We start from the raw sequence: 576,716 nt of genomic DNA, 5'->3' as shown, positions 1-576,716 counted from the left end.
ATCGGTTGGGTCTCTCTTCCAAGGTCTCTTGTTTGAAATGCTAGATATAAATCTAAATTGATACCCCCAACGGCTTGTAATCTCTCTGAGCTAAAAACTCAGGCCAACCCAGACAGTAATTTGCAAAGGCTCACCTTTTATCAAAAAAGAATCCCATTGTAAATTTTGAATATTCCAATTTCTGAAATTTAATTTACTTGCTGCTAACTTTTCTGGTAAGAGAGAGAAGACACAGCTCCTGCTCTTTTTTCTGTAACATATTTTGGCTTTAGGCCCTCTTATTTAACACACATTTCAAAACATTTTTTTTCTTATAACATTGTGGGGGGCAGATATTTGGAAAGCCACTCCAAAAAGCTAAGAAATGAGGAACACATGTAGTAGGTTTTTTTCACAAATGATTTCTATGCCTTGCCAACTGAAATTACTGCTTTCTCAAACTCCTTTAGTACTAAAGTGCTCTTCCTGAAAGGAAATGCCCAGTGCAGCACTTCAAAGAAGGCAACTACTGCATTGCCTTCAAAGGTATTAGGCTATTTTCCTTGTTGCTGTTTGTCCTATCACTTAGGCAGCTTTGGCTGCAGCTGCATATAAAAGCTGTTCACTGAGCTACCTGCAGTGACGGTTAATATTCCTCCCTCAGGTGACTTTGGAAAAGAACTTTAAAAATTGTTCATTTATTACTACATTAAAGCAGTAGTTTCCTAAGGTTCCTGACTTCATATTATTTGTTGAAGCCAAGCTTATCAAGAATGTCCAAGCAAGAAACTCGTAATTATTAATGACCAGCCCACTCCAAAATATTTTTTTTCTGTGAGGGCGTGTGCAAAGATTAACCCACCTTACTTTTCAGGAGACTTAGAAATGTGTGAGTTTTTGTAAACGTACGTGTAACAGAGCACTGCAGTCAAGGTAACAGATTAGTTTCTGCGGTACCTGAGAAGAATATGTCTCAAGCACTCAGCAAGTTATGCCAAACTCTTGGAGGGAATCTCCCAAATCTTTTGGAACTTCTTAGGTTACGCATTTTGCCAAACTGACAACTAGATCAGGTGCTGAGCAAGTCTGAAAGTTAAGCCAATTAGTATGATACTGTCAGATTTAGTAGTCTTTTTAAATTCTAATACAAAAGTTTATTTTTTGGTTCTAGGCAGGAGAAGGGTATGAGTATTCCAGGGCTAAAGAAAACAGTGGCACATTGGCTACTTTTCATCGTGGCATTCATTCTCTTGTAGCATTAATGTGAGAGTACTAAATAGATGTAGACATCATATTAAAAAGTAGGATTGCTGGAATTACGTGAATTCGGGGAGGGGAGAAAAAAAGAGGTGATAAAAACTGAAATCAGATGTACTGGAAAACCGGAAAGTACTTTCTCAGTAGTATGTGACAGTGGACACAAATAAGACATGGTAGATCAGAAGAACTTTCAAAGAGAAGCCTGTGAAATTGGTTTCTAAAACTTGAAGAGCTCTGCACAATATTATTTGGGTTTACTGCCTGCTGTAGCAGTCTTGCATTTTTGTGTAAAAAGGTTGCATAAGTGTGTTTACTCCATGAACATGTTCTGTATGTTCTTGATTGTATATGAATGAATGAAACAGGCAAGGGGATTCAAAGCAGATGATTGTCTCTACTTCTTATAGAAAGCAAATCCTTAATTTAGTTTTATATATTTGTCTGGCACAATAAAGCTTCTTAGGAATCTCCAAAAATATAGTTACCTGATAACAATTTTGTGTAAGTCTAGAAATTTCCTATGCTAAGCAGTCATCCCTTTACACATATTTTACTACAGAGAACCTCTCTCATTTTGCCTAACTGAAGGAAAATTAAAGAATAAAGTCACTGATGAATTTTAGGATGTTTAACATCAATAGGTTTAACTCTGAATAAATAGTTAATGGTAATGAATAATCATAATTTGCCTGCTAGCATTTTTTCCCTACAGCTCCTGCATATAGGAATAATATTTATTGCATTACCATTTCCAGTCCATCAGGGATGTAAACATCCACTTTTTACAAGAAACTAGAATTATTCTCCTTTGACAAGAGGAATGTCAGCACTTTTATAACTTGAGTAAAAAATCTTTGCATTGTCTTAATTTTCTCTGAATACCTGCATTCCCTTAGTATCTCAAGAGTGAACTTTTGTGGGGTCATTTTTTTGCCACTAAATTCCCCATCTTCAGGCAGATTTTTCCAGTGATCCAGTTTAGCACTAAGCACATGAGCAAACTGGGATGAGAATGTGTCATCATCCTGATACTTGAGAAATGATACAGGATCAGTGACACACAGAAAGTCATCCTGGGTTTTATCAAAAGGAGCGTGGCCAGCAGGCTGAAGGAGGTGATTCTCTCCCTCTGCTCTGCTCTGCTCTGGTGAGTATTGCGTTCAGTTCTGGGACATTCAACATTAGAAGGACATGGTCCTGCTGGAGCAAGGCCACAGGAGGGCCTTGAAGATGATCAGAGGGCTGGAGCATCTCTTCTGTCAAGACAAGCTGAAAGAGTTGGGCTTGTTCAGCCTGAAGAAGAAAAGGCTCCAGAGAGACTTTATAGCAACTTTCAAGTACCTAATGGGGACCTACAAGATAATCGAAGAGGGAATTTTTACAAGGGCATGTAGTGATAGGAAAAGGGCTAATGGCTTAAAACTGAAAGAGGGTAGATTTAGATTAGATATAAGGAAGAAATTCTTCCCCATGAGGGTGTGAGGCACTGGAACAGGCTGCCCAGAGAAGTTGTGGATGCCCCATACCTGGAAGTGTTCAAGGCCAGGTTGGAAGGGCTTTGAGCAGCCTGGTCTAGTGAAAGTGTCCCGGCCCATTAAAGAGAGGGTCGACTAGATGATCTTTAGTGTCCTTTCTAACCCAAACCATTCTACGGTTGGCAAAAGAAGAAACTGCTAGAAAATTATCCAGATTAAGAGCTCTACAGTAGCTCACAATCTTGTCTTTGAAACCGTGTTTACTTAGTTTTAGAAATTAATTTTATAAGGTGTTAGACAAATACATGTTATATATGCTGGAATACCCTCTCTCATATCAACATTTGTCTGTTTTGAATAGCTGCTCAGTAGCTTGCATATTGTAAATTCCTGGTTCCAGAATATTTCCTACTAGACAAATTTTGTAATAATGATTTACATTATTTGTCTCTCACCTAAGTACATCTTTACAATAATTGTGAAAAATTATGAAATCTATTATACTAGAACATAAAAGATACAACTCTAAAGCATTTATCCAGTGAAACTCGTCATGACTGAACACCCACGCAATTCCACAGAGCATCACTTAACCTCCATGACAGGAACTAGAGGTTCAAAAACTGTGTGCCACATCAGTGATATAAATAAATCCTATATTTTTCAACACTATGACAGTTGTTGGATATCTAGCCACTCATATAATTCAGAGCCTTTAGTTGCCAATTACCACTAGAAACTTTGCACAATACACTGGAAGAGTCATATAACTGTGAAATCAAGAAGCAAAATGTGAACCTGATCTAGCCAGGCAGCAACTGCCTGGCACTGCGTGAAATAAGATGCCACCATACAGTACACAGTAAAGGCTCCCAGATGCAAACTATTTCCTGGGGCACTGTATTTATCTCCATTCCCTGCAAAACACAGGGGTGGTAGAAAAGGGAGGAGGAGGATGCAGTGATGCCTGTGCCATGTTTCACCTGCTCAACACATGCCCAATATGCAAAACAAATAGGGTCAATATCTTCCTATGCTTGATAATCTCTGAAGTGCATCTCTTAGTTCATTTAGTCATTAAGCTAGAGGGTTTTTTTTTTAAATGACACTCTTTTAACAGAATGCACTTTAAATGTTCATTAGTACAGGGACTGGAATACAGGCTTCCAAGTCTCAAATTACTTCCTCTGCCATTAGTCTGTAGAGCTTTGCGATGGCTATTTAATTATTCTGTTCAACAGTAAGAGTAATTGAGAAAACATTACCCTATATTCTGGCAATTAGAGAATTCAACTCAGAGGGAATTAAGATAGGAGAGATATACAGGATGGTCTTTTGCATGACAGAGGACAGCCCTAGCCCCTAAGATTGTTTAGTGAGTGAATATGTGGGAATAGTTGGCAGCACTGGAGTTGGCCATGATGATGAAAAATGTAGAAGAAATACTGAAGATCAGTTTGTTCTGGCAGACATAGACACAAGCTGGAGCCTCAGCTAGTTGTTACATGAAAGACTTTAGTCCTGTCCATCCCCAAAACCAAGTGACTTAAGAATTTAACTAATAGAATGGAAATAATCTGTATAAATAAGCAGCAGATATGATCGAGGCCTTGAAGCCTTGAGTCCTCATCTTACATCTTTCAACAAGTCCCCCATAAAGAAGGGATCTAGACAGGCCATTTGAATACCTATCCCATGTTGATTTCTCAGTAAAAGAGGATATGCGAAAAACAAATACAGGACAGAGTATCAGTGAGTATTTACCTATGCATTTGGTGATTTGAGATGAACTAGATGAATTACTAACTGCAAAATATATCACCTCTTGCTGAAGACCACATCACCACCAGACAGCTAGCTCACGGACAGTGTGATGCCAGGGTTCACGGGAAGGTGACACTATAAACCCATAAGCCTGATGATGTGACTGCAAAATTGAGTAAAAACTATAATAAAAGATGGAAGTAATATACACAGGGATCAATACCATTTTGTGGAAGAATCAACTTTTTTTTTCTTCCTCTTAAGAAGGGGTCCTATCTAAAAGTCCAGTGTATTTCATGAAGAAGTAACCACAATTTTGTTAACAAAGGAGAACCATTTCATACACTTGGATTTTCAAAAGGCGGTTTAGTGGGGCCCTGAAATCAAGTTGTCATTACAGTAAATAATAATCACTCTTTTTCCACTGTATATTTTTTAAGCATTAAACTAGACTGTTACTACATCATTTGTTTACTGAGGCATAACAGCAAGCCACTTCATCAACATTTTTCAAACTCATTAATTCTAACAGTGTTTTCTTTGCATATACGCTTTAAGATTATATTTGTAAATACTAAGAGGATGCATAGCAGCCCTCATAATCTTACTGCTCTTCCACCAAGGCCCTACTGTAAATACAGTAAAAAAGTGAAAACAGCAGCTGAATATGAACAAACCTTGAATTAAAAAACAGCGTATCTTTATTTTGCACGTTGTGAGTGTGTGAATCATGTGGCAGGAATACCCCTGCTGAAATGACTAGGTGACTAATCAGCGGGCCAAGAAGAGAGACTGCTCCATTAAACCATTCAAGGAACTAAATCCTGAAAAAGCTTTTTTGCTCTGATTTTAAGAGAAGACTATTCATTCACATGACCAAGTTAGTGGGATAATCAGCGCAATTAGATTTTAAAGTGAACAATAAATAACCTTTATTCAAAAGTTATAGTTTCTTCAAGGATGATACACAGAAAGGTTTCTCCTCCTCTTTCGTACGGTGTATTTTATTCTGCCTTTCTCTGTCATCCTATGTGCATATAGTAGCAATAACTTGAGTTTTATACATTGCGGGCTGATCTAATCTCAAAAAAAGGTGGGGAATAGGGTCTTTGAGTTACTTTTTGGCTGACAGCTGGTCCATACTTTTAATGCAACATTTTTCTTCATCTTCAAAAAAGCAATCTTATGACTAAATTTTTTTTTTCATAGGGGAAAAAAAAAGAAGTTTCAGATGTTAAGGATTCTTTTCCTTTCCCATTGCACTCTATCTCCTTCAGTAAACTGGATTTGGGAAGCAGTTTTAGCTTACAATATTGATTTCAGTTATGCAAAGAGGGAAAATACCAAAGGATTATTGAAAGAGAAAGAGGAAAAGAGGAACAGTGTTGAGAAACAATGATCTTACCAAAAGAGAAACACCACTGTACTGGAGATGTTCAGTTAATGAAAGATAAGCCAAATCCACTTTGTGTATTCATTTCTCCTCTGTATACCCTCTCTTTCATCTAACAGGAATAGCATTAACAATCTACATTAAAATAATTGTGTTCATCTTGTAACCTTGTAGGAAGAATAAAGGAGAAATAAAGAAATTGAACTTCAACATTTGCAGCTGCAGTATTTATATCCAATCTATAAATATATAGGACATTGTTTTGTTCTTCCTTTGTTTTATTGTGCTCCCCCACATGGCTAAGCAAAAGACTAAAAAGGATCTATTTTAGATTTAGTTACAGCTTTTGCAGCATTCAGTATTGTGGAAAAGACAGCTTTCCGCTTCAGTACTGCTTCTCATAATACTTTGCAGATCAGTTACAAAAGCTTTGATTTTAATTTGGGGGAGAGGAACTGGAAATTACTGAGGCATCAGAGAACTGGATAATCCTTCTAGATCTCTTCTTCATAAACTGAGTAGAGAGCTGGGTCGTACACTGTGATTCTTACAGCATAATACAGATAACCATACCTCATGTTAATTTGCTTAATTCATTGGTCTGCTTCCTGAGAAGTGCTTTGCTAAAGAAACTAATCTTTCTCTATCTTTTAAACCTTTTTTTTTTTTTTTTTCAGATACAGCTTTACATTGCAGCTGATTCGAGGAGAAATATCAATCCCTATGTAAAATCCCTGTCAGAGCTGTGTTTGAGCCTACCTTTTAGTATGCTGTTTTCTGAAGTATGTAAGCCAAATTTCTCACCTCAAAATCAAATATTCAGTAGGATCAAATGCCTGCGACAGTTAAGTGAAAGATATTAAATTATACGTGCTAGGTCAAACCTCTATGTACAGTAATATCAGCTCTCAACCCTCTCTGTATCTATCACGTTTAGCACACTATGTCATGAAACCACTCTGGTGCGACAGTGCAGAGCATTACAAAAACCTAAGTTTCAGGTAGTGGAACCCAGCCTTCAGCACTGAGGCTCCCTGTGCAGGAGAAAGAGGTACTTCCAAACACAATCCACAAGAACTAATAGGTAAATACAAGTGTAAAAATTTACTTTGTTTGTGCCTGTTCCCCAGGTTAGTAAGCATCAAAGGCGAGCACCTCTCTCCACTTTGAGAGCCTGAAACCTCTCCTGAACACACATCAGTATAAAAGAAAGAAGGAAACAGGAACAGCATCTTCCCACCTACATCGTTTTGGGATTAGAAACTCATCTCCTACCTTTTGGAAAATCTCCCAGACAAATATTTTACTGTTTGTATCTCTCCCCTGCCAAAGCATTGAATAAAGTCCTTGAGGATGAAAAAGAAAATAAGTGTGACTATACAGTGTACAGGATCCAACATTCAGTGAGGCAGGGATTCCTGATGTCCAAGACTCAATATTTGCCCTATACCAGTCCAGAGCATCACCTTCATCTCCACTTCGAGATGTGTTTTGAACAAAGCAGTGTCTGCAGTTACATTTCATAAGAAGTGCAGTCCTCTATATTTTGCACAACCTGTGCTGTATGAAAGTCTAACAGACTACTACCTCAGAGAGACTGATGGAGTAATATCTAATTCCTGCATCCAAGTGAGATTATGTGTTAACTGCTCAGCAAAGATAAGACAATGCTTCCTGGTACAGGAAACATTTAGAGGCAGAACCTAAGGTGGGTATAGATTAGGTTCTATGGATTAGCTCTGAACAGACTCCCGAAGAGCTCCCAGATGAAAATTAGTCTTTGTGAATATTTGTCATGTGTACCTATGGATTGACACAACAACAAAGCACAGTTGCAGTCTTGAGCTGCCTTGTGCTGCCATTTCTTGGCATGCCTACACCTCTCCAGTGATTCAGAGTCTGCCTACGTGTCCCATGTGACTGGTCCCTAGTAAGAAAGAAAAGACAAAATAGCTGTTGTTCATTTGAGGTCTCTTTTTTTGTGATTCATCAAGAAAAGCTTTAGGATTTTGTAAAAATATGTTTCTTGAACTCAAGTGAGATGGCTACATCTCAACAACGATTCTGTCTCTGCTAGTAATCTGTAATTCTGTGTATTTTACTATATTCATTATTCTAACTGCCTTTTTTTACCCCCATGAGAACTGTAGATATGTTGATGTAATAGATACAAATTGAACGAGCAAAATTGTTGAGAGCACATTATTTTCAGCTAGGAAGCACATATTGCTTGTCCAGCCATCTTAGCTGAGTCCCACAGCCTTGGTCTCTGCACTTACAGTCTCAGGGTGAGCAGCAGAAGGAAGGAAGTCCAAGTCTGTCTGACCTCATTGATATAAAAATGCCCTAAGTCTCACTGCTCTCCACTGTCTTAATCAAGCATCATCTTGTAGTAACTTGTGATTCATGGTCTGGAGTTGCCTTTCTGAGGTAGGAACCTCTCTCCTTTTGGGGAGAAAAAAAAAAAAGCTGTAAAAAAATAAAGATAAAATATAGTTTAGAACAGGTTTGGGGAGGTTGTTTGTGGGTTTTTGTTGGTGTTTTTTGGTTTTTGTGGTTTGTTTTGTTTTATTTTGGTTTGGTTTGGTTTGGTTTGGTTTGGTTTGGTTTGGTTTGGTTTGGTTTGGTTTGGTTTTTTTTTGCAGGACTTGGATTCCGTATCTGCTCTGTGTAAGGTAATTCTCAGGGAGAGCACAGGTCATCTTGGTCTGAGTGACAGATGGCACCCTCAGGCTTTCCTCCTGAAGCTAGCCCACAACTTGTAAAGAAAACAATATTCAGACTGATTTAAAATTTCCTTGCTTGCTCTTTCATAAGCAATTAAAGCAAATGCATTTAAAGTTTTTAGTAAATGAAGAATACCAGGTCAAATATACATATTAGCAATTACTGAAGTTGACTATATGTATACCTCATGTTATCAGCTGTAGAAATCACTTTTTTCCAGTTGGTAAATAAATTGAACCTCATCATCCTTGTCAAACTAATAAGAGCATGTTTCTTGATTCTTTTTCTGTATACTTTTCATGACTTCTGCTGTGTAGTCACAGGAGTGCAGGTATGTGTAACTACAAATACATGGAAGCCAAAGAAAATGTTTACTTAGCAAAATCTTACAAACAGACAGAAGTATGTAAAAAGTTGGATCACCACCTGAGTATTTTATTTGTGTTGTTCTTTGCAAGAAACGATGGTGATGCAGCATAATACAGCTGCATAATGAAAGCTAGAAATGCAGGCATTTAGAATGCATGGAAGATGTTACTGTAATGGTTATTACAGCAGAGATTTGCACGTCAGTGAATCAATTCAGCCAAAGAAAGTTTCCTAGCCATTAAAACAGACACTGATGAGGTGAAATTTCTTTCCTGTATATGCTAAATTTCACATCTTTCTGTTTATATCTTCTGCATTTTCTGGAATGCCCTAGACAATCTCAAAGGGAAGAATCACATTTATTCAGAATAACAGATGTCATTCTTCACTTATGCTCTCCTGTGCTTCCTTATCATGTCATTTCTCAGTGCTCCTCTCTGTGCCAAGTCTCTTAGCGGAACTCTGGCCCAGCACACATCCAGAAGAGCAGAGATGTGTGCTGTGTGTGCCTCCAACATGGACCTTCACCTGGTGTTCATACAGAATTGCTCCTTTCTTCTCAACCATTTTCCTGCTTGGTTCATGAAAACTGATGTGTTTTTTACACCATGCAGTAAGAGTGTTGTAATTTCCATTTTCCCTTTAGCAACCTTACCATAGACAGGCATCTTTCTCTATCTGGACCAGTTCCTATCCTGCCTTCCAGTAACATGGTAAGTCTGTAAGCCACAAAACCAGTGCAGTTATTTTGCTCACATCTTAAGACTTGCATGAGTTGTTCTTAGTGCCAAATAGAGCCTTAGCACATCTGAAGGCAAAGCAAGGCTACAACCGTATGTGGCCCACTCCTTCTTCTTCATCTGCAGTAAAATCACTAGAGTAACAAAATTACCGAAGGTCAGGAAGCCACTTTTCAGCCTGAAAAGATCCTGTTTCCTTTTGGTTGCTATTTGTGCATGTTTAGATATATTAATGAGAATGTTCTGGTTGAAATCCTGCCTGTCATACCTATGTGATTAATCACATTATGAGCTAAACCTTGGGAAGGGCTAAACACTTGAAAGCATAATTCATTGTGTCTTGATATAATAAGTGTTTGTAGTTCTTGTTGATTTTAAGCTATTGAGTTCAGTACCTTTCATCAATAAGGCTGGATTTCACCCTAAATATTTGCCTCTAAAAATAAAATCAATTGTAAATGGATTAAACTCAGTGTCATCCAAGCTGTAGTCCCCAAGATAGATAAATATTTGATTATGTGATTTGTAATTGTGCTCTAGCATTCCCCTAAACCATTCTGAAGTGATAAAGATGACCTTTGCCTGTCAGTTAATTTTTGGCATCCTTCTAAACTGAAAAGGAAACTAAAATGTTTTGGAATTAAATTTGATAACATAATGAAAAGAACTAATATTTTCAAACAGGCAAACACAGGGCTTGGCAACTGTAATTCTTGTGCCGTTCAGTATAACCAGTCCATGCCTCTTCAGAAGCAAAAGGTCAAATCTTCTTTGTATAAAAAGCTCCCTTCAGCGAGCGGGTAGCATAATACCAAGCTTCCAGAACATCCCCGCACCACCTGGTTCATTTTTTACAATTAAGGCTTCATTTTTAAGAGACAGTGTTCTATTCTCTCAGCATTCAAGTAATCCGTGTCTCCTGTATGGTTCCCAAGCTTCCATTATTTATTACTTTACTATTATTCTCCCTGTATTTAGCCATACAAAGCATGAAGTGCAGGCACACATGAAGCTAGGGAATTCTTCATATTATCTTTTGATAAATAAGTGACAAAAGTATTAACATAGGATGGGAGTATTAAAATAATAAACAGCCTTATTGTATGACAGCATGGTAGCCGTATTAATAGGAAGATTCATATGGTTACACATGGACTGCCCTTTAATGATACTCTGAGAAATTTATCAAGAAGGTGAACACTAAAACTGTCTGGTAGAGCATGTAGGTACTATATCTGATATATTCCTTGAGTATTTTTGCATTCACAAAACTGTAAGCTGAAGAGACTACCATGATGCTTTTACTCACAAACATTTCTGCATCTTCTATGAAATTACCTCACTTAATACAAGTTGAAGAACAGAAAAGGGTTCTCACTTCACACAAGATCCCTAAAGATGATTATTCAATTTTAAGAAATCTGTAGTGGTTGCCAAATGTGTTAGAAACCAAGTAAACACCTGCAACAGGTTCTGTTCTTTGTTAAAGATGTTGTTTCATGCAGGTAATGCAATCATTCCAGAGCAGAGTCTAGCCTTCACAAAAGGGCTTCTGCTACCTAAGACTGCTGTAACTCAGTTAACAAAAGGTGTGTGACATTCTCTAATACCTTTCTAAGAGACACAATATATTAATTAAACTAAGCAAAAGGCTGGAAAACAAACTGTTCCTATACCTGAAGGATGAGATGCAGTGGAAGTGTTTCAGTGAACAGGAATTTCAATCACTTGGATTTAAGCAGTTCTTATTATATTGTGATTTGACTAAGATGGGAAAATATTCAGACCAAGGTCTAGCCCTAAGTATTTTTGTCAGTACAATATCTCATGCATTTCTCATAAGTTGCATTCCTTGTCGCCACAGGTTGGACTAGAAGCATATTAGCCCAGTTTTGGCAATAATAGCAAGAAAAGGATCACCCATTCTTGGGGTGCACTGCCCTGATGTCTTCCCAGCAGCCAGACAAGCCAACTGCGTAGATCCAGGGTAGCTGAGTGACTGCATAGGAGTGGTGAAAGCCCTCATATACTTACTGAAAAATTGACAATAAGATCATTTTATTCTTCCCATGATAAAAGAAACATTTTAATTTAAGTGCAAGAAGAACTTCACACTTTTTTGTGTTTGGGAAGAGTGGGTGAAAGAAGAAGGAAAAGGAGAAAAAGTTAGTTTATTTGCCAGTACTTGTGTTCTTAATCACAAGTATTTGAATGCTCACATCTATAGCCACAACATTTTCAGTATGTGTGTTTACACTGACAGAATAAGGAATGAGAGCTTACAAATTGTTTTACAAAACAAATCTCAGCATATTTAAATTTTCCAGAAAGAATCCAGACTTCCTTTCTCTTGACAAGACCAAAGTTGCTGAGGAATTTAGACAACAGACCGTTTGGGCAAGAAAGAAACATTAGAAACAACAAAAAAGCCAACTTCTTGAGATTATTTTAGAATGAGCTGTAAGTCAAAACAAAGTTGGTTACTCTTTTGTTATGTATTATAAAAAGAAATAACATGACAAATTCTACAATCTGTATTTACTGAAACGTAAGAATTGCCATTTCCCCCACTAAAAGAGAGATACAAATTATGTTTCTTTGTACAAGAAAAAAACTGGGTTGACATGTACACAGTAAAGAGAATACTAAGCTTTAAGAAATGGCATTTCCTAAATATCTGTTTCTGCCTCTGCCCACCTTTTGTGTAACCCAGTCTTGCTGTCTAAGATTCATGGAAATATTAAATTAACTGTCCCGTAGTTTTAATATGAACTTGTTTAACGTGTTTGTGCAATGGGGAACATAGAACTTAGGTGTTAGGCATTACTACCTGTACCAATTATTAAAAAAACTAATTAAAAAAGGGCCAAATTAAAAAAAAAAAAATGCATTGTTATTTAACTCTTACTTGACGAAAAATTGAATTTTGGAAGAAACAAACAACCAGAGTCTAAACTGTGTGTATTAAGTAGTACTAAGCTCTTTCACTGCCAGGATAGTAATCACGATAGGGCTAGATGGGTGCAAACCATGGCTGAGGCTGGAAGCAACTCTGATAGCAACAGGAAGTTATCATATGCAGGTGAAACAGAAAGAAAAAAAAAAAAAAAGGCAGCTGTTTTTCCACTCTATATTCCTTTCCCAGTATTTCTTTATTCTGCCAGCTGTGGACAGAAACAGCTATTACATCTATTTTCAATGTATCTTGAGGTATTTGTCTTTAAAACATGGCTCATGGCTCTCCCTTTCAGCCCATTGTTCATTCTGAAACAGTACATAGAATTATGTCACGCCTCAGCTCTGCAAGGAGCAAGGTGGACACAAGACCACACCTGAACCAAGGATGTGCAACTAGAAAAATAAGAACAGAGCAGAATGTAACTAAGGAAGTGCGGTGCAAACTGACAAGTTATGTACATTGGCAGAGTATGAAATGTACAGCTACTAAGAAGATATGAAAACAGAGACTCTGCTCAGATTTTACTGTGGGATCAATCCTGACTTAAGGATGAGATATATCCCTGAGTAACCTCTTTCCATTTCCCAAAGGTTTTGTTTCACTAATAAGCCAATATATCTCTTTGTTACAACTCTTTCCTGCAACACATAAAATTGAGTTTTACCTGATAGATCTCTGTAGGCTGAATTCATCAGGCTTATATAAAGCTAGCAGAGAGCCAAAGAGCAATCTAACCATCAATGGCCTTCTATCATGGAAAACGGAGATGAAATAGACTTCAAGATGTCTTCCAGCCAATTTACTTAGCCAATTAACTTCTGGCACTCCTGCTGACATCAGTTTGCCTATCCTAAAAGCCACAAGTAAGGGGAAATACATTACAGTCTCCTCAAAGGATGAAAAACAAAACAAAATAAACCAAAACAAAAACTTCGCAAGCTTTATAGATAGATGAAAGACAATAGATGCAAAATCTCTTCATTTGGGGAGGGCGTTGACTGTCACTCCTGACCTTTTTGTAGAAAAAACAGTCTGGGTGGGAGCCACCATGAAACAAGTACAGAAGTGACTAGAAAAAGAATAGTAGTTCTTAATGGCTCAGCATCAAATGGTAAAATTCTACCAAATGCATTTTCACGTTAATGATCCAAATCCTTGAGTAGACAGTGCACGTAATAAGTTTGTGTGTCTGTCAGGTGGAAAAGATTGCACTCACTTTGGCAGATAAAGAGCATTTAAAATGATCTTGGCAACTCAAGGAAATAATCCGTGTACAACATTATGTTTCTATGGGAATAATCAACTACAGAAGTTTAACTTGAAGAATATCCATGAAGCAGTTTTGCAGGAAAGGAGCTGGGGATGGGATGACTTACAGACCAAAAAGACTTTACCAACTCATACTTTTGCAATAAGGCATCATCTGAGATATTAATACAGCTATCAATAGTCAAGAGTCACTAAGAAACACACATGAGTAAAAGCCTTATGATAGGAATAGTCTGCTCTAAGTACCATGGTTTAGAAACTATTGTAGAAACTATAGAAACAACAACAGGAAACACATGGGACAGGGTGGGGTTTGGGGAGCCAGAGAAGACAGGCATATTTATTTAGTCTAGAGACTACACTGCAATGAGAAAATTAGTAAGTATTTCCCTGTGTCTCCTGGATGTAGAAGGTGGAGCAATAATCCTGAATTGCGTATAGATTAGGTGGTTTGCGTGTCTGGATTGTAAGGGCAAGAACGCTTTATGTAGGAAAGAGTACAGCATCTCCTAGAAAAATACTTTTGTTAGAAAACTTTCAGACAGAGTTCTTGCTGTTGGGAATGAACTAGATAATCTTAAAAGATTCCTTCTAGCTGTATTCTCTTTTGTTCTATCTGTAAGAGCTGAGCATCCAGCTCCTGTTCTCAACTAGTTTTAGAAAAGCTTATGACACAGTCTTGGCCCGATGTATATAATGGCTCACCAGCTTAGATCATTAATTTCCTGCTGTGGTCCTCATCTACACAATGTATGCCATTCTTACCACAGTCAATACTGCTGTCTTCACTGACCTCTCCAGCACTATTGCCAAAAGCCCATGTTATCTGTCCTACCTTGTATTTGTCTCTCTGGCATATTAGTGGAGGCCAGATTCCTTTTCCAAAGCCATAGCTGTTTGGCTTTCCTAACCATGGCTTCTTTCATCAGCAGCTCTGCATCAGTGACACAATATAAAGTTCCATCGACTGGAACACAAAGAAAAATAGTTCTCCTCACTCAGGACTCTGGTGTTGTGCCAATGCCATATGATGCAAACGTGAGCAACATTGTGTTTGCGTGCCTGTTGGAGCACAATGTGCGGTGCAGCACAATGCCATGTGTCAGCTTTTGTCTGCTGATGGCAATAACCCCTTGAGCCAAATACATCAATGTATCAGAACAATAATAGCTTTCTTTTCGTCTTTTCTTTTTTCTTTTTTTTTTTTTTTTTGCTGTTCCTAATTTAGAATAACAAATGGTTTTCCTTTATTTCAGCCATAGTTAGTTTTGGTAATAGAGCTGGACTGATATCCACAGAAGACAAAGCTGTGTGTTTACCCTTTCTTTTCTGTTATTGCTGCAGAAAAACCAGTTTTCAGATAAAAATACTTTAAATATGGTGTAGGTAATCTCTCTGATTAAAAAAAAAAAAAAATTCTCCTCTCTCCCTGCTATCTCGTTTAAATCAACAAAGAATTGTCTGCAATAATTTAATCCATTTATTTATTTTTCATGCATAGACAATGGCATAATACTACTGAGAACAAGTTCAGGTCCTAATTTACAAGAATTATCCATATTTTGGCTGAGGGAATGACAGTCGCCACTCTTGGCAAACATCTCTCAAATTTGAGGCTTGTCATCCTCCCTGATTTTCTTAGTAATTCTAGATAGAGAAATTTTGCCAGATACTTCAGAATCTTCAACATCACTTCTTCAGGAAAACATTGAAAAGGAATGAGAACTAAATTCAGACATCTGAAATCAACCTTCAGCATGGAGATGCCAGGGAAGTCTGGAGTGTTAGATATCAGAGGACAGATTACCTCAAAAAAAAAGCTGGCTAGAATACAGTTTTACATGTGCAGTCCAAATTGTCTTAATTTACCAAAGACTAGTGAAACTTAACAGATCACTAAATCAAGATAAAGAGCTCATACTAATGGCACAAATGCCCCTTTATATCTCCAGCTCACTAGAAATCTCTGCTCCACAAAGACGAGTACCTGTTTGCAGCGACCTTGCTGCATATCTTCTCCATCCAGGACTGTGGTTATCATGTGAAATGCCAAAATCTGTCTTAGTTTGCCCATGAGAGGCTCTAGTCTGTTTTCACCACAGATTTTTGAAGATGTGGTTACTCCAGAGGCACATCCCCTTCCAAAGTCCTCCAAGACCACTGCATTGTTCTGAAGCACGGCAAAGCCCAAAGGTTAAGTAAATGAGAAGGAGAGAGAAAAAAAATTCTCTTTGAGCCCATCACGGATAGAATTTCTGGAAGAGATCAATGCACCTGTACCACATGGCAGAATTTTTGCTGTTGAAATTCCCTTGACCATAATCATGGAAGGGGAAAAGAAAGAGATGTGCGCTATGCATTATCCCGACGGCAGATTTGTCTGTACAAGCACAGAAGAAAAGACTAAAGCTCCTTGCAGTCCACCAGCCATTCTTGACCTGCAAATCCAGTTTGTTAGGGTATTGCCTAGATGACAGCTCTTTTAGAATTTTCCTGATGCAGAATAACACTCTGGGCAACCATTTATTTGGTAATTCAAAACCAAATCGTGAACATAAATGCGTGTTCCCAACCTATTGTGACTCTCCTGCGAGCTGCATAGTTTATGAACTTGTTTGCACCCAAAAGTGTGTACTAATTAATAGATTCTTTATCACAACGTGATACACATAATCAATTTTTTACATTGTCTTTGATCCAAGTGTCAATATTAAAATGCATGGTAACTGTTTTATCATATCATTATCCTTCTATGCATGTTTAAGTTTTTCATAGCTGCAAAGCATTGATTTTGTTCACAGTTGTGGTTTCTGTACACTGATACCTCACTTGAGTAGTTTAAAGCAAGAATTGAAATCTTGCTGCTACAACTTTTCTTCGTTTTTTTTTTTGACACCCCTGGTTGACATTTTAGCTTCCTTGAAAATTCTTCATCTTTGTAATGAGCAGGAGGATCTCCTGCTTTTGGTTCATAATGCCTCTTTTTTTTTTTTTAAGCACATTATCATTTCAGTCAGTAGAATATTTTAGTTAATTATTTCTATGCATCAGTGAGCAATCAAAGTAGAAATTAAAATGCCAATTTATCTTCATATCTTACGAAAGCAATTCCATATAAAAACAGTTAGTAGTTGCAGCTTTGCTGCATCAGAGCCAAGTGCTTGATATTTTACTAGTGTTGTGGAAGAAACACCAACATCCACAGGCACTCTCCACCCCACAATTAGAAGGAACATCCAAGAAAATTGTGTGGTCATTTTGCCCATTACAGAGAGTATCTGCTGTGCTCATACCCTGGATCTATCCTCTCTTTTAAGAAGACGGAGACAGACAGTGCTTCCTGGAGAGAGGGAAAAGGAGAGGGTTTTGTGCTTCTACTTGGCCCTTCTCAAACTGAAGCACCATCTCAGGGGAAGATATTCCAGCAACAGCAGCACTTGGCTGGCAAGAGGGCAGTGGACAGTGAGCCTTATACAGACCATTTTTATTTCTCTTCTGCACTAATTTGTTGGTTTGTGCTTTCTTTATTTCAAAAGATTTACATTTCTATATTTTCAATGAAAAATGGGAATTTCTGATATTAAAAGTTTTTTGCTCTTCCATTAGGAGTTCATTATAAGGAGAAGATCTGAGAAGATCCATCTTAAGAGTTTGGACGTGGTCAGCCTCCCATCCAAATGTCTAAAAAGCAGTATATCTTCATTGTTGGAACCAGTCAGATGATACTTCCCCATCACTTTACAATTTAATTTAAAACTTGAACATCATACAATGTCATAGTCACCAGCTGACCTAAACATGGTTTCAGGTACCTGAAACCAGGTCAGTGCATGCTGGAAAATGAAGAGAGTAACATCAATGAATAAATGACACATGTAGAAAAAAATTGGAGAAGGCATCAAGTCAAGGGACAGGTTTTTATTTTTAGGGGCCATAGAAAGAGGTACTTACTTAGGGAATGTATTGGGGATTTTTCCCTTTTATAGTTTTTGAAACAAGAGAGTTCTCTCATTGCGTCAAAGACAAATAGCGGTATCTGAATCTTCTTAATAAAGCTCTGCTTATGTATTGTACATATTTTTTTCCAAATCTGGCCTGACAAACAACTGCATCTAATTCAAGTTTAAAGAATGGAGAAAGAAACATAAGGGAAAATATAATAGCATGACCATAAAAAAACAAAAAACAAACCCAAGCAAACAAACCAAAAAAAAAAAAAAGAAAAAAAAAAAAACAACCTCTCATTACCAACAGGACAATGGAAATGTTAATTTTAGTATCTATAGTTACATTAAAAGTTTGACATGAATGCTTCTGTTTTGCTAAAACAAGACTTGTGAAAATAACCTAGCCATACCTTCCCTAAGAAGTGGGAAATGTTATATTGCAGCATTCTGGCATTCTGAGACTTAGGCTGTATGAAAGACAAGCTAAACTTCCAGCATATCTAGCTGGAAATCACTCTTTTCATTAACATTTCCAAATCAATGTCTGTCCCAAATCAAATCACAAAATGTTGATGTTTCCCACAGAGGGGAAAGTTCCCACAAAAAAAATCAAGGGGAAAATATACAAAATATGCAAATGATGAGGGACTGCTAACACTTTCCCTGTCCAAGCAAAATAATTTGAAATTTTTTGTTTGTTCATTTGCTCTTATTGCTTGTAGAGAGAAAATTAAGCTTGTGGACCTCAAAATCATTTATCAAAGTAAGTGTCAGAATAACTGACTGGAAACAGAATCTCTCAGCCTTTGTTTATATACTTTCATCAAAACAGGATGAGAATCAGAGACAGATGCTCACTGAAGCAATTGCTGTGATGGTTCGGGATGTCATTGCCTGAAGTGAAAGTTCAATACCTAAGCCAAAGCCAGTGGGATGAATCACGATCTTCCTCCTTTTCAGAGTGAGTTCAGCAACTTGGTTGGGTTAATATGATTTTCTTTGTCCTAAAGGTAATGATGCACACTGGAAAGATCCTTTCCATTTATTTGTTTTAAGTTCTGGCAAAGAGACAGCAGCAAACAATCCTAGGAAAATAGCTTTTTAATCCACTGCTTTTCTGAAGTGAACATCTAAGCGAGGCTTGATAAATTTTTAACTGTTTTAATTCTACCATCTAAGTCATCAGAAAACAAATGCCTGGAAGAACTTTTAGCAGCATACTAATGAAACACGCTGCAGACTAATCCTTTTTATTTTCCTTCTTCTCTCAAGAACTGTCTCCTCCTTCCCACAGACTGTTATGAAGTCATGCACATGCACACAAGGTTGTGGGCTTCTTTTGTCTTATCCAAAGCTTAACTGAACATGAATGCTGAAAGAAGTTACATTGACAACAAATGTGACTTAATGGAGCAAACTTCCAGTCCACAAGCTCCTTTCTTTAGTGTTCATGAATCAGCAGATTTGAGCTAGCCAAAGGTTTGGCCTTGAAAATTAATTGAAAAAATAGCAGCAGCCCTTGCCAGCCTAAAGCTAATAAGCCATACAACCACCATTTGTGTATATTACACTTCCCCTTCTGAAGAGAAAGAGGAAATTTAATGTTTGCTGGGGACACATGGCATTGAGGTGCACAGCTTGCACCCCGTTACTTCGATTTAGTTTCAGCTGGTACCTGTAGCTCCATTCTACTGCCTTGGGGCATAGTTATAAAAAGGGAGAATGAGGGAGACAAGTGCAGCTCCCAGCTGCTGCTCACCCCTGGTGTAGCAGAGAATGGGGACAGAGAGATTTAATCCCCCTTATTTACGGTGTTTATGTGATGCAGTGGGACAGTGTTCAACCAGCCGGGTCCACCAGCATGGAGAGTACCCGGGTTGATAGAGAATACACTAGATACGAGGCAATAAAATCTTACATCTGAAATTGACACCAGTGTTAAAATTTGTTTATTTATTTTTACTTTTAGTATGTAATTGAATGGTTCATGATTAAAAATCCCAACAGGACATCACAAAAAAACAGGAAGTGATGTTACTGGCTACACACACTGCAGTGGTAGAGCAGCTGACCTGATATGAACTTGATTGCTATCACGTTGTCACATCACAACTCTATAGTGTGGCCAAATTAAACTTAAATGATGGCTACCAACTGTAGAATTTGTTTTTAAATGGTGCTATTGAAAACTGAGATATCATAGCATTTCATTGCAGAAAGGGCACAGAAAAACATAGGTTATTCTTAATGATGAGAGGAATAAATGGTATTTTGAGCAGCTAGAGGAAAAAACTGGACTTGGTTTGGGTTTTTTTGGTTGGTTGGGTTTTTTGATTGGTTGGTTGGTTGGCTGGGTGTGGGGGTGGCTTTTGTTTGGTTGATTTGGTTGGGATTTTTTTTATACAGGCTGTTTTCATTACCTAGAGCTTTATTTCCAAGGTGGTATAGATGTGTTGAAGCCCAAGGTTTGACACTGCCTGCCAGACAGCACATCAGCTACAGTGAACGCAAAGGTGCCTGATGGCATGCTGAGAAGCTTTTGAAGGTGTTGAGGTCCATCAGTGTTGGTCATTTTTTAAGTACCACCTACTAAAAGCACAGGACCGGGCCATTTCAAAATGCCAAAAATCTAGCAGGTGAGGTAAAAAGCCAGCTTGATTGAGCAGGGATCTTCTTCTTGAAATACAGCAAAAAAAGAAATTGCATTGTCAGTGGAAACAAGGTCAGGCAACATGGGAGGACTGCAGAGATGCTACTCACCATTGTAAGGAGGAAATTCATGCTGCGAAAGCTCAGTTAGAATTGAAACTAGCCAATACTGTGAAGAACAATTTTTAAAAGCTTTTTAAAATATGTTAATGGCGAAAGACAAGGTAGAAATAACATTGGCCCATTAATTGATGAGCATAACCACCTTATTTACAGGGACACAGACAAAGTTGATATGTTTAATGCTTTCTTCACCTCAGTGTTCAACACCAATAATGGACTTGGGGTCACCCATAACCCTGGGCTGGAAAACCGTGGCTGCAAGAATTATATACTCCCAGTCAGTCTGGAATTTGTATGGGATCTGCTACTCCAGCTAGATCCCTACAAGTTGATGGGGCCTGATGGGATCCATCCAAGGGTGCTTAAAGAGCTGGCTGATGTCATAGCGAGACCCCTCTCTGTGATTTTTCAATGCTCTTGGGAATCTGGAGAGGTCCTGGAAGACCTGGTGCTGATCTCTTCTCTTTGGCGACGAATGACAGAACACAAAGGAATGGCAGGGAGATGTGCCAGGAGAGGTTTAGGTTGGATATTAGGAAAAGGTTCTTCCCCCAGAGGGGGGGAAGAGCATGGAACAGGCTCCCCAGGGAGGTGTCACAGCCCCAAGCCTGACAGTGTTCAAGAAGAGACTGGACATGCCCTCAGACACATGGTGTGAACTGTGGGGTTGTCATATGCAGGGACAGGAGTTGGACTCAATGATCCTTGTGGGTTGCTTCCAACTCAGATCATTCTGTGATTCTATGAAGCCTTTTTCCAGGAGAATTGCAAGATAAGTTGCAGGATTTTAATTTGTCTTTTAAAAGCCACCATACTGAAGTAGCAAAACAGGTGAGAGGAGAAGAGTTAAAATTTGCAGGTAGATCCCTTGCACCCACAAATGTGAGCTGAAAGAAATGTGAAAAGAGCACAGGATTTTACAATTTGACAGAGGGGGGGAAAAAATGGAGTTATGATGAATGCTCATCATGCTGTGTGCATTACTTGCCATGAAGCCCTCCTATTTCTCATCATACTCATTTTTTCTCAATTCAGAAAACTGTATGTGTCCCAGAAAACTACAGGTATTTTCACATTTTCCTACGCTATCAGTCCAGTGGCACTCCTGTTTTGGGTGAGAATAGTTTAGTGCAGTAGCAACGGAAAAAAAAAATAACAATGATGTTCTTTACAGATTGTGAAGGATGCTAAGCTTAAGGATTGTCAAGGAATTAGTATTACTATGGAACTGATTTCTTAGTTAGTCACACAATGTATTTACCTCACTCTGCACTTACATGAAAACTGTTCAGTGATTTTGTTCTGGGGCTACCTGAGTTGCATGGAAAGAAGTGTTCGGTTTATTAGGAATAAACCCACTGCAGTAAGTAAAATGGGTTTTTTTTCTATGGTGACACATTAAATTAAGTCAGGCTACGGTATTTTCTGATGAAATTTGGATGCACTTGTAATTCTTACAGCCTTAAGGAGTGACAGAGTAATTAAACTTCCAAATCGTGACAGCCCCTGCAAGGCTGTAGAAACTGTAGTGCCTAGACTGGTGTCAAAATAGCTGACCCGTGTGGAAAATTCCCAATGGCTGTTATTTCCTACAGAAAGGACAGAGTTCTTCTGGACTGACTTACTGACGTCTCACAATTTCCTTTCCAGAGTAAGATAAAATTACTTCACAAATTACGTCAGATAACAACAATGAAAATTCCTGTAGATCCAGGATGAATTTTATGTCAGGACACATATGCATTCATCTGAAGAAGTTCTGTCATTTGTCTGTAACATGGGAAAAAATGGCCCAGGACTTGGTAGAGGTTGCACTTGAACCAGGGTTAAATTTAAATGTTACGAGGTCCTTTTTCTCTCATAGGACCTACTCTCATGTTATCTACCCTATTGAGGTGTGTCACAAAACTGGGGCCAAAGCAGGAGGCCATGATGAAAAGGCTTTGATTTCTTCCCAGAGCAAGTGTACGATTATGTACAAAATCAGGCTTTTTTTCCAAAGAGCTCAGAGAGTAAATTGTCACATTCTTTTAGAGAATAAAAAATTGGTTACTTGTAACACTGTTTTATTCTTCTTTTATAACTACCTACGTTAAATATTTGTGGATCTAAGGCACAATATGAGCCAGAAATGAGGCACCATTTTTTAAATTTCTCCAGTTCACTAAAAAATTGCCAATGTTCAGTATTTTTGCAGAAGCCGTCCTTTTCCTCTTCGTAAACATTTTCTCCTCCTCTCACAATTAGAATAAATAAATATATATTACATCTATGTATATAATTTATATAAAAATCAGTGTTGCAGATTCTGTGCATGAAAACCAAGAAGAACACTTGCTATGTTTACACTTCATATATGTCATAAATTTTAGGCATCCTGAAAGAAAACAATCACTCTGTAAACTACATTCACTTTTTATTGCTTAAAAATTGTTATAAAATGGAATACCTGTAACATCCTCCATCTAAACTACCTTTTTTAACTACCCTTGAAAGTCTCAATCATCTGAAGTATACTGCAATAAAAGATGCTAATAAAGGGCGGAATGTGGCCCTTGTGAGGTTTGCATGTGTAAGAAAAAAATGTATTTGTTTTAACAGTGCACTCTCTGAAGAGTGATAAATTGTTGTTACAGAAAAGAGTCTTGTGTTTCATTAGGCTACGTCAGAAGTGAGAAAATACAAGGTTCTGACAGAGCTAATGACATAATAGCAGATCATCCACAGCCTACACCTGCTAGCTACTGGGAAACTGATAAGCAGATGATGCCTTGGGATCTAACTCGACAATAAAACCTACCAAACCAATGACAAGAAAACCCACAAAAAGTTACTGAATACCCAAATATATGCTGATACAGTGCAAAAACTGGTGGGCAGAATTTAAAATGCTCTCTTGGTGATTATTAACTGCACTTTTAGTATAATTTGGCCTGGAGATTCACAGCTTGACAGAGGTTAGAGAACAAAACTTAGCTGCCAGGGCTGAGACCCCTACATTCTCTGCATTTCTGCATAGCCCTGCTTTCCTCTATTGCAATTCTGTCCATGGGATACGTAGTAGCTTTCAAGTATTTTGATTACAACAGTCTCTCCTTTTAAAAAGCCTAGAAAATAAAGAAATGAGTTTTTTCTGGGTAACTGAAGAAATGCACTAACAAGAGGACTTGAGGGGAATGATGGAGATAAAGAACAGAATCACTTAAGCTCAGTGGTACCGAAGACAGAGTGTCAGGAGGAAAACAGCAGGAAATCGTACTTTGAGTTCTGATTTCTACTGTTTGCAACTTCGAGTCATACATAACAAAAACAATCCTGTTTTGAGAATATAGGACCAGTACAAGTGCCTTGCCCTTAGTGACAATAAAAAATTGGCAGGACTGCAATTTTCTAATGTTAAAAGTGTTAAAATCCATTGGGGGGACCAGGGATGGAGGGTGGAATTGTATCTGCCACTAGGCTCACAGTTCAGAGAGAAAGGATTACATGAAATACAAACAGTATGCGGTAGACTTCGACATTTTAATGATGTTGTGGCAGATCTCAATAACCACAATGAAGGTTTTATTGAAGTATGTGACACAGAATTAGAAAGTGTTATTTTACATCCAAGTTCTGGGCCATTAGCACATTTGGAAAGGAAGAGGGTACTTCATAGTACCTATCATATTAATGTTATCATACCTCTTGCTATAAAAATAATAATAATTTTCCATTAGCAAAGGGCAGTACTCATTCTTTATCAGATCCAAATATCACTCCTTACTAGAAGCAGCAAGAGACACATTATTCTCCTGCGGGTAAATTTCCAATGGTGTGGCTGTCAGTGAACATTATTTCCATTTAACGTACAAGCACCTGCTTCAAGGTAGCAATTTTTCCATGTATTTTGAGAATTACAAGCAAAATCACAAATCACAGCAGTTTTGAATCATGCTTCTTCAGAAATGGAAGAAGTTGCTATTGGCTCATAGAAAGTTTTCCAACACAGCTGCTTTTCCTGGAGCTTTGACAGCAGAGCTGTGCCTCTGAATTGTAAACATAGCTGCTGCTTTGGCCATCAGAAATTTGGTTCAAAAATATAAACAGTCTTGAATAAAATAGGCTTGGACAGTAATACCCAGTGAGTTATTGAAAAAGATGCAGATACAATTGGAATCCATTCTTTCCCAAAAGCTCAGAAAACACAGCAACAGTAATTATTTTTCCTCAAATGATTTTAAATTCACTCCAGCCATTGTTAAGTGATTTGTAGGTTCTGCAGAAAAGCAGATGGTATGCTCTGACCATTTTGTATTTTATCAGCCAATTTTATTCCACTGTCATTTTCTATCCTTTCTCCTCCTTCTTGCATCTGCTCATTTCTCCAGGTTATACTTGCGTGATTCTTCTTGGCAAGTGCCAATTTGCGTGTTGTGTGTGAATGATGCCTAACACAGGAAGGCCCTGACCCTCGTGCAGGTCTCTGGAGGCAGAAATTAGACACTAAACAGTCTCTTGGTGCCATGTGCTATCTTGGGTGATTCAAGGTGTAACTTCAAGTTTTTTGTCACTGTAATTTTTGCCCAATTAAGAGACCCAGTAGACAGAAAAGTGCACTTCACTTGATGGATTTCAGGTGTCTAAAAAGCAGCAAAAATAGTCTGAACTATGGTCCACTCAACCTTCCTCAAGAATAAAAGAAATGTGAAAGGACATGGGCAAAACAAGGAAGAGAGTGTTGACAGTCCTGTCAGTGCTACAAGCAGTAAGAACTTATACTGAGGAAGCATATATGTGCTCTTCAGTATTTGATTTCTGTAAGTCAATAGGCAACAGAAGTCCACCAATCCTCATCTCTCTTGTTCTAGTGAAAATGCTACAACTTGCTCTGAAAGTAGGCTAAAATAAACAGAGAACCTCATCCCAGCGACTTAACCAGAGGCAGCCCAAACCTTCAGCTACACAGACTATTTTGATATGGAGTGGCCCACTGGCAGAAAACAAGGGGTGTGTACTAGGTAGTAACACTGCAGATCGGTTTCCAAAGAGTAGAATTAAGTAAATATTTTCTGTTTTAAACAATTTTTCTAAGGAAATTGTTCCTGAAAAGCCAAACCATGACTTTTTAAAATGTCTCTGTTCTATTATTCAGCTCTCTTTTATTTTTACTTTACAATACCATTTTAAAATTGGTACATTGAAGAAGAAAACCCTCCTCCTTTTCATTAGTCTTAATGCAGTGCGTGTATTTACTTACAAGCAAACAAACATCCCCAACACATAAACTTTTATCAGTATTTGCACTATATTCTCCCACTGGACACCTCAACCTTTAGGTCCTCATTTTTTGTTGTACAGTCTGTCTATGCAACTACATCACCATCATGATGAATCACTGTTGTAGGGATCTGCTGTTCTGTTTGTACAGGCTAAACAAAGAGAAGGAACATTTCTAAGTTGTTATTTAAAATGTAAAGTCTTCATAAATTGCTGGGTCAAATGAACTGAACACGTGAGTGGACTTGTCCTGTGTCTGCCTAGGTGGTTTCTGTGGCATCACTACTCCACGATTGGAGTATGAAGTACTTCCCGTTCCCTGGCACTGCAGCCTGGAGATTGTCCCATCCACACATCTCACTTGGCAGCCTGTTGTTACACTGCCCCTTTCTGAGGAACCAAGGAACTAGTTCATGTTGTGAAGCAGCAACACAACAGTCTGGTGTGTGAGTAATGACAGAAGCACCTACAGCAGCAACTGCCACTCCAGGAGGAACAAAGACAAGGATCACTGTTGTAAGCCAGAGCACATATCTGTCTCCCACCTAGTCAGAGCCAGGATTATATGGTACTTTCTGACACAAGCGCACAAGCACCTGAAGTGCATCAGCGTGGGTGGGAGTAGTGCAGGCAGATGCCAGATGGCAAATTCAGCCAAGAGAAACCACTGCAAAAGCTACCCAAGGTGTCACCAGCCAACAGAAAGATTCCTCTTGCGAGCTGTGTCTCTTTCCCCACTTTTCCAGGGATTTGGGTCTTTAGATTGCTACTTGTTCTGATTCAGCCTAACAAAGCCTCACTCTCAGTTGCTCACAGACCCATCTAACAGCAACAAGAAAAGTAGCAAAGAATTTATTGCTAAATAACTCCGCTAGGTAAAAGCTAGAGAAGATTATATAGAACAAGTCATTGATGATACTTGAGGCATGAGCAGCTGCAATGAGAATAATCTAAACAGAAGAAATACCAACTAGACTAAAAGCAGGAATATGAACAATTAGGTGAAATTTGAACACATCCTTAGGAAGGACCTCAGAGGCCTGCCCAAGGCCAATGAGTCTGTGTTTGTGCATTGTCATACACAGCACTGCAGGATGGGCATTGAAAGGAAAAGCTTCAATAGCAGTGAACAAGAACTGTTCCATCCAAGAGTGTATTGTAATTTAGGAGGTAAAGCAACATGGTAAGAGATGTGGTGTGAAATCACTTCATGGGTAAAAGAAAGGCTGCCTGTGCTGAGCTGCTTGATGACAGGAGAGAAGGCCACCACCTTCCTTTCTGGCTGTTGAAGAGACTGATGCAAGAATCACCTGAGAGGGCCTAAACAAGGAAGGGAACCACACTACTGAACATGATCCACACAGAGGTTTGATGGCTGAAGAATGCTAAAAGCCTCAGAACCTGCAGGCTAAGAGGAAACTGAGAAGAGTGCTTCTGAATATATAAATTTTGGGCTTAGACACTATAAAAAAAGCTAGCCACGTAAATCTTTTTTTAAGCATAGCCCTCCTTGTGAAATAAGTCATCACTATGCAATGTCACGAGGTTCTGTGGAGGTTTTAGGGTTTGCTTCTGGTCTGTGGTACAAAACTTAGGCCAGAGAATATGCCACAGAGAAAAGCAAAATGCACTAGTGTAAAAAGTGTTAAATGAGACCAAAATCTACTCCACAACCAGAGATGTCTGTAAAGACTGGATGTTCTTTGATGCATTAGGTAACACATTGCAGCAGAATATTCAGTTGCTTCCAGGACTCTGAACAGTAATAAAAATAAAGTTATTTTTTAAAGAGATGAATCTGCGACTTTTAAGAACCATGCTGAATAGATTTTTGTCCATCTGACTTCTTGTATATGAAAGCGTGTTATTAAAAGTAGCACTGGGTCACTTTATCTTTTGTTTCAAAATACATGTCCTTCAACTTTTTTCTGTGAAGGATGTAAGGATGGGATAGGAGGAAGAAGAAAAAATTAACATGAACTCTTTGAAATGGAAATTGCCTAATAAAAGATTATCAGTGATAACAGATTAATTGTAGAATGTGATAATGTGTCTTAGAAATGGTCTTTGAAATACTGATGCACACAAGACTCTAAAATAGACTTTATTGATATGGCATGTCCAAAAAATCTTGTCTTCCATTACTGCACTTTTCAAGTATGTCTATGTGTGTCCAGATTGGCAATTTACCTAGTATATTCAAGAAAAATTAATTATTTTGAAAGAACATAAGGTGATGCAACACGTGTGACGTCTGCAATGAACAGTAAACAACTACTGTTCTCTAGACTTTGATTTGTGAAAATTTTAATAGTAAAAAAAAGGTTTCTAAAGTATCTGTAATTTTTTGGAGGTTTGAGATTATACTTGGACTTTAAGGTTTCAGATACCTACAAAATAATCACAAACTGCAGAAAAGTGGATTAAGTAGGGGGAGGAACATGGAGAGAGCTTGTAAGAAACTTCATTTCAGATCACTGTCAGACTTTTCAGTCTTATTCCTTTTTGTATAAAATGTTACCAATGTGACCTATTTTTGTTATTAAAGTGTCTTCCAATGAGAGCAAGATAAGAAATACTAGCAACAAGAGGGCAATATAGGTTTCTACTTTATTGAACATTTTATACGTTTGGAGTTGTATTTACGTGCATTGCTCAGTCACACGCTAGCTCGATCTTCAGGATTAAACACTTTTTGAGTTTGCCTAGACTAGTTTAATTTGTTCTTCCAGAAGCACACCAGTGTGCTTCTCTAATGGTGCTGTAGCAAAATCAAACCTGGATGAGGTGGAATGGTAAGGTCTCATCCACATCATCCCTTGCAGCCTTCTTCAGAGCGCTTATATCTTGGTAATACGTACACAGCAGGAGGAGAGAATCCTTTTAATAACATAAGGAGCAAGTGAGAGTTGTCCTCCTACCACAGCTTCTTCATTTGCACCCTTTATGTGCCTGGAGAGTGGCTACCAAACTGAAGGTTTGCAATACTGAGCATCAGCAAGGATGAGCTTCACAGAGGCACTGAAGCTGACAGTAGTTTTCACACTTAACAATTGCAGAATGAGGGAAAGAAGAGCCTACACATGATATGAGGACCCCCAACTATTTAATTTTTTCAGCTCTGATACAAGTAATAGCAGAGAGAGAGAGAGTTTGATTAGAGCACACTTGTAACAGCAATAAAGTAGGAGAGGAGATCCTAGCAGAGTGAGCTGAACACCAGTCTCCCAGATCACAGTCCCTGGCCCTGACACTGCAAGGTGAAGCTTCCTCATAGCCAGATCCCAGTCATACAGGGAGATCCTATGGTATGGAGACAGAATCAGTGGGGTAATACGGGGGCTGTGGCGGGGAAAGAAAGTGAGGAGAGAGGGAAGCAACCCTTTCCCTTCATAGTAGAGCGGGTTCAGTCCACAGCAGACACATGCCTTGTAGTAACAGGGAATTGCACCAAAATAACCTTGTCATCAATGACATGCTAAGACAACCACTCTAAAACCATGTTATTTCAAAACTCTACAACTAGGAAGTTTCTTAGTGAAATCTGCCATGGTCCAGATGTACAACAGATTTAAGGGAGACAGTGAACATTTACACCAGTCTCCTCCTACAAAATCCTTAGCTCCTTATCCAAACTGCTGCATTCTGTACTTACAGTGCTGAACTCCACAGTCCAAATCTGTAGGAAGTAGATAAAACAGATTCATTTTCAACTTAAAGTGAGGGAGCTCAGGTACCCATCATGTCTGCACTTCAAGGTGTCTTTGATCAAACGGTGTTTGTAACCCACTGCTTAGCATGTTAGAAGGTCCCCTTTTGTGTCTTACCCAGAGGAAGGTGCTAGTTGTTAAGTCATGGATTAGAGAAAGCAGTTGATGGAAGCAGTCTGGGGACTCCCCAATTCCCCAGGTCACTCATATTAAACATGAAAGGAAACAAAACAAATAAACAAAACCCACCAGACTTTTAAAATACGTACCAGGTACACCTGACGCTTCAAATAACTCATATGTCTGTGCAAAGAGTGACACCATTTTAAACAAGCATTTCACTTTTCTAAACCAAATTGTGGCTAAATGTTAGTTCTGTTTTTGAAAAACAGAGTGGTGATCAGCTTGCATCGAGCTCAAACTTCAGAGTTTCACACTGTGAAAGTTTCAGCTGGTGATTGCAGTTTGGACTAATTACAGAAAGGAAGGATTCAAACTGCTTCATATCTAGACACGTTGGTTGCTTTTGTGTTTAATAAAAATAGTTTGCCCGTTTAGAAAATAGGTGCAGTGAGAAAATGGGGTGTTTTTTTAAGCACCATAGGAACAATTCTCTACAGAATCCCTCCAATAGGATTAGTGATAACAAGAAGTTTAACTGATTTCAAGAGGCAGCTGCTACCTACATTTTATGAAACTGGGACCATCTCCAACAATATAGGGCTGGCCTCTAAAATCTAGAAAACCATCTTTCCTTGGTTAAAAATATTTCACCTTCCGAAAGGCTAAATATAAAAACCTACAGAAAGCATTCATTTTAGCAGGGTTTGAAAGAGCCACCATAAGATGTTTGACTGAATGTCACTGTTTCAGCACTCTCCCTTCATATTAAGACTATCTATCTTCACTAATATTTGAGTCATCTATGCACTGTACAATGAACATTTCCTTAATTAGAAAGAAAATACTGGAATTTCTGTTATAACTATTAAATGAAGTATAGAAGCTAGTCTTTGATACATATAATGAGTGAACCTATTTTGGATAAACAAAGAGCTTTACCTGAATTTTTTACTTACTTCTTTCTACTGTAGTATGACAGATGCTTTCACAGCATTTCTGTTACAGAAAGTTTTTGCTTGTTTTTTTTTTCTGTAAGTTCACCTTGCTTTATTCCATTCACTCAAGCACGATGATTGAGTAATTGAAGGTTTTCTTCATCTCTTGCCCTACAGCTCTCCAGAGGACATCAGTTTAGGAGATTTAAACTGACTGTTGATGAGTAAATTCTTCCTGTGAAACTACAATGGGTGCCACCCAAAACATAGAAGACCATTCTAAAGGAGGAAAGAGAAAGGAAAATCTGAAATTATTCTCCTGTTAATTTCTAGCTGAATGCCTAAAAACAAGCACAGAAGCAAACAAACCAAGTAAAATCCTGGACTTGCTGATGCAAATGAGGATCTTGGCAAATTCAATGTTGTGGAAAGAATTTCATACACTGTCATTTAGAAATTCATAATTGAACATGCAGCCAAACTACTACTCAGAGGTCTGAAACATCTTAGTTCTTACCAAAATCAAATCCCACCTCGCAAAATAATTCCCAGTGCTAAATACTTTCCCCCTTTTTAATGTTGTTACATTGTTAGGGTTTTTTATTGCTCACAGCCAATATTTTTCTTTAAATCCATTTCAGAAATTTATTTTCAGATAATTATTTCTATAACTACAGAAATACTTTATCTTAAGCAGGTTCTCTTCTACCAGGGACTGTCCTTCTCCCCTTAAACTCTCATAAAATCTATTTGTTTGTATTCTGATAAGGACACCAATCAAAGGAAAGTATATGCTAAAACCGAGAAAGATCAATTAAATACAAAATCTTTCATTATTGACTTTATTGCAATTTCACTAGGCCAAGTGCACAGTTCTGCACCTGGGTCTGGGCAATTCCCAGTATCAATACAGACTGGGGGATGAATGGATTGAGAGCAAGGAACGACTTAGGGATCCTAGTGGAAGAAAAATGAGCTTGCAACACATGCTTGCAGCACAGAAAGCCACCCGTATCCTGGGCTGCATCAAAAGAAGTGTGGCCTGTACATCAAGGGAGGTGATTTTCCCACTCCGCTCTTGTGAGACTCCGTCTGCAGTACCACATCCAACTCTGGGGTCCCCAGCATACGAAGACCATGGACCTGTTAGAGCAGGTCCAGAGGAGGCCACAAAAATGGCCAGAGGGCTGAAACACTTCTGCTAGGCTGAGAGAATCGGAATTGTTTAGCCTGGAGAAGACAGGACTAGTGAGGCTTTATTGTGGGCTTTCAATACATAAAATAGAGCTTAAAAGGAAAGGTGGAGAGAAACTTTTTACCAAGGCCTGTAGAGACAGAACGAGGGAAAATAGTTTTAAACTGAAAGAGACTTAGAAGATTTAGGTTGGATATAAGGATTTGTTTTTTATTATGAGAGTAGTGAGACACTGGAACAGGTTGGCCAATGAAGCTGTGGGTGTACCATCTCTGGAAGTGTTCAAGGTCAGGCTGGATGGGGTTATGAGCAACCTGATCTAGTGAAGGATGTCCATACCCATGTCAGGAGGATTGGCCTAGATATCTTCAAATGTCCGTTCAAACCCAAAACATTCTGTGATTCTATGGTTTCCTATTGATAGATTTAATTCACAAAACAGGTTATTGTTTTCCTACACAGACTACTCTGCATGAGGAACCAGAGACATAAGAGCCAGGTTTGTGCATCTCATTTCACATTCTCTCGCTCTCCAACCCCATATCTCTTCTCTCCTGGTACTTCAACTCCTTCTGTGTTATCTCAAAAAACCTTCTATTACAAGGCTATATCAAATGTAATTTCTTCTCCGCAACTCCATTCTTTTACCCATCTTTCATTTCAGTCTTGAGTTCACTGCTTTTTTCCTGGTAACCCTGACCACTTGCAATACCTCTCCTCTGCTCCATTACATCTCTGCCCCACAAAGTTCAGTTTGGCCTGTATGAATGTATACAGTGCATATACACTCAAAGTGAAATGCCTTGCTGGGTTTGACAACCACACTCAGTCCCTTGGAGACTTATAACCATCTTTCATGGAAACTACAAACAGCTCAAAAGAGTTTTTTCATTTTTAATTAAACTCATAAGGAACTCCGAGTCGGTTTTAAAGTAATTCCATTAACCATTTTGGGCACTACAGGCTATGAGCTAAGAATAATGTTTTCAACCATTTGAGGAGGCTGGTTATTAGAGCTAATGACTGCCACCTAAAGGCTTTGAGTTGCCTAGAAATCTACAGTCCTATATGAAGCCAAGAAGAGCTTTTCCTCCTTTTTGCAAATACTTGTAGTACAACATCTTAATTAAACCTTCTCACTTGCCAGGTGGTTATTCTTCTCTGTTTTCTACGTTGGGTGTTTTTCATCCACCCAAAACAGGCTGCATGATAAACATATAAAACAAATACTGAATGGTTAAACTGCAGTAATACTAATTGCAGTATGAAAAAAGAGTTCAGGATTTACAAGCCCTTCATTTTTTTGTCTCTATGGCAAATAATAACATCTTAGTCGATTTTTAAATGACGTCAGAAAACAAATTGCATCTTCATTCAGCATTTCCACAATAAACTCATGAATTCTCAAAAGGAAATGTAGCCTTAACAGGTGGGTAAGTGATGCTTATAGAGAACCCAGTTTGTTAGGAATTTCCACCTAGAGAGATTTTCAACAGAAGTTTTTCTCTATTAGCAAATGTGGATTTTTTAATGAGATCATTGCTGCAGTCTCCGGTGCTGCTATTTCAGTTTGTCTCCAATTATAAACTCAGTAGGTCACAGCACAGCCGGAGGGGGAAAAAAAAAATCCACAGAGAATCAAACCTATCAACAGTCCCATTAAAAATATCAAGCACAAACTCTGGGCTGACGGGACAACCAGCAGACACAGTTTCACAGTTTCATGTTATGCTGAAAGAAATACTAGCATGCCCCCATACTGACTATGTTTAAACCTTTAACTCACAGAAATAGGAGCAGTCCATCTCAAGTACTCTGGGGGCATCACCTCCAGCCTGCAGCAGAGGAGTGCCAGTCTTGGGAACATTCCTGTTGATTTTTAAAACTGACTTATTAACAGAGCTTCCTTACAGAAGGAAACTTTGTCTTTGCAGCCACCCTGTTGGCAGTAGCATCGAAGGAGCGAAAGGTCATAAGAAGTTAACATTAGTGTTAGAACAACTCAGAGCAGTGTTTGGCCAAATCGCAAGGGGACAGGGAGGAAGGGTGGGATAAATTGACCATGCATACGTTTAGACTGGAGATCAGAAAAAGTCTTGTAACCCAGAGAGGCATCAGAAGTCAAAAGCATCCCAGAGGTTGCTGTTATCACTGTTTCTAGCCAGCTCGAAGATGGAGGTTGATTATATTTCTAAAGGGCTTATATGAAATACCTGGCAGTTAACACAGTCAATTAGACCCTCTGGCCCAGTAGTTCTCTTTCACCCTTATTTTCTCTTAAGCTCCCCAGACAGAGATGTACTATGGACAAGGGTAAGTGTGAATATCAGAAGGGATAAAGACTTGTTCCCACCCAGATCCTGTGTTACCGTTTCCTTAGTAGATGAGCTTCAACGCAGTTCCTTCTCATCAAACACTCCTTTGAAGCCTAGAAGAGAAGTAGAACGAGACAGAAGTAGGACAGGACACCACTGTTTCTGACTTCACTCTCTCCTTTCCCTGAGAATTACTAACACAATAGTGGATACTTATGTTAAAAGCTTCTGGAGTGTTTATGGGAGATTTGAAACCAAAATCATGGTATTTTAGTAGCATGTATCTACAGATCACATAGTTAGCAATCTTAATATAATATGATACTAACTTTTAAGAAAGAACACTTCAAGTCAATGTGGTAAGAAACAGAGCAATAACGCTGTGCGTGCAGGTTTAGATGTGTGTATCTGTTGATGGTGAAGGATCACAAAGATAAATGAAGCTTTTTGGTAATTCACAATTTCCGTCTTTATTCAAAGAGCTGAAAAACGCATTACAAAAAGGAAAGCCTTCACTATTTCCATGTTATAATTGCAGACATAAACCAGAGGAGACTACTCCTTCACCCTTATTACAGAATTGGTGGTGTCCTACCCCGTGGATAGCAGTAAATTTCCATGGGCGGGGGTAACATTGACCTGTCCAAGGTCACAGAGCAACCTGGTGAAGTCAGCAACCTCACCGTTATCCTCAAGGAGTACAGCTTTCCACATACTTTTTACTTCCCTGCAGTTGTTTCCTTTTTAGTACATCTCTTATCACTTGCCACCAAGTCTTTGTCACAGGTTTTTCTTTAGCAATGTCAGGCATTCAGCTCAGCCAGTGCTCTGTAGGAAATCGCTCCCTGTGATGTTAAGGACGACACATGGTGCAGCCGCACCATTGCTAAGCATAACAAAAAATGAAAGGCTGTAGGCCTATGATTACTGGGAAAAGAAGGTTTGACACAACAGAACAGAGGCTCCTGAACAAAATACATTTCAGATCATCTTATACCATTCTGTCATCATTGTCCTGCAAATGGCAGCCATGAAAGTGGCTTGTGTTCATCCTGAAATATCAATTTCTTTTCCTTTAATTGCCTCAAGGACATCTCTCCCTCTCTTTTTCTTTTTTTTCCTTTTTTTTTTTTTCAAGCAGGAGAGTGTTCCTCAAGTAAAAAAAAATATATATTTTAACACTACATGAATGTGACAAGAAGCCAAGTCATTTGTATAAATGCCTATCAGACTTCATAGTTATAATTCAGAACTTTGAGACAGAATGTGTTGCTTACAAACATACCTGGCCATTGCAAAAGGCAAAGGAGAAGTGGATGAGAGCAGAAAAAAAAAAAAAAAAAAAATAAATCTCTCTTCAGACTATTAAAATAAGAGAGATACTAATAAACACTAACTTCTGCTAGTGGCACCATGCATTTTATTGTAGCTGGCTTACAGACCGGCACCATATTCATCTATAACTGGAAATAAACAGGGAAAATACGCTGTGAATGAAAACTCAATGGAAATTTTATCTTATTAGTTGTCACTACAAATCCAGAAGAGTATCAAGTGGTTTTGTTTTCAGAATGGCCTCAGATTCTAGTAATCCATGCTCACACTGTCTAGAGCTACCACAGTGCAATCCTTTCTCCATTTAGAGAAATACCATGAATATCCACATTAACAAAAAGTGTGTAGGTAATCACTTTATTCCAGTTTTGACATCAGGTGTTTAAAGAACATAGTTCTAAGGCGTAGCTAAATTTTTCCAATTATATTCAAATTTATCATTATTCAAAAGACTGTAAAAAAAATTTCAGACTTACATTTTGCTTAAACTGGGAGTTCTGGTTGATAATCGGTTGACTATGAGTCAACAATGTGCCCTTGTGGCCAAGAAGGCAAATGGTATAGGGAGTGCATTAGGAAAAGTGTGACCAGCAGATTGAGGGAGGTTCTGTTCCCCTCTGCTCTGCCCTGCTGAGGCCACATCTGGAGAACTGTGTCCAGTTCTGGGCTCCCCAGTTTAAGATGGACAAGGAATTACTGGAGGGAGTCCAGCAGCGGGCTATGAAGTGGTCTGGAGCATCTTTCTTATGAGAAGAGACTGAGAGAGCTGGACCTGTTCAGCCTGGAGGAGAGAAGGCTGAAGGCTCGTCGATGCTTATAAATATCTCAAGGGTGGGTGTCAAGAGGATGGGACCAGATTCTTTTCAGCAGTACAAAATTATAGGATGAGGAGCAACAGGCACAGACTGAAGCACAGGAGGTTCCCTCTGAATGTGAGAAGAAACTTCTTTACTTTGAGGGTGCCAGAGCCCTGGAGCAGGCTGCCCAGAGAGGTTGTGGAGTCTACTTCTTTGAAGACATTGAAAACCCACCTGGACACATTCCTGTGCAATCCACTCTAGGTGAACCTCCTTTAGCACATAGGTTGGACTAAATGATCTCCAGAGGTCCCTTCCAACCCTAACCATTCTGTGATTCTATGATTCAGAAATTACTTCCTAGAGACCTGGCTCTCCAATGGCCTTCCCTCAAAGAAAACTTTACAAGCTTAAAGACAGAGTCGGAGCTGTTGTCCTTCCACATTTTGTCTTCTCTCCTTTTCTGCAACTAATACTTTTATGAAATAAGCCTGAGTATTGTGAGAAACACTGGCCATACAGAGCTGGAATTGTGGAAGCTGCTGCAGAAGACTTACTGAAACCAACAGCCTAGTGCTCCAATGATTGTCTAAAAACTGTCATTGAAAATACTTTATACATAAACAGAGAGGTCAGAAAACTCGTGGTGATATCACTTTCTGAAAAGCACTTTTCAGCCCTGACAACAATTGCTTTATGCAATGCCCACTAGTGTGACAATAAATATTTTTGAGTTCCTTTCAGAGATGGTAGTATAAAATAATATAAACATTGTATCAGAACTGAGGGTTTTTATCTGCAACTCTGGTGTCATCTTCATGCCAACACTTGAAGTCAAAAGCTCTTTTGCATTCCTCCAGATTGTTTCCCTTCCAACTGCACCTCACTTACACCTCAACATTAAGTATCATAGGTATCTTTCAACTTTTCTGCCAAGTCTGACACTTCATTCAGCCAATATGCTAGATAAAATAGCAACCTGAGCCTATGGGAGAGATTTCGGCATACCCTTGCAATTGCTGAACATAACAAAAGGTCAGAGGCTATCATGCTTACAATGGAAGCAGAATGTTTTGGCAGAAGGAGACCTGGGAAATGAATTAGCAACTGAGACAAAAAAAATAAGTACATGGAAAAAAGGTTCAAAATTCAGCAAAGAGATCTGAAAGCTAGAAAACTCAAAAAGAACATGAAGATCACTCACTGGACAAGAAGAACAGGGAATAATTCCTCCAAAAAGAGACCTGTAGTAAAGACAAGTAGCCTCCACCAGAGCATCTGGGATTTCTTGAGGTCAGTGAAAGTTTTGCCATGGAGATAAGAAGGATCTGAAGTTTCATGCCCAGAGGCTTGGCATTCCTTTCAAAAGTGCCTGTTTCTACAGTAAGGAAATTTCTCCATTAGAGCAAAGATCAGACTATTGCATTTGTCTGAGCTAGCAGCAGCAAGAATGTCTCTGGAGAAAGTGAAATGCTACATTAGTATATCACAGAAAAAAAATAATGTTGAAACTACGTTTAAGTGGCAAGTGTTTATTCTTAAAAATCAAACATAATTTTAATTTACATCAGCTGTAGCACTTCATGGTTATTTACATCTGGCAGTGAGCCAACACATCATTTTTGGTACTACTTAGCACATTTTCAAGGCTTTAAAGAGCTGCCAAGCTTTGCAATAGGAAGTCCATTAGTTTCCAGGTCACCTCTACTCCATTGGGAAAAGTCCTTATCTCCCCTCTGGGAGAAGCACACAAGTTGTGTGTGTAATAAATATAAGTTTACAAATTGTGGATAAAGTTTAGTAATGCAGAGTAAATTTATGCCATTTAAGGACTTCTATTGTCTCAACTCTTTTTAGTTTTAAGGAACTCTATAAAGAGCTAACCTATCACTGACTCAAATTTAAGCAGCAACAAAATTTCAATGTCACTAACACTTCCTAGAAGTTGTAAGATTCAAACTCAAGATATATTTTGATGAGGGGTCTGCTGCAGACACATCTTGCATGTTTAGAGAACAACCTGGCTGCATTGTACACTCAGCTGTAATATTATAAATGTTAGTGTTTCCTACACTGAACTAGTTTTGCAGTGCAGTTTGCTCCCTGTTCTACGCAGTCCTTTGTAGGAAACATGAGCTGGTCCACAGAGACCAGTGTTGCTTCCAGCCAGAACAGAGAGATGCAAGAGAGACAACAGGGTTGTTCCCCCCTGCAGACATCTTTCTGCTCTGATGAAGCCCAAAGACATTTGTCATGACCTCAAACAATTTGCTGTAAGCTGCTCAGCCATCATGCATCAGAGCAGGCCACTGTTTCTGAACACTGCTTAAATGTCATGTTACAATGCATAGCATTTTAGGTAGTTACTGAAACTGGGGAAAAGGGAACATAAATACCATTATCGTTTGCACTGGTGAAGGCAAGGTGTAGATGTAAGTACTTGTCAACAAAGTAAATTGCACAGTATATTCAGCATTGTATTTTAAACCCATCAGACCCGAACTATTTCTAACTTAAGAATAGTTTTTTTCTTTCCACAGCTTCTATCCAAAATGAGATTATTTCAGTTTTAAAGAGATGAAAGTACCTGTGAGTCTCAATTAAAAATCAAAACCAAAATAAACCAACCAAACCAAACCAATAAGCAAAAACACAACACAAAAAACAACCACCTTTCAGTTGCATTTACAACAGTCATATAATAAAACAACATTGATACAGGTCTGTCAGCTGCTTTCCAAACATTTTACAAAGGAATGGAAGCACAAATGGGTGAGGAAGAATGAAGCAAAGCAAAAGCTCATAAATTGCAGATGTCCAAGTGTTGGCAGTGGAGGTATTTAAGAAAGAGAGAGAGCCGGGGAGACGGCAAAAATAAGTGCAAAACAACAACATGAACACCAGGTTCTGAAAAGACGGGGCAGGAGGAGGTGCCTGGTGGCAGAACAACTGTTGGTGCTGTAGTCCATGGAGATGGGCCATGCTGTAGCACAGTTCATGATAGACTATATCCCATGGAAAGGACCCATACTGGAGGATGGGAATGTTGTGAGGAGGAAGGAGCTGCAGAGAGAAGCTGTTATGGATGGACCAAAACCCCCATCCCTCTGCACTGCCTGGCAGGCAAAAGAGATAGAGGAGAGAAGTTGAAACTGGAAAAGAGTTTGAGGGAAAATGCTGTTTTAATTTTTGTCTTTCTGTCTCACGCTCCTGCTCTACTTCTAAGTGGCAATGGATCAAATTAATTTTCTGCAAGTTCATTGAATCATAGAAACATAGAATCATTTTGGTTGGAAGAGACCCTTAAGATCATCAAGTCCAACCATAACTCAAATCTAGCACTAAACCACATCCCTAAGAGCCTAATCTGTATGTCTTTTAAACACCTCCAGTGATGGTGACTCCACCACTTCCCGGGCATCCTGTTCCAGTGCTTCACAACCCTTTCCATGAAGAATTTTTTCCTAATGTCCAATGTGAACCTTCCCTGGGACAACTTGAGGCCATTTCCTCTTGTCCTATCGCTTGCTACGTGGGAGAAGAGACCAACATCCGCCATCCTACAACCTTCTCTTAGGTAGTTGTAGGCAGTTATAAGGTCTCCCCTCAGCTTCCTTTTCTCTGGGCTAAACAGCCTCAGTTCCCTCAGCTGCTTCTCATGAGACTTGTTCTCCAGAACCCTCACCAGCTTCGCTGCCCTTCTCTGCACTCTCTAAAGCACCTCAATGTGTTTCTTGTGGTGAGGAGCCCAAAACTGAACACAGTGTTCAGGGTGTGGCCTCACCGCTGCTGAGTACAAGGGCACCGTCACTGCCCTAGTCCTGCTGGCCATGCTATTCTTGATATGAGCTGGATGCTGTTGGCCTTTTTGGCCACCAGGGAACACTACTGGTTCATGTTCAGCTAGCTGTTGCCCAGCACCCCCATATTCTTTTCCTCCAGGCAGCTTTCCAGCCTCTCTTCCCCAAGTCTGTAGCGCTTCCTGGGGTTGTTGTGACCCAAGTGCAGGACCTGGCACTTGGCCTTGTTGAACCTCATACAACCTTCAGCCCAGTGATCCAGCCGATCCAGATCTCTCTGTAGAACCTTTCTACCCTCAAGCAGATCAACACTCCCACCCGACTTGGCGTCATCTACAGACTTATGGTGGGTGCGCTCAATCCCCTCATCCAGATCACTGATAAAGAGATTAAACAGAACTGGCCGCAATACTGAGCCCTGCGGAGCACCACTCATGACTGGCTTGCCAACTGGATTTGACTCTGTTCATCACAACTCTTTAGGCCCAGTCATCCAGCCAGTTCATTACCCAGCAAAGAGTACTTCCATTTAAACTGTCAGCTGCCAGTTTCTCTAGGAGAATGCTGTGGGAAACAGTGTCAGAGGCTTTACTGAAGTCTAAGCACACAACATCCACAATATTTCCCTCATCCACTGAGCAGGTCACCTTGTTATAGAAGAAGATCAGGCTCGTCAAGCAAGACCTGCCTTTCACAAAGCCGTGCTGAATGGGCCTGATAGCTTGGTTGTCTTGTATGTGCCACATGATGGAATTCAAGATTATCTTGTTTAATAACCTTCCCTGGCACCGAGGTCAGACCGATATGCCTGTAATTTTCCAGATCATCCTTCCAAACCTTCTTGGGCATCACAGTTGAAACTGTTTGGTTCCAATACAGTAAACAGTAAGTGACATCTCTATCGTTATCTTGACCTGTGAGTTTTCTCGTTCTCTTCTCTCCCCCTACCCTGCCACAGCTGGGTAGCAAGAGAGCGGCTGAGTCGGAGCATGGTTGCATGCCAAGGCCAACCCACCACAAGAACATACTGAGGGTCACACAGCAATTCAAGACAACAAAACCAAGAACAAAAACCAGCTCTCTGGCTTCCATGCACAGTGTATGTCATTGTTAGGCAGTTTTCTACACTTCCCCTGGATATAGCTGCAGGTGGAAAACCCGATTCACACGGACTTGCACAGGAAACATCAATATACAGAGAGTAGCCAACAAGAGCCCTGACCTAGGCAGCCCCACAAACTTCAAAAGAAGTGTTGCACTGGCACAATACAGCTGGGTTTTAAGAGGCCTTACAGTTGATTTCAGTAACTGCTTTTGGCACACTAGCCACATCAGAAATATTTCATGCAAATAGCATCTGCAGAATGCCAAGAAGTCATCTGAGAATATTGTTATGCTATTTTTGCACTCGGATTTGTCATCTGCAGTTATTTCTAAAGACCTAGCTGTTGTAGAAGGCAAAACTTTCACAGGACAGTAGGGGAAAAGCAAAAACCCTTTAATTTTTTTTTTCTGTTAAAATTTTTACATGCCTTCTAAACCACCACCATGTAATTGTCTCTGACTAAATATGCAGATATGTGTAACTTTTATGATATAGAGCTGAAAAACAGTTTCTGTCTGGATCAGAAGATGTGGAAAATAAACCACAAAGTGTATTTGTATATTTAAAGTAACTATAATGGAATTTCACTAATATATGTACACCAAGTGTTTCTGTGGAAGAAATTCTCGTATTTATACCGCATTTTGGGAAAATTACAATGTATGTTGGAAAATGTACCATTTGTATCAGAAAAAAACAAAACAGAACAAAACAAACAAACAAACAAACAAAAAACACAACACCTTTTTTTTTTCCTCTCTGGTGCCATGGTTATTGGCTCTGCTCCAATTTAGTACACTGCCAAAAAAATCCACCAACTACACCCAGAGGGGAGGGGAGGAGAGGAGAGGTAATGTTGAAATATATGAGTTGGAAAAGATTTAAGACCAATAGTGATCAAGTTTTTTACTATAAAAGTGGAAGGAAAGGCATAAACACTGAACTCTGCAAGTAATCCAGTGATGACAATCTCATCTGGTTTTGAATTTAAAACAAACAATATTCACTGTCTAAATACCTCTAGCAAAAAAATGCATGTTGCTCTTTCTGTTTTATTTGTAACAGTTCCTAACAGGCGATGTTTCATTCTTGGTCTTCATGAGCAAAACTGAGAGAGGGGGAGAAAAAAAAGGCTTTCATAGTTCCTGTCTTTGTTTTTTTTTTTTTTTTTGAGTAAAACATAAATCACATGTGGGAATACAAAATAAAGGACAACGTTTTCCATATGCCACTGGTATTTCATCAGATTATGCTGGGAATTCAGATGTGACACTATCACAAGTACAGCTATAATATAAATGCACGCTGATCATTATTTGAAAGTTAAGGAATACATTTCTGAGGTTTGAGAGCTGGTGTTGATCTAGTAAAACTCCAGACCATCTTTTTTACTTGTATTGAATAGCATCCCACAATCTAGGTAGCCCTGCTCACCTCAATATGGAGCAGAACCACTGATTTGGAAAAGGAAACTCTTCCATTCTCAAGTAAAGCATGCTCAAATGAAATGAACATCAGCTAACAGAGGAGCTGGAGAAGCTTAAAGAAAAATGGATTGCTCGATACTAGAAAAGGGTAAAGAAAGATATGAGTAAGAATTAAACAATCTAGTTCTTCCTTGTTTTAAGGTTTTGCCTCAAAAACATTCCAGCTGTTAAAAGCACATAACTGGCAACCTCCGTGTTTCCCTAAGCACAAAATAATTCCTTGGCTTACCTGTTGAGTCTCACTGTCAGGTCAGGGTGATCCTGTTCTGACACGTTGTTTTTCAGTTGTTGGGATCAGCGAGAGTAGCCCCGTCAGGCTCTTGGTTCTAGGGCATAGTGACCAGCCGTAGGCTGTGATCTCCTTGACCCCTCACAGTCTTCTTCCTTGCCTGTGGTTGTATCACTGCAGGAGTTCCTTGTGGGAGGGAGTGCAAGAGGGGCAAGACCTGTGTGTCTGTTTCACTCACTTCTCATTTCCAGCTGAGGCACTATCCAGTCACTTCAAGTTGCACATCCTCAAGGTGGATAAAGCAGCAGGTGAAGAAGAAAATGACCATTTGTACACAAGGCTTAAAGTTTAAGAAGAAATACTAGTAAACTCTTCCAAGACATAAAACAGCTACTTTCAGAGTTCATCAGTTTCTGCTGCTGAGAGGAACTAGGGAAAAAAGAGACAGAGAGGAACTACTGTGCTTACAGGGGAGGTATCTGACAGGAAAGCAGCTTATTGAAGAGGAGGGGACTGACTACAGAAACATTTGCATGACTAACAGGCTGGAGTACCATTTTTCCCTTGATCTCTTTTCTTTCTTCTGCACAGTGCAAAGCACACCTGGATACAAAAATAGCATACAACTAGTTGTCTTCATACCCTCAAGAGATGATGGCTATTTGCCTTCTAGCCCAGCTTCAACAAACAGGCATTTCTAGGTTTTGTTTCATTATGTTACCTGCCTCTGTATTTGAAGAGTTTTCTTGTATTTTACATGTCAGAAAGCATCCTGAGCTTTTCATTATTTCAATTTTACTAAAGAACAAATCATTTAACTACAAAAATTTTCCTATTGCATTTGGATAACACTTAAACTCGGTTTTGGATAATCCTGCATTTCTGCCAGTTTCATTGGAGAAAGGGCAACTAGAAAGGCACTGTGACCCTGAATATCAATCCTATTTAGTAAGGGACAGTTTTAGTCATTCTTTGTCACTCTTCTCTTCTTAAATGTCCTCACTGTTTTTAGTGAGGATGCTTAATCAATGGAAATCCTCAGTGGGCAGACAGCGTGAGATATGCAGAATCTGGCTGTAAAAAATTATTTAAAGCTAAAGGAAAATGTTGACTTGAGATCCAGAGACCAGTCTGCCATTTATCTCAAGTTCAACTCATCAAGCAAAACCACAGTCCTTTCTTAATCACCTGTAGCTAGAAGGTAGGCAGGATGCACAAAGGAAATACCTTTTTTCCTTAAAAAAATGGTTGATTCCCGACTTCTTCACCAAGTAAACAATACAGATTGTTCTGGATTTCACTGACTTTTGTGATGTATCCATTCACTTCAAAGAGCCTTGGTGAAGTCAGATCCCATCAGTGTTGTGCAAGGTGGACTGCCATTACTTTTCAGATAAGACTACAGTCAACTTCCTGGTGGAAAAAACTGTTAACAGACTACTGTGTAAAGACTCTGTATTTAAATAAGTCATGAGCGTGTGGGGTTTTTACTTTTAATTATCAGAGCTTTTATTTTGCACAGTAATTCATAGATTCATTTCTCCTTGATTTCAGTCAATTTTCTTCATATTTTTAGAACAACAAATCGTGTGCCATCACTGCCATCTCTAGGGTTGCACTCTTTCCAGCATGAGAATCAATTACAGATGTTACAAGATCAGTCTTTTCTACCATTTCATGTAGCTTTCTTTTTTCTTAATTGCATCCAATTGTCCTTTGAATGGACATTCAGAACATGCTTCATTTCATGTCTTAGCACATATCTTTAATATCAAGTGGCATGATGGTCTGTTTCTGTTAAAGAATTAATATCTTGACATGAATTTGATTTTACAATTCTTTCTAGGTGAAAGATCTTAATTTCAAAATATTTGGTAAGTTTATTTGGTCTGTTTATTAATTTTATATGGTGAGTGATGCACAGAAGGCAAAGTAAAATAATTAAAACTGAAGTGGTAGGCTCAAAGGTGCAACTGCTGTATTAAAGGGAATTTGATAAAGAAAGTGAAAGAAACGGGCAGAGACAGGAAGAAATTACTTGAAGAACTACCTGTTTTTCTAGGCAAAATCCATATGATCACACTGCTTCAGAGAGCAGTTTGTCTAACCTGCTCCTTTATATAAAGTCAACGTCTATGGTTAGAAAACATCTCCTGTTTTAAAATGTAAGTGCTTTTGTGCAGATTGGATTAGCTTCTTTTTTGTCCTTCCTCACAGATGACTTACAGAACCATCACTGTTCCCTGCACAAAATGGTTTGTGCCTTTTTCCTCATAACACCCCTACTGAAGTACCACAGAAGAGTGCTTTTTTCAAGGCTAGCATCATGCTTGTCTGCCTTGCCAAATTACTGTAACTTAAACTTCTATGTCTTTAAAAGTTAACCCTTTTTTTTTCCCAAAGAAAGTATATAAAAATAGATTGCCTTGGTAGAAATTCCTTATGTTTCTACTAAACTGCCAGTACAAAGATGATATAATTTCATTCTGGCCTATCAGTTATGTTTATCAAGGAAAGAAGCTGAAAAGGTTGCGTAAATAGCGCATATTAAATTAGCTTAATAATAACAGTAGATGTTGAAAATCAAAGTAGTGTTCTTCTCAAACCGCTCATCAATATAGTTAGGTTTCTTTTGCTGACAAAATAATTATGGTGTAATATATCCCCCCTCCCATACTCTACAGGGAATTGCCAACAGCATGTATGGAAGCTGATTTACTGCCTAAAAGGAGAATATTGATTCAGGTTTGCTGATACAGAGTGCTGATACAGTTATTCGTTTACCCATGATATACCATGGTCAGGATTGGATTATAGCTATAGGTTCAAGGTCTTGTCACACCAGTGTTCAGAGAAACAACTAATTTGCCCTGCTCCTTGCCAAAGTCCCTGTTTGCCACCCCTGTCAAACCACTGAATTGCCTTCTAGTGAACTCTGGCAGTCCCTCAGGAATGAAACCCAGGGAGGCAATCCGACCTCCTAATACCTCCCAGTCACCCTCCAAACCAGTAATCTGCATAACTTGCATTCCTAGGTGCCCTCCGAAAGTGTGCCAAAACTTTCTACTGCATAGCGCAAATCACCCCAATGCTATATACTGCATTCAGTTTCTTTGAGGTCTCATTCAAAATGCTTTCTCCTCCCCACCCCCAAGTCAGCATCTCTTTCTTGATGAAGAACACAGTAACCAGTGGGAGATGCGTGAAAAGAGTCTCCATGCTCTTGTCTGCATGGGGTAGGAGTATTCACAGAGGTCCACTTTTGGCAAGAACACCTGAAATGCGTCTACACAAAAATCTGTATTCAAGTGGACCAGGTAGGGAATATGTAGATCACAACCAAGTGCTGATACAAACTGGATAAACTGAAAGGGTTATGAAAAAATCCAAAAAAGAGGAATAGAAGTCCAAAGCAAATGTGCCAAATATATCTTGCTTCACAAACTTTTCCAGGAAGTCCTGAGCAGAGAGAACAGGCTACTCTTGACCACACTACAGATTTTAGCAGAATAATGGCAGCGCAGGTAGAAAAGAACCAAATCCTAAGATGCTTTGATATTCAGAATTTTCAGTACTTGGCAGGAGGAGTACACAAAGTAGACCACTTTTAATCCCAAAAGTTGTGCATTAATTGGGGGAAATAAATCAACTTTGCATTACCAAGGGAAAATATGCAAATACACACTTCCTCATTAGCTAGAAACATATGCAGAGTAGAAGCCAGGGGTTTTTGGTAACAAGTATTTTGATAAGCATCTGCCTCTAGCCACCAATCCCTGTCCCAGCAAAGGAGAGGGGCCTGGATGGCAATTGCGTCCTGTCTCCACAGTCATTTCTGTTGCAGGACTCGATGCACGACCTCTGCAGCAAACACCATGTTGGCAAATATTTCTCAGTCACAAGAGACTGGAATTTAGCAGGATTAAAAATTTACTGAAGAGGTCATGTGAAGAGCAAGAGACAGATTATTTTCTACTAGAAAGCCTCACCAGCTTTGATGGTCCTTCTAGCATTAATCTAAACAGCAGAGAGCATACTGTCTTCAAAGCATGCAGCATTCATTTTCTGGAAAAGGATCAGCAGTAGCTACAACAGACCTGGGAGCAACAGTACCTTGCTGAGGAGCACCCAGCCCTTGTTAGCTCTAAAAAAAGAGTGAGATGTCAGGGAGGCCAGGCAACACAAGGGATTTCTGGCACTGGAGAAGTTCCTACTGGATCACCCACAGGCCCCTAGAACATTATTGCTCTTTGCTAACCTGAAAGCTCATCAGAAAATGCTCCTGTGACACATCTACTGTGGGCACTGACAGGCAGTGAGAGTACTAAGCACCAGGCATTATGTGTGGTGCAGATGTGCCCCAATGTGAGGGAAAACACATGGGAGCAGAGGGCCATGTGGCAGGAACAATGGGGATGCTCTCAGCGGTGGCCAGATTGTGGTTGGCGTGTTCTGGAGGTGATGGTGTGGTCTTCTAGTCCTGCTAGCCTTAGTAGCACAATCACTGGGAATGACAGAACAAAACAGTAGGACGTGGCCAGGGCCAAGGTAAAATTGTCCATTAAAATTCTCATTTAGGATGAGGGACAATTTTGAGAAAATACCAATGAATGTAGTAAACACAGGAAAGCAGATATCACAATGCAGAAAGAAATTTATTTCAGACAAAAATAACACAGGAAAAAATAAGCTATATACATATTGCTGTGTTCTAAATCAACCTATCAGGGAAAACAGTGAAGGTTTATTGATAAATGAATGAAAATGCCTCTGCACAGTGATGAAAAGAAAACAAGCAAATACAACATTCAACTAAAAAAGGTAACATATAGAAAAAATTACCCTGTAATTTCTGCTATGAAGCAATTTAATATGACTGTTCAAATCTATGAACACTTCTTGCAAAAGGAGGTAAGCACAGCTAAAGCACATATCCCAGAAGGCACAACTAGACTTTGTCCAATTAGAGGCAAAAGACACGTGTGAATAGACTGAAATAAATTCAAACTGTTTAGTTAGATAAAGGAACAACAATGGGTGTAAAATCAGTGTATGACTAGGACAAGATGAAGACAAATATATTAGAAAACTGATAAAAACTAACTTTTTCCTATAACTTAATCAATGCTTGGGACTACTGGCCATAAGACAGCAAAAAACAACACTTGGTGAGACTCAGGAACTCTCTTACAATGTAGATAATGAGAAATTCCGTATGGTTCATTTACAGACAAAATGGAATAGATTTGAACCCCTGTTTTTCAAGACAAATGGTTATTCCAGTAACTATCTATTGAGTAATTTCTGGCAATTTTCCCTGAAACACTGATAAGTAGCTACTGCCAAAAACAATACTAGATTGGATTAATCTAATCAAATATGGCAATTGTATTCCGCTGTAACCCTATGTATGTCCTGCTGTTTGTTGCATTCTACTCTAGTATTTTTCTGGAACTCATGACCGTCAGCTTTTTATTCTGTTGCCTCCATTTTATTTTTAATTGGATCTGGGATCTTGAGGTATTTTGGAAAAAAAAGGCAACAGCTGATAAACACTGTTCTAAAACCAGTGCTAGAAGACATGTGGTGATGAAACAAAGACAAAGGTGTTGCAGTATTTCTGACCACTGCATGTCTTCAAAGTTGAAATGCACCCAAGTTAGCAATGTAAAAAACAAACAAACAAACAAATAAATAAACAAAACCCAAACAAACTAGGAAAAAACATCAGCATGGAAGCATGGACACAAATGAAAAAATACTCTCTGTAGGGGCTATAAATTATAGCAGCAGATGAAAGGGAAAGCTGCTTCAAGGTCTCAGAAAACTCAAAACATTTCCCATTCTGCATCAGCAAGATGCCAGTGTTTTTTTTCTGAGTGTGGGGAGGGAGGAGTAAATAAATAAAAGATAACTGGAAACAAACACGTGAAGAACAACAGCAGAAGAGAACAGATGAGACCAAAAGGTGCAATTGCTGGTTAGTTACAACGCTTGCCCACAATGTTTCTTCATGTTCATTTAACTGAATGTTCTGTCGTCCTCCCAATACCTGGAGGAGGAATACTTTCACCATTATACTTTTTCTGGGTTAGGTAACTCTTGATATTGCCTGCCAAAGCTATTCCTATGTGTCAGTATATATTCCATTTCCGAGGCAGCTTAAGATGGGAAGTCTTCAGTACCCCTGAAATGTGTCCTTATCTGGGTTAGAGAGAAAGTTGGTCTCAGATACTCTCTTTCAAATTCAAAAAACCATGGAAAATCAGTAATATCCATGTGCTCAGCTACAGATGTAAAACATCAGCAAATGCCTTCACAGCCTGTGACTAACACCAAATTTTGCTACCATTTATCCACTCTACTTCTAGCCAGTACTTCGTGAAAAGGAGCTACAGTCCCAGTCTTCCTGTCATGCCACATTCTGCTGGGCCTTTTCAGAAAAGTATGGGCCAGGACAGGGTGACCTCCTCAGGTCACCCCAGTTGCTCTGCTCCAAGGCTATTGTTGTGTCTGTCTGCACAGGTACTTGTTCATCTGTTCTCACAGGTTCCCAAAAACAGAGGGTCTGGCCAACTTACCCAATCTATGTAGCACTCCCTCATTCTGTTGCCAGAAAATTTTTCTTACCGCCTAATTTGAATGGTCCTTGCCACAGATTTCATCCGGTTACATCTTGTACCAACAGGGAGAACCGATAAGCTTAATTGGTTTTGCAGCTGTCTGTACATACAGAAAGACCATGTTCCCTTAGCTCCTGCACTTCATTTAACTGTTCCTCAGAGTTCACGTTTGCTGGCAAGGTGATGACCACCAATGCTCTGTCCTTGCCTGGATCTCCTCTGTCTGCAACCTCCTCAACCTGTCAATGCCTTCCTTCAAGCACGGTACCTAAAACCAGACAGAGCAGTGCCAGGGAAGACTTGTCAGTGTGGCAGGGCACCAGGTGCCTCTTAGTGCAGTTTCTGCATCACTTAATGAGGCCTATGAGGCAGGAGAGTGCTACAGGATCTGAGTCCCAACAGTGACTTTTGCCTAGAGCTGACCCCTTTGCACTGCAGCTAGGAGAGTGGCAAAATGAAAGAAGGAAAAATTGTAGTCAGATCTTCATTTCTGAACTTTACTGGAAGGAAATAAAAAGTACAAAAAAGATGCAGTGACAGATAACTTACTCTTAAAGCAACTGTCAGGGCACAATGAGAATGTATCAAGAGATGGGAGAGAGTAGGAGTCTGAAGCACCCTGACTCCTACACAGACACCAGGTTAATCCCACCAGCACAGCAGTGGTAGAGAGAACAGACCAGAAAACTCAGCCAATTTAAAGCTCAGTCATCCTCCCTGCTGAGGTACTGGTACTATGAGGCACTGTGCCAAGAAAGTCATCAACCTGGTAGGATTTTTTCACATTCATTTAACAAGCACATTCTGTGCCACTTGCACTGTCTGCTGCCCAAAGGTTAGTCAAGAAAAAAGGGTGGACAGATGGGAACACAAATCCCAAGATATCATGTGGAGCCAAGTCCAGATCCAGTGGCAGAAGGGCATGGAACCAAAATCATAGTGGCCAGAAAGCTGTTAAAAATCTGGGACAGCAGGGACAAGCCTCACTATCAGCATCACTCCATCACATTGCCCTGCCTGCCTTCTGCCTACATCTCTTCAGGTCTTGTATCCTTATCTCTTTTCTCTTCACAGCTAAAGATTGCCAACTGAAGTGAAAGGAGAGCTCTGGCAACTGAACCATAGATCCTGCATTGCTTTGGTGGAGAAACAGCATTATGCGTAAATTATGTTTTAGGAGGTCTTGTTGACCCACTGCCTATATTCAAGACAAACAGCAGTGCAAGAAAAGCAGCTGTGAATATCAGCCAGTGTTTGTCACCTGATAAAAACCTTTGGTCATACCTTGAAGAAACTGAAAAAAAACCACCCACCTCTTACCTATACCACCTCTTTATTTTCTTCTCAGTAGGAGAACAGAAAACATGAATGATGAATTTTCAATGAGGGTCTAAGACATTACATTAATACACCTTTTCAGCTGATGAAATATGTTGGTGAAATATGGCTGTAGTTACATGCTATGGAAATGATCATCAGTAAAGGTACTTGAACACTGCATCAACCAAGGAAAGCATCCAGATTGCATCAGCGATCACACCTAGGAGCAGCCATACTTCACCACTGCTTTCCAGCCCTTCTTTGCTGACTCCCAGTTACAACCTAGGTTTCGTTGAATTACTCGTGCCTCTTAATACAATTTCCATACTTTGAGTAAGACATTTGCTGTCAGACCAGCAAGGGTTCTAAATATGTCATCAGTCTAAACCATTAAGCCAACCTACTTAATACATTGATGTATGGAGCTCTAATTTTTCTACGCCATTAAGAAAATTAAGGATATTCCCATTAGGACTTCACTGTAAAGCTGAGATTATCAGATAACCCTTTTGCTCAACCAAATATCAACCAAATATCAACTAATATGCTTCCTTATAAACAATTTTAGAGGTTTCTAGTTTGTTTTGGAGGATCAGACTAAGCAGGAACAGCTTAGTCCTAACTCCTTTAAAATTGCTTCACTTCCCATAACAGTTTGATTTGTTCCTTTAGGATTGGGGGGACTTTTTTCTTCTTCTAAAATGCTTAATGAGAGGTCTTTGTTGCAGATTGATGTCTCTGTAACGTCTTCTAGCACACTGGCAAGGTATAAATTTGTACTGAAGAATGGAAAGGAAGAGCAAAAAATGTAGAATCTGCACAGTCATACAGAATCTTTTCTCCTCCTTACTCTGTAACAGTGCATCAGCCTACCAGATTTTGCCCTGTTCCTGCTTGTATTGCCAAGTACCTCTGACCCAAAAATTACAATTTAAAAATTGCTTCATATTTAAAAAACAAAACCAGTCTTGCAGTGATCCATTCTGCCTTGCTCGTTGTTTCACTTACTCTGGATAATCCTATATTAGCTGAGTCAGAACTGGAAAACAAAGCAAAGGTGAAGTTCATACTCAAAAGAAAAAAAAAAGGAAAGGAAAGAGTTTTTCAAAAGGGAATTATGATTGTAAAAATAACAGTTAATTCTATTGTAGCCCATTTGTGCAATATGCAAAATGTGTTTGGCTTTGTTTTCCACAGCAGATAGCATTTTTGTGCAGTTGTCTTCCTAGAGGAAGGACACACAAGAACATAACCCCATGCCTACACTCCTGTACCATAAAGTATTATTATTGATCTTGTAAAGATAGAAAATGTCTAAATTTCTTGATACAGTTGTGTCCCTAATCTGAGTGTGATTTCAGCAGAAAGAAAACAGCACAAGGCAGAATAAAAACCTATAAAATTATCAATGTAATCTGAAAATCTTCTTCCTTCAGGTCAATATCCACATAGAGTTTAGCTAAAAAGTTCAGCTGTAAGTCAAATGATTTTATCTGTGCAATTTGCTGATGAACTCAGATACAGAAATATTTCCATCAGATGTGCAAAGGAATATGCAGGACGTGCATGTAATTTGAGTCAGAAAAACAGAGGTAGATACAAAAAGACTTTGAGAATGATTTATGACATTTGGTATCTGTGTAAAACTGACCTGGGGAACAACCTGGCATCTATTTCACTGTTGTTCAGGAAAAAGTATTCCTAGCATGTGTATCCTTCATGTATATATGTGTGAACAAGCAGACCTCCCTTCGCCCTTCAAGAGATTTTGTATGCTGGCATATGCCCTTCCTGGCATCTCAGCTTTCTGGTAACCTGATGCTGCAGTTAGGCATATATCAACAGAGCTTCAACAAAACTCTGGAATACAAGGAATTATTAGAACCTTAGGATAAAATAAGTTTCCTTTGCCCTAAGGCTTAATATCTATAGGCATCCATTTTTATTAGTAAACTCAAAGTTTAACATGGACAGAATGGAAGTCTCCTTACATTTTCAGAGCACCAAGAAGTTAAGACAAACATAGTCCCACTCTTTACTTCAATGGTGTTTATGCAGTTTTCCTGTCTGTAAGCAGATGTTATAATCAATGATAATATCAAAGACACACTTGAGTTTAATATTTGCAAGCTATTCCCTTTTTTGTTTTGTTAGCAGCTTCTCTTGTACATATTAATTACTGCAGTTCTCTGCCAACATGTGTTAATATCCAAGCAGAGTCTCTTTCAAAGGGAAATGTCAAAGATTAAATTTGAATGAAGGGTGACATTTCAGTCTGCATATTCCATGTATAATGGCTCTTCTCTACCTTCCAGAAGCTTCAGTTGAGGGAAAATGTAATATTAAAGACCAAAGAAAAAGTACACTTCATTTTTTTATATAACAGCATGGTCTCAAAATCCATAGGGGGTTGAAAAAGTCCTTACAGGACAAAAAATATCAGAAATTAAATTAAAATCTTTCAAGATACACATGCTTTACTTGTGAAGTGCTAACAGATAACTGTCAGAAAAATAATAAAATCTAGCTGATTTTCCTTCCCTTTTGTTTCTCCTGATTGCATGCCTGGGCAGAACGCATTACTAAGCACTTCTGTTTCTCCTAGACAGTGTTCACTGCTTTAGACTAATCTGCTCTTGTTGGCAGTTTTCTGTGCACATGTCAGAAAATAGCAAGGGCAAGGGCAGGCTGCTCTGCAAGGGAGGGTGAACCAGGACGAAGCATCACAAAGACAGCAAAGGCGGTGACCCCACACAAGGGCACAGCTCTACCACACTTGAATGAGGAGAGTGATGTGGGGCCAGGATAACGACCTGGGTTGGCCAAGGGATCTGTGTCTGCCACACCAGCTGCAGAGATGAAGTACGTCCAAGGTCAATACAGGGAGTCAAGACAGCAAGTCAGAGTCAAGGCAAAATGGGACAAGGCCCTGGGTTGCTGTAACGTAGCTCAGGCAGAGACCAAGGACAAGAGCTCAGCTCAAAAGCAGATCCTGAGAAAAGGGAAGGTGAGATCCCTGGCCAGGACTTCTCGCAGCTGCACAGCTGCCCTGTTGGAGCTGGCTCCCTTCCCCGGTAGCTGAGCCTCCAGTAGTGGGAGAAGCTGCTGATATACTCAGCTCTGATGCTACCGCCAAGGAAGCGAAGTCACTAACACTGCTTCTGGAGGGTTTATAGATGAAAGCCATGAGAATCAAGATGATTATTCACATGAGTTTGCTATATGAAGAAATTTCATTTTCATAGAATAAATTTTGTCGACCTGCAAGTTGGAGAACACTGGGAAGCACTAGTCTCAAGAGAGTTTTGGATTGACTGCTCTGCTCTTTCTTATGATCTTCTTGACAGCCATATTGTACCCACACAGACTTCTTCAAAGTTTCTCTGAATTCACAAAAAAACTCAAAACATCAAAGTGATATGTAAGTTAGGTCTGCAACATGTTAGACACTCTAAAGAGAAATGTCCTTGAGATTCACTGAAGTGAAAATACCTTCTCTTCAGATGCTTTTCTCCTCTGGAGACTGTTTGTGTTAATAGTACTGTATTTGAGGGGAAACACATAGAAAAGACAACAGATGACCCAGTGTTTTATGAAAAAATAGAGGCTTGAAGAGACAAAGAGGGGCCTAACGTGAGAAAAGGAGACTGAAACACATTCTTTTGCTGTAATGCCTTAGACATAAACTGGTAGAACTAGCATTCTGATGATCTAGAAGCAGCTATGAAAGTCAATAGATGTAACCTATTTGTCAGCACAGGAAAAATGATCGGTGTAGCCATTCTGGGGTAACTGGTGAGATGGTGATATTCAGACATAGTATCTGTATGTGAGCCTGACTAAAACTGAAAAATGAAATAGCGAGGAATCAGTGTCCTTGTTTGGAACTACCCTGTACATCCTAGTCATTTGATACTCTCCATCAGTCAGTTTCCTGTTGTTAACAAGTCCCTGGATGGTTCAACTAAGCATAATTTAGACATCACTTCTTGATTTGACTTTATAACATGACCAGTATTATTTCCCAGCGTATTTTCTTAGCATTTGTAAACTTGGCTTGGTATCTCGATAATACACAACATTAGTAGTAATATTTAGGTTCCCTGATTCTCAGTAGGTCTCAGAACTAATCTCACTAGCCATTTTCTAGCAAGCTGAAAGACAAGCAGTGACTAAGCTCAAAATACAGAAGCTCAGAAGTTCTGACTTACAAGCTCTGGACATTCTGTAAATACAAACTAAAGAGTAATTCTCAGTCATTTGTCTAGAACGCTCATGATATATTGCATTGAATATTGTGCTGAATAGAAGGTAGAAGAATCTGAATCACATTACAAAATTTAATAAAGAATCACATAATGGTTATAATGATAGCTCTAAAGTATATATTTATAGTGATCAAATATCTCATATGTCTTATTTAAGGTCCTGAGGTTTATATGAAAAGGACTTTGAATGACTAGCATCCATTCTTTTTAAGCAATTTTCTTGTCACTCTCTAAGAAGTTTTATAATAATAAATAGACCTTGTTCGCTTGTCTCTGTTTTCTCTCAACAAAACATATAGTCTTTATATTCAACTCACACATATTTGACATAACAGCACTTCGTAGGTTGATTTTTTTTTTTTTTTCTACTGCCATTGACTTTCCTTGTTCAGGTTGGTTTTTTTTTTCTGATTTTAATAAATTCTACTTCTGATCATTGAGTTTGAGGGCTGCCTATTTTTATAAGATGTAAAATGTGACCAATAGGGTAGAACTTCAGTGAGCAGTAGCACCATGTTGCAATCAGAATAGCGACGAAGTGCTGGTACTGTCACTATGGCCGAATGCTATTTTTAAAAGCCATTAGGCTTTGATATTCCATCCAGAGTCGTATTAAACGGTATTACCTGCACAATGAATCATATTTGTTCTTCCACCTTCCAGCATGTTTACAAGCCAAGCATCCAATATTGCAAACACCTAACATACATACAAATGCATTAACTTTACATAATACGTTAATAGTATTATGTTAAAACATCCCTTACATGCACAAAATGACAGAGCAGGCTGTAAATGGGCCTTAGGCCACAAACCAAAGGAGTGGTACCAGGCTTCACTGCCCTTATCTGCCTCAACAGAACTGTTCATAGCATGGTCCCTCATTGGGAGTGAAAAGCAAAGCGCTCCTCCACCTGCCTGGACCTACTGCCCAGCGTGCAAGCTGGTAGAGGTGGGTCCATGGCACCTGCCACACCATCACAGGTGGCAGCACAGCCTATAAAACAACACCGCAAAACACTCAGGTAATTACCTCTTCCCACAACTCCCTGAGAATGACTAAAATGTCCAGAGGAATCGCCTATGCAAGATGTCAGGAATTGTCTTGCATGCCTGGAACACAGGGTGGATGCAACAGAGGATCTACACATCGAAAGGATTTTTGCAGGCACTGTCTGCTCTCAGACAGCTCTGGGACAGACAATACCAGGCTCTGCACCTGGCAGGTTCACTTCAAAGCATGTAGAATTAGGAATGCACACAACTGCACCACTACCACCAAAAGGCCTCATTTGTGTTTCTAATTTATTATTCCCAATATTTAATCCACAAATAGTATTCAGGATCTTAGATTTATTTTGTCCTGCTGTTGGAGTCCTATTTCTTAATGTAGGCTTTCACTTTCACTAGAATTCATTTCCCACTTCTCTTCTTTCATGATTATTTCATCCTTTGGTCTTTTGAGCTCCAAATCCACCCATTTGCCTCAAGGAGTTTTGCACCTGCAGCATATCAATAACCTTACAGAAGCTGCTGCATGACTGATTCACATCTATTGCTGCAAATCAAGGACGAAGAACTGAACTGGCTGATAAAAGTAATTGCAGTTTTCCATTCCTGCTCCACAAGAAAGCCAACCAAATGGGTCATCATCCAAAAAAGGTACTCAAATTAACTGGTGACTTCTAAAATAGAAATAAATAGGAAAGTACTGATCTGCTTAGAATAAAAATAGAACAGAAAAAACTCAGTAGCTCATCACTGTATGCACAGGCTGCACAGCTGAAGATTTGAGCTTACTACTTTAATTGCTAAAAATAAAGTGTACATCAAATACACAATAAAAACAAGTAACCAAATCTTACATTCCTGACATCAATAATATTTTCCCTGAACAAAGGGTCCTGAACATCCTCAACCTGAGTTACAACATCTGTGTTTATTCTGTGGTATTCAAATTTAAGTAATAATGAATTCTGTGGGTATTGCAGAGCTCTGATCAGAACATCCTGGCATAATTAGAAAGACATCAAACAAACCTTAGAAGAGGTCGTTTATGTTTTCTGTTTTCATTCCCCTTGTTCCAGACCATAAAAACTCCTCTCTTCTTCCCTGTTGTTTTGTTGGGGTTTTTTTGTTTGTTTGTTTTGTTTTGTTGTTTTTTGGTTTGGTTTTTTTTTTTTTTGGGGGGGGGGTGGTTTGTTGGTTTTTTTGTTGTTGTTGGTTTTGTTTTGTTGGTTTTGGTTATTTATTTATTTATTTTCACTTAGAAGTCATTTAAATCTTAATATATAAAGAGAAATAGCAAAGGCTGGACATGTGAATTAATGTACCTAATGATATTGTTTCTAAGTACCTTATTGACAGATAGGCTCTGACAACCTGGACAGCTGCAAGTTAGTTACCATGTTATATTTTCATAACAAAATATTCTCAATAATAAAAAATAATAATTTCAATTTTAATGCCTGCCACCCCTACTAGCCTCAAACTGTGAATTTGCAGTCTCAGAACAGTAAATTCGAGCAATCATTAAGTCACTGTTGCTATTCAGTCTTCATTGGGTAGGAGCACAAAAATTATGCTGAAACAACATCCATTTTTGAAATCTTAAGGAAGAAAATTTTGCAATCTCTCATGAAATATGTAAATGGCATCTGTACACACATCGCTGTGCATGAACTCCTGAGGGTGCTTTTTGAAGAATTTTAACTTAATTGCAGAATAACGGTTGCTCTTACAGGAAATGATATGGTCATTTATAACACTAAATCACAAATAACTTCCTCTCCTATTCACCACATATAAATTCCATGTATCTAAAGGACATCTGTGATGTTAACATAAGCAGCACTATGTGTCCTTCCCTTGACTCTTCCACATTTTAAATGAAAGACAGTAGGATACATATTCTTGTATATCTTTCCTGTAACTCATTTCTGCTATCATATTATTCCTAATATCTTAATAAAATTGTAAAAATTACTAAGAATTATGAGACTAGCATTTCAAGACTTCTAGAAAGCTTCTGGAAAATTAACAAATTTTAGGATTCAACACTAGATTTCTATCTCTGCCTGAAGAATGAAAGAGACTCAAAATACAATATCATAATAACATTGTTATTTCATAGGTCTGGGGCACATACTTCCTTGCAAATTAGTGGTAATACTAACAACAGTTTTGTCCTGTGTTTTCATCTAGTGTTTGTACTGCTGCATTTTCCATTGAATTTTAGCTATTACTGAAATATCTCAATAATCGCAAGAGGTAATGGCTCTTAGCATACGGTTTCAGTGTGTGTGAGAAAGGGTGGTCCTTAATACACAGCATAAGTGTGAAAGGCAGAGATATTGTGAATTATTTTCTCAAAGCTTGCTTGCTAAAATGACAAACTTAAGGCCTGATTGTTACAGAAAAACACTTGCTCACACTGCTTGCTTAATCGGGCCTGCTGTACAGGCTTAAATACAAGGAGTTAAAGTGCAACATGCATCATCACTGTGAATTGCTGACACTCGAAGAATGCTTGAAGATTATGTAAGCCCAAGTGAAGCTGCAGCAACATCAGCCACAAACACCTGCGACCAGGTGTGCTCAGGCAACGTCCGCTACCAGCTGCCATAAAATGCCCAGGTTACAACTTGCAAGAGAGGCCATCCACCACCAGGACCAAAACCTGTCACCTGAGACAAGAGGACTTGAGACCCAAGCTCTGCCAGCACTACTGATAGCGGCACAACCCAAGACCTGCGAACTTCCAGTGCTACCGGGGCCTGAAACCTGAAAGCTACCCGATGGAGAACAGCATTTGGATCTCTGGTGGTGACTATCTCTTGATTATCTTCTCACATACTTGCTTAACTTTCCTCCTAATTTCTCCCCGCATTTCCCTGTCGCTCTAGCTTTAGGCATAAAAATAAAATAAGAGTGTTTAGCAGCATCTGACCTCATTTGTGTCTTAATCTCATTCTTGGGATCATTTTGAACCTTCCTGAGTCTGAAACTGGACCAGGTGCCCACGCTAATCAGTCCTCAGATCCGTCCCTCAAACTAGAAAATTTGAGTCATCAATTACTTGGATATTTGATGCAAGAGTGCAGATAAGTCATATATAACTAAAAAATGAACTGTGGTGCATTTCTCTGACTTTCTAAATTGTAGGAAACACATCCAAAGCTGAGATTGGTTTTCAGTTTGTAGAGAAATCTAAAATTAATCATTAAGTAGCTTGAATATAAGCAGAGTTGGTTTGAATATAAATGGGATTTATATTAAAGATTATAAACATGAGTTTATATATACATATATGTGAGTTTATATATGTCTGTATATATATGTATTTACATACTGTGGCCCACTGCCAGGTTGACTACAAATTATTGTCAAACTGTGCACAAAACTCTTTGTGTAGCCTTCAGCTGTTCACATTCAGAGTGCTATGTTTATTTGGGAAATATTGCTCTATACTAGATGGGATTTCAACGTGAAAGTTTCCTCTGTCAGAGATGAACATAGAGATGCACATACGTATGGAAAAAAAGTTAGCAAATGGACCAAGCTCAGTAGATTTAAATAATTACAATGAAAACATCAGCAAATTAATGAGTCTACTTCCTCTTCTACTTCCTGTCCAAGCAACTATTTCAACAAAGCTGTGGAAGGTCTTGGTAAACAAAAAAGAAACTAAACCCAGTGATGTTTTTACTATGTTTCATGAATTTTAAAAAATTCTCCACTCATAGATTGAAGTAATATTAATGCGATGAATGCAAATGCCAGCAGAAGCTCTTTGATCGCACGGGCGGGCCGAGCGAGAGTAATGAGTCTAATTCAATATGAATTTAACATCAGTACTCTTCAACGAACTCTTAACAACACTGAAGATCAATGTCCGACAGACCACGGTTTTCCAAGCCTTATATAGGCTATACCAAAAGGCCATGCGGCAAGCACAGGCTACAATTGGTTACACTTACAGTCACTCATCCCCCCCCACTATTGTGATTGGCTGCAGGGCACTGTTCACAGACTGTTCATGCGCAGCGGCAACGCCCCTCCAGCAGCCTGGGTCGAGGGCGGACCAGTTTCTGTTTACTTTCCTTCTGTCTTTGGTGTCTCAGGGAAATCTTTCCGTGTAGGTCTCAGCCTGCACCACAGCCACATCAAGCTCTGGCTTGTTCACAGCACACAGCCAGAAACTCTCCACAATAGATATGTCTAGTTTACAGCAACAGCACTGCTCTTTTCAGCACCCTGATATGGCAATTATGTATGCATTTTTACACTTTCACTCTCGCACTTTGCTGCCGTTAAAAATATACTATAATATGAAGTAATCTTTTAACTTTCAAAATTTTATTAAGCATGCTTTTTTGTGTGTTGTTCGATATCTTATGAAATTACAATGTGCAGAAAAAGAATAATGGGGTGTGTTTTAAATAAGCTTAGTGAGCCATTTTCCCCTAATGCATCACTTGTCAGCACCACATCCAATTATATTAGCTTAATTTCAGTCTGTCGTTGGATCAGTTCTGTTTCTTGTTGGCACTGACATATAAAAAGTCTGAAATTTTGATAGCTGTGCTTTTGTATTTTATATATTACAGATAAACTATGCCTTTACCTGAGAAAGATTTCAGTTACTGCTCCTGTGTTTATCTTCTTCTAGTTGTCCCATAGGAACCGCTAGGGACCACTGAGCCTTTTGCTGCAGTTTCTGTCCTGAGGTAAGACTCTGGCAGTTGCTTCTAGACCATAAGAGGTTCTTTTGAAAGGCACACATGCTTTATAAAATCACCACTCAAATTCTAGTTATCTATGCTCCAAGCAAAAAAATAAATTTCTTCTGATAGTGCTTCTGTTTGACTGCCTACACAATGAAAACAAGTCCACTTTGATAAAAGAAACAAAATTTCTAATCAACTTCACTTTCAGAAAACTATGCCAGGAAAACAGACTTTAATTACATATAAGAAATAGCTATTGCATGAGCATTTTTGCTGCTTTCATGAAAGACTTTGCAAACTCAAACATTATCAACACAGAAGTTTTAGGTGATATTTTGCACTCATGCAATAGATCTGACTCACAGTAGTGTCTATATGAAACAATAATAAATATTAACAATGACCCCAAAGGCTTGCAATTTTTCTTTAATGTATCTGAGGATGGTATCCTCAGAACAATATCGGTTACTGGAAGGAAAGTATGAGAGACCTATTAATTCATTTGATAGAGATACAACACTTTTTAAATCCTTCCATGGATAGGAAGTAAGTAGGAATGTAAGTAATATTATTTATGGCTAACAGGCTTTTTTATGTCTCCACAGTGCAGCAGAGGAGGACAGCTAAAGGCAGTTTCCAACATGCCCACCTGCATCTGCATTAGTATCACAGTAACTTTTAAGACTTCCAGTCATTCATTCTGTAACACAGAGATCATTCAAACTCAGGTCCATGCATAAAAAATGGGATTGGGCTTACTGTCCTCATCAGGATTTCAATGAGACCATTTATGTGAAGAGCATAGGTAAATGCCTTGTATTTTGACCCCTGGTAGTCTCCTGTTGTGGTCTAACTCCAGCTGGCAACTGTGTGTCATGCAGCCACTTGCTCAGTTCCACACCTCCTGGCCCCAGTGGGTTGGGAAAAAGAGTCAGAAGAGTAGAAGTGAGAAAACTCATGGGTTGAGATAAAGACAGTTTAACAGGAAAAGCAAAAACTGTGCATGCAAGCAAAACAAAACAAAGGATTCATTCACTACTCCCCATTGGCAGGCAGGTGTTCAGTCACCTACAGGAAAGTCGGGCTCCATCACACTTGATGTTTACTTGGAAAAACAAATGCTATCAGTCTGAACATAACCTCTTTCCTTCTTCAGCTTTTAAGCTGAGCATGACGTCGTATGGTATGCAATATCTTTTTGGCCTCTTTGGGCCAGCTGTCCTGGCTGTGTCCCTTCCCAAATTCTTGTGCACCTGGTACAGAGTGAGAAGCTGAAAAGGTCTCAACTACCTAGCAACAACCCAAACATCGGTGTTTATCAACATTGTTCTAATTCAAAATCCAAAACACAGCACCACACCAGATACAAAGGAAAAAAAATAACTCTGTGCCGGCTCAAACAGGGACATCTCTTCATTTTTACATAAGCAGAAGCAGCTATCAGGAGAAACAGGCAGGTCATTTCTTGTTACTAGCCCTCTTTAATTCTGCTCCTCTATTTTTCCTCTTTTTTTTCTTTTTTTTTTTTTTTCTGAATGCTGGTGAGATTTAGGTGAAAATTAAACACTAGCTTTTCCTTCTCGTTTCTGCTGTAAACTGTTCTTTTTGTAGCAATATACTAAAAAATAAATACTAGTTGATTACAAAACAACTGTAGAACTAGAAGCAAAAGGTCTCTTTTGCCCTTCACTGAATGAACACTTGATTGTTGGCCGTGCGCCTGTCCTTCATATCATTTTATATTCAGTTCTACACCATAGCATTTTTCCCACTTACACATAAGCCATGCTTCAAGACTCTCCTTTGTTCAGACATCTCTGGTTCTTCCTCTAACTCTTCCTAAATTTTGCTAAATCCTGATTCTTGTCCAGTTCAGGGCTAAAAAATTCAGTCATGCAAAACAGCATCTCTGAAAGCAAAATTCACATTACAATAAGTGCAGCAAGGGGCGGGTAGGCCTGCTGTTGGAATTCTTTTACCAAACTTAGGGAAGCACCATGGCTTATGCCACCAAGTAGGAACCTTCCTCCAAATCTCTTCCATCCATATAAATATGACATAACTTCAGGCAAGTGTCTCAGTAGTTCACCCCAAAGCAAAGTGATAAGAATGTTGATGCTATTGCAGCCTGATGTATTGATTGTGTATTACCAGCAGAATATGTCCTTTCGCTTGTTTTCTTCAAACATCAAACTTTGGAGTAAAATCATAACTTTTCATCTGCCACTTTGTTAATTAAGCTCAAGGACAATCTTTACTTCATTTGTGGGGAAAGAAATTGATCAGTTCAAGCAAATTTTTCAATATCCCCAAACTTTACAAATTTTAGAGCTCAATCAGTTATTAAGATGAAGAACTGATGTCTCAGGGAAACTGGAAACCAGTGAGAATTTATCACGTATTTCAAAATACTCTACAAACCAGTCATGCAGCCTAGAGAACACAGAATAGTGGGAATGTATTTTCTTTTCCTTACAAAAGGATGTGTATGAACCACAGCAACTCAGGTGGAAAGTTATAGGCTGTTCATTAAAGGACTAAATAATGGGCGGCAGTAAATACCGTATTGTTTAAAGCTACTGCACCGTATAATTACCCTTCAAACTTGCTGTTATCTTTTTCTTGACATTCTTATATTGAGTTAAGCTTAACATTCCAAAATCACTTTCAATAAATTTGAACTAGGCTTAAACAACTCTAATGTATGCAAAGTTTTGCCTTATACGAAATATGGTGACTGATGATAGGACCCAAGGGGAAGGCAGGAAGATGTGCCAGGGAGGTTTAGGTTGGACATTAAGAAAAGATTCTTCATCCAGAGGGTGGTGAAGCTCTAGAACATGGTCCCCAGGGAGGTGTCACGGCCTCAAGCCTAACAGGTTTCAAGAAGAGATTGGACAACACCCTCAGACACCTGGCATGAATTTTGGGGTTGTCCAATGCAGAGACAGGAGTTGGATTTGATGATCCTTGTGGGTCCCTTCTACCTCAGGACCTTCTATGATTCTATGATTCTTCCAAATGCAGGCAGTTGTCTCAGTAACATGTATTTATTATGCTCTCATAGACTGATATTTGTGACATATCCTTATACATCCAATAATGCTGAGGAATTATTTCTTTGTGACAGTATACAACTACTTATATGAAAGATGTGTGCTTCCATAAAGTCTTCCAGCAGCCAGGACATTCACTAAAATGGAAACACAGAACAAGTCTTACTAACGCAAGAACCTATGTTCCACTGTAAATATCACCAGGGAATCATCACAAATGATGACAGGACACTGAAGTATAGTTCTACTTGATACAAATTTGTTTGTGGAAAACTAAATGCACGAGGTTCTTATTCTGCAGTATTCAAAGATGCATTAAATTCTTATTAATGTTGAAGTACATGGACATGGGAAGAAGACAGGGAATTTCTTTCAGATCCTTCAGTTTTATAATCTGCCAACCAACTGTCAGATCCAAAATGGAGTGCAGACTTTGTTCCATCAATATGTAGCTCTTGTGATCATTTGCTTTACATCCGTTCAAATTTGGGTTAACAGGACAGATACCAGACCTTTGCAAGCAGAAGACGCAAAGTTTTCAGTTCTGTGGATGATATAAGCAGTGCTACACTGAAGTGAAATGCTTGCAAATAATTTGTTTTCCTTGAATGATGGGATATATATAAGAAACTAAACTTAATAAACAAAATTGGGATAATTTTAATTCTGGCTAGGTCTGATGTACCATTTCTTTTAATGGCTGAAAGAGAATTTCCCTGTGTCCTGTGAAACCTTCTATAGTGTTTTTCTTCAGAGTGTTACTGAAGTATTAAAAAAAAAAAAAGCTTGAATTGTTAGAAATATGTATTTTAAAAGTAGTATCACTTGTATATGTAATTATCTCAACATGTGGCCTGTTTTACTGATCTCTGGGACTCCCAGAAACAGGAGGGAGGATTTTTTTTCAAAGAGATAAAGTATCAGGTGGCTAACAAAACAGGGTTCAGAAGATCACAAGACACATTCTTATCCCAGTCAGCAAGCTTGAGAGGTGCACATGTGGAGGGCAGGATCACTTCAGGACAAAGCTGGGGCTAGGAAGAAGCTACAAAAGCATCAAAAGAAGAATAGGCACATTAGCAATAATGGGGGGAAAAGTCTGTATATGACATAGTTAATAGGGTTTCACCTAATAACAAAACAGACTCAATCTCTGTTCAAAATATCACGCATCAATGCTGCAGCTTAGAAGGTATGACATTTACATCCGTACACAGTGAATCACATCTGAACAGTCTATAATGTCTGCCTCACAACATTATTACACTACACTTCTAATTTTGGGGGAAATGCAGGCAAGCACCTTCATATTTTCTTCTGCGTTGCCCCAGTGAACAAACTTAGTAAGTGTGAACATATGTAGTGCTAACCTCCCACCTTACTCTACTGAGTCCCCTTTTCTGCTTCTCTCATAGGCCAGAATGCCTACAGAAAATTGCTATTTTGCACCCACTAAGTGGCAGGTTGTAGTAAATTTACTTAGCATATATGTATTAACATTCTGGATCTGATAAATCTGTGGAAGGCTCCACGCAACAGAACAGGCTTCAAGTTCACAGCTGAACTAGGGTACAATTTTTACTGCCAATTGTCGTGTCGTGTTCCTCTCCTTAAACGCCTTTCCATTAGTCATAAGCTCAAGATACAACACAGATGACCGTAGTAATTTGCATAGCACCTTGCATGAAAACCAGGGTGAAGCCTGAGTTCTATAGCAGCAGTAGTATAAATAATATTTATTCAGCTCCAATTAGCTAACTGCATTTTGAAATAGCAGCAAAACAAGGACAAGTTATCAATTCATCAAACTCATGTTTAATGCATAGCCAAATGTACCATGAGGCAATGTAAACACACTCATAATGAACATGCAGATTAATGAACTGAACCCACATAACCTCTCTCAACTGAATGATTTCCCACTCAACAAGCTGTTTGAATGATGTAAGCGCACCTTTTATTAAGTAAAATAATATTCATCATGTCTAGAAGTAGTAAGATCTGCCCCCCAAGCAGAATATTTATTCATGCGTGCATTTATGCTAATAAAAATATTACGTTATTACCTAGACTTTGGACATCTATTACATAAAGGTAAGAACTCCTATACATATAAAATACAATATAATAAAGATGACTAACTCTTTGCATATTTCTTCAGCCTTAGTCATCACCCATATTAAAGAAAAGCAGAAGTATATGTCAAGCTGTTAACATAACTGGTACTTCCAGGAAGAATTAGTTACAAGCAAACATGTAACACAGACAAGGAACACTTTCATCAATCAAAACATTTATTTATAAAGCATTGCTGTATTTCAAAAGAACAAAATTCTTGATATACAAACTACAAAATACTTGGTAACTCTAAGGGATACTTAGCATACTGACAAAACCAGAAATCTAAACAAGGCAGTTGAATGTCAGAATAACTTAACAACCTCACGCAGCTTATAATTATGTAACCAACACCCAGAATTCAGAAGTTTCTGCAAATTTTACTCCAAACACTAGCAATAGGATAACAAAGTTCTAGTCATTGACCAGACAGTCAGCAAGATATTTACAGTAAGAAGGCAGCCTTTGTCTCACAGGCATAATTTCTGATTAATTAAGTTGCTGACAATTTTGTCAGAACTTGAAGAGCTTGAGCAGCAGTTCCCACCACAACAGAGGATTCCCCCAGGAGAAGACACCTTGAAAAGATATTTTGATTGAGAGTTACACTGGAGACAAATGTTTACCCCTCAAGTGGAACTAAAATATTACAACCTCTGTATTGCTTTGGTTACTTCTTGATGCTCAGAGAAACCTCTCACAACAATCCATCCATCAGGGGATGCTCACAAGAGGTCCTGAGTTAGCATCACGTGCCCTCCTGGCTTCCTCTGCCTCTGCTTGAGGCCCTCCATCATAAATAACTCTATGACCAGCAGTTTTTCCACCACTTATTGTTTCACAGATGCCTTACAGGATGATGGAATATTTTGATTTCTCTTTGTATTATGGAGGTTGATTTTCATAGCTTAGAATAGATTCACTAGTAAATAGGTAAGGGTGAAAAGGGGGAAATGCAAACAGAGTGCAGCTGTCTTCCTAATAAACTCCAGTAAAGTCTTCTGCTGGGTTGTTCCCCAGTCTACAAATGTGTTCTGCATAGAATACCATTAAAAAGAAAAGCCCTGTAAGTGTCCGAACATTTTCTTTATAGGCCATGTACAAAAAGGGTTGCAGCTTTCCCAGAGGAGCAAATGAAAGACTGATGGAGAAACACTCGCTGAGAGCAGACTTTTTTCTGAATTGGATTTTTGCCTTCTGTATTTTTGTCTTCTGTGTCATAGACATTGTGATGTGGTAAACCCTATCAAAAGTGGTGTCGTCAGCAGGGAATTATTTGACCAAGTTTTTTAATGTCAGCAGTTTTCTATTGTAGTATACTAAGTAGTATTAGCAATGGCTGAATAATACACAGCATTTGAAATACAGTAATGAATAATACCTGACCCTCCCAGCATCATCATTCTCTCTCTTCCAGTAATATGTATATATATAAATAATCCCCCTAATGACCCTTAAAACTAATTTACAGAACTGTAGATTTAGTACTGATAATGATAAAGTCTCAAATTACCTGTGTGTTCCTACTACCTTGTAACTTTCTGGTAACTTAATCTGAGTTCTTGCTTTAACTTGTAGGAGAAATCTTCCTGCAGAACTAAGTACTGTGAAAATTTGTGTTAATCTGAAGCACCTAATGATGCAGATTCAACACAATTTGTTTCCACTTCTGCCCCATTTCCTCTTATGACTGACAAGCTCCTAGACAGAATTAGACTTTGTATCATGTGTGAAATCCAAAATTCAAGAACAAATAAATCTGTAAGCCATACAAGATCACCAATGGCTTTCTCAAATAATGCAAGCTTAATTCAAAGGAATGACTTTAGGTACATTTACTGTTTCAAAATCAAGGAAAAGTTGAGAAGGGATATGACCTCGTGAAAGTAAAATAACAGTCCAAAGGATTTTCAGAAAAGTTAGACTTAACATCCCTACTCCAAAAGAAATTCAGTGTCACTTGCTGTATAAGCTGGTTTCCACTCATAATGCTTCAGTCTGTGTAGCACTGGATACCCACTGTGAGAATCACAAAACCATTTCTAAGAAGGTGATGAGATATTCCAAATTAGCAGTAGTAAGAACATACTGGTATGCATAATGAACCCCAAGAGAAATGAAAAGAAACCTTCTTCATAGCGTAACTCTAAGTTTCTCCTCCTAAAGGAATCCGGTTTACGTCTCTGAATATATTCAAATACAATCGTAGTTATACATCCTTGAAAAGCCTTTAATTGTAGCTGCAGCAGCAGCCAGCATTATATAGCCCATTACCATACATGGTACTTGTGTGACCACACAGCAAGTATTTAATAACTTCAAAAGCTTTCATATAACTGAGTCCTTGCAAGCAACAATTTTATAATGACATTGAATTTCACCCCCATCTTATTGATATATTTCTTTTCTGAACAGAAAGCCACCTTACTAGGCAATCCATAGCCTGTCACAGCTGGCTTCAGATCTATTCTTCCCACTTCCAGTACTCAAAAGAGCTTAGTGCCCCTGGTTAGCCTACCCCATCCTCGGCAAAGGCCTGGCCGTCACATGCCCCTCACACTCATTCTCTCTAGCCCATGCTAAGAGGACTGCAGTTTACATTCACAATTAATACATTATAAATCTCAGTGTGGAGGTTTTTGAGTATATAGCTGTTTTTACAATATTAGATTATTACAGCTAGAGAAGCAGCTACTGTTCTCTTTAGATAGACTAACCTGCGAGGTATGGTGTGAAAATGAAACAGAAGACAAATTCTACTGCAAGTATTTTACCTTGTAAGTTTCTTCTAAGTCATAACTGATCTAAACTTCTTGTGTTTTCACCTGCCTTCCCATGGTTGTCTGAATGGATTTAGTTTGCTATTTCATGCCAGAAAATGGGAATCTTGACATGCCAAAAATGAACTGTATAAAAACCACATTACATTTTTGAAGTTAGTATTCCCGTTTATGCAATACAGCATTAAAAAAAAAAAAGAAAAAAAAAAAAGAAGACTATGATCATATAGGGAAGTCATTACATTAAGCTCATAATAGTAGGCTAATAATCATCTGACTCTTTTAGTTGAAAAATGTTTTCCTTTTGTCATAGGAGTGATGAATAGCAGTTGCTTTTCAGTGGAAGACTGCATGAAAAGAGACATATTTAGTAAACAAGTAATATTTCTGGTCTTATTTAACACATCTGCAAGGGGAAGTAATAGAACAGCATATTATGCCAGTTGGTATGTAAATATGCACTGTCACAACCCTGTTGCGCGGTGTATCAAAGTGGACTTTAAAGAATAATTGAATATTACATGATAAAGCCTTGAGAGGAAACAGTGGCATTATAATGGACTATATAAGCAACTTCAATAGAACTGCTGTCATTACTTCTGAAATTTTACAGTCATTACAGAGTTCTATGGATGTCAGTTCCTCAGGACCAATAAAAGCTGAATACAAGATTATTCAAGTGTTGGGAATAGAAGGTGATTTACTTCAAAAAGGCAAAAGTATATTGGGTATGCATATTCTTTTTCCACAGTAATGACAGGTCCCACACTGTGCATGGAGAAGTTCATGCAAGAAACACAGGAAAATGTAATATTTCAATATTTATCTCAATTCAGACTGACCTATGAATTTAGTTTGTTGGGGACTGCTTGTTTTCCTTTATAATTTCTTTTTTACCAGAAAAGAAAGTAGAACTGGGACTGTTGCTACAACTGACTACTAGTTAGAAAAATCTTCTATTCGTTGTTCAGAAGTTATGGCTAAAATAGGAATAATTCAAATAATTCAAATTCTGCCTCCCTGTCAGAAGTTATTATAAAACCATTCATATGATACACATCATTATTATCAATAATTACAACAAGAACTAGACTATTCACTTTTTAAAACTGCCCAGCTTATGGACTCTGTCTTTAAAAAGCTCTGTTCGCTACATTCTGGTGTTTTATTTTAGTAATTTATCTTTCATTTCCTATAATTACATTATGCAAACCATTTTCAAAATGGGTTCCTCTCACAAAGAGCTTATAGCTTTCTGAGCTTAAATACAGAGAGGTTCATAAGTGTCTGTATATATGCATAGTGTTGCTGATTCAGTTAATCTCTATCCAACACAGGAAGACTAGATAAGTTGAAAGAGCTGAGGACTGAACCAAGGTCTCTGCCATCACTCTGAAGTCAAAACCGATTATGGGAATGTAGTAAAATGGAAAAATATATTAGTCACCAAATTAGACAAAAAATCTTGGACCTGTGGCACAGACTGCCCAGCAACTTGCTACATTTTAGAAGAGAGTGCTAATGCTTAGGTCGGCAACTAGAATACATGCCACCAACCAATTTGATATGAAGAATCAGGGAGGAATTTCTCATTAAAACTAGTGGTTTACCAAAGAATATTTTATATCACTTAGATTCTCTGTTGCAAAACATGTAAGAGCTGTGTGACAGAATTTCTTACTAAATGAATGGAGCATGGCTTGTATGTCTCCTGTACTTGGCACTGGTGAGGCCGCACCTCAGATACTGTGCTTGGTTTTGAGCCCCTCACTACAAGAAAGACAGGGAGGTGCTGGAGAGAGTGCAGAGAAGGGCAACAAAGCTGGTGAACGATCTGAAGCACGAGTCTGATGAGGAGCAGCTGAGGGAACTGGGGCTGTTTAGCCTGGAGAAAAGGCGGCTGAGGAGAGATCTTATTGCTCTCTACAACTACCTGAAAGGAGGTTGTAGCATGGAGGAGGTTGGTCTCTTCTCCCAAGAAGTGAGTGACAACAGGAAGTGGCCTCAAGTTGCAGCAGGGGAGGTTTAGTTTAGATATTAGGAAAAAATTGTCCACTGAAAGGGTTATCAGGCATTGGAACAGGCTGCCCAGGGAAGTGGTGGAGTCACAATCCCTGGAGGTGTTTAAAAGACATATAGATGTGGTGCTTAGCATTGGGCTTGGCAGTGTTAGGTTTACAGCTGGACTCGATCTTAAAGGTCTTTTCCAATCTAAATGATTCTATCCTTCTATGAATCCCAAAGCCACTACAACCTGGGAGGGAAGGGGATTTCCTCAAGGGACCCCAACAAGCATCTTGATTCCTCAGGCAGAGGAGGAGTTCAGTCTGGCTTTTCCTGGATGACTCATTATTTTAAGCTGAATGAAAATTGCAGACTAGGCCCTTTGGTCCCCCTCCTCTTCTTCATTCAAAGTAGAACAAGACTACTTTATCAGTCTCTTATCTTCTTGCAGGCTAGAAAGCACCTCCTAACCAGAACTACTTCTAGATAAATAATCTTGTTAGAAGTTAATTTTTGCTAATTACAAGGCCTCTGTACTTCTCTGGCTTTATACTAGTTTTTCTGAAGAACCCTAAAAATTAGCTTGTCTGGATTCCTAACTTGCTTCTGGTTTTTAAGCACTGTGCAAACTCTGATGTTTCCCATTAACATTTTGAGACCATTTCTTGCTATCATAACAAATAAAAGGAAAATAGCTTGAAGTAGCCAAGTCTTTCATCTTGAAACAACCTACACTTCATATAAATAGCACAACCACTTGGAATATTCAGTTCACAATTATTCTCTTTTTTAAGAAAAACTGTAAACTAAGCAGCTTTTAGCTTGATGATGCCTATTAGAAGATTAGCTGTTAAGTCTACTTCAAATAGTCTCTCTTTTCACTTCACATTTATATATGCAATTTAGACTGCTCATTAGTCAGGTGTTAGAGCAAAGAAGTGACTGGTTAGAGGCTACAGTTGAGATTCATGGCCTTATCTAATTATAGCACCTAAAAGCTGGGCAGCTCAGAGATAGTGGTTGAATGGGCTCCTTCTCTAATGAGTAAAGTAGATATCCTGGAATGGGAACACATTCTACTATCCTGTTCCACAACTTGAGTCCTACTCTGGGAATACATAGTTTATTCCACTAGTCACAGAAGGAGTCCTGATCCCCAGGTTTTACAATTAGATGATAGAAACCATATTTTATCTCTTAAGAAAACAGAAAAATGCTTAAGAGCTTACTTTCCACACAATAGTTCAATGGTGGTTGTAATTTTTCTTTATTTGTTTCATGATTTCTCACCTCTAAAGTTATTCAAAATTGAAAAATTGATAACATGGAAAAAACACAGTAAATTCAGGCCAGGTTTGGCCTGATAAAAAATGGATTTTCCTAAAAGGTATGTGATATCTTACTGGAGAGCAAACAATGGACTTTGGGCTACCATCGCAATGTGGTTATTCAAAGATAAGGAGAAGCAGAAGAAAAAAACAAAAGAAAAGGGCTATTTTTCTTACCACGACTGTCATTCCTTCTAGTGCACATAATAAAGAGAAAATAAATATTTTTTTTAAATTGAACCCCACTGTGCTTCTTTCCAAAAATGGCTCTTTAGAGCTCTTCTTTTTACTCAAGCAGATAAAAATGGCTATAATTTCTGTCTGGAGAATGGCACTCACCCTTATGGCCAAGGATTCTGCATTCTGCATTTCAGTTAACGTGAATAGTGTTGTCAACAGAACTATATATTCTTATGTCTGATCTTCCATCCACCTGTTTGTACTAGAAAGAGCAAGCCATAAATGAGGGTTTCAGTCATAACAGAACAACTTTATGATATAATAGTACAGTGAAAAATGAACAATTGCTATTTGCACATCTACCTTGACTGCATTTGCAAAGTTGGTGTTCATAGGTGAACTGGCACTCCTGACTTCAGAAACTGAAATCTAATATTAAATCCACTGAGCATCCAAACTCTACCATGAATACAGATTTACTAAATTTCTGGTTAAGATGTTACAGCACTTACATTTCAGCATTTGAAATGCTTCAAGCTACTGAAGTTCCTCAACACAAGCAACAAAGGCATTCACAACACCATGTGAACACACACTCAGAATGCTTTTGCCTCAAGAAATGCACAGTTTAATGCGAAGGATGATTGTGATACCAGGTATGAAAATACTACAAAACAAGAACAAAGAACAAGCAGATGTGTGGTTTCTACACAAGAGCGACTTGTCTACTGCCACAACATCTGCAAGCACTTGAATGGAAAAGAGTATTTTAAGGATGAGAATTAAATGGGGTTGCAGGCACTTGCAGGGAGCTTCTCCCAAATTTACATTACCACAGGAAAGTTGTGCAGTTTTTGTCTTGGAGTAAATATCTCAGATTGACAGAACTCCAGAGAAGGCCTGTTCAGAAGCAGAGTTTAATTTCTCAGTATCAAGTAATAAACAAAAGGTAAGCAAAGAATCAGGAGTGCTTTGGAAGTGAAGATAATGCAGGTATGATTGAAATTTTAGAAAAACATCTCATACAGATGAAGAGAGAAAAGTTTGTCAAAACTGATCTTTGTGCATTCCACACTGCTGTAGCTCTTCATAAAGAGCATTTCTGAAGGTCAGAGAAAAAACTATTGATATAAACAAGGAGATAAGGATATGATGGCCTAGATAAGGATTTCAGCTGCATGGCTGCATGAGAAAGCATATTCTGCAGAAAAGAAGTATTCAATACATGTGTCTTGGGTGTGAGAATCTCAAGAGAAGTAAAAGAAAAACAACTGCAAAAAGGTGAAGGAAACATGAGCTTAGAAGAGAGCAGTTATGTTGCAATTCAGCAGTATGACATCTCAGCGATGTGCTGCACAGAAGTGACAAGTGCAGGAGGAGATGGCAATTTGAGGGGTGAGTCAATATTGGCAAACCAGCAAGGGATCTGTAGAGCTGCTTATCAATGAAGGCAGAAGAATAGGAGTTGGCAGAACAAATGCTTAATGAGGCACTAACCACACTGTGAGAGTGGCAACAGAGCAGGCACACAGGTATGGTCACCCAGAGACAAAACAGAGCTCACAAGAGAAGACAAGCTTGCAGGTTGGCAGAGTGAAACTTTTGAGATGGGGACAGAGACCCCAAAAGATAAAGATGAGCAAGAAACTGATATAAACTGCAAGAATATTAATGGAACAAAAGGCAGTATGTAGAGATCTGAGAGGAGATGAGAAAGCATCAAAGCTACCAGTCTAGACATTATGGGAAGACCAAGTGACAGGCATGTCACAGCCCTCAACTCACAATGGTGGGAGGAAACCAATTATGATCAAAGTAGGAGGACACAGCACAACAGATCAGAAATGAAGCCTCACAGATGAGCACAAGAACTAAACTGAGGCTGCAGGCCACATAAAGAGGATATTTAAAACTCAGGGCAAAGGTGAGTCTACACTGAATTTCACCCTGGAGAATTGCTGATGGTTCCCAGAGAACAGACACTGCTTCATATATCGTTAAAACAAAACATAATTATCCATAAAGCATGCTTATCTGTCAAGTTGTGGAGGCAGACAACATCAGCAGCTTCAAAGAGGGACTGGAAAATTCACAGACAGCTTCATTTTAAAATATAATAATGGGAAAATGCAGACTGTAATCTCTTTAACCTTATAGTACTGGATACATGGTATTCCCCCAGTCACTCATTTGAACTGTCTGGTCAAACCTGGAGAAGAAAATTTTAATCAAATGCACCTAAAATACAAAAGGTTGCTGTGGACACTACAGAATATTTTTCTGCTAAGTTAACTCTGGAAACTGACTCAGTATTATTTTCAGAAACTTTTTGAAGAACATATAATTACAGCCTGAGGTTGAAAGTGTAATGAGAAATAGAGACCTCAAAAAATGAGCTTCAGTGACGAATCAAACCAGTGCTATAAAACGTCATCCAGTCTGGGTCAAAAACAGGGCAATTATTTAGATGGTAAGTGAATTTGTTAATTTTTTTATTGTTCGGCATCTTCCCTAGCAAAAAGGAACGGGTTTCATCTGTTTAATTATTACTATATTTAATCACATACACAATCTTGCAAAACAATTGCTGGTATAAATGCTCATCTTTATTCACCTCAGGAAACTCCTCTTGTCCACAAAGGGACTGAGGATGAGAAGGAGATAAATTTTCTGTTTTCCATGGAACTGCATTTGTATGACTTTCAAGGAACATTAAGTCTGTTCTTGCACAACTTTCAGGAACAATTCCAGAAAAAGAAGCCACAAGCACAATTTTTGAAGAGACATTCATCTCTACACTGACAGAGAAGAACAGGAACTGCCCTTTGACATGGGGATGGGATTACTTCACCTATTGAAGGCATGGAAAATTCAGAAAACAGAAAAGCTAAAGAACAGTACTCATAAAGACAGGATGTGTTTATGCAGAAATAATTATACATCATACAAAGTACTACAGTGGTTAGAGGCACCTTAACCCCGCTTTGTTAACCCCACAGTCCTCTGTGGTTTATGTCCTAGGTTTGCGCAGACTTTTGTTCCAAGTATGTGCAGTTCAGGTGTAGAATAAAAACTGACAAATGCAAACACAAGACTGGTGAGAAAATGGGTGGGAAGGATGTTATCACAGCTAAACAACTAATTAAGCAGCTAATTATCAAAAGTGCATCCTCAGGCATGCAAGTGACCCACATCTTTTGCATAGTTAAAGTAGAGGCTTAAGTTTTTCATGGACCAGGGCTTTGGTCCATCCAATGGAAGTATGAAATCTCAAGATCCTTTCCTGCCTTTGCCATTGCTTTCCATCAGGGTTACGGTGAAGAAAATGGAAAATAGAAACACGTATCTGATGAACCAATGTTTGCAACAAAAATAAGACTATCAGTGTGGCACAAATTAGTAGTAGTTTGATAGTCATTAACAATTATTCCTTGTAACATAACATCCCATCTCTGCATTCCAAATCCTGGACATCCACCTTACATCTCTTATTTATACATGCAGCACTCCATGTGCTGCCTGAAGGTGATGAATTTTCACTTTTTTATGCATCAGGAAGGACAGAAGGAGACTAGAGAAGGGCAAATGGAGACTATATGTACCATTAATCACTGTTGGAAAATGAGGTGTACTATGTATACTATCAACATTTACATTAATCTGTCTTGAAACTTTGGGGACTTTCATTCATTAAGAAGTGAATTCTTACTGAGAAACGTGTAAGTTAAATTTTAAAAATGCAATAAATGAAACTTAAATTTTCCTATTCACATTCTTTCTACAAGTAGCTAGAATTAAAACCTACAGGATAAAGACATTTCGGTAGCAAAGCTTTAAAAGGCAAGAAAAAACCTTTAATATTCTAAATTATATATAAATGAAGTAGTTATCTCCATAACTCCAAGAAGTTTTTGGTTTACTTCTTATCTTTTGAGTGGCTTATTTATGTACCTGTTGTATTTCTATTATTATTGTGGTAATATTTTTTATTCTGCTCTTTTCCCAAGAACTCTGGCCCCTCAACATGCCCAAAACATCAAGCCTCCCCGACCAGTACTTAATTGACAATGTCCACCTCAACACATTTGAAGAATTTTCTTCGTAGACCTACTCAACTTCCTAAACCTGAATCTAGAATAGAGGTAAAATCTGAAGTGACTTCCTAAAGAAGCAATATGCTTTTCCTCTAAGAAAATGAAACAGAGGCCAAAAATGCATGCGCTCTAGGGATATACATATTTTGAAGGAGCTCTTGTATACTGTTGTATTTACACAGTGATCATGATGTTCCACTTCCTCCACCACAAGCAGATAAAATTTCTGGGAAATCAGACTGCAAGGAGTGGCTTATGTGTCAATGTGTACCCAAGACTGCATCAGGAGGGGAGCTGAAAGCTTGTCTAGACCTGGCCATGGAGAAATGCTCTAAGGGCTAGAGATATGGAGGTGAAACTGATATATTTCAAATCATAGTGGACCCAAAACATCACAGTTGATGAAGTGAATGGCTGTAGCCAAGATACCAGATCTGCAAGGGAGTTTCACCTCAAAGGAGCTGTTTGACACTGAGCCCACAGGCACTATGTTTCCATGGGATTTTAAGGATCCCACAGAGGCATCTATATTTACTTTTTGTGTGCAGTGAAGAAAACTGCACAAGCAGAGAGGTAAAAACTGTAAAAGATTGTAAGGAAAAAAAGTCAAGATGCTGAAAGAGAATGGACCTCAGGGAAGAACGGATAATTCAGAGTTGACTGGAGCTCTGATCAGAATGAGAAGCAAGTAGAAGAATGGGGGAAAACCAAACCAAACCAAACCAAACCAAACCAAACCAAACCAAACCAAACCAAGCCAAACCAAACCAAACCAAACCAACAACAATGACAACAACAACAAAAAACAGAAGGAGAACTGGCCTCGCAGAACATCTACCATCAAGGGTTTTGAAGTAAAATTTTCTCATTTTTCAGTTTCTGTTTTTCTGACCATAAAGAGAAATCACTGTCACACATTTTATAATCATCTCTATTGCACAAGGCCAGAACAATAGGTCTCTACTTCAAGAAAAGCCTAAGCCATAATCCCCCTTAGAAGCCAAAGCCAAGACTAAGTTTGTATTTTTAGGTCACTTTTGCTGAATTTAATCTACACAGTATCTGTAGTGGCCAGCTCCTTCATAAAGCTAAAGAAACTACAAAATAAAGAAATTATATGTTATTTTAAAATTTATTATAGAAAGCTATGATTTAAGAGTTCATAAGGACAAAGATATTAGCAACAAGCTGTTCACATGCGTGTAGGAATTGCAGTCCTTGTGAATTCCAGATATATAATCATCTTTCTATTAGAAGGTCTGTTATCATATTTACTAAGCAAAGGCATAAGGGTAGCAGCAGGAGTATGGCTGAGAGTGTTATGATAGAAGCCTAAAATCACATTCACTTGAAAAAGATAGTGAGGTAGTCCTGGTCAAACACCAGTCATGCAAATAGCTTCTTTCACAATTAAAATTTGGCATGTAATTACACATACATTTAAGTACCTCTAGAGGACCACTTTCAGGAGTTTTGCCTCAGCAAAAGTATCATCATCAGAACTTATCACCATGTTCTGTTTAGAAGTTAAGGTGTGTCTTTCATTAATGAAAGTACATGGGCAAAAGGATGGAAAGAAGTTCAGGTTTTCCTCACGTATGTCAAGAGGATGAAAAACAGAAAACTAAAATCTGCTGTAACACTACCTGTCTCCTGGAATTATCTCCTACTCTTACAAGAAGATTTTTGTAAGAATTCTTCTTAAACGAAGATTCCAGTTTCACACATAACATGCACATAATTACATGAAAGAGGAAAAAAAAAATAAAGAAACAAACAACCAGACATGAATACAGTCAAGAACCAAACCAAACAAAAAAATATATCCTAATTTTTGTGGATACTTCCCTACTTAGGAGCCTCACTTCTACTAAGATCCAAATTCAAAAGTATTTGTTTCTTCCATATCCCTGAAGATCTCAGTTTGTACAAGAAATATGGTCCTCTTCCTGATGCAGTCAACAGTATCATCTCATGCTCACCAAGAAAATTCTCAGCATTAAAAATCATTGATTTTGACAAAGAAAAATAATTGTTTTGCTTATTACAAAGCCACATTCACTTATCATATATACACAAAGCCTGATCTTGTGCCTTTTCGTTGGAATTATTTACTCATGTAGGCACTGAAGAATCAGCGTATAATCTAACAGTATTTTAGATTGTTGCTTGGTTGCCTTTTTGCAGTTACCTTGAATTTTCTTCTATTGTTTATTTTCACCTTTCTTCAAAGCCTATGGTAGACAACTCCTCAGGAAGAGCAAGACTGTTTAGGAAGTTATGCCAACATAACTCTATAAACTCAAGAGGATAGGAGGTATGGCATGACTGATGCTCAGTTCTCATCAACAGAAACAGTGTTTTCGATACTAAGGACATTTATGTGGAATACAGGAGAAGGCTGGTGCTTGAGAAGACCACTCTAGCCCTTATCTCTGTGATAAAAATCTGTGCATCATTCAAAGTACAAGTAAGTAAAAGGAAAACAAGCACACCTTGGCAAGCAACGAAATGAAATTACACTAAAGGAAGTCTTTAACTTCCTTTTAGAAGTGTTACTATTTTTGTGACAGTCTTGGACATTTTACATCTTCGAAGTTTATCTCCAGGGACACTTGACACACTTTTAATGTTACTTCGCTGAAGGTAAAACACAAACACTACTTATATGATTTGCAGACAGTCTTCGAAAAGGTGATTACTTTGATTACTTAGAAGATAAATGAGATTAATTAATTAACAACAAAGAAAATACAGTGGAAAAAGAAAATGACCAAATGAGGGGCAAGTTATATTTTCATAAGTTAGTCAAATCAACAAAGAATTTCATGATGTGTCTAAATACCTATTTGCTGTTTATATTGTTCTACTTGAGTTATAAAAACAATCTGTATTAGGAACTTCTATGCTTAGTTAACAATACTGACTGAATTTGCTAATATAACAATTTCGCATTATAAATAACTTATATTGTCATTCACCTAAAGCTTATGTAAGGAAACAAGAGTCTTAAGAAGATAAATCCCTGATTCTTACTGTATTACACAGAGGAAAACAAATTTCATAAAGCTACTTACTATTAAGAAGAGACATAGGAAGGTTCTACTCCATCAAAGCACCGCTGCTTCAAAGTTTCCTTTTGATCAACAGAAAACTTGAAACAAGAAAATTCACTTTTAAAGGGATTTATGACCCATGTATATGAAGGAACAGAACAAAAGATTGAGAAAAGAGCATTAGGTCACTTTAGTTTGGGGTACCAAATATTTTTCCTGACAACAACTGATACTAACATACCTGACTTTCTAACCATATGAGACACATATTATTTTCCTCTAATATACTGTCTCATGCACAATTTGCCTGAAACTTAGCATTTTGTGGCCAATGTCACAATTTTTACAGGGTGGAATTGTTGTAACTAAAAAGAACATTGTGACCAGAGGAATACATATACAGCATGGAGAAAGCCACCTGGCCATTTTGTTTTACTTTCTGAATGTTTCTGCTAGAACGGCAGTTTTCCACAGTGGAGTATCCAACAAATTCAAACACTTGAGTCATATCATTGCACAGCAGTGCATGTTTTCCTTTCAGAAACTTGTGAATCTGCTCTGACATGACTGCCAGAAACATTATCGTGCTGTTTTTCCTTATATTTCTGTGTGTGCAGTTTTAGATTAGGCAGAAAACCCTGCCACGATACTGTTATAAAGATGAGTGTATTCATTCTCAAATGCAAAGTAAGAAGGCAAAAGCTGGAAATGCATCAGCTTTATTTTTAATAGCTTTGTAAAAGCTGACTAATTTAAGTAACTCAAAACCTTGACAGTGGTCTTCTTTTAACTTATTTTCCCATCATTATAATTAAGAGACTCTTCCCATTTTCAGTCTTTTGTAAATATTACAAATCTATCTAGATACTGCCTTAAAAATTCTCCTAGATATTTAAGGGTAATAGGTATAATGTTAAATAGTTACAGCAGTTACTACTGCTCCTTTAACAATGAGTCAAAAATCATACATCAGACTATTTCCTTTTACAGTGTCACAATGATCTATTTGGTTTTGCACTTGACTCTTTTGCAGTTCAGGGCTTTTTATTATAGTTTTATTTTATCCTTCCAGAGTTTAATCTGAAACTTTCTAACTTTCTGTAATTTACCAATTAATTCAGAAAAAAAACAATCAACTCTTAGGCAGCACAATGAGGAATACAGGAAGGCAGCAGGAACAGAAAAACTATCATTAGAAGACAGAAAGAGTTAATGAGCCCCCAAAACAGATGTTCATATGTTGTATCCTAATAACTCAAGAGTTAAGTGTATCAAGTGTGTCTAATATGCAGGTATCTGACAGAACAGTGAGTTACCAGGTCACCTTAGAAAAAAAGAATTTGAAAGACCACAGTAGCTATTAAACTCCCCGGTAGGATGCTAAAAAATGCATGAAGTAAAATTATGTATGGAAATATGGTTGAGTAAAAAAAAAAAGGGGGGGTGGGGGGGGAAGAAGTAGGGTAGTATGAAGAAACTGAATTAACAAGGAAGTCTTGAATGACTTGTAAACAACAATAATTTCTGCTAATCTTCGAAGATTTTAAATACAAACCTTCGGAATTGTAATTCTGCAAGCTGAACTGGACTGTTTTTCTTTGTACATCTTGTTTATATCTTATATTCTTGCAGTATCGCGACTTGTTTTGTCGTGATGTGCAGGTAATGAATCTGTGATCAGAATAGCAATATTTGTATCTGGCATTAACTGACTGAAAGACTTAATAAATATACTTTGTAATCTCTTGTCTTTCAATTTATACTTTCCAAGTGGTGTGCTGTCGTCATCAATTATGCTAACAAACAAATACAAATGTTTTCATAGAATGAAATACTGTACACATCAAATAACTGCCTGGTTATAGTCATCTTATTATGCATCAATTGTTATTTTTACCTCTTTCGTCTCACAAATGGCTACTGTCAAAATCAGCAAAAATAAACTGCTTTCAGGCTTCTAAGCGAAAGAGTTCTTTGCGTGTAACCATAGAAAGAACAGGCCATTGAAAAGATCTGACGTTGTCCTTTAACGTTTATTTCCCTCTTTATCAAATCACCAAATAATGCAAACAGGAAGCAGGTTTTCAGTTAATATGCTGAAGAATTTTAGCCTTAAAAGACAGATTCAGAAAGCTTGTGGGCAGAGAGATGCTGACAGACAACCCAGTGTCTTTCCAAAGGATAAACGGATAGGATAGGATAAGATAGGATAAGATAGGGTACGATACGATACGATACGATACGATACGATACGATACGATACGATACGATACGATACGATGCGATATGATAAATTTGAAGAATAGGAATCTCTCTAAATACCTGAGTATTTATGAAAAAGTCAGAGGTGCCCTTAGCATTTAAAATAAGTGCATATTGGAGAAGTCATAACACTGGAAAATAGATGTTAGTCAAAGTATTTGCACTGGTTTGGTATCAGGAATGTTAATCAGTAGCTTTCTCAATTTCTTTAATCTATGTTATGAAAAATATTTTGAATAGGCAGGTTTGCCATCAGGAAGTAAAAGTACTATAAAAGAACTGTATATGGTTGTGTCTGTCAGTAATATCTTTGCACACCCTTGAACACTGTTCCAGCAGTTGCATTCTGCTTTCTCTGCTAAGGGTTGGACTCTTAGAAGTTTCCCGAACGTCCTTCATGCCTGGCACCTAAATACCTCTAAATATAAAACTCATATGCCCAACTTGACTTATTTGAGTATAAAATAGCAGATAACTAGTAGAACTGATTTTAAAAGTCCTGTTGAAATTTCACATGAATGAGTATTGTTTCCTGATCAGAATAGTTCAAAATAATAGTTTAGGGTGAATGGTCACCCTAATTTAAAGCACTACAGCAAGATCTAGATACCTGGTTGTTTAAGGCATTCCCTCTACAGTTCTTCCGTTCTTCCTATTTCTGTCCTAATGTCAAAAGTGAAAATTTCTACCTAATTCTTTACAGTGATCTGTTTCAGGTTTCATCATCAGTCTGAGAAAGAGTTTTCTGTGTGTTTAAATTACTGAGCACAGGTGCCTTTGATAATACTATCAACATAAATAAATAGAGAAATACATTGTTGCCATCATAAAACAGAGTTAACCATCACCACGACTTTACTGTGGCCTTCTGCAAGGAGGAAGTCTCAAATAGCAAAGAGCAAACACAACCCCTAAGCAGACAAATATTTTCACACTAATTTTCAAAGAGCAAACACCCTAACGAAGTCAAAGTAAGCTCAATGATAATGTGTGAACAAAGAATGGAGGTTGCATTCATCACATAACATTTTGTTAAGAGCTAATGTGTGAACATTTAAAATTCTAGTTTCAGTTCTCTGAGGTTTGGAAGATTTCTATGAACTTCAGCTGGCACAGTTCCTGCTTTTAACATGGTTGCACTTAGACAGAGAGGAATGGGGAAGTAAAGTAGTGATTATCTGGAGACCAGGCAAAATTAGAGAAAGGAGACAGAATGTCGTGAATATCTCAAGTTTGCATTCATCAGACAGAGACTGGAAAAGGGTGTCTGCCACTTCCCAGGAAAATGAAGGGTTTCCCAGCTGCCTAGTGTGATAGTCTGAACCAACAGATAGCAATCTGAAAGAAATAATGCTGCTGCCATTCAGCAGTCCTTCACCTTACCACTAGGCTGGAAGATAAACACTGTAATACAGCAGCTAACTGGGGGAAAAGACAATGATGAGGAAGAAGAAAAGCCACAGGAGTAAAATTTATGTTTTTGATACGTATGTTGACACAAAGATCTGCAGAAGACTTAGGAGACACACAGTGTGATTCCTACTGAGACCTGAGTGACTCAGATATTTGGGCAAGGGACAAATGCAGAAGCAGCAGTTGTCTCTCTGTGGAGTCGAGTTTCCCTTCCCTGCAAGCACTCAGATTAACTTTGCTGCCTTACAGCTAACAAGCCTACTGCCTTCTGTGATGTTTCAAATTAAGATTTATGGGAACCTTATGGGTTCATTAGTACTTCTTTCATCATACTATGGGTTCTACCATAGCATAGTGTGAGCCACCTCATTGTATTTTCCTACATATGTGCTGCTTTATTAGTAGAACCCAGAGTGTTAAAAATAGCTTTTTGTCATTTATATTTTGAAGCTCTAGATGTGAAATATTTAAATAACAGTGTCTGGTCCAGATATTGATAATGTCTAGGTTTGCACAAACGTTACCGAACATGACAGCTCTCACATCCTTACAAGACATCCCACAGATGCTGTCCTTCTCAGCGTCTGAGCAGCTGAACTTGCCTGCTTCAGCAGACCTCTGTAGAATTTAGAACCATAGAATCATTTTAGTTGGAAGAGACCCTCAGGGTCATCAAGTCCAACCATAACACAACCTAGCTCTAGCACTAAACCATGTCCCTAAGAATCTCATCTAAACGCCTTTTAAACTCCTCCAGGGATGGTGACTCCACCACTTCCCTGGGCAGCCTTTTCCAATGCCTGACAACCCTTCCCATTAAGCCATTTTTTCGTAATATCCAATCTAAAGCTCCCGTGGTGCACCTTGAGGCCATTTCCTCTTGTCCTATCACTTGTTACTTGGGAGAAGAGACCAACATCTGCCATCCTACAACCTCCCTTAAGGTAGTTGTAGACAGCAATAAGGTCTCCCCTCAGCCTCCTTTTCTCAAGTCTGAACAGCCACATCTCCCTCAACTGCTCCTCAGAAGGCTTGTGCTCCAGGTCCCTCATCAGCTTCATCGCCCTCCTCTGCATCCTCTCTTAATACCTCAGTGCCCTTCTTATGATGAGGAGCCAAAAGTGAACACAGTGTTCAAGGTGGGCCCTCACCAGTGCAAAGTACAGTGGCACAATCATTTCTCTAATCCTGCTGGCCACAGTATTCCTGATACAAGCCAGGATACTGTTGGCCTTTTTGGCCACCTGGGCACACTGCTGGCTGTCAATCAACACCCCCAGATCCGTTTTCTACCAGGCAGCTTTCCAGCCACTCTTCCCCGAGCCTGTAGCGCTGCCAGGGGTTGTTATGACCCAAGTGCAGGATTCAGCACTTGGCTTGGTTAAACCTCGTACAACTGGCCTCAGCCCAACAATCCAGCTGGTCCACACCCCCTTTATGGCCTTCCCACCCCAGAGCAGATCAACACTCCTACCCAGTTTGGTGTCATCTGCAAACTTACTGAAGGTGCGCTCAATCCGTTCATCTAGATCATTGATAAAGAGATTAAACAGAACTGGCCCCAAATACTTAACCCTGGGGAGCACCACTTTTGACCAGCCACCAACTAGATTTGGCTCATTCACCACAACGCTTTGGGCCTGGCCATCCAGCCAGTTCTTTATCCACCAAAGAGAACACCCATCCATTTAACACGTTTTGGTAAAAATATTCAGTGGTCATTGTTCCAACCACTTGATGTCCTTAGTAAAATGTGGTTGAACAATGAGAATAACTGCTTCATCTCTTGTTCCTCAGGAAACTGGCATGGTTCTTCAGCCACTGTGTAACAGTTGAAACCAAATCACTCAAACAAATGAAATAAAATGTCTTAAGTTATTCTCCACTGAACTTAAGGGGCATAACAATAATGTTGCATAGGTATGCTGCTTTATAGAGATATCACAGGTATCATGCTATTCAGAGTTAAACGACAGACTTTTGATCTAGAAATTACTTTCCATTCAAAATTCTGGACTTTACATCACACTTTATCATAGAGAGAATAAGAAGAAAATTAAAACGTCAAAAAAAAGCAGCAGCCACAAGAGATAAGAGAAAACAACCAAAGCACAGCAAATAAATGAAGTCAATGGAAAATAGCTTTTTGATACCATATTTGCTTGCAGATTTGTTAATAATAATAGTCTAATAATACTGTGTATCTTTAGAACAAACTGATGGCATTGATTTCAACATAATCTCAGTCAAGTGTGTTAAGAATGTCTTATTCAGCAGAGAGATTTAACAGAATGTCATGTTTCTATTTTTATTGTCCCTTTTTATTTGCTTTTTATTATGGACTTTGAATATGCAGCTTGCAAGTCATTTGTAGCAGAGTTTCATGATCCAGAAAATGAAGATATTCTTTACCAATTCAAATAGGATTCAAACACCGGCCCTAGAACCACTTCCTGTGTACTGGAAAGGTGGCTGCTGTCAAGGGGCAGCTGGGATCTTCACCTAAGAGAGATTGAAACCTCCATAACTATGAAGCTGTCACAGCTGATTTAAATATGCAGCTCAGCATGATGAAGAAGCAAGTGGGGTGAAAGGACAGAAATCTTTGTCCAACACAGACTTTACTCTGTTTAAATTTATACCGTAGACCACACAGTCAGCTTAGAAGTAAATAAACACTATCTCTCCTCCCTGACCTTTCTACCCAGGCTCCAAACCATTTGCAACCTGGGCCAAACAAAGGATCTAGCTCATGTCATCAGGCTGTCCCTCACTGCAGAGATGAAAGGGTACAACCTGATCATTTATTTTGACCTTCTATAATACATATTCTATCATGAAACCTTATATCAGACCCAGAGACTGCAGAACAAATAAATTACTTTTAAAACACAACCAGAAAACAAGGTAAAATGAAGAAGGTCCTGCTGCCAGAGACTCGAAAGAAGAAACAGTCAGAGAGGCAGAGGAAGCTGAACCCTTTGGAAGAAAATCCAACTGGTGCATGCATGTATTAATGTTTAATCTTGATGCCCTCTCATAGGATTAAACTAAAATCTCCGTTAACACCCCCTCTATTCCTGCCTCACAAGAGCTGGGAAGGAACAGGTCCTTTCTGCTGTTCTCAAAACTGAATGGGACACAACTGATAAATTGAGCAAGACAAGGTGATGTCATCACATAAAAGAATGAATCCTGTCTGCAATTGCTAAACTAAGGATATGTAAATCCTTTTAGGTTTAGGTCAGTCTGCTCATATAACAAAGATAAGAGTGGCTTGCAAAACACCTAATCATGAACTACATACACTACTGACCTTGCAGCTTTAGGTATTTGAAGACCATGCAGTTGAGTCTTGCTTTAACATGTATGTCAAGACTGTTGAATAAAGTGTCCTTTAGCTGAACATTGCTCATTATATGCTAAAAGTATTATGTAATGCAATATGCAAATGTGTAACCAATTGGTTCTTCACAGTATGAACATAGTGATGAGATTTTGTATATAGCACCTTTTCTTTTTCTTGCTGTCTTGCTGGCTTTATTTCAGCATCCAGACCTGTGCAACACTGTAATAAAACAGTATCTCATCTCTGTGTGCTAATTTGGCTCATTTGTATGCACACAGGGTAAACAACCCTGTTCTGGGGACAACAAAAGCAGCTTTAGAAGAAGAGGAGTGTGCCTGCTGTCAGCACAATGCCTTGTTACTTGGCAGTACCTCTGCAAGCAAGCGTCACAACATCTCTCGTATGCACTCTCTTCTACATTGTACACTCTTCTACATCTTGACCTTGGATTTTAGGAAGAATGAATGCAGGCACCCATGCCCCTTTTATCCAATGGACAACAAAGGGACCAGCGAAGGGCTCTGTCCCAGAAAAATCTGATGTTCATCCTCATTGCTTCCCCAGTATTGCACATGGGAGGAACACAGCAAAAGCACTTTGCACACTTGCCAAACTGTCAAAAACTCATTTAAGGTCACTGAGCCTTTCTACAGTTAATGAGCAAATGTGAAAACTTAACACCTTCTCTCTTCCATCCCCTTCCACCCCAAATATCAGCTCCCTCCCTCAACAAGATAGTGCACCACCGTTCTTCTGTCTGCAAGAGAAGCAAACCATATTCCTGGCCATAACTGAGGACAGTGAATGGGAGAAGCAATTCTCACACGGGTTGGTACAGAGCAGGACATCATCTAGAACAGTAGTCTTAAACCATTTTTTGTCTCCTCACTCCCTGCCGCATAACAACTGTTAATTTCCTTTTATCTAGCAACTCCCACCGGAAGATCCAAAGTCTCCAAAATCCCAGCCTCTGTGTATTCTGCTGATGTGGACACCAGAGCTGAGTGAAAGTGAACTGGGGTTTTAAAAACCTCATAAGTCAAATGGGGAGAAAAGCCCCATGGAAATCCATAAGTCACAGTGGAAATTTTCTGTAGAAATAACCTGTCCTTTTTCCCATATAATACATTAATCATTGTCATATTTTCTTATTTCTGCATGTATCAACTTCGGTCTTGTGTATCCAGCAAAGAGTTAGAAGACAAGTGAAATAAATGTCAATGAATAAACCAAAAAAGAGGAACCGGAAAAAGAAAGTTGGGTTGCTTCTTATTTTTACATTTTAAGATCTTTATTATGCTCACTTTCTTTTTATTCTCTTTTCAGATTTGCTCTCATGCAGACCAGATATATATCTGCAATGAACAATATGCAATGCCCTGGGCTTTGCATAACTTCATTTTTTAAATGGTAATGAGTTACAACACTGTCTCTCTATTCTTGTCATTATATAGACTTGGCTATTCTCTTTGTTAATGAGGGAACTTTTGTCAGTTTCTGTAGAGAAATAGGAACCTACTTAATCTTTTATGCATACATTAACCGTCAGTGAGCAAAGTATAAAAAAATCATGGATTTCTCAGTAAACTAAAATAATGAAATTTCGTTTCTATTTTCATGCCAAGTACAACTAATTAGATAAAACTAAGCATTTGATTACAAATAAGTCTTAATTTTATGAGTGTTGTCTCGACAGCCTTTGAAATAATTTGTCCATAAATCAAAACAAAGTCCATCTTTTCCTTTTTAATACACTTAATATTATTTTCAGTGACTGACCCAATAAAAAACCCTCTGTTGTGACACTTCGTCACTACAATGCTGTTTCTTCTTGATGACTGAATAATTTATGATGTAAAAATTCAGTCAAGATTAACAACCAAAGAGTTATTTGATCACGTGTAGCCAACCACTTCAAATAGACATTTTGCCCGGAGATTCTGCTGATTGTGTGCACTACAGTTGTATTTAAAACTTGGGGGGAACATCATGGGCATGAACTGCACTGGGGAGCAATGCCTCTGCTGGCTGAGCACAGCAACGTGCAGCTGATGAGCACAGGCTCTGTCAGAAGATGTCAGAGCTGTCAATAAGAATCAGAGCTGCAGCTTCAGGAGCACAAAGGAAATAATGTAGCCTCTAAATGACCAAAGACCACTTTTTAACATTGCAACTGCTGCCTGACTGTAATCCTCTGCAGATTCCTCTTTTGAAGTGACATGTTTAAGAGTACTGTTCAGAAGATGCTATTTTGTTTTGCACACACACACTTTTGCCTCACTTCTCCTTACTTCTAGATACAGAGCTTGATTTTGCTGCCTGCGTAAGAACATGATCTAATACGTAATATAAGAAGCATTTCATACAGGTACACAGATGTAGAAATGTGCAAATTGTACTTCACAACCAATATTGCTCATCTGCTTTTTGCATGCTAATTTCCCCCCTTACACTGAGCTAGCAAAATGATAAACTACACTGTCGGTTCTTTCATCTCTCTGTTGTCAATCCTTTACAGGTAGCTGTGATATCATTCGTGCTAGATATCAAATGAAAATATTTTCACTTTGGCAAGAGGGTAACTAATTGTCAGCAGACAGAATGAGAACAAGAGATGACAAAGGATCGTTTAAAAATTGCAGAGAGTAGAAACAGCCTCCAGTCCTGGAATGACAGGAAGCATCTGATTTCCCTACAAAAGACCAAACATGTTCTTTTATAATGAAATTCCTCTTTCACAGACCCTTTTCTGCTTTAGACATCTCACAAGCTGTTTGCAGGAGTCACAATAAAAGGCATACTTTGGAAGGAAATTGCTGCATGTCATCCTCTTTGTCACAGAATGTCACAGCTAACTCATCCTCTAAAAAATTATTTCTATTAGTTTCCTGTTGTGCAGTGCTAGTAAAAGTGCACCTAAATGAACCAGCAAGCACACAGGATCTCTCTAAACCGGTAAAAGAGCAAGCTACAGCCATATTTCTTTGTTTCTTTCTTCCATCCCCAGCCCGTTGTCCTTATTAGTATTCAAAGCAAGTCAAAGGAGGGAAATTCTTGGTCTCCTCTTTGCTAGATGGAGGGTTTTTCCATTGCTGTTCTATTTATAGATTTGCTTTCAGCTGCAGCAGGGAAATCACCAGTTACTGTTCAGCATTTTATTCTCAGCTAGGCTCCTAGGGACACAACATTTTCATAAATCCTACGAATGTCACTGAGTCTGCCTCTAATACTCCATCTGCCTTTCTGTTCCACAACTGAAATCTTATCCTATCACCATTTTCTAAGCTAAAAGAATGTCCTCCTTCATTTCATATAAGAAATACAAAAGAGCTTGCTTCTGTGCTACTACAGTGAACAAATTGCGCTGTTTGCCTCTCTTTCTTCCCTGTCCATTTACTACTTCCAGCAACACAGGGATCTGAACTGGACACTTAGAGGAAAAGACAGATTTTCCTCAGAGCAACCAAATTGAAACAACCAAGAAGGCTGCCATAAACAGGATGCACAAAAACCCCAACAGCAGAGCAAATGCCAGATCTTGAAAAGACTGGGGAAAACACCTGTGACTTAAATACACAATAATAGTGAACAATGCATTGGGCAGAGTCCTACCACCAGAAGTGGTTCTACAAGGAGTCTGCATAGATGCATCGTGAGCCGCTTTCTTACAAAGACTTGCACCAGCACTAATCTGCAGCCTGGCTTTGGGACCATTCCTGCTCAGTTTTCCTACCCAGAGGTGGCCCCTGAGCTTTGATAAGACAACTCACCAAAAGAAACATCACTTCTGTACCAGGAGTCTTTCTGTCTCTGGCATCCCTGCCTCTAGCCACCTTAAACCCTTTTGCAGCTGGGCCTTCTTACCCTCCATTTCATCTCATGTTTCCACTGCAGAGCAGCTATGATTTGAATTTCCCCTTCATACCTTTTAGGACACACATTATCCTCTCTTTTCTCCAGCTGTGGGCATTAGACCTGTAGCCTGCCCTCACAGCAGCATTTGCAGTGTGGGACCACGAGCTCTGGAAAGGCACGTGTGGCATCAGAGCCCAGAGGAACCAGGCAGCTGCCACCAGGGCTCCCCTCTTGAAAATAAACTTGCTGTGGGGCACCAGAGGAAGCAGTAGAGGGAAATCTTCCACACCCACACCACTTTCACCTTTTAGAGAATGGCCATGTTCAGCCCTTCATGCTGATACACAGAGCATCACTAAGGGAAGATTCACCCAGGTAAGATTTTTCTCATGCTGAAAATTCATTCCTTGAAGTGTGAAAGGTTTTCACTTAAAAGAAAAATAGTATTAAAGAAAAACAGTAATAAAGAGGCTTTAACTTTCATGCCAGCAATACATGTAGTTTTTTACTGCATGCTGATAAGCACTCAGGGCATTTGCCTACTAGCACCAAGTTTACTGGCATAGTTGCAGAGAAAATTACATGCTAATTGCCTAGCCCTTCCATTTGTCTTTCTACTTGTCTAATCTATGGGGGGTAAGCTAAGAGCACTTCCAAACTGACCAGTTTTCTTCACCATAATAATTAGGGACATTATTCAAAATCATGTTTCTGCCCCAATCACTTCTATCTGTCAGCAACACAGGTGTATCCCTTTATATGCTGTACTTGCGCTTGCACCTCTGAATTACCAGGGAGAATTGATGTACAATTCTAGCCCAATTTATACTCTGCATTCCTTAGTTTCCAATTTCAGCCCAGTGCAGCATTTGGACAACTGAGTCAAGAATACAACTGTGTTTCCAAAGATTACTATGGGAGCAGAAGCTGCTTCTTCGAAATCCAACCTCATTTGTTAATGTAAGGTGCTATCCACAAGTATTAAAGGGTATAATCAAGCCCTCGTGACTGAAACCAAAACAACAACAAACCCCAAAGCCAAAACAAAAAAAATATATTTAGAAATAAGCAATCAATGAAAAACTGAGCAACTTAAATAAGATCAAACAATTACATATGTTACTTCTTTTTTTGCTTTCTGTTTCAGTGATGAAACAACTAATGCATCTGGAGGAAGGAACAATAATAAAATCACATGCCCTGCCATTGTCTAATATGAAGAATCATTTACCATGTAACTCAGGCTCTTTGGTGAACTCTTTACAGGAAAATGAAATCTGACTATTCTCAATTATTGGCATGCAATAGAAAATTTAGCCTTTGTATTGGATACCATAACATTAATAGTCAACACAAAAAAGAGGTACATCAGGTGTTAGGCTGGGTGTGTCAGAATAACTGCAAAATGCATCTAAATAGTGCCAATACATGAGCAACACAAAGTACAAAACTCATTTTTTGACACATCAACGTATTTGTGTCCATAAATGCTCCCTAAATGGCACATTAGCTTTCAATCTCATGTGTGCTATTTTTTCTAGTTGACTTTGAAAGAAACAGTCAAGATGCAAGTGCTAATTTGCGGGTTTTAGCTAGGAGTCCAAGCAATAAAAATACAGTCCCTTACATAATCACAAGGGTTATCCTCTTCCTTGTCACTCCATGCTGAAGTTTGTGCTTGGCTTTGGTGAGAAATCATGCCACACTGGAAAATGAGAGGATGCCTGATGATTAGAGGGACAGTGAAAGACTTTGGAGACGTGTCCTTACCTTTATCTCTCTTGGCAGTGTGTCCATTGGCCTTTAGCTTTTCTGGTAACACTGTCATGTTATCTCAGCTGTTAAAAAAACTCATGGGTTACCCATAGCACCTATTGCGTGGGTCTCCCTCTGCCTGCAGTGTAGAACATGCTGCCAGAGCCAGATATCTGGTGTCCTGCTCAGACAGGGGCTGGAGGAGATAACCCGGAGCCCACCATCAGCACCATGAGCTTGTATCTCCATTCAGAGCAGTGCCAGCCTCAGCCCCAGCTGAGCAGCAACAGCCAAACAAGTGCTGAGGCTGTGGATGCTCATTCCTTACCAAGGTGTTTGCTTTGTCAGCTGCCAACAACACACAGACAGATGAAGAGGAGAGCAAAAGCCTGAGACTCAATTCTCAGGGTAGGCTCCCCGTTTCCAGGCAAACATCGCTAGCGTGGGGTATGCGAAATCGAAACTGCTCTGCCTCATCAGGGGGACTCAGGAGGAGTGCAAGGACCATGGGGAGACAAAATGGAAAGCAAGATGAAACACTACATTCCTGTGCTGAAGGGGATGGGTAGCACCAAAAAGATGGGCCAAGAGTGAAAATTCAAAGAAAATAGAATTTCTCTTTTCCCAACAATTTCCACATTTAAAGATTAACAATTGCAATGCACAGTTAGTGAGAGCATTTGGGCTGCCAAATATTCACCACTCAAATATTCACCGTTGCAAATATTTTGGCTCCTAGATCCATTTTAAATAGTAATTGGATGCATTCTCTTACTACTGGTAATTGATTTAAATGTTTCTTTCCTTGTTCAGTCACAGCAAAGTACTAGAAGAAGAGGCAAAGGTGCTCTGTCCATTAAGTTTTAGAGAAGATATTTAACATTTTTTGTCTGGAAGCTTAGGATTTTGAGAAATACTTTCAGACTGAAGTCATTCCATATCATTAATAGCATTTGTAAAAATAATAATTAATTGATAGAGCTTGAAGCAATGCAAATCCAAATGTTGTCTACACTGCGTTTCAAAAAACTCTGCTGGACCTGCCCTAGCGCAAACTGAAAAGGCTGTAAAGTTAGCTCTCTTCTAAGTGGAGAAGCAGACTACATAACCAACATCTAACCCAAATTTTTCCATGATTGCGTTTTAATAATATTTAAATTATAATATATTTATGCATGGAACCAAGACAGAACGCCAAATGAACAGATTCTTTTTTCCCAGAAAAAATCTTTTTTCACACCATAAAAACAGAAAGAAGAAATACGTTCATGTGAGGTATACAATGGTGTCAACCATTTATGCTGCAAAATGAATGATGATTGACAAGCACTGAAAAACACATCAAGGATCTTGTATTACTTCATACAGAGCATTCCTTACACAACCATGTAAATATATGGCATTAGCAGCATTTACACAGATGATATAGAATAGTACATTAACAATATTTGGTTTGTACTACTTTGCATTGTCCTGGCATGAAAATGATAGTAAAACAGAACAACAGAGGTAAACTCATCTCTGCCCTCATTCTCCCTCCCTACTTTTACACAGCAGTGTAGTTTCTCTGACACTCAAAAAAGTGACTTCTGGTTTACACTTGTATGAAAAGATCGAAAATCAAGATTATCTTGGACAACAGAAAGGAATGGTCTTCAAGACTGTGACATAATACAAAAGCATTGAATGTAAAATTTTGAATGTAGGCATGAATAAACAAGTATGCAATTACAGAAAACACAGGTTCAGCATCATGGGGAAGGGGAAAAGAAAATACTACAAAAAAAGAAAAAAAAAAAAAGTATGAAAAGAGTATGTATTAAAAAACATTTTGGGAGGTATAACCAGAGTCAAATCTGCATGAAATTTTGCTTTACTTGGTGTCAGTAAGGCCTCTTTTGGTACCTTATGCATTAAGCGTGTGGTCCCATAAAACAATGAAAGTAGTATAAAAATCTAGAAAATATGACTCCTGAGAATAATCAGATCAATTGGGGTTGTTCAGATGGAAAGAAATAGATTGAGAACACGTTGTTAACTGACAATAAGTTGTCATTATATCAGCCTAACTTTGATAATTAGTCCACAATGACTAAAGAAATTGCTGAATGTTTCTACAAGTGAGAAATAGTCTCAAACACACAGGTTCACAAGACATTTGGGTTTTTTTTGTGGAGACAGGTATTAAAAAATGTGATGTGAGACACATTGTCTCAAATGTTACAGAAATGTTAATTATTTATGCTATTTAATTTTGGTTTTCCAGAATTGGAATGACAACGGTAAAAACTGGCAGATGTGGGTTTATTATATACCTAACTCTGCGAATAAATTTCAGAGTTAGGACAGCAATATGTGCGTGGCAAGAAGGAGATGTAGAGATCTGTGGCAGGTTCTTTCCTCACTTTATTAAGGGCTGCACTCTTGACTTTGTATAGCCCAAGGCAGCCTTAACATTAAACTGAAGGGACTTTTTGTAGCGCTTCAAAGCAGACATGATAAAAATGTAAGTTCTCATAGAGAAGTTCTATAAACATTCCTTTTTCTAATGAAGCATTATTTTAAAGAGGATAAAGAGCAGGACTGTAGTAAAGCAGTGTTGTAGACTTAATGTTTAATAAGACATGGTGCAAAAGTGCAAAGAAAATTAACTCTGGTACAGCAAGCACATTCATTCTGATTTATACTCAGCAGAGCAACACTAATAGTATAATAAAGTCAGGCTTTATGGTTTATATATTCATGAATTTACTTGGCTCTTTCAATCTGTCTTGTGTAGAGAAAGGAAAAAAAAAAAAACAAAAACAAAACCAAAATAAATAATCTTCTCCTCTGTGTAGAACAAATAATTTAGAAACGAGAATATTAAGGTGGCAGATTGTCTGGTTTCCACAAACCAATCTGGAGAAGAAATAATTAAAGTAATATTTTATTGAAGGTGTAATTTCTGCAACTATTCTTTGACACTAAGCTAAGACTCTACTAAATAAACTGAAATAAAAATACTTAGGGGAATTTCCCACCCTCTGAGTACATTAAGCTTATTTCCTCTCTACTTCTCCCCAAATTTTAGTGCTATACAACAAAAATGTTGTGTTAGATTCTAATTATATAGATTGCAAGTAGAATTTCAGTCTGAACTATTCCATATCAAGAGACAATTGTTCGGATTGGGTCCCTGGTTCCTTACCAACTCGTTCAATACTTGCATAAATATTTGTGGTTTTCATATGACAGACAGCATTTGCAATTACTGTATCTAGCATTTTCCTACGCAGGGATCTGTACTCATATCACTGTCTTTAATTAACTAATACATGGACATTGCCTGATATCAAGATTTACAGGATCACTTCACACAGGCTTTAGAAAAAAAATATTTTCTCATTTGAAATACACCACCAATGAAATACAGCACATCTGTTCCTGAAGAAATTAAAACGAAGTACTTCACCCCTTTGAAACTGAATGGATATGACAAAATGAGCAAAGGTCTTGACCAAAGCCCTCAGCTGCTCCTTGTTAGACTTCTGCTCCAGAACCTTCGCCAGCTTCATTGCCCTTCTCTGAACCAGCTCCACCACCCCAAAGTCTTTCTTGTAGTGAGGAATCCAAAACTGAACTCAGTGTTTGAGGTGTGGCCTCACCAGTGATGAAAGTACAGGGGGAGAATCACTTCCCTGGTCCTGATGACCAGTCTGTTTCTGATACAAGCCAGCATGCCGTTGGTCTTCTTGGCTACCTGGGCACACTGCTGGCTCATGTTAAGCCAACTGTTATGGAATGTCCAGAGTTGGAAGGGACCTACAAGGATCATCGAGTCCAACTCCTGTCCCTGCATATGACAACCCCACAGTTCACACCATGTGTCTGAGGGTGTTGTCCAGTCTCTTCATGAACTCTGTCAGGTTTGGAGCCCTGACTACCTCCCTTGGGAGCTTGTTCCAGTGCTTCATCACCCTCTGCTAGGCTGTGATAAGTCCCACTACCATGACGCCACTCTTCGGAAGATTTAAGCTGGTTTGTGAAACAAGCATTGGTTGCTATTTGTATTTCAGTTTACAGCAATGTAAAAAAAAGGTGACTTGTGACCTTCCCTATAATCCATTCAGACAAACCACGGGTCTGTGCTGCTAGCACATGCAGGCATTTTGCAAGTGATCATAAAAAAATTAGTACAAGGTGATGAGGGGTATGCAGAACAAACTGAAAGTGACTTGAGAAACTAGCTTTTTCCCCACACAAACTCCACAAATGGTAGCACACATTGTTTTTCACAATTAGCATTTAATTGTTTGAGATATACACTGCCCAGCACCAAGGAAAAAGCATGCCGGGCTACATGTCAGACCAATGGTACTCTGAAAAGAAATGTGTATCAAAACTGTGCTTGTTCATTACACACAAGATCAAGGTGTGAAAAAAACATTGTGTAAACAGCTGTAGGGCAAGAGAGCTTTTGCTTTCATATAAAAGTGCAAGAGTACGTAGCAGGTCTTCTTTACTGCAAGTGGAGTAAGATTTAAGCATGTGTGAAGTAAACAGCCATTTACCTATGACAGTAAAGCAAATTTGGAAATAGCAAGAGTCCAAAATTAGCCATAAATACTATTTTCCTGTTAAAACTGGGAAATTAACAGATTGGTCAAAACCATTTGCTTTATCAATGAGCAAGAAAGACATAAAAAAAAAAAAAAAAAAGAAAAAAAAAAAAGACCAAAAAACCCCACAAAAATAATACAAAACAAAACAAAACAAAAACAAAAAAAAACCCCAACACTTTTGCCTGGCAAAGTTAAAGTGAACAGGTCTGCAGATTTTATTTCAATGTTAAAAATGTTTAAGAGTACGGAAGAGCTCTCTTAAAGACATTTTAATTTAAATCAATGTCAATGTCTAAAATGGCCAGATTTATTGTCTGTCAATGCTGTAACTGAAGTATGCTAGCTTTATTATCAAATGTACAATGATGAGGAGGAAATCAGCCAGAGGAAGACTGAAGTGTCACCTAGATCTCATGGTGGGGCTCAACAGCATAGGGAATTTAATTTTTCTGGAAAGTATCCCTAGAGGTGATCTCACTGTCATAAGCAGTATTGGAAAAAAGGTAATTTAATAAAATATGAAGTATTATTAGTAGAATGCAGGTTTTGATTTTATAAAGTACAAGCATCCTGTCAGAAAGCTGCAGTTCACGTGGTAGAGAAAAAAAACTTTTGCCAGAATACTATCATATGGTTCAAAAGAATTTGGAGTCAGCAGATCACAAACCTGTTTATTGTTGATTTTTCATAGAAAAGTGGAATGAAGAATTATATTACTCTTTTCTTTTTTTGAATGAATACTCACAGCTTTCCTCCTCACCATGGTTATTTACTTCCAATCAGGCACCCAACTCCACTTTTCAGAAATAAGCAGCCTTACATCCAGCTGCCACCTTCAGTTAGTTTCTCATACCACCTTTTGCAACCAACGAACAATCATTAAAAGCATAAGAGAAGAAAGCAGGATGTCCTACAATACTGTTATTAAAAAAATAAAAAAGGCAAGCTTAAAAATCGCTAATGGGTAGAAAGTGCAGAAGGTACAAAAGCTTTTTGAGAGACCAATAAGACAAAGGAGTGCTCTGGGGCATCCATCTCGAAGAGCTTCAATTAGTAATCATTGCACATTTCTTCAGGAACCAAAAGTATTTTGAGTCCAACTGTGAACCCAAATGCGAAAGGGAAATTACTCCTGTATGTGCCAGAGGCCCACCTGCTGTCCAGGACTCTCTCTGTTCGTATAGTTTTAGGAAAGCTTAAACCCAACTTCCCTTCACTGGGACAGTAACTGATTAACAATTCTGACAGACATCCAGGTATTTAAAATATGAACTAAAAGACAATTTAAATTAGCCGTATTTGGTTTGAGTCCATTGATAATTCAATGCCAGCACAGTCCTGCTTAAGGGAATTTGAACAATCCAATTGCTAGGCTCAGAAAGCACTCTAATCCACAGCCTTGTCAGATAAAATTGGACAAAGCAATTTTATGCATTAATAAGTTCATGTGGCCATTTACCTGTTAATTTTGTTTGCAAAATTGATATTTTTTCCAAACAATTTTACAGATAATGCATCTAATTTTACTTCCGTGAGCTGGAGAAAAGTGTAACATTGTATTTAAGAGCATGTCATGTCTCTGGCTTTTTAAATAATAGCAGTGAGAAGCAATTATAAGCACAGAATGGAAAATCTCTTCCATATAATGCATTGGCCATCTCTGCATCCTGGAAAAAAGCTTCTTTGGCAGAGTACTTCACCAGGTGTATTAGAGATGCTGAACTGGGGAAATCAGAGTGTGCCTGTTATTGGACTGGATAATTTTAAAGGTCTTTATGAACCAAAATGGTTCTATAATTCTACACTGAAAAATTCTTAAGCATTTTTCTACCCCACTGTAGTTGTGCAGAAGGGTCACAGTGCAAATAAAGCCACTACCTGGTGACTTTGAACCAAATCTATCTTCAGCTCCCAAGCTGAAGAAGTGCTGAAACAGAATTTGCATTCACCGTTGTCTCAACATACGTGTATGCTAAGACGCTTTTTCTAGGTGCTAATGGTGTTTAAGATAGAAAAACAGTCAACAGAATGGAAGCACATTAACAGTCCTCCAGGGTTTAGACAGATAGAGGAACAGAACACTTTAAGATTCACAAAAAGAAAACACTTCTCTTGAAGTACATTAAAGCCTGAAATTATTTTCAAGTGGTAGGGAAGATCCAGAAGAACAGAAGACAGACAAGACATATACAATAGAAAACATAGATTAGAAAAGTAGAGGTGACATGAAATAAATACTTTTTACCATAATCTTCTGAAGAACACACAGGATCCAGGTAACAACATAGGCCTCTTGCTCTGTACAAGCAATTGCTATGCCATTAGAAAAGTGTATGGTATGTATATGTAAATGACAGTTTGACAGAAATTGAGTTAATTTTCTGTGCAGTTAAAAAATTTCTTCTTAGCTAGCACAGTCTTTTGGTTTGGATTTAACTTGACACTAATGAGGTAAAACTGTTTTGTTCTTGGATAGGTTTAATATTTTTCTTTCAATGGCTAGCTGTGTTTTTGAAGCACTATGAAAAGAATGTAAGAATTCACTGATAACTTGGCAGTTGTCAGGGAGGTCAAGGATGTCTTCAGCCATTCAGCCACAGGTGCAAATTGACAGAAGGGGCACAGGCAGGACAGCACTTAAATTGACATCCAGATTGGTCCATGAAATGTTCCATACCATTAGCATCATGTTCCAGATATAATTGGAGTTGACTTTTCTGTCTCATTAGATATGTTTTGGTTTTGTTCTGTTTCATTCAGGAGTTGCTTTTGGAGTTCAGTGTCACTTCAGCCTTTTGCCATTCTGACTCTTTGCAGTGGGCCTTTGGCCCTTTCTGCCTTTTGCCTTGTTTTTCTTTCCAGGACTGGCTGTTTGGCACAAATATAGCTCGTGAGATTGGGTATCATCACATTTTTTGTTTTTTGGTTTTTTTTGGTTTTTTTTAATATATAGCAGTATCATTGTTATTTTATTGTCTTATCAAACTATAGTTGTCTCAACTCACAGCTTTCTTCCTTCCCTTTTGGTTCTATAGGGCATGCAGGAGAGAGTGAGGAAATGGATATCACAATCTTGATTACTAGCTGGGGTTACACCGCAGTGACATACTAAATGACATACGTAATATATGATGTATATGTACACATATTATATATATGTGCTATGTATATGTATGTAACATTCTCAGATTTTAGGATGGGATAGATCTACCTCATCTAACTTCAGGTATCTACAAAATAGACATCCACGACTTGGCTATTTAACCATGACCCCTTGTATAGTCAACAGAGGAAAAGAACAACTGTTAACACCCAAGTCACCAGCTTCTAATTTCACTTCACACACATATGTAGCTGGAGTAACAGTATTTCCACAATTACAGTGGAGGAACATGAAGTCATAGCACTAACACTCACTCCTCCATAACTTTCCACCACAGCCCTTGTTTTTAAGCTATTCCATCTGTCGCAGGGAATCTAAATCATAACACTTCTCAGCATGAGTTAAAACTAAATGTTTATGTTGCTCAGGATAGGCTCTTTTTTTTTCCTTTTTCTGTGAACCTTTTATTCCCCAATATGAATACCCAATAACAAAGGACGTTGTTCTATTACATCTCACAACTCACCAGCTGAAGAATTTAAGCCATGTTACAGCTTCAGTTACCATCTTACTTGTTCCCCGGGTAAATTTTCATCATGGTCAAAAAGGCAAAATACACATGCTGACCACTGTATCAGAGCAGCTGAAAGTGAGCTGTCCTTCTCTAATGCTCTGCTACTGTGACCACTCCCATGGGAAGTTTTTAGTGAAAAAGATTTTGCCTACTGTAGCAAAAAATTTTAATATCACAACATGAAATACATTTTAAGTCTGGGCTCAGGGAAGCAAGTAGCAGTAGAGGGAGGGGAGGAAGAAGAAAATACAATGTAACTTCAGACAACAGTAATCTCACAGAAACACAGGGTGTGAGACAGTCACATCCTTGCTATATTCGGGGGACTGATTTTCTTCTGCAATCTTTTTTTCCCCATGATTAACAGCGATTATATTTTCAGTGTGTTGATTTTCTTCTAAAGTTTGACAAATAGCCTCAATGTAACTTACAAGTGTTACGGTTAAATTCAGGGGCACATTTCTTTTATATATAGATAGAAGTTACAGATGACACAAAATTCAATTGCAAAGTCTTCATCAGTTTTTCAGCTTCTGGAAATTCTCTGTGGGTGTAAGAACTATTCCCAACTGCATCCTGACATACTTTCCCATTTAATGACTTAGGTTTCAGAACACTCTTACATTTAACAACAGATCTCTACTCAATGTTTCTCACCATTTTATTAATCTAAAGGTGGATTTTTGACATCTTCTTCCAGAAATGATGGAAAAGTTCATAGGTCCAAAGAGAGGAGGTCGTTATCCATGTGCTCTCATTCTGTCATGAGGGCAACCAGAGGAGATATCAGGTATTTCAGGGATGGCACAAGTGACAGACCACACAATGGCACAGCATAGTCTCTGTCACTTTTGTGAACTGTACAGCTTTTCCACTGTCAGGTCAGAACAAGTCCCCAGAGTAGCATATCTGGCTGCAGGAATTGGTTTTGAAAAATATGCATTGAGAAACTCTTGCCGCAGCCCCTGTCTAACATTGTTCATTGCAAAGTGCACCTATGCCAGTGGCCCCCACGAACATCCCCAAAGTGCTCATAACATAACCAGATCACACTGAGGGCATGATGTCCAATGAATAACACCAGAGCATCCCCTGAGAAAGTGTGTGGCACAAGGCATTCCCACATTTTGCCAGGGGAGTCAAACAGGGGGCTTTATGACTCTGCTTCTCTCTTTCCCCAAGACTCACATGGTCTAAGTCCCCAGTCCTCTGCCCCACCAGGTTACAGGAGCTCCACTGGGATGCACCTGCACCCTGGCTCTAAAGTCTTGCAGCATAGCTCTCCCTGCACACTCTTATAAAACACTACTGACATGTAGAGGAATAAAATACACTGAGAATTAAAGAAATACTAATTTTGTTAGAACCACATTTTCAAAAAAGAGGCAAAATATGATTGTTGACAAATTTGCTGTGCTCACTCAGCAAGGTTCTCTGCATCTTAAAAGAAGAAACTACTTGCCTATACTGGAGTAATACATTGGCCAGATGCCACAAATATTTCTCTGTTTTTACAGCAGTATTTGGCTCAGAAACACTGACGAAAAGTATGTAAGAAGCACAGCATTTTCTGATGACTAAGGAAACTGGAGTAAGGGTTCCAGAACTTCCAAGGAAGAAACACGCAGGAAAGAAAAGCAAACAACAAACAATAAATATACATAGGAAATAGGAATAGGAAAGTATGGAGGACACATAAAAGAGAAATGGAAAAGAAGAAACCTACAGAAATTCATCTCACTTAATTTCAGGTGTTTACCATGTACTTGTCCACACCTGAGTTGCCTGTCTTCAAGGGAGAGGTGGTAAAAAATCCCATCGACGCACCAGTTTGCCATCAGATCATTATATTTCTGTGTCACCAAGAGGGCCTTGGAGGACAGTATCTCAGTTAAAAAACCACTCACTACATCACAGCAGTCTCCATGTAGAATATTCAATGCTAAAAGCTAGGTGAGATTTAACATCTTGAGATATTCCTCTTTGTAAAATCACATTGTTTGAAACAGTATTTCTGTTGATGTAAACAAAATCATTGTTTTGTTTTGTTTTATTTTCCAGCTACAAGACAAAGGAATGGCTCCTTTTGCAAGCTGCAGGATGAAATGTATATTTCCCCCCTGAAATGGCACTTGTAACCCTGAATCACACAGTAGATGGTATCATGACTCATGTATAAAATTAACAAAAAGAGAAGGGAAGGAAAGATCTTAATCTTTCCAATCCATCAGTGCCAAAATGCGAATACTCATGATGCAATCTGGTGGTTGCAACTGAGTATTTTATTAGCAAAAATACAATTCCACTCATACGTGTGCCCAGAAGGGACTGCTAGTATCTTTCAGTCGAAAGTAATAGACAAGCATGACATGGCCCAGGTTCAGAAGCGTGAGCACATTCTTAAACTTTATATCTTACTCATTAGCATTGTTGTATACCCATTTCTCTTTTCAGAAAAAAAAAAAAAAAAAAAAAAAGCCCCACCAAACAAACCTCACCAGAATGGAACAGAAAGTCAGAATAATCTCCCTCCACCTGTTGACCACTCTCCTTTTGACCATAATCCTTTTTAATCGTATCCTTTTTATACAATGGCCTTCTGAGCTGCCAGTGCACATTTCCAGCTCATGTCCAATCTTTCACCCACCAGTACCCCCAAGTCCTCCTCCACAACATCTGTTGCCCAACTCCTTCTCCACTGATGGTGGAGAATCGCCAGTGCGACCCCAGCACTGCAAATGAATGCTTGCTTAACAGTGTAATCTAATGCTGTTTAGTAGATTTCTTTTTTTCAGTCTGATGACCCACATGGGACCACCTCTGTCCAGTTTCAGGACCCATTCAGTCAGGGACTGTCTGGGTGCATCCCAGAGACTTCGCTGGAGAGACTCCTCATCTCAATCAGATCTCTGCAGTGAGGGCAGTCTGGTAAGAAGGCATTCTTTTCAAATATTTTGGAGACTGGTCATCTTCGGACTATCTGTAAGTTGCAAGACAAGATCCTTATGTAGGACAGCACATACCAGATTGCCAGCACCATAAAGGTATGCTTCAGTTACTTGGTTTTGTGGAATTTGATGGCTTTGGATTTGTGTACTTCCAGTACTGGTCATTCTGTTTCTTCGCTGTGGTATAAAGACAGCTCTGTGTACAGCCATAAAGTGTACAGCAGTTCTGGAGTTTTGTTTGAATTTTTGGATAGACTTTGGTTTTGATTTTGTTTTTGCACTTCAGTGCCTAAAGATACAGTAGAAGCTGCTGTGGCATTAACTTGTTTGAAGTGTGGAAGCTGTGAACCAATTTATGTTGTGAAGTGTCCTAATTGTAGTGCTAAGTGTTGGATAGATTTGAGGATGGTAGCTGAGCTACTTCATGTTAACTGTAAGTTTTGGAAAGAGTGGGATAAACCTGGGGTACAAACTGTGAAGATTCTATGTCATAGAAAGATTTTGGTGTTATTTGTGGGGTACACTTCTCATTTGTATTTGTGACTGCCCCAATCATAGCATAATGGGAGGACAGCATAGTAGTGGTATTCTAGAAAAAAGCCCATTAGGGTGTATTTTAGCTCACTGGAGATTCGGGAACCACCTGGTGGTAATGTGTTTAGAAAAACTGTGATAAAACGTGGTGATCATTTTATAAATAAGACTATGAGGAAATGTGGTCTCTTAACAGGACTTCAAATTACGGTACTTTATTACGTATAATGTTATTCTTGAGGAGAGAAGGAAAATGGGATGAAGTTATGTATGCTGACATGTTTTTCACTTTGTGGAATCATTCAGGGTGGCAGAAAGAGTGTGGTATTAACTGGCCACCACAGGATCCTTTTAACTGCTACTGTGACAGCATTAGAAAGACAAGGGCAGAGTCCACAGGGACCTTTGGGAGGACGAGGTAGGGGAGGGCTTCCTAGGAGGAAAGATGAGTCCCAACTCAGATGCCAGTTGAAACAAAAATCAATGTGCTTTTTGTAGAGAAGAAGGACATTGGAAACGGGATTGTCCAAAATTGTAGTCTGCAATAATAGCTGAGGTTGATCAAGAGGGACCTGAGGAATCAACCCTGGTTCACTGGTTGTAGTAAAGCTAGGGAAACAGGGGAAAGAAGTTGAGGTTCAAGTTGATACAGGACCATTTTGTTTGGTTTTGAATCAGGAATTGATACCATTAGGTAAAGATTCTGTAACTGTAGTGGGAGATATTGGCCAACAAGAGAAAGGTATATTTTTAAAGCCAATCAAATATAAGGTAGGAAAACTGGAATCCATAGGTTCTTATATATGCCTGGGTCTCCTAAACTGTTACTAAGACAAGATCTATTGGAACTGGAAGCAATAATAACATTCAAAGAGGATAAAGTGGAGTTCAAGGTAGAAGAATATCAATTAATTGAGATTTTGAGTTTGGCAATGATTCAAACTGATAGTCAAAACCAAATACTTCAAGAAATATTGGATCAAGTATTTCCAGGGGTATGGACTTCAGAAGTTGCTGGTAAATCAAAGAATGCAGAACCAGTGAAATTAATTTGAAACCAGGGGTTGGACCAGTGAGGATCAAACAATATCCCCTAAAATTAGAGGATAAAATAAATAATTATTAATTTCTTGCAATTTGGACTATTGGTGAACTGTGAATAAGAATTGCACACTCCACTCCTACCTGTAAACAAACCAGATGGTAAAAGTTATAGATTAGTGCAGGATTTGAGGTCAAAAACAAAATCACTGAGGATTTACACCAAGTAGTAGCCAGCCCTTACACATTGTTAACTGAATGGTTTACTGTGTTGGATTTGAAAGATGCCTTCTTTTATTTAGCCTTGGCCAAAAAAGTCAGAAGCTTTTTGCTTTTGAATTGGAAAATCCCAGCACTCTGCGAAAGACCCACTTAGCTTGGACAGTGTTACCCTAAGGATTCAAGAACAGCCCTAAGTTTTTTGGAAAACAGTTATCATGAGAACTTGAAACCTGGTAAGCTCCTTCAGGAACTTTGCCACAGTGTGTTGATGATCTCCTCATAGCCACAGAAACTAAAAAAGTTTGCATGCAATGGACTGTAAATTTGTTGAATTTTCTGGGATTAAGTAGGTATGAAGTCTCTCAACAGAAAGCTCAACTAACACAATGCCAAGTCACTTACTTGGGATTCGAGAAATATAGGGGACAATGCGAATTGGGGGTAGAAGGAAAAAAGCCATCTGCCGAACATGTGAGTCTACAACAGTTAAGGAACTCTGAGATTTCCTTGGAATGACAGGTTGGTGCTGGCTACCGATATATGATTACGGACTTTTGGTAAAACCCTTGTATGACCTGCTGAAAAATAACCTTTCCAAATTGAATTGAACAGAAGAAGCCAAAATGGCATTTGCACAGCTGAATAAAGAACTTAAGAAAGCTTTAGGCCTCCCTGATGTCACAAAACCATCCTGGTTGTTTTCCAATGAGAGGCAAGGAATTGCCTTAGTAGTCCTGGCCCAGCAGTTGGGGGTCTACAAACAGGTTGTAGCTTGCTTCTGTAAGCATTTAGGTGATGTTAGTGAAGGTTGGCCAGGGTACCTGAGAGCTGTGGCAACCGTTGTCTTCAACATACAGTCAGAAGGTGACTGTGTTGGTGTCTCATACAGGCACTGTTGTACTGAAAAAAAAAAAAAAAGTTAATCGTTGGTTATCCCCTTCAAAGTTTCTGAAATACCAAGCAGTATTAGTAGAACAAGATGATGTAAATATTGATACTACCAATACTGTCAATCCAGCCTCTTTCCTCAGTGGGTCAGGTTTTGAACATGTGGTCCATGGCTGTCTGGAGACCATGGAGGCCATCTACTCAAGCAGACCAGATTTAAGGGAACAACCATTAGACGATGGTAAAGACTCCTGGTTTACTGATGGGAGCAGCTTTGTAAGGCAAGGAGTAGGTAAAGCTGGGTATGCTGTGACAATTACTCACAAGGTAATTGAAGAGAAATCCTCAAGCTCGAAACCAAATCTTCAAACTTGAAACCAAAGAGGTTCCTCCAGGAACCTCTGCCCAGAAAGCTGTGATAATTGCACTCAAACAAGCATTAGAATTTTCCAAAGGGAAGAAGGTTAATACATGGACTGATTCAAAATAGACATTTGGAGTAGCACATGCTCATGGAACTATTTGGAACGAATGGGGACCATTAACAGTGCAAGGAAAACAGATCAAACACCCCAAAAAGATACTTCAGTTATGGGAAGCTGTGAGGTTACCAGCATAGAGGGCCATCTTGTGTTGTCAAGGGCACCAAAAGGGTAATTCTGACCAAGATACTGAGAACAAACTAGCAGATTACACTGCCGAACAGGCTGCTGAAGGGACAAATACAGAAGTGATATCTCTGATCCTGGATGGCTGTCTTCTTGAGCCGACATCAAAGGAAGACAATAAATTAACAGAAGATTTACAGGCAAAAATAGAAGAAGGGCCAGATTCAAAATGCACCATCACTGCTGATGGAAGAGCAGTAATACCTTGCAATGTATTATGGGGAATTGTATTAGGAGAACACAACAAAACTCATTGGGGAGCTGATGCTCTATACCAGAATTTGATTAAAATAATTGTAGGAGTGAATTGGTATGTCATAGTAAAACAAGTGATTCAGCAATGTGAAGTATGTTTGAAGAATAACCCGAATACTGTTAGTCAGGTACAGACAGGAACAATTAGAAAAGGAAACATACCAGGACAACATTGGCAAATAGATTACTCTGAGCTCCCTAGAAAGCACAGGTATTGATGTTCGTTAGATATCTTCTCAGGTTGGCCAGAAGCTTTCCCTTGTAGACTTAACAAAGAGAGAGAAGTGACTAAAGCATTGTTACATGAAATAATTCCTCAAATTGGGATACCTGCTGCCATGTCCTCTGATAGAGGTCCACATTTTGTTGTACAGGTAGTACAACAAATTAGGAAAGCTTTGGGAATTGATTGCCAATTGCATACACCATATAGGCCACAAGCCAGGTAGAGAAAATGAATTATTTGATTTGTCAAGAGAAAAATCTAAAATTATACTAAGTACCTCCCTTGTGTTTTTTAGAATTGGAGTTAAGCCTCAAAACAAAGATAATTTAAGTCCCTTTGAAATTCTCTACGGTAGGCTCTGTCATGCTAAGTACCAAGGAGAATATTTTAATCAGTTACACATTTATGACAATATATGATAACTTTAGGTAAATCATTAAATAAAGCAACAAAGAGAGCGCTTGAAAGTGGGTGCTTGAAAGAGAGTGCCAGAGGGTTAGATCAACCAAATTGTCCCTTTAGAACAGGCAATTGGGCTTACCTTAAAGCTTTTTCAGGGCAGCCTTTAGAAGCATTGCCGAAGACTTTTCCTGCAATCAAGATGAAAGAGCAACCTGCCTGGATTCACTATTCAAGAGCGAAAAAAGTGCCAGATAAGAAATGGACATCAGAACCAGTAGGACCTACCACTTTTGAGTTCTCTCAACATTGATCTTAGTGATTCTAGTAAGTACAGTTGGAGTAACAAATGCCTTTTTACTCCAAGCTGGTTTTTCCATGAATCTTTACTGGAAACTATTATAGCCCAAGATGAGCTAAACGAAATATCTGGACAAATCGAATCTGAACCCTCACAGTAACAGATGTATCGTACGTAAGCTATAGAATAGAGAAGTATAATTCAAGGCTTGCAATAAATAATTACTTATGTAAGTATGTACTAATTGCAGTTGCGCGAAGAGCTGACAGCGTGTAAAGTTCAACAAGTGGGCACATAAGGTAAACTATGAGAAGACCTTCGGAGGAAGTAAACACCTCCCCAGAGAGCCTGCAATGCCTGTAAAGGAACACTATATGGCAGCAAAGACCGTGAAATAATTAAACTCATGTTTCTGTAATCATTTCTTAGAATAGGTGCAGTGACTGCTCATAATTTCCAAGAACTGTAACGAATATGTAATGCTTTTGTAAATATAAGCTGCACGAGAGCATCCTGTCGTGGTGAGCGGAGAATCGCCAGTGTGACCCGAGCGCTGCAAATAAAGAATACCCGCCTAACAGTGTAATCTAATTCTGTTGGGTCAATTTCTTTGTTTCAATCCAAGCTGCCTCTGCTATTAAATTATTCTTCCTGTTTCTGCAAAATGTAGGGAGCCTAATTACCAAGGTGAAACTTCAACCTCCTTTAATAAAAAAAAAAAAAAAGAGCTTTCAATGAAACTAAATGAGATTTCACTAACGTATTAATTATCAGTACACTCTCCTGCTTTGGGACAACAGTGTTTTTAAAAGTCGTTCTTCCCCAGACAATTTGAGCTCTGACTGAAGGGCAGGGATGTAAATATTAGCGTTCACAAGCACTGTAAATATTGGGTTTTCCTTATTCTCCCATGTGTCTCTGCATCAATCAAAAAGTAACACAAAATTATCTTCTCATTCCTTATTATTAGGGAAACTTTGCACATGGGGAGGTTGTGTTTATTTGTTTGTCTGGTGCGGGGCTGATCAGACAGTGTAGAGGGGTTTTTTAATACCTGAGGTCTTCAGCAAATATCCAGCTGAGCTGACATTGATATCGTAAATCAGCTAATCGAAGAAACTTCTAAAAACAAAAAAGAAGTGCAGTTTAAAAAGCAGGCCTCTTTTACTGACACGCCAGCACCCACGGGAATCATTCCCCTAATAGGGGCCAAGAACAACTCCCAGACACAGGTTATATGCACACTGATCATACCTATTCATTACATTTCCAAGAAATCCTTTGCATATGCATTGCTCTCCTTTGTTATTCAGCTTGGATCCTGCTTGCGCTGGTGTCACCACCTGATCTTCTGAGAACAAGGGTGTTGTCTCTTACCCCTCTCCTGCTCGTCTTAACACATACCATTCTTGTGACTTAACACCTAACAAATGACTAGCACCTAACATCTGTAAACCATTTTCTTATTAACCTAGTCAATGCTTAAAATCTATGACCCTTATTCATATAGACTTATTTTATTACTAATTGCTGATTTTAGGTATCAATCATTCCTCTTGAGGTTTTGTGGCCACTAGGCTTCAACCCTTTTCAAAATATTGAGCATCTACTTCTAAACCACTTTTTCTGTGGCTCTCTTTACAGATCCTAAAATCATGATAAACACAATTATGATGACTAAAATAATTATTCCTGTTTGCACTAATGATACTAGCCACCCTGCAAGTGAAATACTACCCATTTGAGATAACAGCTTATTAATCCACGTATTTTCAATATTGTGTCTAAGGTTCTGTGATTGTTTCGCTACCTCTTTGATAACCCCAATTTTGTCATTTAAATTTTTCGTTACACTTGGTATGTGGATACAACAGTGGTCATGGTCCAAGTTCAAGAAACTGTATACCCCATGTTCTTTTAATAGGAACAGATCTCAGGTCAATCTATTTTGTAAGGCAACCTCCATGTTGGCTTGAATTTGTCTATTTAATTTTTTTAAACTCTGGGCACGTTATCATGTCCAATTCTCTATCACATATCTGTTTTCTAGAATCATTAATCCTGATAAGAGAAAGGCTTGAAATCCCCATCCCACCTGTACAGCAGCATTTGGAGATTTCCAGTCTTCCCCAAGGACTGTTACTCTCTTGTGTTATATTCTGATTGGCACTCCTGCAAAAGTCCACAGTGCATAAACTTTTTCATCGAAGTCTCTAACCCCATTTCAGCTTCCAAGTTTGTTGGATATTGTTTCTCTTTAAGGGCTCAAAGTTCTGTTTTAGTTCTGTTTCAGTTCTATTAGTGTAGTGTTGGCTTTACCGTACAGCTGCCCATACTAGTGGAAATGTAACATCAAAAATTTCCTTGGAGATTTCTTGCTTACAGCAAGCAGATCCATGCCTTCCAAGCATTTTTGGTAGGATATGCAGCTGAACAGAAATCTTAGAAAATGATATTTCAGCATAAAATTTACTTAACAAATGTCAACCTAAGCGAGATACTGAGGAGTCTGGCAAGTACAAGAATTCATGTGGTAAAGCTGTATTCTCAATTTGGCATTTCATCGGTTTCAAAAATGGCTTTAACTTTTTGACATATAACATTAATGAGTCCTTTTTTTAGCAAAGGATGGGGGGCATGCTTCGAGGCTGTCACAGTTGGTTTCTGTTAAACATCTCTGGTTAGAATAAAGAGATCTGGAGCCACTCTGCATTTAAAATTCCATTGGTTCTTTAGCATGGTGTGACTACAGGGAGGAAGAGTAACAAACGATCTGCAACACTACAGACCCTTAACAAATGAAATATTCCCACCCGCCCTCAGTGGTTTTCTAAGCATGCTTTCAAGTACTTTCACAATGTTAAATATTTCTATTAACTTCAGTGGGAGAAATTTATTGATTTCATCAGTTCCCATGCCGTCTGCTTAAAATTTCACCGCTAGAAATTACTAAAGAAAAAGCAGCACATGCATCTCAAAGCAAAGAGACAGGCAAATATGACAAAGAGGAAATGCACAACAGAGGGCAAGGCATAGGCTTTCAGCATTAAATTGAATTCCATTTTGATGTTTCCAGATGCATGACAAAGCCTGTCTTGGAAAGGTTGACTTGTGTCACTGAAAGGGCTGGGATGCCCAGCACTCGGGCACAGCAATGTTTCAAGTCCTCCTGTAGTTTCAAAGAGACAGCAATGTTGACATTTAAACTGTCATCCAAAGAGAAGGTCAAATCCTGGCCCAGTGGGAGACCTGAGATCTCAACAGGAAGACAAGAGGAAGAGTGTTCCAGTGGTCCCCGTTTCCCCATAGGAGCCAGACTGGCACAAAACTTCCTGCTTTGAAGCAGCTGGGACAAAACCTCCTTGGATCAGCATTACCAGGCCATGTGGTGGAGGAAGCAGAGCATGGAAAACACAGTCAAAGGCCATTCGGACAGAGCCTGCAAGGCCTGGTGTGTCTAGCAATACAGATAAACCTTCCCTGTCCCTGTGGCTTCACTCCCACTCTCTCAGCAGCAGACGGCAGCAGAGTAGAGAGGCAAAAAGCCTATCACACCAGAGTTTCCAAGCATCTTGGCCACAGGGAAGGGAGACCAGCTTGGTCTTTCTCTGCAGACCTCCTCTTTGCTGGCCAAGGCTGAGCCCTTGATGCCACTGTCTTCTTCATCCTGTTCTCTCAGAGAACACTCGCCACTTCTTGGTGATCCCCACATGTGTTAGTGACAGTTAACAGAGCATGAGACAATGCAATCTGAATGTTGTCTACACTACTTAAGTCATGATTAAGCACTGGAAAAGTTTGCTGAGAGATGTACCATCATGACCACCCTTGGAAATTTTCAAAAAACTCTGCTGGACCTGCCCTAGCACAAACTGAAAAGGCTATAAAGTTAGCTCTCTTCTAAGTGGAGAAGCAGACTACATAACCAACATTTAACCCAAATTTTTCCATGATTGCATTTTAATAATGTTTAAATTATAATATATTTATGCATGGAACCAAGACAGAAAGCCAAACCAACAGAAAAAATCTTTTTTCACACCATAAAAACAGAAAGAAGAAATACGTTCATGTGAGGTATACAATGGTGTCAACCATTTATGCTGCAAAATGAATGATGATTGACAAGCACTGAAAAACACATCAAGGATCTTGTATTAATTCATACAGAGCATTCCTTACACAACCATGTAAATATATGGCATTAGCAGCATTTACACAGATGATACAGAATAGTACATTAACAGTATTTGGTTTACACTACTTTGCATTGTCCTGGCATGAAAATGATAGTAAAACAGAACAACAGAGGTAAACTCATCTCTGCCCTCATTCTCCCTCCCTACTTTTACACAGCAGTGCAGTTTCTCTGACACTCAAAAAAGTGACTTCTGGTTTACACTTGTATGAAAAGATCGAAAATCAAGATTATCTTGGACAACAGAAAGAAATGGTCTTCAAGACTGTGACATAATACAAAAGCATTGAATGTAAAATTTTGAATGTAGGCAAGAATAAACAACTATGCAATTACAGAAAACACAGGTTCAGCATCATGGGGAAGGGGAGAAGAAACTAATACTATATAAAAAAAAAAAAAATTAGTATGTATCGAAAAACATTCTGAGACGTATAAACTGTTACCAGATTTTACTCTGGGAGTTTTGAAAGTTCTAGCTCACTGAATTGTTGTAAGCCATCTGCTTTACTTGCTGTTTGTCAATTATTGCTGTTACCAGAGCTGGGTCATGTCTCCTCTCTATCTAGTGTTTTAACCTCGTGACTTAATTTTAAAATTCAGAATCAAGCTGCAGCAAAAATATGGAAGTGAAATTGAATGTGTCCAGGTGGTGTTGTCTGTTTAATATTCAAAGTATGGAGCCAGCTTTTGACCTTTTCATTTTATTGGCACCATGTTTTTCCCTTACCTCCTTGCTAAATATTAATGATCTGGAGTTTCCTAACCATGTGTTTCCTTGTAACTCAAACACTAGGGACAAATCCAGAAAGCGGAGTGCCCATGATGACAGGCTGTGGTGATTTTGCTGTATGAAGTGACAATAAAGCAAAACCAAGCATTTGTTTCCTTCTGCGTATGCACACTGAGGTGTTGGGGGAGTTCTCATTGTTGTCTCAAGGTAACATAAAAGGAGAAAAAGATAATGTGCTTGTCCTCCTCTTTTTAGCTGAGTTACTGGAGTGGGCTTGTGCAGCAGTATGGGAGATGACTGCCAAATATGCAGACAGCAGGTCACTGCAAGTTGCTGGTTCAACCCGTTTTCCCATCCCGACAGAACTGACCCAAAGCAGTTTTCCATGTGATGAGTAGACAGGAAAGGGAAGGACTGGTGAGGAAGATGATGAAGAGATATGGCTGCTGCAGGAATTCACAGGAGGATTTTTATTGCAAGTTGTTCGGCAGTGTGGAGGGAATGCTTCTGGCTGGCGGTGTTCCTGCTTTAATGTGCTGCTTTACAAACAGCATTTGCACGCAGATAGCTCAAAACTTATTCTTAATAATCAAAATAATCTTACAGTATTCATATATTCAATGAATGAACCTCTTGGCGAGGTGATTCCCTCTGCCTCGCCCCCACACTTCTTTCACTTTGCAACAGATAAGGCAGTTCAACGTTTTACAGTGCAGCAAACAGACCCAGAAACAGATAATTGAGAAGAGGTTGCCTGGGAAACTCTGTGCAAATAGATTTTAATTTTGCTGCATTATGCACTTCCAGCTGCTATTATTTACAATTAAAAAAAAAAAATCCTCCCATGGAATCAGATGGAGAAATGACATTATATTCTCCGGAAAATCTAATTCCAGTTTCTCACTTGATATTTCATCATGTCTAAGAGCAGGGGGGTGATGAAGTGGCATGTTGTGTTTGTTTCTTTTGCGAGGTGGGGTGGGGTGGTGGGGGTGGGAATACTTACAGCAATAGAAATTCTACTTGAGAAAGCAGTATGGAAATACGTTGGTGAATGCTCTAAACGCAGCTCATGTCTGCCGTCCTCTGCCTGCCAGTGCAATAACCCCACCAGCTCTTGAGAGAGCTCTGCTCTAATCAGTCTGAATAGATCATTCCTTCAGCTTTAAAATCCAGACTCCCTGTCTGCTTTACAGGGAATTTTCCTCTCGCTTGTAAGACACGTGATGCTGACTGGGGAGATCCCAAGTCTGCTGCTTCTGTTTTTAATGACAGGTTTGCTCTTCTCAAGGAAAAAACAAACAGACAAACAACATATTTTTATCCTTGTCTTCTGCACAAGAAAAACCATAGGGGATCTAAAAGATACACGTGGAAGTCCACTCTCCCATTACTTGGGATCTTTTCCCCAAGTAAGATAAAAGAACTAGGTTCAACTATTTAGCTTGTGCTAACTGTAAAAGTTTAAACAAAATCGTTATTAGCCTATTTCACCTGACTTGATACCCTGAGCTTCCTTACACCCGTTCTGTGCCCAAAGTATTCTCTTGATATAATATTTGATAGTAGAGCATATTAAAAAGAAATAAATGAAAACTCAGCTTCACATTCTGTGTATCCTCTGTGCATTTTTCTGAGTTGTGTCTGTACGTATCTGTGTGGTGGTGGGAATATTTTGCTGAGTTTCATGCTGCAGAGTTTCAACTCTTGCAACCCCAGCATAAATGGCGAAACCTGGGCAACCCCTGGAGTCTGTCAGCAGCCTCTGTCCTTCTTGTTTTAGGATTGGGCTTCCAGTAGGTGCCTGATCTGGAACTAGCCTGGCTGCACTGGAGAAGGTCAGTCAACATGTCCATGAGAAGGGATCGTTAGTCATGGACATGGCATCCTTCCTCCTGGATGATAATTAAGTCTGCACCATAACTACAACCAAAATAGGAAAAAAGGTAGTGCCAGTGGTAGAGGAGCCCTCTGGTCAATCTGACTCTGGTGGGTCAGTGCGCTGCTGGGACAGCCCAGAGAGAAGGTTGCTCAGGGCTTGCGTGCTAAATACACTGATTTTCTTTGCCTCCCTGGCTCATAGAGCAGCAGCAGAGCAGCCAAGCCTACAAAGCAGCCTCAGTTGGTGAGGTAGGGAAATTGGGCAAGCTGATGCTGGAACAGCAGCCTGCTTCTGCAGGTTCCCTCGCTGGCATGCTCTCCCCTGCAACTGCAGTGCTCTTTTGCGCCAGTCAGAGCTGTGGTACACTGTCCTCCTGACTGCACACCCTTGAAAATTTTCCATCAGCAGCAAGGACAGTAGTCAAATAAATTCAGAGCACTGAATTGCTTCTGTTAGTTGCTTTTCACGTATGCAACAGCAGTGCTACTCAGACCTCCCAGTGACCATGGGCAGCGTGATGGTTAAAAGCTGCTGCACCACCGTGTAACGCGGAGGGCAGTCCAGAAATGAGGACAGCTATCGTCATCCTCTTTGCAGAGAGAACCTGCCAGCGGGGTCAAACAGTACACCAATAACTACAGCAAGTCAAAAGCACCAACAGTGAGTATTTCTTTGATCCTAATTTCTGTCCCTGAGACTGTATTTGCGTTCATGCACACTCTTTCCTTGTTGTCCAAGGGCGACAAGGATAAAACTCCAAATTTTCTTCTATAAAAGTTACTTTTATGCCAGATGAGTGATAAAAGCAAGACATATACGTTTTAAAAAGCTAATAGCACAGAATGTAAATACTTACACCTGACTGTCAAATTCCCTTCTGTTGTTATGTACAAATTTAGATTCCAGGTTATGTAGCTCCAAATTGCTTCAATGAAAGAAGTGATACTTCAAGTTTTTTTAAGTCCTTGTTTGCACACAGCTGTTGTGGTTTTTTGACTTGCATTCTCTGCAATAAATGTATATTTTGTTTCTTTTTGGCAATGACATTGTCCTGATTTTGTTAAAAACAAGACCAGTTCTCTTGTAGTGAATTTTCCTTTCAGCTAAGTTCTTCTAAGTACCTTCTAAGTAATTGCACTTTTCTGAATTTAGCTACATGTTTTTTGAGACACTGTGCTCCAAACTGGTAAGAGTGACCAATGGAATGTTGAAGAAGCCCATGTTTATTGCTATAACAACCAAGAATTCTGATAAAATTCCGTATGTTCCATCACAAGAGGGGCATATTTGCAAGGAGGGTATGAACAGATAGGTGACTAAAACTGACCGAGTATTCCATCGACTATGGCTGACATCTGGGAAGGACCCTGCCTGCTGTCCCTGAGGCCTAGTGACAGACCCTGTATCCCTGAATCCAGCTCCTGTTTGCTGCAGAGTCCAACCCAGGACTTCCAAGTGCCTACTCTCCTGCTGCTGGAGCAGCTGGTGCTGAGTTGCTGGGAATTTCAAGATTGGTTTTGTATATTTTGTATTATTTTCTCTATTTTATTAGTAGCATTAGTAAAACATTTTTAACCTTTTTTCCAACTCACTAGTCTGTCTCTCATTTCCTCCTATCATCTCTCCTTAGTGGGAAAACGGGGGAACTGGGGAGGAGAGGGGGTTAACAAAGCATCTGCCATGGTTTATTGTCACCCTTTGCAATCAAACCTTGACATGTGGTCTTATTCCTCAAGAGCTGAATGTCACCTTCACTTTCGTATCTCTTATCAGATGTGAGTGAAAATACATTGCTTTGGGTAAAAATTGTTATCCAAGCAGCCAAATAGCAAAGAAAAGTAGGAGACTTTAAAATATGTAGCTTTGAAAGATACGTGAAAGATAGTAGGAGGCTAGACATAGAAGGACACAATGTGCAAGGGGCATTATTTCTTCAGTGCTCAGCAGTTTTTCCTCAGTATAATAAGAGCTGAACAACTTCCACTGTTCCTGAGATAGACAGTGGCTTAGATATTTCAACAGGTCATGTTGTTTTACCCTACACTGATAGTCTCTATTGGATTTAGGGCCCATTGTCCCGATTTTTTTCTTGCATATGGAAGAATCCAGTGCCAATATATACAGCTGGGTCATTGTAGTGTATCTTGGAGATACTTTTGTGTGTCTGAAATGGAGATGAGGATCTTGGCTGCTACTGCTGAAGTTAGGCCAGAAATTCAAGTGAAGTCTTTAATAGTTCAGAAAAGCAAGTATACCAGGAAACCAGCCCCATCTATAAAGCAGTTGTATCTACTGATCCCCTCTGCCTGCAAACTGCCTGCACGTGCATTTTGTGCTGGAATTTGGGTCATGTAGACTGATGAGAATATCATAAATCTAATAAAAACAGATGGCAAACATTTGTATAAGTTGTACTGCCCTTTTCTACCTCTTATGTTCCTCATCCCTACCTCCTTATTTTGTCCTGTCTCCATCACTCCAAACCACAGTTCAACATTAGTGAAAATGGGCAAGCAGCTGTATAATGTCTAATGAAGGTGTGTTTCTCTTAGGTCAGGTCCCATTGTCCTGGTCAAACTCCCACTCTGAGCAGCTGGTGCCAGAGGTTCATCCTCAAGGTGTAATTTGCCAAAGGCTGGTCCTGCCAAGTACATCTCCCTTACACCTCTGCTTTTGCCTGCCTCTACTGTAGGTGTTCCCATCAGGTCTTTCACACTGCTGCTGAGAAGGGCCCTGTCCTTCTTCATTTTTTTCCAGCTGAGATTGGTTTCCATCTCTTTGCCTGGGCCCCCATCTTTACTTCTTTATGCTCTGCATGCTCTTGCAGTCCTCTCTTTCATCCACAGCCCTGAGTGACAGAGCCTGGGACTCATCCCTTCTCACAGGAAGCTAGGTGAATTTACTCACCAGACAGCTATTGGGCACAAGGCCCTAAAACTAGAAGCTCGCCTGCAGCAATAGACTTTGTGAAACCCAGGAAATTAACCCAGCAGCCTTTACTGTTACCTGACTGTGAAACCTGTCAAGCTTCAGTACTCTTCAGCTACTCTCTATTTTTAAAAGAATTATACAAGTCTGCCAGCTCAGCTACAGCTAGGATGGTGAATTGCTGTCTATTTAAAAGGTCAACTTCTCTAAAATCTTGAAAATCTACATGGTGATTCAAATTGTCTAGAAATTTTCTGTTTCTCTGGGGTCACAGTGTGAAGCAATTATAGAGATTTTGGGATTCTGAACCTTGCAGCCTGCCCAGAACATGGTGCCTGCAACCCCCATCTCCTCTCACTTTCTGTGCATGGTGGAGTCTGAAAGTGTTGTTTGGCTTCTCTTCAAGTGTATCTGAGTTACTGGAGATTTAGCTAGTGTCTGGCATCCCCTGGCAGAGGCAGCACAGTGTAAAATATAATTAAGGGTGAAATCTGCAACACCAAATCAGGATGAGAAAAACAGTGGACTGGCAAACTAGAATGGACATGTGCAGCAAAATTAATTCAACGTAAGGGTTTCTTGGTGGCATCTTGCTGCAGACCTGAAAATCTCTAGGCAGCTTACTGTAATCACAAAATCTCAGCTGCATTTGTGCTTTGTGAATTTAAACATTGACAACTTGCTGTTAACACGTGTAGTGAACTGCCCCGAGAGAGACCAGCGCTTCTGGGTCGTGTGTAATACTCCAATGTACTCTACAAGCCACTGGTTCACCCTGATGTTAGAAGAAGATGGGAATTGTCAGTAGCTCGTCACATAAACAGTGCAAATATTGGTTGGTGCCTTGTTGTCAGTACCACTTAAAAGAAGGAATCGTGTCTGCAAATACTAACCTAAAGATACATAAATCCTTTCAGTTTTAGGTCAGTACAGGGTGACTTGCAAAATACCTACTAATGAACTACAAATACTACTGACCTTGCAGCTTTAGACATTTTGAAGCACACACAGATTCAACTGTATTGCTTTAACTCCTATTTCAAGACTGTTGGATGAAGTGTCTTTTAACTAAGCATTGCTCATTGTAATACTAAAATTCACACCTTTAGGACGGGAAACCCAAGCACAGGCCAGTACCCTTCCTCAACAAGCATGTATGGTGGTGAAAGGATTGTGTCATTAAATCTGCAAACGTGTAAACAATTGACTCTTAGGACTTGCCCTGAGGGTGTGAGTGTAGTGATAAGATTTTGTATATAATAGCTGTTACTTTTCTTACTGGTATGCTGGCTTGTGCAACTCTGTAATAAACAATATCTTGTCTCTGTGTGCTATGATTTAGCTTTTTTTTTTGTTACACAGCAGGTGACAGAACCTTGCTTTTTGGAAAATAGCCTGTCCATTTCTTACTGCACATGACACAAACATCCCAGAAGCAGTAGCCCAGTATTACTCGGTGTGTTGCGACTCAACAAAGAAATAAATCACTCTGAGTATGGCTGTGGACAGCTCTTCCAACTAGTTCTACACTATTTTCCATTCCTGTTCTGAGGAGTTTTTCTTTTAATCTGACAAAGGAGTGGAAGGCAGGAAATTCTGTTTCATTTCTTTCTCTTGCCTAAGCAGGCCAGCTGACATGATTATCTCTCTCATCAGTTGAGGAACCTCCTGTCCGACAATAGTGAAAATAAAAGCAAAACATGTTTTCTCCATTGCTCTCTTTCACGTAAGGGTAGATGAAAGACATAGTATTTGTCTCAATGCATTCCTTAATCTAAGCAGGGACTTCAAAGACAATGCACGTGTTACTGATAGGAAAATCAGGTAATAGCATTAATCGGATACATCTCACAACTGCTGCAACATGAGATTGAAGTTGGGAGAGGACTGTAAAATGTTTGCCCCAAATGCAAAGCACCAGCCAGTCTGGTTATCACAGCTCTTTCTCTCCTGATGATGACCATAATTTTTTTTTCTCTATCCCCTGTAGGAACAACAGGGAGAACAAGAAGATGAGCAGAAGGAGGAGAAACAGGTGGCAGATGCTCAGGAGGAAGAATAGGAGGAACAGCTGAATGAGAAGGAGTAGGAGAAATAGGACAAGTAGGAACAGGAAGAACCAGAGGAACAGGAAGAGGAAATGAAGGAAAAGGAACAGGAACAGTAACAAAAACAGGAGAGGCAAAAGGAGGAACACAATAGAAGAAAATTAGCAGGAAGAGGAAGTTAAGGAGGAAGAGGAACACGATGAAGCAACAGCAGGAAGATGAGGACCATAAGGAACCAGAGAAGGGGAAAAGGAGGAGCAGGCAAAGGAAGGGGAAGAGTGACAGGAAAATGTGGAGTAACAGAAAAATGAGGAGGAATAGGAGGAAGAATAGTATGAAGAGCAACAGGGAGGAAGACTAGGAGAAGATGAAGGAGCCTGAGGAGGAAGAACACTAAGAAGAAATAAAGGAATAAGAAGAGGAAGAGGTTAAGGACCACAAGAAACAGGAGGACTGGAGGAAGGACGAAAAGAAGGAGCAGGAGGATGAGCATGAGGAGAGGAGGAAGGAAAGGAGGAGGAGAAGCAGGAACCGGAAAGAAACAGGAGGAGGGGTGACAGGAGAAACAATATGAGGTGAAAGAGGAGGAATAGGAGGAGGATACCCCGGGGGAGGAAGTGGCAGAATTGCTCACACACGGGTCCTTTACGCAGGCTGCAGTCCTCCAGTAACAGGCTGCTCCAACATGGGTCCCCCAGGACCACAGGTCCTGACGAGAGATGACCCTGCATGGGCTTTCCAAAATCTGCAGCTCCTTTCCAACAGATGATCTGAGAAGGTCTTACTTGAGAGTCTTCACCATTAAGGTGTTTAAAAGCAGGTTGGAAAACTGTCTGTTAGTAGTGTGTATATGGTTGTGGAAGTTGCCCCCTGAGATCAGGGCAGTTGATGGCTCTTTACCACCTTTTGTGCCCCATTGTGCCTGTCCAAACATGGGTGGCACCACGTTCCTTCTGTTGCACCCATCTAGGGTAGCACCAAGGTGCTGACAGTCACATTCTCCCCCACCTGGGGACAAGGTGACTTCATCTCCACCAGGTGGTGGGGCAGGAGGGGTGGGACCCTCAGTCAATTGACACAAAGAAGGTGCCCAGAGTAGCTGTGAAGCTTCTGTACTATGTTGTAATGCCCACAGCCAGATCTGACCAGGCTATAAAACGGGGTCCCTGCTGAAGGCTCCCTTTGAGTGATCTTCTCAGAGCAGTCGGTCTGTGAACTGAAGCCCTCCCCTTAGATTGGAACACTGTCTAAGAAGACTTCCTGGGATTGGGAGCACCTCACCTCCTCCTGTGGTGAGTGGTTATTTTTCTCTACTGGATATATCCTTGAGTGAGACCTTGCCTAACCCAGAAAAGTGTGAGCCCTCACCTAAATGATTATTTTTTGTGGGTACCCTGGAGTGAGAGGCCTCTGGTTTTGTTTCTTGTGAGTGTATAAGTGCATGCTGTGGATCCTCATTATTCTTCAGTATCGTTCCCCAATAATTTCCTCAACTGATATCCGAACGTGCCTTTTATGTTGTTGGAGTGATAAATAATTGTATGAATCCTGTTCCTAGTGGGTTTATTGGCTACACTTTGCTAGCTAGAATAAAGTCTGTTTGGGAACTTATTATCCATTTGAAACTGACTTTGGGGTGCCTCCATGACAATGGTTAATCCTGTTCTGGGACAGAAAAGTGAACTAGGTAATCTCTTGGTATCTCCTCTGGGATTCTATTCCACTGGTGTATCTTCTCTAAAAACAGTCATTTAGGATGTCTAAAACTATAGTCTTTCTATTGTGGTGTGACACTATTCAGTCAGTTTTGCAGTAATTGAAAGCTTTACATGTTATTGTGTTTCCTGCTGCTGTAGACTCTCTAACAATTCAAGGTCATTTCCTTAAGGCTGAGCAAAGGGAAGGTAAGCTTGAATTCCACCTTGAGCTGTTACACAAATATCCCACAAGTTGAAGGAGAACGGACACTTGTCTCTGCTCAGGGCAGAAGGAAAACCTTCCCCCTTCCCTAGAGTGCTCTTGAACAATAGATATGACGGTCTGGAGGTGGAGAATTAAGAGCATGTGAGTAAAGGACAGTACCCAGGTGAAGCCTACCATGCAAATTTCATCCAGCTGCCCACCCGCGTTAGAACCAGTGCCATCAGAAAATCATGTAAAGTATCAGTAATTGGAGATGCCTTAATGAGAGGCACTGAAGCACACATTTGCTGTCCAGACAGTTGGCTGCATACCAGGAGCTCACCTTTGTGATATCACTGAGAGGCTGCTAAGCCTGGTGAAACCTACAGATTACCCACTCCTATGATTCCACGTAGGCTCCAGCAAGTCAATATTAGGGAAGTATTGGCATCTTCCTTCCTTCCTTCCTTCACTTCAGAAAAAATGCCATTTAGAAAATTATTTACAAACATCTCCATTAGTCTGAGGTCTTACTGGTGAAAGGAGAGGAAATGTGGGATTCCTCACACATAAACACTTACTTCATTGTGGTACTCTCGCTTTGCTGCTCAGAAATGGTTAGCACAGAAATGAAAGCACCAAAGAGGTGGCCCTAGGAATATGCTTTATATCTGTGAATTGTTGCTCTGCCTGGAATAAAGTGTGAGACATGCAGTGTCACAAGGTACAAGAATTTATCTGAGCCAGATATCCCCACGTGTTCCCTCCAGTCGTGTTGTTTGCAGTGCTGGCTTGTGTAAGCTGCACCAAAATAAGTCAGCATCAGTTGTGCTGATTTGGTCTAGAAGGTCGGGGAAGACTAAGGATTCAAGAGTGGGAGAACACATTGCTGTCGTGTTCTTCTTCAGCTGGCGAGAGAGTTCTTACTAGCAAACCCAATACACTTCACACACAACCTCATTTAATTCTAGATCTGGCACGTAAGCAAGGCCAAAGACTGTGTCTCCCAGGCACTAGTCCTGCCAGCCCTCACTTCGCCTAGCCCTGAGTGGTACTTCTTGTTAGTTTGACGTGAGAGGGTGACCTTTCTGCTGGACTCCTTGCTGCTCTGGCTGCATACAGTCTGTTTTCCCATAATTTTCTGAAGCCCCTGTAGTCCAAGGGTTAGCAACCTGCTGCACCACCTAGATACACACAAGACTATGGGGCCAGATGGGACCCATCCAAGGGTACTCAGGGAGCCAGCAGAACAGCGCATCAGGCCATTTTCTGTCATTCATCAGCAGTCCTGGCTAACCAGGGGGGTCCCAATTAACTGGAGCTTAGCAAACATGAAACCCATTTGCAGGGAAGGCCACAAGGAGGACCTGGGGAACTACAGACCTGCCAGTCTGACCTCGATGCCAGGGAAGGTCATGGAACAAATCATCCTGAGTGCCATCATGCAGCACATACAGGACAACCAAGTGATCAGGCCCAGTCAGCCTGGGTTCATGAAGGCAGGTCCTACTCAACTAACTCGATGTATGACTGTGTGAACAGCTTACTGAAAAGGGGAAAGATAGTGGATGTTGTCTATCTAGACTTTAGTAAAGATTTTGACACTGTTTCCCATAGTATTCTCCTGGAGAAACTGGCAGCTCATAGGTGGGATGGGCATATTCTTTGCTAGGTAAAGAACTGACTCAATGGCCGAGCCCATTGAACAAAGTCAAATCCAGTTGGTGGCTGGTCATGAGTGGTGTTCCCCAGTGCTCAGTGTTGTTTGGGGCCAGTTCTGTTTAATCTCTTCATCAATTATCTGGATGAGGGGAGTGCACTCTCAGTAAGTCTGCAGGAGACACCAAGTTGAGTGAGAGTGTTGATCTGCTAGAGAGTAGGAAGGGTCCACAGCAGGATCTGGACTGGATGGACTGATATGCTGAGGCCAGTTGTATGAGCTACAACAAGGCCAAGTGCTGGGTCCTGCACTTGGGTCACAATCACCCGATGTAGTGCTTCAGGCTCTGGGAAGGGTGTCTGGAAAGCTGCCTGGCAGAAAATGATCTGAGGGTATTGGCTGACAGCTGGCAAGCCAGCAGCATGCCCAGGTGGCCAAAAAGACCAACAGCATCCTGGCTTTCATGAATGGTAGTGTAGCCAGCAGGACTAGGGCAGTGATCATCCCCTTGTGCCCGGCAGTGGTGAGGGTGCACCTCAAATCCTGTGTTCAGTTTGGGACCCCTCACTACAGGAAAGACATTGAGGTGCTGGAGAGAGTACAGAGAAGGGCAACAAAGCTGGTCAAGAGTCTGGAGCACAAGTTTTATGAGGAGCAGCTGAGGGAACTGGGGCTGTTTAGCCTGGAGAAAAAGAGGCTGAGGGGAGACCTTATGGCTGTCTATAACTACCTGAAAGGAGGTTGTAGCATGGAGGGTGTTGGTCTCTTCTCCCAAGTAGCAAGAGACAGGACAAGAGGAAATGGCCTCAAGTTGTGGCAGGGGAGGTTTAGATTGGATATCAGGAAAGATGTCTTAATAGAAAAGGTTGTTAGGCATTAGAACAGGCTGTCCAGGGAAGCAGTTGAGTCACCACCCCAGAGGTGTCTAAAAGACACATAGATGAGATGCTTGGGTACCTGGTTTCGAGATGGATAGTATTAAGTAATGGTTGGACTCAATGGTCTTAAAATTCTTTTTCAAAAAAAAAAAAAAAAAAAGATTTTATGATTCTGTGTTTCCAGTAAATGGAAATAAACCCCAAACTTGTATGGTTTCCTTAAACAGTAAACAGGTACATCCTAGTTGCCACACAGACCACTGAGACAAAGCTCCAGGACACTACAGAACAATTCACTGCAGAACCATCTTGGGCCAGATCAATACAACAGCTTTTATCTATTGTTTCATTACACACTGCTTCATACAGCTGCCACTTCAACAGCACAAAGACAGAAGAACAAAAACAAAAACAAACAAACAAAAAGTTTGGAGGTTGATGGAAGACACCAGTCCACTGAGTCTGCAGTTTTATGCTAAGCACAAAGTACATCGTGCAATGGGATCACACAGAGGTTGAAACTAGTACAACTCTGCTCTCTCCCTTCAGTAAGTCAGCAATTTCAGACCAAGGAAGAAAAAGGCATGTTCCACCTTCTACTCTTATAAAGACAGAATTCTATTCCTTGGGGCACATGGGGGTCCTGGTAAGCAGGCTTCCTCCAAATGCCACATTAATGAATGGGTCTGACCACTTTGATCACATGGAGGGAAACGGTTGCTGTCAGAGGGAACACAACCAGCACCCTTATATTTCACAACCAATCTACATTTCCAACAGTCTCAGTCTCCTGACTTACACCATATAAAGCTGTACTTCTCCCAGGTAACAAGCAACAGGACAAGAGGAAATGGCGCCAGAGTTGCCCCAGGGAATGTTCAGAACAGATATTAGGAAAAATTTCTTCATGGAAAGGGTTGTGCAGCACTGAAACAGGCTGCCCAGGGAAGTGGTTGAGTCACCATCCCTGGGGGTGTTTAAAAGACATATAGATTAGGTTCTCAGGGACATGGGTTAGTGCCAGAGTGAGGTTATGGTTGGAGTCCATGACCCTGAGGGTCTCTTCCAATTTAAGTGGTTCTATGATCCTATGTTTGTAAGACGGATACCAATCCCTTCCTCTGATTTCAGTATCAGAGCTGATGCATTTCAGCAATGCTGAAACTGATGGAAAATAGTCCCACTGAGAGAGTCAATTTTCCTGTAACTGATTTCAAGAGAGAATAGTTGCAGTGCAGCTAAAAACTGCCTTTGACTTTCCAGCTGTCTGCTGCCTCAACCAGAGGTTGAGTTTTTTCTCTACTAGATAGTAATTAGCATGGCCAACTGACTGAGTTAATTTAAAAATAAATTAACATCATCATAAGAGGAAAATATTTTCTAAACTTAAGTTCACTGAAGAGAAACAGAAACAGGAATTAGTTTACTTTTTTCTAGTCCAATTTCTACTTTGACTGTCCAGGCTCTTCTCGGTGACAACCAATGATAGGACAAGGGGTAATTGATACAAACTGGAACACAGGAGGTTCAATTTAAATATGAGAAAAAACTTCTTCTCAGTGAGGGTGACAGAGCCCTGGAACAGGCTGCCCAGGGGGGTCGTGGAGTCTCCTTCTCTGGAGACATTCAAAACCTGCCTGGACACATTCCTGTGTAACCTCATCTGGGTGTTCCTGCTCCAGCAGGGAGGTTGGACTGGATGATCTTTTGAGGTCCCTTCCAAACCCTAACATTCTGTGATTCTGTGATTGTAAGTGGTACAACAGTTTAATCACAGTTTTCCTAAATCAATCAGAAAAACGTCTGTACTAATTCTCTTCTAAGATGGTTAAATCACAAGAAACATCCACAAGAGCAGAACCTGCAGGGCACAGCTTCTTTGGGAGGCCTGTTTCTATAAGGATTGCACCTTGATTGGAGGTAGTAACATGCCAAGAATTTGATAATTGTCTAAGTACAGGGTTCTTGTAGTGTATCATCACCATTTTTATACAAATTAAGTAGGATGCTAAAGTAGTTACAAATCAATTCCAAAGAAAAGAAGTAGGAAACAAGGATGGATTTTAAACAGCCCTCCTTGGTGCAAATGAGTATTCAGTTCTGGATTCAAGATTAAAACATGTATAATTTTTCTTTTCCTTTACTGCTTAAAGCTTCTTCTTCTTTTAAATGTTTAAATATCTTTTTCCTCTCCTTCCTTCTGATCAAGTGAGACATTCATATCCCTGGTACTCGTTTTAGTGACCGCACCAGGTCCTGGAGTAGTCTGTTTCAGGTCTAACCTAACTTTCTAAGGATGCTGTGCCAGAGTTATATCCCAAAAAGAAACACCCAGTGATACTGCTCTGGAGACGTTTGCCATGGTGCACTTTTTTTTGCTGTTCTTGTTTAAACATTACTGCAAATAGTACCGGTGAGTGCTATTGCAAAGGCTCAAGCAAGTACTTGACTACCGAACATTCTCACTTCTCTTCTGTCTGTTCATAGCAGTAACTGAGAACAGAAATGTAAATACCCTTCTGATGCACAGAGAACCGCTCTTACCTCTTCTTTAAAATCTGGTTACTAACTCCTTACACGAGTAGCACAAAAAAAAAAAAAAAAAGGAGGAGAAAATAATAGAATCATAGAATAACTTGAGTTCGAGGGGACCCATAAAGATCATTGAGTCCAACTCCCTGCTCGTCACAGGACTAGGTAAAACTAAACCATATGACTAAGAGCATCATCCGGATGCTCCTTGAACCCTGACAGTCTTGGTGTTGTGACCACTTCCCTGGGTACCCTGTTCCAGTGGCTAAGCACCCTTAGTAAAGGACGTTTTCCTAATGTCCCATCTGAACTTCCCCTGATGCAGCTTCATCCCATTTCCTCCTGCTCTATCGCTGTTCACCAGATATAAGAGATCAGCACCTCCCCCTCCACTGCTTTCCATGAGGAAGGTGTAGGCTGTGATGAGCTCACCCATCAGCTTTCTCTTCTCCAAGATGAACAAAGTGACCTCAAGCACCCTTTGTAAGTCTTGCCCTTCGTCATCTTGGTCACGCTTCTCTGGACACCCTCCCACAGTTTGCTTGATGCACTCCAGGACACGGTTGGCCCTTTGGGCTGCCAGGGTACGCTATTGGCTCATGCTCAACTTGCCATCAACCCAAAGCCCCAGATCTCTTTCTGTGGGGCTGCTCTCCTTCCTCTTGTCCCCCAACTCATACATATAACCAGGATTAGCCTGTCCCAGGTGGATGATCTGGCACTTGCTTTATTAAATTCCATAATGTTGGTGACTGCCCAGCTCTCTGGTCTATCCAGATCTCTCTGTAGGACCTCACTACCCTCAAGGGAGTCCACAGCTCCTCCTAGTTTAGTGCCATCAGCAAACTTACCTTCAGTTCCTGCATCCTGATCGTTTATAAAAACCAACAGCCCTTTTTGTTGTCCTTCACAGTGCTGGCCAGCATGAACTCTAATTAAGATTGAGCCACACAAATTTTCTCTTTACAGCAGCAAACAGCATCTCTGTAGTCCTCCCATGTTGCCTGACACTGTTTTCAACATCCATGCACTTTTCCACGTAACTTCTAGAGGAAGATCTGAGCCCAGCCAGCCTTCTGCCCCACATGCTTGACTTCTGACATTCTGGAATTGTTTGCTTCTGTGCTTTTGAGACAGCTCTTAAGTTTACAGTTCAAGAGTAAAACAAAATTGCTTTAGAAAAATTCTATTGCTAGCAATCTAGGACAACAGAAATAGCAAGGAGCAGACTTGGAGTGTTAGGGGGAAGCCTACTGATGTCTGCACCTCAGCTGGTTGAGGAGTTGCATTTTCCGCATGCTGAAGGACAAAGAGCTAATAAACAAACCTTAAACCATTTTTTATACACAGTATTTCAGCAGGAGGCACTCCACAAGCACTCTCTGGAAAGCTCCTGACAAGCAATGCAGATAAACACCTCACTAAGAGGCTGGGAAGTTTTAAGCAAGTTAAACATATTATTAAGTTGCAAAAGGTCCTGGAGAGAGGCCATACCAGGGCTGGCAGCTGGATCCTGAACCCTGTCCTGAGTTGACCTTTTGACTTAGAAAAACCATCCTCATGTCCATCATTTCTTGCAGGTAAGTAGTGTTCCACAGAAGTAATGTTTACACAAGACAAGTATTATTTAGCATATCCTTATTGCCCTGATCTCACACTGTGTGCTTTCCACAGGAAGGGGTGGGGAGAGGAAGTATTTAAAAAACAACTTTTAAGACATATCTTTTAATATCTACCTGCACCCTAGTACCTCTTGCCCTCCTCCTCTTCAGAGAAGGGAAAACTGACACATGAGTATGACAGATATAAAGTAACAAGCTGCTATAAAAATTCCTTACTATAATTTACTCCTTTTCCTGGGGAGATGCCATTTCATTTGCACCTGCTAATAAATCTAGGGTTTGGTTTAAAACAGTTCCCAGCAGACAAGCGCTCATACGCTAACCAACTGCACCATCTAGCTTTGCTCTGAAGGATCTTCAGAGTCCTATTTTTCATGACGCCTTTGGTTATTTTCCTTCAAGCTCAATGTTTCTTCCAGTATCACCCCTATTCATCTGATGTCTCACCACTGATAATACAAATAACTCAACAGCTTTGACATGTTCAGAGTTCAAGAAACCTTTCACCTAGAAACAACATTGTACTGGCGTTTGTAGGAGTGTAATGAAGCTACTTTATTTACCCTTCCATTCTTCTACTTCATGCACACTGGTGTGACCTTTTAGCTCACAAACATTTTCTATAACTCTTGCATCCACATTTATCAAATGTGTTGATTTGATTCATTACTGCATGGAGCACCACTGTTTAAAGCAACCCTGAGTACACATGAGCTCCACCACTTACTGATTCTGTATCTGGGAAGCTAAAGGCTCCCTTGGGCTCATTTCCAGCAATATTTACTTTTTTTAGGAATGTTACAACAGGGTCCCTCTGATCTCTGACTTCAGTCAAAACTGTCCAGACTTTTAAATGAAAACTGGTACATTCCCACTAAGTTTGAATTCCATCAAAAGCACATTTTCTGCAGTTTTCTGAGCAGTGGGAAACAGAACAGCAGGCTCTGAGTACCTCCCTTGGGTAAATGCACAACAACACAGTTTTAAACTACTTTCTGACCTCATCCAGCTTCAATAGTCTGAAGAGGAATGGAAGCAGAACAGAGCATCTAATCTATACCTCAACATCAGACTGAAGAATAACGCAAATATGACTACTGCAGGTCCTCTGATGTCCAAGCTGGGCCACAGCCCTCCTAATATATTTGCACAGTGCCTCTAAAGACTAGACCCAGAGAAATTCACACATGAAATCTGCATTAGTTCAGTTCAACCTATATAGGCTAAGCAGGAAAATAGGCCACAACACCAGTTCATGAGTCTCTTGGAAGCTTCACAGCTTGTTCGTAAGGTGCCCTGTGGCCCTTCTTTTCTCTTTCCTTTCTCTCCTAGATTGATATTTCTTATCAAGTCCCTAGGCCCATCCTAGAATAAAAGGTATATCCCTCTTTCATATAGAACCTGTGGATATAGCACATTAATTCTCTTACAGTGATGACACCTCATTTAATATGGTTTTACAGCATGTTAAAATTTAGCAGTGGCAAAGCTGCTGAAAGCAGCAGTTACTGAGATGCTGTCCTTGCCACGTTGCAAGACAGACTTCTTCATTACTAACTGCACTTAGACTAATTCAAAAAGCATGAATATGGAAACATTTCCTTAATCTGAACAGAGCCGTGAAAACAATACAAAAAGGTTTGTGCTCTTATTTTGACAAGTACACCATAAGCTAAAAGTCACAGCAAGCTTGTCAGCACATAGAGAGTCAGTACCCTTTTCTGCACAGCTTGCTTTTGAAAATATTATTAAGATGTTTTACAAAAGCAGAGATATTAAATCTATCTTACATGTCACACAATTTCACTCTCAGTTTCTGCCAGAGTCCAGAACATCCTCGGCATCCTTGTGTTTTGTTCCTTAATCTTGTTTGATTGCTGCTAGGCTTCACCAGACATTCTCTAGGGAAAGGAGAAAGTGGTACATTATTTAAGAGCCTTGAGCTCCAACTTCTGGTCACACATCAACAGCACCAGACGCAATATTTGCCCACTCACACAGGCAAAGTTAAAAGATCAGGTTGTGAATTTGAGAGCTGTGCATTATACAACACAAGGCAAAAAAAATATTATAATTTCACAGCCACACAGTATAGAATTAGCTTTAAAACTTGGGGGAGGGGGGGTTTGACATGAATAAAAATACAGTTTCCTTTAATAATTGCCTGATTCGATTACGTGCAATGCTTTTCAGGATTTTCAGGACTCTTAAATTTTTATTCTCAAACATGATGCAAGGTATTCCCTCGGTCCACTTTCTTGAGTACTGATCTGTATTTAAACCCAGGCTTATATTTTACTTAAGGGGATACCCTTTCAACATCTGCCAAAAGAATCATAACAACAAATGAAGCTTTCCTGTAGAGCAACATCTCATACTTTCTTCGCTGTAGGATCTGTTGGAGTATGCAACAAAGACAGCAGCAACGATAAGGCTGAAAGCAACAAAGCATAATCCACAGGGAAGGAAACAGCACAGGTAAGTGTGAGTAGAAAGATGTAGAGCAACACGAGACAAACTTATTGAGATAGTGAAAACCGTGACTGAATACATCTAGAAAGTGGCTTCTCTGGAACACTTCCATTCTATATGTGGAAAACAAACCAACACACAAAAATTGAGTAGCTGCAGAAACCACTCTAATTCACTTTAAAGACAAAGTACCTAGGGGTAACTACAAACAGATCCAGCCACAACCCAGAGAAATTAGCCTGCCAGGTGTTAGCTATGATCTCATTTGACAACAGCCATTTCAAATGGAAGCTTTAAAAAATCCCACAGTAGAAATTTAAGCCACAAGCACTGGAGGAAAAGTGTTTGTAGATGTTGTGATGATGGAGCTGAAATTATACCAGTTCGATATGGAAAAAAAAAATGCAAAAAAGCAAACATTGAAAGACATAGTTGCAACAAATAAGCAATTTTAGGCTACTAAATACCTTTTTAAAAAAGAAAAAAATTTTAAAAACTTTTATTTAGTTCCTAGATAGAGGAACTTAACTATGTCTGTGGCAAAACAGCTTGCCACCTTCACCTTATTTTCAGAAATATGTTCTTGAGAAGGCAGCATACCTCAGTATTTGCTCACAAGCCAGTGGCAAAGCTCTTACCTACTGCCTTGAGGAACATGACTGGAGTTGTCCTGAATCAGCGTTGCTTAGACAAGCTTTGCTCATGCATAAACAAACTCTGCAAGACCTCTGGCTGTCATCCATAACCCTATTTCTCTTACCTTTCTCCTCACTCTTGTGTTTATAGACCAACTGTCCAGCTTGCAAGCACTTTATTTACTCTAAAGCAGAGTAAATCAGCTCCTGGCCAAGAACCTTCAAGCTGGGATTTTCACAGTTGCATAGAAGATGCCCATGGGCCATTTGTTACTGTATTAATAGGTACAAAGATCAGTGAATTGCGTGCTGTTGCTGCCCTGGTATTTCTCAGGTAGGTTCACCTCTTTGCCCTTCATGATGCTTCAGTTCTCCCTTCAGCGGCTGTCAGGCAAATGGGGTGTCTCTATGAACCCCAGTACAAAGTTGCAGCGCTGGAGCTCTCCCACGGACCGATGGTGCTTCTGGTGTCATCACATGCACGGTTACCAAGGTGACTCTCTCTTTGGAGACAAGGGTGACAGAGCGAAGCGAAAACTTCTAGGTCAGGAAACTTAGAATGTGCTTGATGGCTCAAAAGAGCTTTTTCCAAAACATCCAAAGCGGTGTTTTAGAGACACAACACAAAACCAGAGCAGAGAATTCTGCAGAAGGAACTACCAGAAAAATTCATCACTGCCAGTGAAATAAATGTGCAGACGTTCTGCATAGATTTAAATTAAGTAATGTCTGGCCATAAAGACACCATTATTTCCACTGGATGAAACGTAGCAAAATTTGTATGGATGACAAAAGGAGGTCACCTGAGAAAACGAGGTCAGTTTCCTCTGAGTTTCAAGAATGGAATGTTTTATTGTAGACAGTGAGCCAGACTCAAAAATAATTTATGCTGTTTTGTTGAAAGTTACAATTAATAAATGTGTACTACTACGATATTACCAAGAAACAGTTGCACGTTTCAGGTGAAAAAGGGAATGACAGCACACTGAAAAAGGGTTGACAGCACATGTATTTTTATTTGGAAATATTTCCACAAATGACTGAACAGCAAAACAAGATTACTATGCATCACATTGTTCAGTGTTCCTTCACTCAAAATAACCTCTTATAGTAATTTAGTTCAATTATGAAAACACTTAAATCCGCTATAGATATAAAATATACTACGCAATGCTCCTTGCAGACTGTGGCATAGACAAGTTGTAGTATCACTGTTTATGGAAAAAGCTTTTACCTTTGGTTTTACACACCATCTCTCAACTGTTGCCAAATGACAGAAGTCCAAAGGATGAGTAGCAGTAACTACTGGTTGACTCTGTCTTGCAAAGGTCATCTCAGAAGTCACTAAGCACACTGATGCACTATGGCACTGAGAGTACAATCAAAGGGCTCAGAGGTAAGCTGCTTTTTCCTTTAAAAATCATAATTTAAGAACCAGTGTAATTATCTTCTTTCAGATGAACTTCGAATACTGCAGTAGCTTCAAGAAAGTCCTCAAGATCTGTTCTCCAGACACTACTCACCCCTGATAGGTCTTTCCTGAATTCAGATGCTAACAGCAATCCTGAATGCATATCCAGGAAGTTATGTGCAACTTGATGGGAAAATACAGAAACAGGAAAGAAGTCAGAGTGCAACTGAACAACAATTTCTCAACTTATTAGAACTAAAAAGATCACATTACTAACTGTCCATGCCATCAGCATAGACTTATCCTAGTTTTGTCAGCATTAAAAATCACTAAAACAAAGACATGTGAAACAAGCAAAATCATGTGAACTCAGTTTTAAAGTACTTGCTAAAATATCTGCTAAAATGAAACCAACTGTATGGAATCTGATCGCCATGAAAACATTGACAAACCATGGAAGAAGAAGAAAGTAGTTTCAAGTGTACTTAAAAGCATCTCAATACGTAATTAGCTCCTGCACAATCCTATTCACACACACTTGGGGGTTTGAATGGGCACAGCAGAAACTACCTTTTGTGAGAGCCAGCCCCACGTGGGGCCAGGTGCTGTGCTGGCAAGGCCCGTGCCCACTGACTTTAAATAGGCTTTGAGTGGACCAGGATACTTTTAGATTAGTGGGCACGAGTGGGCCACATGGTACAATGTCCACATAGGTCTTCCTCTGCCACAGCAGTTGCTTCTAAAGCATGACTGGTGACAAGCCTCGTAATGCTTAACTCCAAATCTGTGGGACTGGCCCAGGCAATAGCCAGGGGTCCTCATTCAACTTGAGGTACTGCACTGAATACACACTAGTGCTGCCTAGAAGAGGGCATCTACCATTCAAGCTGGAAGCTGGTCACACCCCAGAACCTAAAGTGAGTCTCCACACTTTCCAGTCTGAAACCCAGATAGTGCTTCCTCACCACCCCCACCCCTGTCACATACCTGTAATGTTCTGCCCAGAGGTACAGGTAAGGGGAGAGGTGACTCGGGTTCCCTACATAGGTCCCCTCCTTGCACAGACAGGCTTCTTATAGTCCTCTAGATCACCTGCTTGCATACTCTTTGGTCCTCTGTGCAGGCCTCACTGGGGGGTGATTGCAAAAAACATAAAAGTCCTGACGGGTCTCGGGCCATCTTGAAGGATCTCAGCAGTCTGGGGTCTTCTTCCTTAGCGCCATACTGGGCCTATCAGGAGATGGAGCTATGTGCCCTTTAACACAGCCCCCACCTCCTGTATCAGCCAGCCAGCCTTTGTCTGTGGCTCCTTAGCTTGTCATAAACTGCAATTCACCCTATCACCAATGGTCCCATCTCCCATGGTTGGATGTTACAGAACTGGTTTTGCCATAATGTTTGAGACATTACCCTTTTTGTCTCTGACAGTAATGTATTTTCAATCCAGGTTAAATTATCCACAGTAACAGACGTGTGATAGTGCTCACTTAGCCTGGCTACGTCTGTGCTCATGAAAGAACATGTAGAGGCAGCTGTCACACCTTCAGTAGCATCATACTCTATTTTAACAACTGGTTGGATTAGTAAGGCTTCAGGAAGGGAGGAATTTGACACAGCACTGAATCTGAATCAGATCAAGTATCATCCCTGTCTCTTGGGTCTCTACATAAGGAAATTCCCTTTTGCGCAGCTTCCAGATGATGGTCAAGTTCTTCCCAGACAGATACTGCAAAGTGAGAGACCACGCATTGCTCTAGTTTCTCGCTTTTAACATGGCAGGGGCTGGAGACTTCTCCTCTATTGCAGCCCCAGTGTCCTGCTGGGTGTGGACCAGGTCTTTCCACAGGTAGTTAACTTGGGCTTTGGCTGCATTCAAAGGCTGCTCAGTAGCTCTGAGGCAATGACCTAAGAAATTTAAGTAGGGTAACTCTCCCTTCATGTTTCTGTGTTTCTGATTTTCTCTACTCCAAGTAGAATCTGAGGTCTGCTGGCAGGGCAAGGTCTCAAAACAATGAGCTAAGGCACCCACTACATTGTCAGGGCTGGTCATGATGCAGAGTACAGTACCATATCCCACTTTTGTCAGCAGAGGCAGCTGTGCCAAGTTATAGGTTTGAGATATGGTAACAGACACCAGATCAACAGCTTCAGGGTAAAAGTATTTATCTCTAAATAACAGCACAGGAAAAATTACAGATCAATAGTATAATTAGCTGCATCGTAACAACAGCGAGGCAAGTAATTAATCAAGACTGCGCTAGACCAAGCATCTGACAATGGCCGTCAGGCAGGCAGCAGGGCGTGAAAAGTGACCTGGCCCAGGCAACGACCTTGGGGAATGCATATGCCCTGGCTGGACTGTCCTTTCTACCACAGAGCTGCAGAAGCTTGTTAACAAACATCACACCCCTCCTCTGCGCCCGCTCTGTGCCAGCTTGTCCCTGGTGTACTCGAGGCCCGGGAATCCTGTACCAGGCAGCATGGCCCCACATTCCTGTGTGAACATGGGTCTGGAAATCTTGCATGAGGCAATCCAAGCCTCACAGCCCCATTGTATGCATTGTCTCCAGACACGCCATAGCAGGCAATACCAGCCGTACAAGGAGCCAGTTAGTCTTGCAAAGGCAAACCTGACTGTTTAGGTATGGAAGTCACCGCACAGAATGCAAGAGTGAACACAGAGGGTATTCTGAAACGTGAATACTCTCAGCAGACACACAAAAAACTAAGTAGGGGCTCACAAAAAGCTCTCAGTTTAATCTAAGAATGTCCACCAACATAGTGCTGCCAGTGAGCAGACTGAATTTGTATCAGCTTTATAGTACAGGAAGTCAATGAGTAAGGAGAAGACAAAACAAAAAACCAGTAGTATTGAAGAGAAGCTGCTAAATTAATTTATACTGTGATTAATTTACAAAAGACGTATCATCATTAACCAAATGACATGAGATAAATGCTTTCTGACCACCTGCAAAACTAGGGGATATTTTTCAAGTTTTAGATCCTTCTGCATGACGAGAAGCAGACAGAAGAATAAGTAATACATTGTTCAGAAGCAGAGTGCTTAGTTTACATTTAACTAATAATTAATAGAAGTAAAAAACTAAACAATTATAACATCATCAATTATTCCTTAGTATAGATGTATTGTATATCAAAATCTTCAAAAATTGTAATGCTTATGTAATAACGTGAATACAAGCAACACATGAGCATCCAGTCTTTGGAGCATTTATGCAGGATGATCCCCAGAGCTCCCCAGTGCTGTCAATAAAAGAATGAAGCTTAACACTTTATTTTACTCTGCTGTTGAGTTTATTTTTTTCATTTCAATGTAAACTGTGTATTTAAACTGCTGTGCTCTTTCAAACCCACAAACAACTTGTATGTGGTCCATTGTTTCAAACTCATTTAAAAACATGGCTAAGTTCAACATTATCAACTACATACTATTGTAAAAAACTAATTCAGTTAAACACAGGCTGGTGAACAATGTTATGACATTTGCTTAGAACAGGAAATACTGAAATCAACATTATTCCCTCTTATTTTTCCACTGCTAGCTGCACAGCATCATTAACAACTTCAGGAGCTTGTTGCACCACCGTCTTCCTCATCTTTAAACTGCAGGTACAATGCTGGCTCTAGTGGGTATAGCCGATGTTTCAAAAACCACAGCTAAAAGAAAAAAAATAAATCAACAGGAAAAGAATATTTAGTAACAAGTCTACCTCTTCTTCCACAAGTTATATAGGAAAGACAGTACTGTAATGATACATTGCATATAGATAGCTCTTCCTCCATAATAAAAACAGCAAGTAATGCACACATGAAATAACTACCTCCATCACATTACTTGACATGCTCAATCAGTTGAGTTTTTTCCTGCCAAAGGAATATGGTCCCAAAGCTGTAGCAACTGCTCTCCAACTTGTGGTTCAAGCTCCTGAAAGTGAGCAGGAAATTAGAGAAATTATTCGCACTGCTACTATTGAACACATAGAAACAATTTATAACAGAATCGTTAGATGAAGTTACTGGAGACTACTTTCAGTCTTTCTGAAGAAGCTCATTCCTTTTGCTATTGAGACATACATTAGAATTCCCCGCACAAGAAGATTTTTTCACTAGGGCTCAAGAGGAGATAAAGTCTTCCATAAGCAACTCTGGCCCACAGGTTGTCTGGGGTTTCACAACTAGGTGTCAGTTCCTAAGAAGAGAATTCTGAGTGAACACTCCACCACTATACAAAAGAACATATGTGCCATACTCCGTACTTTCGATATGTCACTTATTAACTAAAAATCGTTATTTTCTGCATCTTCTAAGCTTAATTCAGTCAAGTGCTACATCATGTGTTATGGTCCTTTCTCATTCTTATAGTATGTTCCTTTCCTCATTCTTACAACTGGAGAGGTTTTGGGGAAGTACTGAGAAGATGATACAAAAAGTTTAGCTCTAAAATCTCGTATCAGTGAGCTATTTTGGGCGGGAGAATGCAGAAACTGCCATAGAGAACTCTTGTGCCAATTCTTTTCCAGCTTTTGTAGCTGCATTTAGCTATAACAGACTGGAGAACTGTCCTAAGCTTTATTCTACCTCAAATCTCAGGATTCTCTTCAGTCTTTACAGGAAACTCAAAGCTATAATTTTGAAGAGTCATTTGGGTGCGATGGACTCTCTTGGGGAGCAACTATAAACCACAAAAGTAACAAGTCTCCAGAATGAAAACTACAAATTCCAAAAAGGTTTAGTTTTGGAAACACCCAGCATTAAATCTTTTTTTTCTTCTTCTTCATTTTAAACACATACTAATCAAGAAACTGCATTATCAAAGCGCCTCTGTTACTTCAACAGTAATGCATTAGCAGAATGTAAAATGTGGCTCAATGAACGGTGATTCAGATTAACAGACATATGAGGACAGTTGAGATAAATGTCAAGGATAAACAAGCTAATAAACAATACATGGTTCTACCAAGTAAAAAAGATTTTAGAAGAAAGAATAACATTACCTGGCTATCTCTGCTTATTTGTACTTTCTTATTGTCATTCCAAGGGTTGAGCAAATGGTGTGCAAACTGAAAAGGAATGCTTTCTTTTCGGATCCACTCCACCTTGAATACACCTCCAAAAACAGCACATCCCCAGTCCTGACTTTTCTCGGACCCTATCTCTGAAGCCATTCTAGCAAAACCCTGGAGCAAAAATTGAAATACGAAAGGAAAGACTGAGTGCATCTGCTTAGGTTGGAATTCAATAAAAGACAAGACTTCATAAGCAACTTTCAAATTAGTCTCAAAATTATTCACACTCCCTCATGAAGCTGAATCTTCAAAAATGTTTACATCTGGAAAGTTAAAAGTAGTATCATTTGTTTTTCCACTTGAAGTACATCTTCTAGAGTTTGAACACACAGAACATCTCTCAATCCCTCACAGAGGGACAAAAGGGGCTTTTAAGCTTTGTAACAGAGGTTCAAAAGGTGTTGTAAACACATTTGAAGCATAAACAATCAAGATTAATGTTCCACTACATAATAATCCATTAGCTATTCCTTGTTAGTTGTAGATATTTTTTGCAGAAATCACACAGTATCACAGTATGTTTGGGACTGGAAGGGACCTCAAAAGATCATCTAGTCCAATCCCCCTGCTGGAGCAGGAACGCCTAGGTGAGGTCACACAGGAACATGTCCAGGCGGGTTTTGAATGTCTCCAGAGTAGGAGACTCCACAACCCCCCGGGGCAGCCTGCTCCAGTGCTCCGTCACCCTCACTGAGAAGAAGTTTCTTCTCAAATATAAGTGGAAGCTCTTGTGTTCCAGCTTGATCCCACTACCCCTTGTCCTATCGTTGTTTACCACCAAGAAGAGCCTGGCTCCATCCTCGTGGCACTCACCCTCTATATATTTATAAACATTAATAAGGTCACCCCTCAGCCTCCTCTTCTCCAAACTAAAGATACCCAGCTCCCTCAGCCTTTCTTCATAAGGGAGATGCTCCACTCCCTTGATCATCCTTGTTGCCCTACACTGGACTCTCTCCAGGAGTTCCCTGTCCTTCTTGAACTGAGGGGCCCAGAACTGGACACAATATTTTAGATGGGGTCTCACCAGGGCGGAGTAGATGGGAAGGAGGACCTCTCTCCACCTACTAACCAACCCCCTTGTAATGCACCCGAGGATGCCATTGGCTTTCCTGGCCACAAGGGCACAGTGCTGGCTCATGGTCATCCTGTTGTCCACCAGGACCCCCAGGTCCCTTTCCCCTACACTGCTCTCTAATATGTAATTTCCCAGCCTATACTGGAACCTGGGGTTGTTCCTGCCCAGATGCAGGACTCTACACGTTCCCTTGTTAAATTTCATCAGGTTATTCCCCGCCCAACTCTCCAGCCTGTCCAGGTCCCGCTGGATGGCAGCACAGCCTTCTGCCGTGTCAGTCACTCCTCCCAGCTTCATGTCATCAGAAAACTTGCTGATAGGACACTCAATTCCCTTGTATAAATTGTTAATGAATATATTGAATAATATTGGCCCCAGTACTGACCCCTGAGGCACTCCACTAGATACTGGCCTCCAACTAGACTCCGCACCATTGACTACCACTCTCTGGCTTCTCTCCTTAAGCCAGTTTGCAACCCACCTCACTACTCTATTGTCCAGACCGCACCTCCTCAACTTAGCTGTGAGGATGCTGTGGGAGACCCTGTCAAAGGCTTTACTGAAGTCAAGGTAGACCACATCCACCGCTCTGCCATCATCCATCCACCTTGTTACATTTTCATAAAAGGCTATGAGGTTGGTCAAGCATGATCTACCCTTGGTAAAGCCATCCTGACTGCCCCTAATAACCCTCTTATCCTTGATATGTCTTGCGATGGCACCAAGGACAAGTTGTTCCATTACTTTCCCAGGGACAGAGGTGAGGCTGACCGGTCTATAATTACCCGGGTCCTCCTTCTTGCCCTTTTTGAAGACTGGAGTGACATTTGCTTTCCTCCAATTCTCAGGCACCTCTCCCATTTCACAAGACTTGGCAAAGATGACGGAGAATGGTCCAGCAATGACTTCAGCCAGCTCCCTCAGCACCCGCGGATGCATCCCATCTGGACCCATGGATTTATGGATGTCCAGAATATTTACTTGCTCCCTAACCCAGTCCTCATCGACTAAAGCAAACTCCTCCATTGACCTGGCTTCATCTGGGGTCTCAGGGGTACAGGGCTCCCCAGGACAGCCTTCCTTCCCATGTTAACAAACTTTCACACAAAATCAAGAGACTGTAGCTGTTCTTCAAAGAAAGAAGTCTAAGTTGCTCTTCTTTCGTTCTTCAATGAAGCAGGAAGAAGTTTCAAGACAACAAGTATTCAGAAAGAAAACGAAAGAAACCCCAAATCCAAGATTGCTTCTGACTAATGTAAAGACATTCCTACTTGCTCACACACCAAACAAAACCAAACCAGACACCACACACCCAACTTATCAGCTATCCAGCCAAATTTATGCCAGATGTGACTTAAGAGTTCAAGAGATGCTGGGCACTACTTAAGTTACCAGCATGCACTACTCTAGTAGGACAAGCAGTCCTAGACAGCTCAAGACACACTTAATGGATTTTGATAAATTTCAAGAGAGGAAAAATAGAAGTAGAAAGAGACAATTGGTACAAGAGAATATTAACAGGAATGTAAATCTCACATTCCTATGAATGCTTGGTGCACTGATAAAACTGGAAGGGCAAGGCAACATCAACCACCTACACTGCTGACTTCAGCAGGTCCTCCCCTCATGGCTTCCTCCTCTAAGAGCACCAACACAACAGCCCGTTCTCATGGCACACTGAAAATTACTTTCCAATATTACATCTGCATTTGCCAAATCACTATATGTACATCTCACTGCAATCCTTCAGTGGTATCACCAAGACTATTGGGGCTAGTTAATCAGATTTTAAGTTACCTGACTTCTATTAATAGTTTATACAAAAGAGGTAAGTGGAACTTTCTTTACTGGGAACAACCAAGTTTAGCTCTCTCTACAACACAGCTAACCCGCAACGCTGCACTACCAGATCAAGTCTTTAACTTCAAACTGGCTACCAATTTGTCAACAAATTTTTGACAAATGCCTTGCTAAACTTGAAGTCAAAACACAGCTCTAGAAGAATTGTGGCCATGACCTCCCACCTTCCTGACTTCTAGAAACTACAGTTCAGGCAAAACAGATTTTATTACAATTTGTAATAACATTATCTGTGAGCTTCCCAGCTTCAGAAAGCCATTACTAGATTATAACTGCTTGTTCACTTATAATATTCATTTTGGCATGCAGAGAATAGAGTAGCAACCCACTGCTTTGTTTGGATTGGTTTGTTTGCTTTGTTGCTGTTTTAAATAATCAACATAGGGTAAAAACATTATTCTGACTCAAGATGTCTGGAGGCAATTCAGTCTTAGCCTTTGAGTGACAAACTGAGTTAGCTAAAACAGTGCACTTCAGAGAAGAACAAAACACACTTTTCCTCAGCAATCAGACACATTTGCTTGCTACTCTACTGATTAGAAGGTCAGAAGACACAAGCAAAAACCTCCATCCTACACAGTCATTTGTTGCACTGCCCTAAACCACCAACCAAAGCTAATATTTAGTATTAACTACAGACTCACCTGAAAGTGTCCAGACCCTTGAACAGAAAATATCAAGTAAACCATGCTGCTCTCCCAAAAGGCTCTATTTAGCTTTCGTTCATTATTTGGCGTTGTAGACCATATACCCTTCTGCTGAGAAATATCAATATTTTGCAAGTTGCTGCTTTTCATTATGAAGTACCGAACCGGCACATTTGGTCTTGGTGAAGGAGATTTGGAACCCTGGAAAAATTAAACGAAATTAAGCTACAATAAAATAAGCCAGGCTTTAGTTCTAAAGTTTTACACACATGAACACAGAAATCCCTTGACTGTGCTCCTACCTTCCTCCCCCAGATTCTACAAGAAACACATAATCTAGCAGCAGGTTCTGTCTGAATTGTTTTTTAAAATGTATTGCACATCTATTTTATATTTTTTAAGCACTTTTCGAAATCATAATTCATTCATGAGGGGAAGCAAACAAATATAGCAGAACTGGCCTAAGCAGTCTAGTGATTAATCACAATTCTTTAAGTCTGACACACCTTCAGGTGACACAAAATTAATCATTCTAGACTATAGCCTGAAGCACACTACTCCTATTTCCACCTTGAGGCAACATAAGCTTTCTCCCTTTGACACTGGCTGAATTAAAAAACTGAAAGGCTTAAGAAGAATTACTAAATCCTGCAAGGAGTCCATGTCTAGAGGAACAATGGGTTGTTTTCCCCTCAGTGATCTGTTTCATATTACAGTGGGTTACTATTCAAGTACAGAGGCAGAATTATGCCAATAACCTCACTAAAAATGTGTGCTTTGTTAAAATAACTGCCAGAAAAAAGCAAGCAGTCATAACAGCGCAGACAGCACAAAACTTAAACACAATCACCAACAATGTATGCTATTACCGAAATAGAGGGAGAATCAAAAACACAGAAGTGCATGAACTGTGTATTAATTTAGAAAAAAACCCAATACACCTTCACTACTTATTCTATCAAGTTTAAAAACAACTGATTTTTTTACTTCAGATGGCCTTACCTCAGTAGTCTGCAAAGAAAAATAGTTTTAATGTATTAAACTAGCACAAGGATACTTAGTCTAGATTTTAAGTTCCAGAAAAAAATAAGTATTATGCAGCTCTTAAAAATGAAAATTTAAATTATGTTCTTAATTTATCAATATAATACCTGATAATTCTTGAAAGATATCAGCAAATTTACTTCTGAAATTCTACTCATTTCAAAGAGTGGGATAATTTAAGATAAGTTTACCTTCCCAGATATTGGAGAAGAAGGACTAGCGCAGGGGCTAGGATAGCTACTGCTGTCTGTAGACTTCACTGATGATTGATCTGACCTGTCATCTGAAGTTCGTTTGGAGTGCAAATTTTTTTTTTCTTTGTGCTTCTTTGGCTGGTGAAGCGCAGGTGGTGTTGATTTCATTAAAACTCTAAAAAGTAAAGGTAGATACAAGACGTACCAGGATTTTCATAAGTGCACACAGGACAACTTATATCTACATATCGGCCTATTGCACGACTACATATATTACAGTTATTCCATAATACATTAAACACTAACTAAAAAAATACTGATTGTGCATTGGTTTTGAATGATAAGTTTAAACTTCTTCTGCTACTTCTTCCCAGAGATGACAATTCATATTCCTGACTGCTCTCACAAACAGCAGGCACACATATGAAATACTTGGCAATGACACCACAACTTCAATGCAGCATAGGACAATATTGGTTCTTTCAACTGGGTTTCTACAATTTCTTCTTTTTTATTACCAGAAGAAATTCAAGCCATGCTGCTACAGCTAAATAAATTACAACTTACAGTCTCTAGAAGATCTCAAAAGCTTACTTTTCAGCATTCGAGGAGTCATCAGAGAATTCCGTTTCTGCTGAGCTTTTTCTACTGTTGGTTGACCTCCAGGTAGATGCTAAAGGAAGCTCTTCAGAAGTCATAGGTCTCGGTCTCTGACCAATTCCTGAAGGCTGCTGCAAACCTGCAGACTGTTCTTCAGTACTTAAAACAGCTGTAATTGCTCTTATAGTTGTTTCATCAGCTTGAGACCACGGTTTAGAAGGAGCTCGCATATGACGCAGAAATAAGCTATGCCACTTCTGCCTGAGTTGCAACAGCAAACCAGCAGCCTGTAATGAATTTCAATTCTGTTAATGGCTAATAAAGATTAGATCAGGCAGGTAAGGGTACCACACATCTTACCTATCAGGCAGCATCTGGCATTCTAAAATGAACAGGGTCCAAGCTGAAAGGTAAGACTAAAGTACCAGGGAGAGGGAGAAAACCCCACATGTACACTAAGCTGTTATCTTTTCTTTCCTCGAGTGCAAGATCATTTTTAGAACATTCTACTTCATTTAGCTCTTCACCAAAATTAAAATCACACTGCAAATCCACTGGATTTTTTTCACTTTAAAATTTTATCAATTAAAAAAAATAATCTGTTCATGCTTTATGCCCTTCCTCTCAATTCAGTCTCTATTCATGCACTCCCGCTTCCCACCTAATGGAAAAGAGCTCTAACTGACATATTTTTCTTATGCAGCCTTCTGCTCAAACTAGATGAAATTCAAATTAGAAGACTATAGTTTTATTCCCATGTTAATAGTAATGCTTCCTTTCTTAAAAAAAAAAAAAAAAAACAACCACACTTTGTAGCATCTCTTCAAGAGACAGTATTGTTATTAGATCTGTTAAGTCCCAGTGTTTCATAGTCCATAAACTAGTCTGTCTCCTACCACAGTCAGCACTTCTGAACAACGTGAAAATTCTTCAAAAGGTGTTTCTTCCTTTTTCTTATATCTGACAATAACTTGCTTTCAGCAACTCCCAACTTCCAAGTTCTCCCTTTTGATCCAACTTTAGTCATCATCTTAGAGAAGGAAATACACAAGATGTCATTGTGACTGTTGACTCAACTCCTGCTCAGATTTTGGCTAACACAGCTCATGCTAAGGCCTCTGTGCTGGAAGCAGCACCAGCAGAAAGTGAGAGGACCATGTGGAAGGACAGTAGCCAGAAAGAGCTAAAGTGCAATTATGCAGCCACTGTCACTTGCAGCTTGCTGTTTCCTGCAGTCATTATCTTTTGTCTGGCAGTTTTGTCAGAATCTGCTAACATAGGAAAATGGTACAGACCAAACCTCCAAGCTGGAAGGTACAAAACATCAGCTTACCAAAAAAAGCTTCTGAAGCAGATCCAACAGCAGCAGCACTGCTGAGGGTTTGTGCTTCCCAGTGTGACAGAGGGGATGCCCACACTGTGATGGAGGAGGAAACATAAGCACTCTGTCTGCACGGTAACTAATCCTTTCTTCTTTTTGTTCATAGGTGTACAAGGGTCACAGGTTATAAGTTATGAAAACTTATGACGTGAATAGTGAATCAGTGAAGTCCTGTGATAGACTAGACTGGGCAAAAGGAGGTTGAGTCCCTGTTCGTTTTGTCTGTTCCATGAGTTCATGGAATAAAGGTTAAATTACAGCATGCGTTGCCCTGTAAATTTGAGAGACTCAAACAGACTGTGACAGCCATTCTCACAGAAAAGTCTTAGTTACCCAAATTTTCAGAAATCTTTTTAGGAAGACATGACATAAATATCCTTCTACAAGAATCAAGCATTGAATTGGTACTTACTTCAGGTTCCATCCTGAGATGGAGCCATTCATCTAGCTTCAGTACTGCCAAATTCGTGGTAGCTTTGTCCTCCACCTCACTATCACTGTTATCACCAGGTACCACATCCTCTGAATTAAATATAAAAGGTGGATTAACATTTCTGTATTATTTCCATTAACATACAAAAAATAAACACTACTGTATTACCAGAAATAAACCCATTTTCGTTCTACATTTTAAAATGTAAAAATTTGTCTAATTGCTTTGTATTTTTGGCAAATAGCTCTCAGCGAAAAGCCTTTGCTTCAGTTCGCAAACTCAGATATCCAGACCTGCTGAGGGCCCTACTGTGTAAGCACCTGTACTGATGTGATCTGACTGACTCCTGTACCTCCATCAATATGAACAAGCCACCATCAAACTTTTGCCTGAGGCTGTCTGCAAAATGACACAATGCTCTATGCTTTATTTCCTAGTAAAACAGCAGATTTAAAGATCCATTAAGAAAAAGGTATTATATATACATACGGCTATTGAGCAGGATTCTAATTTTTTTAAAGTGCAATTCAATCTGCATAAAGACTATTCGAAGAGTAACAGTTTAAGAGCAAGACAGGAAAGCTTCAAAAATAACTTGGACTCTTATATTCACACCAATATTTCTAGAGAACTGACAGCAGGATAGATTATTTTTCTTCTATTTCTATCGCATTCTATTTAAATTTTAAAAAGAGGAAAATTCTATGTACTCCCTATTAATTCTAGCTCATAGTACAGCTAATTGTCATTAAAATTTATCAGCTTTAAAATGCGTGTTTCAGCTGGAAGGAATAAGAGTATTTGCCTTATTTATAGTTTCTAAACTATGCTTCATCTTGAATAATCTGGTTCAAATTATCAAAATAACCTAATATCTAGAAAAAATATAGATACTACACTTTTCAGCATTAGTACTCTCATTACACATTTTGTTTGTATGTTTTGTTTCATTACAACCTATACGGTAATTTCTGAGACTTCAGAACTATAGAAGTGTAGTTTACAGATATAGATCTATAAGGATTCATAAAACTTCACATTTATTACAGAGCGTACTATTCTTGAACAGCTGCAAGAACTAGTGCTCTGTCATTTTAACAATTAGCCAATAAACATATTAAATATTCTTGAAAAATAAGCCTTCCATACAACATACTAGTACATACCAATGGAAACATTCCAAATCCAAACCCCACTGTACCTCGAAAGGATGCAGGTTCCTGCAAAGAACTACTTGGCAATCTAGCCGGTCCGCAGAACAGTGACACAGTGACAGGCGTTACAACAGAACAGCATCTGATATTTGCTATCCTGTGAGCTCTCGTCATTTCATCATATATAACCCAGTCTGTAGGGAGAGCCTGAATGGCTGCAGCTTGCCCATTTGCTGGGGGAATCTGTGCAAAAGCGAGGAAGACTAGGCTATTTCAGCCTCTATTTGTAATTAATTTTAATATATTTCTTATTTTATATATGTAGAAATAAATACATAAATATTTATATACACGTAATTTATAAACAGGAACAAAAAAGAGAGATAATTCATCTGGACTCATAAATTATCCTACCACCTTCAAAGAAAATATTTTTGCTTTAAAAACAAACCTTAAACAACAACAAACCCACACAAAACAAAACAAAATAAAAAAACCCCACAGTTTTGGATCAGAACTTCTTCCTGGTAGGGATCTTTACATCTCTAAAACAGTTTCATAACTATTTTTTTTACCATTTTGTCTCTTTCCATCTACAAGAAGGACTAACTGAAATATGTTTTGATGAAATAATATTGGAAAAAATAAACCAACTTCAATTATTTATTTTGTCAACTGCCGGGAAAAATATTTTCTGAAAATGTAGTGTTTAATGTACCTGTTGCTTTTAAAGTACTGACAACTACGAACAGACATTTCACAGAGTATATTGCTCTTTTTTGTGAACTATAAATCTCAAGTAATTTTACCTTTTTATATTGAGGCTGACTAAGAACAGAGGTAGGATGAAATCGCACTTTCTTCTCCTTTGGTCCAGTCAAAACTAGGTTTTCTCTGTCTACATGCACAAGATTGGGATACATCCCAGCCACTAAGGCAGCTTTAACTACAGCCCAGTTCTCAGAGTTAGTATTAACATCTCTAATATCAGCTCCTCCTCTGGCTCTAACAAAACCTGAAGAAAGGAGAGGATAGAAACGTGTTATAATTAATTATATTTGAGACTACTTTTTCACTTCTCAAAAGGAATTTAAAAAAAAAAAAATGTGAAATAACTACAAATTTGTTGCATTTTTCACCACTACCAGCCTTAACAGCACTAAGAAGAAATCATTATACTGAAGTCTTCCTTGATAAGGGGGTTTATACTGACCTAGAACAGAATTACTTTTTACAAGGCAAAGACATTCCCTATGGACATAATTTAGAATGTAAAAATCGAAGGAAACATCGCTCACACTGAAAGCCAGTGGCATGTGGAACATTCAGGTGCTTTCAGTGACATCAGCTACTCCCCACCCACACTCCCCCACCCAGCATCTGCACTGTGCCCAGAATGAATGTGTGCTAGTCTGCTCCAAATTAAGAAAGGAAAATTACACCAGTGAACACTATTCTTGTTACAATTTGTATAGACTTGACTCTAAAACTACAGTAACATTTTTCCAAGCTATTTACCTGAAGCTCTAAGCTGGCCAAGCAACTGTGTTCTCATTCCTATGATGATTTCCATTGTGGCTTGAGACAGAAAGTTCTTTTCACAGAAGGCTCTCTCCCAGCCATCACTGCGTGCCTTCTGCCATGCCTGTAAAGAATATTTTTTTCATTTGCCTATTAATTAGATTAGCTAAAAATTACTAATTTCACTTTTCATTTTACTTTTTTAAAAAATGCCATTTACCTCAATAAAACAAAGGCAGAAGCCATTCTGAAAGAAATGTATCAAATCAGATTTTTTTCTTCCGGTTAAGTACTAGATTCTTTATACACATTTTCTAAATTAACATAACAATCATTATGTTAAATCATTGTAAGATCATTACATTAACTTATAAAGATTGTTAACTTATTATAAACATAATTATATCAAGATAATTACTTTAACTTATCGTTGTAGCAGGATATAAAGTGGCACCTTGTTGGAACACGCAGAATTTAACCAGGTTTGAAAATACAAACAAAAAGATCTGACAAAAAGTGTTCCTTCACAAATGTGTAAGCCCAGTATACACAGGAAAGCTACTGGGCAAAAATAAAGTTTCTTCTCTAAGGACTTTGTCATAGTCTATCATTCTACATCCAGCTTGACTGGCACACCATTTACTTTGCTATGTGGTCTATTGTGATTAGTACTCTATCTGAAAATGAAGTAATACCTGGAAAGCCCTGAGAAGCGCCATATGGTCACTAAATGTTCCTGCAGCGAAACGTTTTCTACACAGCATGGCAGCACGCTTTTGAGAGGCCAGTGTAGGTAGGACAAAAGGGTCTCGATACGCAAGAGTGCAAGCAATGGTAAGAATAGGATCCAGGCACTTCAAAATAACAGCACACAACACCATTTTACCAAGGTGTGGTTCTACAGGTAATTCAGTGAGATGATAACCAAGCTCAGTGAGATCTTCCCAAGGATCCATGGCATCTATTGTCTGTTAAAAAAAAAATAAAAAATAAAAAAGGAGGGGGAAGTAGATAAAATTAATTTACAATAAAAGCAGAAAGTACGTGAATACTGAACATTAACTAGACTTGTATCCAAATGCTAAGAAAGCAAGTCAAACTCTTTTCAACAGTTTGAGATGAGACTTTTAAGCACTCTCCTCCCTTAGCATGAAAAAATACATCCACACACAAAAAAAGAAAATAGAAAACACTCAAAAATTCAAAGCATCCTTAAGTAACTAAAGAGTAGGCTCAATACAAATAAAACTCAGTAAGATATGTTGCTACACTACAGATACAGAATCAAATACAGAATCAAATTCCCATCTAAACCTGTTCCTCTGCTGACCTTGAGCATTTGCACAGCATTTTTCACAATTAAAGCTGGTGGTGGATCAGGAGCTTTCATAAGAAAGTCGACAATTGGACAGTTAACTGGAGCCAGAAGTTTTGTGTGTAAACAAAGTTCCTGCAAGTCACAAAGAAAAAAAAAAAAAGAAAAAAAAAAAACAAACAACAACAGACTGTTAAGATGGGGAGGTGGGGTGTAGAAATTGCTTTTTTTGAGTAATAGTATGGTTTCATGATAATACATTTTTTAGAAGTTATAACTTCTGACCAAACACGCACCTGAAGTGGCATTCTTAGAAGTTCTGGTGTCTGAAATTCCAACATATTCTGAAAGCGGAGTCTACTGAAGAGACGAAAACAGACTCCAGGCTGACAGCGCCCAGCCCTTGAAAATAAAATGCAGGAAGTTGTTGAAAATTAGAATTTCTTAAGATAAACACACACAAACTTAGAATGGAAATGCAGAAGCAGCAGGCCTAAAATAGATAATTTTGTCATTCAGTGTAAGTTCAACATATGAGGTGAGAGTTTTCCAGTACATGGAGTATTTTTAGTACGAAAAATGTATTATCATCATTTTACCTCAACACTGAAAGATCTGCAGAAATAAAAATATAGCCTATCTAAAAATAAAGTTATGTGGTTTTTTTGCTAACCTAAGATCCATCCAAATCTCAACTGTCCTTTGCTGTAAGTAATCTAAGTCATAAGCTTTATTTCTTCCTCTTCACCTCCCCCAAATGGTTCAAGATACACTGGGAGTAAAAGGTAGAATAAAAACCAAACAACTCATGATCAAGAGGACAGAGACAGCAAACGCTCACATTCCTGCAGCTCAATGTCAATATCATATTACCAAACACAGGCATTTGTTGCTCTTAATATATATAATCTCTTAGGCTTCACAGAGTGTTGAGAACAATCTGATAAAGGTCTGTAAAGTCATGCATAGTCAGGAGAAGACAAATAAGGTACCACTGCTCGATGTCTCTTTAATACACGGATGATGAGGTATCAATTAAAAACTAACAACAGGCAGCCCTTTGCCCACAAATCGGTCATGAAGCAACTTACTGGACACTGTGGCTGCTGGTGCTACATGGGAGAAATGGGAAGGAGAACAAGGTCATGGAGAGAAAACAACTAGACCTGAAGTAAGCTTTGGGAAATTCCTTAGTGTTGCTTTTCTACAACTTGGGAAATGACTACAAGAAAATACAGGTTGACCCTTACTCTTCTGCAGAGAATTAGCATTGGCCATTGTCGCACATGATACTGGACTAGGCTAGTAACCCCACCCACTGTGGCTGCTGTTATGCTGTGTACTTCATCCTTAACATACAGGGCAGTGCATGTTTGCAAAACAAAATACAGTATGAAGCATTTATTACCTGCCTTTTCTCTGGATAGCACTGGCTTTAGAAATCCATACCATTTTTAGCATTGTAACACAACTCAGTGCATCAAAAGACATCTATAAAAGCACAGTAAGAAACATAAAACCAAGATTGAATAGGGTATACAAAACAAGAGTTTCTAATGATTTAGATCATCAATACAAGTTCTCTTAAAAAATAATAATAAGCACCAGCAGCTTCTGGCACAAAAGTATGTTCTAAAGTACTTGATTTCAAGTGAATTTATGCTACAATAGCTTTGTGCTACACAGCTTTCTAAATTCAAGTTTTGTAGACAATAGGTAATTGTAAGTCAATAAAAGACATGGACTGTGTGTTATATTCAAGTTTTTCTCTTTGTCTCACTTGGAAATTTTGTCCTTATTCTCTTACATTTGATGCAAAATTACAAAAAAAAAAAAAGTCAGTATTACCATGAGAACTTCAGAAGTTGGTGTGCTTATCTCCTACGAAATCCAACTCTATTTTCTAAGCTGGATCTCAAACTGTCTCATTATGTTCTCTCACTTTTCTTGAACAAATAATTAGGGAATGGGCATCTAACACATGAAAAACAATGCCTAAAAACTTAACATATTATGCTTGGACTGCATACAATAATAGGACAAACAGAACTCCCAGTGTTCTCTAAGTCTCAGGAAGATGGTGGTCTGAACTGACAGACTTGTTAAAAACAAAATAAAACAGATATACTAACTTTAAAAAAAAAAAAAAAAAGACCATCAATAGATCAACTTGCAATAGCTTTCACAGGGTTTTTAAAAAACTAGCTATTTTAAGTACTTGCCACGAAACAAATGGATGTCAAAACTTCTGAGTTTTGTTGCTTGACATTGCACTAGCTCTCAGCCTACTATGGAAAAAATAGCTCTCCAACATATATGGATAATGTATTTTAACATAATAATACGAAGTTCACTTCCCAAGGAAATCTTAAGCTCATCGTACCTCTTTCATCTTGCCTGAGTCAATAACAAATACAACATCATTGACTGTTACGCTGGTTTCTGCAATATTAGTAGAAAGAATCTGCAATTAAAAAACAAAACAAAAGAATAGTAACTGTAAAAACAAAGACAAAATAGACTAATGCAATATTTGAAGAAGTCCTTTGATACTTGCTATTTTGCGGATGCCAGGTGGTGGACTTTTAAGCACTTTCTTCTGGTCCAAAGTCTGCATATTTGAATGAAGCATGAAAACCTGGTATCTAATGCAAGACAAAGAACACTTTAAGGATCTTTAAAAGAAACAATAAAAACTCAAGACAACCACAGAAACTACGGGTTTTACCTGTGAGCATTATCAGCAAATCTCTTATCATCAAAAAGAATACGGTCCCTCAGGCTAACTATTTCATCATATCCAGGAAGAAATATTAAAATCGCTCCTGAAAAAGAAGTTGGTTCGCAGAGATAAACAGAAAATTCACTTCATATATGTCAGTATTGCACATACTAGCACTCAGAGGTTTTAGCTATTTAGACTTATTGAAAAAAGAGCATAATTTATCAGAAGCTGAATCCACAAAAATTTATTGGAAGTGTGTGTATATACCTACCAGCATCATAACTATGGCAGATGTTATAAAGTAAGTGCATAATCAGGTCCAGATCCACTTTTTCACTATCAAAACTGTGATGATAAGCTTTCAGGAGTTCTCTGTCCTCTGCACTAAGGTCACTACTAGTACTTTGGACCAAGGAACTTTCATCCGCATTTCCAAATTCCACTGAAGCACTAAAATATACAAATACACAGGTCAGAGTCAAGGCTGTTTGCTTTGGGTTTAAATTCAGCTATCAATTCAAATTTAGATCAAGACTAACAAGATTACTCATCTCAATTTTTAAAGTGTAGCAGAACAGCATCTCCACAATACTATTACTCCTCACCGACTTAAGTGTTAACCCAGCAAGGCATGCAACTTCAATTTTTAGTGTTAACTTTAATTTTGTTATACTTCACCAAAACACAACCACAAGCCAATGTGACAGAACTTGATGTGTAAAGACACCCTTTGTTTAACTGTTAAAGGAAAAATATCAGCAAGACTTGTATTTTCCAAAAACTTCACTAGCATAGCAGTTAAGCAGGTACTACATGAACAGATACTATACTAGGAGAAATTATTATAAGATAGGTCTCTACAAAACTGTAACTAAACTATGGTAACTGTAAGTTAATGAAAAAACAATTCTTGAATGTCCTAGTGTATATGTTACTCATATAATGTTTCTTTAATATGGCTATCATATATGAACAATATACAGATAAAAACACACATCAGATTTGTTTCCAAAATAAACATTTTAAATTAAAATGCTACGTGGTATGGAAGCAGCCTCTCCTCTGCATTTTTATTTATTCAGAATAGAACAGACAATTTCAGTTGGACGGCACCTAGAACCATCATCTACTTTTATTTACTATAATCACATCCTGCCTAGATACAAAGTCATAATAGGAATGTCCATATCAAGATGATAAACATTAATAATATAAAAGAATTCCAACACCACTAGAACTAAACTTACCCTAGGAGCTGTGCAAACATAATCACTATGATACTGGTATGTTTTTTGAAATGCTCCTATGCTCAAATAAATCTTGTTAGTTATGTCAGATTTTAAAGCATCAAATCTCAAAACTGTTCTGATTAAAAGATGACTAAACAAAAATTCCCCTTCACCATGTTGCACAACTGTTTCTGCAAAGTAGTTACAGTTTACCTGTAGGACTCCAACAGATCAACAACTTCTGTCTGTCCAAAGCACTTAGCCCAGTCCAAAGCCATCCTGAAAAAGTTGCATAAAAATCTTCATTCATTTCTCACTTCAAAAGACATATCTGAATAACATGTTCACGAAGAAGCAACTAATACCACACCTTCTATCGCTTTCTGCATTATTGCTTAATCAGTGACATTTCTGCTGGATCTGCAACTTCCCATTTTAAAGTATATAAATAGGAGTAACAGTTATACGATTTCTGGATAACTGCAACTATTTACCAACAAAGAATCTCAGCAATACACAGAAGTACATGCAAACATGCTGAAGAAAATGAGGAAGAAATTGGTCTCCTCGTAATGCAGTTAATTCTGTTCTCATTTTAAACTGCTTTCCTTCCCAAGTTTCTCAAGTAGTAGTACCAATTATCAGACTCCTGGAATCCTAATCGTGCCTTACCACAATTATTTACTGTAGTTCCCTGTTTATATGAAGACACAATTCATGGATAGAAAAATCTCCACTTTTACAGATTCAAAATATGTTTATATGATACAACATATTTGCAGATATAACAAACCAGAGATTTTTGCACCTCTAATACACTACTTCTGAATTCAATACAGATTTACAGAATCATAGAAGGGTTTGGGTTAGAAAGGACCTTTAAACACCATATAGTTCCAATTCTTTTGCCATGGGCAGGGACACCTTCTGTTAGACCAGGTTACTAAAAGCTACATCCAACCTGGCCTTCAACACTTCCAGGGATGAGGCATGCACAGCTTCTCTGGGCAGCCTGTTCCAGGGTCTCACCACCCTCGTGATGAAGAACTTCTCCCTTGTATTTAAGAGAGTAACCTCTCTTGTGTTAAGAGGTTACTCTCTTAAAATAAGGATCATCAAATATTTCGCATCTAATTCTATCAACTCAGTAAGAAAGATTCTAATTTTTCTTCTTACCAGTGTGTTAAATCAGGCTCAATGAAACTAAGAGGGCATCTCCCATATTCAAGACTGTTCAATTAAAAATTCGATTTATAATTTACAGAAAGTAATGTAATGAACAGAAGCTAGAAATTGTTTAGACTGTCAAAACCTGTTAGTCTTACAAGTTAGTAGATTAGTTTAGATGTTACAGAAATTTCTGTCTCATTTTTATATTGACAAATAAATTTATGTTTCAGTTTATCTGTTTGGTTTTACCAGCCATTGGATGATTTCAAGTGGATGTTTGCTCCCATACTGATCAGTTGTTCTACTTGACTCAGAAAGCCTCTCCCTGAAGCGATCATTAGTGCAGTTGCACTGGTTTCACTATGCCTATAATCAACTGAGAAGTACAGAAAGAAGAAATCAGCACACCCAACAAAAAACATTATTTTCTCATCTAAATGTAGTATGAACATGACCTTCAAAACCCAGCCCAAAGAGAACTCCTTTTCTCACTTCATCCCACATCTGTCAATACTTCAAAGCGAGTACAACATAAATAAATATAAAATTCATTAATACTACTACATCAATTTTTTCAACAGGTATCAGAATTCAAAGGTAGAAACACTTGAAATTAGAGATAAAGCAGTCACAGAAATTCTAGTAATTTTGAGGTTGGTTTTTCTTATGGAATAAGATGAGAAACTTACCACTGACATTTTCAGTTAAAATGAGATGGAACACCTGAGCAAAGGAATCAACATCTTTATGCAACCAGATGTCAGAAAGACAAGAATCCATTTCTTTTATTAGCCATGGTTCAAGGCAATTTGCATCTTTCTCAGTCTGAAGAGAAAACACAGCATTAAAAGATTAGTATCTTCAAAAAGTTGTCTTTACTCTCACACAAAGACTTGGAACAGTTTTTCAAGTGACAACTGGAAATACAGTATTCAGGTATCAGTTAAAGCATTTATTGGATCATATGCAAGTACTTTAAACAATGGCAGTCTAGCCATTTGCTATAAATAGAAGTTATGTGCAACCATCATAATTGAAAAGCATACCTTACCTAAAGTAGTTCATGCTAATAAAAAAAGGCTTAAAATAAGTTAATAGCCTTCTAGAAACACTCCAGGAGAGTTTTAAAACTGTTTAGAAAACAGTTTTAGAATGCGTAGTACCAATATAACACAGATTTAAACATCTCTTCCAACAAAAGGAAAAACTTACCAGTTGAGTAAATACTGTGTCACCACCATCATCCAACAGATTATACTCTTCAATTGCACTTGGGACAGATCTTTGTCTCTGAGATTCCAGTTTGCTATTACTTTCTTGAGCAGAACACCACTCAGTAAGAGTGCTTTGCTGTTTTTCTTCTAGAATTCATAAAATAGTTCCAAAAAAAAAGTTTTACATTTATCTTAATTATCCACAGTGATAAAAAATAGTTTTATCAAGTCACAAAGTTTTACCTATTCAATCTTTTATTTAATCTAGAATGCTGTTACCAGTCAAACATGAATTCCATGACTAAGGGCACCCAAAGTACACCACTGCAAACATCTGCTACAAAAACAAGGTAAAAAACCACCATTTGTATGCTTAATCCCTTTAGGTCTCAAGTATTCCAACTTCCTCCATTCAAATGAGCTTCCTAAGTAAATATTTTCTACACAATTCTCAGTACAGGTCTTTCTCCAGAAGTGAAATAACAAAATTATATAGCTCCTGCATGTAAGAACTCTTTTTTGCATGCAGCAGAAGCAACAGATGAGGACACCAGTGCCTTAACCGGACTTTCCTATTCACAGTGATCAAAGCTGAGCACCACAACAAACATGCAGTCAGGATCACAGGCTATAGCTTTGTTCTCTCCCTCCAACTATATTAAGTGTGTTAATGCTTCAGGGCTATACATATTAAATACCTCCATGTCTGAAGAATGCAATGAAAAATGTTACTAATAACAACGACTTCTGTGCAAGATGTACAAAATTCAGCCCTCTTCAACAGCTGCACTTCAGTTTGCACTCACAGTCAACACACAGTATCTCTTCTGTAGTTTTCATGTGGGTAAGGCCCCCAATTATACGCAATTCTCCTCTAAAATAGTTGAGGAAAATACAACATTTGCCAATTCAAGGCAAAAATAATGCAACCATTGGAAAAAAGTGATTTTTTTTTTTTAAGTTACATAATCTACTTCAATAATGTAGACACCAAGAATTTAAAGACACTTGCTGTCACCTAGTCATGTCTCACTTAATATTCTGACTCTGGAATTTTAACAGCCACTCATACTGTTTAGTTGTTCAATCAGTGAGACTCAATCTTAGCCCTAGCAATTAAGAAGTCCACCAACCTCGCTGTTTCTCTTTTTTGTACTTTACCATCTCTTTGTTTGTATACCCAGTGCTTCGTAAAATGTCTTCCAAAAACATCTCCTTAACTTCAAAAGGTCTTCCTTGTACTGAAAGGATAAATAGTTCATAAAATATTAGATATTCCCTAGCTTCATTCATAACCTTAATTTTTAAAATCATTTTGCAGAGAGAAAAACTTATTAGGGCCTGATGTAATGATTTGTTACTTCCCTTGAGAAATCTTGCAGGAGTCTATTCACTGGACTTTATTTTCTTAAGATTAGTAGACCACAAAACAACATTTCAAAAGGGAAATATCAGTGGGGTACCCTATTTCTCTGGAAGCGTTATAGCAAGAGATGCACATGATCGACAGTTTGTCATTGCAATATTATCAAAATGAGAATAAGAATATGAACATTTTTCTGTAGGGTTACAGAAAACAATTTCCTGTGTAAGGCTGCCACCTGGATTACAAAACATAAAAGTAATTCATACAGCTTTAGTGCAGGATCCCACAAGCAGACTGCCACCTTTCTATTCAACTACTTTTTTTTTCTCTGTTTCCTCAATTGCTTTAGCCAAAATTGGCTTTCTTTAGTGAGACATTCTAAATGGGCTTTACCTCCTAATAACATACTCCGATTTCTTTTTCACTATCACTGTTTTCTGGACCTTATTTATGGACATTCAAGGATTCTTTTTCACATGAAGAACTATCTGTATTTTAATTTCTGGTCCCTTAGCAGGGATTTGCCATAGCTGAGTTTAAATGATCTGAGACATTCCTCTTTCTCAGAAAGAACAAGCTACAATTCACATAGTTTTACAAGCTGTGGTGGAGGAAGTCTTCCAACACTGATCACAAACTCTGTGTGCTCGGGATTTTGTCAGCTATATTGCTGAAGGAGGATCAAATCTTTTTCATGACATTAACAGACAAAGTATGTAGACTCTTTTCATTCTCAAATTCTCAAAAATGGAAAAAGGAAAAGTGTCTTTTCAATTGTGATGAGCCTGTGAAGACTGGTATTGCTAACAGTATAACCACTGAGGTAAACTGCAGAAAAGCGTCAGAATTTCCTGAATAAACGTATTGATCTGAATGAACAGGAAGCTACAAGACTAAACTGGGAAGCCACATAACAACTGTAACTGAGGTTTCCCCTCTCCAAAAAATACTTTGGAAAACACTGAAATCACGTGTCACTTCCAGATTCCTGCCTTCAACTATCTGCAAGTCTTATTTTAATAGCCATAAATTCAGCAATTGGAACTGAAAATAAACACTTCTATCTGAATTAAAAAAAAAATTCTTTTTCAGGAACATTCACTGAAATAAACCGATGATTTGTAGAAAAAATTCCAAATGAGTGGTCTTACCCATGTCCTGGGACTGCTAAGCTTCTCAAAAAATGGTTGATGTAGTCTACTCGATTGTTTTGAAAACAGAGCATTTCTCTTAAAGGCACCTTTTTAAAACTTAGATACCGTTGTGGAAAAAGGAAGAGACTGCAAGGTGCCAGGGAAGGTCACCCATACAGAGAACTGTCAAGTCAGGAGGGTGACGAAAAGAACAGCATGTCCCACACACCTATGTTTTAGGTCTACTAAAGGTCAAATGAGATCAGCAATAATGATAGATTACATTCAAATGCAAATAAAAGTCAACTGCAGATCACTGACTCCGAACATAAATTAACATAAATTGCCAAGTCTTGTCTCAATGCTTGCCTTGATTAACAGCTAATAAGTTTCCTTTAAAATAAAAAAACATGTGATTGAGGCATGAAAACCCAACTTGGCTAGGACTGTATTTCTGAAGCGACCAGGTGCAGTTACCTCTGTTTGCTCCAGTAGCCAGTAGCGATCTCTGTCAGGCCAAAAGAAACGGAATGTACTGGAATTAATTAATCTCTCTAACACTTTGTAGATCCTACGGCCTATATCACCATGGACATCAGCACTTTAAGAACCTTCTCCTGCTACTTGAACTGAACATGCTAGGGGTCAGGGCACCCCTGCACTTACAGAACTTCCTGTGATGAAAACACTGCATTCTTAAGTAGGTGCAAATTGATACGAAACAACAAAAACAAGCAACAAGAACAAACATTGCTGTAACTCTCAGTATATTTAGCATGTTCCCTTATTCAGAATCATTTGCTACAGTTTAATAGGATCTATAAGTTCTAGGGCAGGTATCCTCACATTGCAGAGTCTACATAAATACTTACTGTGTATTACTGGGCAACTTCCAAAATACCTAATAAACAGATCGGCATCTAGAGCAGCACTAGAAATAATTAGTTTCAAGTTAGGCTGTTTTTGCAAAACATCTCTCAGTTTTATTAACAAGAAGTCACTGAACCTATCCCTCTCATGTACTTCATCCTATAAGAGAAGGGAAAAAAACAACAGCAAAAGATAAACATCACAGATCCAAGACTATAACTTTTAAAAAATACGAACTCTTTTAAAAACTAAAATACATAATTTGCTGCTACATTATAGATCTAGTAAAATATGTAAGTATAAGTACAGATTTGTTTAAAAACTATCCAAAAGTCAAAAATATTTTAAAAAGTTTTATAAAGAGATCAGAGCAGACTGCTCTGTTAATGCATAAGCATTAACATACACCTTGATTTCAGAGATTAAAGTGAATTTCTGAAACTCTTCCAATTCTTACATTTGAATCTTATTTCTGATACAGTGAAAAACTGCAAATCCTACCAATATTCTAATAAATTCTCACTTCATAATTGAAGAATTTTTAAAGAAATGTATGATACCATATCATAAGAAAAAAAGTTAAATTGCTTAGATCCATTGAGTCATGCACAAAGCTTATCATCAATTAAAGCACATGACTCATTAGTCAATCATCTTTGTTGGTGTGTTCTGCTGGTTTGTTTTATATTATGAACTTAGGAAGCAGGGACACAAATACAACATTTTCAGGCTGAAGTCAAGAATGTCTAATCATTGTCACACTTTTTTCTATTTTGATAAACAGGTAGACACCTACAATTATAATGATTTTTTCTGTCTTCAGCAGTGGAAAACTTAATCTTGCAATAAGTACTCTGGTTCCACTGACTTACAAAACTCCACAACAGGAATATTCACATAATCATAAACAAGCACACATAAATAATTTACTGAAAATTATACTACTTGAAAACATTTGGGCAAACAAATGGACTATAAACCTGGTATTGCTAAAACAAGTACATAATACAAGAAATTCTGACACATCCACATTGAATCACATCTACAGAAGCCTCCCTAAGGGTTTTATGCTTTCTGACAGAGGAAGTTTGGAAAAATTTAGAGCTCTGTCCTCCACAACTGCATCACGATTCCAAAATTAAATTATTAGCATGAACCTAAAATAAGGCACTTAAAAAAAAAAAGTACATGCTACAATAAAGACTCAGATAGTCTTTAACACTAATTCAGATTCTAACCAAACAAAAACACCCTAAACACTCAGCAAATTAATAAAGAAAACTAGGATCTTATCTGCCATTTAACAGGTAATACATATTGTTCCATCCTATAGGACTCTTACCACAATAACATGCGTCACTGTTGACAGAGTGCTGTCTCCAGCCATCAGTGTGCGAAGCAGTATGCCATTAGTGCAAAATGTTAACAGTGTCTTTGGAGAAACCCTATTGAACAGTTCATAAAGATACTTCAGTCTTTTGTACCATTTAAATGCATGCTAGCTTTCCACTACTTACTGAAAATTAAAAGATTGAACAGCTGCTCACCCAATGTGGGATTATAGTTCTCTCAGCAAATAATTAATGCATACATACTACTTGTTTTTAAACTATGTCCTAATCCCAGGCAATTCCTAATGAATCTTAGTGCTTACGCTTCAGAACTTCAGACAAGGGATTGATTAACAAGGTGAGAGGCAAAGCTATATAAATTAAAAAAGCAAGTGAAACAGAACCTTGAGAACATCTCCATGTTGTTTAACTTACTAAAAGATCCAGTGAGGAGTGCTTTGGAAAAACAAGTTCCAACTCTTCAGCATATGCTTGGATGCAGTCTTTGTATTTGCCTATACCTGACTGAATCACCAAGAAACCAGCTGATCCTTTTCAAATACTTTCATTTTTCCCTTCAAGTATTTCACTATTCTAGTACATGTGGCAGAGTTAGCTATGCAAGTAAAAACGGTGATTGCCACAACTTTCTCCAGCATTGCCACCTTAAATACTGAAAAGTTCTTTTGTATCATACTCTACAGTTCTTTTCTAGAAGATGAGCTCACTGGTTTATCATATGTGTATTGTTTTACAAGTTCAGAATTCATCCCTCCTTTCAACAATCCTCCTACGTATTAAATCCAGGGAACACACCCAAGATGGAAATGCTTTACCCATCTCTACTCTTCTCTCTTCAGCAGCCTTCTAGAAATCATCATTGCTGTCTGATAGTTAATAAAACTTAAAAAATTAAGACTCCCACATTATCATAAGCACCTCCATCCCCCAAATTTTTTTGCTCGGAGTTGGAAATATTGCTGTCTCTCCCTTTTGCTCTTTCTCTTAAAAGAATCTATTTATTCTTCTGGAGAGATCAAGTGGACCTTGAGGACATTTGCTGATGACACCAAACTGAGTGGGGAAATGGACACTTTGGAAGGGAGAGCCACCCTGCATAGGATGACCTGGACAGGTTGGAAGAATGGGCTAACAAGAACCTTAGGAAGTTCAACAAGTGTACTATCTTGCACCTGGAAAACATAATCTAGGAGTGCAGCACAGGCTGGGATTTATGTGGCTGGGAGAAGCTCTGTGGAAAGGGACCTGGGGGTCCTGGTGGACAACAATCTCAATATGGGTGAACAGTTTGTTGCTGCAGCAAAGAAGGCCAAGAGGATGCTGGGCAGCATCAGCAAGGCCAGCAGCAGCAGGGACAAAAGTCATTATGCAGCTCTACTCAACGTTTGTCAGTCACACCTGCAATACTGAGTTCAGTTTTGGTCCCTGCTATGCAAAAAGAATATGTGGACAGGCTGGAGAGGTTCCACAGAATGGCCACAGAGACAATCAAAGGACTGGGAAGCTGCCACATGAGGAAAGGCTGAGAGAACTGGGCTTGTTCAGCCTTGAGAAAAGAAGGCTTAGGGGAGACCTCAGCACCATGTCCCAGTATTTAAAGGGTGGCTGCAGAGCAGATGGAGACTCCCCTTTTACAAGGAGGCACATGGAAGATATGAGGGGTAATGGCTGCAAGTTACTCCTGGGGAGATTCTCATCAGGCACAAGAGGGAAATTTTTCTGGATGAGAATAATCAGCCATTGGAACAAGCTTCCTAGGGAAGCGGTGGATTTCCCAACACTGGAGACTTTTAAGATTCAGCTGGACAGGGTGCTGGGCCATCTTCTCTAGACTATCCATTTTGCAAAGAAAGGTTGGACCAGGCGATTCTTGTGGTCCCTTCCAACTTGGTACTCTACGGTCTGCGATTCTTCTTAAGCAGGAATCTCCGCACTGCTTCGAATAATTCTTCCATTTTGAGCTGACCTATACTGTGTTCTTCTTCAGTCAGCATAGTACTTTCACTCATTTATCATCCACTTTATTTACAATTCATCTTTACTAGCTCTTCTAATCCCTTAATAGCCTTGTGAGCTTTTGTACACACAGTCAAATTCTTCTTTAACTTGGCTGTCTTGTTCAAGTGCATTTATTTTCACTAGTTACAACGTATATTTGTCCATATCTGTAACATAACCAGCTGTACCTTTTGCCATCTTCTTACATCCCAAGTGCTGCCCATTCCTGGAACTCCCACTATCTACACAGTTCAAAAACATAGAAACTGCATAGTCTTCAGACTTTCATCCATTCCTGTTTTAGAAACAAATTCCTCAGATGATCTAGAAATCTCTACTTTTCTATCACTTCATGCTTTAAACATAAAAGCTGAAACAGAGTAAATCTAACCCAAACTAGATTGTAAGTGATGCTCAACTTTTTCATTCACTTTCAAATTCTGACTTTTTTCTTTTATGACACCTATCAAGTCTCACTGTTTAGCACTTGTTACAGCATGCTGGCCTTCCTGACAACACTGAAAGCTTGCAGAACTTTTGGATCTATACATATTAAAAGTAAAAAAAAAAAAAAAAAAAAAAAAAGAGGAAACTGCAGACTTGATCTGAAAATTAGCAAAGGAATTACACATAGACACACACTCTTACAAGCAGTAATCAAGTGAAAGCATCTGCAATTGACTTAGAGAACTTGCTACATGAAACTGCAAAATATAGGAGGAAAACCATCTTTTTCAGCCTTAAATATTCCAACCTAAAATAACATAACTTATCTATACTTTACTTACTGAGCTTTTACTAGGCTGTATCTCAAATATGCTGTAGTTTAAATATACACAAGACTACGGATACCAATATAAGATCAATTGACTTTAAGAAGTATCCTTAGTACCTGCTTTCTAATCGGATCTGATAACCAATTGTCTGGCCAATCTTTTCTCTTCTTTCCGCTGCCACTCTTTCAGCCACAGCAATAGCTGCCAAACGTCTTGGCTGAGTGCAAAACATACGACAGGGAGTTCCATTTTTGGAACAGTCATCAAGAACGAACTGAGGGATCTGTAAAGAAGCGTTATAAATTTACTTTTTAGTTTGATAAACTCACAGTTTTTCTATCACTGCGAAAAAATGAAATTGCATCTCAATATTACATAGGTTGCAAGAAGGTTCACAGTAGGATTATCATTACAAATGTACTTGAAGGAGTAGCAAGGCAACAAAAATAAATGTCAGATTTTAAGTTTAATTAAAAAAAAAAAAAGCGCTTCTCTCTCCTGCTTCAGAGAAATCTATTAAAAAATACCTGTGGGTAATCTTTCATTCTAACACAGTAGTAACCTACTCTAGAACCAGCTTTAGAAGGAAAAGGGCTATACAAAATTGTAACTACTTTCCCTTCAATAGTTTATACTGCTTTAATGAAAAACTAGCATCTATCAGAAAATTGTGCAGAACCATTTATGCTTTCAGTAAGTATCTGCTGGCTTAGTATTTCAAAAGCAAGAAATGAATTAATACACAAGACTTTCAACTACATAGGAAAACAAGCCTTAAAACCAGCATCAATAAATTCCTTATTAGATCCATATTACAAAATTTACATTCGTTTTGTATAAATATTATCTTTTTTATTTGATTAAAGAAACATACTTGAGTAGTCTTTCCTGATCCAGTCTCTCCTACAATCAGAACAACTTTATTCTCCTTTATTGTTTTGACAATTTCTTCCTGTTTTTCAAAAACTGGCAGTGATTGCCTGAAGGAATCAAACTCTGATTCCCCTCTTTTCACTGGAACCTGGGGAATACCGCTGTTCAGTCGTCCGCTTGTCTTCTTCACTTCTCTGTTTTCTGCGAAGAGGAGTTAACAATTTACTTGGACACATACAAAAGAAGATCACTAAAACATTCCTTATAACATCATACATAAAAATGAACATTCCTGACTTTATATGTATCCCTAAAGTGACAAACACACAACATTTAAAAACCGTATTCACAGTAACACATCCTGTTACGGCACTTGAAATAAATACTGTTCAAAGGAGTTATTATTTTCATAGATATATTGAACAAAAATAGACTACCCCAGTGCACTGCTCAAAGGCAAAAAATGTCATGAAGAGCAAAAAGATAAATAGAAACTAAGTCCAAGAAAAGCAGCCTGGCATACTTTCTTGGCCTTTGTGTCATTTTTACACATTCACACCTCCATGGTTTGCCTAGAAATAGTCACTGTATAGTTGTACATTTAAGTTATTCCAAACTGATAAGCATGCCTTCTGAGAAAAAGATAGCTTTACTGTGATTCATAAGCCTTCTTTCACATTCTCCCCAGTCTTTTATGACCTCCTTTCAGTCAGTCTTACATAATCTAATGCTCTAGTCCATAAGATTTGTCTTAAATCGTACAAACTGAACCATGCTGTATCTAGACTTCCGGACACACACAGAGCAGTATGATGTATTACAAAGCAATGCAAAAGCAGCCAAAGAACCTGCATGTCTTCAGAGGAGACTACTTCAAATTCAGTATTGTAAATACTGTTCTATAATTCCTTAAAAACTATTTTCCAGAAGTAAAAGCTTACTGTACATTCAATTCTATATACAACGTGATTAACAGATTAATATATCTTCAAAAGCAGGACCATGTGAACCTCAGGTGGTTCAACAAGGCCAAGTGTAGGGTCCTGCACCTGGGCCAGGGCAACCCCCAGTATCAATATAAGCTGGGGGATGAAGGGATCAAGAGCAGCCCTGCTGAGGACTTGGGGGTACTGGTGGATGAAACACTGGACATGAGCTGGCGATGTGCGCTGGCAGCCCAGAAAGCAAACTGTATCCTTGGCTGCATCAAAAGGAGCGTGGCCAGCAGCTCAAGGGAGGTGATTCTGCCCCTCTGCTCCGCTCTGGTGAGACCCCATCTAGAGTGCTGTGTTCAGATCGGGAGCCCTCAGCACAGGAAAGACATGGACCTGTTGGACGGGGGCCAGAGGAGGCCACAAAAGTTATCAGAGGGCTGGAAGAGCTGTGCTGCGAAGACAGGCTGAGAGAGCGAGGGTTGTTCAGCCTGGAGAAAAGAAGGCTTTGGGAAGACTTTATTGCAGCCTTTCAGTCCTTAAAAGTGGCCTATAAGAATGATGGGGACAGACTTTTTAGTAGGGTTTGTTGTGATAGGACAAGGGGTGATGGTCTTCAGCTAAAAGAGGGGACATATCTACTAGACAGAAGGAAGAAATTTTTTATGCTGAGAGTGGTGAAACACTGGCCCAGGTTTCCCAGAGAGGTGGTAGATGCCCCATCTCTGGAAACATTCAAGGCCAGGCTGGACAGGGTTCTGAGCAACCTGATCTGGTTGAAGATGTCCCTGCTCATTGCAGGGGGGTTGGACTAGATAATACTTGAAGGTCCCTTCCAACCCAAACTATTCTATGATTCTACATTAAATTACAAGCACTGTCTTACTGAGACAGACACAGGTAACAGATTAAAAGAAACAAAACAAAACAAAATCAGTGAAAGGAAAGAAAAATTGTACACTATTCATTCATTTATGGCTTACATTCCTAACAAATTGCTTTTCAGTAGGCTTATTACAGTTTCTCTCTGTTCATTGAACAATCCTATTAAACAATCGAAACAACTGAAAAAGAAAACAAGCAAAGGAAGCACTTAAAAGTACAAAACAGCAAGAATCAGAAATATCCAATGAAACAAGGCATACCAGTACAACTGTCTTCTGCCCACTAAACCCAGCTTTGCACACAGAAACGCAACACAACTCCTACACTCATAAATGTTAACGCAATAATCTTGTTAAAAGTATTGTTTAAAAAAAACAATGTATCAGAACTTTGTCTTCCAGCAAACTCTTTCATATTCTAGAAATCATGAAGTATAGATAGTAGCCTCTTAGGGACCAAATCTATTTTAGAAGACAAAACAAACAATAAACTTATTATTTTATCAATAACATAGGTTTTTATAAGCAGAACAGCCAGACTCATGTTCTCCTAAGGGTGTTCCTGTACAGTGGTCATGGTAACACTTCTCTCTTCAATCTCATCTCACAGAACTTGTAGGTAACTCCCATTTCAGAAACTTATTTCCAAATAAATTTGGTTCAAAGTGGCTCCAAGATTCAAAAGTAACTTGGCGCAAGAGAGACAGTGGAATGCAGGTAACACAACTGCCTAAGCTCCTCATGAGACCAGTTTTAAGAGACTCTATACTAAAAATTAAACGTCAAGAAAATTAGTGAGTTTGTTTTGAGAGGAAGGTGTCGGTTGGAACAGGACAGGAGACAGAAAAGGAAAGGGTTTGGTTTGTGCTTCGGTCATGGGTTGGGATTTTTAAGCAGTGTTGATTCACAAGTCCATACCAGAAGACACACTGAACATACCAGATTCAACAGCACATGCATTTCCTCGCTCTGTCTTTGGCAGAAGTTCTGTTCGTTCTTTATTTGTGACAGGAAATCTTTGAATGAAACTCCGAATAGCATGTTTTATACTTGGAGCCAAGCAACAAATCATTACTGCATGTGTTAGTTCTGAGCCATCCTTCTTCCTTACAGTCAGGTATCGATTTGCTCCTTTCCTGGGAGGGGGGAAAAAAAAAAAACACAACAAAAACTCCCATTTCAAGAATAAGTAACCTATTTACTACTATGTAATGATCTTTCACGATGCCTGTCAGATTATCTTCGAATGTAATGTCATAACTAGAAACTTCCAAATAATGTCATATGTAGCATAACACACACCAAAATAACAGAAGCATCCACAATATCCACGACCAAAACCACTCCACTCACACAAGACAGTGCAGCACAGACACTGCAGACTTTGGATCACTACGTCAAGCGCAACCCTACCACTAGGCCTCGATAATGTAACACTGTTCTGCTGCCTTTCTGTTAAAGGTCTATCACTGCCTTTGCCTCCCAAAAGACGAGTTGGCTCCACCAATCACTATATCAATCAATACTGAGAGGTATTACACAAAACTGATTTCTAGACTAATTTAAGAACTTTAGAGGTTAAAAATCAACAAATAGACATAACAGACACACAAGCAGCCTTCTAGTGATATTCCAAGCATTAACAAAATCCAGTAACGCAAATTAGATTCCCAGGATGTCTGTTATCAAAGATTTACAATGTAGAATCAGAGCTAAAGCACTTAATTGTAACACTGCATTTCTTTTCTCAGACTGCACTATGATACTGAAAAGCAAAGAATTATTGTAAATATGTTTGAAACTGAACTATCTTGTGCCTGGGCTACAATGACATATCAACACTCTGAAAATGAAATCCAGAAATTCAATGATAAAAGTAAATCATCATCAAGCTTTTAAAGACTGATCATTTCAAAAGTTATTGAAAACATGAATAGCGAGGAAATCTGAGGACACCACACATGACTAGAATTTCTTTTAAAAGGAAACCTATGTTTCTTAAATGTGCAATTCTTCTGTCTTCCCAGGCAAATATTCCCTTCTTCTTAGTTGTTTAAATTTCAGTTCAAATATTCCCTACCCCGAAAACTCCATGTTTGTGAAGCTTTTATGGTTTGGCTTCTTAGTTTAAAAAAAACACAACAACAAACAAACAAAACACCAGGGTGTCGTTGTTGCACTCTACAAGGCACTGCTGCAGCCCCACCTCACATGCTATGTGTAGTTCATCAGGGGAAGTTCAGACTGAACATTAGGAAAAGGTTCTTCACCAAGAGGGTGGCTGGTCACTGGAACAGCCTCCCCAGTGACGTGGTTATGGCATCAGGCCTGTCGGGGTTCAAGGAGCATCTGGGCAGTGCTCTTAGTCCTACAGTTTAGTTTTAGGTAATCCTGTGAGAGCAAGGAGTTGGACTTGACAATCCTTATGGGTCACTTTCAACTCAAGATATTCTATGAAAACCACCACCAAAACCACTGCAGAATCCACCAGGGAGCTGCTCAAACACAAAGCTCTACAAATACTCAACAAGGATTCAAGCAGGGTTTAAAAGTTACAGTTAAGTACAAGCACTGAACTCCCAAGGGAAACAGATTCTCACTGTACAAGCACTGTACAATCCAATCATGTTCCTGCTAACCATTTGCACACACCTGACATTGCTTTCTAACACTCTGTATTCCCAAATTATGATGCAAAGATAAAGCAGTTCAGCCAAATTTACTGTGTTGGGTAACTGTGGAAAAAAATTAGATATACCACTCTCAAGACTGGAATCACATTGGAAGCATAACTTCATTTGAACTGCACTATGCTTGAATAAGGTCTTCTGAAACCAAGCTACACACTCAACACAATCAATGCTGAACAGTTCTTACTCCTTAAGCATAGATCAGAGAACTAGCATTTTATACTATTTCTACAAGAATCATGAAGTATAAACAAAATTGGGAAACAGCAAACCCTGCTATGGTTTTACAGCAGTCCACACACACAGGTTATACAACACACTCCGTTTGGGTTTTTCCTGTAACTTCCCTGTTGCTTTGCCACCTGAACTCCCAAGGGAAACAGATTCTCACCTTTCACACAAGCTTATCATGTCAACAAATACGGGTTTTCTCTTCAAAAGACCAGAGTAAAAGAAAGAGACATAAACAGTATCATGGCAAGCTATCTCACACTAAACACGTCACAAGCTCAGGACTTTTTTTGGAAAGCACAAAGACACTTATTTTTATTGTACTTCTAAAATCTTTCTCTCTAGTACTATTCCCTGCAACAGTGCCAGACACGCTACAAACATAGGTCATTTTAACATTAGCAATGAAATTCCATATATTTTCACCAAGCAAAGAAAATATAAAATAACAGTCAGACTCTAACTTACCCTTTACTTTTAGATATGAGTCCAAGAGACTGACAGAGCCGGTGAACAAATGCTCTTTCAGTACTAGTGAAAGAAGAGGGAAATTCCATTTCTAGAAAAATAATTTTAGAAAGAAAGAAAAAAGAAGCAAACGTAACACATCATGCAGTATACTTGACATGCTATCTCAACGCTACGAGTTTTTCAGTCCCCAAACCTAAACCTGTCATGACCTCCCGTGAACAACGGAACTAAGGGTAATGCCGTCTCTTCGCACCTGTGAGCAACGCAGGGCTCACAAGTAAGCCATCTTATCCGGGCAGAAGGGAGCTGAGGAGACAGTTCTGCTGGCGAACGGCTGCCGAGCGGCGGGGCCCTGATGTGTCACCCCCTGCGGGTCTCAGCTTCCAGCGCCGGCCCAGGCCGGGTGCTCACAGCCGCCCGGGCTCCCCATCGCGCCAGGCCCTCCCGGGCGCACCTGCCAGGCGGGGCGACGCCGCCCACCCTTCCGCCCCGCGGCCGGGCTGCCGCCGCGCACCTTTCTCCTCTCCGCTACGGAACCGGTCCAGGGCGAGGTTCACCGCGATCTCCACTTCCTCGTCGACGCGGATATCCTTCAGCCCCTTGCTTCGGCCGCGGCCCGCCGCCGGGCCTGCAGAGGCGGCGGGGGCACTGGACCCCGCGCCGGGCTGCGGCGAGAAGACGCTGTTGGGCCGGGACATGGCTCCGCGCCCCAGAGTGTCGCTGAAACCGCGGCGCGTAGGCTGCCCGCTGCCGGCACAGCGCCGCCTGCGGAAGGGCGGGGTCACGCCGCCGCAGCGCCGTAACGCCCTCACACGGGGCGGGGTGGGCAGGAGGCTCCGCCCCTAGCGCATTGAGGGCGTGGCGAGAACTGGCGGCGGGAGCGGGAGCGGGGTCGGGGGTTCAGGCTCGTCCGCCTATTTCCCGCGCTGGCCTCTCGGCGGCGCCTCCGCGGGGGGCGGGGCGCAGGTTCCGGGGGAGGCGCCGACCTTCCGGAGAGCGGAGGGTTCACATCAGTCGCCAGACGCCCTGGGGGGTTGAACGCAGGTAAATAGTGCGGGCGGTGCGATGTGTCGCCTGCAGCTGCCGGCAGCGCTGTGACCTCGGTGACCGTGACAGCTGGGTCATGAAACCTGCCTTGCTAAACCGGAGGAATGGCAGAAGCGCCTTCCGCAGTACAGTTACCTTTGCGGTGGTGCATGCCCAAAAGCGGTGTCAGCCAAATACAAAATTGTACTGGAAAGTGAAGGAAATTTTGTGTTCTTGGTTTGTTTGCTTGTTTCACTAGGCTGTTAAAGCATATATCATTGAAACAGTGTACAGTTGGCAGCACTTGAAAAAGTAGCACTGATACCTGTCTGGACATAAATGATGTAATTTAATTGAATGGCATTAAATGTAGGTGGGTAAGATCATTGCAGTCCTTAGCCTGTTCCCTGCAAAGTATTACTTGCCCTCGATTTTGTAAAATGCAAGTAATTTTTCAAGCTGGCATTTGAAAAGGAAGTTGTTTAGCCCATCATCATTATAAGAGATTTATTGGTATCTTGAGTAATCTTCAGATCAGTATATAAACCTTTGGCTGAAATGATCATCTTTTCCTGCTGCCTTTTGACTCCATGCTGAAGATATGAATAAAACAAACAAAAAAAAACCCTCTTGGATGTGACACAGGATTAGCTATTGGAGGTTGCTACTTTGGAAATAGGAAGAGAAAACTATTCCTCAAATACATACTTAAGTGGTGTACTAAATGAATAGCAAATAAACACTGGTGCAGCTGCCTGGAAAGTATCTTTTAAGAGACCTCTACCAAAGCTGTATGCAAAGCTCACTTCAGCATAATTCTGCTCTGAGAAGTGGTACTGGAGCTGAAAGTTTGATCTATTATAAGGTTGCTTTTAAAATTATCTCAGTTTTTTAACCCAAGTGCCTTCCTGTACATCTTCAACCAAAGTACTTAATGCTATTTCCTTAACACCAGTCAGTACTGTCCTGTTAGGGCACATCATGTTTATTATGAAAAATTAAACTCTTTAGCTTAAAAAGGTTAGTATTCCTCTTGTCTTCATCAGTGTTGATGGTAATAAATAAGAGAACACAACTCGTTCGAAAAAGTAACATCAGAAATGTTTAATTATGTACCCAGATCTGCTACCAGTTCCTGTGTCTTAACAGCATCATTTTGCCTTCCTACAAAAAAGATTCTGCAAAATTATTCCTGTGGCCCTATTCTGATCTCAGTTTGCAACCCAATGTATACAACAGCTCATAGAGACAATAACTAGCTGTTATATTAGGTTTCTATATAGTTCAGAGTACAATGAAGCTGACTGCATTCTGCAGAACAAATTTCTTAATACATAGCTCACTTGTTTTATTGCTGCGCTGATGAGTGTAATCACTCAAATACAAAGACAGGGCTGAAGGTACACAGTGAGAATACACACAGAGAAAGAAAGATTCAGTTTTATACAATGCTGTTGGAAAATAAAGCTGCAGCCTGAATTCACAGCTAATGTAATTCTATTGGTAGCATTACACTAGAGGTTAATCTGCCTCCAGGAGCTGAAGACAGGAACTCATAAAATATTAGTGAAATAAAGGGAAACCTGATTCAGTAAACTAATAGTGTTTGAATGTAACACACTGTAATGATGGAGTGCTGGCACACTAAGCATGATTTAAACTATCTGCTTGCTGCAGGTTTTCACTATAAATATGCCTAAAACCCTCCTCAAACAGCCAATAAATCATTCTTCTCCAACTGCTGATGCAAATTAGAGGAGTCAGCAGTTGGGTAACAAAATCTATTGAGAAGAGTAGTTCCATGCTCCAGTGAGGCTGGAGGAAGATTCACTTCATGAGGAGTTGTCACCCATATGCTGTGCACTGCAGCGAGTGCTGTGCCCTACTCACTAGTCTATTGTGATCTGCACTGAGCATGCGACAAAAATAGCAAAGTCAGTGTTGTGCCTTAAGCCTACGTCTTGAGGCAAGTGCGCAAACTTGTCTCCTCTTTTGGTGAATTTACTTCCAAAACCACTAAAGGTGACTCTGGAACACCTTTCAGGTTGCCCTCCAGCTCCAACTGGCCTGTGTGCAGGCAGGAGCCGTGGGAAGGAGGAGCAGCCACATACTCTCCGGAGCACAAGGGTCCAACCATACCCATACTAGCTCTACACAGCACATACCCCGCAGTGCTGTAACATGGGTCCAGCTTCCCTCTAGTTATGTCTTCTTTCAGGCTGTTGAGGAAGGACCTTCACAGGCATATCTGTTTCTTTGAGCAAAGGATGCTGTTCCGCATTCAGCCAGATCTTCACCCACTCTAGCATTCCAGCTCCAGCTCAGGTCCGTATGAGATGTAGAGGTACAATAGGAACATTCAACAGAACATTCTGAAAAACACACGTACAGAACAGTTTTTGTCTTTGTTTCTATCCAAGTTCTTAAATGTGGTGGGGTTTACATATTCTTCATACAGCTTCTGTTAATAAAACTTACTAGCTGTGGATTTTCTTATTAGAATTAACAACCTGTAAGACTTTTTAAAATTCTTTTTCGTGGTCAGTATCAGAAATATTTTCTGGTTAAGGCTTACAGGAAACAACTTCTGGAGTAATAATTATTTCCTTCTATCACCATATTTCTAAATGCCCATATATTTTTTATGAGAAGCATTAAGAGGCAGCAGAGCTTTATGCTAAAATATATCTGCATGTTCAAATACAATTATGCATTCTTATTTTACCCTTCTCAGAGGCACTTTTATTATGCAACAGTTCTTGCTGTCTTATTTTTACTTTGCAGAATATATTCTCTCTCGTGAATACCACAAAATTCTGCAAAAGATGCCACTACTGAGAGAAAAAGAACTGTAACCTAAGTTTATGAAACAAAATTATCCATTAGGTACTGTGTAAGTGTATTGTGTCAGATTTGACTGCAAAATAGTCTTTTTGTGATTTATTTTTTTTTTTTAAGATTTTAGTAGATAGTGTTGTAAGACTTGTTATCTCTTGAAATACAAGAGAAGAATCACTGACAAGCTAGTGTGGTCAGTGGGTGCAGTCCTCCCCTGTGGGTCACTTCAATACCAGTGCAAGTCAGGCTTGTTGGGGAGAACAATTCCCATTCTGCAAGTGCAGTGAGTTGGAGCACTGAGGCCCCCCTGCCATGTGCTCAGATCTCCCGCTGTGCAGGAAAAACCCCCTTTCCACCTGGAAAGGTAGCGACCGTCAGTCTCTCCTGACAGTCTGATGCACCTGCCAGTGGGATTGTAGTCCAAGTGGGACAGCGCCAGAGTTATACAATCTGAACAATTCTGGATGTGGACAAATGGTGGGAAACACCAACATATTACCTCAACCTAAGTGAAAGACACTGACTAAAGTCAATGATCTTGCAACCTCATAAATCAAAATCCCAAGTGACGCCTGTGGACCTCTCCAGCGTCACAGTGGGCTGTCAGCCCACATCTCCCTCTGGGGTGGACACTGCTCAGAGTCCTCTCATGGTGAACAGACTCTGCAAAGCCGGTGGTGAAGACAGATACTTTGAGACTTAACGAGCACACCCTGAGAATGCCTATGCATCAAAAAAATTCCCTAAACTCGAGAGAGGGAAATTTTAGCTATGGGTATACCTCCACATATATTCAAATACCCACAGATCAGTGTGCACGCACATGCATGATTTATAAATTTGCATGTGTGTGTGTTTATCTATATATCTCTGTGCATATCTATGGATATATGATCTGATTTATCAAAGTATAGTGTGACCCTTACCATTCTCAAATCTGTAATCAAGTTGCTGCTTTCATTATAACATATCCCACTGAATTGCTTTAAATCACTTTATTAATCAGTTGCCAATTAAGTGCTATTACAAATTATATCTTAATTTTGTGATCTACCGCAATAAATTTTAAAGGGCTGGTAAAGCAAAACTGTGGAAACAGTTTCATCCATGACAGCAAGTATTATTCTACATGATCACATCAGTGAAAGAGCACAAGATTTATATTGTTCTCAGTTCCTTCATTACCAAAAAAGACACTGTGATATGTTTTCATTTTAGGCATCATAGCAAATTTGCAACCGGATAGGTATTGGCTGTTATGGTTACTAATGATCCCATAAAATTAGTTACATACTTACCACAGAATCATAGAATGGTTTGGGTTGGAAGGCACCTTAAAGACCATCCATCTAGTTGCAGCTTCCTTTGCCATGGGCGGGGACACATTCCACTACCTCAGCATGCTGAAAGCCCCATCCAACTTGGCCTTGAACACTTCCAGGGATGAGGCATCCACAGCTTCCCAGGGCGGCCTGTTCCAGGGCCTCACCACCCTCACGGGGAAAAAATTTTTCTTACATTTAATCTAAACCTACCCCCTTCCAGTTTAAAGTCACTACAGGGCCTTGTAAAAAGTCCCTCTCCAGATTCCTCGTGTACTTACACACATTAGGGAAGTATGGCTAATGTGAAATTATAACGAGAGATATTTGTTTAATAGAGTACGTGTAGTGAAAATGGGCATCTGTTGCTTTACTGGACACAACTGGAAACACTGACAGTTCCCCAGAATTTTTTGTGCTGATGGTGGGCTGTATGTGGATTATGGTCTCCTCCCCATTCATGTTACCTCTTGTATCATGTACTGACACAGAATTTCTTGTTCATCTGTCTCTTCTACTCCTCTTATTCACTTTTGTTTTTATTTACTTTTGAGACATAAGGAAAGAGTCTATTGATCAGTTTAATAAATGGGGAGGGGGGGTGTAGATAAATATTTACATGTGTGCTTTTATCTGTCTGCTCTCAGACCTTCCTTAAATAATGTTTGAACCTCTTGAACAGTTTAAATGAAAAATGAAGGAAGGGGTAAGTCTCACATGCCAGATTCCTCAAATTTTACTGAAAATAAGCAGCAGACTAGAAGATACAAATCCTGTTCCTATTCAACTCAGTAGAAAGGCATGAGTTCACAGTCCTCATTACATAATGGAAAGACTTAGAAAAATGCATCAAGTCCAGGATAAACTTTAATCAAAGTTTGTATCTTGTTTACTCTAGAAAACTCAGCTAACCACATGCCTCTGTTAGGGGTACATGGAACCAATTCTTTTGTTCACTGCCATGTGTTTACAAGTTACACTAATTTTTTCTCATTCACTGCCAGATCATGTCGTCATGAAGAGTTTCAGGACAAGTGTAGTAGGACGCCTCAGAGGCAGGGCAATATCATCTGGTAACATCCACATTTGTTGGCTGTAAAATAGAAAAGAAAGCAACAACCTGTAGTTAACTCTGCAGCCTTTGCCCTGGAAATATACTGCCATGGGTATTTACATATGTGTCTGTCTAAAGGCACAGAAACTGTATCTGTGTGCATGACCCACACATATTCTGAGCCAAGACTTGGGAACCACAAGAATTCAAGGAACCATCCTTACACATTCTCAGCTCACCTCTTATTTCTGAATCATTTGGCTCATGTGGGTTTCCTTCCATTTAGATTCCATGACAGGATTTTTTTTTTTTTTCTGAATAAAACATTCCAAACAACAACATTAATCTAAAAGGTAAAGTCACATTTTTTCTGTGGGAATGGCAGGATGTGCAGTTCCAGCTAAAGGGCCTTGGACAGGTTATACAGAAGTACGTTTTTTGTGAGTGTAAGGAGTGATAGCCCAAGCCAGTCAGAATGATATCTGGGGTCAGAACACTGCCCCCGGTATGTATGATGTGTGAATGCTGGGCCTGGGTGTGTGAATGAGTGGTTTTGAACACCGGCAACAAGATACGCATGGGAATGTGACTGAAAACAGTCACAACATGAGTGTGGTGTGTTTGGAATAACAGTTTTTTGAAAAAACATCCTGTCTAACCTCTTGGTCCAGGCCTGTATCTGTAAACCTATAAATTGAAAACTGTTAATAAAAGTCAGCTCAGCTCTACCTGACTCTGCTCTTGCTGCTGACAAGAGCTCTGTGTCTGTGTGTCTCTGTCTGCATCTGTATGCGTTGTTCCTTATTGCTGCACTTTTCTGTTCAGTGGAGAGAACTGCTGAGAGCAGGAGTTAGCATCGACCTTGGCTGGTACATCTACACCATATTGGAAGCGCAACACAAAGCTATGAATCTCATCACAGAAAGCCATGGAGGTGCACTAGCGTGATGCCATGCTTGAGACAGCTGAGGCCAGGACTAGCAAAACCACAGAACAGGGAAGCGTAACAGCACCCAGGACACTGTCCATAAAATCACGCAGTTATGAGTCCTAGGTGGGGAACTCAGATCGGAGCTGCTGCTGGAGAATTAGGCCCAGGACCCACTGTGACCAGGGATGACCCTACCATTGTCTGCTTCCTCCGAGGACTCAGCAACTTGTATTCTTTCATATGATTTTTTGAGTCTAGGTTAGGATTGTTAGACTGATACAGCAAACCATGTATTAAGATCTGACTTGATCAGCAGAGGGTCCAGGTGATTAGAAATCATGAGTTAAATTGTATTATAAATTCTATATTACTTAGGTGACTAGAATTTACAAGCTAAGTTGTATTACAAATTGTGTATTATGCTACATACAGATTTTACTATACTGATTCTGCTTGTAGAAATCTTGTGCCATTCTAATAATAAATTCTCTGCTATATTAATCATAATGTCCTGTTAAGAAAAATAAAGCTTTCATTTTAAGTACAATTTCATGCCATCATCATTCTGTCAAGGATCCCTAAAAGAACCCACCTGTCCCCTTAGTATGACATGACAGGGTGTCAGCCAGTTTACATGGAAATACCTGTTACCTAAGAACCTCATGGAGAAACAGGTAACTCTAGAAGGTGTGTTTGGCACAACTGGAAAAGGGTTGGATGTGATATTTCAGAAATGGGAAGGGATGGTGTTCTGGGGAATTGGACTCTTGATGCTGAGAAAGTTCTGCATTGCACACCCTGGCTACCTTGCATAAAGGAATATTACAAAATTAAAACTTGCTGCTTGAAATCTTAAGCTACTTATTGTTTTGTTTGTTGGTTTTCAAGGAGGTTAAATCTTAGAGTACGATGGCTGAAAGCTATGTAATGGGAATTTTTTCTATTTTTTGATCAAGTTTTATCTTTTTGCAGCTTTCTACGTACAGTTACTGTTGCTGTTTTCTTCTGCAAAGCTATCTGCAGTTTCATTTTGAGAAGTGTGCAATGGTTTTCTTTTTCTGTTGTTCAACACCTAAATTGAGATAGTCTTGACTTTCAGAGATCACACAAACTTAAAACTCCTGTTGATTTGGTGGAAGTCTTAGGAGTCCAGCACCTCTGGAAATCAGGTGTCTGATGCCTATCTTTCAGAGATCCAAGTTTGTGAATCTAAGTCCTGGAGAATAAATGTTCTCAGCACTGGTACAGCATTTTTATTAATTTTTGCATTGGCTGGCTGGTATATTTTTATATTTGCATTTGGAAATCAGGGCATTATGGAAAGCTGATTGTAGAAAAGAACCCAATATTGAAAAATTATGGATTCATTTAACTTACATTAAAAGAGAAACAAAAAACACATTGACGGGTAAGATCCCATTTCAAAAAGAAAATGTGCAAACTTTCTTCTTCTGAGAAGTATCAAGCCTGTTTTCCAAAAGCAGACAGGCAGCGGTATGGAGGTCTCACACTTTGTCTTACTTCCTTGTTCTCCCTTCATAACTTTCTGAACACAACCCACCCTTCCCACCAGGGACAGTGAGAATGCACTTCAGGAAGGATGGTACCTTCTACTGCACAGCATGTTTTCTGTTTTAAACATGTGCATTTTGCCATCTGAAATTCCTGTTTTCAGCTGCAGGACTGAACAGCCACATAACTCACAGCAGATACCAGAATGTGGGGAAGTATCTCTTAGTGTGCTGCTTCCCAACTGATGTGATACATCTTTTTAAAGGTTAGATGTGGATCACAACATAAGCCAGCAAGCTCAGCTGGTTTTACCATCTTGTATGCCGTATCACAGCTAAGATATCAGCTGTTCCCATCAGCTAGGAGGAACTGGAGTGAGTGATGTTTTACTACAAGTCAGAAGGTATTGCACTAAGTATTCTTGGGACTTACCTTGAAGATGCAAAAATTAAGTGCAACTGATCCTCTAGAAAGGGGGAAAGCTGGCAGGAAAGTCTCAGCATATAAATAACCAATTCAGATCATTAGCAAAAAGCAGAGAGAATCTAAGGAATGGATGAGTTCCTGATTCCAAAGACAGCTACTGCATGAAACATGCAGATAAAATGAGAACAAAAGATAAAGTGCCATCCAGGAAATTTAGCTAGATTTGAGAAGATGGGGGGGTTAAAAAAAAAAGAAAAGGAAAAGGTAAGAACTGGCTGTGAGGCTTAGCAGATAGCATCAGGATGGAAGGAGGTTGTCCTTGGAGATTACTGTTTCTGTGTTTTGGATCTGATCTTGCTACATCGGTATTGGTGGCTTTGTCAGAAAATGCTGGTTTAGGACTCTCTGTGGTTAAGAATTTTAAGTCTTAGTAAGAGGAAGTCTGTGCTGTATTTGCAGACTCTGTGCAACAATTCTTGTATGTTGAACAGTCTATAGGATCTGGCTGAAGAAAATGGTCCTGTGACTGCTCAGCTCATCCAGTCCTCAGTGTAAAACAAATAGCTGCAGTAAGCAACCTGTCTCACAAATGAGCAACATCCTACAGGGGGTTGAGAAAAAGCATATGCCGAGACTAAGGATGAGACCATTGTAGGTCAAAAGTTGGAACACAATGGAAATCTTCCAAGATTACACACTACAAGCTGAAAGAAGAGGGATACCTGCAATATTCTCTGCTTTCATTCCCTTGAAAGAGTATGAAAGGGTGTTGGCTCCATACCCCAGTGCTCTGGTCATCCAGCAAGAACCAGCATGAGCAACCAAATTTGGAAAACTGCAGAGACTGAGAGAATATGAGAATGAGTACATGCATGTTTGCACTTGCAAGCAGTTTTAGCTAACACAACACCTCTTTGGCTTGTAATGACTTAATCAAGGTACAAGAAACATTAACAGTTACAACTGTTGCCATCAGTTATTATACTTGAAAGGAACTATGCAACAAGAGAAGTGTGATAACTTTGCTGACTTCACATATTCATGAGCCATTGTCAACAACAAGGATGATCAAGTTGCTATATGGGAAGAACTGGATGTCTTCAAAGACTGAGGTAATAGAAGTACAACTCGATAGTATGAGGGAAATGCATGTCCTTAATATCAGCAATTTTTTCCATATACAGAAATAGGTTAAGAGAAAACTTAGCTGACCTAACTAATCACAGGATGATGGAGTATGCAATGTGACACTACTGTGAAGCAGGCAAGTGGCTTTTCTAGGCTATTTCAAAATAAGTATTTCTGGCAGAGTTAAGAGATAGTATTGCCATTGGTGCTGTTGGTTTATCACTTCTTTTCACTCAGTTGTTAAAAAGGGTGCCAAGATACTAAAGGAAATAAAGAAGCTATCCCATATATGTGAGATGAAAACCTGTTAATCTGGCAGCATGAAGACTACAAAGATAATTAGTTTTCTCTAAATGCAAGGGAGATAGAAAGACCAGAGGAGGTATAAGCCATGAACAAGTTCAGAGCACTAGCTGATGATGAATCATTAGAGCACAAAAACAAATTATGTACTTTTCAGGTAAAATTTGATCAGTGAAAAGGAACTGGATGCACCAAGCAGGGCTAGCGCTCAGAATGCTCCCACCTGTTCAATACACCACCAAGCAGCCTGAAGTGCAAACACGGGGTCCTGAAAGTGTTTGGTTTGGTTGGGGTTTGCCTGGGCTTGGCTCTCACCAGCCAGCCAACGTCCGACGGGGCTGGCACACTCCAGAAGCGCGGAGCTGGGCCTGCCCAGTGACAGGAAAACAATGACCCCCAGAACACCGGGCTGAGTGAGGGCTGCCCGGCACTTGCAGGCCAGATTCTCATGGGGTGGGAAACCGCAACTACAAGGGCGGCCAGCCGTGCTTTAGCCAGGCGGCTCACTCGGTGCCGCTGTGGTTTCTGGCCCCGGGAGAGTGGCGGGCGGAAAGACAGGCCAAGGTGGAGGCAGGATGGTGGCGTGCACAGGGGGCTAAAGGAGAGGCTTCGTCGTCTTCTACCCGCTCCGCGTCCAGGCGCTCAACGACAGCAGCTCGGCTCCCGGAGGGTCCCGGCCAAAGAGGGAGGCGGGGCTCCAGGCACCGGGCCAGGCCACTCCGGCCTCTGGCCGCGGGGCTGCAGCGCCCGGCCCGTTGCCCGTCCGCCCCCGCGGGGCCGCGCCTGGGCTCGGCGGCGCTCCTCGCCCCCTCATTGTGCTGCCGCTCGCACTTTGCAGGCGCGGCGGGACTGGGAATCCCGGGCGCCTGAGGCGGCCTCGCCTCCTCCTCCTGCGGAGCTTGGCGCATGATGGCGGCAGCCGCCGTGGCGGAGGTGAGCAGCGCCGGGAGTAGCAGCAGCGATACCTCCAGTACCGGCGAGGAGGAGAGGATGAGGCGCCTCTTCCAGACTTGCGACGGCGATGGGGATGGCTTCATCAGCAGGTAGCGACAGCGGGAGGAGGTTCTTTGCGCCGCTGGCGCGGAGCCCTTCCGTCTTTCCCCCCTCCTCCGCCGCCCGTGAAGCGGCGTCTCAACTTCTCGGGGAGTTGGAGGAGTTGGCAGTGCGCAGCCCCCGCCGCCCGGCCGGACCCTCCGCGCCGCCTCTGGGGCAGCCGCCCTGTGGCTCCTGCGGCCGGCAGCCCCGGGGACGGACCTGCGGCCGCCTGCGCCCGCTGCTCCCTGCGGCGCGGCCAGCCCCAGCCTGCCACGGCCCGGCCCGCACCGAGCGCGGCAGCCGGCCCACGGGGAGTCTGCCCGCCCTACCGCCTCCTGGCTGCCGGAGCGAGGGGTTTGAGAGATGGGCTCTGACTCTGCCTCGGCCTCGGCACGGAGGGATTTGAGGGGGCGGAGGGGAGGGTGGACAAATACCGCCGGGAGGACTTCCACTTCCATCGGGTCTGGAAGGTCCCGCATTCTAACTTTGCTGGTTTTTATCACGTAATGCACTAGGCAGGTGATTTTTGCAACTAAAGAAAGAAAGCTGGTCACAGGTAACCCGCGAGAACATTCATGCTGATCTCCCAGTGTAGCGAATGAGGCACGGACTCTCTTTAAGGTGCGAAGAGAGACATTTATTACAAATTCAGGCTTGCATTTTATTTGCTATGATGCTTACTTAAGCATTTGCTGATATACTTAGTCATTACATATGCAGTATATTTTGTGTTCCCACCAAAGCTGCTACCGTAAAAGCATTTTTTGGTCTATCACAAGTTACCCCCCTGTCCTTGATGTATCAATCTTGTATCAATTCCTCTGTCCTTGATGTGTCAATCCTGTATCAATTCCTCTGTCCTTGATGTGTCAATCAGTGTACAGTCCTTGCTTCTTGTATTTTTTCACCAACCCTTGTTTTCATTCTGTTGACTCTTGTAGTTTCTCACTGGCCCGATGTCAGTATACTGCCACATCCCAGATCATCTGATTTTACTTTTTAATATGTTTTTATCGATACCCTTGTTATCCAATCTCATTTAAATTCCTCTGCTGGTCCCCAGTTTGTTTTGGGACTGTGACTCAGGCTGATAGATTTTGAGGGGGAAGTGGTAAGCTTGCACATTTACAGTAGATAGTTGGAATTAAACCATAATTAAATGTTCATCAATCTAGATGTATTGGTAGTTTGATTTGGTCAGGAAATAGTGTTTGTTTGAAGGATATTTCTGGAGCTAGTCATCTGCTCTCACACCATAATTTAAAAAGCAGTGAATTTTTAAAGGTGCGATTTTCCAGAAATGGTGAGAACTTGTATTTTCCTAAAGAAACTTGTGCTAGTCATGGTTTGCAAGTGCCTCTAGAGAGCTGAGTTGGAGTGGGGAAGTTTCTGTCATGGAACCTGAAACCTAAGAATATGGCCCTGCAAAAAAGCCTAAGTAAGCTTCAATCCCCACTGTCATCTCTTTGGCGCCCGAAAGTTGTTGAAAATCTGTAATAGTTGCTAGTCACTTTAAAAATACACTGTAAGGGTCGTGTTATTTCTTGTCTAAACATCTCCCCAAACACTCTTTTCCTCAGTCTAAGGATTATTTTGACAGTTGTGGTTCTGAAATGTAAACTTTGAAAATATATGCTTTCCAACCAGTGTGTTAAGATCACTTCTCTTTCCATTTGCTTACTGTCTTCATGGAAATTATTCTAATGTCTGAAAACTTAGGATGTTCACTTATCCTCAGGGCACACTTGCTGGCTGATCTGTACTGTGATGCTTTTCTGCAATGTAAACTCAGCACACTTCTGTATATGTCTAATTTAAAGACCTTACTGAGGGAATATTAGTTTTTTAGTACTTCATATGGACAGTTGAGAGATGCTACCATGATGGAAGCCACTCATTCTGATGGACTTTTCTACATTCCCTAAGTTTTGTTCCAAATTTCTATTCTGTGTATTTCAAAACGGGTATTTCTGAATGTTGCTTGAACTACACCCAAGCTTTGCAAACTCCAGGACATGACTGAGGAAGGACACTGGATTTCAGCAGGAAGTGGAAATAAAGAGGGTAGTGGTTGAAAGTCCTTTAGGAGATGGTGGGTCCATTGTTGGAAGTTGCTAATACCTTGTTTCAGAAGGGAGTTGTGCCTTTAAGGCGGAACTGGTATGACCTTGAGCAGAGAACATAGTACTATAAGCTGCTGTCTTCCTTTAAACTTCTGCGTTTGTGAGAGAGTAGTGAATGGATATATAACAAGTGATCTTTGGCATGAGAGGGAGTAATTTACTTTTCTTGACTTCATTAGCTAGCCTGGGTCATCAGTCTTGTCAATGGTATGTGTTCCTTGCTTTGTGTAGTGTCTTAGTTTCCCTCATGATCTATTTTATGGCAATAGCTTATACAGGAGCAGACTTGCCCAGTGGTTTTTGGTTACATTTGTAGTACGCAGCATCATAGTGTTACAGACAGCTCTTTCTAATTTGTGGACACACAGTGTCCCTGTTAGAAGTAAAGGAACTGCGCTTTTATTGTTGCTGTTGTTTACAGTCTTAGTGTTTAGGTAATTTCATCTTTCTTACTGTAATGAATTAAAGATGAAAAGGTTACATCTGCTTTTACACTACATGTAATCTTGCCATTCTGTCCTTACTGTTTGTCTTGCTTTTTCTTTTTTATACAGGTCAGTTGCCTGGTTTTCCTGATCCCTTTTGCCCTGCTTCCTTGGACTTCCCTTTGCTCATCTTTGAGGGCAACAATTTCTTCATTGCCTTCCTTGTAGCTGCAATAGAGATGGTAGGCTGACTTCTGCATGTTAGTGCACCTTTTACAGTGGGTTGAACATTGCAATAAATGCCAGGGCATCTGTATAAAGAGCTGAAAGCAAAGTAGGCAGCACTGTGCAATTGTCTGCTTCCTTGTGGACTAGAACTGATGATCTCTTATAGCCTTCCGCTGGCCTGAGTCTCCTTTTCAGGACTCACTTTCAATGCAATGCATTTGAAATTTGCAAATTTGCAGCAGTTACTCAGCATAGGTTGTCATGTCTTTCAAAATTAGTATGCCTTCCTGTCTGCTTGTGGGGCTGAAGCTTGGTCAGTCATTTGTGTAACACATTCAGCAGTTTGTGTATAAGATTTCTTTCTTTCCAACTCCAGAGCTGATAGGGAAGAGAAGATCTTTATTCTTGCAGCAAAGGCAGGCATTTTGTGTGCATGTTTATTTAGTTCATATTGCATGGGGAAGAAGAGCTATTTGCATTCCTAATGAAGTAGCATGGTGTCTCAGCTGTGGAAATGCTTTGTTGTGCATCAATTTGTAAACCTCTTCAAATAATAACAGTGAAGTAGAGGCACGCTGGAGAGGAGGAGAATGCCCTGAGATTAATTTCTGGCTCTCACCTGAGATACCGGTTTATTTTCAGGCTCTAAATAGTTAGGATGATATCAAAGTGATAAAGCATAGTTGTGTACCATTGGTGGTTATAACCCAGAAGAAGCTGAATGATAGGGTATGAAATGCTAAGCCTCTGTCTCTGAGCATTGCATTTGATATGTGCGTATTGAAATTTTGCAACATCTAGCTAGATGGAAGTACCAGGAAAACACGAGACTTTCAACTTGTTGGTTTGTACTGAAAAGGCTTTTGCTTCTTTTGGGTTTAATATTAGTCACTTAATTATTTAAACATCTTGCACTGCTTGGCATTCTTCTGGTACTTCAACAGTGAGAGATAACTTTATAAAAAAAAAACAACAACTACAAAGCAGTCCATGCTTAAGGCTGGATTCTGAACACTTGAGATTGGCTGGATCAGTCTTGCTGGGAGCAAAAGGCAGCTTTAAACAGTGTTTACAGCAGAACTTTGTTTTTGCAGCTGTAACTGGATTGAGTTGTTATTAACAAAAAGCTGTTAACTGAAAAAACACTAATTGCATTTCTTTGTTTTCGTTTTTACTCTGGTTTGAAAAGCTTCAGAATCTGATGTTACAGTTAAAAATCTAAAATATATTCATATTTTCAGCATCAGAGAGTTGATGAATTGGGGAGGACCCCTGCTACGTGGGTTTTTTTTTAAGGTCCACGTATGTGGCCTTGGATGATGTTAGTGAGGAAGGTGAGAGCATGCTGGGTTTTTACAGGTGGTGAGCTAGATTAATGTTGTCTTTAGAGATTTAATTGCCTTGTAGCTTTATTATGTGTGAATTGTACTGAAGTTCTGTTTAGCACATAATGAATTTAATCTTTGCTGTAGAAGTTGTGGATTTCCAGATTATTCTGTTCTAATACTGCAAGGTCTAAATAAGGTAATTTTGAATCTATGGGAAATACTTTTGCTTAAAAAATGACCTATGGAGACAGTGGTTGAAATAAAAATGGATTTTGTGGTTAAGCTACAAATGTGCTGGTTTTCTGATTTTAACTTGTAAGCATGGATAAGTAATTTCCATGAAGCAAGAAGGTAAAGCTAATGTTTAATTCAGAGGGAGAATTGTCATCATATTCACAACAATGAAGTGAAGTTCCATTTGTAGAGTTTGTTTGAAAATACAGATTTATTTTACAGTGGGATCAATGTCTTACAGAAGATGTCTGGTAGAAGTAGAGTAAGATGTTTAAAACTCCATAAACCTACTGATTTTGTATTGAGTTTATACAGCCTTTTGAAAGGACATTCTGAAGAAATGCCTCTTTCACTAGCCCTGCGTGGATTTGATCTGTTATGTGAGTGTTTTTAGTGGCAAATAGCTTTGGAAACTCAAAACCTTTGCAAGGGCAAGCTGATGCTTCCCTTTTTGATGGGCTGCAGTAGCAGGGTGTTGCTAGTTTTCTTGCCGAATACATTTTGACAGCTCCTCAGTGTTTCTGCATCAAGTGGCCACATGCTATTAGAAAGGAAGTCTTTTCGAGAAGACTAAGTATGTATCTATTAATTGTGTTTTTAAGGTCAAAGATTTATGCTTCTGTGTTCTCTGATACTCTCCCTCACAGCCATTACCATTGAACTTTTTCTTAGGTGATTGCTTTTGCTGATGTGCTTGGACTTCTCTGCTTAACATTTAAAGAGAAGCACAAAAGGACCAATTAAATGAAAGGAACAAAATCAGTGTGGTTTGTCTGTGACCAGCCAAGTTGCTGCCTTGGTTGTCGTGCTGTTGGTATTTGGGGTATAATTAAATACGCTGTGTTTTTGTAGATGTCGAAGAATTGCTATACTCCAGGTAGCAAACTAGTGTTTATTTAAATTTATTAACTTGTTTGAACTAGGAAAAGAGAGAGAGAGAGACTTGCCAGTTGGAAAAAAAGTTTAAAAATGCTTTACTAATGCTTCTGATAAAATAGAGAAAATAATACAAAATACACAAAACCAATCTTGAATTTCCCTGCTCCTCACTGCTCCAGCAGCTGCAGGGCAGACACCTGGAAGTCCTGGACTGGACTCTGCAGCAAACCGGAACTGGATTCAGGATTCACTGGAACCAGGCCTCGGACAGCAGGGACGACAGGCAGGGTCCTCTTCAGATGACGGTCATGGTCGAAGAGATCGAGACCCTCGTGACCTCCCACTTTTATAGGGTGTATTATGTGGATGGGAGGGAATACTTAGTTGGTTGGTTTTAGTCACCTGTTCTGTTCGCCTCTCTTTGCAAATACGCCCCTCTCAATTATGGGACATGCAAAATTTATCAGACACCTTGCATTTCATTGCTTCTGTTTACAAAAACATGCAGCCAATTTAGGAAAAGTGCAGTTACTTAGAAGAACTTAGCTGAAAGGAAAATTCACTGAAAGAGGAATTGCTCTTGTTTTTAACAAAACCAGGACACCCTAAAACAAAACATATTTGGGGTGAATATAGATGTTTCTTAAGACTGTAATCTGACTTTTGTCCTTACAGCTGTTGGAAGGGGATACCACATACTTTTGTCTGTAGCGCCAAATGAAACCACAGATCGTATTTGTAGAAAGCATTGTCAAGAGATCTAGTCCAAACATCATATGTTTTAAAATTAAGATATAAATTGGAGGTAGTGACCTGAATGTCATCGAAGATGAGTAAATGATGAGCTCAGAACTGCAGTGCACGTTGTTATGGGGGCGAAAAAAACCCACAAAGAAACTACTGGTGTAGTATAAATTGTGATAAATTTGTGGAAGGTCCTGTAAGTAAAATAGGTTAATGAAACAAGTGTGTAGTATTTAACATAGATATTTAGTGAGAACTGAATGGGTAGATACCAAGTTCCAAATTCATCAGTAGAGTCTAGAATTAAAGAAGACGGAAGTTTGGCCTTATGTGTTTGCTCACCTGTCTCTCCTGCTACTCTTTGGTGTGCAGAAGTGCACTGGGGTAGTGTTGAGGTAGAACATGCTTTGTTCCCCAGGGACCTGGCTACAATATGTTAAGGTCTTCAACCAGGTAAAGAATATACCTACTGGATGGCTATGAGGTTCTCAGGCTCCTTCTGTCTGCTATGTATTTCTGTGTTTAGCTGTGAATAACTTCCCAGTGTTGGTTGGAGTTGTCAAGCCGAGTGCAAACAACTCTGTTGATGAAAGAAAAAGGCCATTTTTTTTCTTACAGGCTGTACTTACCAAAGCAGTTTTTACAGTGGTAGCCACAAGAAAACATCTTGGAAAAAAACAGGAGTAGGCTCTTCCTGTCACTGTATTTTCTTTTTTTAACTTCTGGTTATGCTCTGCTGTGATTAGATTGTCTTCCTTTCATAGGTAGTCTCAGGACAACTAGGGGAAAAGTGAGCAGAGGCAGTGAATGGGTGTAATAATGTGGACTTAAAGTGTAATGTTAAAATGGTGCCTCTTCTGAAATAAACCAAATATCTCGACTTTGCAAAAAGATCTGAACAAGGAGCTTATTTGTCATTTGGTTCATGTATACACTTGTAGCCTCCTAGGCTATTCTAACTTGGTAACTGTGAAGGGGTTTCGTTAGAAGGAGATATGTTGTTGAATTAGTCAGGCCCAAAGGAATCTCAAGGCCACTTCAAGAAGCTGAGAACAGAATCTGCTGTGAGAAAGAGGGGCGTTTCTTCATTAACAGGGCCTCAGCATGGCGTGAGTCGTCGGACCTATCATCGGTGGGGCTCCAGCGTGTGGACTGCCCATGATACTCATTTAGCGAATCCATGCTTGGAGCGTGGATTCGTGTTTAGAGAATAGTTGCGTATATAAGGAGACATGTTTCTGTAATAAATGGCTTTTGCGTGATTCACATTGAATCGGAGTGCTGAGTCCTTTATCGTTCCAACAAATGGTGACCGCGACGTGATACTCCGAACGGCGTCTCACTAAGGTCGGGGAAAAGCCTGGAGCGGCCCAGCCGGAGGCGGCTCAGCTGGACTGAGAGCCGGGCGGAGACGTACGGACGTTCCGCGGATAAATTTTGTTGAAGAAGGCCCCGGGAAAGGTGAGCGGCTGGGAGCAGGAGGAGGGAAGAGTGAAGTTATGGGGCAGAATATATCCTCTGAAGAAAAAGCTATAGTTAAAATCCTCCTGCATATTCTCTCTATGAGAGGACTTAAATATGAAGAAAGTAGCATACGTAGACTGTTGGTTTGGTGTAGAACTAACGGCTACCCGACAGAAGCTGAGAAAGCTTTCAAAATTGAACTTTGGGACGATACAGGGCAGAAATTATGGGATAAGGTTAGCGACGGAGATAAAGAAGCTAAATCATTAGCGACTACATGGAAGCTTATAATTTCCACCTTAAAAGAATTTAAGGCTGAGCGGCCTGCGGTTACTGGAATTTTTGCAGCGTTACAGCCTGATAAGAACTCTAAAAGTAACTGTGAAGCTTATCCAGTTCGTGTTTTCGATACCCTCCTTACTCCATCCCCTGTTGTGCCTTCGGCACCCTCTGGGGCGGAGGGAGGAAAATTACCGAGTGGATGGCCTCCTGTACCATCACACGACCCTGGAGAGACCAAGAAGTCCAAAGAACTGGAGTCAGATAATTTGTCAAAAGGACTGGTGAAAGTTGAGAATGCTAAAGTCGTAGATAAGTGTAATATCAATTCTTTTACTGATTTGTGTCCGCCTTCACCGCTTTCTATCCTTCTAACTCCTACAAGAGAACAGAAGGAGCCGCCGGATAAGAACTGGGCAAAAGAACTGTGTGAAAGATCAGATCAGCTATTAGCGAGTGAACCCAACAGTCAGCAATATCAAGCTATGAGAGAGGTGCCTGAAACCAACAAAGCAGCCAAATCATTTGCAACTGTTAATCAGGGTCCCAATGAGAATTACATGCAATTTATTGACCACCTTCAAGAGACCATCAATAAGCAGGTTGAAAACTTAGAAGTTAAGGAAGCACTGGTGTTGAAATTAGCAGTAGAAAATGCTAATGTTTGCTATCAGCATGTTATTTGCGAGTTTTACAGTACATATTATGTGTTCCTGTGTACCGTCTCTCTGAAAATCAAGCAGCTTGTCAGGAATGTGAGTTAATTGTTTTACTAGTTGTTTTTAAGTGCACCATAAAACCTTCTGCCTGCTCTTCCCACTCAGGCTGCAAGCAGCCCTGTGCTTCCCCCCCGCCTCCCCCCCCCCCCCCTCCCCCCCCCCTCCCCCCCCCCTCCCCCCTCAAGGTTTTTACTTGCAAGATGGGGTCAGGAATGATTGTTTTCAGTTGTGTTCCTAAAAAATCGGTATTGGGAGGTGTTTTAAAACATAGAAAAGCACTCGGACAAGAAATCATTAAATCTTTTCAGACAGTTTTACAGGCAGGGCGATTTGAACTTCAACAAGCTGAGAGAGACTTAACTGATAACACAAGAAAACTTGTTAAAGTCTGCAAGATGCTTTCCTTATTAACCTGTTTTCTTTGTGGGTATCTGTTTAAGCATGTTGCAATTTTGATAGGTCTTTGTTACATGGTACGATAAGTTCACAGTCTGTTAAATCATGAGATTCTGTTGACTCAAAATGTGCATTTTGTGATAATACAGAAGAACATGAATAATTTAGTTCTTTACTGCATGAATGTGATGTCTATCCCTGTTTCTCTATTAGGACGGGATGTGTTAGGACAACTAGGAGCAACTCTGGTGACAAAACAACAGCATTTCTGGAAGCGGCCATTGATGATGGGCGACCAGTACTTAAATTACAGTGGAAAAATGATGATCCAGTATGGGTAAATCAGTGGCCGCTCAGTAAAGAAAAACTTGCCCATGTTGAAGAGCTAGTACAGGAACAGCTTGAAAAAGGGCATTTAGAGCCGTCTACAAGTCCCTGGAATACTCCTGTGTTTACTGTTCAGAAAAAATCAAAGAAATGGAGGTTGTTACATGATCTTCGAAAAATTAATGATACCATGGAAGACATGGGAGCATTACAGCCGGGATTACCATCCCCTGTCATGATTCCGGAAAATTGGCAGATCTTAATAATTGACTTGAAAGATTGTTTTTTCACCATTGCTTTGCATCCTGATGACTGTAAAAGTTTTGCATTTTCCATAAATTCTGTAAATAAGGCTGAACCTGCGAAAAGGTATCAATGGGTAGTTTTGCCACAGGGAATGAAAAATTCCCCAACTATGTGTCAAATTTATGTAGCTTGGGCCTTGCAATCAATCAGAAAATCTCATCCTGAGTTAGTGATTTACCACTACATGGATGACATATTAATAGCTGGGGAAACTTTTTCTACTGATTTGTTGATAAATGAAGTATCTGGTACATTGCAGCATAGAGGATTGCAAATTGCTCCAGAAAAGGTACAAATTCAACTAGCATGGAAATATCTTGGTTGGGAAATTTCTCAGTCCACAGTGAAACCTCAGAAAATAGTATGTCGGCCTGTCATTCAATCCTTAAATGATGTGCAGAAACTAGTGGGTGATCTGAATTGGGTCCGGACCATTTGTGGGATCACTAATGAGGATTTAGCTCCAATTGTAAAACTGCTAAAAGGGGATAGTGACATTAGCTCTCCTAGAACGCTTACTGCTGAGGCGGATGCTGCTCTGAAAAAGATTATGTCCAAACTTGTAAAAGCTTTCAGCCATAGGTGGAACCCAGATTATGTAATTGGACTACTAATTGTAAACAATACTAACTATCCTTTTGCTCTCATAATGCAATGCACAACTGGTAAGGAGCCGTTAAAGATCTTAGAGTGGGTGTTTTTGCATTTTCGACTCAAACGAACCATTACAACCAGGGTTGAGGTCTTTGCTCAGCTTATAATGAAAGGTAGGCAGAGAATAGTCGAAATTTCAGGGGCTGAGCCTGCATATATCATTGTTCCCCTCGTTTCAGAATATTTACAGTGGGCTTTGCAGAACTCCTTACCTTTTCAGATTGCGTTATTAGATTCTCAAGCTTTAATTAAGACATTTTCCCCTCCACACAAGTTAATGTCAGTTTTGAATATGGGATCAATGGAGGAGGGTCCCCCTCTTCTCTCAGAATTTCCTGTTAAAGGACCCACAGTGTTCACTGACGCAGGGGGTAAAATGCAGAAAGCAGCAATTACATGGAAAACAGATGGAAAATGGCACGATGTGATATTAACTGACCTGAAAGGATCAACTCAGCATTTGGAACTCAGGGCTGTAATAGAAGTGTTTATCAGATTTGCTCATAGCCCAGTGAATATTGTTTGTGATTCTTTGTATGTGGTAGGTGTGGTAGCTCGCATTGAAAGATCATTGCTCAAAGAGGTTCAGGATGCACAACTGATGTCTTTGTTCAAGCAACTATGGTTGTTGATCGAAGAGAGACAACACCGATACTTCATAACACATATCCGTAGTCATCTGACAATTCAAGGCGATTTAGCTGAAGGAAACCGCCGAGCTGATTTTCTTGTATCTCCTGCCTGGGTTCCACCTCCAGTAGATAGGTTTGGGCAAGCGGTATGCTCTCATAGTTTCCTCCATCAGTCTGCTCAGGTCTTACAGCGGCAATTTTCATTGTCCGAAAGTGAAGCCCGAGGTATTGTTAAAAGTTGTGCAGATTGTCAGCCCATCTCAGTAGGGCTGGGTGCAGGAGTCAATCCAAGAGGATTAGGAGCCTTGGAATTGTGGCAAATGGACGTCACACATGTCCCTGAATTTGGCAGGCTGAAGTATGTGCATATGTCTATTGATACATATTCTTTCGCCATATGGGCCACTGCTCAGACTGGTGAAACTAGTTCACATGTGCAACGACATTTACGTTCTGCTTTTGCAGCTTTGGGAGTTCCTGCACAGGTCAAGACAGACAACGCACCTGGTTATATCGCCAAAGCTACTGCCACCTTTTTTCAGTTGTGGGGTGTTAAGCACATTACAGGGATACCAAATTCTCCTACTGGTCAGGCCTTGGTAGAAAGGATGAATCGAACTCTCAAGCATCAGCTTGACAAACAAAAAGGGGGAACTGACTGTACTACTCCACATGACAGACTAAGCAAAGCATTATATGTCTTGAACTTTTTACGTCTTCCGCAAGGGTTCGACATTCCACCTATGATTCGTCATGGAACAAGCTTAAAAGGACACTTGACAGACCTTAGAGAAAATCAGTGTCAGGTCAAAATACACAATGGAGTTACTGGTGAATGGGAGGGTCCTTTCCAATTAATAACTTGGGGAAAGGGTTATGCTTGTGTCATTACAGACCAAGGATCAAAATGGATTCCTGCAAAATGGATCAAGCCATGGCTGAATAAAGACAACAAAGATTCGACAGATGCAGAAGGACAGGAGGGAGATAAGTTGTGAGAATTGTCTCAAATATAAACCATGAATTCTTATTCAGTGTTATAGATGCTCTTAGACCCAGTGGTCTAAAAGCTTATTAGTAAACAGATAAGGTACCTTCCATAGAGAATGCTAATTTGAACAGATAGTAAGAGTTCCAAAAGGGTGATATTACAATTAGATAATCTATGCATAGATAAGGTAAAAGTATAAGATATTTCTACCATGGTAACCTAATTTAGCAACTGGTAAGGTTTTAAAAGAGATATTAAGATTAAGCTATAGATCTTTTAAATAGGTTAATATAAGTTTTAAGATATTAATTCAATAATTAGCATATGAATAGGTTAATATAAGTTTTAAGATATTAAGTCAATAATTAGCATATGCTGATGGTATTAAGTACGTTACTCTATAAACTGCGCAGTTATAGATCTTTTAAGAATTTAAGAGAATATATTGTATTAAGTTGTCTGACTATTCTAAAATAGTGCGTTGGTAAGGTTGTCATAAGTAGAATTAAGGTTTTATATATGATATGAAGGTTTGAGTATAAGCAGATAGTTGTTTAATCTTATTAAGTAAGGTTTAGCTACATTATATGTAATTGTAATTATGTTGTTAATCACGTGTCCTATGTTGCAGTGTATTTCAAAGACGATTCAGCATGCTGTTTAAGGGGCCTGACTAGTTCAAGAACAAAAGGGGGGAATTGTGAAGGGGTTTCGTTAGAAGGAGATATGTTGTTGAATTAGTCAGGCCCAAAGGAATCTCAAGGCCACTTCAAGGTAACTGCCTCTAAAATTATACTAAATTCTGTAAATTCACAAACATACACAGGCAGGTTTGTCAAAGATTTTATCAGCTTGCTGTTGAGGACATGACGTTTTATATACTGTACATGCAATTCTGGAGCCCCTTGGTGGTAAAACTTGGGGTTTACCCATAAGATTATCGTGTATGGGCCCATGCAAATACATTTAGTCAGGATCTCTGGAAACTCGATTTGGGCATGAGTTAATATTCTGCATGTAGATGCTTTCTAATCCCTGGAGGATATTCTGTACTGGTTGGAAGCAGCATCAGGAGCAAAATGTATAAGTAGAAGCTGCTGTGAGTGCTCAGATGTCAGCAGATAAGGGAGCAATGAAGCTGTATATCCTACAAGCAAGAGGTTTAAGAAGCTCTGTAACAGAACAGATGGACAAAAACTCCATCTTTGAAGACTTGTGAGATAAGTAATACTATTTTTCTAGTTTTGCAGGTATTGGGGCTTCAGCTTTCGAAAGCACTTTGGTCCCAGTGATGTACAGTCCTAAGTGGCCTCAATCCAGCAATCTAACAAGCAAATATAATTTCAAAGCAGTCTGCAAAATGTCAACAGGATGGGGACAAGGCTTTGCTTAGTCCTTGGGTTCAGCCTGGCTTTTCATATTGCTGGGCTTTTCCTACTATGGAGTTGGAAAAATTGTTAGACCTCAGTGCAAGTTTTTATTCTCACTTGAGATCTGGACTAGTTGCTCTGTACTTTCTTTAACCATCTGAAAGCTTCATGCAACTTAGTTTCAGGAATTCTAGTAAAAAAAATGCCTGAATCTTTGCAAAACTGATGTTGGCCTTGCACTAATGTTTAAGCATGTCTTGAAAACAGTTCCAGCTCCCAGATTCTGTTCCTAGACTTAGTTTTATTTTTCATCCATCTCCATTAGGAAGCTGTCACAGGGTCTGTGATCCATGTAACTGAAGGAGTGCTTTTATGTGGATACAGCACAATACTTGGTGTGTGCCAAGTAAGATGGTGAGTGGAAGCACTATGCTGTTTTTTACATGCCTGTAGTTGTTTTTCTCTGTTTCTCTTAGGACTTGCCTTAGTCGATGGTACCACAGTTGCACAGAATTTTGTTGGTTTTTAGTCTTTCTCCTCCAGGGGTCCTCTTAGAGTGTCATAAACAAAAAAGGAATAAATTATGAGGGAAGGCAGATGGATATAGATGAAAAGCCAGAGAGACACCCTGCATGCTCAATTTAGGATGAAGAAGAAAGTATTGCATTGTTAAATACTGTGTCTAGAAAACATACAAGAATCAACATTCATTAAAGATTTATGTAAAAGTCTGTATTTGTTACAACTAATTCACAGAGAAATCTATTTGAACTTGAATTTTCTGAACCTCTCGTATTTTGAATAGGTTAGCTGTCCAGTTCTTAGGTAAATAGCAGACATGTGAGGGGGTATGATACAAGATTTTAGCTGAAAATTATTAATGTTTTAAAGTTATTAGTGTTCATTAGAGTGTTTGATACAGGTTATTGCATTTTTCTTTCCTCACTGGCATTAGTAATCTGAGAAAAGAAACTTAAGTGCAGATCTCAGGCTTCTTCTTATGTGACGTTATTATATGTTTTTTCTTGGGAGCTTGATGTCCAGGTAGACTGTAATGGGGAAAATTTGATCATGATCAAGAGTGAGTCACTTGAGAATACAGCTGTCAGCCTTTTTGACCCCTTGGAAAGTTACCATCCTGTTAAGTGCTGAAGTTGTTTCTTATCTAAATTAATTTTATTGAATTCTATTAATGAGGTTGTTGCTAATAGTGTGTTATTGGGATTATTGCTGTAAGAGAATTGAACCTTTCTTTAAAGTCAGTCGTTTGCCTTTTGTGGCCTTGGAGGGGAAAATAAGTTGGTTTTGAACTGGGATTTTTTTGATTTGTCTTTTCTTGGTCACAATTCTGAAATGTTATAACTTCACTAATATACTCTGTTACTTCCGTACCAAGGGTGGTGGGGAGCAGGGGGTCTCACGGGATGCTTTGGTACCTGACCTTCCTAGCAAACCCATAGCCCTTGGTTTATAGCATAAAAACCACTGGTGGCTGTTCCAGCAGCATGACTGGGACTGCAGTAAGTGTTTGAATTTGTCTCATTCATGTATGATTGTGTTTTCTTCTGCTTAAGGCCGACAAGGCAGTTAACATCCTCCTTAGCCACTGTGGGTTAGCTCATATTTCTAATGAGCAAATTACTAGATGTTTTCCAGATTGATTTGCCAAAACCTGTAGTTTGAAGTTAATGGATGGGTTGACTGTTTTGGGAGGCACGTGGAGGAAAGAAGAGTTTTGTCAGTGGGTGATTAACTCCTTATATGTCTTTTTCTCTGATTGTTTGTCCAGTTTCAGTATTTTGCTGACCATTGTGCATGGATTCTAAAACAATTAAAAAAAAGTCTTTGTCTTGGATTGCTGGGGTAGGATAGGTAGTGCCTGAGACTGATTCATGCCACATGTCCTGCATGTTTTGATGGAGAGCAAGGAGTCTCACAAGATACGTGGGCTCCTGGCCTTTCCTTTGAAATATGCAGCCCTAAGCTAGGTGTCTGCACTACTTATGAAATGAACTGGGAGAGGTAAGTGGAGTTTTCACGGCTGTGCTGCTAAATGAGTTTGTGCATTGTCCTGAAGCTTTGCTTTGTCTGCACTGGAGTTTGTTCAGTCAAAGAGCTGCCCTGGCTGATAACTAGCTCAGTAAGAAATTTTTATTTCCAGCATGCTCAGTTCATGGCTCGGGCTCGTTATATGACTGTGTGACTTTCAGTGTTGACACAAGACAGGAGTAAGAAACTTGAGTTTGGGGTTTAGTTGTGATCCTTCTGGTTATCTCTGCTTGATTTTTCAAACACGGTTCACTCAAAAAAATGCTCTGAACTAAGAAGCATCTCTAAAACGTAATTACTGACCATAAAAATGGCATTATTCTAGCTGTGCTTTAAGAAGTAGAAAACTACAGCAGAGGTTTAATTTAGACCCTTAGTAGCTCGGATGGTAAATGCAAGAGGTTAAGAAGGCTGGTGTTGTGCCTAATGGTATATCATACACGGGATGGGCTTCAAATGGCATCTGAAGAAAAATAGCTACACTGTGGCTTTTCAAATCCACCTTATTTTAACTGTGAATGTTCATATGCCTTTTGTAGAATAAAGAGTACTTAGAGGGAATTCATCCTAGCATGGTGACTGTTTGCATGCATGACCTTGTGTGTTAATTAGCATACCTGTAATGATTAATCGTAATCAGGACATTTAATGTCTCCTTTCTTCTGAGAGTTTTTCTGCAGCAGTATTTTCTTATATTTAATAGAACAAAACAGTATTTATGTAGTATTAGCGGTTATTCAATTAAATCCCTTATGTAATTTTTAAGGGTAAGTTAGGTAACAAAGACCAGCCTACCCCTGAACAAAAACTATACTCCTGGTAGCTCCTACCATGTGGTGGAGTCTATAGTTTGAATTGATACTGTGTTGTAGCAAAATCTGAAACTGGTAAGCAGCACAAGGGAAGGCACAGAACGGCAGAGATTCTGTAGACAAGCTCCACTTCTCTGTTGATAGATGGCCTTTGTTTACTCGCTGCAGTTCAGTCTCCAGACACGACAACCTTAGTCAAAACTAGACACACTGTTCTCACAGGCCATGAGATGCAGTGTGTGTCATTGAATTTCAAATGTAACAAAAAATTATCCCAGAGTATGGAAACAGTAATGGGAAAACCAGGGAAAGGGTACTCAAGAACGGGAGCCAGTGAGCTGTTGTTGGCTGATGCTGAGAAGTGTGAGATTTTTTTCGTTGTTGTTTTTTGTTGTTTTGTTTTTTGTTTTTGCTTTTGTTTCCAACACTGAAAATACCAAATATAGTGACATGATTCCTGCAAATAGGACCAGTAACAAATACCTTGGAAGGAAGGGAGAAGGATGAAGTTAGGGAGAACTTGGATTTGCTTCAGTTAGTTGTACTTGAAAATCTTGATGCAAGAGTCTTAAAGACGGCCTCAGAAATATTTTGCAGAAACAATAACAGAAAGAAAAGAAAGATTAAAATATCCTTCTTTTCTTTAAAATTGTAGTGAGCTGGGTATTAGTCACCAGACAGACTATAAGTGGCTGAATATGCATTTGTTGTGTCAAATCCATTTGATCAAGCCTCATAGGAGCAACTAATGGTGGAAGTGAAACAACCAATAACGTCTATCTTGTCTTTATTAAGGCTTTAGGTGTCATTTTATGATGCTTGTAAGCAAGCTAGAAAAACAGAGTAAGGGACAGAGTTTGGTTTGGGTTTTTTTTCAAGCTAAATGTAGAGGTCAGGAGATACCAATAATTTATTTTACAAACAGCAGGCTGTACCAGATAGAAATTGGAAAGATGGCCTGGGCCAGATCAGTACTATGAAGGATTAATGATCTGGATGATATGATGATGAGTAAGCTTTCTAAAATTTGAGATTACACTGAGCTAAGGAAGATTAGAGACATGCTGGGGGATAAGACTGGAGTCAAAATTGGTGTTGACAAATTGAAGATATGGACTGAAAAAAATCAGCTGAGATAAACTAGGGATAAGTATATGATAGCGCATTTGGTGGTAAAAATACAGAATGTGTGATTGAAGACAGCAGCAAGCTGACCTGTTGTATCCCAGATTTTTGCTTGTTTGTGTGAAGAATTAGAAAACAGAGCAAAGGAAGCTGGAGACAGACTGCTTTGGGAATGTCAGACTAGAAAGATAGAATTTCAGAGTTTAAAGTGACTTCACATCTGGAGGGAAGCTGATTGGTGGGGCAGAAAAAGTTGGTAATTTGCAGAAAATCTTTGGTTGGCTGAAAGAACTGAGGTGCTTCTTGGAGAATTTTATTTGAGCTAGGTCTAAATCAAAAACTGGTGAAGAAAAGAGACAAATGTATGTTTTGACCTGTCTCAACAGAGAGCAACATTAGAATTCTGCGTGCAGTGTGTCTTATGAATTTAGACTGTTGTTGCCTTTGCTAGACCAAATCCCACAAGGTGAAATTCCTGGGGGAGGGTGTGCTTAAGGTATATGGAAGTCTTGGTCTTACTTGTTTGTCTTTAAGCTTCACAAAGGCAGTGACACCAGTGAAACCTGCAGAGGCCACGTAGTTGGAGCCCAAACATAGCAGACTGGAGAACGCCCAGCTGGAGGGGGGCACTTCGATTGGCATTCACTGTGACACGACAGCCTTCGTTCAAACTGGATTTCTTTTTTTCTCTTTTACAAGGGCTCACGTCTTCTTAACAAGAAAGCAAACTAATTTAGGAAATTTAGAAAAGTATTCTTTTAGTGTGAGTAGTGAATGTGAGTCATCTGAGAAAAAAACAGTTTCCAGATTGTTACCAGAGTCGTTTGCCTGCAGTCGCTCCTAGAAAAGCTGGGGAACTGGTGTAATTCCATGTTTTCAGCAGTCAGCAGCTTGACTTTCTGTGAGAGTTGGAGCAGATGGGGCACTGCAAGAGGCCCAGAAACACATCAGTCTGTGTCCAGCAGCAGGTACCCTGGAGTTTGGTGTCTGCACCAGGGAACTAAATTAAACACACTCCTACTGAGGATAAAAGCGATTTAACTCCAGTTTTTCCAGTATGCATTTTATCTCAGCAACTAATTGTTGTTTCATTTCCTGGGGATGTTACAGAGTGCTCCATTAGACAGACTTTGCATGTTAGTACTTTTTAAATGAATATCCCAAATATATCACTGTTTGTGTACAGTACTGGTCAGGAAGTAACTCACAACACAACTGCATGGAACAGTTTTTCTTGTGTTGTTTATTTACTCGGCTCTGGGGAACTTGGGTACATCTTTGAATTTGACTTGTCTTTTTCAAAAGTATCTGTGTGCCTAGACTGCAAGTTGCATAAGCAAAGATCGAATATTTCCCCGCAAAATGTTCATACCTTTGTAGTGGCTGAAAATTTAAGTAGTTTTAAGTAAAGATGTAGTTCCTCTTGGTGTTATATAGTTAGTGGCTGTAGAACCATCCTTACCAGACCTTCTTTATAAATTTGGTAGTATGTAAGATGGGAAAAGAACAGGAAAATTACTCCACTGGCTCTGTTCAGTCTCGAAGCCAACCCCTTTAAGGTATTGTGCAGTGTGCATGTATGCTTAACCAGGTAGTTCCTCAAGGAACCTACCCAGGTAGTTCCCTGGGGTGCATACTTTTGATATTGTTTGTAGATGAAGATTAGGAAAAATCTTGTAATTTCAGATTGCATGATGCACTCCAAGTAAATTAAATCTATTTTCAGTAGTGCTTGTGGTCCTCAGTTCCTCAGGTAGTCCCCAATTAATTTTTTTTGTAATTCATTACATCTTTTCTCATGCTTCTGTAGGTTGCTTCAGGCAGTGTCCTCAAGCTACAGATGCTACGAATGATACTCAGTTCACATCTGAGTAACAGGAGAGAAAGCTGAGCACCAGATACCAGTTTGGAGATGTCCTTTGTGGGTTGTGTTGAGATGGAGGCTTATGGTTGTCCCAGAGAGGGCTGTGTAAAGCCAGTGCCACAGCCTCCTTCCACCTGTGTGGCAAACGGTTCTTTTGGGAGTGGGGACATGGACCTTTGTCCTGGAAGCCCCTGGCAGAATCGCTCTGCACTGCTTTTCCTGATACTCATTTCAAAATTAGCACTCCTCTGGGGAGTCCCTCATTCTCTGGTGGTATATCTGATCTGTTATAAGAGAACACATGTAGCCGTATCTTAATTGTGTCTGTCATTCCCCTAGTGAAAATTTGAATGCTTTGTCATCCTTATTATTCCTTGCAACACCCTTGTGAGATTGCTTTGTATTCTTGTCTTAATTTTTAAAGATGAGCAACTGAGCTGTGCTAAGATTTATTTATTCATTGATGAGATTCAAAACTAAGAGAAAAACTCTAAACAAAATTTTAACTGCAAGTATCGATCACTTACATTTAGCCTTTGTAATGTAATTTAATTATCTTATAATGAAGTTATTTCTTATCATAAGTGGGGATTTAACTTTATTTTTTTGCTAAAATACATGATCATAATGTAATTGTTATTATTACACTCCAGTTTTACTGCAAACATGTCTGCCAAGAGGTCTGTTGAGGCAGCTCTGGAATTCCTGTGGAGTAGAGACTTACAAAGCTCCACATGATATACAACTGTTTTCCGTAGAATAGCCTCGACTGTGATATTAAATTACTTAAATGAAACTGTTCGTGCAAGAACTTTGCATATTTCAGTGTATCATATTTTCATAGAAACCTTCTAAATTATGTTCAGATATTAATAATTAAATAATATTAAATATAATTCAAATAATACTGAGTCATTAAATGTTTCCTTTAATTCCTCCTACACAAAAGTTTAATGCAACATAAAACAACCAACACTTTAAAGAGGCCATGACATATTCATGCTATTGGTGGTATGAATTAGTGTGGTAGTAGTATGCAATCCGACTCACAAAGTATTTAAGAAAAGGATAGCAGGAAAGAAATAACAAAATGTGGGAGTGGCAAATCAGTGGGGTCTTTTTATTTTAACTCTTGAAGTTAAAATAAAGAATGGAACACCAAGTTCTGGTAGTGTAGAGTAGCTGTTGCTTCAGATCTGACTGTGATTAGTTGTCATTTGACAAGTATGCATCTGCCTTCCTTCAGCTGCTGCAGAAGTTGTTTCAAGATTTTCTTTCCTTCTCTCTCCCTATACCTCTTTGTCTCTAAAGTGAGATAAGGCTAGGTGGGAAGGAATGGAAGGAAAATACGACAAAAAAGGGTTTTCTGGTTCTGCCTCTTTTTGGTGACCAAGTCTCTCTGAGTCGCAGCAGAATGAGGCAGACCTGAGTCTATCAGCTTTGTCTCCTGCTGTTTATGGAAACTAAGCATCTGGAAAGGAGCAGAGGTGTTTTCTCTATATGCTCTGGAAGATTATTTGGTCTGGATTTACAGTTGCACAGTTGTGTTTACCTAAGAACAGCATTGGGTTTTTAATGGTTTACACTCTGAAAAGAGATAATATGAGAATATTTTCCAAGAAACTCTCTCTTTTCTGAGGGGTTGATTTAGTTTCTGGTGCAGCAAGTGACCAGGGAATTTCACTGCGCTGCATATCTGCCACTGTTGGAGAATATCAGGTGTTTGTCTAATAGACCAGTTACATTCATATCCAGTTCACATTCAGTACCTTCTTTCCTGCTGTTCCCTTTTTTTTTCTTTTTTAAAGCAAACTGCTACTGTTCAGAATTATTCCAAAATACTTAGTCTTACCTCAGCTTTGAAAAAGAAGAAAGAGTGATGGGGAACATAAGCCCTCAGAAGGGTTGTTCTAAGGTATGTTCTTTGCACAAAATAGAAGATGACATGGGTCAGAGTTTGGCTCATGGATTTAGATTTATTTAGGGTTATTTGCATGCACCTCTCCTAAGAGCACAGTGAACAAATTCGTAAATGTACCGTATGTTGCAAGTATCTTCTATGTTGATTTAGTTGCAACTGTCTTTTGGGCACTCACAGTCCCTGCCAGGGTATTTTTCATAGTACTGCCATCCTTGCCCTTTTGTGAGTTTAACTAAACAATTGGACCAAGCAAGCTTCTTGGATTCAACAAGATTCAGCCTTCCCTTGTGTCCATCCCTGCTAGAAGAAATTTTAATAACAGCAGGAAAACAGAGGCTAACACTTAAAAAAAAATGTTCCAGTCTTTACCATAGGCTTTCTGTGGTGTAATTTCTTGCCAACCTCAAAGTTCCTTTGTTGGAGTGACCAAAAAAAAAAAAAAAATTGGCTTGTTGGTTTTCAATGTCTGTGCATTAATGCATTTCCAGAATAGACGGAGTGAGTATTCCTTTTCTTCTAAACTAAATTGTTGTTCTTGTTTTTTCTCCATTCCCACTTCTCCAATCTTCCTTCTACTTTCTTCCCTCCTCTGCCCCCATTTTCCCTCTAAAAATATCCTTAGGAATGACTTGCTGATGGTGTGCCGCCAGCTGAATATGGAGGAGTCTGTTGCGGAGATCATGCACCAGCTGGGAGCAGATGAAAATGGAAAAATTTCCTTCCAGGATTTTAGTCAGTGCCGCATGGAACTGGTACAAGAAATCAGGAAGGAGGAAGTGGAGCTTTCTGTGATATCGGATGACACTTGTAAAAAGAAAAAGTTAAGAGATAGGATAACTTCCTGGCCAACTAGCAGCAATAACAGTTTAGGTAGGTATGTCTTTTAAATGTTGTGTTGTGTAATTTAACAAAAGATAAACTACACCAGTTTTGTTACGAATTTTACTGACGTCAGTATTTCTCCTAAAGGGCTTTGAACATGCTGTGGTATAAGGTGGTCGTGTGTTAGAGTACTGTCATAACTGATGTAGTCTGGTCATCATTATATAGACTAGAAGGTGTGCAGAACATCCTCTTCTTAAAACCTGGATTGTACAAGACAAACAATCTTTCTTGAAATGACGAGATCTGTGGGGCTCAGCTGGTAACTGATGATCCAATGAGCCGTCTCTTGTCTCTGAAGCCCGAACAGTTATGTAGGTAGAAACATTAAAAATTAGGAGAGAAATAACCTTAGTCTTTTGTCTTTTAGATGTAATATACTGTAGGAATATGGATGCTTCCTGGATGCTTTAAAAATCATTCCACTTAGTTGGGGATTGAGCTGGAAATGTGGAACTGCCTTGTGATGCAGAGAATACAACAATTCTCCTTTCCTTTTGCCCTCTCTCCACCCAGGGCCAGGAAAAAAAAAAAAAAAAGGGAAAGACCTTACCATGCTGCCTGCAGAAACATGGGATGTAGAAAGGATAGTCTGTGTCTTTGAGTCTGGCCTTTGATAGCACTGCGATCAGTTTGTGTTAGAGCAAAAATTTTAATACCTACAAAATGCTTCTTTTCACTCTGTAACAGATTCAAGAGACCAAAGGACACAGCTTATGGTCAAAAATGCAAGGTACTGTGGGGGAAGCTGGGGATGTTGTCAGTGCTCTAGTTCCCTACAGGAGCTGCTTACTAGCTAAACATGACTCTTGGCCCATGACCTAGAATGAGCCTACATCCATGCTTCAGGAGGCCATAAACCTCTGATTGTATTTAGTTCAAGCTGAGTCACCTCAACCTTTTGATTAGACTACATGAACCTAGATTTTTTAAAAATACTTTTTTAATGAGAGTTCCTCTGTTAGTCATCCCAATAATCTTTCTTTCCATGTGCCCTACATTAACTTAGGAATATTTTTTACAGTCAGGTATACTTTATACATCTTGCTGGAGAGTTTGCTTATCGGTGTTCTGGCTCCTCATGTAACTACTTTTTCTCAGAGTCCAGTTCTCTCTGACCAGGTTCTGTTAGATATTCCACATGTAAAGGGTGTCATGTTTAACATCAGATTTACTTATTTTAAGATAGCTGATGTTACATGAGATTTCTGATTTAGCAGAGTGATACAAAACACACTGAAAACACAATACAAACTTATATTACACATTAGCAGAATATAGCAATTGCAATACACAGTTCAATCACAATACCAACGTGTTTCCCATTACCAGGCTCTGGAATCACAGAATCACAGAATGTTAGGGATTGGAAGGGACCTTGAAAGATCATCTAATCCATTGTGTTCACCATCGTGACACTGGGCATCCCCACTGTTGCTGGGAAAATATATGCAGCTTAAGGTCAGCTCAAGCCCATTGCTCTCTTTTTAAACTCTTTTTTTTCAGTTGTTTGCATTATTATAGTCTTTATGTTGATCTGAGCCACATATATACACCTCCCTCACATTGGCCTTTTGTTTTTGTACTTGAGCTGCTGTTTTTTTTTTTCTTGTCGTGCCTTGACTCTTGCAGGTTCTGTAAGACTTTTTAATAATCAGATAACATATGGAGATGCTCCTCCATGTAAACAAAAGATAGAATGGGAGGAAATAATAATAATGAGTGTTCAGAATACAATTGGTTTTTATTTGGTTGTGAATGAAAACTATTGTGGCAGGCACGTTCAGTGTGTTCTACAGATCTTTTTTTTCGAAGAGTCAAAGGCGCACCACTGTAATGTATATCTGTGATGTAAACATTGCACAGAGTACGAACATAATGAAAGCTGAGGAACTGTACTTGCAGTCAAGCTTGAGTTATGATCTGCATATGCTTCCTTGCTTTCCATGTCTTTGAGGGCTCACATATGTTCTCAGTGATCAAAGAGTCAATTGTGTTATGTTGGCTGTTTGCTATTGCTTTCTAAACATTGTTTAAGAGAGGGGACATCGTCATGTGCAAATTCAAACATGTAAACTTGGTGGATGTTCTTTTTTTGTGTATCTTTTTCTTGGACAGGGAACACTGGTTTTAATAAAAATCATTTTCAAAGCTAGATACAGGGCTTTTTTCAAAACTAATTTCTACATAATGTGTGAGCTGCTGATAATTCTTGAAAGATGTTATCTTGAAAGCCTCTGTCATGGATGTTCTTACAATGCAAGTTTGTATATAATTGCACAGAGGTTATAGATCAGGCAGCATTTTGTGCAGGCTTTTCTTGTAGATGTCCACAATGTCTTAACAAAAACATATGCATATATCTAAATAAAATATTATCTTTGCTACGTATATTTTTTGCTAGCAAAAAAGGTTCTAAGAAATAATTACATCTAAATGACTAATGAATTTTGTCTTACCCATCATTTTTATCACTGATAAATTGTTCTAATAATTTTGCCATACTTTGCCCAACAAATGTGTCTGTTCCAGTGTTTCCAGGTGGGATGCAGATATAAGAAAACTGGTTGACTGTTTTATTCAAGGCACAGGACTCAGTTTTACTAATACCCAGTCAAATGTGTACTCAGTAAGCCAAAACTGCATCCCCATCTACCATCTTGACAATGAAATGAGTGTATACATTTAAAAGTTTAATCCTTTATTCAAATGCATGAAAAAGGACATTTTCCAGGTTGTTAGAATGATGCTTTTTGCTGCTTGGATATCCACAGCTCAAGACTATTAAAATGTGTTGTAGTTCTTTACAGCATTAATGTCAATGGGAGCTTTAACAATAATTTGCAAGTAATAACCATTAATGGAATGTGAACTCTGTTAATACTATTCTGACATTGTTTAAAATCTAATAAAAATGAATAAAATAACTTTTGAAAGTGTTGCTGGAGTCTTGCAATGACCATATGCCACCTGACACTTTAATATATAATTTCAGAAAGAATGTTAGTTACTGATCAAATCTGTGGGTCCTGTTTCTAGTTAGGGAGACTGAAAGCCATGATGTGTACAGTAAATCTGTGTGAATCATCTAGTGAGTGATGGAAGGGGATCGCTTGGTGAATGAGAGGCTGTAATACAGCAGAACTACACTTCAAGGCAGGAAGTTGTCTGAACAGTTGTGGCTTCTGTCGGGTTTTCAGGGTTACGTAGTTTTATATGTCTTATGTAAAAGGTAGAATTAGAATTACTTATATGTCATATAGATTTGTCTAGCTCTTTACGGGTAATTAGCAAATTGCCATTGTTTCCTCCATGATAAAGAGTACTCTGTTTCTAGTACCCATCATTTTTGAAGATGAACAAGAAATGGTTCTGCTTATTAATAAATTCTTTCTTTAGACAGGCATATGGTCTCCTGTCCAACTGAAAGCTGCATGTTCTTACTGATGTGATTTCACAATCTAGGTAAATAGTTATGAGTACCAGAGTCATAGGTAATTTTTGGCTGTAGGTTAGGAGTAATTAATTCATAGTGAACTCCCTCGTTCCCTTTACTGAAAAGAATTCACTTGAAATTTTAATGTGATGATTTATTTAGATGGTGGATCAAGCCTGAGAATTAATCAAAGGAGTGGTAGAAATTCAACCTCAAATAGCAGTAGCGGGTAAACATCAGAGGCAGGCCAGTTGGGGCTGAAAAATCATTGCTTTTGCTTTTCATTAATTCCATGTTTGATCTTACTGCAAATAAATTGGCTTCAAGAAACTAATGGCAAGATCAAACTTATTGATGTTATATGTAATTAAAAACTATAGGGTTCATATGGACTCAAAGGTGGGGTGCAGATTTTCGTGAGACTTACAAGCGAAGCTGCACCTTAGATTTGTTTGACTGGAAAAGCTGTGAATATCCACTATTCCGAATTCGACTACATATGAAATTATGTTAACTGTAAGTGGTTTATTACTTTTAAATATTCTTTTGATACTGCCTGCCATCTTTGTGCAAAGCAGCAGAATATAGGTAATTGTTTGTTTGTCTTTAGAAGCATAGAGTACTACATTCTCTGAGCAGCAGAACAAACAAACCTGGATTTCCAAGGGATTTGTAATTGACAGCTGACTCATCTTATTAAAACTGCAATATATGGTATACGTTAGACACCAGTGAATCTACAAAGGGTGGAAGTCATCCCTACAGAATGGGTTCTCTGGTGTCTGATAGGGCAACAGACTTGACTGAGGCTTTCTTTTGGTTTGAATATTTGTAAAATGTTAGAACAGCTAATCTGCGTTATACCAGATATTATTCTGAAATGGTATCCTGTCTCTTGGAGTAGTGAAAAAGGCATGGTTAGAGAAGACAATAGGAATTGGGTGAGCATGTAATGATGCTTCCCTATTAAATTTCAGTTCAGGACTTTGGTCTAGAGATGGTTGCACTTGTTCACACATATGTTGCCTCCCACCATCCGTAATACTGTCTTACAGAACTGAGTCTTTGAACCCATGCTGTTTTTTAGCATTTGCCATGTCCTGTCGCCAGGAGTAGCAGTTTACTTTTTTGTTGCAGATAGCTTAAAAAATTGGAGGGAAGGGGGAATACAGACAAACTGGGGGACAGAGCATGCCTATGGGGGCAACGCAGGAAGCTGCACTTCTTGATAGCTGCTGCTACCTAGAGTTGATAGAATGGTTGGCCCCAACAGAAGCATGGAGCTGGAGCTGGAGGCTGGTCCTCGGCCACCATGTAGCTCTGCAGAGCATCACAGCTGTGGCTTGGTCCAGAGTAATGTTACTGCACAGCCAGTGCTGTGCAGGCTTCTTGGTCAACTGCAGTAGCAATACATGGAGCTGTGACTTGACACATGAAGTGTGGAACTGGCTTACAGCATCACTTCATCACTTTGCTCTAGTTTATGTTCTCTACACAAACTGTGATAAGCTTGAGAAACCAGGAGGGTGCGGCCGGGATTTTCACAGAAGCCATGTGTCATTTGACTTGGGGATGAGCACATCCCACTCTCAAGCTTTTGTAAAACAAAGGTGCCCTCTCAGGAAATTTCTGCTTAGGCTCTTCTGACTTACATGGTGATATGCTCTTCAGCCTGCCCACTTCTAATAGAGCCAGTGTAGATCTAACATATTATGGTTCATAAAACAGTGAGCAACAAAATGACAATGACAGACAACAAATGCAGGATGTTTTCTGTGTTTGTTTTGGTACACATGAATTGAAGTCAGATCCAAATTGATATTGTTGTGAGTGGAAGATAATCTGGGGAAGGAAGGTGATTGTTTACATATAGAAAAAATTGCCATGTGAAAGAAAATAACTTTAAAAAAATACAGTGTATACAGTACAAATACTGTGCTTGAAAGCTGTGTTGGAACTTCATCTAGCCTCAGTACGATATCAGGTTTATGCGCCCTTTTTCCTATTACTGTATACACCTCTTTTTACTGACATAATTAATTTCCAGGGAAAAAAAAATGTATTCCTGTCTCTCTGACTATAAACCTCAAAATAAACATTAGATTGAATTCCTAAGTGCAATGCAGATTTTAGACTTAAGTGTTCTGGCAAAATTCAGTTTGGTAATTAAACAACACCTTGGTTTCTGGGAGACTTTGATTTCCAGACTGTTGATAAATCATTCCCATTATCTATTTGTTGTGTCTGAATAGACAAAATGGTTGTCATATCTCAAAGATAATCTTAAATTATTCCAGATTCAAGGACAGGTATATGAGGGTGTCATGGATACTGTGTTTTTTTTTGTTTTCTATTTCATAATTTCCTATATGGCCAATGCCAGTCTAGTGGGAAGTACTGAAACCACAATATTTTACAGATTTGCGTTTCTACAGTAATTGAAATAAATTCGATGAAGGTCATTTGGCTGAAATTCCACAAATATTTGTTAGTATGCATGTCCTGGGTCCTTCGTCCACAAAGCTGTTTTGTATGACTGGAAAATTGTAATGAGATAAACTTTTTCACTAGACATATCACTAAATGTCTTACTTTCTCAAGACTTTATAAAGAATGAGTTAGCTGATACAAACTTTGATTGTCTACTTCATGGTTTTATTCTTGGCAAGCTCATTCTTTTATGTGTTCTAATTTTCATGTGGGCATTCAGTTTATTTCTTATGATTTTAGGTAGTTTTTATACTTGGTAAAAATCTACTTAGAGGAATATGTCATTGAGTGTTAAAAAAAAAAAACAACCCAAAAACCAAAAAAAGAGATGCTAGCGTTACTTTAGTTAACGAGAGTACTCGTTAAGTTTCAAACTGTTCTAATTTCTTTAAAGGTGCATTCAAGAATCTCCCAGATTTACTATGTATTTGTACCCTGTAGTGAGTTCAGCAGCACAAAATTCCAGAATTCCTGAATTCTGAATGTACAAATACGAGGATACTTCAGTGAACCTGAAATACAGGTGAGGCTTTGTGATGATTTGAAGAAACATACCAGCAGGATGTGAAAATGTTGTAACTGTAGCTCAGGGAAATGGGAGGCAAGGTGTGAGCTGACTGCACTTGCTGTACATGCTACACTTACACACCTACATGAGCCTCCAGTGGCCACTATGAAACATAACAGGAGAAGGTCTATTTTACTCAGTTAAGTCTGTAAGACAATTCCTGTGTATTGTGAGTATTAGTGTCATATGTTCTCAAACAGAAATTACTTTACTCTTTCAGTCAAATTTTGGGTACTTTTTTGATTTGTTCTTTGCCATATTTCTATGGCAAATAGGTTATGCTCTATTAGGTCATTTGTTAAATAGTGATGTGTATTTTTGTGATCTCTATAATGCATGTACGTTGTATTGTATGTTTCTAGTACTAGTAAAAGCATATAAAATGCTGTTTATACTCTTTCAAAGTATACTTGCTTGTCTTGGCGTAATATCAAAGTGTTCTGGAGCTTTTTGTTCTTTGAGGAATTTAGAAAACTCTAAATCTAGACAAAAATTATCAAAGGTGTCAGATGCGTTTTTCTGAGAAGTCCAAGGCTTTTATTTTTAGAGCAAAAATGATTGATTTGGTTCAACTTTCTCCTGAGATCTGTTTCATGAAACAGATTTCTCCCATGAAGTAAGTTGCCTCAGTCAGGGTGGGGCATGGTGTGGCTTCCTTCACTGGGAGCTTGCTGTCCTCACTTGCAATCCTAAGGAGAGGAGGACTGAAATAACATAGCCTAACGGGGTATCTTCTGTGCAGCGTTCATCAAACCAGATAAAGGTGTGGTGGGAGGAACAAGACATAGATAGTGATCCCACAGAACCTTGTTCTAGAGATCATCTCTCATTACTGCTTCTCCTATAGCAAGTTATTTCCTTCTAGGTCACTGGAGGAGAGTTCAGAAAAATTCTGATGAGAATTTTCTTTAGGACTGAATGCCGAGCTGAGCATGTATTTAAAAATTATGCCTCTGCATTCTCCTAGAACTTGTAATAGATATTTAGAAGGAAGTTTTTTGTATTTTTAAATGAACAGGCTCACCCGCCTGTGGATGGGAGAGGCCGCTATTGTCATCTCTCTTTTGCCATGCTGTCATTCATATTGTTTTGTCATCCGATGCAAAAGATTAAGTAGGTTTTAGAGCGTGTTTCCTGGTAAACAGGAAAGAGTTACTCTAGCTGACAGACTTAGGACATGTACTAGGTGGTAACCACGTGCAGTGAAGCTGGAGCCTTTGGTCTTTGATTCCTATATGGGAATAGTTCACTGACTCGCATAAAGTGTTTGTGGTTGTCTTGTGGCTTTTAAGTAGGTTCCATTGCAGACATAAACAGTTCTAACAGAAGGTTTTCGTGAACAAAAAATCTGTACCAACTTTCTCTTTAGTTTCCTGCAAGTCTCCTGGTCAAAAAACACCCCGGGCAGCAGGATGTGACAGAAAACACTTGGTTTTTAATGTGTTATGAAGAACATTGGTGTTATGGACACACATGATGTTATGTAGGAAACAATGGAAATAGTTCCAATAAGCTCCAAATATGACTGAATTTTCACTTTTCTAATCAGGTTGGCTTAATATAAAGTTCATCCCTTTTTGGAACATAGCTTCTTTTCAGTTTTGATTTACTGTGCTTCATATGTTGCTTGAGCAATTTCAACTCTCTTCAATGTGTGAATTTTCTTTAAAGTGCATTTGGCCTGTGCAATTTTTCCATCAGCTTATAGGAGTTAAATGTCTGAATGTCCAAAGACCTACTCCCCATTCTTCTTGGTTTCCTGCCATGCCTCCCGTTTTTTATAGCTAGGCCTACTCCTTGACATCTTGTTCAACTGACTAATGAATGGAAAAAGACCATTCTTCATTAATTTTATATGGTTTTCACTTCATTCACTGGTGGTCCTACCACAAAAATCATTATTACTGAAGCCAGGGGGGAGCTTTCAAACGACTAGTGCTTTTCGCAAATCTCTGTTGCTTTTATTGAATAAAAGAGTAGGAACCAGCAATTCTCACTCTCACAGGTTTTCAAATTTTAACTGTGGAATGAAATATTAGCCTGAATGCTGAAAAATAGCCATTTTTTCTGGTAAGATAATGCTTTTGGAATACAGAAGGATTCTGTCTCTGGTCAGTCAGAATCTGAATTTTGAATATTGAACAAAATGGAAAAAAGAGGACCTGTCTGGCTCAACTTGAAAAGCTGCAAAGTCACTGGTTGCCTAAACTGTAACCCATTTATGCCTGTTGAGTGTTCCAGTGTGTGAAATGCCATGGTAGAATCAGATGAACGATATCTCCAGGAATTGTATACGTGTAATAAATAATGAAGAAAATATTTTAAAATAATTATGCAACTTCTGATTGCAATATCATGGATGATTGAAACACTGAACTGAGAGGAGTTAACTCCCAGCCACACAGCAGCAAAATCATCATATTCTAGAATAAAATTTCTCCTAGAAGCTGCAAGCTATGCCCAGTGCACATACAACTTATATTCTGTGTTACATGTCAGAGTTTCTCGAGTAAGTAACTAAATGTCACTGATACCTTATGAAAAACAGTGACTGGATTTTAGGTGTCTGCTGTTAAGACCCTCCTCACTGAGTGAGGTGTAGCTGTGTGACCTAGAGGCTGGTTGGGCTCTTGGTGTCATATGTTGCCGATTGTCTTCATGTTTGCCATGCTTCATAAGTCTGGCTCGTTCAAGAAGCTGATACAGGGCTGATCTTACAATACCTCTCTTTTCCTGATACCCCATATTCTTCCAGCAACTAATACATCTTCAGCACCCTACCATCTTGGTGGGTTGTCTTTCCTGTTCTATGAGCAAAGATGAAATCACGTAATGCTTGGTCTGTCAGCATGGGCTGGTAAAGCTAACCTTTGCAAAACCAAAAAGCTTGGCTTTGGGTAGGCTTGTAGTTACGGTAGGCACTTGCTTCCCTGCTGCAGAATTCAAGGCTTCTAAGCAGAGAAGTTAGTAGAGAAGATGAAATGCCATTTTCTTTCACATCAGCATGATGGGCTGACACCTGTACCAGGACACAGACACTGTGCTCTTACTGAGAACTTTGCAGGTGGTAAGATTGAGCTAGCAAGAAGTCTCAATGCAAATGGGGAAGGTATCCTATCATAGTGATATTTGTCAAGGAAATTGATTAAAGTTACTTTGGGACAATTCACCAACTGGAATTATGAAATCTTGTATGTGTCATCAAAGTAAACTGTCCTTTGTTTTTCTTTAATGTCACATGTCAAAGTTTAAATAATTGTAAATTGTAAGGAAATAAGTAACAGCTGTGATTAACCAAATTAACAGGAAAACCTGGCAAAAGCCAAACTCTTTAAATAAATATTTCAGACAAGATTTAGGTTGCTCTGTTGTGATTGACCTGACTGCTGCTAATGGATGCACATATACTTCGCTGATCTACTCATCTACTCTATACAAGACTAGAAACAATAGGTTCCTGTTAGGTATTGAGTACCATGAATTGCACCCAGAATTAATTAAAGGTCAAGACAGGGAAGTGCTAGTAGTACTAGGAAGAATGTTTGTGTAGACGCTTATTGAGAATCAGAAGCTTTCATACTGTGCTTTTAGAGAAGTCTGATGTATACATTCAGTCCAAAAGGGATTGATTTAACTGTCTTACTCTGGAATTGAAACATTGCTTCTGAAATTTGAAACCAATGATACGCTCTTACAATACTTGGCTGATACAAATATCGTACAACTAATTTTTTTCCTTTTTCTGCTTAATAATTGTAGTAGTATAGGTTTTTTTCCAGCATACTTATTGCCTGGGTATTTTGATGCTAATAATTTTTGTTCATTTAATATGTAAATTTCGTGTTTCATGTGATTTTAAGTGTAGAGCAACAGGGAAAACTGCTATAGGATATGTCTGTAGTTACGTGAGGATTAGTTCTTAAACACAGATTTAGGAACTATAGATTCCTAGTTATCAAGTCAGATATCAGCTCTAATGATACTTTTTTTCTGTTTACTACTGTAAGAGTAAGAGTTGCATGTTAATTCCCAATTTAATTTTCAGTTATAACTGAAATCTCAGTTCTGAGAACTGCGGAGTTTCCCTGCAGAGCTGGGACTTAAAAGGTGTGTGACCCAGCAGGACAGCATCTTAACAGCCAGTTTTGGAATCTATTGGGGAATAAAGTGGGCAAATTTAGAGACTAAGGTGAAGCCCAACATAAAATACTGGAAATGCCCTGCATTGTAACAGTCATCTCCTCTTGCCTTTTGTTTTACTTTGTTTTTGTTTAATTAGGAGTACATAGGTGAAGTTTGAAGAAAACTTGGGTTAAAAATACAGTCACAATGCAGTCATAAAGCAATCTTTCCTGGATCCACCTATGATTGACAGGTGACTTCTGAGCAAGCTGAGTGTTGTTAGCACTTCCCATTTGCTAGCAGACGGTACAATCTATGAAGGCCATCTAGGTCTTCAACAAAGCTACTGTTGTTAATTGAATGAATGTGAAAGCCCTTTTGCAGGACAATGTCATTTGAGTAAAGGAAATTTAGCGGATGTGCTCTGTTGAAATATGTGTCATGTTTAGCTCTGTAGAAAGAGGATTATATAACCACCTCTCTTAATTCTGTGGCTATGGTTGTGCAGGCAGAGCTGTTTCCCTTGTCAAACGTGGGAGATGACAGAACTATCCCCTGTTCCCCTCAGGCTTCTGAGACATTTCTGCTCCTTCAGCTCTGTGGGCTGCTGGTTTTTTTGCTGCACAGTAGGCTGTGGCCATAAGAGGGCAGAGATTCCTAACCTTGTGTGTTGTCACTATGTAAAATACCGCTGGTGTCTGTCTGGAACCGTCCTAGCTCAATGCTGTTGGACAGCTTGCAGCATGTAGTTAGATTAAGTAAGGTGTTGCGTGCTCTTGGTGTAAACATAATTGAATCAATCTTTAATTTTTACCTGGAACTGTGGTAATGAATCATGGTAATTTTATTGGTATAAACTGTAACACTTTTTTGTTTTATTTTCTGCTTACATGTTCAAAGAATAGCATATTCTCCTTAGAGTAAGGCAGGGAAACCACATCTGGGTTTCTTACGTCAGTTTGTTATGCATAACTCCTTTACAGGGTGTTAGGATATTGACCTAAAGCTGCAGATTAGTTGCCATCTTACTTCCCTTCTGGCTGCTTCTCTATTTGCACTTTGCAGCTTGGACTTTCTTGGCAAGGGGGAGGCATTCTCCTAATAGTTCATTATATAGTTTATTGTTTCTCCCTGGTGTTGTACAGTACAAGTAATAACCACTGATTAGCAAACACCCACTTAGAATGCTAATGACTATTTGAGAGAGGGACCAAGCTCATAAAAAGGAAAAGCTTTCAAACTAATAGAGCGGCATTACAGACAATTACTTATGGTTTGATGATTATACGGTGGATGTAGAGTTTTGCTGTAGTCTGTAGTGCTGCTCCAACTTTTCTATTAACTTGGAATGTGTGCTTGGACAAGTCACTTAATTGCTTTTAGTCTCATTATGCTACATAGGAAATTTTACAGTGCTGCCCAGGGTTATTAAATAATCTCGTGTCTACTGTGGAATGTTTTGCCATAGGAAATTGTTGACTCTAAAACATAACAAGATTTTGAAAGGAGTGAGACAGTTGTATGGGAAGAAGAAAGAAACATCTAGGGATGAAACGGGGATAAAATACGAACAGTTTTTAAAATTTGTTTTGGGATTTAAGCCCATCTCTGCCTGTAGGAAACTGGAAGAATCACATATGGAGAAAAAGCAATGACACAGCTTCATGATACAGAAACTTTCTCTCAAGCATTCATTGTTTGTCAGTAGCTACATGATTATATTCTTGCATGGATTTGTAATTTGTGATTGTGTGTCACTGAAATAAGCAATCCTGAGATAATAACAAAGGTAGTGCTAACATAAAAAGTGGTATTCAGTAAGCAAAAAGAGGTGAGTTATGTTTTTTCCCTGTTGTTCTTTGATCGGTGCTACTCTTCAATCTAACATAGTAACTGACACTCGTTCATTCAGTGGTCCTTAGCTATTTTAAATTACACTGTTTTTACTTTATACTAAATAGTGTAAGCAAATGCTTTTATTTTTTCTGTATGTTGAAAATGCTTTACTTTCTTCGCTTTTTTTGTTTTTCTTTTCTGGCGTTGTCAGCATGTTCAAGATGGGGAATAATGCTGGTGGAGCTGTTTGCGTTTTTTCTTTCTGGAAAGATAAGCAGACTTATTCATGTGTCAGCAGTGTGCCCTGGCAGCCAGCCATGTCCTGAGGTTCATCATGCATAGCATAGCTGGCCATCGAGGGGTGTGGTTGTCCCATTCTGCGCTGCCCTGGTGCAGCCCCACCTTTCAAATGCCATGTGTGGTTTTGGGGACCTCAGTATAAGAGGAATATCAAACTGTTGGAGGGAGTCCAGAGGAGGGCAACCAAGATCATGAAATGTCATCACGGTAAGACTTAAAAGGCACAGCTGAGGTCATTTTGTTCATTTTGGAGAAGAGAAAGCTGATGGGTGAGCTCATCACAGCCTACACCTTCCTCAGGGAGAGCAGTGGAAGGAGAGGTGCTGATCTCTCTCTGATGACCAGCAATAGGGCAGGAGGAAATGGAATGAAGCTGCATCAGGGGAAGTTCAGATAGGACATTAGGAAAAGGTTCTTCACCGAGACGGTGGCTCGTGACTTAGAACAGGGTCCCCAGGGAAGTGGTCATGGCACAAAGCCTGTCAGCGTTCGAGGAGCGTCTGGATGATGCTCTTAATCATATGGTTTAGTTTTAAGTAGTCCTGAGAGGGGCAGGGAGGGACTTCATGATCCTTACGTGTCTCTGAGATACTCTGTGATTCTATGTGTTCTTTATATACACAGTCCATACTATAATTTTTTTCCATTTCTGCATTTTAGGTGCCTTATCAGGAGCCAGAGAAAGCTGGGAGTATGATTCAGGAGCAAGAGACCTTCAGAGCCCAGACCTCCAGAGTCATTTTGTACTACAAAATGTACTGGAGAATGGTGGAAGCAATGCGAGTCAACAGGCTGCTCTGCAGAGACTTCTAGCTCAGACCTCAAATTTTAGCAGATCTGTTGGAGGAAGCTACTTAGAACTAGCCAACACTGTAAGTGCATTTTGCCTGTGCTTTAAAATTTTGTAGAAATATTTTCTTGGTTTTTTTCCAAAGCAGCATAGTAATTCCAGCCTCAGAACCTTTGAACCCTCACGCCATGTTGCTGTTGCCTTTCATTTACCAGAAGACCAATGTGATTTTAGTGGTTAAATAGGTGTATAGTATTTCCAAAGCTTGTATTACTGATTTTCATCAAAAAGGGTAGAAGTCTGTGAGGAGTCAAACTGAAGTTTTTAGTTTATACAGTTTAACAGAAGAAGAGTTGCGTCTGAAAACTTCCTACCAGTTTTTAAGTATGGTGTCAGATGGTTCAGAAGTGTTGTGCAGAAAAATTCTTCCCATGATTTCTACCCACTAAATTGTTTGATAATTGTTTTGAACCCTTGGTGTGCTAGCACTGTGCTTTTTTATTTCTACAGGCAAGAACTATTCTCCGTTGTAAAAATACAAGTAACTGTTGAATGAGTAGGGCATTATTTCTTGCTTCCCCATCAGTGCATTTGAATAAAATTTATGTTTTCATTTTAAGCCAGGCATGTTATAATAGACCACCCATTTTGTAGCATGTTTCTGATTTATGTTGCAGGAGTTGCATGAGTTTAAGTGGAGAAGTGCAGAAGTAAAAGGTGCTAAAATGAAAGCAAAATGTTTCTCTTTTTTAAAATGACTGTTTATTGGCACACTTGACTGATGAAATGGAGTCCTAATTCATAGTATCATAAGATAATTAAAGCTGTAGGAGAACCTCAGAAGGCTATCTAGTCCAACATCCTGCTCAAGACTTGATGTCTTATGGAAGTGATTGCTAGCAACAGAGGAAAATCAACTTCTTTAAGCTGCATTATTTGAAAAGAAAATGATGAAAAATATTCTTAAAGTGTTTTCAAAGGCCTTCTAAGTTGTATTTAGGTTCCTGAACATGGTCTGCTATAGGACCAAGGTTTCCATATGCAGAGTAAAAATATGCAGATATTGAAACTTATCTAAGGGAGAAAAGTGTTCAAGGAAGGAACTGTCTCCTCATTATCCATAGGAAGGATAGTAAGGGATCAGCTATTATAAATCATTAAACTCTTTGATCTTCAAAACTAGGCAGAAGCATCTGGAAACTGGAAAGAGCAGAAAATGAACAGGCATACATATATTATTAGAAAGAGGGTAAGATGGAAGACCTGGGAAATTATAGGCCTTTTATCAGTTGTATTTATTCATTCGAGTAGGTTTCTGGAAATCTAATTTTAAGTAACTGAGAGAGAAGATGTAGATTTGTAAAAGAGCAATCATGTGCATCCAATCTAATATTTCCTTTAGCAGAATAAAAACTTTGGAGATAGAAGAGAAACAGTAAGTGTCTTGTTTCTTCAGTAGGGACCCTGCTTGAATAATGTTGTCATCGTCAAGGCAAGAAACATCATCTAAATGTAGTTACTAATAGGTGGATATTGAACAGGCTTGAAAACTGTGAGGCACTGTTTTTTTGAATGTTTCCTGAGCTCAAATTCTGTTCTGTGTTCTCTGACTTCTGTGAAAACACTGCCGGACTCAAATCAAACTCTAATGGTAAAACAAGTACTTCCCCACACTGAAAACTGCTCTCACAATAATCCATTAAAAAGGTGCAAGTCTAGGTCTAAGGCAGATAGTGAATGAATCAACATAAAACTTCCTGTTCAGTTATACATGTTCTGTAGCATGCATTGACTTGCTTAAAGATTACTATTTTTGAAAGACATGAGCTGTTTCACATTTGATTATTTTAAAAGATGTAGAATGTGCACTAACAGAAGTTTCAGTAAAGCTGCTTAAGGCTAATACAGCTGTGCAAAAAGAGTGGCTTGCATGCTTTTGTTTCTGGGTTAGGAACTGTGGGTTGCTGTGTCCTTTGGATCTGGAGTTCATTCAGGTTTCAAGGTGGGTATGTACTCGTTTGCCCTCTTTCTATGCCTCTTAATGATGATGGTTCAGAAATGATGGGCTTTGGTAACATATTGTACATTTGCAAATGCAGAGGTACGCAGCGTTGTTCAAAAAGTGTACAGTGTGAAGGCTACTGCATTGCTGTAGCATGTAGAAATCTTAACAATAAAAATGCCAAAGGCTCATAAGAAATCAATATCCCAAGGTATTACGGCTTTCTTTTTATTCACATCTCTGAATTTCCTTCTTGCTTACTGTCGTGTAAGATGGCCTGATCTTTGTTTTGACAAGTATCTGTTATACTTCTGCTTTTAAATATTCTATGTTCTTTCAAACCATAGTAGAATCAGCAATCTCTCATATGTAGGTGGATACAATAACATCTTCATTTGACTCCTGCTGAGTTTTGGTGTCATTGGTCATATGTAAATTTTTGTTTTGGCTTTATTAAAATCGAGAGATAAAGCAATAGGAGAAGATGGTGAGAATTATTTACTTTGTTTTTCACTATTTACATTACACAATTTTTCATACTGAGGGGCATGCTTACTGCAGTCTAAGTTTAGACTCCTCAAAGAGATAGACATAGCCTTCTTAGAGCTGTGATTTAATATGGGTACTTCCCTCTCTGTGTCTTTTCTGAGATTGTTTTACGTAATTGCTTTTGCCACAATGACAAGCCAAACTGCTCCCTTGCATTCATTCACAGAAATGACAAATCTCAGCTTTCACATTCATATGGGTTGAATCCAGGGAGCTTTTTCAGTTGTACACAAGGAGCTGGGCAGATGCCTTTATACTGTAACCAGGATTGCTTTGAAAAAACTTCATTTCTTCCCTTCAGGAGCTGATTGTAAACTTCTTTTTGTAAAGCTGTGTAATAGAAGGACAGAGATTTAAAAACAGACTCTGTGTGGACTTTTATCTCTGGAACTCTAAATGATCCTAAAGTTAACCAGAGAGATTTATCTTCTTCAGAATGCTTACATAAAAGCAGAACAGACCCTTTCTGTGTCATCCCGCTCCCAGATGAACAGTTCCTGGCATCTTCTCCCAAATGCATGTACACAGGCCTTATGGACACACTCTTAAAAGCGGGTTTTTTTACGTTTCTTTGTAGATACGTAAATACTCAGAGGTCAACCAAAGTAACTATTGTATGGGTGACCATAGGCCAGTTAGGTGTTTTCTGGTTAGGACTCATCTGATTACTTTTCTCTCAACACCCTGAAGTGTTTTTCCCTATTGGAGTGTCAATTCTTGTTATTAATTTTTTGTTTTTCTTTCTGACAGCTTCCTTTTGATTTTAAACTGTGTAGTCAGGCTAAAGACATCCTTATTGTGATGATGTACTTCTAGAGCATAAATTATACTCCTCAGTCAATACAGAGGGTGTCCATACTGCCATTAACATTTAAGTTTTCTATTTGCAAAAGCTAAATGAACATCAGTCCACTGTCACTTTGCTTAGTTTTTATACAGTAAATGTTTTTAATGCATTTGAAATCCTGTGAGGTACAGCTGTACAGGACTTCATATAAACATAATAGCTGCTCTGAAGCATTATTACTACTCCTTCACAGGAGCAATGCAATTTTTTTTAAAGTACTATTTGAATTTAACCATTCATACTCATTGCATATGTTTTTATCTGTTCATTTCACGTCATTTTGCTATGTTGTGGTTTATTAACACATGTTCAGATACAGCTTTTACTTTACCTCAGTAATTTATTCTGTAGTCCTTATAGGGTGTTTAACTTTTTAAGTGTTTTTCAGATTCACATTTTTACACCTAAATATTAAGAACACGTTTCTTTTTATGTCTTTTCACCTTGGTACCAGTATTTATGACTAACCTATAACCTTTAACATGACCTGTCACCACTTGCTGATGTACGTGTTCATCCCATTAGGTTAAATACTACAGCAGATATCTCTGATAGGAACCCTTGCATATGTTCCAAATGTAATCATTTATGCGTTTAGTTTGTATTGCATTGGGATGTAAATAATTTAAATATTCTTCATGGATAGAAAATAATCCAAGCATTTCATAGGATTTCTTTGTGCATGTGCATGCTTCTGAGTTGTTTTTTCTTCGTACTTGAATATTCAAAGTTGTACAAGGGTCACTAATGTGCATAGTCGTGTAACTGCAGTGAAACAGATAGCTCATGTGGTGTCTCATCTGTTCACTTCCCACGCAGCCATGCAATTGTGATGCATTCCCCATGGTGCTAGCAGGAGGGACAGCTCTCCATTGTAGGAGCTGATGTATTGCTGCTCTCTGAAAACATCGCATGGGGCAGCATCCCCATATGATAGGCATTTTCACATTAGAATGCCAGTGAAGTTTAATAAGCTGAAGTAGTAAAATTTGGATTTGTTTAATACACTTTTCATATTCTCCTTGCACGTCATTAAAATAGACTAGATTAACTTGATTATTCTTTTAGTAGAGTGTGTGCATATAAATGCTAGTATGTCTGTGTGCTTACTGTTAGTTTCTATTGCCTTAATTCATTGTTGTTTTAAGATGAATGTATTTGTTGTCACAAGTAGCTACATTTACATAAGTAAAACGAATTGGAATTGTTTTATTTGCCATGATGATATGATCTCATACCTTTATTATTTTAACTGTAAATAACTCTGGTTTATTGAGAGAGCCTCTGCACAGAGATCTTACATTTTTGAAATATGGCCCTCAGTATGTTCTCCTTTTTTTTTTTTTTAAACTATCCAGTCCAGGGACTGGTGTGATACAGGACGCTTTAATCTCTGATTTTCCATCCAGAGACACTCCTGCTCTATTGGAATTTTTTTGACTACACCTTCCTTGCCAGAGCATTTTTGGTTGAAAACAGAAAAATTTGATGAGTGTATGATGGACTTGCAGAGGGGAAGAGCACAGCTATGTTTTTAAGAATAGAGTGTGGTAGGATTTCTTCATCACAACTTGCTTTTGGAAGCTCATGTTGCTATTTCCTCCTCAAAGCAGCCATGCAAGTGCCACAGATGTGGTTGTTCTTAGAGAGAATGGCATATTTACAGAGGTGTCAGCATCGCTTCCTGCAGCCTCTCGTTGTTCTGGCCAACGATAAACAGATCTAATCCTGCTTTATCTTGTCAATGCAAGACAGGTGTGTTTAGGCAGGAGGGCATTGATGCAGATTGCTCAGCTTGCCAAATCTGCACTTAATTCTCATCTTAAGGGGAGCTGGGTTTGGAGTGTCTCTATCAAGAACAAACCAGAAAGCTAATGCACCAAGGTTCTTAATGCATCTCTTTGTAACTAGTGTGCAATAAGCTCTTCTTCAGCTATTCCTGTCTGATTTGCCTGTGTGTGTACCTTGATCGGAGCTACTAAGGACTTTGTTGATCTTGGGAACAGACCGTTTTGATTGTGCGTCTGTGTGACATGGTATGCTTTCTGCACAGCAGAATTAAGGTGACTATACCAAATTTAGTTCTGACCATGGACTCACTGTGCCTAATGGAGATATCATCTCTGTTGGGTTCACAACTCCAAAGTTGATAAAGTATGAAGACATACTGGAAATATTAATGGCAAAGCAATATGTAGCTATATTAGCATTAGTTTCTCAGCATGATCACTAGCAGATGAGAACTTAATATCTTTGTCTTAGGAAGTGTCATGTGCTCTGAAAATGGATATTCTTACTGTGATACCTCTTTGTTAGTCAGACTCCTTGAATGCTAATTTTTCCTCCTTAAGGGTATTGAGCTGCATGTTATGACAGACAGAACCATTGTTTTGAGAAAGCTATTATTTTTAGTTGGCATAGTTTATACTGAGTGATAGCATTCCAGAAGTCACCATTACATTATCTGGGGAGAGGTAGCTTTTCCTATCACACCTAGAGGATCTGCTCCCTAATCAGGCAAACCTAACTTACTGTGGCCTATTCATAGAAATAGCTTTTGGGTATAAAAAGACCACACTTAATAATTATCACTGTGTTTATGTCAGACTGTAGTGCAGCTGGTTCTGGGTAACTACTTGAAACAACATTAATGAGCTGTTTCATCCTGAGTCACAATAACAGTTTCTGTGCATTGAGATGCATGCAAATGTGAATTAAGTGATCTGCATGTAAATTCTGTACTGCTGTCATGTTATTGAGCATGCTATGATGTCTTGCAGTACCTTAACATTATAATATGTACTTAGTACTTTAGCAAGAGAATATTACAGAGATGCTTGGTATTTGGCATATATTCACATATGACATCCTGCGCTGAAATTCAAAATGCTGAATTTAATCTCCTTGGCCCTTTCTCTAGCACTCGAGACCATTTGACAATACATCAATTATTCTGATACTTCCTACCACATCTCCCAGTCTGGCTGTGAGACAGCCAGCTGAATTTTCTAGTATCCTTTGCTGTGTGACTGGCAGGGGATGTGCCTGTGTAATCAACAGTCTTTCCTTAAAAACACTGGTATGGTTGAATTATCCACTGATGACAGGTGTCTGCTTGTCCATGTTACGTATATAAGTCACAAGTCACTGTAATGTTAGTGTGTTTATGGAGTAAAAATTAATATCCATACCACTCACCCTCCCCAAAAGTTGTAAATCTTGTATGTGTACAGTAACTCTTTTAAGCTACCTTTTTGTCTTATTTTGACAAAGCTTGTGCATGTAGATGTAAAAATTGGCTCCTTAAAAACAGGAAGAATTTCTGGTTACCGAAGAAAGCAAAAATACTTCTTTAGGGGATTGGGAAAGAAATTACTTCATAGAGATTTGAGGCAATGAAGGTATACTCTTAATAACTATCCTAAATAGGAACAATTTTCTCTATTGTTTAATGTATAGCCATCAACTGTAAATTAAAAATTAGTTTTATTGAAATCACGCAGGTATTTCTTTTGGTAAATGATCTTTTCAGGGCCAATATCAAGAACTGTACTGTGAAAGGTAATTCCGTGGTTGGTTTGTACATTTGTTTGGTGTCCTTGTTAATGAGAACTAACTGCCAAAGGTCTCATTTAGTTTCTAAACTTTTTATGGTTTATATGTCAGTAAAATTGCTATGTCCTTTTCTGGCAAAGTCTGCTTCTTTTTCTTTTCCATGCTCTCTCCAAATCTTCTCTTTTTCTAAAATAGGCTTGTTTGCTCCTTGGTTTGGGAAGCTCTGCTCCTTCAGCTTCCCCACCCTTTCCCTTACAGACATGGAAATTTGGCCTCAAAGCGTCAGGTATCCCATGCTCTCAGGACACATCTTTTTGACAGGAGAGAGCAATGCCTTTCTAGTCCCTCTGCATGAGGCTAGTGTGGATAAGAAACACTTAGATTCTGTGTATTTCAAGGAATTTATTCATTGATACAGCCACTTTGTAGGATATGTCAGAATTTGGTTGCTTATGCACAGATCCAGTTTTTCCAAGTTATTTTGTCAGAGGATCTGTTCTGTATTTGGGAACCAGTGCGTACTGTTACAGGAAACCACAGGAGCTGTGTCTCTTCCTTTCCTCCCCTTGCAGCCATTTGTTTTCCATGTTCTACATGTGACTGGTATTAAAATTTATTTTTCATGCCAACAAAAGCTATTACTGTAAAAGTATAGCCTAATGATTCCTTCAGCTGGAGCTGTAGTAGGTAGGAAGGCCTAAAGACGAAGAAGATTCTAGTGGTGTGGACAGTAAAGCCTACTCTTAATAAAAGATTTGTGCCCAAGACAACCTTGACTTTTGTGCCTTTGTGTCCAAACTAGGCATCATTTTCATTCTGCCAGGCTAAAAATAGAATGCAACAATTCCATTAACGCAACAACTGATTATTGGAATATAGATTCAGGAGGCTTGGCTTGTCAGAGAGCAGCCACACAGACAGTTTTGTCTGACAGATGTTTTTTATGTGTTGAGATACATGAAGCTGTTTGCTTTTTGTCTTTGAATTCAAACCAGCATTGTAATGGAGTTTTTTTGTCTGAAGCAGGCATCAGGTGTAATAGGATTATACATTGTGTTTATACCATTCTGGCTTATATAGCCCTCTAATAGTACTCAGCTATTCATTTTTCTTTTTTAAGTTAAAAGGGACATTACAGATTAGGTCTGCCAAGACTAGTTTGCTTTATTGGAAATATAGTTTTTCTGTCTTTTAACCTTACTGGATCATAACAGACATAGAAGTGAGCAAAAGGCAAACTATGAAGTTTCCTGAAAATTCCCTTCAGTAACATATTAACATAATTTCTTTCTCCCTTTCTCCATGACAGATGATTTCATTATAGCATTATAGCCCGTTTTTGACGTCTTTGTGCTGAGGTTCTTCTTATTTTTTTTCTCCTGGTACTATTTCCGTCTGCAGACAGTCACAGCACAATGTGATGGGTGTCAGCATAGGGCACATTTGTTCAGGCAGCCTTTTAATAGATCCTTTTGACTTAGGCTTTTATTTGGATCTTTTATGTGACAGTTGAACATCTCTCACAATATATAATGAAGGTGAAGTGCACAGAATGGTGGGCTTTGTCCCAGCTCTAAGGTTGTAATTGAATGATGGGAACTGGCATGTGGCAATTGGATGCTATAGAAAATGGGGCTTTTAACAAGTGCGTATAAGTTTCAAAACTTATAATTTAAATCAGTTGCAAGGACTTTGTATCCTTTCCTCCACCCCATGCTGACTAGAAACTGTGCATCCCATTTTGGTTGCTGTACTTCAGAGAGCTCCGCCTCCAGTGCAGGTGTGCGGATCTTTTTACTCCTTTCTTTTTCTCGGTTGTCTGAGATGAAGAGCAGTTCACCTGGTACACTGTCCCAGTGCCACTGCACAAAGCTACACAGAATATAGTATTAATATATTTACCTTGCTTGGTCGTGCTAAGCTGAGCCTGAGGCCCAGATCAGTCTGTTGAAGCAACATGGATCTCCTGGGTTCTGGTGTGCCAGAAAGATTACAATGTAGCCTTGACACAGGATCTTCTGCTTTACCAGCTTTTCTGCCTGACCTGTGAGTTGGAACTGTTGACCTGACATAGTTGAAGTTGGCACTGTTGAACTTCTGTGAATCCTCATTAATTAAAGAGATGGGAAGACTTATTCCCCCTCCCCTTTGATGCATATAATAAACCCATATGTTTTTGTTACATTATATACAGGAACTTTGATAATAAAGTGAAAATCTTAACCACAGTGCACAGTTGAAAATCGACTCTAAGAGCTTTTGCACTTCATGGCTAGTTCAGTTATAATGGAGTGATCAACCTTTATCCTGCCAACCAAGCGAGACAAGGTAGGGTTCCTGTCCATAGAAACCTGTCAGTGCCATGGTTAAGTTCAGCAAGATGCTTGTGCTCCCTGGAATTATTCCCCTGACAGTGTCAGGTCTGGGACACTGACCTGAGGCAGTACAGGATGCTGCTGCTGCTGCTGTTCAAACTTGCTGCTTTTCTCTTTCTGTTCTGGGTTTGTGTTTTTGTTTTTTGTTGGCTTGTTTTGTTTTTTGTTGGCTTGTTTTGTTTTTTGTTGGCTTGTTTTGTTTTTTGTTGGTGTGTTTTGTTTTTGTTTTTGTTTCTTTTTAATGAACATATGATTGTCAGCACAGCTGTTTTGAGGAACTATTTAGGTGCCAGTGCAGAGAAAATGGGAGGCGAGTACTTCTGCACATCTGCTCTCTTGCCCTTACTGTTTTTACTTTTTGTGAAGAACTGTTTCAGTCTGATTGCTTCATTTTGGGCTAGAAAACCACATTATCACTACTCAGCTGGGAGACAGATTATGGTAATAGCTATGTTGCACTGTGTTGTTAAACTCTGTTTTTCATCATGGTAGGAAGCAATCGAAGTAAACTTTGAGCTTTGGGAAGGGCACTGTCTGTTCTGTGGAGAGTTCATAATGAAGTAAGAACCCCAATGATGTACCCAAGTGAGGTTTATGCCTTTAAGCTAAATAGCCCTCTCTAATTTCCTATGCTGAATTTTGTATTACTTAACCTACTTGAAGCTATAATTTTAGAGAAGTGACTGGAGAAAAAGACATTGAGTCTTTCTACCCTATGAATTTTTAAAGAGACTGTAAGTGCATATTATTGCTGAATCTGATTTTTACATGAATATTGATTGTCTGGTAGGTATTATAGAAAAGGAGGGTAAAACCCTTATTTCTGTAACACCCACAGGGGTGCCAGGTGTTTCTTCATAATGATGAAGTGTCTTATGCCAGGATACACTTATAGTTACAGGATGCTAAATTGTTAGGGAGTTGAGAATTGTTCTGTAAACTAACATGTTGATCTTTATGAGCAGCCACTCAACTCTGCAGCCAAGGAAGATAGCAAATAAAATGAACTTAACACAAGGTCTGTAGGAATTCAATGACAATAATCTTAGATTTGTTGATAGTAACATAGATCTGATTGAAAACTAGGTTTTATATGTATCCTTTGAGTTCACATTGTTGGTGAAGTCAATTTTTTAATAATTTCTGACAAAATAATAGCTCCCCCAAACTCTGTAAGTGCTCAGTGAACTTGATGCTCTTGTTATTTAGATGTTCATGTCAGCCACAAAGTCTTGTAGAGCTTCAAGTAGGGATCTGTCAGCCCCTTGACTGCCTTTGCCAGTATTCATCCATTTGAAAATGTTTCAAATGGAACATTTCAGTGAATCTATACTTTCAAATACTTACATATGTATGTCGTTTGTCCATCTCAACCACGACATATGTACATGTATATAGATAAGTCTGTGTACACACACATATATAATATGTGTATACTTGTTTAAGTGTGTGTAGTATATATACAAACATCACACACTAAATATGTACAAATACGTATGTGTATATATGTACATGTAGTCAGAAAGCATCCATCAGTTCATCTCTTAAACATTCAGAAGAGGTCTTCACCACAGCTGGTGAAACGGGGAGCTTGTCTGGGAGTGAAGTGTCCAAGCTCAGCTCTGATGCAAACCCGGGGCCAGGCTCCCTCCCCCTTCTTTGTGTCACTGTGGGCACTTATGTGGTCACTGATCCAGGTCAGGGAGTTGCGTGTTCAACATGCACATGGTAACAGAAGTCAGGGTGCAGAGAAGTCTTAAAATTAGGGAAAATAATTACAGATTGGCCACACATAGATGTCTTAGAAAAACTCAAGAATGAAAGAGAAGGGGGCAGCTGATGAGCTGGGTTGCTGAATGTTTGCAGAGACAAGGTCATGACTGTAGAGCGGGGACTGGAACTAGAAATGGGAGTGTATGAAGGGTAAGACAAAAAACCAAGAGACTTTAGGAGTAAGAAGAGAATGTAAATGAGGAAATCTCACTATCAGGGAATGGGCAAAACAGGAGAGACTTAGCAGGGGAGTCCTGGCAAAACTTTCTTATGTGAGAGAGAATGTTTGAAAGAGATTCAATTTGCAACTGGTAAATTTGAGGGGATACAAGTTCTGATGAAGGAGAAGAGTAGATATCTCAAAGGCAGGATTAATCCACAGGTATTTTACTAAGAGTGGTCATATATTTAGTGCAATAAGTATTCAAAACCAACAGACTGTATATCGAAAAGTTAAATCAAAATAGCTACCAAAATTTTAGAGACTGGAAGTGAAATGAGTGAGTTTACCTTGTGGTTAATAACTGGAGGAATAGATGATTAACTGAGGGAATGCTGAACAATGAAGGGAAGCTCAGCAGAAGTATGATGACATGAATTGTAGTTTACAGAATGTCCTTGTTTGCGTTTTTAAGCAAGGAGCAAATCAACAGTGATGATAATTAGATGGCTGCAACATGAAAGGAGCATGAAATTGCTGTTTTCTCTCCCTATTGTCCTCAGACAATTTCTAACATGAATAACAGGCACACATTGACACCCTGGTCCTTCTCCTGTCCTGACCTGATGCTAAGGCTCTGTGGGGTCAGGGGGAGTCAAAATGAATGTGATGGCTTTGGATGAAATGACAGAAGATGAGAGTGGATATTTGACAGGTTGGTGAGTGGCTTTATGGCGTGAAATACTGAAGGATGGAAAAAGGGATCAAATGTGAACTCCCAAGGAGGCTGGTCGGGTCAAGGACATGACTTTTTAAGTGGATTAAGTATTTAAGGAAGGGTGAACAAGTGAGAGTAGCTGATTGAAGTGCTATTTGGAAATGACATTATTCTAGACACGTTATCTGTTTTAGACTAATTGAGATGGTATGATTGAAGGAAAGAAGAGAAATTTGCTTGCATTTTTTTCAGAGAGAGTGGTTTATTCTTCACCATAAGGTTACTTTCAATTGTTTCAAATAAGTTGGGCTTTTTTTTTCTCTCAGCCTAGGTGCATAACTTTCACCAGCATTAATGAGAACAGTTTGCATCAAGAAGAAACTACCGTCCCTTTTGGCCTCTCCCTTTTATATCATAGTGCATTAGTATTATTGAATAAAGTGTTTTCTGGAAACATTATCCAAATGCTGTATTGAGCTTCTGCTTCCAAGTTTAGCCTTCTGAGTGCTACTATTTTGTCCGTGGAAATTTAGACCTTGGCACTACAGCTGTGTATTTCGTGCCAGAGTGAGAAAAAAACATGCTGCACTCAAATTATGTGTACCAGATATGCAGTATTTGAAGGTGTAATCTATTTGTGTGTGGGTTTATGCAGGGTGCTGCTCTAACTGTAGAAATGATATTGAAACAAATAAGCATAAACTAAATGCTCACTGGAGTTCAATTAGTGGCATTTCAATTACAGAGCTAATTAAACAGAACCAACTAAGAAGGCCTTATTTTGTACATCCTGGAATTGTGATCAGCTAATTATGCATGTTGTATGTAGAGGGAAACTGCCTCCCAGAAAGTGGTATACACTATGCTGAAGAATATGCGATACATATGTATTTAGTAGATAATTGCTTTTATGCTGTAGTTTTCACTCTGCAGCTGTCAAAACAAGGAAGAAACGTTCAAGTGCGGCAGTTGTCACACCTGCTGCAATAACTGTTAGGAAACAGTGTTGTAATTACTGAGACATATAATGAGGAAAAAACCTTGTAAAATAACTACAGTGCTGATTTTTTTTCCATATTCTGTGACAGTTTCAAAAGTAAAGGTGAGAAGTGCCAGAGAGTTGTATTTCATCCCCAAAGAATCCTTTTACACCAGGTGACAAGAGTAAATCTTATTAAATGAGTATTCAGATACAACCAAAAAGTAGATTCCTCAGTAAATCTCGAGTGCATGTCAGTGATTCTTTTTCTACAGTTTAATAAGAATAAACAAATTGAATAGAGTGGCCAAAAGATTATAAGATCAACAGTCAGCAAACTGGCCACACCAATGGTTGTTACTAGATAATTCAGAAATTATCATGGGAAGAATCTGTCAGTGCAGATGTGGTTACCTACCAGCAGTATGCATCATGAGTGCCTTAGAGGTACAGAAGCAGTAATCGATCAGAATCCACTGAGGCTGAGTGGAAGCCCAGGCCAGTGTCTCTGTTGTGACATAGCGTGTTTGGTGGGTATTGTTTATAAAAGCCTCAGTGACAGTCAGATGCACCCAGCTTCTTGTTTCCCCTTCATGTTTGTGTCACAGTACACACTGAGGCGTCCACCGAGACTCTGTTCTCTTGGGCTGAGAAATGTACCTCTGCAGGTTAAGAGATTGCTCTTTCTGTTCCCATCCTCACCCCCTTCCCTCCTGTAGAGGCTAAAAATCAGACAGGCAGGAGGCTGAGGGCAAGGGAGCGTTGCTGTCCTAGACAAGGAACTGAGTCAGGGAGAGACTGGACAGTCAGCAGCTGAACAGAAACAGAGAGGGACTGAATCCAGCAGGCACCTCTCTCTAGCTGGATCACAGGGTGCTCTGTTCTTTTCCTGGCAATGCAAAATTGGCATACTTGAGATTTCCTTTGCTTTCTTTGAAGCTTGCCTTTGGCACAAGCCAATGGGAAAATGCACTTTGGCTTCAAAAAAGTTCTTAGTACCCTGCTACTGTGTTAGATCACTTGCATGTGTTTGGAAACAGTGAAATTGCCTGGAGACACTCTGTCAAGTCTATCTGGGAATTTAGTTTTGTGATCTGATGTTTTCATTCAGTTAGTAAATGGACTCGGAGAAATACTAGATAATATGACATTTCACACAGGAACGAGTTCTAAATATTCAGGCATTTAGAATATGTTCTCAATCCTACTATTTTTAAAATGTGATCTAATAGTAGCTCTTTTAGAAGAATTATTACATTTAGTCATGGCTGTCCCTCCACAATAAATAAGTGCCTGCAAAGTTTATAAGGACCTCAGGCCACATTGAAACAGGCAGTACCAGTGTTTGTGGGTTGGTTAACAGTAACAGCTGATGTTTTCCAATTAAGAGGTATGTAACTCTGTACCAATCAGTGCAAGTATGCAGAGATTGCAATGGGAGTCAGCTCCGTCATCAGGGTTTGACTGTTTCCTTCATTTTCAGGAGTTACAATTAGTTTTTAAATTTTAAATAATGATTTTTCTAGAAAGTAGTGGCATGCATCTCCTGTGCTCTTGTAAAACACATGTAAACACATGTAAAACTGTGAATTCTGCTCTTGTTTTCCGATCAGTATCTCTGTCTCTTTCTACCACATTGCTGTATGGAGTAGGAAAGAGACAGAAAAAAATCCTGTGCAGTGTATGAGTGCAGTGTGGAATGGATCTAGTTCAGATCCTCACGTGTCCTGCACCATTATGCTTGAGATGCATCTGAGTGCCATATACTCTGGTCTGTCTGGTGGCTTGTCTGCCAGGAATGGGCACCAATGGTGCGTGAGGAAAGCAAATCAAAACATTTAATTTCTGAATGCCTGTTGATAGTCAACTGGGAAGTACTTGGCAGTATAGGGATATAGTATAGGAAAAGCGGTATATTGAGGCCATAATTAATATGCCCTTTGCTTTGGAAAAGGAAAACCTTAGAACTTTATTCTTAAGTAATTCTGAGGCTCATCGCTGTGTGGGAGAACCTGTGATGCATGTGACAGAATTGGACAAAGATCACATCAGGACATATTCCAAGCAAATTATGAGAGGGAATATAAAAGTTGATAGGGATAGTGATGCAAAATACAAAACCTTTCTCACCCTCACCCTTGTGAAGGCATGACTTGGAAAAGATAAAAAACTCCTATATGTGCTGTGTCAGCTGCAGGAATTTTTGAAACAAAAATGGTTGGTTGGTTGTTTTTTTTCCTCAGGTGTGAGAAACGAGGTAAATAATTACACAGCACCCTTGTTCCTGCGTATAAACGTTTTAATGCCCTGGAAATCAGTGCACCACACGGCGGTGGATGTGCTACCCCATCCTCCCCAGGGGAGGGGGCAGCAGGGGGATCTGCCCAGGGCTGCGGGCCGTGTCTGAGACGGGAGCCGGCCGCCAGCAGAGAGCAGTGCAGCCCCGCCACCGGCCTGCGGGGCCCTAAATGGAAAACGTGTGTGTGCAACAAAGCGGACGAGTAGGGAGGAATGCGCAGAGAAGCATTAAACGTGGCGACAGAACTGTGTGTAAAGGTGGGACAGGGAGGATGCTCCGAAGGAGGAAGATAATGAAGAATGGAGGCAATGCAAGGTGGGCATGAAAAGAGAAGGGAACTCCAAAAACACAGGTTACTAAAAAGCAAACTGGAGGATGGGAAAAATACAGAAAATAGAATGGAAATGCTAGAAAATAGAGCTGGAGGACAAAAGTAAAAAGTTTTGTAAAGAGACTGTGGCATTCCCCTTCCCCCCTGAGCCAGAGAAGAATTGCAGTTTCTGATGCTGGGCATGGAGGAAGGACGAGGACCCAGAAAGTGCTAGCGCTTTTTAGTGACATAGAGCGATATATATATGTATGTTCATCTCAATTCTTGTTCCTAATGCACTTTATGTATTGGCATTTGGATGAGTTATCCTTATGTCTGTGTATTGATATTAATCTCCGATTAAGAGACAAGAAAAAAAAAATCCCAAGATTGTTTTTGAAATGTTGCTCTTGAAGAACATTGTTTTCTGTGCAAACGTTTTTGTGAGGGTGCAGGAATTGTGCCGCAGCTTGTGCAGCATTTATTCCTGTTTCTCCTGGTGGTTTTCTGAACTCATTTGACACTTCAGTAATACATTGTATTAATATAATCAGGTAAATTTCAGCTGCAGAGTCTGGTATTTCCTACTTGTAACTCCAAAAGAACATAATAGTTCAGCATCATAAAGTATGTGGGGCTTTCACTATATTTTAGGGGATGGAGGGAAGGGGGATGTTTGTCAGTTCTTGCAGTGAGGGCAGCATGTGCACAAATCCAGCTTGTTAAGGATTTTTCTAGAATATTAGTTGATTGTTGAAAGCAAATGCTTTTTTCTCCGTTTCTTCCAGTAGCATCTCCCTAAAGTCTCTGTAAAATGTCAGCGTGTTACATAGAATCTACAGCTTTCTAATGGTGCTTTTGGGCTTATTGTGACCTTTTGCAATCTTTACAGCCCACACTCCTTGAAGTCCCCCAACTTTCCTTAATTGCACATGGGAATAGGGAAATAGGAATCCAGTTTATTGTTATCCAGGTGGCATTTCCTGTTACTGAGCTTTATAGTTTTGTGTGTAGTGATTAGAATAGAGAAAGCTGGAAAAATGCCTGTAATTCCAAAATGAACTCTCTGTAGCTCGCTCCCTCCCACTTGCACTATCCTTTTAGTACCGCCCCTTCCATGCACCCTGTAGCCAGCAGCAAGACAGCTGTGTTTGATCATAAACCACTTAAACTCCAGGCTCACTGGCAGGGGAAACTTTAGCGTGAAGTGCAGCATTGGTTTGTCTCGGGGAGGGGAGCTTTCTTCTCTTTTCTCCGTGCTCGAACACTGAGGACTGTAGCAGCATTCTCCTTTTAATTTCTCTGTGAACTTACGTGAAGCTCATTAAATTTTTCTAAGTACATTACGCAGCACTGGGAGATGTCCTTAAACAGAGTTGTGGAAGAGAGCAGCATTAAACAGACAGCAGAGAAGAAGAACGCCTTGCAGATGGACTAAGACAGCCCTGGGATCCTGGCAAGCAGTTCCTTCCCTGCGTTCTTCAAGCACTTCATGGTATTAACAAGTCTCTTGCAGCAATGGATTGTCTGTGAAGTCAACACCGGTTTGGCTCTTTGAGAAGATCTTGCATCATTAATTCAAACTATTGATGTGGGATAAAAATGGCTGTCTAGAGCAAAATGTGTAAGACGGAAAAATTTTTGAGAAGAAAGTATTGAATCAGTTGAAAAAAGCTTCTAAGCATTAAAATCTGCAGAAATCATCAAGCCTTGAGAAGTCTAATCATGAATTCTGGAGTTGCTATGAAATATGGAAACGACTCCCCTGCAGAGCTGAGTGAGGTAAGCAGTTTCAGTGCCCTCCTTTATGCTTTAAAACGAAACGCTCCCCTTTTGGGTTTTCGGTCTGCAAGCAATGCAATTAAAAATTAATAGAATGCGTATCTTGCTATAACTTGCTGTGCCAGCCAGGAAATGACCTGAATGACTTGCTGCTTTACTCTGAATAAGTGGTGAAAAGCAAATAATTGTAATTATGTGGAGACATTTTTTTTTTTTCTGTTACCCTGCAGCAGAGATTCCCTGGCTTCCCAACATTCATCTTTGCAGTAGGTGAAATATGGAGATCTCAGCTGAGATTAAGCAGATGGTGACTAATTTAGGAGGGAATTGGGGTGAGTGGAAGATGACAAGTATTTCTTGGTAGGACAGCAACACTGCAACACTGGCAGAAGTTGTGTGTGTTTGTTTGTGTTTAGCCAAGGTGATGTTTCTTTAGGTTAGATGAATTAGCTTGGTTTGCTTCCTTGCCTAAAAGAAAACAAGCTATGGGGAACTTTCTGCTTTTCCATTTGAAGCCATAAAAGCTGTTACTTCTTACAGTTGTGGGTATGTTTGGTTTTTGTGTAACACAATTGTGTGGGGTTTTAAAATAAATTTTAAAGAAAAGCCGTATCAGATTTTATGCAAATGCTGAATAAATGTGTTACAAGTGGCATATTTTGGCAGTTACTGAAATGTCTCAGATACGTTATTCTTATGAGCTTTACTGAGAACTGCTAATTTAGTTATGCTAAGAAATTCCAAGCATTTGATTAAGGTCATGTTGTAAAAAATGGAATCTGCGGTTTGTATTGTCCCGGTTTAACTGAAATGCTTCTCTTTCCCTTTTACCCATTTCTTTGCTACACTTTTTACTGTAACATATCCTTTGTTTACTTTATATGTTTGTTTGGTTTTTAGTTTAGTTTTATGTTGTTTTTTTTTTTCTTAGGAATATTAGGTAGGGTATACTTGGCAGAATGAGAGAGTTAATTTATGGAGTTAATTGGACAGAGAAAGGAGAAGCTGACGTTTATAGTGGGAAATAAATCAGTAGACTAGTGAAGAGAACAACAGTGTGGGGTGAAGCAGAGTATATGTGTGAGACCTAAGAAAGTGCAGTACCCTGCCATGAAAGAGGAACTTGTGACTGGGCAGTTCTTGTGACACGCGTTTTGTATGTTCTTCCCCTTTAAGTACAAAAGAGGTCAGTTTCATCTAATCTGTGTTACTTTTTCAAAGGAACAGTTAGAAATTGTGTAGCTGCAATGCAGCATAAATGGAGTTCATAAAATGAACATAAAAGCCAAGGTTACTTTTGCTAGGAGTCTGCCACAGTGTTTGTGGCTACAGTTGTATTGATGGCCTGATGATCACTGTTCTCTGTCCCCACAACGTGTAATTTTCAAGACTGTTCAGGATCATGTAAAGCATGGAGCGTCACTAAGACTTGATACTTGGTTCATTATGTGGAGCAGGCGGTATTTACTGGTAGCACTGGTACCTTGAAATATTACATATTCAAGTTCACACATCCACAAAGCTGTAAGTTGTACTTTTGTTGTAAAAAATACATTTTTTTTCTGATGTTTTAACAAGGGAAGTATTGAAAGCAGTCTGTGACTGTGCACTGTGTAGCATTTTTGTTTGTTTGTTTTAGGGTTTTTTTGGTCCGTGTTTTTCCAACAAGCTTACTTTAATACTTAATTTATATTTGTACTCTGGTGCTACAGGTAAGTTAGAAATAGGTCTCTTTCTGACTTCAGACATACCAGGGATGATCTTACCCTTGTAACTTTCCTGAGCTGCTAATCATAATTTCTTTGCTGCTAGTCTTCATCTTCACAAGTTGAGCAGCTTGCGTGACTGTGTGCTTTAGCCTGTGTCTCTCAAAAGGCAGGGTCAGCTTCAGCACTGGTCTTGGATAAAACAGTGTGTTTTGAATTAAACATGGAGGCCTTAGAGAAGCATCATATTCCATCTCCCATAGGGGAAAAGATGCGTAAGTACTCTGAGATGCAGTTAGTCGCTTTCTTCTAACTTCTCTTACTGAACCAAATCCCTCTAAATTGTATACTCAAATTAGGCCTTTTCCTATTGGTGACTGGTACTGTTTTGTTTGAAGACAGAAGAGTAAAGGCTGTACGTATGGTTTATAAATGTTTCGCACCTCTTCGTCATGCTTTTCCCTCTTCTCTTCCTTTCTGGATGTATCTTCTGTATGCCATGTTTATTTTTGATCAATGGAATACAGTAGCATTGTGTTCACCTAAACAATGGAAGAATTTGGAAGTGTCTACAGTAGGAGTTTGATTAAATGACTGCTGTCGTAGTGTGTTTTCACCTACACCTGTATATCTACAGTCAGCTCAGATTTTCACTTTACACTGCGCTGCTACCAGTGTATATGTCTGAATGGCAGATACGACAACAGACCAAGAAAGAATATGATTCACTTGATGGACAGTGGGTTTCGATGTAGGTGCTTTGAACTCTTTTATCTCAGTACATGGAGCTCTAGGCATGAAACTACTGTTATTAAAATAAACAGGAACACTACAAAGCCCTGAAGATATAGTCAATGCATTCTTGAAAGGATGCATTAGACAAAATAGAAAGTGAATTTATTGCAACTCATTCAATTTGTATTGAAACTTTCTTCTTTACATCTGTCTTTGGGAAATGGGCAAAAATTAAGGCATACATTTTTTTCAAGACACAGTCTGATTGCAGAAACTTGTGTGGGGTTGAAGTTTGCTATTCCTAAACTCTCGTCCAAGTAAACAGAGATCTTGATAGTCTTTTATTTACTCCTCCTGCCCCCATCCAAAGGTCATGCAGAAAGCAGAAAAAAAGTCTGATTTCTGTTATAGGTCAGTCAGACTTCACAAAACCCACGTGCTATGGTTCCCTAGCTCCAGAGTTCAAGCTGTTGTTTATTGATACATGTTACCCCATTTATTCTTTCTTTTTTTTTTTTTTTTTCTCCTTTCAACTTTCTTTTTCTTCTGTCCAAAGAAAGATAGATCAGCCAATGTGCTGTTTGTGTGGTAGATTGTGTGGTGTAACTGCAGAGCGGTAGGAGAAGCATTGTTCTTACATAGCAAGGTTTGCTTGGTGGTGGTGTTAATTTAGGGGGTTTTTTAATATATGATACATCAAGAGATGCAAATCTAAAAAAATCTAGAATTCACAGATGGCTGTTGCTGTACTCTATGAGAATGTAGGACAGCCTCTGGTGCCTTTGTAAATAAGGAATAGTGTCCAGCCAAGCACAGTTCAACTTACGAAAACGAGCCTTCGCCTGTCAATATTGTGGCTCAACATGGTTTGCAGAGTTTGCATTTTAAGGCTTCATCAAGGAAGGATGTGATTTGTATGCAATACATGACACCTGAATTAGGTAAGTGCTTCTTGGATGCCTTCAATTTTTAGTCATACAATACTGTAAACCTTTAATGTAATCACAAGGCATATTTTTAAAGCCATCATTATGAATGCTACTGAAAACATGTATAGGTAAATAGTTTGGTGCACAGAAACTGCAATTACACATTGTTTTTACATAGTTAAATATGAAAATTTATCACAGAATTTATATGCTTTGTACACATTAATTCAGTTTTTCTGCAGAAAAAGGTGTTCATGTTCATCTAGAAGGAACTGGGTTGTCTAATCTATGTTTGCCGCTTCTTCTTCCAAATTCAAAGACACTGCTTTTGACTCAGCAAGTCCCTGAGCCTCAGATGGCTTTAAGCCTCAGCGTTCTGGGGAGGTATCGCTACATATGAGCTCATACTTATGTGTGGCCTTGGCCACCCACAGCTGAGATTGGTGTGCTGGGGCAGGGAGATCTGTTGTCCGACCTAGTACACCTAATGGGCTAAGTGCAGTCAGCAGTTATGCCCATGCCTAATTCTGTGACAGTTTAAATTAGTAATGTAAGAACATAAAAGAAATATAAATACTGAGCTTAATGATATTTTTCTCTGTTTTATGTTTAAATTAAATCCTTGGATTAAGAGCCAAATTATGTCCTCGGATATAATTGTCATTGAAGTGAGCATTATGAATTTGCTGATTGTAAGAATGTGCCTAAGATACTTTGTTGTGGCATAAGGGCTGGTATTATAGTATTGCAATACATTCAGCACTTTAGGTGCAGATGATTTGCATAATTTGATTGTTTATTGTGTTCTTTTAGTACTTGCTGTATAAGCTGGTGGTGTATAACTTCTAAAAAGGAAGTATTATTTCCTGCACACCAAAATTAGAAGATACCACACTGCTTTGCTGCATACTTTATACCTTCTCTCTTTTTGCTTGGGAGTCAAGTGTTTTGAATGTGAATGTTGTGGCTTGCAGCATTAGATACAGCTACATATTCTTTAACCCTTTACATTGACTGGAATGAACAGATGGGTTATTTGTCTTGGAAAAACTAGTAACATTTTTTAATTTTAACAGCGAGGTATTTAGAATTTTGGGGAGGGGAAGGGAAGATAGGATTTGAAGTATGTGTTTGTGTAGGAAGCAGATACTAAGGGTTTCACCAAAATCTTGTCTGATGTGAATAAGTAAATGTGCAAAATAAGCAGATGTGAATAAGTAAAGAGAGGGCCACATTTGAAAGGCTTAAATTGTGATGGTTTTTGTAATTTTACAGTAGGACAATGTTGCACAAGATTTGTGTTCCACTGCTGCTCTACTTAGAAATTATTCCTTGAGGAAAAAAATATGTAGAAGAAGAATTACAGAAATAAAGGGGCTGTGTGACTTGAAGTTGTGTACGTGAGGCCAGTGAGTAAGTCTGAGGGGAGCTGCGGGGTGAGGTGGGTAACCAGCAGAAGAGCGGGGTATTAGGCCCAAGCCTGCCTTGCAAGGCGGCAATCCCCACCCTGAGGTGCTTTCCCACATGTGTCTCTGTTCTTTTGGACCAAGCGTCAGCTTGTGCTCACACTGTACATACGTGTGAGGAAATAGCACAAATGGAATGGGGAGCAGGTTTTGTATGCATTCAAGGCTCGGATTAAATCTCAGACACTTGTTTTATCTTTCTGGGTTTGGGAGTCTTCTCGTTAAGATAATCAGAAAGTAAATGTCACCCTAATATAACATCTGCTCCCTGGATGGTCTCTAGCCACATAACAAGCATGCCAGCATACTTCCAGTATTTCTGAGCAGATGCACACCATTTCCTACTGCAGTTCCAATCTCTGTGACTGGACATGACCTTGGCCATCAGTGTCAAAGGTATATGCAGCTTCTAGTGTAGAAGAGTGCACTGTGTCTTGCCACTGGAGAAGGCATATGTTTTCCCTGATCAGGAGATGTTTTGGGAAGCCTGATAAATCCTTATTGTTAGTATTTTAAAATATTTCAGCCTTGCAATAAAACAGAGTGGAATGTGGTTATCAAATACTAAACATGGCATGTTTTAAAATTATTTTAACGTTGAAAGAGCTGTGTAACTCATTTATTTGGTAACAGTAGACAAACAAAAAGGCTGAAGAGTGTTTTTGAAGTGCTGAAGTCTTAGAAAAGCAAGCACAGCAACCCAGTATGCTTAGATCAAAGTATCTTAAAGAGAAACTTTCTTAAACGGATTCTTGGAGATCTGGAGAAAGCTTTCATCTGGTGGTAGCAATAACAGCTGTACCTGTAGCCTTATAAGAATGTTCTCAGCTTCATTGTTTCAGAAGTGCTGAGGTAGAGTTTGCAAATCTTCTTTGGGTGAACCCTTTCCTTTTTCCTGGGTCACATCAGCTTTCTGAAGTACTAGTCAACCTTGCACACCTGGCATTTTCCCATACTGTTGTGTTGAGGCGGTAAATACGAAATATAATTACAGAATTTAAAGAGTTATTGTGTGTCTCAGTTACACTGATGTGTCTGTCCTAATTTTAAAAAAATATTTAAATGGGAAACTTGAATGGACTTGCCCCTGGATAGCGTTTGCACTAGTGTGTGCTAATGTTTGCAAAGGCAGAAGCATCCATACTGTATGTGTGTATGAACAGAGGACAGAGAGAGAGGCTTAGTAATGGGATTGGACAGCTATGGCAGGGTGTACTGAGGTGTTTTTGTTCTGGAGCTCTGAGCAGTTTGATGTATGTTCAAAAAGGAAGTGGGTTCTTGTCACTTCTGTTTTTTTCTTCATACTTAAGTTTTATTGTTTTTATGACATTGTATAGTATTTGCGGTTGCAGGTTTTACTTGCTCTGGGACTTCCAGCTTCCTTAATGGCACGGAAAAGCCTATTTGAGCTTTTATGTTATATTTAGTAATAAGATACAAACTTACTTAATATGTAGGGAAATGTGATGATCTCTGAATTCAAAGATTCTCCGTGATGGAAGGACGGAGGTTTGGTGTGGGATCGTGGTGCTGGTGAAGATGGTGTTTTGACACTGGTGACAGTCTGCATTAGTCAGTCCCATGTCAGGGACACTGAGTGAACCCTCTGCATGAATTATTTAGGTTTTTCTGAAGATACAGATTTCTGCCATCTCTAATGAATAGAAATATTTGTTAAAACTCTGGAAATAGGCTTACATATTCCAACTCAGTTGTTGTAGTTACACAAAAAAAATTGTCATTGAAATTAAAATATTGATAGGAATCTTTTCAGCCCTGCCAAATTTAAAGAAATACAGAAAGAAGTAGTTTTTTCCGTATGCTTAGATACATACCACCTATGTATACATTTTTGTCCTAGATCTTAAAGTTGACTAGAGAGTATTTTCCTCTTATTTTTTTTTTTCAGTTGAAAGTTTCTGAAAGGATGTAGTTGGTATCTAAAATTATAGAGAAAAAAGATGAATTGTTTTTATTTTCCCTCAGTTTTTCAGTATTACTATTTGTGATGACTTTATATTTTTTTTCAGCTAAGACATTAAACCAGCATCTTGGTTGAAGAGGGGTCTTGGTGGCAGAACAGCAATGACACCAGGGTTATGTGGGACGTGGGTTGTGTCTGTTTCAGTTGACTTTGAGTAAATTCCTCTGCTTCTCTGTGCATCTTTTTTTTTCTTACCTGGCTTGATGGTAAACTCCCGTAAACAAGGATTGTTTCTTACTGTTAGTATGGTGAAGCTGTGATGGAACTGCTGGTCTTTATTTAAATCTCCATAATTAATAATTATTTCAACCATTTAAAGATCTCAATGTATTTATAATGAAAAGTCAAATGTCAAAAAAGAGTTGTGGTAGAATTACGAGTCTGTCATTACAGATATATTATGTGAGCTGGAAGCAATCATGGTAACAGGTAACAGTTTCCACAGTGACATGAAGTTATCCACAGTGCACTTCTCCATTTCATGGTCTGTATTTTTGTTTGGAGTGCTGCTCCATGCTGGTGAACTGCTGCCTTGATCTGCACATCAAAAAGCTACTTCTCTCAGTGCAAGCCTATATTATACAACCTATTTTAAAACAGTATGTATGTAAATACTTAGCTTTAAGAGGTGAACCTGAAATTGAAGCAGAATACTTGTGGTGTTTAAGTTTGTGTTTATTTTTAAACATGACTTTGTTCAGATGTTTCTTTCTGCAATATCTAGATGTTCCTGTTTTAAATTTAGATATTTCTAAATACAGATAAAAATGTGATCAATGTGCGATGATTAAAGAATTACTTCCACTGCTTACTATTTTGAGAGCTTTTTACTCTTAAGTGTGTCATTGCTTGTTTGTGCTTGCATTGTTCAACTATTTTCAACTACATGAGAAGGTATTGTAAAGAACAGTTAATTATTAGTGGCTAACAATGTTTGTTATTAAACTATAGGACATTGAACAAAATAAAGTGGAAATAGTTCACCCTTGTTAAAATGGTAGGCTTGGTTTTATGTGTTTAAATATTTATTGTCATTAAGGAAATTCAAAAATTTTGGTTGGCCTTCCCTTTTATTATAAAACTTTCTTAAAAATTTATATTGTAATGCAATGACAGAGTTAATATTTTCAGGTGGAATTGATACTGACATCTACTAGAGTTGCTTCTTAATGTACTCTTGTTGCATTCTGCTTTTTCAAGACTTTGACCATTGAAATTGCAGTCTTTCATAAGCTGAATTTCTTGGCAAAATTACCAGATGTAGTGTTATGTTTGTTTCCACAATTGAAGCTAGTGAAACAGACAAAGCTTCCTCATGTTAAAAAGACAAGAACATCTGGCAATTCTTTCTGCTGCCACGCAGGTTTGTAATAGAAACTGGAATTTTCCAAAGTATTAGGACTTACGTGATTTTCCTTTTAACTGATCTTGTGAAGGTATTCAGGGAAGGAGGCAAAAATGTTTGCAAGCGCTCAGTACAAGATTTGTTTAGGCCACTGCAGCTAAAGCTTCTGCAGTGAGGACTTACTGAGTTTGCTTTATCTCAGAGGTCAGTAGAAGTCTACTACAGTTGGTCCCTGGGGTTTTGGGTTAGGCTACCGTCCCTGTGACAGAGTGTGAAGATGTCTGCTGTTTTCTGGCTCCAGACAATTTCCACTCTTACCCAGCCAGTCCAGCGTTGAGAGCTTCTGAAGATCATGCTTTCTGATGAAAAGTTGTGAAGGTCAAGAGCTGTACTTGGAAATCAGGAAAAGGCACAAGGGAGAGTAGACTCTGTATGGCAGGTATGAAGGAGGCTGGAAGGAGAAACCAGGACTTGAAGTGAGGAGGTGGCACAACAGAATGGGGTAGCAGGAGTCACTGGGAGTGCTCCTGGGGCAAGAATGTGCTACAAGGTGTCTGTGCTGGGAGATGAGAATGGAGACCTGTGACTTTGGGGACAAAGGGTGGCTGAGCAGGGTGTCGGTGAGACCTGGCTGTGGGACATGGAACAAATAGTGGAACAGAGGAGAATGGAGAAGAAGCCCAGAAGTGAAAGACTGGACCTAAGTATACATGGGTGTAGGAAATATATGCAGGCCTCCTATCAGTGCAGAGGAAAAACATTGTGCAGGTGTAGTATCCATTTTAATACATTAGTGCAAAGGCTTTGAATTATGTTTGTATTAACATTGCAAGTCCAGCACTTCTAAGTTTCAGATGTTGGGGTTTGAGCCATGGTGATGCTTCTTTTTTTAAACAAACTGGTTGGTTGTCGTATTGTTGTCTGCATGCTGAATTTTGTAAATTGCCATCACTAACCTTTGGAGAATTTTGAAAATGCTTCAGCAGGTGGTTGCTGGATTATATTGCAGATTACCAGGGTATCACTAGAATGTAATATATCACAAAGTAGAAATTTGCATCAGGCTTATGGAAAACAGCCATCTGCTGATAACTGGAATGAGATCCTGTTTTCAAAGCAGGCCATTTATACATTTTAAAGCGTGAGGATCTTTCAGTGCTTGCTAGAATCGTAACAGCATCTCTGGTTTCTGATCTGTCAGAGCAACATTTTAAAACGTTTCCAAAAGACTAACTTATTTAATTGCAGTGATGGAATTAAAATTGTCAACACAGAACTATGATACATGGTTGTGATGACAGAGAAATACAAGATCATTACTGTGCTATGTAATAAGTCCAAAATTATTTCACTGACAACTCAGTGCCCTTCTGAGCCATGTTTGCAGAGGTTTGGAGGAAGCTAGTATTCCCACAAAACTGTGCAAGTGCGTATCTTGCTAAGTCTATCCTTTGCAGACTGTAAGGTGAAATGTATCGTTTGCGTGTGTGCTGGTTTGACTGAAAGTGAGTTAATTTTCTTCATACAGTTAGAAACCTTTCTTTTTTGTAACTAGCGCAGTCATTATTTGGACTTAGTTTAAGAACAAGAGATAAAAACATTAGCCCTTTCCTAGGGTGTTAAATGCTCTGGTCTGAGAGCCAAGGACACTCTGAGTGCTCTGCCCACAGGTGTGAGACATTGAGGAAGGGGGGCATGGATGGGGCAGAGCTTGACTGACATCCAGATGGATGAATAAGAGTATTCCATCCCATTAGCATCATGCTTCATATTGAAGGAGAGATCTTCCAGTCTTCCTCTCTCTCTTGTGTTCTTCTTTGCTGTTTTTGTCAGAGTTGGGGGAGTTCTGTTTGGGATGTTTCGTTTGGCTTTTTGCCATTTTGCAGAGGCCTTTGGGGCTTTCTGCCTTTTTTCCTTTTTTTTTTTTTTTCTTTCTTCGGGATCAGCTGTTCAGGATCAGTGCTGCTTTCTGGAACTGGCTGCTTGGTGTGGATGGAGTTTGTGAGGAATTGCCTTGAGTATCTTTTATTTTATATTTTATTTTATATATATATTTGCTAGTAATGTATTAGAATTCTGTTATTTTAATAAACTGTGTTTATCTCAATCCAGGTTTCTCCCTTCCCTTTCAATTCTCTCCCCTATTTGGAGGGATGGGGAGAGGGGTGAGTGAGTGGCTATCGTGGTTTTATTGCTAGCTTGGGTTAAACCACTACAGCTTGCAAAGACATTAGGGTATCTGACCTTCATCTACAAGAGGCCAAGATAACCCCAGCCCAGACTGTTCTCATTTTCTATTAAGAACTATCCTTCATAGGGCTGAATGCATCTAGTTTGGTAATCTTTTGCACTTTGCATCCTATCTAAATTACACAGATTGCTTACTTTGAAACCATTTCCAGGTGTTAAGTAGTAGAATCTAGCTTGTTGTTAACTGTAGTTGAGGTTGTTCCTATCATTCTTGACGTGGCACATCAGCGATATCATCCTTTCTTGGACTGCCTGGGCCAGAGTGCTTGAGATAGGGTTTGCAGCCACATGTAGAAACCAAAGTGGTTATTGTCATCTGCAGAAAAGACCAAGTAACCACTTAAGAATGGTGTGCTGGAGTCTGTCCATTGCCATTACTAAATCTGCATGAGAAGTTCATTTTTCTGTCCTTTCATTTCTTATTCACTTTCGTTTGTGTAACATAGTACAACATAATTTTTGCAAGTTATTGATGCTACTGTTGTCTGATTTACTGACTTTGGCAATTCTTTTTATTTAAGCTGATTTGCAGACATACTTTTTTTTCCTTTTATTTAAACTCATGGTGGTCTACCTGTTCATCATCTGGTTCTTTCTCTTTACATACAGTAATCTGATTCCTGTAGGAGCAAATTATTCTCTCATGGTGCTTGATATATGAGAAGTCCATGTTCTGTCAGGTATAACTGATCTGGTGGAAGGTCTGGCCCATGCTAAATAAGCATGCAGTTTCTTTCAATGAAATCATTAAATAAATTAAATTTTTGAGGGAAAATTTATCTCTGCCTGTAGCGTGATATGTCAGCTGCTGTGAATGGTACCAGTATGGTAGCAGTGTTGAGGTGACTGCTACACATGAAGAAAAAAAACTGTTGCAATATTGTCTATGATGCTCTTCTGTCTTATGAGATGCTGATTTTAAGAATGGACAGAATCTCTGTGTTTCTCCTCCTCCTCTGATGGATATCTTCCCTGTGGTGCAAAGTAGAAAAAAGTGTATTGATTCATAACAGTCAAGCCATGATGGCATGGAGATCTGTAATAATTTAATTCCTCTGTGAGAGATCTCTGCAAAACACAGGGGTTTTTTCATGCTTTTTAAAATGTACGGATTCTGTCTCACATCCTGCAGGGCTGAATACCTGTGAACACCCATAATTATCTTTGTGAAACCAATGTGGTTGAATTTCAATACCCACCCCTTCTGCAATGGAAATAAATATGCTAATTGATGTTCATTAAAGTAGATTTTCTCCTTTCCTATGTGAATTTCTTTAACTTCCTATATTTTTGTATTGTGTGTTATGCTAAATCTCTTTTTATGTCTTATTTAAACAGGTTTAAACCTAATAATTTATGCCAGTGAAGTATAGATGTCCCTAGAGCCAGGTGCCCAGGGCCATTTCCAGATGGCTGTTGAATATATCCAAGGATGGAGACTTTACAACCTCTCTCTGCAACCTGTGCCATGCTTAGTCACCATCACAGTGAAAAAGTGTTTCTTGATGTTCAGAGGGAACATCCTACATTTCAGTCTGTGCCCATTCCCCCTGGTCCTGTCACTGGACACCAATGAAAAAAGCCCAGCTCTGGCCTCTTTGCACCCTCCCTTCGGGTATTTATGTACATTGATGTACATACATCAGGAGCTTCCTTATATTAATCTCATAAGAGATACTGTTAGAGGCATTCCTGAAGCCCAGACAGACAATATCCATTGCTGTCTTTTCATCTACCATGCCACTGGAGAAGCTGATCATGTTGGTCAAGCACACCTTGCTCAGAGTGAAGCCATGCTGACAACTACTGATGATTTTTTTTATCCTTAATGTGCCTGGAAATTATTTCCAGGATTAGCTGCTCCATCAACTTGCCAGGGACTGAGGTGCAGCCGACCAGCCTGTAGTTCAACACCTGGTTCTTCTTGTCCTTCTTCAAAATAGGAGTGACACTGGCTTTTCTTCAGTCTTTGGATGCTTCTCCCAGTCACCATGATTGATCAAAGATTATCCAAAGTGGCATCATAATGGCATCTGCTAACTCCGTCAGCACTTGTGGGTGCATCTCCTCAGGGTGTACACTTGTGTGACCAATTTGCTTAAGACTTTCCTGACCTGATCATCTTCCACCAAGGGCGCACCTTCCTTGCTCCAGCATTCCCCCCCAGTCCATGGAGCTTAGGATTCTGAAGGCTGGTCTTGCTAGTAAAGAAGGAGGTACCTCAGCCTTCTCCATGTCCTGGGTCACCAGGTCCCCTGCCTCATTCAGTAGTTGGCCCATGTGTTCATTGGCCTTCCTTTTGTCACCTTTCTACTTCCAGAAGCCCTTCTGGTGTTTGACATCCCTGGCCAGATTCAATGCCATTTGGGCACTGGCTTTCTTAACCTCATCCCTGCATGCTTAGACAGTGTCTCTGTATTCCTCCCGCATTACCTGCTTGTGCTTCCCCCATCCGTATGCTTCCTTTTTGCATTTGAGTTTTACCAGGAGTTCCTTGTTCATCCATGCAGGCCTCCTGGCGTTTTTGCCTGAGTTCCTGCTCAGTGGGATGGACTTCTCTTGAACTTGGGGGAGGTGATTCTTGAATATTAACCAGCTTTCTTGGGCCTCTGTCTCTCCAGGACCTTATCCCATGGGACTTTTCCAATGAGATGTTTGAGGAAGGTGAAGTGTGCTCTCCTGAAGTCTAGGGTTGTGATCTTGATCTTTGCCCTTCTCTCTCCTCTCAGGATCCTGAACTGTACCATCTTGTGTTATCAGAGTGATCAAATAATATTTCTGTAAGTGCATGAACTATTGTGACTTTGAAGATGGCAGGTGCATAGTATATATTGGAACTAAAAAGAAAGAAACAAACAAAAAGCACTAGGGAACTTTCTGTGTGAGAACATTTAGTAAGATAATTTTGTCAGAAACTTCTCTGCCTTGGAGTTGCAAGAGAGAGTAGCATCCTACCATGATTAATTCCTTACAAGAAATAGATATCAGAAAGTTGTTAGTTTATTTAAATGTTTCATTTCATTCTGCAGAACAGTATGATTAGGATATAATAGATTTTGCGTGGTTCTGCTCTAAAAAAATAAGCCAAATACTATAAAGGATGACCTATACTGCTTACTGTTACTGTTTGTGTCCTTGCTGCTCATTTTTAGAGGAAGCTATAGTGGCTTTTCATGGAAGAATTTTTCCTTCTAAGAGAATAAAGGAGTAATTTTGCAGTTTTAGTTGTTACCAGATGTTGACATTTTATGTATGTTCTATCACATATATTGCTGCCTTTGTAAAGATCTGAAAAAGAAATACTACAAAAACCATAGTAGGAAAGTTTTAATTTAGATTTTGTTTTTGAAGTGCAGTAATGTGAGAGTTTCTAGTGATAATGAGTTTGCTGTTAATCCAGAATCCAGCTCAGTTTGTTCATCTAAATCAACTTTGAAATTAAACTTCCATTTCAAAGACATATTCATAGTGAATTCAATCTAAGAAGAATCTGAATAATTCCTGATGTGGGTATAGGTGTCCTGGTTGTTTAGTACTGCATAGTACCAAGTTCCATTGAAATGACAGACCTGTCTGGCATGTCTGATTGTCACTGTTAGCAACTAATGGGTCACCAGTTTGGAGAAGCAGGAGATTTTACAGTAATCAAAATCCATACCTGCTCTGGGTAATTCACACTTTATAAACACAACTCCTAATGGATTGAAACAAAGTTGAAAATTGATAATCCCCTTCTCCTTTCATATGGAAGGGACTGTCTCTTAACACCACTGTTGTGTCACGGCTGTGTGAATGTTCAGTTCGGTGCTTGGCACAACCAGGATGGAAGACCTCTGCAGGGTGGAAAAAGCAGAGGGCAGGAGTTGGGGGAGGAAGAAGCAGGAAGGTAGCTGGAGGAAATGAACCTCAAGCTTATCATAAGATATTACATGAGTTTCTCATTTGTGAACATTTGCCATTATTATCATAGAATGTTCTGAGTTGGAAGGGACCCACAAGGATCATCGAGTCCAACTCCTGTCCCTGCATATGACAACCCCACAGCTCACACCATGTGTCTGAGGGCGCATTCAGTCTCTTCTTGAACACTGTCAGGCTTGGGGCTGTGACACCTCCCTGGGGAGCCTGTTCCAGTGTCCACCACCCTCTGGGGGAAGAACCTTTTCCTAATGTCCAACCTGAACCTCCCCTGGCACAACTTCCTGACATTCCCTTGGGTTCTGGTTGTTGTTTCATTACTTACAAGGGGTTTCAGGGCATCATTCTGACAACTGAGGTGGTGTTTTGTTTATAAATCTAACAGCAGAATCTTTTTCCCTACATTTTTACTATTTAAACTCCATCTATGTGCATATGTTTATGTGGTCTCTTTCATGTGTTGTCATCAGAACTTAATGGCTTTTAGTGTGAAAAAAATTGCAAATGCACAACCAAGCCACATTAAGTTGCTGCAGAACAACACAATATCCATGCTAAAACATGCTGTGTATATGCGAAGTAATGAGGTACTTTTTATCAAAAATAAAAATATTCTCTACTTATAAGAAATGTAGATAATGACATAAGAGGACACTCAGGAATTCTAGAACTATTTTTGAAAGGGTTTTTTTAGCTATTTTGTGCCACTTGTGAATTTCCCCTTCCTTTCTTCTGCAATTGAAAATGCATGATCAAAAACAGGTTAGCCATTGGAGTACTGAGAAAATTATGAATTTATGTGGTCATTTGGAATCAATAAAGTGATTCACAGTCCAGTTATAGTGCAGTTTTTCAGTAATTTCTACTTTTTCTTTTTTCCCCCCCTCATCCAACTGGGCTGTATCTAAAGCTACACTTTTTATTTAGGTGAATGGGAATTGTGAACTGTTGGTAACCTTAATTTATGTATCTGACTTATTCCAGAATGGTTAAAGGACTGAGTTGCCAAGGTTTAGTGGGTATTATTTAGGCCAAAGTGTAATACCCTGTATTTTGTAACAAAAAGATAAATAAAACAACTGATAAAGTAGGCTTTGTGTTATACTGGAAATGCCAGTAGTATACAGTACTATTGCAATGGCAGTGATACTTTGTACTTTATAGTGCATTTCATTTGAGGAGCTGAAATAAGCCTTACACCATTATTGATGCAATTCTGTCATTATAGTGCATGTGAACTTACTTTTCAATTTGTTAGTAACAGTATGTTACACACTTTATCAGAAACCTTGTTAATCAAACTGATAATTCAATTCCAGTTGCCTGGCTTGGTTTTGCAGAGAGGAATGTGTCTTATTGAGGCATGGTTATGAAATTACACTTAAAAACATTTATAGGAAAGGTTTTCAGAGGATTGTAATGGTAGGCTGAGTTAGGACAGTTTTACTCTTGAAGAATGACAGTGTTGCAACTTTTAAGCAGATTTGATGGCATTGCTTGAAGAGATGTTTTGACTTAGTAACTTTGAGATAATATATTAAATAAAAGGTGACCATGATATACAGGATTTTTAGATTATGGTGTCTCCTATTTACATATTTAAAGATAAACTGTTTGCAAAACTGTTGGTAGTCCCTTTTCTCCTGCCTCATAATAGTTGAATTGAGTGCCTGGAGGCTCAATCAGCAGATGTTTATTGAATTTTATAGTTTGCCTCTGGGCAGGCTTTTCTGCTGCTCAGTTTTCAGTGCCCACAGCTCATTCATTCTCTTCTGTCTTTCTCAGAGCTTTACTAAATGCTGTGTGTGTTCTCAGCTTTCACTGGCCCTTTTTTTCAGCCTTTTTGCAGTTTCTAATTTACTGTTGCTGCCCTTGATGCCTTTGCTTTTTACATGTGCCCACCTCCCTCTTCCCTGTCTTTTTATTTATGTTACACTCCAAGATCGTACACTGCAGAGCTCTCACTGACCGTTGTCAGTAAAGGAAAGAGGAATCCTGCCTCTTGTAGGGTTGGCTCTATAAGGCCGCAACCGCTTGGAGAAAGGGCACAATTCTGTACACATAATGGCACGTTTCTGCCCTGTGATTAATTAGCATGATGTTATAGCAAATTAATAGTCACAATAAAGCCAGTGTAATAACTAAATACAATGAGCAATGGTGCTAAGACTAGCACACACATGGGCAGGGTGATCCCAGGAGGTGTCGGTCCAGCCATAATACAGCGCTGTACATTGTCTCAAGACCACTTCTGGTTGTGTTCTGAGGATCACAGAGTACTTAAAATCCTAACAATAAAAGTAACATTTCTGGAGAAATCATGGTTAAGTGTTATGCCTTAGGACTTGCTTTTTTTTTTTTTTTTTTTGCTGTGGAGTACTCTGAAAAGTCAAGCTTTCTCAGCAGATTTTCACATTTTGAGAAGCGGTTTTCCTGGAGAACTCACAAGTGCTGGCCAGGTTTAGTTTTGCTGAAATTCCAGTATGTCAGATTTTGCAAATAGCTGTTTCTTTAGATTTTGTGTAGGGTTACTACTCTGCTGAATGTGATTATAGATCATGTAAGGATACCTTCACCTTTTCCCTATGAGCCTTCCTGCAATCTCCTGAAATATCCCCCTCTTCAATAACTTTTTCCTGCTGTAGCATTTGAGAGCTCTCTGAATGTAGTTAGTTCTGGTCATTCTGAGCTAGATTCCCAACAGTAATTTGCACATGTTGTATGCCTAGTAGTTCCTTAGCCCCAATGCCACTACTGTTTCTCATAGTCTACACCCAGAGCCTTATGGCAGTTTAAGACGGAAAAGAGAATCTTTTAAGTAGAGAAGAAAACATAACTGAATATTTTGATGTTATTCTACCAAATACTCTTGTGTCCTTATAAGACAATAGCTTTGAAGTTTAACTTAGTTCTGTACAGTCTGGCGATCTACTAACTTCTCTTTGGCCTTTTAATAGAAATCATGAAAAACAACTGATCTAGAGAAGCAGAAACCTTTGTGACCAGTGAAGTCACTGACATTTTGGCATTGCTGCACTCATTAGTGGTACTAACCCAAGGGGTTTGCTTTCATTGCTGGTGCAGTTCATGCATAAAATTTTATATGTAGAAAGATGAAGACCTTGCAACATCCTAATTAGTAAATCTGATAAGTGGTACACAATTTATGGTTATGCACCAAGTACATTGATAATGATTATGAAGTCATTGTAATACAATAATGTAATTTTTCAATGTAAATCAAAATCTCATTTAGAGAAAATTTTTAGAAACCACATGAAAACATTGCATCTCATTGGGCTGAAGGAAAATGAACACTGACGGAAAAAGAGAATGCAAAGGACAGAGTACAGTTCTTTGGTAGGTCATGTTCCAAGAAATATATTTCAAAAGCCTGGCTATCTGTTCAAATTTTGATTGAAATCTATCAGTTTATAATTCAGCAAACATAAAAATAACATCCTTTTTTTGTTCACTTTTTTGGTGACCCTTTTTTGTCAAAGTGTTTTCAAAAAGAAGTACAGTCCTAAAGAATCTGAAAGCTGCAGTTTCTATAATACTGCTGAGAGGGTTCTTTTTGGTTTTAGTAGACAGTTCTATCTAAGACTGGGTGACATGAAAAAAGTAATTAATTGACGTTTATGCTTGATCAATAGTTGCTGGCAAAAAATATTGATTGTCTTAGCAGCTGACTAATAAAGTTCACATGATTTTATGTTAGTTGGCTAGATGAGGATTTACAATAATTTTTCCTTGGAACAGTTTTATCTTTGTCCCTTTATTTCTCACTTTCATTTGAATTTGTAAGAGAGGGAGAGGAAGGAAATGGCAGGGAAAAAATTGTACTTGTTGTTTGGACTTGTTCACAATATTTTGACATGTTCATTTTTTACCTGTATGCTTCATGCCAGATCAGGTAATGCCTGAAATACCTTACTTTTATGCCTGATTATCTGTTGTCTGTGCTCCAGTAGTCAGCGTAAAGGTACAAGCTGGTATAAATGCTGTTATTAATATAATTCCTTCTGGATTATTCATTGGAAATGGAGACATGTGACCTTGCCCAATGCAGATGGAATTTGTTCTACGAGGGGTCTGGTGGTGTTGAGATATGGTTTTAATAATTGTGGTACCACAGTCTGAGCAGTAGCTTTCAGACATCTATAAAGTACAGAGACAGGAAGAGGCATAGAGATCCTTGAGCTAATTATTCTGCTTCCAGCATTGTGCTGCTCTAAGGGCAAACTGTGAAAAGATATGAAAATCAGAGTAGAAGGAGCTCTTCCTGCAGATAATCTGAATTTTTTCTTGCTATATTTTCACAGATGACTGAAGAACAGAGTTAGATGCAGAAAGCAAGCTTGAAAGAGAAGTAATAATAAAAGACTTTTTCAGAGTTTTGGTTTGGGTATTTTTAACATATCATATGTTAACACAGTAAAACATTAAAATGAACTAACATTTGAGGATGTAACTAATCTTGCAAATGATCAGTGTTTACTAATGTAGGCCTACAAATGTTCTAGGTGAGTTTTTCTATGAATGCCTACCAGTATGAAATTAGCTCCTATTTTTTTTATTGAAAATCTCAGTGTAGATTTAAATGCAGCATTTCCTAAGTATTCTGTGTCTGAATGAGAACTGGCCTAGTGTCATGTGGTTCTGTTGAAAAGTTTTTACGAGTGTTGGAAAACATCGTACAGGGTTTTTTAAGTATTGCAGAAAATAAATGATGTTTGTAATTTGGAAAAAAAAATAAATAAGGTGGTTCCATTTTCCATTTCAGTAAAGCTTGTGAGCCGATTTGCAAAAAAACAAACAGATTTTAAATTCCTTTAGGAAAAGGCAAATCAGTATGTGGAAGCTGAACACAAGTAAAAGATAAAGTGCTTTCCTTTTGGGTCCCAAATGGCAATGTATATGATCTATTACAGAGCTTTATGCTGGGGTAGCTGCAAGACCTGAGTAAAAACACATGGGAGTTTAGTATCCTTGAGCCCTTTGAAGCTGCAGTCCAGTCAACTGTTGTTTGTGGCATATAACTTTCAAGAATTACAGCAGGATTATTTGCACCTTTTTTAATGTGTAACATTCTTGGCATGAATTCCAGTTGAGGTGGAGCAAAAGCCATGAGAGACAGCAGAGATTCCAAATGCCTAATTGTTTTAAAAGGAAGAGCAGTAAGTGCATGGATTGTATTTGTCCCAGAGCAAGGGGAAACTTGGTGATCCCTCCCTTCCCATACTTAATTTAATCAGAAATTCCTCTTATTTGTGTCTGTTTGTCTACCTTTGCAGGGTTGTTCTGAGCATTAGTGTTTGTACAGGGTTTTGAAAACACAAAATAATGTCTATCTACTGTATATTAGTTACCCTTTTAAAACATCACTGTCTTGGAAAACAGACGGCTGCTTTTATTTAAGTTAGAAGAAAGTCCTCTGTAGAAAAAGTATTTGCTGATGGAAAGAACCAGTCATTGTTTGGATTTTTTTTTTTAAGCTAAATTATTTGCAGAATCATGTTTTGGGAAATGAGACAGACACATTCTGCTTTTTAAGTATCTGGATTTCATTTTTTCCTTCTTTGCACAATTGATTTGAACCTCTAGAGCCTGGCCATTTGTTTCTCATAAACTGTTAGTAACATTCTAGCTTTGTCCTCACCTTGCTGTAGTCTAAATGGACTGCTCTACTATCTTTTTTGGCTCTTAGAATATTTTATTTTAGGGTTCTATCAGCCTCTCTAAAATATTTCTCCCCACCTCGCTTTCCCCCCGCCTCCAGTTATGAATCAATGAGAAATCCAGATTTTTTTGAGGAATGCCATGTACTTTTCTGTTACTGCTGTACTGATATGTTATCCTTTTTTAACAGTGTGATACTAAATATGTTATTTTTCCCATGTTTTTCTTAATGTTTTCCTAGTCTTTTGGGCCCTGCTTTCTCTGGCAGCTTCCCAGAGCAAAGGATGTTGTTTCCTCAAAAGATTATTTAAATTAGATATATAATTTAAAACCTGATGATCTCAAGGGCTGTTTCTTTATATCATAATACTGGTCTTTGTTAGACTGGGTGCACTGGAGGACATGTCTGAAAGGCACGTCTCAAGTCCTATAGCTGCTGTGAAAGCAGGTATAACTAATTTCAAAAAAGATACCCTGTGCTTCCTACCAGTTGTCATCCTGCTTAGTTTTTGGTCTTTTTTGAAGACTGATCATTCGACCTATTAAAAGAATGTGATGTTTTACTGTGGCAGTAATAATAATCTGAAAGCAGTTACTTGGGGAACTGTCTGAAGGGCTCTGGTATTTTGAAAACCTTATCTTCTATGTATTATGGAGCAGACTGGGCAGTTGTTGAGAATCCAGACTGCCCTGTGTTCCAAAGTAATGTTCTGTCTGGCATCTTCTGAGCAGGCCATAGCTATTGACAAAGCAAGAGAGATGGCAGTAATTAGACAAAGTCCTTATCTCTGCTCTGATGCATAGCTAACAATAAAGGATGTGGGGAATAAATGTACTTATATTAAAGCATCCATTTACGCAGCATATCTTTAAAGCAGGTGGTGGTACATGGGAGTTTTCACTCTCCTAGTAGATTTTAGTGGATTTTAGATTTTATTTTTAAATAATTGGCCCTTTCATAAACTCAGTGTCTCCATATCTCTCTCTTATTTTAAGTATGTTGTTTTATAATATTGTACTTCTTTAGCTTTGGCTAAGGTTCTTAGGATGAGTGTCTTTATGGCAGATGGCCTAACATCTCTCGTTGGCACTTGGTTCTCTTGAGAAGTTTCTTATATTAATGCCTGTTTAATCTCAAATCAATGAAGAACTTCTTTTGCAATGATTTTTTTTCCAGGTTTTATCTGTGCCTCATGGTTACATCATGCTTTCGTGACTACAGCAAGTTCAGTATCTTGATAAGGCAAAGATTTAAGCTGCTCTCCCTTGATGACTAATCTTCTAAAGAATAGTGAAAGGGCTTGACACAGGAATAAATTACTTTTAACAGACAGTGATTGGTCTTGATGGAGATGAAAACTATGGGTGAAATAAAACAAGAATGTCAAGCTCATTTCATAAAAACAATCCAGGCATCAGCATGGCTTTCAGGGGTCAGGGGTCTGTGCAAATCATGAGGAATCATAATTTGCACAAACCATGTCTTCTTCATTTTATTGACTGTATCTTTTAAGAGCCACAATTATGCAACGTGATTAATCATCAAGGGAGTTTGGGTTTATGGTATATATTCAAAGTAAACTTTGTGTTGTTGGAGCTTTGTCTTCTGTGCTTTGAGTAAGTGCAGTAATAAATACTTAATTTAAAGGGATGCTGTCAACCTGAAACATATTCCTTTATTTTCCTTTTTCAGTTGAGAGGAGTCTCCGAGACTGTGCCAATTCCCTTGCCACCATTGTGATTCCACTCTGCTTTTTTCTTTCTTTCAAGATGTTTTTCTTTCCAGAAGACAATAATAGAATTGATTAGTGTATAATAAGCTTTATAAAATATGCACAATGTAAAATACATAGTTAACTATTTTCTCCAAATAATAATCTTGATAGATCTGGTGGTGTGCCCTCATTATTACTATCATATTTTTATTATTCATGTAAGAAATTTCTGAACCTTCTCAACATTCAGATTCGCAGTTCTTTTGCTGAAACATACTATATTTACCAGTTAGCTGAAACTTCAGTTTGAAATGTACCATGCTAAGCAGTCTGAGAGGCTGCTGTTCGCCAGCTGTCTGCACCGCCTCTTTTGAAAGCTGCTGTTCCAACTGATGCCTCTGCTTCAGCGCTGCTCAGTGTAAAGCCCAGCTCCTATTATTTTAAGTCACTCTTCATTAGAAGTATTGCCTTCCTTTTAGTGACCAGTGAAGAAATCCAGGTAGGACATCTAGAAGTGTTTAGCCTCACCGCTGCTAGGAATGCTTGTTCTGCCATTGGTATCTGAGAAGTTAGTTTCCCATGATACTCCATAGATATTATAATGATTTCTGGTTTTGCTTAATGCAGCCTGGCTGGTCTATCATAAACTCCTAACTGAATCTTAGGCTCTTGGTCTTTCTGAAATGATCCTCAGGTTCTGTTTCATCCATGGTCTCCCTCCTTATAGCCTGGCAGATAGTTTACACCACATACTTCTGCTCTCCTTTGCTTTCTTTCCTTCTTTCCAGAGCAGTATACATCCTCCAACATCTGTGTCCAACTCATTGTTTTACTCTCATGCCTGTTAGCTATATACACTGTGGATACATTAATGTATAGACTCTCCAGTTGTCCCCATTGATGTCCTCCAAGCCCTCACTGTGTTCTGCATACACAGTTCAGCTGCTGTGAGCTCTTGCCACACTGCACAATGCTCTTTTGCATTTGGAAAGTGTGGCCATTGACATGTAAGTTAGTAGCTGCCTGAGGTCAGAGGCTGACTCTAGTGTTCTTTGTTTTAAACAGTGGTATCCTCCCACTGACTGCATTGGAACTGGGAGCAAAGTTTCCCTGCAAGATGGAACAAACTTTCAGTAGCATTTTCTGAATATCAGTACAGCAACTGATATTGATGCCATGACAAATTAATTGAACAAAAGTAATCTTTAGGAATATATCTAGTATATTACTCCGTACCTGAAAACAATTTAAATGTATCTTTAAAAAAAAAAAAAATCTCAGAAAAAATCTCTGGCCTTTTTCAATAAAGAAATTTTGAATATTTATGTGGGTTTCTGTATCTGTAAGGTAAGACATTAAACAATACTTTCCTGTATTGTTTAATTCTTGTATTGATGATTGGATCTTGCAGTGTTTGTAGTAACAGTATATTATCTTTATATTGCTTGCTATGACCTTGGGTCTTGAGAACCATTTGTTGCTTTCCTCTTCTGAGTACATATGTGATGAGCTGTTTTAACAATGATTTTCCAGTAGTCAGTGGTATAATGGTGATTCAGTCTGACAGACACAGCAACTAAACCCTTTCTCTGAATGCACAGGGTTCATACCTTCCATTTTCCTTTGCTGTTCACAGTTTGCACGTTGCTTTGATGCTCCACAAGCTATTCCACAGACTTTTATAACCATGCGGAAATAAAATGTTCTGTTCTCTGGGATTTTTGAAGTCTTGGTGAGACAAAACATTAGAAGTTTGCTTTAATGCATTTAAGGTTGGAACAGATAAATATAAAGTGAAATTGTTGTATTTATGCATTGCATTTGTTTCACTAGTAGACTAATCGGAGACTTTAAGGACATGGTATTGTGACAAGTATTGCCAGTGTCTGCTGAAGCTGAAGTTTAGCAAAAACCTTGATGTTTTGGTCTATCCACCATCTCCTGCCTACTGTACTTCAGTATGAAACCTACTGATGTGGTCTGAGCACAGATAGACGTGAGATCAGATAAGTCACTGTGGTTTGTAAGGAAGTCACTGAGTTTCGGGCAGTGTCTTCTGCTGGCTCTATGCTAAGAATGGCAGCCCGTGGCAGAAGGGACAGCTGGAGGGTGGTGGCTTTCTAAGTGTCTCCTGTGACATCTTGTTTGAGTGCTCTGAAACCAACTTTGCAGCTAACCTCTCGCTTTGGTTGTGCTGCTCAGAACTGCACAAATGCCATTCTGAGGGATGGCATCTTCTCCTTGTGCGCACACCTGCAGGGATGCTGTGGTTATTGACACCAGTGAAGTGCTATCAGGTAAAGTTTTCTGGCTGTTAGTCGTTGTGGAAGGCTTAATCCTGGTAGGCAGGCATCCTTTTCTTGGCTCTTGTCTGTGTCAGTGGGTTTGCAGTCATTTCCGAATGGATGTGTCGCTCATGCTATGTATCCCAAAATGGAGACCTGATACGGAATTCCCATTTATCTCCTCTACCTGAATGGGGAATGCAAAGTTATACTCTAAGTATACTTTCCTTGGCAGTGCAGAAAAATACATTGATACCACAGGAAGACCACCCCCCCCACAAGCAGCATCAATCACTTTCTCCAACAAAATTACACTTGTTGTTGTTGTGGTTGTTTGCATATTCCATGAAAGCTTTATCTGTGCAAATGCACATCTCTTCTGCTCTTTGAAGTTTTATGTTTACAGCCTATCTCACCACCTAGACATGAATGTGAAGGAAGCCTGACAATATGTTTGAGGACACTGATGATAGACTGCTGAAGTAGCAAAGGCCTATGTGCTTTTAACCTCCTTTTTTGTACATACTAGTGTGCCCAGCACCTTAATATGAGGACCAAAAACTTTCTTTAAATGAAGAATGAAGTTGATACCTTAGGGAGTGTTATGCAACATGCCTTACAAACACAAACTGAATGTGATTAAAATAAGAGGTGTTAGACAAACTATGAATTGATGCCCCAGGTATTGACATGGCTGTTGAACTCAATCTGGCAAGGAAAAGTCTGGTTTTACCTTAGTGTAGCATCCCCAATCTGTTAGCTACTTTTTGCACCTAACTTTTTGTTGCTTATTTTAGAATTCATCTCATATAACCCCACATATATTTTTTATCACTGTTTCAACAAATTGGAATAGAAACTTTTCTTTTTCACTTGAACTGTTATTTTTCCAACCAGCCTCTGTTGGTAGCAAATGAAAGAACAGTAAACTATTCCCAGTGCTTTTAATACTTCGCTACACCATTTGTACCACACCACTTGCATGGGAGGGATCCCTGGGCAACATGAGACCGAGAGACTCTGTGAATGAAACTTCACATCAGACCAGATAGTATATGAGCCATGGGGTTTGTAGCCTTATTCTGGAGAGTAGAACTCTCTTCAGATTTTTCTCTGCAGGGTTAAGTGTCGTGGTTTAGAGTGTACTTAGTACTACCATGCAAGCAAACTCTGTTCCAGATGGAAGTCCTAAAACTCATCTCCGGAGTGTCTCAACCAGATGAATTTTTTGCCTATGTATGTGTTTACTCATGGATCTTTTCTTGTGCCATTTTACTCTTGCCACCAGAATGTCTCAGATCTATTTAAATAAACAAAAAATGAATCCAGTATCTATCTCATGTTACTAAATAACATAGAGATGATAAAGCTCACAAAATTATTGTAGATAAATGATTTCTAGAACATACTACTTTAAGTAAGCTGTATCATAGAATGTCTTGAGTTGGATGGGACCTACAAGGATCATCGAGTCCAACTCCTGTCCCTGCGTATGACAACCGCACAGCTCACACCATGTGTCTGAGGGCATGTCCAGTCTCTTCTTGAACACTGTCAGGCTTGGGGCTGTGACACCTCCCTGGGGAGCCTGTCCCATGCTCCACCACCCTCTGGGGGAAGAACCTTTTCCTGATGTCCAATCTAAACCTCCCCAGCACATCTTCCTGCCACTATGTTTCCTACATAGCATAACTTTATTATACCAACATTTAATTAACAATGTTGTTGGGTGTTTTTTTCTTTCTTTCCTTTTTTTTTTTTTTTTTTTTAGACACAGCAATGGGTTCAGTTATTTGCGTTCCAATATAAAAAGTCTGTAGCTTTTATTTACTTACTTTTTACAGTCCAGACATTTTCTTTGCAGGTATGCAGCAGTTCTTCCAGACTCCAACAGACTTATTTCAGACTACTCTGATGTGGTTATAACATCTGCCAGTCAGAAGCAGGGTGCTTACTGCACTGAGCTAATCCCTGTCTGCAGCAGATTCCTGAGGCTTAGAAGTTAATAGCATGAATAACTTAATTCTTTTCAGAGTAGTGTTAATATTTTCACTTTCTGAAGGTAGCAGGATGGCTGAGCAGCTCATTCCATTGATACGTGACTTTGAGAGTGTCTTCTGAGTAACAGTCAGCCTGCTCTAATTAAAAAAAACATAAATGAATAAAAAATTGGGGGGTGGCAAGGAAGTGCAGGGACTGTATTTCCCTTACGTGTTTTGCCACAAACTCATAATGAAGATCATGACATGTTCTAAAGGTTTCCAGTAATCTTTGAAATATCCTAACAGGAGTTAAATACTATGGTCCTTGTACATTTTGAGTATCCTGTCCAATAAAAAAAAAGCCCTAAGGTCATCCAGTTTCAGGGACTTCTCTGGGTTATTTGTTCCTTAATTTAACTTTTCAACATTTGTATTTATTATGGAGACTCATATGTACGTGTGATTGTTTGTTCTTGAATACCAATTTCCAGCTGTCCTGTTTACTGAAATCCAAATTTCAGTAGAAAGACCACTAAAATGTGTACATTTCAACAGTTGCTGCCCTGAATTGATACTGAGCTCTGGAATTGTACAATCCATGTAGACAGAGTCTGTGTCTTAATTTTACTCTGTCTTAAGGAGTTCGTAACATAATAAGGAAACCAAAAGTGCAAAAGAACCACAGGATAAAAATAGTACTGTCAACTCCTTTATCCATTTGGCATTTTAATTTTAAAACAAACATTAGGAATTATTGTTTGGCTTGGGAGGCAGTTAAAGTTGCTCGTTTATATCCCTGAAGTTACTTGTTTAGGCTTAGAATGGAACTCATTTATCTAAGTAAAAATAATATTGTATATTTTATGCATCATAAAATAGATTTTTACAACTATGAATATACATTTCATTCCCAGATAAACCTTGATGAATTACCTGTTTTGCAAATAGTGAAACAGAGCTATAAGAAGTCAATTATTAAATTCTTCCTACTCACCTAATTTTTGCTACTCTGAAGTTAAACACTATGGCCGGTGATATGTTATTGCTTAGTTCTCACCACAGCATTGCCGTTCATTCTGTACATAGTTGTAGTCAAATTGCTTAATTTTTGCTTTTGAATTCCCTCATTTTTCATGGACACAGTATTTTTTACAGTTGGTATTTTTCCAGAGATACTTGCCTTTTATGTTTAAGTGCAAGCATCCAGATGTGATTTTTAAAAAATAAAACCAAACTTAATTTAAAAAAGCATAGGAGGAGCACAGGTTTAAAAGCAATAGTGTGAAATGGCTATTAAAACTACTCTGTCCATTAAGTGCAGGGAGTCTTTATTGTTTGTTTGTATTTTTCCTGCTAGTAAAATGCCACTGCATATGCAAAGTGGATATGGAAGAAAACACCATGAACTCCCACTTGTGATCACATGAAGCTTGCAAGAGAGCACATGGATTTCTGTCACTCTTTTTTTTTTTTTTTTTTTAGTTTCTTGCTTAGGGAAGTGGGCATCAGATATGGTTTAATCAAAAACAAGGAGAAAAAAGGAAGGACAGGACAGGTGGAAGGGAAATTTCGTCATTTATATCTCACTTCTAGTTTAAGGTTGTGTACAGTTTGTAGAGCTGAACTTTTCGAGTACTTTGCCTTCCAGTTGAAGCTAAAACTCATGCAGTCAAGCATGTCTGACCTTCAACCAAAGCCTGGCAAGACAGAACAATCTGATACTGAACTGTACTTGCAGGTAACAAGGTTACTTGTGTGTTACCTGTGACTGTGATTTGCAGTCCAACAAGAGCAGCAGTAAGAGGCATAGCACCTTTAAGGAAAAAGAATTTGTAATCGGAGGGAGGAGAGAAAAAAGTGAGACTACAGTATACATGAATACCCTGTCACGGTCTGAATGGGCTTAATTGTTAATAATGTGCCTGAGTCTTCAGCTGATGGAGCCACAGAAGAAAAGGAGAGACAAATAAGTATCTATCTGTCCTCTTAGAATTGAATCCATTTAGTTCTTAGACAGGAGTCCAACACAATTGTGAATGAGAATATACTTTCTTTACAAAATAGAAATGTAGCAAAAATGGGGAAAAGGCGTTCCCTTTAGAAGTGTGCTCACTTAAGGATTTCCACTGAGAAAACTATAGTGCCTTATCAACAGGCTATATAGTCATATTGACTATTCCTGTCTATTATACTCTGTTACTTTGTCTTGGACAGGAAGTATTCTGTGTGTCAAGTTTTCCTACTTATAATGTGTAGTTTTGCTACTCTGCCCATGTGGATTTCAGTTATAGAATCATGCTCGCACACTCGTCTATTACAGCTCACCTCCCCATCCACTTCCAAAGAACTCCCAAACCTCACATCAGTGAGCTCATTTGCTGTGAGTTTCAGGTATTTCGGCCATGGAATTAACTGTGCCTCCCTTGGAGCTACCTATACCTCATCTGTAAAGTGTGCTTCATATGCTGAGGAGCACTAGCAGGGGCCTTCCAGATAAGAATCTCTGAATGCCATAGTAGTTCCTATGAGAATTTGAAATAAATGTGGTATTTCTTTACAGCTGAGATTTTTGAAAGAGTCTGTGGAAGTGAAATACCTAAGTGAAATACCAGTTTGTGCTCTGAAATTGTTAGACTCCTTGAAAAACTCCAATTTGTACTTCTGGAGGCAGATTCCAAGGTTGTCTCTCTATGTCTGTGCAAACCCGTAATCCTGTTTCAAGTGAGCTTTCTTCACCTGTATCTCTTCCGTTCAGAAAACTGTCATCAGTTGTGATATTTAAGGGAGGTGCCAATATAGTCCAGTATTAACCACCATAAATAAACAAACAGGAAAGGTACTGGTGAGCGTGTGCTCTGCTCTTCTCCATGTAGCAATTTATACCTACTAATGTATAAACAGCCAGGGTGATAATTTGGTGACCTGAAATACCTAAAGTTAGATGGCTAAATATACTTTTCATGTATGTGTTTAACCAAGTCACAAAAAGCAGTCAATCAAGTCAGCTTCTGTCCTTTTCTTAATTTATTCAAAAAGCAGTGTCTTCCAACTCTTACCAGGAGAGATGTTTGTAAAGGTCTTCTGTATTCTTTCAGGCACTTCTCAGTCCTCCCAAATCTCTTTTCTTGTTTGTCCACATGAAGAATATTTTAACTTTTGAGCCATTAGATGGTTCAAAATGATACTGTTTGACATCTGATGTGGCCATCTGAGGTGGTGCAAGTTTTTCCCTTCGGAGAGCCAGTGGTAGATGTAACCAAGTGTTTGAATTTCTTTGGCATTTTTAAAAATTTCTGTATATTTCCTCAATATCGTATGTCAGATGACTTTCAATGAGGTAAAGTAATATCATGTACCTTTGCCTGGCGTTGCAGAACCCTTTAACTGTGTTGTTTGGAAATCCATGTTAAGCAGTTTGACCTCGGAGCTTCGCTGGCCATGGTCTGTTCATCTGAAGAATAAACACAGGAGTCTTGTTTTTCCATAGTTTCCTCTGTGTGTGGTGCATTATCTGGTTCCTGGTTACCCACTGTGTGCCAGCCTGCTGCAGTGTGCCTGGGAGGTTTAAAGCTCAGAATGTTCCAGTGGAGGCAGCAGCAACTTCAGTTCTGGTTAGTGCCAAGTCCCCTTTTTTAAATGATCCTTCCAGCTGGCTTAGGTGAACAACAACTTCAACAGTATTTCCATGCAAGACACACAGCCCTAGCTAAAGGGAGAGCTGTCATACTGTGGGGCGACTAAAGCCAGTCATTTTTGGAAAAGAGCTTAAGAAAACAGTCCCATCTTAAAAAAAAAAAAAAAAAGTTGGTGGGATTTAATATTAGTTTGAAAAAAATGCCTGTTCTATTCTCTAGAGTGCTGTAATTAATTAACACCCTTGTAATGAAAGGAAGTAGGGTTATTCCCGTACTATATGTGAGAAAACAGTAAGGGCTTGTCCACACAGGGACAGTTTTGCCGTTGTGCTGTTAACCAGTGTGCTGCTGTATTTAAACAGCTGTAATTATACTGGTAGAATTCCCTGAGTGAGACTTTCCTTTGAGTGAAAACGTGGCCTTTTCTGGTTTGAGGTGTACTGCTTGGGAAGCAATCTGAACTAAGCCAACAAAAGAAAAGCAACGCCAGCTTTTTGCCTAACTACAAAATAAGACAAAATACATAGTAAGTTATACTCAGTAACTAAGGTATTTTAAACATTTCCCTCATGGCTTTCCTGGCTAGACGAGCCTTGAACGGGTTAATAATGTGCTTCTGTCACTCTTTGTCCTGCTCGTTAATACTGTATTACTGTTTCCTTGTGTTGCCTGTCTTCTCCCTGCATAGCTTCTGCATACATTAATGGTCTTTTGCTTGGTCTAGAGGGCTGCTTTTGCAGAAGAGTTCATACATACAACAGTAGCGCAAAAGCAGGTATAAGGGCAGTATTCTTATCTGTATGATGTTTATTACAGGGTGTATTATTTATTTGCATTAACGTTAGATGTTAAATGGAATTCTGTTAACATTTAGCTGAAATAAAAAACATGTAGAAAGCTCTGCAGCACAAGTCCAACCTTTTAGATCAAACCCACTCCAAGGAAGTTATAAAGTCTACTGCAGACTTAGCTAATTCTTGCTGATGATGTGGAACCAGGAAAAAAATGGAAAAGACACTGAATGCAGTAAGAATTGTGTCTTAATCTATTTTTCTTTATTCCTTTGCGTATTTTGGTCATATAGCTAAGCTAAGCCGCTTCAAATGTTCTTCTTTGCAACCTGGTATAGCTGTTATTTTTGCTTTTGTTTAGAAAATGCAGATAATTTTTTAATGGTTTCTTGGTGACATTGGAAATTCCGTCAACTGGGAAACTATATATTACAGATGGAAAGATCCATAAAATCATCTATTCTATATCTGCCCGTTTAAGAGTGCTCCCTAATGTATATTTTGTTATCCAGTCTACCTGTATGCTTCGAAAGTCATGGAGTCTTTAGCATTTCCCCCAGGGCATGATTATACATCTCTTCTGAATTTTGTTTTCAGGAACCTCTTTTTTTTTTAAACTTTGTCTAAGTATTCTTTGTGTTACTCGAACATTCTTACATCCAGATTTTTTCAAACTCTACATTTATGTATTTTCATGTGCATAAGAATGTAAGAATGTTGTGATTTTTTTTTTATAATTGCAAGTGATGCTAATGTGAGTGCACTAGCCAAATTTTCAGGTTACCTTCAAGTTAATTTCAAGTTAATTCAAGTTAATTTCAAGTAAACTTGAAAATTCAGAGGCAGGTAGTTCCTCCTGGACAATAATTCATTCTCGGTCTTTAAACTGGTTTTGCTCATTGCTTTCCTTTCTTCTTTCCACCCTTAATATGGTTAAATAACACAGTTGCTTACATAGGTTCATGAACTTAGTAACACCCTGTAATAGTAAAGTATTATAATATACTAACCCAAGTACTCTTCAGTGGAGTAACCTCAAAACCACAATTATTTTCTCACCTTTCAGTGAGATTACCCACTGCTTCTAAATGCTTCTGTTCATATTTTTCATCACCTGCATGTTGGTCCATGTTAACTACCACATTGTGAATGAAATGGTGCAAGCCTCTCACTCAGAGGAAAATGAGCAAAATGGCCTCTTCTCCTCCCATTGGAGGGAGGAAAATAGATGGTAACTTCTTTCAACTCTTCACGAGAGTTCTCTTACACAAGGCAAGGGCTCTTTTTTTCTGTATCTTTGTGTGGCTGTATACATCTCTACATCTGGATGATGCTGGAGAAGTCTTGCAATAGGAAGATAAGAGAAGGCATTAGACCAGAAGGTTTCCTTATGAGGAGAACTTACAGCTCTTGAATTACGGCCAGTGCAATTTCACAGTGGCAGTCATCCCAGGATATAGGCCAGAGAATAAATCATCTTTCACTATATATTCTGTATATTTGAGTTTGTTTTTTGTTTTTTTGGTTTTTTTCTTTGAATATCTTTTAGTGACTGTCTTATCCTAGAGGAAGTAATTGGTATAAATTTTTATCTGTGATCATTTTAAAGTGGCAGAATTTACCCTCTATGGTGTTGGCAGGTTAAAATGAGAGAGGATAGAAAGCTACATAAGGGGGAAGTCTACTTGCTAGTTTGGTTAGGAGAGCCAAGGCTTTGGTTGTTCAGTTGGTTTTTTTTTGGTTTTTTTTTTTTTTTTTTCTTAAATGGTAAAATAAAACCTACATCAGCACACAGATTAGCGTGCTGTGCGTCAGCACTTGGCCTGTTACTATTAAGTTGGTGCAAAAGGATTTGCAATTTTTGCATTGTTGAATTTGCCTTTCATTTTGGAATACATTCTTAAAAAGATGTGGTTATGTTACACATTATTTTAATGCACTGTTCTTGCTTTTTTTTTAATATGCTGACTTATTACTTGCTGTTTGTTTTATATTTATTTTAGACTATGGAAATGATGTTAGACAAAAAATAAATTCAAGTGGTTTTCTTATTTGAGTTCAAAATGGGTTGTAAAGCAGCAGAGGCAACTCACAACATCAACAATGCATTTGGCCCAGGAGCTGCTAATGAACATACAGTGCAGTGGTGATTCCAGAAGTTTCGCAAAGGAGACAAGAGCCTTGAAGATGAGGAGCATAGTGGCCGGCCATTGGCAGTTGACAATGACCAACTGAGAGCAAGCATCAAAGCTGATCCTCTTACAACTTCACAAGAAGTTTCCGAAGAACTTGACATTAACTATTCTATGGTTGTTCAGCTTTTGAAGCAAATTGGAAAGGTGGAAAAGCTCGATAAGAGGGTGCCTCATGAGCTGACCAAAAAAAAAAAAAGTTGCTTTGAAGTGTTGTCTTCTCTTCCTCTACACAACAACAAACCATTTCTCAATTGGATTGTGACATGTGACAAAAAGCAGATTTTATATGACAACCAGCAATGACCAGCTCAATGGCTGGACCGAGAAGAACCTCCAAAGCACTTCTCAAAGTCAAACTTGCACCAAAAAAAGGTCATAGTCACTGTTTGGTGGTCTCCTTCCAGTCTGATCCACTACAGCTTTTGGAATCCTGGCGAAACCATTACATCTGAGAAGTCTGCTCAGCAAATTGATGAGATGCACAAAAAACTGCAACACCTGCAGCCAGCATTGGTCAACAGACAGGGCCCGATTCTTCTCCATGACAATGCTGTACTGCACATTGTGCAACCAACACTTCAAAAGTTGAACATATTGGGCTACGAAGTTTCATCTCATCTGCCATATTCACCCAGCCAACTACCACTTCTTCAAGCATCTCAACAACTTTTGTCAGGGCTAACGCTTCCACAACCATCAGGATGCAGAAAATATGTTCCAAGAATTTGTTGAATCCTGAAGCATGGATTTTTATGCTACAGGAATAAACAAACTTACTCATTTGCAAGAATGTGTTGATTGTAGTGGTTCCTATTTTATTTAATAAAGGTGTGTTTGAGCCTAGTTATAATGATTTAAAATTCACGATCCAAAATTGCAATTACTTTTACACCAACCTAATACTTTGTCAGTTTCTTACCTTGTGTTTCTGACCCATTGGTTAAGGTTTCCAACTTAAGGTTGCAAAGAATTGTTGAATATTGCTGGTCCTTTCAAGAAATATCCTTGAGTAACCACTAGCGCAGACATGAGAGAAAGTGCCAGAAATATTTGTTGGAAAATTACATAAAGAAGCAGTTCTCATTGGAAACAGTGTCTGGGAATCTTCCCATCTCACCACACCAGTTACACCCTGTAATCCCATTCTGACCCATATGGGACTTCCAGATTGAAGATTAGAGCAGTAGAGTTGGCTGTCAGGTTGTGCTTTCATCAGCATTTACATAATCTTCCAATTACGAGAAAGTGCAAACCCTTCAATTTTTGAAACTCATTACTGGTTATTGCTGGTTTGAACAGTTGCTCATTTAAAGGGTAGAACTGTCTATTCAATGGTTGATAACTGATGTATTAACTTTGCAAATTAAACTACCTTTTTTCGTTATTTTTTGAGGCCAGTGGCTGAAAACCATTTTTGATGTTTACATTGTTTGAAGGAAAAAAATGTCTTAGGACATCTTGAATTAATCAACACAATTACAGTTAGTTTTCCCATTTAGCATTCAAATACTTTGCATGGTATTAAAATCATGATGTACTGGAGAAGAGGAGGAATGTTTAGTTTTGGGTGATTAACATGCCTAAAATTAGATTTAGTCATAATGTGATGAGCATTTGTGCATGTCATTGATTTGTGTGTTTATTTCCATATACACTACTTCGTTGTTTCAAAAGTAAGCATATTTACTTATTTTTGCTCCGAGGTCCAAGTTCTGACCTGCTATAGGAAGCTGAACCTCTCATTATCATTACTGATTCTCTACCACAACTGGTACAGAATATGAACACTGAAGCTTAAGAAATTCTCTTTCCAAGGAAAGATTTCTGGACTAAGAGGACTTGAACAGGTAGTGCCACCTGTGGGCAAACTACTGTTGTTTAAGGAATCATAACTTAATTCTAAAATGCGATAACTTAATTCTGGATGGATAACAGTTGTTATCGATATAGTATATACTGATTTATAATTGCTATATACTGATTTTTTTTTTCCTTTCAGCATCTCAGTGCTTGGGACGTGCACACACATGTTGTCTTGACCCATGATAATCCCATGCAATGATTTGAGCACAATTTTTGTTTCTTGGTTCTGATACTAATCTAGCCAGAAGTAGTTTACTGTTCATGGTTGTTGACAGGAAGAACAGGAAATACTGAAAGAAACTTATTTTCTTGGTTCATTTGATTTTGCTGCTGCTGCTGCTGAAGGGTGTAGTTCAGATACAAGCTACAGGATAACTGCAAGAAAATTTACATTCCATTTAACAGTCTAAACATTTTTCAGGTTTTTGTTTACCTCCCCAGGACACATGTGGCCTGTGCTACTTTTTTTTTTTTCTCTGCTTGCATCTATATCTTTTCTTTAGCTTTCTTGAATCAATATATTTCATGAGAAAGGAGAGGTCAGTGAGAGAAATGGTTTTCTCAAATTATATAATTCTTATATGTGGCTGTGTTTGTATGCATATTGTAGTTGTTCCTTTGTCTAAATGACAGTTCTGAATCTGGAGTATTTTATTCAGCCTCTTTTCTCCTGTTTTGAGATGACAGTCTTTAGTAAAGTAACCCTAATACAGTCATGTATATATATAGACGTTCAAACCAGTTTATGTTCCTTTCCACTAATCCAGGGACCTAATGCCATTTTCTTCTGACAAGGATTCTGCTCTTTCCTCTCCTTTTGTTCTGGCTTTCTTGAGTAGAAGCTGTTCCTTTATATAAGATAAAAAATACTTACCAAAAAACCACTTTTAGTTATTTTATAAATAGTACACAGTGGGAGCAGTAAATAAACTTACTCTGGCAATCCATAAATGCTAGAGGATGTTTAATAAAATCTATTAATGCAAATATAACTATCCAAAAGTGTTTCTCATGGTTAGTTCAGCTGTTCACAATAAGAAAATACTTCTTGTTTTTGCAGGAGATAATGTTTCTGTTGAACAGCAGCAGCCAGTGACAAATGCTCTTCTAGAATTAGGTGAAGATGGAGCATTGGCCACCACTGATAGTGTAGTATGGAAAGAAACTACACACAAAGGGAGCTTCTGGGGACTTCCTTTACTTACATGGTGTCCCCAAGACCTGTCTAACTGTTGTGATCCAGACAGCTGTAGCAAAGAACTGCACCAAGGATTCAACAGTGCCTCTGTGTGGGAGCTGGACTACAGGTAATTGGGAATGTTGGATTCCTGGCTTGTGTTCTCAACCATGGCTTCCATGAGAACTTGTAGGCTGCTGTGAGTCCAGCCTGAGGAGAGGCTGAAAGCAGCTTCTGCTTATCCCATACTTCCAAACACGACAGAAGACAAGGTTCTGCACCACTCAGGCTTTTGAGTACTTGCTTGAACAAGGGAGAGATGAGTGGTTGTAGATATAGGATAATTTCTAATTATGTTTTAATACTGTGATAGCTGGTGGCTTGTTTCTGATTAAATTTCACCAGGTTCTATTTCATGGAGAAGAGGTAGTAGATCAGAATTATTCAAGCTGAGAGGGACCTCAGGATATCTCTAAACCAACTTCTTGCTCACAGCAGTCAACACGGAATTCAGACCAGGCAGCTCAAGGCTTTATTCAGTTACATCTGGAAATATCTAAGGAGATTTCCTCTAACAGCATCTCAGGGCAACCCCTTCTGCTGCTTGGCTGCCCTCACAGGAAAAAGGTTGTTCTATATAGGCAGCTGGAACCTCCTCTCTTTCAACCTGTTTCCGTTCTCTCTTGTCCTCCTGCTGTGCAGCTCAGTGAGAGCATAGCTATATCTTCTTGACAACCAATTATTATGTACTGTCAGGCTGCTATGAAGTTCCTCAAAGCTGCATCATGCCCAGTCTGAACAAGTCTGTTCTCATAGCCTCTCCTCAAGTGCTTCAGCCCCCTGTCCATCTTGTTGCCCCTTGGCTAGACTTGTTCAAGTTCATGAACATTTTTCATGTACTGTGAGTCCCAAAACTGAACATACACTTGAGTGTAGAGAGTGCAGAATAAACAAGTGGGAGGTTAATTTCCTGTCTGCATTGATACTGGTTTAATCCAGTATGGTATTAGCATTCGTTGCTGCCATCATGCACTGCTGGCTTCTGTTTAGTGGGCTCTCCACCAGCACCTCCAGCCTCTTTTTAGCAGAGCTGTTCCCAGTCAGTTCCCAGCATGCCTCATTGCAGAGTTTGGTTCACCTTGTGTGGCAGGATGCAAACCCCCCTCTCTCCCCCTCCCTCCTTCATCATGGAAGGAGTAGACACATCTCCTTCTCTCTCTGCTGTTTGAGGCTAACAGCTTCTTTTGTTTGGCCCCAGAGCACCCTGGCCAGGGTCATTAGGAGAAGGGAGTGCCGAGGCGCCAGGGAGCCGCTAGGCGCCCGTGGCCAGTGTGGGGGATGTTTGGAGGCTTCAGGGGCACCCCACAGCCAGTGTGGGGGTGCAGAGAAGCTTCTAGAATGCCTACAGTCAGGTCTGATCAGCCTATAAAAAACAGGACTCTTGTCGAGACTCCGCCCATTGTTGCGGGTCTCTCGGAGCACGAGCAAGATGCTGCCGCTGAGAGCCACCCTGGGATGGAGACCCCGCTTGCCTTGCCGCCATGGGTGTGAGTAAAACTGCTCCTTGCAGGATTGCAAGTGTATTTATACTTTCTGTGCACATATGCACGTGTAACTTTCCGTGCTTAATATGAGCGTATGTAAAGTTAATCCTTGCATAATCGCGGGTGTATTTTCCTCCCGTGCTTCCACATAGGCACGTGTAACTTTGCGTGCACATTTGCATGTGTACTTTCCGTGCTTAATACAAGTACGTGTAAAATTAACCCTCGCAGGATTGAGAGTGTATCTACTTTCTGTGCACATTTGCACGTGTATTTATACTTTCTGTGCACATATGCACTTGTACTTTCCGTGCTTAATACGAACATGTGTAAAATTAATCCTCACATAATCGTGGGTGTATTTTCTTCCCGTGCTTCCACATAAGCACGTGTAATATTCCGTGCACATTTGCACATGTATCTCTCCTCGCAGGATGGCGAGTGTATTATAAATTACCCTTGCAGGATTGTGAGTGTACACTTTCTGTACTCAATAGGAGTACGTGTATCTCTTTAAAATAATCCCACACCATGTTCAGGCAAGTGTGTACTCTTCCCGGACTCAGGGACGGCTCCGGCATTGTTTTGGGTGAAGCCATGTGTATGCACACTGTGGACCTCCTGAATTATTAGTTGCTGCCCATTAATAATTTTCCTCAACTGATATCTGAACCTGTATTTAAGTCACTTTTGGAGTGCTAAAACCCTGTTTCTCACCGGTTTAATAAATGTTGTTTTGGACCCTGTCGTCCCTTAAACTAACCTCGGGGTGCCTCCGTGAGACCTTGTCTGCTGTTGAATTTAATGATGTAGCTGTTGGCCCAATCCTCCTATGTCTATGTCCCTCTCAATGATAGACCTGCCCTCAAGTGTATAATTGAAAGGGCGGCTAATAGAGATTATTAATAATGATAACTGAAGTGTAATCAAAGAAGGAACAGAATATATAATAATCTTTGTATAAAACCTTCTCCATTAAAATATAGTCATTTTCAGGCACAGTACTACAGTGCACCAAGCAGCTGTGAAAGGTAAATTGGAGGGAAGTCAATGTATGTGTTTTCTCGACTAAGCGAAAACACATGATTATGTTGAGGGCTATAGATACTTATCAATTGTCACATAGCTTTTCTGTTATCACTGAACATTCTTGGCTGCTGGCTTCTGTCAGTTACTGGTTTTATTTTCAACCATCGATTCACATATGTAAAGTATGTTTCTATGTAGAAGAAACTGAGTGTAGGTTCTTACATTATTCTTAATGGCATGGGCTGGAAGATAAGCCTGGTTTTTAATTCCCAATGTGATACATGTTTATGTGTGTATGTGTTGTCTTTCCCTGTGGGAAATACAAAGTCGCAAAATGTAAAGAGAAATCAAGAAAAGGAGAAAGAATGAAAAAATCTTTGGACTACATAAAACTTTCAGAGAAATGTTGCATGTTGGTACAAAATAATAAACTATACTGTCAGATATACATGGCTTGGTTACAAAGTACTGCAAAATGTATTTTCAGGATGCTTGTCTGGAGTCTCAGATTTGATAAACTTTTGTAGATACTGGGAAATATTTCTGTGAATACTTCTTCTGAAACGGAACCACTTGTGCCAATGGGAACCTAAGATTAAAAAAAAAAGTCATTTAAGAAGAAGCTGTCTTTTATGCATGTAGCCCGGGTGTTTATAAAGATTTCTAAGAAACAAAGACATATATGGAAGCAAATTAAAACCTTGTTATGGGTGAGGTATTGAAAGTATGGTTCAAGTATAGTTTGAAGTAATTCTTAAAAATAAGGGGTGCCAGAAGTATCAAAGTTAGTCATTGTCTTCAGTGAGTGCCTGAATTATACACAAGTTACTGCTCCATATTTAAGTGGGGTAAAAGTGGTTTGGAGGCATTTGTTGTTGCTGTTATTTGTTTTGGAAGGGTTTTTTTAAAAATCTTTCATGATATGGATCTTTTTGCATAAAACTTCTTTCCTCCTCTCACACGGTCTGTATTTCTTCTGTAATTTCTCGATGTTGTATTTGCCTCTTTTTGTGATACCTTCTGTGAAATTCATAGTACTTGAATTCTCTTGTGTAGGGAATGAGTTAGTGGTATGTGTGGGGAACAGTTTTGTGTTGGGCTCAGAGATGTGTTGTACAATTTTCTTTGTGCCTTCCTGTAATGAATCTACAACCATAGCTTATTAAGCCACTTAGGATGAACAAAGAGTACACCTCTTTAAATTTCAAATTGGAACAGGTTTTGCAAAACATAGTGTCAATTAATGACTTGTTCATCATAGAAGAAACTGGACATTAGTGCAAATGGAGTTGACATGTAGTGTAATCAGATGTAGCTTAAACATTTTAAGATATGCTGACCAGGTTAAATAACCTCAAAGCAAATTTAGTATAGAACATATAGTATAACCTTTCTGATTACTGATTAAACTCTGCTTCTAAATCACAACCTCTTCAGACATTCCTTTCAGAGTTACTGACAAGTTGGCAAGTATAGACTGTGCTACACTGTCTGAAGATTCACAGCTGTAAAGAAAATTTGCCTGAATTTGACCAGGATTTCCTTCTGGAAATCAGATGAACAAGGAAGTAGCAGAAGTGGTTAAATGATGTTTCATAAGGGACTTGGCTGCACAGAAGGAATGTAACAGGTAAAAGGTCATATCCTGTAAACAAAGCTCTCATTTCTCACTTGCCAGTAGTTAACGAATTGTAACCAGATACAGCATGCAATGTGGTTGAATGTGGAATTTTAAGAGTAGATTTTAGTGGATTAGTTGAATTCTGTAGTGCTTACTCAAGAACATTTAGAAAGCTTGGACTAGAATAGGGAGGCATAAAGACTTTTCATCTCTTATGATTAGGCAGATAGCACTGGTCTTGATTGTGCCACACAATTTGAGCATTAACATGGGCAGGTCAGACAGATTTTTGCATCTTACTGAAAAGAAGGCCAGATATAAGGAAATATTAGCATAACCTGGAAGACCCTGATAGAAGACACTATAGCAATCCCAATCTGTGTTTCTAAGATAATGAAAATCTCATATTTGACAGCAGTGCCACAGCACTGTTCCAATCAAGTGAATTTAGTCTGTGCACAACTCTTGCTTTTCTCTGGACCTGCTGTATAGCAGAATCCCTCCATAATGGGTAGAACTGCCTGGTGAAAAAGTATAGATTGATTCATCCACTTACTCCCCAAACCATCACCTTTAGGACCTACTGGAAAGATACAGAAGCTAAGTGTGTGGTGGTGGTCCCTTCTGCTTTGTGAGAGAGGAAGTAATGTTTTGCTTTCTCTTCTGGGGATGCAAAACATAGTGGTTCTAACCAGTATTAATTTAAGGGAGGAAAACCAGCAATTTTCCCTTTGCTCCTTCTTCCCTCAGAAATAAAGAAATTTCAGAAACCTACACATACATGGATAGAAAAATTCTCCTGAAAGTCGGGTTAGAAGTTTTATTAGTTTATTTAGAACTAAGTTAGAATGAAGGTCATCCAGAACTTAATTTTAAAAGAGCAAACACTACCTGGACAGACAGTTTCATATCCTGAATATACCAGATGGGTGCATCTAATACAAATTTACACAGAGTAGACAATAATAAACCTTTTGATTTTGTAACTCCTTGTTTCTCCTAATCTGTTTATCTACTCTCAGCTGCTGGAGCCAAGCCAGATTTCTTCTCTTATGACACAGAGATATACTGGAACCCTGTGGCATTTTGTTCTGTATGTTTGTGCCACTGCACACAAATGGCATAGGCAACTGAAAGAAGTCAACCTGCTTAATTGTCAGTTCCCCACAGCCTCTCACACTTAAAATCTCAGGCTTAAAATCTTCTGTGGGAAGGCCTAGCCAAGCCCTTGTCTCCCAGGAAGGAAGAGACAACTGGCTGCCTTGACCTTTGTGAGTGATAGCAGTTGCTAAGCTGATGCCTCTTCTGGACTGAGGATTTTAGGAGGCTACTGGCTAGGCTAGGTTTTTTTGGTTTTTTTTTTGTGAACTGAAGTCTATTTCCCTATGAAAATAGTGGGTAAAACATAAGGGGAGCTGATGTTGCATTGGAGCTCGCCATGCTCATTTCTGAGTGGTGATTCTCCTTTGCAGGAGTAACATCTTGAACATCTTTATGGGTAGAGGTTGAGTGTAAGATCAAAGTCCCTAAGTAGCAGGGCTTTTTCTGAATCACCCATTCTGTTAGAATTGTATTATAATTTAGGCATTACTTTATTACCTAGTGTGGGGGAAGTACTGGTGAAACTGTCAGCTGCTGTGCTAGAGAACAAATAAAGGCAAGGGCACAGTGGACTACCAACTGGCACCACTGTGCCCTAATCCCTTCTGTAACGGATTAGATACACAGGTGTAGAGTAGTGTAAAGATAAAGACGTAAGTCAGCTGAAGAATGGAAAACAGGGACTAGTATTCCTTTGCAGTATCTCAGTATAGCATGAAGTGTTTTTGCTGTTCAAAGTCCAGGAAAAGTTTCCCCAAGAAAAGAAACGTGGATATATGCTTATTTTAGAAATGGGCTAATTGCATACATAGAACACTGTGTCTCTTAAACACTAACAGAAAACGCTTACCAATTACCCCATGTGTGTAGCCTATTATTAAGTATGTACACAGGCAAACAGGGCTCCTCAGTGAATATTACTGTGTCACAGATGTAGAACAGTATTTGGATTGTACTAGGACAGGACAGGACAGGACAAGAATAGGATAGGATAGAATAGCATAGAATAGAATAGAATAGAATAGAATAGAATAGAATAGAATAGAATAGAATAGAATAGAATAGAATAGAATAATTTCAGTTGGAAGGGACCTACAATGATGCAACTGCCTGACCCCTTCAGGGCTGACCAAAAGGTAAATAATATTTTTAAAGGCCTTGTCCAAGGGCCTCTTGAACACTGACAGCCTTGGGGCATCAACCACATCTCTAGGAAGCCAGGTCCAGTGTTTGACCACCCTCTTGGTAAAGAAATGCTTCCTAATGTCCAGTCTAGATCTACCGTGGCACAGCTTACATTGTGCTGTCACTGGATCCCAGCGAGAAAGCTCAGCACCTCCCTCTCCACTTCTCCCTCTGAAGCTGCCGCCTTCTCTCCAGGGGACAGTCCCCTCTTCCGAGCTCTGGCTGTGCTGTGTTTGATGCCCCCAGGATGGGTTTTGCCTCTGGGCTGCAGGGCACACACTGCTGACTCACACTGAGCTGCTGTCAGCCAGCACCCCAGGGCCCGTTCTGCAGGGCTGCTCCCCAGACACTGCTCTCCCAGGTCATACTTGTGCCCAGCATTAATCCATCCATGGGCAGAATCTGGCATTTGTTTTTGTTAAATTTTGTGCCATTGATAATCGCCAAGCGCTCCAGTCTATCTGGAGTCCTCTGCAAGTCCTCTTGTTCTTTGAGACAGTCAACAGCACCTCCCAGTTTGATGTCATCAGCAAAGTTGCTAATGATGCGTTCAACTCCTGCACCGAGATCATTGATGAATATATTGAACAGAACTGGCCCTGGGATTGAGCCCTGAGAAACACTGCTGGTGACTGGTCACCAGCCAGATGTAGCCCCATTTGCACACACACTTTGAGGTGTGCCCTTCAGCCAGTTCTTCACCCTGTGGACTGTGAACCTGCTTATCCCACGGTTGGACAACTTGTCCAGAAGGATGCTGTGAGGGACAGCATCAGAAACTTTACTAATATCCAGAAAAACTACATCCATGGAGGGGGTGGCCTTATCACAGAGGCATATTGAACTTCGAGAACTTCCAAGACCTGCTTGTCACAACAATATGATATTCATGGTTAATGTCTGGGAAGTTGAAATCTCCCATAAGGATAAGGGCTACTAATCCAGAAATTTCTCCTAATTGTTTACAGGATAACTCATCAGTGCTAACATCCTGACTGGGCAATCAGTAGTAGATGCCCACTACAACATGTCTTTTGTTTCCCATCCTTCTAATCCTCATCCAGAGGCTCTCAAACTCCTCATCACTAACTGTAAGGACTGTACAGTCTAACCTCTCCCTTACATACAGTGTGACACCTCCACCGCACCTGTCCTGCCTGTCCCTTCTGAACAGCCTGCAGCCCTCCACCCCAGTATTCCAATCGTGGGACTCATTCCACCAAGTCTCACCAATACCAGTGATGTCATAGCTCTGGGAACTGACCAACACTTCCAGTTCATCCTGTTGGTTTCTCATACTGCATGTGTTGGTGTACAAGAAGCTCAGATGTGCTCCTCAGCCCTCTGTGCTCCCAGGAGCAGTGTAAATGTTCCCACTAGCATTGCCACCCTCACCTGGCATGCCAGCTCTTGGCTTACCTTCAGCTCTCCTGTTGGTGTCCCCTTCCCCCACAATTTTAGTTTAAATCTCCCTTGATAAGTCCCACCAGCTTACATCCAAAGGTGTGTTTTTCCCATCAGGACAGGTGGAACCTGTGCCCCAGCATACCTTGTGCCTCAAAGACTCTTCCATTGTTTAAAAACCCAAAGGTTTGGTAGAGGCACCAGTCCTGGAGGCCGGCACTGATATTTGGACTCACCTGTTTCTTCCAAAGTTTCTCCTTTTTACTGGGAGGATCAAGGAAAACAGTGCTTGTGCTACTGAGTGTTTAAGTATTCTTCCCAGGGCCCTGAAATCTCTTTTGAGTGACCTTCAACTTTTTGTTGCAACATCATTAGTACCCACAATCTCCTCCTGTTTCAGCTGGGACCTTTTTTATCTTAAAGAAAAGACTGTTTTGACTAAACATTTTGTCTTAAAGACCACACCAAACACTTATCTCATTATACCCTTCAAATACATGCACAGTTGCCGAGCTGCTTATCTGTGGAGTGTGATGACAATAGTAGTGTTGTGCTTATAGCTTAGTTTCTCTACTTTTACTCTTTCTTTGGTTCCATGCATACATAGAAAAACTTTTCATAAAGAAATGGTAGTGAGATCTGAACATGAGCAATAATTAATTGTGAGTTCAGCTAATACTGAGGCTGAAGTTTAATAATAAAGGAGTGTTGCATTGGATTGCTGAAATATTTTGTGCTCTTGATCCTGCTGTAATACAAGAATTGCTGGCTATGTATAATTGAGTGTTGCTTGTTGTATATGTGTGTGCATACATGCATACTTGGTCATGTTTCAACTCTGAAAGCTGAAGAAATGCCTACTTTACAAATTATTGTCTGAACTCTGCCAATTTTACAAATAAACCTTTTCCTTAAGCTGCAAAGATCACAGGTCTCTCACAAATTAAAAAAGAAGGAAGTTTGTGAGATGTGCCGCCAAGTCCTCCTATTTTCATACATTTGTTTTAAATGGAGGTTGTGAACTGAACAGCAAACTAGTTTTGTGAACAAAAAACCCAGACCAACATGTAAGCAAAAATCTGACGGTTAATACTTGCTACTAGGAAAGGTCTTTTTCTTTCATAAAGTTTACTGTGGAATATCAGTGACAGTATGTCTTGTCTACCTCCACTTGCATAAAATGGCTTCTTCTCTTAACACTTTAAACTTTGAAAGCACCTGAACAAATTAAGGGGGAAAGACTGTTATGTATTTCAGTTTTCTGGTGATTTGCTTGCTAGCTTGCTTTTGGAACTGTTAGGTATTCTGTATTCAAAATGGATATTATTTAGAATTGCTTACATGTAAGGCTAAGGTGAGCCTGGTTGAAGGAGGGCTTGCTACAAGTCTGAAAGGTTTTAAACCTGACACAATGATTGAGGATTGTTTGGCACAGAAAATAATAATAGTGTGCATAGCTTCTGTCGCTGAAAATGACCTTAGTAACAATACTAGTAGTTTAAACTAAAACGACAAAAAGCCCTCTCTCCTAAATTTAGTCAAATTCACATAGCTTTTGTTTCCACAAAATGTTTCAGTGATGGAATATGGGTAGAAATTTTATTGTTTAGTGTTTTATTTATTGATATTGAAAATTGTTCTTGTATTGCTCATTGTGTTTTGTGATTTGCATGTGAATGGCGCTTTCCTTTTGGATGACTGAAATGCAGATATCCCAATCACTGAACAACTGTACATCTCACTGTTGATGAGAAGTTAGTTCCATAGGCTTCTCGGGATGCTTGTGTCCCCCAGCAGAACAGCTCATCTTGCTTTACCTCCATCTCACATTTAAATGCTCCTAGAATGAACAGTAGCTAGAAGCAGGCTGAACGAATTGTTCTTCTCTCAGTCCAATTTCTGATGCTGGGAGGTGGTCAGGAAATCTAGATATGTGCACTGAAAACCTCTTCTGAGCTTTGTTCAGTTTACTGGGAATGCATGTGTTAGGCATGGGCACAGACCCAGTGCCTTGGGTAGTGTATGGTTTCATCATGACTTTGCGGGAGTCAGGATCACTCTCTGCTCTGGGAAGGTTGCTCTGATGGATATTGCTATCTGTTTAAGTATTCGCAGGGAGTACTGCGCTCCTGAATACTCTGGGAAACTTCAAAGTAATGTATTTGGCTTTGATAAGGGAAAGATCATGAGGCTTGGTTACACTTGAATTCTATCCAGACATGTGCTTAAATATATCCTCATTTGTCTGCTGATGCCTTGTTGCACTGGTGTGACCAGTACCCCTGCTCCTGACCCTGGTAATGTGGTGAGCGTAACAGCATTTTGTAAGGCAAGCAGCCATCCTCTGTGGCTGAGGGGGTCACGTATTCATATTCTTTCCCTTTCCCTCATTATCAGGCCCTGAAGACCCTGTGCACCAAACAAACAAACCAAACAGATTTCTTCTTACACCACCTACCAGCCTCAAGGTTCCTGGGCACCCGGCCCATTACTCCTTGAAGGTCCCAGCCATCCAGCCAAGATGGTGCTGGTGATGGCCCCACCACAGAACGGGGAGGTGTAACAGCACCCAGGGCACTGTCCATAAAATCACGCAGTTATGAGTCCTAAGTGGGGAACTCGGACCGAAGCTGCTGCTGGAGAGTTAGACCCAGGACCCACCATTGCCAGGGATGCCCCCATCATCATCTTCTTCCTCCAAAGACTGAGCGACTTGTATTATTTTATATGATTTTTGAGCCCACATTATGACTGTTATACTGGTACAGCAAACCATGTATTAAGATCTGACCCAATCAGCAGAGGGACCAGGTGATTAGAAATTATAAGGTGTATCAAAAATTCTATATTATACTACTTATATATTGTTTTATAATAATTCTGCTTGTAGAAATCCTGTGCTATTCCAGTCACAAATTCTGTGCTATACTAATCATAATATTCTGTTATGATTTAATGCCATCATTGTTCTGTCAAGGATCCTTAAACCGGTCTGTCCCCTCAATGTTGGCTGACAACAGATGATAATCTTTCATACACAAAATGCTTTTGACCTGTTAGTTATACTGAGGTTCATGAAAAAGTATGTCTGTGGTCCTGAGTTATCATGTGAGACCATCAGCAAAAATCTTTGGGCTAGCTTTGTTTTTTCCTTGAGCTTTACAGACTATCATTAAGCACAAGTATGTCCTTTTGAGACAGACTTCATTCTGTTTCTGCTTGAAAACCTTCACTGCTAGCAGAGGGTTCTGCCAGCATATCTGGTTCAATCCTGCTCCGTATTTTGAATGTTTCTCAGTAAAAGCTGGTAGCATATTGTCTTCTTTAGGTCATTTTGAGACATTGTCTGTTAGTTTCTGTTGCAAAGAGATGGGCAGAGAGCAATGGATAAGTAGGTAAATGGAAACAAAGATATTCACACTTCTGATGCCTCATGCTGCTGGTCATTGACTAAAGCATCCTTCTCTGTTCTCATTTGAATGCCCTTGTTTAGTGTTCGTGGATCATTGCCGCTGTCACAGGGTGAAAACTCTTTTAATGACATCGTGTTCATATGATGTTTAAACTTCTGCTGATGCACAGCTACACACATAGAGAAAATTTGCCTTTTTTATTTTTTGGGTAGGCATAGCTTGTCTATGTCCTGTATGTTTAATAGAGTAGAGATTCAGCTTTCCATTAACCAGTATTAGGCTGAATTTTGACTGGGGTGTAAACTGTAAGGATTCACAGTGCTGTTGCATAGCTTATCTCACCATGCTAATCGAGTCTCACACTTCAGCTGCAATCTTTTCTTCCAAGGGTACTTCTAACACTACTAATCTCATCAGCGCATGATATGAACAGAGAACTGCAGCTGGATGGATATGCTTCTGCTGTTCATCTCTCCTTCCTTTGCTTCCACAATATTTTCTGCAGTCTTTCAGATGCAAGCTGTCCTTTCTTACTTCACATGCTGCATTCTTGGTGTATTTCATGTATGAAACCTGTATGATGAAGTGATCCCAGCTTCAAGGATTTTAAACTCCTCAGAAACCCTAATCATCTTCTGTGTTTTGCAGACTCTGTTAACCACTTCATATTGCATTCTCCCAAAGGGAAACTCTCCTTTTAAAATTACTTCTTTCCCATTCCCTTAGTGTTTACTGCTAAACTTCTGTGCTGTTTACCTACCTACATACCAAAGATACCTTAATAAAACCTCAGTGTGTATGGTTAAGGTAGTCTCCTTGCTGTCTTTTCACTGATCTCGTCAACTGCATTTTCTGCTGTACTGTGTTGGACTTGCATTTCCATTCCTCACCTTCAGTTTCCTGCAGAATGTCCCTTCACATGTTTTCCTCTCCTTTTCCTCTCCGTGTTCTTGCACATTCTTTTTGTTGTCAGCCAATATACCCCTGGAGTTTGTTGATGTTAGTGAAATCAAGCGACACTGAATTTGAAGGGAAGTGAGGTAAAATAAATCGTTCTTGCCCACTCAGGCAGCAGCCAAACAAGCTGGTGTACAAGCCAAATGATTTGGCGTAGATGAGGAGGTGGAAGACACTGGGCAGAAAGCAAGAGCAGGGCTAGTGCTTTCCTCTGCTGAGAGAGTTTCTGTTTCACAAGTGTTTTCTCTTTTCCTCTGCTTCTGAAGGCTTATGCTCCTCTGACTGCAAGAGGAGCCCCTATTGGGGCTGAATCAATGGGCTGCACACACTCTGAAGGTCTGGAACCAAACTTGAGGGAGTGGGACCAACAGCTCCATGCTGAAATGGAAAATCTTTAATAAGGACAACAAGCTTTTGGGATCTGTAAAATTTAAATTGATAAATGAGAATATAATTTCTTAAGATGTATGTAACAGCTGAGGCCATACAACATGAGACCAGAAGTGCAGCTGCCCCATGGTATGGTTTCAGATGGTGGCTGACAATAGATGTTTATTCAAAAGTAGGACAGTAAGGTACTGCTGTACCCCACCAACCGTGTTGAGTAGGGGCCTATCTGAGCTGGAGCTATTTTAGGAGTAGGCCCTTCCGCTTAATGTTTTTTGAAGGATTTTTCTTGCATTAATGGAAATTTTAGTTCTTTCAATCCACATGAACTGGAAATATGAATCGCAAATCAAGGCAGTGGTCCCAAAGTCCGGTGGCATATTTTGTGAAGGTACCTTTTTGTTTGTATTGAACCTGGCATCTGATAATTTTCAGTGTCACAACTTTATTTTTGTATTATGAGGCAATAAAAAGCCATTCTTTGATTTTCTTTTCCTTAATAGTCACGATTTTCTTAGAAGTGTGTTCTTTTATGGTCAGATTACTTTTCTGCTTGCAGCCTTGGATTGCCCTTGTCATCCATCTTTGTTTTATTTTTAGCTCACTGATGTCTTTGTATACCTGAGTTAGTTATCATTTAATAGCCTCACCCTCAGATTAGCACATCGTTTTTTGTGTTTGTTCAATCCTTTTTTGAGAAACATTTTAAAACCAGATTTTGTTAACATTTATTCCTTATTTTGTTTTACTTTACAGTTATAGGTGTTTTTTCTTGTCTTAGCATGTGATTTGTCTGCATTAATTTTTCATTTTTGTACTGGGCCTAGCTGGAATGTAGTTAATTTTCTTCATAGCAGCTTGTATCATGCTGTGTTTCAGATTTTTTAACCAAAACAGTGCAGATAACACACAAATGTTTTAGCTTTTGCTGAACAGCTCTTGCAAAAGGGCAAGTTTTTTCCTGTTTCTCACTCTGCTCATCCCCAGTGAACAGATTTTGGGGGGAGTGCAAGAGGCTGGGAGGTGGCAAAACCCGGCGGGTGACCTGAACTAGGTATTAGGTTTAGTGTGTGTGCAGACAAATCAGTTTTACATGGATGGAAGTACTGAAATAATTCTGGGAAAAGCATTGAGACAACACAAGAGGAAGGTCGTAGGGAGATCTCTCTGTAACAGTAATTGTACTCATGAGGAAACAGCGTAGAAGGAAATAATTTTGTGACACCAGTGAGAAATTGACTCTAAAATGGGGCTAGTTGTAATGGAAAAATATTTTTGCAATAATAGTTTTGGGTTGTTGGAGCGATAAAGGACTCAGCACTCCGATTCAGTGTGAATCACGCAAAGCCATTTATTACAGAAACAAGTCTCCTTATATACGCAACTATTCTCTAAACACGCGTCCACGCTCCAAGCATGGATTCGCTAAATGAACATCATGGGCAGTCCACACGCTGGAGCCCCACCGATGATAGGTCCGACGACTCACGCCATGTTAATGAAGAAACGCCCCTCTTTCTCACAGCAGATTCTGTTCTCAGCTTCTCGAAGTGGCCTTGAGATTCCTTTGGGCCTGACTAATTCAACAACGTATCTCCATCTAACGAAACCCCTCCACATTGGGTGACAAATTGATGACTTTGATTTAGGCTTAAATTTAGACTAGAATCCGTTACCTCTGTGATCCTTATACAGCAGGAGTATAACTGCGCTGAAAAAGGTACAGAAGCTATCAGGATCTCACTTCTCGGTAACTGTAGTGAATCAGGAGTGTAAAAATCACACCTGGTACTGAGAAGTGCAAGTGTAACATTTACTTAAATTGCTGTTTTATTGCCTCACATCTGAGTAGACCATGTGATCTGCTCTCAGCATACCTGCATATAGTGGATCTGTGTCTGCACAGAGTGGATATATATCTGCACATAGACTATGTGACCCTCTTGAGGGAAAGTCAGAAGCATTTTTAAAAGAGCTCTCAGTCACAGTCTCTGGTAGAGTGAGTTTTTATGGCTAAGACCATCCAGCTGCTGTTGCTGCCTTTCTGAGGCTGCTGTTGCCTCTACAAGGTCTGGCCCAGCTGGACATCAGTTGGGCTTCTCAGCCACATCATTTGCACTGTTGCACAGTGATGCAGCCAGAAACCAGGAGTGATTCATACTCGGTGGTGACGGCTGTGAGCTGCAGCGTCCCAGGAAGAGGTACGTGTTCTGGAGGTAATTGGTGAGGTCGGCTGGGGGAAGAATGGCTTCAGCTGCACCATCTTAACTCTTTCTGGCAGCATGAGTCAGAGCCATTGGCCATGCCTCCTGCCCTCCTTGCACTGTACAGAAAGGATACAGCTGCAGGTTTTGTTACAACAAGAAATGGATTTGTATTTCATGATAAATTCCTAATGGAGAGGAGACAACAGCTGAGCTAAACCCCTGTAACCATCTGCTATAATCCACTTTACCTGGTTTATCCAGTGATAAACAAAAACTTAAATGTGAGAGTTGTTACATGCCAAGTTTTCTGAACACCAAAACACATATTTTTTTGTGGTTAAGACGATGATACTGACATCACACAACCTTGTTTTCTCACTCATGCTTCTATTTAAAACTACTTTCCTACCTGTAATGTGGAAGACAGTGTCATATCACGGAAGTATGGAGTCAGTACAACTTAATAGGATTGAAAAAATGAGAAGCTGGAAGAAAATTTGGATAACTTTTTACAACTAAATAAGTGACCTGTGATCAGAGCATTCTGCTGGAAATTTCTCCCTCAAGCCATATTGCTTGTTGTCCCATAAAACCACATCTCTGTTTGAGGATTATATGCTCTTGCGCTCTCTGTATTTTTATATAAAACCTACGAGTATTAAATAGTATTTCTGCATAAATTGTGCTATGTTGACAGTATTTACCCTAATGCATTACTGTACTTGGAAAAGAAAAATACAGCAGCTGTCCTTAGTTTATACACTTATGATTATTACACACTTATGAGTTGACCAGGCCGAAAAAGTTCTTCAAAAAGTTATGGTGGACTGAGTGTAATGTTGAATGGGGATTAGGCAGAAGTGTCTCCGGAATACAGACACCTGAATTACTATGTCCCACAGTATGATGAGTGTCAGCAGGTTGGAAGCTGCCGAAAAGCATACCAACACATCAGTGAAACAGAGAAGCCCTTGTATTTTGTTAAGGATTTTATCTTTGCACTTTTGTATCAGTATTAAACATGCAGACCATAGGTGTAACTCAAAAACTCAAAAAAAAAAAAAACCTGGAATGTAAAAGGCAGGTGGTGGGTTTGTTCCATATCTTGCAGAAATACTTCTGCTTTTAGAACTTGTCTGGTATTTTTTATAGAGCTAAATGAAGCAGAAATGAATATAGTAGCTAACTTATTCGTTCATATGGCAACAGAAAAACAAATCAGAAAAACCCTTTTCTTAAACAGTACAGTTAAGCTGGTGTTGCCAGAGGAGGCAGAAGGAGAAGGTGCACAGAGCTGAAAGGTGCACTTACAGCACTGTGGGTTTTCTAACTCTAATCGCACTTCAGCTGTTTTGCTTCCACATTCCAAGCAATTTGTAATGCTGCAGCTCCTCCAAACAGTTTTTATTGTGTGAAATGACGAGGAAGATAGGTACAGTACGCAAAAGCTTGCTGTCTGATGCTTGATCTGCTGGTTACTGCTGTACTTGGAAGGGCAGGAGAGATAGTTAACTTGAAGACAGACTTCTGAGGTAGACCACTTCGGTTATCTTCTCATGTTTTGATTCATGATAAATATTGAAGGAGCAAAACCTGAGCAGAGAACATGTGTTGGTTGCAGTCAGAAGGCAAATGTTTTTCTGGGAGAGTTTTCTCAGTATTTGAATGCTCATGAGTATAAGGAATGTGTTTTGTTTTGTTTTTAAAGCTTTTAATATCTTGTAAATTTATAAAATATAGCAGCTAAATTAATTGACTGAAAAATTCTGTGTTCTAAAGACAGCAAGTGCTTAAAACTCTATTTTAAATACATTTCTCTCTGTATATGGGCTCAGGCTGACTAATTGGTTGAAATAATCATGTAAGAGGTTAAGTATGTACAAAATTTAATTTAAGAATATGAAAACATGGAATAACTATATATTGTCAATCTAATTGGTTTTGTTTCTGTGACACAAAATGTCTTTGTACTTAAAAAACACACCTTCAATGTTAATTTTACTAAAATGTTTGTATTGAAAGAGTAGGTGCCCACTGGTATGTCTGAATAATTTATCTGACAATAGGAAAACCAATTAGAAGTCGAATAAATGTTTTGCTCAGGCTGTTTCATGTAGGTGTTGCAGCTGTGGGACAGCTTGCTTGCACATGGCTTGTGGAAGCCGACTGAAGCCATGCCAGGGAACTGCCTTGGGTCACTCCCATGTGTTCTTCCTAAGGCTGGGTGCATGTCCTTGAGCTAAAACAGTGCATTTGGCTTTATCTGCTGTCTGGGGAGCTGCTGGCTTGGCAGTGGCAAGTGCTGGTGCCAATGCCCAACTGTTGCATCCTGTCGTGCACTCCATAAGGCACTGGCCAGAGGATTGTTCTGCCGGAGGGTGAGCTAATTTGGCCGCTTTGTGCAAGTTAGGGAGGGACTGCTCTGTCAGCACTGCTGTGGGGTGGTGACGCAGGGCAGCGATCTCTGGATCCAGAAAAGGACACCCCTCCATCTTCTGGGAAGCGTTTTTGGGAGGTGCGGAATCTGCCTGATGCAGCATGCTGCAGATTAGCATTCTAGGGCAGTGTTTCAAAACGGATCTGGCAAAACCGGTGTTGGTGAGTTACCATATCGAACGTGTCACAGAGGCAGGTAATTGCTAGGTGGGGTTCTGCAACCTGTGTTATTTAGGAGGTCAGATTAGATCATCACTGTTTCTTCTGGTTTTAAATCCTGTGACTCTAATGCAACCAGTTGTTCCACGCGATCACTGTCCATACTTGTTTATCACCGACACACCCAAATCAGCTTGCATCCATATGTGGCTCACACTGCAATAGAGCTGTCTGTTTTCCAGGGCACGAAGAGCTTTCCCATAGGTCAATGTGGTAAGCAAAATGGAACTTTAAAAATTATATACTTGCGTGACATGGAGTTAATTCAGTGAGAGAGAGGGGAACTGAAAATAATGTAACTTTGAATGACAAATGCAGGTACTCTTGACTAACTTAAGCTAAGTGGGTAGAAGCTGTTTTAAACTGAGGCAGCACTTCACTCACGTTTGGAAACAGCAATAATAAAACCACACAGTGCAGAATTGTGTTTTATGCATAATTATGTTATTATGTATTGTGTATGTTATATATTACGCATATGAGAACATATAGCATGTTCTTATTATATATTATTATGTTCTTAGCACAGAATTAAGGACAAAGTAGATGGGTTAGTTTGCAGTAAACTGTTCTTGCTTGAAAGCCTTTTGTATGATGTTGGCTGCATTCAAATTAACATTTAGTTTGTTCATGTCATTGGGTTTTCAGAGTACAGGTCAGGATTGCTTCAATCGCATGTATTTGGTGTTCTTGAAAATAATGCCTTTTTGCAGTTCAGATATGTGTAAGCAGCCCTAAAGTTGTTCTGGTAAATCTTCATCTCTCCCTTAATTTTTACAAGTGCTAGTTACAGGCATTAATTTACCTGTGCATGCAATTTTAGGCCAAATGTGAAGGCCCAAGTAGCAAAAGTTTAACCCTGTTTGCATGAGAATTACTGAGAGATAAAAGGCTATGTTTTCAGACAGAGTTTGCATGCATAAAATATGTAAAAGCTGTTACATAAATGTGCATATATAAAAATACAAAAGAAGAAACTAATTGCTGAAAAATGTTGTTGATTCCTTTTTTTTTAGCTTACATAAACAGGAGTTAATTTTTAGTTCTGCAGATTGAAATCTCTTGGTCATATTGAACTGGTTAAAGTTACTGCAGTGCTTCTGCTGTGTTTGTGAGATGCAAAGCTCTCCTCTCCCTGAGTTCACTGCTTCCTGGAAATAATTGTTTTGCCAGGCACATTATTTTTCGGAGAAGGAAAGGGAAGACATGGTTTTCAAGGCAGGACAAGGTTGGGATGGCTGTCAGAGCACTGCTCCGATTTTCATAAGGTTTCATTCAGTACCACTCTATGTACTTACTGCTCGGCCCCACTTTATCTGTCTTTTGGAATACTTAGTTCTATTTGGAGCAATTCAAATGGTAGAGCTGATGGGTAGAGTGATTGTCATGTAATATTAATTAGTTTGCTGGTAACTGTAGATTTCCCTCCTTACTTTGCAGGGTCTGAGATAGAATGATGAGTCTGCTTACTGTTTTCCTCTGTCAAACAAATAGTGCATTTGAGATGGTGTTTAAGTTTCACTAAACAAAGGTAATTAAAAAATTACTGAGAAGGCTTAGTTTTAATGGACAAATGAACAAATACTCACTGTTATCTTTGATATGTTCCAAACATTTTTAAATGTCATTCCGACAGATGGTCTGCATAGCTCTTCTCTGGAAGCAGCTATGCCCATGGAAAGAGGGAACATAAATAGGTCAGATGAAGCTGCTAACTGTTCTAATGTAATTCAGGTGCACTGGGCATAACACAGGTTTTTGGTTCAACAGCACATCTTTCTGATTATTGTTTGAGGAATATGTTGCAACCTATCCAAAGGAAATTTTTGTATAGAGCTGTTGCTTTAATTGTATTTTTCTCTGACACCCCTTGCTGGTTTTGTTTATATGGTTTGGCTGGATATTTGCTGTGGTTTGGATGGATATTGGTTTAGTTTTTCTGAAACAGAAATAGAGATTTTAAAAGTAATGATTAAACAAACTTTTAAAAATCCAGTTTGTCTTTAGAACAGAAAGAAGGTTTAAAAGCTGAAAGTTACAAAAAGATTTGCTGCAGATGCTACCTTTGAATTTACCATTTCTGCAAGGTGCCTGGGGATTACTCTGGTATTACTATTTTACTTATTTGTTAGCTGTAAACAGATGTATTTTGGGTAAGTGGGGAGGTGGTTATAGCTGCTTACAGCTTTTAGGGTTGTCATTACTGGTTGGCAGGATGTTTGTCTGTGTCTCATGTCAAGTATTTTCCAAATGTGAACTCTTCAGAGGCTGGTCTGCCCATACCCCACACGTTTGTGTACTCATGGGCTTTAGCCGTACTGTACTATAAATGTAAGTTTTTACCATTTTCCTTCAGAAGTTCCTTCTGGTAGTGTTAGAATTATTCATTCTTGCTGGTATAAACCACTGTCAGAAGCACCTACCTCTGATTCTTTCAAAACAGTTTTATTGAAATGCTTTGATGATGGCAATGTGCTGGTCAGAACCTTGTGTCTTTGAGGATACATTTGAATGAGGGCATCAGAGAGAGTTTTTCACTTTAGTTACTAGGGAGCATTTTAAGCAACTTTATTTGCTGATGTCAGTTGGTTTATTTATAGCACAAAAGGGGAAAACAAACAAACAAGAAAAAAAAAAAGGAAATTTTGAGCATGCAAGTGTCTGAAGCAAATAAATCCTGAGAAGCTGCACATCATCTAAACCACCTTTTAAAAGACTGCAATTTGATGATGAACACAGAGAGAGAGATGAACCTAGACTGAGAGATAAACCTGGACTTACTACCAGTGCCATTCACTGGGTGGGTGAGGTTAGGAGCTCCAAAAACAGTCTGTCAAGGAAGTTCCATGGAAGTATTGTCAAATAATTCAGTTTTGTTTAAGTATTTTGCTAATCTTGATGTAATGAACAAGATTTAATTTTCTTTACTGTATTCAATCAAATTTCCAATTTACTGCTTATGATAGGAGCACATATCTATACAAAAATATTAATGTATTCCAGTGTTTAACTCCATGTGTGCAAGTGTATGTATTCAGGGAATTCAGTGTCCTGTAAAATAGCTCAAAACTGAAATTTGTCACTGATATTCAAAACAAACTTGTGATGAAATTTATCATTCAGCCGTGTAGTGCCAATTAATAGATTTTTTTGTGACAATTTGTGCAAGAGATGAGTGTTCTCTTGCAAATTATTGACTCTTCTAGAGTGGCTTCCTTCCGTAAGAAAGGGCTTTGTAATGTTTCTGTACTAAACCACAGGGAAAAAGACAAAAATGTTAGTCTGACCAAGTAGGTAGTTGCCTTTCTAGACAAAGGCTTACAAGCAGCAGTGACAAATAAGATGTGCATTTTCAAGTATAAAGCATCATATATGCATAGTAACATGACAGTCTACATTGTGGCATAGTGAAGTTGGCTGTGTTGTTAGGGTCTGCAGCCCAGATCTTTATTTGGAATGGATTTTAGTGTGGTGACATTTGTAAGCTGAGTAGTGACAATGGTATGTGTTCATTTTATTGGTCTGCTGTGCTTTAGGATCCACGTCTTGTATAAGTCATGTTTTCATGGCTTCTTATGTTTTCATTAATGATGATGACAACTATAGATTTAGGTTTAAGAACTAAAATACTTCCAGGAAAAGGAGAGTGTCTTCCTGTTTGCTTTTACACTTCTTACAGTATGTTCTGGATGCCCCTTAATGGATGAAATCATGTGTTTTAATTTGCTTTATTAAATAACGTAGTACTTTTGTGTGAAAGTGATATTTAGCACTGCAAAACTAGATGAATATACATATATTTAGATTAATAGTTTCCCTTTCTCCTCTGTTTCTAACCTGTGTCTTATAACCTTACCTTGAACTGTAGAGTGTTTTGTCCTCTGTTGTTGTATATGCACGTTTATTATTGTTGGTTTGTTACTTGGAAATTTACTACAAATGTGAGCACCTCAAAAATCTTTTGCCAATCTGGACATGTGATATACAAAGGCAATGCTCTCCAGCCTCCAGATAAGGTCTACAAAGTACCACTGAGACGTAAAGTAATCTGTGGTTTGGGTCATCCTGAAAGCTCTTATTGATACAGATCTCGATGGAAAAGTCTTGGTGTCGCATGTTCATCATATACCAATTGAGAGCAGAGCGACTAAGAGAGGAGGCTGAAGCTGAGGTATTTCCTTTGCTGCAGAGACTGAGTATGAAATGAGCTGATGCTTCATTAAGCTGCACTGATTAAAAAATCACGGTTTGTTAGATATAAGATGCTCTGTTCACTGCTAATGGCACAAGTAAGCAGTTTATTAGGTAAGGCCATTGTTCTTCAAGAAGCAGATATCTGAAGCTTTGTTGATCATGTATATGGGGGTTTTTTTTGAAGTGCAGTTTGCTGCTTTGCTGTTGGGAAAAAATTTGGCTGCTCTGTAACATAGCATTGTCAGAGAAACAACTGGAATGCAGAAATGCCTTTGAACTCAGGATGGATTTGTTTTTGCTTCCCAGGAGTCAGCATCAGTGTTTTTAACAAAAGGGAGGAGGCTGATTACCACAAGGTTTCCTGTTCATGTGGATAAGGAACTTTAATAAAGAAACAGGAAAACAGGAATTCTCACAAATAATCAGCACTCTACTGTGTTTTGTGACATTCCATACAAATTGTAAATGAAGCAGAAATAGGTAGCTGCGGAATACAGAGGGCTATGTGGAAGGTACTGAGAGAAAATACCGGCCAAAACTGCAGAGTTATGCGAAGTGCTGCTCACGCTGGTCCCGGCTGGGGATATGCGACAACCTGAGCTTTGTAGGTGAAGCAGGAGCTGGTCGAGTGGGAGGTTTTCCTCTTGTTTGAAGAAGGCAACTTTACTGCCGTTCGTGGAGCATGGCACTTACTCAGGGTGTACTCGGAGGACTAGTTGCTGGACTGGCCACTCCTCTCTTTCAGGGCATGTGGCTTTCGCCCCTTCCTCTCCCAAATATCTATACATACAGAGCGCACACGTTCAAAAACAAGGAGGGCTTTCCGAGGAGTCGCTGAAACACCTCCTCACTTTGCGTAAGTTTATCCTGGGGAGGGTTTTGGGGGAGAAACCCTGCAGGGCAGCCTGCCGCGGCTGGCGGCCGCCGGGGACCGGCGCTTCGCTTTCGAGCAGGGACGGCGGGGAACCCGCCGCCAGGAGCGCAGCTCGGGGTGAAAATCTGAACTGCGTGCTCTAGGTGAGTTTATTTCCCCCCCAAAAGCAGGATGGAGCAGCTGTTGTGTCCTGTTGCAGCGCTGTGCACGTGAGGGCAGAATACTAAGGCATCTTTATTTCCACCGGTCTGTGTGTGTGTTCCGTCCACCCACAACTTTACTAGCCTTAAACGTTGTGCAACAGCCACACGGCGACAACGCGGCGCATTTTTCCTGACCTGCGGCTTTTCCTTTGTGGCCGCGGGGCGCCGGGCCGGGCGGGGGGAGGGCGGAAGGGGGAAGGGCGAGCCGGTGGGGGCAGGGAGGCCGAGGTTGGCCGGGGGAAACGGGGGGCGGGAAGCCGGCGGCTCTGCTGGGGCAGCCCGTGACAGCGGCCCTGTGTGTTCGCCGCAGTGCTGAGGGTGAGAGACCGAGGTAAGGCGGCAAAGAGGGCAGATGGTTGGTGACCGGCTGCGTTTTTTGTGCTATCCCTCCCGCCCCCTTCCCATTTTATGCGACTGCTTTATAACGGGACAAGCACCTAAGGGTGCCGCGGACAGGTGCCAGCCTGAGTGAGCACAGCAGAACTTTTTTTGATCTGAGTTTTAACATCGTAACGTTGGGCTTTGGATGATAAACGTTCCTTCCTGTGTTAACCTCTGTGTGATCTTAACCGGGAGGAACAGGAACTTAAAACATGATTCTGTGTTGGTTTTTTTGTTTGTTTCTTTTCCTGCACTGTAAATAACTTTATATGAATGTAGGAGTGATTAATTAGCTTGCTGAGTATCTCAGAAAGGATTTGGAGCAGTCCTATGACTCATAAACTATCTGTCTCAGTTGTGCACTGAGATTGCTGGCCTGTATTTTGGAGGTGGATATAGGTTACGTGGAGAGGAAGTGCTGGTGGCGGTGGGTGGTAATTAAGTGGCCTGGATATAAAGATTTCAGAAGTGAGATATTGAGATGGGAGCTCCAATGAAAGAATGGGAGGAGATCACATATTTGACATAGAGGTGAGATGAATTTACATGACTGAGCTGACCATTGAAACTTTAGAAATGAGAACAAATTTTGACTTTCTAGGGAGGTTGAATCTGTGAAGGATCTAGTGAGTTACTCAGTTATTCTGTATGCTTAAAAGGTAAACCAAACAAAACCTTGTGTCATAGCAAATCTGTTATTTCCTTTGATCTGAAAGCTGCTCCATACCTTTTAATCACCTCCTTCCCCACAACTAATACAAGAAAAACAAGAAACATGCTTATTTTATACAAAATGTTCAGAAAAAAAATTTGCAGGTGTTATGTAGTGGAAATAAATACAGCATCTTGAACTCCTTAACTAAAAATGTCTTTTTAAAAAAGTAATTATTTAACATGTTCTGCCTGTACTTCTGCTAAAGTACCAATGCAGTGAATATGGCATTGACTACATTTAAAAATGGCTTTTTACCAAGTTTTACCTGAGTATAAAGAATTCATACCACGCTATATTGATCGGCGTTATGCTTGCATTGCCAACTGGAAACATGGCAGAGGTCAGCTTCGAGAACAGACCCGTTTCCAGTTATCAGTCCTTCTAATTCACATCAGTACAGTTATTGTAATGCCAAATGCAGGCTGGTTGTAAATGATGTTTTGATGTGAACCTACCTGGCGGTACAGAAGAGCTAGGGACAACTGAAAAATAAGAGATACTACTTAATTGCAATAATCATTAGCACTTAGACCACAAATCTGAATACACTGTATTTGAGGGAAACATAATTTCTGTGCGTTCTTATCTAGAGTGTAAGCCATTTTGGACCACACTACATGGATGTTTTCTCTGTGTGGCAGGGCCTATGCAAAGCAGTCTGGTGCAATAGATAATAAAGTTTTCTGATAAAACCCACACTTTTTTTTTTTTATAAGCCTTTCCTCTTTAATATCAAATCATTGTGTAACAGCTATTGTTACACCCTTAACCTGCTTCCACATCTTTGCATACATTAGATTATTTTACTAGAAAACAAAGGAAACCTCACCAGTCAGCTCTTGTGCATGCTAGGACAGGTAATCCCCAGCAGCCTGTAATGCATTTGCTTTATTTCTGTCTTGTCAGAAAGGGTGCAAAGGGCAATGGTAGAGACACCTGAAACCCTCTCTAATTTAGCACTGCTGTGAGAGCCATAGAGCTTATGAGAACTGGAGCAGGTGTAGGAGGGGGGAGGAATTGTACACAATTTGCTGAAACAGGAGAAGTTCTTGCTACAGGTCCATGATAAAGAAGGTAGAAAATGGCAGTCTATTTCTGTCTTTCCTTCCATCTGTATGTTAGGAATAATGAACATGGCTGTGGTACATCCTGGATTGCTTCTAAACCTTGATCTTCACTTTGAGTTGGCCAGCGATCCTGAGAAATGCTGCAAACACTATATCTGCTTTGTCAAGTACTTTTTACGTGCTTTGAGAGACTGAGACAAGGCAGAAAGGATTTGTAGTACAGAATCCTCTTCTCCATTTACTTCCCTGTGACTTAGCTACTTTCCTGTTGTTGAGGAAGTTGAGAAGGAGCTGTGTTGCAAAACATGCTCTTGGGATCTTGAGAAATCCAAAGGATCTTTTTTTTGTTTCTTTGTTTTCCTAAAAAGGTTTATGCTTTGGGGGGAAAAAATCCAGCATGGTTCTCAAGTTTGAAGGCTTTTTAGCAGTTATGATGAGAGAAAGAAATATAGCAGCCTTCCTTTTTGCTGTACTTTTCTTTGCCATTGTCTAAGTAACATTGCAAACAATTCTTGCTTTGTTTTATGCCTAGCATACTGTTATGTTGGTGTGGGCCTTGTGAAGTGTCTGACCCAGGTTGTTTCCTTTTTCTGCTTCCTTTTGGATATCCATGCCGTATGCATAAGTGTACACCAAAATTTCGCACCTAGGGAAGAAGCCACCACCTGTCCTTTTGCCATGTTCCTTTTCCTTCTGCTAGATGAGAATCTTTCCAAACTTTGAATAAGAATAGGAGGTGTGATGGATACAGTACTGTTTGCTGCTCTGGACTTAGAGAAGTCACATCCACCATTTACCACTCTGTTATTAAATCAGTTCTCCACCTTGCATCAGCAGTGGCTGAAGTTCAAATGCATTATTTGCTTCCTTCATTGCTATCACAAGGGCAGCTGTTACATAAACAGGACTCAGGTGTTTTTATTTTTACCAGTACATTGTCTAATCTTGCGCAATATTAGGAGATGGTATAGTACAGATTACCTCAGCCCAAATACAGTAGGGAATAAGGAATAATTTTAATCTTCCATGCAGAGTATTTAATTAACTACATACATTTTATTGACCTGGTTTCCTCTGAAATGCAGGGTTTTAATGGGTACTAAAGACAGCATCTCAGGTTGCTTTTCTGATCCATTGTGGTAAATCCTGCATTTCCAGCCAAGATATACGCATTATTGTTGCTACTAGAGACCTCCCTTCCATCCCTTTGTCACTGTGTAACACTATGCCAAAGTGAGCAGTGAGAGGCAGTGCGTGTGGACTAAACATTCAGCCAAATCCACTGGCCTTCCTCTTGTGCGTTCTTCTTCTGCTTCCTTGTTTGAACTCACTGTGTGCTTTACATGTCTCAGTGCACTTGGGGCACTTGTCCATGCCTGGAAAGGCAAGTGTGAATGACTTGACATTCTTGCTTGCTCACATGCTGTCTCTGATTAACATACCCAACCCAGTTGTTCTCACAGTCTGGCACTCCAGGGATAAATTTACCTATGGACAGGATGCTCTGAGGGGCACAAGCAAGCAGCTGGAGCAAGAAATCACAGCCCAGCAGCAGGCTTGCTCCTTTCTCATAGGGTCACCATTCAGCTTTTCAGAAGTTGGGTACGCTGTATTTATTTTTACACTGTTAATTTTCAGATTTGAATTTGGGGAAACCTGTCACAGTCCTGCTGACCTGGCAGCTTTTTTTTCTTTCTCCAAGGGATCCCTTCAGTAATTTAAAAAACAGAAGTGAACCTTTGCCCATAGAACTTAAAAACCTTAATGAAACACCTGTGAAGACAGGATCAAAAAATTCGCCACAGGAACAGCAGAGATATTTTGAGAGGTGATACAGGCTAGGCTGTGAAGATAGCATTTTTCCATTACATTGTGGATATTCTGGGGAAATTACAGGAACAGTCAGGATTCCCAAAGCACAAAGCTGGTCTTTGACAGTAAAGACACCAGAAAGGAAGAAATTACAAGCTTCAGGAAGAATCTTGTTTTGAAGCAGGATTAGCCCTTTTCTCTTGCTGATAAGCATTGTCAAAACGATGGTGCCAGCATTCCCACTCCCAGGGGTTGGAGTTCACGTAAAGAGAGAGCTCATCGATATGTTCCTGGTGGGCAGAAGGCACGGGCAGGCAGTACAGTGCGTGACTGACTCCAAGCACAATGCAGGTAGGAAGTAGCAGGATAGATCTGTGGGAGCACATGAAGGTGCTGGTATGCAGTGATAAGACAGTGATAACAAGGAACTCAGCTTAAGCTGTGGCCCATTGAGTCTCCTAGTGACTCATGGAGGTTGGTCATGAGGACTGAGAAAACAGGTGTTTCCTTGAAGTATCCCAGCTGAGAGTTTTGTTCTGTTCTGGAGAAGCCTTTCAGAAGGAGAAGGAGATGCTGTTCTCTTGACAGTGGAGATGTTTGCCCCCTGGATCTTCACGCTGAGACTTGTTTCACTGTTGTAGGCTAGTTCTGTGCTCTTGACTAAGAACCAAGATTCGTGGTCATAGAATCTCCTGGACTTGCTTCCTAAGCAGAGTTTGCTTGACTTTCTCTGTGATTTGACAGTTATCTTTGCTATCATTTTTGTCTATTTTTTCCTTCCATTAGAGCTTCCATAAAAAACAGAGGTTTTAAGTGTAAAGAATCTGAAAGTTTTGTGGCCATGACCTTTTGTCAGTTTTCAGTCCAACAGGAGGAACCTTTTGGATGTGGTAAAGCTCATTTCAGATGAGTTCTGAAAGATACAGTGCATGTGACCCCTGTGTGCTATACCCATAAAGTAATTTTGTGTTCTGCCCATTATAGAATAAGGAACAGATTGGTATTTGATGGTTTTCCAAGTTACTTCTCTCTGAAATTAGTTGTGCATTAATCAGACCTGCAAAGGCAAACCTCATTCTTGTTGACTTGAATTACAGCCAACATGAAAGCAGCAAAGTCAGAATCATTCATTTGGAAGTGAACTCCCTCATTTTTTAACAGCTATTTTTAGGTGATTGTTGGAAGTCTCCTCCGCTGGCACAGAGTGTTTTTTCTGGGTTTCAGCAAGTTATATAACATCTCATGTAGATTTTGGAAAGTTCATTTTAACAGACTAGATTAGCACATCTTTTCACTCCTTAAATTTAGGTAGATTTAAAAAAACTTGTGCTAGACGTAGTTACTTCCTGCTTCTGTTTAGTCATCTGCCCTCTTTGTTGTTGTTGAAATCACATACTAAAATTAAGTTAGCCTCTAGAGTGCATTTGGGAGCAGGGAGAGGATCACGGTGCTGCAAGTGATATGGTACCTCTCACCTGTGTAGACGCTGAGTCAGCTGATGCTGTGGAGCACCCTGGTGGGTTGACCCCCTCCAGCAGCCGAGTCCTGGCTTGTCCCTCACTCCCTGTCCCGCAGCAGGGTGTGTGTGGGGGGAGGACAGAATCAGAAGGGCAGGCGTTCTGAGGGTGTCTTCTGTGGCAAACTGGAAAAAATGCTAACCTAAAGCAAGATTAGAAGAATGCCCATCTAAACTATACTAGGCTATCCAGTCAATGAGTTTACATGCTTTCCTGCAGCATTGCTTGTTTATGATAAATATGACTCTTCTGAAGAATTCAGGCACAATTCTTCTATTCTTACCAGAGATATATTTTAAGAGAAGCTATTACCTTATGCACAAGAGGTAGTATTACAGTAATAAAAATCTGTTGGTATAAATCTAGTTGTGCTGGTGAGTTTTCTTTGTTCTAAATATGTTATATTTTTTTAAGGCTAAATTTAGAGAAATAATAATTCTGTTTTTCTTGGACTTTTTTTCCTTTTTTGGCTTTCCTATATACTTTAATGTTCTGAAGACAGACAATTAAGAGGACTAAATGCAAGGACAGTTTTCAGAGGTGTCAGAGAACACTGTCTGTGTCAAAATGTCTCGAGGTTATTTGCTTGGGTGTTGCAGTTACTGCAGGATTTCTCTAGTCTGTTCCTAAGTCTAATGCTCAGTGTAACTTCTGTGTATCTTTACTACTACTGTGTAGTATTTTAGAACCTTTTCCAACTGTTCAACATGTTTTAAATAATTTCAAAAATGTCTCTTGAGAGACATTTGTTTGACTCAATTGAATCATATAGTCAGAAAAAAATATATATATTCCTTTCTTCCTTGCTTAAATTCTTGTGCGCCAAAATGCATTTCCTCATTGGATCCATACCCTGGAATTAGCTGCTCTTGCTCCCTGCCATTTACCCAGATTATGCATCTCAACTTGTGCCTCACAGATGTACAGCTCCATGGTGATGAAGATGGCAGTGGAGAGTAACTAGGTAGATACAAAGCAATCAAGTCAATGGATTTATGATTTTCTCTCTTCCTGCACCCACCTGCCGCCAAAATTTCTCTCAGTACATCAGTCTCTGCTTGGTATTTGCTTTCTTAGGGCTGAATAGAGTATTCCAGATGGCTTCTTATTTGAGCTGCACAGACAAGAGCTGTCATCTTCTCGACTCCCTAACAAGACCCCTTCCATAAAGACACTGTTCTTCCTCCTGCTGCTTTACTTTCCCCCTTTGCCTCCTTCAGGGCCCTCCTACATGTTAAATCACTCTTAGTGTGATATTCCCTCGTATTATCTGGCCTTCTTCCAAGTTCTCTTTAATTTCCAAACCATCTTTGTAGGTCTTTTTATCGTTTCTCGATCTTCAGTAACATTTCCTGCACCACCCAGTTTAGTCTCATTTTCAGTTCCCTTTCATAGGTATTGAAGAAGTTAGATAAGATGGGACTCACCACTTAGTGCCACTGCGCAGCTTAGTGCCTTGTTTGTTTACTCTATTGTAGCATTATTTATATTCAACTTCAAGTGAATTAAATTTGAAATGAGGTGTTCCTGAGACACTTGAAGTTTCTGCTTAAATGTAATGTATTCTGTGGTTGCAACATCCAGGGCTTTTTAGTTTGGGTGTGCACTGGTTTAACTGAAATCGAATTATTTTCTTCATGCAGTTAGAAACTGTTCTTTCTTGTAGCTAGCAGGGTCATTGTTTAGATATAGTTTGAGAACAGTAAGATAGCACCCCAGGACAGAATTAATATTTTTCTTCAAGTAACTTTCCAGTGATTTTGAGTTGGAATGAAGAGAATGTAAGAACTTACTGATGTCTCAGCTGTTGTCTGTGAGCCAAGGTCTTTCTGGGCCTTCCAGCTGCAGGTGTGAGGCGGCTACAAAGGGGGACATGGATGGAACAGACATTGACTGATACCCAGGCATCAGTGAGAATATTCCATGCCATTATCATCATGGTTTGTATTTAATGGGAGTTGGGTTTTCCAGCTCGGAAGGCCCATTCTGTTTCAGCTCTGTTCTCATTGAGTTCTGTTTGGGATTCCATTTAGTTTTGCCTTTTGCTGTTCTACCCTTTTGCAGTGGCATCTGGGCCTTTCTGACTTTTTGGCCTTTTCACTCTCTTCCCAGGATCGGCTGCTTGGACCAGGGAATTGCATTGAGTATCACTTATTTTGTATATATTTGTATATTAGTGTTGTTTTGCTATTTTATTAAACGTTTTTTATCTCAATGCATGAGCTTCTCCCTTCCCTTTTGATTCTTTCCCCTGCTTGGGGGTGGGGAGTGGCTATCGAGTGGCTATCATGGCTGTGATTGCTAGCTCAGGTTAAACTGAGACAAGGTGTTAGACTGAGGGTTTTTATTTTGCTTTTTCATAGAGTAGTGGTGGCAGAATGGAAGTGAAGCCACTTCCCACTGTAGCCTTGTTGCATTTCTTTTTACTTCTTGACATGTGGGCATTATTGGTGAAGCTGTTTAGGTAACAAATAAAAGCCATTGTGTTTTTAAATCCAGTGTGGTGCCTGCCACCATAACGATGAGTGAGTCCCAGTGGAGGGCTACCAAGATTATCAGTGGTTGGAGCACTTGCTGAGGGATCTGGGCTTGTTTAGGCTGAAGAAAGGATGGCTTCAGGTGGGAGCCCCCTGTGCCTGCAGGGTGGTTGTCATGGAGAGGCAGCCAGGCTCTTGCTGAGAGGCATAGTGGGAGGATGCATAGACAGTACGCATAAAGAGAAATGGGAGTTAACTGAATATATGGGAGAAAAATTTTCCCTGTGAGGACAGCAGAGCAAGGGAACTGGTTACTCAGGCTGTACAGTCTTCATCCTTGGAGGTTTTCAAGAACCAACTGTACAAAATGTCCCAAGCAACTGTGATTACTGTGAGCTGGAGGTTGGGCTAGAGACCAGCCATCCAGCATTCATCGTTCTGCAGTTATGTACCATTCATCAGCCTTATACCACTGCTGATCTTTCAGACTGTTAATGTCTCAGGGTTTGCTTCCCTATTTAAATGATGGGAGGTACATGAGATTAGCTCTAGTTTCATAAGACTTTTAAAATCCAGGTTGCACTTCCAAACATACCTCTCATGTACACTGGCAGATGTATTTTTATCTACTGATAGGTGCTTCATAAAGAAATAATTTGGTCATCTCTTAAATGAGGGTAAGAACTCTGTTTGTCAGCTAGCCTTATATTTTCATGATGTCTGACAACAGCACATTGCTATGATTAATTTATAATAGAAAACAGGGCATTGTGAAACAACCGCAGGGCTTCCCTGAAATGTGAGCAAGTTTGAACTGACAGAAGCTGTATCTATTATTTCAGTTCTTATCTGAGGTCCTGCTTTCTTGACTGTAAATAATGTACAGCTCTTTTTACGTACTCAGGTCTGAACGCAAGTGCTCAGTGTAGCTTGTGTATATCTTTGCTCCTATTTAGATTCTCCTCTGCATTAAAGTATTTTAAGATACAGGATGATGATCTATAAAGTCTTTTTTGTTTATTTGTGATATGGGGGGCTGTGTAAGCTTTTCTTATTTCTCTATTCAGCAAAGACAGATTTCAAAAAAAAGTGTTACCAAATCTTAATGTCTACAGTGGAAAAAAGCCCTCATTTCCATCTTCATTGTAGTACAACAATAGGAGCTTTTCTTTCATTCCCTCTGTGTTTTTGCTTCAGACAGATAAAATCAGTGGTGCATTTGTGGTTTTACGTGAATCAAATGTCGCTTCTCAATTACTATTTCAAAATAAGCTTAATTCCTGTTGTCCTAATCTAAAAAATCAATTATTTGTCACCAAAAACCTGGCAATATCACCTCACTTTTAATTAAAAAAAATTAGTATTGACAGTTTCTAAGAATTTACAATTTTTATATCAGTACTGTGGTGTATGATTCGTGCACAATAGAATAGGGTAGTAAGCAGTGTTAACACTATGTTGTGCCTGCCAAAAATAAAATTCATTGGAGGCCAAGATGGGTGAAAAATGAGAGCGTTTGTCTGGGAAATGAAACACCTGGCTTACACTACCAGGTCTGCCACTCCCTGTCTGATGTGTGCAAAAGAAAAGCAATCTCACTTATTCTTGTCTATGGAGAGAAGTATCCTTACCCACTTCCGTGAAGTGTTTATATGGTCCATCTTACTCAAAGGTTTTTAAGTTAGTTTAGGAAGTCCATAGGATCCTTAACCAGTAGCATGTGATGTTTGTAGGCTGTAGTTCAGAAGAGTTGACCATAATGGGCCTTCCAACTCTGTGTTTAAATGTGATACAGGAGTTTCTGGATGTAATGCTGTAGTTGGTGTTATTTGGATGGTCAGACTAAATTGCTTGGACTCCAAGAATATGAAATTATCTGAGATTTTTTGTTGGTAGTGTTTTTTTGCGGGAGAGACAAAGGGTGGGGGTGTTTTTTGTTTTGTTGTTGGTAGGGTTTTTTTAGTGTAACATGTAAACTGCATCAGTTAAATGCCATTATGCTAGTTTGGTTTTACCAACCTGAGAGACTTAAGTGAAGGGCGATTGAGGGCTTTTCCTTAAATCTCTGCCCATGTAATAATTTTAAAAAATTGTTTGAAAGATCACAGTGTAATTCTGTCACTCTGGGCACGGAAAACTCTCCAGTCCTCCTGTGGTCTGTAAGGAGGGTATAGGAGGAATATGTAATAGTTTCAAAGTTGATGATTCAGATTGGTGGGAGAAACAGCTCTGTCCCATGAGTAAGAATTAGCAACCCGACATTGGATCAGTTTGAAATTAAGGGCTGGGACATTCCCATCTGCCTACATTCTGCCTGTGGCTGAGGAGTGGGTTGAGCAGAGTGGTTTATTCTCACAGTTTCCCTGATTTTTGTTGGCAGTTGAAATGTGTCCATGGATAGTCACATATCTGAGGATGTAAAACGAAACCCAGTTTTTCCTTGGCTGATTGTCCCACATTTGCACCTCCTGCAGTATGTAGTTCTGGGATATGGGGTAATGCTGGAGCTGTTAGGTTGGTAACACTGCAAAAATGTGCGTGAGTTGTGCAGAAAGTTGTTTATGTTTAAGTGTAATGTTCTTGCCTAGAGCCATCCGTTTTATACACGAATTCTTTTCCAGATCTCTGTCTTATTTTCTGATTTTGTAATGTAATGGAACATTTGCTGTTAAATAGAAAAGAAAAGCCCTTAATGTCCTTACTCAAGAAAAGCAGCTAACTTAAATCTCAGGAAACTCAAGTATATTAGTTAAGAGCAGGGTGGTCTAATTCACAGCCCTGTTAACAGACCACATCCACACAGTTTGCCATGGCAGTCTTTGCGAAAGTGTGTGTGGGGGGTGACTACTGGGGAAACCGTATGTAAACCCTACAACTGCGTGTCTCCCTGGGTGCTTGTGCACAGCCTGCTAAAGAAGGTAAGAGCTGCTGTCACTGCATCCTCCTGTGAAAAGGAAGAGATGGCAGAATTAAGGATGACAGAGTGGGGCTGGTGCGCAGCACTGAATTATACAGCCAGCTGCTTCTACCTGCAAGGAGAGCCATAAAATAGGTGTTGTGAACCTTCTGTTGCCACTGGGGAGTTTGGACCACTGTGACTCAGAAGAAGCCCTGCTAGACACAGTATATAAGCGTTCCTGCTCTGTTTTCCAACAGCAGTCCAAACTGGCACTTATCTAAACACGGAAAAGAGGAAAAGATGAGGGGGATAAGGGCTACTGTGGTTCCCACACATTGCACTCTACATTGTAGACTTACTGTCGAACCTCATGCTTTTTCCAGGCAGTGGAACTGACCTCAGCAAAAAGTTTTGACCGAGTTAATAGGAGTCCAGTTTTGATCCACAGCACCTTAAGGAGATTGTATAATGTTCTACTGGTGGGGAGGGGATTGTTTTAGTTTCATAATATGTATGTAAATGGTGCTTCAGTTGAGGTTTTGACTGTGTGTGAACTGTGCATGATAAGGCTTGGAGAAGCAGACTATACATTTCTCTGGTTCTTAGCTGTTGAGACTGAACAAATGGGAAATCTCAGTAACAGGACTAAAGAGCACTACAAATTACATTTACAGAAATACTCCGCTGGAGTTATTTGAGAAGACAAATTTGAGAATCTCGTGTCGTTGGTGGACACAATGTAAGGAAACATTTCTTCCTTTCTTGCCTCTCACCTCCCTTCTCTCAAGAAATGCCTGCACTTAACTTTGGCTGAATGTAGATAAATGATATGTTGGGAACATGAAAAATTGCACTACAGTTTACATATCCTTGATAGCTATGCCACGCTGTACCTGCAATTACACTTTTGTGATTGCAGTTTCTTTGAAGTGGGGAGTGAACAGTAGGACTAAAGCTTGTTTTATCTCCACTGTGAAAGTCTAGTGGAATATGTTTTTTATAAATTTTGTTTCAGTCTAGGACTTAGAAATAGCACTATGAAAGTGTGTCCTAACAGAGGTTGACAGCTTTTTACTCTAGCAATATATAGTCTCTATCAATAAGTCTTTATTTAGAGTGGCACATACTTTCATATATACTGTTTGGTTCTGAAACCTTAAAACAAGAGAAGAAAATTACTTTCCCCCTTTTTTCTCTGTCAAATCCAATTTTATTTTTTCCTCTTTGTTATAGTGAACATTGGATTCCGTCTGGTTAGGTTGCCTTACAGTGACGTTAGAGCACCTAAGTTGGTATGCCATATGTGGCTCAAGTAATAGCAAATTCACAGTGGCATCTTTGACCCTTCCAGTTGCTGAAACTGCTGGAGTGCTTTGCAGAGTGAGCACCTTGACATACGTTCAGTGGCTGAACTGTCTCTGGACCATTAAATTGAGATCACAAGGTAAGGATTCTTCCTTCGGGAGGACACCATTGGCTTGCTTTTAGTGTGTTCCCCAATCTTAACCCCCTCTGAAATTTCAACATCTGCATAGCTAGAAGAAAGAGTCCCAAATACAGTCTTAGGTTCACTTGGGGAAACTGAGTAAACTGTTAAGCGAATCAGTTGTGTGTTGCCAAGAGTTTTCCTTCTGGGTGCAAGGTTCTGCACTGAGATTTCCTCCAACGTGCAAGTGGTAGCTCCTCTGGAGGGATTAGAGGAAGAGTAAAAGAAAGAGTGATGGTGAAAGTCTGTTGCTAGGACAGAAAACCTAGTACCAAGCACAGAATGCTACCCTGTGATTGTTCCAGGACAGTGGGGAGAGCAGCAGGAGGGGTGTGTGCATTTGCCCGATCTGGGTTCGGTTTGCAGTCTGGGTCCATCTAATGGCAAATGCAACTGAGAAAGGGAGTGGGGTTGGGAGGAGAAGAAATGAGAACCTTCTTATTGCAGAGTAAGAATATCCTTCTGAAGGATTAATGACAGCTTAATTAATGTTAGTTTTCTATGACTACCACTTTTTAAAAAAGCCTGATTATCTCAGCAGGGCTTTAAAAGTTTGTTTCTCAATATATGTTCCAAACTATTCTAGCATATGATTTAGCAGTCAGGTACTTTTTAGCTATGTTAAATCATAAAGTGTTCCAGAATTTTGAGCAGATTAAAAAAAAAAAAAATTTACAGGTTACTTTTTAATGTTTCTGCTCTTTTCCAGCAATAGCATGTTTTAGTCCTTACTATTGTAAACCTGATCCTTGTCACAAAGTGTTTTTAAAAATAGCTGTTTATCAACTTCCATTTCTAGAAAGAAGCTTTGAGATTTTATGCTTTCTGGGGCTTAGCTATCTTTGGCAGCTGGAAGTGCTGCTTCTGCTTCATACGCAGCATTGCGGCTGAAATAGGCAAAAGTGATGCCTGCAAATGGAGACAATATTAATTGCTCCCTGCAGTTAGGTAAATAGCTGCGTTGGTGCATAACAGAAGAACGGAGACGGTTAATGGGGGGCTAATTCTGTCCTCAGAGGGACCACAGGGCTGATGGGGAAGAGCTGCTGTACTGTGGGCTGGGAGCTGCACAGGCAATGCTGTGGTGAGTCTGGTAGCATTGGTGAAAAGATGGAACAGGGAAAGAGTGATGCATAGGGACAATAGTAACCCAGTAAAGAAAGGACACGGAGGAGTATCGTAGTCCTGGATCCCTAAAAGAGGAGAAATCGTAACAGGCAGGAGGGAAGGAAGGGTGTGCTCGGGCTGGAATCACAGCCTGCATGAGAAGGTGTGGCCACCTGCATGCCTTTGACCTCTCTGTGTGAACATCAAGTCTTACAGTAAAGTCAACATGATATAGTGTAGCTATAGCCTGGACATGAAAACAGCATGGCTGTTGTTAATGGCATGCTTAGGTGAGTTGGCTGGCTGCTCAGGATGAATGCTGGGTGTGTGTGGCAGTGATTCACCAGAACCGAGTAATTCTGATGGCCTTTATAAAAATAGGAATGAAAATAGGAGTTTGGTTCATTTATGTCAGCAACACAAGGGTCAAGTTATCCAGAGTTCTGTAGGATGAGAATAATTTGGATAGTTGTCATCTCTGGTGCGTATCATGATGTTGTCACCGGAAAGTTGGCTTCTTTCTCTTTCTCCACCTGTTACGTGCATAGACATGTCTTGTGTTCCTATTACATACCAGTAGTTGTTACCGGTATCCGTACACAAAACCTTTCAGCAGGTGCCTGTGTCTGCATTTTGAACTGGTACTTGCTTCTGTGGCTGAGAATACACATTAAAGCCCCAGAAATGCTTTAGCTTAAGTTGGAGCCTACCCGCTTCATAGAGGGGAAACTGGTAATGCCTTTCCCACTGCTTTCCCCTACAGACAGACATCTTTTCCTGCAATTGATACAGTTAGCTGGGAGGGGGAGGGAAAAGGAGGCAACTTTGAACTTCTCAGCACAAAGAGCCATGAAATATACCCCAGAGATACACTTGAGAACACACGGACTGCTGGATTGACCCAAATGTTAATATAACAGAGGCTAGTGATGTAATATATGCATAGATTTAGGTTGCTGAGAGCAAAAGATGGTTAGCCTTGTCAGCTGTGTGGCCAGGCACTGTCCCACAGTGCTGTAATGTATTGAGCACCAGGACTATAAAAGCAGAGTGCTCCAAAGAAAGGCAAAAGGAAGGATGAAAACTGCAAGAGTACCTTCTGTTAAATAGATTAGGGTATGTCAGCCTCAGATGATAAGGAAGCAAAAGGGGTATATGTTTTGAGAGGGCATTACAAATTCTTGAGTGACACAAGGTGAAAAGGGACAAAAGTCATCCTTGTGGTGCAGAACATAGAAAGCAATGCCAGGGAAGCATTACAAATGCGTACCCAGTTCTTACACTTTTTCTTCAACTTCTGTGATTTACTACTCTCGGAGGCAGGGTGCTGGACTGTCAGCCTGTGATCTGGCCTGATACAGCACTTACTTAAGTATACTTTTTGAACCAGGAAACTGCATTAAGATGGGTAAAATATTATCTTTTTTTTTTTTTTCCCCCCACTAATGTTTCTTCTATTAGATTGGAGTGGTTACTGTTTCATTATTAAAATTACGTTAACGATAATACTTTTTAATATGTTGATATTATTATAGAGCCCACATAAACCATTTTTGGGAATGTAAATAAAAACAAAGTAATGCAACAACTCTTGAGCGGAATTGTAAAGTATCATGTTACACAAATGGTGAAGCCATGGAATATGGAAAAAGTAACTTTCATTTTCATTCTACCAAATTCCGTGAGTAATATGCCACATGCTATACAAATGAGAATACTACGTGAGTGAGGAACACGCTCTATGAAGAATTAACACAGAATAGCTTTAGCTTTGGTATCATCAAATGTTTGGGCCTGTGTAATGTGCAGGGGTGAAAAATAAACCATGTGTTAAATGGATTAATGCAGTGTTGATCCTTTTCTGTCAGGACAATTAACATGAGTAAAATATTTGCCCTACTTTAAACAGGTAAGGTGGTACTGAATTGTGTTCCTCTTAAGATTAATGTTCCTATATGGTCAGCGGAGAGCACAAGATTTATTTCCTCAACCTTACGCAGATTTATAGCTGCGCCAGTTGCTGCTGGAAAGCTCTTTATGAGCCATGTTCACAGTGAGTCTTTTTGTGTGTATGTTAGTGAAAGTGGTTGTAAGAAGTATGCAGACATTCTGAAGTGTTAGGTGGGCTGTATGACACATACAGTGCCTTTAAATTATAAATTTTGTCTGGTCATGACCCCTGATTTTCTCTTATATATGTGCATATGCAGGCATGCATTTGTTTTATATAAACATAAAAAATGTATATTATTAAATGCTTTAGAAGTAACTTCCTGTGCTGTCCTGACTTCCTTAGAGAATTAGTAATGTTTTTTCTGTTATTATTTGATGATTTAAAGCAAAGAAAATTACACTCAAGTAGAGAACGTCAATCTCATGGGATGTGCACTTTCCATGGAACCGTGCTCTGGACTCATAAATATCTATGTAACTCCTGTTTATTTAATAGGATTGCACAGTTGAAATACGGGGGTGAATTTGGCATTCAGAGTCCAAGATAGGAGCAAACCTGCCCTGGGCTTGGTACAGACAGATGTGTAATGGTGGAAATACCATGTAAATGAGTCTCAAAATGTTAGAGCAATTTTTATTTTTTAGTTTTGTTTGACAGAAGCTTTCAACTTTGCTAATTATAAGCACGTATAATTTCATTAAAGGCAATTAAATTTTGAGTGTGTATATACCAGTGAAGAGTAATTGTCCAGTAGGCATTTTAAAACACTTGAATCTTAACTTTTATTCTTTTTCAGAGAAATTGCAAGGAAAAGGTCATATAAAATAAGTAGTCTTACCCAAAATACTTAACAGTCTGGTTAGAAAATGGATTTTCCATTTACAGAAATTTGTGGCGTTTAAGAAAATTGTTATGCACTTTTACCTGACAAACAAGGGATTTCTTTTTTAATGTCAATTGACAAAGAAGATAGAGGCATCCTCATTTGAAGAAGAATTAAAGCTCATCCATCAAGTCTCTGCATCTGAACTTATGACACGAAAGAACAAAAATGAGCTCATAGTGGGAGGAGAGGTTATGAGAAACAGATTTAATCTTTTGCTGGGATTTACCAGATGCCTTTTCTCAGCCATGAGTTGTGAGCTGGGCTGAAATTCTAACTATTTTATTTGTGAATAACAGATTAGCTTCACGTTTATAATTACCGGCTATGTGTACCTTCGAATTACTTTTGATGCTATCTTTACAAATTGCTATCATGGGTTGGCTCCAGTGTTCTAGTATGGTTTTGTCATGCTGCACACGCTCGCTCTCTGCAAATTTTGCAGCTACTTGTTTTTGTATTTGGAGAAGCCTGCTAAAGAAATGTCTGAAAAAGTGTGAAGCCCCTTGTACAAAATACTATGCCTGACACTAAGGACAAAGATGCGATATTGGATTATTAGTCCTGTGCATAACAAAGGAACATATTTTTCCTATAGGGAATAATATATCTAGGTGTTACTGAAATACTAAAAAACCTATCTACATAAATCCCTATTCAGTAAGCAGCTTGAAGTGTTCCAGCTGTGCAGACTTGTTTGTGCTGATACAATTGATAATAAACATTTATTAATGTTTATTTTGACCTTGTCGGTTGTTTGTGCACTGGAGGTTCCATTGCTAAAATGTAAGCCATGCATGCACTGAAACAGAAAAATACATTAGTGCAATTGAATGTCTTTCAAAAAGTGGGGTTTCCCAACGATATATCTTTGCGCTGACTGCTTCCTTCTAAAGATAACTGACATCACAAAGGAATTTTGAGGCGTCATGAAGAAATCGTGTATAAGGTTTTCTGATGGTTAGCAGCAGATAAAAACATGCGTGTAACTGGTGTCGATTGGAGGAGAACAAGGTTGTAGAAGGCATTTTCAGTTTCCCTGTCCTCCGACTCACTGCTTTGGCCTTGCAGTAAAAAAAAAAAAAAACAACAGTGGTTTTCACTGCTGAATTTTTTAATGTTTTTCCAGAAAGAAGAAGAGGTTTTCAGTGAAATTCTTCAATCAGAGATTTATTCTAAACGAGTTATACTACGGAGTGCAAACACTTACTTGGATAGAACTATGTACAGTTTTCAGAAGGAAGGAAGTTTTGTTAGGATAGAATGTAGAAATTGTGCATAAGATTTTACTTTATTTAACTTGCTTTCATTGAGAACTGGGGCTAGTTGTTTGTCTAAATATAAAACCAAAACTAGTTACTGATACACTGAAACCCCGCTAAGCAGATGCTTTTTTTTCTATTCCAAAGAAGCTTTTCCAACAGTGTTGTAGTAACTCTTTTTTAACCTTTTCTTTGTTACATACTCATTTTTAATGCTGATTCATCACAGACTGTTATCAGGGCTGTATTTTGCAGCAGGATATTGAAAGTATATTTTCAGTAACATCTAGTGCAGTGGGAAAGCTCCATGGGAAGTAAGTCTCCCACAGTTCACCATCCGTTTGCAGAGCTTTCAGTCAAATCAGTCAGCTTTTCCCTGGCGTATTGACCAGGTAATAAGAAAGAGGGGGCAATAGAAGATGCAGGAGTGAGGAGTCTGGAAATACCAAACGCACTGGATTTTGCTCAGCAGTGAAATACTCATAACTGTTACAAAGGTTTATGGTATCTAGCTAGATGGAGACTGTGGAAGCTTCCTGCAGGAACTGAATTTATTGTAGCACAGGTAATTTTTCTGCCTAGGGATTTGCATTAAGTTTGAAGAAATTAATTCCCCGTAGGAACACTATGCATCTGATTTTGAACTGGTTGGCTGGTAAAGGTTGCTAGGCGAAAAACTGGGGTCTGCCTAAAATGGGAAGTCTGACCTCAGGGACAGTGGCTTGTGCTGAGAGCTGCCCTGCAATAGTGAGGTGCTAACCTGGGAGCACAGCGTGAGCAAGCCTGACCTTTGCAGCCAGTAGTGTAACGGTGGGCAATAAACCATATACAACCTGAGTGCTGTTTGTAATAGGTTATCCTTCTAAAAACGTTTGAAAAACCACTACTTTCTTCAAAGCTGGGAGGTCACTGGAGACCTCAACTCATTCTCCACCTCTTCTCCGCTCACCCTGGAGAACGTGTAACTGGTGGGTGGAATTACAGGTGCAGGGGTTTGGGGAGGAGTGTCCATCAGAAGCCCTGTGAAGAGGGGATGGCTGGTGGCCTAAAGAAGCAGGAGATAAATATGAAGGTCTCAGAGATGCAACTGGCTTTGAAATTATGAAGTAATTAAGAACTGAACTGAGTATATTTTGTTAAGCAAGCACATGCTTATTCAGGGAATTTTCCTGCAACAACTGAGGGCTCTAAAGTTGTTTAGCTGCTTTGAAACGTTGTTTTAGAGCTGCAGTTTCGGAAGCTCCATAATGGAGGTTCTAATTAAGCACTTCAGGGCATGAGCTGACTAAGAAAAGCGGGGGAGATATTTTCTTTCTATGAATTTCAAACAGTTGGACCAGTACATTATAGGGGGCTTAGCTGATGGATTTGGTGGGGTTTTTTCCTTCCCTTTTTTTTTCCTCTGAAGTATCAATTTTTTTATGGCAGAAGCAGAGAGCTGGATTTGGTGGATCACTGATTTGACCTAGCAATAGAAATTTTGTTTCTCTAAATTTATGAGGACAGCAGATCATGTGGGTCATGCTGGAGACAAATATCCTTGATTCACTCTAAGTACAGCTTTGTTGCTAGTCCACAGTCTTATCTTTGGAAATCAGAACTGTGGGATGCTTTTTAAAGTTATTACTAAATTAGCATAATAAATAGTATCTAATTCTTGAGTGGCTCTTGAATGGCAATCTTTGTTGTGAAGATCTCGATTGTTTTCAGTCAAAGACTGAAGCTGAAGGAACAAGTTAAAATGATATAAAAAATGCTGGGGCTGTTGGAAAACAAGTCGATGCAGTTGAGCTTACACGCTGTCTGTGACATTTGTTGTATTCAGCCGTAGAATGTGGGTTACCTTAATGCTAAATGCAGAGGATTGTTCGAGGTGCATTCTTGGGATTAGTTTTCCCACTCCTTTCTTTCCTGAGGGGAGAATGGTGTGCCCATCACCTCACAAACTGGAAAGGACCAGAGAAGAGGGCTTTGGTTTCATGAGATATACAAGGGATAAGGACCTGCACTGAACCTCACTGTTTTCTCCCTTCTCAGTTTATTTTCTCCAGTTGTGTTGGGCAGAAGGAGAGGCAGAAAAAAAAGGTCTGTTTCCCCTTCCCGTCAATTAAGAACAGAGATTTTGCCTTACTTAAATTGAGAGTAATTGTAAGGAGGGTAGGAATGCTAAGTAAGTTCACTGACATGGGATCAAATCCTGCTTAGTATGGACACCTCAAGCCCTCCCTAGCTCATAATGGTGTATTAAAACCAGTTTTTAAATTTTACGTGGAGACTGAAGTTGCAGACAATGTATTGAGATTGAATTCAAATGAAGACAGTGTTTTGTCCGAAGCATGATCTCCCCACCATGTCATTTCCATCCCCTGCATTACTGTTACTTTACTCCCTGACTGGGAGTGTTTGTGGCAACAGGTTCCTCCTTTGAAGGGCAAAAGCAAGACTGGGCCTTTGTATGTGGTGCAAAACCCAGGTAGGGGGCTGTTGGTGTGTGTGGACGTGGGCTGCCCTGTAGTGGGACAACTAAGGTTCCTAAGAATGCCCCAGGACTAAACTTCGCAAAGCGTATTTGTGTTGTGTAATCTCCAGGTTCAGATGTTTGTCTCTTCTGGTTACTTTTAGGTGTTGTTTTTAGGCTTTTCTTCTCACGTCACTCAAAATTTTCTGTTCAATGATGGTATAAACAATTGTCGTAATAGAAGCACAGTCATTAGTTTAGCCCTCAGGCACACTCAGAAGTACAAATTAGCACTATGCTCCCTTCATCAAGGGTGAATTGTCAGATTAATTTTTCAAATGAAGATGCTTTCCTTTATTATTTTTTTTTTTAATCTAAAACTGATCCTACTCACTGGAATAGCATTAGATTACCTGCTCTGTGTCTTTTTTTTTAGCAATCTTTTATTTTCTTTATCAAACACTTTTTACTGTTATTAAGGTATGTGGTTTTATTTGTTTTAAGAAAACATTTGAAATATTCACAAGTGGCTGCAAATGTTAATTTCCAGTTTAAAAAACAAAAATCTCAATTGCAGTTGCTAATAAATAATGCAAACAGACTGAGCACATCTTCTGCAGATTTTGCAAATTAAAGCAAAGTATGTCTTACAAACATTTGATCTTTGTTTTTCTAAAATTTGGATAGCTCCATCCTGGCTTGTGTTGGCACGTTATTTGTTTAGTATTGCACACACATATGAAGTAACTGTCTAATGTCCAATGTGACAATGCTTGCTTCAGCAACGAAGTCACAAAATGTCCATTTTGTATGTCACTCTAAAAATTCGTAGGCTTTTTATTAGCACATAACAGTTGTTTCAAACATATAGTTTTAGGATACGTTTGTAGACACATACAGCAACTCAGTGGTAGGCTTTTTTAGTCATTTTGACATTGCCTTAGGTAATTTCTTAAAGAGCGGTTGACTGTGGTATTTCAGGGCCCTGCTCTTGAGATCATACAGCTGAAACTGGCTAGGGAATATCGAGCTGTCCTGTCACTGCTTCTGGAGGATGGTTTTTCTTTTAAGTTTTTCCACTCCCATCTTGTCAATACGTTCACAGAATTGGGCTTCAATTACATTTATTTAATCTCTTGGACCATAAAAATGTGCCCCTCATGGAGCATGGCCAGGGAAAGGTGGCAAGAAAATTGTGTATGACTGAGCAGAAAAGTGTTTGAGAGTAGCTACACATTTATATTAATACAAGAATCACTTTAAGCAGGTGTGTTATTTGCAACTACTGCTGATCTGAGCTCCTGATAAAATGTAATCTTGACAACACCTTTTAGGTTCTATTTACAACAAATGCCTGTGGCACAAATTTTATATCCTTAATTCCTCTCTTAGAAAGTTTTGCAAGCTTTGCTTAGATTTTCCTTTGTTTTAAATATTTTTTAAGATGCTTCCTGTTTGTGTGGCCTGTGCTATAATTTCTTCCATATTTTTGTTCTGTGTAAGTTTTTCCTCTTGCACCTTTAATACATATCTTTAGTATATCTGCTGTGTGTTAGCATGACATGTTCTAATTCACCTCAGCAGATCAGTGCCAACCTTGTCTAAGCTTTTCCTGGGCTAACCCTGATATTATTGTATACTCCAATTAACTAAAGTCAGCAATGCACAGGACAGTTACAGCCCTAAGATTCCTGAAGTCAAAATCCAGGCATGATTTTATTGTTGTGTCTTAAAATGTGTTTTTCATTATGAACTTCCATTACCAACCTTTCTATTTCTTTGACAGTAAGTGTAGGTTTTAGTCATATTTCCTTCTTTCCTTTGATGAAGAAGGGTGTCAGAAGATACCATGCATAGCCATTTGTTGTTGTTTTAACCTTTCTGCAGTTTTAACTGGGATTTTGCCTGCGTTTTCCAAGCTACCCTCTACACCTCCCATCTCTCATCTTACAAGGCAGATTGGGTTTTCAAATCCAGTGCTGTGTCCAGTGTAATTTGATAACAAAAAACTGGGGAGGTTTTCCAGAAATGAAGCAGTGTTCTAAATATTTTATCAGTTGGGGTTTTTTTTGTGCATACTGCCTGTCATTAAAATAAGTAGTAGCAATACACAGAAAGTGTCCGTGTTGTGGGCTGCTTGCATTAAACCACACAGAAGTCAAATGGGAAACAAAAGAGAGGACACGGTGTTGGAGCCTGCTAATCTCTGTGTTCTTTTAGGTATTCCACACTTACTCTGGTTTAGCAGAGTGATACAAAACATACTGAAACACAATACAAATCAGAGTTACATGCAGCAGAATATAGCAATTGCAGTGCACAGTTCCATCATGATACTCATGTGCTTCTCATTACCAGTCTCTAAAATGCTCGGTGTCACAATGCTGGGCATCTCAGTTTCACTAGCAAGGCATCCATGGGTTGAAGCCAACTCAAGCCAATTGCTCTCCTTTAAATTCTTTTCCTAGTTTCATAGTTTTTATATGCTGTGTTTTGGTGAGCCACATACATGTCTCCCCCTTGTTGACCTGGATAACTCTGGGAGACATTCGCACTCTTTTAATGAACATAGGGAGAAACCTTTCCACCACGAGCTGATCTGCTCAGCTGTTGATAGCTCTTTATCGAAAGGAAAGACCACCCTCAGGTCCCCTTGGTGTCCCCTTGTTGCTTAAGTCACCTTCTTTGCAAAACCGTGGTCAGTCCAAGGCTGCGTTACTCCCTGAACTTCACAGGCACATTGCTGTGGCCCTTCTCCTCTGAGCCTTCTTAGCAGGTAGGGGTTTGTTGGTCAGTCACAGAGGAGACACGCAGAACAAACGAATTGGTCTTTTGGTGTTTGGCTGCTTTGTATTGCTATATATATATATGGCATCTCCTTAGCCTGATCTTGATGCTTTTATGACTCCCTTATATTGTCAGAGGTTACATTTCTGAACATCTTTTCCCATCTGATGTGCAGCAGTACTGTAGCTGAGGAAGGCAGGAAATGAGGAAAAATGCAAGATTAGTTCTTTAATTTCACGAAGAGGGATGTGCTTAGGTGATTTCTCTGTTGAAAATAACAAACATATGCAGTGAGTACAACTGGTTTTAGCAGTATGGTTTAATTAGTCTGGTTCCAGGCTGAGAGAGAGAAAAATGTGAATCAAACTTAGTGATGAGGATCACAGTTCACAGTGACAGGGGAAGTACTAAAGATAAGAGTAATTGTACTGCTTTGCAGTGCTTTCACCTTAACCTGTAATTTTTTCAGCACCCTCTCTCACTGCCGTTTGCATCTTTCTCTTCTTTTGTTTATGGCATCAGAACACTTCCAGCAATACCTAATACAGGCTTGTTAGTAGTCGCTAACTCCCTTTGCACTTAGTTCATATTACTATCCCATCTGCTTTTGTATTCTTTTCCCCACAAAATTATTGAGAGACCTGGCTGCCAGCAAATGTTTACAATTGTACCTGCACAGAATATGTCACAAAAGCCGGCACCAAAAGCAGAGTCTAAAGCATTGAGCAAAATGCGCATCATTCATTCATGTCTACAGTTTTGTAGGAGATGTTTGTAGAAGCAAGTATATAATGGGGAAGAGACTGCAGTCATAAAAGAGGCTGAAAGAGAGCTCAGGATCTTACTTTTCCTCAGGCTGTACTTTTTTTTTTTTTTTAGTTATTGTATCTTTCAACACTTAGCTGTGCAGTATTTTGCATTTTAAAGATGGCATGCTATGCACAATTGGTTATTTTGTTATTATAAATATAATAATAAATGATTTATATTATATATTTAATAAATAGAAACCTGGCAAGGATAGTATTGGTTATAAAATGCGGTGTATAGATGTTTCAATAAACAATCTGATGTTGTCCTTGCAAAAAAAATCGTGGAAATCGTAGCTACTAATTTAACATAACATGCATTTTTTTAATTAATACTATGCATCTGATTTCTTTTCTGAAAGAGTTCTTATTTCCTTGGATGACAGTAGAGAAGCAAGTTGGTTGGCTTGTCTGTTCCCTTTCAATGATTGCTCTCTTGTGTTGTCCTCGCCTGTCCTCTTGGACAGATTGGGTGCATCAGCATCCCATAGTGGGTTTTTTCCTATTTGAATTCAGAAACAGTTGTGTTGGACCAGTATAAAGTTTATGAGCAATGCAGGCTTTGTCAATGAACTGTTTTCTCTATATGAAATAGTTACTGTTAAAGGTTCAGACCACTGTGTTATACAAACAGAAATCTTTGTGGTGTCTGTGTTAATTTTTACAAATTACTGAGTTTTTTATCTGTTTCATAATTGTGTCATTTAGAGACAACCCAATTTGAACTATAAATGTCTGTTATGAATGCTAGTGACAGTAACTCTGCTTTGTCACTGCTGAGGGGAGAAAAAAGCAGCATGCCATATGGCTGCCTCCATACTCCTCTCTGTTTCTCAGTTGTCATATCCTGTAGTGATTCAACGCTGCAGAATTATGGTTGTGACTGACACTGCATTTGAATTATAAATGTGATCTCCCTGCCCCCAAAAGACTTGAATGACTGTAGCTCATTGCTCAGATGTTTCCCTCTTTGTGTTACAGCAAGACCCAAAGATCCGTGTTCCAGTTCCCACCCTGCTGTGTTCTCTACAAACACACTATGACGTCTGGACTGTGGGAACGCTCACACCTTAAGGGGAGATGCAGCAATACTTTGAAACATCTTTTGTAAGGAACTGGGAAGGAGAGTTTGGTTCTGCCAAGAATCCAGAGCCGCACTAGCTGTCTTAACCTGGTGCGTTGCAATAGTAGCTGGAGGCACCACTTGCACGTGAGTTGCTGCTGTGCAGTGGATACGTACGTGAACCCTAAGCAGCCCCTCAGTGTGTGATAGCTCCCTCTTGGCTAGTCTGCCCTTTCAGTAACTTGATTTGGTTTGGTTTGCTTTTTTTTAGCGTTTAGAAACTGGACTGGTTTGATTTATGACAGGAAAGGATAATTTTGGAGAATAAAAGATGCCACAAACTTTCCTTGTAATTAACAAAGAGATCCTTTGGTTAATTGGAGAAGAGAGACCCTATGTTGAACAAGGAGACTGATGTAATGTTTTGGATACCCTTGTATGGCAGGAGCTGCCTGGCCGGGCAGCTGTGATGCTATAAAACTAGGCAGGATTAGTGCAGTTTCTTACCCGGTTTGGGGTGGGGAACATGAAGAAGAGCTGAGCTGACTGCCGTGTGATGACAAATGACAGATGACAAATACAAATCCATAGGAAGTCCGCCTCGTTAGTTCCACTACTCAGAGAACAGTTGGTTGTCATTCAGATTTTCAAATTAATGGTGTCCTTTTATGTTACAGCACCATGTTAATGATCTCGTACTTAATTAAAACTGCAGCTGGTGATCATTTAATTATAGTGTGCAAAAGGGAATGATATTTGCTTGACTATGTAGCATTGTTTTTTTCAGTCTAGAGAATTGTAGCCATTTTTTCCTGTATTATTTGAAAGCTATGATGAAGGATGCAAGATCTGATGACTAAACTGGTGAGCTTCGTTGCAACCCTTCCCCTCTTTTAAGAGAATGAGGTGAAACAGTGCTTTATAAATTCACCAGCTTTCCTGAAAACTGGAAGTCAGTTATGAACAGGTTGGTACAATTAGGCTGGTTCTTGTTTCCCCGCACTGTAAAACCAGTGCATAGTTTCCTGTGGTAAGAAGGAAGGCCTTCTGCTGAAGGCCAAGAATACTTAAAGATACTCAGAGTATTTCTGAGTTTGTGAAGAGACTACAGCACACATACTTGAAAGAAGCTGTGTAGCATATGCTTGTAGCAGGCCTGAATTGCTGTTTTTTTCACTTGAAAAATGAGGCTGCATCAAGAATCTTAAGCCTACTGGAACATGAAATTGTGTATGTGTATATTTGTATGGAAATGGATAGCTGCAGATGTGTAAGATGGTTTTGTAGCTGATGTAATAAAAATGCTTTTAATTGAACTCAAAAATGAGGATGTACAGAGCTTCTAACAGAGCTAGTTACGCTGCACTTAAAATTGCAGAATTCACATCTAAAAATCTTTACAAAGTAATGTTTTCTGTCTTGAGGCCAGAGGTGGCCTTTTCTGTAACAATGGGAATACCGTATTACGTGAAGGAGCTGTTGCCAAATGATTTACTCTCTCTGCTGTCTTAAAACTACTTTCATACGCTAGTACGTGAAAACACCTATGGTTTTGCTGTCTCCCAGTATTGTAAAGGTAAAACTGATATCAAAATAGGACTAATTAGCAGATTGACTGGAAATGGAACAAGAAAAATAACTTTAAAGAGACCCACCCAATAAAATGTCAGCGTGAAGGACTGAAACTGGCTGGAGGACTAGAAACAGGATTTGTGTTTCAGTCTTCATCTTGGCAGCAGAGCGGTGTTTGCTGTATTACTTGGTGCACTGTGAAATTTCACTTTTGTTTTCTCACCCAGTGTAACTTGGCGTTGTTTCTTTACTACTGCAAAGGAAGATTTCAGTAGTAGTGGCTGGTTTTCCTGATGGACTTTTCAGTTGTCGTCAATACTGAGTGCTGAATTCCAGCTGATGCCTTCAGCATAGTGATGAATGGGATATATATGGACAGGAAGAGAATATGAATGAGTTGCAAGTATAGGATTCTTTTAAGACTTGTTCTTGATTTCTGAGTTGTGTAGCTAAGATAATTTGGACGATGTTAGTTATCCTAGTCTGCTGTCTGTTTCCACATGCTATCAGTTAAACGTAGAACGTATCTTCCATCAAAAGGATCTACTGCAGAAAGAAAAACAGTTCAGGTTCTTCATGTGTCTGGCTGTAGTAGATTAGAATCATTGAAACTCACTGACATGGAACTGAGGAGAGCAACAACTACACAGCAGAAGCTCAAAGTGGAGTAAGCTTTGGTTGCAAAATAAAACTGCATCCTGTGCATGGAATTATTCCTTTCACCAAACTGATAACCTCTATATATTTGAAGGCATCAAAACATGATACACCTTCTCTTGTAACACAAGTCTGAGTCAACATTTAATGTAAGGTTTTATAACACAACTCTCAAGCTACTTCCAATTGAACTAACACTAGAACTTTTCTACACATTTCCAGCTGAATTATACTTCATTGTATTTATCCTTACAATGGGTTTTCTGATGAAGGAATATGAGTGCTGTGTGGAGAGGAGAATTCCATGTAAAAAGTATTCAGTAGTATGTGGATTTCTTTTAGACTTCTGTTACACTGAAGTTCTGTTAACTGCGACAGAAATCCAGAGATGTTGTAGCTGCTGCGTGGCTTGTGGATTGGTTAATTTATTTCTTTCTTTTTATCTTCTAGCTTCATTTAGCAGCCCTGGCTTCATTAAAGGGAGACATAGTAGAACTTAATAAGCGCCTACAACAGACAGAAAGGGAGCGTGACCTGTTGGAAAAGAAATTGGCAAAAGCACAGGTGAGCAATAGTTGAAGATGCTGAAGATGGTCCTTGGTTTTGCATTGTCCTTGTTCTTCAGAGCGGAATAGGGTGTGTGGGAACAGGGTAAGGTGTCTGAACAATGTCACAAGTTAAAGAATTTTAAGACTGCAAAGAATGTATTTGCTGTGGAGTTTGAGTTTTATGTACTGATGTCATTCTTCTAAAATATATCAAGAAAGAATTAGTTTTGTTTTGAAGCCAACATAAATGGTGACTGCTTTGAAATATTTTAGAATATAAAAATTGCAGCATACTCATATAGGATTAGGTAACTAGTTGCAGAGCCTTCCACTCTTGGGTCAGATTCAAACACAGCACAAATTAACACTGATCAAAAGCTATTGTCGATTGTCAGTGTTTTGGTGGTATGTGAGAAGGGATTTGTGATCTCAGCCTAGCTTCGAGTAAGCTGTTTCGTGTGTATCTGTTGTCAAAAACACAGTGGAAAGCCGAGGTCTGAACTTTCACAGCTCTCAAGATAAACATAGGCAAGTTCAAACAGAGAAAACTAAACTATTGTTCTTAATATTTCTCTCTTCTACAAACAAAACCTTTGTTTTCAGATACTGTCATTCTGGCAAATACTTTCCATAAGTACTATACATTTCAAAACTGATTCAAAATGTGTACTCATTTATACTTGCATAAAGACAGTCTAAGCATTTTGTCCTGTGACGTGGAGCATCTTATTTGTTGCCTGGTGAGGCGGTGGAATCTCCAACCTTGGAAATACTAAAGCCACCTGGACCTGGCCTTGAGCAACGTGCTCTACATGACCCTTCTTGAGCTTGGTAAAGGGTTGGGTGAATGACCTCCAGAAGTCTCCATGAACCTCAGCCATCCTGTGATTTTTGTGAACTTAGAGTCTTTGGTATTGAGTGCATTTTGGTTGGGGCTTGTTGAACTCAAGCCAAATGCAGAAATGTTTAAGCTGTCTAGATTTTAAGGCTCTTACTTCAGTCCTCCAACCATGTTTTGGCCCTTGTGGGCATTCCCTGGTGTTTTTTCAGCTACTTTTAAGGTTTTGGGGCTTGTAAATGATACCCTTATAGCAGACCATCAATGCAATATCCAGAAATTAAAAAAAAAAAAAAAAAAAAAAAAAGAAGTTTTTATTCTCCTCAATATGTGAACCAGAGTCACACTGGGAGTTAACATTGTTTATTAGCTGTAATCCTGAGAGCGTTTTCTGATTTCGTCCTCACTCTGAGACAGTTTTTGTTCTGATATACAGTTTGATATGAGGCTGCATTTGACAATCATTAAACAGTCAGATGCATCCACTGAACCCAAACAATCCACATCATTCTGCATGACTACACTGACTCTGTTGTTATTTATAACTCTGCAGGGTCTTGCGCTAACCACAGGTTATTGTTAGTGTTCTGATTTTATTTCCAGATCTTTATTTAAAAATACCTATGTCATCTCTCAGCGCATGAAGAGTGCCTGTAAGTGCTCCTATGCAGTAAAGAATCCTCACTGATGGTGACATGAATAGCATGTGCCCTGTTAGCATGAGATTGTTTGGTGTTTTCTTTGATGGGTTACCAATTATTAATTTGTATTCAGTGCTCGATGTGTAATGCTGAGGGTTTTTATGTGATCATGGGTTGTCTGCTTGTGAACACAAGTGTAATGACAACTGCTACCCAAACTGTGAACACAGAAATGACAATATCCGAAAGCTAGTGTGCTAGCTAGCTTTCAGATTAAAAAAATTACCTTCTAATGAACAATTTCTATTAAATTTTCATATTTTAGCTATTGTAAATTTGTTTTAAAGCCCTCCACTGGATAAAAATTTCTGGGGCTGTGTATTAAATTAAATGCAATCTTTCTTAAGGAATAAGCCATAAAACAAGCACAACTCATGTTCAATGTGTTGGCTATGTTTAAGTACTGAAACTCTGGTCGAGCCACTTTTTCTTCCTTTTCTAACTGCATCATTTCTAAGTAGATGCTCCACTTCACATAATTTTTTGAACTTTTCCTCCCACTCTACAGAGATTCTTTCAAATTCATATCATGTAACATATCATTTTTTCCTTTACAACCTCTGTCTAATGCATTTCTTCCTCACTAATGCAAATCAGAGGTTCAGAAGGCATAAATTAAATAAGAGGTGTCTGAGGTTCTGCGTAAACCGTGTTCAGATGCTAAGGGGCCAGTGTTAAATCTCTATTCTGCATCTGGACTATACTTAAAAAGGCAGCACATGTTTCATTTCATCTGGCATGGTAAATGCACTCTGGAACATATGGCCCTTAAAACACATTTTTTGTAATACCTTTCCCATCATGGTTCATGTGAGACACTTTGAAAGAAAGGATTAGCGATTGGCAAAGTGGAAGTGATTTGAGGAACCACAATTCAAGTAATGGATGACAAATGCAGAAGAAAGATAGTTGGATAGCCTGTGCTTGAAATTTTGTAAATGGATATAATAGATTACAGGTGGTTGTATCATGCTCATCCCCAAAACTGCAGTCTGTGGAGACCAGCTATAGCATTTTCTGACACCCTTCTATTATTTCACTAAAACAGCAGATCTCTTTGTCTCTATGTTTGTATCAGTGCACAATTTGGCAATGAAGTGATCTTTTCAATTAAGTTTGCTGAAAGTACTGGTCAACTACAAGTTCTGTGGTTATGAGAAGAAAAGTAGTGCTCTCTGCTAGCTCTGTCTGGCACGCTCTCCTGGCTTTGGTAATGATAAATCATGAATGTCTGAAGGGAGAGTGTAAGAAATGCATATACTCCCCCACCTCTCTGCCAACATCTGTGAGCAGGAGGCTGCATCCTATTTAGTAGTCCTCTATGGTCCTGTCCTCTGTGGATTTATCTAATCTTCTTCCTAATCTCTCTACATTCTTGGCATTTCCTACATCCTGTGACATTGAGTTCTGCAATTTTATGGCAGAACTTGGGATTTAATAACATGCTGAATGTTTCAGCAAATACAACAAGAATAGACAGTCCACTTAGTACATCTTTCTTATTGTTTCATCTCCTTGCACAAGGTAGTCTTGGTCTTTGTGCTTAGTCCTTGCAGTTTTGGAGTTTTATAATAGCTCTAGACACAGGGTATCAAAGACTGCTGCATCATTCTGTATCTTGTATCACACAGCAGTAAGTCCTATTACTGCAGTAATATTTCTTCACTGTCCTCTTGATTATTCGGAATATAATAAGGAAGGACAGCAGAATTTCAGAATAAAAATAAAGCCAACACTTTGTAGGCCTGTAAGAATATGTGAACTTCTCAGGAAGGCATCAGTTTTTCAATTAACAAAGTAACTTGACATAGAAATACTAGAAATGTTCAGACAAACGTTGAAATTATTTGTTCTGTTGTGTGTTGCACTTACCTCACATAGATTAGTCCTGTTTACTTGTGTTCTTCTTCCACATCAAGTATATACAGAAAATACCACTGAACAATTAATTCTGACCATGTGTGTTTCCATGATTGAGGATTTTGCATGATGGACTTGTGTTTGTACTTAAAATTAGATTAATGGTTTGCCACTTTTAATTCTAGAGGAGTGGCCAATTTTAAATACTGTTTTAGTTGAGCAAAGATTTTTCGCTTCTGTGAACCTGTTAGACTGGTTTATCACTGTGGCTTGTTCAGGTTACGACTTGTATGACTTGTATTCTTCCTGAACAATGCTGTGGCCAGTGCTTGTACCCACAGGGCCTGAGGCACTGAGGGATCTCTTACCAACCACTGCTTCCCGTGGTCCTGTTTTTGTCCTCTGACTGAACACTGCAGATGTAACATAAAGGTCTCCACTGGTAGTGTTTCTTGCACTAGGAAATCATGTGCATTAATAGGCAGTACAGTCATGTTGAGACAATACTGTTGGGTTGAAATATTTTCTCTTATCGTCCTGCTCCCTTGCTCATGTGGTCGTTTCCCAGCATCAAGAGGTCAGATAAAAGCATTTCCCCAGGCATTGTTAATTTATGGTGTAATTGAAATAACCTGTTTAGTCTGTACCGAAAACCTGGGAGCTGTGCTGGAACCTTCTCTCCTGATGTCAACAACTGCTCATCGTTTGCAGCCTCTCAGTGGATTATCCCTGTGTTTGTTTTGTCAGAGAATTAGAGCTCTTAATGGTTTTGATCAGAACTTGTAAGTATGAGACTGGAACAGGGATGAGGAAAAGAGTGTAAGGTATTTATCTTAAAAAGTTTGTGTGACTGACATATGCAAATAAATTGCAAAAGCTGAATATGTACACCCTGGAAAGAAGCAGGAACACTAGCAGGTCACTGCTCTGAGACTCAAAGGACGCAGAAACTAAAGAGGATGGTGGACAGATTCAGTATTCCCGAAAAAAATGTTAGCTGTGAGTACCAAAACATGCATTTGTTTCTTTTCCCTTTTAAGCTTTGGATTGAATGCGCCATAATAAGAAGCAATCTTGTATAACCAGAAGAATTTTCAACTGCTGCATTGTGGGATTCATACTGAAGTATATTTCTGTTCTTTGGATGCTTTTGCCTTTTTTAGTTGAGACTTGTCGTGACTGACCAGAACTTAAGAGATGTAACTCTGTACCCACCTCCATGGCACAGCAGCCTTTCTTAGCATTATGTCCTGTCTTTCACAGAGGTTTCCTTTCTGACTTTTGCAGTTGCTTTTTCCCAAGATAATTCAAAAGGCCTTTTAGAAAAGCATACATGAAGCTGTTGTCTTTATATTGCCAGACTGTTGGTTGTTCACAAAGTATTCCTGTCACTAAATGATGGTTATCCTGAAAAATGATCACGGAGAAATGGCTGGAAAAAAAGAAAGCAAGTCTGGTATTGTGGCTGAGGTCCATTAGCAGGAGTCAATATATCTTCAGTCGGGATAAACAAATTCTGGTTTTCAGTGTATAGCTTAGAAGAGCAAAAATTGTAGTGCTAGGGGTTTTATTTATTGTCTGAACATAATTATTACACACTCCATCTGAAATGTCTTTCTGATTTAAAAGAAAAAAAGCAGTGCAGATAATTGATTGATCTGTATAATGCTTAGGTAGCATTTGTGAGTATAAATTGTGTCACAGGAAATTTAGATTTAGAAAGGCAGATCAAGCAACTCTTATTGCACTTAAATCTGTTGTAAAGCATTGTTAAACATTTTCTCAGTGTTAGTTCTTCACTGTGAAAGCTGTGGTAGTTCTTCAGTCAGATACAGCGTTAAGATACAGATATGTGAGAAATAAGTTGTGCGATAATCCTGCAATAAATAGTCATTATGATATAGATGTATAGGCATCTCGGTTGCCAACACAAAGTTTTAAAAGCCAAGTCTTCTAAAGAATTATCAATCTTCTAAAATATGACCCTTTACTATCCTATTCAGTGTGAAGATAACAGTCTCTTTTGTCTTAGTGTTGTTTTAAGTGCTTTTGGCTCCAGCTGGAGTAAGAAACCATATCGTTTTAGTCTGTGAAATGGAGTTACCGCTATATAGTGTTTCCTTGATTTGAAAAAGTAAGTTTTGATGCAGCAGTGTTGGAGGACATTCCTATGAATTGTAGCCTTTAGAAATGCTACTAGGATCTTGCATTGCAGGCTTTTGCTAAATAAGTGTGATTTTTTTACCGTTGGTTGGCTTGCGAATTTTCTGTTATTGACAGCATAGTACATACCATTCTGTGGCTGCAAGGAGGCTTGACTGTTTCCTGCAGGGGATCAGAAGCAAAAATTTTGAAGTCTGGCTCTTTCTAGCCTCTACCAAACATAATTTCAATCAGTATGTACTGTTGGATTATAATTGCAGTAGATGGTAATTGTTTGCTGTAATTGAAGTAGTGTGTTTGGTGGCATGAAGAGTAAGCCAGGGAAACTCAATTTAAAATTCTCTTGGAAAGAAAAATGAGGATTTCATGATATCTATAAAAAAACAAACATCTTTGTAGCCTTTTAATTGTTCAAATAATAAGAATTTTATTGTAGAGGATTAAAATAATTAAAAATATGCTATGTTATCTTCAAAGGCTAATAAAAACAAATACTCATACTAGAGAAGAAGTCATAACCACAAAGTGTGGTTACTTTTCTTTATAATGATGTGGTTTTTGCCTTAGGACTTGTTCTAATTCAGACCACGTTGGGAAGATCCTTGAAGATTCATGATGCATCATGAATCTCACAGATTGAAAGATGAGATATTTATAGCTGTTTTGAGATGCAAATGATGTTTTTTGTTCAAGCACTAAGGGCAACTTCTACCCTTCAGAAAAAATAAAAAAAATACACGGCATATTTTTTCAGTTGCTAACATCTAGTGATTACATACCTTTGTGTGCCTGTCAATATTTTGCGTCTCTTCTTTTGTCTTGCTAAGGTACTGTAAAGTACTTGCTAAGGTACTGGTTTGATGAGTGAGGAAACTATTAACCATGTGCACTTTTGCCTTGTGTCTGATCTGTTTCCGATTTTTTCATAAGACCCTTTCTGTTCCTTGCTTCTCTGCTTTAGTGTGAACAATCCCACCTAATGAGAGAGCACGAAGACGTGCAGGAGCGAACAACACTACGCTACGAGGAACGAATCACAGAGCTGCACAGTATCATTGCCGAATTAAATAAAAAAATTGATCGACTACAGGGAACAACAATAAGGTATGGCAACTTCCTGGAAATTCCGGGCCAGTGCACTAATGGTGCAAAACACAGTGTGAATTATAGTCTATAAATAAAATCTGATGATGACTTTAGGGTAGTTAGGCTTGTTATGACTGGTACTGAGTAGCTGGCCATAATTAAAGGTAGGTATTCTGCGGAGTATCATCCTGAGGCTCAAAACTGCTGCGTTCTCTCTGGCAAAATCGCATTTGCAAAGCCTAACAAGCACTGCAAAGAACTGCACTGTGCCATCTGAATATTCCTTAAGTGTAACATACATGCCAGGGCACCACATAAGTGATAGCACTGCTGGATAAAGGAAAATGTAGCCACCAAGCCCACACCTCTGCTTTTAACTTCCTTTTGTGGCATCCTGTCAAATCACTTGTGATGAGAAATACGGCTTAAATGTATTTCAGTAGGTTTTGCATCTACTTGTACTGGTATTCGTGAGAAAACACTATGGTACAAGTCATGTTGTTGCCTGTCCTTGGAGCAGCAAAGCTTGGGCTATTACACTAGATCGTTACTTGTTACTGTATTTAAATAAACTTTACGTTTGACTGCACAAAAGCATTTATTTTTCCTCACTTGCTTTTACCCATTATTCTCAATGTAAAGAAAGTTGAACTAGAATGAGGAAGGAGCTTCTTAAAGTTTAGCTTATGAGGATGCAACCAAACTGTTAGAATCTATGGATTTTTCTAGAGAACATCATATTAAATTTGACAGTTTTATAGACGGTATTGTTGCTCTACTTGTGTGGCAAATTTTCATTTTCTTTTGCCTATTGGCTGCAAGATTTTTGGTAACTGCTTTATTTGTTCTTCCTTGTAAATGTTTCTACTAGTGCAAGGCAAAGTTTTTCCAACTACTGACTTGACCTTTCATTGAAAATATATGCAAAAAGAAAAAGGGTTGGTGTACCATTAAGAGAAAATATCGTGCATACATACCACTAGAAAAAGCAGTAATAGTCACGTTACGTTAACGTTATTTAAGAAGATAAATACTGCCAACTCTGTCGTAGTCATAACTAGCAATGATTATGGTGAGATTTTTCAGGTAAATATTTTCTAAACCCGTAGTACTTCCCTTAAAAAAATCCCTGTGACTCTCTTGTTCATTCATGCTTGATACTTCTGCAGACAAACCTCCCATTCATCTTGTTTTAACTCACCTTTCTTTTAAGTATGTTACTGGCTGCCCTTCCCACTCCTCTCTCTGATAAAACTCTACGAATTGAAAAGACTGGTTGAAAAGCAAAATCTGAGAAACATGAGAGCTACCTTGATTTTTTTTTTTCCTGAATGGCAGAAGAACTGGATGGCATTTAAGAAAAATATTACATAAGATCCATAAAAAATGTTTGTTTGGAGTCTTTGTGGCAAGCTAAACGCCAAGTGATGTCTCAGTTACGAAATACTGGAATGGGATGGATACTGTGGATGTTGAACTGTGTCCGTAAACGAGTCAGCTGTGGCATGCACAGCCAAGTGAGGCAACAGAGCTGAGCTTGATGGGAAGCACATGCTGCTTCTCATGAGGAGTGCAGTTCAGCTGCCACTTTGGAGGGTGCTGGTGTTTGAAGACATCAGAACAGTACTGCAACAGGTGCCACACCACCACGGTCATGCCCATCTTTGGTCTTACTGTATGGGAGCTCGTTTTGCTCAGACAGCTAGGGTGCCTCCCCTGCTTTTATTTGTTCTTGTTTTATTAGTAAGAACAAAAATGTTATTAAATTAGTGTATTTTTTCACTTCCTTTAATGATTGGAATAGCTTGTTTTCTTTGGCAGGCAAATAATTCAGTGTCTGGGGAACAGAGGAGTAAGAGTCCTCCTAAAATGGCAGAGGTAGAACTGGAGGGATTCCATAGGGTTTGTAAAGACAACTGAAAGAAGGAAAAATGATACTTCCTGCTGTGACTTTCTGTAAATCTGCTCTGGGATCTACTTGCATCACTCTTGAGAAGCTGTTTCATCCCACAGAGCAAGGGTGGTGTAATTGCTGTCTTTGCTGGGACAGGTGTGACTCACAGTGCTCCACCCTTGGTGATAGGGACAGCGATCCTGGGAGCTGGAACAACACAGTCCTGAGAGAAGGGGATGTGCGAGCACAGCCCTGCCAGGGCCTCAGCCTTTATTTCTTTATCTAAACTGGAACACGAGGGATTTTCGTTTCCATTTGACTCTTGGACACCTGCAAGTAATACTGAGTGAAGGCTTCACTTGTGCTATCGTAAAATTTAGGCATTCTTTCTGGAAACGGTTTTCTTGAGTTTACTTTAATTGCATAGCAGATAAGTGTCTCCCCAGTGCTGACACAGAGGTTGTTCAGTATTTTCATGTATTGTTTTTAGGCTGCAAAAATAAACTAATACGTAGCTTGATGTACTGCTGCTTTATGACATGCTTCATGGTTCTTTCCAAAACCCAAAAATATCCTGGAAACAACTGGGAGAAACCAAAGTTTTATGGAGGGTATTTGACTATCCTTCTTAAGCTCTGCTATGTTTAAATCTGCAGGTCTTTGTTTGAATGTGACTAGTATCCTCAGAAAGTAGGGCAGAAAGTAACTGGAAGTAGTGTTTAAATCTCAATAAGGTATTGCAACAGCTTGAGGAGTGTTGGAAGGCTGTATAAATTAGTTAGTATTCTCCATTCCGATAATTTTTCTCACTTTTTTTTTTTTTTTTGGGGGGTGGCCCGTGCAGTGTCAGGGGTTCTACACAGTTTGAAGTGTAATGGCTTTTGCTCATGTACTTTTGTAATATCAGCTCTAGAACAGAGCTTAAATCACATGTCTACAGCCTGTGCCTCTTCCCAGGTATATCTGATATGTTGATCTTAGTTACAGTAATCTTACAAGAGTATTTTTAGGAGTTTCCAGGATTGTTCTAGGTTTGCTTGCTGTTTCTTGGGTGCAACAAGTTCCATGTGTGTGGCCACATGGAGTTAGCTGCTGCTCTTGTACTGTGTTCTTCTAGCATTCCCTAAGGAAAATGAGCTCACTACGGTTGGGGGAGCAAGCCAACATTCATCTGCAATTGTCTCATCTCCCTGCTGCTGCTCTGGACAGTCCAGCTGGTTTGGAAGCACAACCTCATTTAAAAAGAAAAAAAAAGGGCAAAAAAAGCTGAAATACAGCTGCAACTGATTTAATACTAAGGCTAAAAGGAAAGTTGCCTGTACTCATCCTGTGCTAGTAGATGAACCACTTGCTTACCTAGTTCTTCATGTGTGACTGCAGAATTTACACACTACCAGCTCAAGAAGGTAGTGATTTGGGAGCAGAAAGACACTAGAGAAGTGGTCCACTAGAATAAGGATGCTTCTTTTATTTGAGCAGTGTGGAGACAATAAACATTGTCTGGTTTTTTGTTGGAAAATTACAGAACAGTGTGACACTGTCTCACTGTTCTTGTCTACATTTTTAGGGAGAGAGTGGGAGGAGGTAGCTAATATTTTGCTTAAGTTTGTTGTAAAACTTAAGTCACAAGCTTTTGTCAAACTCTGAAAGACTGTTGGGAGTAAGAGTCTATGAAGACTGTGCAGAGTACATTTTGTCTGCTTCTTGTAGAGTGATCACCTTCCGCATAGTGGTCTTACCGTGGGGTTCCTGTTAGCGTGTCAAATGGATGCTGGTGGCATAGCGTTAGCCCTACTTCTGCTGTTTCAGTTTGCAGAACACTATTTTTACATTCATTGGTTCTCGATCCTTTGACAAGGGATATGCCTAGTCCCATTGTCTTTCCAAGTGTGTACAACTTAGAAAGAAAGCAAAGCCAATCAAATGTATCTTCTGAGTTGTAGAGTCCTATTGTAAATGCTTGGACATAAGCGATAGACCTGGTACCTCTGAAGCACAGAAAGGATTTTCAAATTACACAGTAGTGTACTGAAAGGGAATTATGTCTATGTTAAAGGTGATATTCCTGAGTTGAGAGGTTTTGAGTATTGCCTTATATTCATTTAAACTCAACTCTTTTCCTTAATCATGTCTTTGGCTGGCAAAATAATTTGTAAGTTGGTAGTCAAAAACAACTTTGGCCTATGACTGACAGTCATTGTTAGATGTCAAATTGAGGAAAAAAGAAGAGATCAAGTTGGTTTTAGTTCTAAACCAGTGGCTGTTTGGATACATCTGTGCAACTTTAATAAGCAATTTTAACACCAAACTCTTGAATTTTGGTGCCTGCAAAGGATAATTTGAAACAGTTGTCAAGAAGCTTGTAACCCATTGCTGTAAAACAATTTGTTCAGATTTACAGCTTTTAATCTGAAATATATTCAGAAAGTCTGTTGTTTTGGATTTAATGAGGTAGAAGGAGAGTGAATAAACCTAGCATCAAGCGAAATAACAGATGGCACTTACATTTACGCAGTGTCCTGAGGTCTGATTCTAGCTTCTAAATATGTGCTAGGTGGAAGCTGCTTGGATTTAATTCAAATGGCAGTGAGGGTGTGATAGTGTTGGCATCAGCGTACAATGCCCAGTCCCAGCTGCCTTCAGTGATTAATTCCCATGTTGTGTTGAGTGTGTCACTATTTGTTCACAAATGAATGGGTTCAGAGGGTATACACAGGGAGCAATCAGTCTTTGGGTTGCAATGCCACATACACCTGTAGTATGCTCTATTTGAGGGTCTTGGAATGCCTTAAAAATACTTGTTCAAGTAGAATGATTGTTGAAAAACTACTGGCACCTGAAGTGTAAAACTACATGCTGCTTGTATCCATGAAGAGAATGTGTTCCTTGCCAGCACCCTGGCAGAACTTGTCAGTGGTGTGAAAGAATGCTGAAAGTGTGCTGGTTTTGGTCAAGTTTTCCTTGGTGTCTGAACCAGAACATGAAGAAACCAGTAAGTGCAGATGTACCTGTAAAACACATTTTTTTGACTCCAACATTGATCCCAGGCTGCTCTGTGCTTAGAACAGCCTGATCTTTATTGTCTCCAACTCTGTCACAACATTCCAGCAACTGGGTGTCCCTAGGGCCCATAGGAGAACTAATACCGCTTTCTCCAACCAGGCCCTAGATGATGGCAGCAACTAGGAAGTTGCAATGCCTCCTCATTCTGGGTGGTGTGTCAGGGGCTCAGTGGCCAGTTGTTGCCAGCTGCTGAGCACTGTGCATTTCCAGTGCCACTGGAGGACTCTTCTCTTTTGGGTAAAAAGGATTCTTGGTTTTAAAGGCAGAATTTATATTTGTGGTACACTGCTCCCCTGGGGTTCCCCCTTGTGTTTTTAGCCCACAGTCTGCCCACTATGAGAGCAGTGGTAGGGAGACCGATACGCTTTGCTGTTGCTTTACCAGAAGTGGATTTCTGGTCTTTCTGGTTGGGTATTAGAAGTGTGTGTTAATTCAGAAACTGTTTTCTGGCTCAGTTGTCAGAAAGGTGTGAGTCCTGCCACATGTCGTTCTTGCCAACTGCCACAAGAGACTGATGGTGCTTAGATTGAAAAAACAGCACTAGTGCTAGCTAGACAAAACTGGGTTGGATTTTAAACAGAAAGTCTATGCAACAAGGGCCAAAAGAAGATTGGTGAGAAATTATTATTGTGTGTGGCATCGTTTTATGATCAGTATAGTCTTTTGTCCATTTGTAGATGTAATTCAGGTTTTAAAAATATGGGACTAATTGTTTCATAAATGAAAAAATCAATTACCTTCAGATCAAAAATTGCAATTGTTTGAATGCTTGGTAATTGTTTTGTCTAAAGCTAATTACTGCTAACTTGTGCTGTGGCTAATAATAAACAAATTTATGGAGCATTAACTCACACTTATGTGTCTTCATTACACTGTTTTAATTCCTGCTGTTCATTACTTAGCTCTCACACTGTCTTAAATATGTATTGCATGGTACCTTAAAGACCTTTCTTTGATCTAAATCTCAATTTTAAACAGCTGGCCTGCATTTTTGTTTAATAATAGTCACCTAAGTGCTTCTGATAAAGTCAGGCTTTCTTTGCACTGAAGTAAATGTAAGGGGTAAAAGAAAGTAATAGTTCCTGGAGAAGTTACATCTCATTACCTTGGGAAACCCTGCTTGGCAAGCAAGCTGAAATTCCTGTTTTGAGTTGGCCTGGTTTATAAATTGTCATGTCATCTAGTTTGGGAGCAGACTGTACTTCTCTTGCTCTTCTCTGTATGTATGGGCCATCTTCTCTGCTATTTTGCCTGGCAAATCCAGAAACTCCTCCAGGCTAAATCCTGCAAGATTTCTGCAAGAAACACTTATCACCATGTAGCATGCACACAGCAGAACTAACACTATAGGTGCCCCTCCCAGATGCAGAACCCCAGATACCTCATTGCTATTTCTTGTTGTTTCCAAATCCAGACAGTTCCATTCTCACACTTTTCTACTGGATCTGCAGCGAAATTAATCTCTGCATTTGATTTAGTGTGTAACCAAATGATGACTGTTTACTTACTTATCAGAAAGTAAACTTATCAGTAAGTATGCACCTGAGTAAACTGGTGTTTTTCTCGTGTTTAAATTATATACTTTAATGTCAGAACAGTCACTATGGAAATTAAAAAAAAAATTGCGTTGGATCAGCAAGTAGATCAAAAGAAAAAAAAAACGTTTATAAATGCTCTCAGGCAAAGCTATTATTCATTTACTTATCTTCTTTCCAAGTGCTTTGAACTCTTCATGTGGAGAAAAAAAGCGAAAGCCCTTATTTTTTAAGCTCATTAGCTTTAGCTGAAATCTTCTGTGTCTTCCTTTATTTTAGTAGAACCAGCTTGTCAAATAAGTTAAAACTTAGGTAATTGAGGCCTCTTATTTTCCACTAACTCCAGCAGTTCAGCACTATACTGACTTAGGTATTCTCCTCTTTTTGAGAAGAGAAAACGAAAAACCTACCTGTCCCCAGGAGCATACACGTATGCAGGTACGTGCATGTGCACGCTTGCTTTGCACACAAACCAATTACATCCTTGAACTGAGAAAGAGACCAAAATCAGTTATTGCTAATCCACTTTGGGATGAAAAGCCACTTGTGCTGATTAAGACTTGTCAGCTGGGGAGTTACTGCAAAACAGCATATGTCCTTCTTGCACGCGTTCTTGCTTGCACTTAGTTCTACCCATTATTTCCTTGAACGGTGGTCTGGAGTAATAATGAATTTGGAAATAAAGAAATGGAAAAGAAGCTCTGGCTGCTGGAAGTGGGTGTTGTGGGCACAGCACAACTGCTTTGTGGTAAAGATTATAAACCCTTCTTTACTGGCTGGACAAAACCTTTCTGCTTGTGTGGATTGTATCCTGTGGCTCAGTTTACAGGTCTGAAGTAAGTGTCACAGAGGAACATTTTTCCTCAGAGGATTTAATTTCTCTCTTTGCTCTCTCTCCCAGGGAGGAAGATGAGTATTCAGAGCTGCGGTCAGAGCTCAGCCAAAGTCAGCATGAGGTTAATGAAGACTCACGCAGCATGGACCAGAATTCTGTTTCAGTACCGGAGAATCAGTCCACCGTGGTCACTGCAGATATGGGTAAGTTACGCATCTTAGTATACATGATGCCTTCTCACAGCAAAAAGACATCATAGCCTTTGAAATGCAAATCCAAATATTTAGTGAGGAAATATACGAATCTAGGCTGTGCTAATTGCAACAAATGCTGAGCTTCTCCATTACTGTGAACTTGTTTGTCAAGTGACCTCTGTGCCTTGATGCAGAATAACTATGGAGTCTAAAATGGAATGATCTCTTCAGGAGAGTTCATGACTTTCAGAGAAGAAGAGGGGAGGAAAAAAGCTGTTCACGTACCTGCGCCTGTAAAGTAATCTAGAAAATAATTACAGGCAGGGTAAAAGTTGGGGGGAAAAATGTGGGGAGTGGAACTATCTGTCCAGTTCTTTTACAGCCTCACTATAAAGGATGTTGGCGCTTCTTGGAAATTGAGAGCCTTTTTAAAGTATAAAATAGGGATAGCTTACTGAAGTGAATTTAGACAAAGATAAATCTGACACAAGCTGTTCAAATATAGTACAAGGAGGCACCACCTCCAGACAGTCTGTAACTAATTTTATCTGGTTAAGAACTAAGAGGGCAAACATCTTTCCTTCAGAATTATATCTGTTTTTGTTATCCAAGCACAATTACTGATCATTTGAAGATCCTCCAAATATGGAATAATTACTCTATCAAGTTTGCAATGTAAGTCTTCAGTATGATAATGTTTTAAGTATTTGACTCAATCGCTGAGCCTCATAGAAATCTGATGTAGTCCTCACTATGCCTGGTTTCTGGAATTGCCTTCAGAATACTAATTCTCTTAATTTGTATATAAAACCAAATAGTTGGTCTGCATTTTCTTCCCTAGGTAAACTAACTGGGTGTCTGTGAGCTTCTGTGGGTGATATGGTACATGAGCGGTGTTTTAGGAAATCATTTAAATGGCAGTCTTAAGCCCTGTTACAAAACTGGTGATCCTTAAATATTAAGCTATTAACTCTGTGTGAGGCTTTAGTGATTATAATTGAACATGCAATATTTGCTGCCATATATAAGAAACTGTATTAAAACAATGTCCACTTGTTTGGAGCAGTACGCTTCATTATTAAAAATTTTTTGCTGTTTTTTCCTCTGTGCCTTACAGAGGAATGGACCTGAGAGTGAGCTGACTTTTGGGCATCATATTCATTGCCATCAAGTGTAGTTTAATAATGCAGAAAATATATCAATATTGTAGGCAACCATATAAAAGAGATTTTCCCTATGATTTCTTAAATTTATATGAATACATGAGCTCTGGAGCTGTATTTCTTTATAAGTATGAGACCTGCCACAGCACATTTGTGTTTCAATGTCTTTGATTTCTAGAAATATTGATAGAGCAGTATTAATAATAATGTAATCACTGAGTGTCTGAAATAAAGAATTCAAAAAATATTGTGTGTGGTCAGAATATTTTAGTAGAGGTTTTTGCTTTTAAAAATTAATGTTTATTATTAAAGTTCCTACATGAAGAGATTCTAACATGAGTACTTTTTGCCTTCAATTTTCTTTCCTTTTATTTTTTCCTTTCTTTTGACAAAATCAAAGTAATTTACTTTTCAGTATTTGTTTTGGGGTTAGGGCTTTGATTTTGTTCTTCATGGGCTGGAGCTGAATCAGGGTTTGTGTACATTAACAGAAAGTTAACCACTTAAGTTTCTGCTAACAGTGGGAAATATGGCAATAAAATGAAACATAGCAAGGGATGAAGTAATGATGTTCACTCTAGGTATTCTTGCATTTTTTCTATGTTTTCCTTCTATACGTAGATCTGTCCTTTTTTGGTTTTCTTTCCGTATTCCTTTGAAAAGAAATCCTTTTGAGTGTACATGTGTGTGTATGTATACATACACACTGATATATATCTATAGAAATACGTATACATTTTTTAATTCTTCTAGATATAGGTATATAAGGATAAAAAATCAGAACCTGATAACCATGTGCGTGACCTTGCTTACCACCCTAATGGAAGTAGCATCAGTGACTTACTAAAACAAGAATACGTCATACACTAATGCATGTGGATATACTGCTCTATTGCTACAGGCAATAAAATACTGAGAGCTAAAATGATGAACACTCTCCGGTATGTCTTGCAGAGCTTATGATTGGGTTGTAGTGGTTTTCTGTGAGAAACAAGTTTCTCATTATTGGAAACCCTTATTTTTGGGGAAAATGTTACTGTAGGAGAAAAACTCAGCATAAAAGGTCTTTCTGAAGGTTGTTTAAATAGACAAAATGTCTGTTATGGAAGGTATTAGGGAAACAAATCCAAGCAGACAAAAGAGAGGTTTTTACAATTAAGCATCCTGAACAGTATATGCTGTTTATGAGTGTTATAAAGGAATTTTGGGTACTATTACAACAATTACATTATGGGTGGCTGCTAGTTGAGAACTAGTGAATATGACTTTAAGAGTCAAATTTTGGATATGTTGCCCATTCATGTTTTTCCTACAATACTGTGACATTATTGTTTATTCTTGTTTTTTGGTCAGCAATAGGTTCATGTTTATGTGCATTAGGCTACAGAATTAGACTTGTGGTAATGAGTTTTACAGTTTCTTACTCCTGATCATCTCATCCCTTCATCTAGCTGCTTTCAGTCTTCTCTTGTACAGGGAGTTTTCAGGGGAGCCTACAATAATCTGATGTCTTATGGCTATTAAATTTCAGACACAATTCCATGCCACACTCCTTTAGTCGCCCGTGAGAACCACAGCTATGAGGCTACTAGGGAATTCTGACCATGGTTAAACAGTTGCAGCGGTAATACAGAAGTAACACCCTCCAGAAAGAATGCCTGCCACTGTTTTTAGTGAGGTATAGGAACTACTAGTTTGCTGCTGTCTTGTAGTGCACTGTTGGTGTGCTGTGCAGGTGGTAGTTATTGCAAACTCGTAACTATTAAGCTAGAATTACTAACTAGCACATATAAGAGGCAGCGCAAGGGTGAACTCTACCACGTGTCTGCCTTAAGAACGGCCACCGTCACCAGATATGAGTGTAAGGAAAACAAGAATAATTCATGAAGTCAGCTAACAAGGTACTGAGACCAACTTGTTTTAACAGAAATGGAGGATGCTGTGGCAGTGCACAAAGCACTAGAAGACCTTTGCCTGAAGACAGGAAAGGAAGTGATTTTCTGCCACATTTTATATTAAAATATTGTTGTATATGTTGCTAGTATGGCTGCAGTATAGAACACAGCAATAGCTAGGTGTGCTGCTATGGTCCCTGAATATTCTGCAGTTGCATTTGAAGAAGAAATAGCCATGAAAATGAAATACAGTCAGTAGGGATCATTTATGTAAACACCAGGAATTTTTAAAACAGGCAGTGCGCAAATATAGCCACAAAAATTCCTCTGAAAAACATTGTCATAATGTCCTTGAATTACTAGGAAGAAGAATAATTGTATTTGAAAAGAAAAACCTTCTGAGGGTAATCAAATCAGGATAATAGGCCCTGAATGGCAAAAAGAGTAACAAAAAAGAAATGGCATAGTATGTGAGCATGTGGTGTGTGAAGGGAGAATATACACTTCAGATAAGTAGGGGGGTGTTATTTGTCAAATGGGAGGTAACTCGTGATTTCAGTTGATAAGGAAAAATTTGGTGTGTGTTGATGAGGAAAAAGTGGCAGATTGCAAGGACGTTCCTTGAACAATATCAGTCCTAGCTGTTCTGCAACAGGCACTTCCTGGGTTAGAGTTTGTTTTTTCACTGAGTCACTAGTGGTTGCAATGTTTGTTTTATTTTGTTTTGCTTTCTTTTAGATAACTGTAGTGACTTGAATTCAGAACTGCAAAGAGTGCTGACAGGTCTGGAAAGTGTTGTCTGCGGAAGGAAGAAGAGCAGCTGCAATTTATCGGTAGCAGAAGTGGATAGACACATTGAACAGCTCACTACCGCCAGTGAACACTGTGATTTAGCCATTAAGGTAATGGTAACATTAGGCTCCAAACACAGCATGTACATTGCCCAGGACACCTGATCACATTCTGTAGTAAGAACACTTTACTTGCAGAGGTGACAAAGTAAATCACTGAAATCAGCTTCAGCTCTCAGTGCATGTTGGGTAGGCAGTAGTGTACCTGCTTTACACAGAATTCTCTGAGGCACAGGAGGAGCTCCTAACAGACTTTTGGTCTCAAATCAGAAATGTATTTGTCTTATGCTCATTTCAGAGATAAGAGAAACGAGGACACTCAGCAGCTAAATTACTTTCTTAAGATTATCCATCAAATGAGTTGTCACTTGCCCAAGGTCACACAGCTAGTCAGTGACTGATAACTGAAGACACAATATGGGATACTCACTGCAATTTGAAGGTAAAATGCCATAAACTATGTGTAAGTTGTGGCTTTGCTGTCTTAAAATATGAAGCTAGTATTTAACACAAAGCATGTGTGGTATATTAACTCTAATGAGACAAGCCAAACACAGGAACAAATAATTCAACTGATACCTGTGTGTCTTTGCTTTATTGAGCATGTAACACAACAAGAAGAGACATGTTGAAGGGATGGCAATTGAGAACCTAAAAGCGAGAGAACCGTAGAGTATTGTACTATGTACAGCAAACGAGCTGAACAAGTATTTTGTGTCAGATGGAAAGGGGTCTGTAACTATTGACAGTTTGTTATTGAAGTGGGGAGATCTGTGACCATTCTAGACAGCTGAGACAGACAACTGGCATACTATTGGGAAGTGTCCCTTTGTCCCTGTTGGTGCCAGAGGAATATAATGCCCTATAAAGAAATCAGTGTTGAGTGGTAGTTTGGAAAATGTGGATATGTATGAGAGAGACAGACAGACTGACTTCTGGGTCTCTTGGGAATGGTGTTAAAGCAATTTGAGTGTCTTTGATGATTAGTATCAATACTTTTAATGTTACCCAGCATTATCTGAAGTTTTAGGAGTAAGTGTTCTCAGAAGTCAATATTCACCATGAGAGTGATTGTGAATCCTGGAAAACAGGTAGAGATGGGGCTGTGTGAGGGCCACAGAGGTCTCTGAAGTGAGAGGAGATCAGAACTTCGGCAGGAGGTAGGTTTAACAAAAAGTCAAAATAGCTGCCATAAGCTTAATTCTCAACTTTTTATCTTCTGGATTATTTACTGTTGATTCAAATTAACTACAGTCAGACGCTTTAAAGTCGTAAGTAGCTGTCAGCAGCTTCTTCCTGTTACAAAGTGCAGGCCTTTTATTTTCATGTGATCTCTACAGGCATAGCCATTTTTGGGCCATGGAAGGGGAAGGCTTTTCCCCACTGCCTGTGCTGTAGAGCCTGGGATTCTTTGTGTTTGACAAGTCATAGCATGAGAAAATTATTAACCTTTTAAGAAGACAGGAATCTCTCTTGACATGCACCGATTATGTGCTAGGGAAGTGTGTCACTGATGTGTTTAATACAGCAAAACCTGCATGTAGAGCCCCTTTCTGCAGTTCCACCATGGCTGCAAGTCATTTCTCCTGTTCTGCTTCCTCAGGCAGAGGACTGAGATATTTTTAAAACAGGTGGAATCATTAATGGAAATTTGAAATATTCTGACTATCTTTTACTTTGAATGTTGGCTCTTCACCTATGGACTAATGCATTTAAGTGTTTTGAATCCTTCTGTTTTGATGGTTAAATTTCACTGGGTTTCTTTTAATGCTGTTCCTGGTAATTTTTTCTTCTTCTTCTGTACAAGTCGTGTGGCCCTTGCTAGCTCAATTATGTCTGTCCCACGAAGACTGAAAAGACCTTGAAATGAGGTTTATCAGATTGTCTGATAAACTAAACAGTATAGAATTATATTTTGTTTAATGAAGTTTCCACAGAGTAGGCTGGTTAATGCCTTAGTATTTTGAAGAGTAAATAACTGTCAGTAACAGAGACCTACCAGTAAAACTCTACCAATTAAAAAAAAAAAGATGTAAAAATTTCCAAACACTAACCATTTAGAACATGAGAACAGCTGCACTGGGTTGGACCGAAAGTCTGTCTGTCTAGTGGCAGATGCCAATGGAAGATGGCATCCAAAAGGACATGCATCATGTGTCCTCCTTTTCCTTCAATCAAAGATGCTTCCAGCAGGGTGAGTTTAGGTGTGTTTAATAGTCATGGGTGGGATTTTCTTCCATATTTGTATCTAACATGTTTTTTAACCCATCTAAATGTTTGGCCTCCATAAATTCTGTTAGGAATAAATTCTACCATTGAGTTATGCCTTGTGAAAAAGTGCTGCTGATTGCTTCTTTTAAACCTGATGGTTGTTGATTTCATGTGGTATCATGTCTGTAACACAACACCTCGTGTAAGGAAACTAAGGCAGATAATACTGATGGTAGTGTCAGAGCTAGGACTAGAATTACCGTGCTATGACATCCTGCTTGGAATGTTATGTTGTAATTCAATCCTGTAATGCATGAAATTATACCTGGATTTATCTGCTGGGCAGCAGCATACCAGATAAAACTGCTGCGTAGTACTGCTTTGAAGAAAAATAATCAACCCTGTAGTTTACGCAGATATATCTGTGTACAATATTGGTGGTTTGTGTACCATGGAGGATGGTGGCATGTTGGTCATCAAACCAGAGAATTATGATAAGAGTGTAGTCAGCGAAAGGATATTGATCAGGTCAAAATGAAGGAGCATAGAAACAAGAAGAAGGGTCCCTTAGCTTTTTTAAGGACTATAGGACAATCCTTAGTACAGCTGTCAGACCCGTGCTGGTGCCATCATTGCCTGAACTTTTATACTTGTGTGGGCAGATGGTAGCCACTACACAGCAGCCTCTGTGTCTGGAGATACCTCCGTGGTGTTGAGCCGCTGCTGCTGCTTCCTCCTGACAGTCTATCCTCCTTCCCTGTTGCTCCAGGCTTGCCACCCCCACTAGTGCTCTGAGGAGGAGAAGAGGCTTGGGAAAGGGAGGAGTTGGAAAAATAGCAACACTAGGAGCATGGAGAATAGGGACGAAGGAGGCAGCAGCAGAACTTGGTGTTAGAGGCGTGAGCAGGTGAGCCTGTGAGCAGGGGAAGTGCATGAAAGAGGAGAGGAGTTTTGGGGGAAGAAGAGAGAGGAGAAGGCAGCAACAAAGAGGAACTTTTAAAATAAAGCTGGCATCATCAAGAGGGAATGCTACTGCCATTATAGAGCTTTTTTTCACATTATAAGATTAACCACTCTATACTTATGCAGAGCTTGAACTCATCCTCGTGTTGAAATAACTTACCTTGTCATAGTTCAGGACCTATAGGTCCAAGTGAAAGTAAGAGAGACCTGCAGCTTCTTTCATCTTACAGAAATGTTGCAAGGCATTGCTCTTTGGAAAAGTAATTGAAGCTTATTATCAAATATGTAAGCAGAATTATAGTGTAGATACTCTGTCAATGGAGTTTTATGTTTATGACTCTAAACACATTGCAGTTTTATGGAAGAGAGACATAAAATACACTTTAAAAGGGTAAACTGAACCTGACTGCAGTTTTGTCCCTGCTTCTTCCATAGAAGCATATAGTGTAACCTGGAACACTAGGGAGTCTTGCTGTAGCTGAGATTTATTCTTGAAGATATTGATCACAGTAAATAACCAACCTTGCCTTGTAATGGACAAAAAAATTCACTGATGCCTCAGTGTCAGACACTGCAGAAAACTCTGGGAAGTTTTCTTGCAGGAAAAAATCAGAGTTGTATTTTCAGCTTGGTTTGTCATCTTCAGTTGTCCAGTAGCTGATTCTTGTAGTCTCTCCCAAATTAAGGACATAAACTGTAGTTAGTAATTAGTTCTTTAGAATAAAACAACTGAGTATTTTTAGCATTGGTACATGAGTCATTTATCTTCCATATTAAGCTTTAAAGTACAGGCTTTAGTTATAACATGTTCTTGGATTATCTGATGAAATGAAACTTTATATGTTGCTAGTTACTTGATATATTAATTTATTTTCCATGTTTCTTTGTATGATTTCAATGCAGACTGCTTTCAGAGAGATCTAAAAGCTTACAAGCAACAATTTGAGAGTTTTTGCTTGTTGCAAAGGTCTTCTGTAAGTGCTGTGTAGTAGAATCACAATTGCATGTAGTTACCTGACATGTTCAGTGTTACACTGTGTTTCAACATGTTGAATGACCAGTCTGATGGCAAATTTAGGCATGGCAGTCTTCCCTTGCTGATGGTGTGTGCGTGTAGTTTAGTTTCACCCAGTGGAAGCTGCTAAATGTCCTTTCTGCTGAATAGTGCATTATGTGACCCAGAGAAGCCAGCTTTTTTTTAGGCACTAGGAAGACTGTAATGCCTTCTGTAATAATGTCAGCCTAGCCAAGGATGGTTTTCTTTTATCTGTCTGTCACCTTTAGGAAAGAACATGCTCAGGGAGATGGAAGAGTCCTCTTTTCCTTGTGTCACTCTTTTCCTTGCCCTTTTGTGGAGTTGGTCTGGAAGAAGGCCCTGTGCCAGGCACATTCACAGGTTGCTGTTTTCTGCCTGTTCCTCGGGCAGGGAAGCAACAAGGACAGTGCTCACCAATGACAAGAAGTCATCATTTTGTTTTGAAGTGTTCTAAGATGAAACTAATGGGATTGCTGACACTCACACGTGACATATGTTTTATTTGCATATAAAACATCCATCTGCTTTGTTGATGGTCAGTATGACATATTTCAATAGAATGGTCAAACTATCAAAATAAACAATAATTTTGTTTGATATTACTTAATAAAGAAAAGAAGCAAACTTATGGTTTTGTGGGGCTGCGTGTGTGCATATAAGTATTTATTCTTAACTGTTACATAATCTGTCCCATGCATCATTAATATTGTTCAGTCATCTGTCTCGACTTCCTTCTGGTTTTTGATGACTGTATTTTTGCAGACTGTAGAAGAGATTGAGGGTGTACTGGGACGTGACCTTTACCCAAACCTATCTGAAGAGAGATCTCGATGGGAGAAGGAGCTGGCTGGCTTGCGGGAAGAGAATGAGAGCCTCACAGCCATGCTGTGTAGCAAAGAGGAGGAGCTGAACAGGACCAAGGCCACCATGAACGCTATTCGTGAAGAAAGAGACAGGTTGCGTCGAAGGGTAAGGCTGCTGCGTAGATAATAGCTTCTTTTTCCCTCCTAGCCTGTGTAATTTTGTCACCAGAACATGCTTCTCTTTCATCTTGCTTCCTGTCCTGGCTGTAGGGCTTTTAGGTTCTTAAAGCTGAGCTATAGAACAGAACTAGGACAAAACTGGAAATAATTGAAAAAGAGCCTGTGATGAATGGCCAAGGTGGACAGCAACCTGATGTCAGAAATCATGTGTTAACAGAAAGCCTGATATTAATCTCCAAGGAAGCATATGTAACTTATATATAGAGAAAGCAGATGTTCGTTCAGTGAATTTTCCTGTAAGGCATTTTTTCCTGTAAACAACAAATATTTCTTTGTTTTTGATGGAAATTCAATTTGTGATTAGGAGAAAGAAAAAGAGCAGGACTCCTGTCACTGGGTAATAATTCTCAGAACAAAACAATGAGTAGTCCCAGCCATGTCCTGTCTCCCCATCGACATTTTATGGTGCTGCAAGGTCAGATAAAGGCCCTGTTCTCTGTGGAGTCCAAAGTAAAAAAAAAAAAAAAACCAACAAAACATGGAAATTTGTATGTAAAAAAGATTAAAGATCCTGTTAAATCTGCAAAGCTTTGGCTACATGTAAAATAATTTTATCTTTAAAACAGTGTGCCTGTTTGACTGAAAATGAGTCCATTTTCTTCATACAGTTAGAAACTTTTCATAGCTAGCATGCCGATTATTTGGATGCAGTTGGAGAACAAGAGATAACACCCGAGCTCAGAGCTAATGTTTTTAATTGCTCTGGTCTGGTCTGAGAGCCAAGGACACTCTGAGTGCTCTGCCTACAGGTGTGAGGCATCAAGGAAGGGGGGCATGGATGGGGCAGAGCTTGACTGACATCCAGACTGATCAATGAGAGTATTCCATCCCATTAGTGTCATGCTTTATATCCAAGGAGTCAGGGCCTTCCAGTCTCTCTCTCTCCCTTGGGCACAGCCAGGTGGGTTTTGGTCGGGACATTTAGTTCGGCCTTTTGCCGTTTTGCAGAGGCTTCTGAACCTTTCTGCCTTTTTTCTCTCTCCTCTCTCTTTGGGATCAGCTGTTGAGACCGGCTGCTGCTTTCTGGGACTGGCTGCTCAGTGTGGACAGAGTTCATGGGGAATCCCTTGAATATATTTTATTTTTATATACATATATACACACACATATATACATATGTGTATATATATATATATACACATATTTACTAATAGCATATTAGTATTTTATATTTTATTAAACTGTGTTTATCTCAGTCCAAGGTTCTCCCTTCCCTTTTGCTTCTCTCCTCTATTGAGGGGGTGGAGGAGGGTCAAGTGAGCGGCTATTGTGGTTGTATTGCTAGCTCAGGTTAAACCACGATAAACAGGCAGTTTCAAGCTTGTGTTCAATTTGAGTGACAATTTTTGCCACTGTATCTTGGTAAAATTATTGGAAGTGTTGCTCTCTACCTTCTGTCAGTAGATCAGCCTTTTACGCAAATGCTATGTTTCTAAACCAACATTGTTCTATAGTGACTGTATCATTTCAGCATGAAGCTGCATTGTGTGAGACTGCCAGTCTTCAGATATTGAGCGACAAATTACCTTTGTAAAACTTCCTAGCCTCTCGTAACAATAAAAAAGGTATGATGAGGGAAGAATAATATGCTATCATGTAAAACAAGACCACTTCAACTTTTCCTTTGTAAAATTTAGTTTTATTGTATACCATAAGTGTAGGTCATTTTCAGTCCTAAAGTTATTGCACTGCTTTTGTAGTGACACTTCCTTTTAAACAGAGGCAGTACTACCCCTTGAGCTACAGAATTAGCATTTATGCGTGTGGTGAATTATTGCAGGATTGGGGATGGGGGGCAAGTGGGCGGCAGATATTCTTGCTACAGACGATATAGGTTAATATTGGGTTACCAAACAAAAAAATAGATGGCCTTGAGCACAGAGATAATAGAAAAATATTAAAATTTCAGGAAGTATGGAATTCAAGTTAAGGTGCTTAAAAGATTGGTAACAAGAATTTATGCTGATATCCAGAGGCTCCTCAGTTAAAAACAAGCCAGCAAACCAAACTAACAAAACAAAACAAACAAACAAAAACCATGCACACACAAAAAACCAACCAACCAGCCCACCAAACAAAACCAAAACCAAAAACCAACTGAACAAACCTACCCCAAAAAATGGAAAAGTAGAAAGAATTGGTGTTTTTACCTGCAGGGATTAGCACGGCTGAGCCGTTGATGCATTGTGGTAAATTCAATCCTACAGTGTACCACTCTAGTTATTTCCAGTAGAGCCTGGAAAGACCGTATAAAGAGTGGTGAGATCTGATCTGAAATGTTTTATGTAGTTCTTATGCTTGAAAAGCTTCAGTTTCGCTTGGCAAAAAAATATGTAGAAGATGGTCAGGGGAGGATGTGACTGTCAGCACCTTGGTGCCACCCTTCAAATGTATGTGGGGACAGGCACAGTTGGGCACAAAAGGTGCTAAAGAGCTATCAGCTGCCCCATTGAAGGCTCCAGATCCCATGGTGATGTGCCACTGCCACACCTTTGTCAGCAACATTATGTAGTTGTTGCACTGAAAACCATATTTGCATTTTTAATATAACTTTGTGTCCAGAGTTGCAACAAAACAAATGTTTTCTTTGATCTATTAATTTTTTTCTGTATGCCACCTGAACTCAGAGTCACTTCAGAGTAGTTCTCTGGAGAGTGGGAAGGGACATCCAACAAAAATTTAGTTATTTTTCTTCTCAAATTCAGTTGGGTGAAGTGAGTAAGTTTGAAGTTGACCAGACCAATGGATGTGTTACTTTAGACCAATATCTGTAATCAAGCAGAGTACCTTCAAGACATTTTTCTTGGGCTTTTAGGAGATTTAATTTAATTAGGTATTTACTCTGCTCTGTTGACAGATTGAGCTGCTTTCTAGAACAGTAGCTAAGAAATACATACGGAGTTTGTTTCTCACGGGTCATTAGTAAATGAGGTAATCACTTATTTCTATAGAATGCCTGCAGTGTAGCAGCTACTTTCATAATATAGAGGTTTGATTTACCTCTGGATGATATTGCCGTGTTAAAAATAAAATCTATGGAAGTCTGGACCAGTCAGTGCCCTAGAAACTGCTTAGACATAGCTGACCATAATCCTGAATCTCAGTAATACAGATAAGATGCTGGGGGCCTTCCGTAGCAGTTAGTGGGATTAATATTATTATTACTTGAGAAAAGGCTGAATCAAGTAAGCATTATTTACAACTGCTATATGTAATAACAGCCTTAAATAGTAGGAGAAAAAGTAATGTTTGTGTTCATACACAAAATCGCTTGTATCTGTGAGGGTGGTCGGATGAGCATCACTGATACAACATATAAACTCCATCATGACTGCAAAGCGAAAGTTGTGGCTTTTTTAGTTACTGCCCATGAAAGGTGCACAGTCCCAAGCAGCCCAAGAGGCGGTGGATGTGGATGGACAGTGTTCAGGCTTCCCTGAGGCTGTTCTGAGGAACTGAGCGAAAAGGTGGTTCCAGCTCTGGAAGTTTGCTAAGTCTATTCTTGGCATAAGCCATATGTCGATTTGTGCAGTTAATCAAATGTGTTTAGTTGTGAGGATCATTCTGTATCTGCTTCAAACTCACCTTCATTCACCAAACTAACCAGAAAAAAACCCAACAAAACAACAGCAACAAAATCACAGACTTAATATTTTAGCTGTACTTGACTTAAGACCTTCAGGAAAACAGTATCTGCAGAGGAGTAGAAAAGTGCCATTTTAGTGCATGATCCTTCCAGCTGCACAGATCTCCCCCGCTCCAAGAAACTTCATTTTAGCATGAGGGCTCTCCCAAAATACCTTGTTCTTGCCAGGATTTGAAAACTTCCCAAAGCACAACAGCAGTCAGATACTTGGCTTCATACTCACTCTTGAGCCCACAGTGTTCTCAGATGACATAAAGCTGGCACCGGCTGCTTAACTGTTCTTGTTTTGGCTGTTGGGATAAGAAGATATTGTTCCAGATTTCTAGAGAACACTGATATGTTATGGGCCTCTAGAAATTATTATCAGCTTGCACAGCTTAAAGTGATCCTTGAACTGTTCCGCCTCCTTGTCTCTTGGTGTGCACCAGAAACAGAGGCAGCAGCCAAAAGCTATTTCCATTCTCTGCCTCCTTCTGTTTCATGGTATTTGCTTATGCAGCAGTATCTAGGCTGAGCTGTTAGTGAACTGGAGCTTTGCTTCTGTTTCCAAGATTGTATGTAAATGCTTAGTGATTAAACTGAAACTAAATGAGAAAAAGCCTGAGGTAGGCTTACTGCCCTTGCTTTTGTGTGTTTTTGCTGTGTGCTAGCCAGGATCAGAATACTTCAGTTGTACTCAGAGCTTTTAGGGAATCCACCCTTCATTTCCCGTGTCACATTGTGCCACGTCCTTAGTTTTCGTTGCTTTGCATCCTTTATGGAGGAGGGACAGACAAAAGCAGAGGAACACTAGCTTGGTGACAGGTTTATATCACTCAGTGCACTATGGCCTCTCCTGCCACTATAAAAAAGCTGTATGTGTAAACCCTAGTAACATACCTGTTTTACCATAGCTTGTTGTCTCTATGTGTTGCACACTTTCTCTCTTTCTCAAAACAATTGCTCAAACTGCAGATGGGTTTTAAAATCTGCCAGAGGAGTAGCTCTCCTGATAATAGTGAAGTTCTTGGGTATTTACTGAAAGTAGACATCTTTACAGAGGAGGAGAGGTTCTGTAAATGCCTCCTTCAAACAGATGAGTGCAGGTCATTCAGCTCCACAGAATTCATTGAAGAAATGGCCTTTATAAATACTAGAGAAAACTTCCTTACCATGCTCAGTCAACCACAACAGACAACCTGTAGGAAGTGAGATCTTCTCAGCTTTGGTGCTTGCAATTGTTTGAATGTTTAAGGGGGGCTAAAAATTATCAGTAACCACTAGGCCTGATTGAAAGGTGAGTGGTGCTTTAGACTGGGAAGGGCCCTTGCCACTCAAAGCAGCTTGAATTGTCATTTTCCATCTTCCACAGACCTGCAGTATGCATGAATAGATTAGGAAGGGGGAGAGGTGCCTGTGACTTGTTGTACTTATCTTCATCTTCTGTATAACACAGGGAAAAAAAATCAAATTGTATTAAAATACTGAGAAAAATATTACTTGAAGGGTTAAAAGATACTGCATGATGCAATAGGTCGCAAGTGGGCTAGAAAGAAAAGAATCACAGGAATGCTCCTTATTTGAAACTAGTTTAGAAGCAAAAGCAGCAGCTATCCTTTGAATGTGCAAATCAGTGACAAAACCAGCCAGTTTGTAGCTGTTTGGCTTTTTTAAATTTAGGGTATGTTAATAAATCATGTAGTTATGAGTGTACATGTGTAAAATAAGAAGTGCAAAAACATGTTTGTTAGATTCATGATTATGGATAATGAACGTATTCCATCAAAATATTTTCTATAACCCTGTATTCATTTCTGCAAACATGTCCATGAAGTCTGTTAATCATTTATGAAGTCTTTCATAAATTGAACATTACTGTGATGTGTCAACCCCTTTTCTCTTCTACACTCGCTGTCTATTTAGTTCTTAAGGTACACATGAGAAATTATGCTTTATTTTTCCCTATTTCTTCCCCCAGTTATCAGCATTGGAAGGAAAAATAGCCATGCAGCTAAACAATTTGTTCATATTGCTAAACATCAAATATTAAAAAAGATTACAGTTATTTAAGTTTATATTAATAACTTGAGAATGTCTGTTTGCATCTGACTTATCTTGTTATTTAGGTTGTCCGTTGCTCTGAAGTCTAATGGTTCTGTTGCCTTGTATCTCACCTGCTCCTGCTTTTTCTGAGGCTCCAGCACTTCTTTACTTCTGTAATTTTTTGGACTATTTAGATCTTTGATATTTCTTTTTTTAAATTGTGAATTTCACAGATGTTTCCCTGAATTTGTCCTGTTTTCCTTTACTCTCTTTTTTTTTTCTGATCATATAATTACATCTGTCTGTTGGCCACTTTACATCTCAATTTAGGGTTTTAGGACTTTATGGCAATTTTTATATCCTTCTGGATGTTTCCATCTTTAAATAAGTATGATGCAAGGGCTTAAAAAGTCTTCAGTTAAATCCTTTCTTGTTGCTCCTCCCCAACTCAGAAATCCACACCTTCCTGTCTTTCAGTGGAACTTTATTTGCTTTGTTTCTTTACGTCTCTTGACTCGTCAGATTTTTAATTTTGTAATCCATTTCCTCTAAGATCTGCCCTTCCTCTCTCCCATTTCCAAGTGTTATTTGTGTCTCATGTGCAGTACTGCAATTACCTTAATTCGACTAATAAAAATAACCTTCAAAATAATTTTTATTACTTTGGTATTGACGCTTAAGACTGGTAGAAGTATTGAGCAGAGGTGGTCAGATAATTTTTAGTAACACTTTTTAAACTAGTCTTCTCATAACTCGTGCATTCACCAATCCAAAACAGAAATTCTCTTCTGAAGTTTTGGGGTTTTTTTCTTGATTCCTGTTCTTTGGTCTTCCTTGATTTTTCCTGTGGAATTACTGCTAGTGTGGAAAAGTACTTTCTGAGGAGATGGTGCATACTGCTCTATTTATGGTGGAGGTTTTGATGACCACAAATAGTTACATAGGCTGTCTCTGAACAGTCTAGTGGGTGGGCAAACCCAGTCATGAGTCTCTGGGTTGGTGAATGTGTGAATTGTGAGATCCATGATTTCACAGGTCAGACAAACTTCCCCTGTTACTCTGCTCAGAATTACTATCTGGTACTCAGTGTTGCTAAAGCTAGTGCAGTTATTTATAGCAATTAATTTAGCATGTCATTTCTCAAATGAAGGCCTGAATCAGTAAATACCTGAAGAAGTATGGATAAGCAGACAGTGTCTTTAAGTTGTGGTTGCTTCTATGATACAGTATTAAAACAGTGACTTGCAGAGATTGGTAACTGTGCTGTGCTCTGAGTTTTCTTTTATAAATGCTTTCCTGAGCAAAGCTTTGCCTGGCTGCAGTCTTAGCTGTGTTCATTTTTCTTTCTGTTGCTAATGTAGTTTTACAGATCCTTAAGAATAATTGGCTTTGTAAGCGTGGCTGATAATTGCTGCTCAGTGGTAAAGCATAGACTAAAGGAAACCTATCTCTTTTGAAGTTCTATATAATATTGTCCTTACATAAGGTGATCTTAAACCTTAGAGTCAATGAATGCTTAGCATTTTAAGAAATTTTAACACTGTTTCCCAGTTGCACATAAATTGAGAATGTTACTTGCTTTTGGACTGAAATCTTACAGGACTAGCTTCTGGGCATAGGTGAACATTTTAGCAATTTTTAAGTCAGACATCGAGGCAGGGATTTGATTTTATGAAGAACAGCATCCCTAGTGGTTTTCCTGTTTGTTTGTTTGTTTTTAAACAATTCTGTAACTTAAGCGCTTGGGGTATTTAGTTAGAAACAGCCTGGTATTATAAATAGTAATAAATGTGATTTTGATTTAATAAAGTTTTGGAGTTGCCTTTTTTTTATTTCTTTTCAGTGTTGATGCTATAGTACAAATCCTGTCTACACTGGCTTTCCACATCTGCAAGCAGAAAAGTGCATACATGGTTTATTTCAGTTTTATGCATATCAGCAGGCTGAAATGTTTGGTTTGCATCAGCAGAGCACTTCTGTCCTTAAGGTTTGCATTAGTGCAGCTGTACCCATGTTGAACTTATATATGTCTGTATGAACAAAGGAGGCCTCAGCAGCAAATATGTAGAAGATACATGCTATGAATGTGTACTTTATACAGTCTGCTCAGTTAACTTCATGGTGTAATTACAGTTAAGATGTATAATTCTGGAGCAAGCACCTGTATCCATTTATCAGCAAGTTGCTTTGAATGCTGGGGTCTTGAATTGAGGTTTTGTGTACTTTATCTTTTTTTTCAACAGACAAATGGAGTTGTTTGGATTAATTTTGTTTAGGGTGTAGCACTCCTCCACAACTGAACAGAGAAGTTATGAGTGCAGTTAGACTTTATGTGCTCTTATTATTGCTGCCTACAGCTTTTTATTAGTAACTTGCAGTTCTTCTGCTCTGATATGTAAAACACACAGGGTATGAGGGTTTGTTTTTTGTTTTGCTGGGGTTTTTTGTTTGTTTTGGTTTGGCTTTTTGTGGGGTTTGTTTGTTTGTTTGTATGTTTTTTAAAATTTCCACTTTTGATGGTAAGCCCTCAGGCAATCTGACCTTCAGTTTGCACATGCCTGAGGGGGAGACAGGAGTGTACTCTCGGGGGAAGTAGCAGCAGGCTGTAGCTGATCACAGGAAGCATAAGATACTGCTTGGGTGACTGGAGAGGGTTCCAGCTCAAACTCTTTCCTCAGTGCAGTAGCTTGAAGGGATCTGTGTATGTTGTGCAGAGAGCAATGCTGACTACTACTGCTTCAAGCAGAGATGGCGAAGTGCTGACCATGCACTTGGCGAGCACATAAGTGAAGAAAGCCTAAGCTTTAATGGAAGTTTAATTTTGTTATTTTTTGACTGAGGAGTTTCAGCTTACTTAATCAGTTCTTTGTGTAAATCTATTGTATTTAATCTAAAATCCCACCTTGTTTTAGACTGTAGGAATCAGAGTTGCATTTCATGGCTACAGAGGGATATCAGATGAACTGAACTTTTGTTTCACTAGACTTTTGGTAAAATGTCACCAACGCTGATTTGAAATGGGCTGTTCCAACTAAATTGGTGTAGAAACTTGTGTATTAAAGTTAATACTCTGTACTCAGGGAGGTTTCCTCTTTGGATGGTTTCCTCCCTCTTCTCTCATTTTGCACTCTGTGTTTGAGATACTGTGGGAAAATGAGCTCTGTGACTTCACCTTATGGCATAATTGTTGTGTTAAGCAGACCATTTATTTTTCTGTTGAGAACTATTCCAAGGTAAACACTATAATCTTTAGCTCGGCTTTACTTTGACTCCTGCAGACCTTTTTTTTTCACACTTTAGTCCAGAAAATCATTTGACATAAGTTCTGCAAGTATCTGATGTGTTATGAGACCTGTGCAGTGTTTGCAGTGTATGTTTACAGAGAACTTCTGCAAACTGTTGTTTGGGTGCTTTGCTGGTATTTTCTTGTCTGCACATTAATCATTATATGGTAGCCTTACTTAACTGTAGTTTTGGAAGCATGATATAACATTTGAATTTCTTTGATCTTGAAATACGACAAACTCATCCTGTGATGCGTTTATGTCAAGAGTTTTTTCAACACTGAAGCTTTCCATTAACGGCAGGGTCTTCATTTCATTTGTTTAGGAATCGTAATCTTAGGCGGGAGTGTTAGTTTCACCCCAGAGAGAATGATTTCTAAATGTATAGTACCGCTGTACTGAGGGGGTTATATAAATCAAGCTGAAACTCTGAGTTATCACTTCACAGTATTACATTTGTGTATTTCCACATTGCAAGTAGTTTAAAAAAGCTGACAACAATGGAATTTTAAAATAACCTACATACATCTGCTCCCCAGATGAAAACTTTGCAGCCACCACTGGACAATACACAACTTCTGCACTCAAGCCAGAAGCAATTAGGTTTGGATAGACAATGAGAAAATCTCCAAACTATTTAAACCATAAAATTGGAAGAAACAGAATGTTATGTTTTATTGTAGGTTCGGGAACTGCAGACACGTTTGCAAAGCGTGCAGGCAACAGGCCCGTCCAGCCCAAGTCGTCTCACTTCTGCAAATCGGCCCGTTAACCCCAGCACAGGAGAGCTGAGCACAAGCAGCAGCAGCAATGACGTTCCCATAGCCAAGGTGAGCTGTCATGTGTTGCAGCGATGCTTCTCACTCTTTGGTAGAAGCAAGCTTCATGTTGCACAGCGGCTGGGCAAATGCGTGGTTAACTGGGAGATATCTAGAATCCTCAGAGAGTTTTCTGGAGTCTTAAGCAGGCCCATGAACTTGAGCTGCAGCAAGAAATTGAGTGCTAATGATTGTTATTCTCTCAGTTACAACACAGGTGTCAGTTTTACAGTAGTGTACTTCAGTTTTGCAAATGCAGCTAGTAAACAAATGCATTTTGTGTGCCCTTTGCATGGGTTCCTGTGTAACCTGTGCAGCATTCTGACTTACAGATTGCTGAAAGAGTGAAGTTGTCAAAGACAAGATCAGAGTCTTCATCATCTGATAGACCTGTCTTAGGATCAGAAATCAGCAGCATAGGGGTAAGGATTAATAATTATGTGCATGCATACTACCTTGTGAAGACAACCTGTGTGCCATTTAAAGCAGCATTGTTTTCTTACTAAATTAATGTATGAGCTAACTGAAAATACTTTAAAAGTTACTTTGAGAAATATATTTCAACAGAGAGTATTTAACCCAGTATTAAGATCCCATTTTCTCATAACTGGTGGCTAGAAGTCACACTCTTCATGACTTTAAGGGGATTATTTTTGGGTCAATTCCTGCAAAATATTATTCTTCAAGAAAAGACCATTCAGTTGCTTTTCACAACTTCCTATCAACAGAGAATTGGTTTCTGTTTTGTGATGGCAATGTAAATCCATATTGCTGCTGTTACTGTGTGTTAATATTTGTTTCACTGAAAAACTTAGCTCTGACCTTTTGGTAAGCTTTCAAGAAAGTAACTAACTTACATATTAGGCTTTTTAAATGTATGATGAAATAGTGGACTTCACCTTTTGGTTAGTAGAATTTTAAATCAAAATAGCTTCTTAAAGTGGAAACTTGTAAATGTTCTATTCAATGTAAAATTAGTAACAAAAACTGAATAATGAATGTCCTGAAGTGAGTGCATGCAAGTAAATGCAGCTCTCAACGCAGACTGGCTATGGGGGGAATCCAGTGGGTTATCTGTTCACAATGATCTATTAACTGCCCTGGGCAGGTGTCTAGCACTGTGGCTGAACATTTGGCACATTCCCTCCAAGACTGCTCAAACATCCAGGAAATTTTCCAGACTCTTTATTCACATGGATCTGCTATCTCTGAGAGTAAAATCCGAGAGTTTGAAGTGGAGACAGAGAGATTAAATAGGTAAGATTGAAAGTCAGATAAGTTCAAATATCTTGCCTGCTATTAGCGTTGTTAAATTTACTACTATTTTATCCTTTTTGAACATCTCTTTAATTCAGTCCCAGCTCAATTGTGGCAGTTCCAGGTAAACATGGGATGTAGTTGATGACGAGACAATTGAATCATATGCTAAGGGTCCTTTACATTATTGGGAAAGTTTGGTCATGCATTATTAGATCAGCATGGGACTTCACCTGTGACTGTTTGCACTGTAGAGCATCATTCTCTATGGCTGACCAAGTAGTAATTTTTTTCATATGACACATCACTGCTAGAATGAGGTTTCCCACAATTTGCTCTCCATCATTCTGTAATTAGTTTGCTTTGGTTTGTCCTGAAGAAACAGAATTCGAACATTAACTGCATCAGTGAATGTATTTACGGTGTGGCATATATACCAGTAAGTAGACTTCCACTTGCAAAAGAAAGATTGCAGCTTTTTGCTTGCAGTTAAAATATGCATTGTGTTATCCTTCAATAAGCATTGTCAAAACCAATGCTTCATGTATTCTTTGGCACACAAAATTGAAACTGTGGATCAGGGATGGGAGAACAATGTCTCAGCATGTTTCCTTCCAAGCCCTCTCTTCACTGTGACCACCTCAAATTTAGTCGGATCAGTACAATATCTCTTTTATTTGTAGCTCATGTTTTTATAGTGCTGCAAAATGTGATCCTTGTTTGTTTTTTTTCTTTTTTTCTGTGCACTACACAATTATGCTTTGACATGTATCATTGTAGGAGGTGTCAAAGAAGATATAGGAGGTGAAGTACATGAGAGTTCTAGCAGCTAAGAAAATCAGGGCTTTATTCTGATCACTGAATAAATGGCATACTAGCCCTTCTTCTGTTCATTAAGTAGTCAGTGATTTTGAAGTTCTGTTGGCACTCATTTCTTCATCGCCTCAATGAAACTTTGTCCCTATTTTGGAAGTTACCTTTCTAATCATAATCAAAATGTTAACTCCAAGTGAAATGAGTATTCTAGATGTTCCAAAGGAAAGGAGCCTTCATGCACCTGCATGATTCCTACACACATCCTCACATCGCACTAATAAATATGCCACTTAAAACACGAAGCCGGTGTGGTAGCAGCAAGTGAACAATAGAGGCCGATACATTAAGTGAAAGGTTAATGTGAAACTGTCCTACACAGTTGTATTGCTACAAAATAAGGGTACAGCTTTCTGCTTGCTGCTGTTCCACAGAGTTATGATTACATTTTATGGGAAGGAGAGGAGAAGGAGAAGAGGCTGTGCTGAGAGAAATAACTGTCCTCTTGGCCCTTGATAGGGGACACAGAACTCAAAGATTTTGCTATCTTCAGTAAAAACCTTGTGTAGACCAAATGGAATTTGGTGTTTTAAATTATGATTGTTCTAGAGTTTTTAGGACAGTATCTGTGAGCTAAACTTGGAGGCTGCAAATTACTTCCTTTTTTACAGCCGTATTGAGCACTTGAAATCCCAGAATGACTTGTTGACAATAACACTGGAAGAGTGCAAGAGCAACGCCGAGAGGATGAGCATGCTTGTTGGGAAGTACGAGTCCAATGCCACTGCTCTCAGGCTCGCACTGCAGTACAGGTATGTACCTATGCACAGGGTGTCTCAGCCAGAGGAAGAGGGAGTTGGGAGAGATTCGATAGAAATCTTTGAGAGTTAAATTTTTGGTGTGCCATAGTCATACTGTTACTTTTTGTTTCCCCCCTGAAAAAAATGCCCCTTGGTTAAACGACGTGACACACTGCGGAACTGAAATTATGATACAAGTGTATTTCAACCCTAGTTCTCCAGCAGCAGCGAAAATCTAATAGTAAAATACAGATTTATCTTTTCATTCTAAAATACTGAATTAACATTTGGATTTGAGGCTATGCATAGACTTGGACTGTCTTTGCTTTTACCAGTCGTAAGATACAGATTCTTTATGTGAGACTGGCACCTTTCACAAGACCACTGGGCCAAGGGATAGTATTGTACTCCACATAATTCAGAGTGACTTTATATTACATCAGTTGGAATTGTGGATGAGTTGCATGGTATTTGGTTACAAGTATCTAAATTTGCTTTAAACCAAATGGAAAAAGATGGTGTCATGTAATGTCTTCAACTGCAATTAATTTGGAACAGACTTTTCTGGTCTTAAGACAGATGGTGTGCCTTTTAAAGAGCGTATTCTGTTACTATCAGCCTTGAACAAATTACAAAGAAGTGTAAACTGCAAATAGGTGTATTAATGTATATCTTTTCAAAACCATTTGAATGCAACAGGAATGACTGACTCACAGCTGTATTTAGAAGCTGTTGTGTTGTGGGGAGGAAAATCTTACAGCGAGGACAGAGAACAAGTATTTATCTTTCATTTTGTTCTTACTATACTTTGTATAGTGTAGTTATATAGTAGAATATAGAATATTGTATTTTGCATAGTAAGAAGGCCTGAAAAAAAGTTTCTCAAAGGGATCATGTCAACCACCATTCATATTGTTGACTGTTTCAAACATGCTTCTGGAACTCACTTCACATCAGGTCATTCTCTTCTGTTTTAAATTGTCACATTACTTCAGGCCAACCTGGGACCATCATAAGGAAGGAGGTACTATTGAATGCTTCTGATAGAAGCTATGTGTTTATGTCATTTAATATCCCTGCTACTAGACAAGTAGTAGAGATCCGTGCACTTCCATCAGCTACCTTTTTTTTTTGTTGCTGTTGTGACTTTCTTCCACTCTAAATTGCAGATATATTTTGTGTGATTTTTGTTTTCTATGGTTTGTTTTCTCTTCCAGTGAACAGTGCATAGAAGCATATGAGCTGCTATTGGCATTGGCAGAAAGTGAGCAGAGTCTCATTCTTGGGCAGTTTAGAGCTGCAGGTGTTGGTTCTGTTGGTAAGATGTCAATGAATCCCTTTATTTAAATATTTTGGTTTGCATGTCATTTAGCATTAGCGTTAGTTGTAACAGTGAATCATCTCATGACCTGTCCATTAAGAATGCTCTCTGGTCTTTTCTTGTTTTTAACAAATCATTTTACACACCCAAAATTAGGGGAAAAGACAAAGAGAGACTGGAATCAAATAATAAAATTCAGCAGTAATTTAAGTTAACCTATGTGTACTATCACAAGGGGATGCCTATTCTGGCAGCGGTGAGGCTGCTACAGGCGTGCAACTGTACAAAGTGGAATTATTAAACAGTACTCATGAGCATGTGTGGCTTCGGGCCATACAGCTGTGGTAACTGCAAGTACAGATTTTGTTTGAACCAGCAACATTGACCCCCACAGAAGTTGAGTATAGTCTATGGAAAACTGGGATTAAGACAATACACAGGTAGCATTGACTAGTTACCAGGAAAAACAAGCAAACAAAACCAAAAACCAACCAAACAACAAAAACTCTGAACAAACAAAAAACTCTGTTTTTTCACCCCACATTTTATCTTTGCTCTGAAATCTGACAACATTTGGTCTTATGTTTCATTATGTTGTCAGAGATACTAGCATATATGTTCTGTGTTTTTCTTATTTTGTGGATAGCTAATCTTCTAGCTATGTGGTAGTGTTTTTAATATGCTGTTTGCTAAGTAATAGAATGAACCACTATCGTGGGTACAGTTTAGAAGTATTTAGATCTTGACATAGCTGCTGGCTCCACTTTTCTAATAGAGAAAGGTGTTCACACAGTAAATATTAATCTGGGTTTTGTAGTTTCATTCCATCTACAAATAGGAGAAGGTAGCCGTAGTAGTCTTTAAGTAGAAAGAGCGGAAACCTTCAAAGGGGGAAGAATAGCTCTTCATGCTGTGCTGAGGCTCAGTAGCTGCCTGAGACTGTATTGCAGTGCAAGGTTCTCAGAATGTGATCACTGGGATGTGAACAGAAAGCTTTTAGAGACAAAGTGACCATCTGTCTTTGGAGCCACAGCGCTGACATGGTCAGCCTCTTCTTTTGGATGACTAGATCCTCTCAGCCCACCATTGCTGTGCTGATAACCATCCCTCTTGTTTTGTATCTCTTCAAGTGCTGGAAGCTGTCCTGTCTTGGCCTGTGCAGTGTGTGCTAAACATTAGAGTGGAGGTCTTGAGATTTTCATCCACCTTTCTTCCAGACTCCACTCATTCTGTTACACAGTGTGCTAAGTAGACTTCCTGCTGGCAGAGATCAGTGGCCAGCAGAAGTGAGTTCACTCTTGGATTTTCTATCCACACAAGTGACAAAAAGAAATCTTAGAAGGGAGAAATACTTTGGATTTGAGTAGGATTTTATCTCACATGCACTTAGTGAAAGGGAGTGTAGTTTAGTTCTGATATAGGTATCTGTCTACAGCTCTTATTTATGGTATTATCAGTCACAGCCCTATGATAGAAATAACATCAATTTCCCATTACATAACACAGCTTGGAGGAAGTTGTGGTTGGTTTACGTACCTTTACTTCACTGTGAAATTTGATTAAAACACCTAGATAAAATAGCAGATTTTTGGTTTGAAGATCATTCAAGTTTTTTATCAACATCTGTGAGTAGGAAATTAATGGCAGTGGCTTCTGCATCACTTAGAGCTGAGCGCATCCAGCTGCTGTTAACAGAACGTTCTCCCGTCCTTTCTTCCACATGAATGTTATTTCCAGTGCATGCGCTTAACTTAGCAATAGTGAAGTGTGGGTAATTGGTCTTTGGGTTGAATAAAGCTGAAATGAAAATCTGAGTAGAGCATGCTGGGACTTTTTTAATACTCTGATGTCTTTGCATTGTGTTTGGTAAAGTATGCATATATTGTAGCTTTGTTCAGACTTTCATTGTAGCCACAAATGTGTCTTATTTTAATGATTTTACTCCAGCTGGAGTTGGGATTGTAAGAATAGTGACTGTTGAGGTTTCTGTCCTGCCTCTGCTGAAGGGATGGCTTGCCAGCTGCATACATGCTACAGAACCACTAGAAATTACAGCAGATTAATAAACACCAGTCCTAGTTTTCTTTTGGTTTATTATGCATGACTGTAAACTCTGAAAGACAGTAAGTAGCTTCTTCCAGCTGGAAAGGTAACCTGTAAGAAGGTGTTCTGGCAGGCCATTAGGTCCTTGTGAGAAGCAGCACTGGAAGCGACTGCACTGTGAAACAGCACTGGACTGACGGGAGTACAGTTCTAATTTAGGCTGAGGCTTTTCCAGTCTATTACTAATTTGAGTATCCTAACCTAATCCTAGTGCACAGTGCACAACCTTACAAAACAGACAAGCTACCTAAGATAAAACATCACTTAAGTCATGTACCTGGAGCAACAAGTACTTGGAGCCTGTGGCTGAGAGCGAGGTGCTTTTAGGCCAGTAGCCCAGTTACCACTGATGGTCACACAGAAATGAAGTTGCTTTTACCTCATAGATCGTGAATTTATTGTAATTATCTTGGTATAAACTGAGATCCCATAAAAGTGTCTCTACTCTTGCCTTAATTTCTATCACCCTCCTCGGAGCTCTGAAACATTGTTTGCTTGAAAACTAGGGGACCAGACAGGTGATGAAAACATCACCCAGATGCTCAAGAGGGCTCATGACTGCAGGAAGACAGCTGAGAATGCAGCAAAAGCCTTACTGATGAAGCTAGATGGGAGCTGTGGGGGAGCCTATGCGGTCACTGGCTGCAGCGTGCAGCCCTGGGAAAGCCTGTCATCCAACAGCCACACGAGGTGAGTGCAACTCCTATGCTCTCCTAACCCCCAAGTGTTTGATTTCAGACCAAAGGTTATGTTATATTGTAAGTGCTGAACTACCTCTCTCACCTCAGGCCACTGACTTCTTTGCTTTGATTTGTAAGTCACCACGCCTCAGTAGTTTAATGGCCTTCAGACTTTGAGTAGCACAGACCAAGAAGGGTTTTGTATAAATTTGTTGCAAATGCGTGACTCTGAACTTTGATCTTCCTCATAAAGGGCAAAATCATTATGTTTGGTTTACTTCAGTGACTTTCTTGCTGTTTGGCTGGAACTGGAATCATGTACTTCTTATTCATACCTATTGTGTGCAGACGCCACAGACGCACAAAGAACCAGAGACCTGAAGTATGCTTCCATTGGCATTTTGGAGTGCTCAAGAATTGTTTTCTAAATGTTGCAAATCCAGCCATTTTATTTCAAACCATTTTCTCCCTCTTCTCATTCCCCTTTGCCCCCCTCCACATTTTTCCTTTTCCTTTTTTTGCACGTGGAGTGGCAAATGAACGTCATGACAGAGTGTATTCTTCCAGGAAAGGCTGGATATTGCACTTCTTCTGAAGACATATGAAATAATGAAACTTAAATGAGCTATTATTGCAGAAGTGTTCCAGTTCAAATACATCTGCTAGCAGCTTTATTTTGAGTCATTGCATGCCTGCAGTGTAATTGTGAATATGTGTGCTTGTGTATGGAAACAAATTTGGCAAGCATCCTGGATAAATATAGATGAACATCTTTCTTTTTAAAAGTTATTTTGGTTTCTTGGATTCACTCTAAAACTTCATTTTAATTTTGTTTTTGAGCCAGTTCCTTATTTCAATGCTGTCAATTTTTGACACTTTAGATATTTATTTTAGTACTGTATTATTTCCTCTTCTTGCTGATGCCTCCTCCAAAGGATCTTACTTCCTGCCGTGTGTCTAGCATGGAATAGCTAAACAGTGAACAAAAAGGTAACTTGAGGGAACAGAGTCCAAACATGAGATAAATATTAAGGCTTCAATCAAATAAGTTTTATGGTGCGCTTTCAGCCCAGGAATGCTGTATCTTTATTCAGGAATCAATACAGCAGCATCTGTGCTAACGGCACATTGATCACTCGTGCCAGAAGTATTTACTATCCTTGGAAATAATTTATACAAAGCTGTTGCAAATACTTGACTGGTCTCAGTCTGTGTGCACTTACGCCATATCCACACCTGCATGTGAATGTGTGTTTTAAGTGGCCACAGGTGGCAACACCTCTAACTTGGCTGAGCTTGTTTTCCATTCTGCTATTTGAAAGGGTCATTTTCAGTTGTTCATAACTACCTCAATGTTTTTCCTCCTTGTGAGGTATCTGGTATGTAGTTCAAGGCGTACTTTTTTTTTCTTGTAAACAACTTAGGTAGTTTCTGGTATTGACAGGAGGAAGTTGGAGCGGAGGAGTATGTTCCTGTTTTAGTGTCTGTTCTCTTAGGCTTTCACTGAAAGTGTTTGGTAGGAATGTAGTCTCTACTGATGTTGCTTTGTTGAATGTCATTTTTGATTTTTTGAGCAGGAAGGTAAGGGAGGGACATGTGTAAGTCTGGGGAGGAAAATCATCCCTCATGCTCACTGTTTACCATGAACTTTTGGTGGTCTGCTGGCAGTGTGTGCATGTAACGTGTTGGTTGTGTAGATAAAGTTTCATCAGAGTGTGGATGAAATGGCATAGGATTTCAAACTTCATCAGTATAAACTGTGTCATGAAATGTACAAATGCAAATATAAATGCTTCAGTGTGTGAGACAGATGTTTTAGTTTGAGTTGTTATCATTGTATGATAATTTTTTCTGGCATGAAGCACGATATTTTACTCAATAAAGTAACTGTTATTATCTGGTTTGATATATGTGGAACATGAGAGAGAAAAGCTTCTCACTCACGCAAAGGTCACACAGCAAGTCAGAAACTTGTTGTATGGGCATCCTGATGTGATCATATATTACTGTCCCTCTCCCCTCCCTCCACACCCAATGTAATTTGTCTGTACATACATACGAGTGAAAATATTTCTGAAACTTTAGCTTCTCCATGAAAAACAAATACTCTTTTCTTTCCTTCTGTGGTGTTCAACTGATAAGTGATAGAGGTGTTTTCAGACTTCTCCTTCCTGTGGACCCTGTCTAAAAACAGAGGCATCCCCTCTCCGACTTAAAGACACATGAAACTGTGCCAACCTATAGAGGGAAAGTCTGTGTTGGTTTGAAAGGCTCACACTGTTCTATATTCATATCAGAAAATGCTCTATCTCAGGTTTAAAAAATCGAAGACTTTGTCTTTAGCACTCCTCTCCCTATGATTCTGGATGCTTTTTGTTTCTCTCTAGGACACTACTCCTGCTTTTTGGAGTTGTCCTGCCAATGTTGCCAGCTCTCTCAACCCATCCATACATGATCCTTTGTCACTTGGCTTCCTGCCACTCTAGATGGATGTCCCATTGCCACAGACTTCTAGCCCTCTATGATTTTTGATGCTGATGGTTTCCATTTTCTTTCATTTTCCATTACAGTAGCAATCCAAGCAGAGATAGGAAAGTGAACTGCATATTTCTAGCTGTTCCTGCAGGCCTAGTGTTTTGTTTAGGTTTTTTTTTTTTGTCTTAAAGAACAAACCCACATCACTAGTGAGTGCTATGTGAACCACCATTTGGGGATCACTGCACTGAAATGAAAACGTTTTTACATTATGTGGTTCAAACATACTTCAAATCTGCAAGACTGATCTTTTGCCGTAGCTGTTTTAGCGTTGCAGGCTTTTAGTTACAGATATGTATTGCTACCTGTTCCCTTTGAAGGCAACTGAGTGAAGAGATAGTGGGATGATGAAACTCTACTTCGCTGAGACTTGTGACAAATGAGTAATTCTTCCTGCTGTGCAAAATCTTGCAGAAGAGGGACTTATAATGGAATTGTTGACCTATCTTTAGCTTTGGCATTTCAAATGAGATTCTGAATGTCAACTTGCTGAACACATTACTGAGAATAAATGCTTGGCGAGCCACTAGTGACAAGTGGTTAAAGACTGTAAAAGGGAGCAACTGAAATAAAAAGAGATGAAATGCAATGAAAGAGCATCACAGAGATTGTTACTGGTGAAGTGAATAAAAATAATAGCAAGCATCTCAACTCATTTGGCTCGCAGCAGGACAATAATGTTGCCAATTCATTTTTTGAAAACAGAAATAAGTCTACAGTGTAGCTGGGAATCATAATTGTTTTAATGGACAGAAGCTAACTATAGAACATAAGTTGCCAACAAGGTTTGATAGATTGCACCTTATGAAGAAGGAAACCAGAGAAAGACTGCAGTTGTAACACTGACTGAAAAGAGTGGATTTTATTCCCTGCAGTGCAGTTAAGCCCAACCTTACATCTGGATTAATGGAGGGAAAGATTGGGTCTCTTATATGCAAAGGGAATTCCTTTCAGTATTATGCAGTATGACAAAATATTTGAACTCAGCCAAATGTAGGACTATATCTCTCATCAAAATCACGTCAGATTTCAGATGACAGACAAGATTAGCTGTCAGACAATATTATCTTGGCTGAAGTGTGCAAATGAGTTATTTAGAAATATCTCAACAGATATCTTAATGTTATCTATGTAACACTTCATTGCTGGACCGAACTAGTCTCAGAAGGAAGCAGGGTAGTTTCACCAAAGGTTCCTGTTTTAGCCAAATATACTGTTGTTTTTCTTTTGGCTGATTGGAGTACTTTCGCTTCTCAGGAAGTTACTGTGTTTTGGCATTGTGCTGCTTCAGATCCTAAGCCACAGTGTTTACCTAGAAGATAGTTGGCCCACCTATACTGTAAATCAAATGCAGTCTTTAAAATGTAAGGTTGCATGCAGACATTCAGACAAGTTTTGTGGATTCCGTTCTGACAGTGTTATTTCAGTTCTATCAGCTTTGTTTTATCTACACTATTGCTGAATTGCAGATTTATTTATTGACTTGATTTTCACAGATGAACTGAAGCTTATACAGGATTTTTATGGGCAAAATTTTGTAGTGTACAGAAGTTACACAGAGATGCTGTTGGAAAACTCATTTATATTCATCCACTGCATTTTATACACACGGACATGCATGTGAACACACATGTGTGAGAGCAAATAAAACTGCACATTATACTGTACCAACCTGCATATTTTCCATAGGCTGTATATGCAAATTAATTTTACATCATCCAGGCATTACATCATTGTAAGACTTGAGAGGTGAAGCTAGTGGGAAGAGCATTTCTCTTTGCTTGTTCGGCATAAAACAGCAATGAGAATGAGCATATTGATGTTATATTGCCTCCAGGTGTGAAGAAATTGTGATCCTTTCCTTACCTACATACTTGAGAAATGAGAAACTGCACATCTTTTGCAGCAGTTCCATGGGGTTTTTTGGATGGATGTATTATGCTACATGTGCATTCTACCAGTCCGTTTTCCTTTGTCCTGATTGCTATCAGAAGGGAGAGTGATGTCTGAAGTTCAGGATCATACGCCCATCAACTTTGGGCCCTTAAATAGGGCAGCAGTGGACTAGCACTATGGCTGTTAAGAATTGTATAGTGGGGCTTTGGGGGGAACACACCCTGGCAGGGCTGTGCTGTGGGAGTTCAGAAACTCTGCAGCATTGTTTCCATCCCTCATCATTGCAGCCTCAATCTTGCAACAGTCCAAAGGGGGCTTCGTACCCTGGTTTTCTGCAAGCCATACTGCTTCCAGTCTTCTGGCTGGGAGCTTGCGGCTAAATGTAGGGGGAGAGGGAAGGTTCTTACCTCTTTCTATGCTGGCTTCCCCACCAAGCTCCCCTGACCTTCTTAAAACAAAAAGAAAGGAATGGGGGCAGGGGAGGAGGGAAGGGAAAGGAAAAAAAAAAAAAAAAGAAAAGAAAAAGAGGAGCAGCTTGCTAGCAATTCACCAGAGGAGCCAACTCAGCTGCAGACAGACAGGCAGGCAGGCAGCCAGGACTGAAGTAAAAGCAGCCTGAGTATCACTGGCAACAGCCGAAACAGCCTTCCTCAGTTTGGACTGCTCTCCCCTAAAATACATATGCATAGCTCTGGATCTTTAAGGGCCAAAATCTGTGGATATCCACTGAGTATGAGACCAAATACAGCAAAGCAATAGCCTTCAGCATTTTTACTCAGGTTTCATTCCCATCAGGAAAGCTACGTTTTCTTTCCTTTGCAAGCGAAAACTGAGATGAGCTCTTTGTGTCCCAAGATTTGAAGCCTATATAGGTTTTAAAAGCTGTCCTTCCTCCAGCAACAGCTGTTCTATGTTTAATCCAGGAAAGCTGTGCAATTGCTGTCTTTGGGTGCTGAGGAAACTTGCAACATGACTTCAGTACAGAATTAAGTATTTCTCGCATTGTCTGTCTCAGGTTTTTATATCAATATCTACGAGGTAAAGCAAGACTTATTAATTGTTTTGAGGTTCTCTAATGAAGAACCAAATATAAACAAAAATTTGTTTCAGCCTGAAGGGTTTTCTGTATAGTTTAGGTACTGGGTGTTTTTAGCTTCACTGCAGATGGAAATGGATGACAACAGAAGCAAAGACCAGTTTACACTTGTGGTAAATACGGCACCTATTTTGCCTAAAAAAAAAAAAAAAGCAGAAACAACGGGAATTTGACGGAGAACTGTAGTAAAGAACTGTAATGTGATATTTCATGAGAGGGAATGATTTTGAGAAATATTTGTAGACTTGCCAATTCTCCATCTCCTCAAAGGCTGTGCTTGGAATTTGTGGGAAAACTGGCAATTGTTTGAGGCACTTAGAAGTCGGTGTAGGTTTAGCTGGAGTAGAACCGAAAGAAAAAAGTCAAGCCTATCTTAATAGGCTTCATCTTTTTCATATGCATATTATATTTTAGGACATCATCCTGACTATCACAGCATGTAGCAGTGGGGCTTTTTTTCTTCCTACAAAAATGTTGAACAGCAGTGCAATTTGATACAGAAAGTGATTTATTCCCCTGCTGATAACTGAGATCATCTAGCATTCCAGACAAGCACAGTTAATGGATGACTTATCCCTCACCCCGCAGCTGATTACAGGACCTCAGGAGACAGCAGGCAGCTTTGAGTGAGGTTATAGAAACACCAGGGCATTTGATTTTCCTTTTAGTGTTGCTGCAGCTATATTCAGCCCTGGAATGCTACAGCCGTGTCAGTCACAGCCCCCTGAAGCACCAGCGTGCGTGTAGGTGGGCAGGCAGCACCAAGACACTGTTGCTGTAAGACACTAGTTCTGTCTTTCTGTGATCTCTGTGTAAACATTTGTCAGACTAACGGGCAGTCATTTGTTTGATGCCTGTAGACAGGAGGAGTTCTGCCAAGTCTGGTGATGACTTTTTATTAAAAATCCTGCTAACTTATGGACTGGTTTTAAATCCCTCCAGCCCTGAAGGAATGTCAGTATACTAAGGAACACACCTTAACATGAACTGAAAGATGCTACCTCCTGGAATCTGCCAGTGGAATTTTGCTCAGGTTGATTCTTACAAGTATTCATTGAAAATATCTGAGATGATAACTGGTGTTGCCATTAGCAGAGATAAATGAGGTCTGGGCTTATTCTTTTTTCTTAGCAGATGCATCTTCCCAAAAAAGGTGAAGACTGGCTGGGCAGCAGAGAGAAATCTTAAGTGGTTTTTGTTTAATTTAAAAAAAATACTTGTTTCAGAAGGCACCGTTCCAGAAAAAGTAGTTCAGTTACATGTCACTAAATATCTGGTTTTGCAGAGGTGTTGTCACATGGTTCAATTTTCTCATGCAGCTTAGAAAATTAATTTCTTTTCTGAATTTGTCACACCCCTGTGCATATTCTAAACATTGCAACATCCAGTTCATGCTATTGTGCCCTTTCTGTGAACTTTTAAGTAAGGCTTAGATGTGTTGAAGAAGTATTGGGAGAGTGTTTGAGGTAAAAATACTGATTTTGTTCCAAATGTTTTTGTTTGTTTGTTTTTTGTTTTTTTAATACCGTTCTTTCTCTTTCCAGTACTACCAGCTCAACTGCAAGCAGTTGTGATACAGAATTTACAAAGGAGGATGAGCAGCGGCTGAAGGATTACATCCAGCAGTTGAAAAATGACAGGGCAGCAGTGAAACTGACAATGCTGGAACTGGAAAGCATCCATATTGATCCCCTTAGCTATGATGTTAAACCTCGTGGAGACAGCCAGAGGCTAGACCTGGAAAATGCGGTCTTGATGCAGGAACTTATGGCAATGAAGGTATTTTATTTATATCCAGCAGCCTGACTGCACTGCTGACACGCCCCTGGGCTGCAAAACACACTCAGTCACACACGTGGGAGGCTTTGACAGTGATCACTGGGTAGTAAAGGGTTATTTTGTTGAAACAAATAATCAGGGCTGAAAATCTACTACTCAGAAAGTGACAGAAGGCAGTGCATTAGCATTGAGGAGTTGTGTGTGTTTTAAATTAGGCCAGGGCTCGATCTGTGTCTCTAAACCTGGAATGTTCTCCTTGACAAACCAGATGCTCTCTCTAAGAGACGTGGCAGCTGAGTTGCTTGAGGGTGACCAAAAGCATGATACAGCACTTCCCAAGAGAGAGTTCATTACTTTACATACAAGCTTGCAAATGTGCCTCTTGAATATTTGTGAAGTGAAGCAGAACAAATTCACCTCCTTTTAATATTGCCATGGGAGGGAAGGGTGGTCTGTCAGAAGCTGTAATCCCTGATGCTTTCCAGTGGTTGGTCACAAGCCCGGAGTTCTGCTGGGCACGGTGTTGCAATCTGTAGCTCAGTTCCGAGCAGAGAGTGCATGGTGTAATGATGTGCAGCAACAGAGGTTTTCAAAGCAAACTCTGGTCCCTCAGGCGTAGTTTGTGTGTCCAGTTCTAAAGATCTGATCTAGAAAAACTGAACTTTATTGACCAGGTATAGAGGTTATATAGTTTAAAACCTGGCTTCTGTGTTGACCTTGAGAGATGTGAACTGAAACACAGGAACATACTAAAGGCAATAGAGGTGTCTATCTGCATTTAGAAATCACCTGGTTTTGGTTCAGTTTAAGTTTAATTTCTACATATTACCAACTCCTGTTTTACTCAACTAATAGGAAATGTCAGATGATGGTATGATGTGGGACAGCAAATCCTAGTATTTTTGTAAGCTTCTAAAGCTATACATTTTTGTTCAGATGTACTACTGCTAGCTAACTGGTAGCTTAGTAATGGTAATTAAGTTCTTAGTGGTGTTGTCTTTCTGTGATGACAAATATAATTTTGCAATAATATGTTCAGTATTTGCAGATCAGAAAACAACATTGCCTGCTATCAGTCAGAAGATTTAAAGTTGTGTTAGTTGTTTGAATATATTGTGGCCAAGAGCAATATATTCCCTATAATTAAAGCATGCAATATTTACTGGAAGACGTTTGTAGATAATCGAGTGTATATTTCAGGTATCACATCTCCTTCTCCTCTTTTGCGTCCAGATCATCCCTGAAATCTCTTGTACGGCATTCTGACTTGTATCTTTAAATGGATTGGTAAACTCATTCTGCAGAGCTAAGCCTTCTTATTAGTGCCCTTACATTCCCTGACCTGACGGAACATGGACAGTGGCAAATCGTAATTTCTTGCACAGTTTTGAGTGTTGGTAATTTAATTCACTTTAATTCACTTTAATTCACTAAATGGTGATCTAACTTGTTTTTGACATATGGTGTCCACTGATAACTTTTGGCTGGATCTTGCACTTAGGGTTTTCACTGCAGGAGTTGTCCTAAGAAGAAGAAATCTTTCTTCTTTGTTGTTTTGTGTGCAGTGCATACTGGAGTAGACACATTTTACCAAGATAGCTGAAGTCACCGTCAGTCCTTTCTGGTACAGAGAAACCAACAGTGCTGTTATTCATTGTAATTTGGTGTACTTCACTGGAATGCATGACTGCAGGAAATCTGTAGGTTTCTGACAGGGATTATGGTGAAACGTCGAGTTTGTCAAAGCTTGGAATGGATAGTGTTCTCCTGCTGCAGAATCTGAAAACTGCCTTTCCTCTATGCATGAAGCATTACAAAAGGCACAGCTACACTCTGCATGCTTTGGTGCCAAGAGAGTTTGCTACCTTACTAGCATCCATGGTTGTTGCTCAGGTCTGCATTACACCTTGCTCATATGTTCAGCGAGCTATAACATAGCTGAACTTAAGGGCAAGACTCAAGGATGTCATGGCTTTCAGAGTGTTTTGTTTGTATCTATTATTTGGAACATAAACCTCATACAGAGTAGCATATGGATCTGCCTTTTTCTGAGACAACTTGACAATTTACATTTCCTGACAGTATTTTATTTAACTTGAAGCAGATGGACTCATCTGTGCTGCCGAGGACTTCAGCATTTAACCATTAGTCTTAATTTATTCCCTCCCTTCCACATTCTTAGCAAGGATCATACAGCTTGATTGAGATGCTCAAGGGTTTCCTGCATTGCTGGGTCTTATGACCTGCTGCTGTCTTACTGAAACTTGTATCTGTAATGAAATCTCTGCTGCATCTTTGGGCACCTTTCATTTTTGACTCCCACTAAAAACTGACCACAACATCAGTCATATTGCTTCTTGCATCTCTGTGTTATGCTGATAAAGTTCTGAAGATATCTTTACACCATTAGTTCTTCATTACTGATTACAATTATCCATATAAAGATGCTTTGTGGATGGTTACTCTGTCACCCTGTTTTTTTTTTTTACTGATCCAGACTGTAAGACACAGTGGTCTGCCAGTACTTATGTAAAATCCAGTTCTTTGCTTCAAGCAATAATTAACCATGTTTCCAAATATATTCTTGTCAGCGATTTGTCATCATTCAGTGGTATTACTTTGAGGTCAGTTGTTGTCATGCCCCAGTTAGCAAGGAGATTACTTCTGATGGGTGTAAATAATTCTTGGTTCACAGCCTTTCTGCATTTCAAAGGACTTAATCTAAATAAGAAGTTTCAGTGTTCTACACTGATAGTTTTTCCTCTTTTGCGTACAGGTGGTGATAATATTGCTTGTAACATGCTTTGAGAGTACAGTCTCTTTGCAGAAAATGTTAACAGTCCTATTGTGCACCTTTGGTACATAATTTCGTCCTCTCATGTATATAGTAAAATACAGTTAACTAGAGCATGGCATCTAACTGCTCTGCTATTTGTTTTACCTCTGAAGACTGGTATATTCCACTTTCTATACTGTACTTCTCCTGGAGTCCTTTTTCATGACTTGTAGCACTTTTTGCTACATGAGAGTACTTGCTTATTTCTCCATTTCACTGTTTTATTATTTCACGTCCACCACAAATTTTAATTTTGAGGATGCTATGGTGGTTCTGTTTATATTGAGTTGGGATTATTTAAATTGTAATTCAAGTTTTCACCTACATTCAGAATTAAAATATGACTGCAAGTGCAAAATATTTAGTATTATTAGTCTTGAAATGACTATTGGATTTGGTGTTTAAAGGTTCTGAATTTGCACAGGTTGGTTTGGTCTTCTGCAATCAACTGGAAGAGTGACCACCTGCTAACTCCTCCTTCAGGTTTTCATTTTGTAAATGCCACTTGTGCTTCAGGTGCACACTGAAGAAGCAAGAATATTAAACTGCAAAATGTTTCAGCAGCATCCTGTAATAAGAAAAAAAGAGGATAGTAAATATATAAAGGTGATGTTGTAATTGAAATAAAATTTAGATGCTATCTTTTGAAAATGTGGTTTTGTGGAAAAAAACGCTGTAGATGTAGAGACTAGTTAACTGTAAGTAAACCTGAGCTACTTAAAGTTTCCCACATGAAACATTACTTTTGCCACCATGCCTCACAGATTGTATGTGTCTGTACCAGAATCTTCAACTGTAGTTTTAATTTTTAACTTCAGCCTTTCCGTTCATTCCTCCTCATTCCCTGAGAATCTCTGTAAGACACTGACAGTTCTGCTTTTCCCCTGCTTTGTCTCTGCTTCTGCACTTCAAAGTCACATTGTCTTGACATGAAAAAACATATGGAGGTGCTTTTAGCAAAGTCACATTGTCTTGATATGAAAAAACATATGGAGGTGCTTTTAAGGTTCATGATATGTCTGCTGAGACAGGATGCAAACTTGGGAATTCATATGTGATGATCTATGCTTACTGTCTTAATAAACAAAGGAGTTAACCATTGATCCTCAAATTGATTTTGAGCTAGGGTATGTAGCACAAACAAGCGTCTAGTCTTTAAGTTAAAACTTTCAAGTGATGGAAAAAATGAGTTCCACAGATTCATTGCTGCAGTGGTTAAATTCGCATTTTGCTTTTAGGAAATAAATGTCCTTTATTTCTAGGCTAGAAATAATTTGCTTAGCTTCAGCTTCCAGCCTGGGAAGACCTTGTCATGACCATCCCACACAGATAGCTGTCTGTCAATAGTATCTTCTATTCGTGTAAGTGCCAAAATACTCTGCTCAAATTACTTCTCAGCCTTCACTAAGCAGGCTAAGTAGATTAATGGCTTTAGAAATAGAGGCTTAAGAAGCTAAATACATACATTTAAGTATACCAGACAATCCAGTTCAACTCCTATAACTAAATTTCCCCATCATTATCAGTATTATTTACATTTTTACTGTTGACAAAGGAAATTAATGGTAAGTTTGCCTAACAAATACATTTCTGTAAACCACACTGAATGAAACTGATTGTGCTTTTAACCTTCAGTTCACAAACAAGTAGATGAATAGATGAATTATTTTAAAGCTCATACAAACCTTTCCAAGCCTGAGGGTTTTTAGAATATGGATTTTATTTTTGTGTGGTTGGTGATTCTGAATAAGTCAATTGTTACCTTTGATTACTGTGTACTGGTTTAAATGGTGCTGCACCTGTGTGCACAGCTTACACTTAATCCAGACAGCAAATTTTTGGTAGAAACTTAGATTCTCTTTTACAGAAAGAGTTAATATGTTAATATGTTCAAAGATTAGTATTTGTATAGTCTTGGCTAATAATGGATATAACACAAAGAGCATTGTTTTTGAAGGATAAGGTAAGATACCTTTGATGTTTTTGTGACTAGCTTGTTTGTTGCTGTTGAAGAAAATAAAAATCACAGAATCACAGAGTGTTAGGGATTGGAAGGGACCTCGAAAGATCATCCAGTCCAATCCCCCTGCCGGAGCAGGAACACCTAGATGAGGTTACACAGGAATGTGTCCAGGCAGGTTTTGAATGTCTCCAGAGGAGACTCTACAACTCCCCTGGGCAGCCTGTTCCAGTGCTCTGGCACCCTCACTCTGAAGAAGTTACTTCTCAAATTTAAGTGGAACCTTCTGTGTTCCAGTTTGTACCCATTGGCCCTTGTCCTATCATTGGTTGTCACCGAGAAGAGCCTGGCTCCATCCTCCTTAAACTCACCCGTGTAAATATTAATGAGGTCACCCCTCAGTCTCCACCAGGCTAAAGAGACCCAGCTCCCTCAGCCTTTCCTGATAAGGGAGATGGTCCGCTCATCTTTGTTGCCCTGTGCTGGACTCTCTCCAGCAGTTCCCTGTCCTTCTTGAACTGAGGGGCCCAGAACTGGACACAATATTCCAGATGTGGCCTCACCAGGGCAGAGTAGAGGGGAAGGAGAACCTCTCTCGACCTACTGACCACCCCCCTTCTAATACACCCCAGGATGCCATTGGCTTTGCTGGCCACCAGGGCACAGTGCTGGCTCATGGTCATCCTGCTGTCCACCAGGACCCCCAGGTCCCTTTCCTCTACACTGCTCTCTAACAGATTGTTCCCCAACTTATACTGAAACCTGGGGTTGTTCCTGCGCAGATATAAGGCTCTATACTTGGCCATGTTATATTTCATTAAATATTTCCCTGCCCAACTCTCTAGCCTGTTAATAGTGATTTGTTCCAAGCTGTCCACACAACAAGAAAGTTTGGTCTTTCCGATATATTTACGAAGTGAACAACTCTAGAACTGAACTATAAAAAAGAAAATGACTGCATGAACTCAGTAGAGGTGACCTAGGTCATGGCAAGCTTAACAGGGTTTTTTCTGTTTAGACAGTCTTTTGTTTGTTTGATATTGTTTTCTTAATACATAATATAAGTTATGTTTTAGAACTATCCCTTTAAATGTTTTTTGGATGATGGGTTTTCCTGGGTTCAGAAAATAACTAGACATTTTGTGGAAGAAACTTTTCTGAAATGTTGAACACTAAGAGCCTTCTGGTTCAGGATACCCATCAGCTGCTTTTCATGGGAGGTCTGGAGCAACTGCTGAAAGAAGGGTCACTGCAATCATGCTTTGTTCTTACACTTCTGCCCTGCCACTGTCAGAGGAGATGTTAAAGCACAAGTCTGTCCCCAAGTAGCAGTTGTTGTGTTACAGTAGCTGACAGCCCTGTCATAAATATCAGAGTGGGAAGAGAATTACACACAAGAACTAGCTTTCACAACTGAGCTTCTTTCTGTGAAGTTCCAGTATTCATTTTCTGTGGATCACATTTATGGAAGAATATAAGCGAGTGCCATTTTGTCAACCTCCAGTTGTGTATAATTGGGATTCTGGCCGTGTAGAGGAGGGATATTAAAAATGGACATCCAATGGTGCCATACCTTTTGACTGACTCATTTTACTACAGAGGCTGGTGTTACGAGGCAGGAATATGTGATTTGTGTTTGCTGGCCTAGTCGCTCAAACCAGTTCCATTGTAATGAGATATAAACCAACTCTAATTCTTCTGTATCAATAAGAAACTGGAATCTGGCATGTAGGGAGCTCTTTGACAAGAAAGTCAGACACTCCTGGTTTTACGGCAGTGGTCTCTGAAAGGCAAAGTGGAACTGAAGAGATTTCCATAGCTGTGGTGCCATCTCAGGTCCCTGATACTCGAGTTTTGGCACCGCATTAGCTGCTCTGTTTCCTCTGAGCTTATTTCTGAGGCTGATTTAAGGGATAGCACAGATCATCATACTGACTTAGACTCAAGATATGCTAGTCTTTTGACAAATGTACTGCGTGATTATAAAACATCTTCCAGATGCTGATAGTGTTCTCCATGGAAAGAACACTCAAGTAATAGGAGTGGATGAAAACCTAGTTTAACCTTGTCTTCCCTTAGGTTGTAGTCCCACAAAGTGGCAAACTAATAATGTTTCTTCAACAGGAGGAGATGGCAGAGCTTAAGGCACAGCTTTACCTGCTAGAGAAGGAGAAGGCGGCATTGGAATTGAAACTGAGCACTCGAGAGGCCCAGGAGCAGGCCTACCTTATCCATATTGAGCACTTGAAGTCTGAAGTGGAAGAGCAAAAAGAGCAGAGAATGAGGTCTCTGAGCTCAACCAGCAGCGGAAGCAAAGACAAATTGGGCAAGGTCAGGAGTCAAAGAAGTTTTCAGAATCGACATAAACATAACTTATTGTACCACTCCCCTCCCGGTAGCAGTCTTTAGCACGTTAATAATTCTCCTCTTTTGTCCATATATACACGTCTTTTCTCCTCTAGTTGTTAGGTCGTTCTTTTCATGTGGTGACTTACTCAGAATTACTGTTAAGCCTGGGCTAGAATAAGGTTGTTATTTTGAGGAGTACAACAACGACACTCTTACCAAACAGACAAGCTAGGGTGGTTGAACATGTTGTGTCTTGACTGTTACCACTCGCTGGAAACAGTGGAAGAGAGTCTAAGCAAAACGCCATCCTCCTCATACTCCGAAGACAGAATATGAAAAAATAGAGCTTGTTTCTATGAAGCTGATAGAACACTGTAATGACAGTGTCTTTTTCCAAGTCAGACAGTTTGTAATGATTTGAGAATGTATACTTTCCCCCCTTAGTATAATGCAGAATAAACAGGTTTATGCATTTACATTAATAATTCACATGAAGAAATAGCAATAACAAGAAAAACTTTAATCCTGTTATTTTAGTGCCATATCCTCAGAAACCTCTGTAATATATTTTAAAACAAAATCTAAAGCTACTGTATAACTGTGTTGTTCTTATTTTAGTATTTCTGGCAAAGTGTCATCTGAATTGTTTTATCCAGTATTTCTTTGTTTCAAGTGTGGTGTGAAAAGTAATATAAAGCACCACTAGTTACACACAATATAGGAGCATTCTGCACATCAGTGAGCAGTGGTGGTTTAGAAAACATCTAGAAGGATTTGTGAAGCGTTAATCTGTTATTCCATTTCTCAGTGTGTTGGTACACTGCCATGCTGTAGTGACATTGTGATGTTCATTCCACCTCCATTTTAAAAGCAGCTGCGAATTGAGAGGTTTTCAGAGTTTTCCCATCAAAATGTTAAGAAATTTCAAATGAGATTACCTTTCCTTATTTCTCAGGAATGCAGTGATGGCACCGCAACACCATTAACGCTAGCTGAGCTGAGACCATACAACGAGAGTGAATTGACTGCTGAGCTGACAAGCGCACTCAGGCGGTAAGCAGCTTCCTTCACCAGAGACATGATTTGTTCTGCAGATGCACAACAAGTTTTAGTTCTGAGACTTTGCTCTTAGCCTCGTGTGGTTTTTAAGGCCGGTCACATATTTGTCCTGTGAGAAGGAAAAGGATCGATGTTCTAACCTCCCCTTCCCTTTTGGTGTTGTTCTTCAGCCGATTGAAGTGCTTCACATGGTGCTCAGTTCCACTCTCCTTACAGTTCTCTAAAATTCAAATTAACTTTGCCCTTAAGAAACTCTCAAAGTATCAGGAATATCCATATACAGGCAAGAAAATGAAGCACAAAACAGTGATGTGGCTTGCTTGAGGGCATGGAGAAAACCTTGAGTGAAGACAGGATTTGAAGTGTGATCTTTGGTTAAGAAGGTTGGTCACAGATTAGAGCTTGGGTAGGAGTTACAGGAGTGGGAGTTGCAGTGATTTTGATGACTCAAATGCTGCGTTTGCCTCCTGAGTATGTAAGTAGATAAACAATTCAGTAATGAGTGACATTCTTGTGTGAAGTATTAGCTTTCCAACAAGAGAGAAAATTGATGTCTTAACAAGCTGCTTTTATCAACAGAACAAAGCCAAAGCTTTCAGTACAGTTATACATTAACTAGATGTTTGTGCAACAGTTTTTGCTGCACCAGCTATGCGGTAAGCTTCGTAACAGAGATATTCACTGTTTCCGTATTTGTTTCAGTACTTGTTCCACCTTTTCTAAGACGTGGCTATCTGGTTATTTTATTTTGAACCTGTCAAAAATGCTGCTAAGAATTTTGGCTGGGAAGAGTGCGTTTTGCTTTTCTGGTGTTTGCAGCCTCTTTAATGGTGGAATGTCCTCTCAGGCAGCTGTGGTGTTTTGTTCCTGAAGTGCTTTTTTGCATAGGTGCAACTCGTAGTGTGCCTAGGGACACTTAAGACTGAAAGGCATTATGTAAAAATGTAAAGTCATTACCACTGAAGAATCAATACATCTCATACCATTTGCTTAATAGCCTGACAGTTGCTGAGTCTTTCGTTTGCTTGATGCAGGAAACAAAATTCTGTGGTTAAAATAATCAAAACTGTCATTTGTGTGTGGGGGTGGATAAAAGCCATCGACAAAGTCATTTGCATAAACGTTGCATAGAGCCATTGGCCTCCCTTAAACCCCACACACTGCCATCCCCGTGTGAGCAGCTGCGCTGGCATTTTCTGTTTTCACTTGAGCTGCAGCTTTTTCCTGTTCTTGTTGTTTACTCCTGGATTTCGAGAAGATGTCAGTGACCTTAGCTAGCAAAGGCCTGAGTATAGTCTTGAAACGTGGTTTGCTGACAACACAGAGGAAAAAAAAAAAAACTTTGCTTTATCTACTAGGCCTTAAGTTGATTAGCATGGATTTCCAGCCAGGGGCCTAGCAAGTACAGTTTGTCAGGCAGAAATGGGGAAGAAAAATAATCGGATTAAACTGTACATAAATTTTGGAGTGAAGACTCTCTGTGTAATGGAAATACGACTGTACTAAATGTGATTGCTGCTGCCAGTGGGGCTCAAGCACAGTTCACACAAGCTGCATGGACCAGGTATTTTTCTCTCTAATCGGTGTGCCAGCCAAATCAGGCTGAATGCTGAGTGTCCTTATCATCAAGTCTTCTCTCTGGAAGTCAGTAGAAAGTCTGTCTAGCACATGGAAAAGCTTACTGCAGCCTGTTCAGCCACTGCTGTTCTAAAACATACCAGCAGTTCTTAACTGCCATCCTAGATGCTTGGAACCTCAGATACCACCGTGAAATTTACACCATCATGGATCCACAAAAGAATTTTTTGAATAGTCAGATTGCATTTTCCTCTCTGCAAATGCTACAACAATGCAGAATGGTCTGATATCTTTAGAGACAAAGTGGATTTAACTCTTTGCACTTAGCACATGCTGATCCTTCAAAGCTCTTCCCACTTCTATGGAAAAACAAGTGCTGGCACTTTGTGTGAATGAGGAGAGATCCTGGTGGCTCCTCCTATAGCCCACACTCCTCACCCACCAAAGGAGGAGGATCAGAGTTCAAAACAGAAAATATTTTGCCCAGTAACTGTGTTTGCTGGGGGAAATGTGAAACCAGTGAATGTTGCACACTGAATCTCTGGTCTAGAGGTGATATTTAAATGCCAGTGTTCAGGAATATGTCAGTGCTGATTGCAATTAGTGCATGCATCCAGTGATTGGACCTACCTGTAGTTACTCCAGGCAGCAGACACTGGTGCAGGGAACAGCAGCTGCAAGGATAGGGGCAAAAATCCATTTGCTTTTGAGTTTTTGTCAGATAATGTGATATCAATCAGCAGCCCTGCTTGCTGTTTCCTCCCCATCCTGTCTTCACAGAGACAAAAGCCCTGGCAGCTCCCCCCTCTGCTGCTTTCCCATTCTGTCCTCCTGTTGCTGCAGAACAGTCAGGTTCTTGTCAGTTAATTGAAATAGAGTGAAACCCAAATGAAACAGCGAGACACAGTTACGGTTTGGATTTTGCTGTGGTTTGGAAGCATTTATTTGTTCATGATCTGCAAATGGCTTAGCAGCGGAACAGTCTCATTCGTAGAGGTAGCCTATCTTCTCTCTGCACATGCGGATTTTCTTGTGAATCTGGAATCCAGCAGCATGTTGTGAATCACCCCCAGTTGTCATTGCTAGTGTCCATCAGCAGAAATTTAAAGCAGGAGCAATTCTTCCTTTGTTGTTTCATAATGTATTTGTTCTAGTAGGACTCAGGGTTTCCCATAGCAATGTTCAGAATTAATATTCATCTTATGGGCTTTCCTCAGAAATTGCTTTTCTCTTCCTTGACCACTATGCTGACTGGTAGAAATGAAAATTACCTGCAAGTTCTGTGTTGTAAAAGTTATGTCTATGTTACCCAATTTCTGGTATTGTAGGCTAAGGCCGCTAATGAGAGACACATCCTGTTCCAGCCAAGCCTATGCGCTTTCTGACAGAGCCTTTAGCATTTTGTTTTCCTTTCTTGATGGAATGTGTCAACGGACATGAAGCCTCCTGTGTTTTTTCTTGAGTTTGACACATGCATAAAGAAGCTTGTTTATTCTTGGGAGTGAAAAAGGGTATTCCTGCCAGCCCCATGGCCTGGCACTCACACCCTGGTGATCATGCCAGAGGCCACTTTCATCAGGGAATACCCCAAAATTAGGCACGTTACACAGTCTCTGATGGGGACTTATAAATGACATCTTTCTTGCTAGTATGTTCTACTCTGTATTGGCAGGGGATGGAAGCACTATAGGTGACTTGTATGAATTTATAACTTAGTAGACACATACCAGGTTATAAATGCTTTAGAAGTTGCAGGGAGGAAGCAGAAAGAAGAATTCCAGATGGGAAATGCTCTTGCTTTAGCAGGATTATAACAATGGTCATACAACTAATATTTTTTTTTTTCCAACTATGTTCTTTCATTCTGTGAAAGATGGCGAAGCTGACAACCCTGAAACTTGTCCCTCTTCCCAGGCCTTATTAGAAATGCTTTGATTGTTGAGGTCGTCCTGCAGTCTGTTCTTTTATTTCCAGTTGCTGATAGCTTTTCTATCTGCAGAGGGTTGTATTTTGTGTATGTATTTAGAGAGTCCTTTATAACTATTAAAATATTAGAGCAGGAAGGTTCTGACAATAACTGGCTAAAGGCCATGGCAGACAAACACTTTGTAACTACACTGACTGTTCAGACCTCAGATGGGTCATTAGTTGGCAGAAAATTACCATCTCTGATGACTATGCAGGGTTACATGAATTGTGTCAGTCTAGGCTTGTTTCAGTATCTCTCTTATAAAAGGTGACTTTCCATCTGGCAACACAACAAAGAAATGACATGTTTACCATGTCTGACGACTTTTGAACAGAGAGATAACCTCATAAATGATGCTACTAATTGGGAAGTCGCCATGGAGGGAGAGAAGGGTGCTAATCAGTAGGACTGATAAACACTTCTTTTAACAAAAAATACATTTTGCACAGAGCTATGGCCCTGCCTGTCTCGGAGTGGAAACTGCAGGTATTTCTAGTAGGACGTGACAACCAACGGTAGGACAAGGGGTAATGGGTTCAAATTGGAACACAAGAGGTTCCAAGAGGTTCCACTTAAATTTGAGAAGAAACTTCTTCACGGTGAGGGTGACAGAGCACTGGAACAGGCTGCCCAATGGGGTTTTGGAGTCTCCTACTCTGGAGACATTCAAAACCCACCTGGACACATTCCTGTGCAACCTTATCTAGGTGTTCCTGCTCTGCCAGGGGGATTGGACTGGATGATCTTTAGAGGTCTTTTCCAATCTCTAACATTCTGTGATTCATCCTATTGCAATAGCTTCCATGTGTCTGTTGAGACATAGCAGTGTTCTTTGCAGTCTTAGGTCTTTATACCTGTCCAAAGACCACAACCCTGTGTTGTGCCAAACTTCTGGTTTTGAGAGAGCAACTGTTTCAACAGAAAGCTGTGCCAAACCATGGCAGTGGCTATTTCCTGACACAGTGCCAGTCAAAGATAGATCAAACCACCTTCCTTCATTTTAAACTTCAGTAAACTTCATGTCACATCATCTTAGCCTGGCATGTTTTCAAGGGCCACCCTTATTTTCATCATAGCAGAATCCAGGAGTAGGTAGAAGCACCTCTGAGGTTCAGGCCTGTCTTGACCATCAGTAAGGCTAAGTGTTGGAAATGAGGAGAGGAATGCCTAAAACACATCATATTGTAATGATTAAGATTTCGAATGGCTTTTAGGAATTCAGTCAGTAAAATCTTCTTTCTGCTTGGCCAAAGTACAGAATGAACATGCAGTGGATAAAAGTGGGGGGAGGTAGGTGGGGCTGGTATTCAGGAGCTACTGGTGAGTTTTCCTAATGCACTGTTGGCTGCTTTTTGTCAGTAACATTTGCTGGTTTCTGTTCTTGCATTCTCACATCCATTAAAGGGGGCAATACGCAACTCTGAGGCATCTGAAAGCCAGACACTGGCATGGATTGCAGTCATTGCAAATTTCGGGGATCTTTCTCTTATTTATGACCCTGTAGTCTCCTCTCATGGTTTCCCTTGGCTGCCTAAGGGATTCAGAAGTCATGACCTGTCTCTGGAAGCCCCCCTGGAGAGCCCCACTGAGAGAAACCTTCTCACAAGAAAAGAGATGACACATGGTGATATAAGGGACAGATCCCTCAAAAGTGCGTCAGGTCACTATATTTCCTAGACGCATCACAGATAACCGTCATTTTCCTCTATTTTTGGCATGGAATAAATAATTCTCCATACCACTGTGTGATATCTGAACTGCTGAGCTGCTGTGCACTTGGGTGTAAGTGTCACAGGGAGCTCCAAATACCTCCGGGTCTGGAAGGCTTCCAGTCTGGGCTGGCAAACCTGGGTGGGAGGTTTGAGCAGTGAGTTCAGCAGGCAGGCTGCTGCTGCCCTCCAGACCTGTTCCCTCTTTTTAGCTGCCAGTCTGTTGTTTCCAGGGCCACACCTGGCCTGCCTCTCCGCTGCCAGTGGTATAACACGTCTGTGGTACCCTCTGGTTTTTGGGATCTGCTCTAAGCATCTCACAATCAGCAAGAAAACAGTACATCATTTTACACCGCAAAGTGGTTTGTAAAGCACTCTTAGTCTTCTCAAGAAGACTCCTCTATGTTCTCATGCCCACTGATGCTCAAGAGGGTGAGACAGAAAGATGTGGCCCTTGAAGAGGGTGATTTTAAGGCTCTTGTGGTATTTGCAAAGTGTTGTTTTGTTGCCTCTTTAAAAAGTTCCCTTAAATATTAGTTGTTTTCCTTAGCAGGCCAACCATACCAGGGAGGCAGGCATGCATCCAAATTGGCTTGGGGATTCTGCATGCAGGTCTGATGTTAGATGTTAGTTTAAACTGCTGATTAAAAGATAATTTGTCTGCATTCCTTTTAAATGTCCAGCTGTTATCTCCTGAGAGGAGTCCAGTGCCTAGAAAAAACAATCACAGGATCACAAGGTGTCACCCTATTCAGCTGGAACTGGAAAAGGCAGAGGGGGAAGTGAGGGAGCATGGCAGGCTTAAAACTACAGGTGGATGTTAGGAAGGGCACTAGGAGTGAAGTGTGGGTTGGAAGGTCTGTCCCTCCCCTTCAAAGCAGGGACCGTGCAGAAAGCCAGGGACTGTACAGGAGGTGCTTCTCCTCTCTCTCTCCTCCCAAAACCCTGTGTGCCTGGGGGCTGCCCAGCCTGTACACAGACCTGTGTACAGGAAACCTGCGTCCTATGTCCCCTGGGACAGCCCAGCTGCTGCATCAGGACTCTGGGTATACAAAGCCCAGGGGTAGATCCTGAGCTGAAGCTAAAGGTGCCACTCTGACAGGAGAGGCCAAAATTTAAAGGGGTCTCCTTGTAGCCAGCAGTGCTCCCTGATGAGTAAAAATATGTTCCTGAGGGTGGCAAGGGTAGTCAGGCCCTAAAGGCCCATGGCTCCTGTGCCCAGCTGTGGCATAAGAACCTCCTCTTTTGCTCCAGATTTGGTAAGAGATTTGGGTGCTCTTGACCCCAGGGTAGAGGGATGACACCTTGTGTTTTCACAAGAGGGGAGTGGGCTGGATACACTTCAAGCCAGGGGCAGAAAAATCAACTTTCTGCGTGCCAGGGAAGAGCAGCTTACTGTTTGCAACACTGGGGAATTCTCAGTGAAAAGAACAAGGGCAGGAAAATCCGCCTGGGAAGACTTCTGGCATATGAAACCTGAACATGTCTCAAAAAGCTCAGACAGTAGGGAAAATACAAGGTAGGCAAGACCTTGCTTACATTATTCTAGGCCAAACATGGTGTCATTGTGCGGAGGCCAAACTGACAGAAACTGCAGAAATGTGCCTGATATTATATAGTTTCCTTTATGGCTCTGGCAGAATTCCCCACTGTGCAGCAGTAGCCTTGAAATAGGCTAAAACATTAGGCCCTGTCTCCTTGCCTTTCTATTCAAACCATCCCGTAAGTCTGAAACAGAAAGCCCTTGAAAACTGCTTAGCAACTGCCCACGGAGTGTTTTGATTGTGAAAATACAAAACATAAGTCTTTGTTACCAGCATATTAGGCATTTTGCTGAAAATGGTGTTTTTAGCGGATGTTGGAGTAGGCTGTAGGCCTCTGAATACACTTACTCTGAGCTTTTTCTTGGAAAGGGTGCAGTCAGGGATTTCCCCAGCTGACTTCTCAAGTGCCCAGCGGCAGAGAGCCCATGTGTTGGAAGCAGCAATGCCCTCACATCATGAGCTTGTTCCCACTTCTGGGAGCACATGCTCATTTTCTCTGTGCACACAAGGTGCTGCAGCTGTTTACTGCAGCTCCAGTGGCAGCAGCCAGTTGCAAGAGGGGCTGTTGGGAGCACAAGTTGTGCCGACTTCTGCGGTCAAACCAACTCACAGAAGTCATGTTCTCCTGAGAAGACTTGTTTCTCCTTCCCTGTTCCCATCAAAATACACACATAAATGCTTTCTCACAGCCCCGGGGTGTGATAATGTGAGTTTGGCGTGGCAGCTTCTGTACTAGTTTGCTCTTCGTGCTCTGCAAGAATGTCTGGCAGCAGAAGGCCGTGCCACAGCCGTGTGGCTATCAGGATATATCAGGAGGATACTCGTGTCATTGTCACATGAAGTGCAGTTCCATCCCTGCTTTACAGCTTTGACACGTTCTCGTCCTTGGAAAATGCCTATGACTAGGACTATTGTTTTAAAATATTCTATTTTATTAAGCATGTAGTGACTGATGCATCATATCCTGCTGATTTATAATAGCAATCAGGAAAGTGAAGTGGTGTTAGAAATCCAGTAAAGACAGCTACCCCCTGCAAGGCATTAGGGGAATACCTTAGGATAAAGGAGCACCTCAGGATTCATTATCACTCCTGTTTGCTGTCCAGCTAAGCAATCAGATTTGGAGAGACACAGATGAGGACATTTCTTTCCGTCCAAACTGAGGTGATTAGTGATAGAAACAAAGAGAAGTGGGAAGAGATAGCATTGTGACGCATGGGATCTTTACAAAGGGATAGAGTACTTGCTGGTGAGCCAGTGGGGTACAGCTCTGAGGTCTCTCATCTGCTACTGAAGTAGAAGGTGCAGCAGAAATCCTTATGTGTTTTTGCATGTAATAGTAATTAACCAAGTGTATATGCATTTCCACTTCTTAGACTAAAACAAGGTATTTAGTGTGCCTTGACTGTTGCTGCTGTGTCAGTCTACCCAGGTGTTACTTGTTCCATGAAATGCCTGTTGAAGTAAAGATATTTAGAAAGCCGTGTTTTACATCAGGAACAGTGAGTGTAGAAGCAGATCCCTGTGTGGTAGTTTTGTAAGATTTTGGGATGTTTCAGCACATGCAATCAAACTGCCTGTTACTTTCCCTGAGATTGAGGTGGGAGTAAGAACTAGCTAGTGCTGTTCTCAGTGACTTGGAAGACATCAAGAAAAGCCAAAAGAACTATCTGGGCCTTATCAGCTCAGGGAATATGTGTGTTTTGCCAATATAAATCTAAATTTGAGGCACCTATAGATTTGAATAATTACCCACTGTTACCTAGATGGTTCAGAACTAGTATCTGAAAGTTGTTTAACTGGCCTGTGGAGGCCCAGGGTGTTTACCACTCAGCTGGCTCCGTATCTTTGGCAAGCATCAAGACAAGGATATTACAGGCCAAATGTTACAGCAGGTGCGTTAAGGACTTCAGCTTCAGGAAATTGTGGCTCTACGGGGTTCTTTCCTATGGGAATGTGTGCAGTGTTTTCAGATCTATACCAACCTCTTCAGTTTTCTCCCCATCCAGGTACTGGAATATTTATTCCTCTGGACCTACTGTTCATGCTAGGTAGCAGCTGTGCACAGGGCTACTGTGCCTTCTCCAGAGCACCTGGCCATGGCATTCTTTGGAGCAGACGAGCACCAGATTTGCTCTGCCCTGTTCTGTCCTTGTATGGGTCATGGTGTCACACTGGTTAGATAACAGGTCTGGCCTCCGCCAGATCTCATCTTTTTTATTTATTTCTTATTGCAAGTAAAAACCTGGGGAGTTTTTGTTCTTATCTTCTTTGCAGAAAACAAATTTTGACCCTAGACTATGCTTAGTCTTTCTGACAGCTAAGATACGATATAAAAAATAAAATTTATATTTGGGATGGATGGCAGTGAGCTTTCAACCACTAGGGAAATAGAGTAATTTGAAAATTTAGTGTAGAAGCAGATCCCTGTGTCATGGTTTTGTAAGATTTTTTTCCCTTCAATGAAAGGACACATAAAGAATACTGATGATTCTTCATCAACAAGGCCCCTCTTATACCCTTTTTCCTTTGGCGGGTAAACCAGCGTCTGCAGTGTTTTGGGATAAACTGCTGACTTGGAATATTTCCCTGTCTGACTTGGTGAAAGCCCTTCTGTTGCTGCAGTCGGGCGCGGTGGGACGTGCCGCATGTGCCGTCAGTCTGTCTGGTTGTACCATGCTGCCGTTGCCAGGCCCGCTGCAGAACTGCAGGTTGGTGAGCTGGGGTTCCAGGAGCATCTGTGGGGTCTCTTGCCAAAATGGAGGAGCTTTTGTAAACTTTAGGGTATTCATTCCTGTGGGGCTTACTGGGCTTATGTGAGAGCTAATGGTACTTAAGTTTTGGGGATGAAATCCAGTTTACTTGCTTAGCAAAAAAAAACAGGAGGGAAAAGCAAATCTCTGCAAAACAGTTTTAGGTACCAAAGCATAGACAAATGTCTCCATACATGCAAACTTCCCAAGTGTAAGGTTTGACATAGAAAAATCTAACTTTCTGCTGGTTTAGGGCACTGTGTAATTCTTACTCTTTTGTTTTGTTTTGTTTCCTAATCTGATGTTTTTGTCTTTGGCCTGCCTGTGCCATGAGGATGAGTCACAGAAAAGGCCTCCTGTGTCTCCACATGAGAGGTGGGACAGTCCCCTGTGTGTGCAGGAGCAGGCTGTGGGCAGCCATGGGCCCTGCAGCAGGGAGCTCCCGGGAAGAACCACCAGCCTCATGCACGCTCACCTGCACTGGGAAATGCTTTTTAAAGCCAGCTTAAACCCCAAGCTGTAATGCTGACTCCTCCCAGAACTTCTGCCTTGTTCGCTTTTTCTTTGCCTCATAGAGATATTTGTAATGTAAAAATATTATAAGGTACCGGCCTTCCATTTTGACGTGCTTCATGTGATTAGCTTTTGGTTCATAATTGGTAAGTATTTTAAGTATTGATAACTATTGGCATTTTAAACCTTACTACTGTTTGTACTCCACTCTCTTGTTCTTAACTTCTCCTGTTTCCCACTGACGCTAGCTTGCTAGCTTCTAAAAAACTAGTGATCTACTGTAATACAGACTGAAGCATAAATTACGCAGGTAAATTTGAGGCAATAGCTGAAATCAGTGGAACTGGTGTGGATCTGTAGTAATTTCTGAGTAGAAAGAAGTTTTTTTAGTAAGTGAATAGCAGCCCTCATATTCTATATGGTTACTCTGATGTTTGATTTCCTTTGGTAGTTTTCTTTGTTATCTCGTTCAAGACACAGTACGTGGCATGTTCCAGGTATTCTAAAAATAAAAATGTATCTTTGTGATTATTTCATAGCGTGACTTGGTACATACAAAACCATGATCCACCAGAGAAATTAGTTTTCTCTTTTGTCTGCTGCACCTGTGATTCTATACTCTAAAATGCTGAATGTTATAAAAACAAATATTTGGAACAGTTTAATGTAAGAACTCCCTCCTGTATTATCCAAGTAGTATTAAGGAAAGTATTTTCAGCCTGTCAGGCCAGCACAGGTAGAAACTTGACCACGATTTATGCATTGGTAAGCCAAAGTGTTACTTCTGTTTTGACAGTAGTTTTCTCCTTCCTTTTCTCCTGATCCAGGGAGAAGAAACTGAAAGCTAGAGTGCAAGAGTTAGTGAGTGCTTTGGAGAGACTCACAAAGAGCAGTGAAATCAGACATCAGCAATCTGCAGAATTTGTTAATGACCTCAAAAGGGCAAACAGGTGAAGGATCTACCAGCAGATGGATACACTCTTGATTTGTTTGGTTTTTTTTTTACTGCGTTCTGGTAATGTACTGTAATCCTCCCCCTACAAGTAGTTTGTGGATCCTTGCATTCACAGGAATTGACTCTTTAAGGTTATATAATAGTTAGAGATTGGGGGAGGTACAAACCTCCCAGTAAGAACACTGAAAACTATATAGCTAATAGAGTGGCCAAAAGATACTGAGTTATAATAAATGCATTATTATCAAAACAAACCCTCCATTTAGTCAGATTTATGCATCTATTATTTTGGTTAAAATGGCTCCTTTTTCTTTGGCTCCAGCCTCTTTCTTAGTAAACTGGCTTTGATAATCACACTTAAGTTTTATTGCTAAATCAGTAGGTTTTACTGGCACTGTGTTTGGATGGACTGAGAACATCATAGAATGTCCTGAGTTGGAAGGAACCCACAAGGATCATCGAGTCCATCTCCTGTCCCTGCATATGGCAACCCCATGTGTATGAGGGCATGTCCAGTCTCTTCTTGAACACTGTCAGGCTTGGGGCTGTGACACCTCCCTGGGGAGCCTGTTCCATGCTCCACCACCCTCTGGGGGAAGAACCTTTTCCTAATGTCCAACCTAAACCTCTCCTGGCACATCTCCCTGCCATTCCCTTGGGTTCTGGATATGATGGACTGTAGCTGTCACTCCTGCAAGGATCTGGTCACTCACAATGCACTTTTCATTAATAAGTTATACTTGAAAGCCCTTGTGGTGAGGAGCAGTACCCATCTCAAGCTTTCCTACTGAGACAAGGTGGAGGCACAGAAGATATTTAGCAGCTGACAACTTAGCAAAAGATGCCATCCTCCGAGTCTCACTTTTTCAAATGGCAAATGCAAAATCAATGCTGTATTTTGTAAGCAGATTCTGGCCATGCAGTCTTTTTGTAAAGCCTTACATATTTAATGCAGTGGTGTCCTGACTCACAAACAGTCCCCTGCAAGGTCATCACTGACAACTTCTAGCTGTCACTTTTAAGCCATGTTAAAAAATGTTTTCATTAACCAGTTTAATGGCAAAGGTGTGCACTCACCCCAAAAAGGATACAAAGATCAGCACTGATCAGGGTTTGGATCAGTAAGATTTGAATCTAATGTGTTTTAAAGCACTAGCAAATTTCAAGATGATCATTTTTGAGTGCCCTGAAGGTGAGATTTTGGGGTGGATTTTTGTAGCACTTGCTGTGAACAAGCCTTCTTGAATTAACTTTTATTGCCTTGTATTTCTAACAGCAACTTGGTAGCAGCTTATGAAAAAGCAAAGAAAAAACATCAAAATAAGCTGAAGAAGTTGGAATCACAAATGATGGCCATGGTGGAGAGACATGAAACACAAGTAAGGATGCTCAAGCAAAGAATAGCTTTACTAGAAGAAGAGAACTCCAGACCACACACCAATGAAACTTCACTTTAAATGCGTCTCTTTCAAAGATGCTTAGTGCCATTACGAATTCAGCTCTTTTAGAGGCTGACTTTTAGGTAGCTTCAAGTGCTGAAAGCTCTGACTGTCAACGCTGACACAAACATCTTCTCTGGGATCCCAGAGAGGTGCCATGGGGATAATATAAGCATTAACCAAGGACTGTTTCATAATGTAAAATGGCAGTGCCTGAATTATCATGCTATAAGTATGTACATTGTCTATGTCATTGTGTCTATATTCATACACGTTCTCTTCCATTTTATGTATGTCCTGTGGGTGACAGTGTCACATAACAAAATAGTTCATGTTAAGAGGTTTTATTTTGGGTAGTTCGGAGACAACTTTAGAGTTTTACCAATCTGAGCTGCCTCTGCACACAACTCTGCATTGTGCCCTCAAGACTTGCTGCTGTGGTTAAATCGACTAACTAGGCAGCTGCAGAGTGGGGATATGATAGACTGGCTTGCTCTTTGCACTGTACTTGCAGTACGCTCACTCACAGTGCAGATCAGGTAGGAAAACAAACCCAAGAAATTGTAGCTGCATCTCCAAAAACTTACGATTCCAATCCCTAACATTCTGTGATTCTGTAATGGTGTGTTTCCTACAATTTGTGAGAGGATTAAAGGCTCTGAGTTTCACCATGCCAGGTAGATAGTCTGTCAAGGTTGAGTAAGAAATCACAGGAAACCTCCTGGTTTGCAATTATTTTGTGAAACAAACAGTTGGGGTTTTTTGTTAATACATTATAGCCAAGGTTGTCTTTAAGAAGCTGGGCCATTTTTGTCATGTGTGTAGTGCTTATTACAGCTTTTTGAGATCAAGAGGTAGAATATCTTTTCTTAGATGTGTTTTGACCAAAAAAGGTACTTATTAGGAATGTACCTGTTTAATATTGAATACACAAAACTAGAAATGTGTAGGTGTATGGGTATACAGCCACAAACAGGATGTGAATGCTGATGTCTTCATACAGCTTCTTAGGTTAATTTTTGCTACTGAAAACATTCTCTTGTTTAAGTCACATCATGTTACTATATTACCAGTGACTGAACTGAAAATGCTGGCCTATTAGGGTGATGAACATTAAGTAAAGCATGGCAATCAGGTTGATTTCTCTAGGGAGCAAAATACCACAGTCTGCTGTAGCACCCATTTCATTTAGAATTTTCTTCTTTTTGACCGAGTATGTAACACACTTTCCATGTTTAACAATGCCAAACTAGAGTTCATTAACTTCGTTAGCCTGTTACTGTGCTATGCCTCTGCTTTATCTTTTTCGGGCTCTGTTTTCTCCACTGAATCTGATTTCAGTTGTCATCTCTCCTTTTTGCTTTACATGTTGAGTTGCACCTCAAGTTTTATTAGTGTATTATTTAGAATTATGATAACTAACTTCTTTCATTTATTCCTCCAGTTTCTAGTACTAAGGGAATATTTTTAGAGGACTCGAACTGTTTTTGTCTACTCTTCAGTTAGGCCAGACAGCCAAAATAGTTGTGGGAATCTGTACTCAGAATGTGGCAGTACTGTTAAGTCTTGGTTACAACTGGAACTGTAGCAGTTGCTGTTCATGGTATCTCTTACTACTTTAGTGGCTGTTTTCTTCTTTCCTTAGGGTAGTAATTCATACTTCTCTTGAGACTGATACATCAGGTACAAAGCCAACATCGTAAGTTATTTACTGCAATAGTGAGTTAAAACAATGCTAATATCAAAATTAAGTTGTAGGTAGTGATGCCCTGGGATTTGGTTTGGTTAGTCTTCTTTCTCAATTTGTAATCCAAACGGAATTTTTCGCAACCCAGGCTGTAGGAGGGAACAGGCACATTGATTTCTTACTGCCATCATGGTTTTGCTAAGTATCAAATGATGATGTTTCCCTTTTTGACCAACAAGTTTCTCACCAACAGGAATGTGGGGTTTTGCCATATGGTTCAGTGGTAGATGATCACACTTGTTTCTGAAGAAACACAAAGAAAATGATCCTCTGTGTACTGTGGCAAAAAATGCAGTTACAGTTTTGGCTTCTTGCATCTGAAACACCCATGTAACTTGGGGTCATCTCAAGCTGTCACTGTGAAATAACTCTCACTTAAAGTGTCTGGAAACCACTGCTACTCTGGATTTTCTCTTAGGATCAATTTTTTTTTTTAATTTCTTGCTAGCTAGAGAAATGGTTAGACATAACACAATGAAGCTTAATGCATTTGAATTTAAACTTGTCTTTAAAAGAAGTATACACATTAAGAAATCATAAAATGCACCTGGGTTTAAAAGCATAAAAAGCTGCAGTGTCCCTCAGTGCCTTTTTCAGGGTTAATGATTTGCTGATTCCACATAAACTGAAATGTTGTTTTACTGCATAGCTTCCCTGCCAACTGTGCTCTAGAAGTGTTTTAGACTACATTATAAATCATCAGTAAATGTAAGCCACACCCCCTTTCTTCCCTGAGGACTTATAGATGGAAAAGGTATTCACACAGACTCAGCAGTAGCTGCATTTGCCAGACCACCACGCATTTTCCCTAAGTAAGCAACTCCTGCTTCATTTGATGGCATACTGGAAAAGGGCAACAGGGAAGTGGTGAAAGGTTTACTGAAATGAAAATGAAAATGTTTGATATTAACAATTAGCTGCAGTTCCCTTGTACCGATTTAAAATGGCACCAACCCTGAAAATAAATGCCAAAAAAAACCCCACCCCATCTCCTTTTATGCAATTGTTTGAAATACCAGCACACTAGCCTATAGATGAGCAACCTAGCTCACTAACACTGGTTGCAGAAATAATTTGCAAACTAATAAAAACAGTTGTTCACTCATTAATTACTCTTAGGGTGTTGGGTGTGTGGTTTTTTTTTTATTTTCTAGGTCACCAGAGTGCATGAAGCTTTGTATTTCACAGTGTGTTCAGAAAAAAAGTATGCTTTGTTTTCTAATTAAATGTATCAATCTTCACCAGCTTGAATGTACTGTTAGCTATTGCAAAGCACATGTGACTAAATTTGCATTGTCAGTATTGTTCTACTGGTTTTATTAGGATTTTCTCTTTCTTTAATACTGTACAATACATTGTAATTTTAGAAGCTTTTCACCTTACAGAATTAGCTTTAAATGTGCTGCTGCTTTTTAGTTTTCCTAGCTGCTGTAAAATAGCTCTTTTGTGTTTATTTGATATAGAATTTTAAAAACTGCATTTATTTATACAGAGACATTTATAATACTTATTTTACAAATGTTCTTATATTCTGAATAAATTTCTAATGCTGTTTCTTTGCCTTGGGGGTTGCTTTACCGTACCTTGTCATCCCATTGCTGAACAAGTCTGCTTGAAGGTACCACAAACACTTTCTCTGAGATAAATCATTGAGGGAGATGGTATGATACTGTGTGGAGAGTTCCCGTAACAAGGACAGGAAAAGTTCATAAGAACTCACTGAAGATCTGATCACAGGTTTTAGCTGAGCTCCGGAACATTAGTACTTGCCACAAACTCTCCACAGCTTCAATGAATGCTTTATAGAAATAGAATGGCACATATGAAACTGTTTCCACACATCCAGTTCTTTTAATGACAAGTTATAGACACACACACACACACACACACACACAAAACCAACCAACCAAAAAACCCCCACAACAACAACACGATTTCAGAAGTACTTTGAAAGCACTGGTTGAAGTTCACATACTTCATTTCTTCAGTACCTCTGACACCTTTTAAATTTTTTGTTTCCTGTTGTGTTGGATGGGCCCCTGTCCACTTGTACAATTGACTTTAAAAAGTAATCCTTCTTCCACTCACTGTATATAATTAGTGCTGCTGACTGCCTTAGGATAAAATTTAAACATTCTACAGTGAAAGAATAATCTCTACCAGCACCACAGGATTTCCATTTCACACTGATCAGCAATACTTATATTCATACTTCAGTACTTAAGTGAGTTTATACATAAAATCATTTAATTTTGCAAAGAAAAATTACAGTATAGGAAAAAAGTCAATTTAATCATAGCCTCTTAAATGGTGTGCTTCAGCTTCTGAATCAATGAATAATAAAATCACAATCATCAGTACAACAGATGTTACAGGCAGTTACAGATTTTATTTACTAAAATAGAAGAGTTGACTGACACAAACTTTCTTCAGGATAACATAATGGAAATGGGAATAAAATCTGTAACTTTACATGGTCTTAACCTTATTACCTGTATGTACTTTCTACTTATTTAGCACCGATATGCTACTTACATACCAGTGAAGAAAACAGATAAAGTTCTTGAGCTTCAAACAAACAGGTGGAAGACATAAACCTTCATGCAAGAGCCATATAGTAAAACACTGGTTCCCTATTTTCTGCAAGGCATGCAATGCTGCACAGAGAAGTGTTATCTTTGGGCACCAATACCCGAGTCAGCCTGAGTCCCAGAACACGTACAGCAATCTAGCATTATGCCAAAATTAATGAACGAAGTCCAACTTCCTTTGTAGTCAGTTTTGCTTTTACATGTCAAAGTGCCTTGCAAACCCAATTAAACTGCTCCTCAGGGCTGAAGTACAGCTTTCACACACTGCAGTGCCAGGCAGACATAGTAAAGTTAAGTTACTTAAGAATCCTGTTCTAGGCATAGGCTTGAGACATATTTGCTGAGAGCTCTTAATCATGCAGTTTTGCATACTTACACTGCATAACAAAAACACATACCAAACCAGTAAGATACAAATAGTTCATCTCCTTAGCTTTGTAATTTTGGTCAAATGTGCTTAAAAAACCTTGCAAAGTGTTTCTCACAGTGGGAAGTGTGTTGTTGCAGGATCCATATTCTTAAAAAGCTGCAAATGCCTTGTTTTAAAATGATTAATGCTCCATGAGCTGTAATCCTTATCTTAAAAGAACTGAACTGTAGCCCATAATGGAGACTAGAAGCTAGATCAACAATATTTAACAATGACAAAATACTTGGTGTTTTTAGTAAATTTCATAGTGGACCTATTCAGGGTTAAATATTTTGTACCCTGTGGAATTTTCTGATTACCTAAAAGTAAGCTCTCTTCTTTTTCCTATGAGTAGTGAAGGATGAATTGAAGACAATTCCAGAAGTATTCTGGAGCTAATAAAAATTTAAATATAAGGGTTTCTGTAAATTTGAATCTATACAAGAAGTTCGTCTATCTTAACCTAACATTTTCAAGTGAAAAGACAAGTTAAAACCCAAGTATTTAATGTACTACTGCTAATCCAGAATACTTCCTCTTCTATGATCTTCAATAAATATGGCCAATGTAATTGCTACATATATTGTCTTCCTTATAAGTTCACAATCTGCTTGAAACAGTGAAATGCACACACAGCACAAGTCCTACTGCATCTATCAGTGCTCATGTACAGGATTAAGAACAGTGCAAATACCAGCACTTAGCCTACCTTCATTCTTGAACTACACTATTGCTATAAATGCATAAGAACAAAAACCTATTATGCAAGAGTAGTGACACTTCTGAGCCTCATTTACTGTAAAAGCACCTTCAGTTAGTTTGTAGAAATCTCCCACATCTTAAATTATTTTGGTTGTTTCAAAAGCTGAAATACCGTAATAACCAAAGGAATCTGAAATTATGAAGTCATGTATAAGCACCAGGTTATTTAACACTTACAGTGCAAGACAATGTCTCTAAATAAACTGATCTTAAATCAACAAGAGAGGCTATTCTACCAGTTCTCAATAGTTTTGACCTTCCCAATACATTTAGAATACAACATCCTAATTTAAAAGATGAAGGGACCTGACTTCACCTTTGGAAAAAAAAAAAAAAAACAGCTCTGTTGCTCAGAATTTATAAAAAGCAGGTCGCTGAGGATTAAACAGCCCACTGACCCAACAGCTGGTCAGCCAGTCCCCCATGGAGCAGCAGTGCCATCTTGCACCACGGGATACTAGAGCTTGGATTCTTAATGTAGACTCTCATTCTTCACAATAGAATGACATGAGTGCTGCTATAAACTACAGATCAACAAAAGCAGCTCTTCTACAATAAGGGAAAGTTGGAAAAAAATAAGTTCTTACCTGAAATGACAATCTGAGAGCAAGCCTGCTAGGAATAGCCAGGCTATAGAGGCCTGCCTTGCTTTTCAAAGGAACTGTTAGGTTTATAACAGGCACAAGTAGATGAAGAAAAAACTCCCTAAGTATTGTTCTCAGTTCACCAAATCAAATCATAGAGCTGTTCCATCACCTTTCCAGGACAGAGGAGGAAGGTTGGAACACAGCACAGAAGCCTGGAACAGAGACTGGGCCCAAACTTTTATTAGAAATTACTTACACAAGTTTGGCCTAAAAAAATTACATTGTGTTAAAAAGATACATTGTGCAATAAATCAGGCTAGGTCTCATCTTCATCCCAGTACCACTGTTCCCAGACTTCCAACTATGTAAGACGCAGGTGCTTTCAAAAGCATGCATGTACATCAAGGAGCTGAAGTCAGTATCATTCCAGCACAGAACATACATCATTCAATTAGGCAGATCACTCTTCAATCCAAACTCAAAGTTTAGAGCATTCTGTGAAGAAAAGATGCTAAAAATCTCACACTAAAGCAGGGATTTATGTAGTACTAGAAAATGCAAACTAGTAAGACATTGCCAGCACCCACACATTTTAGTTTTATTTTGATAAAAGTTAGTTTCTTCCATGAGTTCTTTAATTTCGAGGACATAGAATAACTATTTATAATCTGAATAACCCCTTACAGGCAAGCATTCTGACTTACTTTAGCATTAAGCATAAATTGAGCAATGTTTGTTTTTCAAGTATCTTGACATCAGCTCTTACGTCTGACAAGCAAACAGTTACTCATTGCTCTGTGTCTAGCTCCCATGAAATAAAAACTCATGGAACTAAATTCTGTATGTCACTTGTTATTTCATCACTGTTTTACAGAAGCTAATGTAAACTGTACGTCTAAACTTAGAAACATATTAATTATAAAACAATAGTGAAATGAAACCATAAACAAGAGTAAACAATTCATAATGTTCACAATGCAGGGCATGATGGAACCCGTAAGGTAGAACACATGCCACCACACTTGGTTGTTTAGAAAGCATACTGAGAAAGCAACGCTACTACAAGGAACAGTACCCTTATACAAAGAAGAAAGTTATTGCATATTTATCACATTTATTTGCAACTCACATTAAGGCTAGATTTACTAAAATAATGACATATGTATAAGCCCCACTTTGGGCTGCTTAATGAAGCAACCAATTTATATTACACTGAACCAAACTTCCACTAAGAAGAAGACTGACCCAGTGAATATAGAGGGCAGCCAGCATCTCCTGTTCATAGAACACGCTTGCTCTGTTCTAAAGGCTTCCACTGTCTGTGACATGATTTCCCAAACAGTTGACAGAAGCTCCATGTTCACTGTTTCATCAATATCCCCCTTAATTCACAGAGCACTAGAAGAAATATAAGTTGACTTTTCAGAAAAAATACAGTTATAAAAGATTTCCACAGCCTGGTACTTAATCATGCCTTAGGAGAGTATTGTTAACTCCACAGGCAGTAGCAGCCTCAGGATATGAATACAAACTTCTGCCTCACTATGTGTAAAGGCACTTTTGCTGGGAAATCAACTACTTGCACTAAAGAAGTAACTAAAGATTCATTTTTCACCTGAAGTTGAATAACACAACCTCCTCCAGCATTATGCCACCTCCTCAGTTACTGTCTTTTCACCATTTACTGTTTTGAACTGTTTTGAACAACCTTTGGATTTTTTTTTTTTTTAATTTTTTTAAGAAAATGAGGTGAGACAAAGATAGATTAAGCTATTTCACAATTTGGTCTTGACAGACAAGGCCCTCAGGACTCTTGTCCTCCAGAAGGAGGAAATGCTGCAGTCTGCTTCTCCTTTTGACTGGCACAGAACTCCAGCATTCTATCACCAAGATTGTTACAGCGTTAGAGCCACTAATCACCTGGTGCTGGGCAGGTAATAAATAAAGAGATAGTTCTAAAGCTACTTCTGAGGAAAAGCACTAGGTAAAAGATCAAGTAGGGCAGATGAAGTAGGGTAGTTGAAGGAAGACCAGGATTTTGGTTTTAGATGACATACAAGTTGCATAAAGACTCAGTGTATGAACATACACTGTGATGAGACAAGGGCATAGTTCACTCAACCAGTGAAGTCACCTTTGTTTTGGAGAAAGTCCATTTGTAAATCTGGAACAACATGCTTGCTACCACAAGCTGCTGGGACAAGTGAGTTCAAGTGCATTTCTCTCAACTGCAAAGCACACATTCAAAACCCCTTAACTTGAATCATGAAGGTGAATTAACAGTTAACAGTTTGTCACTTCAAACTCTTACTGGTTTTTTGTTTGTTCCCTCCTCCCCCACAAATCTTTGATATTTTTACTACGAAAGTGTCGTAGCTGAAAATGACTGAGGCTACATCATTTAAATGCTAACTCAAGTGCAATTCAGTACTACTGGATATATACAGAGCATACACTATGCAAGAGATCTGAGGACAACAGCAGAAAATACAACACTGGACACCCTTAGAATAGTTATTGCAATCCTGATTAAGCTGTTTAGTGTCACACAATGACTGTTACCCATGCACCTGCCTTCCTCCTCAGCAAGATCTGCAGAGGCTTATTTACATTCAGTATAAATTCTACACAAGTAACCTTTCACAAAGTTTAAGCTTTTCTTTTTTGAAAGCAGCTGCAACTGGTATAACACAAAACTTGGCAACTTCCTCCTACCCAGCTGGGGACAGTGCATAAGATTTGAAGCTAGACTCTTGGCATGACTAAGTTCTACCCAGTTTGTGTATCCCCACCGAAGACAGGCAGAGTAGGTGCAAGAAGTCAAAATGGTATAGACTTGACTCCAAGTACTGCAGATCACCTGCCAAGAAAAACTATCAGTATGAAGGAGGGAAGATAGGAAGATATTTTGGGCAAGCAACCAGGAAAGGGAAAGGATGACTGGCTGAGGCTAAGTTTGAAATGTGCAACTTGGGTTTCAAAATTTCTAGGGCAGACTGAGGAGTTCTCTGAGAAATCAGTTTCATTGCCACTGCCATAATATTGCAATGTACTACACAATAATGACTAACAAGTCAAATAATTTACACCAGAGCAGTTAAAAGTTCAGCAATCTGGTATACCCCAAGAGTTAAAAAAAAATAAAAGTCAATGACATTCTACAAAACACACAGCAAGTTTAAAAAAAAAAATGCCCTCTAATGCACAGCCAGGAACAAGTGAACTGAACACTGGAAAGGTATTTTTGTGGACAAAGGCTATACTGCATTTAAAGTGCAACATTTGATTATGCCACTTCCATACCACAAAGAGAACAAACCCTTCCAAATCATCAGTCAGTCCCTGCATTGCATTTAAAAACAAACAAATAAAACAAAAAAACTCCTGAGAAAGAGTAAGGCTGGATAAGAAACTCCCTCAATTGCAACAGGCAAGTCTGATTTTTGTTCCTAATAAGCTTTCTGTCAGAGGTCAAAACTTTTCATTATGGCATCATGGTCAAACTTGAAACTCAAGAAAGCTCTTGATGAGAAAGCAAATTTGTAATGGCCATTGCATGCCACAGACTGTCCTTCTACATGGTCTGGCAGTGGGTCTTCACTGGAGCAACACAGATCATACGCTGCATCTGCTTAAAAAGAAAAACGCATGAAACAAATTTTAAATAGATACTTATCAATAAGAAAATCAATAACAATACAAAGCCACACCTCAAATGTACATTCATTAATATTTATGACAAAATCTGTAAGTCTGGTAATAAACAGAAGAAGATAACTCAAACAGCCATATTTAAAAGTCGTCTAATGGCCAGAGCATATCTTAAGTCACAGCAATCTGGGGACACTTTCAACAGCCAGTTTTACACACAGGTGCTGTTTTGCAATTAATTTATTAATAACGAGGAAAAAAATATAGTGCTATCTCCTCAGCAGTAAGTAAAGAACTGTGTGAACTCTACAGAGTACTCTAATAGCAACCGCATATTATTACTAGAGGACAGAAAGCCTTGAACCAACACTTGGTTACCAGCACTGTGTTGACTCAGATGCTATTTTCTTAAACCAGCTTTCAGGTACTTTCTACTCAGCCACCTGCTATAATCTGACAGGTTTAATAATTAAATAGAAGAATTGCAAAACCAACATGAAGCAGACATGTAGTCAACCAAATAAAAAAAATAACTCAGGCTTCTAAAAATACAGCTTTAGAGCATTTGATAGGTTGGCATACAAGGAAAAGCCCTCAGCCATTATTATTTAGGTGCTTTCAGCCTGTAATGTGTGACAATGCATGTAAATATCAGACTGCACTTGCCTGTTTCAAAGTTATCTTGAAGTCTTCTTGGATTAAGCCTTTTTTCACATTTCTGGTTAAGAGAATGACCACATTATACACTTCATAAAGAAATGGCATTCTAGTTCTTGCAGGTAAGGCTTAAGCATCAGCTAAAAGGCATGCTGGCTATACTTGCTTTGACATACCTCCTGATGTTTGAATTATTTTACTTATAACTCAGCATGAATTCTATCATGTTACTTTATCTAGTAATCATGCTTCAACTCCACAAGTCTTTCAGAATCACGCAGCCTTTTAAGAGTCAACAAATCATTTTTAAAATGCAGGTTTATAGGGAAAAATTTTGAGTGTTTTCTGAATGTTTTAAGTGGGCAAGGTCTTGCATAGGGTGGTTTGGAATCAAAGTTGCACATACATAACGCCATTCTTCAATCCTTTTCCCAAAAAGCAAGGAGAAAGTATTTGCAAACACACAGCTACTGACAATTAAATTAACATGCATTAGACACATAAACTTAGAACTCTCCAGGGAAAAAAACTAAGTTTTAGCCCCAGGTATGCTGCTCTAAGTATAGAAATACAGAGAAAAGTATGGTCCTTTGCACTCTGTGAGAATTAAGAGTTCTCTGGCTTCCAAATTATGCTAGAAAATTATCACTAGGTCATAAAATATTTAAACTTCAAAAGACTGACAATATGCAAACAAAACACCACAGAAGTATTTAGCAAAGTCTGTAAAAAGCCTACGAAGTAAATGTGGAGTATTAACAGTTCCACTTGTTTCCACCAAGATCCTACAGATTCCTGTTACAGTTTCTTTTATATAGCTGAATATCTGGGCAATCAATTATTTGACTTTTCATTCTTCTGCTGTTAGACCTGAATATATCCAATTATTTCTTGCTACAGGGAGGATTTTACAGGATGAGAGTTCATGGTTTCTGCACTTTTACATGAAAAACAGAGAAGGTAATAACCTCAAGCCAAAAAGTGAAAAGTCCAGTTAACAGCCAGGAAACAATGATATCTGAAGCCTGGACAAGACAGCTGAGCTGCACAGAGAGCTGGGGCTCGCTGATGTACATGAGTCAAAATAGCAGAATTGGAGAGGGGTAAAGTACAGTGGAGAAAAAAAAAAATCAAGATATTACATTAAAAAATTAGAGATATCTCAGTGAGCCTTCTCCTAGCCAGCAAAACTGTGGGGACAACTAGTTACTGCAAGGAAAGGTAACAAACCAAGAATGTCATACTGAAATTTACAAACTGCTGTAGTCCTGTTATATGATTAAAAAATTATAACTTTTATGCCAGAAAAATAATAAATCTCCATCTCAATAATTTTGCTAGAGATAACAAAATTAATAAGCACATGCATTACCACTCTGCATCTGTTGCATAACAAAACTCCATGTTTACAATACATTAATAAATAAGAAATGTACTACATTGACTTATCAAGACACACTACAGCAGCCTATTACCTGACAGGAACCTGGAAAGCTGCAGGACTGTCTACTGAAACAGCTGGCAAATTTTAAACTGCTGAAAACAAGACTTCCTTCCAAAATGCAAACTTTGTGAAGTTTAGTAGGCTTGTCTATTGATGTATATGCATATGAGGTAAGAAGTGTCATATTTCTACAAATACATAGCAAATATTCCGATGAAATAAACTTTTGATAGATACACACTCTACTTTCTCTCAGTGCAACACTGGCCTGGATATTTGTTAAGCATTACTGGAAGCTGTTAATGAGAGTCACTGTGTGTTTCTTACCAAGGCATGGTTTTGCTTAACTGGTTGACTGTGTACTCCATTTGTTCGCTTCTTTTGGCTGGAACTATCTTGACACTGCTTTTTGCCATTGCTTCTCAAGCTCTGACTCTGCCATTATGTCCAAAATGTAGTAAAGAGAAGAGGTTAGATGACAGCATTGAACATCATTGCTACCTACTAGCTAGAACTTTCCTCCAAATAACTTCAAACCATGTGAATGGTATATTTTATAGACAAACACACTGAAATTAACCACACATGCACCCAAGTTACAAAAAGTCACCAGCTACTAGTGAGTCTCTCTTGCACTGTTACACACTGTATTAGACAAGAAGTTCAGTTCAGTTCACTCCCATACATTGATGAGTATTAGTGAGTGGTATCCAAAATATTTCAAAATGGTACATGAAGAACACCAAAATGATGGGTAGTAACAGCTATCTACACCTGAAACAACACAACTACCACCTGATACTCACCACCACTAATGTCTGGTGAATCTGGGAATCCCCTAGATTTTTTTTTTTTTTAATGTGTTTGTACTTTTGTGTGCTATGGTGATAAAATTCAATATTTCTGTTCCAGAGAAGAACCTTTTTGAACAAAGACATCTGTTTTAAATAGTTGTCCTGGATTCAGCAGGGACAGAGTTAATTTTCTTCACAGTAGCTGGCATGGGGCTATGCCTTAGATTTGTGCTGGAAATAGTGTCAATAACACCAGGATGTTTTAGTTATTGCTGAGCAGGGCTTACACAGAGTCAACGCCATTTCTGCTCCTCACACAACCCCACCAGTGAGTAGGCTGGGAGGAGACACAGCCAGAACAGTTGACCCCAACTGACCAAAGGGATATTCTGTACCATGTGACATCATGCTCAGTATATAAAGTTGTGGGAAGAAGGAGGAAGGGGGGGACATTCCAAGTGATGGTGTTTGTCTTCCTAAGTAATTGTTACATGTGATGGAGCCTGGCCTTCCTGGAGATGGCTGAACACCCACCCGCCCGTGGGAAGTGATGAATGAATCCCTTATTTTGCTTCGCTTGCGTGAACAGCTTTTGCTTTACCTATTAAACTATCTTTATCTCAAACCATGAGTTTTCTCACTGTTACCCTTCCAGTTCTCTCCTCCATCCCACCAGCAGCTGCCTGGGGTTTGGTTGCCAGGTGGGGTTAAACCACAACAATAGTCCAGATGCATATCTTTGCCTAAAAAACTACCTACCTTTATTTTCAACATTTCAGACATCTCAGGATTATTATATGGCTTCTGTGGCTGTTTTGGCTTCACCCACTGTTCTCCTGAAAAGCCATCTGTAAACACCTGCTGACTACAGCGAATTTTGGATCTAGTACGGGAAAATAAACAGTTCACAATAGAACTTCAAGCCTATTCATAGCAGAAGAGAAATATCAAAGAATTTTCTGCTTTTTGAGAACAACACGGAAGACAAGCTTAAGTAACCTAGTGTGGAAATTTTAATAATGCTCACTGCATTCACACAGCATTGTTTTGCCTGCTAGTAGAAAACTTGTGTTCTGCATAAACAGCAGGCTAAGTCCATGTTAGCACTGGTCCAATTGTTGTTAGTGTTGATGCTAACCTGACTCAAATTACTGGATCATAGCCTTTTCTTTGGGACTACAGGTTTTAAAGTTTGCTCTTATTGCTTTTGGCTCAGCTGAATCAAAAGCCAGCAGCACTTGTTTCCCTGCTGAATCCCAGATGTTTTATCTATCTAGCTAATTCTGCCAGTATTTTACAGTCCTACTTTATATAGAGTCCCATTTTTCCTCTGAGTAAGTGCCAAAAGCATTGAACTTGAAGCACTGAAACTTGTTTACTTGTTTTGGCTTCTGCTGTTTGGGTTGCCATAGTCAGGACTCAAGAATTTATCTCATTTCTCACACATGTGAGAATTTACCAAAAAAAAAAAAAACCCAAACAACATACATATCATGACATTAATTAACTTCTCATCCTACTTACAGTCCTGTAAGATATGCCTGCCATTTATTTATTTTATTTATCCATTCTGTTACTGGAACACAAATACTTGGACAAAGAGAAAGGAGAGGCAGTCTTGTATGACCAGAGTTTTATACAAAGGATGCAATGGGGTTAAACTGACCTGGTTCTTACCTAGCTTTTTCCAAGTTGGGTTTAGAGGGTGTGCTCCCTGTAGATGAAAATCCATTGTCGCTATCTGAGGAATCTCCATTCCTTCGTGAAATCCATTCCCTCAATGGCCTGTGTGCAAGCAGGATCTACTTACTAAAACAAATCTAAAGAAATTGAACTCTTCTGAAAGGCACTGGCCTAGCCTTTGCCTCACCTCAAACATACCTGATAAAGGGAATTGCCATAAAAAATTTGTTAGGTGCCAAACCCAGCTTGGACTTTGGAGTCATATCATTTCTGTGGCATGGTAATTTGTCAATGGAAAACCACTCAATGTTCTAGAAAAACAAGAAATGGAATCAAAATACGCTCTACTGTAGCCTTACAGAATGTTACAAATGTGTATCAAATGCAATTATTTCCCTTAATGAAAAATTACAATGGAAGACTTTAACGAACAACAGGGTTTTCCACAAAGGTTAATTAACAATGGGATCATTCTTCTGACTGCATCTACAGAGTAACAGATGGTACAGTACATATTCATTGCAAGATATGGCACCTAAAATATTATATGTTCCAGCAACTAAATTCTGAACAAGTGTTTCAAAATACATCCAACCCATGGCACACTGAATGCTATAAATAAAGGTAGAATCTTTAAATAACTTTCAAAGGCACTACTATTCTTGCGATTTTTCTTAAAATGTCATCAAAACTAGACCACCAATACTAGTTCAAAAATTATCCAAAAGAAATGCATTTAGTTTGCAGAGTAAGTTTCAGTTTTTGTTATAAAAGAAAAAAACATAGGTAAAGGCTAGGATTTGTGTTATAATTTATACATTATCACTTCAACTATTAAAACGGTATACTTTGCAGAATGGGGGATGAAATGCGGAATTTGCAACATACACAGTGCAGAAGATCCCACATCAGCTTTTCTATTGCAGAATCTAACCCCAAAACCCCAGGTCCAGATAAGATGCATATTATGGAAGGAAGTTACAAACAGAACAGGTTTTCAATACAGCTCTACAGGAAATACAAAAATGGCATGCTCATTTGTATTAGGTCAGATGAAGACAGTGCTTCATCGAGACAAAAATCTGTCATGGTAAGTGAAATCTGCCTGGATATGATGAAGTTCTGTTATACAAAGTGGGTATTTACGGTATATTTTAAAAAACCTCAAAGTTCATCCTCTTCTACTTGGTACTTTGAAAAACGAGTCTCTAATGCAATCCTGTCTAGTCAACTACAAGTACCTTTTCCTATTTATAAAACCCAATGCCTTATTCAGTGGCACCATCTACATGAAAATATGGGGACAGCTGTTCTAAACTGAATTGCAATACAAGAAAGATATTAAAACTTCAAAGATTATGGGTATCAGAAACAAGGTTTCCAACAAGCCTACTACCTCAGTCATAGTTTCTCCCTTTCACAATACTTTTTAAAAGCCTGATGGCATACAAACCATCCAAAACAGTTCCCATTTAGCGTCCCCTTCCCAACCTTCTCCTCAAAACATGCTGTTCTTTAAGTCTGGATGGCATTAGCCATGAAAAACAGAACACAATCCTTGTTTTCTCCTTCTGATATGTAGGCTTTTGTATATCACCAATTAATAACTACATCTTCAGAAGATCATATAGGTAAACATGCATCTATAACTAGGAATAATGGAAAATTATTAACACATATACCACCTAAGAGAACAGGAGAATTATAGTTTGACAGCATGTACTAATATTGTTTTCATTATCAATGGAGACATCAGACAGATGGTCAAGAATCAGTCTTTGCTGCAATGCTGCAAGAAGTTGACAAGACCCTACAGTGAAGAGAGGCCATTTGTAAATAGTATTTGAGGCATTCATCATGCTTGCTAGTTTCATTATTTTACAGACTATTAGCTTTAAAAATCAACCTCCATAGCAAGGTTAGTACAGATTGAAATAAAATAACACATACCCGAATTTCCCTTCTGGTTTTGGGGTTGAATTTTGTGTTCTTAGGAACTCCTGGAATGATGTACAGCCGTGCTAATTGATCATTAATTCGCAGCTCAATGTATTCTTCTTTGCAGATATAATCTTTAATGTCAAAGCCAGTTTCTTCAAACACCTGAGAAGCACACAGATAAAAATCAGTACAGGTATTCAGATTTATCCCTTCTGAAACTATCAGAACAAGGGAAGAAATGACTTTTTTTCAGATCTATCCAGGAAAACAGGCCACTGCTGGGAAAAACAAGCCTTTACCCATAAATGTAAGTTCAATAATAGGCAAAGTATTATGATCTTATGTGCTTTACATTTCTCTAAGACAGACAGACCTGTAATAAAAGTTGAAACAACTCTATTACACCTTCATGTAGCAATTTGTTAATAGGGATGGAGAGACTCTGGCTGCTCCTACATGCTGCTGGGTGCATGGAAATCTTATTCACAGCAAAAACTATTACTTGGGGAGTAAAGACATCTGTAAATTCCAGCAAATTTTATTTGCACATCTATTTTTCTTCTCTCTCAACTATCCTTTTACCCCCAATACACACAGCCATTTTTACATTCATAACAAAATCCAGCAATATGCTAGCAAAACTTCTACTACAAAGTTCAAGGGCACATTCACACTGACAAACTTAAAACTGCATTATCAGCTACTCTAAAGAAAAAATAGTATTATACCTGCTGGAGATTACTAGAAAGACGACGATATTTGAAAAGAACGGGTTTTTTTGCATATTTTATGGTCTATGTCTGCACTGAAGGATCATAGTTCACAGAATGGTTTGGGTTGCAAGGGACTGTCAAAGATCATCTAGTCCACTCCCCTGACATGGACAGGGACACATTGCACTAGATCAGGCTACTCAATGCCCTACTTCAAAATATTTGCTTCTGACACTACTCTCAAGTATACAAGGTTTGTAACATAAGAAGATTCATGTCAAACACACCTAAAGGCTTAAATCACATCATGTCTCCAAGCTTGCTAAGTAAATACTCTTTTTTAGAAATTTCCTAGTTCTCAAAAATCTCCTGACTGCATCTCTGGGGAGCCTGTTCCAGTACTCTACCACCCTCTGGGTCAAGAACCTCTTCCTAATACCCAATCTAAACTCAACCTTCTCAAATACCAGCTCCTGCATGTATGTAATGAAAAATAGAACCAAATAATTGTATATAAAATAATAGCAAGAAATACTCAAAATACCTTATGCAAAATACCAGTGAATTCATTGGTATCATCAAAGTGGTTGTAAATTTTTGAAAATGCAAAGGAAATTAAGCACAAACATGAAAAAGGTGTTTAATACAAAGCAAATAACTGATCAGTCAATCTTCAAATCAGAATGTACAACCCCTCTTAAATCCTCCCATCTAACTACATTAAGAACAACAGACCTTAGGGAAAAAAAATAAACAAAAAAAAAGGAAAATAAACAAACAAAACACAAACCAAAAACCACACACACCAAGAAAAACCACACAAAATCCCACAAAAAATGACCACACACTGTCTCAAAAGAAGATAATACTTCTCCTCCATAGTTACTGCTAATATGAATGTTTGCCCTTCTTAAATGATCTTTCCAAATTATTTAAGTGAATTTATTGTAGAAACTCCTTTTACCGAAAGAATCATCCATTTAGTATGGTTTTGTTTTCATCAGCTTCTGAAACACTACTGCACTGTGTAGGCATTGCACAGTGAAGATTTGTTCAATTATACCTTATACAGATGCAGTTTATGGTTTTAGATCTGCGCTGACTCCAGTAAAAGCAGTTAAAAGATTTATGCACAGATATTAGAGACATGTCAATTCCTGGCCACATGCAAGCCATGAAGAACCTGCTAGTTTATGCACAACTACAATCTACCTTTATGGAAAAAGATCATAGCACCAGTGTTGTTCACTATTATAATCTAAATCAATTCTCCAATTAAAAAAAAAAAAAGTAAAAAAGTAAAAATATTTTCCCCAGTACAATTGTGCTGACTTTAATGCTTTTGCTAGCCTAAATTGAAGCAAAAAGGAAGGCATACTTCACGTCATCCCTTCCTGAAGCAGTTACGCCTAATTTGTCCTGTCCCTTTGTGCTGTGGTCAATATATTTTTATGGTCTTCTCTCCCTTCAGTTCAGTCTTTTACACCAGCCCTAAAAGAATCTGACTTGTAAAAGTTTCACTTAGCAAACTATTTATGTGGGACAGGGAAAGAGATATGCATTGAATAATCAAGTTACCCTTATTAAGTCTCTGCTCATCTTTCCCCAGCCCTTGAGTACTGCAGTGACAGCCCACTGCATTTGTAGATCAGGTGTTTTACTCTTTGGTAAGCCATCCAATACTACATAAATAATGCTCTACACTCACAGATCAGTAACTGCTAACACGAAAGTGTATTTCATCTGTGCCCATCGCATAATAATGCAATGTTAAGATCTAACATCCATATTAAATTTATGAGTGATATGGAAAGCACCACCAGGGAATCAGAAATATGGAATTTTTCATTCATGTCTCTTTGACAGATATATTTAAAAGAAAAAGTCCATTATTTCTAAGATACTGATTCAGTCCAGCCATGAAGAAAACGAATGCATCTTGCTACTTTCCCTCATCTTTATTCTTTCTCTCAAAAATTCTGGATGTATTATGTTACATGAACATTCAGTAGTATATTTTTACAGGCTATTCTTAATATGCATCTTCACTGTATACTTAGGTATCCAGTACCAATAAATCCCACAGATTATTTTACTTTTTAGATTTTATTTCCCATATACGTTGATCCTTGTTCCTGCACCACTGAACAATATAAAAGTTCTTCACAACTTTTACATAATCTTCTACAATCTCCAACTCAACTCTTTAGTCTTTTTACATTGCCCAGTCTACAGATGCTAAATCCCATTCTTCTACCTTTTTACAGTTCTGTTGATACTTGAAATAAATATTCCACAAGCCACAAAGTACTAATATTTCCCAAGCACCGAAAGGAATACTTAAAAGTAAATCGGTAATTCAGTAGAGAACTTTAAAAACAGTACTCACTTAACTTAGCAAGCTAGTGCAAAACAATTACAAACATCAAAGAGTGATTTTTAAATTACCTAACCGCACCCTTGATTACCACTCTGGAATTCAGAAAATAACTAGAAGCTACAGTAGAAGACTCCTGCAAGAAGTGACTATTTATTTACTTGATTTCAACAAAGATAACCTAAGTAAAATGTCTTTTCATTAAACGCATATAACCTGCTCTCAGTGAAATTTCATTTATTTAGCTTAAATTTAAGGGAATCAAATATAACTTACCTCTCTAGCAGCACAGTCATGAGGAGCCTCTTCTTTGTTTACTTTCCCTTTTGGAAATCCCCAACCAGACTTTGCTAAATAGCCCTGAACCAAAAGAACCTGCAAAATACACAAGAATGCAACTGTTAAACACCCACTATTCTAACCAATGTCTTTTAAATGTCTTCCTTTCACTGTTCCCTGCTTCTCCAAAATGATCGTTTATCCTGGAGGAAAGAACCCATTATGCTTTCTGTATTCTAAAAAGAACTGCAAAATTTTTTACAGAATCATGCAACTCAGAATAAAAATAACAAACCTGAGCAGGAAAGGAAGCAGAAATGTCTTTACTGTTTCCTATATTATATTTTTGTACAAACTCAGTGTCAAGTAATTTTCAGGTCTTTGTGAATCTGAAGCACCGCTTTTTGGTTTGTTTTGTTTTTTGTTTGTTTTGTTTGTTTTTCCTCACCAGATGAAAAATATAAACAACAAAAAGATTACTTCTGCCAGCATATGCCATCCTTCCCCCTAGCCTTTCACAACTATTTCCATACTTACATTTTCAAGTGTCTCATCAAGAATTATTGCACCATAGGTTGGCACTCCCATTTTGTATTCTTTCCATTCCTCTAGAACCTTCTGTACATCTTCACCTTGAGGCAGTAAAAAAGGGCAGTGACTGAAGAGTACAGCATCTTGTTAAGGAAAATAAACATAAGCATCCAGTTTCAAATCACATGCAGGCACAGAAAATTCAATGTTTACAATAACCACACTCCCTCTTCTAAGCGCTTTCAGGATACATTCTGTTGGAAGTAAAAAATATTATGAATAATCTGTTACCAAACACAAAAGGTCAAAATTAATCAAGTAAATTGGTAGTTCTAAAAAAAAAAAAAAAAAAAAAAGGGAAAAAAAAAGAAAAAAAGACAGAACATAGCTGTTTGTTTGAAAGAAGGTCTCAGCTGATTTTGAAAAATCCACACAACAGTTATTTTGAATATGTATTATCTTAATCACATTTTTTTTCATTTTGAAGTGACAGACTGAAATACCAGTCTCCTCCTTGAAGTAAGTGGAAATAACTTTTTCCCACAACAATTTGTTAGACTGCAGTACAGAACCTGTATTTAAGTATTTAGTATGCAAAACCCCCTATTTTAATGGCATCAAGTTACAGAAATCTAGGTTCTAGTAAAACTCACAATGCAAAGAAAACATGAACAATTTATGTAACTCTAAAACCTTGAAAACAAATCCAGAAGTCCTTAATAAAAGTGTTAATATATTACATTCAAAATTATACTACCAATAAAAGACATTCCATAGCAGAGTACTTAAAAATATGACACTGCAGCAGAACTAATACTTCTGGCAAACATGAGGTGGAGAGGGACAAATGTAATGAACAAATAACATTTATTAGATTGTATTTTTTCTGCATTGCCTACAATTAGTGGAATAATTCTGTTTGTCTGAAGATACATTTATAATTAAAAACATACCTAAAAGAAACAAAAAAATAACTGTATAACTGTATAATATCAAGCAAGAGTAATTTGTCATATTTTTACCGTTTGATGTTGAAATAAAAGCTGTAGTGTTTCAAAGTAAATCTGTTATCAAACTAACAGAGAAGTATGTTGTGCAGTGAAACCATAGATAATATTATTATGAAAGTTAGAAGCAATATTCCAATCCCACATCAAGAACATATGATAAGAAGTCAAAACTAAAATGGCTTGCTGGATAATAGTCATGAGCTTTTCCTCCAACGAGGACTAGATTGTGTACATTCCAGCAGCCCTTGTAAGCAATGTAAAAAAGCAGCCAACCATATGGATTCAGTAAAAATGCATCTCTCTCCTACCAACAGAACCGTTCCTTGGAGCAACTGACAGTGCTTCCAACAAATACATACCACTGTCCATGGGGGAAACATATAGCACCTCCAGCTACATTAACATTTATGTTACTTTTACTTGGAAAGGTATTAACATAAGGAAAGAAAAGCTCCAACAGCTCACCTTTGTAAACCACCTAGTCTGCCAAAGTGCAAGCATTAGCAAAAATCCTCAATGATCAGAAATTACCTGTTTTCCACAGTTCTTTAGCAGTCTGAGAAACATCTCTTTTGTAGATGCTACAGAATTATGAAAGCAATTAACAGATAAAATCACATACCTAATGATACTTCTAATCACTAACACATGAACTGATATTTTGCTGCTGCAAGTATGAAATTTTATTAACAACATTGTTTGCTCTTCATTCACTGAGACTGAAAACAATCACAGTATTAAAAAGGATATCAGCTTTAGCGAAGTCTCTTATCCCACACTGAGGTAATCCTGGTGTGTTTTGCATGTAGAAATCCAAGTAAAACCAATGGGCAAGTTCAATCTGAAAACACACTCTGATTGCATTGTCTCTTTCTTCACTCGGAATGTGTAAAATAAATCGGCTGTCAGGGAAGATTGAAGAGTAAGATTAGCCAAATATACCAGGTTGGACAAATCTAAGAACAAAAATGCATTGCAACAGTAGAATTTCTGAACCACTAGCACAGAGCAACAGACCACTGGTCTTTCAGGTGGTCTGGACAGCAAAAGGTTTTCACATCAAAGTAAAATACAATTTTTAAAGTCAAGAAAGGGAATAGATCATGATGTTCTTTCATAAAAGCCAATTAAAACAAACTAAGTAAAATAACTGTTGTGAAAACAGGAACGGTGAGGACATCCTACATAAATAGCTATATTACAAGAAAGCATGTATTTTTACATGCTCAGTAAAGAACATCTGTAAACTCTGATAACAGAAGTCAACGCTTTTTTTTCTGGACACAAGTTAACAAGGCTATGTATTCTCACTTAAAACTACAGCAACCTACTAATTTAAGCAGGTTTTAAAATTCTATATGATCCTATTAACTTTCTCAATCTGAAATAGAACATGGACAATTGGTTTATTTTTCAAGTCTACTTTATGCTTTAGCTCAGCTACTGGCACACATATAGAGAGCCCCAGAGAAGTGTAAGCAGGACTGCGTAACAGCTTATTGTACTCAAGCAGAAGCAGCTTTACTTATTTATTTGTTAGATCCAGAACAGAATTTTTCTTCTTAGCAATTTAAGGTCATCCACTCCATTGAGCTTAAATCGTTGGACAAAGATCTTTTACATTCAAGTCTTGAGCATGACTGGGAAAATTCCAAAAGCGCGTAATATCATTGTCAGAAACAGAAATACATAAGACATCTTTAGTTGAATTTTGACAAGTATAAATTGTTCAAAGGTGTCAAAAATGGCTGCCCCTTTCAGCCACTGTGGCCAAGGACTGCCTCATGCCTAGGCAGTGTGGCCAGCCCCATGCCCTGGGGTCCTGCCCAAGCTGAGGGACGCAGCTGCCACTCTCCCTTCGGCTGCCACAGACAGGTGCTGCCTTCAACAGCACCTATATACCGGATTCACAATACACAAGCACAAACTGCAAACTCCTCTTCTTCAGCTGGCAGAAGCAGAAGGTGGTGAGTGCAAGCACACACTTGACACCCTTCAGGTTCACAAGCACACATGTGTCTCGGTTTAGCCCCAGCCCTAAAACCACATGCTGCTCACTCACCCCACCCCAGTGGGATAGGGAGGAGAATTACGAAACAAAACGCAAAACTCAGTGTGATGGGACAGGAACAGTTTAATAGAACCACCAAAAAATGCAAAAATAAGCCCAAACAAATAAACAATAACAATATACAAAGCATGGAGTACACAGCAAAATCTCTCATCATGTGGTAAATCCAGTATTGCCATTTGCCTTTTCCAAGCAAACAACTCCTCTGAAGCAGCAACTGTAGATTCCTGACTGCAGCTGGCACTGAAACCTCCCTGATGTCCCAGACAGCAGCTCACACGCAAAGTACAATAGCACTGAACCACACAGCCAAGGGAGAACAGAGAGTATCCTGGACTGTCCCACCCTCCAGCAGTCAGAAAGAAAGAGACTGCCCCCCTGGCCAGCCCCCCTTTTTGTAACTGACCATGACCTTATATAACACTGTTTCCCACAGCATTCTCCTGGAGAAGCTGCAGCTCATGGCCTGGATGGGTGTACTCTGCGATGGATAAAGAACTGGCTGGATGGCTGGGCCCAAAGAGTTGTGGTGAATGGAGTAAAATCCAGAGTGGTGTTCCCCAGGGCTCAGTATTGGGGCCAGTTCTGTTTAATCTCTTTATCAATGATCTGGATGAGGGGATTGAGTGCACCCTCAGTAAGTTTGCAGATGACACCAAATTGGGTCTGAGTGTTGATCTGCTGGAGGGTAAGAAGGCTCCACAGAGGGATGTGGACTGGTTGGATGGTTGGGCTGAGGCAAACTGCATGAGGTTCAACAAGGCCAAGTGCCGGGTCCTGCACTTGGGTCACAACAACCCCAGGCAGCGCTACAGGCCTGGGGAAGAGTGACTGGAAAGCTGCCTGGAGGAAAAGGACCTGGGGGTGTTGATTGACAGTGGTTGAATATGTCAGGCCAGCAGAGGAAGAGAGAACATGAAGCAGCAGCACAAACCCCAAGGTCAGAGAAAAAGGAGGGAGAAAAGGTGTTCCATGGCAGAGCAGATATCCACAGTGCGGTCTGTAGAAGATCCCATGCTGGAGCAGATGGATATTTCCTGAAGGAACGTCAGCCCACAGGACTGAACCCATGCTGGAGCAGGGGCAAAGCATGAAGAGGAAGGAACAGAAGCAACAAAGTGTTACGGAGTGACCACAACCACCATTCCCCATCCCCATGTGCTGCTCAGGGGAAACGAAGTAGAGGAGTCATGAAAGAAGGGGTGAAGTTGAACCTGGGGAAAACAGGGATGTAGGAAAGCTGTTGTTTAATTTTTCCTGTCTTTGTTTCTCTATCCAAATCTGTTTTATTTGGCAACAAACTAAATTATTTTTCCATAAATCACATCTGTTTGCCCATGATCTTAATTGGTAAGCAACCTTCCTCTCTCATCCTGAGCCACAAGATTTTCCATTCTATTTTCTCCCACACCACACTGAAGAGGGGCAATGAGTGGCTGAGTGGGCATCTGGCTGCTGGCCAAGGTTAACCCACCACAGTCCTGAAGGCAAAAGATGGGGTAACAGTACTTGCTTATAGTAGAAAGAGAGCACCAAGAAGCTCAAAAACCTACATTAAAACTCAGTACCTCCACTTATTTATGCAGTTAAAAACAACTCAGTAGCACAACACAGCATGACAAAAAAAAAATGTAGATATATGTGATTTATTTAGCAGAAGGGATCAGAGCGGTCCTACTACTGAAGCTTAAACACACAATAACTTACCAGAACTAGAAGAAATTGCATATTGGCATTGCGTGATTCTAAAACAGCCTAGAAACTCAACAAATGTTTGAAGACATTACATAGCTGGCTTTAGCTTTCAACTTGTTTTCACACGCTGCCAAAAAATATTTTGCTCTCTGAATAAGAATGAAGGTGTAACATTTTACTCTCTGAATACAAATTCTAAGTGTAGAAGTCTCTTAATTTAGTTTACTAGCAGGGAAAAAGTGTGAGAGCTTGGAAGGGAAAAAAAAAAAAAGTTGAATGAAAGTGCATTAGACTAGTATTTTTAACCTTATTGTCATGCTTAAGAGAATGGTTGTGCAATGAATGCATTTAACAATAACCACCACTGCCATTATCACTTCTGCTCAATTCTCACACAGAACTGTATCACTGAATATAAAAGCCTACTTGTTATTTTATACTCTTGGGAAAAGTTGTGGTTTGTTTTTTGGGGGGGTTTTTTAAAGGTTTTTTTAAGAGCTAGTTTACACTGATTCGCTAGTACAGGTTTCAGTGCTGTATAATTTCAGTATTAGATTCTGTGACATCAGCTATGAACATTTGAGTCTGAACATACCCATTACAGCAGGTAACTTTATATGTTGATGTCCACAGGACAAAGCCCAGGTCCTGAAAGCATTTCACCCAATGTACTTGATTTAATAACGCCAACATGCAAGAAAATTTTTACTAACAAGCATTAAAAATTCTACATTTAAGTTTAGGTATAGCCTATATGAAACTATTACATATTCCACTTCTCACAGCATGGGAAGACACTAAGATTCATATATGAGAACATACGCAAGTACACACTGCACCTGCAGAGTTGGTTAGTTTTGGATTTTTTTTATCTCCCACAGAAGAAAGAGATATATAAAGTTTCCTATATGCAATTACAAACTTAACCGGATAGTGAAAGCTACAGTTGCTACTAAATAGCCAAACTTCACCCTCAGCAAAAATAGATGATCATACAAGTAGCACAAGCGAAACTTTGTAAAAGCACTAGCCCATTTAGTAACAAGACATCACCAACCCAATTTAAGAACATAATGAAGACGCTCCTAAAAGTTATCTTGTCTCAAAACTGAGTTGCTTTCACTGACTAAAGATAGTAAAAATTTGGAGTCATAGCCAAATTAACTATACAATTGAACAGCATTTGTCAAGGTTGAAATTGATTACTACAGCAAGAAATCCAGCCATCCTGTGCAGCAACTAAAAACTTGGAAGCTTTAACTCACAATTGCAAAACCAAAATAATTTATGTGGTAAAAGTAACACAGCAGTAGGTTTTGGTGGGGTTTTTTGTTTGTTTTTGGTTTTTGTTGTTGTTGTGGTTTTTTTGTTTGGTTGGTTTTGTGTTTGGGTTTTGGAGGGTATTTTATGTGGCTGGGGTTTTTGTTTGTTTGTTTTGCTTTTTGTTGTTGTTTTGCTAGGTTTTGTTGTAGGTTTTTTGTTGTCGGAGGTATGTGTTTTTTGTTTGTTTGGGTTTGTGGGTTTTTTTAGCCTATCTGGCTCGACGCAAACAAACCAACAACAAAACACCACCACATACACCCCTAAAGACATACCTTTATATGCCTTTGGAGCTAGCAACAGCCATGAGAATAACCTGCAGGCACTAAAACAGCTGTAGCTGTCCCAAGCAGTGGAATTATTATTTAGAGTAATTAGCTGAATTAGTTGGAACAGCTGCAAGTGATCTGAGGACCTAAACACAAGCCTCTCCAAGTAGCCTCTGTATGGAACCTCCCTGAGCCTCTGCCTACACAGAAACCCCTGTGAGGAATCTAAAGAAAGTGGTTCAGCTGAAAGTAAAATCCAAACACATTTTAATTCAGCAATTCATTATGTTGATGGAATTAGCACCAGCTCACAGTGGTCTTTCTGTCATAAGGAAATGTATCAATTATGTAAAATGGCATATACCATGAGAAGCGATGGTGATTGCATCTCCTGCATACATAAACTCTCAACTAGGAGAGAATCCAGGCCTTGTGCTTCAGGACAAAGGAAAATATTCCTGTCCAAAGACAAAGTGTGGAAGCATGACAGATACTCTAATGCCCTCAATATATAAATAAAATCAATAGTTCTGTTCAATGGACAACTAAGATTTAACTTTGCTTTTTGGTTTTCAAATACATACACACATAAAAAAAACAAATCCACACCTCAAATCACTTAGCAATCTTTACTTGAAAATAGATTTGTTTATTGTTTAGCTTAGGAAGAGTAATGTGAACGTTTGCTATCTCATAAAAATTCACCAATAGTTACTTAGATTTGCAGCTCACACTGCTACAGTTCACTTTAAAAGATACAGATTTAAAAGATTCCTTTGGGTCCTATAACTTTCCAAATCTGTTATACTGAAATTATAATTATTTTAGTACTGCAGTTTTAGTTGCTGGCAGAATTTTAACAAATAATTAAATAGAAAACTAAAGCATAGGTTGTGCTAGAAAGTATTCAAATCCTCTGAATAAGTGAGCACAAAAAAATGCTTGGCAATTTCTACCAGAATTTCCACTATATCATATCTAGATTGAAGAACATGAGAAGCGACAGATTTATAGCCAACCACCTGAAGCACAGCACCATTTATTTAATACTTTGTCTACTCTCTCGAGGCAAGACCTATCAGGCCCTGTCACTCCTCCAGTGCACACCAGATTCCTTCCTCTCCCACAAGAAAATCTGAGCTCTCTGCTCCTTTCAGCTGTCTGTCCACATCCAAGCAACGCAGCATATTTGAAGCAGGGCTGATCTGTTAGCTCTCATGAAAGTTAACAAAGTGAATTAGAATAAGGTGAAGTGCAAGACAGATGGTAACTACAAGCCTCTGAACAACCACTGTAAGGCTTTTATGTTGTTAAAACCACATGACTACATTCATTCAATTATAAGACAAAACACAATTTCAAAAGTAGAAAACAACAGGACCTCAGATGAACACAGTAGGACAGTGGGACTGAGCCTGTAACACCATAAGATCCAATTACTTGTGCCCTTTCATCAGCCACCCCACAGGAACAACGCTAATAGGCTATTTCAGTTTTATAAACATTGTGACTGCCCTCTAGATTTTCTGAAGAAGTCTTAAATCATGCTTCATACGTAAGCAGGCATCTAAACAAGTTCCATCCGTCTGTAGGGAGCCCAAAGGAGATACAATAGAAACACAAATACGCTTCAGAGGCCAGACTTAGAGAACTGAACATTTACTTGTGCATTTCAAACTCTGACTCTTGCATTAGATGCATAACAAAAGGCTGCTGAGCTGAGCAGTTCTAGCTTCCTGTGGTATTCTCATTTCAAAGCATTTTCACTCATTTGAAAACACTAATTCCAGTAAGTGGACTACCTTTCATCTCTTGTAACCTTTCCCTCCTATATATAAATACTTCAGAAGCGGTCCTTTCGAGGTGGTAAGACTGAAGGGTTGTTTCATGTATAACATCACATCCAGTTTGTAGCATCAAATTATGGGATGACAGATAAATTTAAAAGTTCAAATGGCTACACTACACATGACCAGGGGATGGGATCGTGCAAGGAAAAAGCACCTTCTCCCTCCCCAAAGAAAACAGAATCCACGTTTTACAAAAATTTAAATGTGTAGTCTTTGGGACAAGAAAAGCAAACCATTCACTCTGAAAGGACCAACAAGTAGAAGAGGACAGCTTCCCACTGAAGGGTATTTCTTTGGCTCTTCTTTTTCTGTCTCACTGCAACAGCCTCTTCCACCAGAGTTAAATCGGCAGAAGATACTTCCTCCTACCCCTGCTAAGTGAAACCTAACTTTCAAACGGCAAGTATCACATCAGTTCATCACTGCACACGTCATACCGACCATATGCTTCTAAATGCTCTTTCACCCGCGCAAACACCGCCGACACAGTTTTGCCTCCCTCGGCCAACCAGCATGAGCTGCTGAAGCCCGTAAGAAAAACCCAAAATGCACGTTCCGACCTTGCTCCCACGCGCAGCCTCTTCCCCTCCGCCGATTCAGCTCTACGTCAGGTCGTGCCGTTGGGCGGCCTTCCCGCCCCGCCAGCGCAGCTGCCGTCGGGAGGCGGCGCCTTCGGCCACGAAGCCGTGAGGGGGGCGGGTGCAGCCGCGCACAGGCACAGGGGTAGCCGCACCGAGCCCCTTCCTTCCGCTCCCCGGCCGCGGCGGGACTACCGGCACCGCCCCTTCCCCCGGGCCGCCCCGCTCCCCCCCTGGAGTCCCGCCAGCCCACGGAGCGATTTCAGCAGCCCCGAGCAACCCAGGCCACGCTGGCCCAGCGGCCCGATCGCGCTGGGCGGGGGGACGGCCTCCACTCCGCCCCCGCAGCAGACAGCCCGCGGAGCCACGGGACGGGGCCTCCGCCGCTCCGCTACCTGCACAGGTCGTCCAAGACGCTGCTGGGGATCTCGGCCCGTTTGGTCTCCATGGGGAAACGCGGCTCATCCCGACGCGGCGAAGCCCGAACCACGGTACAGCGGCGGGGGCGGGGCTCCTTGGTGCCCGCCCGGTGGCGAACAGGGCGGGGAGGCTGGGGAGTGGCAGCTGTCTCCCCCAATCGCTTCGCTCGAGTGGCTCCAGGGTCCTCCCGCCTGGCGGCGTGGCCTGTCGCGGTGCCCCAGTCAGCTGGCGAGCTACTGAGGGAACGGGACCCACAGGTGATCACGGGAGGCGGCCAATGGCCGTTGCTACCGGACTGGAGCGTCATCGGAGCGGCGGGGCGCGTCACAGGACGTTACGGCAGCCGTAGCGCCGCCATGTCGGCTACTCGGTGGCGGCTGGGTAGTGCGGGACCGAGCAGGCAGCGGCCTCCAGCGGCTGCAGGCAGGGGAGGCGTCCCGCGCCGCGGCTTTTCGTACTCGCCCTTCAGCTCCCCGCGGCCCGATAAACGGCTTTCCTCTCAGCGAGCGTGTGAGGTAGTCGGCTTCCTCTAGATCGGGCGTTGCTTCACCCTCCTCGTCCACACGTCACATTCACCTTTGGCGGGAGGCGAGGGGGAAATTCACCCGCTGTGGAGAGAAATACGAAGCCTCTAGCACCGTATTTCTGTTAATTCGTGTTCGTTACCATGGAGGCTGAAGTCAGGAAGCTTAGTGCTTGGAGAGGTTTAAACCCCGCACTATGAATAACCAAGTACTGAAAACATTTTTAACCGCAGTGCGGACGAGGAAGATGTGTCGGATAAAAACGTCTCCGTGCTGCCATCCCGGAGAACGATAGCTGCGGCAGCCGCCACAGGGAGCCGCTGCCGCTCCGTCGCTGTTGCCGCCGCCTTTGATTTCAGCGAAAAGTGAATATTTAAAGCAATTCTCACCGTGTCACCTCCCCACCCCTTCCTCGCAAAAGTGCCAGAGCTCCCTCAGTCCGGACTTCGGGTTAATTTCACTGAGGTTGCCACTGCGGCAGTCCGGTCCTCCTCTGCACTGGAACACGGGGAGATGGGGGGGGGGGGGGGCGGGCAGAAACTGTAGAAAAATTGCTGTATAAAGTGAATAGTTTTCTACTTCAGCTACCGGATCCAGCTAGGTCAATATCGGCAGAGGAGAGAGGGTAAGTGTGGATGGTCGGGAGGACGATAGGATGGTGGCTGCACTAGACTTGAGAGGCTTAGTTGTAGTGAATTTACACAGTGTAGCTTGCTAAAAGCATCAAAAGGAGGATGTCACATTTTGTTTCCCTCTTGTCATGATTTAACCCCAGCTAACAATCAAAACCACGATAGCCACTCACTCATTCACTCCTGCATCCTCCACTTACAAGTAGTGGACAGAATCGAAAGGGAGAAATTAATGAATTCAGATAAAAAGAGCTTAATAAAGTAACAACATAATACTAACATACTAATATATAGAAAATATAAAATAAATTAATGCAATTTGTCATGACTTCTGTACACTCTGAGCAGCCAGTCCTGGGAAGAGACCACCCTGGTCCCCAACAGCTGGTCCTGGGGAGAGAGTGAAAAGGCCAAAAAGGCAAAAAGGCCCAGAGGCCATTACAAAACAGCAGAACAGCAAAAAGCTGAACAAAAGGATCTCCCAAACAGAACTCAATGAGAACAGAGCTGAATCACAGAATTATGGAATGTTAGGGATCGGAAGGGACCTCGAAAGATCATCCAATCCAATCCCCCTGCTGGAGCAGGAACACCTAGATGAGGTTACACAGGAATGTGTCCAGGCAGATTTTGAATGTCTCCAGAGAAGGAGACTCCACAACCCCCTTGAGCAGCCTGTTCCAGTGCTCTGTCATCCTCACCGTGAAAAAGTTTCTTCTCATATTTAAGTGGAACCTCCTGTGTTCCAGTTTGTACCCATTGCCCCTTGTCCTATCATTGGTTGTCACCAAGAAGAGCCTGGCTCCATCCTCGTGACACTCACCTTTTACATATTTATAAACTTTAATGAGGTCACCCCTCAGTCTCCTCCAAATTAAAGAGATCCAGCTCCCTCAGCCTTTCCTCATACGAGAGATGCTCTGCTCACCTTTGTGGCTCTGTGCTGGACTCTCTCCAGCAGTTCCTTGTCCTTCCTGAACTGAGAGGCCCAGAACTGGACACAATATTCCAGATGTGGTCTCACCAGGGCAGAGTAGAGCGGGAGAAGAACCTCTCTCGACCTACTAACCACCTCCCTTCTAATACACCCCAGGATGCCATTGGCCTTCCTGGCCACAAGGGCACAGTGCTGGCTCATGGTCATCCTGCTGTCCACCAGGACCCCCAGGTCTCTTTCCCCTACACTGCTCTCTAACAGGTCGTTCCCCAACTTATACTGGAACCTGGGGTTGTTCCTGCCCAGATGCAAGACTCTACACTTGCCCTTGCTATATTTCATTAAGTTTCTCCCTGCCCAGCTCTCCAGCCTGTCCGGGTCTCGCTTGGATGGCAGCACAGCCTTCTGGCATGTCAGCCACTCCTCCCAGCTTGGTATCCTCAGCAAACCTGCTGACAGTGCACTCTATTCCCTCATCCAAGTAATTGATGAATATATTGAATAGTACTGGTCCCAGTACTGACCCTTGAGGCAATCCACTAGATACAGGCCTCCAAATAGACTCTCCTCCATTGACCACAACTTTCTGGCTTCTTTCCTTCAGCCAGTTCACAGTCCATCTCACTACCCGATTGTCCAGACCACATTTCCTCAGCTTAGCTGTAAGCATGCTGTGGGAGACTTCGTCAGATGCTTTACTGAAATCAAGACAGACTAAATGGACCTCCCAAGCTGGAAAACCCAACTCCCATTAAATATGAAGCATGACACTAATGGCATGGAATATGCTCATTGATCAGTCTGGGTGTCAGTCAAAGTCTGTCCCATCCAAGTCCCCCTCTGTAGCCGCCTTACACCTGCAGATAGAACAGATAAAGAAGTCAGTCAGCACATCTAGTCCCTAGGACATTTTAGTCCTAAAATCAGAGCAAATAGCTTAAAACATCAAAGTGGAGAAGCAAAGATCCTAATTTGCATTAGTTGGAAAATAAAGGTAGACAAATAATTAGGATACAAAAAGGAAAAATTAAGAATGGAGGACAATAAAATGAAAGAATGCTGTTACATGCCATTTTCTTTTAGTTCCTTCTAGAATGCAAGCCTCAGGTGGCAGAATATGCAGCCTGCCAGTCTGCATGTGGTCTGAGGCTGCAATTCCTCTCCCAGGCCAGCTGTGTTATGTAGCCTGTGATTTCGGATGCCAGGCCTGGTATTTCATTATAATCTACAACTAGAGGGAGATTAGCCTGATCAAACTGTCTACTACTGGTTGTGCTTTGGCTCTGATATCTAGGACACCACTACTTTCAGAACCTGCAAGATGGGAAGGCAGTTGTCTCTTGGTCCACCGTGGGTATTCCTGCTGTGTTTTTGTGCTTCTCCTCGTCTCCAGCAGAAGTTCCTTGAGAAGGTCACGCGATCCCCCTTTAACCTTGCTCTCTAGGCTAGCTCCTTCACACCAGTGTTTTTCTTCCTTGTTCTTAGTTTCAGCCTTTTCTGGGAAGAAGTAGGAGCACCACCTCATATTGTGTGTTCCCTGTATTGTGTTGGAAGAACGCTGGTATTGTCTACTACAGTGCCCTACCTTTTTTTCTATTTGCCTTTCCAGTTTGTTTCTTCTAAAAACTCATTTTTCTCTTGCTCCTTAACAATTAAAGCATCATAAGCAAAATAGTTATGCACGTTACAGTTAAAAGGAATTTACTCAGCACATTGTAGTACACTGAAAATGTTTGTCTAACACAGATCAACTGTGGAAGACATCTGAAAGCATGTTTTTGAATAAAAGAACAAAAGTGCAAACAAAGTTATCATGAAAACTTAGGTGGAATTCCATTCCTGTTAATGTTTTTATTAGATAATAATAGTTATAATAGTTTCTAGAATAGTTTTGTGTGTTATCTATTCTCTTCCTCAGTCCTTCAGTCTGTAGCTATGATGAAAAAACCTAGGATTTTTAGAGGGACCTTATTTAGCATGAGGAGAGCATGGGAGAGAAAACAAAACCCAAAAGACCAGAGTAAGTTTCCATGGGGCTTCTTGCGTTCCTGCTTAACATGATCCACGTGTGCAGATCCCTATTCAGTTTGAGAATTGCTCATTTAGAACGTAGCGGGTCCTGTAATTTCTCCACATCCCAGCATACCCATAAGCAAAATAAGACTGCTTTCTGCATCTTCTGGTGATGCTTACCTTATGTCACTTTCAACTGTTACGCACATCAGAGTAGCAAAGCCTTCTTAGAAGAGTGGGGAGGATTGCTATACAGCAATTTCTTTATATTTGACAAAAAAGGGAATCTCAGTGAAGTCGCTAACATTTTTAATATTGCTGTAATTTAAATTCAGGTATAGAATTTTGTTCTATCTGCAGCACACTTCTCATTAGGGACTATTTCTTGCAGATACCTGGCATTGTTGTTAGTCCTTATCAATTTAAAAACAGCAGCACCGCTTCATGCAATGTAACACTTGTCCCAACAGCCCCCCACATGCCCTGTAAAAGCCAAGACACATCAGATGGATAGGGCAAACAATCAAAGGAAGGGGGCAGGAACACATGGCATAAGAGGCTCTCAGATTTGGGACCATTGTGCTTGTTCTCAGAAATGGAGGCTAAGTGGGGACATCAAATTGCCACCTTCTGGATGTTCAAGAGACCTAGACCCTTCTCAGAGGTACAGAGGGCCAGGGCCAAGGACAAGATGAAATGGTCACACATTACATGAAGGGAAATTTCAATTTCAAACATGAGGAAAAGAAATATCTGTGATTATGGTTAAGCACAGCAATGGGGTATCCAAGTAAGCTGCAAAATTTCCATCTATGAAGATTTTTAGACCCAATGGTCCAAACCCTGAGCACCATGCCCTAGCTTTGGCATTAGCTCTGCTTTGAGCAAAAGACTGGAAGACATAACCTCCAGGGATCTCTTTTAACTGTATTTTATAATTCCACTAAACAAGATGAAACCTTTATCCAGAAAAAAAAAAAAAAAGCTTGAAATTACAGAACAAACCTTTTACCTGGGGTTATGAACTAGGTACTATTCTCCTCACCTCTGCCTAATAAGACAGCTACTTGAAAGAAGAAAAGGTATTTCAGCAGTTAAACAAATACGTTTTAATTTCTTTGCAAGATGCCTTCCCTCAAAATAATGACAGCTTGAAAGCAGAGTGTGCTATTTACATTTCAGTTTTTCTTAAGATGACACAAAACAACTTTTGAAGACTGATTTGTATTTTCTAGTTTGCTTACGAGTGACAGAGATTTGAAGAAGGCACGGAGAGTCTATGTTATAGTTGTAATGCTGAGTCAGATGCAGAGGAGTTGCTGGGAAGTCAGCCCAGCCAAGGAAGTTTCCAGGACTACATTATAGCCAGAAATCTATTTTTAGTTTTCAAGATCTCTGTGCACACCATAAATTCTAGGGTACAGTTACAGCTAGGAGCTGCTGCCCTTGGCGAAGTCACACACCTTTTGGGTAGCCATGCAATGATGTTGCTGTAACCTTTTTTTCTACATCATGTCAGTTCTTACCATCTGTTTCTGACTTTTCCTCATCACACGTAGAAGGAGCCATTAACACTACTGGTTGGGGTTTCTTTGTTTGGTTGGGTTTTTATAAGCCTTTTGAGCAATGTTAGGGGCTTGGAGCCGGCCATGTCTGCACCCTCCTCCTCCATAGCTTTGTGTACACAGGAGAGCGCCGCCTTTGCAGGGATGTCCCAGACCATCCGACCTCCATTTCACGGCGCCGGCACGGCTCCGAGAGCCAGCGGAAGATGGCTCCCAGCTCCCTCCCGCCCCGCCACCTTCCGCCGACCGGGTGTGCCCGCGCGCGGTGCCGCCCCACGCCGCGCCTGTGGGTGGGCCCGCGGGCGGTGCCAGGGGCGGAGCGGAGCCTGTAGCTCGGCCGCCGTGAGCCCGGGGCTACGGAGCGGGCATCCTGACGGCCTCGCCATGACAGCGGCAATGAGGCAGAGGTTTGACCGGTTCCTGCACGAAAAGAACTGCATGACCGCCGTGCTCGAGCGGATAGAGAGCAAGACCGGTGTCAGCCGCACTTACATCGCCACTGGTGAGCTCCGGCCACCGCCCGCCCCTCTCCCCCTCGCCGGTCTCCCCGTCAGGCGCTCGGGGCCGGGGGCGCCTCGCACAGGGGCTGCAGGAGAGGGGCGGAAGGGCCCATGGTGTCGATGGCGGCTCCGGCTCCGGGCCCGGCCCGGCCGCGCCCTTCCCGCTCCTCCTCGCCCTCCGCGGCGGCGCTGGGCCGTCCCGGGAGGCGCGGGGGCGGGCGGTGACACGTCCCCTCAGCGCCGCGGGGTGCGGGGCCGTCCGCGCTAACGGCTCTCTGCTCTCTCTCTGCGCAGCCATCGTCGGGGTGGTGGCCGTGTACCTGGTGGTGGGATACGGCGCGTCCCTGCTCTGCAACGTCATCGGCTTCGGCTACCCCGCCTACATCTCGTGAGTGTCGCGACTTGATCCCTCTGATCACGGGGATTGCGTGTGTTACCCGCAGGGGGAAGAATGCCGTTGCAAAATCTCAGCCCTGCCCTGGCGCGTGTCTGTCACAGTGGCGTTTGAGGACCGCGCTCCCAAAATGATGTTTTCCCGCCCAACTCTTTCCCGTAGCGCGTACGGATGCAAGGTGCTGAGTAGAGGATGAGGTTTCTTCCATCTGGCAAATGCTATGTAATAAATTACAGCCGGGAGATGCCGGGTAAATTCCACACTTGCAAACCAGTGTCTGTAGTGTGCTCCATTTCATCTTTGGGTTCCTGGCTATGTCATCTTAGTGAGAAGCTGGATTGCTCTGTCTCACCTGCTGCTGGTAACGGGAGGGAGAGTTGCTATTGTAATGGTGTTTGCTAAAACTCATACTGTTATTTTTAGTTGAGGATGCTTCCAGATAGGCAGGAAGGCACTGGTGCAGTGTCAGCATATGTTTAACACAAAGCACAAGGTAATGTAATAAGACAGAGATGCATTAAGGAGTGCTATTTACTCCAAATCCACCTAGCTGTTGAGAAGGTGAAAAGGAGGACACTGTAGCTCCTCTTGGGTGTAAAAGTCTTAAAAATATTAATTTTTCAAAGGAAAGCCTTCTTAGATGTTTTGGTTTTGCGACTACCTAGTATCTTTCATAGTCTTTATATTGTTATTAGACCAACATGGATTTCCTGTTGGGTGTGTTCCAAAAGACTTCAGAAATGTACTAAATAAAACCTTCCGTGTAATTGAACACATTTATAAAATGGAAGTCCTTCCCAGCTTTACTGCTATGCTGTTGAAATACAGTGCTTGCGTTTCATGTAACTGTTTAAATACAGTCAGCAACTTTTAAAAATACGTTCTCTGTTATTAGCTGCTGGGCAATAAAAAATAGGTTCCTTCTCTTTTGTTTTTCAGAGATGTCAGGGACTGACTTAGTTTTAGACTCTCTGAATACATCTTATAGTTGTGATTCCTAAAACTAAGCAACACTTTCCTAAATACTGTTTCCAGTGGGCATTAATTCAGGAGATTATAGGCCACGAACCCTGGAGAAAGTTAGGTTTTATTTTCTATAAGGCAATTTTTAGTTAAAATCTGCAAGTGAAAATATCAGCCAACAAGGCTTCAAAACCTTAAAATAGTTGCATAGGATTTGTGTTTATGTAATATTTTTTTGTCTGAGGTCATTTATAAACGTACATAATTACTTTATAAAATCCTATTTACATTTTTAAATTTGTTTTAAAACTGGTTTGATATTATATTTTAAATCTGTTCTTATGTACTGTGGTGAATAAACTGATAATATAAGCTCTTAAGAGTTGTGGAGGCAAGACAGTAGCAAGTTGAATATGAATAATGGGGTTTTCTCTTCCAATGTTTTTCTTCTAAATCTGGATATTAAAAAAAAAATAAATTTAGAGTGTATACCCTTTTTCATACTGGAAAGTGACTTTACATATATGTTAATGTGAAAAGTTACCTCCCAGATGGTAGTAGTATGGAGTGTTTTGGGTTGTTTTCTTTTTTTAGTGATGAGTATATATGCCATTGTCCTTGGCTACAGTTTTTATTTTAAAAAAAGAAACCATTAATAACTTGCATATGAATACAATGCCGGTTTTGTTTTTTCCAATTCACGCTCAATCAATGCTTTCCCTTCAGCTGTCTTTTTGATGCTGATACATTTATAATATTGGGTGAAAAATCTTACTTAAAACACATGTGACGTGCTGCATGCCGAGAGTCTTTCAGGAGCAGCCTGCAGTCAGGCTCCCGCTCGTGAAGCAGCCTGCTGAGAGCACTGGTGGGCTTGGTCCCCTCCCCAAGAACAGAGCTGGTACATCATGTTTTCCCACATGCACTGCTCTACCCCCAGTGCCTGCAGAGCCAGCAGCCCGCTGTGGGTGCAGAGGAGACATGGGGGGGGCATGTGGCAGCGCACATGTTTTCATGGTCCTGTTTAGTGTAAACTCAGCATAGGCAGTATTGGCCTTGCCAGCCTGTACAGGGTTATGGGATCAGTCTGACAGGGGCACCTGTCCTATCCCCTGAGATGGCTTTCAGTCTGAAGTCAAGCATGAGGTGCCTGAGCGTGAAAAAGGGCAAGACTCCTCATTGATGATTACTCTTATTCCACTATATTGGTTTTTTTTGTTGTTGTTGTTTTGGTCCTACCATGGCGCTGTCCATGTTTACTGTAGGATCTCTATCCTAATGCAGGGCTAAGCTGTGAGAAGATAAAGCTGAATTACTGGAGTGATTCCTGCTTTTATTTTTGCTGCTCTGGATCCCATACTGCAGTCAGGGTGCTGCTGAGTGCTGTCCCCCATGCTCATAAAAGCATAGAGACTCAAAGCATAAAGAACACTAACCAGGGTGGTTTGTTTAGTCCTCTCTTCTGTTCGATCTGCCCCCCTTGAAAAGACAGCTGAAGAGCCTGCTATATGAACTCACAGTAGTGAGACTTGCTTCCTGGCTTTGGGTAGAAGGCATTTTTCAGCTATTTTCATCAGCTGCAAACACCCTCAAGTGGCTTTTGCTGTAAAAGCTGTGGCTTCTGGAAGAGGTCAGGACCTGTAAAAGAAACATGTTGGCATGAGGTGTTAGTTTGATGTTTACACAGGTGTTTCAACAATAGATCCAAGCCTGAAATGCCTCAGAAAGGTACAGAAAGAGTAAATAGCAGATTTCCCCAGTTAACTTACATTGATCTACTTCATAACAGAAGAAAGTATCATTCTGCCTTGTCATTGACTGAATGGTTTAAAATGAAAAACAATTAATTACTCAGTCAGTCTTCAGCAGAAAAGACATTCATGAAGGAGTGGGACAGATGTCTGTGTTCTGAGACCACTTCCTGTCCTTACCACTATTTAAAATGGCAAGGAGGCTAACGGTTGTGTGACTCATTTGGAATGTTTGAAATCTGGTTTATTAAGATTTTAGTTTTGGGTTACCTTGTTAGTCACAGCGATTACTGTCCATCTCTTTGCTTGCCTGAAAGAAAATATATTGGAAAAAAAAAAACCAAACAACAACAGGGAAGGGTGCTCAGCTCAGATTTCAGTCTGTTCACGCTTGAAACAAGGACAGTTGTATGGATGTACATGTACCTGCCTGTCACACCTTGTATAATTCTGTAGTTTATTTTCTTTCATTTACGTCCTTCTCTGTGTTCCTTGTCTGTGTGTACTGCTCAGCAGGTGCGAATTTTGGCAGGGAAGTGCTGGAGGCTGTAGCTGCTTGGTCAGAGCCAGCAGATGGGGAGCACCTGGCTGCCAGTGTGACGTGGTGCAGCTGCCTGCAGTCACATCAGTGACACCACTGGGACCTGCCCCAGCCAAGGCTCAAAGCCACAGGCCAGGGGAGCAGGCAGCTCCAGGGTCAATGCCAGCTACAGCGTCAGGCAGGCACAGCTGTTCCTCTGCTCCTTGTTGGTATTCACCTTTGCTTTGGCTAAGTCTGTAGTGGTTTTATACATGGAGGGGTTTCTTCTCTAATGATACAAAGTCTTCTCTAAAATCTGAGTCTTCTATGCTGTGTCCCCAGCAAGGGCCTGTCCGAGGCTCTTAACATAGGCATAATTCCACAGTAGTTTTCCAAGTAAATGTTATGTGGCTGTTTCCTGGTAAATGAGGCAATCTGGATTAAAGTTTGCAATAAAATCGTAGTCTGCTTCCCTAAAATTCTGTTAAGTGCTATGTGATGAAATATAAAGTTAATTTTAAGTTGAAATCTAGTATTTGTTTGCAGGCTTTTGTGTTTGTAGTAGGCCAGTATTGAAAAGTTTACCACAGATGATAGGAACAGCTTTTTATAATTCTAGCGAGTTTTAACTGCACAAAGCAATATTAAGAAGAATATGGAAGAAGTGAGTGTTGGCAGTGTATAAATAACCTTGCCAATATTTTCACTGCTTCTCTGAACTTCAGAGCTAGCCAGTTAAAACGCAGCTCCACCCATAGCCAGTGGTGGTGAACTGCCTCAAAAAAATGAAAGAGCAAAAATGATTGGAGCATTTGACTAAGAAATGCGTGCAAAGGGCTGGAAGTTTCAGAAGTGCTGTTATGTTTGCAAAATTGCAGAGATGAAAATAGCTTCAGGCAGTAAAATGTCTGAAATTATTACTGGTGCCTTCAAGGGAGAAAAGCAATTTAGTACAATCATGTCTCTGCTTTGGCTAATTGGCTGCTACTACTTCAGTTTGGCTGGTTTTACTATGTAAGTGCTACTTGTGGCATTTTACAAACAGGAAATAATCTAGGTTGATTGTAGAGACATATAAACACACAATTCAAGTCTTAATTTTAATACTGTCATGGTGTCTTGAACCTTTTCTTGCCTCTTCCTTACCACTAAAAGGAAAAACAGATTTTCTTTGGTCACAATTTAGAAAATGTAAAATCGTTTCTGTATTTGTTGAGAGGTAGGGCTGCAAATTTGCTTTCTCTTAGCACATTTTGGGGAGAACACTTACTTTTTTTTTTCCTTCACAGAAAATGCTGCATGATACGCTAATGTTCACAGGTGATGTTCTGTTGCTGCTTTATGGAAGTGATTTGAGAGAGCTGGTATATCTAACCAGATTCACAACACTCAGTATAAATATAAGTAGAAAGTTTCAAATCTGCCTGCACTTACAGTTTCCTCTCACAGCTGATACTCTTTCCTGGGGCTTCAAACAAAAGAAACCCCGTATTTCAACTTTTTGTGTGTGTGTTCTGCCAAATCAGTTCCTCCAAACATATTTACTTTTTGTCTTCTAGGTTTTAGAGTGCCATGATAAAACAAAAACTGATATATCTGTTGGTTGGTCAAATGGTGTACTTTCATGTCTATAGATAAGAAGTGATTAAATACAAGAGAGAGTCTAATATTATGATATCTGTAGGAAATTTGGAATTTAGCTTCCATATCTTAAGTGCATGTTAAAAAGGTAAAGGTCTTTGTATACAAATGGGTCCACAATCTGAATTAAACTCACTGAAAGATTTCCAGCTTATAATTGATGCAGATACGATTTTTAGGGACTGTGGATATGTTTGAGACATACATGACATTTTGCCAGACCTTTTTGATCAAGATGCACTGCATTACTGCACCTTGCATGCACTCCTCTCTGTTGATTTCTAGTGACTTGGTTGATGTAGGCCTACGGATGTTAAAGCAATAGTTAAGAGTGACAGCAGTGGGGTTTGCTGGCAGATGTTTTTAAACTACCCTTCCTCCTGCTGAGTCACAATGCTTTGAACATTTGATGGGTAGTATGTCAATGCTATATGCTGAAAAGGTGAGACGGTGTAAAAAAGTGAGAGTTGTTTTTCGTGTTTACTTTTTATTGTGTTGTGGTGATGTACTCCTGCTACATTTTTTAAAGTCTTTGTTCACAGCTATGGCGCTGTCTGACACAGGAGAGCTGGCAACATCTTGCTGTCCCAAAAGGAAGGAGGCCGACTTGTCACTATGTGTACAGTGAGCAAGACACAAGTTTTAGATGAGGATAATGAGGCTGTCTTCAGCTGTTAGGAAAAATGCAAACTATCGTAAGGGCCCATGAACATGAGATAAAACTTATTTAAAAAAAAAAAAGTTACAAAGTTTTATTGCTACACAGGAATGAAATGAGAGGATAGCTGTTTGTTTTGTTTTGTGTTTTCAGGAATGTAGCTTTGTGCTGATTTAAAATGTCTGTAGGACTCAGTTCACTGGTGAGCAAAAAGGCACATGTTCCTTTTGTTGCCTCAGTCTCAGTTTCCTTTGAAGAAATGAAGGTAGATCCCTTCGTACTTCTGTCATGTTGCTTGGCGGTGTTTCCTAATAATGTCTTTCCCTGCATGGACAATGAGCTTCCTTGCTATCCTTCATGAATTTTTTGCTGCCATCTTCTGGGTACACAAAATTTTGAGCAAGGGGAGATGGCAGACGCACACCGGGGCAGTTGTGTAAGTGCATTAGGCAGGAAGATGGTTTTGGTATCTGCAAATGCATGATTCTGCTATTGCAGTCAGTAAGGAGGAAGAAAGATGGAAGGCTGGATGAAAATGCAGAAGACAAAATAAAAGAAATGAATACAGATGCACGGGTACTTGTTTCACTGGCAGATGTCACCAAGGCAACCTGCCAAGATAAGTCTGAAACGAGGAAGACAGGGTACCAAACTGAGGAAGTCTGTGGTGCAATGGAGTGTTGATCCCACAGTGGTGTCTGGATAGATGGCAGGGAGTAATTATTTTTGAGTCTCCATAACCTGCTCTAAAAAGTTGGGATATGCTGTAAGAATAAGCTCTAGAAGTGTAGTTAATTTCAGTGTGTGGTTTCAGTTACTTGTTTTCGTTATGTTATTTTGTTGTTGTTTTTGTTTATTTGGTTGGTTGTTTTTTGTTGTGGTTTTGTTGTTGTTTATTTGGTTGCTTTTTAGATAAACAGGAGGAAAAATGAAGTGTTATATTTGCCTAAGGGGGTCACAGGTACGCCTGCCTACTCATTTAGTATAGCACTGACTAGAAAACTGAAGGAAGGATACACAAAATTATCTAGTCTTCCCTAACTGCAGCATGAACACTGGCCTTATTGGAGGCTAAACTTTTGTCTTAAACTTTTAACTTTATTTATACAAGAGTCATCAGGTACACCTTGTAAAATTGCAGGGATTTGAGTGATCACTTCTTATGAGACTACAGCAATAAAATTTGGCATTTCTTTATTTCTGACTTCCACATCTTATTAGCTAGACTCAGATAAGAAAAACAAAAAAACCCACAGCCCAAGCTCATAACTGGTGTACATATGATATGTTTATTCTGTGCGTACTGTATGTGTGAATTAACTCTAACAATGATTTGTTATGCCAGAGCTAATTCAGGAGTGTATAATAGCTTCTTCTTGGAAAAGAGCTGTTTGTTTTGTTTTGTTTTGTTTGTTGTTTTTTTTTTTTTTAAATGAGTCAGATGCTTTAAGTGAAAGAACTTGGCAGCTTATGAAAACTGAGCCCATATCTGTTACTATTACTTGACCTAGAGTTCAGTTTGACTGATTCTAGGATGCACACAGTCAAAATTGAGCCAGTACTCTGACACTGTAGCTATAAAGCTGATATAAGCCCTGGGCCACTGGAGAGCGTGGCAGTCTCTGCGTCTGCTGTTGGCATCACCAGCTAGCAGGGTTATGAGGAACAGGTCTGGCTAAAAATGAAGCTTTTACTTGGCTCCCCATCTTGTCTGCATGAGTTGCAATGCTGGCCTGTGCCAGGCCATTTGCACTGCTGGACAGGCATCCTTTTTAAAAATAACTGAGCTGTGATGTTTACCATCCAGTCTGCTGGAAGCTGTTCCTAGTGATTGTTCTCACCTCCAACATGTAGAACTACTGTAAGTAGTTGTTTGAGGCTTTGTTTAAAGTCCTCTGCAGTTGGTACGTAAGCACCGTATAAAATACTTTGTGATGTGTAATTACTACATGTGACTAATATGGACAGCATGTGTTTTATTTTTAAATTTGAAACGATAGGTTTTGGATGCACTTTCCTTTGTTGGGAAATCTGAATGTTCTGTGCTAGTGAGACTGACTTACTTGCTGTTGCAACATATAAATAACTATTACAAGAAGGCTACCCTAAAGTTGGATGTACTGCTGGTGCCTCTTTGTGTTTCTTTTTGCTCGTTGATGGAGATTGCATTTTGAGTATCAGACTGATTGATTAATGAGTTAACATGGAGAAGAATAAAATGTTCTTGGCTTGAAGTAACGTGTGATCTATCTCCTACGGTTAATTGTACAGAGCATTACACCAGGATAATACTTGAAAGTTTCTAGAATAACTTATAAAAACAAGTCCAATTAGGGTGTATTCTCATATTGGAAAAAGTATAGTTATAAATGGACAAAAAAACCTATCTGTTCAGATACTCTACATAACTTATTGTACTTGTTCTTGGATAAGGAGTATTTTCTGTGACTTACTAATGAAATAGTGTATAAGTACCAAAGGATGGAGATTAGTTTAATAAAAGGCCAAAAGTTGACTACGGATTTCTACTGGCAGTCTCAGCTGAAGGACATATTTCCCATTCAGAAGCAGAATATTTATAAAATACTCTCCTTTCCTTGTCTTCAGTTAAAACTTTAATTCACTGATGGCCTTGCTATAGCCTGCTTTTTTCTTCCTTCCCTCCAACTAGATGGGATTAGTACTGGGGTCTATGCTAGCAGATGCAGTTTGTGCTCTTCCTTCAGAGCTGATAGTGAGTGTTGTAGGGGTCTGCCACCTGAGCTTGTCCCATGGTGCCTAACTAGATCAGATAACGTTATAGGAGGGGGAATGTGCTGCTTTCTACTGTGTGCAAGGAAACACCACATGTGGATTTAATGCTGTGTATGAGCTGGTTAAATCAGACCAGTTCTTGTCTACTTGTAGTATTGCTGCTTGTGACTGTCTGAACATCGAAGTGTCTTGTCCATGTATTCCCTTCAAGACATCACCTTAAAGTAGAGTAACTACAGCAGCAGGTGGTGAACATGCAAAGGGAGTGCACCTGTGGCATTGCAGTTATGGCGCTCTTCTTAAAAGCCATCTTCTTTTACAGGAGAGAAGATAGTAAAGCATGCCTCGTTAACACAATGATAGGTCACCTGCCCTTTGCCACAAAATTGAAGATTCTAAACTTTTTTAGGAGAACTGATTTTCATGATTACTAAGATAACTGTTAACAAAAATTTTAAAATGCTTCCTTAAAGCTGTGGATGGCTTTAAGATGACTGGAAAAGGCATAACTGTAAAACAGCAAGACTGTTAGCAGTTTCACTGCAAAACTTTCTCTCACAAATACCAAGCTAGCATGCTTAATGTGGTAAAGTAAGCCTCCCCCATATGGCTCTAATGGAAAAGTTGTCAGCAGAAGCAGAGATTCACATGATGAACCCCTACAGCAAGTTTTCCTTAACATCAAGAAACTTTTGCAATTAGTTCCTTTCTTTCCTCCATTCATCCACCACTCCCTTACTAGTCATGTGTGGTTTTTGCTTTCCTTCAAGAAGTATGGTTTCACAGCTTGAAAACAGATCAATAGTGCTCTCCCTTACCTCCTATGTGTGTTGTTCTGTTGTTTTACAGGGCACTCTCACCCAGCAGTATTACAATAACTGAGAGGTGCAGCTGTAGAAAAAAATGTGGTTACGAGTGGGTGGGCAGGGGCATCTGAAGTTGGCACTGCCTTTGAGCAGACTGGCTGTACAACTGTTTCCTAACGCTGTGCTGTTAGCATCAGCAGCAAGCACACCTGTTGCTGTCTGCTTGTGGAAAACCTGTTCTTCCAGTAGCACTGGTGCAGAACCTCATTAACAGTGTCCTGCTGTGTATGGTGGAGTAGGGCAAGAGCTGTTGCTCTCCCCATCGTGGGACCCTGCTAGCCTGCCACAAACTGTAATGGAAAAAATGCATAAATTAAGTATCTGATCCTCATATTGCATTTCAAAGTAATTCAATCCGGTAGCTACAGCAATTCTCTCTGCATGTGGTGGGTTTGCCAGTACTTTTGCTAAAACATAAGGCATGCCACATGAATTTTGGTTTTTTTCTTCTTAATTTACAAAACTAGGAAGTTACAGAGTCCAAAGTGTTTGTTGGTTACAAACCAGGAAATACAGTCCCAGCCAGCCATCTCTTAATTTCTATTTTGCAAACTTCCCCAACTCTCAGTCTTTTTTTATGGACTAAAAGAGAAATATGCACCTTTGATATATCCTACAGATGCTGCTTCAGCAACAATGTAGCTGATATTAACAGAACAAGTTAGAAAATAATTAAAACTAAATTAATTAAACTCAATCTACAGAATTTAATCCTATGGCATGAGTGGAGAGGAAAAATGCTTTTTAATACTCTTAAGCTTCATATTTTCAGGCTTACAGTTGCTAGCATTTCCTTCTAAAACTTCTTACAGTGCTAATCCTGCACTTGGTGAATCTCAAGCCTCCACTACTTTTACTGAAGAAAGCACATGTACTTCTTTCTTTGTTTCCTATTTTTAGAGCTGTATAAACTTTGTTCTCCTAGCAGCTGGAGAACAAAAACCTGGTTAATCATTATGCAGGAAGCCCAAGACTTTCCTAGAGGTTGCTCCACCCTCTTTTTAATACTGTAACCTACATCAGAATTTGTAAGTCTTGCAGGAGTGGATTTGTGGAGCAAAACAATTGGTGATGCAAATATTTAGTCCTCACTGTATGTGGTGAGTGGGTACGGGATCTCCTCTGCTTCTGTAGGCTAAGTGCATGTTAGTAGTTAGAGCAAATCTTATGGTTTACCTTTCCAAAGAGGAATCTAGTATATGTACATATCAGTAAAGATATTTGAAATTCACTTCAAAATCCTGATGTAAATCTAAAATTTTAATGTAGATGCTGTTTGCATTGGGAGGTGCTGGTCTGTTACTAATCCCAGTAAGAAAGGCATTCAGATTCTGTGGAGCATCATTTTAAATGCTGTATATTAGACCTAACACTATAAAGAAACAGAATAGTATAGTGAATCTTATTTCCCTGTAGATGCTGGGAACCCCAAGTTGCGCAGTGCTGAAGGGGCCTGTGATGCAGCATACTGTGCATACCTCACCTGTAGACAAGGTTACCCCATTTTGATAATTTACGCTACTGTAGGATTTTTGTTTCAATACAACAACTCTATTCATGGTACCTACTGTCAGAAAGGAAGGATGTTTGTTCACTGTTGCATACAGGCAAGGCCAGGCAGGTTGTGTGATTGCTAGTACCCAGCAGGAACTGCCTGTGGGCTCCTCCATTCCAGTGAGCCTGCTGAGTTCATCCTGCAGCCAAGGAGTTTGTGCAGCACAGCAGAGCCCTGAAAGCCAAGCTGAATGTGCAGCACAGAGCACCTACTTGGGTTAAATGTCACGTGAATCACTAGTGCTTTCATGTGTAACAGTGTTCTGGTCAGGATTACCATAATGCATCCAGGGCTGGAACTGGCAAAAGGTTATCACCTCTCTTCCCTGTCCTGTGAGCTGTCTCATGAATGAGGCGAGGAGGCTCACATTTTTTGTTTGGCTTTCTTTTTGCAATCACAGAGCTAGGAATAGCTGAAGTATCTTTTCTTTTTGAAGTCTTACATGTTGGGAAAAGCTTTGTGGTCCAAAGACCTTGGGCACATTGTATGACAGATAGTACTTAGTTCTAATCTGTGGAGCATATAGAGAAATTAAATTATGAGGATTCACATGGAACAACAAATTTGAGTCATAAAAAACTTCGCCATCATAGATGAGACTGGTGCTACTGATTTGCTCACTTGTTTTTTTTTTTCCTTACAGAATTAAGGCCATTGAAAGCCCCAATAAAGATGATGACACGCAGTGGCTGACTTACTGGGTTGTGTATGGTGTTTTCAGCATAGTGGAATTCTTCTCTGATATCTTCCTCTCCTGGTTCCCTTTCTACTACATGCTAAAGGTATGTTAGTTCATGTGTCCCCTCTCCTAAAATGAGATCTTTGATATAACTGATTTAATGTCTTCAAGAGCACATAGGTTACGAAAGAATCCCTCGGACTCATTCCTGGGTCACACCGTATTTTTAGATGGTGGTTACCTGTGATTTATTATGATGGAAGTGATCTGTTTACTGCTGATGGTTTTGTGAGGCAAGAGGGGAAGTTGGGATGGGTGGCAGGAAAAGGTCTGCCATGTTTTCGGGAAGAAGAGACAGTGTAGATGTACCATGGAATAACAGTTCTTTGTCCTGGTGTTCAGGTAAATGCAGGCGAAATTACAGCACGTGGTAAACACTACAGGATGGTTCCATTTTTTCTTTTAAGTGCATTAGTGAAAGTGGAGAGTAGAATCACAAACGTAGCAAAAGGAAATACTAACTTCTCTGCTAATGGGAGCAAAGAAAATTGCAACATAAAAATAGTTTGAATCACACAGACTTCATTTTTAATTAAGACTACTTTTCTGAAAGGAAGTGGCAGGTATCAGAAGAGCTTGTTGCTAATCTGTGTTTGTTAGTTTAACTATGGACAGTTATTTGATAATGTGTTCTGAGCTTTGTTTGTCAACTAAGGTGTGGCTGTATTGCAAGTCAACTTTAGCATATTAAGTTATTCTAGGAGATAGCAAATTACCATGTATGCTCTTGAGTAGAAGAGCCTCTAGCTTGCTAGAGAGTCAGTTGTTTAGCTTAAAGAACTGTTACCTATTTTCTGTGTCAATGAGCTGTTCTACTCTTCTGCTGTATTAGCCTGGTTTACACCCATCAAAGTTCTTGAAAGGATTTACATGCCAGCTATTGTGATGAGGTCATTTAAAATTTTAATGGTGAGGTCTGATGCTGCCAAATGCTTTTTCCAGGAAATGCCATGTTTTGAAAACAAAAATTGACTTGGACAGCTCAGTTACAGTTCTGCATTGTTCCTTTTGGATCTTTAACAGGCATCAACTGTGCAATCAGTTGGACACATATTTCCTCAGCTTCCCAAGAAAAAGCACATATTTGAACTACTGCTTCAGACTAAAAATATGATAGCCTGCCTAATAAAGTTAGTTCTCTCCCTCCTTTTTTCTTTTCCATTAATCAAAAATGAAAATATGTCTTTCCACTGTAAGCTTAATGTTCTGGGGAAGTTCTTAAGAAAAATCTGCTAATTTTGAAGTTTACCATGGCGAAGCCATATGTGAATGTTTTACTGTTTTAATATATCAAGACCAAGCCATATAGTGAAAAAGTTCATCTGATCTGAATAGGATCCAAAGGGATTTCTTATGGCACTGGAAGAATCTGGTCTTAACCATTTACACAGTTATTTTGCATCCCCAACTTCACCTCACAGTCTAGCAGGATAATGACTTTGCCCATTGTCTGCAGTGATGTATACTTGCAGTTCTGAATTCATACGGTGTATTTTCAGAGCTTCTTTCCTACCTTGGTGGTAAAAGCTGTGGCGATGATTTCTTCATGCCAGCACAGCACTCTGTCTGAAGAGAACGCAGTTGAAATTCAGGCTGACTTAGCAAGTAAAGACCAACCACAGATTATTCTGATAACACTGTCAGAAGTACCACTTTTGCTTACAGTGGTAGCATCAACAGTGAGGTACTTCTCTTAGTTTGGCAAAAGGAAGCAGTTAAGGTAAATGCACAGCTTTCTGTAATAACTGCCAAAGGCACAGAGGAGTCAAGTATATACTTTCAGTAGTGGATAGGTTTACATCTGTGATACAAAGGCAGATGGAAGTTGCTGGCTGAGAATCAGAAAACATTGCTGACTGAGTGGAAGGATGGAAGGTACTGCATGTGAGGAGCAGGAGGATGCTGCTTCCAACTTCCAAACCATCCACAACTAAAACTTCTGGTAATGCAGCTTGTGATGTTTCCTTGCCTCTTTTGTGATGTTATGAAAGAGAAGCCCAGATGTGTCATTCATTCAAATTTCAAGCTTGCTTTCATTTTCCAAAAATGCTAAGTTAGCATATTCACATTTATTTGATAGAACTTGTAGCTTGCTCTGCAGACTGAGTTTCAGCTGCTTAGTATTTCTGTATGCCTTGATGTGCAGGATTGAGACATGGATCATAGCTGCTCCTGTATTAAGCATAGGCTCTGCCACCTCTAAGTTCTTAGCACACTAGGAGTTTTTACATAAAAGTTGGTGAAAAGCATGTGTAATAACTCCTCTGAATATGTGTTACAATGTCTGCATATATTTTTGTTCCCCAGTTGAAGACTGTTTTGAGTTTTCTTGGGCTTTGTGGGTTTTTTTGTAATGCCTACTTCTTATTTGCTGCGCTTTTTTCCTCTGAAGCACAGGTGTCACAGTTTGATTGCAGAGCAACAATAAACCGTGGCAGATGTTTTGTTAATCCCCTCTGCCCCTCAGTCTCTCCCCTTCCCACTGAGTTGATAGGAGGAAAAGAGAGACAGAAGTGCAAGTTGGGGGAAAAAAAAAAAGTTTTACTAATGCTACTAATAAAATAGAGAAAATAATACAAAATATACAAACCCAATCTCAAATTGTCCAGGTAGCTCCGCGCTGCTCCAGCAGCTGCAGGGCAGGGACCCGGAAATCCTGGGCTGTATTCTGCAGCAAACCGGAACTGGATTCGAGGACGCAGGGTCTGTCACTAGCCCTCAGATCGCAGGGGCGACTCACAGGGTCCTCCCCACATGCTGGCCATAGTTGAAGACAGAGTGAGACCCTTGTGGTTGCCCATTTTTATATGGTGTTATGACATGGATGGGATGGGATGGAATACTTACTTAGTCAGTTTTAGTCACCTGTTCAGTTTGCTCCTCCTTGTCCCTCTCACTTACGGGACGTGCATCCTTATCTGCGACCTGCATTCCATTGCTATGTCTACTAAAACATGTATCCACCTACAGAAAAGTGCAGTTACTAAGAAGAACTTAGCTGAAAGGAAAGTTCACTAAGAGAGAAATTGGTCTTGTTTTTAACAAAACCAGGACAACAGAACACAGATACAACTCATGATTTCATGTGTACGTGATGTGTTTTACAATACTTCTGTTAAGTATGACAATATTTATTTGGCATTCAGGTATTAAAATTCTGTAGCCAGAGAAAACAGCAGAGGTTATCCTAGGAGTATTCTTGGTAGTGAAAAGGGAAGGAGACTTCAGACTCTGCTAACAGTTCTGTCTTCATATATTAGAACAGAATTTCTGAACAGGATTCCTAGCAGGCACAGCACACTGTGTGCATTATGCAAACTGCCACTAAGAGGCACAGAGTCACATGAAGTAACAGGAGTTGTTGTGAGTGTATTGAAGTGCCCAACATGTCAGTCTGACTCTGCTTCAAAACAGATCTCTTGTCCTTACACCCCATGTAACTAATTATTGATTTCGGCTAAAGATCTGCTTCACTTCCCTTTGTTTTAATGACTGCAGTTTCCTATTAGGAGTGTGTTCATACTTTGTTCCCATGATACGTGTCCTGGGTTTCTATAGTCGTCTGTCTCTAGAAACTTGGAGCTGGCTGTGGGCCTGCACGCTGTATTTCTCTGCTGTAGTGGCAAACCCACCTCTTTGGTTTGGTGCTGCCAGGGCAAGAATAGCTGTTAGTACCAGATCCAAGTGGGTTAGACCCAGCCCAGGCATCTGCTTGAGGAAGTCACTCCATTTCACAAATTCCATTTCCTCTGCTGGCTGGTCTGGAGGGTCACAAAGAATAATTTTTTTTTTCCAGTTATCAGTTTTATCACTCTGAACTTTCTGTACCTTTTAACAAACCACTTTATTTTGGTTTCACAAGAAACAAGGGAAGAATAAAGTAAGTTAACAGTCTGACATTGTCAAGCTTTGAAAAGACTGAGACTTTCAACTTCGGTTGCGTGTCCTTTATAAAATGTATATAATCTATTCCAGTACATTTCAAAAGCAATTGGTATTTGAGAACAAATCTATACCTGCAAAAGATTTTTGTTGTTGTTGCTGACTAAATTGGGACAAAGCTGTGAAATCAAAATTACTAATTTTGTTTCTAGGCAAGAAGTTGGACTTCAGAGGAAGTTGGACTTACAGCTGAGGGATTCCCTAAAATAATGGAGAACTAAGTAACATCTTTGTGTATTGGAACACCTAAAATAACTATCAGTAATTGGCTAGTTGTTATTTAACAGAAAATAACATCAATATACTTCTTAGCTTTTAATGAAAGATAACAAAATAAGATACTACCTTTTATTCTTTCTGTTATATTAACTTACAAATAGTAGAAGCTTTTGAAAATTTATATTCTCTCACTTTTTGCCTTTATTTCCTCTGACCATGCATAATGATACTGCATCAGTTGCTCCTTGCTGGTCCCAAATTTTATTGTATGTTGAATTATTTCTCTTAGTTCATTGAAACGTTCCTGGTAGGCATTCTTACTGGTGGGCACTTTACTTTGAAAAACCTTTATCTTCTGGGACAACACTCCTTCAATTCATTCTGTTTTGACACCATGTCCAAATAGTTTAAAGCTTACCTAAAAAGATGGTAAATTATTTTGGCAATATATTCTGTAGAAGGCAATTGTTATCACCAGGAATCAGTGATCCTTTTCAAAGAGAAAGCCTGTCAAGGTACCTTCCCAGCTCCAAATACATAACTGGGTTTCTCTAAAGGGAGGGGAATGAAAAGTGGCCTTAAAGAAAGGAGGAGTACCATTCTCCTCCAAACCCAGTAGGTTAAAGATGTTTTCTTCAACTGATGTGCATCGGGGGGTCAGTTTTATTGTGGTGTGCCCTGTCACGAAGACAAAGCCAAAATTTTACAGGTATGAAGAGCAGAACCTATAGCACATTCAATCTCAGTATCCCTTATCTGACGAAGAATAGAGGGGAAATATTATAAAATATTTGGGAGGTTTGCCTGAAGAAGACTATGTGTTTTTCATAATTGAAAAGGGATTTTTATTATCTTTTTTTTCTTAAACTCAAATTGGAACCTTTATTGGTGTAAATCACCTTGTAATGGTCACATTGTTGTTGAGGAGTTTCTTACACAATATGAAAACAAATAATTTGGTGTGGTTCTTTGTGGTTTTACAGTGGGAAATCAAACGTGTGAGGGAGAGGAGACCGAAATGTCTGGCTGGGCACAGTGGAGTTCTGAAAGGGTACTGTGATAGAACTAGTTTCTAGGAAACACTTCTGTGCTATGCAGTGTACTGGAAACCTCATAAATAAGTAACAAGCTTTGCTTTTTCCTTTTAAATGTGCCAGAGTCTCTGGCACATGCACCGAAACACCTCTTCGGCTGCTGTAAACAGTGCTGTGGAAGCTGGAAAACTTCGGAAATCAAAGCTGTATAAATAAGTGCTACTCTATTTAAATGAAGACTTTTAAGCTTGTGCTTTTGTTGTAGTTTAAATGATTAGTGTGATTTTTGGTGCCTAACATAGCTAATTGTATGGTCAGATGGATTCAGGAGGAAGAGTTGAGGTTTTGTTGTTGTGTTTTCTCCCTCTACTCCCAAACATGTGTGGAAATCCTCAAACATTTAATCATGGCTAGCATCAAAACAAAGCACATTTTGACTGAGCCTGGGGTGGCTTGGTTTTGTGTTTCAAGATGGTCTGTGAAAAGCTATTCTGCCTTTATTTTCTGGAGTGGCTTTTGACACAGAAAAATATTGTACAGTTCTTTCCAGACGTAAATAATACAATTGCTGAGAAAATTTGCTTGATTTTATTGCTATTTTATTTTGTAAAGGATTTTTATATATGCTTGCAGAGCTCAGGCAAATGCATTTATGGAATTACCTATCCTTTAAATGTTTTGAGATTGTTTTGCATAGCTTTGTGTTGTGTATGACAGTGGAACTGAAGCCAAATAAAGGTGCTTCAGTAGTGAAGACAGATATCTGTAATACATTTAATAGCCTGTTTTTCCAGTCCTCTTTGTAAGGTGTAGAAATATTACCCCACACACAGTGGCGGTGTTTGTTTGCTTCCCAGAGAGCAGATTGTGCTGCAAAAGCGATACCTAAGCTGTGCAATCCAAAAGCATTACCCTTGTCTGCGTGCTCTGTGTAGACTGGAACATCTTTCCTCCTGGTAAATGTTTTGGCTGGATTTAAGTGATTTAGGGACCTGGGCCTTGAGTCAGGCCTGTGCCACATATAGTTTAGAAGTAGCCAGAGACACTAATGTTTTGTCTAATCAGGTTTTATACTTCTACCTTTTTAAAAAGCAAACAAATGAAGTACATGGAGTCTTGATACACCTGCTACCAGAGCAGCTTTACTGCTACAGCCCTCCTTTTATCTTGTCAGTATCCATGAAATTATTCCAATATAAAGATTCACTGTATGTAACTAAACGGATGTGCATACTGATTGACTGTGACCTTACCACATGAAGGGGATGGTGCACTGTTTTAAATATGCTCAAGTCTGTGGCAGAGTTAGGAATGCACACTGCACCTTGTCTCCTACTCATTTCTTCTACTTATGCAGATGTTCTTGTTCCTTCTAGTGTGGCTTTCTGTTGTGGTGCATGGCTCCAAGCCCTTCTAATGGGGCAGAGTTTCTCTATCATCGAATTATCCGGCCTTTCTTCCTGAAGCATGAAGCTCAGCTTGATAGTGTTGTTCAAGACCTGAAAGACAAGGCTGCAGAGACTGCAGATACTATCACTAAAGAAGGTGAGGAAAAAACTGTTCACTAATCACATCAAGTAGGAGGAATTGCCCTGGGCAACTCTAATATTTACAGTTAGTATTCATCATTTTCAGGAAAAAAATTGTAAGAAGACTATGTAAATTATAATGGAGATAAATTTGGGTAAAGATCCAGGACAATATGATTGCAGTGGATCTCACTTTCTAGGAATGCAGTCATGCTAGAATGAGTGCGAACTATATGAGTGGAACAAAAGATTAATTTGTGTGTCTTCCCACCATACATATCACTATAAACATTCTCTCTAGAGGCAGATACAAACATCTTCACAAGATACCTTCCATAAATACAGTTATTGTTTCAGTGTGTTCTTCTATCTTCTAAAACACCATCTCAAATGTCTGATAGTACAAAAGGGCTGCCAGTTCTGTAGTAAAGCATCCCATCCCCCTAGCCTGTCAACTACATCACACAGCTTGGAGTCAGCAGACTTGCTGAGGGTATTAATGTTTTAAGTAGCTAAAATAAAGGTTTATTTCACTTGAATGGAAATTTATTTATAAGGTATTTTGAAGTGCCTTGTGTCTCCTTTTGCCCAAACACTGCAATGCAGTCTTCATTTCCTCTTATCAACTTAAGCAGTTTTCCTGTTGGTATTTAAATTATCTGCCTTTTTCAACTACGCTTGTAAATTTTGCTGCATGACCCTTCCTCAATCACTATTATTCGACAGCTATCTTAAAAAATGTTCTTCCCTGTTGCACATGGGATTTTTCTGTCCTCATTGCATCACTTAGTCTTTCTTTTTCTGATTTTTATATGTAAGGATTTCCACATACATAGATTTCCACATACATATATTTTCTAAGAAATCATGTACACATACATGCATGTACACACACATACCTTACTGTTATTCCAGCCCTATTTCATCATCTTGGTAGTATATTTCTTTTGTAAACCTGTATGTCCTAAACACTCTGAGCAGCTCTATTTTATTGATACAATAGTTGTAAGTCAGTCTGTGCTGTTTATTGTGCTGTTCCTTGCTTATGGTTTTATTAATCTTTGTATGACCAGTTTTATCACTGTTTGTGTGTATATGTATACAAAAGTTGTGATTTTTCTTTTGTGATTTTTTTTTTTTTTTTTTGGTGACCTAAGAGGATTTTTTTACCAATGCAGCTCCAGAACACTGAATAGGCCATTTAGTCTATAGGCCTCCTACGCTTAAACCTGCTTTTATTTTCCTGCAGCCAAGAAAGCAACCGTGAACTTACTGGGTGAAGAAAAGAAGAGCACTTAAACTGTTAATTGGATAAAGTTTCCTTACAACCTCCTTTATGAAGCTTGATGTTATTGGGAACTGTGGTCTAAATTCAATAATATTGCCTTGGAAACATTTTGATATATTAAAGGAATGTGTCATAAGTTTGCTTACTATTTTGCTCTGTCTGTATAGAAAGTAAGAAGTCTTATTTAAAAGCAATGCAGTGGGCAGCATCTGAAGCTTAATGAAAATATTTTATTCATCTTCATGCAGAGGAAATCTTTCAGTAATCTCTTCCTGTAGTAACATAAGTAAAGGTATATATCCCACAGGCTCTGCACTTCAGTTGTCCCTATGTATGTAATGACTCTTAACACTTTGACTGTGCTGTGTCTGGTCAAACATGAAGCTATTGTGTAAGAAAATACTGGTCTCAATGGATGTTCTTGAACATACAGGGATTTATGATGAGAGATAGCATAAGAGCTGTATTCCCCACCAATAAAGTTGTACATGATGAAATTACATGTTCTAGGCACCTAAAGATAGAGATTATTCACTGTTGCATGTTTTGTTGTAACACAATATTTGGTACAGTGTATGTATTCTTAAATTGATAGATATTAAGTATAGGAAAGAGTAACTTTAAATGAATCATGAAGCCTATACTAGTGTAAAGTAGTTTGCCAGAAATGGATGCATTAAATTGCACAGGACTAGCACAAGATGGCTCAAGTACAACTCCTTGCCTCTTCTTGCTAAAGAAAGATGTCATCTAGAATTGTTAATAGAGTGCCTTTTAGGATCACACTAAAAAGCCGAAACCACCTTTTGCTAAGGAGGTATACCGTTACAAACTTTTTCCTAGAGTCCTGTTGAAACATTAACTTCCTTGGATGTCAGCCTCCAGCACTACATCATTAATGGGATGGACTACATCCTCCAGGAGATCTTTCTGCTCCTAAAAATCTGCAATCTCTTTTGACTGTGCTAAGAACAACTTTGCATTAGCACTGAAACTTCCTGAATAGAGATGCTTTTGTCATTACTTGCTATATTCCTGACCAGCCAGTAAGAATGCAACCAAAGTTGTTAAGAGAATAAAGGCTTTTGTGCAGTCAAGGAAAAATATTTTTTTTTAACTAATTCTGTATTTACTCTTTCATAGTGCAGTATTTTCAACAAATTCAGCATGAATTACTAAAATCTCCTTGTTGCAATTTCTGTGGTGGTGTTTAAAGCCCACAGTACTACTGTGACAGTTCTTAACTCACAGAACATGCAGAAGGAAAGCTTAAGCTTTTGATATGATGAAAAGTGATTTCTGGTCCACAATCGTAAATTCAGAAGATTTAACCTTAAAATAGACTTTGAAGACTTTTGGCTTTCTGCAACAAGTTGGTAGATAAACATTTACATAAAACTTGTAAATTTTCAGATGCAAGAACTGCAAAAGAATGAAGCACACAGTGTAATTCAGCAGATCAGTTTTAAATTTGGTGCGTATTGCAAGAAAAGATGTAAAAGTGTCTTAAAGCATTCTAGGCTGGAAAGCAGCCCTTAGGGGTCTCAGCTTGGATAGGCAAGTATGAGACACACTGTGCCTCATTTTCTGTAGGACAGCATGCAGTTTGTTATTTGAAAGAAAAAAATCTATCACAGGTGATCATTCCACAACAACTTTTTGTTATGAGTGGATGTGTTGAAGAGGATAAAGTTTACAACAAAGTTGGAGATGTAAGCGAGTAAAAGGTTTGAAGTGACTCGCCATTGAACTGGTTTAATTTCTTGTGTTATCTTTCTCCGTCTTAAACCCAGAGCAATTTTCTGTAAACCATATTAAACCCCAGTGTTGCGTTTTAAACACCATTACCTGAGTATATCACAGTCATGTGCCCAGTCTTAGTTTCACCTTTTGAAATAATAAGAAATAAAGATACTTAATTGTCTATTTGATTTAGGTATGAAGTACCATGTAACTTCCTTCTTTAAAAGCTGCTAGTAAATTTTGGACTTTCCAAGGCTAATGACCTCTGCACTAGAGACAAAACTTATTTTTCACTTCTCATATTACTCAACAGTTGTTCTACTGTTATTAATGGGGATAAAGCAGTTCTAGGGAAGTGCTGAAACATTAATTCACATCTCTCAGAATTTGTTAGGCTTTAAATCAACTTCTTGTCTTTACAACTTCGTATTTCGTGACCAGCAGCTAAATTCAGTGCTCCTGTGTCAGATTTCTACTTGAAATGGAACTACTATCTGTTTTCAACAGAACTTGGATCTCATTGCTTCCTTTGATGCAAGTAGAAATGCCTGAATTTCTGCAGCAAATTATCCTTTCCCACAAGTAGCTTCAGGGGGCTGGCACTTTGAGAAGTGTTCTTCTCAAAGTCTCCTTCACAGCATTTATGTGCAAATGTTTGTACACACATCTACTCCATGTATGTGCTGAAGTTGTAATGTGCTAAATAAAAATGGACGCAAATAAAGAAATTCTTCCAGGGCTGGTATGCTGTGTCAGTATTTCTTGAGAACCTTACACGACAACAGTGAAAACCTAAAGATCTTTACGTAATATTACCTTTTTTTAGTCCAAACATCATTACTGTGGAACTAGTAAAAACATCTTTAAGAGCCTGAAGAAAGTACTTCTGCTTCATTACTGGATCATGGCGTGTGACAGGGCTGTTTTAGATCATTAGGCCTTAATAGAAGAGTTTGGAACCCAGCTCTGTTCTCAACCGTGAGCACCACAAGTAGTTGCCTACACAGTGCAGCTTCCCAGACTTTGTATCCTTGCTCATCTAAGGAATGATCAAGGTTTAGCATTATTTAGAAACACGGGGAAGAAAAGCAGTAAACTACAGGGATTTCAAAGTTTTTTTCCTCATCCATTGATTTTCTGGTGTTCTGTAAGTGACTGAAACAAATAATGCTGCACATTTATTGGCAGGTGTGGGAGGGGTATGCTTAGAATTCTTTCTGCTACCACTGTAAGTAGGACATTCCTTCTGCTTTATCTTACGCATTTCCAAACTCAGCAAAAAGGAAAGAAAAGTAGTTCAGAAGAACATTAAAAAAAAAACCACCCTACAATGAAAACATTGCCACTAGTGATATTAAAATGAAACCAAATTCTTCAAATGAAAGCAACACAGTTAACAAAGAATAGAAATTCTTTTAAGTGGTGGAAGATGTGACTAATTACTTGTCAGGTCAAACCATCACAACTTTGTTTAATTTGACAAATTTAAGTGTCTTGAGTTCACATTCCAGCCTTGTCAACTCTGTTGAAATAGCCTGAGACTCAGCACAATAATATTATGACTTAAATCCTTAGCCATCTCCCACCCCTATTTCAAATTCAACCAAGAATAACTTCCTTATGCAAAGGAGGGAGAATGGAGTTTTAAAAAACAAAATCACAAATTCTTATAGATCATGGGACACTGTCAGTATTTCCTGTAAACAGCACATTTTGGCAACCATGCAAATATAGTGAACATCCGTCTTGTCTTTCCAGAGAACTTCTCTGTCCAGAGTGGTGGAACAAAACAGTACCCGAGGACTAACAACCAAGGACCACCAAGGGAGTCCTCAGTTGTACAACCACGTTGACAAACTCTCTGAAGAGCACATTGCCCACTGTACATAAAGCATTAGGCTATTACAAAGCAAAAAAAAATCCTCAAGATGACCACATGAACTCGTCAAGTGAAAAATAATTGAAGATGAACTTTGGATTGTCTTTTGGAAGGCCATGCAGTTGATGCCTTTGCTGAGGCTGTGGAATTCCCCAAAACAACACTTTGTATACCTACCATTTTGTATCAGTGCATCCTTGCTAGAGAATTCTTCAAGTGTTCAATTAGATATGTCTAAATTCTGTTATCTGGAAAAATAACAAAACAACATGCCCCCACGCCCCCTAAAACCCCCACAACAACCAGCCAAACCTCCATAGAGAGAAAAAAAAAGACACACAAAAACACCCACACAAATACCAACTAACCAAAGCCACACATACTGTTTCATAAGAAATAGCACTACAATGCAGGCTCCTCAGTTCCTACATGCAGTGTCCCATGCTCATTCCCAGGTCCCACACCACCAATGACTCTCAGTTTCCTCCCAGCTCCCCAACACCAATGACTGGGGTGTATTCAGTTCCCCCATCTTTTCAGGCCCTTTAGAAAACAGCAGCTGACTTGGTGGGGTTTTTTTTGCCAGATCTAATCTGCACCTAATCTGTGGCTGCATGAGTGATGACTGAACACTCATTAAATGCAGTTTGGTGAGAGCAAACTGCCAACCGGAAAGGATAAGCACTTATTCCCTTGCCTTTCCTTGTCCCATTTGGGATATAGGAAGTGTCTTCACTGGTTGATGCATTAACATCATCTTCCGTCCTGGTTTGATCACTGAGCTTCATGACTTACAGGAACTTAATGTTTTTGAGACATCTACTCTCTTTATCATGTCAACCAAATGACCTGACAGGCTCAAAATAAAGCAACAGATGAAGAGAGTATTTCTATTATATTAAGCCTTTTTTCTTTAGGGGGGGAAAAAAAAGAAAACAAACCCTCTTTGAAAAGCAAGATTATTTTATCCTAAGAGGTATTAAATAACCCTGTGAAGGCCAGTCTGTAACAAGAAGCAACTAAATAACAGGTATCCAGTGACAGTATATGTGAGAATGGTTCCCAGCTGTGCCAGGGGAGGTTTAGACTGGACATTGGGAAGTATTTCTTTACTTAGAAAGTGTTCAAACCCTGGATCTGGCTTCCTAGAGAGGTGGCTGATACCCCAAGCCTGACAGTGTTTGAGAGACATTTGGACAATGCCCTTAATAACCTACTTTAGCTTTTGGTCAGCCCTGAAGGTGTGAGGCTGTTGGACTAGATGGTCATTGTAGGTCCCTTCCAACTGAAATATTCCATTCCATTCCATTCCAACACAGACACATCTGCAGCTACAGAAAGAAGGAAATAAGAAGGTCACACCATCTTCCACACTCTCAGTACAGCACATATGAACATCCCAGATAAATACGCTGCCTCAAAAAAGAGTGCTGGCTAAAAGACTCTAAGCCTTAAACGCACACAAGAAATAGGATATACACACAGTCAGCCAAGTATTTTAAGAACTCCTATTTTCTGCAGAGCTGGTCTTTGAGAAATTGACTTCATGGCCGCAGGTGGAGAATTACATACAGTCATACATTATTCTTGCTTCCGAAGTTAAAACACGTTTCAAAATAACCTTTTGAAACTCACTTTCTTTAAACCAAGAACTGAATAATGATGGTTGTGCTTCTGCTACAGCAGCTATGTGCCCTCTTCCATACATCTGAAAGAATAAAACATCTATCTCACCACAGTTCTGAATTTTCATTTTTAATAATTTCTTTGTTGAATGCCTGTCTTCAGACCTGCTTAATGCCCAATGTCAATGGCAATGTTGCTGCCACAGAAATTGCTATAAGGATTGTTATACAGATTCTGAACTCGCATGTCCATTTCAAATGTTTAATCTTTGTCTAGGTACCCAAAAAAAAGTATAGGAAAAGACAAGTATATACTTTTGAACAGCTGGACTAGTATCTTCTGAAGGGACACCATCTTAGAGGCAGAGCAAATTCCCACTCAGCGATGCACATCTTTGTTATTATTGCCATCTACAGGAAACCACAGACCTTAGTGTCTTTTTAGTAACTACACTGCCTAAGCAGATTCTCGAAGAAAACTGTAAAAGTAAGACAGGCAAAAAGAAAAAACTGGAAAAAAAAGACACTCATTATCACCCAGCTTGCCCCTCAAAAAAATTATTTTCTATAGATAACATTGAGAGCAGCAGTGGTAGTATTTCTGTGTTTTTACAGCAGACGTATCTCTACTCCCAGTCCCACAATGGCCTCCAATCATCTTCTCTGTTCCAGGAACAGGGAGGGTGAAAGGGAGAGAGGAAGTATGTTGAGGAAGGGGGAAAGACCTGCAGAAGAACCCAATTTACTATCTTGACCCACTTGTTTTTATTAAAAAAACCCACAAAATACAGAAATGAAAGCCTAGTTTACAAGCTTAACCCTGGCAGGAGAGGGGGAGTTGTGTTGAACTTTCTGAGGCCTCATTTAGGAACAGATAAGGCTCATATATTTTAAAGCCAGATAGAAATCAAGAAGAGCAAAACAACGCACTCATTTAGAGATGGGGGATAAGCAGGCAGGGGTTGGAGGAACGAGACTTCACCTCCATAAGGGCAATAATCATCTGGTTTCCTAACAGTGCACAATTTGCTTAAAAATAAAGCCAGCTTTACTCAAAATAACCATAGAGCTTTGTTAATCTGATTGAATCAGAGTTTTATTTATTTTAGCTCAATATTACTTTCAGAAATCTTTCTCAGTCTTTTGCACAAGATCCTTGCACTTTAAAATAGCTTCACTATTTTTTAGTTCTTCGATCGGGAAATTTTGGTAAGCAACGCCAGAAAGATTCTTTCTCAATACACACACACCATAGCAGAGACAAGTTCTTATGATATTTAATTTCTGGCCACTGTAAACAGATCTCCCTCCCCATTTTTCAGCTGTCTATGGTCTAAAGCTCTTACAGTACTCAGCCATAACATGATCATGACTTGGCTGGAGTTATTCCACTCCACATGACATCATGCAGCTGAGTTATCTTGTACCAATTAATTTGCAGAGAGCTCTCACTTTAAATACAGTTTCAGAACAGTTACTCAGCACTCAGGAAAAGCCAGGAATAACTTGAGCCCCACAATCCATGGGCAGTTACAGTCTTTCATGTCACAAGTGTACCTTCCACTCTTGCTTGCATACTTCAGTTGGTATTTTTCCCCACGTTGCAACTAACCTGTAGCACTTTCCTAACTCTGTAGAGTGCATGCAATTAGCAAGCTCTGAACCATATCCAGCTGCTTTCTGTGACAAAAAACTTGCAGACAGCACCTGTCATGAACTCACAAATACCATTTAACTAACTTCCCAAAATGGTGTTTTCAAGGCCAGACACTCCAAAGGTAACTTGTGGAAACTGCTAAAGCAGCAGAAAAAAAAATGAAGACATCTGTATATGACCACAATCACAGCCTTATAACATAGTATTTCTTCTCCTAAGCTGTTCTGTTTCATGGAGCCTACACACCTGTAGGGGGTTTGGTTCGAGGTATTTTGTCAGGGCAGCTTTTGGATTTGTTACAACTGCAGTAAGAATTTGCCTCCTTCACAAAACAATGCAACAGAAGAACCACACTTACAAAGTATTACAGACAGGAAATACAATTTGAACTATTCACAAACCAAGGGCTCTACACAGATGCACTACTGGTACCCATCAATATCCACTTCCAAGGGCACTGGTAACTCACCATCTATTTGAAAAGATGCAGTTGTGTGGAACAAGAAATATAAGGATATAAAAAAACTCAAACAACCAGCACAAGTAACTTGAGCAGGGATCTCGTCATCAAGAACATCAAGTTTCATTACTTCAGAATAGCCATTAAATGTCTAGATACATTTTGTATGCTATTTATCTTTACAATGGGAAAAAGGCGATGCCATAGAAAAGCATACCACATAGACAAAAAAGATAAATACAAAAGTAGAACATTGCCACAAAAAACTTATAAAAAAAAAATCTCAGATAACTTGCTGTGAAAGCATCCAATTGACTTTGTTTTCCTATAGTAAGGATTAGAAAACTCATATAAGATTTTTGTTTTAAACTCTAAGCAGGTACTGCTGCTTCTTTTCCAGTCTCATATTAACTGAACTAGACCTCATTTAACTTGCACAGTACATTTCCTAATTACTTCAAAGGAACGTTGTTACTGGACAGCTGTTCTCACAAACTCACCTTCTCCAAATAACTTTTTGTCCCTGTCTGTATACTACTTTAAACAAAACCAACCAAACAAAAAAAAAACCCAAAACCCCAAATATTTTAAGTTACCAGACACTGCAAGTCTCAGACATCTGCAATAGGATTAGACAGGTAGAAAATAAAGCTATGTTTCCTAGGCTCTCAAAGAACAACCCAAAAGAGAATATAGCATCTCATATTATACAAGACACAAAAGGGAGCTATTTTTTTTCAAATTAACTTAAAACTTTACAATATTATCCTTACGTCACTGACTTCTTTAAAACAGGCTGTGGAGGAAAAAATAACTTCTGGAAAAAGTATTCTATAAAATTACATGTTTCATAATTAACATGTTACCTTTATTGGTACACTTGATAGCTGTGAAAGATTAGCAAAGGAAGTTTACAAAGTCACAACTTAATCGATTTACATTTTTCTGCTAAAGACTCTCCAGAGCTAAGACAATCACTTCTCTAGCATAGATAAATGCTTTACTAAGGCAACCAGTTTTCAGATATCTAGTCTGCATAAGAATATTTATCAAAAGCTGCATATTTCTTCTGGAAATAATAATCCTCCCACCCAGCCCATTTGCTTATGTTTCCCTCCACTTTTCAAAGTGAATGATAGCTTCAGACTTGCAGGTTGTGTGTGAAGACAGATTTATTGTTACACAGATGTGAGGCAGCTACATGCATTCAGTTCCAAGAAAAGCAGGTGGTTCTCTTCAGCTTCACCTGTTTATTTCGTGCTTGTATCTTTCACTTCAAAGTTGTAGGAGTAATATGTGCCTCCATATTTGTGGTAAGTACAATTATGTGATATAACAATTATTCCAGATGTGAGCTCATTTCTTTTTCTTCCCTTTACCTTTCTTGCCTCCCTCTCCTTGCTGAAGACTTTGATCACTACCTCCCATCTTTTGGGTTCTTGTTTTCAGTTTGGGAATGGTTTCTGCAGCATACAGCATCACTGATTTACCTAAAAATACACAGAGAGATCAATGTACACCTACTATTTCAAGAACATCTCCATAATTTTCAAAGTTAGAAACTTCAGCCCCACTTTATATCTCTGTTTACGTAGATATAAAGTCTAGGAGTTCTGCTTCTTTCCCCCGTGTGGCTAGACGTTTGTGAAATACTCTCAGCATATTTTTTTTTTAATTTTAAAAAAGTGCAGGACTGATAGAAGACTGGAAAGGACACATAATCTGACAATCTCTGAAGTACCTACACTCTTCCTGTTACTCTTCCCATTCAACTCATAATGGCCTAAAATACTTGGGACAGAATGACCAGGCAAAAGCTACAAGAATTTTCAGAAAGGCATTGCTATCTTCAAGCAGGAATATGGTTTTAAATCATCTCCTCCTGACCAAAAGCACTCCTATGCTACTCTAGACTCAGTATTCTTCTTGCTTTTAACATACTTGCTTCTTCAGAGATATATTTACTTATGTTTTACACAGCGAATAATTTTCAGGAAAAATGCAAAAGACTAAATTACTTGTTGTTCAAGATGAACTGTTCCTATTACTTAGTTAAATTGTTAATTGTTAATTTATGAAAATGGCCAGCAGAAAACTCAACTGAAGTCAGTATTGTATTTTATCAATTTTGCATCCATACTGGTGCCTAGCTGATGTATGTAACCTAAGAAAATGGTAGAATTTAGCCACTTTAATACCAAATCCTCTGTTTTAACTGTGAAGAAACAGTAAGCCAAAACTGAACGGCTGCTATGTTCAGCATAGCAATCACACAACACTCCCCACAATCCCCTCCAGTGTAAGCACTGAGAAAGAGCAGGGTCAAAGACAACAGCATTTTACAAACTTCACCCAGTGCTCACTCACAAACATGACTTGGTTGATTTATGCAGGCAAAGAAATTAATGTAAAGTTTTAAAATTTATAATAGTAGAACTAATTAAGCAAGCTGGTAACACAACAAAAGAAACAGTGACGTTCTGTTTTCTTAGCAGCTGAAGTGCCTAACCCAGGTACTCTACTCACGTGTTGGAAACTGTGGTAAACATGGGTTGCCATCATCTTGTTTGAGTTGGATTCGTACTCTACCTCTGTACTGTACATCTCTGTTCCACTCTCTAGGATACATCTTATTTTTCTGTCACACCAGAGGAGAAACTTATTAGAGTAAGTATTGGAATAATTTTCTGCAAAATCTGTCAGGGAAGTGATCTAAGTCTTAGCAGCCTGGAATTCTGAGCAGCAGCTCTCTAGCAGCATCACCCACCATTTAGCCACTGCAGTAGCATCCAAAACTATAGCATAACTTTCTTTGGAAGTACTCCTGCAACCAGGTACTGGTACTGAACAGTTTAGCAAATAACCTGCTAAGAGAATTGTTTGACTCCCCCACCACTCTGCACTGCAGTGACACAGGTTTTTGTTCCATCTCCACAGCTACAAAGCCTTCTGGACACATAGACAGAGTATGTCAGCATAGCACAGCCTGGAGCCCACTGCTTTTGAATACTTGTAGACTTAATTTCTGTTAAAACGTTACAGATTTCTTACTGGTACTGGCCATTTCAGGGGCTAGTAAGAGCTAACAGGATTACACTCAACTTCTGAAAAGCAAAGTAATTTTATACTGGTTTTTGGATACCAGTCACACTCTTACACGAGGACCTGAGTTCTCTAGTATAAAGAAGTGATAGAAAGTAAAACAGCATCTTGAATTAACCATTACTTCAGAAAATGAACTGCAAAAAGACACCTGTCTGGAAGCTCAGAATCACTCCCAAAGAAAAAGGTAACCCACTTAAATTATTTAGAGAGCAAGAAGGTATTGCAGTAAACAAACAAACAAAAAACACAACAACATTCTCTGACTAAAACAGAACTCCAAAAGACCCTGAAGATTTCAAGCATCAGAGTTCTGTTCCCAGAGGACACTAATTCTGAAAGTCAATAATCTTTCATTAAAAACATGCTTTTTAAAAAGCTTAATTTGCAGAGTTGCAGCTTGCAAGATTAGCTTTTATTATGACACACTTTTAGGCATCTAGAGTAGTCTTCTCAGGAGGATTGTTACATAAAAGTAATTTTTTTAGAAACTTAGAAGAGGCATCATCTCAGAGACCTGGGTTAGTCCTGCCTTGCATACAGGTTTCCAACATTTACTGGGTGTTTCAAAAAGATTGACCAAATTTGAAATCATTGTATCTCTGCAACCACAAACCACCCATGAATGAAACTCTTACAGTGCATATGACAGATAGAGGGAATGCTGAGCATTTATAAAAAGGTTACTAAAACCTGGTAACTCATTAAACCACTTATAAGTTTTTGTGTAATTGTAACATGCTAGGTCCACCTTTTTGAAACATCCTGTACTTCATTATTACAGTCAGTCATCACTCAAAGCGAGCAAATATTTTGTCTGATAATAAAACTTCTCAATTGTAATCTATCCTGTAAGAAAAGATAAAATGAATGAAAGAACAGAGACACATACCAAGGTGTGGTGGTTTTTTTTTTTGGTATGTTTTGTTTTGTTTGTGTTTTTGAATTACCTCTAATAGCACATTGAATCCAACTGCTGCACATACATCTTGGATTTCTGTAGATGTAGGATTCTCAACAGCCTGTTGAAACAATGTGTTACAGTTAATTGTTTTTCAATTATGAACTACCCATACAGTAACAGCTAGCAGTTTCCCACCTATACTCTATAACTAGAAAAAGTAGATGGGGGAACAAGGTACTTCAAGTAATGGCAAATCTACTGTAGAAGTCATCTGTGAGCACTCCTATGGTCTAGAAAACATAAAAAAAAGATATAAGATATCTGTAAAACAGGAAACGGATGAGACAGAATATATTAGGGCAGGAACTAGTAACAGAATTGCTTAGGAAAAAGAATTTAAATTAAATAACATTTATTGTATTTAAAAATAAAAAAACCCCAAACAACGCCAACACAAAAGCCATGAATCAACAACAGCAGACCTACAGCAATGACAGGAGAAAAGAACAGAAACCTTCTAGGCACAGGGCGGCAGGTTCCTCCCGTAACAGATCTCTGACAGGCAACTTGTGTGCTCAAGAAAGATTTTATTTTTAATTTTTGTCAGAAAAACCCCAACCCTAAGCAGTGAGAGAAGCCCTTTATTTCTTCCAGAACTGCTTGTTAAAATATTATAAAGGAGAAGATGAAAAACTATGTCCAGACAGATTAAAAGCAACAACTACCAAGTCTATGTGCCATAGGCATTTTAGGTTCTATCTTTCACAGCAGCAAAGGGGACAGGGCACAGAATACAGGTACATACTGTCAGTCACCAAGTAAACAATCTTCAGCTAGCTATTCTTCTCTGCATCACGTTCAGTCTTGGCAAACTACTTATATATAGAGGCTGAGCGCATTAAGTTTCTCATTACTTCACCTGCTTTTCATATGCTGACACTAGGTTATCTTCAAATACACTGTAATTTCCAGTTATAGAGCTGCTTGTCATAGGGGATAGGAAAGATCAACAGCTTTTAGATTTATTTTCCAAATCTCTACACACTTATGTATAGCAAAACAAAACACCATTCTTTCCCTGCCACCCACAAAATTACTTTGTCTATAGGTATCCTTCTTCCTTCTGCTATTGTCTTCTTGTTATTCAAATAGGCTGGATAAATGCAGATGAACCTAAAAAGAGAAAACAGTGAGTTTAAGTAACACCAACACCTTACTTGCTTATGCAACATTTTCTTAGTAAAATAAAAAATCTCATAGCTACTAAGTTCCCACAGCAGCTTAGAACCACATATTTTACCTAGACCAAGCAGTGAGACATTGCAAAACCCCATTTTTGAAGTATCCGGGACGCTTTATGACCATTTGGCTGAAATGTTCCTTGCACAACACCACTTTTTAGGGCACAGTGGGTACAAAGCACAGCACTACCTATCTTGGGAAAAAAAAAGTTTAAAGAGAATGTTTTGACCCATTGCTTAAATCCCCGAAATCTAGAAGAAAACACACACATTTCCCTGAAAATAACTAAAGAAGTCTTCCTGAAAACGTTGTAGGACACTAATTGCTGACAGAAGCAAGAAGCAGGGTTTTTTTTTCTTCCATGGATTGGCTTTTTTTTTTTTTCCTACTCACACACATAACAACCCAAATTTGGGCAAGCTATAAAGCCTCTGAAAACCTATACTTAGAAATTTGCTTAAGATTTTTCATTAGCTTTAAACCTGCTGAGTACATACAGGTGACAAGAACGACAGAACCTCAATTATACCTCTTATCAGGCAGAAAAAAAAAAACCTCAACTAGCTGAGGTCTACAAGGAGAGGCTGCAGAATACCTACATTTGACTGAGAAGCTATAGCGGCATAATAAGGAATCAGAGGGTGAGAAAATAATCTGGAGCAGACTCATTCAGTTAGCTGGAGACACTGCTCCTTACTGCCTCCCAGGAAGCATTTCTCACTGCCTCTAAAACTAACCTCAGTCATCTCAACTCCCATTGCTCTTCCAAATACCTGTTCACTGATATTTTCCTCTTTATGAACCAACTAGTACTTTCGTGTAAGTGGCAGAGTTTTGCACAGAAAACTTCCAGCCTCATTACTGACGTTTACAGCCGTGAACACACGGCACTGACCAGCACCTCGTCTAAGTTTACCTTAGTTCTGAGCTTTAAGTGACACAACCCACCACCAGAACGGCAGGACAGTTCAGCATCAAGCACTCCAGAACCAGAAGCTGCCAAACCCCGACCTCCCACTTCACAACTTTCCCCAGTGCAGCGCGAACACGCCGCCCTGACCCGCAGTGGGCGGCCCTGCGGCCGGTTCCCCGCCTCGCTGCGTGCGAAGGGAAACGCGCCCCTTGCCCCTGGACACTGCGCGGGGAATCTCCGCACACCAGCCGCACCGCGTACCAGCCTGCGGCGCTGTTCCGTGACGGGTTACTGTAACAGCACCGCACACACTCGGACAAGTTATCAGAGCTGCAGGCCTGACCCGCCGCCCCGGGCCAGCATGGCCCTGACCGCCTGGGCCGCACGGCCCCCCACCGCCGCCGGCTGCGGCCCTGACGCACTCCCGGTCCCGGCCCGCTCCGGCGAAGGGTGCCGACAGCCCCCACCGCGGGCCCCAGAGGGCGTGGCTCACGTTACCTCTCCTTATCAGCCGGAGAAGCTGCGGTGGCAGCAGCAGCCATGACAGCGACGGCCCCACACCACGGGCACCGCTAGCCCGCACGGGCCCCACTCTCCTCCCCTTCGCCAGGAAATCCCGCCCCCGCCCTCCAGGTCCTGGACTCCATTGGCCAGTAGTGCTGTCTCTAAAAGCGCGTCACCCTATAAGGAAATATTACGTAAGTTCTACCGCGCCGCGGGCCTCCCCCCGCGCATGCGCGTTTGCGGCGGGAGCGCGGGCGGGGCTGCGAGAGGCGGGGGGGGGGATGACGCCCTCCTCGGCGGCCGGGTCTTGTGGGGCCGGTAGCCCTGCACGGAGATGGTTCCGTGCCGAGGAGTCGCTGCGGCCGCTCACTGCGTGTCGGAGGCACAGACCGTGCCGCCGGCCGGGCTGCGTGCACAGGTGAAAAGCCACACGGCGGGCGAAGTGTGACGAGCGACCCGCCACTCGGTGCGAGCGGACGGGTTGAGCGGTGTCTCCCATACGTGACGAGTCACCAGAGGGTGACCTTGCACGCCCTGGGGTTGGGGGGGGCTGTTACAGCGCCGTGCCCTGTGCGGGGCTCGGCGCTCGGCGGAGAGGAGGCGGCGGGAGGCCTGGCACTGCAGCCGGCTCTGCCTGCCCGGCGTGGTTTGGGAGGGTGCCGCCAGGATGGTTCGTACTCCCAGTGCGGCACAAGTGCTGATGAAAGGTGAGCCCAGAGGGTGGCGATCAGTGGCGCAAAATTTAGTTGGAAGCCAGTAACTAGCAGTGCGCCTTGGGGGTCAATAATTGCATCCAGTGCTGTTTAACATCTTAATGCGCGGTATAATGTGGCAGAGTGCGCCCTCAGTGAATTTGCAGATGACACCAAACCAGGAGGAGGGTCTGATACACCAGAGGGTTGTGCTGCCATTCAGAGGGACCTGAACAGGCTGGAGAAATGGGCTGACAGGAACCTCATGCAGTTCAACAAGGGGAAGTGCGAAGTCCTGCACCTGGGGAGGAACAACCCCAGACACCAGGACAGGCTTGGGGCTGCCCAGTTGGAAAGCAAGTGGGAAGAATAGAATTTGGTTCCAAGTTGAACATGAGCCAGCAAAGTGCCCTTGCAGGAAAGGCCAGTGGTGTCCTGGGCTTTTTTAAGGGGAGTGTTGCCAGCAGGTCAGGGGAGGGGATGTTTTCCCCTCTACTCAGCACTGGTGAGGCCATACCTGCAGTGCTGTGTCCAGTACTGGGATCACCCATACAAGACAGACAAGGACATACTGGAGAGAGTCCAGCGAAGGGCCAGCAAGATGATGGAGGGACTGAAGCATCTCTCCTTTGAGGAAAGGCAGAGAGAGCTGGGACTGCCAGCCTGGAGGAGAGAAGGCTCAGGGCGATCTCATCAATGTATGTACACACCTGAAGAGACGGTGCAAAGAGGACAGAGCCAGGACCTTTTCACTGGTGCCCAGTGACAAAACCAGAGGTGATGGGCACACTCTGAAACACAGGAGGTTCCCCCTGAACATGGGGAATTTTTTTTTTCCCATGCAAGGATGACCAAGCTCTGGCACAGGCTGCCCATGGAAGTGGTGGAGTCTCCATCCTTGGAAGTACTCAACAGCCATCTGGACATGGCCTGGGCACCCAGTTCTAGGCTGCCCTGCTTAAGCATGGGGTTTGGACCAGATGACCTTTAGGGGTCCCTGCCAACCTTAACCACACGGTCACTCTGAATTCCATGCAGCACTGTTGTGCACTGTTATAAGTTAAACTTCATGCAACAGATATGTACCAGGGCAAAGAACTGAACGTACTTATCCATATTTATCCATATTTTTTTTCTGCTCCACCAAAGCATCTGGCTCCCTGTGATGGAAATAATCAAGAGGAGCGTGCTGAGACCCAGTGCAACACAGTGGTATTCCCAGGGAAGAACTGCAAATACAGTTAATGAAAACTAGGGAAGGTTATGGAGAAGCTTCAGGAAGAATCATGGTGGCATTTGGCAGGCATTAAGTTATTTGGTCTATTCAGTCTTTTGAATGATGGGCAGTTCTGTTTTTTGTCTTTGCTCTCATTATGTCAGAAGTGAATACACTGTACAAAGCACTACAGGAAATAAATATGAACAGCAGCTTTTGAAAATGTGATTGCAGCTGTCTGGTAGCAAGGCAGTGATTTGGCAGCGGCTCACAAACATGACTCAACAAGCTCCTCTGCTAAAAGAAAAAGGTTATGTGAGCTTTGTTAAGTTACAAAGGAAGCTTTTGATGCAATAGTTGTCCAGTGCTAATGACAGATTTTTGGAGGGTTATCTTCTGAGTTCCATCAAGCTACTGCTACAGAGTTGAGTGCACCTAAGAGGTCATCTATTACAATATTTTTTGTTGCTTAAACACAAAACGTTCTCATCTTGTTATTGCTAATTGGTAATGGATTTCCTGTGATCTTTACACAGTGTTTTTCTTTGAAGTTTCCATTGCATACACACACACACACGTGTCTACTAAATGATTTTCCACTGATAACCCCACCATCTAAAAAGTGTTAGAGCCACCGTTACCTTGGGAGTTGCCCAGATTTTCAGTGGTTGCTCTGTGCATCAGCCACAGTAGCAGAAGCTTGTTTTGACAGCTGTGGTTATCTCCATCCAATAAGACAGAGGCAGCTGCAGGGGAGATAAAGAGGGACAGGGGCAGGTCAGCAGCCTTTGTAGTATGACAAGTATTTCACCTGCATGCGCCCCACATGGCAATTGGATCCCACACCAGTGGGGTTGTGCTTCCCAAACACTGGGCTGTGGTCCCTGTGCCTGCAACTGGGGAGAATGTCCTGAAGCTAAAAAAGGCTTCAACAACCATTTACACCATTTAATCCTCCGTGACTGTACACACAATGTGAACTGTGGACAGACTAGATTTCATTATATTCATTGTGTCTCCATGTGGGCATGCAGTATGCAGGGTACACATCAATCTGACCATTGCTTGAAATATGGTCATCGCTACACGTTACAAATCAAGCTCGTTGCTGTTTGGTTTCATCAAATAATATGCATAGCCCTTTCCTTCTGGTACACGTTAAGTCTGAACTCACCAGAAGGGTATGAACATAAATCTCCCTCTGAAGGACAGTGCTCTAGCAGACTTGAAATTGAAGAATGCTCTAGTGTTTTTAGGAAAAAATGCTAAGAAATATTGATTTGGTATTATCCCAGCTTCAAATACAATTAAAAAAAATAGGCTAAAATGTAGTGAACCAATCTTAAAATTTACTTCTTCACACGGTGGTTTTTTTGTTTGTTTTGTTTTGTTTTTTCCCTTAGATTTCTGCAATGTTTTTACTTTCTCAGTTACTTTGTAAAGCAATTTCCGGTGCATAGTGGGCTACCATTGGGCATCACCATAGGAAACGGTGCTCTGACATTACCTTGAAGAAGGCATCAAATACAACTCCAGTCTGTGAGTAGCACGGTACCATTTTGGCATATTAAGACTGCTCTCAGTCCACTTAACTCAGGACACCAAGAAAGATTTTGTGTATTTGTTTAATGTTGTTATATTTGACAATTGCATGTTATTTTTTTCCTTTGAATTCACACAGCTTTTTAATACCAACATATTAGGTTAATGGCTCCTCTTTTAAATGTTTAAACTTACTATAACAGAACAAAAGCCGCATATCCTGTATTACTGGCAATGACAAAGTATTTTTTGCATTTTTTCACATAGAAAAGTAATCAAAAATATATTGGAAATCGAATTTGTGGCATTATGGATTGGATTATACACCCTACATGACTGACCACAACAGGGGGAAGCATGTTGTCTTTTCTGCAGATGCTGTTATCACATACCAATCTCCTAATTGGTGCTAGAATTCACAATATCTTGAAACTAGCATGCCTAAAATAAAGCACTGGGTACAGATATGTCAGTTTAATCCCTTCATCACTGTAGAATGACTTCATTGAGTATATGGCATCCTGTCACTGCATTTTTTCTAGTGCCATAAAAAATATATTTCAAACTTGAATTCCGCATATTTCCAGCCTGAGGAATTCAGAGACAGAAGTAGGTCACAAAGCACACTAGCTCAGGCATGTTGTAGCTGCATGTGTTTCTCAAATCTCCATTGTCCCTGACCTCAGAAATGGAATGGTAAGCAATCAAAACCTGACAGCTTTTAAAACTGTAAAGCAGTGTGGAGGGAAGGTGTAATTGCTGGTGAGGATAAGTCTCACGTACATCTGTAGTAAAATTTCAAGACTGCAAATAACCCTTTGGTTAATAGCAGGCATCCTACTCTCTGAAAGCTGTGTTAACTTGGTGAGGTTATTCCATTTTATGTAACTGGAGTGGAAATGCCAGGGAATGAGCACTGCACCACAAGCATCTCAAGCAGAGAATTCCCTCACTGTAGGAAGGTAGGTGTCCTTTGTCATACTTTTAACTGTTAAGGGTGTCTGGGAAGAAAAATAGCAAAAAAAACCCAAAACCCCAACACAAAACAAGCCAGCAAGAGCCCTGTACAATTGTGAAAAAGAAATTCAAAGCAGTTGTGATACAGGCTGGTACATTTCAATTGGGATGAAAGGAGATGCCCTAACTAGAAGTGGGGTCCCAAGAAAATGTAGATTATTTGAGCTGACAGAGTTTCTCTGTTTTACTGCAAGACGCCAGCTTATTCAGACCTAGCTTACATGTTCAGTTTTCACTAACCTGATATTACACTGTATAGTCTAAACATGCTAGAAATACCTATATAATAACTGGACTAGCAGAGTCATTTGGGAGAAGGTATATTTTCAGCTAGATTGGTGGAATAGCTCTATAGTGGAATGCAGATAAAACACAGAAAAAGGGGATGTAGAGCAAAATCTCAGTTGTTTCAATAGACTGTTGTTTCAATGGAAGGGGCCAAGCTGACCAGGATTTTCTCCACAATCTTTATAAACAAGGATTCAACGTATAGATTTTAAAATAAAATACAGGGGCTGAAAAAAACCCTAACCACCACAAGAAACCAAATCCCCAAAACTGTTCAAAAGTGAAACATACTTCATGCAATTTGACTCTTAAGGTAGAAGTAAGAGACAAGTTTGAATTAGGTCTGTCCAACAGAGAACTTTTAACAACATAAAGAGAAAATAATGCTGTACTTCATCTAGTCTCATAAAACTGGTATTTACTTATCATGAAACTTAATTGTGCAGAATTAACCATACCATTCTCAATATATGCCACTTCTAAAGGACTGTACACATCATTTTCCCAAAATAAAGAGTTTATTTTAAATCCATAGACTACCCCAGTTCTTTTAACAATCCAAAATCCTGTCTTCTACGTGTTTTCTGAAGAGGCACCACCTCATGCCTATTTCCTACGGAGGCAGCAGCTACACACCTTTATTACAGAGGAAGCATCACTTTTGTTCATCTCAGTGGTAGAAGCCAATAAACAATCTTGACCACTTGCAGATCCTTAAAAAGGCATGTGGGATGTTCTACAGCCACATTAGGCTTATTTCAATTTGCATAAGTGCTGCAGCACTAGAGCAGCTGACAATCACAAAGTGGCCTTGAAACAGCTGTCCTGATCTGTATTCTGTTCAGAACTAACTCTTTGGTCACCTAGACCCAAAAGCCTTTACATACATTAATTTAGAAAGTACAGCAGACAATATATCCAGTATTTCACTGAGATATAGGGGAGACTGTTGGGCACCATATTGCCAAGACTCTATTCATATCTCTATTTAGCTGGCAACAGGAGAACTGGAAAAGTGGAAATAGAAAAATAGGGATTTCTACCCATCTCTCATTATTTCATATTTGCAAACACCATGTCTCTTAAGTAGAGACTTCAGTTTTACACCCAGTCATTCTTTTGCCTTCTGTTTTAGCTTTGTAGAGCTGCTGAGAGCTGCGTAAAATCACAATTGAATACAGCCAGTTTGTAAGATCAAAAGGAACCATCAATCATCTGTGTGTGACACAATAATTCAATATTTGTACTAAATTCATAGTTTTCACTTGAGCTGGGGAATTTCTGCTTGTAAGGATTCCCAATGACTTAAAACACTTAAAAGTGTCACATAATCCACCATGGTTGTTCAACAACTCAATTATAGTAAGAAAAAAAGATGCCAACTCCCTTTCATCACACAATGGAATAATAATAATAAAGATTAAAAAAACGGGACTTTTCTCACCATCCATATTTTGACTTAACTTTCATATCTACCTTCCTGCTTTTCCATAGCTACTTCCTCTCTTAATGTGTGCTATCACAGACCTTACCAATAATCTAGGCCAGATGCATAAGCAAATCTGAATTCTGTCGTCTTATGCTTCTCCCCCACTGCCCCAAACAATATGCTTTTTGTACAGATGATTGTTAGATGGGGCAGAATTGGGCATAATCTACCTTCATTTGTATTAAATGTAATCACTCAAAATCTCCTTGTTTTCACGATCACTAATGACTTTACTAATTAATGCTTTTCCTTTAATCTGAATAAAAATCATTAAAATTAATTAATAGCAAGGGAATTTCATTTTCTGATATATATCAAGACTTAAGTGCATCTTCCTCTAGAACGCTTCAAAAATAAGGTACCAGCTAATCAGTCTGGAAATTAGAACTCATCTTCTCAGCTGTGAACAGAGCACTGTAAATAATGGAAAACAAAGGGTCTTAGTAACTCAGCAACAGCGTCTCTTTTAAGTTCAAATGCTTCCAACTATGTCAAAGCCCAAAGTGAATATAAGAGTGCAAAATATGTGTGCATATATAAATACATGTTTGTGTGTGTTGGGAATTAATCAATCTAGGTCCCTTAACAGTCTCTACTGAGAGACTAAAGAATGCATTCATTATGGAAAAGAAAGATTTTGGAATTAACTGAGTCTCTTCTGTACTTATGAGTCATAATTAAATAAGCCTTCTTGCAAACCTCTTGTAACTCAGAGATTATGGAATTAGACTGTATTGGAACTAGGTGCTGTTTTGTGCAGTTTGTTCTAAAATGAAACATGGACAAGAACAGAGCACTCTACTGCTGAACCATGTCTCTCAGCTTCTTTTTTCTGCTTGTTTATCTGAGAAGTGACTACCATCAAAATGAAAACTGCATGTTTACAGCATTTGTTCTGATATGCTGAATCATTGCTGAAGTGTCTTAACAGCAACTTCTTTTTTAAAATGAAATTATGTTTCTAATACAGCAAACAGACACCTGACTTTCAGTAGTAGCCAAGAAAAAAATTCCACTCTGACAAGGTGCAATCAGGAGGAAATTTTATGTAACACTGCAAGTAATAAATAAATTATGCATAGCAAGACTAAATTCAGAATTAGTATACTGTGAAACAAAATACATGAGAATAGTTGAAAAAAAGAATTAATTACAGAGTTAGGATATAAACAGTAATGCATCTCAGGCAGAAGCAAACAACAAAACTGAAGGAAAGATAATTGTGGGCTGAGTTTGTTAAACAACATTTACAGGTGGGAAAATGCATCTGATCTCAGAGAATGACACCTTAATTACTTGCAAAGAACCAGCATGAAAATTCCATGCATGTGAAATCCCACCAGAAAGCAGGGCATTAGAGATACTGTTTGTAAGTATGGCTTGAGGTCTCAACAGAAGTGCATTTTACTGAGTGAACAAGCTCCCTCTACATCTTCCTGATATTATAATTGCAATTCCACAGCCACTAAAAGCAAAAGATGCTTTCACAAACAGCAAAATTAGAACAATTTCTTGAAATCTTTAAGTGGCAGAAATTCATAAATACATAAGCTTGTAACTATGTGGAAATTTCCTAAGAAAGGTTATTTGCAAAACTATGCTAGGGAGACATCACCCAGTCTTAAAGTAAGTAAACAGCACATCTGGTAAACTGAAAGTTGACAGCAGAAAACCTATGCATTAACTACATACTTTATATTTATTCATCTTGGCATAACAAATTCATTGACACCTACATAAATTACTGTTGTGAACTCTTAAGCTCTTCAGCACCACACCAAATCCCCTTGCAATTCAATTCCTATATGTAACCAAACACAATACATAACCAATTAACTTACCATTCTGACTAAAAACTCAGCCTTAACTACATTAACATTCTCTATAAACACATTTATAGATACAACCTTTTATTCTGTATACAAGAGACTATGAAGCAGGAATTATCTTTCTATATGTGATTTAAAATCAAAATAGTGTGGGCACCTCTTCTGGTTATAAGTGCAAACAAGATGGCTGTGGAACCAGAGAGTGAATACATTTGGGTAATTTGGTATTAATAAGGTCCTCAAAGTTTTAAACATGTAGAGGAAGTCATGCTTCATATTAACCAACACTTTCTGATTCACAGCTTCATCCAAATCACACATCTCATTGAGAACAAAGCTGTCGGGTGGATGAGACTTCGCAAGGCATTACAGTAGATCTGTGAAGTTACATTTAGGTGCAAGTCTACACGATCACTAGTGACACTCTGACGGCTGTTCATGCTACTTAATGAAAGCTACATGAGAAGTGACAGTTCGGGAGGCATCTGGTAACAGAAGAGAATAGAAGAGCTTTTAAGAGTCCACCAAAACATTTTCCAGATCATCCCTACAAGTTGTACTGTCTTTATTAGGGAAGGGATTTGTTCTCTCCCTCTTCAAGCCTCTTCCAGAAAACTAATTGCAATAAATATATATATATATTTTATTGGAAGGATTTACTACATTGAATTTAATAATGCAAATTTAAAAACTGTCATCTAGAAGTTTACATACAGTAAAACAATTTGGTTTTTGTGTATTTTTGAAGTACTTCTTTTCCACAAGCACAAACTACAGACTGCTGTAATACTTTTGAAGTTACTTATCAGAATTTCCAGGATGAAAGACTTACCCAAGCAAAATATTTAAATGCAAAGTGCTAGCAGCCATTAGGCAGAAGTTCAGAGCGAACAACAGTTAAAGAGTAAAATATCCCCAACTTTAATTTGCTTTTGCTGTCTCAAAAAGGTTGAAGACAGGTCTGAAATTTGGCATAGTGACTTAAAAATGCCTGTAATAACTTGATCCAACACACTGACCACCCATAAAGGAAACCATCCCAACCCTCTTCTACCAGCCCTAGCTGGTTTATTTTCCTTTCTGCTGGCTTGGGTGGCACTTGTCCAGCTGTGCTGCACAAATTCAGGACGCTAAGGCAGCATTAATCCTACTCCCCCAGCAGTTCTCCTAGGTAAGGGAGGAGCTGGTCCACTGAAGGGTCAGATAAGTGCCAAGATTCACAGCTAGGGACATGGGCAGGAAAAGAAAACTTGACTTTTAATAGTGCATGCTGTTGATTCTAGAAATAATATGGACCTTTATCTTAAAGAGGAATGAAGAAGCTAATACACTGTTATCTTGGTAATCTCAATTTCTGTTAAGAAGGTGAGAGGATGGAGTTAGGAAGCACTCCAAAGCAGCCATCAAAGAATTCAGCTGTCAAAGTTTTGCAGTTTCATGTTGCACTGGTATACTCTCAAAATAAAACCTCATTCATTTATGGACAAATGTTCTCTCTTCTGTGCATCTTATGCAATTTACTAGGGAAGATCTGAAAGTCCATCCCTTGGACAACATGGCTGAGAGTCTCAGAAACTGTCAGTTTTCTTTCCCTCCCCCTTTGCCCAAGTCACAGCAACTAACTTCCCAAAGCCAACAAAGGTACTAATCTATGCTGAATACTGCTGCCTACTGAAGTTCATAGCATAAACTACACTTGTATTCTGCAGTGAAGCCCTGCTTGAAACAATATTCCAATCTCATCAGGAAATCTTGGCAAGGCTCTCAATTTTAAACTGTCATCTCTGACACAGTGTCAAGAACTAAGATTTCAGAGGAAAATATTCAGCTAGAGAACCGCACATGAAAAATACAAATAGATTAGTTCCCCTTTAGAGTTTGCAATATTTAGTCAGAACAACTTGCACAGAAATTGAGCACGAACCTTAGTTGTGGCACTGTGCAAGAAACTAAAATCAATGTACCTTTAAAAAAGTGAACTAATTAGAATTTGTGGGGAGGTCATGCTTCTGCTTTTCACATCAAGAGGACAAAACTATAAATTGGTCTGAAATGAGCTTTACAGGTCTATTTTCAGTACAAACTGATTTTTAAGTACAAGTTTGATACGTTCTGGATATGGCAAGCTAATTCAAGGACAACTAAAGGTGTGAGCATAAGTCACATAAATTGTACCAAAATTGGTAGAAAGAAAGGCAGTGCATCCCCTAAGAACATAACACTAGTCTTTGTTTCCTTAGCTCCTTGCTTTTCTTTGTTTTGCCTCGACATAAAAAATGTCATTTTACCTGCTGTGGCAACTTTCTAAAAATAAAACCAAGGAACAGCAGATCTTTAGCAGCATAAATACAATCTATCACAAATCCACACATCATTAACAAAATCCAAGACCAAATATACTTATTACAGCCATTTTTCATGTTTGATTTTATATCCCCATCACTAGCATAAATCAAACATCATGGATGTCCTTAAATATTCTAAAAGGCTCTTAGTGGACACTAAGTATTTTAGATAAAGAATCAGAGAAATGTAGATGTGGAAGGCATTTCAAAAGATCACCTAAGCCCATCTCTGCACACAGGCAATATGAAATATACTACAGTCCATCCCTATGAGATGTTTCATAAACCTCTTCTTAAAACTTCTATAATGGAAATCTAACAACTCCCATGGGAAGCATAGTTTAATGTATCACTACCCTTACAGTTTGAAAGTTTCTCTCATCTGCCTTTGCTACAAATAAAGGTTGGTTATGAGGATATTAAGAGAAACTTCCCAATTATAATGATCATGAAGTACCTCCAAGACTATCTAGAGAAGCCACTACAATTTTCAAAGACATTCTGGTGTTTGATACACATACAATTATTTATTGTTTCACCTCATCTTCTGATTCCATCACTTATAAAACTGAAATCAGAATTCCTTTACTGAGATTGACTTTACCTCTAAATTCTTAAATGGACAGGACATAGATGTAAAGCTGGCATTAAACAACTATCCTGGATTACGTGGTGTAACTTCATATTAGTAGTTAAAAGACCAGCACAAAAGAAGTATCACATAATTTATAAGAAAAGTGGTCTTGCATTTTAAACTCGAGGACAGAGTTGTATTCTACTCCACTAGCCAGTCCTGACTTTTGAATACATTATGTAATCTGTGTCTATTTCATCTTTAAAAGGACACTAATATTCGTACGTGAAGATAGTGTATGCAAAATATTACCAATGCTTGTTAACAGATTCCCCAGATGATACAGAAACAGGGCATATCTCTAAGCAAATCTGACAGGAAGGAAAGAACAAAAGAGTAAATAAGATACCATTTTTGCTGAACAGGTATTTTTGGTATTGGCTTTTATCTAAATTGACTTGCATCTGCTGATAGTATCTCAATTCTGTTCATAAGCAGTACATCCCATGGTGAATTCAAGATAAAAATGGATTCACTTCAATATCAGATGAAGTACAAAAGCCACAGATGTGATACACTCTGCAACTGTCTAAAGCTACCATAAAGGTAAACTGATCTATTTCAGGGCTTCCTGAAATCAGGGCATTTTGAATCCTGAATAGAAATTGTTTAAATGCTAACTTTAGAACAGTCCAGTTGAGATACAACAAAACTGACATACCATTTCACGTTTTGTTCAGTCATGCACAGAATGTTTAATGTTCTGTTCTCTCATGTTTCTACTTTAAAACAATTCTCATCTAAATCCAGGCTATATTTATCTTTTTAAAGGACAAATCTATCTTTTCAGCATTGTTCTAGCATGAATTGTATTTGCACATCAAAAAGGCTTGAGGCAGCAAATGTCCTGGTTTGTGAATAAAACATTTTTTCTACTATGATAACTAATTTCTTACTGCCATGGGATTCTTGCAATATTTCCCCCTTCACAATTTTTAAAAAATAAATTTAAAAAATGCACGGAGATTTCAAGTAGAATTAAGATTTCATCTTATAGTCACTATTTCACATTCTATATTATATCCCCAAATTAAAAAAAAATCTGGTGTTTTACAAATATTATTTTTATACATACAATATTGTTTCAGGCTTGCAGTCAAGAAAACAATTATACTGCTTGGCTACTGGAAATACCCTGCCTTTAGCCTTGTTATGCACCTGAGATGTGTGAAACTGTCTCACAGAATATATTACAGAAGACCTAGGGCCTGATCCTGCAACTGTTACATGCATCCTGCAACAACCATTTGTCAGTGATAAGGAAGAACGAATACTGGAGGTGCAAGATTCTGCTGGATCAGGCCTTAAGTGTACGTGCATTATACAACAGATTATGTGGTGACATCTCAAAATAAGATACTGTATTTTTATGTAATGCAGAATTAACACACACAACTTACATATAGTAATAATTTATTCTGAAATGTCCATTTTAGTCTCTGTTGAGACATCACCCATGTCTCATTAATAAAAGAGCAGCCATCTCACCTCAAATACCAGAATATACAACAAGTTACAGCATAGCAAAAAAAAAAAAAAAATCTACCTACTTTAAGAGAAAATCTAATTCAGGTAAAATAATTTTGTTCAAGGTTTTACAGTTACACAGGTTTCTTTTTTTTTTTTTTTTTGTTTGTTTTGTTTGTTTTTTTCAGGGCACAAAGTGTAAATTGTTACACCACAACTATCTATGCACATTATGTGACCACAGAAATGTTAATCATTACTTCAGAAAATGAACCATCAGTTCCATTCATGCAGAAAAGCAGGCTGGGAAAGCTTGTTCAGCAGAAACCATATTACTGTGAATTTCACAGCCACATGATTAATTATTGGGTTAGATGGACTCATGAATACTAAAACTGAGTATACTTTTTTGCATAAATAATACCAGTTCTTCCCTGATGTAGTTTAAGTCAGTCTGTAATCTAGAAATGATCGATAAAGCCATATGACTGTTATCACCTCTATCTGCAATGTTCCATGATTTCAACAACAAGCAATATTTAAAGTATTATGGGATGGGATGCTAATTTAATACGTTAAACATACTGTACAAATCTACTTGCATTAGCAGTTTTATTCCAAACTGTCAATCAGGTATTCCTCCAAAATATTACCAGTGAAGACAAAGTATACTATCAAATATGGCTTCCAGAACAAGGACCTTCTAACAAGAATCAAAGCTATTTACAACAAATAGAAACAACAAAAAAAAAAATCAATCCCCATTTTTTTTAGTTTCATTTGAAACAAAAGTTCTAAGTAGCTGCTGTATATAATACATCAGTTTTATTTACTTTTTGTTGCACTTAAACAGAAGTTACCAGGTAGGAGCCAGAGAGACGTTTAGGACTCTGAGTTCCACCAGAGTCTGGATTTTCAGACTTGGAGTCACGTTTCTTTGTGCTGTTATTTACTGGTGTTGGTATTTGTGATGGCCGAGCAGAACTGTTGTCCACACTACTCTTCCTGCGGCTTGGATTGTAGTTGAAAGGTGTCACTCTTGCTGCGACAGCACCAATGGGGGAGCTATGTTTGCTCGAGCTACTGGCACTGAATGGTGTACGCTCACTTACAGTACTTTCATTGTTTTCTGGTGCAGAGACAGGATTATTCTGCAGAGGCTTTGTTTCAGTGCCTTTCTTGTCTGGACTGTCCATCTGAAAGAAAGAGTTCAGACGATTTTCTAAACCAACGGTACGAACAGAAACACCTCCATTCCCTGGGGTTTGTTTTTCTTGAATCTCTTTAGAATCTTTACCATTCACACCCCCTTTTTCTGAAACACTGTCAATAACAGGGGGAGTATTTCCAGTTGGAGACCTTCCAGATCGAGGATTATTAATTGGGCAGTCCTCTATCCTCACCCACACATCCTCTGTCTTGGAGACAGCTGGTGCCATCTGATAGATGAGAGTTTTGGAATCGGAGCCATTTGTGGTACCCGAGGAAGAATGCTGAGGATCATTTATTATCTGAGGAATTTCGTTTTCTTTTATTTTTCTCCAAGTACCTTTTGCTGGTACTTGGCTTTCTTTGTTTTGCTTGTGTCCAGAAAGAGAACCTCCGGGTTGCTTTTCATCTTCACTTTTTGCCTTTTCACTGGATTCTGAAGAGGCTGACAGAATTGAGGAGGAACTTCCAGTTCTTCGCCAAGTGCTTACACGAGGAAGTGACGAGGAATGCTTACTATGTTCACGCTTCCATGTTCCGGATCTATTGATCGGCAATCTAGATGGACTCTCAGAATGAGAACGAGCTATATCATGACGTTTTGCTGGTCTCCCATCATACTCTACAGAAGGGCTTAGATTAGGGGGTAATTTTCGCCAACCACTAGTCTGGGCAGTTGAATGAGTGGATATAGACATATCAGGAAGAGATGGACTTAAAACTGGGGTCTGTAGTTGGGACCTTGTGGGAGAATCTGGCCTGGATGGAGACAGAGATTCGAATGAAGCTGACTCTTCTAATTTCCGTCTTAGAGTGGGGCTCGGAGCTTCTTTAATGAAAGTTGACTGACGAACGAGAACAGGTCTCTCGGATCTGTCAGATTCACTTCCACTAGATTTTGTGGATGACATTCGGGACAGCTCAGTCTTTTTGTTTGATCCACCACTGCTGAGGGCTTGGTTTAACCCTTTTGAGGCAGACTCACTTCGTGGAATGCTACTGGTACTCTTAGGTAAGGCAGTTTGTTTTGTAAGGTTTTGCTGGCTCATCTGCCTGCCTGGTGATGTGTACGACATTCTACCTGAACTTGAAGATTTAGTTGAAGCTGTGCTAGGAGATGATGTCCTTGGCAACTGAGACAGTTTGTTGGGAGGACTTATACCGTTCCTTCCTGGAGAAATTGAGGTTCGGCCAGGAGATTGCAGAGGCCTACTTAATGGCTGCTGTTGAGGTCTAGAAGGAGTGGAGTCTCTGGATCCTGATCTAGAAGGTCCTTTACTTGACCCACTCTGGTTCAACCCTGATGGCTGCCTAGTAACAGGAGATGGCTCAGGTTTCACTGATGACTTGACTCCTCTTGGAGAACTAGTCAAACTTTGGCCTTCACTGGGACTCTTGGAATTTGTATTTTTGAGTGGGGGACCTTTTTTGGAAACAGGACTTGTACTTGAAGAACTATTCCGAACTCCTGGAATATGGATCATTGTCCTACCACGTGAAATTGAAGGCACACTTGTCTGTTGTGGTTGCTTCAGCTGGCTTGAAACTTCTGAACTGGAGCGAGCTTTTCCTGTAATTATACTTTTATACACTTTCTTCCCTCCTTTGATTCCCCTACTTTCAGATTCTGCTTTTTTAGACTCCAGTGTGCTCTTCTCTCCTGGTTTAAGAATTCTTGGACCTTTATTACTAGTAAAGGGTTTTTCTTCTTGGTCTGGAGTAAGATGAAATGGTGACCCTAGAGAAATACCAGATTTTAATGAAAGGATAGAATCAGAGTCTGAAGAAGCTTGTCTAGACAACGATGCAGCAGCTGCAGCTTGATGCAAGCTACTAACTATAGAATTTGCACCTTCTTGTATAGCTTTCCAATCAAAGTTCTCTGAATCAGGTGAGAAACCATGTTCTGAATCTGGCCTCTGTATCCCTCTCAAATCCAGTGTTAAATCTTCTGCTGATATACCACCTGTATTTCTGGGATTACTTTTTTCACTTTCACTCTTTATCCTTGAGGGTTTTTTCTTTTTAGGCATAGCAGAACTAATACATTCCTGCAAAAGATCGTCTTCTGAGTCAATGCTAAGAGAACTCAGAGAACTGTTTCTAGAGAAACATACAGGAGTATCTTCAACATGAAATGATTTAGGTGCATAACCAGAAGTCTGTGGTCTGTTTGATTCCATCTGTGAATCAGGAGCCTCAGTTCGTTTTGCAGGTTCCCCTTCTTTGTTGTTATTGTTTTCTTGATCAATATCACTGAGGGAACTAAGAGATGAATTGCGAGAAAAACAAACAGGTGTGTTTTCAATAGCAAAATTCTGTGTCTTCTCATCAGTAGCTGCTCCTCTGTCTGGAATATCTTTAGCTGACTGAGAGAAAGTTTTAGGTTGATTTCTGCTTGTTGGGTGTTTTTGGCAAACTTGTGTCCTGTTACTTGGTTGCTGACTTGAAGATTGTTCTGGATTAGTGCAGTCTTTATTTTCTGTTTCCTTTGCTTCTTTTCCTTTTCTTAATTCTGCCTTCTCCCTTGAAAGGTCAACATCATCATCATCAAAATCTAAAGAACTTAGGGAATCATTCCGTGAAAAACAATAAGGAGTTCCCTCAATAGGTGTGTAATGATGAGGGGAATCAAATGCAAAGCTTCCTCTTACACGTTCTTCATTATTTGGCAATTTGTCATTAAAATCTCTCGAATTATTTTTAAGATTCTGTTTCTTTGCATCTTTGTTCTCCGGATAGCTTCTTTCATTATTAATATTGCTTTTAGGCTCTGTGGTTTTTCTTATACGTGCTCTGTATTCATTATTTTGGGGAACAGGCTTTACTGGTGACGTTGGCTTCTTTTTCTCACCTTCTGGTTGGTTTTTATTACTTAGCGATGAAGATGCTTGTTGAATTTGATCCATTATCTTCTTCACTCTGAAAGGTTTGTGACTTTTTCCTTTTGGCATAGCTGAATTAATGCACTCAGCCAGAATATCACCCTCTTCTGTTTTGTCATCATACAGGCCTGGGGAAGTCACAGCTGAGCTTTTTGCTCTCTGAGAATCATCATTACTTCTACCTTCTGTAGGAATGGTGTCTCGCTTTTCAAATTCTCCTGAGTCTGCTCCTGTACCCACATTGTCTACATTGGCCAACTCACTCGGGGGCGATTCTATTGTGAGATCACTCAGAGATGTAGCTGTTGAAAAATTTATTGGGGTACCCTCAACACAATATACCCGTGGCATATCATCTCCTGGTGTAAAACTCACGTGCTTTTGGGATTGCAATCTGCTTTGTGAAGGCAAAAGTTTGTAAACTGGCAACTGGCTGGGCTTTCTGGCTACAGGAGGAGGTATTTTTGGAGCAGATCCTTGGGATGGCTTTTTGGCTTTACGTGAAGACTTGGTTGGCATTGCAGAAATAATACACGCTTCCAGTATTTCAATATCATCATCATCATCAGAATCATCCAAAATGTCTTTTTCTGGTTCAGCAGGCTTCTCCACTTTCTTCTCTTGGTTATCCTTTGTATCATCTGATTGTTCAGGTTCTGCTTCGTTTCCATGTTCATTTTCATGAACTGGAGGCATTATTCTTAACTCTACATCTTTCTGTATAAATGGCTCATCAAGACTCAGAGCACTCAGGCTAGAAGAGCAGGAAAACCCATCTGGTGTGCTTTCTGTGGCAAAATGTAATAGCGTATCAGCCTCTGGAAGTACCTGAACTCTTTGAACAGCTGCATTTACAGCTGCCTGTCTAGGACCAGGGTCTCTCTTTTCTGCACCAGGTACTTTACCTTTAGCTACCTCTCTTTTTACTTGAACTCCTTGAGCAGGGGGTGGCGTTTTACTTCTGCTTGGAGGCATTGTTTGTCCTGGGCTATCTGGAAGGTCACTGGGACTTATAATACCACTTACCATTCCACTACAAGGCTCACTTTGAACTGAACTAGCAATTGAACGGCTTTCAAAGCTATCCAGGGAACTTACAGAAGTACATCTGCTGAACATGAGTGGTGTTTCCTGCACATAATGTTCTGGTGGGCTTTTAGGAGTCTGTGCACCACTCTTTGAGGGAGATTTGGCACCTGAAGAAAATTCAACAGCTTTATGTCTAGAGGAATCAGAAGGAGACAAACTGGAAGTCTGAATTCTGCTGGATTTTGTTCTGATGTGTTGTGATGTTGATGTGATTTCACTTACTGCCCCTTCTGTAGATAGAGCCCCACTGTTTTCCTTTAGTTCTGCTATCTGCAGTGTGTTATTAGCATCTGTCACACGTGTGGATTGATCACGTCCTATTTCATCTTCAGCTGATGACAAAGACGACAAAGAGCTACACCTTGAAAAACATATTGGTGTATCTTCCACACAGTAAGTCTGTATAGTTTCCTGATTAATAGAGGGAGTTTTACAGGAGGCAGTCTTTTGCGCATGACCACCTCTGCTCTGTGCAGAGTTTGGGTGAAGCTGATTCTGTCTCTTTGAACCAGCTGAGGGGGCTGATGTGTTACCACTGCTTGAGGAAATATGGTCAGTTTTAGTGCTTTGCACTGAAGAAGTCTTTGAAAAAGTAAAAGATGGCTTCTGAGAAGAAGGAGGAACTTCTGTTGAGTATTTTAAACTGTAATCAATTGGCTGATCAACATGATGTTCCTCTTCATTGTACTTTATGCTATAATTAGTTGGTCTGTCTTCCTCTTCATGTTGTTCCTCCTCAGAGTAACGTTCACTATAGTTGGTTGGCTTATCATCATCATAATCATCAACCTGGCACAAGGACTGGTTTACCTTCTGATTCATTCCAAGAGTTGAGCCTACTCTGTTCTGATCTGAGCCATTGGATCCTCTTGATCGGAAGGAAGAACCACACTCTTGCTGCCCAAAAGGTGACTGATATTTCATATGTTTATCATCTCCACTGTCGGTGTACACAGGGTAGCTTGCATTTTGGCTCCTTGACTGCCTTTGTTCACTTTGTTTCATTTCATCATCTATTATATGCTTAGGCCTTGCCCATCTTTCATTCTGAGAGGGACTCTGTCTTCCAGAATTTAACTGCTCATCTGAGTATTTAAGACTATAATTAATAGGTGTGTCCAGCTCTCCATCATTGTCATCCATGTGATTTGCACTATGAATCTTATGTGCCAAGTCAGCTGGATACTGACCATAACTACAGAATTTACTTTCATCATCTTCAGAGTAAGATTCAATGGAAGGTTTCATTTGGCCTCTTTTACCATAACCATCACTGCTGCTGACGCTATTTAAGCTATCGTTTGAAGCTCTCTTGTATTCCATTTTTGTATAAGGCACAGGACATGTCCTGCTTGAATTCTCAGATTTAGGAAAGTATGTATTTGAGTGAGTATGGGCAGCGGCTGATCTCCTTGGGCCATTTCTGTCTTCTGTCAAACAGTGCATTTCAGAAGTGGAACCAGAACTTCTGTCTTCTTGTGGAATATGCATGCTTGTTACTTCTTCCATAACTTTGGCTATCTGAGCTGCAGCAGTAGAAATCTGCATTCCTATTCTCTTAGAGGAGTTCCCAGTACTCTCTGCAGCTGGATGATAGGTATTTAAACCTACTTCTAGATCCCTATCAAGACTTCTGTCTTTCTCAGATCGAGAATTTTCTGTGTTTCCCCTACTGGAAGAGGAGGAGCCTGGCAATACTGTAGTATTTAAATATGGTGAAAGTACAGTCATATTACCAGCATTAAAACTCTCTGATCTGCATACACTATCATCATGCCGACCAGAGTCCAAGACATACTCACTGTATATATTTTGTTTATGTCTCTGCTTATTACGGTGAGATGCTTTTGGGCTTAAATTATCAATGTTGTCAAAAGTCTCTGATAAATGCTGAGCATCTAATTCTGCTTCCAGAGCCTTTTGTTTTCTGACATGAAGAGATGGTAAGCTTGATCCTGGAGACATAATGTTAGCATCCTTATATTTTGCTGGCCTATTTGCCATGAGGTTTCTCAGAGCTGCAGCACTACCCATGGCTATCATTTTGTGTTTCGAGTGAATGAGATTTTTCAGCATGCTGACTGCTCCCATGTCCCACAGCGCCTCCTGATCCTTCGCGTTTCGTGCAGAAAGATTCCACAACGTCCCACATGCATTACTGACTATTGTCAAACTGTGTGACTTCAAGTGTTGTAACAAGGTTTGTAAGCAGCTGTTCTCTCGCAAGATTTGCCTGGTGTTGAGTAATTGAAAACAAACATCAGTAAGTGGCATTTCAAAAGGATAAGAGACAATGCAAAACAAAAACCTATTATGCTGGAAGCAAGTTTTGCCCTTAGAAAGGATAATTATGAGTTCTCCAGTGTAAATTTATCTCATATTTCATCTGAATGCTAATCAAATCCTATTACAATATGAATAGTTATGCTTTTAGTACAGTTCACTATGAACAAGCAGCAGGTATTAATCCGTTTGCATATTCTTGTTATGTGAAATACCTGCCTTATCAAATGCATTCAAATTAACTACACTTAATTACTACACTTAATACATGCATTCATATTAAGACTCATTCATAGAAACCGTTACTAAAGAGACAGAAAAAGTATACCCACCTGTGGTCCTCATTAGTAGCAATTAAGCTAGAAACATTTCTTAATATTCCTCCTCCACTTTCTATGATGGCTAAAGTGTTTGTTTGGCTCCGGTATGTGAGTGTGCCAACTAGAAATGCAAGAGCACCAGCAACAGCACATATATCAGCTTTGTTCTCAGTACAGTGTGCTGACAAATTCCATAAGGCACTCAGAACACTTTTTAGCGTGGATTCCTAGGAAAGTAACAAAATGACAGGATTAGAGAAGCTTTGAACTACTGGTCACAAGCTCTCAGAAATACTAAGTTAGCTTCAAGGAGTTATGTATGTTTTAATTTCTGCTTTCTGGGCTGGTAAGCTAGATGCAGGCAGCAGTGAACACATATATACTTTTGTTTGCTTCTTTCCTTCAGCTATGGATCTGGTACTGCTTCCCTCAAAGTTTTCAGAAATATGTGCTAAAATACTTGTTAGCTGCCATAATGGTAAAAATGGCTTGAAGAGTAACTGGCAGGGGAATGTGGGATGGAATATAAGTCTGTGTACCAAAAATATATCTAAATATTACAGAACTGGTACTTATCTATTCATTAACTCAAAAGAGGTTTTATTAAGTGGCAAAATTATAAAAAAGGCTATTGCAACAACACACCTTATAAAGCTGAAGAGTAAAAGCTGTCAACCCTCAAATAAAAAGACAGTAATATTACTAGTTTTGAGATGCCATTGCTACATTATGGTGTGTTGCCATGTTAACTCAAACCAACTCCCTTCTTCAAAGCAAGTTACCTAAAACACCCCAAATATTTGACAAAGTGCTTTTATTGAAAAGGACAACAGTATTTGTTCTTTGTGTATAGTAAATGTAATCTCTCCAAAATTTATCTCAATCTTTTATACAGGATACCTTCTTAACTTCTAAAGCACATTCCATCAATGCTTTCACACTTCCAACTTCTCTTAGAGTCTTCTTACTGTTTACGTCTGCTCGCCAGGACAAGTTCCTCAACACACTTGCAATGACCTGCAAAACATGAAAGAAAATTAATGTATCTCAGTATAGCTACTTCTTTAGCAAGTCATCTGACTTTCCTCCTGGATTTCTGGAATGCTACGGATTAATTAACGGTGATCATACTCAGCTACTGAACTAGCCCTTTGCTACAATCTGCTTTTTGTTGTCTTGCCCGCTAGACTGTTGTAACATTTCAGTATGAAATTTCATCAAAGGTGCTGGTTTTTGTGTGTGGGTACCTAAAACAAAGACTTGAAATCAGGTTCCCTGCTTTCCACACTGGTTAAAAAATTCAGATGTGTGCTCTACTCAGATGTTTGCACTAGATATACATACTCTCAGGAGAGAGACTGAGATAATCTTCTTCTCAGCTTTTCTGCTTGTAAAATAAAACAATAACACTTGCCTCTCAGATGGTTTATAAACATTTGATTAATGTTTATAAAGATCTTTGCAATATTTTAAAAATATATTGTGTGTTTTTCAATAAGAATAGTTACCTATAGCAGATGAGTAGCCATTCATTCAGCCTATGTCCTTGGCAGCGGCCAGACTGAGATAGACTGTCACTCTAGTGGACAGTCATTACGTAGTAAACTTTATCCATTTATGGGCCCCAGTAACCTAATGAAATATATTCCATGGAAAACTTTTACCTACAGATGTTCTAATTGCCAAAGAAGCGTGTAAGCTCCCTCAAGGGAGCCCAGGCAGGCAGTGGCAGGTGGAAGAGCCCAGTGATACCCTGCTCTGGCTGCTCTCCTAGGCCCACCACAAGAACCTTCAGCCTGTCCAGAGGCTCATGTCAACATGCCCAGAGGAGCACAGGGGCCCCATGACAGGCAGGAACACAAACTGAGAGCTTGGAGGAGGGAGTACCCTCTCTGGGCTCTTCCCAGGGCTCTCCCAGGAGACCCACAGCCCCATGGGCCAGATGTGACACCCATTCAGGGGAGTCAATGGGAGCAGCGCTCTGCACCTTCTGGACTGAGGCAGGCCAGTGCACAAGTCCTGGCCTAGGGATGTGTGACACTTTCTGGGATCCATGGGAAGAGCATTCTGATCCCGTAGAAGACTTCTTATGGGACGGGAGGACCCAAAGGTTCCAAAGGCAGGAAAAAGGATGGATTCTATGTGATTTGGGGAAACACAAGGGTAAGTGGACAGAAAGGCACAGTTGCATCTAAACAGCTGTCTGGCTGATACACTCCTCTGGCCATGCCCTTTGTCTGATGAGCATTGTCAGTCTCATATTCTTATTTAATCTCATTTCTGACGTTTCAAGAGTGAGGGACTTCTTGCTCTGCCCATGTGCGTGTGTACGGGGGTCCTACCTGCCAGTGGCTGGAGACAGACCATGGGTCAGAGGCCTCACGTGTCTGTGACTTCCTTTTCAAGAATAGTAAATATACTTGGTATCTGCCCTAATACTCAATCAGACAGTTTACTCAGTAATGTCTGCTGTAATTCTAATAATTTTCTCAGTCGTAACTAGGTAGCTGTTCTTCTAGTGGAGAATAATTTTGTGAATGGTACTTTAAGAGATAAAGTCAATTTTACTTAAAATCTGATGATTCACTCAAACTGCAAGGAAAACAGGGTTTTCCTTTCCAAAAGCTGTTCCAGGTTGTTTACAGTATCTATTAATTAAAATGGATTATAATTTAATATTTAATGGTTTTAAACAAGTTCCATGTCAATGAAGAATAGTTCTGCACTCTCAACTCTCAGGATCACTGAGCCATTGGAAGAAACACTCAGGTGTCATTAAACACTTTGGTCGTACTTAAAAAGCTTCTTTGGGAGGTGCTAGAGTAGTTATGCGTGACTTGTCAAGTCAACGCAGGTTCTCTTGAAATACAGATTCTTCTACTATTGTTACCCTATTATTTACATGCAACAAATGCCGGAGGAGCCACAATACTGTATTAACCCTCTTTGTAATCCCAGTCGATTAGTACCATCACCAGTAAACTAAATTAGAGAATCTCAGATCACTCAAACTTATCTTTAAAACTGGATTTCCACTAAAAGGTCAGCATCATAAAAGTGAGTTTTATAGCCCACATGTCATATGTGCTTTGGCAAAACAAAACAAAAAAACAAACACCAAAACAAAACATGACCCACAGTTAAGCACTTTTACAAGACCAAAGATGTACTTCATAATTTGTGGAATGAGTACAGGTACAAACTTTGCTTCAAAGTTAAGGCAGACAAGACAACATAAGAACAGCAATTGTTAAAAAACCCCACAAAACTCAAACAAACCAGTGAAACTGCCAAACAAACAAAAAACACCAACTAAAACCAAACCTAAAAAAGTCCCCCAAAACCAGGTTGGGATAAACAAAGTACATTTCAAAGAGAGCCTAATTAAAAAAAAGAAAGGCTGGCTATGGACAGCACACTAGAAACTTTATGAAGATGACAAAATTCAAGTATAAAAAATAACCAGTGGTGAGGCTGAATGAATAGAAAGAAGGTAAATATTATGAAAAGAGAGCAGAAATACAGTATTTTAATACAATGCAATGAAATTCATGGAAATGTCCAGGCTGAAGAAATATTTCATAAGGATGTTACCTGCTGTAAGTCTTCACTTTCAGATTTCAATTGGGCTACAAGAGCTCTCATGCAGCCCTTCATAGAACATAATGTAGCCTGTTCGGAATAATAAGAAAAAAATGAAGAGTCTTAAATGTCAGGTTAGGTGGCTTACTTCTGCAGTGTATTTTGATATTTTAAGCTAATCATATCTGAAATGCAATAAAAGCTTAGTAAAATAATATCGCCAACAATAAACATTTGGTTTACAACTACTAAAAAATCAAGCATAACTGTCAGTATCTGTTCATAGAATCACAGAATCATAGAATGCTAGGGATTGGAAGGGACCTCGAAATATCATCTAGTCTAATCCCCCTGCCGGAGCAGGAACACCTAGATAAGGTTACACAGGAAGGTGTCCAGGCAGGTTTTGAATGTCTCCAGAGTAGGAGACTCCACAACCCCCCTGGGCAGCCTGTTCCAGTGCTCTGTCACCCTCACTGAGAAGTTGTTTCTTCTCAAGTTTAAGTGGAACCTCTTATGTTCCAGTTTAAACCCATTACCCCTTGTCCTACTATTGTTTGTCACCGAGAAGAGCCTGGCTCCATCCTCATGGCACTCACCCTTTGTATATTTATAAACATTAGTAAGGTCACCCCTCCGTCTCCTCCTCTCCAAACTAAAGAGACCCAGATCCCTCAGCCTTTCCTCATAAGGGAGATGCTCCACTCCCTTCATCATCTTACTTGCCCTACGCTGGACTCTCTCCAGCAGTTCCCTGTCCTCCTTGAACTGAGGAGCCCAGAACTGGAAACAATATTCCAGGTGTGTTCTGGACAATAAATAAGTGGTAAAATTGTGCTAAATTTTATACTTTTTTACAACAGGTCTATGACTTGATCTGGAACTTTACTACCTTACAAGCCACCTTTTATTATGTGCCAGATAAAAATCACTTGTGACCTGGCCATGTGTTGTTAATGTCTACTGAGCCTCACAATCTTTTTTTTCTCTCAAATAAACATAGTATGAAAAATAATATGAATATTTAAAATGATAAATATAGCAACATTTCTGACATTTGAAGAACAACTTTTTAGGGATACAATAGCAACAGATAAACTGAAAGGCTTATGTTGGAAATTGTGACAAAATACTTCAAAAACAACGTGTGTTTTAGAACTGTACTACTAGTCAGCTGGACAGCATATACATTTACATCTCTGAGTAGTTTAGTTTATGCTATATGCTATAAACCCAGTAACTTCAACCCTGTAGCGGTTATGGATTGGATGATGTAAAGAGCCAATATGTTGTGAAGTAATTCACTTGCAGCAAGGATTTATGGTTTAATCTTGGTCTAAAACTGGGAACAAAAAGCAAGTTACACGAATCCTGTCATTTCCATTCACTTCTGAAATGTCTTCCTCTAGAGCAGAAAGATAAAAGTCTTCCCAGTATGAAGTTATTTTAAGATCCATAGTTTGGCAAACTCCGGGGCAAGAAATTATTGAAACTATTCCATCTTTTGAAAGCAAGGTCCTTGTTAGAAATCAGAGGACTTCTTCTCTCTTATAATAATTTGAAGTAGCTCCTATTGTAAGCCAGATATGCTCCAAATATTTAAAAGCAAGCTCCAGCATGAAGATGTTTGCAAAATTTCAGACAGTAATAGTATTGTTAAATAACTGACAACTTTACAAAATTTGACTCAATTAGTAGTTCTAGTTCAACATCCTCAGAAAAATCAGTCACTATCTGTAATCAGTGGAGAGACCACCAGCATTATGTGCTATACTAATCTAGTGCTCATAAAAAAATAAGCCAGTAGATAAAATCCTGACTTCCAGTGACAAATTAAAAGTTATATAATTTAAGCGTTTATACTATACTTGCATAATACCATACTCAGTTTGTGGTGTTCTGTTAGGAGCAGGATGGAGTGACAGAGGTATTCTGAACTTCTGTCCTGAGCTCAAATTCAACATCCTATCTTGGAGATTTTCATCACCCATCTTGAGAACCACAATTCAAACATAGCTATGAACTGAAATTGCCGTATGCTTAAAATTCTACTCTTACCTTGTTTGCCACATCTCCAAAAGTCAGGTTTGTCAGAGCCATTCCAGCATACCTCCTTAAGGTAACACTATAGTGATCATTTGTAAGTCCATACATTTCACAATCCACTTGCAACAGTTCAGCAATGGCCTGCAAACCTCCTTTAAAAACCAACAAATAAGAAAATAAATGTATCTCTACTCTAGTATCACTAGTGCAGTACATATATACCACAAGCAAGTTGCATTTATATGTACAGAACAAGTCTCAAACGTTTAAAAATCAGAAGCCTCAGAAAGGTAAATAAATTGTTAAATACTGACTCTGGATCTTGAATCCTGTGCTTAGTAGCAGCTGAAAGGTATGACAGCATGACACTGACATGTCAGGGGAGAATGGGAACAGGAGGAATTATGAGGAAGTAAGAAGCACACTCATCTTTTAATTTCACCCAGCCAAAATCATGTTTGACCAATGAACTCGCACCGGTTATATCAAAGGCTGTTAGTAAATCTGAAAACTAGTGATTCAATTATCACTGAAAGTTATTTTCTGAGAAAAGATACATAGAATATTTTCATTGATAACAAAAAGCAGCAAATTAAGGAAAAATGCATGCACAGAATTTACTGAGCATGGCCTAAAAAATTCAGGCTGTTAAACAGGAACCAACTTGTGACAAAAACCAAACCAAAACAACAAAAAAACCAACAAAAACCTCCCACCCTGGAAAGCAGTCTCCATTGAAATTGCAAGTATTTCCACAGAAAAATAGTCTTCCAAAGTCACAGTTAATGCCAGAAAAAAGAGTAACTGACATAATAATTTTTCCACTGGGAAATGGTATGGTTAATTTAAACTGCATTAATCACTTAGAAGGCAACAACTGACACCAATGAACTGATGATCTGTTTAAACTAGTAGTAAAAAAAGCCATATATCCAGTGAGGCACACCAGGAGTGTCAGCGTTTCCTGCAGGCTTCTCAAAGGAAGTCAGAGAAAAGCATTTGGTCTTACCAAGCTCATTCATCGCATGTCTGTGTTCTTCATCAAATGAAAGCTTCATCAAAACACACACTGCAGGACAGATTTGATGATCCACTGGAGCAGGCACTGATCCAGAAATAGGTAACAATTAGTATTTCCTAGGTGATTTTGTCTAGTTTTCCAAAGCAAACCTAATCTTAATATAAATCAATTACATATTTGTTCAGGGTTTGCAAGTCTCCAGTAATCTACGAACAACTAGTTAAGAACGTTACTAACGTGTACTAGAAATACATTTGAATCTGAAAAAGAAACTAGGGGAAATCCTGAATCTATGTATTAAGTAAGAAATATGACTCCCAGTACAAAAAAAAAATAAAACTTACTACTTTTAAAAATTAAATAATCTAAGTCAAACATATCAACAAGGTTAAATATTCTGCTGACATTAAATAGTACGCCACCTAACGTGAAGCTCTTTCTTTGGTTGTTATGTCCTTATGAATGATTAATTAAACTCTTTGTTTCATAACTGAGAAGATTTAAAGTTCGTAATTTTGTGAGCTAGGTTCCGGCTAATGCACAAATGGCACTGGCACATCTTGTTCTACTCCTGCTAAATGGTTTTTGCGGTAACCTGCAACACACACACCACAGCCCACTGATTTGAGTAGTGCTCTTGTTACAGACACCAGCAGCATATTTACAAAATACCCTCAATTCAGAAAAGCAGGTAAGCAACTCAGAAGGTTAAATCTTTTTTCTATCTGTTCCCTGAGAAAATTCCTATTCACTTACAATATCATCTCTCTTGTATTTTAACACTGAAATAGTTCTTAAATACCACATGATAAAAACCAGTTCATATTATACTGAATAGATTGGGATTATTTAATTTTCTGTCTCTGTCCCTTTCCTAAATGAAATGTGCTATCTCCTGAATGTATTTGTATGAAAAGCAGTTTGAGATTATTTATCTAGATATGTTTCATTATCCCTTAAAATGTAAAACAGAATGATTGCATATTCAATATCATAAATATAAAACACTAGAACTATAATCCGGGAAGCACACCAAGATCTATGATTAAACTATGAAGCTTATAAATAGGGTATCATACCCACAAAAGATAGTATTTCCTAACGCTACCTCAACCTAAAAAAAGTAGATATATACACACAACATACATAGAAGAAAACTCACATACATTCACTAAGAAGCCAGATTAAATTAGCATTTCTATAAATTAACTGTTTTAAATATATATGCTTGAAACACTTTTATACTGCTTGCAGAACCTACTTGGGTTTTTGTCTTGGTCCATGCCTTGTTCATGTGCCTCCTGCCATTCCCAACACGTTTCACAGTATGCACGGATCTGCTCCAAAAGATGGAGCACGCGGATTTCCCGTCTGCCTCGCTTGTCGTCAGGCTGAGAGTGAATGATGTTGTGCAGGGCTGCGCTGGCTCTGGCACGGGCCTCTTTACTACCACGAGAGTTTCCTAACAATACAGAGTCCTTATCGTTGCCATGTAAGAGCTGGATGAGGAGAGGAAGACATCCAGACTGACGCATGGCTATGCAGCTGTCTTGGGAGCTAGACATTGCTAGCAACGTTCTTGACATGTCATCTTTATCATGAGTACCAAGCATTGATAACAATGAATACACCATTTCCACCTGCAGGTCAAATCATTTTAAAAATACTGTTACATTTTAAAAATACACATTAAATGAAACTAAAATTAAATTTGAATAGAACACATGAGCAAAACCCCCTTACTTAACGGCACAAAAATAGTGCTGTTTAGAAATAATTAAGTACTATTACTACTTCAGCATTCATAATCTTAGTAATTTCATGTAGTGGTTAAATGGCTAGGTGGTAGCTGTATCTAACTGTTTTAATCTACTAGACCAATGGCAAAGACCTCTAAATGTCCATTGTACAAAAAGATTTAATAACCATACCAATGAAAGTGTTTCAGAAATCTAAAATATATCTAAAATCAATTCCATCTTTAAAAACACACTATATGAATCACACTTTCAGGTAAAGATGCTCTTCAGTGAAAAACTATGTAATGTGGCATTAAATACGATGATACTAGACAAATTATGAGAATGATTTCATTAATATTTTGTTTACATTGTGCTAAAAAAAATCTTACATCCATCTATTTTTAAGTTTTCCTTTAACACTATTTCAAACTAACGAATCATTTTTTGTTAGGATGACTTGCATATGGACTGGATTATTTACAGCAAATACAAAACTGAAGTGTTAAATTAACACTGTGTCAAGTTTATGGGGATAGAACTAGTAAAGCAAAAAAATGCCCATTGTAGATGTATGTAAAACACTGAGCATTTGTCAAATTAAATCAAGCCATGAAAACCCAGCATTACACATTTAACTTTGAGTAACCAAATTTCTCATTAAAAAATAGCAATTATTGAGGGATTCCCTTGTCTGTCAATACAGTGGTCAATCCACTATTTTGTTTGCCTTTCTCGTTTTGTTTTCTTCAATAATAGCTTTAGATCAAAAAATGCATTTGGCTCTTCCAGTGAACTTTCAGTAGAATAACAGGATGTAGAGGACAATGTTAGATATTATGTAGGAACTCCAAACTCTTAAAGCCAAGGTAAACAGGAACATTCATAATCAAAACACAACACAAAGAAACCCTCAAAGGGAACCGTGAAGTAGCTGTGTGTGTTTCTTTACAATATACCAATTAAGGAGGAAATGAGACTTTGGACTATTACGCAAAGTTTTCTACTAATAACTAGATAATTGTACTGGTTACCAGACCAATGAAAGATTTTTTCTAATTCTAATGTGTCTGAAGATGAGTGCAAATACCAAGTTATAAAAACCTGGATAGCAGCAGACTAAGCATGAAGTCTGTTAATGCGTACTGCTCTAAATAATGTTGGATTGCTGAAGCAATAAAAATCTTAGAATGTGTGCAACTGTATGATCATAAGCAAAATCCACTGAAATAGATCTGGAGCCAATTTTATGTCAGATTAGTATCACGCTTAGGAGATCCTGTCTTCTTGGTTTGGAAAAAATCAAATACAGTATTAAAACAAACCACTTGGATTCTTAAGGCAGAGTGAATTGAATATGCTTCATGCATGCCTCTTGACAGATATTTCAAGTGGCAGCTTTAATCCAATGTTATTTAGAATTGGAATGTAAAGTTTTTGACAGAGAATAGGGCTGTAGAACCCAACAAAATCTGGCCTCCAGGTTGTGGCAAAAATAGTATAGGAAAAACAAAAAATATTTGTCTGTCTCTTTCTGTATACACACACTGCCCACAGAGACATCATCTTCTGCATCTGTAAATGCATCTTTTCATGCATTAATATTAAGCTTTTCCTATCCCACAGCACACTCAGTTCAACTTATTTCTTTGGCCACATCCTTCCACACTCAGTCCCTCTACCCTGCCTTCATAAGGACTCTCCTCTTATCTCCAGATTTTGGGAATTCTACAATTTGCAATGAAAACACAGGCAGACATTCTAGCTGATATCAGCCCCATTTGGTACACGCATACAGTGCAGGACTGAAATTACAATATTATAACACTGTTCTAAGGCCCAAAGTAATTAATACTGTGTCAAGCTAATAGGGTCTGCTTCCCAGAAGACTGCGCTCAGCACACCACCAATATTATCTATCCTGTTGCTGATTCCAGAGGCAGTATGAACTCCAGTGGTTCATTAACTCAATTCTGTTATAGATTTGCCCTTTTCTTGCCCTCTCTTTTTATGCTATATATATATACTTGGAGCACAGTCTTTTGTGAAGAGACATCATGGTGAAAGGACTACATAATTTTTTCTTCTATCTCTTTTTTGTTTCCTGTGTATTTGATTTCTTAGAATTTGCATCTGCTTTGTGGATCTGGACTCTGGATAAGTATTCAAAGCACTGTTCTTAAAAGTGTTAGTTTTCATAACAGATTATAAACCAATATCACAGATTTTTAGATATTTCAGTAATTTCTACTGTAACAACTTTTAAGTGATCATCAACAAGTAAAACAAAGAATTTCTGTGCATATATTTTAAAAGTTGAAAAAATATTCTAAAATTTTAACTCTATAAAATTACTGTGTGTAGATAGATAGTCAGCTAATATTAGTATTACTGGCAGAAACAACGAGGTTATTGTATTAGTAAAAATGTAGCATTAGCGACCTGTGGTTTGTAATCTTCGGTTACCTTGGTACCCAGATGACTTGTCAGTCTGCGAGGAACAGAATAGTTACTACCAGAGCTCATAACACTGGCTGTCTCATGGTCCATTCGAGCAGCAGAACCCTACAAATTTAAACAACAATTCAGTATAAAGCAAAGTCTGAGTGAAAAAGCAACTATTGCCTAATTCAGTTTCACCACTGGATGATGAAGAGATTTTATTGACAGTAGTGAACTGTCAACTTATTTTGCTTTACGTTAGGTTCTCTCTCCCCTAACTCAACTTAGAACCGTTAAACTGTGTTTTATTAACCATTTTTCCTGAAGTTAATTCCCAATAGAGTTCTATTTTCAATGGAAATATTTCATAATTACTATTTGCACCAAGAAGAAGGTGAACTGCATTTTGGAACAAATCGAATTATAATTTTTACAGAGAGAAAAAAACCAGACAACTTTGATGGCAGATTATGTAGTACACAGGAATAAGGCTGTAGTTCTTCAGAACACAACCAGGTATGCAAGAACTGACAAGTAAAAAGATTTATCTGGACAGGGAGTAATCCTACTTGAATTTGTTCATATCAAAAGCAAATAAAGAGCAGATTAATCTATTTAATTTTTTAATCAAAAACTAAAAAATAATGCTGACGCTACTTGCTCTAATTTTCCTAGAAATGACTGTAAATAGCAAGCTCCTACCTGTAGTAGTAAGACCCGTATTTTAGCATCTTTGTTCTCTTTTAATCCATTTTGCCTATTTACATTTCCTTCCCCACCCGTTCTCCCCTTTTTTTAAACTATCTTTTATCTAATCATTCTCTTTGCATTTTTTTTTTCCTTTGTCATGGCTTGCTTTCTTTTGCTCTGCCTCCTATCTGTGAAATTTTCCCTCTTATGTCGCTACTTTTCCATTTAGGGAACTTAAAAAAAAATACGTACGAAGAATGAACACCTTTAGTACAAGAACACTGTCTTTCTGAGGTAGTCACCAGTCTTTTGTCGATCCTCTACAAAAGCTAAAATCTGTTCATGAAATTATTAGCTTAATTTGCAAAACATTTTCAACCTATGTGGATCAATGAGTAGAAGAAAACTGTACGAAAGACACTTTGAAATAATTTCTATGTTTTTTCTAGGTGTACCATAAAGAAAGAACAATCCTGCCTGAGTATTTGCTGTTCACACAGTTCAATATCTTAAATTTGAAGCTGACAGTGACTAGCAGTAAAAGGTAGGAATAAGTTCATGTTGCATTTGTCTGGACAGAAAAAAATTCTAGTTATACTGGCATGTTTAAGCACACAGAATTATGCTTGTTTCACTCTCCCATTTGAATCCAGAACATTTCATGTGTGTTCCATAATCAGCATTATGCAAAGAGTACAACTAGAATGATTTAAATTCACACAATTCACTCCAATATACATTTCCTACATAAACAAGCCCTTATTTTCTGTGATGACTACAGCAAACATTTAAAATCTTAAAGCTTTATATAAAAATTATATTGGATTTTCTAAATTATTTACTTAAATAATTATGCAGTGCTAGCAATATGGGAATGAATTACCAGAGTTTTACACTGAGTAATCCCTTCGTAGTATCTTGACCTCAAAGTACATTCAGAGGATTACAGGTTCAACATAATGTATATGCCAGAATTCTCCATTAAGTTCAGTAGGTTTGTTTTATCCAAAAGGTAAAAAAGACAGACATTTGTAGCACTACCTATCAACATTCATCATGGTGTAAACAGAAATAGCATAATTTTCCTATTGTTTCCCCAAAACTCTATCAACTTTGATTCAGGTAACTATTTCCTTCAGAACCAACATGCAGCCTTGCTTCTTTGAGGATGCCATGATGCTCAAATGAAGTGAAACCATTTCTCAATGGTTCCTGAAGACTGGTGTGAAAGAACTAGTGTAAAGTGTGTTGCCATTCATTGGAGAAAACGGGAACTCATGAGATGTAATGTGCACCCTTCTTGTGTAGAGCCTTCTCTTTCAACTGTCCGCTGCACCTTATTTTCTACTTTTATACTTTACTGTCTTTCACTCATTGTTTTACTATGCTTGCTATTGATACTGTCTATTAGATAATGTCCCCTATTTTGTGGCACATTTTCTTAACAAAATAGACAATCTCAATGAACTTTATAAAACTTGCAAAACAAAGGTCTGAAAAAAAAAATTTACTTCAACAGCAGGATAATGAGTCTAGTGGAAAAGAGAAGACAGCTGAAAGATGGTGCAGAAAAGGACAAAACTGAATCCTGAAAAACCCTGGATGCAATCAGTAGTGCTTCAATTAACATTGATTATATGACTCCAAAACCAATTAGAACCAAATTATTTGGTTAAAACTTTTTTTTTTTTTTTTTTCCACTCAAATGAATACTGATGGCTCCAAGTATATTGAGCTCATTTATCAGAAATAAATGTTGTGCCCAATCCATTAAACCTCCTCTGTCTGGACTTGCACTGACAGTAAATAATCTCCAGATGTCCCTTTTAACACAGATTCAGTGCGCCGGATGTATTCACCTCCAGGAGGAGAGAATATGCATGTTTGACACATTTTAATGAGGCAAAGTTCAAAATTGCGCAAATCCTCAACAGATGATCTCAAATGAAGGATGAATGAATCTCCCACTTGCGTAAGACTGTCAAGACATGACAATCCCTTCTCCCTTCCCTCTAAAATATCTGTTGTTCAGAATAACTCCTGATTCATACTCTGAAGATGGATGATACATCCACAGTTCATCAATGATTTAAATACAATATGCTTTCAGCCCCAAAGCAGCACTGAACTGTTTTCTTCTCAAACAATAAAGCTGTCACAAGAATTAGAGTCAGAGTCTCAAGCAACTGTTCAGATATGGCTGATAAAACTTAATTCCAAATGGTGATCAAACATATTTCAAAAGCAAAATTATGGGCTGTGCTTACTGTTTAATCAAGTGAAATATTCTAGCCAAACCACAATTCTTTCTGATAAATCTTCCTGTACAAGACATTTTCAGAAGGATTTAAGTAATTCTACTTCCTTGGAGTAGTAAAAATATTTTTAACATATATGTTCAACCATTAAATTTGTAGTATGAATTTTTAAGAACCCCATTACTAGTGGGAATGTCTCAGCTACAGTTGGAAATCATAAAGGGAATGATTATTAGCCCACAGTAAATAAATCAAAGTCTTTTTAGCCAAAGAGCGAAGTAATAGATTTTGATAAATATTTGTTTTAAAAGACAAGTAGAGAATTTAGCATAGCTCTCAAAATATCAGACTAATGTATTTACTTAATAAAAGGACCAGCAATGAAAGATTATTTAGAAGCATTTAAATAACCTTTCAGCCCAACACTAGATTATCTCATTGATACTGTGGCTTCAAAGCTGTATCTAAAATAGTACTGAAGAAACATTAATTATAAACCTGCCATTTGGTTCTCCTATTTTTTAAAAAATCACTGATATTTCACTGCTATTTTCTAAACTGAAAATTTGAACAATTTTCAATAGTTAAATTGTACTTCTAAGATTACAGTTCACCTACAAAAGAACACATTTTCTGTAGTCATTCTTGTTATCTCCTTCATCGCATCAGGCTCATTAATCATTTAAACAAAAGAAACACGCTCCCTGCATTACTGAATATTTATACTTCATGTCGTAAAAACATTTCTTTCCAATACATACAAGAAATTTCTCTTTTATAGATGGAAAGAAGAAAAACACATATCCTTCCAAAATGAGCAGTTTATACAAACACTGTAAGGTAAACACCAATATATTCAGCATTTTACATTTTGAGTATTTAATTAGATTATCAACAAACAAAATAATAAATTTACCTGGCCAGTACTGCTAGTTGCCATGCTGATTTCTGCTGCTCCTTGACCTTCACTCTGCCTCTCTGTATCATGGGAACCTGCATCATGCTTGCTTTGAGGCGCTCTCTGTTAATATAAGAGTTTATGAAATTACATACAGAAATGAAGTACACTTTATCATTCAAAGCCCTCTAGACCATGAATGCATCAATGCTGCATCCTCACAAAGCCACTGAACAGTACTTTGTATTTCATAACGCTTAGACTCAATAATTAACAGCTGAGACTGTCTTCGAAAAACTGCAAGATGAAAGTGAAGCATGTCCTCTGAGGATTATAGCCCTGCAAGACAAAGGATTTGCTGTGAGACACAGAAGCACCATTTTCCACCAGCTGTGCTCACATGGCTGTCAGAAATGTAACAGAATTGGAGCAAACAACTGTCTTCTCTGCAGTGTCACGTGATCTGTGCATTTACTGGAAACTACAGCTAGCACAGTTCAATTCAGCTTCACATTCACAGACAAATAATTTCTGCATGAACAGAGGGATACCTGAACTGTACAAATCCTAATTTTTAAGGACAAATCACTTTGATGCAAATAAAATTTACATACAGCCTGATACTGATCCACCTAATAATATGGTAACAAAATAAATTCAGCTCATCTTGCACGCTGGTACAGACATGTTTCAGTTCCTTCAGGAGACTGAATTTTCTATACAACTATACAAAAATCAAGCCGGTGTGACTGACAGGAATCATGAAATCAATATGAAAATCAGGCCTTTAGTTTCTTAATAAAGCAAACAGAATAACTGAGCACAAATGAAGTGTGCAAAGTATCCAATATTATCTAGTAATGTGTTTAAAATGTTTCAGATATTCAGAAAGGTGCTTGATGTCTGGAGGTGGAACGTTATCACCTTACCTCCAAAGCACAACTGTTCTCATAGTATTTGTTCTGATGCGAAATCTCATTTTTCAGACTCAGAGGCTACTACCCTGACACCACTCTTGCAGAACCTCTTAATTAATTTAACTACACTTGCTACATTAAATTCATTTTCTCTGTGTCTCTGCAATGTCCTTGAGCAGTATAGCCTATGATAGCATAGTCTGCCTCATCTTGATTTATGGAAATGTCTGTTTCACTTTTAGCAGAAACATACTTCTCTTCAATGTATATACACTGAAACAAGTTAACCTGGTGATCAAACTCCTATCACTGCAATACTAGCTCTGTTTTGTTCATATAAAGACATTAGAATCTCAAGCTCAGAAAGTATTTAATGTTGAACAGAATTTCAGAAACCAGTAACGAACTAAATACATATTAAGTAATAATTTTGGGATAAACTTAGAAAATGAAATCTATACAGTTTAACTAAAGGAATAATGTATGTCAAAGAACACAACAGTATCAGAAAAAGTACTGGCATGAGAAAATTGAAAACAATTATGGTTAACGTTTTTCTTAACATTGTATGTTCAATGATGGAAAATGAGTAAGCCACAAAACAAAACTCACAGAACATTTCAGGAGACACAGTGTTATTAACCTTTTAAATCAGATCTGTAATTTTAAAAGGCACCATCTCTGTCATTGTGTATGAAATGAAATTGTTACTGATGCTCATACAATGACTACAGAAATTTTTGTTGCCAACATAAAAGTGAGGACCCAGTGAAGATCAGGCCTTCTGTACTACATGTTGAGTTATATGCTGAATCCCCACCTCACAGTACTTCAATCTTGAATAAAGTATAATGATGAGTTTGACAAAATCCAGATCTAAGCCTCCAGTATAACTCATGAAAGAATTTTCCGGTCACTAGGTGACAGTAATTTTCAACCCCATGCAGAAAGTAGTACTCAACAACCGTTCATTAGCCACCCTCTGACCTACTGGGTCACCTGAGGGCGAATAATGCTATTCTTCCAAGAATGCTCCTGAGTTTGGGGCAATATTTTTGGGTGGTGATGATGGTGTATCTATTAAATAGTTTTGATGCTTCTAGAGCACAAACACAGGGGTATTTCATTCTCTGACAAGAGAAGTTTCTGCTCTCTTCAGCACTCTTTGACCTTCTCCCATTCACATACGTTTTGTTTGCTAGGTGCTATTTAGGAAAGATACGGCTTCCCGTTCCACTCACTACAAAAGGCAGTCAGTGTAACACTCAACGTAAATTATAATTATAAGGCATTTTTTAACAGTTACTAGGCTTATCTAACTTCAAATGCAGTATGCACTCACAGCATGCACACACATTACACATAGGTCATCAGCTGGGCTTGAATGTCAACCCTGCAAGTTCACAGCAAAGAGTTTTTACCACTTCAGCTACTGAAGTATTTTGAAGTGAGAAGCTGTTCTCTTCATGCAGACAGGCCCAAAGGAGTTAACAATACCATAGGCAGCAGATAGCAGGTATTTATGGAAAATGGAATCTTCATATAAACAGATATTTTAAAATAGATTTATATAAAAATATGTACCCCCACATATGGATGATTATATTTTTGTACATATACAGCATTATTGTAAATAAATGCATATTAATCTGACAGACTGTGGATTAGTATTTATAAACACAGTATAATCACTGCGAGTATGCTGCCTCTTCACATGACCTTTTGACCTTGAAAGGCAGGACCTGTGTATGTACACACTCTGAATCACATCAGCAAGGAACCAAAACACAGGAACAGCAGCAGACCCTTGTAACCTCCACATGAGGTTCAGCAGTTAGAAAGTGGTACAGAGGTCCCTGGTGGTAAACAGCAGCACCTGTTTTGAAGAACAATTTTTGAGGAGGCATAAGCTGGGTTTATAGCCCTCTGACATGTCTGAATTGTGGCATCACACCACCGAAGTCACTTCCATGCAGTATGCTTCTTTGCTCTCACAGCAGAACAGTGCAAGACTATGCGTGCCTGTCACAGGAAGACAGAGCCACTCCCTCCATCTTGCTTGCCACCATTTTCAAAGTGCCACCACCATATTTCTCTGTATTTACTAGTAGAAGAGAATCTCCTGGTATTTTATGACATTTGCAAGCATTGTAGGCCTTGATCATTTTGCTAAGACACAAATTACAAATAATTTAACCTAATACTTTGTCAACATGAGTTGCCAAAGCAGGTCCTTGTGTATTTATTAGAAGACTTTTCTACGCGTAAACCACTGTTTTTTTCCCAGCATTCCACTACTCTATTATTTTACATGTACTGAAAACTACAGGTACACTATTATTTTCTAAACATCAGAAAATGTATATTTTGCTATTGCTTCATATTAAACACAATACACATACAGCTATAAGAAGGTAAGTCAAAGAATACAACAACAAACAAAAATAAGAAACCATAAGATTGAAACAATTTTGCTACAGGCAAGTCAAAGAAATTCTAGTGAGTCAAATCCTTGAGAGAACTCCTGTCCATCCCAGTTTAAAGACTGCTGAGCACAATCTCTGTACAGAATAAATCCTTCACATTTTATCTACAGCAACACTGCCCAACAGAAATACTTCATTTATTTCAAAAAAAGAGATATTCTGAAATAAAGGCCTGTACCACTTTAACAAATTGAAACCCCCATATTAAACACTTGCCAAGAATATCTCTTTCCTTTAAATAATTTCAGATTTGTACCTGAGAGACAAAAAAACTCTTTGGAGGGGTCTAACTCTACAGGGGACTTCAAACATTACTACGAAAGTCTTGCAAAATTTCTAACAGAAGTCTCACAGAATTTGAAGCTCCCATCACTTGCAGGCAAATGACTTCAACTTTTTCTAGTAGCATTTACAACACTTAGTAATTCACCAAACCTTTAAAATTTGCACCAAAATTTTCTCTGCTCATTGATTTCCAAAAGCTATTTTTATGGTGCAGTACTGTATTCGGTCTTACTCCACAAGATATATTGCACTTGGATTCCACAATGATTGGCTTCACCATAAGGGCCAACTGTACCAGTAGACAAGCTATGGTATTTATAATTGCTGTTACTATATCTTTATAAACATAAGGAGCACATTCGATTTGGGTATCACTAGATCAGACAGAGTATAAAAACCTAATAAATGCCTCAAGTTTAGATTTTTCACTTATATGGACTCTGCAGTTTGACTGCTACTACCTTTCTCCTTGCTACCAGGCAATTTCAGAACTAGATCCAGCTGCTCTCCATAGAAGATAGCCATCCTTTGGAAATTATTAAAACACATCATAAAGTATTAATAAGTATGTAGTGACTGTCTCCTTTACCACCAGCACCCTGGTAACATCTGACTACACAACTAGCCCTCCAGATAGTTCATGGATAAGACACACCACAACAACATTTTGATATATTAGAACTTCCAGGTATTCAGCAGCCAAATAACTTGGTGAAAGGTATGAAAAACTAAGACAAAAACTTATTTAATCCTGTAGTTGCATCTCAGTGCATTTTGAGTTCTTGAGCTTAAGTGAATCCAAAGTATAGTGATTATTTTTTTTTTACCAGAGTAAGAAATAAACACTCTGGGGACAGGACCTGCCCAACTAAATGGGGCAAAGTATCTGTTGAGAGACTGGCCAACCAGGTAGGGAGAGCTTAAAACTAGGAACGATGAGGGACAGAGCAATTACTCAATAAACAAGTAAGGAAGCTGGGGACAGGGCAGGCAAGCAAAGGCCCTGGCTGATGGGAACGCAAGGGCAAAGCCACACAACTGGGGTGGTGAAGTGGAATCCCTTTCAGCACCAGCACACAAGGAGGGAGGTACAGCAGAACAACCTCATGGGGAAAGCTCTCAGGCCTGTGTGGGGAATTGGCACACCTGAGTGCCTTGACACTAATGCATGCTGCGTGGAAAACAAACAAGTAGTTAAAGTGTGTGCAGTCATGGGGCTACAACCTCATTGAGACCACAGAGAAGTGCAATGGGATAGCTCACATGACTGGAAAGCTACAATTGAGAATACAGGTATTTTAGGAAGGGCAGGCTGGGAAGGCAAGGAGGGGGGGCTGTCCTTTACGTAGGAGTGGGTCAGAAGTCAGTCAAGAGCTTGTAGGTGAAGATTAGCTAGCAGACCAACGTGTGCTGTTGTAGTGGACATCTGCGAAAGACTTCCTGATCAGGAAAAAGAAACAGATGAGAACTTTTCCAAATAAATGGAGGAAGCCTTGTGTATACATGCCCTGGCCCTCATGAGGAACTTCAGCCACCCTCGTATCTGCTGGAAGGGCAATACCAGGACAAAACATTCTAGGAGATTTCTTGAGTCCTCTGATGACAACTTCCTGACACAGGTGACTGAAAAGCCAACAAGAAGCGGTACACTGGTGGACCTGATACTTACAAAACAGTGGTTGAGGACATGAAAATCAGAAGCAGCCTTGGCTGTGGTGACCATAAGATGGTAGGGTTCAGGATCCTAAGAGGAAGGACAAGGGCAAAAACCAGGACCACAGCCCTGCATTGCAGGAGAGATTTCACCTTCTTCAGACATCTCCTGCAGCAACAGGTGTGGTTGCTTGTGCAGTATGGCACAGAGGTTCTGCTCTCCTTGCTTGTTAGATCTCTCATCGCTTGGCAGTGTCCTAGACTGCTGCTGGCCATGGTCTCCTCCAGGAAGAGAAAAAGACTGTGGCGACTCAAACAGAGACCTTACACCGAACCATGGCTGTTCAGGTCACTGGCTGTGGGGAGTGCCAGAGCCTGCTGCTGCCATGGGAGGGAGGCCAGAATTCAACCTGTGTGAGGTGTGAGCAGGTGCAAGATCTGCTCAGCATGGTTGCAAAACTCAAGGAGGAGGTCGAGACACTAAGGACCATCAGGGAGTGTGAAAAGGAGATAGACTGGTGGAGTAATTCCCTGGCGTGCCACTCAGAAAGGCCTCAGGGGGATATGCCCCAAAAGGTGGCAGACCACCTACCTTGTCAGGCAGAGGTGGAACACCCAAGACAGCCCCTGCCCTGCCGCTGTCACGCAGAGGTAAGTGACCTAAAATATGAGGAAGATTGGAAGCGAGTTCCCGTTCGGCATCATGGGAAACCCCCCTCCCTACCTGCTTTATCTCCCCAGGTGCCCCTCTGTAACAAGTCTGAAGCCCTGGAGCTGGAAGAGCAGGTAGGTGAGGACGTGGTGCAAGATCCGCCTACAGGGACACGTAGGAAGAGGCACTTAACTCCGCACCTCAAGACTGCCTCTGACAAGAAAGAAAGAAGGGTGATTGTAATAGGTGATTCCCTTCTGAGAGGGACAGACGGCCCAATATGCAGAGTTGACCCTCATCATAGGGAAGTTTGTAGCCTACCCGGGGCCCGGATCAGGGGTATCACCAGGGCACTCCCTGACTTGGTGCACCCAACAGACTACTACCCACTGCTGATCTTCCAGACAGGTGGGGAGGAGGCTGCATCCCGCAGTATGAGGGGAATTAAGAAAGACTTCAAGGATTTGGGATGGATGGTGAAAGAGTCTGGAGCTCAAGTGATTTTCTCGTCACTCCTTCCATTTTTGGGTGACAACATGGGATGGAATAGAAGAATTCAATCCATAAACGACTGGCTTCGAGACTGGTGCTACAGGCAGGGCTTCGGATTCCTTGACAATGGCTGGATTTATAGGACACCAGTCCACACAGTGATGCGTGGGAATGGTTTATCCCGCAGGGGCAAAAGGATGCTGGGTCAGGAATTAGCAGGGCTCATTTGGGGAGCTTTAAACTAGACTTGAAGGGGGATGGGGTTCTAGGTGGGCTTGCACCAGTGGGGCAGCAATCTAGAATTGATGGGGACTGGGAGGCCTCCCATCCCCCTAGGGTGGAATCAGTATGCTCACCTCGCTCCCTGAAATGCTTGTACACCAATGCACACAGCACGGGGAACAAGCAGGAGGAGCTAGAAACCTGTGTTCGGGCAGGAGATTATGATCTGGTGGCAATTACGGAGACATGGTGGGACAGCTCACATGACTGGAACGTAGTCATGGATGGCTATGTCCTCTTCAGGAAAGACACGACAGCCAGGCAAGGTGGTGGAGTTGCTCTTTACGTGAGAGAGCAACTACAATGTATTGAATACTGTCCAGGCACAGATGAGGAGCAAGTTGAGAGTGTATGGGTGAGAATTAAGGGGTAGGCTGGCAGGGGAGACACTGTTGGGGGTGTCTACTACAGACCACCAGATCAAGGTCAGGAAGCTGATGAGGCCTTCTACAGGCAGCTGAGAGCACCCTCACAATCACAGGCCCTGGTTGTTGTGGGGCATTTTAACTTCCCTGATGTTTGCTGGAAGGACTACTCAGCCAGCCAGCCACAGTCTAGGACATTCCTCCAGTGCACTGAAGATAACTTTCTTATGCAAATGGTAGAGGAGCCAACCAGTAGAGGTGCACTGCTGGACCTCACCCTCACTAACAAGGAGGGTCTGGTTGAAGCAATAAAGGTTGAGTGCTGCCCCGGTTGCAGTGACCATGAAATGGTGGAGTTCTGGATCTTGTGCAGCAGGAACAGAGTAGCAAGCAGAATTGCAACCCTGGACTTCAGCAGGGCAAACTTTGGCCTTTTCAAGCAATTTCTAGAGAAAATCCCATGGGCAAGGCTGCTTGAAGGTAAAGGGGCCTGAGATAGTTGGTTAATATTCAGGGATTTCTTCTACCAAGCTCAAGATCAGAGCATCCCCACACGTAGGAAGTCAAGGAAGGGAGCCAGGAGACCTGCGTGGCTAAACAGGGAACTGCTGGGTAAGCTCAGGTGGAAGAGGAGAGTTTACAGATCATGGAATGAGGGGCTGGCCACTTGGGAAGACTATAAGGCTGTTGTCAGGGGATATAGGGACGCAACTGGGAAAGCTAAGACCTCCTTAGAATTAAACCTGGCAAGAGTGGTCAAGGACAACAAAAAGAGCTTTTTCAAATACGTGGCAGATAAAACTAACACCAGAGGCAATGTCGGCCCACTGATGAATGAGGTGGGTGCCTGGTGACAGAAGATACAGAGAAGGCAGAGTTACTGAATGCCGCCTTTGTTTCTGTCTACTCTGCCGGAGGCTGTCCTGGGGAGCCCTGTACCTCTGAGGCCCCAGAGGAAGTCAGGACGGTGCAAGAATTTGCCTTGGTTGACGAGGACTGGGTTAAGGAACAATTAGGCAATCTGGACATCCATAAATCCATGGGCCCAGATGGCATGCACTCACGGGTGCTGACGGAGCTTGCTGACGTCATTGCTGGACCACTCTCCATCATCTTTGCCAAGCCTTGGGAGATGGGAGAGGTGCCTGAGGATTGGAGGAAAGCTAACGTCACCCCAGTCTTCAAAAAGGGCAAGAAGGAAGACCCAGGTAACTATAGACCGGTCAGCCTCATCTCCATCCCTGGGAAGGTAATGGAACGACTTATCCTTGGTGCCATCTCAAGGCATATCAAGGATAAGATGGTCATTAGGGGCAGTCAACATGGCTTCACCAAGGGTAAGTCATGCTTGACCAATCTCATAGCCTTTTATGAAGATATAATGAGGTGGATAAATGATGGTAGGGCGGTGGATGTGGTCTACCTTGACTTCAGTAAAGCATTTGACACAGTCTCCCACAGCATTATCATAGCTAAACTAAGGAAGTGTGGTCTGGATGATCGGGTAGTGAGATGGACTGCGAACTGCCTGAAGGAAAGAAGCCAGAGAGTCGTGGTCAATGGGGCAGAGTCCGCTTGGAGGCCTGTATCTAGTGGAGTGCCTCAAGGGTCGGTGCTGGTGCCAGTACTGTTCAATATATTAATCAAGGACTTGGATGAGGGACTAGAGTGTACTATCAGCAAGTTTGCTGATGACACCAAGCTGGGAGGAGTGGCTGACACACCAGAAGACTGTGCTGCCATCCAGTGGGACCTGGACAGGCTGGAGAGCTGGGCGGGGAAAAATTTAATGAAATATAACAAGGGCAAATGTAGAGTCTTGCATCTGGGCAGGAACAACCCCAGGTTCCAGTATAAGTTGGGGAATGATCTATTAGGGAGCAGTGTAGAGGAGAGGGACCTGGGGACCCTGGTGGACAACAGGATGACCATGAGCCAGCACTGTGCCCTTGTGGCCAAGAGGGCCAATGGCATCCTGGGGTGTATTAGAAGGGGGGTGGTTAGTAGGTCAAGAGAGGTTCTCCTTCCCCTCTACTCCGCCCTGGTGAGACCCCATCTGGAATACTGTGTCCAGTTCTGGGCTCCTCAGTTCAAGAAGGACAGGGAACTGCTGGAGAGAGTACAGTGCAGGGCAACCAAGATGATGAAGGGAGTGGAGCACCTCCCTTACGAAGAAAGGCTGAGGGAGCTGGGTCTCTAGTTTGGAGAAGAGGAGACTGAGGGGGGACCTTATTAATGTCTATAAGTATATAAAAGGCGAGTGTCATGAGGATGGAGCCAGGCTCTTCTCGGTGGCAAACAATGATAGGACAAGGGCTAATGGGGTCAAGCTGGAACACAAGAGGTTCCACTTAAATTTGAGAAGAAACTTCTTCTCAGTGAGGGTGACGGAGCACTGGAACAGGCTGCCCAGGAGGGTTGTGGAGTCTCCTTCCCTGGAGACATTCAAAACCCACCTGGACATGTTCCTGTGTGACCTCATCTAGGCATTCCTGCTCTGGCAGGGGGACTGTACTAGATGATCCTCTGAGGTCCCTTACAATCCCAAACATACTGTGATACTGTGTGATAGTTGAGCCACTTTTCAGATGGATCTGGACAGGTTGGAGAAATGGGTTGATAGAGAATCTTGTGCAGTTCAGCAAGGAAAAGTGCAAAGTCCTGCATCTGGGGAGGAACAACCCCAGGCACCAGCAGATGCCAGGGGCTGCCTAGCTAGAAAACAGCTTAGCAGAAAAGGACATGAGGGTCCTGGTGGACACCCAAGCTGAACATGGACCAAAAATGGACCCTTGTGGCAAGAAGTCCAACAGTATCCTGGGCTGCATTAAGAAGTGTTCTGCCAGCAAGTCAAGGAAGGTAAATCCTCCCTCTCTGCTCCGTGCTGGTGAAGGTACATCTGGAAAACTGTGTCCACTTTCAGCTTCTCCAGTACAAGAAAAATATAGACGTACTAGAGTCAGTTCCGTGCAGGGCCACAAAGGTGCTTAAGCGGCTGGAGCATCTCTCATGTGCAGAGAGGCTGAGAGAGCCTGCAGAAGAGAAGGCTCAGGGGGGAACTCGTCAATGTGGCTTAAGATCTGGATTATTTAACATGTCAAAAGACCAGACAACTTTAATTACACACACTAGTGTCTGCTTCACTTGCAAAACCAGATCTTCCCCAAAACCCTGGAATTATGAAATCATTATTTTTCAAAATGGAAAACTACACAGCCCTTAGTAATCAAAATGCTGATCTGAGCTTTCACAGTAGTTATTTCGGGTGAAGGCAAACCATAAAATATTCAGGTCCAATATAAAATTCATATTTAATTTACCAATATAAGAAATCGAGTTGACCTTGGAATTTCCACTGTGAGAGTAGTTTTTGTTAACAGCAATTACTACCATGGACTTTGTAATTTACAGCAAACTTTATCTTGTACTTCTTAATACACAACCGAATACTTAAACACTAAAAACATGCCAGGCTTCTGTAATAAAGTCTGACAGAAGCTGTATTTGCTCGTTTTTAATCTTATCTCTCTCAAAAGATAAGTAAACCACGAATATGCTTATCAGAGATACATATTCAGAAAGGCACGTACAACTGATTGTTACAATTATTTACTAAAACCAAGACTCAGCCTTCATAATACATTGCACATCAGTTAAACTTTTAACTGATACATCATTAGTGATTAAAGTTCAGTAGCAGCACAAAGATTAATCCGAGTATTCCACCCTCAGTTCACTGGCCAGAGAGCAAGTAACAGCCCACTAGTTGATTAACTGTTACATCACTAGCTGATGCAAATAATCCTGCCTACCATTTTATGAATTTTTTTTTTTCCCAGAAAAAGATACCACATTCAAAAGAAGGCAAGTAACTGCTCACTAACCTCTGCTTCAGCTGCTTGTGATTGCAGGAGCTGTCGTATACGAAGAATGTCCTTCTCTATTTGTTGAATTCTCGCCACCCTTGCCTGAAACAAATGCATTTTCATGTTTGATTTTGTTCAAAAACTCCTTTTGCATACTGTATAGAATGACAGTATGAAGAGTTCTGTGCAAATACAGCTGACTACAAAACTACTTCATTCATGTGCTAATTCAAATGTTCATAAAAAAACACAGGCATGATTGCAAACACTGAAAACATAGTGAGTAGTTGGGTTTTTAATAAAACTGATACTCATTTGGATATAACAGGTCATCACACAGTATAGACTCAAGTACAGGAAAACGGTCCAGTTAACTTGCACAAACTTCCTGTTTCTGAAACTGACATTTTGTGCAGATCTTCAGCAAATTATTTGACTTGATCTCCAATATATTAGACTTCTACTTGCCTTGAAGAGATTTGAGGGAGACTTATATTTGCAGAGTTTCTTGAAGGTATGAAATTCTGAATTACTTCTATTTTATTCAGTTACTATAATGATTTCGGAGTTTTTCTTATGCACAGCCTCTGAATATTTTTCTGCTCCTAAAAATCTCAAAGAATTTACAGGCCGAGTATGAAGAAGAAAACTACATACTGCTTCTTTGGTTTGCCTGGGATTTTATAAAAATTTCTGTATCAGTCTTTTACAGCCACATTGCTACTCATTTCCCACTGCAGCCATTCTGTGGTTAGTAAAGGGTATGATAGAAACCCAAAATGTTACAGGATACATATACTCCATAGAAGTTGTACTGTGAGGCACAGGATGCATTATGATTCTGTGAAACAGTAAGCATGTGAAGTTTTATATCCCTGTATAAGCTTGATAATAAACTGAAGTTATGTAACTTTGAAAGTGAGCAGAAAGTAATTAGCCAAATAACATCAGGATATGAACAGAACAATGAACTGATTAAGTAGTATTTTTTGTGTGATGGACAGGTTAATAAAAGGGACACATAACTGAAAGAAAAATCCTGATTCTTTCTGCCTGGTTAACATTTACATTATAATGTTATACTAGAAAAGAAAAGGCTTTGGGCATCCAGTGGACACTGCAAGGACCAGCATTATAGCCAATCTTATTTAATGTCTTTATAATCTGAAAACAGAAATAAGATGAACTTTCAAAAGGTGCTAATGCCAAAAGATACACATGGAATAGAAACACAATGTTATATAGAAATTTTAGAAATACAGAAGAAAATATAATCACAAAATAGAACTAATTCCTAAAACATGCACCATAAGCAGCTACAGGAAAAGCATCATAAATGTTTACATTTATTAGAGATGCAAAGTGATAAACATTAAACTACAAATTTGATTTGAATTTGTAATGCAAAGTATCAGAAAAAATGCCAATAAAATTGGAAAGCTGCACACACAGAAGTTTCAGCACAACATGAGGCAAACAGATAATTCATCCCCCTTTGCTCCTAGATCAAGAAATCCTTAAGTACTGATGCAGCTGCCCAAACTGAGACCCACTTCTTAGGGAAGTTCAACCCTGGCCCCAGGGAGGCATCAAAGATATGAAAACTTCCTGCCCTGGTTAGGCCCTCAGACTACTATCCTCTACTAATTTTTCAGGTAGGTAGCAATGAGAACGAAAAGGAAAATCCAAAGGCAATCAAGAGAGACTTCAGGGCCCTAGGATGACTGGTTGCAGGATTGGGAGCACAAGCAGTGCTCTCCTCTGCTCCCCAGTTGCAGCGTACGACGAGGAAAGATGCAGGAAGACCCAAGAGATCAATAACTGACTGCGGAACTGGTGCCACCATCAGAATTACGGGTTTTTTGATCATGCTCAGTTTACATGACACCTGGCCTGCTGGTGACAAATGGGATGTACCTGTCTCAAAGTTGGAGGAAGATCCTGGGGCAGGAGTTAGCAGAGCTCCTTGAAAGAGCTTTAAACTAGATTGTAAGGGGGAAAGGGAGGAAATCAGACACAGCAGAGGCAAAGCCAAGGGCGACATGCCAGCATTTGTGGGAAGGGGTGCTAGCGAGGCCCTTCCATCTGCTGTCTCAGTGGAGGTAGGGGATGGAGAGCCATGTGGTAGAAAAACACAAGGGTTATCTATGTGTTAGAAACCATGGAAGCACTTGATGATGGTCACAAAGGAAATAGCCCTTCTCACCAGAAAAAGGTGTCACGATCAATAGTCCAGCTGAAGTGCATCTATATGAATGCACACAGCATGGGCAACAAAGAGGAGCTGGACAGCACTGTGCAGCAGAAAAACTGTGATGTAGTTGCCATCACAGAAACACGGTGGGATGACTCTCGTAACTGGAGTGCTGCATCAGATGGCTATAAACTCTTCAGAAGGGATAGGCAAGGAAGGAGAGAAGGTGGGGTAGCCATGTGTGTTAGGGACTGGTTTGATTGTCTGGAGCTTGACGAGGGTGATGACAGCGTTCCATGTCCACGGGTGAGAATCAAGGGAAGGGCAACAAGGTGGGTACCCAGCTGGGTGAAGGAGGCGATTGTCCCACTCTGCTCTGCACTGGTGCGGCCTCACCTGCAGCACTGTGTGCAGGTCTGGGCAACACAGGATAAAAAGGGTATAAAGCTACTGGAGAGTGTCCAGAAGAGGGCTGCAAAGCTGGTGAAGAGTTTGGAGAGGAAGCCATATGAGGAGTGGCTAAAGTCACTTTGTTTGTTCAGCCTGAAGGAGACTGAGAGGGGACCTCAATTGCAGTCCACAGCTTTCTCACAAGGGGAGGAGGAGGGGCAGGTGCTGATTCTCTCTGGTGACCAATGACAGAATCTGAGGGAATGTCAGAAAGATGTGCCAGGAGAAGTTTAGGTTGGACATTAGGAAAAGGTTCTTCCCCCAGAGGGTGGTGGAGCATGGAACAGGCTCCCCAGGGAGGTGTCACAGCCCCAAGCCTGACAGTGTTCAAGAAGAGACTGGACATGCCCTCAGACACATGGTGTGAGCTGTGCGGTTGTCATATGCAGGGACAGGAGTCGGACTCGATGATCCTTGTGGGTCTTGTCCAACTGAGGACATTCTATGATTCTATGATAAATTCTATGTGAACACAATTTCAGTCTTGGAACTTTTACATTTTACAGAAATTAAAGTTTGCTTCTTCTTAGAAGTATAAATGCCACAACATCTGAACAGTCAAAACACAGACAAGCATGGTTTTGGTTTTTTTACCCCAAGAACTACTCTGTGTAGTTATACACTTCAGGGTAGATATAACTACACTGTAGTTATACACTGCAACTAATTAAGCATGGTAAAATGAATTGCTAACAATCTTCTAATGCATTTCTGAGTGACTGTTACATACAATCTTCACAAAAGATAACAAATGGTGAGTTGCTGTGAGTTAACTTGCTTCAAAAGAAGAGGTTAAAGGAAATAATGACAAATGAGGGAAGAGGTCCATGAGGAAGGGTGGCTAGTGCAATGACTACTTGAACAACAGAAGGTTATCAGCTCTTTCACAGAATCAGTGTTTGTGATTCTTAATACAGAGATGTCTGCAATGCCACACTTCATATAGCTGAACCATTCTCTCTCTTCAATCTACATTTTGCATTGAATCGTGTGTCACAATTAGTTAGGGAAGGAAACCACAGAGCAGAAAGTTGAAACACCAGGAAATTCATTATACTTGTCAAATATGAATGGTGCAATTTGCACCTTTAAGCATCACAGTGAAATAATCCAGAATTTGCTTTTATGTATTTGTACACCAATGAACTTCTACAAAGTTTTGGCACCTGTTATTGGTAAAATAAAACCAAGGGGAATTACCACTCCAATTCATAAGAAACACATGCAGAAGTAGTTACTTCTTATTTTTCCACCTTCATATAATCACAACAGACAGTGTAATTTTTTTAAGTACATGTTATACACATAGACAAAAAAACAGTTGTGATAGAACCATGGGGTTATTAATTCCGAAAACCATAAAATCTTTCAATGTCTTCTTGGCAAATTGTTTCTCTGAAAAAATTCATTTATTCTCTGCCTGAGTGCATTTAGAATTTTGCCAGCAGCCTACCCTACCTATTTATCTTACTTCACCTTACTCTAGCTTAACCTTTTTAGCAGCAAGAGAACTTTCCCAGAAGTTCTGTAACACTTTCTTCTGTAACAGGGCTAAGCAGACATCCACAAACAATCCTGAGTTTGATCTGCCTTCACCCAGGACTGGCTGACACCATTTGTATAGCTGAATTTGTGCAGCGCATCACCACTCCTGATAAACCTCCATAACGCAGTAATACAGCTTCCAGATCAGAGCCAGTTGTTATCCAGGCACATTAAACTTGGGTCTGACAGAGGAGGTGTACATAGGCAAAGCCCTACACAGTCTTTATGTACACACCTCACAATTGAAGGATATCTGTTCTCCTCAATACCTATAACCATATGAATTTTCAGAGAAGTCCTACTAAATTGTTAACTTTGAAACTTAAAGCAGCTTTTCTAGTTATAAACAAAAATATAAACGTTTCCTCACATAGCAAAATTTTGTGTTGAGTAAACTTGGCGAGACAAATAGAACCTACTTTTATTGAAGGGACTTATTTTCGTAACATTCACAATTTAAAAAAATATCTCAGTAAGCTGGTTATTTAACATCTCTGGAAATAAATGGTAACAATGCAAACTGTCGCTTTGTTACCGCGGGGGGAATACTTTTTACAACCAGCAAGCAACTGATCTCTCCATTTACAGGTTCCACACAATTAGATTAGAATTATACTTCCAAATGGGTGTAACACGATTTGCATATAGAATTCTACATCCTCATCATGAATGCAAAACAACTCTTGGTGAGAGCAACCAACTTCCAGATATGTATATGAATTACATTTTACTTGAATACCTTGTTTGCAAAGATTATTCTTTGATACGTGGTTTCTGGTTAAAGGAACTCAACCATAGTAGCTGGATTTTGAACTTAAAAACATTAAAAAAACAAACATGATAGATATAAAATAAAGTAGTTGTAAATACATGTTTGTTTGAACCTAAATGGTAATAAAAATAAGCAAATAATAATTTTAAAAATTTTTTAAGAAATTGTCTACATCTGCCTACTCACAAGTCTTCTTTCAAAACATGCAGAGGGTACTTTTTGCTGTGTAGTTATTTCCTATGGTCTGATTCCTATTTTTGTATTTGAAAGGCTAACTAAATGCTCTAGGGTATCACTGTGTTTACACACAATTGTAAGATACAACTACCAATAATTTAATAAAAATGCAGGAATTTTTTTTTTTCATCCCTTCTAATAACGAAAGACAAAATATACCTGTGCTCGCTTCTCCATGTCCTGACAAGTACCTAGTTGTTCCTCCATTGCAGCTCTGATTTGCCTTGCCTCATACTCCAACTGCCTTCTGGTCATATCTGTTTGTAAGGAGAACTGAAATTGAAGTACAGAGAAGGCATTTTAGTAAATAATGTTTATGTGAACTAGATATTTCTCTGAACAAAAATAGAACAATTACTTTTCCAAACCAAAGTTCATAAACAAAACACAATTATAGATCCTTAAAATATGACTGCATTATTAAAAATAAGAACACATATTGTTGTAAAACCAACAGACTACCACCAAGTTCTGTCAAATGACTAAATACATCACATAAACATTGTGACAGTGTAATTCATTACATGCCTGGAACATCTGGCTACTGAGATCCATCAGCATACAAACAAAACTATTATGCATGTCATCTGAATCAGCATTTTCAGAAATATTCAGAGGTATCAAACTACTGCACATAGTGATGGTTTTCATATTACTGCTATCTGCCCTATTTTTAACTCTCCTGTGGAAAAAGCACAAGTGTTCAATTCATGCACAACACAGCTTAAGAGAAGACACTACAACTGACAAGTTTTTCAAGACAAGACCAAAGCACTTCACTAGTTTTGGACAATTACTCAGTTTGCAAATGAGTCTCCAAGAGCAGTCCTTCCAGCAGACTTCCCCAAGGTCAATTTAGAGAGTCAAAAAGAGACAATCATCTATCTACAAATATGTGAAAAGCTACTAAAAAGAATGGGAACTGTCATTCTATTGTAGCTGAAGTAAGTAGCAATGAATATAAATTACCACAGAAGAGCTTTAGTGTAGATGTTAAGTAAGACATTCTAATCGTAAGAAGAGATAAGTTAAACTGATTACCTATGAAACTAGGTAGGCAATCTTAAAACCTAAAACAGAGTGACTCAGATACAGCTGACAGGGCCTTTGGGGAGGGACTGCCCTTCCTCAAGATCCTTTTCAGACCTCCTTGCCTTGCTTCTGGGGTTCTGATAATCTCAGTTACAATTCAGTGTTAGATTTGCTCAAGTCCAGCTGCTTCACTGCAGTCACAGAAACATTTCCACTGCCTGTTTCCATTTCCAGGAAGCTGACTATTCCTGATCAGGTACGACTGTAAAGATGGGCAACCAGGACTTCCCAACACTGTATGTGTCAAGGAATGCACTGCAAATATATTCCAGCTGCTGAGGTCTGGCAACAGGAAAATCTGTGTTATCTGGGATATCAGATATCTTCGTTAGTCTAAATAATTATGACTTGAATGTAAATAGTTTGGAGATGCCAAGGTAGAAGCATGGAGCAACACCACCTACACAGGCTATAGCACAACTTTACTTGCTGTTACGAACTGACAGCTCTCTTAGGCTAATGCTGCTCTCAAAACTAAAATAATCCATTAAATAACAGAACGGATGGAGAAAAGACCTTTGGGGACAGAGTTATAGAAGCAATGTACTGACATGTAATTAATCTGTCATAACTTTTCAGTGCTTTTCTCTATCACTGACATTTATACTGACAGGTATGAATTTTAATGTGTAAAATTACATATGAAAAAATGCATGATTTAGGCTAAGGTTGGCTTTACATAGTGAATAAATATGTTTTAAATTAAAATGGTAGTAGAGACCATCACCAAATTCATAAAATATACACAGCATCTAAACAAAGACCATAGCATCAGATACACGACTAAGCATACTGAAGGTACTTACATTTTCAGTAAGTGGGAGACTATCAATCCTTTTAGTCAGGTTCTGAAGTTGGGCATAATACCAGTCCTTTTCTTTCTCTTCCTTCTCAAGCTCCGCAAGCAAAAGAGATCTATTAAAAACAGAAGCAGGAAATGTCTCACTAAATAAAGACCTCATTACCATATGTGGGTACAGAAACAAGCACTGATATCCACAAAAAAAGTTTAAATGAAAAACAAAAGTTTGAAGAGGGCATTAAGCAGACATTTGAGAAGGTGAGTGCAGTTCCCTGGTCCCAGCTAAACAACCTTTCCACTCCTCTCTGCTAATCAAGTCACTAGCTTCTTGTATATCAGGACCACATCTATAGGAGAGGAAAATACCTATATTGCTCTACAAAACCATTTTGAAACCTAAAGCTGAGGTATATTGTGAAAGCAAAAAAGTTAGCCGTGTGCTAACTTGTATACTGCCTCTTTTAAACAATATGCTTTGTACAATGCATCGAACTACATTTAAGGGCCTGAATGTTGTAGGAGCATGTACATCCCTGAGTAACGTTACTGAATTAAATTCTCATCCATCTTCACACTGTCTCCTTCCTAACTTTGCCACCTTTTCCAAAACTATGGGTAACACACACAAAATTAAGGTATTACTACGAGTATTAAAAAATACTTTAAAGAGTATTTTCCATCAAACATTATAGATAGGACACATTTGCAATTGTTTAAAACATTTAAATGAGTGCCATAAGCATACTGTGTTCCTGAATAATATGAGGAAAATTTATATATGCAGAAGAAAAAAATCTATTACAAAATTTTACATACTATTTTATCAATCTCACGTGAACTACATTTACACAGTTGTAAACTTTATCAATATAGATATAGTGTTTACTGTTACAACACTTTCAAAAGGTACTAACATTTTCAGGCAAAATCTGGCTAGTAGGGGTAAAAAGAAAACCCACTTTTGGTTGTTGTCGTTGGTGTTGGTGGGGTTTTTGTTGTTGGCTGGTTGGTTTGGTTTTGGTTTTTTATACACAAGTTTTTAATTACTTATTACTTTGTGGGCACCCTTCTGCCTTCTAACAATTTAATACTGCTCACTAGCATTCCTGGAAATGTTAAAATTAAGACTTAGTCAGAGAAGAGAAAGCTGCATACAACCTTTTCCAGTATTAGTCCCTATCATTTAACTTCCGCATCCCCCTCTCTAAACACAGGTTGTGGATTTTCTGAGCAAGAGCTAAATTAACATTTATCAAGCACACGAACACATTACAGATAATTACTGGAAGTTGTTAAAGAACAAAAACACAGCATACAACAAAAAACACAAACTTCCCTGACTACTTTGATAATGCATTCTAATCGCTATTTGAGATGAAGATACTCAAACATGCACAGGAGAGAACTTCATGTAGAATAAATAATTCAACAATATGTGTTTTAAAAGATCTGTTTGACCTAGTTCCTGCTTTAAAAAGGTTTCAAACTAGTTCTGATGACTTGACTTTTATACTCCATACCCAATGCAAGTGGCCCGACCAGTATTCAAATGGAAAATTAAAACTGACAAAATCCCTCATTACAATTGCAAGAGACTGAAAAATTACACACATTTAAGAGTGCTAAATGTTTTAAAACATGAATAGAATAACATAAATTTCCAGATCTGATTCAACAGTTATGTTGAAACAGAATTATTTTAAGAATGTCAAGACTACACACTGAGTCATTTACTGAGCAGCTTTAACAACAGCAAAGTATACAATCAAAATTGATGAGAAGAAACAATAAGTGACAATTACCATACCATGGCAGGTAAGTGTAGCAGGATTACAGGAAAAGAGTAATTCCTCAGCTACAGGGATGGGGCTGGCAAGAATTCCTTAAGTCCTTTAGAAAGACTGAAGGAAAAGCTAATAGATGGTGCCCAGGGAAGCCTGTGAGTAAAGCAGATATTTTTGGCCTCCCACCTGCCCCTCCTGTTAACACATGCCCTGGGTGCCTGATCACATTCTGCAAGACTCCCCCTTTTTTCCACCTTGGGTGCTCATGTGTCAGTTGTGTCCAGTTTGTGAAATTAAATTTGCAAAAACATAATTAATGCAATCCTTATAGAAAGTATTTTTACTGTATGAGGATTTGCAAATGTAAAAGGACTAATTCTGTCTCTGGATGTCAAAGAACTGGTAGGAGAAGCCACAGGGATTACTTTTGGCTAAGTGAACACGTGACTAAGATTCTCTTGTGAAATGTAGGGTTATTCAGTTTATGAGACACTGTGTCGTTCTATCTGTTTTGACATGCACAGATGATGCTAGAAGCAAGAAGAGAACTTAGGAGCCATCAGTGCTCCATAAACAACATAGTGTATGACCTGAGGGCAACTCCTTTAATTTAATAGTGTCATTTTTGCTTACAAGTAATGCTTTATTTGAGATTACTGGTTTTGTATCACTGCTCCATGAGAATTCAGGTTTTAACAATGTCTTAAGGTCTCTCAGCAGAAGCCTTGAAGAGTTGGTACAACTGTAGCAGGTTGCACTTCTATTTCCTTGAAAATAAGCAGTAAGTCTCTGTAGATGTGTCTGATAAGCTGCTCCCCACCCTTAACATAACTATCAGACACTATGGCAACCAGAAGTATAGCTCCTTCTCAGCCTTCCGGAACTTCTTGAGGTTAGGAGGGCATTTAAGATAGAAGAACTGTTTCTGATTATGGAAAAAAAGTGATCGAATAACTGAGCTGGGTCTTTCCACCTTTTTATACCCTAAAATTTATATCAGGACTTTCACAGTATCAGAGAAAATACTGTTCTCTGTCATACGCTGTCAAGTTCAGTGAGAATGCAACAGGGTAAAAGAAGCACACTTCTGGAACCTTATTTTTATGAGTTAACAAAAAGTTTACCATTTGAACTGCTTTTCTGAAGGGTGGTTCAAGACTTCCCTAATGTGGTATATTCTTGAAGCTCCTGACAATAGATTAAGCTGAATGAATGCAGAAAATAGGTTTATTCTTTTGGAAATATTTTCTGCATAATTATCACAGTATCACAGTATCACAGTATGTTTGGGATTGGAAGGGACCTCAAAAGATCATCTAGTCCAATCCCCCTGCTGGAGCAGGAACGCCTAGGTGAGGTCGCACAGGAATGTGTCCAGGCAGGCTTTGAATGTCTCCAGGGAAGGAGACTCCACAACCTCCCTGGGTAGCCTGTTCCAGTGCTCTGTTACCCTCACTGAGAAGAAGTTCTTTCTCAAATTTAAGTGGAACCTCTTGTGTTCCAGCTTGATCCCATTGCCCCTTGTCCTATCATTGTTTGCCACTGAGAAGAGCCTGACTCCATCCTCATGGCACTCACCCTTTATATATTTATAAACATTAATAAGGTCACCCCTCAGTCTCCTCTTCTCCAAACTAAAGAGCCCCAGCTCCCTCAGCCTTTCTTCATAAGGGAGATGCTCCACTCCCTTAATCATCTTTGTTGCCCTACGCTGGACCCTCTCCAGCAGTTCCCTGTCCTTCTTGAACTGAGGGGCCCAGAACTGAACACAATATTCCAGATGGGGTCTCACCAGGGCGGAGTAGAGGGGAAGGAGGACCTCTCTCGATCTACTGACCACCCCCCTTCTAATACACCCAAGGATGCCATTAGCCTTCCTGGCCACAAGGGCACAGTGCTGGCTCATGGTCATCCTGTTGTCCACCAGGACCCCCAGGTCCCTTTCCCCTACACTGCTCTCTAATAGGTCATGCCCCAACCTATACTGGAACTTGGGATTGTTCCTGCCCAGATGCAGGACTCTACACTTTCCCTTGTTAAATTCCATCAGATTATCCCCCGCCCAACTCTCCAGCCTGTCCAGGTCCCGCTGGATGGCGGCACAGCCTTCTGGCGTGTCAGCCACTCCTCCCAGCTTAGTGTCATCAGCAAACTTGCTGATAGTACACTCAATTCCCTCGTCTAAATCATTAATGAATATATTGAATAATATTGGCCCCAGTACTGACCCCTGAGGCACTCCACTAGATACTGGCCTCCAACTGGACTCCGCACCATTGACCACCACTCTCTGGCTTCTCTCTTTAAGCCAGTTTGCAACCCACCTCACTACTCTATTGTCGAGACCACACCTCCTCAATTTAGCTGTGAGGATGCTGTGAGGGACTGTGTCAAAGGCTTTACTGAAGTCAAGGTAGACCACATCCACCGCTCTGCCATCATCCATCCACCTTGTTACATTCTCATAAAAGGCTATGAGGTTGGTCAAGCATGACCTACCCTTGGTAAAGCCATGCTGACTGCCCCTAATGACCCTCTTATCCCTGATGTGCCTTGAGATGGCACCAAGGATAAGCTGTTCCATTACTTTCCCAGGGACAGAGGTGAGGCTGACCGGTCTATAATTACCCGGGTCCTCCTTCTTGCCCTTTTTAAAGACTGGAGTGACATTTGCTTTCCTCCAATCCTCGGGCACCTCTCCCGTTTCCCAAGACTTGGCAAAAATGATGGATAGCGGTCTAGCAATGACTTCAGCCAGCTCCCTCAGCACCCGCGGATGCATCCCATCTGGACCCATGGATTTATGGACGTCCAGACTACTTAATTGTTCCCTAACCCAGTCCTCATCGACTAAAGCAAACTCCTCCATTAACCTGGCTTCATCCGGGGTCTCAGGGGTACAGGGTTCCCCAGGACATCCTCCAGCGGAGTAGACAGAGACAAAGGCGGCATTCAGCAATTCTGCCTTCTCTGTGTCTTCTGCCACCAGGGCACCCACCTCATTCATCAGTGGGCCTACATTGCCTCTGGTATTAGTTTTATCTGCTATGTATTTGAAAAAGTTCTTCTTGCTGTCCTTGACCCCTCTCGCCAGCTGTAATTCTAAGGAGGCCTTGGCTACCCTAGCTGCCTTCCTGCATCCTCTAACAGCAGCCTTATATTCCTCCCAAGTGGCCAGTCCCTGCTTCCATGACCTGTAAACTCTCCTCTTCTGCTTGAACATACCCAACAGATCCCTATTTAACCACGCAGGCCTTCTGGCTCCCTTCCTCGACTTCCTACGTGTGGGGATGCTCTGATCCTGAGCATGGAAGAAGCAATCTCTGAATGCAATCCAGCTCTCTTGGGCCCCTTTTCCTTCAAGCAGTCTTGCCCATGGGGTTTCCCTCAGCAGTTGCTTGAAAAGGCCGAAATTAGCCCTGCCAAAGTCCAGGGTTGCAATTCTACTTGCTATTCTGTTCCTGCCACACGAGATGCTGAACTCCACCATCTCGTGGTCACTGCAACCCAGGCAGCCCTCAACCTTTACTGCTTCAACCAGACCCTCTTTGTTAGTGAGGATGAGATCCAGCAGTGCACCTCTCCTGGTCGGCTCCTCCACCATCTGCATGAGGAAGTTATCATCAATGCACTGGAGGAACCTCCTGGACTGTGGCTGGCTGGCTGAATGGTCCTTCCAGCAAACATCAGGGAAGTTAAAATCACCCACAACAACCAGGGCCTGTGACTGTGAGGCCACTCTCAGCTGCGCATAGAAGGCCTCATCAACTTCCTCAGTCTGATCTGGTGGCCTGTAATAGACACCTACAACAGTATCACCCCTACCAGCCTGTCCCTTGATCCTGACCCATACACTCTCAACTCGTTCCTCATCTGCTCCTGGGCAGAATTTAGTACATTGCAGTTGCTCTCTCACATAGAGAGCAACTCCACCACCACGCCTGGCTGGCCTGTCTTTCCTGAAAAGGGCATAGCCATCCATGACCACATTCCAGTCATGTGAACTGTCCCACCACGTTTCTGTAATTGCCACCAGATCATAATCTCCCGACCGAACATAGGATTCTAACTCCTCCTGCTTATTCCCCATGCTGCGCGCATTGGTGTACAGGCATTACAGGGAGCGAGCAGAGCACACCAATTTCTCCCTAGGGGCACAGGAGGCCACCCGGTCCTCATCTGTTTTAGAATGCTGCCCCTCTGGGGCAAGCCCAACTACAACCCCATCCCCCTTCGAGGCTAGTTTAAAGCTCTCCAAATGAGCCCAGCTAATTCCTGCCCCAGCATCCTTTTGCCTCTGCGAGATAAGCCTTTCCCGCATAACACTGTCCGGACTGGAGTCTTATAAAACCAGCCATTATCAAAAAAACCAAAGCCCTGCCTGTAGCACCAGTCTTGGAGCCAACCATTTAGAGATTGAATTTTCCCATTCCACCCCACATCGTCACTTGAAGAGGGAAGGAGTGAAGAGAAGATCACTTGAGCCCCTGAATCTTTCACCATCCTTCCCAAGACCTTGAAGTCATTCTTCATTCCCCTCAGACTACGGGAAGCAACTTCCTCCCCATCTGTCTGGAAGACCAGCAGTGGGTAGTAGTCTGTCGGTTGCACCAGTCTGGGGAGCTCTCTAGCAATATCCTTGATCCGGGCTCCAGGTAGACTACAGACTTCCCTAAGATGAGGGTCAACCCTGCATATTGGGCCCTCTGTTCCTTTCAGAAGGGAATTTCCTATTACAATCACCCTTCTATCTTTCTTATCAGAGGTAGTCTTCAGTTGTGTAGTCAACCGCCTCTTCCTATGTGATCTTGTAGGCAGGCTTGGCACCACCTCCTCACCTACCTCTTCTTCAAGATCCAGGGCCTCAAACCTATTACGGAGGGGCACCTGGGGAGGCAAATCAGGCAGGGAGTGGGGCTGCCTGTGATGCCGAACTGGAATAAGCTTCCAACCCTCATCTTTTTTTAGGTCATTTACCTCTGCCCGACAGCGACAAGGGTGGGGCTGTCTCAGGACCTCCGCCTCTGTCCGGTAGCATACAAACAGTATGCTACCTTACTTGCATTATGTGAATTACAAAGATAATATTGTCATTTCATTTAGGAGATGATAAGATCTTGAAAATAAAACATTGCTGATAGATGCTGTAAAGACTTAGGTAAGTCACTTAGTCAAAGGGATGTAAGAGAGAGAGAAAATGCTCAAAATCACCATTAAGAAAATAAAACAGAGTGGCGTAAACCAGAAGGAATAAACACGGTATACAAACATTTTCAGAAACAATTTATGATAAGATTGTAATCTTATTTCACATAAGTGAGGTTATTAAATTTACTAAATTGAAAAAGGTAAACCAAAACAAAAAGTGACCTGCAGTGTCCTGTGAAAAGTTTTGTTGTTGGTACAGTGTCTCACCACATACACCCAACAAATGGCCAGAGAGAAAGCAGGAGATATTTTAAAAAATATATTACAAATTGGTAACCTAAAAACATACACCCCCTACTTTTTCTTCTTTTTTTTTTTTTTGACTTTGAAATTAGAGAGTTAAGCAAATGAGAAACAAGCAGACAAATTTATCTTCATTCTGGTAAGTGAACCATCTGATTAATTTTCTTCCCCTCAGAAGATCACTTCTAGCTAAGCTTAAGTAATTTTTTCAATACAAACGAAATTTCACATTTTTTCTTGTTTCTAAGTTGTTTACACTAACAAACACTTAGTGAACTAGTTTATTAATAAAGATCTCATGAATTTGCCAATGCCCTACACATCTCCTGAAACAGCATGAAGATTACGGCAGTTTGGATTATCCATGATTTCACTAATAATGAAGCCAGATGTGATCTGGCCATGCCTATACAGACCATCTTCACAGCTCAAATCCCTACCCCATAAGCTGCAACAGTAACACTGCCTAAAGCTCATCTGAAATAAAAAGATCCTTATCCCCTGTTTTCAGCACTACTTGGAACAAATACCAGTTCACTGCCTACACTGTCGTTATCACTGAGAGCAACATCCAAAGAACTTATCACCTTAGAATCCAGGAGAGTCTGAAAGAATCACAGATCCTAAATCAGATTTGCAAACTACCATGAAGAACTTCAGCTGCTATAAATTAATACTTCTTGTTCCAAGTGACCTGGAGTTCACTTGAACCGTAACTGAAAGTCCTATCCGTACTTAGAGATTTTAGTATCGCATGCGGTAAAAAACAGCATTGGAAGAATACAAACAAGTATTGTAGGAAAGGCCCTTTAGAGGGGAGGTTTCTGAAGGGCTGCCCACAAATCACTTGTTACCCACCATGTTTTATGTTTCCAAAGTGGATTTTTTTGCTTGTTCATCACTACTAGGCATAAAAATACTGTGTTGCTTTTTTTTTTGTTTTGCAGCCCCCAGCTTGACATCCTATTAAGTAGCTGCCAATGACCAGATCTTTATGAAACCTTGTCTGACAGGCAGGCCTCTGAAAACATCTGGGACTTTAGTCAGGTTCATTTTAAGACACAAAAACGTCTTCAGTGGAAACAGCTGCATGTCTCTTACTTTGCATTTCCTTTGCAAGTGATTGATAAAGTGCTACATGTCTGTATTATGGTCTGAAAGTGTGTGCTTCCTATTAAATGGACATCACTGCCTCCAAGAAAAGAAATTTCATTATTTTGTCAACACAAAACATCAGATGAGAACAACATATTGAAGACAGAAGAAATAATTTTGTTTAGCTGACATTTTTGCTGAGACACCAGCATCAATAGGTAAATGTCTGATAACACTAAATAACTAATCAATCAGTTACAGTAGTAACATTTGCAAAAAAGATAAAGAGACTGCGCCATCACATTGTAAGGAGTTTCACCACTGAACAATAGTACTGATGAGGTACAGAGGTGTCTGGGATGCTCTCCTCCCGCTGTCTAAATATATTTCAGATGTTGACAATCTGCTGATCAAAATAAAATAACCTTCAGCAATGAAGAGTAACAATGAAATGCATACACAATGAAGCAGTAGGAATTGTATAATGTGTTTTAAACTTTTTCACTGTGCATCTAAATATAATGCAGATTCCTGGCTTCCTCACCTGTCGAGATAAACATACCGGTGATCAAAGCCATATACATTATAGCTAAATACTAGGTATGTCAGTAAACTTACATGTTAAAATTATAAGTCAATCCATACTGGATGAATAAACAAAGAAAATTACCTCTCTTTTTCTAGCTCTTCTAAATATCCAGTGCTTTCTCTGCTTCCATTCATAAATCCTCTTCGTGGAAACGATCCCAAGGGAACAGGACTGCACTCTCCTGAACGGCTTGACACAGATCCTTCCCGGCTCCCATACGAACGCACGGACACCTTTGGCCTTAATTTCACTCCAGGGAAGTTGGTACTTTCCAGGTTCAGTTCTGGATAAGAAAAAGCAAACACTTTCAAAATTGAAGTTCAGCAGCACAAATTTAAAAGATAATTTCTACCTTAATTTCTTACTTCCTGAACAACTCCATGACTTTATGATGGAAACATTTTGCATTGGAACCACCAAAGAACACAATGTGAACAAAATCAATCTTAATGGTACACTTGGGAGAACACTAGTAGTCTGAGCAGACAGCCAAACCGCAATCCTGACAATCAGAACAGCATCCCCACCTGAGCCTGGCTGCCTCTTTCCCAGAGGACTTAAGAAATGGGTAAAGCTTTGCATAAAAATGATACGGATTGTTCTCGTGGCCCACTTCTTAATAGCTTCTTCCTCAGAGACCCTGCAGATGCTTCATTGTCACGTAAATGATGACAACTCTGTTCACCAAATGGCCCATAAACACAGACATTCCATATGACATTTCTGGTTCAGTGGCAGGGATAATGGATGTATACATGGAGTATCAGTGGCCTGGGCTTGCTTTGCACATCCCATATAATGGGATGGTGCACATTCCAACACATGCTCTAGGGAAGGGGGCATCCATTTGCAGCATGACAGACACAATTCCAGTAATACGACATGGAGGAGGCAGTGCATCCAAACAAGTTTAGAAAATTGGTGTAGCTAATCCATCATTAATTTAAACAAATGTATTTTTTCTGAAGAACTGAATGACATGCAAGTTATACCAAAAGCAATTCATATGAATCCCTAAAGTAATAGTAGCAAAAGCACATAAAGCAGCATAGGAACTTTTTTTTTTGAGAATGTGTCTTAAAATGTTTAGCAAAAATAACAGGCACTGAGTCTGTCCCTAATCAAAGGCAGCATTGGAAAGAAGATGCAGCTGAGTTAGAAAATTTTATCTCAAAGAACAAACAACTGAGAAACAAATGAACCTACTTACAATATAACTATGCATTTACCTTTAAGTCGTTCCAGTAAGTCTATTTGTCCAGAAGACACCATTGCTTCATCTTCAATACTTCCTTGTAGCTGTTTCAGCACCTCCTGTAAGAAATTAAGCTTAATTAAGAAATCTTTACAACAATAAACCACAAGGTAAATATATATTTTTCTGCCCTTCAGTGCACATTTCTGTAACAGCTACTGAGATGCTGTTACAACGTATATTTTGTGTAATCAATGATCAAGTGTTATACCTTTAACTGCCATCAAATATAATCCACAGAATTTCCCCGAACAGTCATGATGCAAAGTATACCCCTCAATAATTCATTCTCTCTGATAGTCTAATCTATTGGCTTATTTAAAAGTTCTTAAAGTGAATACCAGTTATTTTGAGTTTACAGATGGAGAAATGAAAGCAGAGAGAAATTAGTTAGATTTCTCCATTTGTGCACCTGAAGATAACCTTGTAAAAATGAAACCTGGATATGTAACTAAAAGTAACAAAATTATCTTGAGCGTCACATTTTTTAAATCTCAAATATAACAGAGCAGAAGTAATCCCTCAGATTTATCTTCTACAATGCCTTAGCACCAGTATAAACCAGCAAGAGTAGTCACATTATTCTTACTACTGCTACCACTACCAATGCTACAACCACCACACCTATGAGGAAAAGACTTAAAATTCCTTCATGGTGTAATATTATTCGGCTAATTACTACTACTACTACTACCAGCACACCTTCAAGAAAGAGGTTTAGAACTCCTTCTTGCAGCTGAAGCTTTAAAGCCAAGAACATTGCTGTGTGCTACTGAAACTATGTATGATAAAATTATACAGCTGAAGGAATATACTTCTAATGCACAAAAAGAATTATAATAAACAATGACTGCTACACTAAAAGGGTCTTGTAGGCCCCCACGTTTGTAATGCTTAGTGGCCTAAATTCAGAGAGAAAACCAAATGCAAGTTAGGGAATGCCTCTTCTATATCATAATGGCAGATACATCAATAGCAAAAATAAATTGAAAAGACTGGCCACAAAGCTAAAAGCCCTTACAGGAATTTAAAATACAATTTTTCATACTGTGCCATAGAAAGTATTTTTAGAAACAGCAATAGTCAAGAAATTAAAACAATTCTGAATAATGAAACATAGTTCATACTTTTCATAGATAGACTCTACAATCAGAATTGTACTTTCTGACCAGACCTGAAAATTAATGAATTTTAAATAATTTAAAATATGTCCACATGACTATTTTGCTTTTTTAAGAGCCTAGCATACCATACTGTCAACATTAATGGTTCTTGCATCTTGTACAGATGGTAACCTTAAAATGCATTTTGCTTTTTTCAAAGGAAAAAAAATAACAGCATCTGTAAGTAAAGACACTCTTCAAACAAACACACTAGTGAGCATTCCTGTATTCAAAATGGTGTTCCTTGCACAGAGACAGAGGAAAGAAAAAAAAAAAAAAGGGGAGGGTGGGCAGGGCAGGGGAGGAAAGAAAAGTATTTTGAGTAAAGAACTAGAGAGGGTTCTGGAGAAATAATCTGCAAACACTAGACTAAGAGCACATGGTAGCAGCACAATCGCTGCTGCCATCAACCATGTAATGAGATGCCAGTACTGTAGGAAGAGTAATATTGAAGTACTGACACACTAATTATGTTTATACTGTTTTGTGGAAATAACCTTGCAGGTGAACTTGAGGCCAGATTTCCCAGTTTACATGTTGTTCGACTGGAGTTGAGGTGCATGTCCGCATTTACATTTTAATTTGGATCAGCCTGATGCCAGACTCCCATCTGCCCAACCAACTGCACTTGTTTCACGTTGCAGGGTGACTGTGAAGTGTGAACTGAATTCTATTCCAAGCAAACAAAGCCAGCAATTACACTCAAGACTGTTAATGGGCATTCACACCACAAAACCTGGCTGGAGCTAGTCCAAAAAGAAAATCCCCTGCAACATATATAGTATACACATTGAGTCCTTCACATAATTTGTCACAGATCTGCTCTTACTGCACTACCTGATAATGCTGGCACAGCCTTCAGGATCACGTCTGGTGTGATAAAACCACTGTTTTCAGAAACACATATCCACTGAGCTTTTGCTTTTAAGTACATCCAAGGGCATCTTCTTTAGCCATATGGCCCAGCCAACTCTATACATAACATCTGCCTTGTCAGCAAAGTTAGACAAACAAGTAATCTGGTGTTTTTCAAAGGAGGACTCCTACATTATCTAACATAAGGGCAGATAACATTTGCAGACATCAGTCTTAGTTTAAAAGCCTAAAAGGGCAACGTGGATATGTGGAGTGGTCCTGGGAGTTTTACAGGCTTCTTAAAGACCTGTCAACTCAGTTAAAATTAGTAATAACTAATGAATCCCTTTCCTCTGAGAACAGCACCTTGGTGCAAGGAAAAAACCCAACCCGAAATTCCAATGCCTCCTCCTGTTCCCTTCCTAGAAGCCCATTTCTCACCTCTCTGCGTGGCAGTTCTGCTATGTCAGAAATGGTAACTTCAGAATACTTTCCTACATAACAAGTCTTCCTGCTTCAGAAGCCAACACGAACAGTTAAATGGAAACAGTATCACCTTTTCCTGTGCTACTAAATTACACAAGTGAAGTGTCCAGGCAGATAGGGACTGTGCTTTCTGAATACTGGCAACAGTTAAAACACTAGCATACTGGATCATCTTTAACAATTTTCTCTGCTACAATTCATTAAGTTGTAACTTCCAGATTTTAAATTATTCCCTTTTCTTCAACATCACATGCATTTTTTTCCAAGCTAGTAGGTAAAGCATTCTTTTCTATTTTTCCTTGCTTCTTTTCTATAATATCATTGCTAAGGTAACAACGCTATTATGGATGCTATGACATCAGTTTCAAACTCAATCACGGCACACTTTGAAATCTAAGCTGACGAAGCAGACAAAGGTTAGAGAGGCAGATGCAGCCTCCGGGACAAGTACTGGTAGAAAACGAGGCAGTGTGCCAAAATGACAAATTGGGGAATTTACAGTTTTATTTGAATAAAGGAACAGAAAAGCCTTCTGCAACAACCCATTTGGAGAAACACAAGTTATCTATTACTGTGATAATGCACATTTCTGTTTATTCATTTATTATAACTCCAGGACTCAACACTGATGCTGCTTACGTAGAGTTCTCCCATTTTTTTCCCCCATCCGGGTTTTGTTAAAAACAAGACCAGCTCCCTTTTAGTGATTTTTCTTTCAGCTATGTTCTTCTAGGTGGCTGTACTTTTCTGAGTTTTAGCCTGCATATTTTTCCTAGGATGCTGTACTTGGTGCTGATAAGAGACCAATGGAATGCTGAAGAAGCTCGTGTTTAGATTTATTGCTATGGTAGCTAAGAAAGACTGATAAGTTTTCCCACGTTCTGTTGTGAGAAGGGTGTGTTTGAGGAGGGGTGGATGGAACAGGTGACTAGAACTGACCAACGGAAGTATTCCATCCCATAATCATTATACCTCCTATATAAGAGGGCGATCACGAGGGTCAAGTTATCTTCGACCATTGCTGGCATCTAGAGAGGACCCTGCCAGTCTGCCTGTGATCTACAGGCCTCAGGCCCTGCATGCTGCAACCAGGTTCCAGTTTGCTGTGAAGTCCCGCCCGTGACTTCCACAGGGACCTGAGCTGCAGCTGCTGGAGCCACCAGCTCCACACACCCAGCTCCTGCTGCTGGAGTGGCCAATGCCACTCTCCAACTAACTCTAAGTCTTTCTTCCTTTCCCCTTATCTTTCTTATCATCTTTCTGATCTAAGGGAAGGGGTGGTGAGAAGTAAAGGGGATAACAGGGAGCATCTGCCACGGTTTATTGCCGCCTTGCCTTAAACCTTGACACCCCCCAAGATTAATACAGTGTTTTGAAACAGTACTTTTCCATAATAATTTTATATTACTTTTGATATCATGTCTGCTAAATAGTATAAAATATATTAGTAGTGGTTTATAGCATTATACTACACAAATTCTTTACTTAGTGACTTACTGATAAAGCACATAAACATAAATGTACCTATAAGGAAGGCTGAAAAACTTCTTTTCTGTTCTTTTAAAGAATGTAATTCAAATTATTTTAATGGTCACTTAAATATAACCTAGTTCATCTTGTCCTGCAGAAGAAGTACAAATGAATGCTTTTGGAAATGGACAAGTCCCTACGACTCATCATAATTTTAAAAGGTTTCTGTCTTCACAGTCTTTGGACTGTGAAGTACAGAAACAATGTCACTTGGTTTTGTTTGTTTGTACTCCATGAATACAGTCCTGACCTTATAACTACTTCACAAACAAATAAAACTGATCAGACCCATCAGCAGGTGACTGGAAAACTACTGAGAAGAAAAGCACCTTAATTAACAGTACATGCACCCAGTTAAGCAGTAATGGTTGTCAATAAAATTGCTTAAGGGCTGTGAATTTGATCAAGCTGTTAATAAAGAACAAAACTGTAGGGGAACAACACTAACAATGCCAGATTTAAAATCCCCGTGAGTTAAGATCCAAAAGTACACTCAATTTTTAGGAATACAGGTATAAATATTAATATCTAGAAATATTTCAATATATAGTATCTGTAAAAAGACATTCTGGTTTAGTCATATACCTCTCCTTTGTCAGGAAGGTGCACTCATGACAATTCAAAAAAATCAGGTACATTTGGTTTTCTATAAACATTACTTGCTCGAAGATCCACCCCCTGTCCCAAAACGGAAAGAACTTTATCACTAGTATTCACTTTTCAAAGGGTTTTGTGTATTCAGCAAATGTCAGAACGCGTGAAAATCATCACGAAAATTAAATACATTAAATTGCTGGAAGCAATACACCAGGCCAGTATCAGCTGGAACAGTAAGCAAACAAAAGGTTTTGAAATTTTCTGGACCTTTTAAAGGTAAGCATGAGTCTACACTTAAAAAGACTTCCAACAAATGCTATTCTATCCATCAATTTTAGTAAGACACTTCATACCTGTTCATCCTTTTAAGCTAATAACTATACTTGGGCCTGTATAGAGAGACATTTCTGTCATCTACATATATATATATATATACACACACACACAGACTTCACTGTGTATTTTCTTTCATGTTTGTAAACAAAATCCAAATTGAAATATCCTTCAGTTTAGGTTTTTTATGTTACACTTCCCTTGGTTACCACTATATTTACAGCATTTGAGTATAAAAATAAGCGTAATTGCACAAATATAGAAAGTGTTTACTATTTCAGACAGCAATTGAACATCTACGCACCACACTGGTTGGCAATAATGCACACTGAATGATTCAGAACTATTATTTTTAACCAAATCAACAGTATTTTTGAATGAGAATATTCCTGACAGAATTTGTGCTCATATCACACAGTATCACAGTATGTTTGGGATTGTAAGGGACCTCAGAGGATCATCTAGTCCAAACCCCCTGCCAGAGCAGGAACGCCTAGGTGAGGTCACACAGAAACATGTCAAGGCGGGTTTTGAGTGTCTCCAGGGAAGGAGACTCCACAACCCCCCTGGGCAGCCTGTTCCAGTGCTCCGTCACCCTCACTGAGAAGAAGTTTCTTCTCAAATTTAAGTGGAACCTCTTGTGTTCCAGCTTGACCCCATTAGCCCTTGTCCTATCATTGTTTGCCACCGAGAAGAGCCTGGCTCCATCCTCATGGTACTCACCTTTTATATACTCATAGATATTAATAAGGTCCCCCCTTAGCCTCCTCTTCTCCAAACTAAAGAGACCCAGATCCCTCAGCCTTTCTTCATAAGGGAGGTGCTCCTCTCCCTTCATCATCTTGGTTGCCCTGCACTGTACTCTCTCCAGCAGTTCCCTGTCCTTCTTGAACTGAGGAGCCCAGAACTGGACACAGTATTCCAGATGGGTTCTATCCAGGGCAGAGTAGAGGGGAAGGAGGACCTCTCTCAACCTACTAACCACCCCCCTTCTAATACACCCCAGGACGCCATTGGCCTTCCTGGCCACAAGGGCACAGTGCTGGCTCATGGTCATCCTCTTGTCCACCAGGATCCCCAGGTCCCTTTCCCCTACACTGTTCTCTAATATGTCATTCCCCAGCCTATACTGGAACCTGGGGTTGTTCCTGCCCAGATGCAGGACTCCACATTTCCCCTTGTTAAATTTCATCAGGTTATTCCCCGCCCAACTCTCCAGCCTGTCCAGGTCCCGCTGGATGGCAGCACAGCCTTCTGGAGTGTCAGCCACTCCTCCCAGCTTAGCGTCACCAGCAAACTTGGTATTAGTACACTCAATTCCCTCGTCTAAATCGTTAATGAATATATTGAATAATATTGGCCCCAGTACTGACCCCTGAGGCACTCCACTAGATACAGGCCTCCAACTAGACTCCACACCATTGCCTACCACTCTCTGGCTTCTCTCCTTAAGCCAGTTTGCAATCCACCTCACTACTCTATTGTCCAGACCACACCTCCTCAACTTAGCAACTAGGATGCTATGGGAGACTGTGTCAAACGCTTTGCTGAAGTCAAGGTAGACCACATCTACCGCTCTGCCATCATCCATTCACCTTGTTACATTCTCATAAAAGGCTATGAGGTTGGTCAAGCATGACTTACCGTTAGTAAAGCCATGCTGACTGCCCATAATGACCCTCTTATGCTTGATATGCCTTGAGATGGCAACAAAGACAAGCCATTCCATTACTTTCCCAGGGATGGACCCGGGTCCTCCTTCTTGCCCTTTTTGAAGACCGGAGTGACATTTGCTTTCCTCCAATCCTCAGGCACCTCTCCCGTTTCCCAAGAGTTGGCAAAGATGATGTAGAGCGGTCCAGCAATGACTTCAGCCAGCTCCCTCAGCACCCGCGGATGCATCCCATCTGGACCCATGGATTTATGGATGTCCAGACTATTTAATTGCTCCCTAACCCAGTCTTCATCAACTAAAGCAAACTCCTCCATTGACCTGGCTTCATCCGGGGCCTCAGGGGTACAGAGCTCCCCAGGACAGCCTCCAGCAGAGTAGACAGAGACAAAGAAGGCATTCAGTAATTCTGCCTTCTCTGTATCTTCTGTCACCACGGCACCCACCCCATTCATCAGTGGGCCTACATTGCCTATGGTGTTAGTTTTATCTGTTATGTATTTGAAAAAGCTCTTTTTGCTGTCCTTGACCCCTCTCACCAGCTGTAATTCTAAGGAGGCCTTGGCTATCCTAGCTGCCTTCCTACATCCTCTAACAGCAGCCTTATATTCCTCCCAAGTGGCCAGCTCCTGCTTCCATGACCTGTAAAGTTGCCTCTTCTGCTTGAGCATACCCAACAGATCCCTATTTAACCACGCAGGTCTCCTGTCTTCCTTCCTTGACTTCCTACATGTGGGGATGCTCTGATCCTGAGCATGGAAGAAGCAATCTCTGAATGCCACCCAGCTATCTTGGGTCCCTTTTCCTTCAAGCAGTTTTGCCTATGGAATTTCCCCCAACAATTGCTTGAAAAGGCCGAAGTTAGCCCTGCTAAAGTCCAGGATTGCAATTCTACTTATTGCCCTGGTCCTACCACACAAGATGCTGAACTCCACCATCTCGTGGTCACTGCAACCCAGGCAGCCCTCAACCTTTACCGCTTCAACCAGACCCTCCTTGTTAGTGAGGATGAGATCGAGCATGTTTTTAAATCAATATTCTGAAAACTTAACATACACTCTAAACTGGAAGTGATTTCTGAAGTTCAACCTGGTGTTGGACATTGTTTCAATTACTACTGGTTTAAAAGGGCAGGAAAAAAGTAACATACTAAAAGCACATCCATCACTCAACAAAACCATTAGATATCAAAACAGCGGGGCAGACAGACACCAGAATACTATTTTCTATACATTTATAAGCAGCATAAACTTAAGTTCAAGGTCCTACATGACCCCTTATAACTATATGAACTTGACATTGACTTAATACTGTCACACTCACAGGGAACAAGTGAGAGCTACGGAAAAGGCCCTTTACTCCCATACATTTTTGCAAATTACACTGCTAGTTAATCAAGTTTGGTAGGAGCCCTTCTAATTGCGTGAAGCACCAAGCAAACACTCTGGTTGCTCAGCCCTATAACAAGGTCCAAATGATGACAGCAATGATGACAGTACTGCTAACCGAGGTGAAACACTGCAGCAACTCAACTTTTAACCTCGTAGAAAGTGTTTGTTAGTGAAATGATGTTGTTCATTTCAATTTCCAACAATGTCATTTTCTAAAAGAAAAATATACACCCCGTGCCAGCATGGTCAAGAGCTGTCACCTGCTGTAACCACATACTGAAGTCTACTAAGTTGTTAGTGAAGCCCACTGTCAGATCAACTAATGTTATCTGATTTTATGCTCAGAAAGAATGCTGTCTGAAGTAATGTCAGCAACTATATATAACACCACCTAAATGCTAAAAAAAAAAAAATATATTTCCAACCAATTTCAATAATGGTAGAATCTTTAGAATCACAAAGATAATGCTAAAATATTACTTCTTGTGAAATCATACCAACAAACCTAAGACGACACAAATCAAAGACAATATTGCTGTTCCTTATTTATTGCTTCAATACTCTGATACTTTATATGCCTGCATTTTGTAGCATGCTAAATGACTTTTGTAACGACATTTTTAGTTCACATATAAAGAATTATTTGGAAATGTCTAACTGCATTAGTTGTGCAGTCACCAAATAGAAGTAGGTCCCAGAATTCATAATTTGATTCAATTTGAAAAAAATCAGTTCACCTTATGGGAGTCTCTTCCACTCACACATAAGAATTTATCAAATGAATAAAACACACTAATGTTTTCAAAATTACTTTTATTTTCCACGGTATTTTCAGACGATCTATCCATCGCACTATCCTTTGCATATTTACTGCAATACCAGTAGTCTTCTATCCTGTGCCACAATCCTGATCTGACAGTCCCCTTTACGTGTCTTGAGACTCACATAATCTCTTCCCTCCTGAAAGGCATGGGTGTGTGGGGCACCACAAAAACATTACGCATGTGTGAAATCCAGCTCAGAGTAAGGGAATTTATTTGAGAAAGAAGATTAAAGTTCCCATTATGAAAAAAAAAAAACAAAAGGGCAAAAAAGCAGCATGTAATATTTCCTATGTCAACCATGATCACAGTTTTCCCTTGAAAGAAGATAAAGACTTCAGTTCAAGCACTAACACATGGCGAAAGGGCGCATTCAAAGTAAGTGGAAAACAACCGTACACTGGAAAGAAAATACCAGATGAATTCACACAGCACAAGCTACAGGAGCTCAAAATTTAGCACCTATTCCATAAAGATTTATACAGGCAAAGAATATTACTGCTGAATCAATGCCTTTCCACCCTGTCTGTTCATCAAACAATGCATTTGTTGAAAAACACTGGAAAAAAATACTATTTCCATGAGTCAAAAGTAAAATGTTTAGAAATTTAGCCTTAAATGAGGCATTGTTTATATCAATGGAAGATTGCTAGGCAGCAAAAAGATAGTAGCCAGTACTCTGCCGACTTGTCCCTAAGAATTCTCCAAATTAACCATCTTTCTGTCTAAGGCTATATACGCAGCTAGTTTCACTCTCATACTAGACTAGCCAGCTATTATCATGCACAGCAAAGACTGTTCTTGTAGGCACTTCAATAAAACAAACATGAAGACTTGTCTCGTACAGCTACTCAAAGAACAAAAACAAGGTGCCACCACATTCTGTCCATTTTTATCCCAGCTGTTTCACAGAATGGGATGAATACAAAGCTAAAAGATGCTTTCACCATGAGCAGGCATATATGCGTATCTGCTGCGCAAATGCCTATACGGCCAAACATTTGGAAGAGGACCTGACTTTCAAAGTGTCAGATCCTATGCTATTATATTTTAAAAGGTCTCCCTTATTAAGTAGCCATAATGTGAAATTTCTACATCTAGATGATTCACTACAGTGCACAAAGACGACTTGTAGCGAATTTTTAAAATCTGTATCATTTCAGTGTACTAAATATAATTCAGTTACATTGAAAGCAAAATATACAGTACTATTGCATCAAAATATTTTGCTAAGTTGTACTGAATGTAATTGGATTTTGAGCACTGTCTGCCTGGGATGCCACAGCACTATGTGAGATCTATATCCCACAATTCTCAATGGATTCTCTGCTACCAGGTGAGCTCTCTCCCAACAGTGTTTCTGATGGTGACTCTAGTCATGCAATTCCCATGATGTACGGAACCCCGACATAGCAAGACCACCGTTCATTCAAGGAGACACAGTTTGGCTAAGAAATTCAGCTGGCAGAAAAGCATGGAGTTTTAGTCTAGTTTTAATACTGTAAACAATAAATAAATAAATAAATTTCCTGCAGCCTGCACTTCTGTCAAGAAGTAACTTTCAAGAGAAATATCTAACCCTCTACAGATCATTACATACATGAAAATATGTGTTTAAAAACTCCATTTGCAGATGTAGATTAGAAAACAAGACTATTTTATACAACAGTATATTTTCAGCCTGTGAGCATTCAGCATGCTAACTTTGGAAGATTTTTTTGTAGAATAACTGAAATGGTATCATAGGATGTACAAACCAGCTGACAGAATCAGGGTGGCATCACTTATCGTAATGCTGGCATTTCATTAATATTTGAATGCGCAAAGTCAAACAGAATGCATTTTAAGTCTTCTTTGGTGCTATTTTTTTAATCTAAAGATTAAAACAAGATACAAACAAGAATTTCACAGTAATTAATTTATGCTTTTGATTCATTGATTCCCTGCCATAGCTTCCTTGGCAAAACCAGGAAACTTGTGACACAAACTTCTCATTTGCTTGAGTTGTTCTTCAAAACACTTCCAGTTCCTTCTAAATGTCTCTTTATTATCTGCTGGAATTTATGTTCCTACTTAGAGCTCCCCAAAAGCTGGGCCACAACAAAATTCAGTGAAGTATCAACAAATTCAAGACAAAGCCTCTACTGTCTGCCAGACAGAGCAGGTGTCACAACAAGCTTTAAAAAAAAAAAAAATAATAATAATGACGTTCAGAGAAACGCCAAAAAATCAGTCAGACAAAATGAAGTTGGCGCATTAGAGTTGGCTGGAAGATGCTGGCAAACAATGCCAGGACAAGGACAGATTCAATACAGGCACCACTTTCTGAGGTACACTACTTGCATGGTAATGAGCAAATGAAAAGCGGGATAGAAGGTTCTCATCAGTTGGTTGACACATAGGCTAATTAAGGAGGGAAAATTTATGTCCAACTGCTGCAAGTAGCAAGCAAAAAGAGAAGTTTCTTTCACTGCCATCTGTATTCAGGTAAACCGGATTCTCCACCAAAAAGCTGAAAGCCAGGCATGCTCAGGCAGAACTAGGATAATGCAAAAAAAGGAAGAAAAGAAAAAAAAAAAGCCAGAACTGAAGGACACAGTGAAGACAGGTTACGTGTCTGCAGCACTACAGTCCTGACATCACAGGATGACCCTGATGCTTTGCAACTGCTTCATTAATTGTAAAGTAACTGTGGGATCACATTGGCAACTTACTGGGTCGGGGCAACCCCCAGTGTCAATATAGGCTGGGGGATGAAGGGGTTGAGAGTGGATGAAAACCTGGACATGAGCTGGCGATGTGCACTGGTAGCCCAGAAAGCAAACTGTATCCCGGGTTGCATCAAAAGGAGCATGGCTAGCAAGTCAAGGGAGGTGATTCTGCCCCTCTGCTCCGCTCTGGTGAGACCCCACCTAGAGTGCTGTGTTCAGCTCAGGAGCCCTCAGCACAAGAAAGACATGGATCTGCTGGACATGCGCCAGAGGAAGCCACAAAAGTTATCAGAGGGCTGGAACAGCTCTGCTGCGAGGACAGGCTGAGAGAGTTGGGGTTGTTCAGCCTGGGGAAGAGAAGGCTCTGGGGAGACTTTATCGCAGCCTTTCAGTCCTTAAAAAGAGCCTACAAGAAAGATGGGGATGGACTTTTCAGCAGGGCATGTTACAATGGGATAAGGGGTAATGGTTTTAAACTATAGGAGGGGAGATTCAAGCTAGATCTGAGGAAGAAATTTTTTACAATGAGGTTGGTAAAACACTGGCTCAGGTTGCTCAGATTGGTGGTAGATGCCCCATCCCTGGAGACATTCAAGGCCAGGCTGGACAGGGCTCTGAGCAACCTGATCTGGTTGAAGATGTCCCTGCTCATTGCAGGGGGGTTGGACTAGATGGGCTTTGAAGGTCCCTTCCAACCCAAACTATTCTATGAAATTTTCTGGACCTTAATATAATGACGTAATAACTCTGGTTTCCTAAACACCAACCAACCAACCAACCAACAACAACAAAAAAAACCAGCAAAAACCCATGAACCAAATGAAAAATCCAAAACAAACAAAAAAAAAAACCACCCAAAACCTACCACTTTTCAATGTGACAAAGTTATCCTAGTGCCACCTCACATAGAATTTTGAAAGTTAAATTACAACACATTGTAGTCCCAGTTGACATAAGAACAAATTCTCACCAAAAATACTTTCCTGAAATCATTATCTGAAGTGTTTTTCAGGAAGACAAAAATGAACGCACTGGGGACCATGCTATTTTTCAGGTGCGCACAGCTTTATGATGCATATGCTTAGAACTACAAATTAACACTTTCTGTTGAGCTCCCAAAGAAGACTGAAGAGCTTTTAAATGAAACAAAACACTAAACTATAAACCAGGATAGTCAGCAAACCTTCTAATTAAAATATTAACCATTTGAATTTTAAAAAAACCCAACAAGCTACCTGAACAGACACTTCAGTTGCTGTTCTTGAGCCTCAGTACGACTCCCACACTGCCTGCTGTGCCCTTGCAGGGCAGATGTGAACTGCAGAGCGCTACCTGATCCGCAACGCGACTCTCCGTGGCTGGCCAGGCAGAGGTCTCAGTTTCCTACTCTACCACCGGCTCTTTGCTCCTGTCCTTCAGCCATGGGCTCCCGGGCTGCTGGCGCCCCTTCCCCCACCTCTGAAGGTCCCTCTCCTTCACAATGCTCTGGAGGCCTAGAAGGGAGGGAAATTCTTCATCCTGCTTCTTAAAGGAGCATGACCCAGCTGGGGAAAAAGAGAACAGAACCAAGAGCAAATGCGGCCCTTCACGCTTGGACAGACCAAAGGTCTCTCCATATTTACAGTATCTTAAAGACCTCCTTAAACATTGTTGCCATGCTAATTCAGAACCCCTCATTACATATATAAATTTAAGGCTGTTTTCTGTCGTGATTGGTTTACACTTTGGAGCACTGGATTTTATTTGCCAAGTACTCAGTTCAGTCACTTGATACCTTCAGACTCTTCGGCAGCTCTTCACAATTTGTGTTCATTTTTATCACACTGAAAATCAATTTTTTTAATCTCTTTTTTTTTCCAGGTAATTTATGAATATGTTGAAATGTTCTCTGCATAGTATGGAAATATCCCTATGCTTCATATGAGCAACTACTGGAAGATATCACAACACTCATTTTGATTCAAGAAGCAATTATAATACATTATGTTATATCTGACTTGACCTTTTAACAGAAATAGCATACCATATAACTCAGATTACTTGGAAATCGGATTTCCAGTGACAATTATGGAATTTGCACTAATACCGTAATGTGTAACAGGATGCACACCGAAATTCCTATCATACTAAATTAAAGATTCAGATACAATCCTTCCAAGTTATATCACAGTTTGCTTACTATGTGTAGCCTATTCACCAGAAGCAATTCCAGATCAAACATATCTATTTTAACATAAACATTTATTTTCTGTGTACTGAATGCTTTGCTTTCATAGCTTAACATAATCTTTAAATTATTTATTTCTGTATGCCCTGGTGGAACATTTTACTCCGTGCAATGTCAACTAAAAATCTTTTCTCCAAAGATAAAAGGAAAAAGCCAAAAGGCAAGATGAAGCTAGAAACACTTCCCTTTGGAAAGAGATGGGAAAGTCCTGTTATGTGACACAGTAAATATCCCGAGCAAAATGTGTGATTTCTGGTGCCTTATTATAAAAACTGTTGTCAGATTTCTGAAGATGGGATGACAAACATCGGTAATCACTGAATGTATTTATTTACCATCTCCTTGAGGAACCTCACATACAGATACATACTCACTACATACGTATGCAGCATATAACAAAACTGTTAAACTGTAAGTATCAGAGGTCTCTGTGAACATTTTGGCTTCAAATCCTAACTTGCAAACACATGGATTACAATGAGACATTGAACTAAAAATTCTTGTGCCAGTAACAACAGCATCTTCTAGCACCTTCTGTGTTTTACAATAAGGATCATTAAACACAGACAATCAGCAACAGCTGATCAGAATAAAGTACATTTCCACAGCAAAACAAATAAATGGTGGCTAAGCAGATTGTATGACCATAAAAAAAGGGTTTGGTGAGTTAAAATGTGATAATCTGCTTATCTAATCAAGGAGATATCTGATAAAAGCAGTCACACATTCCAAAAGAGAGAATGCTCCAGTGGCCATTTTAAAGCAAACGTTAAAATTTGGGCAATGGGGATAAAGAATTCTAATAGTATCTGAAATATTTTGTCACTACAAGCGTAAACTTCTAAAAAATGGATGTGATTCAGCCACTGGTAATCCTAATGTAAATGATCAACACTATTTTTTTTAAACTCTTATGGCTAATAGATCATAAAACGCTACTTCCATACAAGGTTGACAAAGAGCTCATGTCCAAAAGTGTAACAGAGTGTCAAAAAACTGCAAACTAGTTAGTTCCTGGAACTTTCTGAACATCTGTCTTCTGATTTTATAAACAAATGGATGCTAACAAACTCCAAGCTGGAAGCAGTACATTTTTCAGATTCCCCCTCTTTAATGAAACTAACAAGGTACTGTAACTGTTAAGCTGCTAACTTGCTAGTCGGTCTGCTATTCCAGTTAAGTATTTGTATATTCATCCCTTTAAACAGTCATAATAACATATTATAGGAAGTTATAGTGGCAGATAAAATGCAACAATCATATTTAATTATAAAATTACACAGTTCTAGTAAGATGTAAGTTTTCTCATTCTCACAAAATCATCATAACAGAAACAAGATGAAAAACAGGCACCACGCATCTTCTTTAGCACACTTTAATTCTGCTAATTTGAGTATTAATCAACCTCATACAGTATACACAACACTGCAATAAATCTGGGTTATTATATTCTATAGGCTAAAATATATTTTGCAACAACATAAAATTATGTTAGCTTACTATTACAGAAACACATTCAAAATCAAAATCCTCAAAAATATCTTAGCACTTGCTTTTTATTTCATCATCATCCATTCCAATACAAAAATCAGCATCACAAGATTTATCACCCTGCTGTCTAATTAGCAGAAGAAACCCACAAACATCATTCAGTCTTTGGACCTACACTGGACACCACAGTAACTAGCTCTCTAGGACTTTGTCTTTTAAACTTGAATTCCTTCAAACAAAACAACATCTAAAAAAACCCCACAGAAAATTATTAGTACTAAAACTTCTATATGAGGACAATGATCTACAAAAAAAAAAAAAAGTAGCTCATGATCTTCTGAGAACAAGAGTTGAACCATTGCCCTGTTTCTTAACAGCATCTATTTAGCTGGTTAGAACATTTGCAAAATACTTCAAGAAATCTGAATCAGTTCTGCACACAGTCTTCCTACTTTATTATTGATATGTGTGATACAATACAGAAGACATTAAATAAACTGGAATATCATACGTAGAATTTTAAGTGTACTACATAAAGAAGAAATACAGAACGTTTTGCCCTCAGCACATCACATATAATAAAGATGGCTTTCTTACACAAGGATAACACACATTACACATTGACTGTAAAATCCAGACAGAGCATGGGTGTGACAATCAAGCATGAAATTATTCTTTTGCCACTTCCTGACTACTTTGAGTTAAGATTTTATACAGGGAAAGACGCTGATATGAATTAGCTATGACATTTAAAAAAAAAAAAAAAAAAAAAGCCATCCTTAAGAGAAAACCAGTTGTCTTTTACAAGAACCAGGTGCGACAGTCTTTGTTTGCAAAGTCTGTCTCAAAATCTGAGGTCTTTTTCTGACAAAAAGTGTCCTACATTTACATGCACAAAGTACGACTGTTGACACTGGGCTGCCCTTTTGTCTCTTCATGAATTTTAACAGGTTTTGAAGTCAAATGAAACTATGTTCATTTCTTCTAAATTCATCCACAGTCTGTATTTTTGCAGTTACTGTCACTATCTACATCTAGACAATGAAACCATTCTTTATTTGTGGGTCAACATAATTATTTCATTGAGCATCAAAAAGCATATTTGTTGATTTAGAGAGAACATTTTATGATATCAAACTGCTCTGTTTCATCTGACAGCAAGAACAGAATTTCCCAAGTTAGTCATAATATGCTAAGGGATTGCTTTTGTTTGAACAGTTAATCCCTAGGACAACACTAATTAAAAAATAAAGTGGGCACTGTTTTACTAATCATTTTGGCACCCCTGTTATCACATTAATCTTTGTTAATCCATCATATTGTTGGTTTTTGGTCAGCAAATGGGTAGTTTCACTTTTAAATATGAAATTTAGCTTTAAACATGAAGCATTCAGACATTGTTTTATGTAGGTCAGTAGTAGTTTATAATAAATACATGCGCAAGATGAGCTCATGTTAAGCTTTTAATTCCAGTATGATTACATTTCTGAAATGAAGTGACTATGAAGATAAGGCACACTTATGCAACATTTTAACACTACTACTTCCAAAACCAATTTATTTAAAGATTCAATATAGTCTTCAAAATGCTCTTCCTAACTATTGGCTTTTGCAACTGATTAAACAATATAAGGAAAAAGAGGAGACACAAGCTAACACATTGACACCACAAAGAATCACTGTGAGATGTTTCTGCACTACCCCATGGATAAAAATTCACGGTGCAAGAACAGTGACGTCTGCCACAGAACGACAGCCTTTTTCCCCTCATTGCTGCTCCCCTTCTCCAACTAGTATTTGGGATTTTACCTGGTGGGAAGGGCTGCTAGAGCTCTTTGTGACATCTTACATGTTCCCAAAGGATCATTTTTTCCAAAGCATTTAAAGTGCTTATATGATAGCCAAAGGGCTTTCAATCTCCACTGCTCTGGTTCTTCTAAATACTTTTCTTGCAATAATCCCTAATTATGGCACTGGAACCATACATACCATGCAGTTTCTTTCAGTGGAACAAAGCCCATACTTTCTCCAAAAGCTTGCAAAACTAAAATTATCTCCTGACAAAACAGAATTCTGCAACAATCCCCATTAAATTTCACCCACAGACTCCAATCAGACTCCAAGATCATTCCCACATCATCCTTCAGGTTCAAGTCAAGTCAATACTCAATTTTGACCCTTTCCAAACACATCTGAAATAAACAAGTGAAAGAAACAACCTCATGGTGCAGGAGCAAGCACTCCTGAGAAACACAGCTGATTTGGATTTCTGCATAGAATATGGATTAAAAAAAAAAAAAAAAAAATCAACCAAATTAATCAGAACAATCATCCCCCAACCTATCCCCCAAAATGAAAAGAAACATATTGAGTTTGATATTTGAGCTAAAGTTTTTTTAGGATAAATTCCTTAGATGTAGAATAGCATTTCAGGAGGAGGGAGAAAAAAGTGACATCTACTCTGAATATGCCCATAACCACTGCTCTGTGGAGTGCAATAGAGCTGCTTTCTGTTTGGTGGTCTGCCAGTTTTGAAGTAAGGACAGAAAACTGTTCCACATCACAAAATAATGCCCTGGAGACCAGCTTATACAGCTGGTTTATCTCTAGGTCACTGGAAATTTAATTATCTGTACAAAAGCTAAGAGAAAAAACGACAACAACAACCACCACCAGAAAACAAACAAACACACAACCGAAAACAAACTGTATGAGGACAAAGAAGGAAACAAGACACGTTTTGCTCTTCCTTTTTCGAAGTATGAGGAAGATCATCTCTCCTTTTGTTCCCTCCCTTATTTTAGACTGCACTGACAGGGAGGGGAGTTACTGACGGATTTGTTTTAATATTATATTAAGAAAAACAGTGTAAGTGACAGAACTAGTTTTCAGATACACAACTGAGCAAACAATTTTATTTTTCCACAGCTGCTAAAGGCAACCACTTTTTCAAGCAGCTGCTGTAAAGGACTACAATTTCATTTTAATTTAGGTAGCAGACACATTTTCAACACTGCAATGCAAAGATTAAATGTATCTACAAAAATTGTGCTTTCAAGTGTTGGAACTGGTGACAGTGCTTCAGAACACTATCGTTTTTTTTTTTTTCTCCTTACAGTGAATATACAGGTCACAATCCACATGCTGGTAGAATAAAAGTTGAGTTCAAAGTATTTTTAATTGCTATATTTATCAGATTACCATATTAAAAAAATAAAGATGAGTTATAAAGGAACAATAAGTGATACGAAGATTGGAAAGAAAAGAGATGGACATGCTTAATATTTAGAATATGCCTACCCAATACAGCAGTATGAGCAGAGATACCAACAATTTGAGCCATATTAACTGAGGAACCAAAAGTAGTGTGGTTTTCCTGGTTGTTAGCAAAAGCAGCAGCATTTGTCAACTTATGAAGAGCACTACATTAATGCAGCTATAATGCTTGCGAAATTCTGCCTTGTCTAGTGCAATGGATGACACAGACGCAGCTGTGTATGAATCTTCCTACTGATCAAAATCCATTTAAATTCTACCTGAGCCTAGTGTTTCCTCTTGGAGAGGTGGCTCTGAAGGCCTACAACTAGCCAGTCAACACCAGACGGACAAAGCAGTGTGAAATTAAGTATGAAACTAGTGTTTGGGAGAGGCTGAAGAACTTGTGGTCTTATTTAAAATGAACTTTTCCTCTTGGGACATTAAATATTGTAACTGCAGTGAACTCCAAAACTTACCTTAAAATACAGAAAATCTCCACTCTCTCCCATGTTTTGAAGAGCTGAGTAATACTTGCTTTGTCAAACTATGTCATCAGACTGCACTTCGTGCTGAGAAGTATAGCAGTACTAAAACAGTAGTGCTTATCAAGGCACGCCAGAAAAGGAGCTTTGAAAATAAAAAGCTGTTTCTAAAAAAAAGTTTTGTAATATTTAAATTTTCAAATAAAATATTCACTAAGTAGATTCAATTGTTTTCCCTTACACAACTTGGAAAAGGAATTCTGTAGGAATCTAAACGCACACAAAACTTGTCGAGCAACTATCAGTCCATGACACAAAAAGCAGTAAAACAAACATTGAAGTACGGAGGCAGAGAGTTTGCAGTACCTTCATATTAGATGCCTCGGTTTCCAGTTTTGTTAGGTGATTTGAGTTATCCTCTAGTTCTTGCCGAAGGTTGGAGTTCTCCATCTTTAATGCCTCAACTTGCTTTAACAACTGATCATATGAAGCTGCAGCCATCCTGGGCTACCCTCAGCCCTAAAGAAAGAGAAAATATTAAACATTTTAGGAAAAAAATCCGAATTTATCTAACCATAAAATTATCTCTTGCTTTCTCATTTACCACTCAGCTTTCCAAACATTTAATTCATATCCATTAAACCAAACTATTAATGCCTAGAACTGATGCCAGTCAAAAGACTTTTTTCAGTGGGCTTCCATTTGATACCTGTGATTAGGCAAATGAAAGCAGTTCATTAACAATTACGTTTGGTATTAGGGGAAGCCAGAATACATGAAAGAAAGCCTTAGCGTAATACAAAAGCATCATTACTACTCATATTTCAATTTTAACACTGAGAAACTACACAGAGAATAGATCACGCTTAATCATTTTTGGATAGACAACAAGAACCACCTACCATATCTAAAAGATGTTGACTGACTACTTATTCTACGAAACAAAAGATAGTCACAGATGTTCAAAATTCCTAGGAATAGTATGCACTAGAGGAGATGTTGTATGAAAGGTAAACAGTAAATACTGAGGAACTTTAACAGAAAAAAAGCATCAAATGTAGCAGTAATCAAGTCTTATGTAAAAATACCCTCCCAGGTATAAAGATCAAACAAATACACTAAAAAAATTCCAACACAAGAAATGGTCATATTGCAAGGTAGAAGTAAAAAAAAAAAGATAAAAGGCTATTCTTGATATGAAGATATCCCATACTATTATGGGTAATACTGTAGCACAGCCCTAGAACACCATCACAATTATTCAGCTATTACAAAGGAGAAAGAAATACTCCAATTTAAATGATAAAATTCAATTTTTTTTCCCACTTTCCAAACCAAAACCCACTGGAGTTTAGATAACAATGTTAATGAAGTTAACTAAGACATGGCTAAGCACCTCTGAAGCTCTTCATAGTTGAAGCTATCAATTTCTCATTTGTCAGCCATTTAACAAAATAAAAGGAAGCTTAGCACTTCATATACGTGCAACTCAGCCTTCCAGTGTCATTCCAGGGATTTCCTAAAGTATGCAGCCTGTAACTCAAAGGAAAAAAAAATACAAAAAGCTTACAGGACAACATTCCTTTGCATAGTTACAGCAGTACTTTGGAAAACATGAAACAATTAAAAGCTCTTATTTAGCATTTTCTGTGTATTCTCTCACCAAGCCTTTGACTTCACTGCTTGTGTAACTCCTTATGTAATCAACTTTGCTCTTTCACACAATCTTAATTGAATTATCCAGCCTATTAAAAATAGGTTAAATTACTCAAAAAGGTTTTAATTCCCCAATACAAGTTTTGAAAATTGTGTTCAACCTTTCTAAATTTAATTTCAATGAAACATAAGGAATAATGCATATCATTGAAAACAGGAACAATAACAAGAGCTGTAGTGCATTTGCTTAGACTAGTTTATTTCCTTTTCAAGAAACAAGTTTTCACACCCTAAACACCTGTCATCATCAAAGACAGGAGCAGGAAGAAGCCTGTCATTTATAGAATTGTGATTTCCATGATGCTATCAATAAGCCAAAGAAAAAAATATCCCTAACAAATTTCTTCAAAATTTGGTTATGCTTTACTGGACACCTCATTTTTACAGAAATGAAGGCAATCTGCAACATATACTCTATTCTGTGAATTCTGTGCTTTTATTATCAGGCTATTTAACCTAAAAGGTGGAAAGTTCAGAGAGTTGTAACAGAAAGAAAAAAAAAAAAGGGGGAGGGAAGACTGCTTCTGTTCCATTTCATTTATGTTTTTATTTCATAAGTAACAGTTTCCATTCTTATTAATGAAACCAACAGCTGTAGTTCACATTTCCTTCCAGAACATACACTGCAGGGACAATTCTGCACAAGCCCAAGGAAAGGTAGACAGAAGTGGAAACACTTTTTCATTAGTTGTTATACATTAGTATTGTACTATAATATTGATAGAAACTGTTGGTTTTGACTCAATTATATCACACATTTATTCATTCACATCTTATTTACAGAAACCGCTGCGTGCCATGTATTTGACATGCATTTTTATTCTAGCTATATTTTTCTTCCATTATTTTAACTAATGATTAAAATAAAAAACAGGTAATGATAAAAATTATCAGTTTTTTCTCTTTTCTGTCCACGCTACAGAATTCTCACTCACGAACTTCGGAAGTTAAAACAATCAGCCACATGAACAAGACACATACATAAAATGAAGAAAATGGGGAAAACTAAATGAGGGGATGAGCTAGCATAGAAAGAGAGCAGTTGCAATAGCTCTGATATTTTAAATGTTCTTATGGTAAATGAATAAGGACCCAGTTCCTGAAGGGGAGGCTTGGTTTGTCTTCTCTGTCTCCTGATCTAAGTTCCTAAGCTTCATTTTGCGTATTTTATTTTTGTAACATGGAAATAGGACACCACCACTAAGAGACAAAATTCTGCCTCAGACTAGTAGTCTCTTCCTGGTTTATTCTAATGTCTAATCTTATTCTGTGAGCTTTCAGATAAAAAAAAAAAAAAAAAAAAAAAAAAGCTGATTACCATAACTAATCCAAAACATCTTCACTCTTTAGTTGAATAGATGCCCAAACAGGCAATAAGCAACACTTGCACAGGCAGAAACTTGCTCCTGCCAGTTTGACATGTATCCGGAGTCATGCTGCCCGGCTGCAGCTCTGCGTGCCGGGAAGGCACCTGCACCAGCAGGAACCACAGCCACGCTGGCAGCTGCTCCCTTCTACCAGCACACCCACACCCACACCCTGGGGTACAGCACCAATTTTAAAGCAAACCTCTCGAGGTGGAATAACAAAAAAAAGCAGCATACATAAAATCTTTTGGTATCATGGCGAGGCTTGGGCAAAGCATGCTTGCCCATATTTGCATCTACACCGAGAACTGAACAGAAGGCAGCCAGTCTCACATTGGCTATAGGCTGTGGCCACCTACACCATCTGCTTACAGAGATGCCTGCCACCCCACTGGCTGAGGCACCTGGACTTGTTGGTGGCACATAGAGGCATCCCTACCTCCCTGGCCCTCCAAGATAATTCTCCTTTTTCCTGCCTATAAAGGAAGGACTACCACGTATTTGAGGAGAACAGTAAACTACTTTTTAGAATTAACAGATCTCACCTACCCGAACTGCATCGAAGTGTTTTATGCCACGTGTAAAATGAGCCACAGTTAAAACAGAGATGAACAAGAAAACTGTACGTGAGTAACAGAGTAGCTCAAAGACAAAATCACACTGGACAGCGCTGAAAGTCAAATTGTTGGGCTGGAGGGAGACTGTTAGTGAAGTTCCCCCAAAACTAGTCTGTGACAGGTATTTTTAAATGTTTCATTATTGACCTTAGCAGAAGAAGTGGCATCAAAACTTGCTCACATAAATTCAAGAGGTTTCACAAGGTCAGAGGACTACATGTAATACAAAAGGCATTTCATGAAATGAGAAATGAAGTAGTAGAAACAGGGCAGAATTAAATAGTGTAACAATGCACAGTCACTCCCGTAGGAATCTTGTCACCTGAAAGCAGTTGGTGGGGAGAAGCAGTTTGAGCCTCTCAGCAGCCAGACTGCAGAGCACCTGGGCACTGCCTACATGAGACTGGCACAAGGAAAGCTAACACGATCTCTGGAGTTATCAAGTCATTTTACAAAGGCATGAGTAAGAAAAGTGAATTTAAGTAAGTGAAGATGAAGATGCTAAGCAATCAGGGGAGTGGAAGGTCTCTCATATGAGACAAGACTTGAGGAGCAAGCCTTTGCTGCCTCAGCAAAACAAAGGCTGAAATGATACAGCTGCACTTTGTTATTATGGAGGGGAAAAACACTTGAGAGGGAGAAAAATATTTATGTTAAAACACAATACTGACACAGAACAAATGGGTATAAATCCATCATTTTTCAATGCGGGCTGGCAACATCCTTGTCTAGCTCACTGCACAGGAAGGAATTAGACTTAGTTCAGAAATCCCATCTTGTATTTCTAACCTTCAATATAGAATACTGTACTTATTTCCGTATCTTCAAGCTATTTGTACCTTTTTTGCCTAAAATAATGACATGTCAAAGCCTTTCACAAAAGACACCATTATTTAATTTTTAAATTGAGGAAATGGACACAGGTAATGCATGACCACAAAGCAGCTTAGGCTTCCTGTTGTCGAACACCGCAACAGCTCTCAGGCACTTAGTTTGTAGAGTGAAATCACAAGTCTCCATTACACACAAGCTGTTCCACATATATTGAGCTAACACACTCAAAAATCTGCCTCTCTTCTAGAAACAGGTTTTTATGAATTGCCTCAAACTAGGCAAATCATATCAGAGTTCAGGTCCCAAAACTAATCCTTGGATTTATCCTCCAAATTATTTGAGTACTAAAAAAAAAAAAGGACTTAACTTTTGAACACAGAATTGCTGGCATCACTAGAAATCAACTAGATCACTGCAACCCCTTCTAATTTCTTAGTGGTCAAAACATTCGCCTTGGAGAAAGAATCAAACTCTGGACCCTCTCAGCCGGACAGGGTTCACAGCCACATATCACCTCATTCACAGCAGAAATAACCAACAACCAGTCCAAAGGAAAGCAAGGAATAGCTTACATGTGGACCATTAGCCTAAAGCTGTACCACTACACATACACACACAAACTTACTCAAGATTATTGGGGCAAGAATCAGCTGAGTCAAGAATAAATTACTCTTCCCCCATACTAAACCACTTCAGCGGGGAGCAGTGAGAAAGGAAAGAAAAGAACTCTGGGCTCCAACACTCATTCCACATTTTATGCAGCCCAAGGGAAAATGCACAACACAAGCTGCACAACCCACCTTTGAGAAGTTCACTATTATGCTTCAGTCAAGCTCCCTTTTGCCTTCTAACTGCGCTTCTCCTTTGCAGAGTGGTCATCATCCAAAGGAAGGAATGGAGATAGCCCTTTCTGCAGATTTAGTCCAAGAAATAGCCCTCTTGCAATACAGAAACTTTGGAATATGATTCCTTCATTGTAAGAAGCACTAAAGTCTAGGTCTCCTACTTCCTGACGCATATTTCTCATCATTAAGAGATGAGAAATTTCCATCTCCTATTCAAGTAAGGTGAAATTATGACAAGAAATTTCATGCTTTACTGAATCAGCAGTTTGCATGAATACACGCAGAACTTCAAGCTGGATATAACTCTCTGACACACTAAAATCAAAATTAATGAGAAGCCCAAATTTATGCAAATGTACTGTTAAGATCTAGATATGCATTTTTCTACATTAAGAAAACTATGCCAGTAACAACTGCCCAGAAATCAGAAACTTAGATGAACCCTTTTTAGTCTTAAATCCCAAGAGACAGGCAAAACTCCCCAATACCATCTGAAAACTTATGAAGTTTTTAATGATCAGAGCCTTTTTTTCTTTGAAATCAGTAAGCATATATACTCAACATGCCCTGAAGAGGTTCTACTTAAGGGCCCCAACAATTTGAGCTATATTAAGTAAATCTCCTTATGAAAATATTTCAGATTCCTGGTACTATTTTTTCATCCATAGAAGCCATAATTGTTATGAGAACATCCTATTTGTATAAAGCAACTTTTGTAGGAAAAAATGAATCTTAGTCTTTTCAGGACAGAGGCTAAGAAGAATCTAAGACATAAAACCCTACCATGTGTTTTTTCAACAGTAGATACAGAGACCTGGCACTATCTTGATGTAAAGCTAAATAGCATTTTGAGATAATTACAACCTATTTGCTTCAATTTCAGAAATCTTCAACCAAATAATTATTCTTTCACTCAGAGTTAACTGCCTGAGGGTGACTTTTTTAAGCTTTTGTTAGCAAATAAGTTGTATGGCTACTTCAGACATCAAAATCAGTGAATAATAAATCAGAATGCAAACAGAATTTAGCATTCTACTACCACCACCAGTAAACAGATGTGCTCCCGTGCTTTGTGTAACGATTTTTTTCACAATGTCGTTTACCTTCTTACTACAACAACTTGTAATAATTGTATCTAAAGTTCATGAATATCTAGAATATCATATAGTAAGGTTGGAAAAGACCATCAACTCTGATTTCTTTCTACATCCACAAATTTTACCTCAGTATTCAGTGCTAAGCCCAATATCTTGTTCTTATCATTCTGTCAATTTTTATCATTCATTCCCATGTGACTAATGGGGAACTGTTTATTCAAAGGCATATCACATTGAATAGAGGTGAAAAAACAGTCAGTGTCATGAGATATTTTTTTTCCCCAATTAGTTTATCTTAAACACATTTTAAACCAGATTTTTTTTTAAGCACTAGGTCTAGGGGTTCCAACTTGGAAGCAGCCAGTGTTAACACTGTGAGGGTTGCAGCCATGCCTGTCCCCAGCTGTCTGCCCTAACCATCTCCTCAAGGTTCCCACCCAGGGCAGAGGCAAGGGCTCAGCTGCTCAAGTGGCAGCTGCCTAAACCAATGTAGATTACTGCCTAACTACCAAGGTAATCTGAAATAGGTCCCAGTTTAATTTACTATGCTGGGCCATCAACCACAATGGCTCAGCAGCTGTTATGCGGCTATTTCCAAAAGAGGCGCAAGGCTGCCAGGCAGGGGGAAAAAATCCAGCACAGCTGTTCTAAGGTAAGCCAGCTCCACTTACTAACTTCAGCCTTAAATGGACCACTTTCATATAGTTACCTCAAAACTGGCACTTCTTATTTGAACATATCAAACCATGCCAATTTACATTAATTCAATCTCTCTGTTGACTGAATCCTGTATTGTGTTTTCCATTATTTTGTTCGAAGCTTGTCTTCAGGTTAAATGACTTATATGTAAATATCCTTCTGTTCATCCTTTTTCAACTTTGGCACAATATCAGGAATCTAAGTGCTGTCTTTAAGAACTTACCAAAATAAGCATCAGTGGACCAGGGACTGTCTTATCTATTTTGGTTCAGGGCAAACTTTCCAGGCTTGCTGACTTACAAATGTTTACCCTTCACAGGCATTGTTTAATATTCTCCTTTCCTACCCATTGAAAAATACTCCATCGGACTCAGATCGTAAAATCCCATTATCTTGGTTCTTTCCAGACAGAGTAGAAAAATTGTATTTCTGTCTTCTCTGGCATCACACTGACCAACCAAGCTATTTCCACCTCATGTTAAGCCTATACTTGATTAAAATGTCTTTTGTTGCCAACATATTTAATCCTTCTACCCATACCTGCATTTGAGAACAAACGCCAAAACTTCTAGGCAATAGCAGTTAGAAGAGAGGCTATTTTGTTTGTTTTTTCCTCATCTTGGCTACATGAGCCAATATAACAAGGAGTTTGAAAGTGCTGTTAGGCTTTGGGTGTGGTTAAAGAGAATTAAGAAGATATTCTGCAAAGAATGAGAATTGCCCGTGAGTTGAACAGCAGATTTAGTATCTTCTGCTCATGTTCTCATTTGTTCTATATTAGCATGCTCAGGTCATCGGAGAGATGCAGGAAGAAGAACAGCAATCACAGAAGACCGTTCTGCATCAGCTTGTTTCAGCAACAAGGGCTTTGATATCTGAAAGTGAATTCCAAGTTATGTAACACTACTCCTTTTAATAAATTTGAAAAAGCTTACACTAAATTACACCAAATAATGATCTCTAGATTAGGTACCCTCCAAATTCCTGTGTTTTCAGACATATTGAAAAAACAAGGACCAAACAAAAAGCCACTATTATTATCAGTTATTCTACCACAATGTGTGAAAGCGTTAGTCCCTTCAACAGGAAGCCAACATAATTTTCTCTAAACCTCAGCTACACTGAGAGGATTTTCTTCTTAGTTTTTATATCCATTTCTTCATTAAAGTTATCTCTGTTGACAGCAGACTAAAACACTGAAGTGTTACTATACGTGACATTCTAAGCTCTTTTGATTGGGGGCTTGGGTAGAGAGGTTATTTTGTTCTCTTCTTCCATTAATGATGTCATAACTTGGCAAGAATTTTCAAGCCATTGTTATATTTTGGGATACTTCCTTAAGTTCAATACTTGACCTGTAGTCACCAACCATAAGCAGAACCATCATCTGTTCTTCCTAACCAAAACACAACTTGGCTGATTCGGGTTCAAAATAATAAGTGATCCAGGTTCCACACATTCTTTAAAAGACCAGGAACAGAGGGAAAGAGAAGATGATGGTCTGAACTTTTGGCTTATGTTCCTTATTTCAGGTCAAGTATGATGGAGGTCAAGTGCGTGAGAAATAGAAATGACCTCATGTTTAGAATGTTACTAGAGTGGCAAAAATCCCCCAAAAAATCCTATTAATATAAAAAAGAGTGAAATCAAGAAGTCATACATTTCAGGCTATCAGCAGTCAAGTTCAGCTTTTATCACACTGCCAAGAAAAAAGCACCAATTCTTCCTTTATAATTCTGCATTGGGAAGTTCCTTAGCTGGTTAGTCATGCTGCATTCAGAATATGACTGTGAAAACACAAAACATGATTTGCATTTAAATACTATATTGAACACAAAGCAGTCCAGACATCATTTGAATCATAACTTATACTGGACCACTGATGATTCACAAGCCCGAACACTCATTCTTCATGATGATCACCTTTGCTATTCATGGCCAACTGTGTATCCCTCACCGCATATGACTTGCTCCTCCTCACTCACAATATTTTAAGGATTCAATTCCAGAAAGTTTAAGCTATTAAGAAGTCTGAGACAGGTTTTTATTTTCCAATTTTGATTGAAAACACAAATTGAACATAAAACTGTTAATATGAGAAAAAACAGCTTTAATTTAAAAAAAATTATATATATATAAAGAAATGTTTCCCCTGTATTGGGTCACCTATTGGGGTCATCTTCAGGGTTCCCTTCAGCACTCCCGGGAACAAAAAACCATTTGTCTTGTAGGAAATGTACCAGTATCTGTTCACAAAGGTCCTGCAAGAATTCTGGAAAACCACCAGTGGAGACTTGGTCTTCACTAACAATAACTTACTGTCAAAACATATCACGACTAGTATAGCCTGTTTAAAATAGAATTTAATTGTATTGATGAAAATATAATTAATCCTGTTTCATCAAGATAAACATTTTACCAACTGAATTAAGACAGATACTGAAATCCTACATAATTCAAAGACCAAAGAAAACTATTTTAACTGTATGTATTTCCAACATGTGCTGTATTACTCCATGCTGATGATACACCAATTGTGTACTATGACAACAGATACTGAAACATTTATCATAACTGAATATTCTGTACAAATATTCTGGGAAGTATCATGATGGCATTTGAGGGATGATGTTTAGGAAAGTCCGCACTCATAAATAACAAAGTATAATAAAAGTGATCTTTTATTCACGCTGCCATTTTTAAGAGTGTGACTACAGTTTCTTACTGGAACTACTCTGCTTACTGCACAATACTGTTTCTTATTAAACACGAAGAACCATCACCATAACAATTATCATAATCCCTACTGTGATTTTGTCACATTCTTTTCTTTCAAAAAAAAAAAAAAAACCAAAAAACAAAAAACCACAGTGAAAACACCTCTGCAACATTCAAAACATTACAGTAGAAACATCCAGTATCACCAATTTACCTTTTGAAACCAATTACTCCAAATGGGGAGTCCTCAACTGATGTTTTACAATTTAACATCACACAAAGCCTCTCTTACCAATAAGATCCTAAAAATAATGGAATATACAAAAAATATTTTGAGGGGATGTCTGCAATAAAGCAGAAATTTAAATTCAGCAAGTTAGATTTGTCTTCTGTAGACCTATTATGTGCATCATTGTATTTATTAGAACCGAGAAGCAGGAAAAGATATTTTACCAGTTACTTTGAGTTTTCTTAAAAATACAGAAGAGTCTGATTCCAAGCAATGACTTTCAGTACATATGTTTACGTGTATTTTCAAAGAACCATAATCTTGACAGAATATTATATAAATCTATTGACTGTATTAGAAGTAACAGAAAAATTAACTAAATCATAAAAAGAGGGCAGAAGGAACATCAACGAGCACTTTCAACAGAACAAACAGCAGAGGAGGGTAGTATTTAAAAACTGAAATTGATCTATATTGATCTATTCATGCATGCACAGTAATTTACTGAAAACACTTCAATACAAAATAATCAGCACAATGTTTCTCACTATGCCTTTAAAAGGCATCTTTCAGCGTATGACTATCCAAATCAAATCAAAGCCAGGTTCCACTGATCCCTCGAAGAAAATCCTATCAAATGAAAAATGCTCCTTACAGCTCATACCAGGGGTCCTCCATGTAAGTCAACAGGAAGAATTCTAAATCGTGACCCAAACAACAAACAGGATGAAATAACTTGGCAGTATATACGTCTTCCAAAAGCCACTCCAGATTTTTGCTAAAGCAAGCAGCATTCTGCTGGCGGTGACCTAACTGCTAGAATAAAAGCTGCATATCTGACAAAGGGAAAGAAAGGATCCACTGCTTCATACATAATTTATTAAGATTTCCCACAGCATTCACGTTAAGTCGCGGACCCAAGCATTTCTTTGTGATGTTAAATAAATTTGTAAGAAGTCAGCGGATCCCAGGGCGAGCCGGCCGCGCGGCGCAGCGCTCACCCCAGAGCGCTCCCCGTCAGGCGCGCTCGGCTCGGCACGGCTCGCTCTTCCCGGCGACGCGCTGCGGCAGCGGACGTACCGCCGCCCTCCATCACCAACAAAGCCGGGCTGAAGCCATCCGCGGGCAGCGCCTCGCCGCCCCGCAAGAGGCACCTCCACACGCCGGGCAGGGGCTGCCCGCCCGCTCGCCTCCTCTCCGCCTCCTCTGGCCGCAGAGCCCGCGCTACGGGGCGCACGGCCGGGCCAGGGCTCCGCGGCGGCTTTGTGCTTCTCGCCGGCGGGGCGGGGGAGGGTCGGTACCGCCCGCGGCGGTTCCCCGTCGTGCCTGGTGGCCCGTCTCCGCGGGCGCGGGGTTTTCCTCCCCTCCGCAACGACAGCCGTTTCTCACAGCCCAGTTTGTTTGGGTTTTTTTTCTTTTTTTTTTTCTTTTTTTTTTTTTTTTGCCACAAAAGCCGCTTTCTTTTCCCTTCCCAGCGGCGGCGGCGCCGCCGCCTCCTTGTCACAGGCGCAGAGAGCCGCCCCGCCCGACCTCACCTCGCCCGCGCCGCCGCCCGGGTGCGATGGCCCCGGGGAGCCGCCGCCGCACTCACCCCATGGCCGCGACAGCTGCGCCTCCATCCCGCCGCCAGCGCCCGGCCCGTCCGGCCCCGCCCGCGCCCACCGGCTGCGCCAGCGCCGCGGCCAATACTGCCCCGCTGGTCACGTGCAGCCCGGCGCGGCGGCGCAGCCAATGGGGCGAAGCGCCCCTGTGGATGCGCCCGCCCCCTCCGCGGGGAAGAGCGGCGCCTCCGCCCCGCGCCTCCGCAGGAGGAGCCGCGCCGGCGGCCAGGGCCCGAACTGCGGCTCTCGGCACCGGCAGCGGCACGGCCCGGGGCGGGGCTGCCGGCAGCGGCGGGGCGCTGTCAGTGCGACGGGCTGCCCCGCGCCCCACTGCCGCCCGGAGAGGCCGAGCGCCCTCCCGCAGCCAGCTGCGAAAGGCGGGGCCCGGGGCCGGGAACCCAAGCACGCCTCCGCCAGGAAGTTAACGGGCAGGGCGCAAGGCGAGCCCGGCGCAGCCCCGTGCGAGGACGCCGTCCTTCCCGCAGGACAGCGCGGTGGGCGGTCCCCAGCCGCCGCAACCCGCTGAAGGCCTGAGCCGCCTGGAACCCGTTACCACCTACTGCGCACACGCGATGTAAAATATAGAACATTATTCGTGCTAATTCACAGAGAAGGCAGGCAGGACCTTCTTTTCCACACGGAAGCACCCCCAGCTCTCTATTCCACCACCAGTACTCTGCACAGCCACAGGCACGAGAATTAACACACTCTGCAGAAATTAGCTCACGAGCATCTGCATCACTTCAGCCATGATGATTATAATTCTCCTTTCAACAAAAGCACACAAGGACGAAATACTGTGCAGGAGTACAATCTTTGGCATTTCTATAAAGGAAAATACTTTTATACAAAAAAAGAAACGAGGTTCTTCTGTAATTAAAGCTAATAACAGCTCATCTAGTTTTTAAAGAAATCCACAGAGCCACTACATATTTAAAAGGCAACCATAAGCATATTCTTCAAGGGTATCTCAGGCTTATTTGTGGTCCAGTAGAAGACTGTTTTCATGTGCTTTTTAGATATAAAGTTGTCACTACTAGGTGCTAATTTTATGACACTTAAGCTATACCAAATTAGAACAAGTAACAGTTTAGTGATGGCTTGGAAAAAAATCCAGAAGACACATGAATAAACAAATCAATGAATGAAATTATGTATTTTAGAATCTCTTTCCAGAACTGATCTCTCCCCAAACATAAGGAAGTAAAAAGGTATGCACAAAGAAAACTTAACTCCCTGAGAAACACACTACTGAATACAAGAGGCAGCAGAAATGAAGCTATATTTCAGCTGTTTGAGTTTGTAGTTTGTATTTCCAGTTCAATAAAATGTCAAAGACAAAAGGTACTACACAGATGAGATTTGAAAAAATCCAGCTGTAATATAAAAGGCAGATTTGTAGAAACAGCACAATATTAAGTCTTCTTAATCCTCTAGAAGTGGTAGTCAAGAATAAATCTACGAGCAGTGCAATCCATCTCAACAGAGTAGTGCACGAAAGAAGACATCTGAAAAAGTGCAAGTTTCTCAGCTAGAGCAAATGAGTGCCCTTCCCTGTGGCACTTCACATAAATTATGGAGATACACACTTACACAAGTGGACATAAGGACAAATAGCTCATTAAAAACACATATCCTTATATGCCCCAGGAAATTTCATTCTTCCTCTAATAATTTGTTCGATTTGTATGAAACAAGCAGCTCATGATACCTCATGGTTGGGACCAGGCACAACTGAAGCCACCACAGGCCTGTGCACGCTTGTGAGCAACTGCACAACAGATATTTAAATGCTGTTAGTTTAACTTCAGCTGTTTTCCCATAGTTCCTTTTTTCCAGTCAGAGAAAGCAATACTCTGCTCTCAGCAAAGATGCTCATTACCAGATAATCTTTTGTTAAACGTCTTTGTGTTTAAGGAGATGTGCAACATGATGTCATCTGCTACCTTCAGCACAGCATCACACAAAATCCTCTTTGACTTCATCAGTATGACTACTTATAGAGGTTCCATCACTTAAGCTGTTAGAGTAAACCACTTTAAACAAAATTTAAGTGTGCCAGTATTCAAAGGTCAGGCTATATGATTTTTTTTTTTTTTTTTTTTTTTTGGCTACAAAGCTCCTATTAATTACAGCAATAGTTGACAACCCTCTGGTCTTCAATCCACTCAGTTTCATTTCACAGACACCAAGTTCATACTCCCTCAGCTGTAACAAATTATCACATTACTGTTGAGAGACTTAAAGTGTAGAAACTATGCAGGCATTACATCTAAAGCCAACTTACTGATATATTACTGATATAAGCCACTGTTCCTCCCTTCAGGAAACAAAACCAAAATGCTCCCAGCTGTTACTGTACAGCTCTCTCCATCCTAAAATTATTTACATTAGCAGAAGTGCATACTGAAATAAGTATAGACATAGCTCATTATCAGTTGGCAACTGATATAAGCTGCAATATGAGTTGCAGCTTATATACCAATCAGGTTGGTTCAGTGATAGTTTTAAATCATGGTCAGAAGTTGCAAGTGCAGCACAGTCTGTGATTACTTTCAATGTGCAAAGACAATACTAGAGAACCAATGCCAAAGAAAATGCTAGAAAATTGAAAACCTATATACTTTAAAGCTAAACTGCGTCCTTCTAAGTCAAAAACTAAGCTTGAGAAATACAGTTAATTTCCTAGAATCTAAAGTGGGAGTATCAAAGATCAAAGGCTACATAACATGGCCCATTTGTTTATCACATCATACTGCATTTTCTGCAACTCTGAAAAACTAACTATAGTGTTCACTCTGTGAAAATGCTTTTGTTAGTCCTGGTCTTAGTGAGTCCCTTCTGAGCCTGGTAGTTGTAAGCTGCATAAATTTGAGTAAATTCAGTGCTGATGAGCTATGTTAGAGTCACTACTCTGTAGCCTGAAGTCACATATTTATTCACAGAACAAGCAGAGCATAAGCAGCAGTACAAATTCTCCAACGCATTCTGCCAAAATGACAGTTGAGTGTGAGGAAGAAAGCTTTCGCTTCCTTGCTCATAGTAATGCCCATTCTGTTATGATTTCATAAAAATGGTAGCTTATGTTTTCTGTCTGTGTCACATTCACTTGCCTCTGAAGCAAAAAATCCAGTATTAAGTGAAATTCAGTTTCATAATCAGCATGTTCTTATTACTAAGATGATCCTTCTCATACTGTATTTCCCAGTGGTGTTAAAACATCGATATATAGCCAAACAAGTGAATGGTATTGTGACATACTCTTGTTTTCTTTCAAAACTGCTTTCTGCATGCAGTAGTAGATCCTGGCAATAGAACTGATACCAATGAAACAGTATTTGAATAAAAAAAAGGTCAGGGTCTCAAGAAAAAAAAACAACACAGAAAGGAATTGTACAGAGAAGTGCCTTGTTTAGACTAAGTTTATTTTTGGCTAATCATTTTCTGTTTGGCAGAAGGAACAAGATGGACTTTTCATTCTTTGAAAGATATAATAAGACAGATCTAGCAATATCTGTTCCATACTACGTAACCTCCCCCCTTTAAAAATCTACTAAAAGAATGAAATCTCCGCATGTAATCCAACAAATCTCAGGGATGCAAAATTTTAGTACTGAAAAATACTGACTCAGTTTCAGTATTCAAAACACAATTACTTTTATTATCTTGGACAAGATCCCTGCAGCCTACCCAGCACAGCATTCTCAAACAGCCAAATGGGAATTTGGCTCCAGAAAAGGAATTGTTAGTCTTTTCATAGAATACTTGATGTAATCCATGTACTAAATATTTCCCAATGCCTTGTTGCATTTATAAAAATCCTGTTTGAGACCAAATGAAATTGTCATAACCTTTTTCCCCCACCACTAGTAAGTAGTGCTAAATAGAAGCTCTAAGCAGATTAAGATGCCCAAAAATATTTGCTTCATAAAATCAAGACTATTAGAGCAGAAAACGCAAGAGGTTTTCTCGTTTTAGATAACTGGCTCATAAATGGGACAGTTCTCTGTGCCTTCACCTTACCCTTCGCAGTAGTAGCTTTCTCCCTAGAAGCTTTTAACTATTTAATATAGTTTAAGTGATTGGTATTTCATTATTAGTCATTGTACAGGCACAGTATTACCTACCTCAGAGACTCTGGGCACTGAGTGGGTTGGATAATAAGTTAAATTCTCTCTGTTGCCAGGCACTATGGTTGGTATTACTCGCAAATGTGAAATGTAGTATTGCCAACTTAAAGGATCTTGCCTTCAGAACTTCACTTACTAATCTAAGTTTTATACGTTGACTTACATCAGTGGCATAAAGAGATTTTGTTAACAAAAGACTGAAAACATTTCACATCTGTTCTACATATAGGCAAATTTCATCTTAACACAGGACTTAATAAAATATTTTAGCAGCTGCTATAATCATAGATTGTCTCCTGCCTTTCAAATTTATTCTTAAAATTGATGAAGCTGAATATGCTCTCAGTTTTTCATTTCCTTGGAAACTGTGATGTTGCTTTCACCTTTCTCACTACCACACACAGACTCTGTGTTGTTCCTTCTGAGCCTTGTCCTTACTGTATGATAGTTTGTATATACACACATTGGGAATACTCATAACCTGCTCCCATCAACATTAATATCCATGTTTTGACCATGAAAAGCTATACTCATACTTCGTCCATCAGGATTCTCTCAGAAATGTCGCATATACTTCCCCATACAGATGACCTCCAACTATGAGCACAAGAAAGATAATCAGAAAAAGAGGTTTCCTAAGGATGAAGAAACGAAAGGACCACCTTTCTTACACAGATGCAGAAAGAATGGAGAAAAGAACTGTCACTGTTCCTAATGCATCAACCAGAACACATGAACTCAACCCTTCTGACACTAGTCCTACAAAAATAAACAGGAAATTTCTGTACTGAGAATACAGAATCAGAAATCAAATTGTTCTGTGAAGATTTTCTATTATGTTGATGTGCTAAAATTCCATTCCACTTGCCCTCCAAGCCCCACCCCCCCCAAAGACTGTGCCATAACTTTCTGAGTTTCTGAACTTGAGAAGATTTTTCCACAAGCAATTAAAAGGTCTGTCTTTCACAGGAGTCAATTAACTACTGGAAAGTCACGTAACATAAGCCAAATGAGAAAAGCAGAAAAATGCGTGCTGTTTAATTATTTCATACATAAGTCAGAGGTACAGAAAGCCATCACCCACTCTTTAAATCATTTACTATCTAATGCTTTCTACTGTTTGCCAATTCCTTTGTTTTGTCCAGAAGTACTGTGCTCTCTGGGGCATCTCCCACTCATCCTTTCTTTCCTCTCACTAAGGTTTTCCATCTGCATGTAGGTTTCTTGCTGGAACTTAAATAAATCAAGATTCAAGGAGAAAGGCTGCTTCCTTCCTCACATCTGTTAGATCTAGTATGGAGCCATGGCCCAATCTGTAATATTAGTCACATATATTCTAAAACCAGTTCAACAGTAAAAAAAGGAGTTTGTATAGCAAACCATTAATCCAGTAAACTTCACCATCTATTCACCCATTCTTCTATCTCAGCTCTATAATAAAATCCACCTGATATGTGTCACATTACCCATTACCTATGGTTTCCTCATCCCCTAAATTAAAGAACATCAGAGTATCCCAAGTATTGAATCCCTCTGTTCCCTCTCCTGCAGCTCTTTCAGGCTTGTGTTTCAGGTGCATATTTTCAGCCTTCTTTTTATTATTCTTTTCGACTCCCTCTTAATACCATGGCAAAGCATGACAGTTGTTAGGCCTCATTTCTAATGGACTCTAGGGTACAAGTCTTTATTAGAAATGTTTTGGTTCAAATATGACAGTTGTTAGTTAATCTGGGCCTCACATGTAGGACATCAGGAGGCAGCAAGTCAGAGAAATGTCGTGCAATACCTCAGATGAAAGGCAATAGAAGTTCAGTACACACCTGCCTCAGCTCTTGCTTTCTGCAGTTAACTGCAGAGGGCTTCATCTTACCCAATATTAAAATTGTGCATTAATTTTCACACATATTTCTGGTTTTTAAATGGAAAAACAATCCTATCCAAAAAGGCGGAAAACATAAATGGATGGTGTCTGTTCAATCCACTGAAGGGATGGACTTCTACAGAAATTGCGAAAGGTGACTTTAAACGTGTGAGCTAGAAAAGCTGTCTGTAAATGTGCAGAAAGCAGTTCACACTGACCAGGTAAACTAAAGAGCTGACTTTCAAGTGTAGTTTAGTTTACTCCACTGGTTCACGCATGTGCCTACCCACTTATTCCAAACCTCCCACAAACTAAAGGCTTATTCAGCACTTTTGAAAACCTGTAATTGCACCTTCTATCCCATCTTTAATTCTGTTTCAGTAAGCAGTTAACAGTACTGCAAGCTGAACATCTGCAGTGCTGAGTATCTTCCACATAAAAGCCCTTGTCTACCATATCACAGGGATTGTCTGGGGATCTTTTTTCAGATGAAAAGCTCTTTGTAGAGAACTTCGTTCATTAATAGAAATTTCTCTTATTTTTCCCCATCTGCGCCATAGAGTAGAAAAAACATTAAATGTTTAGAGAAAGTTCAAGAATTTGATGTTTCTTGGAGAGTGCCAGGCTCTGGACCTGCCTTATCTCCATTAGAGCTACCTTTTGTAACCAAAGCACTTTGTCTCAGAATACTTTGTCCTAAGCTGTGGCACATGTCTTGACTCTAACATACTGATCTACCCAGGGCTGCACATCCATCTGCTGCTCAGAGACTGATTAAGTATCATATCCAGTAGAAAAAACTGAGCACATACCTGGAATACGTACAGTGGCCTGAGTTACGAGAAAAAGCTCTATTTTGCTGCTTCTTAATATTCAGTATCAGACATAAGAAGTTGCAGTATTAACATCTGTAGGTGACAAATGGATGACTGCACACATAAATGGATGATCAGATTCAGTTTCTTGTTACACTGCAGTTGACAAAGGTCACTGCTAAAAAAATTGGATGCTACATGGTTATACATGTTTTACAGTGAATCCAGGAACATTCCCGAATTCCACTCTGATAAATGGAAGCTCTATCACTTCAGTGGAATATTACCTTTTTTCTCACCATCTTCTTTTCACTATTCCCTTTGTTCGGTTTGAACCAATGTGGCTAATGCAAGAACTGATTTATTTTAAGCATTCTGACATTTTAGTAGTAATAAATCAGTTAAAAATCTATTTACCTAGAGGTCATCAACATTTTTGGGTTTTTGTTTGTTTGAGGTTTTTTTTGGTGCAGGGTATCAAAAAGGAGGGAAGGTCAATTTTTGTGGAATCCTGTAAGCAAAGACCTTTTACAAAAAGGTATGTTAAACATCACCATTCTCCAAGTCTGCTAACAAAACAAAACAAAGAAAACAAAACAAAAAAGTTCCAGCTCTAGGCAAGTTTCTGAAAGCCCACTGCACTAAGAACAGCTTTGACAAGGTCTAGAAACACAAAGATCTTGCTCAGTCATGGCTGTGAGCTCTCTCACCATAATCATAGTCTTTAAACACTTCAATTTAAGCCTGAGTCTCTGAGCTCTCGGCTAGAACATGACAACCATATCAAGTAGATCTATAAAAACTGTCCTTTATAAGATAAAGGGTTGACAAGAAATCTGAGGATAAATATATCTTCCTCAAAAATCTAATTAAAAAACCCCACATTTCAGTACATAACACTAATTACTAAGGAATTCAAAAAAGGACCACAAAAATGTATCATTTCATTTAAAAAGTTTTATGCTGTATGGTTTAAGGAGTACAATTTAGCTGGTTTAGCAAAAAGTAGGCTGCTTTTTATTACTGTATACTGAAAATATTTCCAAGTTTGTCACAAGTTTAAAGAGATCCATTAGCTGGAAATTAGACAAACTGGATCTTAATTTCCTAACAGTGGAGTGGTTAATAAAATCACAAAAGCTCAGTAGGAGCTGAGCCCACAAGGTGAGACAAGATATTCCATTAGGAAATACTGACTTTTAGTGTTCTGCAGTTTCTAACATAAGGTTCACACTGAACAATGCAGGGATCCACTCTGGGCTTTGAAGTTCACAATTCATTTAATCCTGCAAGAATTTAATCCCTTACAATGTGCATATACTCATGATGTGTTGCAACAATTATTATCTAGTCTCACACAACCAAGATTTAGCTGATTGCTTGCCAAGGTGTCCTGGTTTCAGCTGGGACAAAGTTTGTTTTCCTCCTAGTAGCTACTATAGTACTGTGTTTTGGATTTAGTGTGAGAAGAATGTTGATAACACACTGATATTTTGCTTATTGGCAGGTAGTAAAGGACTTTTCAGCTTCCCATGCTCTGCCAGGTACCCAAGAAGCTGGGAGGGAACAAAACCAGGACAGCTGACCCAAGTTGGCCAAAGGGGTATTCCTTACCATATGACATCATGCTCACTACATAAACTGGAGTCAGCAAGGGGGCAAATATTGGCTGTTTGGGACAAATGAACATGCTATTGGGCCTCAAATGGTGAGCAATTCCATTGTGTATGACTTGTTTTATATATTCTACTATAATTTTTATTATTATTTTCTCTTCATGTGCTATCTTATTGAACTGTTCTAATCTCAACGCACAAAGTTTTTTTGTGGGTTTGTTCCCCTTTCCGATTTTCTCCCCCATTCCCCTTGAGGGACAGAGGGAAGTGAGCAGCTGTGCAGTCCTAGTTGCTGGCTGGGATTAAACCATAACGTAAGATCTCTCAGGACCAATACAGAATTCTCACCATTAACTGACTTCTGTGTATGCAGAGGTGAGCTGTTGTGAGAGGCAGCAATCATGCAGAATGGACTTGTGCTCCCAGGTAGCACAACCCCCACAGACAAGACACCTGGCCAGCATGAAGTTTTCCTGCTCACAGACAAGTTAATCATCAAGCATAATGATTCATTTTAGATTTTTGGGTTAGCTTTTGTTTTGGAAACATTGTTGCTCACTTCAGCTTATTTACTGACCATAAAAATGCTTCCTTCGATGATCTGGATCTCACTCCCTTAGGTAATTTGCTGTTACACAAGCCTATAGGCACTAGTGGCATACTAAAATTTTTACCCCCTTGTCTTTTGGCACACAGTTTAGTGGGTTTACTGAAAATTAAAAATCCACAGCCTTATTTCAAAATATGAGGGTTTATGATATTGGTGGGGTGGGTGCTAGGAATTATGTTTTTCTTTTTGGGTTCTGGATGAACTGCATCTTCAAATTCTAATTTCTGTAACACTAGTGAAGTTGAAAAAAAGACATTTTTGCTTCCATTGTGGTGGGGATTGTTTTCATAACAATCTGAGGAGTCCATAATGTCTTAGGATACTTTTTCCTAATAATAAAGGTTCAGCTTAATGAATAGCCAGTAAGGAACAAAATTCAAGTATAAGCAGCCCTGTCCAGTATTCAAGTCGCATAAATACCTATTGAAATTGATCTACCTGCTCATTAGAAGAGGAATGCAAAATTGAAATATTCATTTCATCTCTAGGCAAGCTGCTTCCAATACCAAGCTCCACACATGTATCAACAATACACTGTGATCCACACTTTTAGAAGTCACACAGATCTGGCCTTTCTTTATCTTGGAAATCAACAGGCAACTTCAAACTAACAAAACCAGCATCTGAGACAGCTACTACTAAAAATTTACCACTACCAAAGTTGCTTCAGGAAAGTACTCCAAAAAAGCAATTGAAGAAGGGCTGATAGCCATGCCTAGAACAAATAAAGCATCAGTGGAGTAATAAAGAAGAAAAATGCACCTAGGTTTGTCAAAAACTGAGAAGCCGGGAGTGTTTTTAAATTCCTTGATCTAGATAGAGTGTATATTTGAGTGCCATCTTTGCTTCCACAGCTTGGATTCAGGGCCACCGGCTACTCAACTAATTGCATGTATTAAATCTTAGAACTGTAAGATACAATTGCAGGATTAAAGTGTACAACATTGCAACTCTTGAAACACTCAGGCTAGAGATAAGGAAAAACATTTTACTGATTACAGATATATTTTGCATCTCAGATTGTAAACCCTACAGACAAAAATTTTAAATAATCACAACCGCGTTTAGAGAAGTTCTCCATTGCTAAGCATACTAAAACAATTTATTTTTTTCTCCTAACACATAACCCAAATATTTCAATCTTAAATGAAGAGATGTATTTTCAAAGATCCTCATGGCAAGTCAGCTATAATACCAGTCCTAACTAGCTAAGATTTAGGAAACAACATATTTGACACAGATCTTCCTCCTCAGCATGGATTTGCATTTTATTGATCCATTACTATTTTATAAATGTTTATATTTTTAATCAAGTACTGAATCCCTTACTAGAAATATTTTCTATTATTTTAATGTTAAAACTCAAACTATTAAAGTTTCAAGTTTGCCTGGAATGGAGTCATCCTGAAGAAACTCTGGCAAACATAAGACTTTGTTTCTACATAAACAAAAATTCCAAATAATGTAGTCTTGTGGGCAAATTTAGTGCCTTCAAATCAAGCTAAGTCAGGATCCCAAGAATTCTGAGCATTTATCACAACATTGAAGGGGTTAATTTTGCAAGCTAATTACCCCAGGTGGCAAGAGAAAGAAATCTTTACAGCAGGCATTACTTGTTCTGACAAGTAAGAAACAATATGAGATTCCATGTCATTGACAAAATCCCTTCTGTCACACAAACAGAAAACCAAAGTCCTTCTCCAGAAACACAATTGGCAGCAATTGAAATTTTTTTATTTAAGTTTATGGATGAATTGTTCCCCATTCTCACTTCTTTCTTCTTCCGCTTCCCCTGAATTTTTTGCCTTGTCTTGTGACCAGGCATGTCTTAGCACTTGGAAATTTCATACAACATTCACACCATGGCACTGACTGGCCGTGTGATCAAACATGTCTGTGACTGAAGTCATCTGGATGAGTGACTTGACTGGAATTGTTCTTGTGCACCTAGATATGCACCCACCACATAAAGGGTACACCTGTGCTTCAGCTATGTGATGGAGCATGGCTACTGCATCAAGTCCATGCACTTCTGTGAACAGCTGTATAGCACAACTTCACTGGAAACTGTAATTGCTTCAGTACAGGAATTGTGGTTTTTTACAGATTTGAGCTTTGCCCAACACAAAGTAATTTTGATGCTTGCATGGCTCCTAGAGACTCCTGCAATATAATTACATAACAGCTTGGGAAATGCAGAACAGAGACAAGAATGATTAAAAGCACTACCCATCCTTGTTTACAAGTGGTGCAATAAACTTAAAAGAACACAAACTGAATAAAAATAGACAATTCTCCTTCAAACACTAAACTAGGTGGCAAACGGTCCATGAGAACAATTACCTGGCTTTGTAAAGAACCTCATCACTTATATGCCACAAATTAGAAAATCTTCAAGCAATAAACACTGAATAAGTAACAAATTTGTACATTCCTACACTACCTCTATTCAGAGCAGGTGACTTGAAAGGCAAGAATTAATATACTGGCAGACAGCAAATATAAAATTTAGCCATGGTAACCTCAGTATGTTGAAGGTAGACATTTCCCCTTATTCTCTAAACAAGTGAAAACATGCTAACCCATTTGAGACTTCTAAAATACAGAACACTGAATTACAACTAGGCTTTGTTCTTACAACTAGTTTCAGGTCTTCCTTGTTGCGTGCAAACTAGACTGTCACATGGACTCTTCAGTAGCTTTACATCATTCAAGGCACTATTTCACTTGCTAAATAAAAAATTTTTAAAAAAGAAAAAAGCCCAAACAAACAAACAAAACCCTGAACATCTTGAGAGATATGCAAATAAAGCAATACACAAATCTACTAGTTTCAGACAGACAAGCTGTATTTCTCCATTCAATTCATTCTTTTCAGCTTCCAGCACTTGAAACATTTTTTGAAAAAAGCTTTACAAATCAAGTCTAGTTCTCAAGGTCTTAACAATGACATTTAGACATTTAATTAGCAAGCCATCACTTGGACTGGCATCTAAACCTTTTGTCAGAGACCTAATTCCATGCCAATTCAAACATCCCATTAGTCTTATATTAACTAACAAGAAGTCTTATAATATTCTGGCTACTTGATTGCACTGGTATGCATTAATGCAACAGAAGAGTGAGCTGAACTGAATGCAAGGACATAGATTTACAACGTACACACATTAAACTAACAAGAACATTCTAAGACAAAAAAATATAATAAATACATTTGTTTATGAGCTGGTATCCAGGCATACTCTGTGCTTCCTGGTAGCCTGGGCATACTTACGACATCCAAGTGAGGAAAAAACCAAACACAAACAAAAAAAAAACCCACCCAGCTCCTCCCCAAAAACTGCCACCCACAACAAGATCTGATTGAATTAAAACAGTTTTACTGACTCCAAGCTGAGTCTTGATTTTAAAACTTTCTGGACCTCATTCTGAACCATATTTAGAGACTTACACGTGTGAATTAAGTACCATTATTCTAGTTGGCATTTCTGCTCTGAACCATAATCACTTTACAGAACTTTTTAAAAGTCATGAACATATAAAACAATACATGTAAACAAATAAGCTATATTTGGAACCAAAGAATACAAACTGCATTAGCTAAAGCACATTTTCAGCTTGTATTTCTAATTTAGTTCTGTAGTTTCTACTGAAATAAAAACAAAATACAAAATGTAGAAAATTGCTAAACAAAAAGTCATGAACACTCTGGGTATTTTTCCTGCTTTTGTGGAAATAGGGATTTTACAGAAGTTTGAGTCACCACCCCACTAGAGCAGGCTAAAATTAGAGTCTTATACAATGAAAGTCTTGTAGTTGAACAATTTGTATACCAGGGAACAAAATCCCAACAGAGTCATTCTGCTGAAACAGACAGGAGCAGGAAGACTGGTATCAAGCAAGAGTAAAGAAATAGATTCATAAGGGAACTGAGAAATATTCAGAGTAGTGCTTTATCCTGGTAGGATAAAATCCGTAAACAAAATTACAAAGCTACAAAAAAAATCAATTTAGCATTGTGTTAAAAATGAACAATGTGGAAGGAATGTGGTCATATATTAGATTCTGCTAACCTACGAATCTCACGTATCTCAGCACTGCCTACTGACACTGTCTTCAGCACCAATAGATGCCAATTCTAGAGTCAGGGTTACTGGCACAGAAGCTTTTACTCCAGAACGGCTGACAAGGAGACTTTTGATGTCAGGAGTGAGTAAATAAGTAAATTCTGACATAATCTGCCTTTTTTTTTTTTTTTGGTTGGTCTAGATCCTAGTTTATTGCACCTGCTGACAGCCAAAAATTTTACCCAAACTTCATTCCACATGGAAGCCTTTAATTAATAAGAGTAACCAAGGAGACCTTATATGAGCTCATGGATCACAAGTTTTGTAGAAAACAGCTTAGAAAGGTTAGATATCGTGAATGTAGAACTTTCTGAGCAGAACATATGGAAGTTGTTCCAAACAATGTCAGTGAGACAAGGCAGGTATTTAACTCCAGAAATCACATTATTCAAGGCAGTGTTTCCTTTGTGGATGTCAGAGTCCGATAAGGATAATGGCTCAAACATTGTGACAAAACCAGTTCATCCAGCCACAGGAGATGATATATTCAGTATAAGGTGAACTCTGATTTACATATCAACAACAAGCTAATGAGCCACAGACAAGGACCAGGCTGGCTGGCTGGCAGTAGGAGGTGGGGTACATACTGAAGGGCATGTAGCTCCACCTTCTGATATGCCCGGCATGGCACGAAGGCAAAAGCTGAGACCCTTCAAGATGGCCTGAGACTTGTCAATCTTTTGCAATCACCCCCCTCCGACTTTTCCATCTTTCACAATAACACCTCCACAAAACACAACCAAAAATTACACAAGCAGGCAAACCCAGAGGGCTACAAAGGCCCACCCTGTGCAAGCACTGGCGGCACCCACCCAGCATCCTGAGTACCATTCTGCTCACCAATCTCATCACATGAACTGAAGAAGACATCAGAGGACACCGCACATCGCTGGATCCGAGACTGTGAACTCCACCACACATAAAGCGGAGCCATAAGGATGGTGAAATATGTCTCTCTCTTTTCTTTCTTTCCCATACTTCTACCTTTTTTTTTTTTTGCTTTCCTTTTTATAAGTAACATAGTGACATAAGACTTAGAGCCCCACATGTGCCAAAAACTTTTAATGTTTACCATTTGAACCTACAATAACGTAAACCCTTCTGCCACCAAATCATATACCATTTGGGCCAAGCTGCAAAATAAAAGCCTTTTGTTTGTGGACCTTAAGTACTGTGTGTACTGTTTTCCAACCAAGAGGATCCAGGAACCTGAGTGGGAAGTGACAGTGGAATGTTAAATTCAAATACCTAAAGCAAAACAACACAAACAAAAACTTCCAAAACACACATGAAAAACCCCCCAAAACAACAAAACCAAACAACAAACCCAAAACAACAAAACCAAACCACAGCTACTTAGCCATTGATGCTTTGCACATCATAAATGGGAATTTTCTATTGTAAGCATGAGGAAGAGAGACACTCCTTCCTTGGGGCAAGCATCATGGCACTAGAACAAGACGAGTAAAACAAGAACTTCTCTTTCAGAATGGAAGCCTGTTTCTCTTTGTCATGAAAATGAAGTGCCTACCTATCTGAGGCTTTTACTGAAGAGCAAAATGATAAAGTGGCCAGCATTTTCACCAAAATAAGCAGGTTGCAACATGATACTAAAATTTCAAACCAGGCTACAAGAAAGGTATTTTTTACTGAATAGGCAAGAGTAGTGTGAAGGTCAGTCACTTCCTTAGGCCCTCACAAGGCATTACGCAGACTTCTGACAAAGTTTCAAAGTTTTCGGACCTAGAAGTTAGCATTTAACTGCACAAAAAAGTTCACAAATTACGACATGCTAAATTGTTGGTCTTAAAGAAAAGCTTCTAGAATTCCAAAGTTTAACTAAGTGCATTTCATTTGTACTGGATAGTAAAGACCAACATGACCAACCATCAAGACCAATATGAGTACCAAAAGACTTTGCAACAAGAAAAATACTTTCAATTATATTTTCAAAACACATCCAATACTAGGATGGTGTTTGGAGAACAAGTAACCATAAAAAGATATATTTTTTTTCTGAGTAGCACGAATGAAGACAAATAGACAACAGCAGTACTACACTAAGATGTCAGCAACCTGAGGCAAACTGCGAGTTCTTTGCAAGACTGACATCTGAATTTAGATCTGTAAAGACAGCACTATTATTACTTCTGTCCAAGAAAAACAACAGAGGAACTCAGTATTTTTATTCAGACACTGTACACACAAGATACAACTTAGTAAGGTTTTGAACTTCAGTTTAATCAAACTACTTTGATCCATTTTCAAAATAGTTTGATGAATCTTAACCTATTCCAAAGGTTGTTATACACACAAAGTAATGGAGGTTAACTGTTGCTGGCCGAAGTGACAACACCGTTGCAGTTAAAAACAAACTGTTGCACTTTCTAACGTCCTCTTTTGATACTTCAAGTAAACAAGCAATGGATTGCATTATTGAAGTAAAACAAAGTATGCTTTTTTTTAACTCCGGATTTTTTTTTTTAATATAGAAACATTTTATGTTTCAATTATTAATGACAATTGAATACTTCACTGTTTTCATTATCATGCAAATAAAAATAAGAGCTCTTGTTAAATCACACTGCTAGAAGCCTTGATCATTAAAGCATCTCTTAGGGTAACAAGTAGAACAAATGCTTGTAGAACATGAACATACCTGCTCAAATTCTTACACCACAATCTCATGAAAAGCTTAATTCCTAGAGTTAGTACATTCCACAACAGTACTGTTACCATATCTGAAATAACACTTCTAATAAACTTAGAAACTGAGTCTAATCTCCAAACTACTAAATTCCAGTGCCGCTAACTACATATCAACGTGGTAAATTTATTTCCCACAACATCCTTCATATGCTCTCAAACATATTCAAAGAAAGCTACACAAATGTCAACTATACAACAGGAATCCTGGAATGTATGTTCAGCGTGGCAGTAGTTTGCACATTAAAAATGGTACATACAATCTATGAAAACTGAATATCCTATTCCTTAACGAAGAACCCACATACATATGCTGCAAGGAATAACTAAACCTTCCCCTGCTCCTTTCCAAATCAAAAGCACTAAAACACAGGTACAGCTATATACTCACCTCAATTTTACTTTGCTCTGCAGCACACTCCTTTGTTTCTCTTAGTAACAACATAGAACTACTTGTCTACTATCAACACCTTTTCTTACATTGTCCCCCAAATCCAAGACAACTGGCATGAAAAGCAACATTACTCTCATTAAACTTGACAAGCTTGGCTATCAATAATTTCTGAGAACAGAGACCAGCTGCAAGATAAGACATTGTGAGCAAGGACTTTACAACCACAGAACAGTAACAACGACCCATAACAAGTAGGAGAACCATCACTATATAAAGATGGACTTGTAGAGAAGAAAAGCTCTGTCAACTCTATCCCAGCAGAGAAGGCCACAAATTTATTACAAAGACTGGTTATGACAAACTATTAATTATAAAACCCCCAAACAAGAATCACACTTCACAACACCAAAAAATCTCTGCACACCACATGCCATATTTCTTAATTTTTATTAACACCTCTCAATTTCTAGGAAACAATTATACTCCAAAGCCACATTCCACAAAACTACTAGGTTGGACAAACTCTTTGTAATAATTCTGATGTAGTAACACTTTGCTCCTGTATCTGAAGATTACTCTCTTCTCCAAGGACAACACAAGTAGCAACATGGATTCAGATCTGTTTTGCAGAAAATAAAGTCTGTGACCAAAGATATTGCCAGGACCTTTGTCACAAAAAAAATCTTGCAAAGACAATCTGAGTAACTTCCATTACAGCTACTGAGATACATTTAATATTACAGTACATTTGATTTTCACCACCATGTTTGAACCTAGTTTCTTGCTCATCTAACCAGAGCCTCAGTCTACCTCATATTTTATTAAAACGAATACTTACATTTCCATATTCCCAAAAATCAGTTACGAAAAATACTCCTGTATAACAAAACAAACAACACAAAAACAAACTAATCACACATCAGGAGACAAACTAAAACAAGAAGCAGGAATCCTCTTCAGCATATACTGTGACAGCTGTAAGTTCTATTCTGACATGCTTACTCAGGCATTCAAATAATTTTGTTACACAGAAGTCATCCCACTACCTAAACATGGAGTTTGCAACTCAAACAAAAACTCCAGTAGAGCCCATAACAAAACAAGCCAGAGGGGGCTTGAGGGAAATGCTTCTCATTCATCAACTGAATTTCAACTTATAGTACGTAAAAAAAAAAAAAAAAATCTTACTTCAAGAAATAGAAGCAAAGCACAACCAAGTCATAAAATCCAATATATTACTCAAGTAGCCTGAAGTAAAAGAACAATCAGATGAAGTAGGCATATTTGCGTAATGTAACTTAATAGCTGTATAAAGTTTGTGTGTTATATTGGATTTTTAATACTATTATATAAGAAAAATTATTGCTGAGTTCTAAAGAGATTCTTAGCTGAAGTTATTTAAATAGAAGAACAGCAGCAATGTGGGATCTCCATAGCAGAGCCTTCCGAGAGGAGAAAAAGCTCATATGATCCTGAGAACCTTTTTCCATCAATAAAGGGACAGCCAGCTCACACAATTTATGCTTTCATGATTTCTTTGCACTCTCGTCATACAACAATGAGAAGTCCTAGTTTCCTTCCAGTTCCCTCCCCATGCCAGTTACTACAAACAGGCCAACCTACTAACAGCCAATTCAGTTCTGTGAAACTCAGCATGTTTCAGAATCTATTTAAAGCAATCAACACTCATACCATTAACCACACAAAGGAAGCTTTTAATTGTTATTTAATTTCCAGAAAAAATACACAATTTTCACTCAAATAAGTGATGCCTTACTGTGTCACCAGAGTTCTATTACAGGATAAGAAAAAAAAAAGTTCATGTATTCCCCAAAAAAATCACAACATTAAGAGAGGTATCATTTTACTATTTCACACAAGCCTAAATTATTTTTATTTTGAACTGTAAAGTCTATGTGAGCGAGGTCTCTTCTTCCATTAGAGATTAATATTCTATCAATTTGTGGATAAAGTGCACCCCCAAGGAATAACACCACATTTATGAAAGATACCTCAAAATGTTATTGATCCTCAAACTTCAGGGTTTTAGTTTACCACTTCCAAAGAGAAGTCAAAGTACTTGTGCTCTCTAATACAACTATACTTACTAATTCAAAAGATAATCTTGTCAACTGAATTTTATTTCGCATCTTCTGAAAATCCACATGGAAGTAATGGCAAAATGAATTCTCTCTGATCTCAAAAAGCATTCATGGCTTTAAAATTTCTCATTTCCAGTAGCGATGACTAACATGAAAGCAATTATCCTCTACTAAAGACACAAATGACCACACTTTTGCAACCCAATTAATCTTTAGCAGTCAATTCAAATTAGCATATAGAATCACAGAATCATTTTAGTTGGAAAAGACCTTTAGGATCATTGAGTCCAGCCATTAACTTAACACTACATACTAACACCTATACTAGACTAGCCTTGTGACCATGACCAGCAAGCAGTATCAGAGATACTGTTACAGTACCACATGGACATAACAAAAACAAACAACTATTGTTTTTTTCAGCCTTTTTTGCCATGTACCTACCCCTCGCATAATCTCTACTGAAACATAACATCCCTGCTAAATATAGATCTCCAATATTTTGAGTAAGTGCTTACTGCCTAGTGGCTTTACCATCCAGCTACAACTGATGCAAAAAGATGCACATTTTCAACTAAAACTGAATGGCAGTCACCCAACAACCCAAGTTCTAAAACAACATAGCATGATTTGCCATTGAAATCACCATCACAGGTTATTTTAATGAAGTCATACTTGTAATCATAACTTAATTACGATCAAAATCCCAACAGTGTGAGATAGTAAATATCAAAACACTAGAAGATGGGTATGTGAATCTGAAGGAGTCAAAGTTAAGACTTAACAGTAAAAGTGGGTTTGCTTTGCTAATAGTGGTAATAAATGCATGATGAAAATGGTATGAACTTGAACTGCAAACTAGAAGATCTATTTAAAGACAACTACCAGATTCTCAGATGAGTCCATATTCATTTATTTAGTACAGTCATACTGCATTTTTAAGCTTACAGTAAAGACTTCATCAAAAGCTAAGCTCATTTTTAACATTCATAATACTGATACTCTCATTAAAATAGGAAAAGCTAGCAGTGTATGTATATTTTATTCACCAAGCTGGTTAGCTACATAATTTCAGTCCACTAAGCCATTGCTTATTCCATCACTATCCTATGAGTTACTAAAAATTATCCTGTGAAAACATGGTAACCTAATACAAAGGAAAGAAAAACACGCATTGCTTTCTACTGTCCAAATTAAATTGAGACAACTCAAAGGAGAATATTTGAGGCACCAAAAAACCCACAAGGATTCTTACACAGGGTTTCAGATAGTATGAGAGAAGACCACAGAACTAATTGATTTCTATCGTATAGTGCTATGAAACAACTTCTACAGCATAGTTTGAAAGGGGAAACAAGATGCATGCCATCCTAAATCAGTACGATGCTTCCACTTACCACTCGTGATATTTCAGAACAACTTGCTATCATAAAATATTTCTGTTCATTGTTATTGAGCTGTTTGAAACAAACAAGGGAAGTTAACTACAATAAAACAACTATTCTAAATAAAAAAATGCAGGTGTTCATTGGGGCCAACAGCTAGTAGTTTAACACTAATATAGACCAAAACAGAGCATCAGAAACTTTCTGCCCACAGTGGCACAGCACATTGTTGATGGTATTCATTGGACATTCCAAAGAAACTATAGTTGAGATGTTAGTTACTTGACAAACATTTTGTGCAACAGATGCCTAGGTATCAAAACTTAACACACTTGAGCATGGATTTCACTGCATGAAAACAGCACACATGGTAAGACATGTTGTTATGCTCAACAGTGTTTCCTATTGCATTATTTAAAGATGAAAAAATATTATATCAGCTATATCAACATTTGGATTTCCACAGGTTTTTTGTTTGTGGTGGTTTTTTTGTTGTGTTGGTTTTTTTTTCTTTCCCCTCCTTTCCTCTATATCACTAAATATAAATACCTTTTACCAAATAATTAAAATAATTCTTTTGAAACCTAAAGCATCAAAGGAGAGCAAGTATTTCCAGGGTCTTTCTCACTGGGCAGAACTATTCTATAAATAGCCTTCGCCATAACTAAAGGGAAAAAAAACAAAAAAAAAAAAAAAAACAAACAAGGAAGTTGAAGCTGAGGGATAACAACGATCTCACAACGTTCAGTTTAGGCCTACTATTTCATGAGTGCTCAGGACCGGATGAATGCATCTGGCATACAACTTTTTTAAACCCAGTCGGAAAAAAAAAAAAAAAAAAAAAGACTGCAGCAACTGAATAGGAAAAAGGTTCAGTTTCTCTACATTTCAATTACTGACCTAATCTTACTTAAATCTTACCACAGCCTTAACTTACCAAAATGTTAGCAGTACTCCTGAATTAAAACTTTCCAGTCTGTGCTTCTCCACTACTACATAGAAAAATCTCCTCTTATTCAATCAGTAGCTGGTAGAAGAAAGTACATCAAAACAGTTTCTGCAAAACCTTGTTTTGTTTTTCAGAAAGTTAAAATTTTCTATCACAGCTTTACCAAAAGGCTTGTCTTCCCTGTTTTACAGGTTACTAGCATCATACTGTTTATAGTTATTATGCAGGGGGAGCAAGGCAACAAGTCAGTTCTATAGTTTACTACACTTGTATCTTCACTTCTCCACTATTCTGCAGATACACAATGAAGCTGACATTACAGAAATCTGAACTCTTTTACTTTACATTCAATCACTTCTGAACCTATGAATGGCCACTGAGGGATCCACCTCTCATTACAAGAGGTAAGAGAGGGCATATGACAGTTGAAGTTAAAGACTCATCCAACAGTTAGGAAAGAAGGTCTTTGCAGGACCTGGCCTTTAAATATCTTTTCATAGAAGACAGAAGCTGAGCTCTTCCCAAAACCTAGTCCCTAGGCCTTGACCCTATTGTCTTCATATTCCAGTGGTATTTTAGTTATCAAGTATCTGAATGCTTACGGGCATATTACGAAGACCAAAATCACTAAATTAAATCGTATTACACTATTAAAAAAAAAAAAAAAAGCGTCACTACTGCCTTTGAGTAACACCCACTAGACCTGGCTCCTTCCGAGTGAGGGGCAGCACGGACGGGATTCAGCCTCGTCCCGGCTTGGCGACCCCTCGGCCAGGCGGCAGGGCCGAGGGGCGGGCGCCCCCGGGGAGAAACGCACACAAGCCTTCTCCAGACAGATGCCGAGTTGAAACTCGCCCGGGGCGGCCGCTAGCAGGTGCTGGCCGAGAAACTGGGGGCGAAGGGCCCGGTACGGAGCGGGTCCCCTGGGGCCAGCGCTCCGGCCGACAGGCACTCACCTGTCTGCCTTCCGCTCCCCGCCCGGCTGCGCCGCCGCGACTCCTCCGCCGCCTCCCGCCGCTGCTGCCACCGTCGCGGACCCGCGAGCTGCGCCTCCTCCCCGGAGCGGCGTGAAGGGGCAGCCGCTGGGCGCGCATAGGGGACAGCCACCCCCCTCCTCACCGGCGAGGACCGGTCCCTGCCCCGTCTCCCCAGCTCCTCATCCCCGCGGCAGGCTCCGGCAGTCCCGGCCTCCTCCCCAGCTCCTGCGCAGGCTCAGACCCTGCCCAGCAGCCACCTCCCTCAGGCACACCTCAGCCGCGGCGCCCGGGCCCTCTCCCCGCCAGCCCGGCTCCCCGGCCACCCCCTCACTCTCTTCCCCGGACTGATCTCCCGGCCGCCATCTTGCCTGAGGGAAGAGGAAAACGCGCAGGCGCAGAGGGGAGATCCCGGCCGCAGCGGCGGCGACGCGCATGCGCGGAGGAGGTAGCTCCTGCGCCCCCGTGCCCGTGGTGCACACCTGCAGTGCCGTGACACGCGCGGGCTCAGGGGCCGGGGCTGCAGAGTTGCGGCCCTTCCCACCCTTCCCGTCCTTCCCGTGCACCGGGACTGGGCGGGGCGGGGCGGGCCGCGCGCCATGGGCCTCGCTGAGCTCACAGGGCCCGGAGTGGTGCCGGAGTGGGTGCAGCGAACAGAGGTTCTTCCCGAGGGGTGGCCCGGCTGGACCGGAGAGTCATGTACTGTCGGGAAAGCAAATGTCACTCCAGTCTTTAAAAAGGGCAAGAAGGAGGACCCGGGTAATTATAGACCGGTCAGCCTCACCTCTGTCCCTGGGAAAGTAATGGAACAGCTTATCCTTGGTGCCATCTCAAGGCACATCAGGGATAAGAGGGTCATTAGGGGCAGTCAGCATGGCTTTACCAAGGGTAAGTCATGCTTGACCAACCTCATAGCCTTTTATGAGAATGTAACAAGGTGGATGGATGATGGCAGAGCGGTGGATGTGGTCTACCTTGACTTCAGTAAAGCCTTTGACACAGTCCCTCACAGCATCCTCACAGCTAAATTGAGGAGGTGTGGTCTCGACAATAGAGTAGTGAGGTGGGTTGCAAACTGGCTTAAAGAGAGAAGCCAGAGAGTGGTGGTCAATGGTGCGGAGTCCAGTTGGAGGCCAGTATCTAGTGGAGTGCCTCAGGGGTCAGTACTGGGGCCAATATTATTCAATATATTCATTAATGATTTAGACGAGGGAATTGAGTGTACTATCAGCAAGTTTGCTGATGACACTAAGCTGGGAGGAGTGGCTGACACGCCAGAAGGCTGTGCCGCCATCCAGCGGGACCTGGACAGGCTGGAGAGTTGGGCGGGGGATAATCTGATGGAATTTAACAAGGGAAAGTGTAGAGTCCTGCATCTGGGCAGGAACAATCCCAAGTTCCAGTATAGGTTGGGGCATGACCTATTAGAGAGTAGTGTAGGGGAAAGGGACCTGGGGGTCCTGGTGGACAACAGGATGACCATGAGCCAGCACTGTGCCCTTGTGGCCAGGAAGGCTAATGGCATCCTTGGGTGTATTACAAGGGGGGTGGTCAGTAGATCGAGAGAGGTCCTCCTTCCCCTCTACTCCGCCCTGGTGAGACCCCATCTGGAGAGACCCCATCTGGAATATTGTGTTCAGTTCTGGGCCCCTCAGTTCAAGAAGGACAGGGAACTGCTGGAGAGGGTCCAGCGTAGGGCAACAAAGATGATTAAGGGAGTGGAGCATCTCCCTTATGAAGAAAGGCTGAGGGAGCTGGGGCTCTTTAGTTTGGAGAAGAGGAGACTGAGGGGTGACCTTATTAATGTTTATAAATATATAAAGGGTGAGTGCCATGAGGATGGAGTCAGGCTCTTCTCAGTGGCAAACAATGATAGGACAAGGGGCAATGGGATCAAGCTGGAACACAAGAGGTTCCACTTAAATTTGAGAAAGAACTTCTTCTCAGTGAGGGTAACAGAGCACTGGAACAGGCTACCCAGGGAGGTTGTGGAGTCTCCTTCCCTGGAGACATTCAAAGCCAGCCTGGACACATTCCTGTGCGACCTCACCTAGGCATTCCTGCTCCAGCAGGGGGATTGGACTAGATGATCTTTTGAGGTCCCTTCCAATCCCAAACATACTGTGATACTGTGATACTGTGATACTGTGTAGGAGGGACGGCTGAAAACACGGGATCACACAGAATCACAGAATGTCAGGGATTGGAAGGGACCTCGAAACATGATCGAGTCCAGTCCCCCCACCGGAGCAGGAACACCTCGATTGAGGCTACACAGAAATGTGTCCAGGCGGGTTTTGAATGTCTCCAGAGACAGAGACTCCACAACCCCCCTGGGCAGCCAGTTTCAGTGCTCTGTCACCCTCACCGTGAAGAAGTTTATTCTCATATTTAAATGGAACCTCCTGTGTTCCAGTTTATACCCATACCATGCCCAACACCGCATGCCCTGGCAGAAACCTCAGTGTACCCACGCGTAGACGAGTACGGAAGCTGGAGGAAAACAGGTGTATCCCCTTTGTCTGTGTTTATTTGAACCCTCAGGGAGCAGTTTCCTTCCACAGAAGGTACATTCTTCTCCCTCTGACTGCATTAGCCCCTGTTCTGAGTGAGTTTTACCACCAACGGTTCAGCTTCACAGTGAGAGAGGTCTGTCCTCAGACGGCACCAACATGCCTTGGGCTGGCAGAGGTACTCTGATGGCCAGCTCCCGGCCGTAAGGACCGGTTTTGTGCCACGACCCGTAGTTCTGCAGTTTGATAGCTGAGGTCCTTCTTCACTTCTGGCTTCCACTTCCAGGTGACAGGCTTGTGCACCCTGTATTTCACTTCCCTACTTGGGCTCATATTTCTTATAAAGTTACTTCAAGTGGATATAGCTTCTGTGGCCTCCCCAACATGAAGCAGGTGTGGGGTTATGAATCCCCAGCACCCCAACCGCAGTCTAGAGCAGACAACTCTTTGAGCTTCATTGTGCCAGCCTTGCCATCCTTGACACCCCCACCTTTTAGAGTTTTGTCATTAAGCAATCTCACTAGATTTGTAGCTACCTTCTTTCTTTTGGTGTATATGAAGATGCTTTTACTACCAGTTTGAGCATCTGTTGCAAAGTGGTCTTCAAATTATTTTTTTAGTCTTATTCATTTGACCTGCAGTGTTATACAGCTTTCTGTTCTCATTTGGGCCTAGACAAGTTCTGCCCCCTTGTTAGTAACAAATTGCCTTGCCAAGCCTTCTCTCACTTCTTTTGGACAGAGCTCATTCTAGAGTCTGTCACAAGTTGCTGTCAAACTGCAGGTGTTAAACAGATGTTTAGGAAAGCCAGTACATACTGTTAAATAGCTGAATCTGGGCATTTGTGGTTTGACTTTGTTTGTACTGCTTATTTTAGTAATAAATTTTTTCTGGGATTTGAATATCCCTGTTCCATTTCAAGAGCCAGGAAATGGTATCTACAAACCATGATCACGAACAGCTAAATACAAGTTGATAGGAGTTTGACCAATATAATGAAAATTGGCAGAGTAAACTAATATTAGCTGCTTTAAATGGTATATTTTACAAAATCATATTATGTGTTATGCTGATTATGGCTTTTTGAAAGACAATAGTTCTTGGTAATATTTTTGTAAATTCAATCACCTTTAGCTTCCTCCTGACTAACCTAGTGCCCTTCTACAATAGAGTCATTCAATTCGTGGACAAGGGAAGACATATAGATGTCATCTATCTGGACTTCGTAAGGCCTTTGATACAGTCTCTCACAACATTCTCACCTGTAACTTGGAGATATTTGGGTTTGATGGATGGACTGTTTGATGGAGAAGGAATTGGCAGGATAGTCATGTCAAAAAGTTCTAGTCAATGACTCAGTGTCCAAATGGAAACCAATAATGAGTGGTGTTCCTTAAGGGTCTGTACTGGGACTAATACTTTTTAATATCTTCATCAATGACACAGACAACAGGATTGAGTGCTCTCTCAGCAAGTTTGCAGATGACAGCAAGCTGAGGGGTGTAGCTGTATCTCCAGAGGAATGGGATGCCATCCAGGAGGACCTTCACATCTTGAGGAGTGGGCCCATGTGAACCCCATGAAGTTCAACAAGGCCAAATATCAGGTCCTGCAGCTGGGTTGAGACAATCCCAACTATCGATACAGATGTGGGATGAAGGGATTGAGAGCTGAGAAGTACTTGGGGCTACCGCTGAACGGAAAACTGGACATGAGCTGTCAACGTGCACTCACAGAAAGTCAATTGCATCCTGGGCTGCATCAAAAGAAATGCAACCACCAGGTTGACAGAGGTGATTTTCCCCTTCTACTCCACTCTGGTGAGGCTCCACCTGGAGCACTGCATCTAGCTCTGGAGCTCTCAGCACAGGAAAGACAAGGACCTGTTGGAGAGGAGCCAGAGGAGACCACAAAAATTATGAGATGGCTGGAGCACCTCTCC

The 576,716-nt window shown here is 39.6% G+C and overlaps 6 protein-coding genes and 2 long non-coding RNA genes across 24 annotated transcripts; 3 read left to right on the top strand and 5 right to left on the bottom strand.

Annotated features, from left to right (window-relative positions):
• Positions 1-135,535: 135,535 nt before the first annotated feature.
• YTHDC2 (YTH N6-methyladenosine RNA binding protein C2) lies at positions 135,536-169,789 on the bottom strand. 2 transcript variants are annotated; one of them, XM_071801876.1, is made up of 30 exons: positions 169,541-169,789; positions 169,024-169,114; positions 166,574-166,770; positions 163,820-164,019; positions 163,062-163,228; positions 160,162-160,264; positions 158,822-158,978; positions 156,584-156,691; positions 155,449-155,597; positions 154,926-155,061; positions 154,486-154,612; positions 153,280-153,345; positions 152,109-152,287; positions 151,841-151,937; positions 151,670-151,757; positions 151,496-151,576; positions 150,521-150,603; positions 149,409-149,514; positions 149,128-149,247; positions 148,493-148,765; positions 147,795-147,921; positions 147,086-147,291; positions 146,324-146,519; positions 145,102-145,211; positions 143,303-143,595; positions 142,706-142,883; positions 141,468-141,671; positions 137,814-137,996; positions 136,641-136,744; positions 135,536-136,476 (listed from the first exon to the last, which is right to left on the bottom strand). In XM_071801876.1, exons 1-29 carry the CDS (start codon positions 169,722-169,724, stop codon positions 136,664-136,666), a joined length of 4,290 nt encoding a protein of 1,429 aa, XP_071657977.1. In that variant the 5' UTR covers positions 169,725-169,789; the 3' UTR covers positions 135,536-136,476; positions 136,641-136,663. The 2 variants fall into 2 exon arrangements, with proteins under 2 accessions (XP_071657977.1, XP_071657978.1); XM_071801877.1 differs by lacking the exons at positions 163,062-163,228; positions 163,820-164,019; positions 166,574-166,770; positions 169,024-169,114; positions 169,541-169,789 and adding an exon at positions 162,358-162,458.
• A 1,342-nt stretch (positions 169,790-171,131) lies between these two features.
• Positions 171,132-180,904, bottom strand: LOC139826525 (uncharacterized). Its single transcript, XR_011736643.1, has 3 exons — positions 180,532-180,904; positions 174,189-175,305; positions 171,132-172,424 (listed from the first exon to the last, which is right to left on the bottom strand). It is a non-coding gene; the product is annotated as an uncharacterized lncRNA (long non-coding RNA).
• On the top strand, positions 180,293-389,799 carry MCC (MCC regulator of WNT signaling pathway). 8 transcript variants are annotated; one of them, XM_065860378.2, is made up of 20 exons: positions 192,336-193,104; positions 194,026-194,114; positions 202,094-202,341; positions 215,766-215,977; positions 319,033-319,146; positions 325,654-325,796; positions 333,172-333,308; positions 337,096-337,259; positions 342,181-342,387; positions 352,097-352,243; positions 352,564-352,653; positions 353,340-353,488; positions 354,973-355,113; positions 356,319-356,419; positions 359,032-359,215; positions 366,277-366,511; positions 373,432-373,638; positions 374,612-374,709; positions 385,609-385,731; positions 387,013-389,799. In XM_065860378.2, exons 3-20 carry the CDS (start codon positions 202,107-202,109, stop codon positions 387,191-387,193), a joined length of 2,868 nt encoding a protein of 955 aa, XP_065716450.1. In that variant the 5' UTR covers positions 192,336-193,104; positions 194,026-194,114; positions 202,094-202,106; the 3' UTR covers positions 387,194-389,799. The 8 variants fall into 8 exon arrangements, with proteins under 8 accessions (XP_071658668.1, XP_065716448.1, XP_065716451.1 ...); XM_065860376.2 differs by lacking the exons at positions 192,336-193,104; positions 194,026-194,114 and adding an exon at positions 180,294-180,609; XM_065860377.2 differs by lacking the exons at positions 192,336-193,104; positions 194,026-194,114 and adding an exon at positions 183,623-188,023.
• Positions 389,800-391,147: 1,348 nt separating this feature from the next.
• On the bottom strand, positions 391,148-416,765 carry DCP2 (decapping mRNA 2). 5 transcript variants are annotated; one of them, XM_071802563.1, is made up of 11 exons: positions 416,530-416,765; positions 409,102-409,253; positions 407,348-407,475; positions 406,808-406,906; positions 403,451-403,603; positions 401,699-401,811; positions 401,495-401,602; positions 400,577-400,700; positions 399,351-399,458; positions 397,589-397,640; positions 391,148-396,902 (listed from the first exon to the last, which is right to left on the bottom strand). In XM_071802563.1, exons 1-11 carry the CDS (start codon positions 416,580-416,582, stop codon positions 396,736-396,738), a joined length of 1,257 nt encoding a protein of 418 aa, XP_071658664.1. In that variant the 5' UTR covers positions 416,583-416,765; the 3' UTR covers positions 391,148-396,735. The 5 variants fall into 5 exon arrangements, with proteins under 5 accessions (XP_071658664.1, XP_065716599.2, XP_071658667.1 ...); XM_065860527.2 differs by having other exon boundaries at positions 391,148-396,899; positions 416,530-416,762; XM_071802566.1 differs by lacking the exon at positions 416,530-416,765 and adding an exon at positions 416,117-416,215.
• A 5,754-nt stretch (positions 416,766-422,519) lies between these two features.
• Positions 422,520-445,059, top strand: REEP5 (receptor accessory protein 5). The gene is made up of 5 exons (XM_065861057.2): positions 422,520-422,727; positions 423,020-423,113; positions 434,471-434,609; positions 441,138-441,306; positions 442,540-445,059. The coding sequence occupies exons 1-5, from the start codon at positions 422,610-422,612 to the stop codon at positions 442,587-442,589; spliced, it is 570 nt and encodes a 189-aa protein (XP_065717129.1). The 5' UTR covers positions 422,520-422,609; the 3' UTR covers positions 442,590-445,059.
• A 6,037-nt stretch (positions 445,060-451,096) lies between these two features.
• SRP19 (signal recognition particle 19) lies at positions 451,097-456,709 on the bottom strand. The gene is made up of 5 exons (XM_065861614.2): positions 456,602-456,709; positions 455,046-455,121; positions 453,995-454,066; positions 452,469-452,580; positions 451,097-451,432 (listed from the first exon to the last, which is right to left on the bottom strand). The coding sequence occupies exons 1-5, from the start codon at positions 456,643-456,645 to the stop codon at positions 451,299-451,301; spliced, it is 438 nt and encodes a 145-aa protein (XP_065717686.1). The 5' UTR covers positions 456,646-456,709; the 3' UTR covers positions 451,097-451,298.
• Positions 456,710-456,881: 172 nt separating this feature from the next.
• LOC139826487 (uncharacterized) lies at positions 456,882-466,316 on the top strand. 2 transcript variants are annotated; one of them, XR_011736577.1, is made up of 3 exons: positions 456,882-457,025; positions 459,919-460,054; positions 464,983-466,316. It is a non-coding gene; the product is annotated as an uncharacterized lncRNA (long non-coding RNA). The 2 variants fall into 2 exon arrangements; XR_011736578.1 differs by having other exon boundaries at positions 456,882-457,314.
• A 2,953-nt stretch (positions 466,317-469,269) lies between these two features.
• On the bottom strand, positions 469,270-572,521 carry APC (APC regulator of WNT signaling pathway). 4 transcript variants are annotated; one of them, XM_065861175.2, is made up of 16 exons: positions 572,244-572,521; positions 539,236-539,388; positions 519,827-519,911; positions 518,679-518,880; positions 509,683-509,791; positions 507,944-508,057; positions 502,605-502,688; positions 491,607-491,711; positions 487,743-487,865; positions 484,823-485,201; positions 483,550-483,645; positions 482,553-482,692; positions 480,507-480,584; positions 477,813-477,929; positions 476,925-477,139; positions 469,270-476,542 (listed from the first exon to the last, which is right to left on the bottom strand). In XM_065861175.2, exons 2-16 carry the CDS (start codon positions 539,368-539,370, stop codon positions 469,972-469,974), a joined length of 8,553 nt encoding a protein of 2,850 aa, XP_065717247.1. In that variant the 5' UTR covers positions 539,371-539,388; positions 572,244-572,521; the 3' UTR covers positions 469,270-469,971. The 4 variants fall into 4 exon arrangements, with proteins under 4 accessions (XP_065717247.1, XP_065717246.1, XP_065717248.1 ...); XM_065861174.2 differs by lacking the exon at positions 572,244-572,521 and adding an exon at positions 550,583-550,670; XM_065861176.2 differs by lacking the exon at positions 572,244-572,521 and adding an exon at positions 550,583-550,670 and having other exon boundaries at positions 487,767-487,865.
• Positions 572,522-576,716: the final 4,195 nt, after the last annotated feature.

The sequence above is a fragment of the Patagioenas fasciata genome, chromosome Z (genome assembly GCF_037038585.1).
Source record: "Patagioenas fasciata isolate bPatFas1 chromosome Z, bPatFas1.hap1, whole genome shotgun sequence".
NCBI lineage: Eukaryota > Metazoa > Chordata > Aves > Columbiformes > Columbidae > Patagioenas > Patagioenas fasciata.
The sequence above is the reverse complement of the archived record's forward strand: the minus strand, read 5'-3'. Positions and strand labels throughout refer to the sequence as shown.

What these genes read in the sequence shown, in the direction of transcription:
- MCC (XM_065860376.2), top strand. Translation starts at nt 180,473, where the DNA reads ATGATGGCGGCAGCCGCCGTGGCGGAGGTGAGCAGCGCCGGGAGTAGC. An exon ending in TAGCAGCAATAACAGTTTAG is followed by an intron (nt 202,342 to 215,765) that starts GTAGGTATGTCT and finishes TCTGCATTTTAG; the next exon opens with GTGCCTTATCAGGAGCCAGA. An exon ending in GAGACAGAGAGATTAAATAG is followed by an intron (nt 353,489 to 354,972) that starts GTAAGATTGAAA and finishes CCTTTTTTACAG; the next exon opens with CCGTATTGAGCACTTGAAAT.
- APC (XM_065861175.2), bottom strand. Translation starts at nt 539,370, where the DNA reads ATGGCTGCAGCTTCATATGATCAGTTGTTAAAGCAAGTTGAGGCATTA. An exon ending in CAACTAGCAGTACTGGCCAG is followed by an intron (nt 487,866 to 491,606) that starts GTAAATTTATTA and finishes TTAAATTTGTAG; the next exon opens with GGTTCTGCTGCTCGAATGGA. An exon ending in GGACCAAGACAAAAACCCAA is followed by an intron (nt 483,646 to 484,822) that starts GTAGGTTCTGCA and finishes TTTCTGGATCAG; the next exon opens with TGCCTGCTCCAGTGGATCAT.
- DCP2 (XM_071802563.1), bottom strand. Translation starts at nt 416,582, where the DNA reads ATGGAGACCAAACGGGCCGAGATCCCCAGCAGCGTCTTGGACGACCTG. An exon ending in TTAAGCAAAACCATGCCTTG is followed by an intron (nt 397,641 to 399,350) that starts GTAAGAAACACA and finishes TCTCTTAACCAG; the next exon opens with AAATGTGAAAAAAGGCTTAA. An exon ending in TCAAGATAACTTTGAAACAG is followed by an intron (nt 396,903 to 397,588) that starts GCAAGTGCAGTC and finishes TTTCTTTTTAAG; the next exon opens with CAGATGCAGCGTATGATCTG.
- YTHDC2 (XM_071801876.1), bottom strand. Translation starts at nt 169,724, where the DNA reads ATGTCCCGGCCCAACAGCGTCTTCTCGCCGCAGCCCGGCGCGGGGTCC. An exon ending in ACTCAGGCAAGATGAAAGAG is followed by an intron (nt 150,604 to 151,495) that starts GTACGATGAGCT and finishes GTGCTTTTATAG; the next exon opens with ATGTCTTTTGATGCACTGAG. An exon ending in GACTCCTCGAATGCTGAAAA is followed by an intron (nt 142,884 to 143,302) that starts GTAAGCTTTTGA and finishes TTTACTTTTTAG; the next exon opens with AGTTTTAATGAAATCAACAC.
- SRP19 (XM_065861614.2), bottom strand. Translation starts at nt 456,645, where the DNA reads ATGGCTGCTGCTGCCACCGCAGCTTCTCCGGCTGATAAGGAGAG. An exon ending in TCTCCGGCTGATAAGGAGAG is followed by an intron (nt 455,122 to 456,601) that starts GTAACGTGAGCC and finishes TTCTCTTTTTAG; the next exon opens with GTTCATCTGCATTTATCCAG. An exon ending in GATTCAATGTGCTATTAGAG is followed by an intron (nt 452,581 to 453,994) that starts GTAATTCAAAAA and finishes CTGGTGTGACAG; the next exon opens with AAAAATAAGATGTATCCTAG.
- REEP5 (XM_065861057.2), top strand. Translation starts at nt 422,610, where the DNA reads ATGACAGCGGCAATGAGGCAGAGGTTTGACCGGTTCCTGCACGAAAAG. An exon ending in GGCTACCCCGCCTACATCTC is followed by an intron (nt 423,114 to 434,470) that starts GTGAGTGTCGCG and finishes TTTTCCTTACAG; the next exon opens with AATTAAGGCCATTGAAAGCC. An exon ending in AGATACTATCACTAAAGAAG is followed by an intron (nt 441,307 to 442,539) that starts GTGAGGAAAAAA and finishes ATTTTCCTGCAG; the next exon opens with CCAAGAAAGCAACCGTGAAC.